Genomic DNA, 575,458 nt, shown 5'->3' with positions numbered 1-575,458 from the left:
TGATGATGGCAAGCTACATTGTAGCCACAGCCACCCTGGGGCGCACTGACAGAGACGAGGCTGCCGGACACTGGCACCACCAGGCCCTCTGACCACCACCAGTAGGCAACGGGTGAAGTGTCTTGCCCAAGGACACAACGACCGAAGTTGTCGGAGTCGGGGCTCGAACCAGCAACCTTCCGATTACAAGACGAACTGCCAGCTCTTGAGCCACGATCGTGAGCTCTTTCCAAGAAAACAGGGGACTGTGGTAACTGCTATCTTCTGCAGACAATCTCTCCCGCATGTAGACTACAAAGTTCCACCTTGTCTCAGCTGCTTGAATTAGTTTTTTTGTTTTTCTTCTGCTGCCTGAATTTCATCAAGCTAATCTGCAGGTTTAGTGATATGTATGAAAAAAGGCAGCAATATGTTTTTCTGCTGAATACCAAGCAAGTCACGGTGATCCGTGTTAAAAACATTGTGTGTAAAACATGGGTAGTATGCCCAATCTGCTTTGCACACATAAGGTTAGCACCATCATCAGTTAAAAAAGCCAGGACCTTGTTCGTTACGCCCTATTGTTCCATTATTCTGGTTAATTATGAACAAATATTGTCTGAAGAGTCAGCCCGACATTGTCCACGGCAATGCTTTAACGGGATAATGAAAATTATGAAAATTAATATTAACTAATGTTGTAGATGACTAAAATATTACATTAATTATTATCTACTTGGATATTCTCTGCCATACATCTGGCATGTTAAAGTAAATGCTGGACCTTCTCTCAGTGTCTCTACTCTTATCTACAATTCCTGAACAGAGATACACAAGTTTCTCCATAAATGCAGCTGCTAATCAAAGTTGTCATCACGACATTGCGCCCAGCTTTACAGCATCAAGCCAGTAATTAAAATAAAACTTTTGGAAAAATTTGCTAACACAGATAATGTGGGTTTTATTACCTTTACTGCAGCCAGACACCAGAGGGCGATAGAGGTGTTTTAGCTTCACTTTTAATTGTCTGCAGTCAATGATATGAAATAATAATTGTTAAAAAAAATTCTCACTGAATGCCTTATGACAGATGAACAGGAGGAGGTTAATCACATAACCTTCTACCGCACTCAGACATCCCACAGTCTTTACTAATCTCGAACACTGTTGCATGGCAAGGCAGAGATAAATGAGAAATGAGGTCAAGTAAAGAAGTGAAACAAATAAATACATAAAAAATAAAACAAACAAATAAAATAACCACGACAAATTTCTAAAGGTCTAAAGGAAATATGTGAACAATCACAGAAAAATGTATCTAAATGACCCCTGTTAGCATAAAATAATCTAATATTTGAGGGAAGTGAAGAATTTTAAGTATGTGCTTTTTCTTTTACCTGCTGGTTCAGCGGTTTATCTATGAAGGATAGAAATTTCCTCTGCAGTATTTCCAACATCACACAGGTCAGACACAGAGATTTGTGCTCAATCTGGGAAAATCGAATGACAAAAAACATTATCCATCCTAAACATGTTTTGCCACCCGAGTTCCGAAAGTTGCCTTCGGGTTGCTGTTTCCTTTACCCAAGACTAGAAAATGTTGAAAGACTTTCAATACATTAGCAATACAAATTACATCAAATTTTCTTATTAACATGAAAAGATTTTAGCCTCCTTAAAATTTATATTCTCTGCTAACAACATTTTGCAATGGGCTCTATAGTTGATGGAAGGGCTCTAGAGTGCGACCAATTTGGTCGTAAATGCGAACAGAACTTTTCAATGATGCGACTAAAAAAATCCTAGGTCGCACCAACTTTTCGAGTAAAAAAATAGAATTCTCTGCAATTCTCTGCATGTTAGGATGCCTGGGTCGTTGACCCAGGGCTTTTGAGTTTATTATATTGTTTATCATTTCTAGTCTTTGTTGAAGTTCTGTCTGATGGTTTATGTCTCTGTGTTATCCTTAGTTGCTATATCCCCTGTCGGCTATATCCTCGTGTCCAGTCAGTGTCTGTGTCTGCCCTGTTCCTACCGTCTCTGTTCCCTCTGTTGCAGTGCCTGCCTGTGAGTCTGTGTCTTTAAGTTCAGTCTGTGTTATGTTTCCTGTTTTACTTTGGAGGTGCGTGTCTTATGTTAATGTGTCTGGCTTTGCTTCCTTGTCTCGTTAGTTCTGATTTCTCCCAGCTGTGCCCTCCTTCTGTGTCTCATTCCCCTCGTTACTTCCCAGTGTACTTAAACCCTGTGTTTCTTTGAGTCAGTGTCGTGTCGTCCCTCATGCTGTGTGGCTCTCCCTGTGTTTCCCAGTTTAGTTTAGTTTGGTTTAGTTTGCTTTAGTTTGCTTTGCTTTGCTTTGCTTTGCTTTGCTTTGCTTTGCTTTGCTTTGCTTTGCTTTGCTTTGCTTTGCTTTGTATGGTCGTTTTCCGTGTCAGCTAATAAAGCTGAGTATTTTGAGTTCATCCCTTGAGTCTGAGTCTGCACTTTGGGTCCACCACTCCTGCTTGCCTGCCTGCCACACAGCCAACCTTAACACTGCAAGTGCAGGCAGATAGAAAGAGGTGAGTAGCTTAAATAAAGCGATATCGATTCATTAAATCCTGAATCGACTTATAAATCTAAATGTATTTTGCCAGAAACGCCAGAATCTCAAGTTAAGGCTCACAAAACTATTTCAACAACCACCAAACAGCAAATGAGAGCAGGTACACGGACTCCACACAAAGACGTAAACACAGAGCGCGAACCCAACGCATCAGAATCAGCTTTCTCTTTCTCGGCTTTCTCACCCGACGGCCCGCACACGGACACGCCGTTGGGACTGAAAGCCGACAGTTGCAGGTTTTATCTCTCTCCAACCAAAAATCATTGAACCAGCAGCAAAAGAAAATCCAAACTACGCTTCACATTTCATAAATGTCGTCATGAATTCCCTCTTACTTTTGCTGTTTTGCTTCCACCCCGATGCAATCTCAATTCATGCACAGCTCTCTCTCTCTCTGTACTTCAAGAACAGTTTCCCATCTCAAATCTCTGTTTTCTGCATTATTCATTCGCTTATTACCCGCCAGTCTGCCGTTGTTCACAGCGCTGTCGGCTGCTGTCTTTTTTTTTTTTTTTTTTAAATGACTTCGGAGAAGAGAGCCTAATTTCTGCTGTTCAATACTGAAGAAATTTAAACTTTTTTAAAATTATGCAAAATTGCAGAATATTGCAGAATAATTTTAAGTTTATCCGCTATAAAAAGCCAGGCCAGGAAAATCTCCTTCATGTTTTTCTGTGTTTTATCCTCAGTTACTTTGACACAAAGGCACAAAGGCATCTGCTGTGATGCTTACACAAGTCTCACAAGTGTCAGTACTGATAAATGATCGGAATTATAATATTTCTGACTGTCTGAGGCAAAACTGAATCGAATTGAATAGGGACCTCGTGAATCGGAATCGAATGGATTATAGAAATCAGTGATGATACCCAGGCCTAGTGAGTAGCCATAGGAGTGGATGTAGCTGTGGGTAATAAGAAAAGATGAAAAGAACTGTTGATAACTTTTTTGTTAAGGCCTGATCTGTCTGAAATTCATAGCCAGTGCTCTGACATGGAGCCATCAATCTTTGAACGCTGAAAAAGCACAGTGTATCCAGAAAACACATTAAATGTCGTGATAAATGCTCTGCCTAAGTGTCCCCTCTTCCCACTGCCTTTCAGCGGCAGCCAGCAGCAAACAGGTCGTCAGAGGAGGCCGATGTGATGATTAAGTTTAGCATTGTCTACAATATTGCCAAAGAGTGCCAAAGCACTGCACAAGCAGTTTTTCAGTAACTTATCTTTCTTGTAGAAATGTGCTCCAAATAAAGAACTTTGTGTTGACAAGATTGTTAGTTAATCATTTACAAATTAATAGTGTTTGTATGGACAGCAGCTTAAAAAAAAAAGTGAACATGTAAAACAGTGGGGTTAAGCGATGCAGTTGAAAAATTTGGGTGTGCCTAACTTTTGTGCTGGTGCACTTAAGAAAAAAAGTTAGGCGCACCAGTGCAACCGTGGCAAAAAGTTAGTCTAGAGCCCTGGATGGTCACAAATTGTGCCAAGATATTTGTAAGACTGCACCATATACTCTGTGTTACTTATTGAATTTAAGTTTTATTTTGTTATTGACACATTTAGGTCGAGAGTAGTAAGAAAATAAGGAACAAAATCTGTTGTTGTTGTTTTTTTTCAACATTAATAGCAATGTAATACAACCTTTATTTGCAGAAATAGTGTACTGGAGTTTCAGCCTCCTGTTTAAAGATGAAAACATCAATCAGTCATTTGATCTCTACAGTAGCATTATTACTACATGAATACAAATGTTTCTAGCATGTTCAGTGGTGTAAGATGTGCTACAGAGATCATAGTCAGAAAAGTAGGCAGGACTGTGTAGAGCTACTTCTGGTAACAAACGTCCAGTTTTGCCGTTGCAGTGGATTTTGTGTTACTTCCTCATTTAATATCGTTTTTCGAGTATAAAAAACCCCTCACATCTGAGGAACTGGCTTTCTTTTTTGACCTTGTGAGAAGTTAAGATAAGTTATCATGTCTTCAATAAGGTACAAATGTCAAAGTTTTATGCAAGGACTACATGATTGTCTATCATTCTTTGATTAATTGCTATTTATAGTCATCATACTTTCATAAGTTTGAAAGAAAAAAACGGAAGAAAAAGTCAAAAATTTCCCCTGGAATAAAAGGTGAGTGGTTATTTTTGTTTTAGGTATTCTGACCTTTAAGCTATTGCTCAACTGTATTCAGAAGATTTTTCCTGAGTGTATCAGAAGCATAAATTACGTTTATTTCAAAAAGAACGCTTTAAGAAATTACATACTTGTTCGGTAACTGCAAATGTTTCTTCAACTTTCGCTTTCTTTTCTTCTATCATTTGATGTTAAAAATTGTGTAAAATTGAAGCTGTATGTTCTTATATTAACAGATTAGTAGTGCCGATGCATGGCAACACTGGGCTTTTGCAAAATCACCTTTACTATCATAGTTACTTATTTCAAAGATAATAATGAGCCCCTCTTTCTTCCAATGACTGAAAAATATGTGTTGTTACGGTTTTGTCAAGCTAACCCACTAAAGATTCTGTAATTTAATTTGAGACTTTTAACAGAATACTTTAAAAGATCCTTTCCATCACTTTCCATCTTAATAGCTTTGGTTAACAAATTATGATGTAAATTGTTTCATGTGTAAACTTCAGACTCCTTTTAACTTCACTTTTATGCAACAAAGATGGCTGGAACTCTGACTTTTCTTCTCATTAGTTCTCTGCTGCAGGGTGAGTGAAAGAAAACATCTGCTTTGTATAAAGATTATTTAGTTTGTTAATAATAATGACATTCAAAATAATGTCAATGCTACACCTGTGCTAATTTAAAACATTTACACATTAATATATTAGTGTCTCTGATATCATTAACATGAAACATCTAGTAAAACTACCAAGACTGTCCACGTTAATTAGGCATTTAACATCAAAATGTTTCTGTTAATATCTAAATGAAACAATAAAGTCATTGTAACAGTGATAACTCTGGAGTAGGGACAAAAAATATATTGTTGCTGTAAATTACAGATTTCATTTCTTCTTTAAAAATCGCTGTGTTGTGTTTCAGGTGCACTGTGTGGAATATGGGAGGTCAAAATGCCACCGAAAATAAATGTTTTAAGAGGATCCTGTGTGACCATCCCCTGCTCCTTTGATGTACACAGCAAATTTGAAAAATACTTAGATGATACATGTAAAGCATATTGGATCGGTAAAAATCTCAAACTAACTGCAACTAAAAATATGACAGGAGATTTAACAAAGAAAGACTGCACCACAACTTTCAAAAATGCAAGTCTTCTTCAAACTGGGAAATACTACTTCAGACTGGAGTGTAATAATGCACTGAAATACATTTTTCCTGGTGGTGTACATATTTCTCTCATAGGTAAGTTTTTAGACCCATTTACAGATGATTCACGAACAAATGACAGTTGTGGAGTTGTTTGAACTTCATTCTGAATTCACTAGATTTTACACGGCACATAAAAACCTGAGTAATTGCTGCTCATTTGTTTATTGACTGATCAAAATATTTCCTCCCAACAGATGATCCTCCCTCACCAACTCTGACTCCATCCACACTGGAGGTGGAGGAGGGAACCTCAGTGAGTCTGATGTGCTCTGCTCCAGCTCCATGTTGGTCTCATCCTCCAGCTCTGACATGGAGCCCTAACCGGGGTCAGAGTCAGGAGACACTGCAGGAGCATCAGGACAAAACTAAAGTCAAGTCCTCGGTTATGAATTTCACTGCTTCTCACCTCCATCATGGAAAAAAAGTCTCCTGCACTGCTGTCTACAAGATACAAGATGGTAGCCCTGATGTCACTGCTGAAACAAGTTTAATTCCTGATATTACATGTGAGTTGATTTATTTTCTTCTAAAATTAAATATATTGTCTTCTGGCTTACTTGTCTTAGCTTGAATTATTAGACATAAAACAATTGGTCAGTTATGTAATTATTTTATTTATTCTGCTATCGTAATATCGCTGGTCTTTGTAAAATATAACGGGGACTTTAAAATTATACATTTGAAACTTCTCTTTTCAAGCTGTCACTTTATTGCATTAATGTAGGATGGCCTTAATTGTGTAAATGAAAAGATCTTTCCTTTGTTGTAGTTCATGATCTAAAATGTCTACTAATACAGATAATTAGCTAGCTCTATTGTTTGCTTCATCACGAATTCTCTAATACTGACTTGGAATAAAACAAAACTAAACTTAGTGGGTCACATTAGACAGCTGCTTTTATTTTAAAATTGTTTTTCATTCTTATCATTTTATGGTCTGCAATACGTTGTTCCATTAAGAGAAAAAAAAAAAAGCTGTGATGTCTCTTCCATAATAGTATTTTGAAAAAATGATCTTTCAGTTTGTTTCAGACAACAGGCTTTTAAATAAGCCAGAATGATGAAAAGAAAAAGGACAAAATAAAATGATTTTAATGGAAACCCACAGAGTATTTGAAAGTTAGAGGCCAAGAAAAACAACTGGTCATTTTTAGGTTTCAGTTTGTATTTAAAAAAAAATATTTACACTGCTTAAAAATCAAAGCCTTCAGAGACGGATGGACATTTGTTTGCAAGGCTGAGAATAAGATTGGAGTTGGATGTTCTAACCTGACTCAAGTTGAGGTTCATATATTTATCAGTTATATAGTTAAAAGATTTTATTTATCAGCAGTTTTCACATTAAACAGCTTTTGCGTATAATCCGGAAAGAGTAGGTTATAATGTAAACACCATTGTCACTTGCTACTCGCCTTTTACACTTAGTTTGGTATTTCTGGCCATCTACCATACTGTAAACATGAACAGATGATATTAATACCTCAACCACACTGTCCAACTATTATACAACAACTTAAATCAGAGACACCAAACACACTTGGCAAACTTTAACTTCACCATGGCTTTACTGACTTCTCTCTCTCTTTGTTTCAATGACAGTTCCTCCACAGATCCTGCTCTCATCGGGTTGTATCAAAACTGCAAGTCAGGTCAATTGTTCCTGTGAGACTGTAGGAAACCCTTCTCCCACTGTAAAGTGGTACTCGAGTGAGCTACCTGTCAAATTGGAAATATTCAGTGAGACTCTAAACAGCACTGCTCTCAGGAGCTTTTTCACTCTGAATCAACTGCATAAGAAGGATCTTTCCACTCTGTTCTGCCGCACCTTCAACTCTCTGGGCTCTACGAGTCAACAATTTTGTGTCAGCAGCCAACAAATTTCTGCAGAACAACGCGGTCTGTATTTTGTGCAATATAATTGGTTAACTCATATGTATACTGCTGTGGAGACCAAGAAAAATTACTGTACTCTACAGTGCCCACTAAGAGACACTGTGGCAAGTTCTTCTACACTTGTCTAGCACCCTCACCCCCTTTTCTTTAATAATGATCTATACTCTGTACACAACCACAGGGGATTAAAATTAAATAATCACTCAAGTATTGAATGCAAAGTATTTTCATCAATGTTTTTAAAACAATCCCTTTTCTTTTTAAACTTGTTAGTTTGTCAGTCCAATTTGTTCTGAGTCTCTAAAATTTGTCGTAATTCTGACAGTTAATATTACAATTTGTTTAAAGCCTGAAGTCCTTACTTCAATAACATATTAATTATTTGATTTAAGATCTACAGTGGTGGTCTTCAGGAGCAGAAATTAAAAAAAAAAAAAAAAAGTTTAAATGTCCAACTTTTTCTGTATATCATACATACAAGGAATAACTAACCAAGCTGAATTGTTTACACAGAATATTATTTTTATTTTTGTCTTTTAGATGCAGTTTTGTATCCAGTGATCATTTCCACTCTTACAGTGTTACTGCTAGTACTGATATGTGTTCTGCTGTTTTTTATCAGGTAGGTAGACAACTTGAGAAACAAGTTAGAAACAAAGTAAAAAGTTTTATTTACCTATCAGACTGCATTTTGATGCTGTGCATGTACCACTGGGTTTGTTTGGGCCTTTTACCAATCAGAAATCAATACACGTTTCATGACTGTGTACTCATAGTCTACATCTATCACATATCAGCTTTGCAGAGGTGACTGAACTGATGACATGTTGTTTCTTGTTAATTCATCCTGTGAACTAAAATGTGACCAGACGCAAAACTACAATGCTTGTTTGTTTAACCATATATGTCCGATGTTCCATTTCACTTTTTAGGCCTCAAAAGAATAACTGTAAACCTAAAGGTCAAATAACAGATGACAACAACACAGTTGCTACGAGTCAGCCTCAAATCAGAGAAGGAAATGAGGTACTTTAACTTTCTTTTCAAGGTTTTTTTCAATGTTTAATACTTTTGTAAATATACAGAAAAGTGTACACTCTCTACATAATTACAGATAATTATACAGACGCTTTACTATATAATATATATAAAGAGAGACATATTATTATATAGATTAATTAATTATATATTAAATTATCTATACAATTTCAGGCACCAAACAGAACAGAAGAGTGATTTTATGCAAACAGCTCCAATGCTCTAGGCCAAACAATGCAGAAGGGGGAAGTCAGAACTCAGAGAAAAAGGTGGACTCAAATGTGAGCTCGACGGCCAAGAGAAAGAAAAACAAGGACGACTCTCTGGACATGAATCCATCTATTAGCTCTTATCTGGACAAGGAGTACATGGTGGGAGACATTACCTGAAATTAAATTAAGTTTTGTACCACAACAAAAATAAGTATTATTATGACTTCTTCTTCTGGGAAATGATGCGACCGGTCCTGCCGTTTCGAGACGGGATCTTCTGCTGCACTTCATCCATGTCAGATCTCGTCTGATCTCATCTTGCATCTGCTCCTTTTCCTGGAAAAAGACAGAGAAAGAAAAACACCTCGCTCACTAACCTTGCTGTATTAATATTAGCTAGCAATTCTCAGCCTGTTGTTTTCTACTTATCATCTATGTGTGGGACATTCTATTCAGACTCCCTTGGCCCAGAAAAATATTCCCCTGACGTTAACTAGTTGTGATGTGTATGTGTGTTTGCAAAGTCCCTCTGCAACTCAACATGTCAGTCTCAACAATTCAGTTCAATCATAGCGCTGAACTGATGCTCTTGACCTTTATTACAAGTAGTGCCAACTCTTAATGAGCACAATTGCAATGTGTATATAAAAATCACAAAAACAGCTTCATTTAAGAATTTTATTCCTAACAACGTGCTTTATACAACATGCCTAAATGACCTAAGTACTTTTTTTTTTCTATTAAGTTCTTTAAATTAAGTGTTTACTATCTAACAATGACACGCTCATGGATGCCCTGGACAGCAATTTGGGATTAGTTGCCCAAGAGTATTTGCATGCAGACTGGAGCAGCCAAGTTTCAATACAACCAACCTTGTGCTTAGTAGAGGACCTCCTCTACCCCCTGAATTACTCTACACCCACCCAAGTGAATACAGATGTTTATAGCACATTCAGAGGTGCAAATGTGCTCCAGAGGTCATGATCAGAAAAGGTGGTACTGTTTACAGTAACTTCTGGTAACAAGCATATCTAATTTTCACACTTAGTGGCTTTTGTGTGAGTTCCTCATTTTATATAAATTTCTGAGCACTTCTTAAAAATGTTCACATCTGAGAAACCGGCTGCTTGAAGGACCTCATGAGAATGTGAGTTATTATATCATGAATATGGCACAAACATTGTAACGATGAAACATGGTGATTTTCTATAGTTGTTTGGTTAACTAGATTAATCCTCATGATTTCAAACTGTGGGGAAAACTGAAGAAAGAATCAAAAAGTTCCTCTAAAAAAAAAGGTGAGGGGTTATCTTTTTTTCTCAGATGTAAGACTTCCAAGACTTTAATTAACTATGTTCAGAAGATTTCTGCTCCTGAGAATATATGAAACATAAATATTGTTGACATCAAAATTAACACTTTAATAAAATGCAAAAAATGTATTTGAAGCTGCCTTTGGGGTTATAACTTTCTCTTTCTTTTCTTCCATCATTTAATGTTTTAAACTTTGTTAACTGAAAACTGGATGTTGTTACACTATCAGATCTTTTTAAACTGAACATTTATCTTAGTGCTGACATTATATGGCAACACTGCACCGTTGTCTTGATCTCACCTGCTAGCACATGCTCCAAGTAATGTGAGAGTTTTAACACAATACTTCAAAAGATCTGAACAGGTTTTCACTGGTAAACTTTAACAAATAATCATGTTAATGATAATAATGTTAATATCACTCATTGTTTCATTGTAAACTTCAGACTCTTTTAAACTTCACTCTCTTGCAACAAAGATGGCTGCAACTCTGACTTTTCTTCTCATTAGTTCTCTGCTGCAGGGTGAGTGAAAGAAAATCAGCATCTGCTTTGTGCAAGATTATTTACATTCTTAATATTAGTACGCATTTGGTAATTAAAACATTTGCACTTCAGTATATCATTGTCTGTGATATCATAGGTTAACATGAAACAACAAGGTTGTTGATTTATTAGAAATTTAACAATAAAAATGTTTATTAGTGTCTGGATTTAACACTGAAGCATTGCAAAAGTGATGATTTTGCAAAAAAAAAAAAAAGTGGAGATAAAAACTTTTGCTTTAAACTACAGTTTTTGTTTCTTCTTTAAATAACATTGTGTTGTGTTTCAGGTGCACTGTGTGAAACGTTCAACATCAAAATGCCACCAAATATAAATGTTTTGAGAGGATCCTGTGTGACCATCCCCTGCTCCTTTGACGTAGAGAGCAGATTTGAAAAATACTTAGATCATACATGTAAAGCATATTGGAGTGATTCACCTTCATTTACCAGTGGAAATGCAAAAGTCAAACCAACTAAAGACATGACAGGAGACTTAACAAAGAAAGACTGCACCACAACTTTCAATAATACACGTCTCCTTCCAGGCAAAAAATACTACCTCAGACTGGAGTGTAAAAATGACCTGAAATACACTTTTAAACAAGCTAGTGTAAATATTTCAGTGATAGGTACGTTTTTATACCCATTTACAAACAATTAATGTGAATAAATCACACTTGTGGAGCTGCTTTGTCCTTTTTCTGAATTCACTGGATTTTACACAGCACATAAAAACCTGAGTAATTGCTGTTCATTTGTTTATTGACTGGTCAAAATATGTCTTCCCACCAGCTGTTGCTCCCTCACCGACTCTGACTCCATCCACACTGGAGGTGAAGGAGGGAACCTCAGTGAGTCTGACGTGCTCTGCTCCAGCTCCATGTTGGTCTCATCCTCCAGCTCTGACATGGATCCCTAACCGGGGTCAGAGTCAGGAGACACTGCAGGAGAATCAGGACAAAACTAAAGTCAAGACTTCTGTTATGAATTTCACTGCTTCTCACCTCCATCATGGAAATAAAATCTCCTGCACTGCTGTCTACCAGAAAAATCGTGGTAGCCCTGATGTCACTGCTGAAACAAGTTTAACGCCTGATATTTCATGTGAGTTTATTTGTTCTCTTCTAAAATTAAAAGTTACTGCTACTCAGTGTTTGACCTGGTTTAAATAAGACATAAATTAATCAGGCAACCATGTAATTATTTTAATTATTTGGTTTGACTTTTGTAACGTCACGTTTGAAAGTTTGGAATTGATGATACGAACACTTTTGGTTTCACAACTTTTACTGAAGTATGATTGTCTTGATGATTTCTGCGAACCATTGGTCTTCCCTTTGTTAATGTATATGATATAAAATGTCTAGTAATACATACAATTACTTACCTAACTTTTTTACTTTCTCAGGAACTCTCTAATACTGACTTAGGGTTACAAAAAATACATTTACAGTGGCACATGTGAGAGTATTCATTTTAAATATAGGTTTTTTCCCTTATGTTACACCATGTAGATTTAACACATTTTGTTTTTCAGGAAAACACGAGCTTCTATAAGCATTTAGGTTCACTCTTAATTCTCATAGAGGAAAACAGAATTGCAGAAACCACCAGCTTTGACTTTTTAATGTCACTGTACAAAGAATTGTTATATTAAGAGTGCAAACACAGCTGTAGTTTCTCCGTGTATAATGTTGCGTTAAACAAATTCCCTTTTAGATTGCTTCATTTGTTCTCAGACAAAAGACTTTTAACAAAAGTAAAAACAGAGACAATCACAAAGACAAAGTAACAGTTTTTACTGAAAACCAGAAGGGTGTTCAAACGTTTTAGATGAAGAAAAACAACTTGTCACTTTCACTCATTTTCACAGTTTTTACACAATTTAAGATGAAACTTGAAATTGTTTGCTTTTTACCAGTTCTTAGAGGAAGAAAATGGCATTACAAGTTGGAGAGTGATATTCTTAACAAGATATGTCAGATCCAACTGATCACATCCCAGATATTCACACTTTTTCTGTATATAAAATTGTCTTAACATTTCAGTGCAAGTTTTCATTATCATATTTCAGATTCACCTAAAAACGTCACAGTTTCAGTCAGTCCCTCTGGTCCAGTACCAGAGAACAGCAACGTGAGTCTGACCTGCAGCAGTAATGCCAACCCAGCAGTGAGGAACTACACCTGGTACAGAGCTGATGGAGACCAGGAGGCTCTCATTGGGACTGGACAGTCTTTTATTGTTACTGTTTCAAAAGTAAAAAGTACATTTTTCTGCAAGGCTACAAATGCACTTGGATGTGAACGATCAAGAAACCTACAAATAGATTTTCAATGTATGTATTAATTTTCCATATTTACTCTTTACATATCCCAACTAGAATTCCATTAATAGGATTGAAGGATGTGCAATACGTGAATTATTGTAGTGAAACTAAAATCTGTAACTGATCTTTGGCGTAGAGTCAAATTCTGAGACTGACAATAATCACATTACAAGTAGGTAATTTAAGTATTGGTTAATAAATGTAGGGATTTCTGACAGGCACAATATTAGGCACATAGTAAGAAGAACTAAAAAAAAAATCAAACTTCATCAAATGGCTCTAAAGCTTCCATCAATAAATCAGTTGATAAAGATAAAGATAGAAGATTTTTTTTTTTTTTTTTTTTACTGGAAATGGGCAGGGTCTTTAGAAAGAGAAAAGCCGAGAAAAACAACTTGTCATAAATGTCCATAAATCTCAAGAAATGGGTAATCTTAAAAACTGGCAAAAGCACACCTGGGATGGACACAACAAACGTGAACAGACTGCAGCAAAGGACAAAACACTATATGCACAAAATGTAAACAGGTAATGAAACACAGGAGGGTCAGAGGCTCCCACAAAGATTCAAGACAATTAATGAAGAAGAGTCAAGTAAACCAAAAAGCACTACACAATTACTAAGAATAAGTTAGTAACAATAACAAACAAGGTAAAATCAGACACAACACTATAGGAACGAAATGCAGAGAAGGAAAACATGGAGAAATACTGAGCAGAATAAAAACATCACAGTTTCAGTCAGTCCCACTGGTCCAGTACCAGAGAACAGCAATGTGAGTCTGACCTGCAGCAGTAATGCCAAACCACCAGTAGAAAACTACACCTGGTACTTTAATTGGAACAGGAACCAGTTTGAACATTAAAGTCTTCATAAGCAGACAGACATTTTTCTGTAATGCTGAAAATGAGATTTTTTTTAAGAAATAGAAAAAGATTATTATTTCTATATGTAATTATGTGTTTTATGATAGTTCGGTATTGAAAAATAAAAATGGACACGAAAATGAGATTTTTGAATATAATATAGTAGCTAATAATATAAACACCATTGTCACTTAGTACTCACGTTTTATCCTTTGTTTGACATTTACTGGGAGCTACCATATGTACAGATGATCATAATATCTCAACCACACTGTCCTCAAATATAACAAAACAACTTGCCAGAGACACAAAAATAACAGATTTACAGCTTTAAAGTGTGATTGTCAGAACACACATAAGAATGTTAATTTCTTTGAGTCATGAACATCTTTATTCACATCTTTTTAAAAAAATTGTTAGTACATCTTATCAGTAATTTTTGCAAATTTTGACTTTGACTGACTCCTCTCTCCCTTTCTTTCAACACTTTCAATGCTTCAAATAACCCATAATACACCACTCCACAGAAGACTGCAGTCACACTCCAATGTATGATAAAACCTAATTTTGTAGTTATTATGTACACGAGACAAGTAAACTGATCCTAATTTTTAACTATTAAAAAACGAGCATTATGTTTTAATAAGAAGACATAATTTGAAAGAATTAAACATGATTTATTAAGATACAGAAGTTAAGACTCCAGTGACCCTGCATAGCAGAACGTAACCCTAGCAGCGACAGGAAGTAGGACCAGAGTCTGGGCGCTGATGCTGGTGAAGATGAAGACGGAGTCTTGACTTGGGCTCTGAGCGACCAGGGTGAGGTGGAGATGGGCTGGAGGTGGATAAGAATGAGAGTCTGAAAGGCAGAATGACAGAAGACTAAAAGTATGCAGAATGGCCAATCAGTCTTGATTCTCTCAGAGAAGGCTGGCAAGAAGATGATTAGAGAAGAGCAATGATGTCAGCTTTGTATTTAACAGTTTGGGTGGAAGAGATGAAAAGAACAGACTAGCAGCCAGAAAAGACTCAGAAAAGCAGGAAGATGAGTGATTACAGATATTCCACATTAAATTTAAACATACGCTTCATAATACAATAAATAAATCAGTATAGTAAAGCATTGCTGTTTAACAACAAGATGACAAATAAAAGCAATAAATAAAATATATATTGTGGCTATACTGATATACTTATTTATCTTAGCCATTTTTCCTCCTTTTTCTTTAAAATTGTCAAACTATATATCAAATTGTATGTCATACATACAAGAAACAACTAACCAATCTGAGTTCTCTATACAGGATATTTTTATCTTTATTTTTGTCTTTTAGATTCTGTTCTGTATCCAGTCATCCTCTCCATTCTTGCAGTGTTACTGCCTGTAATACTGTGTGTTCTGCTGTTTTTTCTCAGGTAGGTCGACAACTGGAGAAACAGAAGTACCAAGTTTTACTTCGCATGCTTGTCAGTTCTGTTATACTTCATTCTAAAGTTATGCAAGTACTACTGTATCCTCCGATGCCAGATATTTATGTTCTTGAATCGATTCTCTTATTAAAATATTGATAATTTTATAATTTGGGGTCAATTTGTAGTTTATTATTAAAAGAAACATGGTGGAAAGTAACTATATTATTGGGATCAATCATTTAGATGACTTCATCTTCCAATAATAATACAACCTCAAAATATTTCATACAGATAGATATTAACGTGTCTTTAAAATGTCTCTCAGTTTTATTATTGTTTTCAATCAGTCACATTTGTTTTTGATTGTTAATTGAATACTTTAAAATGTAGGAATTGACTTTTCAGGTTTTTTTTATTACTAGTATGATAATTCGTCTTAATTAAGCAATAAGAACAATAGTCTGATGCCTGATGGTATAATTTGAAATAAACTACTTCTTATTTTTATTTTCCAAACACATGAAGTTTTTATACAAAGTATTGGTATCTGATCTGTATCGTCGACAAGTAGTAACAAGTAGTACTTTAGAAAAGTGGTCTGTGTAATATGGGTAATATAATACCTTTTTTGAGTAATGACCCCAAAGCTGATCATATCAAAGATGGGTAATACCTCCAACATGCACAAACATTTGACCACAGAGCGTGCAGTTAATTTCAAGAATGTAACATTATTGCTTCTTCGCGTTGGTGTTGACTCTCAAGGCGGAGCCCCTGAGAAGCCAATGACAATCGATAAGAGATATCAGATAAGGAACAAGGAATGGGGACTGCTAATTTCTTAGCAATTCCCATCCTTAACACATGTTCTGTTTTACTTTTCAGAGCTCAGAATAATCCCTGTAAACCTAAAGGTCAGTTAACAGAAGAAAATACCCCAGCTGCTACAAGTCAGGCTCTAACTGAAGAAGGAAATGAGGTACTATGACTTTCTTTTTAAAGCTTTTTTCAAGGTTGAATACTTCTGTAATTGAACAGGGTGGTGTACATTATTGCTAATACTGATATTTTGTATGCAACTGTAGAAACCAAACACAAATGAAGAGGGCATTTATGCAAATACTGATGAGCTGGGAGACGCAGACGCTGTCCATTCTCCAATCATCACTGAGCCAAGCAGCACCTACGAGCAAAACTCTGGACCAAACAATATAGAAGGTGGAAGTGAAAACTCAGAGAAGAAGGTGGACAGCCCTGATGGAGTCTACTCTAATGTGAACTGGAAGCCGAAGAGCAAAAAAATAAATAAAAATAAGACTGTGGACATGAATCCTCGAGGCAGTTCTTATTTGGAAGAGGAGAAGTGTATGGTGGACGGGTTTAACAGAAACTTTGTGAGCAATGCACTAGAGATGGGAGGCCTGTATGATGAAGTGGAGTCTAGAACTGTGAGGAAGGAAGTAGAGTGTGAATACGCCCAAGTAAATTTTCATAAAAAGAGTGCTATGCAATAGATATAAAAACTTTTTAGAGGTAACTGCTACAAATATAGCTGTCATGTTTGCTGTGTCTTTTTTTTGTGCTTTAAGTTAAATGATAACAAAAACATTTAAGATATGTGTTTAAAATCATTATGTGATTTAAAAAGATCTGCTGAAAAGGCGCTTGTTAAGGCTGTTAAGCAAAATCCATAATTACTCAGAATGCATGCTTCATGCTGCAGGGAAGTAGCAACATTGTTCACACAAATAAAGTTTTATATTTAGGTCAATCACAGAGGTTCTTGCTCTAATTTTTGTTATGTCTTGCTTTTTATTTATTTCCAGCTCATCACCTTGTGAGTTGGAACAAGACTGACCACAGTGCAGTGCAGTGCAGTGTCCTGTAAAGGAGATCAACAGAGTGGAATAAATGCTCTTCTGAGCTGTATCATCCTCTCATCATCTCATTCATAGTTTCAGTCATTTCAAGCCGCTAAACTTATGAGCGGACAGTGGGAGAAGACACCCGATCTAGCACCAAATGTACATTTAGAGCTGTTGTACAAATAAAGCTTTAAATAGCACGTCCGCTACCTGGTTAACATATGATGAATTCCAAGCAGCAAAATTAATAACTGACAGTGTAAGAAGAGCAAATCTCCGGCGAGAGCAGCTGACGAATTTCCGTTTAATCTACGGATCATTTCAGCACGAGTCGTTAATTAACACAATTGAACAGCATGAAGGGCATTTGGTTAATAAAACACAATGACCAACAGACTTTATAAATATTTTGAAGTTATAAAATGAATATCTGACTGTTTAAGGACTCCAAATCCTCCGCAGGTTTGTTAGCTAAAGATCATGAAACAATAAATTCACAAAGTCACAGAAAAAACCCCACAACAGCTGCAAAGTGATTCGAGTGAGAGTCTGAAATAATATTTTTTAAGCATTTTTACTGTTATTAAAATTTTAAAAAAGCAAATGAAAATGAATGCGTCAGTACTCAGAGATGAAAACACTGCCTCCTAGTGTCAACTTGTGTTATTACCACCAAATCCATGAAGGACAGTGTGAAAAGTGATGAACTGAGTACAGTTTTTTTCAACATTATTGGTATCAGTGTTAATATAACAGAACATTTATTTGCTGAAATAATTTGTTTTAATTCTTCTCTTTTATTCTCTTATTTAAAGACGAAAACACCACTCTGGTCACTTCAGTCATTTAATCTCTGTAATAAAACCAAATACTAGTTATTAATGTGGAGTGAATAGAAATGTTTACAACACGTTCTCTGTTGCAGAGATGGTGGTAAGAAAAAAGGTGGTGGTGTTTACAGTGACTTCTGGTCATTTTCACACTCATTGTGGCTTTTGTGTTAGCTCCTGATTTTACATTTTTGTTGAACACTTCTTTAAAACCCTCACATCCAAAGAACTGACTGCTCAACAAACATCATAAAAATGTAAGTTATCATATTTTCACTATGGTACAAATATTAAGGCTTTAGGAAAATATGATGTGATTTTCTGTAGTTCTTTGATTCACAGACATTTAGATAAATTGTCACAGGGCAAGGCAGAGATGTTTAAAGGGGTGGGGGCTCAAAGTTAAAAAGGAGCACATAGAACCAGGCCGAAGAACAACAACCCTCATCATCAAGAATCTAATATAGAATCGCATCATAGTATATCACTGTCATCAGGTGGGGACAATGCAAAGCAAATGTAGCCTATGTTTTACCTGATTGGGTACAATGTTGCTGTTGAGGAGTTGCTGCTGCTTCTGCTGCTGATAGTGCTGGAGGGCAGGGCTGTGTTGATCTGAGACTGTAGACTGTAAAAACTGCATAGGAGAGATGGTAGCTGATTAAACAAGTGTTATGAGATAATAATAAAACGCAAAGATTGACGACAGCGTAACCATAAGGCAACAAAACTGTGAGAAACAGACTAGGTTCTGCCTATGAATCACTCTTTGCCTCTCTTCCATCTCCTCATCTCATCTATCATTCTCCACTTGTTGTCCATCTAATAACAAGGCACACTTTGCTATTGCATTAATCTATTATTTAATGATCCACACTTAAAAACTCTTGCACCTAATCTATAATAAAGTAATAACAGAAAAAATGTTATTGAACTGAAACATTACAGGTGGTGTGTTTATTATTGTTTTTATACTGGAATACCTCTGGAATGCAACAACTGGTACCAGTAGCGGTTTTTGATACAGGCGGCACGGGCGGTTGCCCGGGGCGGCATAGTGGTGGGGGGCGGCATCACGGGCATCGGCAAAAAAAATAAAATAAATTTGCTCGTACTCATGCTGCCCCGACATCATGCGCATTTTGGGAATGTCGTAGGCGCCGATCGGTTTTCTATCGCCCATTTGCTGGGCGTAAGGGCGCCCTCCGTTTGCGAGGTGCGCCTGCTGCTTGCAGCACAGGTAGGAGAGGGCGGGGCGGCGGGGGATTCTCTGGCTGGCTGGAGCAGCATCTAATAACCAACTCGCAAAATAAAACAAAATAAAAACAAACCAACAAACACGAAAACACCAGACATTATGATACAGACTTATAATTTGCACCGATGTTTTTTCGAAATTCTATACGCGAAAAGTGAGCGCGAGAGCCCTCGGTGCGCCTGCGCGCTGCTAAAGTCAAAGTAAACTTTATTGTCATCTCCGCCACATACAGTCCAGTATATAGAGAGACGAGACGACGAGGCTCCAGTTACAGCAGTGCAAGTAAACAAACAATAAATATAAGAAGAGTAAGAAAATAAATATACACTTTAGGATTAGGGGTAAAGGGATCAATAACAATTTAAAATTTATAATTTACAGTTTGATGATTTAAAGTCTCGAACACAACCCGGGAGACATGCTGCTTCCAAATAGAGCACATTTCATTGATAATGTTGTAAATCCAAGCCCATTATGTATTCATGACTTGAATCCTGGGTTGTGCGAAATCCCAGAAATACACCTTAGACAAAGCGAATTTGTGAACTAAGGTGTAGGTCTATTAGGTTATGTTGTGGTGATCCTCAAGTTGGGGGATGGGTGTTCATACTGGAGTGCAAAATTAAAACCAAGATGGACAAGAAAAGTTCAAAGTCATCAGGTCCTCAGTTTAGAAAAAAGAGAAAAGAGGAGGAGGAGAAACGAGCAAAAAATACAGGTAAGCAGATGTGTCATTGGATAATGACAGGTCATGTATCCTGAAACAATCAGAATCAGAATACTTTATTAACCCCTAAGGAAATTATGTGGATTACAGTTGCTCCAAGAAGAAATGGTAAAAATAGTAACAGTAACAGACTAAACTCCAAACAATACATTATGTTACAGATTTTAATATTAATTAGTCATTGTCAGTTGTTGATTTGTCCTGTTCTCATTGTATGACGAATTATGATGGCTGTCCGGTAGCCGTTTGCATACTATGCATACTCTCTCTTCATATGTGTGTGTGTGTTTCTCTGGCGAAATTCAGTATGGTTCCGACAACAGTTTTATGTTAATGTACAATCCTTAATATGTTTTGTGTGTGTGTGTGTGTGTATGTGTGTGTGTGCGTTGTCGGGGGGGGGCGCCAGAGGAGTGTTCGCCCAGGGCACCAAACAGGCTAGGACCGCCACTGACTGGTACATGTGTTATTGTTAACTGTGCTCTTTTTAATCTAGCTGCTGACGGAGCTACTGCCTCACACAGTTCCTTTTTAGTCACTGTTTCCTCCTCGTGTCTTTACAGGGCATGTCTGGACACTATTATATCATGAGTAATAATTTTAAAAGAAATCTATACACATAAAACAAACACACACACACACACACTCATACACATGCACATATAGTGACATTTTTCCAGAACACTGTAAATACTGTGGACGCAAGTTCGCATCATGGTGCTGATCCAGAATACTTCCCTTATTATTTATTTGAAGTAATTAAAATTAAAAAAATGAAGTAATCAATATAAAATAGTGTATTTATGAGGATTCATTTTGTTTGACTATTCACTCTGCGGAGGCAGAAAGCTTATTTAATGTTTAAACTGTAGAGATACAATAATTATGCTGCTGTAAAATCAACATTTTGTCATGTTTGAAATATAAATCTAATATATTCTGTTTCTTAGTGTATTTTTTTAAATACAATGTTTTTTTCATAATATCATTATAATAATAATCCATAATTATGTGGATATGCATTTTAGTTTTTAGTGAAATATAAGCCCTCCAGAAAGGCAGAGAAAGCCCTGTTGCACACACACTCATATAAATAAATTCAAGAGATAAATTCAATTTCTTTTGTCTTTTGTAGAAATCAGAAACATGAATTATGTTTAAGTGTTGAAGAATATTTTTATAAATTGCATAACTGCTTTAGGCTCACACCTTCCTCTTTCTTCTCTTTCCTCATTAAATGTTTAAACTTTGTGAAATCAGCCCTGTACATTGTTATATACAGATATTTTGTAAGCTGAACATTTATGTATCTGTATTTTTCAAAATTACTATAAGTACCAGTAGTTATGGTAATTTGACTTTACGTGACCTTGCATCTTAACAGCGTTTCCTTGATAATAGTTTACAAATAATCATGTAAATTGTTTCTTTTGTGAACTTCAGACTCCCTGCAACAAAGATGGCTGGGACTCTGACTATTCTTCTTGTTAGTTCTCTGCTGAAGGGTGAGTGAGAGGAACTCAACATGTGCTTATCTGACATCACTATTCAAGATGAAATGTGCAGTAAAGCACATTCATCACCAAGGCTTTTTTTTATTTATGAGATATTTAACAGTAAAAGTGTTTTGTATTAGTATCTCAATTTAATACTGAGTCACTGTAACGTGATAAATCTATAGGAAGAAGGAAGATATAAAACTGTTTGGGTTTTTGTTGTTGTTGTTGTTTTTTTATCATTGTGTTGTGTTTCAGGTGCTCTGTGTGGAACGTTCAACATCAAAATGCCAAAGAATATAAATGTCTTGAGAGGATCCTGTGTGACCATCCCCTGCTCCTTTGATGTAGAGAGCAGATTTGAAAATAACTTAGATGATTCATGCAAAGCATATTGGAATGATTCACCTTCATTTAACAGTCATAATGCAAAACTAAAGCCAACTAAAGACATGACAGGAGACTTAAAAAAGAAAGACTGCACCACAACTTTCATTAATACAAATCTGCTTCAAAGAAGTAAATATTACATCAGACTGGAGTGTAATAATGCACTGAAATACAGATTTTCACAAACTGGTGTAGATGTTTCATTCATAGGTAAGTTTTTATATTCATATACAGACAATTTATGAACAAATGACACCTGTGGAGCTGCTTTAGCTTCATTCTGACTTCACTTGATTTTACAAAGCATATCAAACCTGAAAGGAACTGCTGATCAGAATATGACCAGATGATCCTCCCTCACCGACTCTGACTCCATCCACACTGGAGGTGAAGGAGGGAACCTCAGTGAGTCTGACGTGCTCTGCTCCAGCTCCATGTTGGTCTCATCCTCCAGCTCTGACATGGACCCCTAACCTGGGTCAGAGTCAGGAGACACTGCAGGAGAATCAGGACAAAACTAAAGTCAAGACCTCTGTTATCAGTTTCACTGCTTCTCACCTCCATCATGGAAATAAAATCTGCTGCACTGCTGCCTACAGGAAACAAGATGGTAGCCCTGATGTCACTGCTGAAACAAGTTTAACTCCTGATATTTCATGTGAGTTTATTTTTTTTCTTCTAAACTGAAATCGTAATGATTTACTGTTCTTGACTTGGTTTAAATTAGACATAAAATGATTAGTCATTTACAATTATTTTATTAGTATGCCATAAAAACGTCTTTGGGTTTCATAAAATATAATGAAAGCTTTTAAAGTTTGAAATTAATGGTGATTTAACGATTTATGTCTTTCTTTTATTTGCTCTGTTTTTTACTTCAGGATGTCTCAAATACTGACAATAAAACAAAACTACATTTAGTGAATCATGTTGCACAGTCGTTTTTATTTTAAACAGCAGTTTTTCATTTACATCCTATTATAACATTTTCTCACATTATCATGTTTCTAATTTAACACATGAGCTTGTCGGAGCTTTCAGATTCACTCTAAAGCTCGAACAAGAAAGTAGAATTGCAGAAAAGTTTTACTTTTGACATTTGGCTTTGTGGTCTGTAATATGATGATCTATTAATAGTTCCGTTAAAGTGCAAAAGGAGATGTGATGTGTGATTTACATAATATTACATTTAACAAATTATCATAATACTCATTTTTAGATTCACCCAAAGATGTATGAATTTCCGTCAGCCCCTCTGGTCCAATATTAGAAAACCAAAAAGTGACTCTGACCTGCAGCAGTAATGCCCAGCCAGCAGTAGAAAACTACACCTGGTGCAGAGCTGATGGGGGGGCTCTCATTGGGACTGGACACACTTTATCAAAATAATGTGAAGCCACAACAATCTATCTATCTATCTATCTATCTATCTATCTATCTATCTATCTATCTATCTATCTATCTATCTATCTATCTATCTATCTATCTATCTATCTATCTATCTATCTATCTAATGTTTTTTAAATTTTGAGTTTCTAGATAAATAATTATCAGTCACACTTTTCTTTATTGAAATGCATTTAATAGCCACTGAGCGCTTATATATCAGTTTTTTAAAGGGTGCTGGACCTGCTCAATTTAGTGGTTTGGATTGAGCAAAACCTGTAAAAAATTCTTCTTAAAGCTTTGATACTGACTATAATCCTGTTTTCTGATAATGCAAATTTATATTAACTTAACAGGTCATAGAGTTTTTCTTTGTTTTATTTTTTGATAGTATGTTCATTTTGAATTTGATGTGAAAAGGCTGGGGCAGGGACATGTTTATCAGTAGGTTACATAATCTTTTGACAAGAGTGTTTAAGAAATAGAGACATTAATAATCTACCCAGCTGCTCTTTTCTGTGTTTAAGAGAAAGACCTTGAATAGTTAAGATGCCTTGTGAGACCTGCCACATATTAGTGCCCCCCCCGCACAAACACATCCCCAACTACACCACACACACCCATATTTTGTTTTTCAAACTCCATTGAAGTTTATTTCACACCTAAAACTTTTGTAAACAATTAAACAAATAAACAAACTGCATTACATTACAAGTTACAATAAAATAAACCACTAAACAAATCATCTTTATGGTTTAATTATTTTACATATAGTTGTTTTTTGTTTGTTTGTTTGTTTTTTTTACTGTGTAAGAATATTCAACACTGTTATCAATACATTTTTTAAAAATGTCTCTCTGTGCAAAATGAGTTTAAAAATATAAACAACTGTAGGATACTGTTTGTCTGTGATTTGAGCCGGGGGATACAAATTGTGGCAGGATCAGCCTGATATTATTTGTATCCCACTGTAACTTTACTGCATAGAGTTAACATCACCGGAATTTCATTATAAGAAGTGTTTGTAAACTAAAAATCAAGAATGTGGGAAACTGTTTATCTGTGACAGCCCAGGCTGTGCTCCCAACGCAGGGAAAAACATTCTGTTGGGGATACCTTGTCGGGGATACCTACCTTGGTACCGCCGTTGTGCAGGTGAAGCCAAAGGCAAAATATGCTTCATCATGTTTTCTAGTCTTTGGCTTGGAAGAAAGTTGTTTTGGAAGTATTGCGATGCTTCATCTTCTGCTTTGCGTTTGTGTGGGAGCCCTGTCAAAAACCTGTCCATTATGCTTGCAGTGTCCAAGCATTCTTTTGTTGTTTTTATTCATCCCCCCCTGCAATGGCTCTGTTTCACCCTCAGGGGGCGCCCCCCCCACGCACACTTTGGGAGCCACTGGTTTAGAGTAGTCCTGTCACCTGAATGCCATTCATGCACAGCTGAACCTTGTACCACCAATATTACCACAATAAATGAATAAATTGAACTGGTCAACAGTTTTTATTTTATACCATGTTAAATGTTTTCCATGAGTAAACATGCATAGTAGTATGTTTAGTATATGTATTGTTAATTATATATATCCACAGAATAAGAGAAGAAACCAAACTTTTAGCTGGTGTGTGTTTGTGTGTGAATCCTACTGAAAAAGTTCTTATTTCCCCTTCTAGATATCATAATGCCTGAAATTGTCAGAGTGCATTAAACAGTTCTTAATATGGACACTAGCTGCTGTCAAACTGTCTCTTTTGCAACTAAGGTTTCAACTTCCTGCTCTGATATCTGCCCCTCCTCCACCTCCTCCCCTGACAGTTGTAAGACTGACTCCCCTTATACAGTGTGGAGTAAAATCCTTTCTGCCAAAACCTACCCTCTGCTTCCTGAAGTATGGACACTGGTTGAAAATATGAGGTCTCATATTTTCAAATACGAAGTCTCTCAAATTAAAGACGCTATTAGTTTAAGCGACAGAATGATAATATCTGAGGGGGGGTCAGTTAACGTCTGATGTGGCCATAAAATGTTGACGCTGCAGTTTCATAATTTTGAAAAGAAAGTCCACCTCCTCTGTTAGCCCAGCCCCTGCAAATGTGATATCAACACAAAGCCCATGATGTCCCTTTCACAGTACAGCAGCAGTCACATAGATTGCATGAATGGTGCTCGTCATGGATCAACCAACACTGTATATGATCAAATACAAGCAGTAAAATTAATAACTGACGGTGTAAGAAGAGCAAATCTCCGGCGAGAGCAGCTGACGTGTTTCCGAATAATCTACGGATCATTTCAGGACGAGTCGTTTATTAACACAATTAAACAGCATAAGGGGCATTTGGTTAATGAAACACAATGACCAACAGATTTCATAAATATTTTGAAGATATAATATCTGACTGTGTAAGGACTCCAAATCCTCTGCAGGTTTGTTAACTAAAGATCGTGAAACAATAAATTCACAAAGTCACAGAATAAAAACACAGCAGCTGCAAAGTGATTCGAGTGAGAGTCTGAAGTAATATTTTTTAAGCATTTTTGCTGTTATTAAATTTTTTTTTTTTAAAAAAGCAAAGGAAAATGAATGAGTCAGTACTCAGATGTGAAAACACTGCCTCCTAGCGTCGATTTGTGTTATTACCACAAAATCCATGAAGGACAGTTTCAAATGTCGCTGGAGTGATAAATGAGTTCAGTTTTTGTCAACATTAATATATACATAACAGAATTTTTATTTGCTGAAATAGTTTGTTTTAATTATTTCTATGTGGTTGTATTTTTAACATGTTCAAAATAAAGATTCAATACAATAAAATACAATTTTTCTCTTATTTAAAGAAGAAATCATCACTCTGGTCACTTCAGGCATTTAGTCACCCCCCCCAAAAAAGCCCAAAACCAAATACAAGTTAATAATGTGAGTGAATACAAATGTTTACAGCATGTTCTCTGTTGCAGAGATGGTGGTAAGAAAAAAGGTGGCAGTATTTACAGTTACTTCTGGTCAGTTTCACACTCACTGTATCTTTTGTGTTAGTTCCTCATTTTACATTTTTGTTGAACACTTCTTTAAAAACCTCACATCCAAAGAACTGACTGCTCGACAAACATCATGAAATAATGTAAGTTATCATATTTTCACTATGGCACAAATTTCAAGGTTTTAGGAAAATATGATGTGATTTTCTGTAGTTCTTTGATTCACAGATATTTAGATGAATTGTCATATTTTTGATGTTTGGAGAAAAAGTAATAAAAAAGAATAAAAAAGTTTGTCTGGACAAACGTGAGAGGATTCATTTTTCACAAATTTTGAGGCTTTCAAGACATGAATTCACTGTCTTTAGTAGAATTTTTCAGAAATCAGAAACAATAATGAAGAATATTTTAATAAATGCAATAACTGCTTTAGGCTCACACCTTCCTCTTTCTTCTCTTTCATCATTTAATGTTTAAGCTTTGTGAAATCAACACTGTATGCTGTTATATAGTCTCTTTTTTTCTGGCTGAACATTTATGTATCTATATTTTTCAAAATGACCATGACTAGATGTTTACATGTGTAAACTTCAGACTCCCTTATTCAGTAAAAGGACTAGATGTTACAGTCCCTGATAATGCATTGCTTTAAATGGAGAGAATCTTGAGGGATGGGTGTTTTGAGGAAAGGCAGCCCAGAAACTTTGTCAGCAGCGCACATCGTTGTGTGCCTCAACTTTAGGTCTTTTACCCAGGCTAATCTGCCATTTTTTATTCCTTGGTTAGGTTTAGGGATTAGAAACTTCACTCTCTTGCAACAAAGATGGCTGGGACTCTGACTTTTCTTCTCGTTTGTTCTCTGCTGCAGGGTGAGTGAGAGGAACTCAGCATGTGCTTTGCGTAAAGATGATTAAAGTTGATAATAATAAAACACTGTTGTTAATTTAAATCATTTACTTATCAAATTATCTGACATCACTATTCAACATGAATGTGCAGTAAACTACCAAGGCTTTTTATTTATAGGATATTTAACAGTAAAAGTGTTTTGTATTAGTATCTGAATTTAATACTGAGTCGTTGAACATACATGCAAAGCATATTGGAATGATTCATCTTCATTTCACACTGAAAATGCAAAACTATAATGAAATATAATGAAGACTTTTAAAGTTTGAATTTAATTTCATACATGCAGACTTTTCTCCTCAAACTATTTTCACTGATTTGTGATCTTTCGTTTGTTAGCTCTGTTTTTTACTTTAGGATGTCTTCAGAACTGACAAAACAAAACTACATTTAGTGAGTCATGTTGCACAGTCGTTTTTATTTTAAACAGCAGTTTTTCATTTACATCCTATTATAACATTTTCTCACATTATCATGTTTCTAATTTAAAAGTTTGTCGGAGCTTTCAGATTCCCTCTAAAGCTCGAACAAGAAAGTAGAATTGCAGAAAAGTTTTACTTTTGACATTTGGCTTTGTGGTCTGTAATATGATGATATGATGAGTTCAGTTAAAGTGCAAAAGCAGCCGTGATGTGTGATTTACAGAATATTACATTTAACAAATTATCATAATACTCATTTTTAGATTCCTCCAAAGATGTACAAATTTCTGTCAGTCCTTCTGCTCCAATATCGGAAAACCAAAAAGTGACTCTGACCTGCAGCAGTAATGCCCAACCAGCAGTAGAAAACTACACCTGGTGCAGAGCTGATGGGGGGGCTCTCATTGGGACTGGACACACTTTAAATATTACAGTTTCAACAATCAACAGTAATTTCTTCTGCAACGCTACAAATACAGTTGGATTTAAAGCATCCATCAACTTCCAAATAGTCGTCCGGTGTAAGTATTAATATTACAAATTTATTGTTTATGTACCCTGACTAGTACCCAACTAGAAATCCGTTAACAGAATTGAATGGTAGGAAAATATATGTGTTTTTGTCTTCAAAATATTAGAGACCAAGAAAAACACCTTGTCATTTTACTTCTCAGTTTTTACTTAAACTAAAACTACATTTGTTGTTTTCTCTTGACCCAAGCTTAGAAATAGGATTTTATGTTATTTGTTCAAGAGCAAGTAATTACACAAAATAAACGAAATAATCATTATAATAATAGCAATTTTCAGGTGTAAGATGTCCAGATCATACTATCTCAGATATTCACACTTTTTCAATAATAAAACTATCTTACATTTCATTGTGCATGTTTTGGGACTCATTTTACAGATTCACCTAAAAACATCACAGTTTCAGTCAGTCCCTCTGGTCCAGTACCAGAGAACAGCAATGTGACTCTGACCTGCAGCAGTAATGCCAACCCAGCAGTGAGGAACTACACCTGGTACAGAGCTGATGGAGACCAGGAGACTTTTATTGGGACTGGAAGCTCTTTTAATGTTACTGTTTCAAAAGTCAAAAGTACATTTTTCTGCAAGGCTACAAATGCACTTGGATGTGAACGATCAAGAAACCTACAAATAGATGTTCAATGTATGTATTAATTTTCCATATTTACTCTTTACATATCCCAACTAGAATTCCATTAATAGGATTGAAAGATGTGCAATACATGAATTATTGTAATGAAACTAAAGCAGTAACTGATCTTTGAGGTAGAGTTAAATTCTGAGACTGACAATAATCACATTACAAGTATTTAATTTAAGTGTTGGTTATTTAAATTAGGGATTTCTGACAGGCACAATATTAGGCACAGTAAGAAGAACTAAAAAAAATTCAAACTTTCATCAAATGGCTCTAAAGCTTCCATCAATAAATCAGTTAAAGATTAAAGAGAGTTAAAGTTAAATACAGAAGAAAAAATATTTTTATTTGACATGAACAGAGTGTTCAGAAAGATCCAAGCCAAGAAAAACAACTTGTCATTTTTACTCTTCAGTTTCTGCTCGAACCTTTTTATTGGTGTGATTTGTTCTCTGCTAATACTTAGAGGTATAATACTGTCTTATGCATTCAAGAGTATTTAATATTATCTTTTAAAATATATATTTTGGGGCACTAGTGTATTACAGATATTCACACTTATTCTGTAAATAAAACTGTCCTAACATTTCATTGTGCATGTTTCTGTGCTCATTTTTTCAGATTCACCTAAAAACGTCACAGTTTCAGTCAGTCCCTCTGGTCCAGTACCAGAGAACAGCAATGTGACTCTGACCTGCAGCAGTAATGCCAACCCAGCAGTAGAAAACTACACCTGGTACAGAGCTGATGGAGACCAGGAGGCTCCCATTGGGACTGGAAGCTCTTTTAATGTTGCTGTTTCAAAAGTCAAAAGTTCATTTTTCTGCAAGGCTACAAATGCACTTGGATGTGAACGATCAAGAAACCTACAAATAGATGTTCAATGTATGTATTAATTTTCCATATTTACTCTTTACATATCCCAACTAGAATTCCATTAATAGGATTGAAGGATGTACAACACATGAATTATTGTAATGAAACTAAAAGCAGTAACTGATCTTTGGGGTAGAGTTAAATTCTGAGACTGACAATAATCACATTACAAGTATTTAATTTAAGTATTGGTTAATAAATGTAGGGATTTCTGACAGGCACAGTAAGAAGAACTAAAAAATTCAAACTTTCATCAAATGGCTCTAAAACTTCCATCAATTAAAGATTAAAGAGAGTTAAAGTTAAACACAGAAGAAAAAATATTTTTATTTGACATTTACAGAGTGTTCAGAAAGATACAAGCCAAGAAAAACAGCTTGTCATATTTACTCTTCAGTTTCTGCTCAAACTATTTTCACTGATTTGTGATCTTTCTTTTGTTAGCTCTGTTTTTTACTTTAGGATGTCTTCAGAACTGACAAAACAAAACTACATTTAGTGAGTCATGTTGCACAGTCGTTTTTATTTTAAACAGCAGTTTTTCATTTACATCCTATTATAACATTTTCTCACATTATCATGTTTCTAATTTAAAACATGAGTTTGTCGGAGCTTTCAGATTCCCTCTAAAGCTCGAACAAGAAAGTAGAATTGCAGAAAAGTTTTACTTTTGACATTTGGCTTTGTGGTCTGTAATATGATGATATGATGAGTTCAGTTAAAGTGCAAAAGCAGCTGTGATGTGTGATTTACAGAATATTACATTTAACAAATTATCATAATACTCATTTTTAGATTCCTCCAAAGATGTACAAATTTCTGTCAGTCCTTCTGCTCCAATATCGGAAAACCAAAAAGTGACTCTGACCTGCAGCAGTAATGCCCAACCAGCAGTAGAAAACTACACCTGGTGCAGAGCTGATGGGGGGGCTCTCATTGGGACTGGACACACTTTAAATATTACAGTTTCAACAATCAACAGTAATTTCTTCTGCAACGCTACAAATACAGTTGGATTTAAAGCATCCATCAACTTCCAAATAGTCGTCCGGTGTAAGTATTAATATTACAAATTTATTGTTTATGTACCCTGACTAGTACCCAACTAGAAATCCGTTAACAGAATTGAATGGTAGGAAAATATATGTGTTTTTGTCTTCAAAATATCAGAGACAAAGAAAAACACCTTGTCATTTTACTTCTCAGTTTTTACTTAAACTAAAACTACATTTGTTGTTTTCTCTTGACCCAAGCTTAGAAATAGGATTTTATTTTATTTGTTCAAGAGCAAGTAATTACACAAAATAAACGAAATAATCATTATAATAATAGCAACTTTCAGGTGTAAGATGTCCAAATCATACTATCTCAGATATTGACACTTTTTCAATAATAAAACTATCTTACATTTCATTGTGCATGTTTTGGGGCTCATTTTGCAGATTCACCTAAAAACATCACAGTTTCAGTCAGTCCCTCTGGTCCAGTACCAGAGAACAGCAATGTGACTCTGACCTGCAGCAGTAATGCCAACCCAGCAGTGAGGAACTACACCTGGTACAGAGCTGATGGAGACCAGGAGGCTCTCATTGGGACTGGACACACTTTAAATATTACAGTTTCAACAATCAATAATAATTTCTTCTGCAAGGCTACAAATACAGTTGGATTTAAAGCATCCATCAACCTCCAAATAGACATCCAGTGTAAGTATTAATATTACAAATTTATTGTTTATGTACCTTGACTAGTACCCAACTAGAAATCCATTAATCGAGTTGCATGGCAGGAAAATATATGTGTTTTTGTCTTCAAAATATTAGAGACCAAGAAAAACACCTTGTCATTTTACTTCTCAGTTTTTACTTAAACTAAAACTACATTTGTTGTTTTCTCTTGACCCAAGCTTAGAAATAGGATTTTATTTTATTTGTTCAAGAACAAGTAATTACACAAAATAAAGTAAATAATCATTATAATAATAGCAATTTTGAGGTGTAAGATGTCCAGATCATACTATCTCAGATATTCACACTTTTTCAATAATAAAACTGTCTTACATTTCATTGTGCATGTTTTGGGGCTCATTTTACAGATTCACCTAAAAACGTCACAGTTTCAGTCAGTCCCTCTGGTCCAGTACCAGAGAACAGCAATGTGACTCTGACCTGCAGCAGTAATGCCAACCCAGCAGTGAGGAACTACACCTGGTACAGAGCTGATGGAGACCAGGAGACCTTTATTGGGACTGGAAGCTCTTTTAATGTTACTGTTTCAAAAGTCAAAAGTTCATTTTTCTGCAAGGCTACAAATGCACTTGGATGTGAACGATCAAGCAACCTACAAATAGATGTTCAATGTATGTATTAATTTTCCATATTTACTCTTTACATATCCCAACTAGAATTCCATTAATAGGATTGAAAGATGTGCAATACGTGAATTACTGTAATGAAACTAAAGCAGTAACTGATCAGAGTTAAATTCTGAGTCCGACAATAATCACATTACAAGTAATTAATTTAAGTATTGGTTAATAAATGTAGGGATTTCTGACAGGCACAATATTAGGCACAATGTAAGAAGAACTAAAAATTCAAACTTTCATCAAATGTCTCTAGAACTTGCATCAATAAATAAGTTCATAAAGATAAAGACAGAAAAAAAAATGTTTAATTTGACATGAGCAGAGTGTTCTTGTCATTTTACTCTTAAGTTTCTGCTTAAAAAGAAATCTTTATATTGGTGTGGTTTGCTCTCTGCTAATACTTAGAGGTACAATATTGTGTTATGCATTGAAGAGTATTTAAAAAAAAATTTTTTTTAAATATATTTTGGGGCACTACTGTATTACAGATATTCACACTTATTCTCTAAATAAAAGTGTCTTAACATTTCAGTGTGCATGTTTCTGTGCTCATTTTTTCAGATTCACCTAAAAACATCACAGTTTCAGTCAGTCCCTCTGGTCCAGTACCAGAGAACAGCAACATGACTCTGACCTGCAGCAGTAATGCCAACCCAGCAGTGAGGAACTACACCTGGTACAGAGCTGATGGAGACCAGGAGACCTTTATTGGGACTGGAAGCTCTTTTAATGTTACTGTTTCAAAAGTCAAAAGTTCATTTTTCTGCAAGGCTACAAATGCACTTGGATGTGAACGATCAAGAAACCTACAAATAGATGTTCAATGTATGCATTAATTTTCCATATTTACTCTTTACATATCCCAACTAGAATTCCATTAATAGGATTGAAAGATGTGCAATACATGAATTATTGTAATGAAACTAAAAGCAGTAACTGATCTTTGGGGTCGAGTTAAATTCTGAGACCGACAATAATCACATTACAAGTATTTAATTTAAGTATTGGTTGTAAATGTAGGGATTTCTGACAGGCACAATATTAGGCACACAGTAAGAAGAACTAAAAAAAATTCAAACTTTCATCAAATGGCTCTAAAGCTTCCATCAATACAACAGTTAAAGATTAAAGAGAGTTAAAGTTAAAGTTAAATACAGAAGAAAAAATATTTTTATTTGACTTGAACAGAGTGTTCAGAAAGATCCAAGCCAAGAAAGACAGCTTGTCATATTTACTCTTCAGTTTCTGCTTGAACCTTTTATTGGTATGATTTGTTCTCTGCTAATACTTAGAGGTATAATATTGTCTTATGCATTCAAGAGTATTTAATATTATTTTTTAAAATATATATTTTGGGGCACTACTGTATTACAGATATTCACACTTATTCTGTAAATGAAAGTGTCTCAACATTTCATTGTGCATGTTTCTGTGCTCATTTTTTCAGATTCACCTAAAAATGTCACAGTTTCAGTCAGTCCCTCTGGTCCAGTACCAGAGAACAGCAATGTGACTCTGACCTGCAGCAGTAATGCCAACCCAGCAGTGAGGAACTACACCTGGTACAGAGCTGATGGAGACCAGGAGGCTCCCATTGGGACTAGAAGCTCTTTTAATGTTACTGTTTCAAAAGTCAAAAGTTCATTTTTCTGCAAGGCTACAAATGCACTTGGATGTGAACGATCAAGCAACCTACAAATAGATGTTCAATGTATGTATTAATTTTCCATATTTACTCTTTACATATCCCAACTAGAATTCCATTAATAGGATTGAAAGATCAAAGTCAAAGTCAATTTTATTTGTCAATTTCTTCAAATGTACTTGCCATACAAAGGAATTGAAATTACGTTTCACACTGTCCCATGCGTAAACATTGACAACAATAAAGTGCAGATGCACAACAAAAACAGTCCTAACAATAAGGTAATATAAAATAAAAAAGTGCAGGTAGACTTAAGGCATTATATTTAGGTAACATACAGGATATAACAAGACAAGACCGAACATATGATAAAGTGTTCCAACAGTGTGCCCTGGAAAGTAGTATACTAGTCTACTTGAGGTAGTCCCAGGTTGTGGTTGGTAAGGGTTTTTGTTTTAGTGCAGCATAAGACTGTAGCAGCAGTAGTAGTAATATAAATAATATAAATAGTGCTAAAAAAATACTAAAAATATATAGCAGCAGGTGTGTGCAATTGCAATGCAGAGGTAGTTGTTTCCAGTCAGGAGTGTTTTCCAGTTCTTGGTTCAGAGTGTTTCCTTGTTGGGGAGTGTGCGTGGGTGGGGGGGTGGGGGAGGGTAGAGTCCAGTCTGTCTTCCTATACTCCTGCCAGTCTGGTGGTTCTGCTGGCTGGGAGCCGGGAGAGGAGAGAGTTCAGCAGTCTCACAGCCTGGTGGATGAAGCTGTTGGTGAGCCTGGTAGTGCAGGAGCGGAGACTTCTGTATCTCTTTCCAGAGGGCAGGAGGCTAAGCAGACAGTGCGCGGGGTGGGTTGCATCGTTGACAATTGTGATGGCTTTGCGGGTGAGGCGGGTGGTGTAGATGTCTTGCAGGGAGGGGAGTGGTACACCAACTATCCTCTCAGCTGTTCTCACAATGCGTTGTAGAGCTTTCCTGTTATAGTCAGTGCAGCTACCGCCCCCACACAGTCATGCAGCTGGAAAGGATGCTTTCAATGGTTCCTCTGTAGAATGTGGTCAGAATGGGTGGTGGAGCACTTGCCCGCTTGAGTTTGCGCAGGAAATAGAGGCGCTGTTGTGCTTTCTTGGCCAGTGATGCTGTGTTGGTGGTCCAGGAGAGGTCCTCACTGATGTGCACCCCCAGGAACTTGGTGCTGCTCACCCTCTCCACCGCTGCGCCGTCGATGGTCAATGGGGGGTGACAGGTGTGGCCTCTCTGGAAGTTGACAATAACCTCCTTGGTCTTGCTAACATTTAGCAGGAGGTTGTTGTCTCTGCACCACGTGGTCAGGAGCTCAACCTCTTTCCTGTAGTGGGTCTCATCGCCCTTGGTGATGAGCCCCACCAGCGTTGTATCGTCCGCAAACTTCACAAGGTGGTTGGAGCTGTAGGTTGGTGTGCAGTCATGTGTCAGCAGGGTGAAGAGCAGAGGACTGAGCACACAGCCTTGTGGAGCCCCCGTGCTCAGGGTGATGCTGTTTGAGACCTTGTTGCCCACACGCACCGCTTGAGGCCTCTGGCTGAGGAAATCCAGCAGCCAGTTGCAGAGGGAGGTGCTGAGGCCCAGTCTGTCCAGTTTACAGATGAGTTGTTGTGGTATTATGGTGTTGAATGCTGAGCTGAAGTCTATGAACAGCATTCTCACATATGAGTCTTTCTTGTCCAGATGAGTTAGGGCTGGGTGGAGGGCAGAGCAGATTGCATCCTCTGTGGATCGTTTCGCTCTGTATGCGAACTGGTATGGGTCCAGGGTGGGAGGCAGGGTGGATTTGATGTGTGACATGACTAGTCGTTCAAAGCACTTCATAATGATGGGTGTCAGTGCCACAGGGCGGTAGTCGCTGAAACAGGCTGGGGATGGTTTCTTTGGCACAGGTATGATGGTGGCAGTCTTGAAGCATGATGGGACAGTGGCTTGCCTCAGGGAGGTGTTAAAGATGTCTGTGAAGACATCCTTCAGCTCCTCTGCGCAGTCTTTCAGCACACTACCAGGGATGTTATCTGGACCCGCTGCTTTCGGGCGTTGATGGTGATGAGTGTCCTCTTCACGATGGCAGCAGACAGGCACAGAGGCTGGTCGTGTGGAGGTGGTGGTGTTTTCTGTGGGCGTGTGTTGTTCTGTGCTTCAAATCGTGCAAAGAAGCTATTCAGGTTGTTGAGCAGAGTGGTGTCGCTCTCACAGCTACGCGCTGCAGGCTTGTAGTCTGTAATAGCCTGGATGCCTTGCCATAGGCTTCGTGCGTCCTTGCTATCATTGAAGTGGGAGGTTATCTTGTGTGTGTAGTCCTGTTTCGCTTTCCTGATGCCACGGGACAGGTTGGCTCTCGCTGTTCTCAGGCCTATTTCATCCCCAGCTCTGAAGGCCTTGTCTCTGGCCTTCAGCAGCCTGTGGACATCTCCTGTTAGCCATGGCTTCCGGTTGGCTCGAGTTGTGATGCTTTTCATTTGTGTAACATCATCAATGCATTTGGGGATGTATGAGCTCACCGTGTCTGTGTACTCCTCGATGTCTATGATGTTATTGTAGGTGGCTGCTTCCTTGAGAAAGATGTGCAATACGTGAATTACTGTAATGAAACTAAAGTAGTAACTGATCAGAGTTAAATTCTGAGACCGACAATAATCACATTACAAGTAATTAATTTAAGTATTGGTTAATAAATGTAGGGATTTCTGACAGGCACAATATTAGGCACAATGTAAGAAGAACTAAAAAATTCAAACTTTCATCAAATGTCTCTAGAACTTGCATCAATAAATAAGTTCAGAAAGATAAAGACAGAAAAAAAAATGTTTAATTTGACATGAACAGAGTGTTCAGAAAGATACAAGCCAAGAAAAACAACTTGTCATTTTTACTCTTAAGTTTCTGCTTAAGAAGAAATCTTTATTTTGGTGTGGTTTGCTCTCTGCTAATACTTAGAGGTACAATATTTTGTTATGCATTGAAGAGTACTTTACATTATTTTTTAAAAAATATCTTTCGGGGCACTACTGTATTACAGATATTCACACTTATTCTGTAAATAAAAGTGTCTTAACATTTCAGTGTGCATGTTTCTGTGCTCATTTTTTCAGATTCACCTAAAAACATCACAGTTTCAGTCAGTCCTTCTGGTCCAGTACCAGAGAACAGCAACGTGACTCTGACCTGCAGCAGTGATGCCAACCCAGCAGTGAGGAACTACACCTGGTACAGAGCTGATGGAAACCAGGAGACCTTTATTGGGACAGGAATGAGTTCATCTATTAAAGTCTGCAGAGACACACGGGCTTTGTTTTGCAAAGCTGAAAATGAAATTGGAGTTGGACGCTCCAGAAACATGCAAATTGAAGTTCAGTGTAAATATCACATTTTATATCTCTTTAGCATATTCTCTATCCACATCTAATTTGCATGTGCATTTGTATAATATTAAGATTCAACAAAAAAAGATAAAGAGAGAGTCAGACTAATTCAATGACAAAAATGACCTTTGTTTAGCCGGAGCAGGAGACAATATAAACAGAATCCATAAATGTCAAGAATCCAGCAAATGAGTCAAAACGGGTAATCTTAAAAACTGGCACAAGCACACCTAGGATGCACATAACAAACAAGCAAAGGAGAAAGCACTATAAGCACAAAGGGTTATCAGTTAATGAAACACAGGAGGGTCACAAGAGGATCCCACAAAGATTCAAGACAATTAATGAAAAACAGACAAGTAAACCTAGAAGCACTACACAATTACTAAGAATACGTTTCCAACCATAAATAACAAAAAGGGAAAATCAGACACAAAACTAAAGGAAGAAAATGCAGAGAAGGAAAACATGGACAAATACTGAGCGAAGTAAAAAAAAAAATCTCTATTACAAATAGAAACTGTAACTAAGAATTAAATACATGAAGATGAAAATGTGATAAACAAACTAAGAGCCAAACAGAAAATATTAGTAATATATAGAAATTTAAAGTCCATAAACTCAAAACTGTGTATGTAAAACCCAACACCACAGCAGATCTGATACCAACAAACAGCAATGTCACTCTGACATGCTGCAGTAATGCCAGCTGAGCAGTAAGAAAGTATTTGTGATGCAGCGCTAACAATAATCATGAAAACTGATGGGGAACAAACACATTTTATAAATTAAAGATTTAAAGTTAACAGTCTGTTTAGCTCAAGTCTGAAAAGGATGTCAAACTCAGTAAAATTTAAATTTAAAATGTTCAAAAAGGATTTTGCTTCATAGTAATAACCATCATCAGTGCTTCTTTTTGGTAATTTCTGTAAAATGTATTCAACATGATTGTGACTAACTCCTCTCTCTCTCTTCAATGACAGATCCTCCACAGATCCTGCTCTCATCACACTGCAGCTCAACACAAAGTCAGCTCAACTGTTCCTGTGAGACTCTGGGAAACCCATCCCCCACTATACAGTGGTATTTGAATGAACTACCTGTCAATCACTCTAAATGTGAAATATTCAATCAGACTCTGAACAGGACAATTCTGAGGAGCTTCTTCACTCTGAATCAGCCTCATAAGAAGGATCGTCTCACCCTGCTTTGCCGCAGCTTCAACTCTCTGGGCTCAGCCAGCCAACAATTTTGTGTCAGCAGCCAACAGATTTCCACAGAACATCAACGTATGTCTTTTTTTACACTTGTAAATATTATTGCTTAAGTTGTATACGTACTAAAATGGAGACCAAGGAAATTTGAAACCTTAGCCAGTGATATAGTGTACTCTACAGAGCCCACTAAGAGATAATGTTAGGATTACATCTATGCTCCTCTAGGATTCACTTGCAATCAATTTCTTTGCAAGAAATTTTAGATACCCTCTAATCCATATAAAGAATGAATCTGTTACTTCAGTCCAGTTATAATAGACACACTAGGAGTTTCATAAAATGTATGTTGTGAGTTCAAACAAAAATCGTTTTTTAAAGACTACACGATTAATATACAGGGTATTTTTCTTTTTCTTTTTTTAAATTCAGTTCTGTATCCAGCGATAATATCCACTCTTGCAGTGCTGCTGTTAGCACTGCTACTATATGTGTTTTTTATCAGGTAAGTAAACAACTTGAGACTTTTTCAGAAAATCTTCACACTGTAGTGTTACAGTAAACTTTATTTGTCCTGATTCTATTTGACTAAATGCTGATAATTACTTTGTTTATTTGGGCCTTCATTTGTTAAAAAACAGCTGACTTTATACTCAACATTGGTAACACTATTGATTAAATGTAATATCAATCAAATGTGTTCATCAACAGTCCATATAACATGTTACTGGTGGTTAATATTTGGATGTATTCATTTTCAAGACGTTTGTCTGTTAACATTCAGTAATGCATGTACAACTGTATTATTGCTTGCTAGCAGACAATTAATCTAACATAAGCCTTAACTCACTTTTGTAGAGGTGGTTGAGCTAGTGACTTTTTGCTTTAGCCTGTCTTGTAAATTCATGCTGTGAACTAAAATGTAAATATTGGCAAAACTACAATGTATGTATTGTATGCATATAAGCTTGATGTTCTACTTTATTTTTCAGGGTTCAGAAGAATCCCTGTAAAAATAAAGGTCACTTAACAGATGAAAACAACACAACTGCAACGAGTCAGCCTCTGACTGAAGAAGGAAATGAGGTGCTTTATCTTCCTTTTAACAGTGTTGACAAATGCTGATGCTTCTGTAACTATATAACAAGAAGTAGATTATCTTTACCACTGATATTTTCTATGTAATTGTAGGAACCAAACACAACAGAAGAGTGCATTTATGCAAATGCTGATGGACTGAGAAGGGCAGAAAATCTTCACCCTGCAAACATCGCTGGACCAAGCAGCACTGACTTGCCAAGCTCTGGGCCAAAAAATGCAGAAGGAGGATGCAAAAAATCAGACAAGAAAGGGGACGAGAACGAACTGATTTACTCTAATGTGAACTGGAAGACGAAGAGCAAGAAAAAAAAGGGTGGAAAATCTTTGGACATGAATCCACCTGGCAGATCTTATTTGAAAGAGAAGTGCATGGTGAGGGGAGTTAACAGAAAGTTTGTGAGCAATGCAGTAGAAATGGGAGGCCTGTATGCTCAGGTGGAGCCTAGAAATATGAGGAAGGAAGTGGGGTGTGAATATGTACAAGTCAAATTTAAAGAACAAAGCGCTATGCAAAAATAGATATATAGTGCTGTGAAAAAATATTTACCCCAGATTTCCTGATGTCTTGCTTTTTGCATATTGGTCACACTTACGAGTTTCAAAACATTAAACTAATCTTGATATTGGAAAAAAATAACCCAAGTAAATCCATAAGGCACTTTAAAAAAAACAAAAAGTCCAAATCTATTAAAAATGTTCGATTATCTGAAACATTTTAATGTGACAAATATGGAAGGAAATAAGACATCAGAAAGCAGACAAATACTTTTCATGGCATAATGCAACCGTTTGCATTCTTGAGCTTACTACAAAATAAATAAGTAGCTGGTCTGTTGTCTGGGTGTGTCCTTGACACATTTAGTCACACTGTGGCAAAGACATTGAGCAATGCAATTATATTCCCTTTGTTCAGGTCATGGGCTTGTTTAGCACAGTATCTCAGACACTCCCTGAAATAGTCAAAGACTGGGTCGCTACCAAGTGGCTACAACTGGTCCAAGGAAACCTGTTAGAGAAGCTGGGAGAAGCTCTGGACATGCAGTTTGCATGCTTGAAATTTGCTGGTAATTCATTTTAGTCTGATTAGCCTGCAACAAACACATGGCTCTGAGCATGGAGCCTCCTGCATGGAGATGATGTGTGCCTATAAGAAACAGAAAACTGCCTAGCCCTGCAAACCCAAACACAAGCATGGAAAGACCGGCTCTCCGAAAATGGCGTGCGCCTGAACATCAAGAAGACTGAGTACCTTGAATGCGGCCCCCAGACCAACAGTACCATCACTATCGACAGCGAGCCGCTGACTAAAGTTGCCCAATTCAAGTACCTTGGGTCCCTTGTCACCTCGGACTGCGAAACTCTACCAGACACCAGACTCCGTGTCAACACAGCATAGATGAAGTGGCATCAGGTGAGTGGAGTCTTATGTGACAAGAGAATGCCAATCTATCTTAAGGCGAAAGTCTATAAGTCGATTGTGCGCCCAGTGGCACTCTACGGGTCAGAGTGCTGGCCACTGACGACCAAACATGAACAAGCTCTTCACACCATGAAGATGAAGATGCTGAGGTGGCATCTGGGTCTCACACGACTTGACCGAGCGAGGAACGAAGATGTCAGGAAACAATGGGGAGTGACACTGATCACAGACAAGATGCGAGAGGCGAGGCTCCAATGGTACAGCCATGTTGTCCGTAGCGATAAAAATTCCATCGCAAAGACAGCCCAGCAATTAGATCTGGATGGAAACAGGCCGCAAGGAAGACCAAAAAAGCGCTGGATGGACCGAATCAAGGATGATATGAAGGCTGTGAATGTTACACCAGAAGACGCCCTTGATAGGAAGAAGTGGAGGAAGGCATGCAAGATAGCGGACCCTGTGTCGCGGGATATAAACCGCTAGGAGGAACAAGAAGAAGAGCCTGCAACAAACACATGGCTCTGAGCATGACCCAGTTATAGTCTAGCTTCATCTGGAATGTGATATAGCCTTCCTATGATTGAATGCTCCAAATTCCAAGTAATTAAATGCTAAATTATTTTTGCTATAAATAGTCTATGCTCGAACCATTTCCAGCCTTCATCAAAGAATTGGTGGTAAATTTGTAGAACATGATAAAATCATTTTTTGGAACAATCTTCGAAAATAATTAAATAAAAAAGATTAAATATAAATAATTTATAGAATATTATTGCTTGGTAACTGAACATCATCACAACACACATCTGGATCTTATTGTTTAGCTGTTTTGTTTGTTTGTTTTATTAACATGCAATTGCAGGAAAAGTGTTGTTAACTGTTCTGATAATTACTTGTTGTATTGTGTACCCAATCACACACTATCTATATATAGAGGTGATATTAATATATTTATAGTACCATGATAAGCAGACATGATAATTATGAAAAATACAAGGACCATTCACAGTGAGTTGTGCTTGATTTAATTTTCTGTCTTGTTGTAGGCGATAAATATAATGAATGATACTTAAACATAAATACAAGTGATTCAGTTTTTTTCAATAAATTATTTTGTCAAACATTTTTTTAAAATTCAGTACATCTGGGAGTTTTTGTCTTATGTTAATGTGCTTTGGTGCTTTCGAGTTCACTCATGGATTCACTCATGCTATTCCGTATTCGTAGAATGTATTCACTTGGTACAACACACTAGATTTGGGGGTGACTGATATCTTGTAGGTTTTCTTTCCTGTACCTTTGTCCTCTAAGGTGTATGACGTCATTTCACTGAGTAAATGTTATGGGTTGCATTGGCTGATAATAATATTTGTTCATCACCTGATCTAACCTGATTTTGAGTTCCTACGTTCCTCCTTATTGCATTACTAAAAGTGATGTATAAATATGTATGTAATCATTTTTCAAAGAACTTACGTTAACACAGGAATCTGTCCCAATCCATCTAACCTTTGTCACACTGCTTTAGAATTTAATGAACAACATGTGATGAAGTGTTTAGCAAACTGGAAATTCAGTGAAACAAACAGAGCCCTTCTTTAAGGGGTTTCAGGGTTTCTCATGTTCAGACTGACTGCCTTAGTCAGCCTCAAACAGGAAACAGTTTCCTGTTTGAGGCTGAATAGCGAAGAAAGTGGCAGAGCGATTAAGCTTGTGGTCAAAAAGTGACGTGGGAAAGGAAACAGACTGGGCCATCACAAACACAGTGAAGCAGCATCTATCTGGCCAGGTACGTTTCTCGTAAGTTATAAAGATTGAACTTCCTTTCTGAAGATCTAAAGATGTATTACTAATGTAAAGCTAAGTTTTTGTGCTTTGTTCAACCTGGAAGTACTTGAGGATTGGTAATTTGGTAATTTTTTATTTCAACATGTGAACAATATACAGGTACATTTAGAAAAGAAAATAAGAGAGAGAGAAAAAAAATATATATATATACACTATACAAAATACATACAAAAACACCCCCAAAGAACATTCTGATTAATTTACATGTTGAAAGGGAGTGGGAAGAAGTAAACACTTATTTAATCCCACCCCGTTGCCATAAATTATCAGTTAATATTTAGTCAGCTTCCTTACTGATATAATTTGTAATAGAAATAGTGAACAGATTTCTGATCTACTTTATGCTATAATGTTACGTCATGATTTTTTTTTTTTTTTTTAATTGTTATTTATTTTTATATTTTTTTTTTTTTTTTTTAAATAGAGACATTCACTTAATTTCAATATTTTCCTTTTCTTTATAGTTCGAGAAGATCATATTTTTATAACTCTTTTGAACTGTTTTATGTTTGGACATTGCTTTAATTCCATATTCAGACTGTTCCATAGTTTCACCCCATGAACAGAAACACAAAAGCTTTTCTTGTAGTACGTACCTTCCCTGTTTTGAAGTTACAAAACCCTTAAATTATAGCTTCCTTCTTTCAAAAAAACATACTCTGAATATTACCTGGCAGTTCTTTATTTTTGCTTTGAATAGAATTTGTGCTGTTTGGAATTTCACTAGATCATCCATTTTCAATATTTCAGACTGCAAAAATAGTGAGTTTGTATGTTCCCTATAACCTGCATTGTGGATGATTCGAATTGCTTTTTGAAGAGTAAAAAGTGAATGTAATGTGGTTTTGTAGTTATTGCCCCAGACCTCTGCACAATAGCTTAAGTATGGTGAAACCAGTGAACAGTATAGAATATGAAGGGATGTTCTGTCGAATACCTGCTTTGCCTTGTTTAGTATTGCAATGCTACGTGATACTTTGGAATGAATATATCTTACGTGAGCTCTCCAGTTAAGTTTTTCATCTATTATTACCCCCAGAAATTTATTTTCACTGACTCTTTCAATATCAACACCATTTATTTGAATCTTTGCATTTGTATTTAAACTACTATTTCCAAATAACATAAGTTTAGATTTATTCAAATTTAATGATAATTTGTTTTATCAAGCCAGAACTTCACTTTACTTATTTCATTAGTCATATCCTCCAATAAATTCTGCAGATCATCACCAGAGCAAAAATGTTTGTATCGTCAGCAAAGAGTACCATTTTAATACTTTGGACACTTTACAGATGTCATTAATGTACAAGTTGAAGAATTTTGGACCCAAAACTGACCCTTGGGGTACACCACAAGCAATGTCCATACATAAGGAGCAACCACCATTTAATTTCACAAACTGCTTCCTGTCACCTAAATAACTCTGGACCCAATCTAAAGCTACCCTCTGACACCATAACGTTCCAGTTTTCTTATTAATATATTATGATCTATAGTGTCAAATGCCTTTGACAAGTCTATGAATAACCCAGCCACATATTGCTTTTTGTCTATGGAATTTGTGATGTATTCTATTGAATCTAATAGTGCCAATGATGTTGATCTGCTTGATCTAAATCCGTACTGACTCTCAGTGAGTAGTTTATGTTTATCTATAAATTTTTCCAGTCGGTTTTTAAACAATTTTTCAAGAATTTTTCAGAATTGAGGTAATAAAGAGACAGGCCTGTAGTTTGTGAAATGGTGTTTGTGCCAGATTTGTATAGAGGTATAACTTTTGCTATTTTCATTCTGTCTGGAAATCGACCAGTTTGAAATGATAAATTACAGATGTATGTAAACGGTTTTATAATAGCCTCAATGACTCTTTTAACCACTATCATGTCAATATCATTACAATCCAAAGATTTCTGATTTTTACACTTTTGACAATTTCAAAACTTCATTTTAAATCAACGGCTGTAAGAAACATAGAATATGGATTTCTGTCAATCAGTGTATCCGGTTTTTCCTGTGCTTTCCCAGGATCAGTGATTGTTCTTGCTAAATTTGGTCCAGCAGTTACAAAGAATTCATTGAGACTATTTGCCACAACATCCATATTGTATTCTTCATGGTCATTACAAATGAAATACTTGGGATAGTTATTTTGTCCAGTCCCACGTTTTATAACATTGTTTAGTATTTCCCATAATCTTTTATTATTATTTCTATTTATATGTAATTGCTTCATATAGTATTCCTTTTTACTATATCTAAGTATATTAGTTAACCTGTTTTTATATCTTTTGTATCTGATTTCAGCAGATTCTAGTGTAGAAAAATCAACTGTAGTACTATACACTTCCTCACTAACTGATTTTGTGTCAGTGTATCATGACCTGTATTATAAAAACAATGTTACAGCTGCTGTGTTTCAGAGGTTGAAAGGCCAAAGGTGACTTATCGGATGCTGTAAAGTGACTGCTGTCTTCATGGCCTCTGTTCATCTGCTTAGACTGCTGAGCTTGATGACTGGTAATAACGACCCACTTCTGTCTTTAGTTCTGTTGCTGATAATGCTTTTAAACACTAATGCAATTGTAAAACCATTAACAACAAATGTCAACTTGGAATGACTGAGACAGAAAAAAATGGGGGGAAAAACAACATAAAAGCTCCACAGGTTTCAGAAAAATACAACAACATATAAAAATTTCAGACAATGTTCATTTCATACTATTGGTGTTACTGTATTATTTTCGTGTAGCAATACGTTTGGTTCGTTTGATAATGTGACAAAGCCATAATCGTGTAAACTTATCAAATTAATCTTTAGTAATTTTGTAGTAAAGGTAAGTTATATTCCTTAGAATTTGAAGACAGAACATCCACTCATTTCATTTTTAATGAGTTGACAGCAATATTAGGTTGATTTCTGAGAAGTCACTGGTGGTTTTTTATTATTTTTATATTGTTGATGTCTCTTAGTGGTTAGCCAGCTTTCATAATAGCATCTCTTCCAGTTGTGGGTCATCACCAAAGATATTATTGCAACATTTTGTGGTTTAGTGAAGTTTTTGACCTTCCCTTCTGCTCTCCTCTTCCTCTCACCCTTCTGCGGTATCTCAGTTCTCCAGCAGGTGAAAGGCCTCAGCATTAGAGTTCCCAAAGTTGTCACTGTTGAAGGAACCTGTGTTGCGGTGCCAACAAACAGCAATGTCACTCTGACATGCTGCAGTAATGCCAGCTGAGCAGTAAGAAAGTATTTGTGATGCAGTGCTAACAATAACTTTGAAAACTGATGCGCAACAAACACATTTTATAAATTAAAGATTCAAAGTTAACAGTCTGTTTAGCTCAAGTCTGAAAATGAAATCACAGTCAGTAAAATTTAAAGCATCCCATTTTCAAAATGGATTTTGCTTCATAGTAATAACCATCATCAGTGCTTCTTTTTGGTAATTTCTGTAAAATGTATTCAACATGATTGTGACTAACTCCTCTCTCTGTCTTCAATGACAGATCCTCCACAGATCCTGCTCTCATCACACTGCAGCTCAACACAAAGTCAGCTCAACTGTTCCTGTGAGACCCTGGGAAACCCATCCCCCACTATACAGTTGTTAGGGGAAAAATCCCAAACAGAAATCTGCCAATTGTAAACAGAAACACAGTGAGACAAAATACTTAAACACATGTACATGGGTGAAGTCTCAAGTGAGAATCACACAGTGTACTTCTTTATTCGTGCATTTATAGTCACTGGTGACAACAGTGAATACGTCTATTCATAGGCAGAGGAATGTTAGTGCGTAGGGAGTGAAGATAAGAGTGGTTGAGGTGTATGTGTGTGTGTTGTGAGATTCAGAAGGACGCAGCCCTTCTTCTTGTTAGAGAGCGCAGATAAAAGTATCCAGCTGTCCTCTTCCTGCTTGTTCAGCTATTATCGCTGTGAGAAAGAATTTATAAAACAGTCTTGTAGTGGACAACAGTCTAAGTCATCAAAAGGTCAACATACAGTATTCTATCATATGCAAACTTATATCATTAAAAGCTTATACTGACTACTAAGTACAATTTTCCATTGACATTCCCTCCTGTTGTCAGTATAACTTTCAAGTGAGATATCAGTATGTAACATCTTGTTGTACAGTTTCTATCACACCATCATTAATCACACAAAGTCTTCATGTTCCAACAGGTCGGGGTCATCATCATCATCATTTGTCACGGCTATGTATGCAGCAACAGTGGAAACAATTATACAGTTAATCATGAGTTTTAGACATGGCAGGATACATGTTACAAAAACACAAAATAAAAGTTAAAATACAAAAAGGGATAAATAGAATAAATAAGAATAAGAATACAAAGGAAGTGCAAGTATTTCAAGTATTTCAAGTATTGAAGTCTATTGCACCGTTGGTTTTAACAAAAGTATTACACAGTGAAAAGGAGTAGTAGTCTTTTAGCAGTCACTTGTATTATTTACATAATCCTGATTTTGGGCCTGCTGGATCTGTCTCAAGGCGTTCAGGGCATCAGTCATGTTTGATGAGTGTACATTGTCTGATGTGTGTGTGTGTCATTTCTCACTCAATCAACAAGTGCACATCTGTTCAGGTGTGTGTTTCTCTTCATTTTGAGTCAGTGTGTGTAGATGTGTATGTTTGCGTGTTTATCACTTTCCTGTTCTGGTGTTTTGGGTAAACCATGGCCTGAAGCGTGCCCTGGGGTCCTGCCCTCCTCCTTTTCAGTCCGGTTGCGACCATTGCTGCTGCTGCTCAAAGTTCAGTGTGTCCTGGTCCTGGCCCCAATTGGGGCAGTCCTTTCTCCAGTGTCCATGCTCACCGCAGGTGAAACCTGCATCTTCTTCTGTGTTTTGTCCATTCTGAGGTGCCTTTTGACCTCAGTTGCTCCTCCTGTCTCTGGCACGCCCTTTCTTCTGCTGCCCGATCATCCGTGTTGGTCCGTCACTGTCCTGCACAGTATTAATGCAGAGTTATCAAGGTCAGCATTCTTTTGCTCGGCCTTACTTTTCATTCAGGCTTAATGGGCGTCTCGTCACAGCTCTGTCAGCTGAAGCTGTCTGGAAATTTCCCCCATGTAATGAAACGGGCCTTGGATTTAACGCTCTCCGTCTCTGCTGCATGAGATCGCTTTCCTGTAGCACTGTTGACATTTTTAGGTTGTTGTTATGGGTCCAGCTGCTGCAGCATTTGGTCAGGATCAAGGTCAGAGATGGTAGAGGGGAGAGCAGGAGTCCAGGTCAGCTTCGGCTTTCAGGACCGGCAAAGCAGCCTGTAATTAAACATAAAGAGAAAAAACAAAAACAGACGAACAGGAAAATGATGTTGTATTGGCTGTGTTATTCAGAGAGGGGAGAAACACCGGGCCAGGCCCTGTGTCAGCCTTCTCTCCCCCCTTTTTTTGTTTTTCCTCACAATATAATCAACTCATAACCCACCAAGTTGACAGGACAACACAGGTAGATATTAAAATTCGTAAGATCACGTTTAAAAGCACAAAAAAGGAATTTTCCTTCCTTCAGTAATCACTTGTATGATTCAATCAGCAGAAAACATCTCACAATTTGACTCTTAACCACTAAATTTGTTGTTTCATCACTGGTTGGTCATACCAGTCTCGTTCATTTTGAAGTTGTTGTCCTGCAACCCAGAAAGTTTATTTGTTAGTAGTGGATAAACTTCAGCATTTGATAACAAAACTATTAAGTTTTCCCTGTTTTAACACTAATGAGAGATATAGGCGCATGTATAGTGTGTGCTATAGTGTAAGCTGTTCTTCATTGCATGTATGTGTGTTAGTACGCTTGCATGCAGGGCCTCTGGGCCTCTCTCACCCAAAAGGGCATTTTCTTAACAGCTGCCTTTCACTCGCGTGTATTAAGAAAGGCAAATGTGCTTGTAGCAGTTGTGAGATTATATTACATTATACCTGTAATCAAAATGAGTGAATCATGATACTGCAATATTGTATTCAGAGAGTAGTGGCCTCTCTCTCTCTTTTTCTTTTTGTAATAGTAAAGAGAACAGAGCACATGCCACGGGAGCGCCCCCACCCTTGGTGGAAGCAGAAAAACAGGGAGCCAAGGTCATAACTCAGGCTCACAAAGAGTCAAAAAGAATGTGAATACTTAGTTTTGTGGCTGTGGCGCATTTTGTATGGCTTCTTTTCTTTGTTTAGTAGCTTTCTGCCTTCACCTGAGGGTGTGCCCTAAGCATGTGACTTCAGGTCTCCATAATTGGAGTTTATTTAAAGATAAATAAGATGATTTCATATATTGCTCGCAGATCATGCACTAGACGGTATGTTGCAGTATTAGCCTGCTTCAACACTTAAACAAAACATCACTCTTTGTTTTATTATTATTATTATTATTATTATCCTGTCTCAAAACAGAAAATGAAATTGTAGTTGTTCTTGGCTGAGAAACACAAAACCTCTCTTTTTTTTTTTTTCAAAACAAGAAACTAAGTTTTAATTTTTCAGCCTTGTCACATAAAACAAAACAGACAACCCAGCTCTCAGCTGGCTCTGAACTTATCATCATCAAGGACACATGGTGAGAGCTACTTCAGAAGTTACAGTACTCATCACTCAAGCAACATTTCAAAAAACAAAAGAAACAAAAAACAAAACTCAGCACACTACACAGAGAACAACAACAAGACATAACTGAAGATGTTGTTCTTGTTTGTTCTCCTTGAATTTTAGAATAAAGTTATTACATCTGCATTAGTAAATCATATGCCTAATCATTATGTGCCACTGTGATCCACAAGTATGATCACAAATTTATTTTCCAAACTTATTAAGCAAACAAACAAAAATAAAACAAGTTGCCTATGGCATCATCAAGGCTTTGCGTTCATATTAATTGAGTGTAAGCTGCTTTCTTCATTGCAAGTATTTATTACAATACGGTTTAATTCATGCATCTTATCACAGAGTTCTAAATTCAAGCTATCTCACTGACCCTTTCCAAAAATAATTTCACATATAACAACTTGAGTATGTGTTGTCTATTCATTAATATAGTTGTCAATTATTTCTGTCATTATTTTGCCTTCTTTTGTTTATGACATGGCGGACATCTCTAAACAATCATGAGTTCAGCCTTCAATTTCAACCCAATTATACCCTGCATTCTTGCAGGGTTCTTTATAGTCTAAAAACCCTCTTTAATTCTACTAAAACAATCTAAATCTCTTGATCTAAAAAACGATACACCTTTATTTCACACACACTTTTAAATTGAGCTCTTTCAGACATCAGGAATCATCACACACACTGCCTTTTCTCTCAAACTTCTACTCGTTCACTCACTCCGCTATGAACCTTTGTGGTGTTATTATGACTTATGTTTTATCATTTTTGTACAAATCACACCCAATCACTCAAAACCTACTACTCACAGCATTCACACAGTCAAAATCACTCAAAATATGCTTCCATACGAGTATTTCAGACATGCTTTTCAAGATATATAGAGGTCACTCACTGTACATCCACAGTAATGAATTCAAACTCTATTTATACAATTGTAGTGAGCAAAACCAGCATCTCCATGCGCGTCACCGCTCCTCATTAGCTTGGTAGTGTCCACATATTTAATTCAGCTTCTCAATCTTGTAGCTTTAGCTGTTGTATACAGGGTTTGGCTCATTAGTTGTTAGTATAGGTTTGCTCTTCATCTTAACAAAGTCTCATCTAAGATGACAGGTTTACAAGCAGGTCAAGTGTCTCTATCAATCAATCAATCAATCTTTATTTATAAAGCACTTTTCATACAAACTGTAGCACAAAGTGCTTTACATGGTTAAAAGCAGCCCACCCCACCCTCCCACTCATTCCCCGCACTGTCATTAACAGAAGCGGTCATGATACACACATCCTATGTGCACCTGATTAGTGTAGTTATTTCCTTATTTTCTTCATCTCATATATCATTGTACTGAGTTTGAGCAAACCTTAAGCTTGAATCAGACTACTTTTAACAATCTTCCACCTCACATCATAACTGACTGAGGTGCCTCTTCCTATTAATAGTATGTCATTATTAATGTTATCGTTGTATTGTTTTTCCTTTTTTATAACAGCAACAGTATATTACAAGACACTACTTTACTACTAATATACAATAGTATATTAGTTTATATTTTATTATGTATCCATCACGGGTCTGTGTGAATCTGCAGCTTCACACCTTCCCAAGCTGGAGACATTTTCCTTGGCTGAACAATGACACAGCCTTAATATGCCTTATGCATCTCTCTTTTTTATTTGATATATTTTGTGTGGATTATCTGGTTTCACGCATTCTATTCATTCAGCTTGGTTGTCTTCCCAATTTTGTTTCATTGCTTTAATTTAAATTAACCTTAATTTAACCTTTTGTTTATTCCACTTCATTCCTCTTTCCATGCTTTAAAATATTACAACTCTTGTGTATGTTTTGATTTCTTTTTAGCTTCCTTTTCAGTATTTATTTCTGCTTGGAGGGTTTCTTATAATTTAGTTAATGCATTTTCCCTCCCATGTGGGACATTTAGTTTTCTTTGGATTTCTCCATCTATATGCACTAATTTGTCCGGCACCTGGACATTTCTTTTCTAGCCACTGCTCGTCAGCAGTGAGTTTTGTTGTTTTATTACCCATTATTAGTTTATGCTTCTTTTACCGCTTAGTAATACACACACACCTGCGGCGCTTTATCTGGCACGAGAACAGAGAGAGGTAGCTGACACGCCCTTCTACTTTCAAGCTATTCTTGAAAGCGGTGTCACCTTTACGTGATGAAACACGACCTTCCTCTCAGTTCACCAGTACTTCAGCGACCAACAGTAAACAAATTAGTGGAATAGTTCAGCCTCCTTATTGTGCCGTGAAAATCAACTTATTCCACCAACAAAATGAACAATAAAGACAGACAATTACGCGCGTTCCTTAACCCTTTCGGGGAGCTCTCAATCCCTCTGGACAAGCTCAATATTTATTTACTTTAACCCTTTCGGGGAGCTCTCAATCCGGACAAGCTACTTTAATAACCCTTTCGGGGAGCTCTTAATCCGGACAAGCTACTTTTTCGTTTAGGTTTCGTTTTCGATTTCACGCAAACCTCTTTGTCTCAAAGTTATCTGTCTTACCTTAAGTGGTGGTTTCTTCAGATGCACCCAATCAGCCCCCGACGGTGCGGACCGCTTGTAAAACGCTGGCCAAGACCCGAATTCACGTCCTTGGACTTTATCACGCACCTAGTGCGTGAGCTGTCGACAGACTTCAACGTGGGCTTCTCGCACCGACGGGATCTGGTGGGGCGCCTCTTGTGGGAGCTACTTTAAATAGGCCGTCCCATCCGGACGAAGGACCAAGAAATGTTAGGGGAAAAATCCCAAACAGAAATCTGCCAATTGTAAACAGAAACACAGTGAGACAAAATACTTAAACACATGTACATGGGTGAAGTCTCAAGTGAGAATCACACAGTGTACTTCTTTATTCGTGCATTTATAGTCACTGGTGACAACAGTGAATACGTCTATTCATAGGCAGAGGAATGTTAGTACGTAGGGAGTGAAGATAAGAGTGGTTGAGGTGTATGTGTGTGTGTTGTGAGATTCAGAAGGACGCAGCCCTTCTTCTTGTTAGGGAGCGCAGATAAAAGTATCCAGCTGTCCTCTTCCTGCTTGTTCAGCTATTATCGCTGTGAGAAAGAATTTATAAAACAGTCTTGTAGTGGACAACAGTCTAAGTCATCAAAAGGTCAACATACAGTATTCTATCATATGCAAACTTATATCATTAAAAGCTTATACTGACTACTAAGTACAATTTTCCATTGACAACAGTGGTATTTGAATGAACTACCTGTCAATCACTCTAAATGTGAAATATTCAATCAGACTCTGAACAGGACAATTCTGAGGAGCTTCTTCACTCTGAATCAGCCTCATAAGAAGGATCATCTCACCCTGCTTTGCCACAGCTTCAACTCTCTGGGCTCAGCCAGTCAACAATTTTGTGTCAGCAGCCAACAGATTTCCACAGAAAATCAACGTATGTCTTTTTTACACTTGTAAATATTATTGCTTAAGTTGTATACATACTAAAATGGAGACCAAGGATGTTTGAAACCTTAGCCAGTGATACAGTGTACTCTACAGAGCCCACTAAGAGATAATGTTAGGATTACATCTATGCTCCTCTAGGATTCACTTGCAATCAATTTCTTTGCAAAAAGTTTTAGATACCCTCTAATCCATATGAAGAATGAATCTGTTACTTCAGTCCAGTTATAATAGACACACTAGGAGTTTCATAAAATGTATGTTGTGAGTTCAAACAAAAATCGTTTTTTAAAGACTACACGATTAATATACAGGGTATTTTTCTTTTTCTTTTTTTAAATTCAGTTCTGTATCCAGCTGTAATATCCACTCTTGCAGTGCTGCTGTTAGCACTGCTACTATATGTGTTTTTTAAGTAAATAACTTGAGACTTTTTCAGAAAACCTTCACACTGTAGCAGTGGCGGTCCTAGCCTATTTGGCGCCCTGGGCTGAACACTCCTCTGGCGCACCCCCCCCCCCCCCCCCCACACACACACACACACACACACACACACACATACATATGAAGACAGAGAAAATATAGTATGCAAACGGCTACTAAACAGACATCATAATTCGTCATACAATGAGAACAGGACAAATCAACAATTGACACTGACTAATTACTATTATATTAATATTATATTATTGTATATATTGTTTGGAGTTTAGTCTGTTACTGTAATTATTTTTACCATTTCTTCTTGGAGGAGCTGTAACCCACATAATTAAGAAAGTATTCTGAAAGTTTTAGGATACATGACCTGCCTTTATCCACTGACACATCTGCTTACCTGTATCTTTTGCTCGTTTCTCCTTCTAGGAGCCATAATTAAATATTGAATTTTAATGATCACTGGGTTTTCATTTGTTTGGTTGCTATGGTGATGTGTAACAGGAGTCACGTGGGTGCTAGCGGTGACATTAAGAGGGCGTTGTCAGTCTGTCACTCACCGGTTTGATTTTGACAGAGAGGGGGGCTGGGTAGCTGTAGTTTTTGTTGACCGCAGCACGAGTTTCCCCTTGTTGCATTAGAGCCTGTGATGTTTTAAGAGTTTGAATCGCGAGCCGATCACATTGCTCTGTAAACTTTTCAAGCACTTTAATAAACAAGCAAGCAATTCCACCTCTTGCATTATTGCGTAAAGTTGACAGCGCACCAGGCAAATAGGCAGGCTCAGTCCCCGGCCTCTAGCGACTGTGGAAGTCGCTACACTCCTCCTCTTCTTTTCTCTATATAGAAAAACATCGGTGCAAATTATAAGTCTGTATCATAATGTCTGGTGTTTTCGTGTTGTTGGTTTGTTTTTATTTTGTTTTATTTTGCGAGTTGGTTATTAGATGCTGCTCCAGCCAGCCAGAGAATCCCCGCCACCCCCGCCCTCTCCTCCCTGTGCAGCAAGCAGCAGGCGCACCGCAAACGGAGGGCGCCCTTACTCCCAGCAAATGGGCGATAGAAAACCGATCGGTGCCTATGCCATCCCCAATATGCGCTGGCATGATGTCGGGGCAGCATGAGTACGAGCAATTTTTAATTTTTTTTTCCGATGCCCGTGATGCCGCCCCCCACCACGATGCCGCCCCGGGCAACCGCCCGTGTCGCCCGTATCTAAAACCGCTACTGCACTGTAGTGTTACAGTAAACTTTATTTGTCCTGATTCTATTTGACTAAATGCTGATAATTACTTTGTTTATTTGGGCCTTCATTTGTTAAAAAACACTTTTGCAGCTGACTTTATACTCAACATTGGTAACACTATTGATTAAATGTAATATCAATCAAATGTGTTCATCAACAGTCCATATAACATGTTACTGGTGGTTAATATTTGCATATATTCATTTTCAAGACGTCTGTTAACATTCAGTAATGCATGTACAACTGTATTATTGCTTGCTCGCTGACAGTTAATCTAACATAAGCCTTAACTCACTTTTGTAGAGGTGGTTGAGCTCATGACTTTTTGCTTTAGCCTGTCTTGTAAATTCATGCTGTGAACTAAAATGTAAATATTGGCAAAACTACAATGTATGTATTGTATGCATATAAGCTGGATGTTATACTTTATTTTTTAGGGCTCAAAAGAATCCCTGTAAAAATAAAGGTCACTTAACAGATGAAAACAACACAATTGCAACGAGTCAGCCTCTGACTGAAGAAGGAAATGAGGTGCTTTATGTTCCTTTTAACAGTGTTGACAAAGGCTGATGCTTCTGTAACTATATAACAAGAAGTAGATTATCTTTACCACTGATATTTTCTATGTAATTGTAGGAACCAAACACAACAGAAGAGTGCATTTATGCAAATGCTGATGGACTGAGAAGGGCAGAAAATCTTCACCCTGCAAACATCGCTGGACCAAGCAGCACTGACTTGCCAAGCTCTGGGCCAAAAAATGCAGAAGGAGGATGCAAAAAATCAGACAAGAAAGGGAACGAGAACGAACTGATTTACTCTAATGTGAACTGGAAGACGAAGAGCAAGAAAAAAAAGGGTGGAAAATCTTTGGACAGGAATCCACCTGGCAGATCTTATTTGAAAGAGAAGTGCATGGTGAGGGGAGTTAACAGAAAGTTTGTGAGCAATGCAGTAGAAATGGGAGGCCTGTATGCTCAGGTGGAGCCTAGAAATATGAGGAAGGAAGTGGGGTGTGAATATGTACAAGTCAAATTTAAAGAACAAAGCGCTATGCAAAAATAGATATATAGTGCTGTGAAAAAATATTTACCCCAGATTTCCTGATGTTTTGCTTTTTGCATATTGGTCACACTTACGAGTTTCAAAACATTAGACTAATCTTGATATTGGAAAAAAATAACCCAAGTAAATTCAAAACACTTTTTATAAAAAAGTCCAAATCTTTTAAAAATTTTTGATTATCTGAAACATTTTAATGTGACAAATATGGAAGGAAATAAGACATCAGAAAGCAGACAAATACTTTTCATGGCATAATGCAACCATTTGCATCCTCGAGCTTACTACAAAATAAATAAATAGCTGGTCTGTTGTCTGGGTGTGTCCTTGACACATTTAGTCACACTGTGGCAAAGACATTGAGCAATACAAATATATTCCCTTTGTTCAGGTCATGGGCTTGTTTAGCACAGTATCTCAGACACTGCCTGAAAAGGTCAAAGACTGGGTCGCTACCAAGTGGCTACAACTGGTCCAAGGAGACCTGTTAGAGAAGCTGGGAGAAGCTCTGGACATGCAGTTTGCATGCTTGAAATTTGCTGGTAATTCATTTTAGTCTGATTAGCCTGCAACAAACACATGGCTCTGAGCATGACCCAGTTATAGTCTAGCTTCATCTGGGATGTGATAAGGCCTTCCTATGATTGAATGCTCCAAATTCCAAGTAATTAAATGCAAAATTATTTTTGCTATAAATAGTCTATGCTCGAACCATTTCCGGCCTTCATCAAAGAATTGGTGGTAAATTTGTAGAACATGATAAAATCATTTTTTGGAACAATCTTCAAAAATAATTAAATAAAAAAGATTAAATATAAATAATTTATAGAATATTATTGCTTGGTAACTGAACATCATCACAACACACATCTGAATCTTATTTTTTAGCTGTTTTGTTTGTTTGTTTTATTAACATGCAATTGCAGGAAAAGTGTTGTTAACTGTTCTGATAATTAGTTGTTGTATTCTGTACCCAATCACACACTATCTATATATAGAGGTGATATTAATATATTTATAGTACCATGATAAACAGACATGATAATTAGAAAATTAAATCAAGCACAACTCACTGTGAATGGTCCTTGTATATTTCATGTCTTGTTGTAGGCTATAAATATAATGAATGATACTTAAACATAAATACAAGTGATTCAGTTTTTTTCAATAAATTATTTTGTCAAACATTTTTTTTAAATTCTGTACATCTGGAAGTTTTTGTCTTTTGTTAATGTGCTTTGGTGCTTTCGAGTTCACTCATGGATTCACTCATGCTATTCCGTATTCGTAGAATGTATTCACTTGGTACAACACACTAGATTTGGGGGTGACTGATATCTTGTAGGTTTTCTTTCCTGTACGTTTGTCCTCTAAGGTGTATGACGTCATTTCACTGAGTAAATGTTCTGGGTTGCATTGGCTGATAATAATATTTGTTCATCACCTGATCTAACCTGATTTTGAGTTCCTACGTTCCTCCTTATTGCATTACTAAAAGTGATGTATAAATATGTATGTAATCATTTTTCAAAGAACTTACGCTAACACAGGAATCTGTCCCAATCCATCTAACCTTTGTCACACTGCTTTAGAATTTAATGAACAACATGTGATGAAGTGTTTAGCAAACTGGAAATTCAGTGAAACAAACAGAGCCCTTCTTTAAGGGGTTTCAGGGTTTCTCATGTTCAGACTGACTGCCTTAGTCAGCCTCAAACAGGAAACAGTTTCCTGTTTGAGGCTGAATAGCGAAGAAAGTGGCAGAGCGATTAAGCTTGTGGTCAAAAAGTGACGTGGGAAAGGAAACAGACTGGGCCATCACAAACACAGTGAAGCAGCATCTATCTGGCCAGGTATGTTTCTCATAAGCTATAAAGATTGAACTTCCTTTCTGAAGATCTAAGGCTGTATTACTAATGAAAAGCTAAGTTTTTGTGCTTTGTTCAACCTGGAAGTACTTTCTATGTACTTTCTACTTTCTAGGATTCTAGTGTAGAAAAATTAACTTTAGTAGGGGAGACCGGGGATAGTTGCAACATTTTTTACATTTCTGTCTGTAAATTGGAGTTCTTTTAAGGTAGTGGATTCAAAATGTAATGCAAAGTATTTACATGTCTCTGCTATTAAATAGTGCAGCTATTTTCTCTGCAGCACAATTACCCATTGGATGGTATGGTCTCAAACACAAAGAGTGAAATTTTACAATTAACCCCATAGTCTGGGTTAGTTTAACATATCCTGGGGTGAAATGTAACACAATGAAATACGGGTACTGACAAAACATTAACATGTAATCTTTTTTATTCAACACATGAATGCAACTTAGAGCCATTTATGTAGCTATGTGTGTGTGTGACAGAATGCAGAAATCTAGCTTTTGAACATATTCCAACCCCCCAAAAAAGACAAATGATGGAATTTTCTGCAACTGAATATTTCATTAATTTTGGTTGGTCTTCCTTGAGTTTGGCCTCATTGGCTCAGTGGGCATTATAACCTACAACTCTTGCACCAACTTTTGAACATAACAATGAAGCTGAAAAAATGTAGTTGTACACCAGCATCGCAATTCCATTACTTTTTTATCATGGCTTACCTTGGTGTGGTTTGCAAAGTGCTTCAGAAAGATGAGTAAATCTGTTTCTTGCACCCATCCTGATTTATTTCCACTACCAATACTTCCTACTGGTCCATCTCTGACACAGTGGTCTGCATAATGTATGTGTGGGAACACAAACAGTGGAGGAATTGTGTTGCCAATGGCATTAACCGCATATACAAATGCGACCAGTGAACCTCTCTCTGCTGATGTCGTTGCCCCAACTTGTTTAATATAAGTTAAAGTAATACTGTGGTAAGTTGTAACATCTGCATTATTGTTACAACTAACCCAGACTGTTGCTGTTACAACTGACCCAGACTCCTATAGCCATGAACTAGCTAAGATTACAGCCAACGGCTAAAACATTAGCATTAAAGACCTACACAGAATATATCCCCATAGACATACAAATAACATAATTTAAGTTTGATGAGTTTAACTGCAAAGCAGATAATGCTATTAGAAATTGAAATAACGTAGAAAAACTTACTTTTTGGCATACAAATTACTTGTTTTCGTGTTAAATTGTCTGTGTTTGACAAAATGTGCTGATTTTTCACATGTGATAGTAGAACTGAATTGGGCATGCACTGACACGGTTTTGTAAACGGACTCAGGCGCAGACCAGGAGACCTTTGCAGAAACTGATAGTGCGTTTATTTACAGTGGTGTCACCGGGTGATTATATATATACAAGGTGCTCGGGGAAGGGGTCCGGGGCTCCAGGGGGGGAAGGGTCCAAAACCACACTCCGCTCTTTCAACCAACAATCCCACTCTTTTCCACTCCAGTCGCTCCTCTCGCTCACTCGGGGGTACAAGGACGGGTCCGGGGGGGAATCTACGCACACACACAAAAAATCCAATTAGCACTAGATCACAAGGAAACTCACAGACTAGGCAGATTGCTGAAGCACTAACGCAGGTGACTCAACGTTCCAGCGAGGAGTAGTGTAGATCTGCCATCTTAAAAAGCCCTTCTGATTGTAGTAACCAGCGCCAGGTGTGATGATGAGCACAGGTGTGTGGGCCAGGGGCGGAGCCCACAGTGAGCACCACTGTGGCCGGGGAAAGAGGGAGAGAGAGAGAGCACAAGAACAAAACACATGTTGCCTAACACGGAATCAGCCGGTAAGGCACGGGGACCGTGACATGTACAGGATGAATCACATCATTTGAAACTTAGCCCTGATTGGAGAAATTGGAAGTGTTATAACTGACCCACGTTACAACTATCCCCGGTCTCCCCTACATCTGGGATTTTTGTCTTTTGTTAATGTGCTTTGGTGCTTTCGAGTTCACTCATGGATTCACTCATGCTATTTCGTATTCATAGAATGTATTCACTTGGTACAACACACTAGATTTGGGGGTGACTGACTGATCTCTTGTAGGTTTTCTTTCCTGTACCTTTGTCCTCTAAGGTGTATGACGTCATTTCACTGAGTAAATGTTCTGGGTTGCATTGGCTGATAATAATATTTGTTCATCACCTGATCTAACCTGATTTTGAGTTCCTACGTTCCTCCTTATTGCATTATGAAAAGTGATGTATAAATATGTATGTAATCATTTTTCACAGGAATCTGTCCCAATCCATCTAACCTTTGTCACACTGCTTTAGAATTTAATGAACAACACGTTTAGCAAACTGGAAATTCAGTGAAACAAACAGAGCCCTTCTGTCGGAGTTTCTCACCTTCAGACTGACTGCCTTAAATGAGCACAGCAAGTTTCCTGTTTGAGGCTGAATAGCAGAGAGTGGCAGAGCAATTTAGGTTGCGGTCAAAAGATGGACTTGAGAACAGAGACAGACTGGGCCATCACAAACACAGTGAAGCAGCATCCATCTGGCCAGGTACGTTTCTCGTAAGATATAAAGACTGAACTTCCTTTCTGAAGATCTAAAGATGTATTACTAATGTAAAGCTAAGTTTTTGTGCTTTGTTCAACCTGGAAGTACTTGAGGATTCTACTGTAGAAAAATCAACTGCAGCGCTATACATTCCTCAGTAACTTTTTCTGGGGTTTTTTGTGTCACAGTGTATCATGACCTGTATTATAAAAACAATGTTACAGCTGCTGCGTTTCAGAGGTTGAAAGGCCAAAGGTGACTTATCGGATGCTGTAAAGTGACTGCTGTCTTCATGGCGGTCGCTCATCTGCTTAGACTGCTGAGCTTGATGACTGGTAATAACGACCTGTTTGTGTCTCTTGTTCTGTTGCTGATAATGCTTTTAAACAGTTAATGCAATGTAAAAACAAGTGTCAACTTAGAATGACTACACCATATGAGTGAGAGAAAAGCAATGGGGAAAAAAACAACATAAAACCTGCACAGGTTTTTACAAAAAATCTTCTTTTCATACTATTGGTATTACTCCATTATTTTCCTGTAGCAATATTTTTGACTACTTTGATAGTGTGAAAAAGTCATAATCGTGTAACCTTATCAAATTAATCTAAATACAAGAAGACAGAACAAACAGTAATTTCATTTTTAATGAGTTGACAGCAATATTAGGTTGATTTCTGAGAAGTCACTGATGGTTTTTTGTCATTTTTATGTTGCTGATGTCTCTTAGTGGTTAGCCAGCTTTCATAATAGCATCTCTCTGTGCATCAGAGTTTCCATTTGTGGGTCATCACCAAAGATATTATTGCAACATTTTGTGGTTTAGTGATGTTTTTGACCATCCCTTCTGCTCTCCTCTTCCTCTCACCCTTTTGAGGTACCTCAGTTCTCCAGCAGGTGAACGGGTTCAGCATTAGAGTACCCAAAACAGTTGTTGCTGTTGAAGGGACCTGTGTTATGGTGCCATGTCAGACAGACCCTTACGAACGAGTCAACTGGTACCAGTACCATAATCTAAAGTATCCTATTGTTTATGATGGATTTTATACTCATAACGTGGAACAGAAGTTCAGAGGACGCACCAAAGTATTGGGCAAAGCTGCAGAGGGAAACTGCACCCTGACGATTGACAATGTGAGCACAGCTGACCATAACCTACGTGTTTATGTGTGGATCAATCCAGACTCTCAGACAACTCAGAAATTCCATGATCAAACTGTAACTATCAGTGTTGGTAAGTGAATATTGGCAAACTTCCATTTAAGTCAAAATGACCAAGATAAGTTGCCACATGTGTTTAGAGAGCAGCCACCCGGGTTTGGGTATGAGGCCCTTTGCTGTGTTTCTTCCCCTCTCACTCTCCCCCCTGCTTCCCTGTTCATCTCTCTGCAATATCACTATAAAGCCAAAAAAGTAATATTTGAAAAAAATGACCAAGGTAGCAGGAGCTTAATAAAAAATATATATATATATAGCACTAGGTGCGGTGACTCCCAAGCTAGGCGAGTGGCTCCAGCAGATCCCGGGAACAACATCGGAGATCTCTGTCCAGAAGAGCGCAGTCCTGGGAACAGCTAAGATACTGCGCAGGACCCTCAAGCTCCCAGGCCTCTGGTAGAGGACCCGAGCTTGAAGGATAAACCGCCCGCAGGGCGTGCTGGGTGTTTTTTTATATATATAAATGTAAATAAAAACAACTAACAACTAGTTCTGACATAATTTGGAAAACGTAAAATGTATTACAGCATCCAACAAACCCAGCATATAACACGGCTACTTGGTTTAAGTGTTCAACAGTAATTTGCCACATGGTACATGTCATTTAGAAAATTGTAACTCTAGAGATACACAACACAATTTTTTCCCTTTATCACTTTTTCTTTTTGTAACTTCTAGAAAGAAAAGCTCCCGTAATCTATATTCAGAAGCAAATAGTGGAAGGGGAGATTTTCCAGGCCAACTGTAGCATAATCTACTCTTGCCCTTCCTTACCTCCATCCCTTCAATGGAACTTAAACACATTTCTGGAAAACTACACTTTCATGGATTTCCACATGGAAGTGCATGGCCAATGGTTCTACAAAAAGACACTGCGTGGAGTAGCAACCTATCTGATGAATAACAGCAGGATTAGCTGTTCTGCTAAGTTTAAAACCTTTACCATGGGAAGTCAACAAATGACACTCAACATTTCATGTGAGGAAAACTATATTTGCTCCAAATACAGTAAATCACAGATGTACATGTATTTACCTTAACAAACTGTCTTGTTGTTATGATTTCCTATATCCACAGACAAGCCTGTCACTGTTAGAGTGAAAAAGGAAAAGAAAGTTGTGGCGGAAGGTGACAGCATCATGATTGAGTGTGTTGCTAATAGTAACCCCCCACCACACAAATACCTTTGGTTTATAAGACAATTAGACCAGCACAAGATAGAAAATTCAACTCAGAGTAAAAAGCATTTCAGCAACATTGTACGAGATACATCTCTGTCCTGCATGGCTCAAAATGCCCTTGGAGTGCAGCAGTCCATCTGGGTGGATCTGGATGTTCAGTGTAAGAAAAAAGAAACACACACACGCACACACACACACACACACACACACACACACACACACACTTAGTAAAATAGTAAATTTTAGTGATCTAATTTTGATTTATATCACAAACTTTGTATGCACACATTCATCAGCATGGTTAAAACTGATTAGGATTTTAAAAAGTTAACTATCAATTTCACAGGCACTTTTCAACAGAAACAAAGGCTAAAGATACATTTTATTTATTTATTTGCTACTTCTGATTCTGTCACATTTTATTCTTAAAATATACCATGGTTCACAGATGACGTGTCTATTCTCTGTACAGGAAGTATGCAAGTTTATAATGCCACAAACTTGCTCAGTGATATTAAATGCTATGCTAAATAGAGGTTACTTCCTCTATTTAGCAGTGGATAAGGTTTTCTTATCCACTGTCGCCAAGTCCTTGCTCAAAGGGGGTCATTTGATTGTCGGGGTTTTCCCTGTATTATTGTAGGGTCTTTACCTTACAATATGAAGTGCCTTGAGGCAACTGTTATTGTGATTTGGTGCTATATAAATAAAATTGAACTGAAGTGAATTCACTTTTAACTTGGAAAAACTGGCCTAATAAAAGCACGCTATTCATCCTAGAAAATATATCAATACTTGTTGACAGGGGATTTCTTTAAATCACCCTGCCGTTCTTTGTTCAGCTGAGACACCTGAGTTAGAAAACACATAAACACTGCAGTTGCCTTTTTACTCGCGAGGACGGTCACAGAGCGCCTGCATAGGAGACACTCACGGACATGCGCTCTATCATCGTCCGCAAGATTTATTTATACAGTTGTGTCTGTGTATGTGTGTATGTGTTGCTGTCACAGAGTTATTCTCAGAGCTGAGGTTCCCCTTTTCTAAATCTGTATGTTCTAGAACAGGGGTGCCCAATCCTAGTCCTCGAGAGCTACTGTCCTGCAGCTTTTAGATTCATCCTTGTTCCAACACACCTGAATCAAATGAATGTCTTGTTATCAGGCCTTTGCCAAACTTGATGGCATGCTGAAGAGGTCATCAAACCATTTGATTCAGCTGTGTTGGAGTAGGGATGCATCTAAAAGCTGCAGGACAGTAGCTCTCGAGGACTAGGATTGGGCACCCCTGTTCTAGAACAAAAAGGGGAAGCTGCAAGTTGTTTATCACAGACAAGGTATATGTCAAAAGTCACGTAAACATGTGCTTCACTGATATAAAGAATACATTTCATGTAACTGATCAAAACATAATTTTCTTCTGACACTTGTCATCTTAGTAGGGGTGGGGGAAAGGAATATTATTTTTTGAATTGTATCAATACAAGGAGACCAAATATCAATAGTTTTTTTTAAATCAATTAAAATAATCTGGGAATAATTACAACAAGAGGATTCAGCTCATGCACCACCATCCAGAGATAACTTTAGACAAGCAAGCTTACATTAAATGAGCTCAACCGAAATATCTACTGAACACTGGACACATATAATTTGACGAAGCTACTTCATATTTAAGAGCAAGTCAGTTGCTCAGTCATATGAGTAAAAATAGAATAGCAACCTCCTACATTAATCAAAAATATCAGTCACTGTCTGGTAAAATTAACTTTTTCTGTGACTGACTGCAACTAGGTTGCCTACAAATAGGTTAGGTGACCTAACCTATTTGTAGGCATTTTGTGGTCATGAGTGTGTATGACATGATAGATTGACAGCATGTAGCCATTAGTCTCAATGAGTCTTTGAGACTCAACTCAACTGCCTCCTGCTGATTGTGGTCTGGTTATATTCCTATAGAAGGTGGCTGAACACAAATGTAATAGTTAAACATGAATTTCTGTTAAATGGGAATTTCAGTCTAGACAGTAACGTGTGTGGTCTTCAGTGACTTATCACTGTTAACTGCTGTATCATCAGAAATAGCTTGCATGTATTTGCCAATTTGACCCCATTCAGTCAGATACTGATAGCAAACTGACTCCATTTATGGCATGTTTTAGTGACAGCATTGGTATGCCTGGCAATATCATTTTGCACTACAAAAATATATTCAGATATTCACACTTATTCTGTAAATAAAACTGTCCTAACATTTCAGTGTGCATGTTTCTGTGCTTTTTTTTTTTTTTTTCAGATTCACCTAAAAACATCACAGTTTCAGTCAGTCCTTCTGGTCCAGTACCAGAGAACAGCAACGTGACTCTGACCTGCAGCAGTAATGCCAACCCAGCAGTAGAAAACTACATGTGGTACAGAGCTGATGGAGACCAGGAGAATTTTATTGGGACAGGAACCAGTTTAAATATTAAAGTCTCCAGAGACAGAAGAAGATTTTTCTGCAAGGCTGAAAATCAGATCGGAGTTGGACGTTCTAACCCGACTCACCTTGATGTTCAGTGTATGTATCACAAAATGAAAATATTTAAAAGTGTAAGCATAACTTGAGCAGGTATAATATGTGCATGGTATCATTTTTCATTGCAGATTGTGAAACACATTGTGGATTTTACAGTGGAGTCCTTCCTTGGGTCCTTGCTGGTGTGTTTTTCAGTGTCAGTGTGATCTGTGCAGCTTTCCTTTGGTATGTTTTAAAACTGGTTGTTGATTAAAACTAGAAGTTCTGCAGATGTTTCCATAAAATATTTTTCAATAATTGTTTTGCATTCTTGTAGGAAAGTACAAAAGAATGTGAAGCCACAAGAAGAGGACAGAACTTACATGTCGCTGAATCGTAGAAATGTCGGCTCTTCAGAGTATGATGTCATTAACACAGCTCCAAAGTGACCTTCACTGATTCTTCAGGATCTATCCATCTATCTATCTATCTATCTATCTATCTATCTATCTATCTATCTATCTATCTATCTATCTATCTATCTATCTATCTATCTATCTATCTATCTATCTATCTATCTATCTATCTATCTATCTATCTATCTATCTAATTTTGTTTTATTTTGTGTTTCTAGATAAATAATTCTCAGTCACACTTCTCTTTATTGAAGTGCATTTAATAGCCACTGAGCGCTTATATATCAGTTTTCATCAAAGGGTGCTGGACCTGCTCAATTTAGTGTGATTGAGCAAATCCAGTAGAAAATGCTTCCTAAAGCTTTGATACTGACTATAATCCTGTTTGTTGATAATGTAAATTTATATTAAACTTCACAGGTTATAGTTTTTTTCTTTGTTTTGTTTTTTGATAATATGTTCATTTTGAATTCGATGTGAAAAAGCTGGGGCAGGGACATGTTTATCAGTAGGTTACATAAGCTTTTAATAGCACGGTTCAAGAAATAGAGACATTGATGATCTACACAGCTGCTCTTTTCTATGTTTAACCTCCTAGGACCTGGCATCCACATATGTGGACATCACATTTTGGGTTATTTAGACCAAAATACTCAATTCTGCTCTACAAGGGCCTGATATCCACTTACGAGGACATTATTGCTGCTACTGTTCTATCAAAATTTTAAACAAATATCCTCATATGTGGCTCTTATTTTTCTTAAAAACAAAAATAAGGTAAAAAAAAAAATCTGGTAATTCTTTGTTCATCGGGCCCCAATATGCCCAAATATCAAAGAGAAATTAAAAATGCATGCAATTCGGGTCTTAGGAGGTTAAGAGAAAGACCTTGAATAGTTAAGATGCCTTGTGAGATCTGCCACATATTAGTGTCCTGTAAATTTGCCCTGTTAACAGTATTTATGTTTCTCACATATGATTGCCTGATTATTTCCTAATCAACCAAGTTTATTGCACTAAATGTTTAGAGTAAGATGTCCTGTCACCTGAATGTCATTCATGCACAGCTGAACCTTGTACCACCAATATTACCACAACAAATGAATAAATTGAACTGGTCAACAGTTTTCATTTTATACCATGTTAAATGTTTTCCATGGGTAACCATGCATAGTAGTATGTTTAGTAAATGTATTATTAATTATATATATTGACCGAATAAAAGAGGAAATAAAACTTTTAGCTGGTTTGTGTTTGTGTGTGAATTCTGCTGAAAAAGTTCTTATTGCCCCGTCTAGATATCATAATGCCTGAAATCGTCAGAGTGAATTAAACAGTTCTTAATATGGACACTAGCCGCTGTCAAACTGTCTCTTTTGCAACTAAGGTTTCAACTTCCTGCTCTGATATCTGCCCCTCCTCCACCTCCTCCCCTGACAGCTGTAAGACTGACTCCCCTTATACAGTGTGGAGTAAAATCCTTTCTGCCAAAACCTACTCTCTGCTTCGCGAAGTATGGACACTGGTTGAAAAAATGAGGTGTCATATTTTCAAATATGAAGTCTCAACAGAGTGAGCAACAGCGTGATAATATCTGAAAAAAAAAGGATCAGTTACGTCTCATGTGGCCATAACATGTAGAAGCTGCAATTTCATAATTGTTAAAGAAAGTCCACATCCTCTGTTAGCCCAGCCCCTGCAAATGTGGTCTTAGCAGAAAGCCCATGATGTCCCTTTGACAGTACAGCAGCAGTCACATAGATTGCATAAACGGTGCTCGGCGTGGAGGCCTCAGGCTCATGTCCCGACAAAGAACAAAAATTAATTGCTGGGTCTTCCAGTTTGAATCTCCATTATGAGACTAAATGCACAGATAAAGACAAAACCTTGACTGATGAAGCGCAGCGAGGGAAATATGTACCTAACCAAAGTCTACTTGCACATGAATTGACAACCTGATGAACGCTTTCATGAGAAAGTAGCTGTTTGTTTTAGCTACATTCTTATTCAGATGCTAAAAGCGAAGATCTTGGTTAGGATCAATCTTCATTTGTAAATAAACGTTTTCAGTGATGAAGTTTAACACATTCAGACTCAGATCCTCTCTCAGTGACGATCACCTGTCCATCATCCTTTTCATTTCCACCTCAGATACTGAACCTGACTTTAAAGCACTTGTTAAAGCCAAAAAAAGATGACAGATCTGAAAGTCTGCAGATGAAGTAATCAAAATACAAGCAAACCACTAGGCTGCAAACATAAAAAGTTAAGAATGGAGATGAAGATGAAGAAATTCTATTGCAGCTGTTTCAGACTGAATAAGCTGGCAGTCCTGCCATGGCCATCCTGCATCACAGCATCAGTCAGTAGTTACCGCTGTAGGTGATGATCTTACAGCTTCCTCCTGTCGAAAGCTTAGACTTAAAAAGAATAAAAAATAATATTATATTTTGATAGCTAAATCACATTATTATAGCTCGACACTCTCCAGCGTGAATCAAAAGGTGTAACTTCTCCATATGTGGCTGTAGTTCAGGAGGTAGCATAGGTCATCTACTAATCGGAAGGTTTGTGATTGCAGACTGGCTGCTCCAGGCTCCATGCAGACTTGGGCAAGATACTAACCCCGAGTTGCTCTGCGATGCATTCATCGGGATGTGAATGATAGATAGAAAGCATTTGCACAAAAAGGTATATAAAAAAACTCCTTGTATGAATGGATGAATGAGACCAGTTGTATAAAGCTCATGGAGTGCTCAGATAGAGTAGAAAAGTGCTGGATAAAAACCAGTCATTTTACCATCTTGTTTGTCTAATCATCTTGAGTATTGTGGTCTGTGTGTGTTGCTGCAGGTGTCCTGAATTGATTGGTGGGTTTTCTCTTCTGCTGAGAGCCTTCTGCTGATAACAGGTGAGAGAAGAGCAGGTGTGATCAAACAGAATCCATAAATCATGACAATAGTTTGATTTTTGTTGTGAAAATGACATTTAGATGATTACATTGTCTGTCATTAACAGTGGGTGTAGCAGGCAGTGTTGGGTAAGTTACTTTAAAAAAGTAATTAATTACTAATTACTTAGTCAATATTGTTGTCAGTGGTAAGACATTATGAAAACACATTGAAAGAATACAAAGACAGTCAGAGTTCGTTCGCAGCGCTACGTGCACGGGTGAGTGATCGGATGATACTCACACCGAGGCGTTGTAGTCAGCTTTATTTATACTCCAGCATGTTTGCGTCACAGACACATGTAGGAAGAGATAACATACCACTCCTTACAAAACATAAAACATATACGTTCAACTGTCAGTAAGGAACTGGTCAAGCCTATCTTAAGGGAAACAGAAGCCAGTTGGTTCCTGTTCCCAACGGCAGACTCAGCAAACTCAGCAAAGGTGAGGTTTCCTGTGGCAACCTCCTTATGCCAGTCATTTTCTTAGAAGTCAGCAAGGCTCACGTGCATGTGTAGTGACAAGATACATGTAGTATAAAATATATGAACATCATTGTACATTCGCAAACCTATTTGGGGAAAGCATGTTATTTAATAAAACATTAAACAAAATCTCTTAACAATTGTATTTAAAATACTTATCTAATTACTGTGTCAGAAAAGTAACTTGATTACTAAGTAAGTAATTTAACTAAATACTTCTTAAAATCCCTATAAACCTTGAGTGGACAAACAATAGAAATTAAACTCTTTTAATAATAAATAAAAAAATTTTAAAGACGGAGACTCTACAGTACGCAGCGGTAGAGTTGGATGTCTCGAGACCGGTCTTGGTCTCGAGACCACTTTTACGTGGTCTTGGTCTCGTCTTGGTCTCGACGGACTTTTGTCTTGGTCTCGGTCTTGGTCTCGACGGACTTTTGTCTTGTCTCGGTCTTGGTCTCGCTGTTTCGATCTTCCGTTCTCAAATCGACATAGTGTTCCGGAGATTTGGAGTCAACCATTAGCGGAGCGGGGGGTGGCTTACTGGGCTTAAGCCCGGGTCATTTTTTCAGAAGCATGGGGCACCGTCGTAAATTCCCCCTAATTTTGGTATGATCCGAGCTCAGGTACTAGGCGACTGAGCACAGCACGCATGTGAGCGAGGGGGGAGAAGCTGCTGCCTGCGAGTTTGCTGCAGACAGAGGAGAGCTTAAGTTTGACCAGGTACCAAAGCAAATCATTCGTACTGAACTAATAATGTAAATATGACGGTGTATCACAAAAGATTGATATCAAACTGATCAGTTGGTTGCGTTACTTGCTCTTGAGTGAATCAACAAATGGATAAATAAAAAGCCGAACAACAATGCTGATTTTTAGAGAGTCTTAGCCTACATTTCATATTTTCAGTTGTTACCCTCCACGGCTAAACAAACTCTCTAAATCGGTTTCAATTGTGTACTGATGAACACAACAATGGACATAAGAAGCTTCTTTCAAAGAAAAACTCAGGTAGATGTTATTTTATATATTATGCTTTGTATGTTGTTCAGTATATCTATGCAAAACAAGAGAAATTTCAATACACAGCAGTATATTCACAGATGAAACCAGATATTTACATACACTTTAGGTAGAAAACATAAAAACAATTTTTACTGTTAAACATTAATTTAGAGTAAACTTTTGTTTTAGATAAATAAATGTTGAAATATCTTTTGAATTAGTTTAATGACAGAATAAAGAGAGACAGAGCTGTCTATTTTTATCCCTTTCATCAAATTTAGGAGTACATATACACTAAGTTTATTGTTAATTAATAAGAAAACTCCAGACGATTCCATTCTGAGCTTAAGAAGCTTCTGATAGGTTAGTAGAGTCCATGTGAGTAAATTGGTGGCACAGCTGTGGATGCATATAAGGCAAAACACAGAGCCTGTTTCTGTGACATGTGAAAATCAAAAGATGTCAACCAAAACACCAGGAACAGAATTGTGGAGCTCCATAAGTGTGGCTCAATTTTGAATACAATTTGGTGCCATTTGCAATTAAGAAATACATATAGTTTTCTCTTTACTCTTAAAGTTAACAAATATGTTTTTATATTTATCAATCTAAAAAATAAACATTTAGTCTGATTTGATGTTACAATTAAAAAGTGTTTGTGTTTTTATCTGAAGAGTATGTAAATATCTGGTTTCAACTGTATATTTGATGATGTTGGTGTTTGGCTTGATTGTCAGCACAAAGAGGGAGAGAGAGGAGCAGAGAGGGAGATGGAGAATGAGGACAGAACAGAGATCGAACAAGAGCAGGTGAGACACACATGTTAGTCAAATGGTTGTTTGCCAAAACTCATCAGAACATGTATCTAGTACCTGTTTCTTTTTAGATACCATTTGTTACTTTTCAAATTCTATATTTATTAAGTTATGCAGGCTTGTTTGCACAACAAGGCTAAATAATTATATAAACTTTTCAGAATCTAAATAGCGTACTTTGGTAGAATTAAAAAAAATAAGTGTAGTGCAGGTCTATGATGATTTTCAGTGCTACTATCATCTAGTTCTGATTCTGGTTCCGTCTTGGTTAAGTCCTAAGTAGTCCTGATTTTGAACTGTTGTAGTCCTGTTTTAATTCGGATCAGTTCTGGGTCTGGTTGAATTGGGATTTAGTCCCTGTGTCTTGATACAGGCCCGACTTTGTTCTGCCTTGCTGCTTAATTAAAAACTAGTTTAAGGTGTCCTGCATATGTGATATTTATTTTTTTCCTATATGAAGTCATTCTTTTTTTGAACAAAACTCAAAACAGAGCCTAATAATCTTTCAGTCATTTCTACCCTCACTTAATTTCCTTTCGCTGCTCAGCTCTCACACAGTGGCTCAGTTATGCTCCAATCCCTCCATATTGTTGCCAATCACATGCGAGGATATAGGATAATATCATTATGTGAAAAACAGAGAGGGTGAGAGACGCGACAGTCAAGTGGAGCGTGCGTCTGTCCTCTCAGTAAGTGAGTGAGACAGTAGACAGCGGTGAGGAGGGCTGTGAAAGCAAAAACACATAATATGCCTGACGCCTGTAAACGAAGCAGCATCTGGCTGCAGTTTAAAGACTTTTTGTCTCGGTCTTGGTTTTGGTCTTGGTCTCGTCTCGACTCGGTCTCGGTCTTGGTCTCGTCTCAACTTGGTCTTGGTCTTGGTCTTGTCTTGGTCTCGATACCCTCTGGTCTTGGTCTTTGTCTTGGTCTCGATACCCTCTGGTCTTGGTCTTGTCTTGGTCTCGGATTAGGCGGTCTTGACTACAAGTCTACGCAGCGGTAGCACGTCTTCCACAATGTAGCCTGCAATCATTTTTTAAGCTCACCTTCAGACGCTTTCTGTGCTGCTGAAGTAAAATGAAGTTTTCCCTGCTTAGCAGGAGTTGCCGCAGTGTTATCCATGGATGATGAACAAGGATCACTCAGAAGTGTTCATCTATGCTGTCGTGTCAGGCGCGTCAGTAGATTACTCATGCTATTAACAGCGGCCGATAGTTTTTCCTCCCCAGCACATAGCTTACATATTACTGTAATATTCTGTCTGCTTGTTTCAGAAAAGTGAAGAGTATGTCCATTTCATAAAACAGCCACTGGCTTCAGCCGAGTCCGACATCTTCCACTTTAGAATACGACTATGCAGCAAACTGGTGCGAAATGACGTGCACCTGCACTACAGCGATGTTAAAGCGGCAGAGTTTACTTCTACGTTTAGAAGATAAATTATTGAAATTAAATAATGATATTTAGCGAGTTTAATTATTTTACAATGTAACAGCAAGTACATTGTAAGTAACTGTCTGTGAAGGTTCTCAGTCATCCAGGTCATCGTAGTCAAAGGAATTTGCAAAGAAAAGCGTCTGGACTTCTTTAAGTTGCTTGAAGACGTTTCACCTCTCATCCGAGAAGCTTCTTCAGTTGTAAGTAACTGTAATTAAAATACCTAAAAATGAACAATAATTAGTTACTCTACTTTTTCAGTGGAAAAGTAATTTAATGACAGTAACGCGTTACTTAGTAACGCATTACACCCAACACTGGTAGCAGGAAGCCTGGATGTCAGATGTCTCGATGGAGACAGTCACACCTGACTGAGTCACTTGAAGCTGTAATGCACAGAGACTGTTCTGCTCAGCTCTTTCATCCATTTATTAATATAATCGTTAATCGTTGTTAATATCACCAAATCCATGAAGGACAGTGTAAAATGTTGCCAGAGTTGCCAGAGTGATAAATGAGTTCAGTTTTTGTCAAGATTAATAGATATATTGCAGAATATTTATTTGCTGAAATAGTTTGTTTGAATTTTTCTCTTATTTAAAGATCAAGTCATCACTCTGGTCACTTCAGGCAGTTATTCATTGTTTGCAAAATCCAAACCAAACAAAACCAAATACAAGTTATTAATGTGGAGTGAAGACAAATGTTTACAGCATGTTCTGTGTTGCAGAGATGGTGATTAGAAAAAAGGTGGCAGTGTTTACAGTCACTTCTGGTCATTTTCACACTCATTGTGGCTTTTATGTTAGTTCCTGATTTTACACCTTTTTTTGAACACTTCTTTAAAAACCTCACAGCCAAAGAACTGACTGCTCGACAAACATCATGAAAATGTAAGTATCTTATTTGCACTATGGCACAAATATCAAGGTTTTAGGAAAATATGATGTGATTTTCTGTAGTTCTTTGATTCACAGATATTTAGATGAATTGTCATATTTTTGACGTTTGTAGAAAAATAAATAAAAATAAAACCAAAAGGTTTGTCTGGACAAATGTGAGAGGTTTCATTTTTCAAAAATATTGAGACTTTCAAGACATGAATTCACTGTCTTTAATAGAATTTTTCAGAAATCAGAAACATAAATTATGTTTAATTGAATATTTTTTATAAATTGCATAACTGCTTCAGGCTCACACCTTCCTCTTTCTTCCATTTCATCATTTAATGGTTAAACTTTGTGAAATCAACACTGTTGTTATATACTCTCTTTTTTTAGACTGAACATTTATGTATCTATATTTTTCAAAATGACCATAACTAGCAGTAGTAATTTGACTTTACATGACTTTACATCTTAAAAGCTTTTCCTTGGTAATGGTTAACAAATAATCATGTAAACTGTTTCCTGTGTAAACTTCAGACTCCCTTAAACTTCACTCTGTTGCAACAAAGATGGCTGGGACTCTGACTTTTCTTCTCGTTTGTTCTCTGCTGCAGGGTGAGTGAGAGGAACTCAGCATGTGCTTTGTGTAAAGATGATTAAATTTGATAATAATAATACACTGTTGTTAATTTAAATCATTTCCTTATCAAATTATCTGACATCACTATTCAAGATCAATGTGCAGTAAACTACCAAAGCTTTTTATTTATGAGATATTTAACAGTAAAAGTGTTTGTATTAGTTTCTGAATTTAATACTGAGTCGTTGTAACATGATACGTGTGCAGAAGGAAGAGATAAAACTGTTTGTGTTTTTGTTGTTGTTGTTGTTTTTATTATTGTGTTGTGTTTCAGGTGCTCTGTGTGAAGCATTCAACGTCAGTATGCCACAGAATATAAATGTCTTGAGAGGATCCTGTGTGACCATCCCCTGCTCCTTTGATGTAGAGAACAAGCATGAAAATGACTTAGGTCATACATGTAAAGCATATTGGAGTGATTCACCTTCATTTAGCAGTAAAGATGCAAAACTAAAGCCAACGAAAGACATGACAGGAGATCTAACAAAGAAAGACTGCACCACAACTTTCAATGATGCAAGTCTTCTTCAAAGTACTAAATATTACTTCAGACTGCAGTGTGATAATGACCTGAAAATCACTTTTTCACAAGCTGGTGTGGATATTTCAGTAAAAGGTAAGTTTTTATATCCTTATAAAGACAATTCATATGAATAAACGACACTAGTCAAGCTGCTTTGACTTTGACATTGTGAATTTACTGAATTTTGCACAGCACATAAAAAACTGAAGTGAATTACTGCTCATTTGTTTAGTGACTGGTTAAAATATTTCTTCCCACCAGATGATCCTCCTTCACCGACTCTGACTCCATCCACACTGGAGGTGAAGGAGGGAACCTCAGTGAGTCTGACGTGCTCTGCTCCAGCTCCATGTTGGTCTCATCCTCCAGCTCTGACATGGAGCCCTAACCTGGGTCAGAGTCAGGAGACACGTCAAGTCAAGACTTCTGTTATGAATTTCACTGCTTCTCACCTCCATCATGGAAATAAAATCTCCTGCACTGCTGTCTACAAGAACAATCGTGGTAGCACTGATGTCACTGCTGAAACAAGTTTAACGCCTGATATTTCATGTGAGTTTATTTTTTCTATTCTAAACTGAAATCGTAATGATTTACTTTTCTTGATTTGGTTTAAATTAGACATAAAATGATTAGTCATTTACACTTATTTTATTACTATGCCATAACAATGTCTTTGGGTTTTATAAAATATAATGAAAGCTTTTAAAGTTTGAATTTAATTTCATACATGCAGACTTTTCTCTTCAAACTAATTTCACCAATTTGTGATCATCTTAATGATTTACATCTTTCTTTTGTTAGCTCTGTTTTTTACTTTAGGATGTCTTCAAAACTGACAATAAACAAAACTACATTTAGTGAGTCATGTTGCACGGTCGTTTTTATTTTAAACAGCAGTTTTTCATTTACATCCTATTATAACATTTTCTCACATTATCATGTTTCTAATTTAACACATGAGCTTGTCGGAGCTTTCAGATTCCCTCTGAAGCTCGAACAAGAAAGTAGAATTGCAGAAAAGTTTTACTTTTGACATTTGGCTTTGTGGTCTGTAATATGATGATATGAGTTCAGTTAAAGTGCAAAAGCAGCTGTGATGTGTGATTTACAGAATATTACATTTAACAAATTATCATAATACTCATTTTTAGATTCCTCCAAAGATGTACAAATTTCTGTCAGTCCTTCTGCTCCAATATCGGAAAAAAAAAAAGTGACTCTGACCTGCAGCAGTAATGCCCAACCAGCAGTAGAAAACTACACCTGGTGCAGAGCTGATGGGGGGGCTCTCATTGGGACTGGACACACTTTAAATATTACAGTTTCAACAATCAACAGTAATTTCTTCTGCAACGCTACAAATACAGTTGGATTTAAAGCATCCATCAACTTCCAAATAGTCGTCCGGTGTAAGTATTAATATTACAAATTTATTGTTTATGTACCCTGACTAGTACCCAACTAGAAATCCGTTAACAGAATTGAATGGTAGGAAAATATATGTGTTTTTGTCTTCAAAATATCAGAGACAAAGAAAAACACCTTGTAATTTTACTTCTCAGTTTTACTTAAACTAAAACTACATTTGTTGTTTCTCTTGACCCAAGCTTAGAAATAGGATTTTATTTTATTTGTTCAAGAGCAAGTAATTACACAAAATAAACGAAATAATCATTATAATAATAGCAATTTTCAGGTGTAAGATGTCCAAATCATACTATCTCAGATATTCACACTTTTCAATAATAAAACTATCTTACATTTCATTGTGCATGTTTTGGGGCTCATTTTGCAGATTCACCTAAAAACATCACAGTTTCAGTCAGTCCCTCTGGTCCAGTACCAGAGAACAGCAATGTGACTCTGACCTGCAGCAGTAATGCCAACCCAGCAGTGAGGAACTACACCTGGTACAGAGCTGATGGAGACCAGGAGGCTCTCATTGGGACTGGACACACTTTAAATATTACAGTTTCAACAATCAATAATAATTTCTTCTGCAAGGCTACAAATACAGTTGGATTTAAAGCATCCATCAACCTCCAAATAGACATCCAGTGTAAGTATTAATATTACAAATTTATTGTTTATGTACCTTGACTAGTACCCAACTAGAAATCCATTAATCGAGTTGCATGGCAGGAAAATATATGTGTTTTTGTCTTCAAAATATTAGAGACCAAGAAAAACACCTTGTCATTTTAGTTCTCAGTTTTTACTTAAACTAAAACTACATTTGTTGTTTTCTCTTGACCCAAGCTTAGAAATAGGATTTTATTTTATTTGTTCAAGAACAAGTAATTACACAAAATAAAGTAAATAATCATTATAATAATAGCAATTTTGAGGTGTAAGATGTCCAGATCATACTATCTCAGATATTCACACTTTTTCAATAATAAAACTGTCTTACATTTCATTGTGCATGTTTTGGGGCTCATTTTACAGATTCACCTAAAAACGTCACAGTTTCAGTCAGTCCCTCTGGTCCAGTACCAGAGAACAGCAATGTGACTCTGACCTGCAGCAGTAATGCCAACCCAGCAGTGAGGAACTACACCTGGTACAGAGCTGATGGAGACCAGGAGACCTTTATTGGGACTGGAAGCTCTTTTAATGTTACTGTTTCAAAAGTCAAAAGTTCATTTTTCTGCAAGGCTACAAATGCACTTGGATGTGAACGATCAAGAAACCTACAAATAGATGTTCAATGTATGTATTAATTTTCCATATTTACTCTTTACATATCCCAACTAGAATTCCATTAATAGGATTGAAAGATGTGCAATACGTGAATTACTGTAATGAAACTAAAGCAGTAACTGATCAGAGTTAAATTCTGAGACTGACAATAATCACATTACAAGTAATTAATTTAAGTATTGGTTAATAAATGTAGGGATTTCTGACAGGCACAATATTAGGCACAATGTAAGAAGAACTAAAAAATTCAAACTTTCATCAAATGTCTCTAGAACTTGCATCAATAAATAAGTTCATAAAGATAAAGACAGAAAAAAAATGTTTAATTTGACATGAGCAGAGTGTTCTTGTCATTTTTACTCTTAAGTTTCTGCTTAAAAAGAAATCTTTATATTGGTGTGGTTTGCTCTCTGCTAATACTTAGAGGTACAATATTGTGTTATGCATTGAAGAGTATTTAAAAAAAAAATTTTTTTAAATATATTTTGGGGCACTACTGTATTACAGATATTCACACTTATTCTCTAAATAAAAGTGTCTTAACATTTCAGTGTGCATGTTTCTGTGCTCATTTTTTCAGATTCACCTAAAAACGTCACAGTTTCAGTCAGTCCCTCTGGTCCAGTACCAGAGAACAGCAATGTGAGTCTGACCTGCAGCAGTAATGCCAACCCAGCAGTGAGGAACTACACCTGGTACAGAGCTGATGGAGACCAGGAGACCTTTATTGGGACTGGAAGCTCTTTTAATGTTACTGTTTCAAAAGTCAAAAGTTCATTTTTCTGCAAGGCTACAAATGCACTTGGATGTGAACGATCAAGAAACCTACAAATAGATGTTCAATGTATGCATTAATTTTCCATATTTACTCTTTACATATCCCAACTAGAATTCCATTAATAGGATTGAAAGATGTGCAATACATGAATTATTGTAATGAAACTAAAAGCAGTAACTGATCTTTGGGGTCGAGTTAAATTCTGAGACCGACAATAATCACATTACAAGTATTTAATTTAAGTATTGGTTGTAAATGTAGGGATTTCTGACAGGCACAATATTAGGCACACAGTAAGAAGAACTAAAAAAATTCAAACTTTCATCAAATGGCTCTAAAGCTTCCATCAATACAACAGTTAAAGATTAAAGAGAGTTAAAGTTAAAGTTAAATACAGAAGAAAAAATATTTTTATTTGACTTGAACAGAGTGTTCAGAAAGATCCAAGCCAAGAAAGACAGCTTGTCATATTTACTCTTCAGTTTCTGCTTGAACCTTTTTATTGGTATGATTTGTTCTCTGCTAATACTTAGAGGTATAATATTGTCTTATGCATTCAAGAGTATTTAATATTATTTTTTAAAATATATATTTTGGGGCACTACTCTATTACAGATATTCACACTTATTCTGTAAATGAAAGTGTCTCAACATTTCAGTGTGCATGTTTCTGTGCTCATTTTTTCAGATTCACCTAAAAATGTCACAGTTTCAGTCAGTCCCTCTGGTCCAGTACCAGAGAACAGCAATGTGAGTCTGACCTGCAGCAGTAATGCCAACCCAGCAGTGAGGAACTACACCTGGTACAGAGCTGATGGAGACCAGGAGGCTCCCATTGGGACTAGAAGCTCTTTTAATGTTACTGTTTCAAAAGTCAAAAGTTCATTTTTCTGCAAGGCTACAAATGCACTTGGATGTGAACGATCAAGCAACCTACAAATAGATGTTCAATGTATGTATTAATTTTCCATATTTACTCTTTACATATCCCAACTAGAATTCCATTAATAGGATTGAAAGATCAAAGTCAAAGTCAATTTTATTTGTCAATTTCTTCAAATGTACTTGCCATACAAAGGAATTGAAATTACGTTTCACACTGTCCCATGCGTAAACATTGACAACAATAAAGTGCAGATGCACAACAAAAACAGTCCTAACAATAAGGTAATATAAAATAAAAAAGTGCAGGTAGACTTAAGGCATTATATTTAGGTAACATACAGGATATAACAAGACAAGACCGAACATATGATAAAGTGTTCCAACAGTGTGCCCTGGAAAGTAGTATACTAGTCTACTTGAGGTAGTCCCAGGTTGTGGTTAGTAAGGGTTTTTGTTTTAGTGCAGCATAAGACTGTAGCAGCAGTAGTAGTAATGTAAATAATATAAATAGTGCTAAAAAATACTAAAAATATATAGCAGCAGGTGTGTGCAATTGCAATGCAGAGGTAGTTGTTTCCAGTCAGGAGTGTTTTCCAGTTCTTGGTTCAGAGAGTGTTTCCTTGTTGGGGAGTGTGCGTGGGTGGGGGGGGTGGGGGGTAGAGTCCAGTCTGTCTTCCTATACTCCTGCCAGTCTGGTGGTTCTGCTGGCTGGGAGCCGGGAGGGGAGAGAGTTCAGCAGTCTCACAGCCTGGTGGATGAAGCTGTTGGTGAGCCTGGTAGTGCGGAGGCGGAGACTTCTGTATCTCTTTCCAGAGGGCAGGAGGCTAAGCAGACAGTGCTTGGGTGGGTTGCATCGTTGACAATTGTGATGGCTTTGCGGGTGAGGCGGGTGGTGTAGATGTCTTGCAGGGAGGGGAGTGGTACACCAACTACCCTCTCAGCTGTTCTCACAATGCGTTGTAGAGCTTTCCTGTTATAGTCAGTGCAGCTACCGCCCCACACAGTCATGCAGCTGGAAAGGATGCTTTCAATGGTTCCTCTGTAGAATGTGGTCAGAATGGGTGGTGGAGCACTTGCCCGCTTGAGTTTGCGCAGGAAATAGAGGCGCTGTTGTGCTTTCTTGGCCAGTGATGCTGTGTTGGTGGTCCAGGAGAGGTCCTCACTGATGTGCACCCCCAGGAACTTGGTGCTGCTCACCCTCTCCACCGCTGCGCCGTCGATGGTCAATGGGGTGACAGGTATGGCCTCTCTGGAAGTTGACAATAACCTCCTTGGTCTTGCTAACATTTAGCAGGAGGTTGTTGTCTCTGCACCACGTGGTCAGGAGCTCAACCTCTTTCCTGTAGTGGGTCTCATCGCCCTTGGTGATGAGCCCCACCAGCGTTGTATCGTCCGCAAACTTCACAAGGTGGTTGGAGCTGTAGGTTGGTGTGCAGTCATGTGTCAGCAGGGTGAAGAGCAGAGGACTGAGCACACAGCCTTGTGGAGCCCCGTGCTCAGGGTGATGCTGTTTGAGACCTTGTTGCCCACACGCACCGCTTGAGGCCTCTGGCTGAGGAAATCCAGCAGCCAGTTGCAGAGGGAGGTGCTGAGGCCCAGTCTGTCCAGTTTACAGATGAGTTGTTGTGGTATTATGGTGTTGAATGCTGAGCTGAAGTCTATGAACAGCATTCTCACATATGAGTCTTTCTTGTCCAGATGAGTTAGGGCTGGGTGGAGGGCAGAGCAGATTGCATCCTCTGTGGATCGTTTCGCTCTGTATGCGAACTGGTATGGGTCCAGGGTGGGAGGCAGGGTGGATTTGATGTGTGACATGACTAGTCGTTCAAAGCACTTCATAATGATGGGTGTCAGTGCCACAGGGCGGTAGTCGCTGAAACAGGCTGGGGATGGTTTCTTTGGCACAGGTATGATGGTGGCAGTCTTGAAGCATGATGGGACAGTGGCTTGCCTCAGGGAGGTGTTAAAGATGTCTGTGAAGACATCCTTCAGCTCCTCTGCGCAGTCTTTCAGCACACTACCAGGGATGTTATCTGGACCCGCTGCTTTCCGGGCGTCGATGGTGATGAGTGTCCTCTTCACGATGGCAGCAGACAGGCACAGAGGCTGGTCGTGTGGAGGTGGTGGTGTTTTCTGTGGGCGTGTGTTGTTCTGTGCTTCAAATCGTGCAAAGAAGCTATTCAGGTTGTTGAGCAGAGTGGTGTCGCTCTCACAGCTACGCGCTGCAGGCTTGTAGTCTGTAATAGCCTGGATGCCTTGCCATAGGCTTCGTGCGTCCTTGCTATCATTGAAGTGGGAGGTTATCTTGTGTGTGTAGTCCTGTTTCGCTTTCCTGATGCCACGGGACAGGTTGCCTGTGGACATCTCCTGTTAGCCATGGCTTCTGGTTGGCTCAAGTTGTGATGCTTTTCATTTGTGTAACATCATCAATGCATTTGGGGATGTATGAGCTCACCGTGTCTGTGTACTCCTCGATGTCTATGATGTTATTGTAGGTGGCTGCTTCCTTGAGAAAGATGTGCAATACGTGAATTACTGTAATGAAACTAAAGCAGTAACTGATCAGAGTTAAATTCTGAGACCGACAATAATCACATTACAAGTAATTAATTTAAGTATTGGTTAATAAATGTAGGGATTTCTGACAGGCACAATATTAGGCACAATGTAAGAAGAACTAAAAAATTCAAACTTTCATCAAATGTCTCTAGAACTTGCATCAATAAATAAGTTCATAAAGATAAAGACAGAAAAAAAATGTTTAATTTGACATGAACAGAGTGTTCAGAAAGATACAAGCCAAGAAAAACAACTTGTCATTTTTACTCTTAAGTTTCTGCTTAAGAAGAAATCTTTATATTGGTGTGGTTTGCTCTCTGCTAATACTTAGAGGTACAATATTTTGTTATGCATTGAAGAGTACTTTACATTATTTTTTAAAAAATATCTTTCGGGGCACTACTGTGTTACAGATATTCACACTTATTCTGTAAATAAAAGTGTCTTAACATTTCATTGTGCATGTTTCTGTGCTCATTTTTTCAGATTCACCTAAAAACATCACAGTTTCAGTCAGTCCCTCTGGTCCAGTACCAGAGAACAGCAACATGACTCTGACCTGCAGCAGTGATGCCAACCCAGCAGTGAGGAACTACACCTGGTACAGAGCTGATGGAAACCAGGAGACCTTTATTGGGACTGGAATGAGTTCATCTATTAAAGTCTCCAGAGACACACGGGCTTTGTTTTGCAAAGCTGAAAATGAAATTGGAGTTGGACGCTCCAGAAACATGCAAATTGAAGTTCAGTGTAAATATCACATTTTATATCTCTTTAGCATATTCTCTATCCACATCTAATTTGCATGTGCATTTGTATAATATTAAGATTCAACAAAAAAAGATAAAGAGAGAGGCAGACTAATTCAATGACAAAAATGACCTTTGTTTAGCCTAGTCCATAAATGTAAAGAATCCAGCAAATGAGTCAAAACGGGTAATCTTAAAAACTGGTACAAGCACACCTAGGATGCACATAACAAACAAGCAAAGGAGAAAGCACTATAAGCACAAAGGGTTATCAGTTAATGAAACACAGGAGGGTCACAAGAGGATCCCACAAAGATTCAAGACAATTAATGAAAAACAGACAAGTAAACCTAGAAGCACTACACAATTACTAAGAATACGTTTCCAACCATAAATAACAAAAAGGGAAAATCAGACACAAAACTAAAGGAAGAAAATACAGAGAAGGAAAACACAGACAAATACTGAGCGAAGTAAAAAAAAAAAATCTCTATTACAAATAGAAACTGTAACTAAGAATTAAATACATGAAGATGAAAATGTGATAAACAAACTAAGAGCTAAACAGAAAATATTAGTAATATATAGAAATTTAAAGTCCATAAACTCAAAACTGTGTATGTAAAACCCAACACCACAGCAGATCTGATACCAACAAACAGCAATGTCACTCTGACATGCTGCAGTAATGCCAGCTGAGCAGTAAGAAAGTATTTGTGATGCAGCGCTAACAATAATCATGAAAACTGATGGGGAACAAACACATTTTATAAATTAAAGATTTAAAGTTAACAGTCTGTTTAGCTCAAGTCTGAAAAGGATGTCAAACTCAGTAAAATTTAAATTTAAATGTTCAAAAGGATTTTGCTTCATAGTAATAACCATCATCAGTGCTTCTTTTGGTAATTTCTGTAAAATGTATTCAACATGATTGTGACTAACTCTCTCTCTCTCTTCAATGACAGATCCTCCACAGATCCTGCTCTCATCACACTGCAGCTCAACACAAAGTCAGCTCAACTGTTCCTGTGAGACTCTGGGAAACCCATCCCCCACTATACAGTGGTATTTGAATGAACTACCTGTCAATCACTCTAAATGTGAAATATTCAATCAGACTCTGAACAGGACAATTCTGAGGAGCTTCTTCACTCTGAATCAGCCTCATAAGAAGGATCGTCTCACCCTGCTTTGCCGCAGCTTCAACTCTCTGGGCTCAGCCAGTCAACAATTTTGTGTCAGCAGCCAACAGATTTCCACAGAACATCGACGTATGTCTTTTTTTACACTTGTAAATATTATTGCTTAAGTTGTATACGTACTAAAATGGAGACCAAGGAAATTTGAAACCTTAGCCAGTGATATAGTGTACTCTACAGAGCCCACTAAGAGATAATGTTAGGATTACATCTATGCTCCTCTAGGATTCACTTGCAATCAATTTCTTTGCAAGAAATTTTAGATACCCTCTAATCCATATGAAGAATGAATCTGTTACTTCAGTCCAGTTATAATAGACACACTAGGAGTTTCATAAAATGTATGTTGTGAGTTCAAACAAAAATCGTTTTTTAAAGACTACACGATTAATATACAGGGTATTTTTCTTTTTCTTTTTTTAAATTCAGTTCTGTATCCAGCGATAATATCCACTCTTGCAGTGCTGCTGTTAGCACTGCTACTATATGTGTTTTTTATCAGGTAAGTAAACAACTTGAGACTTTTTCAGAAAATCTTCACACTGTAGTGTTACAGTAAACTTTATTTGTCCTGATTCTATTTGACTAAATGCTGATAATTACTTTGTTTATTTGGGCCTTCATTTGTTAAAAAACACTTTTGCAGCTGACTTTATACTCAACATTGGTGACACTATTGATTAAATGTAATATCAATCAAATGTGTTCATCAACAGTCCATATAACATGTTACTGGTGGTTAATATTTGCATGTATTCATTTTCAAGACGTCTGTTAACATTCAGTAATGCATGTACAACTGTATTATTGCTTGCTAGCAGACAATCTAACATAAGCCTTAACTCACTTTTGTAGAGGTGGTTGAGCTCATGACTTTTTGCTTCAGTGTGTCTTGTAAATTCATGCTGTGAACTAAAATGTAAATATTGGCAAAACTACAATGTATGTATTGTATGCATATAAGCTTGATGTTCTACTTTTTTTTTTAGGGCTCAAAAGAATCCTTGTAAAAATAAAGGTCACTTAACAGATGAAAACAACACAGTTGCAATGAGTCAGCCTCTAACTGAAGAAGGAAATGAGGTGCTTTATCTTCCTTTTAACAGTGTTGACAAATGCTGATGCTTCTGTAACTATACAGCAAGAAGTAGATTATCTTTACCACTGATATTTTCTATGTAATTGTAGGAACCAAACACAACAGAAGAGTGCATTTATGCAAACGCTGATGGACTGAGAGGGGCAGAAAATCTTCACCCTGCAAACATCGCTGGACCAAGCAGCACTGACTTGCCAAGCTCTGGGCCAAAAAATGCAGAAGGAGGATACGAAAAATCAGACAAGAAAGGGGACGAGAACGAACTGATTTACTCTAATGTGAACTGGAAGAAGAAGAGCAAGAAAAAGAAGGGTGAAAAATCTTTGGACATGAATCCACCTGGCAGATCTTATTTGAAAGAGAAGTGCATGGTGAGGGGAGTTAACAGAAAGTTTGTGAGCAATGCAGTAGAAATGGGAGGCCTGTATGCTCAAGTGGAGCCTAGAAATATGAGGAAGGAAGTGGGGTGTGAATATGTACAAGTCAAATTTAAAGAACAAAGCGCTATGCAAAAATAGATATATAGTGCTGTGAAAAAATATTTATCCCTGATTTCCTGATGTTTTGCTTTTTGCATATTGGTCACACTTAGGAGTTTCAGAACATTAAACTAATCTTGATATTAGAAAAAATAACCCAAGTAAATTCAAAACACTTTTTATAAAAAGTCCAAATCTTTAAAAATTTTTGATTATCTGAAACATGTGACAAATATGGTAGGAAATAAGAAATCAGAAAGCAGACAAATACTTTTCATGGCATAATGCAACCTTTTGCATCCTCGAGCTTACTACAAAATAAATAAGTAGCTGGTCTCTTGTCTGGGTGTGTCCTTGACACATTTAGTCACACTGTGGCAAAGACATTGAGCAATGCAATTATATTCCCTTTGTTCAGGTCATGGGCTTGTTTAGCACAGTATCTCAGATACTCCCTGAAATAGTCAAAGACTGGGTCGCTACCAAGTGGCTACAACTGGTCCAAGGAAACCTGTTAGAGAAGCTGGGAGAAGCTCTGGACATGCAGTTTGCATGCTTGAAATTTGCTGGTAATTCATTTTAGTCTGATTAGCCTGCAACAAACACATGGCTCTGAGCATGACCCAGTTATAGTCTGGCTTCATCTGGGATGTGATATAGCCTTCCTATGATTGAATGCTCCAAATTCCAAGTAATTAAATGCCAAATTACTTTTGCTATAAATAGTCTATGCTCGAACCATTTCCAGCCTTCATCAAAGAATAGGTGGTAAATTTGTAGAACATGATAAAAATCATTTTTGAAACAATCTTGGAAAATAATTACATAAAAAAAGATTAAATATAAAATAATTTATAGAATATTATTGCTTGGTAACTGAACATCATCACAACACACATCTGAATCTTATTGTTCAGCTTTTTTGTTTGTTTGTTTTATTAACATACAATTGCAGGAAAAGTGTTGATAACTGTTCTGATAATTAGTTGTTGTATTGTGTACCCAATCACACACTATCTATATATAGAGGTGATATTAATATATTTATAGTACCATGATAAGCAGACATGATAATTATGAAAAATACAAGGACCATTCACAGTCAGTTATACTTGATTTAAGTGTCTATCTTGTTGTAGGCTATAAATATAATGAATGATACTTAAACATAAATACAAGTGATTCAGTTTTTTTCAATAAATTATTTTGTCAAACATTTTTTTTTAAATTCCGTACACCTGGGAGTTTTTGTCTTATGTTAATGTGCTTTGGTGCTTTCGAGTTCGCTCATGGATTCACTCATGCTATTTCGTATTTCCTGTACGTTTGTCCTCTAAGGTGAATGATGTCATTTCACTGAGTAAATGTTCTGGGTTGCATTGCATTGACTGATAATAATATTTGTTCATCACCTGATCTAACCTGATTTTGAGTTCCTACGTTCCTCCTTATTGCATTATGAAAAGTGATGTATAAATATGTATGTAATCATTTTTCGAAGAACTTACGTTAACACAGGAATCTGTCCCAATCCATCTAACCTTTGTCACACTGCTTTGGAGTTTAATGAACAACATATGATGAAGTGTTTAGCAAACTGGGAATTCAGTGAAACAAACAGAGCCCTTCTTTAAGTCTTTCAGGGTTTCTCATGTTCAGACTGACTGCCTTAGTCAGCCTCAAACAGGCTGAATAGCAGAGAAAGTGGCAGGGTGATTAAGCTTGTGGTTAAAAAGTGATGTGGGAAAGGAAACAGACTGGGCCATCACAAACACAGTGAAGCAGCATCTATCTGGCCAGGTATGTTTCTCATAAGCTATAAAGATTGAACTTCCTTTCTGAAGATCTAAGACTGTATTACTAATGTAAAGCGAAGTTTTTGTGCTTTGTTCAACCTGGAAGTACTTTCTATGTACTTTCTACTTTCTAGGATTCTAGTGTAGAAAAATCAACTGTAGTACTATACACTTCCTCAGTAACTGATTTTGTGTCAGTGTATTATGACCTGTATTATAAAAACAATGTTACAGCTACTGTGTTTCAGAGGTTGAAAGGCCAAAGGTGACTTATCGGATGCTGTAAAGTGACTGCTGTCTTCATGGCGGCCGCTCATCTGCTTAGACTACTGAGTTTGATGACTGGTAATAACGACCCACTTTTGTCTTTAGTTCTGTTGCTGATAATGCTCTTAAACAGTTAATGGAATGTAAAACCATTAACAACGAGTGTCAACTTGGAATGACTGAGAGAGAAAAAATGGCAAATGGCCTATATTTGTATAGCGCTTTTACTTAGTCCCTAAGGACCCCAAAGCGCATTACACGTTCAGTCATCCAACCATTCATACACACACTGGTGATGGCAAGCTATTGTAGCCACAGCCGCCCTGGGGCGCACTGACAGAGGCGAGGCTGCCGGACACTGGCGCCCTCTGACCACCACCAGTAGGCAATGGGTGAAGTGTCTTGTGTCTGTGAAGGTTCTCAGTCATCCAGGTCATCGTAGTCAAAGGAGTTTGCAGACTCAGCAGACTCAGCAGTCCACCTGCATCTTAAGGATAAAGGTCACTCTTTCGAGGATGCCAATGTTCACATATTGGACAGAGAGGACAGATGGTTTGAAAGAGGAGTGAAAGAGGCCATCTATGTCCACTGTGAGCGACCATCTTTGAACAGAGGCGGTGGTTTACGACACCAACTGTCTGCCATCTATAATCCAGTTTTGAGTTCCCTCCCCAGACGCCTTAACGCCCACTCACATCCTGGGCCATCTGACCTCAGGAAATCGCATGATAGGGTGGGGCCAGGTTTCACAATGAGCTCACCCGAAACCCTGGCTGATTAGGTCCCACCCGCTTTCACACCTTGGCTCATGTGATTAGAGGATCACCAGGGGTCCTTTGTCCCTCCTTGGGGATACTCCCACTGGGTTTAAATCTGGGACTCTCGGCCATTTGACCTTAGAACTGAAGAAGCTTCTCGGATGAGAGGTGAAACGTCTTCAAGCAACTCAAAGAAGTCCAGACGCTTTTCTTTGCAAACTCCTTTGACGGTGAAGTGTCTTGCTCAAGGACACAACGACCGAGACTGTCCGAGCTGGGGCTCGAACCCGCAACCTTCCGTTTACAAGACGAACTGCCAACTCTTGAGCCACGATCGCCCCATTTGGGGAACAAAACAACATAAAAGCTCCACAGGTTTCACAAAAATAAAATAATATATAAAAGCAATGTTCATTTCATACTTTTGGTATTACTGTATTATTTTCCTGTAGCAATACTTCTGGTTAAGTCATAATCGTGTCACCTTATCAAATTAATCTTTAGTAATTTTGTAGTAAAGGTAGGATATATTCCTTAGAATTTGAAGACAGAAACCAGGATACAGGAACATCCACTCATTTCATTTTTAATGAGTTGACAGCAATATTAGGTTCATTTCTGAGAAGTCACTGGTGATTTTTGTTATTTTTATATTGTTGATGTCTCTTAGTGGTTAGCCAGCTTTCATAATAGCATCTCTTCCATTTGTGGGTCATCACCAAAGATATTATTACAACATTTTGTGGTTTAGTGATGTTTTTGACCTTCCCTTCTGCTCTCCTCTTCCTCTCACCCTTTTGAGGTACCTCAGTTCTCCAGCAGGTGAAAGGCTTCGGCATTAGAGTACCCAAAACAGTTGTTGCCTGTTTTGGGGACTTATAACTGGCTTATGAAGTTGACTCCTGACTCTTGATGGCGCTGTCACTTGGTGCTCGCTCCCTGCGGGAGAGTATCACTTCCTGTTCCTACTCAAACACAGTGGTGTTTTTGAGTAGCTTCTGCTTAGCAGTTTAATTAAAAACTGTCAGATACATACTTTTTCCATAGTATAATCTTCACGTGCTTCATCTGAAGTACACTTTCTGTGTACTCACTACCTAATTTATGGCCAAAGTATTCACTCACTGTGTCTTTACTGTTTCGCTAGCTTAGCTTAGCTCGTAGCCAACTCGCTAGCACCATGGCTACTTCACCTGTCCCTCCTGCACTTTCCTGCTCATTGTGTCAGATGTTTAGTTACTCCTCGGCCTCCTTTAGCAGTAATGATTCTTGTAACAAATGTAGCATATTTGCAACTCTTGAGGCCAGGATTACTGACTTGGAGTCTCGGCTTCGCACCCTTCATTCACCCGTAGCTAGCCAGGCCCCTGTAGCTGGTGCAGCCGAAGATAGTGTAGGCCCCGCTAGCTGTTCCCCGGCAGACCCCAAGCAGCTGGGGAAAGAGGGCGGCTGGGTGACGGTGAGGAGGAAGCATAGTCTTAAACAGAAGCCCCAGGTACACCACCAACATGTTCATGTGTCTAACCGTTTTTCCCCACTCGGCAACACACCCGCCGGGGGTCAAACTCTGGTAGTTGGTGATTCTGTTCTCAGAAGGGTGAAGTTACAGACACCGGCAACTAGTGGTGCAACGGATCACGGTTGATCCGTAATCCGAACCGATCCCACTCCACGGTTCGGCACGCCGCGTGATCCGAAGATTCCAAAAGAAGGAAAAAAGTATGTGTATGGTGTGCGTGGTTAGTCTGTCAAGCGATAATTATGGCCAGTGCTAGCGGTCCAAGTGGAGGAGCAGAGGAGTTTGCGGCATTTAAGCAACCCTTTGCTGCCAAATCCGACCGGGCTAAAGCTATTACAAATGCTACTGGGGTGTTTAGCTGCAGACGGGAGGGCGTATTCCCTTGTGCAAAACAAGGGGTTTAAACTATGATGATGCTTGAGCCACGCTACGATATCCCGTTGCGCGTCCACTTCAGTGACAAGATCGTACCCAGGCATGTATGAGCAGAAAAAGTTTAAAGTTATGGCTGAACTGTCCCAGGCATCTTCTGTTGCCCAACTGAAAATGGGTGGACCTCCAGGTCAACAGAAAGCTACGTGACCGTGACCGCTCATTATATCACAGCGGAGTGGTAGATACAAAGCCCTGTACTGCCCTATATTGCACCTTAATTGCAACTTGAGTTAATTGGCAAACCTTCTGGAGGAAACCTGGTCCCTTCTTTCCCTCCCCATCTCCAGCTGCCTCCCTCTTCCCGCTCCACCACAATCACCCATCATCAGCCTGTGCCTCAATTTTATCCCACAACTTAGACATTCACATTACTCACACTCTCATAACACATACATATAGGACCTTGGGGGTGGGCATGCTACACGGCATCCAGAAGACTGTCAGGGTGTACAACCTCAACTCTGGCGCCGTTGCCCACCTCTCAATTTTAAATACACGTATACATTGAGGGCTATCGGGAGGGACTATGCGCTTGCCTGCTACTCCCTGGCAGGTAGCTCCATGCCCTCCTGGGTTTTAAATGCACCTTCGAACACACATGCATCAACACTACATATGAACGGGTGGAGGGAGGTTTGGAGTCTTCAGGGGCGATCATGGCTCAAGAGTTGGGAGTTTGTCTTGTAATCGGAAGGTTGCCGGTTCGAGCCCCGGCTTGGACAGTCTCGGTTGTTGTGTCCTTGGGCAAGACACTTCACCCGTTGCCTACTGGTGGTGGTCAGAGGGCCCGGTGGCGCCAGTGTCCGGCAGCCTCGCCTCTGTCAGTGCGCCCCAGGGTGGCTGTGGCTACAATGTAGCTTGCCATCACCACTGTGTGAATGGGTGGATGACTGGATGTGTAAAGCGCTTTGGGGTCCTTAGGGACTAGTAAAGTGCTATACAAATACAGGCCATTTACCATTTCACACACCCCCGTTCTCTGTTGCTTGTTGGGGCGGGGGGGCTGGGAGGAGGAGTTGGCCGTTCGATTGGGTTCTGGAATGTGGGGCCTCCCTGCTGCTGCGGCGTCTGCAGTCTGCTTCTCTCCACTCTCCACTCCAGGGAAGAGGGTAACATTGGGTCTGGGTGCAGTTTCCCCTTCCAGGGGCAAAGGTACCTAGACCTGGGGTATAGAGTATGCTTGGGATTGTGTGTACAGCATCTATTTATGTCTGTCTCCACTTTGGGTGACTGCTGAGGATTTGCATATGAGAGCATGAGGGTGGGAATGGATGTTCGTGTCTGTGTCTATATGTCAGGTCAGGTATTAGACGCCACCTCTCTAGGGACATCTCAGGCCCTTCAAGGTGTGGAGGCCTATCTCCCCCCACCACTCCCCCTGCCAGTGGCTGGCGCCGCTGGTGGTTCTTGGTGTCTAGGGCTGGGCGCTCAGGTATCCACCGGCTCACTTCTGGTGGCTGCTTGTCGGGGCCTGGAGCCTGGGGCTCGCTCGGGCTCCTTTGGGGTGGGGTGCCCTCGGCCTCTGGGCCTGGGGCTCGGTCCACTCTGGCACAGCTGGCTGCCGGCAGAGCTCACGGGCACATCACTGCAACCCCCCCCCCTCCTAAACACAGACTCAATAACGTGGTGTATGCTGTACAGTGCAGCGAGGAATGCCCAGACCTCTACATCGGAGAGACCAAACAGCCACTTCACAAGCGCATGGCACAACATAGAAGAGCCACCTCCACGGGACAAGACTCAGCAGTCCATCTGCATCTTAAGGATAAAAGTCACTCTTTCGAGGATGCCAATGTTCACATTTTGGACAGAGAGGACAGATGGTTTGAAAGAGGAGTGAAAGAGGCCATCTATGTCCACTGTGAGCGACCATCTTTGAACAGAGGCGGTGGTTTACGACACCAACTGTCTGCCATCTATAATCCAGTTTTGAGTTCCCTCTCCAGACGCCTTAATGCCCACTCACATCCTGGGCCATCCGACCTCAGGAATTCACATGACAAGGTGGGGCCAGGTTTCACAATGAGCTCACCCGAAACCCTGGCTGATTGGGTCCCACACCGCTTTCACACCTTGGCTCATGTGATTAGAGGATCACCAGGGGTCCTTTGTCCCTCTTTGGGGGATACTCCCACTGGGTTTAAATCTGGGACTCTCGGCCATTTGACCTTAGAACTGAAGAAGCTTCTCGGATGAGAGGTGAAACGTCTTCAAGCAACTTAAAGAAGTCCAGATGCTTTTCTTTGCAAACTCCTTTGACTACGATGACCTGGATGACTGAGAACCTTCACAGACCTTGAAAGAGTAGTTGTCAAACAGTTAACAGATCATCTGCAGAGGAATGGCTTATTTGAAGAGTTTCAGTCAGGTTTCAGAGCTCATCACAGCACAGAAACAGCTTTAGTGAAGGTTACAAATGATCTTCTTATGGCCTCTGAAAGTGGACCCATCTCTGTGCTTGTCCTGCTAGACCTCAGTGCAGCGTTCGATGCTGTTGACCATAATATTCTGTTAGAGCGATTAGAACATGCTGTAGGTATTACAGGTACTTCGCTGCAGTGGTTTGTATCATATCTATCTAATAGACTCCAATTTGTGCATGTAAATGGAGAGTCCTCTTCACACACTAAGGTCAGTTATGGTGTTCCACAGGGTTCAGTGCTAGGACCAATTCTGTTCACATTATACATGATTCCTTTAGGCAGCATCATTAGAAGACACAGCATACATTTTCACTGCTATGTAGATGACACCCAGCTCTATCCATGAAGCCAGGTAACGCACACCATTTAGTTAAACTGCAGGAATGTCTTAAAGACATAAAGACCGGATGGCCGCTGACTTTTTGTTTCTTAATTCAGATAAAACTGAGGTTATTTTACTCGGCCCTGAAAATCTTAGAAATATGGTATCTAACCAGATTCTTACTCTGGATGGCATTACCTTGGCGTCCAGTAACACTGTGAGGAACCTTGGAGTCATTTTTGACCAGGACATGTCCTTCAATGCACATATTAAACAAATATGTAAGACTGCTTTCTTCCATTTGTGCAACATTACTAAAATTAGAAATATCCTGTCTCAGAGTGATGCTGAAAAACTAGTTCATGCATTTATTACTTCCAGGTTGGACTACTGTAATTCATTATTATCAGGCTGTCCTAAAAACTCCCTGAAAAGCCTTCACTTAATCCAAAATGCTGCAGCAAGAGTCCTGACAGGGACTCGAAAGAGAGAGCAGATTTCTCCTGTATTGGCTTCCCTTCATTGGCTTCCTGTTAAATCCAGAATTGAATTCAAAATCCTGCTCCTCACATACAAGATCTTAAATAATCAGGCCCCATCTTATCTTAAGGACCTTGTAGTACCATATCACCCTATTAGAGCACTTCACTCTCGCACTGCAGGCTTACTTGCTGTTCCTAGAGTATTTAAAAGTAGAATGGGAGGGAGAGCCTTCAGTTTTCAGGCCCCTCTTCTGTGGAACCAGCTTCCAGTTTGGATTCGGGAGACAGACAGTATCTCTACTTTTAAGATTAGGCTTAAAACTTTCCTTTTTGCTAAAGCATATAGTTAGGGCTGGACAAGGTGACCCTGAATCCTCCCTTAGTTATGCTGCAATAGCGTGAGGCTGCGGGGGATTCCCATGATGCATTGAGTTTTCCTTTCCAGTCACCTTTCTCACTCACTATGTGTTAATAGACCTCTCTGCATTGAATCCTATCTGTTATTAATCTCTGTCTCTCTTCCACCGCATGTCTTTATCCTGTTTCCTTCTCTCACCCCAACCGGTCGCAGCAGATGGCCGCCCCTCCCTGAGCCTGGTTCTGCCGCAGGTTTCTTCCTGTTAAAAGGGAGTTTTTCCTTCCCACTGTCGCCAAAGTGCTTGCTCATAGGGGGTCATATGATTGTTGGGTTTTTCTCTGTATATATTATTATACGATCTACTGTACAATATAAAAGCCTATGAGGCGACTGTTGTTGTGATTTCGCTATATAAATAAAATTGAATTGAATTGGAAGTTGCTGTTGAAGGAACCTGTGTTATGGTGCCATGTCAGACAGAACCTTACAATCGAGTCATCTGGTACCAGCATCATAATCTAAAGTATCCTGTTGTTTATGATGGATTTTATACTCATAACGTGGAACAGCCGTTCAGAGGGCGCACCAAGGTATTGGGTAAAGCTGCAGAGGGAAACTGCACCCTGATGATTGACAATGTGAGCACAGCTGACCATAACCTACGTGTTTATGTTTGGATCAATCCAGATTCTCAGACAACTCAGAAATTCCATGATCAAACTGTAACTATCAGTGTTGGTAAGTGAATATTGGCAAACTTCCATTTAAGTCAAAATGACCAAGATTAGTTGCCGCATGTGTTTAGAGAGCAGCCACCCGGGTTTGGGTATGAGGCCCTTTGCTGTGTTTCTTCCCCTCTCACTCTCTCCCCCCTGCTTCCCTGTTCATCTCTCTGCAATATCACTATAAAGGCAAAATGCCAAAAAAGTAATATTTAAAAAATGACAATCAGCTTAATAAAAAATATATATAAAATTCTGTGAAAATGTAAATAAAAACAACTAAAAACTAGTTGGTTTGAGTTTACAATAGCAATTTGCCATACAGTACATCATTTAGAAAATTCTAAATCTGAAGATACACAAGATAATTTTTTCCACTTGCAAAGATAAAGACAGAAGAAAATCGTTTAATTGGACATGAACAGAGTCTTCAGGAAGATACAAACCAAGAAAAACAACTTGTCATTTTTACTCTTCAGTTTCTGCTTAAGATTAAACCTTTATATTGGTTTGGTCTGCTCTCTGCTAATACTTAGAGGTACAATATTGTGTTTTGCATTCAAGAGTATTTTATATTTTTTTATCTTTTGGGGCACTACTGTATTACAGATATTCACAATTATTCTGTAAATAAAACTGTCCTAACATTTCAGTGTGCATGTTTCTGTGCTCATTTTTTCAGATTCATCTAAAAACATCACAGTTTCAGTCAGTCCCTCTGGTCCAGTACCAGAGAACAGATGGAGACCAGGAGAATTTTATTGGGACTGGAACCAGTTTAAATATTAACTTCTCCAGAGACAGGCGAAAATAAGGCTCAAAAAGAGATCGGGGTTGGACATTCTAACCTGACTCACCTTGATGTTCAGTGTATGTATCACACAATTAAAATATTTAAAAGTTTAAGCATAACTTGAGCAGGTATAATATGTGCATGGTATCATTATTCATGGCAGGTTGTGAAACACATTGTGGATTTTACAGTGGAGTCCTTCCTTGGGTCCTTGCTGGTGTGTTTTTCAGTGTCAGTGTGATCTGTGCAGCTTTCCTTTGGTATGTTTTAAAACTGGTTGTTGATTAAAACTAAAAGTTCTGCAGATGTTTCCATAAAATATTTTTCAATAATTGTTTTGCATTCTTGTAGGAAAGTACGAAAGAATGTGAAGCCACAAGAAGAGGACAGAACTTACATGTCACTGAATCATAGAAATGTCGGCTCTTCAGAGTATGATGTCATTAACACAGCTCCAAGGTGACCTTCACTGATTCTTCAGGATCTATCTAATTTTGTTTTACTTTGTGTTTCTAAATAAATAATTATCAGTCACACTTCTCTTTATTAAAATGCATTTAATAGCCACTGAGCACTTATATATCAGTTTCTTAAAGGGTGCTGGAGTTGCTCAGTTTAGTGGGATTGCACAAAACCTGTAGAAAATTCTTCCTAGAGTTTTGATACTGACTATAATCCTGTTTTCTGATAATGTAAAAGGTTATAGTGTTTTTCTTTGTTTTGTTTTTTGCATTCGATGTGAAAAAGCGGGGGCAGGGACATGTTTACCACTAGGTCACGTAAGCTTTTAACAGCACTGTTCAAGAAATAGAGACATTAATGATCTACACAGCTGCTCTTTTCTATGTTTAAGAGAAAGACCTTGAATAGTTAAGATGCCTTGTGAGACCTGCCACATATTAGTGTCCTGTACATTTGCTCTTTTTTCAGTATTTATGCTTCTCACATATGATTGCTTCATTATTTTCTCCTCAACCAAGTTTATTGCACTACACCTGAGTGCCATTCATGCACAGCTGAACCTTGTACCACCAATATTACCACAACAAATTGAACAAATTGAACTCAACAGTTCAATTTTTTATTTTATACCATGTTAAGTGTTTCCCATAGGTAACCACGCATAGTAGTATGTTTAGTAAATGCATTAATTAATTATATATATCGACAGAATAAAAGAGGAAATAAAACTTTTAGCTGGTGTGTGTTTGTCTGTGAATTCAACTGAAAAAGTTCTTATTTCCCCTTGTAGATATTGTAATGCCTGAATTCGTCAGAGTGCATTAAACAGTTCTTGATATGGACACTAGTTGCTGTCACATTGTCTCTTTTGCAACTAAGGTTTCAACTTCCTGCTCTGATATCTGCCCCTCCTCCACCTCTTCCCCTGACAGCTGTAAGACTGACTCCCCTTACACAGAGTGGAGTAAAATCCTTTCTGCCAAAACCTACCCTGTGCTTCCTGAAGTATGGACACTGGTTGAAAATATGAGGTCTCATAAGACAGCCAGAGGAGGCAGCTAACAGTGTGTGCAGTCATTTTTGTTGTTGCTGGGTTTTTAAAAACTGGCAACTTTGACACTTGCCAAGGAGCTCATCCATTGACATCACTCCCTTGCTGATCAGTGGCATGTAAGCTATTGATGCCACATTTTCTTGATTCTTTTCACTTGTATCCCCATCTGAATAGGCAATAAAAAAGGACCTGATACCAGATACTATCTAATGGAAAACTTTAATAACTGAATAGACTCTAGTGAAGCCAAGCAGGTGCAAGTGGAAAAGAGGCCAAAGTGTCACAAAAAAATGAAGCAGAGGCAGGTTGGCATTTTGGATGATACTATATTTGCAGCTGTTGGTGTGTGACTGTTTTTGTGAAAGTGTGAATGACAAAGACATTTAATTATTTTGTATGCATATCAGAGAATTTAAAAAAAAGGTTTTATGTGAACCTTCTGTAACAAATTGATCAACCAGAAAAATCATCAGTGTCCTTCTTGGTGATACTATATGAACACTCTGCCTCCTAGTGTCAGCTGGTGTTGTTACCACCAAAGAATGATACATGAAGGACTGCATAAAATGTAGTTGGAGAAATAAATTGAATTCAGCTTTTGTCAGTGTGGGATGGTGTTGAGGAGCAGCAGCCTGGACATCAGGGATGTGAGGTGAGGCAGACAGGAAAACCTCATGCCTCAAACCTGAGTACTACCTGTAGGCTGAATCACCTGATGGGCTGGAGCTAGAACACAGGGAATTCAAAGGCATTCTCCTCATTGCCTATGTCCACCTCTGGGCCCTTGAGGGCCGAGGCCTCATTTGAGGACTCTCCCTCTAAACAGAGGACATGAATCTGAGCGGATACTACTGCAGGAAAACTTCAGAGTCAGAACAGAAAGCTGCTGAAGTTTTGAGGTATTAAATGATGCCACAAGTGAAACACTCTTTTTGTCCTGTAAAGGAGATCAACAGAGTGGAATAAACCCTTTTATGAGCTCTGTCATCCTCACATCATTGTTTCAATCATTTCCAGGCTCTAAACATATAAACTGACAGTGGGAGAAGACGCCGGATTTAGCACCGGATGTACAGTTAGAGCTGTTATACAAATAAAGCTTTAAATAACATGACCGCTACCTGGTTAACATATGATGAAGCAGTAAAATTAATAACTGACAGTGTAAGACGAGCATATCTCCGGCGAGAGCAGCTGGCGTATTTCTGGCTACTCTCTACGAATCACTTCAGCACGAGTGGTTTATTAACACAATTAAAAGCATGAAGGCCATTTGGTTAATAAAACACAAGTTTGAAGTTATAAAATTAATAAAAATTAATAAAAATAATAAAATTAATATCTGACTGTGTAAGGACTCCAAAACGTATGTTTGGTGAAGATCATGAAACAAAAATTCAAAAGTTACAGAATAAAAACACAACAGCTGCAAAGTGTGCGAGTGCGAGTCTGAAATAAATAAATATATATGTGTATATATATATATATATATATTTCAAGCGCTTTTACTGTTATTAAATTTTTTAAGTAAGACAAGGAAAATGAATGAATCAGTACTCATAGATGAAAACACTGCCTCTTTGTGTCAACTTGTGTTATTTTCTGTAAATCTTATATTCACAGCTATTTAGATAAATTGTCAAATTTTGACCTTTGGAGAAAAATACATCAAAAGAAAACCAAAAAGTTTGCTGGGAGAAATGTGAGAGGTTTCATTTTTTAAAAATTTGAGACTTTCAAGACATGAATTCATTGTCTTTAGAAGATTTTATCAGAAATCAGAAACATAAATGATGTGTACTTGTTGAAGAATATTTTAATAAATTGCGTAACTGCTTTACACTTACACCTTCCTTTTCTTCTCTTTCATCATTTAATGGTTAAACTTTGTGAAATCAACGCTGTATGTTTTGATATAGTCTAATTTTTTTAGGCTGAACATTTATTTATCTATATTTTTCAAAATGACCATAACTACCAGTAGTAATGGTAATTTGACTTTAGATCTTAACAGCGTTTCCCTGGTAACGGTTAACAAATAATCATGTAATCTGTTTCCTGTGTAAACTTCAGACTCCCTTAAACTTCACTCTGTTGCAACAAAGATGGCTGGGACTCTGACTTTTCTTCTCGTTTGTTCTCTGCTGCAGGGTGAGTGAAAGAAACTTGACATGTGCATTACATAAAGATGATTAAAGTTGATGATAATAACACACTGTTGTTAATTTAAAACATTTACTTATCAAATTATCTGACATCACTATTCAAGATCAATGTGCAGTAAACTACCAAGGCTTTTTATTTATGAGATATTTAAAAAAGTAGAAAAAGTAGAAAAAGTAGAGAAGAAAAGTCAGAGTCCCAGCCATCTTTGTTGCAACAGAGTGAAGTTTAAGGGAGTCTGAAGTTTACACAGGAAACAGATTACATGATTATTTGTTAACCGTTACCAGGGAAACGCTGTTAAGATCTAAAGTCAAATTACCATTACTACTGGTAGTTATGGTCATTTTGAAAAATATAGATAAATAAATGTTCAGCCTAAAAAAATTAGACTATATCAAAACATACAGCGTTGATTTCACAAAGTTTAACCATTAAATGATGAAAGAGAAGAAAAAGGAAGGTGTAAGTGTAAAGCAGTTACGCAATTTATTAAAATATTCTTCAACAAGTACACATCATTTATGTTTCTGATTTCTGATAAAATCTTCTAAAGACAATGAATTCATGTCTTGAAAGTCTCAAATTTTTAAAAAAATGAAACCTCTCACATTTCTCCCAGCAAACTTTTTGGTTTTCTTTTGATGTATTTTTCTCCAAAGGTCAAAAATTTGACAATTTATCTAAATAGCTGTGAATATAAGATTTACAGAAAATAACACAAGTTGACACAAAGAGGCAGTGTTTTCATCTATGAGTACTGATTCATTCATTTTCCTTGTCTTACTTAAAAAAATTTAATAACAGTAAAAGCGCTTGAAATATATATATATATATATATACACATATATATATTTATTTATTTCAGACTCGCACTCGGCACACTTTGCAGCTGTTGTGTTTTTATTCTGTAACTTTTTGAATTTTTTGTTTCGCGATCTTCACCAAACATACGTTTTGGAGTCCTTACACAGTCAGATATTAATTTTATTATTTTTATTAATTTTTTATTAATTTTATAACTTCAAACTTGTGTTTTATTAACCAAATGGCCTTCATGCTTTTTAATTGTGTTAATAAACGACTCGTGCTGAAGTGATTCGTAGAGTAGCCAGAAATACGTCAGCTGCTCTCGCCGGAGATATGCTCGTCTTACACTGTCAGTTATTAATTTTACTGCTTCATCATATGTTAACCAGGTAGCGGTCATGTTATTTAAAGCTTTATTTGTATAACAGCTCTAACTGTACATCCGTGCTAAATCCGCGCCTTCTCCCACTGTCAGTTTATATGTTTAGAGCCTGGAAATGATTGAAACAATGATGTGAGGATGACAGAGCTCATAAAAGGGTTTATTCCACTCTGTTGATCTCCTTTACAGGACAAAAAGAGTGTTTCACTTGTGGCATCATTTAATACCTCAAAACTTCAGCAGCTTTCTGTTCTGACTCTGAAGTTTTCCTGCAGTAGTATCCGCTCAGATTCATGTCCTCTGTTTAGAGGAGAGTCCTCAATGAGGCCTCGGCCCTCAAGGGCCCAGAGGTGGACATAGGCAATGAGGAGAATGCCTTTGAATTCCCTGTGTTCTAGCTCCAGCCCATCAGGTGATTCAGCCTACAGGTAGTACTCAGGTTTGAGGCATGAGGTTTTCCTGTCTGCCTCACCTCACATCCCTGATGTCCAGGCTGCTGCTCCTCAACACCATCCCACACTGACAAAAGCTGAATTCAATTTATTTCTCCAACTACATTTTATGCAGTCCTTCATGTATCATTCTTTGGTGGTAACAACACCAGCTGACACTAGGAGGCAGAGTGTTCATATAGTATCACCAAGAAGGACACTGATGATTTTCTGGTTGATCAATTTGTTACAGAAGGTTCACATAAAACCTTTTTTAAATTCTCTGATATGCATACAAAATAATTAAATGTCTTTGTCATTCACACTTTCACAAAAACAGTCACACACCAACAGCTGCAAATATAGTATCATCCAAAATGCCAACCTGCCTCTGCTTCATTTTTTTTGTGACACTTTGGCCTCTTTTCCACTTGCACCTGCTTGGCTTCACTAGAGTCTATTCAGTTATTAAAGTTTTCCATTAGATAGTATCTGGTATCAGGTCCTTTTTATTGCCTATTCAGATGGGGATACAAGTGAAAAGAATCAAGAAAATGTGGCATCAATAGCTTACATGCCACTGATCAGCAAGGAGTGATGTCAATGGATGAGCTCCTTGGCAAGTGTCAAAGTTGCCAGTTTTAAAAACCCAGCAACAACAAAATGACTGCACACACTGTTAGCTGCCTCCTCTGGCTGTCTTATGAGACCTCATATTTTCAACCAGTGTCCATACTTCAGGAAGCACAGGGTAGGTTTTGGCAGAAAGGATTTTACTCCACTCTGTGTAAGGGGAGTCAGTCTTACAGCTGTCAGGGGAAGAGGTGGAGGAGGGCAGATATCAGAGCAGGAAGTTGAAACCTTAGTTGCAAAGAGACAATGTGACAGCAACTAGTGTCCATATCAAGAACTGTTTAATGCACTCTGACGAATTCAGGCATTACAATATCTACAAGGGGAAATAAGAACTTTTTCAGTTGAATTCACAGACAAACACACACCAGCTAAAAGTTTTATTTCCTCTTTTATTCTGTCGATATATATAATTAATTAATGCATTTACTAAACATACTACTATGCGTGGTTACCTATGGGAAACACTTAACATGGTATAAAATAAAAAATTGAACTGTTGAGTTCAATTTGTTCAATTTGTTGTGGTAATATTGGTGGTACAAGGTTCAGCTGTGCATGAATGGCACTCAGGTGTAGTGCAATAAACTTGGTTGAGGAGAAAATAATGAAGCAATCATATGTGAGAAGCATAAATACTGAAAAAAGAGCAAATGTACAGGACACTAATATGTGGCAGGTCTCACAAGGCATCTTAACTATTCAAGGTCTTTCTCTTAAACATAGAAAAGAGCAGCTGTGTAGATCATTAATGTCTCTATTTCTTGAACAGTGCTGTTAAAAGCTTACGTGACCTAGTGGTAAACATGTCCCTGCCCCGCTTTTTTCACATCGAATGCAAAAACAAAACAAAGAAAAACACTATAACCTTTTACATTATCAGAAAACAGGATTATAGTCAGTATCAAAACTCTAGGAAGAATTTTCTACAGGTTTTGTGCAATCCCACTAAACTGAGCAACTCCAGCACCCTTTAAGAAACTGATATATAAGTGCTCAGTGGCTATTAAATGCATTTTAATAAAGAGAAGTGTGACTGATAATTATTTATTTAGAAACACAAAGTAAAACAAAATTAGATAGATCCTGAAGAATCAGTGAAGGTCACCTTGGAGCTGTGTTAATGACATCATACTCTGAAGAGCCGACATTTCTATGATTCAGTGACATGTAAGTTCTGTCTCTTCTTGTGGCTTCACATTCTTTCGTACTTTCCTACAAGAATGCAAAACAATTATTGAAAAATATTTTATGGAAACATCTGCAGAACTTTTAGTTTTAATCAACAACCAGTTTTAAAACATACCAAAGGAAAGCTGCACAGATCACACTGATACTGAAAAACACACCAGCAAGGACCCAAGGAAGGACTCCACTGTAAAATCCACAATGTGTTTCACAACCTGCCATGAATAATGATACCATGCACATATTATACCTGCTCAAGTTATGCTTAAACTTTTAAATATTTTAATTGTGTGATACATACACTGAACATCAAGGTGAGTCAGGTTAGAATGTCCAACCCCGATCTCTTTTGAGCCTTATTTTCGCCTGTCTCTGGAGAAGTTAATATTTAAACTGGTTCCAGTCCCAATAAAATTCTCCTGGTCTCCATCTGTTCTCTGGTACTGGACCAGAGGGACTGACTGAAACTGTGATGTTTTTAGATGAATCTGAAAAATGAGCACAGAAACATGCACACTGAAATGTTAGGACAGTTTTATTTACAGAATAATTGTGAATATCTGTAATACAGTAGTGCCCCAAAAGATAAAAAAAAATATAAAATACTCTTGAATGCAAAACACAATATTGTACCTCTAAGTATTAGCAGAGAGCAGACCAAACCAATATAAAGGTTTAATCTTAAGCAGAAACTGAAGAGTAAAAATGACAAGTTGTTTTTCTTGGTTTGTATCTTCCTGAAGACTCTGTTCATGTCCAATTAAACGATTTTCTTCTGTCTTTATCTTTGCAAGTGGAAAAATTATCTTGTGTATCTTCAGATTTAGAATTTTCTAAATGATGTACTGTATATAAATTGTTATTGTAAACTCAAACCAACTAGTTTTTAGTTGTTTTTATTTACATTTTCACAGAATTTTATATATATTTTTATTAAGCTGATTGTCATTTTTTAAATATTACTTTTTTGGCATTTTGCCTTTATAGTGATATTGCAGAGAGATGAACAGGGAAGCAGGGGAGAGAGTGAGAGGGAAGAAACACAGCAAAGGGCCTCATACCCAAACCCGGTGGCTGCTCTCTAAACACATGCGGCAACTAATCTTGGTCATTTTGACTTAAATGGAAGTTTGCCAATATTCACTTACCAACACTGATAGTTACAGTTTGATCATGGAATTTCTGAGTTGTCTGAGAATCTGGATTGATCCAAACATAAACACGTAGGTTATGGTCAGCTGTGCTCACATTGTCAATCATCAGGGTGCAGTTTCCCTCTGCAGCTTTACCCAATACCTTGGTGCGCCCTCTGAACGGCTGTTCCACGTTATGAGTATAAAATCCATCATAAACAACAGGATACTTTAGATTATGATGCTGGTACCAGATGACTCGATTGTAAGGTTCTGTCTGACATGGCACCATAACACAGGTTCCTTCAACAGCAACTTCCAATTCAATTCAATTTTATTTATATAGCGCGAAATCACAACAACAGTCGCCTCAAGGCGCTTTATATTGTACAGTAGATCGTACAATAATATATACAGAGAAAAACCCAACAATCATATGACCCCCTATGAGCAAGCACTTTGGCGACAGTGGGAAGGAAAAACTCCCTTTTAACAGGAAGAAACCTGCGGCAGAACCAGGCTCAGGGAGGGGCGGCCATCTGCTGCGACCGGTTGGGGTGAGAGAAGGAAACAGGATAAAGACATGCGGTGGAAGAGAGACAGAGATTAATAACAGATAGGATTCAATGCAGAGAGGTCTATTAACACATAGTGAGTGAGAAAGGTGACTGGAAAGGAAAAACTCAATGCATCATGGGAATCCCCCGGCAGCCTACGTCTATTGCAGCATAACTAAGGGAGGATTCAGGGTCACCTTGTCCAGCCCTAACTATATGCTTTAGCAAAAAGGAAAGTTTTAAGCCTAATCTTAAAAGTAGAGATACTGTCTGTCTCCCGAATCCAAACTGGAAGCTGGTTGCACAGAAGAGGGGCCTGAAAACTGAAGGCTCTCCCTCCCATTCTACTTTTAAATACTCTAGGAACAGCAAGTAAGCCTGCAGTGCGAGAGTGAAGTGCTCTAATAGGGTGATATGGTACTACAAGGTCCTTAAGATAAGATGGGGCCTGATTATTTAAGATCTTGTATGTGAGGAGCAGGATTTTGAATTCAATTCTGGATTTAACAGGAAGCCAATGAAGGAAGCCAATACAGGAGAAATTGTTTTCTTTCGAGTCCCTGTCAGGACTCTTGCTGCAGCATTTTGGATTAAGTGAAGGCTTTTCAGGGAGTTTTTAGGACAGCCTGATAATAATGAATTACAGTAGTCCAACCTGGAAGTAATAAATGCATGAACTAGTTTTTCAGCATCACTCTGAGACAGGATATTTCTAATTTTAGAGATGTTGCACAAATGGAAGAAAGCAGTCTTACATATTTGTTTAATATGTGCATTGAAGGACATGTCCTGGTCAAAAATGACTCCAAGGTTCCTCACAGTGTTACTGGACGCCAAGGTAATGCCATCCAGAGTAAGAATCTGGTTAGATACCATATTTCTAAGATTTTCAGGGCCGAGTAAAATAACCTCAGTTTTATCTGAATTAAGAAACAAAAAGTCAGCGGCCATCCGGGTCTTTATGTCTTTAAGACATTCCTGCAGTTTAACTAAATGGTGTGCGTTACCTGGCTTCATGGATAGAGCTGGGTGTCATCTACATAGCAGTGAAAATGTATGCTGTGTCTTCTAATGATGCTGCCTAAAGGAATCATGTATAATGTGAACAGAATTGGTCCTAGCACTGAACCCTGTGGAACACCATAACTGACCTTAGTGTGTGAAGAGGACTCTCCATTTACATGCACAAATTGGAGTCTATTAGATAGATATGATACAAACCACTGCAGCGAAGTACCTGTAATACCTACAGCATGTTCTAATCGCTCTAACAGAATATTATGGTCAACAGCATCGAACGCTGCACTGAGGTCTAGCAGGACAAGCACAGAGATGGGTCCACTTTCAGAGGCCATAAGAAGATCATTTGTAACCTTCACTAAAGCTGTTTCTGTGCTGTGATGAGCTCTGAAACCTGACTGAAACTCTTCAAATAAGCCATTCCTCTGCAGATGATCTGTTAACTGTTTGACAACTACTCTTTCAAGGTCTGTGAAGGTTCTCAGTCATCCAGGTCATCGTAGTCAAAGGAGTTTGCAAAGAAAAGCATCTGGACTTCTTTAAGTTGCTTGAAGACGTTTCACCTCTCATCCGAGAAGCTTCTTCAGTTCTAAGGTCAAATGGCCGAGAGTCCCAGATTTAAACCCAGTGGGAGTATCCCCCCAAAGAGGGACAAAGGACCCCCTGGTGATCCTCTAATCACATGAGCCAAGGTGTGAAAGCGGGTGTGGGACCTAATCAGCCAGGGTTTCGGGTGAGCTCATTGTGAAACCTGGCCCCACCTTGTCATGTGAATTCCTGAGGTCGGATGGCCCAGGATGTGAGTGGGCATTAAGGCGTCTGGAGAGGGAACTCAAAACTGGATTATAGATGGCAGACAGTTGGTGTCGTAAACCACCGCCTCTGTTCAAAGATGGTCGCCACAGTGGACATAGATGGCCCTTTCACTCCCTCTTTCAAACCATCTGTCCTCTCTGTCCAAAATGTGAACATTGGCATCCTCGAAAGAGTGACTTTTATCCTTAAGATGCAGATGGACTGCTGAGTCTTGTCCCGTGGAGGTGGCTCTTCTATGTTGTGCCATGCGCTTGTGAAGTGGCTGTTTGGTCTCTCCGATGTAGAGGTCTGGGCATTCCTCGCTGCACTGTACAGCATACACCACGTTATTGAGTCTGTGTTTAGGAGGGGGGGGGGTTGCAGTGATGTGCCCGTGAGCTCTGCCGGCAGCCAGCTGTGCCAGAGTGGACCGAGCCCCAGGCCCAGAGGCCGAGGGCACCCCTACCCCCAAAGGAGCCCGAGCGAGCCCCAGGCTCCAGGCCCCGACAAGCAGCCACCAGAAGTGAGCCGGTGGATACCTGAGCGCCCAGCCCTAGACACCAAGAACCACCAGCGGCGCCAGCCACTGGCAGGGGAGTGGTGGGGGAGATAGGCCTCACACCTTGAAGGGCCTGAGATGTCCCTAGAGAGGTGGCGTCTAATACCTGACCTGACATATAGACACAGACACGAACATCCATTCCCACCCTCATGCTCTCATATGCAAATCCTCAGCAGTCACCCAAAGTGGAGACAGACATAAATAGATGCTGTACACACAATCCCAAGCATACTCTATACCCCAGGTCTAGGTACCTTTGCCCCTGGAAGGGGAAACTGCACCCAGACCCAATGTTACCCTCTTCCCTGGAGTGGAGAGTGAGAGAAGCAGACTGCAGACGCCGCAGCAGCAGGGAGGCCCCACATTCCAGAACCCAATCGAACGGCCAACTCCTCCTCCCAGCCCCCGCCCCAACAAGCAACAGAGAACGGGGGTGTGTGAAATGGTAAATGGCCTGTATTTGTATAGCACTTTACTAGTCCCTAAGGACCCCAAAGCGCTTTACACATCCAGTCATCCACCCATTCACACAGTGGTGATGGCAAGCTACATTGTAGCCACAGCCACCCTGGGGCGCACTGACAGAGGCGAGGCTGCCGGACACTGGCGCCACCGGGCCCTCTGACCACCACCAGTAGGCAACGGGTGAAGTGTCTTGCCCAAGGACACAACAACCGAGACTGTCCAAGCCGGGCTCGAACCGCAACCTTCCGATTACAAGACAAACTCCCAACTCTTGAGCCATGATCGCCCTGAAGACTCCAAACCTCCCTCCACCCGTTCATATGTAGTGTTGATGCATGTGTGTTCGAAGGTGCATTTAAAACCCAGGAGGGCATGGAGCTACCTGCCAGGGAGTAGCAGGCAAGCGCATAGTCCCTCCCGATAGCCCTCAATGTATACGTGTATTTAAAATTGAGAGGTGGGCAACGGCGCCAGAGTTGAGGTTGTACACCCTGACAGTCTTCTGGATGCCGTGTAGCATGCCCACCCCCAAGGTCCTATATGTATGTGTTATGAGAGTGTGAGTAATGTGAATGTCTAAGTTGTGGGATAAAATTGAGGCACAGGCTGATGATGGGTGATTGTGGTGGAGCGGGAAGAGGGAGGCAGCTGGAGATGGGGAGGGAAAGAAGGGACCAGGTTTCCTCCAGAAGGTTTGCCAATTAACTCAAGTTGCAATTAAGGTGCAATATAGGGCAGTACAGGGCTTTGTATCTACCACTCCGCTGTGATATAATGAGCGGTCACGGTCACGTAGCTTTCTGTTGACCTGGAGGTCCACCCATTTTCAGTTGGGCAACAGAAGATGCCTGGGACAGTTCAGCCATAACTTTAAACTTTTTCTGCTCATACATGCCTGGGTACGATCTTGTCACTGAAGTGGACGCGCAACGGGATATCGTAGCGTGGCTCAAGCATCATCATAGTTTAAACCCCTTGTTTTGCACAAGGGAATACGCCTCCGCCTGCAGCTAAACACCCCAGTAGCATTTGTAATAGCTTTAGCCCGGTCGGATTTGGCAGCAAAGGGTTGCTTAAATGCCGCAAACTCCTCTGCTCCTCCACTTGGACCGCTAGCACTGGCCATAATTATCGCTTGACAGACTAACCACGCACACCATACACATACTTTTTTTCCTTCTTTTTGGAATCTTCGGATCACGTGCGTGCCGAACCGTGGAGTGGGATCGGTTCGGATTACGGATCAACCGTGATCCGTTGCACCACTAGTTGCCGGTGTCTGTAACTTCACCCTTCTGAGAACAGAATCACCAACTACCAGAGTTTGACCCCCGGCGGGTGTGTTGCCGAGTGGGGAAAAACGGTTAGACACATGAACATGTTGGTGGTGTACCTGGGGCTTCTGTTTAAGACTATGCTTCCTCCTCACCGTCACCCAGCCGCCTCTTTCCCCAGCTGCTTGGGGTCTGCCGGGAACAGCTAGCGGGCCTACACTATCTTCGGCTGCACCAGCTACAGGGGCCTGGCTAGCTACGGGTGAATGAAGGGTGCGAAGCCGAGACTCCAAGTCAGTAATCCTGGCCTCAAGAGTTGCAAATATGCTACATTTGTTACAAGAATCATTACTGCTAAAGGAGGCCGAGGAGTAACTAAACATCTGACACAATGAGCAGGAAAGTGCAGGAGGGACAGGTGAAGTAGCCATGGTGCTAGCGAGTTGGCTACGAGCTAAGCTAAGCTAGCTAAACAGTAAAGACACAGTGAGTGAATACTTTGGCCATAAATTAGGTAGTGAGTACACAGAAAGTGTACTTCAGATGAAGCACGTGAAGATTATACTATGGAAAAAGTATGTATCTGACAGTTTTAATTAAACTGTTACAGAAGCTACTCAAAACACCACTGTGTTTGAGTAGGAACAGGAAGTGATACTCTCCGCAGGGAGCGAGCACCAAGTGACAGCGCCATCAAGAGTCAGGAGTCAACTTCATAAGTTAGTTATAAGTCCCCAAAACAGGCAACAACTGTTTTGGGTACTCTAATGTCAAGCCTTTCACCTGCTGGAGAACTGAGGTACCTCAAAAGGGTGAGAGGAAGAGGAGAGCAGAAGGAAGGTCAAAACATCACTAAACCACAAAATGTTGTAATAATATCTTTGGTGATGACCCACAAATGGAAGAGATGCTATTATGAAAGCTGGCTAACCACTAAGAGACATCAACAATATAAAAATAACAAAAATCACCAGTGACTTCTCAGAAATGAACCTAATATTGCTGTCAACTCATTAAAAATGAAATGAGTGGATGTTCCTGTATCCTGGTTTCTGTCTTCAAATTCTAAGGAATATATCCTACCTTTACTACAAAATTACTAAAGATTAATTTGATAAGGTGACACGATTATGACTTAACCAGAAGTATTGCTACAGGAAAATAATACAGTAATACCAAAAGTATGAAATGAACATTGCTTTTTATATATTATTTTATTTTTTGTGAAACCTGTGGAGCTTTTATGTTGTTTTGTTCCCCAAATGGGGCGATCGTGGCTCAAGAGTTGGCAGTTCGTCTTGTAAACGGAAGGTTGCGGGTTCGAGCCCCAGCTCGGACAGTCTCGGTCGTTGTGTCCTTGAGCAAGACACTTCACCGTCAAAGGAGTTTGCAAAGAAAAGCGTCTGGACTTCTTTGAGTTGCTTGAAGACGTTTCACCTCTCATCCGAGAAGCTTCTTCAGTTCTAAGGTCAAATGGCCGAGAGTCCCAGATTTAAACCCAGTGGGAGTATCCCCCCAAGGAGGGACAAAGGACCCCCTGGTGATCCTCTAATCACATGAGCCAAGGTGTGAAAGCGGGTGTGGGACCTAATCAGCCAGGGTTTCGGGTGAGCTCATTGTGAAACCTGGCCCCACCCTATCATGCGATTTCCTGAGGTCAGATGGCCCAGGATGTGAGTGGGCGTTAAGGCGTCTGGGGAGGGAACTCAAAACTGGATTATAGATGGCAGACAGTTGGTGTCGTAAACCACCGCCTCTGTTCAAAGATGGTCGCTCACAGTGGACATAGATGGCCTCTTTCACTCCTCTTTCAAACCATCTGTCCTCTCTGTCCAATATGTGAACATTGGCATCCTCGAAAGAGTGACCTTTATCCTTAAGATGCAGGTGGACTGCTGAGTCTGCTGAGTCTGCAAACTCCTTTGACTACGATGACCTGGATGACTGAGAACCTTCACAGACACAAGACACTTCACCCATTGCCTACTGGTGGTGGTCAGAGGGCGCCAGTGTCCGCAGCCTCGCCTCTGTCAGTGCGCCCAGGGCGGCTGTGGCTACAATAGCTTGCCATCACCAGTGTGTGTATGAATGGTTGGATGACTGAACGTGTAATGCGCTTTGGGGTCCTTAGGGACTAAGTAAAAGCGCTATACAAATATAGGCCATTTGCCATTTTTTCTCTCTCAGTCATTCCAAGTTGACACTCGTTGTTAATGGTTTTACATTCCATTAACTGTTTAAGAGCATTATCAGCAACAGAACTAAAGACAAAAGTGGGTCGTTATTACCAGTCATCAAACTCAGTAGTCTAAGCAGATGAGCGGCCGCCATGAAGACAGCAGTCACTTTACAGCATCCGATAAGTCACCTTTGGCCTTTCAACCTCTGAAACACAGTAGCTGTAACATTGTTTTTATAATACAGGTCATAATACACTGACACAAAATCAGTTACTGAGGAAGTGTATAGTACTACAGTTGATTTTCTACACTAGAATCCTAGAAAGTAGAAAGTACATAGAAAGTACTTCCAGGTTGAACAAAGCACAAAACTTCGCTTTACATTAGTAATACAGTCTTAGATCTTCAGAAAGGAAGTTCAATCTTTATAGCTTATGAGAAACATACCTGGCCAGATAGATGCTGCTTCACTGTGTTTGTGATGGCCCAGTCTGTTTCCTTTCCCACATCACTTTTTAACCACAAGCTTAATCACCCTGCCACTTTCTCTGCTATTCAGCCTGTTTGAGGCTGACTAAGGCAGTCAGTCTGAACATGAGAAACCCTGAAAGACTTAAAGAAGGGCTCTGTTTGTTTCACTGAATTCCCAGTTTGCTAAACACTTCATCATATGTTGTTCATTAAACTCCAAAGCAGTGTGACAAAGGTTAGATGGATTGGGACAGATTCCTGTGTTAACGTAAGTTCTTCGAAAAATGATTACATACATATTTATACATCACTTTTCATAATGCAATAAGGAGGAACGTAGGAACTCAAAATCAGGTTAGATCAGGTGATGAACAAATATTATTATCAGTCAATGCAATGCAACCCAGAACATTTACTCAGTGAAATGACATCATTCACCTTAGAGGACAAACGTACAGGAAATACGAAATAGCATGAGTGAATCCATGAGCGAACTCGAAAGCACCAAAGCACATTAACATAAGACAAAAACTCCCAGGTGTACGGAATTTAAAAAAATGTTTGACAAAATAATTTATTGAAAAAACTGAATCACTTGTATTTATGTTTAAGTATCATTCATTATATTTATAGCCTACAACAAGATAGACACTTAAATCAAGTATAACTGACTGTGAATGGTCCTTGTATTTTCATAATTATCATGTCTGCTTATCATGGTACTATAAATATATTAATATCACCTCTATATATAGATAGTGTGTGATTGGGTACACAATACAACAACTAATTATCAGAACAGTTATCAACACTTTTCCTGCAATTGTATGTTAATAAAACAAACAAACAAAAAAAGCTGAACAATAAGATTCAGATGTGTGTTGTGATGATGTTCAGTTACCAAGCAATAATATTCTATAAATTATTTTATATTTAATCTTTTTTTATGTAATTATTTTCCAAGATTGTTTCAAAAAATGATTTTTATCATGTTCTACAAATTTACCACCTATTCTTTGATGAAGGCTGGAAATGGTTCGAGCATAGACTATTTATAGCAAAAGTAATTTGGCATTTAATTACTTGGAATTTGGAGCATTCAATCATAGGAAGGCTATATCACATCCCAGATGAAGCTAGACTATAACTGGGTCATGCTCAGAGCCATGTGTTTGTTGCAGGCTAATCAGACTAAAATGAATTACCAGCAAATTTCAAGCATGCAAACTGCATGTCCAGAGCTTCTCCCAGCTTCTCTAACAGGTCTCCTTGGACCAGTTGTAGCCACTTGGTAGCGACCCAGTCTTTGACTATTTCAGGGAGTATCTGAGATACTGTGCTAAACAAGCCCATGACCTGAACAAAGGGAATATAATTGCATTGCTCAATGTCTTTGCCACAGTGTGACTAAATGTGTCAAGGACACACCCAGACAAGAGACCAGCTACTTATTTATTTTGTAGTAAGCTCGAGGATGCAAAAGGTTGCATTATGACATGAAAAGTATTTGTCTGCTTTCTGATTTCTTATTTCCTACCATATTTGTCACATGTTTCAGATAATCAAAATTTTTTTAAAGATTTGGACTTTTTTATAAAAAGTGTTTTGAATTTACTTGGGTTATTTTTTTCTAATATCAAGATTAGTTTAATGTTCTGAAACTCGTAAGTGTGACCAATATGCAAAAAGCAAAACATCAGGAAATCAGGGATAAATATTTTTTCACAGCACTATATATCTATTTTTGCATAGCGCTTTGTTCTTTAAATTTGACTTGTACATATTCACACCCCACTTCCTTCCTCATATTTCTAGGCTCCACCTGAGCATACAGGCCTCCCATTTCTACTGCATTGCTCACAAACTTTCTGTTAAATCCCCTCACCATGCACTTCTCTTTCAAATAAGATCTGCCAGGTGGATTCATGTCCAAAGATTTTCCACCCTTTTTTTCTTGCTCTTCATCTTCCAGTTGACATTAGAGTAAATCAGTTCGTTCTCGTCCCCTTTCTTGTCTGATTTTTTGCATCCTCCTTCTGCATTTTTTGGCCCAGAGCTTGGCAAGTCAGTGCTGCTTGGTCCAGCGATGTTTGCAGGGTGAAGATTTTCTGCCCCTCTCAGTCCATCAGCGTTTGCATAAATGCACTCTTCTGTTGTGTTTGGTTCCTACAATTACATAGAAAATATCAGTGGTAAAGATAATCTACTTCTTGCTGTATAGTTACAGAAGCATAAGCCTTTGTCAACACTGTTAAAAGGAAGATAAAGCACCTCATTTCCTTCTTCAGTTAGAGGCTGACTCATTGCAACTGTGTTGTTTTCATCTGTTAAGTGACCTTTATTTTTACAAGGATTCTTTTGAGCCCTAAAAAAAAAAGTAGAACATCAAGCTTATATGCATACAATACATACATTGTAGTTTTGCCAATATTTACATTTTAGTTCACAGCATGAATTTACAAGACACACTGAAGCAAAAAGTCATGAGCTCAACCACCTCTACAAAAGTGAGTTAAGGCTTATGTTAGATTGTCTGCTAGCAAGCAATAATACAGTTGTACATGCATTACTGAATGTTAACAGACAAACGTTTTGAAAATGAATACATGCAAACATTAACCACCAGTAACATGTTATATGGACTGTTGATGAACACATTTGATTGATATTACATTTAATCAATAGTGTCACCAATGTTATGTATAAAGTCAGCTGTTTTTTAACAAATGAAGGCCTAAATAAACAAAGTAATTATCAGCATTTAGTCAAATAGAATCAGGACAAATAAAGTTTACTGTAACACTACAGTGTGAAGGTTTTCTGAAAAAGTCTCAAGTTGTTTACTTACCTGATAAAAAACACATATAGTAGCAGTGCTAACAGCAGCACTGCAAGAGTGGATATTATCGCTGGATACAGAACTGAATTTAAAAAAAGAAAAAGAAAAATACCCTGTATATTAATCGTGTAGTCTTTAAAAAATAATGTTTGTTTGAACTCACAACATACATTTTATGAAACTCCTAGTGTGTCTATTATAACTGGACTGAAGTAACTGATTCATTCTTCATATGGATTAGAGGGTATCTAAAACTTCTTGCAAAGAAATTGATTGCAAGTGAATCCTAGAGGAGCATAGATGTAATCCTAACATTATCTCTTAGTGGGCTCTGTAGAGTACACTGTATCACTGGCTAAGGTTTCAAACATCCTTGATCTCCACTTTAGTACGTATACAACTTAAGCAATAATATTTACAAGTGTAAAAAAGACATACGTTGATGTTCTGTGGAAATCTGTTGGCTGCTGACACAAAATTGTTGACTGGCTGAGCCCAGAGAGTTGAAGCTGCGGCAAAGCAGGGTGAGATGATCTTTCTTATGAGGCTGATTCAGAGTGAAGAAGCTCCTCAGAATTGTCCTGTTCAGAGTCTGATTGAATATTTCACATTTAGAGTGATTGACAGGTAGTTCATTCAAATACCACTGTATAGCGGGGGATGGGTTTCCCAGAGTCTCACAGGAACAGTTGAGCTGACTTTGTGTTGAGCTGCAGTGTGATGAGAGCAGGATCTGTGGAGGATCTGTCATTGAAGACAGAGAGAGGAGTTAGTCACAATCATGTTGAATACATTTTACTGCCTCCCTCTTCCCGCTCCACCACAATCACCCATCATCAGCCTGTGCCTCAATTTTATCCCACAACTCAGACATTCACATTACTCACACTCTCATAACACATACATATAGGACCTTGGGGGTGGGCATGCTACACGGCATCCAGAAGACTGTCAGGGTGTACAACCTCAACTCTGGTGCCGTTGCCCACCTCTCAATTTTAAATACACGTATACATTGAGGGCTATCGGGAGGGACTATGCGCTTGCCTGCTACTCCCTGGCAGGTAGCTCCATGCCCTCCTGGGTTTTAAATGCACCTTCGAACACACATGCATCAACACTACATATGAACGGGTGGAGGGAGGTTTGGAGTCTTCAGGGGCGATCATGGCTCAAGAGTTGGGAGTTTGTCTTGTAATCGGAAGGTTGCCGGTTCGAGCCCCGGCTTGGACAGTCTCGGTTGTTGTGTCCTTGGGCAAGACACTTCACCCGTTGCCTACTGGTGGTGGTCAGAGGGCCCGGTGGCGCCAGTGTCCGGCAGCCTCGCCTCTGTCAGTGCGCCCCAGGGTGGCTGTGGCTACAATGTAGCTTGCCATCACCACTGTGTGAATGGGTGGATGACTGGATGTGTAAAGCGCTTTGGGGTCCTTAGGGACTAGTAAAGTGCTATACAAATACAGGCCATTTACCATTTCACACACCCCCGTTCTCTGTTGCTTGTTGGGGCGGGGGGGCTGGACATGTGCATTACATAAAGATGATTAAAGTTGATGATAATAATAATAACACACTGTTGTTAATTTAAAACATTTACTTATCAAATTATCTGACATCACTATTCAAGATCAATGTGCAGTAAACTACCAAGGCTTTTTATTTATGAGATATTTAACAGTAAAAGTGTTTTGTATTAGTATCTGAATTTAATACTGAGTCGTTGTAACATGATAAATGTGCAGAAGGAAGAGATAAAACTGTTTGGGTTTTTGTTGTTATTGTTGTTTTTCATTATCGTGTTGTGTTTCAGGTGCTCTGTGTGAAAAGTGGGCCATCAATATGCCACAGAATATAAATGTCTTGAGAGGAGCCTGTGTGACCATCCCCTGCTCCTTTGATGTAAACAGCGACCATGAAAAAAACTTAGATCATACATGTAAAGCATATTGGAGTGATTCACTTCCAATTAGTGGTGAAAATGCAAAACTAAAGCCAACTAAAGACATGACAGGAGATCTAACAAAGAAAGACTGCACCACAACTTTCAATGATGCAAGTCTTCTTCAAAGTACTAAATATTACTTCAGACTGGAGTGTGATAATGCACTGAAAATCACTTTTTCACAAGCTGGTGTGGATATTTCAGTAAAAGGTAAGTTTTTATATCCTTATAAAGACAATTCATATGAATAAACGACACTAGTCAAGCTGCTTTGACTTTGACATTGTGAATTTACTGAATTTTGCACAGCACATAAAAAACTGAAGTGAATTACTGCTCATTTGTTTAGTGACTGGTTAAAATATGTCTTCCCACCAGATGATCCTCCTTCACCGACTCTGACTCCATCCACACTGGAGGTGGAGGAGGGAACCTCAGTGAGTCTGACGTGCTCTGCTCCAGCTCCATGTTGGTCTCATCCTCCAGCTCTGACATGGACCCCTAACCTGGGTCAGAGTCAGGAGACACTGCAGGAGAATCAGGACAAAACTAAAGTCAAGACCTCTGTTATGAATTTCACTGCTTCTCACCTCCATCATGGAAATAAAATCTCCTGCACTGCTGTCTACAAGAACAATCGTGGTAGCACTGATGTCACTGCTGAAACAAGTTTAGCCGCTGATATTTCATGTGAGTTTATTTTTTCTCTTCTAAACTGAAATCGTAATGATTTACTTTTTTTTTAATGGATTAAATTACACAAAATGATTAGTCAGTTACAGTTATTTTATTAGTATGCCATAACAATGTCTTTGAGATTTATAAAATATAATGAAGGCTTTTCAAGTTTGAATTTAATGATTATTTAATGATTTAAGTCTTTCTTTTGTTAGCTCTGTTTTTTACTTTAGGATGTCTTCAAAACTGACAATAAAACAAAACTATATTTAGTGAGTCATGTTGCACAGTCGTTTTTATTTTAAACAGCAGTTTTTCATTTACATCCTATGATAACATTTTCTCACATTATCATGTTTCTAATTTAACACGAGCTTGTCGGAACTTTCAGATTCCCTCTGAAGCTCGAACAAGAAAGTAGAATAGCAGAAACGTTTTACTTTTGACATTTGGCTTTGTGGTCTGTAATATGATGATCTATTAATAGTTCCGTTAAAGTGCAAAAGAAGCTGTGATGTGTGATTTACATAATGTTACATTTAACAAATTATCATTATACTCATTTTTAGATTCACCCAAAGATGTACAAATTTCAGTCAGTCCCTCTTGTCCAGTACCAGAGAACAGCAATGTGAGTCTGACCTGCAGCAGTAATGCCAACCCAGCAGTAGAAAACTACACCTGGTACAGAGCTGATGGAGACCAGGAGACTTTTATTGGGACAGGAATGAGTTTAAATATTAAAGTCTCCAGAGACAGACGAAGATTTTTCTGCAAGGCTGAAAATCAGATCGGAGTTGGACATTCTAACCTGACTCACCTTGTTGTTCAGTGTATGTATCACACAATTAAAATATTTAAAAGTTTAAGCATAACTTGAGCAGGTATAATATGTGCATGGTATCATTTTTCATGGCAGATTGTGAAACACATTGTGGATTTTACAGTGGAGTCCTTCCTTGGGTCCTTGCTGGTGTGTTTTTCAGTATCAGTGTGATCTGTGCAGCTTTCCTTTGGTATGTTTTAAAACTGGTTGTTGATTAAAACTAAAAGTCCTGCAGATGTTTCCATAAAATATTTTTCAATAATTGTTTTGTATTCTTGTAGTAAAGTACAAAAGAATGTGAAGCCACAAGAAGAGGACAGAACTTACATGTCACTGAATCGTAGAAATGTCAGCTCTTCAGAGTATGATGTCATTAACACAGCTCCAAAGTGACCTTCACTGATCCTTCAGGATTGCTCTATCGATCTATCGATCTATCTATCTATCTAATTTTGTTTTATTTTGTGTTTCTAGATAAATAATTCTCAGTCACACTTCTCTTTATTGAATGCATTTAATAGCCACTGAGCGCTTATTCATCAGTTTTCATCAAAGGGTGCTGGACCTGCTCAATTTAGTGGGATTGAGCAAATCCAGTAGAAAACGCTTCCTAAAGCTTTGATACTGACTATAATCCTGTTTGTTGATAATGTAAATTTATATTAAACTTCACAGGCTATAGTTTTTTTCTTTGTTTTCTTTTTTGATAATATGTTCATTTTGCATTTAATGTTTATCAGTAGGTTACATAAGCTTTTAACAGCACTGTTTAGAAAATAGAGACATTAATGATCTACACAGCTGCTCTTTTCTATGTTTAAGAGAAAGACCTTGAATAGTTGAGCTGCCTTGTGAGACCTGCCACATATTAGTGTCCTGTACATTTGCCCTGTTATCAGCATTTATGTTTCTCACACATGATTGCCTGATTATTTCCTAATCAACCAAGTTTATTGCACTAAATGTTTAGAGTAAGATATCCTGTCACCTGAATGTCATTCATGCACAGCTGAACCTTGTACCACCAATATTACCACAACAAATGAATAAATTGAACTGCTCAACAGTTTTCATTTTATACCATGTTAAATGTTTTCCATGGATAACCATGTATAGTAGTATGTTTAGTAAATGTATTATTAATTATATATATTGACAGAGTAAAAGAGGAAACACTGGTTGAAAATATGAGGTCTCATATTTTCAAATATGAAGTCTCAACAGAGTGAGCAACAGCGTGATAATATCTGAAAAAAAAAGGATCAGTTACGTCTCATGTGGCCATAACATGTAGAAGCTGCAATTTCATAATTTTTAAAGAAAGTCCAGATCCTCTGTTAGCCCAGCCCCTGCAAATGTGGTCTTAGCAGAAAGCCCATGATGTCCCTTTGACAGTACAGCAGCAGTCACATAGATTGCATAAACGGTGCTCAGCGTGGAGGCCTCAGGCTCATGTCCCGACAAAGAACAAAAATTAATTGCTGGATCTTCCAGTTTGAATCTCCATTATGAGACTAAATGCACAGATAAAGATAAAACCTTGACTGAGGAAGCGCAGCAAGGGAAATATGTACCTAACCAAAGTCTACTTGCACATGAATTGACAACCTGATGAACGCTTTCATGAGAAAGTAGCTGTTTGTTTTAGCTACATTCTTATTCAGATGCTAAAAGCGAAGATCTTGGTTAGGATCAATCTTCATTTGTAAATAAACATTTTCAGTGATGAAGTTTAACACATCCAGACTCAGATCCTCTCTCAGTGACGATCATCTACCTGTCCATCATCCTTTTCATTTCCACCTCAGATACTGAACCTGACTTTAAAGCTATTGTTAAAGCCAAAAAAAGATGACAGATCTGAAAGTCTGCAGATGAAGTAATAAAAATACAAGCAAACTACTAGGCTGCAAACATAAAAAGTTAATGGATGAAGAAGTGCTATTGCAGCTGTTTCAGACTGAATAAGCTGGCAGTCCTGCCATGGTCATCCTGCATCACAGCATCAGTCAGTAGTTACCGCTGCAGGTGATGATCTTACAGCTTCCTTCTGTCGAAAGCTTAGACTTAAAAAGAATAAAAAATAATATTATATTTTGATAGCTAAATCACATTATTATAGCTCAACGTCTCCAGCGTGAATCAACAGGTGTAACTTCTCCATCTGTGGCTGTAGTTCAGGAGGTAGCATAGGTCATCTACTAATCGGAAGGTTTGTGATTGCAGACTGGCTGCTCCAGGCTCCATGCAGACTTGGGCAAGATACTAACCCTGAGTTGCTCTGCAATGCATTCAGGATGTGAATGATAGACAGAAAACATTTGCACAAAAAAGGTATATAAAAAAACTTCTTGTATGAATAGGTGAATGAGACCAGTTGTATAAAGCTCTTGGAGTGCTCAGATAGAGTAGAAAAGTGCTGGATAAAAACCAGTCATTTTACCATTGTTACGGGTTCGAAATTGAGGATGAGAGTAAAACAATGATAGTCCAGAAAAGGCCGTTCAAACAATTGATTTTAATGCACGCAGCGTGGAGAGGTGCAAACTGCAAAACAGTTGTACATCTCTACCCAAAATACACTCTAGATTGCTTTTATAACATCAGGGTATTGTAACGCCCCTTCTTGCGCTTACAAACACATAATTTGCATGTACAGAACATTCATGTATTTTAAGAATTAAATGCAACATAGAGGTTCCTCCTTGTGGCATACTCTTCCGAATATGGTGATGACCTAAGGCTTTTGAGGTCACCATGGACTGGACATCCTTCCGTCACCTGTAACTAAGCAAACTCAAATACCACAAGAAGCTGAATACATTCAGGCCTTTGCTCAGCTACTATTTTACTGTAACAATATACTCAGCATATGAGTTATGATACATATATATTTAACTCAATCATTTTAAAGTAGTTATAACTGCACCTGTAATAAAAATGTTAATATTTGATTATGATAACCCCTATAATATAAATTATAACATAATGCCAGCAGCTTCAATAGCTTCAATAAACACTTTGATGAAATGATAATTAATGCAATGACAAAGATGATGGTTATATAAAATAATCCCTGTAATTCCACACCATCTTGTTTGTCTAATCATCTTGAGTATTGTGGTCTGTGTGTGGATCCTTTTGGAGCAGCCACAGTTGCTGCAGGTGTCCTGAATTGATTGGTGGGTTTTCTTTTCTGCTGAGAGCATTCTGCTGATAACAGGTGAGAGAAGAGCAGGTGTGATCAAACAGAATCCATAAATCATGACAATAGTTTGATTTTTGTTGTGAAAATGACATTTAGATGATTACGTTGTCTGTCATTAGCAGTGGGTGTAGCAGGCAGTGTTGGCTAAGTTACTTTAAAAAAGTAACTAATTACTAATTACTAATTACTTAGTCAATATTGTATTTAAAATACTTATCTAATTACTGTGTCAGATAAGTAACTTAATTATTAAATAAGTAATTTAACTAAATACTTCTTAAAATCCCTATAAACCTTGAGTGGACAAACAATAGAAATTAAACTCTTTTAATAATAATTACATCTTTTTTAAAGACGGAGACTCTACAGTACGCAGCGGTAGCATGTCTTCCACAATGTAGCCTGCAATCATTTTTTAAGCTCACCTTCAGACGCTTTCTGTGCTGCTGAAGTAAAATGAAGTTTTGCCTGCTTAGCAGGAGTTGCCGCGGTGTTATCCATGGATGATGAACAAGGATCACTCAGAAGTGTTCATCTATGCTCTCGTGTCAGGCGCGTCAGTAGATTACTTGTGCTATTAACAGCGGCCGATAGTTTTTTCTGCCCAGCACATAGCTTACATATTACTGTAATATTCTGTCTGCTTGTTTCAGAAAAGTGAAGAGTATGTCCATTTCATAAAACAGCCACTGGCTTCAGCCGAGTCCGACATCTTCCACTTTAGAATACGACTATGCAGCAAACTGGCGCGAAAGGACTTGCACCTGCACTACAGCGATGTTAAAGCGGCAGAGTTTACTTCTACGTTTAGAAGATAAATTATTGAAATTAAATAATGATATTCAGCGAGTTTAATTATTTTACAATGTAACGCTAGTACATTGTAAGTAACTGTAATTAAAATACCTAAAAATGAACAGTAATTACTTTTTCAGTGGAAAAGTAATTTAATTACAGTAACGCGTTACTTAGTAACGCATTACACCCAACACTGGTAGCAGGAAGCCTGGCTGTCAGATGTCTCGATGGAGACAGTCACACCTGACTGAGTCACTGAAAGCTGTAATGCACAGAGACTGTTCTGCTCAGCTCTTTCATCCATTTATTAATATAATCGCTGATGTTGCATTTCATAGACACAAACTCAACAGAAGCAGCTCAGCCTGTCTCCGGCAGTGTTGAAGTGCACCTTTATCACAGACACAACATCATCTCCATCATCATCATCACCATACAGATGATGTAATGACCTCTTACCGGCTCAGTGCATGTTATTTGATTCACATAACTCGAGAGGAATAAACGCTTTTATGAGCTGTATCGTCCTCTCATAATCTTATTCATCATTTCAATCATTTCCAGGCTCTAAAAATATAAACTAATAGTGGGAGAAGTCACCGGATCAAGTACCAGATATACAGTTAGAGTTGTTTACACAAATAAAAAAGCAAAGGAAAATTAATGAGTCAATACTTAAAGATGAAAACACTGCCTCCTAGCGTCAATTTGTGTTAATACCACCAAATCCATGAAGGACAGAGTGATAAATGAGTTCAGTTTTTGTCAAGATTAATAGATATATTGCAGAATATTTATTTGCTGAAATAGTTTGTTTGGATTTTTCTCTTATTTAAAGATCAAGTCATCACTCTGCACTTCAGGCAGTTATTCATTGTTTGCAAAAAACCAAACCAAACAAAACCAAATACAAGTCATTAATGTGGTGTGAATACAAATGTTTACAGCATGTTCTGTGTTGCAGAGATGGTGATTAGAAAAAAGGTGGCAGTGTTTACAGTCACTTCTGGTCATTTTCACACTCATTGTGGCTTTTATGTTAGTTCCTGATTTTACATCTTTTTTTGAACACTTCTTTAAAAACCTCACAGCCAAAGAACTGACTGCTCGACAAACATCATGAAAATGTAAGTATCTTATTTGCACTATGGCACAAATATCAAGGTTTTACGAAAATATGATGTGATTTTCTGTAGCTCTTTGATTCACAGATATTTAGATGAATTGTCATATTTTTGACGTTTGTAGAAAAATAAATAAAAATAAAACCAAAAGGTTTGTCTGGACAAATGTGAGAGGATTCATTTTTCAAAAATATTGAGACTTTCAAGACATGAATTCACTGTCTTTAATAGAATTTTTCAGAAATCAGAAACCTAAATTATGTTTAATTGAATATTTTTAATAAATTGCATAACTGCTTTAGGCTCACACCTTCCTCTTTCTACCATTTCATCATTTAATGTTTAAACTTTGTGAAATCAACACTGTTGTTATATACTCTCTTTTTTTAGGCTGAACATTTATGTATCTATATTTTTCAAAATGACCATAACTAGCAGTAGTAATTTGACTTTACATCTTAACAGCTTTTCCTTGGTAATGGTTAACAAATAATCATGTAAACTGTTTCCTGTGTAAACTTCAGACTCCCTTAAACTTCACTCTGTTGCAACAAAGATGGCTGGGACTCTGACTTTTCTTCTTGTTTGTTCTCTGCTGCAGGGTGAGTGAGAGGAACTCAGCATGTGCTTTGTGTAAAGATGATTAAATTTGATAATAATAACACACTGTTGTTAATTTAAAACATTTACTTATCAAATTATCTGACATCACTATTCAAGATCAATGTGCAGTAAACTACCAAGGCTTTTTATTTATGAGATATTTAACAGTAAAAGTGTTTTGTATTAGTATCTGAATTTAATACTGAGTCGTTGTAACATGATAAATGTGCAGAAGGAAGAGATAAAACTGTTTGGGTTTTTGTTGTTATTGTTGTTTTTCATTATCGTGTTGTGTTTCAGGTGCTCTGTGTGAAAAGTGGGCCATCAATATGCCACAGAATATAAATGTCTTGAGAGGATCCTGTGTGACCATCCCCTGCTCCTTTGATGTAAACAGCGACCATGAAAAAAACTTAGATCATACATGTAAAGCATATTGGAGTGATTCACATCAATTTAACAGTGAAAATGCAAAACTAAAGCCAACTAAAGACATGACAGGAGATCTAACAAAGAAAGACTGCACCACAACTTTCAGTGATGCAAGTCTTCTTCAAAGTACTAAATATTACTTCAGACTGGAGTGTAATAATGACCTGAAATTCACTTATTCACAAGCTGGTGAGGATATTTCAGTAAAAGGTAAGTTTTTATATCCTTATAAAGACAATTCATATGAATAAACGACACTAGTCAAGCTGCTTTGACTTTGACATTGTGAATTTACTGAATTTTGCACAGCACATAAAAAACTGAAGTGAATTACTGCTCATTTGTTTAGTGACTGGTTAAAATATGTCTTCCCACCAGATGTTCCTCCCTCTCTGACTCTGACTCCATCCACACTGGAGGTGGAGGAGGGAACCTCAGTGAGTCTGACGTGCTCTGCTCCAGCTCCATGTTGGTCTCATCCTCCAGCTCTGACATGGACCCCTAACCTGGGTCAGAGTCAGGAGACACTGCAGGAGAATCAGGACAAAACTAAAGTCAAGACCTCTGTTATGAATTTCACTGCTTCTCACCTCCATCATGGAAATAAAATCTCCTGCACTGCTGTCTACAGGAAACAAGATGGTAGCACTGATGTCACTGCTGAAACGAGTTTAACTCCTGATATTTCATGTGAGTTTATTTTTTCTATTCTAAACTGAAATCTTAATGATTTACTTTTCTTGATTTGGTTTAAATTAGACATAAAATGATTAGTCATTTACACTTATTTTATTACTATGCCATAACAACGTCTTTGGGTTTTATAAAATATAATGAAAGCTTTTCAAGTTTGAATTTAAATTCATACATGCACACTTTTCTCTTCAAACTATTTTCACCAATTTGTGATCATCTTAATGATTTACGTCTTTCTTTTGTTAGCTCTGTTTTTTACTTTAGGATGTCTTCAAAACTGACAATAAAACAAAACTACATTTAGTGAGTCATGTTGCACAGTCGTTTTTATTTTAAACAGCAGTTTTTCATTTACATCCTATTATAACATTTTCTCACATTATCATGTTTCTAATTTAACACATGAGCTTGTCGGAGCTTTCAGATTCACTCTAAAGCTCAAACAAGAAAGTAGAATTGCAGAAAAGTTTTACTTTTGACATTTGGCTTTGTGGTCTGTAATATGATGATATGAGTTCAGTTAAAGTGCAAAAGGAGCTGTGATGTGTGATTTACATAATATTACATTTAACAAATTATCATAATACTCATTTTTAGATTCACCGAAAAACATCACAGTTTCAGTCAGTCCCTCTGGTCCAGTACCAGAGAACAGCAACATGACTCTGACCTGCAGCAGTAATGCCAACCCAGCAGTGAGGAACTACACCTGGTACAGAGCTGATGGAGACCAGGAGACTTTTATTGGGACTGGAAGCTCTTTTAATGTTACTGTTTCAAAAGTCAAAAGTTCATTTTTCTGCAAGGCTACAAATGCACTTGGATGTGAACGATCAAGAAACCTACAAATAGATGTTCAATGTATGTATTAATTTTCCATATTTACTCTTTACATATCCCAACTAGAATTCCATTAATAGGCCTGAGGGATGTGCAATACATGAATTATTGTAATGGAACTAAAAGCAGTAACTGATCTTTGGGGTAGAGTTAAATTCTGAGACTGACAATAATCACATTACAAGTAGTTAGTTTAAGTATTGGTTATTAAAATTAGGGATTTCTGACAGGCACAATATTAGGCACACAGTAAGAAGAACTAAAAAATTCAAACTTTCTTCAAATGGCTCTAAAGCTTCCATCAATAAAACAGTTAACAATTAAAGACAGTTAAAGATTAACGACAGAAGAAAAAGTTATTTTATTGGACATTAACAGAGTGTTCATAAAGATACAAGCCAAGAAAAACAACTTGTCATTTTTACTCTTCAGCTTCTGCTTAAGATGAAACTTTATATTGGTGTGGTTTGTTCTCTGCTAATATTGAGAGGTACAATATTATGTTATGCATTCCAGAGTATGTAATATTATTTAAAAATATCTTTTGGGGCACTACTGTATTTCAGATATTCACACTTATTCTGTAAATAAAACTGTCCTAACATTTCAGTGTGCATGTTTCTGTGCTCATTTCTTCAGATTCACCTAAAAACGTCACAGTTTCAGTCAGTCCCTCTGGTCCAGTACCAGAAAACAGCAATGTGACTCTGACCTGCAGCAGTAATGCCAACCCAGCAGTGAGGAACTCCACCTGGTACAGAGCTGATGGAAACCAGGAGACCTTTATTGGGACAGGAATGAGTTTATCTATTAAAGTCTGCAGAGACACACGGGCTTTGTTTTGCAAAGCTGAAAATGAAATTGGAGTTGGACGCTCCAGAAACATGCAAATTGAAGTTCAGTGTAAATATCACATTTTATATCTCTTTAGCATATTCTCTATCCACATCAAATTTGCATGTGCATTTGTATAATATTAAGATTCAACAAAAAAAAACAAAAGATAAAGAGAGAGGCAGACTAATTCAATGACAAAAATGACCTTTGTTTAGTCGGAGCAGGAGACAATATGAACAGAATCCATAAATGTCAAGAATCCAGCAAATGAGGCAAAATGGATAATCTTAAAAACTGGCACAAGCACACCTGGGATGCACATAACAAACAAGCAAAGGAGAAAGCACTATAAGCACAAAGGGTTATCAGTTAATGAAACACAGGAGGGTCACAAGAGGATCCCACAAAGATTCAAGACAATTAATGAAAAACAGACAAGTAAACCTAGAAGCACTACACAATTACTAAGAATACGTTTCCAACCATAAATAACAAAAAGGGAAAATCAGACACAAAAGTAAAGAAAAGAAATGCAGAGAAGGAAAACATGGATAAATACTGAGCAGAATAAAAAATAACCTCTAATACAAATAGAATCTGTAACTAAGAATTAAATACATGAAGATGAAAATGTGATTAAAAAAAAAAAAACCTAAGAGCCAAACAGAAAATGTTAATACCATATAAGAATTTAAAGTCCATAAACTCAAAACTGTGTATGTAAAACCCAACACCACAGCAGATCTGATACCAACAAACAGCAATGTCACTCTGACATGCTGCAGTAATGCCAGCTGAGCAGTAAGAAAGTATTTGTGATGCAAAGCTAACAATAATCGTGAAAACTGATGGGGAACAAACACATTTTATAAATTAAAGATTCAAAGTTAACAGTCTGTTTAGCTCAAGTCTGAAAAGGATGTCAAACTCAGTAAAATTTAAATTTAAAATGTTCAAAATGGATTTTGCTTCATAGTAATAACCATCATCAGTGCTTCTTTTTGGTAATTTCTGTAAAATGTATTCAACATGATTGTGACTAACTCCTCTCTCTGTCTTCAATGACAGATCCTCCACAGATCCTGCTCTCATCACACTGCAGCTCAACACAAAGTCAGCTCAACTGTTCCTGTGAGACTCTGGGAAACCCATCCCCCACTATACAGTGGTATTTGAATGAACTACCTGTCAATCACTCTAAATGTGAAATATTCAATGAGACTCTGAACAGGACAATTCTGAGGAGCTTCTTCACTCTGAATCAGCCTCATAAGAAGGATCGTCTCACCCTGCTTTGCCGCAGCTTCAACTCTCTGGGCTCAGCCAGTCAACAATTTTGTGTCAGCAGCCAACAGATTTCCACAGAACATCGACGTATGTCTTTTTTTACACTTGTAAATATTATTGCTTAAGTTGTATACGTACTAAAATGGAGACCAAGGAAATTTGAAACCTTAGCCAGTGATACAGTGTACTCTACAGAGCCCACTAAGAGATAATGTTAGGATTACATCTATGCTCCTCTAGGATTCACTTGCAATCAATTTCTTTGCAAGAAGTTTTAGATACCCTCTAATCCATATGAAGAATGAATCAGTTACTTCAGTCCAGTTATAATAGACACACTAGGAGTTTCATAAAATGTATGTTGTGAGTTCAAACAAAAATTATTTTTTAAAGACTCCACGATTAATATACAGGGTATTTTTCTTTTTCTTTTTTTAAATTCAGTTCTGTATCCAGCGATAATATCCACTCTTGCAGTGCTGCTGTTAGCACTGCTACTATATGTGTTTTTTATCAGGTAAGTAAACAACTTGAGACTTTTTCAGAAAATCTTCACACTGTAGTGTTACAGTAAACTTTATTTGACTAAATGCTGATAATTACTTTGTTTATTTGGCCCTTCATTTGTTAAAAAACAGCTGACTTTATACTGAACATTGGTAACACTATTGATTAAATGTAATATCAATCAAATGTGTTCATCAACAGTCCATATAACATGTTACTGGTGGTTAATATTTGCATGTATTCATTTTCAAAACGTTTGTCTGTTAACATTCAGTAATGCATGTACAACTGTATTATTGCTTGCTAGCAGACAATCTAACATAAGCCTTAACTCACTTTTGTAGAGGTGGTTGAGCTGGTGAGTTTTTGCTTCAGCCTGTCTTGTAAATTCATGCTGTGAACTAAAATGTAAATATTGGCAAAACTACGATGTATTGTATGCATATAAGCTTGATGTTCTACTTTATTTTTTAGGGTTCAGAAGAATCCCTGTAAAAATAAAGGTCACTTAACAGATGAAAACAACACAGTTGCAATGAGTCAGCCTCTGACTGAAGAAGGAAATGAGGTGCTTTAACTTCCTTTTAACAGTGTTGACAAATGCTGATGCTTCTGTAACTATACAGCAAGAAGTAGATTATCTTTACCACTGATATTTTCTATGTAATTGTAGGAACCAAACACAACAGAAGAGTGCATTTATGCAAACGCTGATGGACTGAGAAGGGCAGAAAATCTACACCCTGCAAACATCGCTGGACCAAGCAGCACTGACTTGCCAAGCTCTGGGCCAAAAAATGCAGAAGGAGGATGCAAAAAATCAGACAAGAAAGGGGACGAGAACGAACTGATTTACTCTAATGTGAACTGGAAGAGGAAGAGCAAGAAAAAGAAGGGTGAAAAATCTTTGGACATGAATCCACCTGGCAGATCTTATTTGGGAGAGGAGAAGTGCATGGTGAGGGGAGTTAACAGAAATTTTGTGAGCAATGCAGTAGAAATGGGAAGCCTGTATGCTCAAGTGGAGCCTAGAAATATGAGGAAGGAAGTGGGGTGTGAATATGCACAAGTCAAATTTAAAGAACCAAGGGCTATGCAAAAATAGATGTGTGTTGTAAAGAAATATGTACCCCTGATTTCCTGATGTCTTCCTTTTTGCATATTGGTCACACTTACGAGTTTCAGGACATTAAACTAATATTAATATTAGGAAAAAATAACCCAAGTGAATTCAAAACACTTTTTATAAAATAGTCCAAATCTATAACAATGTTTGATTATCTGAAACATTTTAATGTGACAAATATGGAAGGAAATAAGAAATCAGGAAGCAGACAAATACTTTTCATGGCATAATGCAACCATTTGCATCCTCGAGCTTACTACAAAATAAATAAATAGCTGGTCTGTTGTCTGGGTGTGTCCTTGACACATTTAGTCACACTGTGGCAAAGACATTGAGCAATGCAATTATAATCCCTTTGTTCAGGTCATGGGCTTGTTTAGCACAGTATCTCAGATACTCCCTGAAAAGGTCAAAGACTGGGTCGCTACCAAGTGGCTACAACTGGTCCAAGGAGACCTGTTAGAGAAGCTGGGAGAAGCTCTGGACATGCAGTTTGCATGCTTGAAATTTGCTGGTAATTCATTTTAGTCTGATTAGCCTGCAACAAACACATGGCCCTGAGCATGACCCAGTTATAGTCTAGCTTCATCTGGGATGTGATAAGGCCTTCCTATTATTGAATGCACCAAATTCCAAGTAATAAAATGCAAAATTATTTTAGTGGCCAGCTATAAATAGTCTATGCTCGAACCATTTCCGGCCTTCATGAAAGTAAATTTGTAGAAGATGATGAAATCTTTTTTTGGAACAATCTTTTAAAATAATTTTAAAATTTAAAAACAATCTTTTAAAATAATTTTAAAAGATTAAATATAAAATAATTCATAGAATATAAAATATAGAATATAACTGCACAAACATCTGAATCTTATTGTTTAGCTGTTTTGTGTGTTTGTTGTATTAACATGCAATTGCAGGAAAAGTGTTGATAACTGTTCTGATAATTAGTTGTTGTATTGTGTACCCAATCACACACTATCTATATATAGACGTGATATTAATATATTTATAATATCATGATAAGCAGACATGATAATTATGAAATATACAAGGACCATTCACAGTGAGTTGTGCTTGATTTAAGTTTCTGTCTTGTTGTAGGCTATAAATAGAATTAATGATAGTTTTTTTCAATAAATTATTTTGTCAAACTTTTTTTTTTTTAATTCAGTACATCTGGGATTTTTGTCTTTTGTTAATGTGCTTTGGTGTTTTCGAGTTCACTCATGGATTCACTCATGCTATTTCGTATTCGTAGAATGTATTCACTTGGTACAACACACTAGATTTGGGGGTGACTGACTGATATCTTGTGGGTTTTCTTTCCTGTACCTTTGTCCTCTAAGGTGTATGACGTCATTTCACTGAGTAAATGTTCTGGGTTGCATTGGCTGATAATAATATTTGTTCATCACCTGATCTAACCCGATTTTGAGTTCCCACGTTCCTCCTTATTGCATTATGAAAAGTGATGTATAAATATGTATGTAATCATTTTTCAAAGAACTTACGTTAACACAGGAATCTGTCCCAATCCATCTAACCTTTGTTGTGGAAGTTTTTCCACTTAAATAAAGCCTGCAGATGAGCGGTGAGCGGTAGCTAACATTCTTTAATCAAAACACACACAGAACAGAAAACCAAGCTTGATGGAGAGCCTGCATGACCACGGGGCAGGGTCAGCAGAGTCTCACTGAGAGTAGTGTGGCTCTCAGTTAAATACCTTCTCCAGGAACAAAAGGCAGTACACAGCTGTTTCACACCTTAAGGTTCACACTCCCATGCTACTTCCCAGAGTCCTTGAAGAGACAAAAGACTCTCCCTCCTGTGGAGTTGTCTGCTTCCCCCAACTTCCTAAATAGGCCCCCACCATTTGTCTTACTGTATGGGTGTCAGACATGTTAAAATCAGTGGCACCAAGGCATTACACAATAAAATAATGTGATTAGTACATAAGTGAAAGAAATTCCATTACACCTTTGTCACACTGCTTTAGAATTTAATGAACAACACGTGATGAAGCGTTTAGCAAACTGGAAATTCAGTGAAACAAACAGAGCCCTTCTTTCGGAGTTTCTCATCTTCAGACTGACTGCCTTAAATGAGCACAGCAAGTTTCCTGTTTGAGGCTAAATAGCACAAAGAGTAGCAGAGCAATTTAGGTTGTGGTCAAAAGATGGACTTGAGAACAGAGACAGACTGGGCCATCACAAACACAGTGAAGCAGCATCCATCTGGCCAGGTACGTTTCTCGTAAGATATAAAGACTGAACTTCCTTTCTGAAGATCTAAAGATGTATTACTAATGTAAAGCTAAGTTTTTGTGCTTTGTTCAACCTGGAAGTACTTGAGGATTCTACTGTAGAAAAATCAACTGCAGCGCTATACATTCCTCAGTAACTTTTTCTTGGGGTTTTTGTGTCAGTGTATCATGACCTGTATTATAAAAACAATGTTACAGCTGCTGCGTTTCAGAGGTTGAAAGGCCAAAGGTGACTTATCGGATGCTGTAAAGTGACTGCTGTCTTCATGGCGGCCGCTCATCTGCTTAGACTGCTGAGCTTGATGACTGGTAATAACGACCTGTTTGTGTCTCTTGTTCTGTTGCTGATAATGCTTTTAAACAGTTAATGCAATGTAAAAACAAGTGTCAACTTAGAATGACTACACCATATGAGTGAGAGAAAAGCAATGGGGAAAAAATCAACATAAAACCTGCACAGGTTTTTACAAAAAATCTTCTTTTCATACTATTGGTATTACTCCATTATTTTCCTGTAGCAATATTTTTGACTACTTTGATAGTGTGAAAAAGTCATAATCGTGTAACCTTATCAAATTAATCTAAATACAAGAAGACAGAACAAACAGTAATTTCATTTTTAATGAGTTGACAGCAATATTAGGTTGATTTCTGAGAAGTCACTGATGGTTTTTGTTGTTTTTATTATGTTGCTGATGTCTCTTAGTGGTTAGCCAGCTTTCATAATAGCATCTCTCTGTGCATCAGAGTTTCCATTTGTGGGTCATCACCAAAGATATTATTGCAACATTTTGTGGTTTAGTGATGTTTTTGACCATCCCTTCTGCTCTCCTCTTCCTCTCACCTTTCTGAGGTACCTCAGTTCTCCAGCAGGTGAACGGGTTCAGCATTAGAGTACCCAAAACAGTTGTTGCTGTTGAAGGGACCTGTGTTATGGTGCCATGTCAGACAGACCCTTACGAACGAGTCAACTGGTACCAGTACCATAATCTAAAGTATCCTATTGTTTATGATGGATTTTATACTCATAACGTGGAACAGAAGTTCAGAGGACGCACCAAAGTATTGGGCAATGCTGCAGAGGGAAACTGCACCCTGACGATTGACAATGTGAGCACAGCTGACCATAACCTACGTGTTTATGTGTGGATCAATCCAGACTCTCAGACAACTCAGAAATTCCATGATCAAACTGTAACTATCAGTGTTGGTAAGTGAATATTGGCAAACTTCCATTTAAGTCAAAATGACCAAGATAAGTTGCCACATGTGTTTAGAGAGCAGCCACCCGGGTTTGGGTATGAGGCCCTTTGCTGTGTTTCTTCCCCTCTCACTCTCTCCCCCCTGCTTCCCTGTTCATCTCTCTGCAATATCACTATAAAGCCAAAAAGCCAAAAAGTAATATTTTTAAAATGACCAAGGTAGCAGGAGCTTAATATATATATATATATATATATATATATATATATATATATATATATATATATATATATATATATATATATATATATATATATATATATATATATATATATATATATATATATATATATATACACACAAAATTCCATGAAAATGTAAATAAAAACAACTAACAACTAGTTCTGACATAATTTGGAAAACATAAAATGTATTACAGCATCCAAGAAACCCAGCATATAACACGGCTACTTGGTTTAAGTGTTCAACAGTAATTTGCCACATGGTACATGTCATTTAGAAAATTGTAACTCTAGAGATACACAAGACAATTTTTTCCCTTTATCACTTTTTCTTTTTGTAACTTCTAGAAAGAAAAGCTCCCATAATCTATATTCAGAAGCAAATAGTGGAAGGGGAGATTTTCCAGGCCAACTGCAGCATAATCTACTCTTGCCCTTCCTTACCTCCATCCCTTCAATGGAACTTAAACACATTTCTGGAAAACTACACTTTTGTGGATTTCCACATGGAAGTGCATGGCCAATGGTTCTACAAAAAGACACTGCGTGGAGTAGCAACCTATCTGATGAATAACAGCAGGATTAGCTGTTCTGCTAAGTTTAAAACCTTTACCATGGGAAGTCAACAAATGACACTCAACATTTCATGTGAGGAAAACTATATTTGCTCCAAATACAGTAAATCACAGATGTACATGTATTTACCTTAACAAACTGTCTTGTTGTTATGATGTCCTATATCCACAGACAAGCCTGTCACTGTTAGAGTGAAAAAGGAAAAGAAAGTTGTGGCGGAAGGTGACAGCATCATGATTGAGTGTGTTGCTAATAGTAACCCCCCACCACACAAATACCTTTGGTTTATAAGACAATTAGACCAGCACAAGATAGAAAATTCAACTCAGAGTAAAAAGCATTTCAGCAACATTGTACGAGATACATCTCTGTCCTGCATGGCTCAAAATGCCCTTGGAGTGCAGCAGTCCATCTGGGTGGATCTGGATGTTCAGTGTAAGAAAAAAGAAACACACACACACACACACACACACACACACACACACACGCACACACACACACACACACACACACACTTAGTAAAATAGTAAATTTTAGTGATCTAATTTTGATTCATATCACGAACTTTGTATGCACACATTCATCAGCATGGTTAAAACTGATTAGGATTTTAAAAAGTTAACTACCAATTTCACAGGCACTTTTCAACAGAAACAAAGGCTAAAGATACATTTTATTTATTTATTTGCTACTTCTGATTCTGTCACATTTTATTCTTAAAATATACCATGGTTCACAGATGACGTGTCTATTCTCTGTACAGGAAGTATGCAAGTTTATAATGCCACAAATTTGCTCAGTGATATTAAATGCTATGCTAAATAGAGGTTACTTCCTGTTAAAAAAAAAAAAGGTTTTCTTTTCCACTGTCGCCAAGTCCTTGCTCAAAGGGGGTCATTTGATTGTCGGGGTTTTCCCTGTATTATTGTAGGGTCTTTACCTTACAATATGAAGTGCCTTGAGGCAACTGTTATTGTGATTTGGTGCTATATAAATAAATTGAACTGAAGTGAATTCACTTTTAACTTGGAAAAACTGGCCTAATAAAAGCACGCTATTCATCCTAGAAAATATATCAATATTTGTCATCTTAGTAGGGGTGGGGGAAAGGAATATTATATTTTGAAGTGTATCAATACAAGGAGACCAAATATCAATATTTTATTAAATCAATTAAAATAATCTGGGAATAATTACAACAGGAGGATTCAGCTCATGCACCACCATCCAGAGATAACTTTAGACAAGCAAGCTTACGTTAAATCCGCTCAACCGAAATAACTACTGAACACTGACGAAGCTACTTCATATTTAAGAGCAAGTCAGTTGCTCAGTCATATGAGTAAAAATAGAATAGCAACCTCCTACATTAATCAAAAATATCAGTCACTGTCTGGTAAAATTAACTTTTTCTGTGACTGACTGCAACTTGTGGTGACCTAACCTATTTGTAGGCATTTTGTGGTCATGAGTGTGTATGACATGATAGATTGACAGCATGTAGCCATCAGTCTCAATGAGTCTTTGAGACTCAACTCAACTGCCTCCTGCTGATTGTGGTCTGGTTATATTCCTATAGAAGGTGGCTGAACACAAATGTAATAGTTAAACATGAATTTCTGTTAATGGGAATTTCAGTCTAGACAGTAACGTGTGTGATCTTCAGTGACTTATCACTGTTAACTGCTGTATCATCAGAAATAGCTTGCATATATTTGCCAATTTGACCCCATTCAGTCAGATACTGATAGCAAACTGACTCCATTTATGGCATGTTTTAGTGACAGCATTGGTATGCTTGGCAATATCATTTTGCACTACAAAAATAGGTGAAAAAACTATCTTATTGGATAGAATAGATAGTGACAAACTTAAAAAGGTGATAAATGTATATGAAAGATAAGTCACAGATATAGAAATATATGTTATTGCGATAGTCAGCATATTGCAAAATGGCAAAAATCCTTATCCCTAAGAATACAGCCTGTACTCTACTCAACATTTTTTTTTTCAAAATTGTTTGCTAAACAAGCCCTAATACCAAAGACCTACTCAATGCATCAACCTAGAATGAATTTAAAGGTAATTTAAAGAAAAATACTGTTTATTTCTCCCATGACTAATAATAATAATAGTAATATGACTCAGCTTGAATGAGACTCTCTGATAAATTGTGCCTATGTCGCAAATCTGTAAAGGTGCTGTAGCTGTTTTCGTGCTCACTCTGCTGATAAATAGTTTTAACAAAGGTCATCAGTGATGCACTGCTGCTTTTTCCAGTTATCAAATATCTCTGTGCGGTAGTCACAGTCCTTTATGGGAATTTTAGAGCTCTGTGGGAGATGTTAGCGTATTTCGAGTGAAAGTGTCTGCATGCATGTAGACAAGCATGAACAATTTAAACTATATTTTACTCACTTACTGTTGTTAAGTACTTATTTATATTTATCATATCTCTTTGTGTTTCCACTTGTCTTCTCTTTGCTATAAATAATTTTAAGCTTCAAAAACTTAAAACCTACAGTGGCTAAAATGCATCTAAATAATCTGCCAGAAACTAATTTTTAGCGGAAAGACATCACAGTTTCCTTAGACTTCCACCACTCTTCATTCTAGGGTGTTTTGTCAAGAAGGGCCTTATAAAATGTGAGTTTAGGCCAAGATGTTAAATCATTTTCATGTTAACTGAAAGTCATAGACCAAAGATATCTAAGAGGTTCGCATAAATGTAAAGTAGTGATATTTATATTTGGTCTTTTTAGATCCCCCTGTAATCCTACCTGAGTCCTCGTGCCACCTTACAGGAGACGTTCTGAGGTGTGTCTGTTTGGTTGATGCATCCCCTAATGCTTCTATATACTGGACTATAAATGGAAATTACACCCATTTGTCCTCATTCGCCTCCGCTTTGACAAATAAGAAACATGTAATCTTTGAGGAAATAAAGATTACAGTTAAAACCCAGACCAATGTATCGTGCACAGGCAGAAACCCACATGGAAGTGACACCAAACAGATACCTGCAGTCAGTTTGTCAGAATCATGTAAGTAGCACGCATGACTAACAGTGTGTATATGTTTGTGTATCCAGGCATGAATGGTGTGAATGCGTGCCTGTAAAAAACTTTCTTTTTTTTCAGCCCTTATGTGGCTCATGCTGCCAGGAATGATTTTCCTCTTTGGATGTGCTGTCCTCATTTACAGAAAATATCCCGTAAAGAGGTTGGTAAACTGTGGTTTTTGTTATTGAGTTTGGTGCTTAAGATGTAAAAGTATTTATACAGATTTCTTTTTAAATACTTGACAAACATATATTTCAACTTTACAGAATTCAAACATTTTTTAGGTTATTTTTTGGAGGAGGTCATGTCCAACAACAACAGATAAACAACAATTTTCGGCGGTGAGGAAAATTATTCCAAATGAAGTAGCTACTTCAGTTTTGATGTGTTGTAAAGATATGATAATTAGTATGCAATAAGGAAAGTAGCTTTATTTATCTGAGTAATCTTTTCTGTAAGAGCTCAAATATACATACAAAAGGCAACAAAAACCTTTTTACAATGACAGGGGGTCAATTGTTGCAGTGAAGAAGAAATAACATGGTATGTCTCTAAATGAGCAAAAGTATTTAAAGTTTCTGGGTGGCTTTGTAATATTTTTCTTCTAACTTTTGGTAGCTCACAAAATGAGGACACACAATTAGACCTACAGAGACCTGACAGAGACCTGGAGATGGAAAGACTTTCCTGTGTTTATGACAATGATTTCCTGGAAGAAATGCAAAGATCAGCAAGATCTCAACACCACCAAAACAGTGAAACGCTTCTCCAAAGCAAAAATGAAACAGAGCCACTTGACGAGGTTTCACCACAGAACATACTCATTTCAAGTGTGACGCACATGAAATCACACTAGATGTATCAGATTGGAAGTTAATGTAGATCTTGACACATAGAATCAAATTACTCAAATCAGACTGTATAGTTATGTTATGCTATTGTTTTTTTAACTGTTATAATTCCTCAATATTTTACTTCCCACAGAATTTGTATTGCAACACGAGGGTTTGTCTGAAGTGCTGACCAGAGGAAATTTGCTGCTGTCTCACACAGTAGGTTCCATTGATTGCTGGAGTAATATAGTCTACTTGCTAATGCATATTAGACTGCAATGCTTTTGTACTCTACTGTTTTCTCTTATGCAGTTCTGTTACACTTGTTACTGTTAGACTAGATGGTTTTGCAAAAGCATCAATTATATTTTTGAACATATACATGTCTATCTTTATTTCCTGTTGCAATCTTAACATGTTAGTGTTCCTAATGCTAACAAACAAGGAAATCAATATATAAACAACAGAAAACAGAATTGCAAGCAGAAGATTACTTGTTCTCTACTCCACTGCAAAACTGACAAACATCTATAATCATGCCAAGGTGGGAATATATTCCAATAAGGATAATTAACATATTGTGAAAAACAATTTCTTACACAATGCCCTCTTCTATGAGAGGTCTAAGTTTGAATATAAACAAGTTTATGATTATAGAACTTCAGACAAAGAAGAGCCGACATCAATTGCAGTTTTGCATTTGAGTTAATATTAACTCACTGGTGGCTGCTATAGCTTTTTATAGTCCCCTGTCTGTTTGACGGAGCTTGACTATGACTCAGTGTCTCCAGTTTCTCACATTTTATATCAGCTTATCTTTGAACCCACGGGTTAACCTGTAAGTCTTTAATGAAATACAGCCGGAGTCAGACTAGTTGTAGTTTTAGTCACAACATTTTGGAAATCTTCTGCTGCTGCGTAAGTAAATTTATTTACCTAATTAAATGAAACATAGCAGAGCCTGCTTGCAATTAAGAAATTAAGCAATCAAAATCATATCCAAAAGTTATTTTATAAAACAGAAACAGGATCACAATTACAACTGAGGTTTTAACTGCATCTACTGCTCAAACATCATCATGCTGATCTAAATTCTTTAAAATCAAACGTCTGTGACAGAGAACACAAATTATATGCTGATGATATTCTAGTAATAAGCAAAGATGCTATTCATTCTCTAGCAGTGTTATTAGAGGTTGTTTAAACATTTCAAAGTTATCCAGTTACAAAATCATCTGGTATAAATCAGAAGACATACCAGTATCTTCAGCTTGCAACCCAAGCAACATCTTTTTTGACATCTAACGTCTAGTGTTGACATTGGTAGGACCGCCGTGTACGGGCTATTTATAGTCCACAACGACCACATTTGGACTGTCCAAATGTGGTCGTTGTGGACGTCTTTTCAGTGTCAGGGTTAACTTTATTATTATTTGACATTTTAAGATGAATTTCACTGTTTTTAATATTTCAACACATTTTAATAAATGACAAATTCAACCTGGTTACAAACAAATAAGTTCATTAATTGAAATAAGTACACCAATTAAAAATAAAGAGGAAAATGTAAAAGGCAAATCAGACATTATTATTAAAAGAAGACCAGAATCATCACAGCACTAACCCCATACTATATTTATTTAGTTATTTGCATCCCTCTTCTATGAAATGTGCCTCTAACCAAATAGAAACAACAGAAGATCTTAGCTGACAAAAAGGCTGTGACGTGTGATGTGTCATTATTTTTAAAAATAGAAAATTTGTCTGGGAAGCCAGAGGAAAATTTAAATGATTGTTCGGTATTACCACACTCTTTCTAGACAATGTAAGTTTATTCAAGGATTCTTTGGGAGGGATTTTTAGGAAACAGGTATAAAGAAATGGTATAAAGAAAAAAGCTAAGCTACTTCTTTTTTTGGACAACAACATGCTTACACACAAAGTTGTTTCAAGTGTAAAACTAGAAAGTAATTTTAAAATGTCATTTGTCTTTCTAACCACAAACATTTCAATTGATATGTGTTTTTTCTTCTAAATGTTGATTTAGGTCCATAATGGAGTCAACAGTGAGCAGTGAGATCATTCTCTCAGTTTACATCATTTCATTCCTGATCGGCTTCCCCTGTAATCTCTTGGCTCTCTATGCGTTTAGTACCAAGATCCGTTCCAAGCCACTTCCAACAGACATACTGCTGCTTAATTTGACCATCTCCGACCTGCTCTTTTTGGTCATCCTTCCTTTCAAGATGCACGAGGCAGCATCTGGTATGAAGTGGGATCTGCCCAACTTCATGTGCTCCATCACCTCCTTCACATTTTTCTCCACAATCTACACCAGCTCCTTGTTGCTGATGGCAGTCAGTGTGATCCGCTACATAGGAGTAGCATTTCCTATCACCTATCATCTACTGCAGAAACCTGTGTATGCAGTTGTTATCAGTGTTGCTGTTTGGCTCATCTCAGCAGCACACTGCAGTATCACTTTCATCATCCAGCATCACCCATCTCTAGCCAGTAATAACTCCAATGCATGTTATGAACATTTTTCAGAGAAGCAGAAGGAGATCCTCCTCCCACTACGTCTGGAGTTTTTCTTTGTACTCTGCCTCATACCTCTTCTTATTTGTGTTTACTGCTACTTGCGCTGCATCTTGATTCTGTACAGCCGCCCCAGGATATCCCCGATGCAGAAACAGAAGGCCATTGGCATGGCCTCGGGGACTCTCGCTGTGTTCCTTATTTGTGTTCTGCCATACAATTTATCTCATTTAGTGGGTTACTTCCAGGGACAGAGCCCAGAGTGGAGGTACTACACGTTGCTTCTGAGCTGTTTCAACACCTGTATTGATCCCATCATCTTCTACTTTTCCTCCTCCACCTTTCGTGTCTCAAGTGAAACATTCATTTTTAGGAAGTGGTTCACTTTTTCGGGACTGAAAAGGAAAAAAAGCACCACTAACTAAGAGATGGAAAAATACATTTTCAAGATTCAATGTACCATTAACACATTTAAGTTCACTGCTGATGATGACCTAATATTTTCGAGAGGACTGTATTTTCCTTTTGAAACCATTTTTCCTGTTTTCTACAAAATTCAAAGAGATGTTTGTTGCATATGAAAATTTCAAAACTTTATTTTATTTTTTCATTCAAGTGCAAATATCAAAATATAAAATGAGCTCTGCAGCCCTGACACAAAACTTCCTCTTTTCTTTATCTTGAACTGGCCACTTTTCTGCACTCATGCAGTGTGCGAGTTATTTAAAAAGAGGTATGTTGTTAATTACAAACCACACACATTAAGTAAGAGGTGATGGCACTTTTAAAAGGCACCTCTATCAGGTTTTACATTTATTTTAGCAAAAGATAAGACACATTTTTTGTCAGTCAAATATGTGGGGTTTTAAATGATTGGAGTTTTTTTGTTTGTTGTGTTTTTTGCTCTATTTCTGAAAGCTTTTTCATATAACAACTTATTTTCTTTATTATTATCAATATATAGTAATTTATTTAACCTTATATAACATGCAAAGCTCATATGTAATATATATCACTGGGATATTAGATGCTGTAACTACAGTTCTCTACTGGTCCTGAACTTTGGACTTATCCGTGGCTCACTCGAAAATGAAGAACATCATATTAGCAGCAAAACAACATTTAAATCAATGTAAACATAGACGAGTGGGTAAAGGAGAGGATTCCAGAGACAAAGAAAACAAAGCATTCCAGTTATGAAATGTATAAGAGCCAAATCTGGTGTTCTACAAGATTCAAGGTGTTTACCAAAAAAATCAGTGAATTTAAAAGCATTTGAAATGAGTGGAACTGTGTTGTTGTAAGTCTTAATGAAATAGATGCTAACTATGGAACCTTGTTAATATTGATGAGATTATCCAAGCTGTTATGGTCCTGGGTCATTTTGACCCAGCGTTCTTGGTTGTCTTGTGTTTTTGTAATTTATTAGTTCATTATTTATTCTATGATCTCTAGGTTGTTCAGTTTAGTTTATTGGATCCCCCCTTGTATCTCTGCCCTCTGTGTCTCCCTATGTGTCCCTGTTTTACATTGTGGTGTGAGTTCTTGTGCTGTGTTTCCCTTCCTGTTTTATTCTGTTATGTTCAGTCCAGCCTCCCCTGTCTCGTTATGGTTATCCGTGTCAGCTGTGTTCCTCGTGTGTTGTCACTTCCTTGTTATCCCTCTGTGTATTTAGGTCAGCATCTCCCTCAGTCCTCTGTCGCATCCTCCCTCATGCTGTGTCTTCCCATGTGTGCATCTCTGTGAAGTTTAGCTTATATTTTCCCAGTCTAGTTTAGTTTTGTATCATTTCCTCGAGTCAGCAAATAAAGCTGCATTTGTTGCGAGTCTTGCATTTTGGGTCCAATCTCGTGCGTGCCACACAGCCGTATCATGACACAAGCTCCTTTTAGTCAGGTGCAGTCTTTAATTTGAAGTTATGGTGGTTCCCAAAAGGTTGATTCTGTTCATCTGGACATAGCGTTTTCAGTGGGAGAAATGTTTCATCACTCATCCAAGTGACTTCTTCAGTCTCAGCTGACTGCAGGTTTCCCCAAACTTATAAACAGTACATTGCACAATGACTGAAACTAGCACCACTGCATGAACAGTAGGCTGGGAGGTCAGTTACCTGGATGATAGAGCATGCATCAAAACAAGTTATGGTGGTCTACAAGATTCCAAAGTTTTACCACAAATAAAATAAAAATGTTAACATTTTTGTATTTTTTCTTCCCTGGAGCTGGATTTTCTCATGTTGAGGAATAGCTTTCCAGATGTTCAGTGTTATGGTCCCATCTTTGCTCAGGACCTACCGTTTTTCTGTGCTCGACCAACTGCTTTATTTTGTGGTTTCTCCAGTGTGTGCGTTTGTGAATTAACTCTGTTTCCCCTGTCCCAGAAGAAACTAGGACATTTTGAAGGTCTGAACTGTCATTCATTTCTGATCAGTCCTTCGACCACACGACTTTTAAAGGAATGGTTTTCTTGTTTAGGTTTGCAGTGTGTCCTTAAAAAGTCTGAGAAAACTGGAGAGTGGAGGCTAAAATTGAAGACCTAAAAAAACTATTTACAGCAGGTGAACAGTATCTGAAAGTCGTTTAATTAAGAAACAGGAAAAAACTGACATAACGACCTGGGAAATGCATCTGGCTCTTCTGTTGATCCATCTGTTGTTTGCCAAAAACAAGAAGAAAAGGATGAGGTATACCAAATTACACAACAACTGGAGTGAAAATCAATGACAATGAGTCTTATGGGGTGACCCATTGCCATCATCTCCAATTTAAAAGATCTGGTTCACATGTTGCAGAGAACTAAAGAAGTCAGGAGACACTTGTCTCCTGACCTCTTTAGGTCAGTGTCTACAGTCATCACGCACCTCACTAATTTAGAATATCTTCATTTAGCCTGGAAAAAGAGTTTGTTGTTCTGAAAAAAAAAAAAAAAAAAAACAGGTCTGTTTTCCGCACTGTAGCTAAGCTGACATACTGTAGAGTCAGAGCTCTGTTAAGCCAAGTATTCCTTTAATCTTAACTAGTAATCCCCAAAGGTTGATTCTGTGACCGGAACACCTCACCCAGGGGGCGCCCAGGAGGCATCCTTGTCAGATGCCCGAACCACCTCACATGGCTCCTTTCAATGTGGAGGAGCAGTGGCTCTACTCTCAGCCCCTCCCAGATGGCTGAACCTCTCACCCCATCTCTAAGGGAGAGGCCAGCCACCCTTTAGAGCAGCGGTCCCCAACCCCCGGGCCTCGGACCGGTACCGGTCCGTGAGTCGTTTGCTACCGGTCCGCGAGAGTTGAGGCTCAGGTGTGAAATGTATGGTTTTCAGGGTTTTTATCGGTTTTCAGCGTTATTTTGTTATCGTTTTTATCGTTAACTCGGTTTTCCTGGGTCTTTTCACGTGTGTTATGAATAAATCTTCTTTTTTTCGGTACCGGTACCAGTTTTATTTTGTTGTATTTATCCGCGACACCTTAAAGGCCGGTCCGTGAAAATGTTGTCGGGCATAAACCGGTCCGTAGCGCAAAAAAGGTTGGGGACCGCTGCTTTAGAGGAAGCTCATTTCTGCTGCTTGTACCCGCAATCTCGTTCTTTTGGTCACTAACCACAGCTCGTGACCATAGGTAAGGGGTAGGGACGTAAATCGACCGGTAAATTGAGAGCTTTTACATTCAGTGCTCTCTTCACCAAGACAGACTGGTACAGTGTCTAATGCCTTTAATCATCACAAATGAAAAATATTCACAGTGGAACACTATCAATCATAGACTGGCATCCACAGAACCAGGACTTCAACATTATTGAAGCAATGTGGGATCATCCTGACAGAGAACAGAACAAAAGGCTGCCAACATTCCAAGAAGAGCTTTGAATGTCCTTCAAGAAAGCTGGAGAACTACTCCATAAGACTACTGTGGAAGCAGATTTCTTTTCTCATGTATTAATCACATATTTTAATCACATCATATTAGTGATAGTAATATCACTTTCTCACTTAGTTGTATGCATGTACACTACAGATGGGCCTTATGCTCTACACACACAGTGAAGCCATTGTAATGGGAGACGTTTAACTGATAGTGAGACTCCTTCTGCTTATCGGGGATGTAAATCTTTAGGTGACGGCCAAGCAGAAAACAAGCTCATAATTCTTTGTGTGAGGGAGGAGGTTTTAAGGATGGGGCTGAAGATATAGCCCCCCTGAGAGATGGGCCAACATCTAAGAGTGGTGGAATGTTCTTTTTTTGAGAAGGTATAAAAGAGTTCAGGGCAGTGTCCATCCACCGGAAAAACGGTTTGGTGTGCGATCTGAACGTTTTTCTCCACTGCTGTGTTTTTCTTTTTCTTTTCCTTTTCTTTAATGAACCTCACTTCAAAAGATGCCCTCACCTTGTAGTTGCAGTTTTATTTAAGATTTTCCACAACACTACCTAAAGAAATTACAAGAAAGATTTCCTGAGAGTTTAAGGTATGTTGAAGAATAAAGATGGTCATACCAAATCTTGACTTTCAATCTCATTAGAATTGTATAAAAATTGTATAAAAACTGTTTTATATAACTATTTTATAAACCTAACTATTTTTGCCCAGTACTTGGTGCCTAAGTACTTTTTTTTTATTGTTTAAAGTCTACATGTAGACATATTCTACATCATTCCCAAAAATCACAAATATGATGGTGTCATGACCCCTGGATATGAAGAGGCATTTATAAATTTATTGTCTAAAACTGAATCATTATTTAATAGTTATCGAAACTATGGTTTGGGGTACATTTGCATCAAACCTAATCAAAGTTTATGATTTATTCAAAGAGGCAGTGGGAGGAGTTCCCTTATTACCGTACCCAGGTTTATAGATTTGCATTTTGTTAATATTAAGCTCTGGTGTCAGCTCAGCATGGGATTAACAACACAGTATGTCAAATGCACTTTGATTATAATATGATGTTTCCTGATTTTACCATTTTATATCAGCTCATTTTTTTAATTACTTGTTTTTAATACTTTGGAAATCTTCTACTACTTGGTAAGCAATTATTTTTACTTTTTCAAACCAAACACAGCAGGTTATATTTCGATTGATACTTTTAATCTTGTGTTTGGCACTGGTTTGTGATCAGAAGTATCTTCTGCCATTGTTATACATACTTTTACTCCATACCATATAAATGGAATTGAGCAGCAAACACAACTGATATCTTTATTGATCAAAACTTCAAGCTTAATTAACTTCTTTAAAATTAGTTGCCTAGATTCATCAGCATTTAATATACTGATTTGCAAATAATATCTGTCAGTTTACATTGGATTTATTGTAAGTTGATTTGACAACATGGAATATAAGATAATACAAGTGAAAAGAAAATAAATCAGAGGAGATGTTTTGGAAGTAGTTTCAAAACCGTGGTGGGGCGATATATTCTGAAGCCTGTTTATATATGTATTACTTAGCTATGAATGGAATTTCAACTAATCAAGTTCAGAACCTAAAAATATAACCAATAATATTCCAGTGTATTAATTGATGTATTAACCTCCTAAGACCCGAACTCATGGCATGCATTTTTAATTTCTCTTTGCTATTTGGGCTGATTGGGACCTGAAAAATGTAAAAACAAAGAATTATGCGATTTTTAATTTACCTGAGTTTTGTTTCTGAGAAAAATGAGAACCACATATGAGGACATTTACTTTAAATTTTGACAGAACAGTGGCAGTATAACGTCCCCGTAAGTAATCAGGCCCTTGTAGAGCAAAGTTTAGTATTTTGGTCTAGACAACCCAAAATGTGACGTCCACATATGTGGACGCCAGGTCCTAGGAGGTTAATATAAAACCAAATGGGGAAAAATGCTTTCAGCTTCTCCTGTAAATTGAATCCAGCATGCACTCTCAAAATTATCAGTGATACAAAAAAAAAAGCAAGTAGTCTTCTAATTTTAACAACTAATTGCTTTTGCTCTCCTTACGAAAGGCATTTTGATTGATTAAGTGCTGTTTAATCTGATATAGGTCTAAAATGGAGTCGACAGTGAAGACTGAGGTCATTCTCTCAGTTCACATTATTTCATTCGTGATCGGCTTCCCCTGCAATCTCTTGGCTCTCTATTCATTTAGTGTCAAGATCCGCTCCAAGCCACTTCTACCAGATATCCTACTACTCTGTCTCACTGTCTCTGACCTCCTCTTCCTGATGATCCTTCCTTTCAAGATGCACGAGGCAGCATCTGGTATGAAATGGAATCTGCCCCACTTCATATGCTCCATCACTTCCTTCACCTTTTTCACCACAATCTACACCAGTTCCTTGCTGCTGGTGACAATCAGCGTGGTCCGCTACATAGGAGCAGCATTTCCTGTCACCTACCATAAACTGCAGAAACCTGCGTATGCAGTTGTTATCAGTGCTGTTATTTGGCTGATCTCAGCAGTACACTGCAGCATTGTTTTCATCATTGAGCACCACCCATCTCTGGTCAGCAATAGCTCCGGTATGTGCTATGAAAACTTTACAAAGACGCAGTTGGAGGTTCTCCTCCCACTACGTCTGGAGATTTTCATTGTACTCTGCCTCATACCTTTTTTAATTTGTGTTTACTGCTACTTGCGCTGCATCTTGATTCTGTACAGCCGCCCCAGGATATCCCAGATGCAGAAACAGAAGGCCATTGGCATGGCCTCGGGGACTCTTGCTATGTTCCTTATATGTGTTCTGCCATTCAGTTTATCACATTTAGTGGGTTATTTCCAGGGACAGAGCCCAAAGTGGAGATACTACACATTACTGCTTAGTTGTTTCAACACCTGTATTGACCCCATCATCTTTTACTTTTCATCCTCCATCTTTCGCGTCTCATGTGAAAAGTTCATTTTCAGGAAGTGGTGGATCACCGTTTCAGGACTGAAAGGGGATGTCACCACCTCCAGCTAAGAGGGGGAAAAAAGCTATTTTTTAATACTAGTTGAACCAACCAACTATCTCTATAATTGTATTTCTATAATTTTATTGTAAATATACATGAAATATGTAACCTCATATTTTTAGAGCACTGTGCACTTGCTCTCATGTTCAACAGGACTGTGTGTTATTGTACAAATTATTTTCGTTGCCATTTTGTAACAAATCCAGAGATGCCTTTGGTGTATAGAAGCAAATTTAGAAGCTTATTTTCTTTACTAACAACACGATACAGTAATATAGCACACACTGACTGCATTTATTTATATAACCTGCGACATGCAACTGTAACTGCTTACAGTCACAGTGCTCTACTGGTTCTGAACTTTGTCTGAACTTTGCATCATATGCAAATGTACAAACAAATATCATCCATAGTGAACTGATAGGCATAGGCATGTCTATAGATCACCAAAATGAGATCAATAATTTTAAAAGGTGGCATTTTCCAAAAGTTTCTGGATGAAATGTTTGAACTTCCTAAGCTTTAATGTATAACAAAGGAGTATATTACAAAAAAACAAAAAAAAAAAAAAAAAAAAAAAAAAAAAAAAACAGCCAAATTAGCAATGGAGGCCAAAACCATTTTATTTACCAGACTGAAAAAAAAAAATTGTTTGTTTGTTTTCAAATATTTTCCAAAGTGGTTGTATAAGAAACTGGGTGTGGGTTTTTTCTACTTTGCCTTCATTTTGTAAACACAGTGTAGCTGTTTGTTTGAACACTCTGCTGAAGGATAGTTTCAGCAGGCACCATCACTGGTGCACTGTTGCAATTTTGCAGTTTCCAAATACCTTGTGTTGTAATCATTGTCATTTCTGATGTTATAATGTCCTGTGGAAGACCTTGGTGCATAAAAATAAGAAGAATCTCCTTAATCATGATGCTTCCAAAATTTGATCTTTAGTGTGTTATTAACCTTGTGGAAGATTTCTCCTTTACCTTACCTTTTTATAATAAATATTTTGGTGCCTGTAGTGGTTTTCTGTAGTTTTCTTTTGTTGTTCCTATCTTTTCTTTAATGTGTTGCTTGTTTTGCTGTTGTTTTTAGACTTTGTTGAGGTTACGATATGGCTTCTGCAGTTAGAATCAAATGGCATAGAACTTAATTTGCATAATTATTTATGCTTATATGTAAGCTACATTTTAGAAATACTCATTCAATAAACAATGTACTGAAAAGGCAAATGATAGTGTTGTCATTTTTGGAAAGAATTAAGTAAATGCATTGGTTATAGAGGTTTCTTTATCTCTTGCTGTCTCTCTAAGCAAACAGTTACACTTTCCACTCTTTACAGCGTCTTCCGTACTAATGTGCACTTCCTGATTCACTAACTGTCCTCCATCCTCCTCTCTCTCATTTTGTAGGCTGATCAGCTCCTCAAAGTACTTCAGTTTTCTCAACACACTCTCCTCACTTGTTTGCACATTTCCATTACCAAGTCTCCTTGTGTTCCTTCTTCTATCCAGAGGATAAACAAAACAGTTTCCTCAATTCACTACAATCAGTCCTTCTGCATTTCTCTCCTTAACACCATATCTACCCCAAACCTCTGTTCCCTCCACCTTATCCAATCACCACTCTCTCCCCTGTAATACTCTCTACCACTTTATCTAACTTATGGGAGAATTCATCTTTCTTCTGATGACAACATTCAACAATTACCCCTTTGAGTTCCAGCTTCAAACTATTCATGCTGTATGACACTCTCTTCACCTCCATAACACTATTAACATATTTCTTTTCCTATCTACACAATGGCAGAAAACCTTGAATACTCCTCCAGTGCTTCCAACTGGTCTCCTGCACACATAATATATCTGCGTTCCTTTTCTCCATCATATTGATCAGTTCATTCTCCTTACCAGTCATATTTCTTGCTACATAGTCTCTATTCTCGCCTACCTACTCCTGCATTCTCTCACTTCTCTTCCTTTGTCTTAAGCTATAGAACTACAAATTGACCTCATACAGGGTGTGCATTCCAGCACACTACTGACCTTAGGACATTTATTTTACATTGCAGATTTCAAACAGTTGCCCTCATTTAGGATCTCTATATTGCTGAAAATTATATAGGCTACTTAAGCATGAGCATCTATATTTTTTTCAACTTCAGCATAGTTTTGATATCAAATACTTTTGATATTTTTGAACTTTATGGTGACTATACTAATTTCCTGTTGCAAGTTGTGCTAATGTCAAACAGAGGAAATCATTGTTCTTGAAATTGGGTTAGGGTTAGCTATAGAAGTTAAAGGCTACATGGAAAGCACTTCTCCCTGCAGCTGCTGAAATTCCCAAAATTTTAAAAACCTATAATATGACTGTCTACTTGGGATTTTTTTCTCTGACTTTTGGTGTAACTTTGACTACAAGCAGGCTCATAGCATAACTAAATCCATATCTGATTATCAAGTTCAAAAGTTATTTCAGCAGACACAGTGGCAACAAGTCCTTTGCTGACATACCAAAGACAAAAGTAAACGTGCTGCAAACTTGCCTTTTCAGTCATAATTAACCTACTGATGGCTACTATAGGATGAGAGAGGTTTGTGGCATGTGATTTGTGTGTGTGACTTTTTTTCTTTCTTTTTTTTTTAAATCAGATCATCTTTGAACTCACAAGTTACAATATGAAAGTCTTTGGTGAAAGACACAGATAGAAATTTGGGGGGGGGGGGGTTGGACATTTTCTTCTGCAGGGTAAGTAGCAGGGTAAGTACACATATTTACCTTGTAAAACTAAACATAGCAGATCCTATTTACTATTGAAATTCTTAGCTGGTGCTAAGAGCTGACTGCCTCATTTGTTTGGCACTGATCAGCAGTCAAAGTTATAAAAGAACATTTTCCTAAAGAACTTTATTCACACCAATATGAAATGGAAATAGTAACACCAAATGAAGTATATTGAATATACTTCAATATACAGCTATACTCAATATATATATTGAGTATAGCTGGGGTATGTTCCATTGTGCTTATTTGACCTTTTGTTCAATCAAATATATTTAATTAGTTACATAGACAGCCTGAAGATAAAACAGGAGCAAACCAACACTAACTGCCAATTAAATTTGTAAGGTAATTATAAAATCCATTGTAAGTTGCAACTGTGTTTCACTGATAGTTTGGTGTCTTGGACTTTAACACAGTATATTGTGATTGGCCAACAAAGGTTGTGGTCTGTTACTGTATATATTGTAATAACATGCATTCTTTCTACTGGTTTAGGTTAATAATGGTGTCCATAGTGAGCAGTGAGTTCATTCTCTCATTTTACTTCTTTTTTTTTTGCTGCTGTTACAACCAAATTTCCCCTTGTGGGACAATTAAAGGATTATTCTACATAATTTCAATTGCAATTATAATTACAATCGCTTGGCCTTCTATGCATTTAGTGTCAAGATCCACGCCAAGCCACTGCCAACAGACATCCTGCTCCTCAATTTGACCATCTCTGAGCTGTTCATCCTGTCCATCCTTTCTCATTCATTTGTTTTATTCCATTTATTTTATCTCATTCAGTGGATTATTTCCAGGGACAGAGCCCAGAGTGGAGGTGCTACTACTAACTGTTGTTTGACTGTAAAATCACAGACATAATATCACATATGGTCAAATAAGCACAATGGAACATACTGTACATCAGCTATACTTTAGTCAATATACCTCATTTACTGTTACAATTTCCATTTTATATTGGTGTGAATAAAGTTCTTTAGGAAAATGTTCTTTTATGACTTTGACTGCTGATCAGTCCCAAACAAATGAGGCAGACGGCTCTCAGCACCAGCTACAGAATTTCATTAGTAAATAGGATCTGCTATATTTAGTTTTACAAGGTAAATATCTGTACTTACCAACCAAAAAAAAAAAAAAAAAAAAAAAAAAAAAAAAAAGATTCTACCTGTATCTTTTGTCAAAGACTTTCATATTATAACTTGTGAGTTCAAAGGTGAACTGATATAAAATGTCACACACAAGTCACATTTGACAAACCTCTCTACTCATCCTATAGTAGCCATCAGTAGGTAAATTATGACTTCCTTTGTCTTAAGCTATAGAACTACACATTGACCTCATACAGGGTGTGCATTCCAGCACACTACTGACCTTAGGACATTTATTTTACATTGCAGATTTCAAACAGTTGCCCTCATTTAGGATCTCTATATTGCTGAATTTATATAGGCTACTTAAGCATGAGCATCTATATATTTTTTCAACTTCAGCATAGTTTTGATATCAAATACTTTTGATATTTTTAAACTTTCTGGTGACTATACTAATTTCCTGTTGCAAGTTGTGCTAATGTCAAACAGAGGAAATCATTGTTCTTGAAATTGTTCCTAAGCAACAGAAACACAGCTATAGAAGTTAAAGGCTACATGGAAAGCACTTCTCCCTGCAGCTGCTGAAATTCCAAAAATTTTAAAAATCTATAACATGACTGTCTACTTAGGAAAATTAAATTAAAAATACTTGAGATGCTGATTTTTTTTCTCTGACTTTTGGTGTAACTTTGACTACAAGCAGGCTCATAGCATGACTAAATCCATATCTGATTATCAAGTTCAAAAGTTATTTCAGCAGACACAGTGGGAACAAGTCCTTTGCTGACATACCAAAGACAAAAGTAAACGTGCTGCAAACTTTGCATTTTAGTCATAATTAACCTACTGATGGCTACTATAGGATGAGAGAGGTTTGTGGCATGTGACTTGTGTGTGTGTGACATTTTATATCAGTTCATCTTTGAACTCACAAGTTACAATATGAAAGTCTTTGATGAAAGTTACAGATAGAAATTTGGGGGGATTTGGACATTTTCTTCTGCAGGGTAAGTACACACATTGTAAAACTAAACATAGCAGATCCTATTTACTATTGAAATTCTGTAGCTGGTGCTGAAAGCTGACTGCCTCATTTGTTTGGCACTGATCAGCAGTCAAAGTTATAAAAGAACATTTTCCTAAAGAACTTTATTCACACCTATATAAAATGGAAATAGTAACACCAAATCAAGTATTGTGAGGTAGTCAGACTCGAAGGTCAAGGAAGGTGGTAGGAAAGCAGACTACGCAGCCATTTCAGGTTTCCAGAGATGAGCAATTTATTTACAGTGAACTTAATTTAATGTGTAACTTAACAAAACTTCCCCCAAAATCAACTCAATCAACAAAACTTAACAGACCATGGGTCTGGTAACACAGCTCACCTCTCCTCTCTCGTCTGAATCAGCTCTTCTTCTTTGTGTTTAACGGCGGTTGGCAACCAACGTAAAGGAGCATTACCCCCCTCCTACTATTCCGGAGTATGGGTAAGACAGTGAGCTTACAATCTGTATCCAAAACACAATACAAAAACAAAACAAAACAAAAAAAACCCTACACTCTGTCCTTCAGAAACCCCACCAGTTCCCTCACCTGTGCCCTACTACCCTCCAACACACTCTTCAGATTAAATTCCCCAATTCCCCGCTCCTTCAATATATTCTGCAGAACTTTCCTCTCCACATCATAACCCTTGCACCGCAGTATTACATGCTCTACCGTCTCCTCCTCCTCCTGGCACACTTCACAAAGCCCCATCTCATGTTCTCCTATCATCTGTAGTGTTTTATTTAATGCACAATGTCCCAGTCTAAGCCTGGTAATGACCACCTCTTCTCTCCTATTACCCCTATACAACCTACACCCTGCCACCTCCTTCTTAAGATGATACAATTGCCTGCCCTTACTCCCTGAGTCCCACCGCTTCTGCCACTCCTTAATAACCTGCCTCCAAACAATACCTTTTGCTTCAGATCCGTTGCTTTTAATTTCCATCTCAGTCCTATTTTTAGTCAACGCTCCTTTTGCCAACCTATCCACCTTTTCATTTCCACTGATTCCTACATGAGCTGGCACCCAAAGAAAATGAATATTGCCACCACAACACGTTATTCTGCTTATAGTCTCCAGAATAGTAAACAGCATACCCTGCCTTGTCTTCGAACAAAACGATTGTAGACTTGAAAGAACAGCTGCCGAGTCAGAACATACTACCACCTGCCTGATTTTTGAACACTCTACCCATTTCAATGCTACCAAAATTGCTACCATTTCAACCGTGTACACTGCCAGTCCATCCGAAGTGCGTCTGTTTATTTCAATATTTTTTGACGGAACTGCTATTCCAAACCCTGTAATCCCAGTATCTGGACTTTTAGCACCATCCATGAACACATGAATACACTCAGGGTACTCATTCAAGCTGTGAAAATGAAATGCTGAAACAAGATCGACTCTTCTTTTCAATTTTCTCTTCAGATCCAGCAAGTACCAGTCCACAGGAGGGGTCTCCAATAACCATGGAGGAACCACAGGAAACACTACTGCAGGACATATTTTAAGTTCATACACATGACACTCCTTAGCCCACCGATTCCCCACCTTTCCAAAATGAACCTTCTGACTTCTTCCATACTCCCAGTATTCCAAAAGTACCTCCTTTGTGGGATGTGCGTCACCATGACCACCAAGATGAACCCAGTAATTCACCGATACTTGCTTCCTCCTAAGATCTAGGGGCATTTCTCCCATCTCCACCTGTAGGGCACTGACTGGAGACGTTTTAAAAGCTCCACAGCACACTCTAAGGGCTTGCGATTGCAGAACATCCAAACGTCTCAACACAGAAGGAGCTGCTGAACCATATGCCACACACCCATAATCGAAGACCGATCTAATTAATGCCTGGTAAAGTCTTTTCAAAGCAGAAGAGCTCGCTCCCCAACCCCTCCCAGCTACATACCTCATAACATTAATAACTTTTTTGCATTTGGTTTCAATCCAGTCAATATGCTCCCTCCACGTCAGTCTTGAATCAAACACAACACCTAAGTACTTAAAAGAGCTCACTTTCCCAATTACCTTGTCATACAGTTTCAATGTCAAAGTCTCACTCACTGTTCTTTAGGTAAAGAACATTTTTGTTTTTTCCACCGAAAACCTGAATCCCCAGTCAAATCCCCTCAACCACCATATTTACAGTCTCCTGAACCTTGCCCACTAGGTGCTCAATATTTCTTCCTTTTTTCCATAACACACCATCATCACCGAACAAAGACCTCCCAATTCCCTCAGGAACATCAGAAAAAACATCATTTATCATTATAACAAAAAGCAGGGGACTAATCGCACTGCCCTGTGGCGTTCCATTCTCAACCGTGCACTGACTAGAAATTGTAGACCCAATTTGCACTTGGACCTTCCTACCAGATAAAAAGTCTTGGATCCAACTGAATGTCCTGCCATCAATACCCAACTTATGCAACTTGATTAAAAGCCCATCCCTCCACAACATATCATATACCTTTTCTATGTCAAAAAACACTGCCAAAACAGACTCTTTATTGGCCTGCGCTTTCCTAACAACATTCTCAAGTCTAATAATAGCATCAGTTGTGTTCCGAGCTGTCCTGAAACCACTTTGATAATTGGCTAAAGCCCCTTTTCTTTCCAGCTCAAAGGACAGTCTTGTCATTATCATACGTTCCATTAACTTGCACACATTTGATGTAAGAGCGACTGGTCTGTAGCCATCTGGTTTAGATGGATCCTTCCCGGGTTTTCTTATTGGCACAATAACAGCCTCCTTCCAAGTACTTGGGAGCTCACCCTTAATCCAAACTGTGTTAACCAAACACAGCAGTTTATTAAGCGCTTTCGTACCAAGGTTCTTCAACATTAAATAACAAATTTGATCCTTTCCCGGGACTGTGGGCTTGGTTTTTTGAAGTGCTCTCACCATTTCCTCCAGAGAAAACACCGCATCCAAACTACTGTCTATGTGAGCCTTTCTTACTAGAGCCTCCGACTACCGTGTTTTAGTTTGGCACATTCTGTCTTTTCCCAACACTGATATGTTATCAGAGCTATAAACCTTAGCAAAAGTTTTCACCATAACCTCCACTTTTTCCTGAGCTGTTACAAAGTTCTGTTGGCCTGAAGATAGAACTGGGTAATCCCATTCCCGCTGGTCACCTCCCATTCTTCTGCCCATGCCCCAGACCTCCCCCACTGGAGTGGTTCTTCCTATTTTAGAACAGAACAACCTCCAACTGCTCCGCTTTGCTTGTCTCACTGTTCTCCTGACCACTGCCACTGTATGCAATCAGAGCTTGCATCTTAAGGGTTCTTTGGAGAAATTTAAATGCCTTGTTTCTTTCCTTTACAGCAATTCGACATTCCTCTGTCCACCATGGCACCAAAGTCCTACTTTCCTTGCCTTTACTGGTCGGGATTGAGGCCTTGGCGGCTACCATAAGTACTTCAATAAACCGATTATTCATTTGATCAACGCTACCAGACTCATCAACCTTGTCAGTCGTTTCCTCATATAATTTTTGGAATTTTGTCCAGTCAGCCCTATGAAAACTCCACTTCTTATGCACCTCTCTTAGAGATACCTGTATCTTCCCTCCAACATCACAGAAAACAGGATAATGATCACTGCCTATGGTTGTGTCTGTTCTGATGGTCCACTGACTTATTCCTGCAAGGACAGTTGAGACCAGAGTTAAATCCAAAACCGACTCTGTTCCATTAACAACATTACATGTGGTCCCCTTACCATCATTCAGGCACACCAAATTGCATGTATTCATCAATTCCTCAATCACCTTACCATTTTTTTCTGTGTGTGTGCCTCCCCACACTCTGCTATGGGCATTAAAATCCCCACACCAAATAACTCTACGACAGTCACTTCCTTCAACTGAAAGAAGACGCGGCAGCTCCAATCTGGCTCAAGGATTGTAGAAATTCACAATAACATTTGGTTCATTCCTGTCCCAAACCTCAATAGCAATATACTCCAAATCATTGCCTTTACCCAGGAGTCTATATGGAATGTCTTGTTTGACAAACGTTGCACACCCTCCCCCTCCACCACGGTTCCTGTCATTTCTTATTATCTTATACCCATACAACACAAAATCCAAAGAAGATTTAAGCCAAGATTCCTGTACACAAATGACATCCGGTTTAACATCAAGTAGTTTGATGATATGCTTCAACTCTTGGCCATTGACCAACAGACTCCTTGCATTCCATTGAAGAATAAGTACCATGATTACATAAAAGAACATCATGTTTCCTGACTTGACTGATATTTGAGGTTGTCCCTCACTTCTTTCCATGTCAGTCCTACTAACCCCAAGTGGTTAATCGCCGCCTTAACAATGAGCTGAATTTTCTCCTGCTTAGATATCACATCAGCTGTGGTGTTTATCACTCCTGCAATGAATGTAACCAATGCCATCTTATCAATAGCCATACTATTCGTGTTGATCCGGGTAACTCCTTGATCCCGAGATGCACCCTGTCCTGGGTTGACGTTGACCTGTTCACTCACTCTGATCACCCTCACTGCTTCAGCATAGGAGATCTTCTCCACCCTCACTTTTTGAATATGATTTTCTTGTTTCATTCTCTCACATCCAGCATACCCAACACTGTGACTCCCACCACAACTACAACACTTTGGTTGAACTCCATCTCCACATTTTCCATATTCATGATCTCCACCACACCAAGCACATCTCCTCTTTTCCTTACAGTTTTTCGCTAGGTGTCCAAACCTTTGACAGTTAAAGCACCTCAGAGGTTTTGGAACATAGCCTCGTACTGGATAACTAATGAAATCCTTCTTCAAAGTGTATCAGGATACTTTCACTATCTACTTTAAGTCCTTCTTTTGTTGCTTTCATTCTGACCACAGAAATCACGTTTCTTCCTTTGAATTTGCTTTTCAGATCATCCATTTTCACACTAATGGGCACCCCAGAAATTACCCTCTTGCATCCACCTCCCATCTGTGCACCCACTTGCCCAGCATTTTCTACTTTAAACTTCCCCAATTGTTTTAAGTTCAAAGCCTTGTTGAGCTGCTCTTCATTCACACATTGCACAAGAAGATTTCCATCTGAGAGTACCTTAGCAGAAACTATATCTCCCACTTTACTGTTAAGTTCAGCTGTCAACACAAACAGACTCAGTTTTTTAATATGGACTTGTGTTCTTTCATTGAATCTCAGAACAACAAACATTCTTGTTCTCTCTCTAGCTTCTAAAGAATCATCCCTACCACTACTGCTCCCACCTCTTTTACGCTTTTCCCTCCTCTGCTCACCTTGCACTTGCTCCAGAGGCATTTCCTCCTCTTCGTCAAAATCAACATGGTCTTCCCAGCTGCCCACAGCTGACCCACTCACGGAACAGTCATGCTCAACCGCCACCACGGGTGGACTGCTAACCAGGTTTGAATTTTTGGCATTGCTCCAACCAATTTTGCCGCCGCTGCCATCCATCCTCTCGCCTCCATCCACCTCCGCTGTCATACGGGCCCAGAGCTCTTGTCTGAATCTGGTAGAGACTGGCTTTAAATAGGGCCATCAATTTCCCTCCAATTAGCCCAGCCAGTACCACTCACTCGAACTGAGGGATCTAAAACTCTACACAGATGATTAAAAAGACACAAAACCTCTTCACACTTCTAATATGCACATTTACACAACTAAATGGCGGTATTAACGAAAGGAAAAAGATTCAACAAATCCCTTTAAACCTTAACACAAACAAAAGGAAGCATCTCTATGGAAAAAGAAACCCCTCCACTTGGTTTGATGTCATGTGTGACATCAGCAGGACTTTAAAATGAGGAAATGCTAGCCGAGTGTTTCCCCACACCTGACCCTCATGAAGACTGAAAAGACAGAACAAAGTAAGTATGAACAAATGACTTAATCTGTAACATAATAAAATATAAAGAAACATGTAACTCAGTATTTGCCTCAATTTGCAGAATGTTTGATTTGCCGTCAACAGAAAGCTTACACAAACAAACCCGGGATAGTGAGTGCAGCAATGTTACTTGACAAATAGCAAATCATAGCAAATAAATAGAAACAGAATAGTGTGTATAATGTGCAAAAAAAAGGGTCAACACATATGGGACAAATGGAGAGCATTGCAACTGCTCATCCACTTTGTCACAAGTATATTGACTAAAGTATAGCTGAGGTATGTTCCATTGTGCTTATTTGACCTTTTGTTCCATCAAATGTATTTAATTAGTTACATAGACAGCCTGAAGATAAAACAGGAGCAAACCAACACTAACTGCCAATTAAATTTGTAAGGTAATTATAAAATCCATTGTAAGTTGCAACTGTGTTTCAGTGATAGTTTGGTGTCTTGGACTTTAACACAGTATACAGTATATTGTGATTGGCCAACAAAGGTTGTGGTCTGTTACTGTATATATTGTAATAACATGCATTCTTTCAACTGGTTTAGGTTAATAATGGTGTCCATAGTGTGCAGTGAGTTCATTCTCTCATTTTACTTTTTTTTTTTGCTGCTGTTACAACCAAATTTCCCCTTGTGGGACAATTAAAGGATTATTCTACATAATTTCAATTGCAATTATAATTACAATCTCTTGGCCTTCTATGCATTTAGTGTCAAGATCCACTCCAAGCCACTGCCAACAGACATCCTGCTCCTCAGTTTCACCATCTGAGCTGTTCATCCTGTCCATCCTTTCTCATTCATTTGTTTTATTCCATTTATTTTATCTCATTCAGTGGATTATTTCCAGGAACAGAGCCCAGAGTGGAGGTGCTACTACTAACTGTTGTTTGACTGTAAAATCACAGACATAATATCACATATGGTCAAATAAGCACAATGGAACATACCTCAGCTATACTTTAGTCAATATAGTTCATTTGGTGTTACTATTTCCATTTTATATTGGTGTGAATAAAGTTCTTTAGGAAAATGTTCTTTTATGACTTTGACTGTTGATCAGTCCCAAACAAATGAGGCAGGCAGCTCTCAGCACCAGCTACAGAATTTCAATAGTAAATAGGATCTGCTATATTTAGTTTTACAAGGTAAATGTGTGTACTTACCAACCAAAAAAAAAAAAATTCTATCTCTATCTTTCATCAAAGACTTTCATATTTTAACTTGTGAGTTCGAATGTCAACTGAAATAAAATGTCACACACAAGTCACATTTGACAAACCTCTCTACTCATCCTATAGTAGCCATCAGTAGGTTAATTATGACTAAAATGCAAATTTTTCATCATGCTGTATTTGGTATGCCAGTAAAGCACTTCTTCCCACTGTGTCTGCTGGAATAACTTTTGAACTTGATAATCAGGTATGGATTTAATCATGCCATGTGCCTGCCTGTAGTCCAAGTTACACTGTACACTGTGTTAAAGTCCAAGACACCAAACCGTCACTGAAACACAGTTGCAACTTACAATGGATTTAATAATTATCTGACAGATTTAATTGGCAGTTAATGTTGGTTCGCTCCTGTTTTATCTTCAGACTGTCTGTGTAACTAATTAAATACATTTGATGGAACAAAAGGCATCACATAACCGTTTATTTTTAACACACGAATACTTTACCATATCCTTGCTCTTCTGTTTTGATTTGCAAAAGTAAAACGTAAAACAACCCCTGCAGCCTTCTTAAACTTCTTTAACTCTAAACTCATCGATCCTTCTAGTTAACTATAAAAACCACCAAAAACCACCCTTTTTTGTACACACATTAAATTTGAGGCAATGGCACTGCAACCTAGTTATCAGGTTTAGATTTTATTTGAGCAATATAATAAGCTTCGTTTTTAGTGAATGGCATTTGTGGGTTTTAAGAATTAGTAGAGTTCTTTCTTTCTTTGTTTTTTGATGAAATCTTAAAACTGTCACTGAAGCTTCACCTTCCATTGAATTAAAGCTAAAAGTTTGGACTTTGTGGTTGTTTAATATGTTAATGTGTTAAATATATTTTTTAACAACATAAAAGAATGTTTTCCTATGTGTCTGTAAGAAACTGTGGGGCTTGTTTTCTGCTTTGCCTTCACTCTTTTCAGTCTAAGAAGCTGCTGATTGCATTAGACTGTAAACACAGTTTATATTCTTTGTTCTCTCTGCTGATGGATAATTGCGACAGACAAGCACTATCATCACTGCACTGTTGAAATTTTGCAGTTTCCAGATACTTTGGTGTTGTAATTTCTGATGTTATAGTGTTCTGTGGAAGAGCTTCTATACTGAGGTTGTCCTTAATCATGATGCTTGCATAATCTGATATGTGGTGTTTTACTGTTGCTTAAGAAGAAAAGAAAGAAAGGAGGTGAAAGCACAGAGCAGAGCAGCTTTTGAGGCACCTGGCTTAAATTTGAATAATTTTTTGACTTCAGAGATGAGTGCGACAAATGACCTCTAGATCATCATCTGATATTGAAGTGTTATTACTTTGGAGAACTCTTACTCAGCTTTATCATTTTCATGATCAGCATCATTAAAATCAACATCTGCATCAAAATGAGGCTGAACATTACTCACAACAACATCTGCCTCATCCACACTAGCACTGCTCACAACAATAACTCTTTCATCAAGGTCGTCATCAGGATCATTTGCACCAGCATCATGATCATTATTTACAACATAATCTGTATCTATATTAGGTCCAACATCAGCATTAATCAGACTTCTTTCTATATACTGCCACTCCTCTTGTAAAGGGGGTATAATTTATTGTTTATATTAGTATTGTATTTTGTATTGTCTTGTTTAATCTTGTCTTTTTCTAACACACTATGACTGAGAGAGCTCTGCACAAGAATTCCAACTGCTGGTTTGTGTACATAAGGGAAACAACGAACCTTGAACCTTACTTGAAGCTTTCAACACCATCCTCTTTGGTGTCATCTCGTGGCCAAAAGTATGAAGAGCAGCTTGAATCTACAACTTGAAATGAACTTCGTCATTATGATAGCCAATTCTACAGAGCTGATTTGACAGCTTCTGTTTAATATCCTGTGACAATTCTGTGTGATATCAGGATACCTCACTGTGGTGCTTTCAACATGTTTTTTGGGGGGAGGGGGGGTGAAAAAATAATGTTATATCTATTTGATTAATAAATATTTTTGGTGAATGAACGCGTGCTGGTTAATGAATGGTCAGCTGATGGCTGGTTGATGAATTTTCGATGAATTCTAGGGATTCGTGATCCATACTGTAGCTGAGTGTTACAGTATGGATCTAAGTGACAGTCTGGTTGCCAGTGCATCTATTTGTCTATCATGTCTAATATTTTTGCGCATATTGTTAAATCTTTTAAGTCTTTTACAACCTTTTCAATACAAATAATAATATCAAATCAAATATAATAAATATATTTTTTGGCAGAAGATAACTTTTTCCTGCAGCTTTTTTTTTAACTTTTAACTAAAAGTAGAAACGTCTCTCCCAGAGGTTCAGCTCAGTGACATCTACGTGTAGGAAATCCCTCACCTTACACTACTGCCAGGTACAGACAAAGTACATGTATTTTCAGCCTGGATGGGTGAATAGAAGAACCAAAAAATAGTTCATCATTAACGGAAATGTAAGTGCTATATAGCTGGCTTAAACAAACTATCACCTGTAAATCTTATATTTTGTTGTTTGAGTGCAGATAGAAAAGTTCCCTTAGTATTAATTTGACACATTAATGTTGTGTCATAACAAACAGAGGGAGCTGTTGCAACTGTTGAGAAACTCGAAGGAGACAACTTCACAAAAAAACCTCAAAATACTCAACAGTCTTGGCTTCAGATTTTGACTTCTTCCCCACCTTGTCAGCGCTTATGACGCAATACTGTCTGAGGTGCCGATATACCCTCTGCATCGCTTCGCTCACCGCCACAACATCATCACACAGATGCAGCTATTTATACCTCCCTTAAAGGGACAGGAAGTTGCTGCAGTATTCTCCTAAACAATATGTACGCTATTCAGACAATACGGTGCTTTTTTAATTAATACATAAATAAATCTCAATTTAATAAAAATAAATTGGAAGTTGTGGCCTCTTATTCCTGGATTAAAAAGACACCTCACTGACTTTAGCTAAGAGTAAACATGACTTTCAATCTTTCATGCCTTACATAATTAGCTTTTGTTTCTGTATATTTGATAGTAAGACGTGACATCACATATGTAATAGTTAGACCAGTGTTGGTCAAGTTACTTGAAAAAAGGAATTCGTTACTAATTACTGATTACTTATCCAAAAAGTAATCATGTTACCTTACTTGTTTTCAAAAGTAATTAGTTACTTATTTACTTTTCAGAAACTTGATACACAACTTGAATACGTAATAAAGCAATAGACCTTTCAGCCCAGTTCTATTTTTTATGCATAATCCATCATATAAAATTGAAACTAATAGGAATTCTCTTTTTAAAAATTGTTTTATTGGTTTTAATCTTTTAATTTTATGCACATTGCATTAAGCAAAAATTAAATTGTATGCAACTGTATTTGACTTGAATAAATTGTTTAACATTTAAACGTATTTTCTGCATATTCCAGCATATAAAATAGATGCAAGTAAAACACAGCAAAAATTAAATAAAATCAAAGATTCAGCAGCACTAAGTCCTGTCGCTCTTAAATCTATTTTCACCTGTTTAGCAGTAATGAGGCGGGTGGAGGTCGCCCGGTTCCAAATAGCTGGACCGGCCGTCGGACATACCAGGCATTTGCCCAGTGGGCCGATGGTGAATTTTCGTTTTTATGGGCTGATTTTTTTTTTGTTGTTTGTTTGTTTGATTTTTGTAACGGAATTCACAATGATGGTGGTGGATTGGCCAGTTGGTCATGATCGACTCTGAACTGGACCAATTACAGCCGAGGAGGTCGGATGCACCCTCCCCTTGCTTGGGCTCTGAAAGCAATCTGACAAACAGAAGAAAATGGTATGAAGGGGAAAAGGAACCGTACTTCAGCTAGGATGAAAAAAACAAAGCTGGAGTTATTCTGTGTGTTTACGCTGCAGCTGCGTCATCTCCTCTCATTCTCTCCCCCTCCCTCTCCTGTTGCTGCTTTAATCATGAAACTGATCAGTGATCAGGCCCACTTTGAAAAAGGAAAAGGAAACCAGCAGATGTCGCTTTAAACAACAGCAGCACGTTTAAGCTTGATCAGTTGTTGTTAGAATGTATTTAATATTACTTTCTAGTATCAGCCGATGTTTGCTGGAGCCACTGCCGTAAAAGCTGTAGGTCATGATATTGGTTTGGATATCCTGGTGAGAGGGAAACATGAAGATGAAACCAGGAGATGTCCGTACTGAATCATCAGAGTTGAACAGGTGATGGAGAAACAGGTTTACCTTTTAGGTGACATGAATGAGTTGAAGGGAAGTTATGAACTGTTCCTGAGAGACAAACAGGGAAAAGGGGGCACAAAGAAATACTTTTCTTTATTATTCTCATTTAAAATGTCTAGTTTTTAATAAATAATTATTTGAATCTTACAACCAAAGTGGGCATCAGATCTAAAATGTGTAGAAATCATACATAAATACTAACAAGAGAGTGCACATCACTGTAACAACAGTGTTTGTTTTCATTCAAAGGCTTTATGACTTTTCCTATAATACCTGGTGGGCCGGTCTCTAGTCAAAATGCCCGGGCCAATTTTTTGTCCCAGTCCAGCCCTGCTGGAAACACAGTCACACTGCAGCATGTTGACTTTTGTCTTGGGTATAATAATAGACCTCTGTCTCTCTGCTGAAATAACTTCTGAACCCGATTATTAGGTTTAAATTTGGTCTGCATTTATCCAAAGTTATGCCTATGACATAGGTCAAGAAAAAAAACCCTTATTTTTCTTTTCCCCAAGCAGACAAGATTTGTGACAATGAGTATAGTTCAAATAAAGCTCAAATAAATCAAAAGATAAAGACCAAAAACAAAAACAGTAAATATTGTAAGGGCAAGAAAGACATTATTGACAAAACAAGACACCCCCATAATCTTTTTTTTTACAATATTATATTTGGTTAAAATGTTCTCATTGTTTAAATGTTATGTTATTTTCTTTGGTTGTTGTAAAATAATGTGTGCCCCAGTCTCTAATGAGACATAGTGCTGGATGGGCAGTCATTCCTGCGTTACACCACAAGAGGGAGTATCTCCTAAAATGAGTAACGCTAGCGGGAGTAAACAAGGCCGGCCACTCACCATAATGCAGTGGGCCTCACAAGAGCTGTGTGAGACTGTACAAATGTGTAATGATGTACTATGTCCTATATATTTGCAGACACACTAAAGGCAAACTCACAAAGCCACACTGATTTCAATACCTTTTAACCCAAGTGTGCAACAATATTCCTAAATTTTCTTAAAATATTAATAGATCCCAAATTAATTTCTAATACGAAAACTTTCATTCATTTGGAGTAGTTATGTCATAGTGTCCGTTTATATAAACACACCTACAAAGTCATGAAAGTCATTAGCCTGATACATTGGGCCGAAAGAAAGAACAGTCCCCAAAATGATTGTCTGGGAAGTTCAGAGTGTCCATGCTATAACTGGTATAAAAATAAATCTGCAAGGGTGGGCAGAAAGTTCCACAGAGTAGAAGTCATATGGGTGAAAAATAGACATCCTTCTAGTTCAGTGTTTTTCTTATATTTCCTGTTTATTTTTAGAGCACTGCTTGGCACCTCTAAAATATCTTTTTTCTCCTGTTTAATTGGATTGTGTGCTCCTACACAAACCACTATTTGCCACTTTTATAACAAACCAAAAATGTGTTTGGTATATATGTAAATGTTTGTTTGTTCACTGATGTGCACATACCAAAATGTAAAACGAGGCCTGCAGTCCTGTTTCATCTCATGATTTCTTAAACATCTTTAACTCTGCCCTCATCCATTCTTTCAGTTATCTGTAAAGACCTACGTGGTTAATTATCACAAACAACCACTTCTTTGTACACACATTAAATTTGAGGTAATGGTTTTTGGCAGATGACAAGAATTAATTGGCAAATTAAATATATGGGTTTAAAAAATTATTTGAGTTGTTTGTAGGTTTGTTTTTTTCTTGTTTGTTTGTTGCATTTGTTTGATTGAAACTTTTAAGACTTTCCTTGCAAATGCAGCTACTTAAAGAGTTCGGCCTGCAAAAAATAGGTCTGCAAGTGTCGTAGTGCTGGATCGTTTGACCCAGGGTTTTGAGTTTTCATGTATGTTGATGTCATTTTTGTATTATGGTTTATGTCTAAAGTCATTTTGTTAGTCTTGAGTTTATTCTTTATTGCCTAGGTTGTCCTGTTTAGCTCCTTGGTTATTAGGTCCCTCTGTGTCTTTGTCCTCTGTGTCCCTCTCTGTGTGTCTGGGTTTCTCCCTGGGCCTTCCCCAGAGGCCAAGCTTGTGGCATCAGCTGACTGTGGACACCTGGAGGAGGTTCAACCAGCACAGCCCGTTTCTCCTGGGAGCTAGGGCGACCTGATCCAGTCTCTTCCGTCATTGGCTGAGAGCTTGAGCGAGCTGCCCCAGTCCTCTCCCGCATCCACTGGGGACTCAGGAGAGGGACTCACCTTGATTTGCCTGTTTCCGCTGGAGGCTCTGGTGAGCCGGTCCAGCAATCCCTCGTGTCCGCTCAAGGCTCTGGTGAGCCGGTTTAGGACCCCCTTGTGTTCACCGGAGGCTCAGGACTGCTCTGCCGGCACCTCCTCATCTCCACTGGAAGCTCAAGTGAGCCGGTACCGCCGCCGCTTTACACATGTTTGGCCTCCTGACCTGCCCTGCCGGCGCTGTTGGCTCCGCGGCCTACCTCCAGATCTGCTCCGGTCGGCCCCCTGAACTCTGTTTTGGTCTCCTGAACCATCAGCCTCCGGGTCGGCCCACTGAACTTTTTTTTTGCATCAGATGTGTAATGTCATATTTAACCATTCATTTACTGTCTGACACCTTTAACTTTAGCTTAATGCATCCAAGTCCTCTGCTCAGAGCAAGTTTATTGCAAGCTGTTATTAAATGAAAAGAAAATCTTACACACATCTATGTGTAACATTAGTGGTATAGACTGATTTCCTTTGCAGCCTCATTACTTTCTGAGCTATGTTACACTTCTATATTTATTCTGTAAGCCACCAACACAAGGGTTTAGAAATAGAAAATGTGTTTTTTTTTATCGCCAAACATGATTTTTGAAGTATCAAATGTTTGAAGAGGTGTTTTTCCTGTGTGCAGATATTAAGACTGGACTTATTACTGCAGAATTGTTAACAATGACTCTACATAATACATTCATGTTACATAACTTGAAAGCACTCGTTTATATAAACCTGCACAGAAGGCCATGAGCCACCACCTCATTGTTACTGCAAGTAATGATCAATTCACTCAAAAGTTACAAGGTGTAACTACAGTTCTCTAGAACTTGTGAACTTTGCATCATTTGCAAATTAACTAAATAAATTATTAACTTGATTTGTTTATCCATGACTTACTTGAAAACAAAGAACATGGACACAGCAACAAATGACTGCTAGAACCAAAAGCAAAAAAGTGAGTAAAGGACAGTATCTGCAATGATACTAGCAAAGAATCACACAACAGACTGGATTTTAAAGGCATGCTTGCCTCTGTTCACTATACTGATAAGGGAGACATGTTGTTCATGAACTAGCAACACATGAGATGAATAACAGCAAGATTTCAAGTTCCGAAAAGTTTAAAGCTTTTCCATCAAAAATTCAACAAATAAGATAAAACACTGTAAGTTGAACCATTTTCCTTTTGTACAATAAATGATAGAAGTACATCATATTAAGTGCAACAGACTCTCCTTTTCCTGGGTCTGTTACAGTACCCAGAGTTCTGTGTTTTTTGAGTTTTCGAGATGTGTGTCATTGTACATGTACAGCAAAATTATGGGTGCTCCACACCAACTGCTGTAGAATAAAATATAAATAGAAAGACAACAGAAATAAATAAACAAAAAATATATAATATAATAATAAAATATAATATATATAATCAAAATCAAATCAAAATGTATTTCTAGAGTACATTTTAAAAACAACAGTGACCAAAGTGTTTCACAATCAGCCAAAAAGAGAATGAAAAGTTAAAAACAAAGATTTAACAAACAAAACAGAGCAACAAACAACGCAGGTGACAAAAAGCAAGCTGGATGATAGTCAAACTAGTTTGATTCAAAAGCCAAAGTAAAAAAGTGAGTTTCAAGACGTGATTTTAAAGACTGAATAGACTCGAAAGTACGAATATCAACAGGAAAGTTATTCCAGAGCCTAGGTGCTGCAGTTGCAAAGGCACAATCACCTTTGGACTTCAGCCGAGACCTTGGTTGAACTAAGAGCATCTGACTAGAAGATCTTAGTGTTCTTTTGGGGTTGTACAAGTAGGAGGAGTTCAGTTAGATAGCTAGGCGCCAAGTTGTTTAAAATTTTAAAAGTAAGCAAGAGAATTTTAAAATCAATGCGATATTTGACAGGGAGCCAATGCAAGTTAGCTAAAACTGGAGTGATGTGATCATACATTCTAGTACCAGTTAAAAGGCGTGCAGCAGCATTTTGAACTAACTGCAAACAATGGAGAGAAGAGTGTTGGAGGCCCAAGTAGAGAGAGTTGCACTAGTCCAGTCTAGTGGTGATAAATGCATGAATAAGTCTTTTAAGGTCTATCAGAGGAACATCGCTTTGAATATCTGACGTAACCGATAAAGACTGGTTTTAACCACTGTGGACACTTGCTTCTCTAATTTGAATTTGAGAGGAATATATACACAACTAGAGGACTTTATACAAAACAGGAGCAAAGTAAAAATAGGTCATGTTGCAAAGTTCTTAAAAGTAGTGCGATAGACTTGGTCTGAGTATAGAGGCTATGTGTGAGTAGCCTGAGTGATGTGAGGGTTACTCAGACAATGGCTCAGATTGGTGGGTGGGCTTGCGTGGGATCTGGCAAAATAGTGTTTGGTAACAGCCGAGGTGAAGAAGTGTGAGTCTGGAGGTGTGGGACCTGATGGACCAGAGAGCAGTAGGTCAAACAGGTGGTACAACGGGACCTGTGTTGGCCCTGGGGGATCACCACATTAAGAAGATCAGGAGGATCTGATGATGGCCTCCAGGGGTGGCAGAGGGCAGCCAATTATTTTTTGAGCAGTGTTAATTGCTCTTTTACTGTTCTCAGTTGTGGCCCCTACGTACCAAACACCCAAGCAGTAGCAGAGCAGGCTCTCCACTAAGGAGTGCCAGAAGGCCAGCACCAGCTTCTAGTCCAGGTTATTTTTCTACAGGACATGGAGGAATTGCAGCCGCTGCTGGGCTTTCTTTACCAGGGCATGTTGTGGGTTCAGGTGATATTAACAGAGATGTGGGTGCCCAGAAACCTGAAGGTGGAGACAGACTCCACCTGTTCTTTATAATGAGAGAGGAGTGGATCTGTCTATTCCCCCCTGAAGTCTATGGTACGTTCTTTTGTTTTAAGGACATTCAGTTTCAGGTTGTTTTCTGAGCACCAGAGGGTCAAATTCTATACCTCCACCCTGTACGCTGTCTCATTTCCATCAGAGATAAGCTCAACCACGCTGGTATCATCAGCATACTTGATGATGACATTGGTTGGTTGGATTGGTATACAGGGTGTACAGTAGGGGGCTGAGAACGCAGCCCTGCGGGTACCCAGTGCTGAGTGACAGTGGATGGGAGAGGTGGGGGCCGAGTCTGACTGAATAAAGTTGGTTGGTGAGGAAATCTATGATCCAGGAGCAGGTGGCAAGGGCATGTGGATTGTGGTGTTGAATGCTGAGCTGTAGTCCATGAAGAACATCCTCACATAGCTCTTCCTGTTCTCCATTTGGTTCAACACTTTGTGAAGGGTGACAGTATCCTCTGTCGACAGGTTTGCTCTGTAAGCAAAATGATAGGGGTCGAGAGAGGGATGTAAGCAGTCTCTGATGTGTTGTGATACCATCTGTTTAAAACACTTCAGGATTACAGACGTGAGGCCTATGGGTCTGTAGTCACTGAGGCTGTCTATACCAGTCTTTTGGGGGATGGGAATGATGGTGGAGACCTTCAGACAGGTGGGAACGATGGCATTAGTCAGGCAGAGGTTGAACAGCCTGGTGAGGATCCCTGACGATTGATGCACGCAGGTTTGACCACAGACTCTTGGACCCAAACCAAGCAAAGAAGGTGTTGAGCTCTTCTCCTAGTTTGTAATTTGTAATCAATAGCTCATCAGACGCAGGTGGGTGACAATCCTCAGGTGTGTGGCGCATAGACTCGGAATTAGTGCCACCCATGACATCAACACAGGATGAGCAAGTGAGAGAAACCCTGGGAGCACTTGGGGAAGGCTGGGGGACCATGACAGTTTCTCTCTCTCTCTCTCTCTCTCTCTCTCTCTCTCTCTCTCTCTCAATGTTCATGCTTCCTGTTTTATTTTGGTGGTATTTTGTCTTGTGTCCATTATGTTCAGTTTTGCTTCCCTTGCCTCATTAGATTGATTCAGCTCTGCTGTGCATTTTTTCCCATCTGTCTCCACTTCTCCTCTGGCATCTTAATTGTCTCAGTCTCCCTTTGTCAATTGACAGAACGTTAGTCACATTTCCCTTCAGTAGTCCTGTTTCCAAGAGTTCTTTCTCCAGTATAGGTTTCAGTTATGATTTTTCCATCTGTTCTCTCCTGTATTTTCAGCGAGTTGGGAATAAGGCAACCACCCATCAGAGCCGTGCCAGGGACCAGGTGGCTCCTCCAGAGTTAGAAAGGCTTATGTCCAGGGCACTTCAATTGGTCCTGAAGAAACAGAGGGTCACAGACCAATTCCACTTCAAGCTAGGAAAACATCAGATTCCATCTGTTTTAGAAAAAAAAAATAAAGTGCTTTGGTAAGGTCTTCAAATGCAGCTTAAAGGACATAGGTTGCCATTTATCACGGCAACCAGCATCAAACTCAAGGGGTGGATGAAGATGGTAGACAGGTCTGGTCTCCCTGGGCAGTTCAAGCTATGGGTTTAGCAGCAGATTCCCAGGAATTATCTGGCCCTCGCTTATATACTGTATACTGTATCTTTTTTTTTTCTTTTGCTGATGCAGTGGATTTTTACCCTCTACAGGGTGTGCATTGCAACATTGTTTAAACTACTGACATGAGGACATTTGTTTTGAGTGGTAAATGGACTGGTTCTTTTATATCGCTTTTCTACTCTACCTGAGAACTTAAAGCGCTTTATACAACATTCCCCCATCCACACTCACATTCAGACTCCAGTGGATGCCAAAAAGAGCAACTTGGAGTTTGAGTCTAGCCCGAGGATATTTGTCATGCAGACTAGAGATACCGGGGACAAAACCACCAACTTTGCAATTAATAGATGACATGCTTTACCTTCTGCGCTATGGCCACCCTTTTACATTGTAGATTCCACACAGTTGTCCCCATTTCAGTTACATATATTGCTGAAGTTATTCTACTTGAGCATGAGCACCGATACATTTTAAAAAAATTTAGCATGGATTGCAAAAGGACCAGTGATATTTTTAAAATACTTGATACCATATTTAATTCCTGTTGCAAGAGATGTCAATTTCGAAGAAAGGAAATCATTGACAAACTGTTCCTAAGCAACAGAAAACAGAACTATAGAGGTTAAAGCCTACATGTTATTTTCCCCTGTGCTGCTGGAATATATATTCCAATATTTCAAATATCTTAAAAGACTATGAATTCATTGTCTACTTGGGAAAATAAAAAAAATATATATAAGGATTATTTATATATAGGTGTAACTATATCATTTTTTATTCTAATTATAACTTCATAAATAAATACAGCAGAGTAAAACATAGGAAGAGGTCCTTTATTAACCCATCTAAGATAAACGTTAAAATAATGCAATTTTGCATCGTAGTTAATATTAACCACTGGTGTTAGTTGTTGCTTATTATGGGATGAACAAAGAGGTGTGTCACATGTGACTTCAGTGTGAAGGTTTCTGGCTTCTAACATTTTATATCAGTTCATCTTTGAACTCACAAGTTACAATCACAAGTCTTTGATGAACGTTGCAGAATGGAATTTTAGTTGTTGTTAAGTCTGGAAACTTTCTTCTGCTTGGTGAGTAAATACATTTACCTTATCACACCAAATACAGAAGATTCTACAGTTGGTGAAATTCTACAGCTGATGCAGAAAGTCGACTGCCTCATTTGTTTGGCACTGATCAGTGATCAAAGTGAATAAAAGACATTTTATCACAATATAAAATGTAAATATCCAAAGTATCAACGGAGCAATGTTTAAGGTGGTTATTTTACTTTTTTTTATTTTTGCATTTAATTATTTACATACACAGGTTGGAAATAAAACTGTTCAATATAATGTGATTGGTCAGTGAACGTTTGAACAGGCAGCTGTCTTTTACTCTGTTTTTAAATTGTCAGAAAAAAAAGCTAAATATTTTAGTATTATGGAGTATATTTTTTATAAACTGTGATTGGTATCTGTTCTTTTTTCTTTTTCTTTTTTCTTTTTTTCTTTTGGTTTAGGTCCATAATGGAATCTACCGTGAACAGTGGAGTGATTCTTTCAGTTTACATCATTTCATTCCTGATCAGCTTCCCCTGTAATCTCTTGGCTCTCTATGCATTTAGTACCAAGATTCGCTCCAAGCCACTTCCAACAGACTTCCTGCTGCTCAACCTGACTGTCTCTGACCTGCTGTTTTTGATCATCCTGCCTCTCAAGATGCACGAAGCAGCATCTGGTATGAAATGGGATCTGCCCAACTTCATGTGCTCCATCACCTCCTTCACATTTTTCTCCACAATCTACACCAGCTCCTTGTTGCTGATGGCAGTCAGTGTGATCCGCTACATAGGAGTAGCATTTCCTATCACCTATCATCTACTGCAGAAACCTGTGCATGCAATTGTTATCAGTGCTATTATTTGGCTGATCTTGATAGCACACTGCAGTATCACTTTCATCATCCAGCATCACCCATCTCTGGCCAGTAATAACTCCAATGCATGTTATGAACATTTTTCAGAGAAGCAGTTGGAGATCCTCCTCCCACTACGTCTGGAGTTTTTCTTTGTACTCTGCCTCATACACTGTGTATAGTGCAGGTGGCGTGCTGCTGACTTCGACTGAGAAAATCGTCGGGCGGTGGAAGGAATACTTCGAGGACCTCCTTAATCCCACTGTCACATCTTCCATGGAGGAAGCAGAGTCTGGGGACGAAGGGGATGACCCGCCATCTCTGTGGGCGAGGTCGCGGAGGCAGTCAAACAACTCCTTGATGGCAGAGCCCCCTGGGATGGACAAGGGCCACCCCAAGTTCCTGAAGGCTCTGGATGTTGTAGGGCTGTCTTGGTTGACACGCCTCTACAATGTTGCATGGAGATCAGGGGCAGACCAGGGTGGTGGTTCCCATCTTTAAGAAAGGTGACCGGAGGGTGTGTTCCAACTACAGGGTAATCACACTCCTCAGCCTCCCTGGGAAAGTCTATGCCAAGGTGCTGGAGAGGAGAGTCCGTCCGTTAGTCCAACCTCGTATACAGGAGGAACTAAGCTGTTTTCGTCCTGGCTGTGGAACACTGGATCAGCTCTTCATCCTCTCAAAGATACTCCAGAGTGCATGGGAGTTTGCCCAACCAGTCTACATGTGTTTTGTGGACTTGGAAAAGGCATTCTGTTCATAATTTTTATAGACATAATTTCTGTCTTTTTATAGACAGAATTTCTGCCACTGGCGGAAGGCTTTCACTTCGGTTGTCTCAGGATCTCATCTCTGCTTTTTGCAGATGATGTGGTTCTGTTGGCTTCATTGGGTGATGGCCTCCAGCTTGCCTTGGAACGGTTCGCAGCCGAGTGTGAAGCGGTGGGAATGAGAATCAGCACCTCCAAATCTGAGGCCATGGTCCTCAGCCAGAAAAGGGTGGAGTGCCCACTCCAGGTCAGGGAAGAGTTCCTGCCCCAAGTGGAGGAGTTTAAGTATCTTGGGGTCTTGTTCATGAGTGATGGGAGAAGGGAGCGGCAGATGGATTGATGCTGCAGCCGCAGTGATGTGGACGCTGTACCGGTCTGTTGTGGTGAAGAGAGAGCTGCGTGAAAAAGCAAAGCTCTCAATTTACTGGTCAATCATCCCTACCCTCACCTATGGTCACGAGCTGTGGGTAGTTACCGAAAGAACGAGATCGCGGATACAAGCGGCAGAAATGGGCTTCCTCCGAAGGGTGGCTGGCCTCTCCCTTAGAGATAGGGTGAGAAGTTTGGCAATTCTGGAGGGGCTCAAAGTAGAGCCGCTGCTCCTCCACATCGAAAGGAGCCAGTTGAGGTGGTTCGGGCATCTGACAAGGATGACTCCTGGGCGCCTCCTAGATGAGGTATTCCAGCCATGTCCCACCGGGAGGAGGCCCCGGGGCAGACCCAGGAAACGCTGGAGAGATTATATCTCTCGCCTGGCCTAGGAATGCCTTGGTGTTCCCCCAAACAAGCTGGTGGAGGTGGCTGGGGAGAGGGAGGTCTGTGCTTCTCTGCTTGGGCTGCTGCCCCCTCGACCAGCCCCGGATAAGTGGAAGAAAATGGATGGGATGGATGGATGAAATGGAAGTTGTGGCCTCTTCTTTCACAATTATAAAGACAGGTCGCTGACTCTAGCTAAGAGTAAAAATGACTTTCCATCTTTCATGCCTAACATAATCAGCTTTTGTTTCTGTGTTTTTGATAGTAAATCAAAGACATGATGTCTGATATGTAATAGTTGAGACCAGTAATTAGTTACTAATTACTGATTACTTCTCCAAAAAAGTAATCCTGTTACTTTACTTATTACTTATTTTCAAAAGTAATTAGTTACCTATTTACTTAGTTGCTTTTCAAAAACATGATACACAACCTAAATACATAATAAAGCAATAGACCTTTCAGCCCAATTCTATTTTTTATGCATTATCCATCATATATAACTGAATCAGATGAAAAAGTCTCTTTTTAAAAAAACCTTTTATTAGTTTTAATCTTTTAATTTTACGCACATTGCATGAAGCAAAAATTAAATTATATGCAACTGTCTTTGACTTGAAGAAGTTGTTTAACATTTAAACCTATTTTCTGCATATTCCAGCATATAAAATAAAAAAATGTTTTGTGTTTACACTCGCTCTTCAGGGGGTTTCTCTGTGAATTTCACATTCCCGTGGTGGCTTGCAAGGTGCTTGCTCAGATTTGAAGTTTAATTTTTCGCTGTAGAAAGAAATTTTCATCCCACGCAGAGTACAGAGGACAATAATGTTTTTGTCACTTTTTATAGAATAAAACTTAAAGTAATGTACATCCACGCTGTAAATGCTGCATGGTCGTACTCTCTCCCCCACTCCGTATTATCCATTTTTGATCTACACACGGCTGTTGCTGCCACGGACGTTGCACGTTCTTACATCAATGTCGAGAGGCACTCTCACAAACAAAATCACAATGGTTTAATAACCCAGTAACGCAGTGTGCTTACGGAAAAGTAACCTAATTAAAGTAAGTAATTAATTACTTTTTTGCAATAGTAATCCCTTAAATTACTCGTTACTCGAAAAAAGTAATTGGATTACAGCATCGCGTTACTTGTAACACGTTACTGCCCGTCTCTGATTAAGACTTCAAACATGATCTAACATCTTTAAAATATTAAAGCTAATAAACTCATGACTGGATCAGGCATGACTGGATCGTGAACTACACTGAGAATTTTGAGACTGTATTACCAACACCTCATAACTGCAGCATCATCAAGAACTATTCTTAATAAAATTTAGAGAAGGAAAAACCTGTTAGTTAGAAAATGATTGTGGTTAGTTTGAAATATGCACTTACACAGAATATGAGTCATACATGTGAAAAACTGATGTCAGTTCAGTGTTGGATTCCAGATAAGCCCTATTAGTCCTGCCCGGTTAGTAGGTAATAGGGTTTGCATACTGACATTTCCCTTACACTGCACCTATTCGGGTTTCAACAAACTTTAAAGACAATTAACACTTCAGGAAAATTTTAATTTGTTTTTTTCATTCTAGAGAGCTCCGATACAATCCAGCATAATCTTTTAATTTCAGTGTCTTATTTTATTTTGTTTTTCATCTTTGTTTATATCTATTGATATAGACTCTGACAAATAGAACTAAATTCCCAAAATCATACTTTTTGCTACTGATGCATTTGATTTGTATTATTGTAGGGTCTTTACCTTACTATATAAAGCGCCTTGAGGCAAATGTTATGATACATAAATAAAACTGAATTGAATTTTCTACAGATATTAAAGCTGTACATTTTGACCACCTACAGGGTGTACATTTAAACACAGATCATCATCTAAACTGCTGACCTGAGGAAATTTGTTTTAAATAGTAGGTCCCATGAGCATGAGCATCTATACATCCACCATAGTTCACCAAAACACAAGTGATGTTTTTGAACTATACTTATTGTCACAAATCTAAACATGATTGTCTCCTTGGAAAAAGAAAATTATGATTTTTTTCTTGACCTATGTCATAGGCATAACTTTGGATAAATGCAGACCAAATTTAAACCTAATAATCAGGTTCAGAAGTTATTTCAGCAGAGAGACAGAGGTCTATTATTATACCCAAGACAAAAGTCAACATGCTGCAATTTGGCATTTGCTGTTATTATTAACCTGCTGGTGTCTAGAGAGCTGTGTCACGTGTCTTGAGTGTCAGTGTGACTGTGTTTCCGGCTTCTAACATTTTATATCAGTTCATCTTTTGATTCAAAAGTTATAATCTGAAAGTCTCTGATGAAAGATACTAATTGGAATTTTAGGTGTTGTTCTTCTGCTTGGTAAGTAAATATATTTACCTTATGAAACCAAATATAGCAGATACTCCACAATCTATACCAGCTACTTGCTGCAGATGGCAGAAGGCAGTGTGGTTCGTTACACAGGAGTAGCATTCCCTGTCACCTGTTGTCAGTTGCACAGACCTGTTTATACAATTGCCCTATTGCTGAAATTTGGCTGATCTCATTGACACAGTGCAGTATCACTTTTAGCATTCAGAACCACCGATCTCTGGCCAGCAGTAACTCCAGTGTGTGTTATTAAGACTTTAAGGAGAAACAGTTGGCGGTCCTCCTCCCAGTATGTCTGGAGTTTTGGGGGGGTTTGGGGGGGGTTTTTGCACTCTTCCTCATACCACTTCTATTTGTGCTTACCACTACTTGTGCTGCATCTCGCTTCTGTTCAGCCCCCAGAATATCTCGGGTGCAAAAACAGAAGGCCATTGGCATGAGTAGTCATTTAATTGTGTCATGTCATAGTTGTTTATATAAACAAACCTACAAAGTCATGAAAGTCATTACCCTAATACACTGGGCCAAAAGAAAGAAGAGTCACCAAAATGATTGCCCTGGAAGTTCGCAGTGTCTACGCTGTAACTCATATAAAAATAGATCTGCAAGAGTGGGCAGAAAGTTCCACAGCGTAGAAGTCATATGTGTGAAAAATAGACATCCTTTTAGTTCAGTGTTATTCTTATATTTCCTGTTTATTTTTAGAGCACTGCTTGGCACCTCTAAAATATCTTTTCTCTCCTGTTTAATTGGGTGGTGTGCTCCTACACAAACCACTATTTGCCACTTTTATAACAAACCAAAAATGTGTTTGATATATATGTAAATGTTTGTTTGTTCACTGATGTGCACATACCAAAATGTAAAACGAGGCCTGCAGTCCTGTTTCATCTCATGATTTCTTAAACATCTTTAACTCTGCACTCATCCATTCTTTCAGTTATCTGTAAAGACCCTACGTGGTTAATTACCACAAACAATTGGCAAATTAACTATATGGGTTTAAAAAATTATTTGAATTGTTTGTAGGTTTATTTTTTTTCTTGTTTGTTTGTTTGATTGAAAATCTTAAGACTTTGCTTGCAAATGCAGCTACTTAGAGAGTTCGGCCTGCAAAAAATAGGTCTGCAAGTGTTGTGGTGCTGGATCGTTTGACCCAGGGTTTTGAGTTTTCATGTATGTTGATGTCATTTTTGTATTATGGTTTATGTCTAAAGTCATTTTGTTAGTCTTGAGTTTATTCTTTATTGCCTAGGTTGTCCTGTTTAGCTCCTTGGTTATTAGGTCCCTCTGTGTCTTTGTCCTCTGTGTCCCTCTCTGTGTGTCTGGGTTTCTCCCCGGGCCTTCCCCAGAGGCCAAGCTTGTGGCATCAGCTGACTGTGGACACCTGGAGGACGCTCATCCAGCACAGCCCGTTTCTCCTGGGAGCTTGGGCGACCTGATCCAGCCTCCTTCGTCATTGGTTGAGAGCTTGAGCGAGCTGCCCCAGTCCTCTCCCTCATCCGCTGGGGACTCAGGAGAGGGACTCAGCCTTTGCCTGTTTTTGCTGGAGGCTCTGGTGAGCCGGTACCGCCGCCGCTTTACACATATTTGGCGTCTGGACCTGCTCTGCCACCACTGTTGGCTCCGCGGCCTGGCTCCAGATCTGCTCCGTTTTTGCATCAGATGTGTAATCTCATATTTAACCATTCATTTACCGTCTGAGGATCTGCAATGATACTAGCAAAGAATCACACAACAGAAAGGATTTTCAAGGCATACATGCCTCTGTTCACTATACTGAGATAAGGGAGACATGATGCTATTCATGAACTAGCAACATATGAAATGAATAACAGCAAAATTTTGACTTCTGAAAAGTTGAAAGCCTTTCCATCAAAAATTCAACAAATAAGATAAAATACTGTAAGTTGAACAGTTTTGTTTTTGTACAATAAGCGATAGAAGTACATCATATTAAGTGCAACAGACTGTCCTTTTCCTGGGTCTGTTACAGTACCCAGAGTTCTGTGTTTTTTGAGTTTTCAACATGTGTTTAAATATATTTAGGATGTTTAGTAGAATAGCCCTTTATTGTCATTGTACATGCAAAATTATGGGTGCTCCACACCAACTTTTGTAGAATAAAATATAAATAGAAAAACAGCAGGAATAAATAACAAACAAAACAAACAAAAAAATAACAAACTAGAGCACATTTTAAAAACAACAGTGACCAAAGTGCTTCACAACCAGCCAAAAAGAGAATGAAAAGTTAAAAACAAAGATTTAACAAACAAAACAGAGCAACAAACAACACAGGTGACAAAAAGCAAGCTGGATGATAGTCAAACTAGTTTGATTCAAAAGCCAAAGTAAAAAAGTGAGTTTCAAGACGTGATTTTAAAGACTGAATAGACTCGAAAGTACGAATATCAACAGGAAAGTTATTCCAGAGCCTAGGTGCTGCAGTTGCAAAGGCACAATCACCTTTGGACTTCAGCCGAGACCTTGGTTGAACTAAGAGCATCTGACTAGAAGATCTTAGTGTTCTTTTGGGGTTGTACAAGTAGGAGGAGTTCAGTTAGATAGCTAGGCGCCAAGTTGTTTAAAAATTTAAAAGTAAGCAAGAGAATTTTAAAATCAATGCGATATTTGACAGGGAGCCAATGCAAGTTAGCTAAAACTGGAGTGATGTGATCATACATTCTAGTACCAGTTAAAAGGCGTGCAGCAGCATTTTGAACTAACTGCAAACGATGGAGAGAAGAGTGTTGGAGGCCCAAGTAGAGAGAGTTGCACTAGTCCAGTCTAGTGGTGATAAATGCATGAATAAGTCTTTCAAGGTCTTTCAGAGGAACATCGCTTTGAATATCTGATGTAACTGATAAAGACTGGTTTTAACCACTGTGGACACTTGCTTCTCTAATTTGAATTTGAGAGGAATATATACACAACTAGAGGACTTTATACAAAACAGGAGCAAAGTAAACACAGAGGTCACATTGCAAAGTTCTTAAAAGTAGTGCGATAGACTTGGTCTGAGTATAGAGGCTATGTGTGAGTAGCCTGAGTGATGAGGGTTACTCAGACAATGGCTCAGATTGGTGGGTGGGCAGGGGTGGGATCTGGCAAAATAGTGTTTGGTAACAGCCGAGGTGAAGAAGTGTGAGTCTGGAGGTGTGGGACCTGATGGACCAGAGAGCAGTAGGTCAAACAGGTGGTACAATAGGACTTAGGGATCACCTCTTTTGGCCCTGGGGATCACCAGATCAGGAGGATCTGATGATGGCCTTCAGGGGTGGCAGAGGGCAGCCAATTATTTTTTGAGCAGTGTTAATTGCCCTTTTACTGTTCTCAGTTGTGGCCCCTATGTACCAAACACCCAAGCAGTAGCAGAGCACGCTCTCCACTAAGGAGTGCCAGAAGGGCAGCACCAGCTTCTAGTCCAGGTTATTTTATTAAACCTGAAGGTGGAGACAGACTCCACCTGTTCTTTATAATGAGAGGCGAGTGGATCTGTCTATTCCCCTCTGAAGTCCATGGTACGTTCTTTTGTTTTAAGGACATTCAGTTTCAGGTTGTTTTCTGAGCACCAGAGGGTCAAATTCTATACGTCCACCCTGTACGCTGTCTCATTTCCATCAGAGATAAGCTCAACCACGCTGGTGTCATCGGCATACTTGATGATGACATTGGTTGGAACGCAGCCCTGCGGGTATCCAGTGCTGAGTGACAGTGGATGGGAGAGGTGGGGGCCGAGTCTGACTGATTAAAGCTGGTTGGTGAGGAAATCTATGATCCAGGAGCAGGTGACAAGGGCATGTGGATTGTGGTGTTGAATGCTGAGCTGTAGTCCACGAAGAACATCCTCACATAGCTCTTCCTGTTCTCCATTTGGTTCAACACTTTGTGAAGGGTGACAGTATCCTCTGTCGACAGGTTTGCTCTGTAAGCAAAATGGTAGGGGTCGAGAGAGGGATGTAAGCAGTCTCTGATGTGTTGTGATACCATCTGTTTAAAACACTTCAGGATTACAGACGTGAGGCCTATGGGTCTATAGTCATTGAGGCTGTCTATACCAGTCTTTTGGGGGATGGGAATGATGGTGGAGACCTTCAGACAGGTGGGAACGATGGCATTAGTCAGGCAGAGGTTGAACAGCCTGGTGAGGATCCCTGACGATTGATGCACGCAGGTTTGACCACAGACTCTTGGACCCAAACCAAGCAAAGAAGGTGTTGAGCTCTTCTCCTAGTTTGTAATTTGTAATCAATAGCTCATCAGACACAGGTGGGTGACAATCCTCAGGTGTGTGGCGCATAGACTCGGAATTAGTGCCACCCATGACATGAACACAGAGCGAGCAAGTGAGAGATCCTGGTAGCACTCAGGGAAAGCTAGTGGACCTTGACAGTTTGTGTCTGTCTTTGTGTCTGTCTGTCTGCTTCCTGTCTTATTTTGGTGGCATCTCCTCTTGTGTGCATTATGTTCAGTTTTGCTTCCCGTACCTCATTAGTTTGATTCAGTACTGCTTTGCATCCCCCCCCCCCATGTGTCTCCACTTCTCCTCTGGCATATACATTGTCTCAGTTTCCCTTTGTCAACTGACAGAACATTAGTTACCTTCAGTGTTGGGAAGGTTACTTTTAGCTTTCCCTGTTTCTTCAATACGATAATACGTTGGGTTCCGTGTCGGGCTCGTAGCCGAAAACTAGCTTTACTTTGTTGTCTGGGTCAACTTTGCTAGCAAGAGACAGAGAGAGGCGTTGAAAGGCTGCTCCAACGGAAGTTATTGTTTCGGAGGAAAACACGAACACAGTGTACAGTTGAGTCTTATTTCTTCACGTCATTAGGCCACAAATAGAGGTGACATGGGCCACAAGATTGAGACCCAGGCATTAGAGCCTCTTATTGCGTGTTTTGTTTGGGTTTCCGGCGATGCGTGGAATTACCAAAAATAGGGCATAGCCTGACATATGAAACAGGAAAAGACCGCCGTGTAATCAATTTATTGCAAGAAAGTAACTATATTCTGAATAACACCTTTTTAAACAGTAACTGTAACGAAATACAGTTACTCATATTTTATATTTTAAATACGCAACGCCGTTACATGTATTCCATTACTCCAACATTGGTTACCTTACCCTTCAGTACTCCTGTTTCCAAGAGTTCTTTCTCCAGTACAAGTTTCAGTTATGATTTTTTCATCTGTTATCTTCTGCATTTTCAGCGAGTTGGGAATAAGGAAACCACCCATCAGAGCCATGCCAGGGACCGGGTGGCTACTCCAGAGTTAGAGGCTCGTGTCCTGGGCACTTCAAACCCACCAGTTATTGGTTCTGAAGAAACAGAGGGTCACAGACCGATTCCACTTCAAACTAGGAAAACAGAGTACATCTGTTTAAAAACAACAACAACGAGCTTCAGTAAGGTCTTCAAATGCAGCTTTATGGACAGATTTTAATCACGGCAACCAGCATCAAACTCAAGAGGTGGATGAAGGTGATAGACAGGTCTGGTCTCCCTGGGCGGTTCAAGCCATGGGTTTAGCAGCAGATTCTCTCAATAATTATCTGGCCCTTGCTTGTATGTGAGGTGCCCATGACTATAGTTCCATTTCCTCAGTCTTGCTTGGACAGCAAGACTGGGAGGAATGGAAGGAAGAAGAGGCAGTGCTGGGATTGGGAGCATTCCTTCAGTCCTGGTCAACAAGGAGGAAAGACGTAAACTAGTTCTTGAGGATGTGCACTTATTCTGAGAAAGTGGGAGCAGGCAATGAAGTGAAATGTCACCTGGCAAGATATCTGCTCGTGTAACCCCCAGAGGATTAAATTCCTCATCCAGGAAGTTTGACTTCTTCCCAGAGGTTCTCATGGTACAAGGTTGATAAGCCAGCCTGTCGCCTTTGTTCAGGGACAGGGACCCTCGAGCACATCTTGAACACTCACTGATAACAGGTGCAGCACTGTCGTAACCAGAACCATCAGGTTAGTCACTGCTGGGCAGCAACCAAAGAACCAGCCCAAAAACTGAAAGGGGGGCCTGATTACAACCGCACAAGACTGGCGGTTCAACAGGTTTATTTAATTTTGGTCTCTTTACGTCCCACAGTAACTCTATCCTCCTGCCTTCTGAAGGGAAATATTCTGAACTGTGGCTGCTTGACTGAAACCTATATCTACTTATATGGACTGCGTTATTTCAAAGAATTCTACTGTGCACATTCACCTCTGTCTCAACAAATGAAAGAAATGTGGTCACTGGTAAAATAAGGATACGAGCCAAACTATCTATTTCACAACCTGGAGTCATGGAGACCAACAGAAACCCACATGCTGAGCACTGGAAAGAATTCAAAAGGTTTATTTACAGGTTTGTTTGAGGAAAAAAATAATGCAATCAGTGAGGCATTTTAAGGTCCCTAAGTGGCAGCGAAGGTATTGTGGGTTTCCAAGGCACACACACACACTCTGAAGTATAAAGCTCACAGGCCTCAGGCAAACATGGAAAGGTCTGCACAGAGACACGGGTTATTCAAGCCAATGCGAAACAGAGAATCAAACAGAAAGAGTTATGTACCCACCTGACGCAAAGATCTGGCAACGAATGTCTGCTCCAACCTTAAGTAGCTGGCCTGATTGTTCAACCAGCTGCAGGTGATTCAGATCAGCTGAGCAACCACTGAGGGAAGGTAAACACTATACCTACAAAATACATGCACAGATTGACAGGGGAGAAAGAAAGAGAGAGAAAAAGAGTGAGGAAAGCCAGCATGACACTGGGAACCCACTGCTAAGTAACACAGAACAGCAAGGTGAAGGCAAAGGTTATGTGTGTATGTAAGTAACTGATTACATTTTTGTGTGTATGTCATATTATTATTCAAAAAGGTTTATGCTCAATTGCTTCTTTGCTGATGTGGTTCTTGCTCATGGGAACTGTTTTCCTGATTGAATGTGAAATGTTCTGTTACAAAAATATATTCCAGTATCAGGTTGTTTGTATTGTTGTTTAATCTTTGGAGCTATGGAAGTGTATGTTTTTGTTAAATACTTTTGCACAAATTTGTTTCTAATGCTCTGAATTCAAAAAAGTTATTTAATTGCTATAGGTCAAATATTTAGCAGGTATTATCTAACAAGAATAAAGATAAAACTCTCAAATGTGAAGTAAGCTATAACCAGAAGTGGCTGTTAGCAGGGCTAAATTACGCCAGAACAATCCAGAAAGGCATTTGGCACCTTCACTTATTAAGCAATTAATGCTAATACGGTGATGAATGCATAATACCACTGAGTGAGTTATTTTTAAAAAAATATAAGCTCTCATTGCTTTCAGCTGAGGGCATGGAGATATTTGCTCAATAATAAAAAAAAATAATCGCATCCCACACGCTCCGCTGACAGCCCCAGCATATCCTGTTTTTCACCTCTATCACTATAAAGTGGATGTGGTGTAGATAAGATGAAGTGTCGGTTTCTGTTCTTGCGCACATAGCAAGGGCTGCAGCAGACGAGCACGTAGAACATGTCTTTAGAGTGACAGGTGATTTCAGCTGCAATTTTTTAAAGAGCTCAACAGACATCATCAAATAAAACTAAATGTATAGGAAAAGCTTTAATGACTGGCAAAAAGTGGAAAAAGATTTAAGAAAGAGAGAGTTGGATCCAATATATTATTTAATAATATTTGGATATTGTTATCAGATATGTAAGATATTTAGCAGATGCTATATAGATCACCATCTAATATCTCTGAAATATTTAAGCTTAATACCTAATCTCTTAATGAGTTTTTGTTTCACAGAAAACTGTTGTGTAGAAAATGTGTTTTCTGATGGCAACAAATGATGTTAGTATTTGAAATGTTTGAGATTTGTTTGAAATTGGTACACAATTAATTAGTTCTTAGGGTTGAGCGATATGTAAAAATTTTCCAACCGACAATCGTAAGCCCAATAATCGACAATGTTAGCACATATGCAGCCTTTTAAAGGGCGGAGCAATGTAATCATGCAAAGACTGATTTGCGCGTTTACAAAACAGAAGAAGTCCAAACATGGACGAACTAATTGCCAAAAAATATAAAGTCGCCAATTTGGGATTTCTTTGGCTTTAAACCGGATGAAAGAGGTAAACCTAAAGATGTAACCAAAGCGGTGTGCCACTTGTGCAGACCGCAACTATTATTTTTTCTTTTGACTACTTCTATTAGCTCCATCATTATGAGCAGATTTACACATGGGCAAATAAATAAATCTATCGCCCTTGTAAAAACGATAGTCCATATATTTGTCCAATCGCCCAACCCTAGTTCTACTGTAATTTTGGAATATTTGACTACAGGTTTTCCTTATACAGTCCAGTCACTTGGCAGTGTTCATTCACATAAAGAAACCTAAAACGGCCATACAAATGAATGTAGTACATTTAACAAAAAGAAACAATAGGCAACCAAAACAGCAAGAGAAAATGAAGCAAGCTCCTTAACTTTGGGGTCTAACTTTTTGTTATAAATTTTGACACGTACATACAAATTTCTTACTGTTTCTGTGGAATTGGAAAAGAAAGTTGTGGTGGAGGGTTGCAGCAGTCATTAACAGTAACCTCCTATCTAGACACTGATTCAGAAGGTCATTGAGCAAGAGCAGAATAAATTCAGCTAAGAGTAAAACATTTCCTTCAGCAACACCACATACTTCTCTTAGGTTGAAATACAGCCAGCGATAAGTGTACAGTCATTTTCATAACTGGCCATTACTGTTTCAAGTATAAAACGCATGAAAAGCATGGAAGAGCATGAATCAGACTGAAAGTCAATATAGACTCTTACAAACAGAACTACGTTTCCTGAATTACACTAACTGTATCTTTTTTTTTTTTTTTTTCTTTTGCTGATGCACTGGACTTTTACCCCCTACAAAGTGTGCATTGCAACATTTTTTAAACTACTGACATGAGGACATTTGTTTTAAGTAGTAAATGGACTGGTTCTTTTATATCGCTTTTCTACTCTACCTGAGAACTTCAAGCGCTTTATACAGCATGCCCCATTCCCCCATCCACACTCACATTCATACTCCAGTGGATGCCACAAAGAGCAACTTTTGAGTTTGAGTCTAGCCCGAGGATATTTGTCATCCAGACTAGAGACACTGGGGACAAAACCACCAACTTTGCAATTAATAGATGACCTGCTTTACCTTCTGCGCTATGGCCACCCTTTTACATTGTAGATTCCACACAGTTGTCCCCATTTCAGTTACATATATTGCTGAAGTTATTCTACTTGAGCATGAGCACCGATACATTTTAAAAAATGTAGCATGGATTGCAAAAGGACCGGTGATATTTTTAAAACACTTGATACCATAGTTATTTCCTGTTGCAAGAGATGTCAATTTCGAAGAAAGGAAATCACTGACAAACTGTTCCTAAGCAACAGAACTACAGAGGTTAACACCAACATATTATTTTCCCCTGCACTGCTGGAATCACAAATATCTTAAAACACTATGAATTAACTGTCTACTTGGGGGGTGGAATGTATACATATAAGGATTATTTCTTCCTTGAGTTTTGTTGTAGGTGTAACTATATCATTTTTAATTCTAATTGTAAGTTCATAAATGATTACAGGAGAGTAAAACATAGGAAGAAGTCCTTTATTAACCCATCTAAGACAAACCGTTAACATGCTGCAGTTTTGCATCGTAGTTAATGTAATGTTTGCATGCCTCAAACATTAATGATGACACCTTCAGTATTTCTCAGTTCCATTCTTTAATTCTCAGGCTTGCAGCGGCAATACAGTCTGCAGCGCTAACTTGTTCCTCTAACGTTTTTTTCGTTCTCTTTTTTTACTAACCTCCTTCCGCCTTACACTCGAGCTTTTCAAAATAAAATATCTATAAACATCACAGTTAATATTAACCACTGCTGTTAGTTGTTGCTTGTTATGGGATGAAGAGGTGTGTCACATGTGACTTCAGCGTGACTGTGTTTCCGCCTTCTAACATTTTATATCAGCTCATCTTTGAACTCACAAGTTACAATCACAAGTCTTTGATGAACGTTGCAGAATGGAATTTTAGTTGTTGTTAAGTCTGGAAACTTTCTTCTGCTTGGTGAGTAAATACATTTACCTTATCACACCAAATACAGAAGATTCTACAGTTGGTGAAATTCTACAGGTGATGCAGAAAGTCGACTGCCTCATTTGTTTGGCACTGATCAGTGATCAAAGTGAATAAAAGACATTTTATTCACCACAATATAAAATGTAAATATCAAAAGTATCAACGGAGCAATGTTTAAGGTGGTTATTTTACTTCTTTATTTATGCATTTAATTATTTAAATAGACAGGCTGGAGATAAAACTGTTCAGTATAATGTGAATGGTCAGTGAACGTTTGAACAGGCAGCTGTCTTGTACTGTTTTTAAATTGTCAGAAAAAAAGCTAAATATTTTAGTATTATGGAGTATATTTTTTATAAACTCTGATTGGTATCTGTTCTTTTTTCTTTTTCTTTTTTTCTTTTGGTTTAGGTCCATAATGGAATCTACCGTGAACAGTGGAGTGATTCTTTCAGTTTACATCATTTCATTCCTGATCGGCTTCCCCTGTAATCTCTTGGCTCTCTATGCGTTTAGTACCAAGATTCGCTCCAAGCCACTTCCAACAGACATCCTGCTGCTCAACCTGACTGTCTCTGACCTGTTGTTTTTGATCATCTTGCCTCTCAAGATGCACGAGGCAGCATCTGGTATGAAATGGAATCTGCCCAACTTCATGTGCTCCATCACCTCCTTCACATTTTTCTCCACAATCTACACCAGCTCCTTGTTGCTGATGGCAGTCAGCGTGGTTCGCTACATAGGAGCAGCATTTCCTATCACCTATCATAAGCTGCATAAACCCGTGTATGCAATTGTTATCAGTGCTGTTATTTGGCTGATCTCGACAGCACACTGCAGCATTGTTTTTGTCATCCAGCACCACCCATCTTTGGCCAGCAATAATTCCGGTAATTGGTGCTATGAGCATTTTACAGTAAAGCAGAAGGAGATCCTCCTCCCAGTACGTCTGGAGTTTTTCTTTGTACTCTGCCTCATACCTCTTCTTATTTGTGTTTACTGCTACTTGCGCTGCATCTTGATTCTGTACAGCCGCCCCAGGATATCCCAGATGCAGAAGCAGAAGGCCATTGGCATGGCCTCGGGGACTCTTGCTGTGTTCCTTATTTGTGTTCTGCCATACAATTTATCTCATTTAGTGGGTTACTTTCAGAAAGAGAGCCCAGAGTGGAGATACTACAGCTTGCTGCTTAGTTGTTTCAACACTTGTATTGATCCAGTCATTTTCTACTTTTCCTCCTCCATCTTCCGCTTGTCAAGTGAAAAGTTCATTTTCAGGAATTGTATGTTCAGTCCTTCAGGGTTCCAAGGACAAGTCAACAGCTCTAGCTAAGACTAACATTTCATTTCATTAGTAATTGTTCATATTTAGTTTGATTATATTTATTTGAGTGCATATTACAGAGATAGAATATTATACAGTATGTAATCTCATTACAGTCTATTTAACTATTCTGTTTGGCACATTTTAAATATCTTAATCTAAAATATATCCAAGTTCTCTGCTCCCCACCCACGCAAACTATTTTTGGTGATTAAAAAGAAAAAAAAATGTAGTTGTGTAACATTGGTGGCGCATAGTGGAAAAGTGAGGTCATTTTGATATAAATTGATGCATTATTACCTGATCTAGTCACTTTGCATGTGTTTAGAAAATGTGTTTACTGATAGCGAGACATAAGAATGTTTTTTTAAAAGCTGTACAGGGTTTTTCTGAACTTCCTCATGACTGCTGCATTTTCAATGACTCAAAATAAAATGTTAATGAAAATAGAAGTGTTTATGAAACTGAAATGTATTTTTGATTTTATATTTTTAAAACAAAGATTTTTGGAAATCTGCTGTGAACTTTTTTGGAACTTTTTTGCATCATATGGAAATTCACTAGATTAATTATTAATTTGGTTTGTGTAACCATGACTCACTGAAAACAAAGAACATGGACACAGCAGCAAAGGCTTTAACACCCAAAAGGTAATTAATAATAACAATAATAATAATGATCATGATAATAATAATAATAATAATAAAGGACAGAAGTACATCATATTAAGTCAAACCAACAGTCTTCTGGTTAAACTTATTGAAATATACTATAATTTACTACTTATTTAAGAGACTTGAAAGGTGAAATTAGTAATAAGCAGATGTTCAATAGGTTTGATTAAATTTGGTCTCTTCAGATCCGCCAGTTATCCTTTCCCAGTCTACCTGTCTCCTGAAACAAGATGTTCTGAGAGCTGTCAGCCAAGTAGACACAATACCTTTGACACCCATTCATCCATTCTCTTCCAATTCAGGGCCCCAGCTGTCAGAGGGCAAGAGGTAGGGTACACCCTGGACAGGTCGCAAGTCTGTCACAGGGCTAACACATAGACATAGAAAGACAACCATTCACACTCACATTCACACCTATGAGCAATTTAGAATCACCAGTTAACCTAACCCCACTAACTGCATGTCTTTGGTTTGCAGGAGGAAGCCAGAGTACCCGGAGAGAACCCACGCAAACTCCACACAGAGAGACCCTGGCCTGACGGTGGAATTGAACTCAGGACCTTCGTGCTATGTGTCAACATACCTCTACACAATGCCTCTATATTATTTCAAATGATTCTTTAGTGCTCATTCACCTCTGTCTCGACAAATGAATACAAAACTTTGGTCTCTGGTAAAATAAAGATCCCAGCTAAACTATGAACAGTGCAACCTGGATCCCACTCAGAAATAACACCAGACAGCTGTCTGAAGGCAATGTGTGTATGTTAGTAATATTTCTGATTAATAGTTATTGAGTGTGTGTCATATTGTTACTCAAAAAGCTTTATTCTTGATGGCCTCTTTGCTAATGTGGTCGTGCTTGGTTAAGGTCACATATTATTCTTGTCTAACAAGAATAAAGATACAAGTCTCAAAGGTAAAGAAAGTCAGCAGATGTACTGTGGCTGTTAGCAAAGGGTTAAACTGGGCAAGAAGAACCTGGTAAGGCATTCAGTATTTTCGGTAAATGAGAAATTAAATCTGAGGTGCTGATTAATGCATAATATCGAGTGCATGGTGATATTTGCTCAAAAACTAAGAGATAATCACATCCCACAGTCCTCCTTACATCCTTAACACATCCTGTTGTACTGCTCGTCACTGTGATGTGGACACGGTGCAGATAAGATCAATTTCTCTCAAACTAAATCTACATCTAGCTTGTACTGCAGAAGAGGAGTGAACTGATTTTTTTTTTTTCTGTTTTTGTGGGTTTTTTGGAGGGATTTTGTTTTTTAAGTGAGGAGATTTCTGATGAACTTTTCACGATGATGATTAACTTCACTCACCAAATTTTACCTTTGATACCAACTTTATATTGTCTAGGAGAGTGGTCCCCAAGCCCCGGGCCAGTCATTTGGTACCGAGCCGCGAGAGTTGAGGCAGCGAATCACGAAGCAGCAACAATTAATTACAGCTTGTACATTAAAAAAATCTAGTAGAGCTAGCAGTAGAAATTACAGTAACTTGTTTTTAAATTATTTGTTTTCCACACATTAAACCACTATGTTATGTATCTTTTTCCCATCTGTCAAATCCCACTTTAACCCCTGGTGGTCAGTGTTAGTGTTTTGATATAACAAGGAGTATATGGGCTAAACTCGGGAGAGCAGACCATATACCAATCTTTAGCTCTTTCAGTCTATGTGCTGTAATGTCCATTACAGGCTACATGTATAGGTAATCTCCACAGTGCTCCTAAAATCACAAATGTCTCATGGAGCAATGGAAAATACCTGGAATTCTAATAAATGCAGGCTTCTGACCTTATGAACCACAAATCGCCCCTGATGCATCCAGTGATATTTTAACATACAGGTGTCTGAGTTAATCTCCTGTTACAGTGTTAAGGTTTTTTAATTGTCTACATGATAATGGAAGGAAATCAAAATCTAAACTCTGCTTAAGTCAAAGAAAACAGTTTTTATAATAAAGACTACATGTATAGGTAATCTCCACAGTGCTCCTGAAACCACAAATGTCTCATGGAGCAATGGAAAATAAATTATCTTAAATTCTAATAAATGCAGGCTTCTGACCTAATGAAATCCAAATTACTATGGTAATAATTTATTTTGGTGACAGGAGGTCCTTTATTAACGTATCTAAGAAGAAAGTCAACATGAGCTGCGGTTATTTATTTTAGTTAATATTAACCTACTGCTGTCTGCTGTTAGTCATTATAGTGTGCCCCAGTGTGTCGCATGGAGTTATAAGCTTCTAACACTTTATATCAACTCATCTTTAAACTTGGATTAGAAACTGGAGGTCTTTGATGAAAAGAACAGAATGGAGTGTTAATTGTGAAGTTTTGACATCGGAGAAATATTATACCGCTTGGTAAGTAAAAATATACTAAGCTGACTGCCTCATTTGTTTTAGCACCTCTAAGTGATTGGAGTAATAAAACACATTTTCCTAAATAACTGTATCTATATTAACATAAAATGTTAACTGTTTAGCAAGCAACACTGATGCTTTAATATTATCTACCGATCATAACTGCAAGACACTGATTTTCCTTTATTGTTTGACTAGAGACATTCACTTTCTGAAGTTTGAAAATGCCTACATTACTGGCCAATTAACATCTGTAAATTTATTGTATTCATTACTGTTTGGTTTGATATATTAGATTTAATAATACTGTATATGTATAAGACGTATGAGAAGTATAGAAGAAGAAGTTAATCTGTGTTGTTTATTTTGGTTTAGGTCCATAATGGAGTCCACTGTGAGCAGTGAGATCATTCTCTTCATTTACATCATTTTGTTCCTGATCGGCTTCCCCTGCAATCTCTTAGCTCTCTATGCATTTAGTGTCAAGATCCACTCCAAGCCACTTCCAACAGACATCCTGCTGCTCAACCTGACTGTCTCTGACCTGCTGTTTTTGATCATTCTGCCTCTCAAGATGCACGAAGCAGCATCTGGTATGAAATGGAATTTATCTTCTTTCATGTGCTCAATCACCTCCTTCACATTTTTCTCCACAATCTACACCAGCTCCTTGCTGCTGATGGCAGTCAGCGTGGTTCGCTACATAGGAGCAGCATTTCCTATCACCTATCATAAACTGCACAAACCTGTGTATGCAGTTGCTATTAGTGCTGTAATTTGGCTGATCTCAACAGCACACTGCAGTATCGCTTTCATCATCCAGCATCACCCATCTCTGTCTAGCAATAACTCCAGTGTGTGCTATGAACACTTCACAACAAAGCAGCTGGAGATCCTCCTCCCACTACGTCTGGAGTTTTTCTTTGTACTCTGCCTCATACCTCTTCTTATTTGTGTTTACTGCTACTTGCGCTGCATCTTGATTCTGTACAGCCGGTCCAGGATATCCCAGATGCAGAAACAGAAGGCCATTGGCATGGCCTCGGGGACTCTTGCTGTGTTCCTCATTTGTGTTCTGCCATACAATTTATCTCATTTAGTGGGTTACTTCCAGGGACAGAGCCCAGAGTGGAGGTACTACACCTTTCTGCTTAGCTGTTTCAACACTTGTATTGATCCCATTATCTTCTACTTTTCCTCCTCCAACTTCTACTTCTTCAGAGAAAAGATTATTTTTAGGAAGTGTAGGTGCACTAATTCAAGGCTGCAAGCGCAGACCAACAGCTCTAGCTAAGACTGAAAATGTAAAAATTACTTTATATTTACTATCACATGTATATATTCATTTTATTCTATTAATTTACTATAAATTACAGAAATTATATCAGGATTTGAGTCTTATATTTAACAATTCATACATACAGAGCTGTATCTGAAATCCTTTAAAATATTCAAGCTTAAATTTGCATATCTCACTATTGCTTATGATCCTAAGCTGTTTAATGGGATTGTGTTATCCTTGACCATTTTCTTTAAAAAACAAAACAAAACAAAACAAATACACATTTGGTACATATGCAGTTTTCCAAATTTTATTTTTTTCCACCAAGGTGCCAATCTTTAAATGTAAACTAATGTCTTCCGCAGCCCTGACACGCTTTTTCCTCTTTACATTAACGTGGGCCAGCCACTCTTCTGCACTCATGCATTCTGTAGGCACACATGTAGAATATACCTGCAAAACATCAACAAAAGTCATCTTTGAAGAGACATAGAAACAATTTCTATAATATAACATGCCAAACAGACTTTGATTTTTGATGGTAAGACATATATTTGGTGTATGGAGTAGAAGATTTAGAAAATATATACTGGATATTTTGACCTGTAAAGACTGTACTAACTCAGAAATCCAGCAGCTCTAACATATATAAGTATGGATAAAATTTTCAGAGAATGAAAGTGTTCATAAAACTCAAATGTATTTGTGTTTTTATAATTAAGAAATTAAGAAATGAGAGCTGCTGTAATTTTGGTTTATTCAATGCTTTTCTGCATTTCCAAAAACTGATTAATATCAGAGTACTGATACTAGATTCATCTAGATAAACAAACCTGCAAAGAAGGTCATTAGCAGGGCCACCCAGCCCAGTATGTAGGACCAAGAGAAGCGCCAGTCACCAAAGCGCTTGCCCAGGAAGTTCACAGTCACCCCAGTGTAAATGGCCATTGCAAGCAGAACAAAGAGAGCTGGTATAGTGGACACACAGTTAGACATAATATAATTCTTGTGTGTAAAAATAATGATACTATCAGTTTCCAAATAATCACTTTACATAAATGTTAAAATGTTAATTGTTTTCTGCATCAATGACTTACTTGAAACAAAGAACATGATTCCAGCAGCAAATGATCGGTTAAACCGCTCAAAGGCAGAAAAGTGGGCAAAGGAGAGGATTCCTGCGATGATGCCAGCAAAGCATGTCATGGCAGACAGGATCATAAAAGCACGAGTGGCATTCCAGTATGCTGAGGAGGAGTAAAACAAGAAAATACTATGAAGATGTCTGCTAGAAGAAATACAATATACTAGCACTAAACAGGAAATTACAGTTGTACTTATTATATATTTTAAATGTAAAAAAAAAAAAATAAAGATAAATTTGAATAGTAGTTCAGAATAAGATTCTCTCCAAATATAACTCATAAACTTGTAACTTTCTCTATTGTAATGCATAAATATAAATTTTAAAAAAACAAAAGACAACTTTAATCAACTTGAACTGTTGCATTGGAATATATTAATAATTTTATATATTTACTAAAAATATTTGAGATCTATTTTGGGGTACTGACTCTTTGATTCCTTGTGCGGTGTGTGGTTTTAATTGCAATTAATTCAATTTATTCCTATTTCATTTACGACATCAGCAGCAGCTGTTAGGGTAGCCAAACATTAGTAAGATGTAATGCTGAAACCAAGGGGCATCATGGGTTATTGCCACCAATACAGGGATCCAAAGTTATTATTTTTGTCCTCAGAGTGACATAGATTAGTTGGATGAGGCGGAAAGTTCAAGTAGTGGACATGATGATCATTTTAAATTATTATATATTTGAAAAACTGATTTTTCATTGTCTGCAGTTGTCATGTCCAAAGCTGCCCACTCTCATTGGTTATCAGACTGTCACCAGATAACCAATGAGAATGGGCCTCAGCAGTCCTTTGTATTATAAACACCGATGAGCCAATTTTAGCATGCAAATAAGTTTATTAAGAAAAAAAAAAGGTAAACCATTATATGTGCTAAGCATCGGCAGTTTAACTGTGATCATACTGGCATACTAACATTAGAGCAAATACCACAGAGGTTGGCTATAAACTTGGTCTTGGACTTTCAATCTAATAGTATAAACATAGTGTCTAATGAAAGTCAAGAAATTCCTGTTGATGCACCTTAAAAGTAAGAAAAGTTGGCTTCTGACCAGATAAACAACTGTCGGGGAGGATCACTGTTCCTTACAAAGTTTTAAATGTAATGAATTTGGGTGGAGGACGATTTCCCTACTTACCAATGCTGTCAGTTTGCATGTAGCACTTTCCAGACATGCAGTATCTCCACAAGCCCTGATGGGCAAAGCTCCCAGACAGACGGTACTGCATCCAGTAGTCTGTGGCTGTGGAGACCACCAACAGGATGTTCCCCACAATGGCACAAAAAAGGCCCCCTCCCATGAAGCTGTACATCATGAGTGATCCTATGACTGTGGTTAAGGCTTTATGCACTGTCAAAAGAAAAAATACGATAGGAATCAGAGGTGCAAGAGTAAAGCTGCAGGAAAGAAAATGGTAATTTTCTTTACAGCTTGGTGCTATAATGTTAATGTTTATTAAGTAGGGAATGGTTTTAAGAGACAGTAACACCCTGAAGAAGTAGATGGAAAGAGTAAAAACAAAAACTGCCCACATCTAGTTGCCACCACATGTCTGTCACTATGGCGTTGCATTCATTCAGACTTCGTTTATTTTAAATCAGAAAGGCTAAATGCATTCTTCTAAAACCACTTCACTTCCAGGAATTAGTGAATATATACCACTGCACTCCCTGAATCCTAGCGTGACACATAGTCAGTTTGTGAGTCAATCCAAAACAAAGCGATTGCATTATTAAGAAAGCTTTTTTTTATCATGTTATATCAAGCATAAAGTTTTATGTGGGTCTTATAGTTAATTGATCTAAATTTATGCATATAATTTGTTTTATCGACACAGTTATCTCTCACAACAAAGCAAAGGACAGCTGGAGACCTGGATAAACAAATCGTGCCACCTGCAATGCAATCAGCTCATAGCAACACGTGCTCTCTCGCTCACTCTTTGAATGGGTTTTATGTGCTTACAACTGCAGCAAATAAACTGCCACAAAAAACCAAATAAGGAAATAGACTAGCAATATAATCAACAAACACAAATAACTTGCAATGCTGTGAAAGGCAGTGATAGCTGATACAAATAAAATCTGGATGTAACTAGAGGTCATTTTAGGGTAAGGGTATAGTTGCCTAAGTAATCAGCACCCATGGATCAGACTAAACCCATCTTCATACTCATCCTTTACTTTAGCAAAGTTTTAGCATTTCAGCAAAACATTTGTGGAGTTTCACGGCTATATCTTGTGTTCACAAACTCTGTCCACGTACAGACAGATATAAACACTCAAAACAGCCTTTGTGGAAATTCCAGTAACAGTTTCCATTTTGCTATTATGGCACACACCCATACACATTGAAAACAGTATCAGCTACAATACCAACTATCTGACTGGTATGCACTTGCACTATCAGCCTTGGTAAATATTGAACAACTTTAAAAACATAGCATATCAAGCATCTGTTTCAAGACATGTGGGTTCAGTTTTTCTCTGAGCTGTAAGAGCAAAATTGAGACAGGATACATCTGCAACACTGGTGTATAACATCTGAACGTCATATTCGGGTCAGGATATTTAAAACAAACAGACAAATCTAGAATCTCAAGTTCTTTATGGGATGGAATCTTTAGAATCATTAGAAATGCTTAATGTATTATTTAAAACTATCTATGAATATACTGAAAATAAAGACCCTGAAACATGAAATATACACACATTATTACGAAATAGTCACAGTGCATGAAAACTGATTAGCATCCAGTGTTATCCATTCTAGTTTATAAATTCTACTGCCATTAACAAATCCTCCCCCACCATCATCTCACCTGAATTCCTCAGGATAAATCAACCCTCTTAAGTATCAGGCTTTCCTTAGGGAAAGAGTGAGAGAGAGTGCAAGCCAGGAGTGAGCGAATGTCAAAGAGGATGGCCTAGGCTGAATTCCAAAAGGTTAACCCCCCACTTTTCTGTTGATGGAGGCAAAATCCTTTAAAACAATCAGCACAGTACAAATGGACATGAGTTGGTGTGCAAAAAGCCATGTGACTCGTTCCTGCTGAACTACATGGAAGTATTTGGGGGGGGTCAGGGGATGCTATTGGGGTAAGGGGGAGGGTCTGTGATGCGAGGCCGCTGCAGCACAGTCCTTGTCTGTTGTTCTGTTTGGTGTTCTGGAACTGTGGATGTGCAAAGGCTTGCAGTACTGCTGCGGTCAATGGAACGTGCTGAAGTGCACACTTTCTTTCAGTGTAACTGGGGGGTGGTCATGGGGACACATTAATGCTTAAAACAGATACGTAAACTTACACAGTTCATGTAGAGTGTGCTCTGCATGTTCACAGTGAATATGTGATGATGTTGACGAGGCAGTTGCCTTACAGTTAAAGGTTGACGTTTATTGTATAGTTTAAGAAATATCAGCTTTTCACAACTGGATTTACTCTACTAACACTAGCACACGTGTATCAGTAATCTCAATGGCCTCGTCGTTTACACCGTCACTGTTCTATTGTAATCCATTCCAACAATTATGATAAATTGTCAGGGGCTGATGTAATGTGGTTGGTGTTTGTTGGATAGAAATGGTCTAAATTGAACTGTGTTACACTGAGCAGTGTGTTTGACCCACCACACTACCACCACTACCGCTAACTAAAATCAAATAATAAACGTACAATAATATTGATCTCTTTGACAGCATAATTTCATAATCTTTTCTAGAAAAATTGCAGTGTATAAACAATGTAATATTTGCCAAATATTAGGCAACAGTAACCAGTCACAGATGATATATGATTTAAATCTTACACGTATTCTACTGTAATAGCATCCAGGAAACTCCTGTTTCCTGAAATTTGTTCTTGCCCTGTGACAGTAAGGGGAGACCACCCACTCATTGTTACCCTGAATGAATTTGTCATTAGTAGGAAAAAGATTTCAGCATCTTACTTGCACACTGCACAGCACAGTTCCTCATTTCTGCAGTCATTTTAATGAATGTTACGCCATGGCTGTACTTGGCTAATTGTAGTCTAGTCTGTAAGCTGTCTGTCTGTATCCTCACATATAACTGTAGAGTTGTTTTTTATTTACTAGGCAGAAATTAATAGTATTTCACGATGCCCCTTTTCTCAGTTCGTATTTCTAAGTATGTGCTGGTTTCCAGATAACGCTGCTGGCCACACGTCATATAACCTCATTTACTCCTGAACATGTCAACAGCCATTAGACAGAGATAAATAGATAACAGGATTGATAAATGCAAAAATCCCCTAAAAGGGGAATAACATAATGTGTTGTGACCTTTACTGATCACTTGTCATATTGTGTTTTTATTTTTTTTTATTCATAAACGCAATGGCATAAACACATTAATGCATTAACACATTTTTACTACGAATGCACTGATGGTCAAGAAGCCAAACAACCCACACACTCTCAGTAATTTTCACAGGAAGAACTCTGATGATGCAATTGTAGTTCTTCCTCATTTTGATCATGAATGCTGTTACCCAAACAGATGAGAAACAAGTTTTAAGTCAGACCCACAGCTGCTGTGGTGTCACGTGTGCTTAAAGACAGTGTTGACAGGTTCGTTCATCTAACCACCATATAAATCTTTCAAACCATCAACTGCATATTTGCAAAACATATGATCAATATGATTGAAAGACTTTTGTTCGTTAGGACTGAAGTGATATTACACTGACTAAAATATAACCATTTTGTTCAGTATTTAAGATTGAAACAGGCAATAAGCACTAAATAAACATCTATAGGGAGTAATCACATGATGGACTAATGGTCCTCACTCTGTGAAAAGTAGAAGCTTTTGCCAAGTTTTTCCCCCAAAGTGAATATTGCACCATGTGGCTGAAAACGATGAGAAATCATTCATGAGAAAGAAGAAGAAAGAAGAAGATAAAATGAAACACCAGACCAGAAAAACAAAAAAAGAGGATTCTCAAGTAAAAGCAAAACAGCGGACCAAACACTAATGAAGCAATTTCAACACAAGTGTGACTGTTGTAATTTTTTGCCACTTTGCCATGTTCTCTACTTGTGAAAGCTAAAGCCTCAAGTGCACTTCCTCAAAGTGTATAATAGTGTTGAATACTAGCAGCTTAACGTGAAAGTCAGCATTACAAGATTTTCAAATGACCAGGTTTGTGTGCATCATCCATTATGTTTATGGATGATGCACATAAAGATTTAACTGAGAGAAAGCTGTAACGTTTTTCACTAATGTTATAGGGTTAATTAAATCATTTTACTAAAATATTTAATTTAACAATGAATAAGAGTGACAATGAGTTTATGAGCTAATTGCAGATTGGCTTACTTCGCCTATAGTGAACTACAAAATTTTAGTCCCATAGAGGATGTCAAATATTACAAATACAGACTTGTCAAACCATGTTTAACCATATTCTTTCTTCTACTTTCTTCTTTCGAGTTCATGTTCATGCTACAGCACTAGAGCACCATCTACTGCACAGATGTATAATATCAGCTCACCACAATGAAAAAAAGCATTACTGACAGAAGCTATCACTAACCACGACCCTCACCACTAGCCATGGAAAGTTATTTTTTCTCACAGTGTACCTAATGTGCATGCAATTTACATAGGCATTTAAATTTAATGTTACTTCTTAACATTCACCATAATGTAGGGAACAATGTTACTCCTTGAGATTGTACTTATCTCACCTTGAGGTGTGTTATTGGTACTTTTACTTAAGTAAAACATTTTCTCCTTCTACCACACTTCACCACTTCCTCATTTCTGTGCTTCCCAAAGACAAGATCATCTTATTCCGAAGTAAAATCTGCTACATAATCGTGTACCACAAGAGAAAATGACTGTCATAAGGGATGTTGAAGGGTCTATAAATGAGCCCCACGATTTCAAGTAAACATTAGAAATGAGAATTGATTTTTATACCTTTAAATTTAGTCGCTAATGTTAATCCTTGTCCATTTGTGTTCATCAATTCTTTCCATTATGCTGCAGCATCTTGTGTGGATGATGCTCAAGATCTGACATTAATGTTTATCAAAACATAAACATTAATGGACATTAAACGGCGACCGTGGCTCAGGGGGTTGGGAAGGGCACCTGTAACCGGAAGGTCGCCGGTTCGATCCCCGGCCTCTCTGTCCTGGTCGTTGTGTCCTTGGGCAAGACACTTTACCCTACCGCCTACTGGTGTTGGCCAGAGGGGCCGATGGCGCGATATGGCAGCCTCGCTTCTGTCAGTCTGCCCCAGGGCAGCTGTGGCTACAACCGTAGCTTGCCTCCACCAGTGTGTGAATGTGAGCGTGAATGAATAATGTCATTGTAAAGTGCTTTGGGTGCCTTGAAAAGCGCTATATAAATCCAATGCATCATTATTATTATTATTATAAAACATGGCTGTGGGGCGATCGTGGCTCAAGAGTTGGGAGTTCGCCTTGTAATCGGAAGGTTGCCGGTTCGAGCCCCGGCTTGGACAGTCTCGGTCGTTGTGTCCTTGGGCAAGACACTTCACCCGTTGCCTACTGGTGGTGGTCAGAGGGCCCGGTGGCCCCAGTGTCCAGCAGCCTCGCCTCTGTCAGTGCGCCCCAGGGTGGCTGTAGCTACAATGTAGCTTGCCATCTCCAGTGTGTGAATGGGTGGATGACTGGATATGTAAAGCGCTTTGGGGTCCTTAGGGACTAGTAAAGCGCTATATAAATACAGGCCATTTACCATTAGCACTTCTAGCGTTGGGCTAGAAAAGGATAATCCCCACTAGGTCAATTGACCTTTGGAACAAAAACACTGAGTTGCATCATGAGATTTCTGCATTTAGATTATTTTAGAACAGGGGCTGATCCAAAAGGACCATGTCAAGTCATATTCTTGTCTCAACAGGGGAACTCTCGACTCTCACCACAATGAAAAAATAAAAAGTGAATCAGTCCATAAATATTATGGTGATGATGGGATGTAACGGTGAAACAAATGGCATGAGAATTAGGATATGCAAAACAGCATGTTGCTGAGGGAATCAGCTCTTCCAAGGAAGCGATACTTCCTTCTTCACTCTTTTTCTAACTGTAGTGTAATTAATTTAAACATTTATAGAGGTGGTCACACTTGCTGATGATCAGTTAATAGTGCTCTCTTAATTTCTATGAGAGCAGTAAGGGTATAGTTGGCTTTTCACAGGACTGCTTCTGCATTTTGGCCTAATTTTTCCCAAATAAATAACCATACAGTGTAATATGCCATGTTTGTAGTTCATCTCTAACATCATTTTAAGAACTGCTAAGAATCTTAATAGAAAGTGATTTTTCATGACATTAGATTCCCCAGAAAGTGTAGGAAACAAACAGTCAAGAAAAACATGAACAAAATCAAAATTTTATTAAAAATTTCAAATTCAAATAATGTTATGCCAACAGAAAGACCTGGGCAAAAGCCCATGATGCTGGCCTACGAAAGTGCACTGCTACACAGGATATTAACTTGTCCTGTGTTTCAAAATTTACCGTTTAATTTTTAAAACCGCTACCTAAAAGAGAGGAATTCCCCTGAATTTAAAAGAGTCAGGTGGAAAGGTCAGGAATAGTGGTCAAACTGCTAACCAAACTAATAAAAACATTAAAATATATATATATATATATATATATATATATATATATATATATATATATATATATATATATATATATATATATATATATATATATATATATATATATATATATATATATATACATATATATACATATATACACATATATATATATATATACATATATATATATATACATATATATATATATATATATATATATATATATATATATATATATATATATATATATATATATATATATATATATATATATATATATATATATATATATATATATATATATATATATATATATATATATATATATATATATATATATATATATATATATATATATATATATATATATATATATATATATATATATATATATATATATACATATATATATACACATATATATATATATATATATATATATATATATATATATATATATATATATATATATATATATATATATATATATATATATATATATATATATATATATATATATATATATATATATATATATATATATATATATATATATATATATATATATATATATATATATATATATATATATATATATATATATATACACACACATACATTCATTTACAAGTGGAAATCTCAGTTCTCACTTATAACAGACACACAGAATGACAGAAGAATAGAGATCCTTATTTTAGATATACAATATACAAAATAAATACACAAAACGGGTTACCATCCACATCAATACAAATGTTTTTTTGTTTTTTTAAAGCTTAGACGGTTGTAGCAAGTCTGGTAGGTGGTGGAGGGATAAATGCGGGCAGAGACACTGATTTTTCAGAGAGAGTCTAAAAAAAAAAAGAGAGAAAACCCTTATTTTCTGTGATAAATGGAAGCAGTTACCTCAACCTCTATTTATTTGCTATAGTAAGACTACCTTCTGTAACCTGTTGTAGTCAGGGGGGGACTTCAGCACTCCTTTCAGCATGTTATTCGCAGTGATATTTGGTTGGCTGTTTTTTACCTGTGGAGGGCATGACATGCACAAAATGTAATCATCAAATATAACAATGATTCATTGTGCAATGTGAAAATGTTTTTTTTTTTAAAATAAACCAGGCTTCAACACAAATGCAATATGAGTACAGTGGGGTAAATGTAAGTAGTTAACTGTAACTAGCAGTAAAACTATCCAGATAAATTCCTGCACATTAATTATGCTGGCTAGTGTATTTCAAACCTTATCAACTGGTCTGGGAACCGGATATCTTGGCTGATGACCTACAAAAAGCAAACATATAAGTCCAAAAAAAGCATCACAGTAAGTAAAGTAAATAAGTCAGTGTAAATGGGATTTATATTTAGTATATTCAACTACTTCTGTTCCTGATGCAGTAGACACCAAGGTAGATGAGGCCAATCAGCAAAAGAAGGAACAGAAGGCTGCAGGGGATTCCTGCTGCAATGCCAGCAATAGCAGGACCACTCAGTCCTTCACCTGCCATCAACATGACAGACTGTAACCAAAAATGTTACTACTGTAGGCTCATCACTAACAATGAGATAAGAGCTGTTTCACACAGACAGCTGTGCTATACCTGGACCAATTCTGTGGATCTTAGACGGCTCTCCATTGGTCATACGAGCTTTGGGGATGACTTGAAACCAGTAGGTCAGCTTGGGATCAAGGAAAAAGATATCCGTACTCCTGGCAGAACCAGGTTTCTGCTGGATTGTGCGATATACATTTGAGCTGCTTTTAGTCAGAGGGCCATTGCCATTTTTGCTCAGAAGGTCTGGTCCTTTCATTTGGATGTCGAACCCTTTGCAAAATCACACACAATTCTGTTTTGTAGCATCACAATTCACAGATGAAACCAGTCAATTCTAGCAGATTTCTCACGATTTCAGTGATCAATGTTAGAGCTTACTAATTTTATATACATAAACTAGCCGATACTAGCCATAACCAAAACTGGCATTTGATTTTCCTAGTACCGGTAGTTTCATCTTTAAAATATTTTGCCCAAAACACAGCTCCATGTAGATGGTAGTTTCACAGACAACACATTATTTACACCCCTATCTTCTATTTTGAGTTTCTGTTTTCACACTAGCAGTATTCATTCACATGCGTTATGGAATATCAAAACCAGAAGGGTGAGTCTCTGTGTTTTTTCTTTAGAGATAATCTTGTGAAGATAAGTCAAACTAGCACGTTTAAGACCTTCCCTTAATTTTAGTACCTGTAACAACAGACATAGATGGGACCTCCCAGGTCAACGTGACGATGGTTCCGTTTTGGTTAGGGAACAAACTGGAATCTGAGATGGACGGTCCTGGAAAGAGAGAGGGATTGTGAGAGTAGGGGAGATCAAGGAAGGGCAGAAGAAGGGGGGAGGCGAGGGTACACCAAAACTGAAGAGCTTTGTCTGAAAGGAAATCACAATCTCAGGTATTACTTAGCTCTTTTTCTGAGGGCCCATTGTGTCTTTGTTTCAGGCAATGCGAGCAGCACTCCAAAGCAGCAGAATCCTTACATTTTAATGGCAACACAATCAGTGCACATATTTAACTTTAGAGTCGACACAAAAATGTCAAAATATTCTGTTTAAATATTTTGTTCTTAAGTGGAGCTGCAAATAACAATTACTTTCATACCACTTTTTCCTCAACTTTGATTTGAAAACTATGTATTGCTTTCTAAACATTACTGCCTCAGAACTGAGAACTTAAAAGGGTCGCAGATGCCAACAGACTCAATAAACTGATCCGTAAGGCCAGTAATGTTGTTGGGATGGAGCTGGACTCCCTCAAGGTGGTGTCGGAGAGGCGGATGCTGTCCAAAATAAAGACAATGTTGGATAACACCTCCCACCCACTCCATGACATGCTGGTCAGTCACAGGAGCACGTTCAGTGAGAGACTGAGATTACCAAAAAGCACCACTGAACGTCACAGGAAATCATTCCTGCCTGTGGCCATCTCCCTGTATAATGCATCTGCTTAACATACTGGTTACTGCCACAACTACACGGTTCTTTCCACCTATTTATTATTGTGTGACTTATGTTTCTTTCCCGCTATTTATTATTGTGTGACTTATGTTTCTTTCCTGCTATTTATTATTGTGTGACTTATGTATATATATATATATATAGATATATATATATTGGACTATTCTTAGTTAGCGTGTTGTCTGTTTTGTTAATGTTGGTGTATAATGGAGCACTGTAACAAAGAAATAATTTCCCCCAGGGATCAATAAAGTATTCTGATTCTGATTAAAACTAGAAACTGTTGGTTATTTTTGTTTGTTTTTTTAATTATAAAACCAGCTGTAGATTTTTGTCCTTACATTTTCACTCATCTGACTAATGTTTCCGTTACTGCTTTACACAGATTTTTCTGAATACAATTTTATACTTTTACCTACCTAGCAGATGTGAATGTCGAATATTACTTTTAGTTGTCAGAGTGTTTTTACATAGTCAGACAGGTACATTTAAAGATCTGAGTAATCAACCCTTTTTCTCACAAATTATTTTAACCATTAACTTCCATCATCTGTTAAACACGGTAATGTAAGAAATACATTTCTCTAAAATTAAATTGAACAACAGAGTTATACCTTGTAGCTGAATTTCTCTTTTCTTGCTGCCCAGAGGGTTCCTGCATGTGCAGGTGTAGTTTTGGAGAAGAAAGTTGCTGACGTTGTAATGACGAATCATAAGCTGTGAGGTGTTACTGCTGATCTGGTATATGGACCCGTTGATGACAGTCTCATTGCCACTGAACCATGACACGACAGCTTTAGGTGAGGCCTTACTGAAACAGCAGATTGTCACCACTATTTTGCCCCCAGAGTCAACTGTGTTTCTCATAATTGGAAGGAATGCTACGGGACTACCTGGAGAACACAAGGTGCTTGTTTAGACTCAACTGCCAAAGTCAATAAAGCACATTATCCATACATTATGTGGATTTGTTATGAGTTAAAAATTGAAAACTTGCTTGCAGTGATATTGCACTTATTCTGTTCAACAGGGTGTTCTGCCATGCACTGGATTGTTTTCCCATTTAGACTATCTGATGCGTTGACGGTTAAGCTGAAGTTCCCTGCTCCACTACTGGAGTTGCTTAGCTCTGGAAAAGACAGCTGGGCCTGTGGGGTTCCCCCTACCCATCCACAGTGATACTGCAGGTTGATGGCATTCACTGACTGCACCGAGCACTCAGGGTTGCCCACCGGCCGCTCTGTCCCAAGATACAATGAATCTGTTATTAATGTCTGGGTGCACATTTAAATATTTTATAAATGTAAACAGCATTAGATGAGTACTATGTACTATATACAGCAAACCATGACAAAATAAACTATAATTCTCAATCCAGATTGAGAACAATTTCACATAAAACATGATCTAAAAGATATAATGTCTACTTTTCCACATACCATAAACAGTTAAGTTCATGTTCTTTTGCCGGCTTTCTTTTGTATCTTCATTGACCAGCCTGCATGTGTAAACACCTCCTTGACTGGTTTGTACATTTGCTAGATTCAGGACTCCTTTTTGGGAAATGATCTTCCCACCAAAGACCCACTCAGCGACTGGCTGTGGGAATCCATTAGCCTGACAGGAGAGGTTCAGAGAGTCTCCTGCTAAATAAAAAGACTGAATTGGATGGACCTCAAGTGTAGGCTCATCGGGTCCATCTATAACATACCATGGAAAGGTATAAGAAAACAGTGACATAAATAAAGAGACTTATAAGTATATAAATAAAGAAGACTTTAAGCTGTAGTTTTTAAATTGTTAAACTTACACCGCACAGAGACGTTTTGAGATGCCGTCGCATTTCTGAAGGGGTTTGTCAGTAACACAGCGTACTCTCCTGTGTCATTTTGGTTTGGCCTGAGGATCACAAGACTATTTGCTTGTGTCTTCACTAAATAGTGTGAGCTGTTTTTTATTTCAATACCATTGAAGAACCAGATTTGTTGCTCAAACACTCCTTGGAGCATGCTATGCTGCAGGGTGAAGTTCTCAGTTCCCTCTTTGATAAGACCCGGCTGTGAGCTCAGAGTCAAGCTCTGGATGTATTCTGTAAATAAAAACATGAAAGGAAAGAAGAACTACTAGATGATTATATCTACTCTAGTATACTGCCTTTCCTTTCTAATGCATCAGTCTTATTAAGATGGCAGGTACATATAAAAGATAAACTGCATAACTTCTCAAATGTCAGATTTCATTTTTTTTTTTTTTTTTTTTATTTATGGTTTGTCTCAAATATTCAAACAGTTGTTTAATATTTAAAGAGTTATATTTAACATTTTATCTAAGCCATCAACAACAGCAAGTCTTCCAGCCAGATATGCCCACTCACCAAATATTTTCAGAGTGAAAGTAGTTGAGGCTTTTCTCATTCCAGGTTTAACCATTTCGATGGTGTAGTCACCGGTGTAGTTAAGTGGAACATTAAAAAAGGTGAGGGATGCACTTTGTTTCTCTAACTTGATTACACTACTGAAAATTGCAGCTACAGATGGATCAGCACTGGAGTTTATAGTCCATACAGCAATACTTAAAACCCCCTTAAACCAGCTAACAACTGGGTCAGAGGCACCACTGAAGGACACAGCCAGAGTCACGTTTTCGCCAGCTAAAGCATTCACCAGACTGGGACCAGCAGGAAAAACCAGCAGTTCACAGCGGGCACCTGTGAGGATGTAGCCAAGTAACTGAGTCAGAGAGGAAATTGCAAGGTCACGCAATAAGTCCGCTAACATCAAAATAATGCCAAATAAACAGAATTACTGTCGTTTAATCTTACAATCGGGAACAATGCTGTCGTTACAGAAACGCACAACAAAGCCCTCTTTTTCTAAACCTAAAAATGACGCAAAATTTCTAGTACTAAAAAACAAAATCACACAAATCAGTGTCATAACAAGTAAATACGCTTTATTCTCACCTTGGAAAGTGAAAAATGATAAAATGGCCAGAAAAAACGAGCTTAATCTCTTGAATTCCTTTACACAAGGCATTTTTTGTTAAAAAAAAAAAAAAAAAATAGCAGACGTTTGTATTTCCAGTACAAAAGCACAGACGAAAAACAAAACAGTCTTGGTAAAGTCCTAAAGCGGTAACTTCTGTATCAGCGGAAGCTCCAGCGGTCAGCCAGGCGCGTGAGTATCCCACCTGTACTAACTCGATTGTGCATGTGAGGCCACGCCCCTTACGCCCCTTACACAACAGCCTCTTTATTTGTATTTGCTTGCTGATAAAATAACACGACATATCAACTTTTCGTTAATACACCTGGTATAAATATACCAGGTGTATTAAATAAAGAAGAGGTGGAGAGAACGTTGAAGTAACTACTTTACCTGCGTCACCATAGTGCTGATACCCTCATCTTCGCAGTCAATGATGTATGCTAATGGAGGAAAGTACGTGTTCATACAGTACCCAGTTTTTTGTTTGTTTTTTTACCTATGCCTATGCTAAAAACCACCAGGCTTCTTGTATGGAGACCAAGACCTAAAAAAAGGTGACATTTGTAGTTCGGAATAAATAAATCAAATGAATAAATTTGTAATAAAGCGCTATAACAACTAGGATATAATCTTGAAATTATGCTGTAAAGTGTAAAAAAAAAAAAATCCACATTTTCAAGGTTTATTCACAGGTTTCTTTTATAATTCTCAGTCTGTTCTTATTTTTATAAAGGAGCGGGCAGTTTTTTGCTGTTTTATTCAAAACAAACAATGCTGAAACTCCTGAAAACTGGATTCCATTTTTCTTTTCACAGGTGCTCTAATAATACATTTCAGATGAAACACACATGGCCCAAGACTCACGCTTTTACTAGTATTAAAATAACAAACAAGTATTAAGACCACAATTGAGATTAAACTCAAAATACTACTTTGAGATTAAACCTTTTGCTTTAAGTCAAAAACCTGTCACAGGTACTACACCACTATATCCTGTACAAAACGCCTTATTACTGCTACCATTTTACAGGTTTTAAAAAAAATGCCTTGCAGACTAAATTTAAAGGATAAAATGTAAGGTACTGTAAACTCAAAGGAAACACCAAGAGACCAGACACAGCTGTAGATATGAAAAAGACTGGCTGCTTTATTGTTATTGTGATGTTCTGTACAATCAAAAGAGAACTTAGGCGCTTACGGTAAAATTCCAATTTAGGATCACGTTCCCCTGCTCATACTGAGAGACACTGTCTAGTCAATCCTTGAACTCAGTCACAGTAGTCAAGATACTAATGCTAGCAGACATTTTCAAATCAACATGTTGGGTGGTTCTGTATTTACATACATCATTTACAAAAATTGCACCTCTTAACATGTGTGACTACAGATATACAAGAATTAACAGATGAGGATGAAGCAGCTGAAATGCATCAAACTGGTGAAGTTTGGGTACAGTTCAAACAACAGCATGAGTAATGGGAAGATTCTGGGTTTAAATTACTGCATGAACACCGCTTTTTAAAGCATTGCGATATAATGAAACGAATGAACTACTCTGCGAGTTTAAATGCATAGACAAGACAAGATGATCCTTTTGGGCTTGCCTGACTGCAGGACAGTGTGTCTCAACATTGCTCCACTCCTATCAGTACCTCCCTGCATATCCTCAGGAGCCACAGTTTCAAACAGATGGATTAGACCAACACATAAGCTTGTCCTGTGGTTGGGCTTATGTAGTTCAGTCTCGTTATTCATTAGAGAGTCCTGCAAGGAGAGAAGAGAACATAGATAGGTAATTCAAAACAAGAGTAGCAATTAACATCTTGAATTACTTTTTCTTTAATCGCCACAAGACATACAATATCATTTGCCATAACAAAATAAATGTGACTTTTTTCCCCCCTTCAAAATGAGATTGTTATAAAAAGGATAATAATGCTCTACACAAACAATTCTATCATTCATCACAAGAGTTAATTTTACTGCACTCTTAAAAAGTTGTAATCAAGAGGTAGATATAGGTCTATTGTGGATAATTAATTTGTGGTATGCAATTTTCTTTTACTAATTCATTAATGATGCACTGTTCCTTTTCCCAGAATACCTTAAAATTAAAAAGACTCTATTAATTTCTTTTTTTTCTCTTTTTCTTTTTTTTAAAAAAAAAAAAAAAGCCTGTTATAATTACTTATTACTAATATAAACCTCATACCTTTTTTCAAACAAATATAGTTTAGAGTTTGCACAGAAATATAATTGTGGGATTTTTAAGATATAGATACAGGTGTAAAGTTCATAAATGCATGAAACCTAGCGATACTAATACATGGGATCACAAGCTGAGGAGATCTAGCATACGTTGCTGAGGCACAGTGGCAAGGGGAAAGAATATGAAAATAGCAGGTGAGCTAGAAGGTGCTTAGTCATGCCAGAGAAAATGACCCTGATGTCTTTAAAAATGTAACTTTAAAATTTTGCTTAACTTTCTGATGAAAATTATTAATTCACTGATACTCACCTCTGTTAGGTTCTGCACTCCCAGCTTATGTGCTTAAGCCTCTATACCCTCCCTGCCTCTTTCAGTTTGACCACTAGGTCTTCCACTGTCTCCACCTTCATCCCTGCCTCCCTCTGTGGAGGCTCCTCCACTTTCAACACCTCCAGCCGTGAAGTCAGGTCCACCCCCAAGTCTGCAGGCTTCACAGTAGCAATCTTCTTCTTCTTGGCTTTCTAAAATAAGTTATGCACAAAGGGTGAATAAAATAATTATTCCTCTTTTTAACTACTTCATAGCAGGTTAAGTCTTAAACGTAAACCCAGCAATTATAGTCAGAACCTGTCTCTAATCTTGTCCCAGAAATCAGCAACATGATCTTAATGACTTTTTAGCATCTTGCGTTTCTGACCATCATTTCCAGCTGCTTACCATGATATTGGGTAGTGTGGCATATCTGGGGGTGTTGAGTCGAAGGTCTGCAGTGATCACTGCTGGTGTGTTGATCTTAATATGTTCCAGGCCACCATCGATTTCTCTTACCAGATTAATCTTGTCTCCTTCCAAGGACACCTCTGATGCAAAGGTACCCTGCAATGTGAAGATACCGTATAATTTCATAAAATAAATAAATAAAAAAAAATACACAGTAGGATCTCCCCTGGGAACCGTTCCTCTATTTTCAGTTAATGCCATCTGCTGGTTTGCTAGTGTAACTACAACCACAAATAATCTTGACTACAGGAGTCATGTATGTAACCCAAATTTAGAAATAATTTTTGCCATTTACATTACAATATCTGTCTATCCAAGTGCCCAACCTGGACACTGTAAATAAGATTAAAGTGCTCTGTTTTGGCCAGCCAAAGAAGAACTTCACTCCATCTATCCAGGCAGCCTTTGACTTTGGCTTTGTTGATATGTGCAAGATTACTGTAGATCTTACTGACTCAAACTAGCTTTAACCAACTTTGATAAGGTTAGTGAAGGCTATTGGGAACAGGAACATATCCTCTTATCATTACTGTTATACAACACAGATGAAGAAACAGAAAACATAGAAACTTAATCTACAAAAAAAGAGAACAAAAGAAAGAAAATAAACTAATACCTACATAATTATAGGGTCAAATATCTCAGCGCTACTATTTAAGGTAGTCTTACCTGAGGCCAGTCCAGTAAAGCTGCTGTCATCTGGCCAGTCTGATTGCAATCATCATCGATGGCCTATGAAATAAACACAAGTCCTTAATTACTTAACAGCAGTGCAAGTATTCTTTAGAGTATGGAAACTAAGAATGCAATTTGAGAGAGTGTGAGGAAAATAAACTATCTGAAATCTTTAACCTGTTTGCCAAGGAGAATAAGCTGAGCATCCTCCTGTTTGGCAAGAGCTGCCAGGATCTTAGAGACCTGAAGGGGTCCCAGGTTTTCATAGTCTTTCCCACTCACGTCCACATGAATGCCACGGTCAGCCCCCATGGCAAGGGCAGTACGGATGGTCTCCTGAGTTAGAAAAAACACATGTAAGAGAACTTTTCTTTGGCTTGATGTTTGATGACAACCCTGAAATTATAATTGTTGATAACCTTAAACATATTAAAAATACATTTATGTAAACATCATAATAATCACTTTCTGCTTACAGTGAGTCTGACAGGTTATATGCATGGGATTTCAAAAATTATTTTACATGTAAAATAATACACCTGAAAAAAAGTATATATGTATCAACTTGCAGCAGCTCCAAAGAACTCCAAAAATCAGTTAACTTGCTAAATTACTGTCTCGCCCCAGCTCATTCACCTGCGACTGCTGTGGCCCACAGCTGACAGCCACAACCTCCTTAATAAGCTTCTTCTCCTTCAGCTTGACCGCCTCCTCCACAGCAATCTCACAGAAGGGGTTCATTGAGTGCTTAACGCCATCTGTCACCACGCCAGTGTTGTCTGGCTTCACACGGATCTGTGGAGAAACAAAACAATAACACAGGGTCACTACAGGGGAGCTAAATTAAAGAAACAAACACAATGACAGAAACTTAGAAATGAACTGAGCCAATACGAGGTGTTAAAAGGGTAAATACATCCAGTGATGGATATTTAAACAGATTTAATGTAGCTGGCAGAAAACCTTTAACTAATCTTATCTTTTTTTAAAAATTGGTCTGTAATGATCAATTCTAACACCACTGGAATTGATGTGCTACTACAATCACTTCTACTCTTTTGGAAAGTCACAAAGGTAGCACTGGTGCTGGCACTGGGTAATAAGGCCTTAATGTGGTTAAGGTGTAATGTGCTGTTGCGACTTCCAGCAGCACATTGCACACTTTTGGAGCTGCTGCGACTTCCATGCCAAATTCTGAAAAAGTATATACATCTCAATGGACTAGAGAGGGTGTTGAGGAAAAGGTCTTCCTCAAGTGTGGCCAGGATACTTGCAGTATATTAATGTTTTTTACTGTCATTGTATGACAATAAAAAACATTTAATTAATGTTTTTTGGTTTTTTTTTAATTTAAGAAAAAAAATAAGAAAACCTAGTGGCTTTAACGTTTCTGTGAATGGACCTTGCCATAAAGTCAATATAATGCAACTTCACTTATACAGAACACTTGCCAGTTAAAAATTCAATTCTTGCAGTAATCAGTCAGTCATATAAAACACGAGTGATAAAATATAAAATAACATGAGAACACTTAATCTGAAATTACAAGCACGCGTGGGCATTTCCCCAAACTGCACACAATTTAAAATGGGAAAAAATAAATAAATAAAGCCGATGCTCTGACTAAGTACTGACACCTCTACCTATCAGACCGCTGAGGATATTGTAATCACAGTCGTTTCGGCACTGTGCAGATCCTGCTGAGAGCAGCTGAGGCAGGACTGTTCTTGCTGCAACATACACCAGCTAGTATTGCTTATTGATTATGGTGCTGTCCCTCAACTAAAGGGTAATGTTAAAAAGTAAAAGAATATTCCCATTTGAATACCGGTTCCTGCAACATACACGCCTGTCTTACAAACTACTTTAAAATCTGCGAAAGTCACTGCCCAATTTGCATGGAAGTCATTCCAGAGGTTCAAACAGACATGTTATACAACTTGCAAGAAGTTGTTTGCTGCCCTGCTAAACACAAACTCAGCTTCTCAGTATTGTGCATTAAATAAGTGAATACATTAATTTGGCTAGAGACAAACAACTTATCTGTCAAAATAATATGACCGGTCAGTGGTGTGGTGTTGCTCTGGTTTTCCACAACCGACGATTTTAGGCTAACATTAGCTAGCAGAGCACAGAAAGTCAAATATGTGAGCAAAGAAAAATACCTTTAAAAGCGCGAAAGAAAATAGGTAATTTGACTTAAGATATTACCTTAACTGCATAGTCAATGACACGCTTAACTCCGACGAGAACACGGCCAGACATTGTAGCTGAAACGTTTAAATAAAACAGACAGCTAGCGTTACACAGTCACCGCAATGAACCTTCACTCAAGAAGCAGTCGGAATTATTTCAGGGTGAAACCAGAGGAGGGACTGAAGTGACCGCCCCCCACTCTAGCCAATGAAATGCTGGCATTATCCAGCGTTGTAGGTTACGATTGGCTGTAATGTGTGTAAGTTGGTTGCTAAACTCAACAAAAAGTCGCCGGCCGCCGCAATTTCGTTGACTGAATAACAGTTCGAGCTTACTGCGATTGTTGGTGAATGAGTCTTATATCACTTCCAATACTATCGTAATGATTGTTTTATTGATCAACTTGCTTAAAATAGGTAAATTACCGTAAACCACATACGAATCATACGGTGCTCCTCATATCTATGTCATAAACAAAACCCAGAGAAGAAAAGTTCCGCTTATATGGGGCAAAGGTCATGAATAACAGAGTGACATGATGAGGATCATATTGAGTGTCAAACGATTACTTAAGAGATTTATGATGACTTTATTTTTTATTTTTAGATTAGTGTTTTAATCATGCAATCATATTTCTTTTAATGTTCAAGCTAAGTGTGAAATGTGTTGACAGGTCATGTTATTTACTGTATTTTTATATTACATGTACTGTATATTCTGTTAAACCAGCCGTGGGCTTGGGGGGGGGGCACTGGGGACCACAAGTCAGTGTACTCCTAGTGCCAGTCCCTGGCTAAAATGGGTCGGGTTAGATCAAGAAGGCCATCCAACATAAAATTTTTACCAAATCAAGCATGCGGACCATTAACAATGCTATTTACATGCAGGTTTAAAACAAGATCCTCCGGTGCTGTTGCCATCAAGGTGCCAATAGAAACTGTGCTACTAGTGGCCGGAGACAAAGAAACAGGAGAGGGGAAGGCATGTTCAGAGCCAACAAGAGAGAAAGATAGGGGGAATGAGGTGAGTGTGTGATTGTGAAAGCGAAAGAGCTGGCCGATATAATGAAGAGAAGGAAGGTAGATATATTGCGTTTACAGGAGACCAGGTGGAAGGGAACGATGGCCAGACAGATGACAGATGAGGTCAGGCAAGAGTCTCAGTGGACTATAACATTATAGTCTTAATGATAAAGTTATGAGAGAGTAAGGAGCAGGTGGAAGAGAGCCTGGAGAGGTGAAGATCTGTTCTGGAGAGAAGAGGAACGAAAGTTTATAGAACTGAGATATAATATGTGTGTGAATAGGAGGAAAACAGGCATAACAGTGAAGTTGGTTGACTTTGAATACCTAGGGCAAACCCAGCATTGGCAATATGGATAAGCCTCAGGGGTCCAGGCCTGCCCACTAAAGCCACTATGCCACCTCAGTTGAATTCTACTAATAAACTTTAAGAATTTATACAATTTGGTAATGAAAAACATAAAGACCAGTACCATCAATAAATTATTGCAATGCAAACTCAATTTAATTATTCAGTTCATGGCAGTTTAGTACTTCTACGGCAATCATGTTAACCAGGAGGACACTGAGTCGATGGGCCTATGCAGGTCAGACTTTGGGAGGTACTCCACATGTCTGTCTGACACCAAAAAAGATCATTCATCAGCTTGTGCAATTGGTTTTAAAGCATGACCCTACAAGAAAGTTGCGAAACAAATGGAAATGTGTTGAGGATAATATGTGCTCATGGTCATCTGTCGTAGTGCATCCCCTTTGCATTTAGAGAAAATCTATCTCCTGCTTAAATGGCTACATTTCTTTGTATGTGTATTTTGTGTGTACAGCTGTAAGTATGCATAACATGATGAGCGTCAGGGGTGATTAGTGACAGAAGGATAGCAGCAAGAGTGAAAATTTACAAGATAGTAGTAAAATCTGCTGTGATGTATAGTTTGGAGATGGTAGCACTGGCAAAAGGACAGGAGGCAAAGCTGAAGATGCAAATATTTACATTGGGAGTGAGCAGAATGAACAGGATTAGAAATGTGTACATCAGAGGGACAGCTCAGGTTGAGCAGTTTTGGACACAAAGTTAGAGAGATATGTCTGAGATGGTTTGGACATGTGCAGAGGAGAGATAGTGCATGCATTGCACTGGGATGCTGAAGATAGAGCTGCCAGGCCGGTGGAAAAGAGGAAGACTACGGAGGAGATTCATGGATGTAGTTAAGGAGGACATGCAGAAGGTAGTGTGGAAGAAAAGGAGGCTACAGATAGGGTGAGAAGTAGGCAGATAGTCTGCTGTGGGGACCTCTAAAAGGGAGCAGCTGAAAGAAGAAATATGTGTATAGTCAGTTGTTAGTTTATCGTTTATCAGGTGGAGTTAAAAAGTAAAAACAAAACAAAACAGACCGAGTATTCAACTGTTATTATATGTATAATAAAATATGTCCAGTGTTCACTGAAAATGTGTTATTAGCACACTTGTTTTGTTTTAACTTTCTTTCTTTCGAATTCAGTTTGTTTTGTTTTTCTTCTTTTGGCCCGTAATAATTAGTAAAATCATGGAGGCAAAATAAAAGAATAGTTTGAAATAATCTTCTAAGCTTATTTTGTCTGTTTTTTGTTATTAGAATACACTTAAATGCCACTTTGTAACGCAAGTCTTGGTGTTAACGAAGACTAATGCACTGATAAATAATAACAATGTGGCATTAATACCTTGCTGGTTCAGATCTGAGCCAGAACATCATGCCACACTCTCGCGCATTAATGAAAAAAAAAAAGCTACGTGCATAAGTTAGTTGTGGAGACTGTTCGCTACTCCCAGAGCACCGACAGATAAGCTTTTTGTTTGTATTTCAATTGGTTTGCAACATTCTGTGTCTTCCCCACGCTCTAGCTGATGTTAATTCGCACTTTTGTGGTCACCGGCGGGGGTGAGAAACCGTAGCGAAACGTTATCGACCGTGGTCCCCGGTTCAGAACACCGGCAAGCAGCAAATCCCCCCGGCGCGACAGCTGATCGAGAGGAGTTACCTCGGATCACCCAGCGGCAGCAGCAGCGGCCTCCATTTTAACTTCGACACCGAGCCGTACCTCACGTGTCCTGGGCTGTCTCTCTCACATGACCCGAGTGTTTGTTCCCGTGATCAGCACTTCCATCTCCGTCTGTGACACCGAATATCACTTTTTATTTCAACACTGATGGATATGCTTGAACCGAGTCTGGACACCGCAAGGTAACTCGGTCAAAATGGCTAACTGAAACAAGCTAGCCGCAACATGCTATTTCACACAGCTAGTTTACGACGCTAACCAAGGCCTGACTTAAAAAGTGTTGTCAAAACGAATTTAATGTGAAGACTCCAGCTAAGTTAGCAACACAGGTGGACAACTCTTTAAGCGGTATAACTTAGTAGTCATATCCAAGAATAGTAGTGTTCATAGTCAACAGCTAAGAGAGCTTAAGCTAGCTTTTAAAACAAATAACTATTCTCAGCCACTCTTGGTAAACCAAGGGCAGTTGCTGTGCTGTGTTTTTCATTATAATTGTCCTGCTGGCTGACTGACTTCCCAGACATCACTTGCCACCCCTTACGGTGAAGTGGAGGGTCAGTTATTACTTTAATTTAATACATTGATATATAATTTTCACGAACATTAGCTGGTTGCGTAGCTTGTAACAACTGAGGTATTTCTGTATCCGCTTTGCAGCCAAGAAAAGCAAGAAGAGGAGGTTGTCCAGGGATCTGAAGGTAAGGATTTATTTACTAAGCTGTCATTGACCACACTGTAGTTTTGTGTGCGTACACAATACTTTGAAAAAAAAAAAAAAAAGCCACAAGCTCTTTCCTCAGTACACTTGCTTTTCTTTATGTGCTGCAACATTGAGCTTCGTTATTTGCAGCTACACTCGCGGCTTGTTAGCTGTTTAATTACTTTTTCCATTCTAACAACTGTTTCTTTATCCCCCTTTTTCCTTGAAGACGGAGCAGGAGAAGAGCAGACAGCTGTTACAATAGCCAGTGTACCTCAGGCTGCAACATTTGGTGACCATAACATACAATATCAGTTCCGCACTGAGGGTGGGCAGGTAAGTAGTTAATGGATGGAAGTGTGGACACTACTGATTGTTGCTGTTTAATACCCATTTCAGAAAGAGTCTAAGTGTTCCTAATTGCATAAGGGCCTAGACAGTTAGAGTAAATTGCCTCTGTTTAGCACTTATGAGAGTACACAAACAGCACAGAGTGGATAAATGTCCATGGGGTGTTTGTGCAGCACGATAATTACCAACTGAGAACTCTCAACTGCATATTGATGGAGGTGGTTGAAAAGACGCTTGGACATATGGCAAACAACAGTGAGTGATTATATATGTTGAAGAACCTGACGACAGTCTTTAATGTTAGGCTTACATTTTCTTTTTATCTGATTGTTTTTCTTTTTCTGGATGCTTTGACGCCCTCCTCTATTTCAAAGTCAGGAGGAAAGCACTCAATAAATTTCCTGAAGGTATCAATGTTTATAGTCTTTTTTTTTTTTTTTTATAGCCTCAAAATTGAATGTTGACCTTTGTACAAAAGTGTCTCCTTCCTGTTCACTATGTGGTTTTCACACCACTGTTGGGCAGTGGTAAACAAAGGGTCAGTAATGCCAGCATATACACTGAAAAAAGGTATTGTGACATTCATGTTGGTTTACCCTTACTGGGTGATTTGTGCTGGAGGAAATTGAGTCAGTGATCCATGTGGTTCAGGCATAAACAAGACTAGTATGAGCAATCATGTGATTTCAGTCTGGTCTGGGATTGGCATGAGACTGCTGTCACATGTCAGTCAGGAGGAAAGTCACATGATAGAGGGATACAAATACTGATTCTTCGAACAAACAAGCTCATTTTCCTTGCTATTTAAAATTAAATCAGGCGCATTCTGAAGCGTAGGCATATTGTGTGGGATGGTGAGATCAATGCACAAGTGAGGTTAGAACTGTAGTGTCAGGATACTAGGCTGAGCAGTACGGAAGCAACAGATATGATAAACAAATCAACAAGTCAGGTAAGGTGGTGTTTTATACACGGTATGATCGAGTAATGCAAAAAAATACATAGAGTAAGGATATAAATGGAGAAGCAGCTAGTTGCTCTCTTTGTCTTCTTGTTGTTCTCTCTTTTTACCCACATTTGCTTTTCGTCTGTCCAGGTGACGTATCGTGTTGTCCAGGTGACTGACCAACACCTTGATGGAAGAGATGATGCAGGAGGAGCAGTGAGCGTTGTCTCAACAGCTGCATTTGCTGGGGCTCCTCAAGCTGTGGCACAGGTATCATAATCTTACACTTTTTAATGGACCGAAGGGAAACCACTAGTAGTTTAAACAGTTTTTGAAAGCTTGCTTTCTTTATTCATGTGTTGAAGGATAAGGTGGAAGTTAATTTCTGTATATTGCCATTTGCAGCATTCTCACTGAAAACAACTAAAGCCAGTGTTATTCTACTAATTTCTTTTGTTTCTTTGCACACGCTTGTCACACCTTAAAACATTAAGTTTCCAAATACTGTTAAAGACATGAAATATATCATGGATCAGTATATACATCTATTGGCTGAAAAGCAGGTACATGAAGTTATTACTGTTTCAGTAAGATTATTTTAGCTATAAATGTCTGACAGTGCAGAGTGTGGCTGTAAACAAGGGACACAGCCATGCTCTTGTGTTGAGTCATGTTTTTTTTCCCGCTTTATGTTAAGTTTTATGCAACACTAACAAAGATTGCTGTCTATGAGTGAAACAAGATGATGCAACCAGTTTTTCTTTCAAGCTATTAAAATAGTAGAATATTAACTAGCAGATAGGTGTGGTGTTTTGGTTACTCCTAAAAAATGACGCTTATTAGCAAATTGTGAACTGTTGTTAATGCTTTTGTGTACACATACAAAGCAAAAAGCTTTATCTATATATATATACTTCAAAAACGTAACAGGTTTACAGTTAATACAGATGATTTCTCATTTGTGGTTTTTGAAAAAATGCAGTTTTAAAAACACAGTGTTGTATATCTATCATAGAATGATCAGTTATTCTCACCAGTACTTACATTCCATATCACATCATCTCTACTTCAATGATTCACTGAAATTACAGTAGCGGCTGTAATTTCTCTAAGCTTGCCAAGATGGAAAAATAGTCTAAAGAGTGAATTGTGTGCCCGAATATGATATCTACTCAACACAAAGTGAGTCACATAGGTGTGTAGTTTCAATGTGTGTAGTGCCAATAGTTGTTCCACAAGAACTGCAGTAACAGAGGGAGCACAGTTTGAGCTAAAAATATGCAATTTTTCTAGCAAGAACAGACCAAATTTGTTTTCATTAGTGCTATACTGATGGCTTTACTGACCTTGCTATTATCCCCGCTAACAAGATCACTGCTGCTTCTTTGCCTCTCTTTATCCTAGCTGTCAAATGGAACTGTGTCTTGCTTGGGGGGGTTTAGCGGGGATACCAGTATTGAGTCTGACAGAGGATGAGGTGTGGGTTTACCTGCTGTGACTGCTCCATTGCTGCTTGTTCATGGCTCTCCTCTGTCTCTCTCTTATCTGTCACAGGCTGTGATCCAGAACCCTTTCAGTAATGGAGGAAGCCCAGCAGGAGAGGCAGTGGGAGGGGAGACCCGCTTCGCTTACTTCCCCGCAACTGCGGTGAGCGACGGGACTGTGTCTGTGCAGGCCGCCACGGACCCCACACTCACACAGGCAGGGGGTGAGTCAGTTCTCACACCTAATTTGGGCTGAGGCTTATCACAGTGCTGCAGAGCTAATTAAGCTATTATTTTCAGTGACAAACAGAAGTGTGTTTTGAAGTACCTTAAAGAGAGAGATAGCTGTCCTTTTTTTTTCATTAGTGAAACATGATCCTGACAGTTTGAGCTGATAACAAAGAAAGCGGGGCCATATACAGCAGATACAAAGAATAAGCAATATATCTAATCCCGCCCTGTTGCGATAAATTATCTATACCGAGCCTCTAAATATCAATATTTTCATTCTGTATGTAGCTTATATAAATAGATTTCCTCACCAGCTTGATTTTCTAGGGTGACTACCCCACGAATCCAACTGGTGGTGCTTTATATGACAAAAGTGGGTGAAGTAATACATGTTCATTCATATTTACATATGTTCACCAACATATATTTGGTGAGGAAGAAGCAAAGCAATCCAAAGATGATAACGACAATCGCACTCACTTTTTTATATATTTTTTGTACAGATTATAAACCTAAATATGTGTTGCAGAATCAATTTGCTCTGTGATTCCTTTCCCCCATTTGGATATTTTTGCTCAATAAGTTATTTTAAAATATCATTTATGATGCTGGAGAACGCAGTTTTCTCCAACAGTGAATCAGCATTTTTTTTAAGGGTCATTAGATCTTTATTAAAGTTGTAGTAATTATGAGAAATATTTTAAATTGCACATACCCAGCAGCTCATTTTAATCTGTTTCAGATTCCTAACTTAGTAATGTGACAGAAACATTTTTTGCCATGACTAAAGTTTGCCTCCTCCAAGTCAAATATTATCAGACGCCAAAATTAAATTTGCCATGCTTATCATGTTTACTTGTTTACTTCGTGTCACATGTCCTCCTATTCTGCTTCTTTTCCTCTTTCCTGCAATATGCTGTCATCTGGCTGTACTAACCATCCTTGTGGTTTTATGCTGGTTGTCTAGATCAGGCTATCATTGGCTGAAGCTGTGTTCACTGAGCATTGTAAGTGCTCAGTTGACCTGGAGAACACCATATAGGCTTTAATGCGTTTTTTGTTTTTTTAAACTAAAAAATAAACAAAACAAAAACTGCCATCTACCTATTATGGATTATTCAGCCAGATCTAGAGCTAGCAAGCACACTGTTACTGTTGGCTGGCAGTTGACTGTTGGGTGATCATTATTTGTCTTCAGGATTGTTATGAAGGAGTCGAACATTGCGGGTCTCTAAGGATTTTATGTAGGAGAATGTACAGCCTGGACAGCAGTTATTGTAGGAACTTGTAATTCATCACCCAGTGTTCCTGCTGCTGGCGGTGCTTCTTGCTGTCATTTTGGCCCAGACTTGGGGTCTAAAAATGCTTGAAACTGGGATTCAGCATATCTCCAACATAAATCTATAGACCCAAGGCTGAAAGAGACAGTTCAAGTGCCACATTTAAGATTTTAGCCCGATACCTCATACGATATCATATTGTCCACAATAATTTTGGTATAACTATTTGCGATACATAAAAGTGTCTCGTCGTGATAAATATAGCATTTATGTTCGCTAGGGTACACAACAAGTCCAAGCATGTCTTAGACTGAGAAATAAATGTCAGCCTTTAGTGAGCAATGCTTTGCAAAATACACAAGAAAACAGTTCACCCTAAAAGTAGCAACAGCAAATTTGTTTAACCACTTGAAGCAAAAGACATACAACCAGGCTATAAAGAAGATGCTAGCTGACACAAAAATAAACAATGGAAGTATTACTGGAGAACTCTTTAGCTGCATTTGGTATGACCGGAAAAGCAAGCATTGCATGAAAATTACTGATGTGTTACAAGGTAGAAAAGTAGGGCACTAAGCAGTTGTTTAAAAAGCGCCAAGCAAAATCCAAAATCCTGGATAAAAAAATATTGTTAAATTTCAATTTTATTATGTGCTCCTAACTAAAAATGTAAATCTCTTTTTGTGCATTGGAATAAAAATTCCACAAAAACAATTAGATGTAACTCCCACTCATTGTCTCACTTACCACTAATACGTATAATAAATTACAGCTTTGTAATTTAATAAACTGGAATTAAACAGTTCCACAAAAACAATTAATTGTAACAGTGCAGGCTGCTAAAGTGTGGCTGGTTTAAGTTACTTTTTTGTTAAACTAAAATGTTAGGCAGTTATATTTTTACTTTTACCTAAAAGGAAAAAAAGGATGGAGAATTCCCTTCATTTTGTTTGCACTAATAAAAGCTGCTCCCTGCAAGCTGCAATCACCAATAAAATGCTCAATATTTTTCTTCTGTGTCATCAAAAATGTCATTTCCTTGAACTATCGTGATATAATTTTGAGGCTACATCACCCACCCCTAATATCCAATGTGACCTTACATTATGCATTGTTTGTGTCTTTGTGAGAGAGATGGATACTTTGGACACACATATTGTCTTATTGTAAGGCTGTCTTACAATAAGACAATATTTTTGCTGACTATAACATACATATGGATGTATGTAGTAGTTTGTGGCAGCAAAACTACACAAACAAGTAGCAGGCACACGGCACTGAGACTTTCATAGTAAAAAAACAAAAAACGATTTACTTTTTTCTGTTATTTTGTAATCCAACTCATGTTTATGATTAAAAAAACACAAAATGAAACGGGTTTAAAACCCCACCTGAGCTCAGTCATGCTCCAGTAAAATACCTATGTAGAGGTAGAGCTGGGCGATATAAGATTTTTTCATATCACGATATGCTTTTTTTCATTTCAGGCGATAACGATATATATCACAATATAAGCCAAATAACTATATATGTAAGATTTAAATGTGATGTTGCTCACAAATAAAATGTGAAATAATCAGCAGCTTGTTTTGATTTAAATATTCATTTTCCATAATAAGTTCAACAGGGCAGATGTACTTAAAATGAGGCTTCAGTTTTATGGTAAAAATGGTAAATGGCCTGCATTTGTAAAGCGCTTTACTCAGTCCCTAAGGACCCCAAAGCGCTTTACACTACATTCAGTCATTCACCCATTCAGGCACACGTTATGTTGCTATGGCTCTTACCTTTTTTGTCATATGGTAAGACGCTGGAGAAAGCCGACTCAATTGACTGTTGCTGCTTCACAGGGATTCCCCTGGTTGTTTTCGATGACGAATTAGCGCTTTCAGTCAGAGATTGAGCGTGCTTCAGTGGGTGGCACTGCTTCAGGTGATAAAAAAGGTTTGTTGTATTTCCAGACTTTGTGGGAACATGCTTTCAGCACAATTTACAGTCGCGGCGTTACGCTGTTTTTGTCAGACTTCAAATAGCGAAATACCTCCACACCACGGAACTTCTCTGGCCTTTCCTTTCAACAATCTCTCCGACATTGGAACCGTCATCTGTGTTCCCTTCGGTATTCTGGTCACCAAAAACCCGGCACGGCGGCTGGCTGCTTCTCAAACAAATACACACGTGCGCCTTGGCACTTGAGCTGTACGTAACAAGTTACGTGACGTGACGCTGCGGCTGTGATTGGTTCGGCTCTGCGCTACTTAATTTTTATTGGCTATTGGTTTTTTTTATAAGACAGGAAGAGAGAGATGAGGTCTATCGCAATAGTTTCATTTTTCTATCGAGAAAAAGTTATTTCGCAATACATATCGTTATCGTTTTATCGCCCAGCTCTATGTAGAGGCAAATCTTGGGTCATACAAGGTCATTGCATTGATTCACTGATTGGGCTTTCCTTGAATCATTAGGTTTCTTTGATGTAGCTCATCCATTGCTAATTACAGACATATCTTGTCAAGCTCATGCAGCACATCCACACACACACTGCTTTTCTCTCTCGCTGAGCATTGTGTGTCTACTTCCATCACATGACTTAAACCCACAGAAGTCAGACACCCTTAAGGCCATATCAGTTGATGCACCTCAGCTGTAACTTATATAATAGGCTCGGCTAGGTGCAGCTTTAAGAGTGAGATTGGAGCCAAAGTGTTAATGCAGTTTGATATAAAAAGCAAAGCACTTAATGTGTGTTGAGCATCTTAAAACATTAAGACGTGGCCTCATTCAGAGGGAGCATCTGCAGTCTGCTTTAGCAGCAGATTGGAAAACCAGAGTGCCTGGTTAAAAGACTGAATGTACCTTGCTGTTTTCATCTGAGAAATACTGATTTTCTTGTGTGTTTTCTGTTAGTGACTGATTCTGCGTTTTAGTCCTTGATCACATTCTTTGAAAAAGAAATGACTACAGGCTGAATTTCTGTGTCAAGACCTGTTATTTGGGAAGGTTTTCTGTGAGAGGACCTTCATTGTTTCGTGGATAGTTGTTTTTTTTTTTTTTGTTTTTTTTTTTGTGGCGGAAAATGGTGTTGCTCATTTTGTTTGTCAGGCCAGGTTTGCCATCTGGCCAGATGACAAGATTAGATGGCTTAAGATAAAATAAGTGGATTTATTTCTTGATGATGTTTTGGCTCTTGAATGAATATGTTATGGATAAGTAGTGTTAGTAGAATATTCTTCTGTCTACATCTTGATTGTACATGAGAGTTGAGCCTGTTTCTACACAGTTGGCACAGTTGCATCCTTACAAGAAATTTCGGGGTTCCACTTTGCTAGTTGGCTTAAGGATTTCTGTGTTATTTTATCATTGTGCCAGATGTGGCTTCTCTTTACTTTCCTCCCACAGTTTAATGACATACACGTTAGGTTAATCGGTGATTCTGAATCAGTCGTAGGTGTGGATGTGAGTTTAAATGGTTGCCTGGCTCTTTGTGTTAGCCCTGTGTTGAGCTGGCGACTTGTCCCTGCCTGTTGTCCAATTTCAGCTGGGACAAGCTCCAGCCACCTTCCCCTGGATCCTCGTTGGATAAGCACTTAAGAAAATGAATGAATCAAGTCAGTCTTTTGTGAAATGTTGTGCTGTCTTACTCTTCATTGTTGACTGAACACACCTGTGCCTTCAACAGGTCAGTTTTATGTGATGATGACCCCTCCTGAAGTCATTCAGACAGGCACACCACGAACCATTGCCCCACGAACACAGCCATACCCTGCGTAAGTATCAGCCCTGTCATTTGCTGTTTGTGTGATGGAAACAATATTGCCATTGCAGCTTGAGACACATAAAACTAAGCATATTTTATGACTAATTTCAGTGGAGTTTAAAAGTAGATTTAATGACAAAAGCTGTTAAATAAATCTAATATCATAATAATAAAGTTACTATGATAGGTTTCAGTTAATTCTGATAAGGGCTGTACGCATTTATTGCAGCAATAAATCATTTGTGTTTAGCAGTGTGGCTCTGCTCTCTTAATGTTTCAGAGTGCATCTCCACAAAACACATCCTTTTCAAGAAATGTTATCCATCAGAGTCTGAATTAGTACTGTTATAGCAACGAGGGCATAGATTATCATTAAAAGATAAATATAACAACAAGATAAAATTCTACATTAAAGAAGGAAGTGCACTTTTTCAAAAAGCCTCTAAGATTGTGATGCATTGAAAAGGCAATAAAAATCAAGTGAAAAGCAAAACATTGAAAGGAGTGATGATAATAAGACAGCACTGTGATCAAGGAGAAGAGCTGCAGCTTTGTGAGCTATGGTGTGTGTGCATAGACTGTATAAAAGAAGGATCTGTTTTTCCAGGCATAAAAAGGGACTCCAATGTGGAATTTACTTAAACCTATATTCTTTCTAATGACCAGCAGTGAGCGACCCCTCTGGCTGCAAAAAGAAGCCTATGAGAGACAACCCTAGTGCTCTCCAGCACACATTTTCCTAATGAGCTTTTGGCCTTAATTGCTACTTTTAAGTCTTATTTAACATAGCAAGATGTTCATTTTGTGAATTATCATTCCCATGTTAAAGTATACAGTAAAGCAGTGTATGTTTCAACCGTGTGACTAAAGAAGAGTTGCTACTGTGTTGGTTTTGGAATCAGATCCACCCCTTTCTCATACATCTAGTTTCAAAAAGCCAAGATATTGATCCGCAAAATGCTCAAATCGAGGTGGCAGAACAGAAGCTAAAAAAATGAAAGGGTGGATATTTCGTAGTAAACCGTTTAAAATAGTTTCCTAAATTCAGAATTTAAATGAGATATATTTTCAAAATCAGTATTTAGCACGCTATAACTGTAACTGCTAATGCAAGAGGAGAGTGTAGAAGTAGAGGTGGTTAAACTGCAATGCAGCAGATTGGAATGATGTATTAGTAGTAGTCTGAGTAAAAGAGAATTGTCTCATATGAATGAATGTTCTATTCAAACATGACTGAAAGACTACTGTGACGTCCATTTGAACAACTGCAAGGCTCAAATTTCTCAGCCTTGCTGCCACTGCTGTTTTCTTTTACTCAAGGCTGTTTTTCTGCCCAGGTAATCTCTCTTGTGTTCACCCCGAGTTCATGGTTATGATTGATTTTTAAGGATATCTTTTTTTTCTTTTTTTTGCACATGGTAGCTACACATCATCTTTTTCTTTTTTTTTACCTTTCAAACTCTCATACTGTTTATCGCTAAAATTCACAACATGCATTATTCTAATCATGCATCAAAAGGAATCCATCTCAGACTCTCCAACTGGTAGCCACATGCTGGTGATTGCTGTTATTAAGATCATCAGCAGGCTCACCTGAGCAAAGGGTTTTAATTTTAATTGCATGCGAACCAAGCTGGTTTTGGCCTACTACTGATTTTTATTCAGAAAAGGGAATTTAAACAAGCTTTATTTATTTATTTCATGGTTCATTTGAGTGCCAAAACACACTGGCACAAGAGCCATAGCCCTGTGAGATTCAAGGCTCATGAATGTCGGCTAGTTTCTTTTTGTTTTTTTTGTACCCTGTTTGGTACGAGCCAGTTTTTTGCCTGGTTGGTCACTTAAAAATTAACACATGACCCAATATCAAATTGAGTTAGCTCCGAACCTAAGTGAATATTCCTCTGTTTTCATCCAGGCCTATACTTAACCTTTAACTCGTGAAAGTGATTGGATTGTGGTCAATCAGATAACACTGCTATAAGGAGTAACAACCAGGATACAGCACTTTTATCTTAATGGTTGTAGGCAGCCCTTAAGCTGTTTTTTTTACATTTAATTTCTCAGTTATTTTCTTATTTATTATCTTATTTTTAATATTATTTATTTATTTTTACGAGAACTAGAGATTTTTTTTCTATTTTGTTCTGGGCACATTTAAGGGGAGTTGTGACTTACTGTACATGAATAATTTATGATTTTCAGTGACTTCAAATAGAGTTATATTTACATGTAAAGTGATGAACCATGACGTTTTCGTTGGCATGTGAGCAAAGTGAATGAAAACTACCCAACCTATCTGCCATTCACAGAGATGAAAACGAGCTGCTGCAACATGAAGTTTTAAACTGGTGAGGACAGTTTCCACATTTCTCCCCACTCCTCTTACAGCAAATGAACTAATCAAATTAGATCACAAGAAGCGAAGAAGCACACAAACCTCTGCCCTTCACTTTTCTCCACCCCTCCCTTCCTGATAAGTCCCTGGTGATTCTCCCTGCTCTTGATGTGTGAGACACAGATGTAGCAATTTTTCAGCGCTGACCCTGATCCATTGTTGTTAGTACTGCTTGTGGCAAATGTATTTTTCCATTAGGACCTAGAAATCAGGTCATTGTTCTCCATCTGGAAACAAATGGCTCACTCCACACTTTTATTTTAGTATAATTTTCAAAGTGTCCTTTGTTGTAGCCATTTGAGTTTGGTTCTCTTTTAGCCTAGTTTTAAAGTTGGTCATAAAACTATTTGGACAGCATTTGCTCTTTAAGTGCATTTTGTTGATATGACAGGGATATTGAGATAAATGGAGCCAATGGAAGCCATGTGCTTTCACTTGGAAGATCTACTTTCAAAATAAGTAGTTATTTGTGACTAACTAGCTAATACTCACTAATTTTTGTGCTCATTTTTTGAGACCATGAGAATAATATACACAGGATCTTTCTTTTTCAGAATTATTTTTGTGATCTCATCCATTGAGGCGATATGAATCTCAGCCTGCAGTCTCTTTTTTTTCACTTAGTAATTTAATGAAATATTGTCAAGGCCATGGCTTGGTGACATAAAAGTAAAACTCTGGAAGAGGGTGGAGAGTGGAGGTAGCATTGGTAAATGATTACATTTGTCATTTTACAGATCAATAAAAGATTGTGCAGACCTTTTTTGTTTTATACATGCTTTCTTCAACATATGGATAGTCTTCTACCAGAGGAAACATACTCTTAATTTTTAAGTTTTTAATTTTTTCTCTGGCAGCCTTTACTCTCGGGGGCACTTAAAAGAGGTGTGCAGGGAAAAACATTCCTCTAGGCATGTACATTTAGTTATTCAAACCGCCATCCACATATTTTAACACTTTGCCTAAGAGTACTGTTTGGCTGCTGAATCCATTATACAGCTGAAATCCCATTAAGATGTCTTGAGATACGTGTGAGAGTGCCGTTTGGCTTAGCTGACTATCTCAAACGAAGCTATCAGCAGTCAAGTTGTGTTGATTGGACACAAATTCTCTGCAGTAGAATAGAAAAGATTTGTTTTAAGGCAGACAATGAAGACAAACAACCTCATAGGTCATTTATTATGTCATGCAAATTGCAGGCAAAATTGCAGTGGCAATAAGCAGTAGTTTAATTTATTTTCAGGATTTTGTAGTCCCCAGTGTTCAATTAGTGAAACCGACACTTGGTTGTACAGCTATCAACCACAGCTTTAAACCTTGTTGAAAGGAATAACATTGATTACCTTTTTATAATGTAATGCTCTGTCAGGACATCCCGGGTCCTGCCTTTTATGTGGCAGGTGCCTTCAGTGTAAACTAGACTACGTTTGATTATGTGTGACTGTGTTATTGGTCTGTTCATGCCATGGTGGGTGGTAATGATAAGTCTCCTTGTCACGTCTCTGAGACTTAATTAACTGAATCCTGAGGGAGGTTGCAAAGACAAGAGACAGTTGTGTCATTAGGTGTACGCCACAACTTCAGTAGGAAGCATCTGGTTTTCTACAGTGTTGTAATTTTACAGCATAATAAAGCATTGCACTCCCTCCAGGCCACACCTGGGAAGAGGACAACCAGCTAAAGTAAGAAGGTTGGCTGATTCTCAGTATTCCAGACAAGGCAGCTTGGCTCAAGGCTGCAGGCGTCAGGACTGCATATGTGACCTCATAGGGCTGTGCATCATTTAATATTTCTACCAAAGGCACTAACCATCTTCAGAGGCTCATTTTAAATGGCAATAACAATAGGCTTGAATTTAAAGATAACGGTGAAGAATGGTTTTTAATAGGCAAAGGATTTGGAGGATTGGATTGGATTTGTGTCCGATTGTATGGAGCGCAGAGATGGGAGATATTGTAGTGTATGAAAAGTGTTTTATTTCCTGTCTATCTGCAGGAAAATGGATGGACCCCGAACACCAAGAGATGAAAGGAGAAGAGCACAACATAATGAAGGTGGGTAATTAGTCATGATTGTGGCTTTTGATTTCATCAGACAGTCTTAACACAATGCCGTGTGGTGCCTAAATGGAAATTTTTTTTGATGAAAGAAAATCACTAAGCCCTCTCAAAATATTCTGTTAAGAGTAAAAAAACAGCATATTATTTTGACCAGCCACTAGAGGTTGCTGTTGAGCTGTCAAAGTCAGTCAGGAATGTCGGTACTGACGAGATCTGGCGGATGAAAACCTTGTTTTGTAAATCAGAATGACCTGTGATCTTTTACTGTAGCTTAAATTAGAAATCTGGAAATGTGGCTTGTATGCATATACTCCTTTTAAAAACAGTTCTTCTTTCATCTCTGTTCATCAGTCGAAAGACGGCGAAGAGACAAGATCAACAACTGGATTGTCACACTTTCCAAGATTATCCCAGACTGCAGTATGGATAGCACCAAAACCGGAGCAGTAAGCAGTTTGTTTGTTTTTTAAATTCGCGCTTGATTTATTAATACCCTATAAAAATAGTCATATTTCTTTTAAAATGTGTGACAATGCCTCTGTATTTATAGAGCAAAGGAGGCATCCTGTCTAAAGCTTGTGACTATATTCGTGAGCTGAGGCAAAGCAACCAGAGGCTGCAAGAGAGTCTGAAGGAAGTGGAGAGGATACAAATGGACAATGAGTTGTGCAGACAGCAGGTATGAATATCAGTCTTCGCTCTAGGCTGCAAATGGGGCATCAAGCGAAGTTTCTGTGACTTTGGTAATGTGTAAAGAAGGGCTATGAATGATAATTCAGAGTCCTCCTTTGAGGTGGTTGGGTGTAGCAGATAAATAAACTTGCGCATAATAAGGCAGGCATAGTGGACTGCATATGTGGCTGTGAAGATTGCCACTGCATTGAATAGATTAGTTTGCTTTATAATTCAATGCAACATTCTTTCACTTAAGTCTCAGAAGCATGAAATCCACCTAGCCCCATATGCATCTTCATTTCTCTGAAACAAACCCCCTGAGACTTCAGGCTGCATAGCTGATCATCACAGCCTGACAAAGTGGATCAAAGAATTTGCACTCAGATAATGAGAAGTGTTACCTGAAATCAGTGCTTTGAGAGACTGTGGGAATAATATACACAGGGGTTGTGTGAGAACTAAGTGCATGCTAATGCACTCAAAAGTATTGTGAAATCTTGCAGCTCTGAGTCTCTTGCTTGAATCCTGGGTCTGCAAGCGATTCAGTGATATATTCTTATTCTGATGCTCAAAGCTGAATATCCTTCCTCAGTCCCTCAGTGGGGAGGCAATGAATTCAGGATTCGCCCAGGGGAAATGTAGCAGAGATGACATACCTCAAGATTTGATAATCCAGTCGGTTGTGGGCAGGGGTGTCTTACAGGGTCTACACACACTACTCTGTAATCTCAGGGATTGCATAGTCCTGTGTATACATTAGTCGGCTCTCAGTTTTCAAAGGAAAAAGTTTGGTCAGTAAAGTTAAGGTTGTATTTTGCTGTGGAGAATGTTGTGGATGATGCATTTTTTTCTTCTTTGGTTTAAGATTGAAGAGCTGAAAAATGAAAACGCATTGCTCCGAGCCCAACTCCAGCAGCACGGCATCGAAATGGTTGGAGAAACACCACCACAGTGAATGAAACCAAAAGAGCAGCGCAGGGCACACCCACTCAGACATATAACTGACACAGTGGGAAACAACGCAAGAAAAAAAAAACCAACAACAAAAAAACGAGAGACTTTATGGAGAATCACTTTCTTTTTAGTGAATGCATCCTCCCCTGGGTTCCCAGGTTGTGAACCCTTCACTAGCCGATTTTGGCTGCACTTGACTTTTCCAATCGTATTGAGATAACCACCCGCTGCAGCTGAGTAGAAATGTGCTCCAAGAAAAGATGCCCACTCACCTTTATCAGGGTGCTTTACTGTAGGACTAGCTATGAAACAGACCCTCTGCTGCCCTTCTTTATTTGTATTTATGTAGCTTCATTCATGGACTACGATGTTTGTCATTTATTTTTTTCCTTCCCAAACCCTTTCCCTCGTTATTAATTTTGACTTACTTCATGCTTTTATTCTGTTTGTGTTTTTGAGTTCTGTATTAATATTTTGTTTTTAGCCCCTTTAATTTATTAGTCTGCTTGCTGACAGAAGCCTTGATGGAGACCCGTTACGATGAAATTTATGCGTCCCAGAGAAGCCGACATCAAAGTATGGAAAAACATGATTCTACAGACAGAAATAATGTGACACACATAGCTTACCTAGACCCAAAGACAAACAAGAATCTGTGCTTGCTGATGATTCTGGGCTGATTTATGTAAATATGGCTTCTCGTGTTTTAATACAGATGTTACAGAATGTTAAAGCAGATTATCTCTGGGAGTAAACAATCAATAACTCATTAGTTCCATGCTGGCAATTGTCAAAACAATTACAACGAAGTGTGTGCAATCTATGAAGTTCAGCTTGCTGAGGCTAAAATGTGGTTTACTTGAAGTGTTGGGCATTTGCTGGTGAAGTGCTTTTTAAATACAAAGTGAAATGTTAGAATGTGGAACGTGCAGACACGTCAAACTTCATGGTGTGGAGAGGTGAGCGGGGTAAATCCCAACTTTTGCCACATAATATTTAGGTACTGTGGGTTTTGTTTTCATCCTTTGTCGTGTGACTTACCTGTGTCCCAGTACATGCAAGAATAATCCCAATGTTTCATTTCAAGCTGTTTGCTCTATTTTGGTATTGCAACACTTCAAATGGAGCTCAACGCACAAGGGGGTGGGGGGCACCCTGGAGAGCAGTGCTCAAAGACTTTGCTCACTATAGAAAATGAGTACACGGAAATTCTGTGTTGCAGTTCTTAGTTGAGCATGACTCATTCTCTACGAAAAGACTAAATAGTTTGCATGCGGGTAACTTGGAAATGATCTTACATATTTCTCCACCCACGCAGGCAAACAATAAGTAAACTGTAATTGGTTGTACAAACAGCAAAAGGCAATATTAACGTTGCTGAAGGTTTTGTGAATGAATATAAATGATGTTTTGTTTTGGTTTTTTTCCCACTTGGGGAAATGTGAGTGGAAGAAAGATGTCAAACTTCACTTAATAGAGCACGATTGCTTCTCCTTGTATCAACAGCTCAGGATCCAGCAAAGAAAAACCAACACTCAGACCCCTGGCAACATCGGGCAGGCTATCACATTTTAATATCTCAGACTCGCTTGTGCTTTTAAAAGTGCTGTTCTGCTGTAACAACTGGATTCAAACCTGGGCGATATAGTGCAAGTGTCTGGTCTATCAAATGAGGCTCCTAGCCAAAGTCGAATGATAGATGTTTTGCAGCAGATTTTTTTTTCTTTACACCTCAGTGAGGAGAGACAAGAATGTGAATGTGAAGAAATGAATACTGCTTAAAAGACGGTTGATCACAAATGAAAGGTCATTCATGGCTAACTTTTTTTTCTTGCATTTCTTTTTTGAAATGGCAAAAGGAAGAAAAAAAATCCTCTTTTCCTCTGTGTAGCAGCCTCACTGTTCTCAGGTTAGAGACATGTTTTCTAAGCAAAATGGTGGAAAATAAAACTTTCACTAGCTAAACATCTTCGTCTGTGGATCATCGTTTACCAGATCTTGGGAAAAACTGAATATATTTTTTCTTTCCATCTGCCCAATAGCATTGCATATTATTATATACATTATTATTTGTTTCATTGTAATTTAAGACATTGACTTCCCTTTAACTTTTATTCTTAAATACATTCGCTCTAATTAAACCTAATCATCCCATTGATGCGTTAAAATTCAATGAAAACTAACCTGATCATACCTGTAAAACAAATTCAATCCTTCTGTTAAAAGAAATTAATTATCTAGAATTACTTATCCCTAACATAGACATAGTAGGCTATCATTTTTGGCTATCAAATCAATAAGTCAACACAGTTTACATAAAAGAGGGGGCATGACCGGTAGCAAACAGATGTGTCTACATGCACCCGAGTGAGATATTTAATATTTTAATGAAGCAACATGTTAAACAACTTCAAACTAAAATCAGCACCACTGCTACAGGAAAAGCAGCTGTATGTGTTATAAAATGTGGAACACTATGTTTAGACTAAAAAAAAAATGCTGTGGTTGGTTTGACTTTGACAGCACTATATTAATAAAGTCTATGTTAAGCCAGGAAGAAGAGCCAGCAAAAATACTGACTGTGCAAATGAAGCAGGCTATCACAGGAAAACCACAACCATGTATTTAGTTAAATTATTTTATAACTTTAATAAAAGGTTTGTTTAAGATCCAACCCTGATGGTGTTAAACAGTTGGAGAGCTGCTGATTCATAGTACACACCCCAAGCCTGTTTAGTGTGCTTTCTTCCAAATGAGTAATATACAGGGTGGGCCATTTATATGGATACACCTTAATAAAATGGGAATGTTTGGTGATATTAAAGTCCTGTTTGTGGCACATTAGTATATGTGAGGGGGCAAACTCCTCAAGATGGGTGGTGACCATGGTGGCCATTTAGAAGTCGGCCATCTTGGATACAACTTTTGTTTTTTCAATAGGAAGAGGGCCATGTGACACATCAAACTTACTGGTAATGTCACAAGAAAAACAATGGTGTGCTTGGTTTCCACGTAACTTTATTCTTTCATGAGTTATTTACAAGTTTCTGACCACTTATAAAATCTGTTCAATTTGCTGCCCAATGTGTTGGATTGTCAATGCAACCCTCTTCTCCCACTCTTCACACACTGATAGCAACACCGCAGGAGAAATGCCAGCACAGGCATCCAGTAGCCGTAGTTTCAGGTGCTGCACATCTCGTATCTTCACACCATAGACAATTGCCTTCAGATGAGCCCAAAGATAAAAGTCTAAGGGGGTCAGATCGGGAGACCTTGGGGGCCATTCAACTGGCCCATGACGACCAATCCACTTTCCAGGAAACTGTTCATCTAGGAATGCTCGGACCTGGCACCCATAATGTGGTGGTGCACCATCTTGCTGGAAAAACTCAGGGAACGTGCCAGCTTCAGTGCATGAAGAGGGAAATGCATCATCATGTAGCAATTTCAAATATCCAGTGGCCTTGAAGTTTCCATTGATGAAGAATGGACCCACTATCGTTGTACCCCACATACCACACCAAACCATCACTTTTGTTGTTCCAACAGTCTTGGAGGGATCCATCCAATGTGGGTTAGTGTCAGACCAATAGCCGTGGTTTTGTTTGTTAACTTCACCATTCACATAAAAGTTTGCCTCATCACTGAACAAAATCTTCTGCGTGAACTGAGGGTCCCGTTCCAATTTTTGTTTTGCCCATTCTGCAAATTCTGTGCGCCAATCTGGGTCATCCTCGTTGAGATGCTGCAGTAGCTGGAGTGTGTAAGGGTGCCATTTGTGAGTAGCTAATATCCGCCGAAGGAATGTTCGACTAATGCCACTCTCCAGTGACATGCGGCGAGTGCTACGCTGTGGGCTCTTGCTACGCTGTGGGCTCTTGCTGAATGAAGCTAGGACAGCCACTGATGTTTCTTCATTAGTGACAGTTTTCTTGCGTCCACATTTTGGCAAATCCAACACTGAACCAGTTTCACAAAACTTAGCAAGCAGTTTGCTGACTGTAGCATGGGAGATGGGTGGTCTCGTAGGGTGTCTTGCATTGAAATCTGCTGCAATGACCCGGTTACTGCGTTCACCAGCTATCAACACGATTTCGATCCGCTCCTCACGTGTTAACCTCTTCGACATGTCAATGGCTGTGAACAAAGAGAAACTTGTAAATAACTCATGAAAGAATAAAGTTACGTTGAAACCAAGCGCACCATTGTTTTTCTTGTGACATTACCAGTAAGTTTGATGTGTCACATGGCCCTCTTCCTATTGAAAAAACAAAAGTTGTATCCAAGATGGCCGACTTCTAAATGGCCACCATGGTCACCACCCATCTTGAGGAGTTTGCCCCCTCACATATACTAATGTGCCACAAACAGGACTTTGATATCACCAAACATTCCCATGTTATTACGGTGTATCCATATAAATGGCCCACCCTGTACAACATGCACGTGTCACCATGCATGCAGCCTGTTGCTCCTATTATTTTTCTTTGATCTCTACTCTTTGAACTTTTTAAATTTTGCCCTTTCTCAACAGTTTCCCCCTGAGATTAAAGTATTCTGATCTGATCTGATAACAGCAAACATCCCACCGGTTTTGTAAAGATTTAAATAATGTTAGTCCTGATTTACAGAGAGATCGATAGATATGAAGTCTTTTAAATAAATCTTAATACTCAGACAAGTTGAATTTTTTTTTAAATGTGCAAACTCAACCGGCTAAAATACCTTTTAAAAAAAGAAGCTTACAACATAGCATACAATAGTGTCATTGATTTCTCATCCTCTAAAAGGCACAAACAATAAAGACATGCTCCAGACAACCAGTTCCATCACTTGAAAAGCTGAGGCGACACCTAACAGATAGTTGCTGGTTACAGCTACCTCCTTTAGCTTGACCATGGCTCTTAACTTTAAACCTTAATAAACCTAAAATGGACGAGTTAAATCCATAAAAACCCTTTTTTCCTGACCAGGCTGTAAAAAGACTATGCTATAAAGTTAGTCACTTTAACATGGGAGTCTTTAAAGGTTTAATGCTTTTGGTGCAGTATGGCTGTGCAGTGGTTCGCGGTGTTGCAGACAGTAAGAAGGTTCTAAGGGTTCCTGATGGCTCTAATCTGAGTAATTCTTAAAAGTCAATGTGGTTTTTACTATATGTGGCACAACAGTAGAACACTACATTTCATTTGCCACCAGTTGAGAGTCCTGGATCTGACTACCTTCAAAATTAGCTTTTTTCACAACAGTCTTTTGGACGTAATTGCAGGAAGCATGGGTGTCCATGATAACCACTGCATTTAACTTAGATGTGCCAGTGGCAGGGATCTGGTCCAGGTCCTGGGCATGTTAGTAAGTCATTTGGGACAATACGTCTTTGTTGCTGTGAACAGTTGGCACGTCGAACTAACACAAAAAATGTCTATATTCTCAACAAAACGTGCAGGGTTTAGAGTTAGATTGTCTTGTCAGTGCGTGGATGGATATACCGTTTTAAATATATGTTTGAATTTTCTCTTGCAAGGATATAGTTACTATGGGTTACATGTCCCATGTGTACTCAAATCCACACAATCAACACACTGGTAAGTATTTAGAAGATATAGAGGGCACCTTGGGGGAGAAAGATCAATGATGGATGAAAGCTATATCCAAGCCCTTAGTGAGATTGCGTTGGGCACTGCAGGGCTAAGGCAACATTCTGCTGTTCTTAAAGAGAAGCTGCTGTTTTTTTTATATATATATATATATATATATATATATATATATATATATATATATATATATATATATATATATATATATATATATATATATATATATATATATATATATATATATATATATATATATATATATATATATATGTATATGTATATGTATATATATATATATATATATATATATATATGTATATGTATATGTATATATATATGTATATATATATGTATATATATATATATATATATATATATATATATATATATATATATATATATATATATATATATATATGTATATGTATATGTATATATATATGTATATATGTAGACTGCTGTTTGCACAGACACAGTAACACATGCACTGAGTATTCATTTGACTGAGAGTATGTGCTAAATTTGATTTGGTTTTGTTTTCAGGCTTGTCAGCTGCCATTTAAACATGCATAGCCAGGCAGGCAGGCAGGCAGGCAGGCGTCTGTGTGTCCCTGTTTCTGTTTGAAGTGGATGATCTCTGATCCCACGTACCTCTCTGACTGGGACATGCGTAGTCTCTCTCCGTCTGTCTGTTTTCCTTCTTCACCCCACGAAAGCTTTCTGAATCGAGTCAGGCAAAGCTGAAATAATACTGTTTGGAAAGGAAAATTAAATGACATAAAGAACTGTTTCTTTAATAAATGAAATAGGAAGCATGTACCAGGGAGTTCAACCTTCACCTCTCAGACCAGATAAATCACTTAGAATTAATTGATGTATTAATTGGAAGAGGAAAGTCTCTCCGCTTTGAGCAATGGGTTGTTATTGCTGAAATTGTATTTAATGAATTTGAGTCAGTGGTTTAGGTCTGGTCAGTACTCAGCGAATGTCTGCTACACATTTGCCTGGAGGAAGGGAGGGAAAAGCCACTTCTATAAAATCCTTTATGTGATTTGGATAAGTCCTTTTTTTTTTTTTTTTTTTTTTTTTTTTTTTTTCTGGTGTGTGTGTGTGTGTGTGTGTGCATGGGCACATCTACCAAAGGACACGGTTGAGTGATTTTCATTGAACTCATGCTGGCCAACACATTCTCCTGGAAAGCCACAGTTTCATGGCCTGCAGGCTTGTCTTACCTTTGTGCTTTTTTAGCTACAGGAGCACACTGTCAGGAGCATGTATTGTCCACTGCCCGAGCTTGTTACACATTCCCCCTCTCTCTGAGGTTATTTGTTGAAAAAGCCTGACAGAAAGAGTCTTATTCCACCTGACATACAATGTCCCTCACACCACACTTACCATCTTTCTTGGTTGTACATTAATAATGACATAGCACCTGCCACACACATAAGAGAAGTATCAGCACAAAGGTTTGTATTCTGTTGCTGTCATAAATGGAGTATAGGGTTTTTTGTTTGTTTGTTCAGTTCGCCTTTTTGTGCATCCAGAGTGTCATATTCGACGGTATTTCCAGCACTGATCAAACTGGTGCACATGTTGAAAGACGCGTGTCTCTGTCTTAAAGCTGTGGGTCATGTAGTTTGGATTGCACCAAGCGTATTGTTTGAAGTACCATCACTGGGGATAAACACTGAACATGTCCCTGTCTGGCATTGCCATTTTTTATCATGGATCTGGTGTTTCTGAGAAACCAAAAATCTCAGTTCAGGAAAAATAAATGTATATGTAGAGCTCACTGAGTGGATTATACCCAGTTTAACCAAACAAAGATTTAACATCTTTTTAAGCTATAAAATATCATGTATAGATGCTACATTTAAATGAAATACGGTTGACTGGAAAATTCTAAGTAAAGCCTTTCACTTTGGCAGACAACCCCAGGTGTGCTTTTACACTGACATGACAAAAGATGCTTTCCATTATGAGGAAAATGGGGGAAAGGAGTCATCTTCCCACTCTGAAATATCACCATGGTATAGTTGCTCATGAGATACTAGATGCTGAAAAGCTAATTCATACTTTCTTTTCAAGCAGACTGCAATAATTGTGTTCTTTAGACTTCTATCCAAGACTAAAAGAAATCTCACCTCAGTGTTAAGCTGGTTTCCCCCCCATGTGTTGTATCTGAAGGTACCTCTGAGAGACAAAATCTGTTTGACAAATTAAAACATTTCATAGCTTTAAACTACATTTTTTTCTTTGTAATGTTTAGCTTTTTTAGCCCTCTTTTTTGGGGCACATCATAATAGATTTTGAAAATACATGAAAGGAGACCAGGCAAAAGAATTGCACAATGACATGCAGCAAGGGTGCACTGAGTGTACAGTTTATAATTTAAATTTTTTCATTCATTGTTTAGTTAAAGTTGCTATGGTAGTATGAATAAGTGCTCTCTTGCCCGTTGTTTTTATCTGTTAGGACTGGCCGTACTTACTGAAATTTCGGAAGTTCCAGCAGCATATTGTAACCTGCCTCTCATTCCACACTGACAGGGGAAGTCCCTGCATTGACCAGCAACCCATTAACCTGTACTCCATACTCCTTCCCCCTGCTTGATGTCCCAACACTGGTTCACTCGTGACCCAGTTTTGAGAGAAGACATATTTAGGGAAACAGTTGACTGCGTCGAGGGGCACCGTTTTTGTGTGATGGCTTTGGCAGCTGGCAGATATAATGTATGGATTGTCTTACAGCAGCCTATAAAGCATCTAGGAGCAAGGGGAAGGAGGGGGGAGAAATGGATGGGGACAGCAGTAGGGTATGATGATGAAACAGAGACAGACGGGGGCAATGTCCTCGACTGGGGGCAAAAAAACTGGTAGAGTGGCGCCTGCTGAGGTGAATCTGTCTGCCATGCTGGTGCCGGCGTTTGTTTGGCAAGTAGATTCCTACTGATAGCCACAGGGACTGCTAACCGACATGCATGCTCAGGAAAACAGGACAAAATGTGCACTTGGAAAACCCTGCTATGAGTTCTTAAAAAAAAAATCTTCAATGTCAGACCTTTAATTTTTCTTTTTTTTACACTCTGGGGAAACTGGATATATTATTTTTGTCTTTGTACTGTTAACAAGCGTCAGATCTCACGAGTTATGCTTAGTGAAGCACATCAAATAAAATGACATGTTCATTATTTGAAGACATAATGTGGACTAGATAATGGATTAGAGCCTCTTTTCCTCACACGTAGCACACAAGACAAAAATTAAATGCATAGGAAGTAATAAAATGTGATGATCTTGTTAAAAATTCTAAAACTATGGATGTGTTCCAACAAATGTGGAGCCATTCATGGCTGTATTTGTTGACACTGATGTTGTGGTCACCCAAATCAAGCACGCGGGCCAGCGGGGTTATCAGTAAACGAGACAGACTGACGCAGGGGTCCTGTGACATGTTGTTCCTTAATTGAGTCAGGACGGGCGATTGGAAAGACTTTGAAGGTATAATGAGAATTCAAATGGCCTCTGATTTTTATCAGCCTGCACAGCGTGATCATTTATCAGTTTGTACCTTTATTTAGCTGTTTTCTTATTTCATTTCCACCACTATTGATTTTTGTGTTTATTCACAGCCTGATGTTCCTCTGGAATAGTTTTCTTCCACTGGCTGGTTAATTAATCTGTAGGTGTTTCTCATGGCTTCAGTAGTAAAGGAAGGATTGAGAAATCTGGTTTTCCGACAAAACTGTGAGCAGTCTGCTGTTGTTATTATTATGCCATTAAATAAACATGGTTTTAATTATGCACAGTTTGAAATTTATTCAGAAGCTATGAGATTGCCAGGAAATGAGAAATGTTTTGAGGAAACAAAAGCAGCTGTTATTTTGTATGTTGGTTCTTAATTATCTGCTCTAAGAATGATGCATGAAAGAATAAAAACTATGACATAGAACAGATGCAGATTAAAATACCAGAAACAATGCAATTCTTTGTTGTCAACGCATAATAAACCTCACTACGTTATTTTATATTCATCTTTAACTCTTGCATATTGAAACACCTTGACTCTCAAATGGAGCTTTTTAATCCTGGCTACTACTCTCCAGCTCTCAAAGGGATTTAATTTGGTTCAACTGCAGGTTCCTGTGTATTATGCAAAAACTGAACGTGTTGAAAATGAGGGGCTAATTATTCCATTTGAGAGGTTGTAATTACATCCTTTAGACTGAGCAATGGATATTCCAAAGTGGCTCCTTCTCCTTAGTGAAGGATTTCCTGGGTCGAAACAAGTGCAACTCAGTCAGCCATGCAATAGATTGACCTATGCTGTCTAGGCCTTTTGCTGGAGAAAGTACTGTGCTCTTACCAGGGTTCCTCCAGAACAAAAGTCCAATTTACACAATACATATTGCTCTCAGAGATTGTAAAAAATAATGGTCTCCAGCAGCGTGTTCATGTGTGGAATTATGTTCTCACAGTGGAAAGTTATTCCCTTAAAAAGTCTGTAGATGATTTCATATCTTTCACAGACACTGGGACCCCACAATCAAAAATAGATCAGTGAATTTCCCCTAGTATTGCAGAACTACAGTAAGGAGAAATGAAGAGGTCAAAAACTTCCCCATTGGAATTGGGTAACTGTTGCCAGGAAAGGGCTGAGCCTCCAGCAGCGATGAGGCAATACTGAGCCCAACTGTGTATAAAAACCAACACAGTCAGCATACCATCAAACAGGAGAAGGACACGAGCTGACAAGGGTCAGTGAAATATCCACTTGCCCAGGCAATCACCATCCATCACTGGACCTGAAGAATAAATTGAAGGTATTGTGGTGTTCTTCGCCGCACCGACACCCATGAGAGGGAAGACCTATCAACTCTAATCTTCAAAGGGTACAACAACTTAACCATTTAAACCCCGACCAAAATGAAGGCATTCAGCATTGCAGTTGCAGTGACACTCGTGCTTGCCTTTATTTGCATTCTGGAGAGCTCTGCCATCCCATTTGCTGGGGTAAGAATTCGTCTTAAACTCACTTCATTTGCTTATTAGATATAAATGTTTTGCCAGGACGCTGAGATGCGCCTCCTAAATGTGCATAATTCATTAACAGGTGCAAGAGCCGGAGGAGGCAGGGAGCAATGACACTCCAGTTGTGGCACATCAAGAGATGTCAGCGGAGTCATCAATGGTATGTTCAATCGACTGAATGAATTAAGCCAATTACCAAGAGCAAATTAAAATTTAAGTGGATGCATTTTCCCTGCAGAGTACCTTGGTATATAGAGCGGATGGAGTTGAACACCTTGCTCACGTCTTTTGTCTTTCCCACAGATGTCAAATCACATCAGGCAAAAGCGTCAGAGCCATCTTTCCTTGTGCCGCTGGTGCTGCAATTGCTGCCGAAGCAACAAGGGCTGCGGCTTCTGCTGCAGGTTCTGAGGATTCCCGCAACAGCCACAAAATATTAATTTATTATGCTTATTGTCTGACTCTTTCTTAAAGACTTTCTCCAAAGCATTTACTGTGCTATACACATTTTACATAATTCTGAAGAGATGTGAATTATGGAACAGCACTGTATTGTATTTATTTTAAACATTTCAACCATTTTGTGAATTTCTTTTAAAGAAGAAGTCAGATGTGGACATTTCTTTCATTGAGAATAAGTTAATATTTGGCACTGAATAAAGAAATTACAAGCAGCTGCAAAAAAATTTCTGTCATTTTCATGGAAATGTTCATCTACAACAGTTAGCAAGAGATTAGGTCTCAGATTTGTGTTATTATCAATCAATATCTTAGCCCAATTTTACGTTTTGAGATTCTACTTTGTTACATTAAATCATTATATCACTAGAAACAGCTGGCATGTTGCATATGCAGTGTTTAATACTCACTATGCACATCTTTCATACACAATTAACATCAAAATTTGTTCTGCTCTCCATCGCTGACAAATTGTTTACACACTAGTAACTGAACTGACAGTTTATGGTCACATTTATTGTTAATTACTATACATGATGTTCTATTAGGACTCTCTTAAAATAATGCACAATGAGTTTTTCTTGATGAGACAAATTAAAAAGTAAAAGAAAAACTTTCTTCCATGTTACCTGAGGTTTATCTGGGGAACAATAAGCAGAAGGTGAGAGCAGAAGCAATATAAACATGAATTAGCCTTCTCAGCTGGGGCTATATTACAGATCATTATCGTAATTTCTTATCTGCTGAAATGCATATTGTGATCAGCTCAAATTGATTATCTTTTAAAATGATCTCTAGAGTAAAGGGAAATAATGGAAAGCAAATAAAAGAAATCAGTCCTTATGTGGAAGAAGAGACTCCTTCTCTGTCTTGTGAAGCATGTTAGGTAAGGATGTAAGAGTGTGCCGGGACCTTCAGGTTACCTTCATGCCTAGCTAGTAGTAGTAGAGTTACTACTGGTAAGAAAAAAGTTTGTGAAGTCGACTCAAACTCAAACATGTGGCCTTCACTAGTTGACCTTGATGAGGATGGTGAAAAAATGGTAATAAAATGTATTGTTTACTAATAATAATAATACATCAAGTTATGGGGAGTAATGAGGATGTTTATGGTTTATAATAAAAGTTTAACTGATCAGGTTTCAGGTAGAATGATAAATTATTGTATAACTACTATTATATTGTATATTTTTGTATAAATTATTATATAAACAAAATTCGCACAGAAAAAGCAATTCTGTCATCCTTTTATGCATTTCTTTTGTATCACTTAGTATCATGCATATCATGTATGTTATATTATTATCACACCAGACCTTAGAATAGGTGAGCTAAATATAAAAGCTCGCACTGCTAAATTATTTTGGGGAAATGCAGTGCAACGCCACAGCAGGAATAAACTCACAGCAACAGCATCAAAAATGCTGCCAGAATAAACTAGCTCATAATTTGTGATAAGCTGTGACCAGCTAGGGGAGCATGCTAACATAGCAAAGTCAGTTCAGGCTTCTACGCATATGTTTAATGATTTCCCCAGAGCAGACTACAAACACAGGCAAAGGTGCATGCATAAAAGCAGCACACACAAATAAATTCACCGGAATTAGTCAATTTGAACAAAGAATCCGTGTTATAGCAATAAATGTAAAATGATTGGAAAGCATTGTAAAAGCACTCTCCTGCATATTGTGCATATTTTTGCATCACCACAACTGTCATGCACACTCTAGAGGAAGATTCCAACTGACACCCTTCAACATTTATTTTAATCTAACAGCAGCCACTTTAAGTGTGGCTGTTGCGCCTTTCATTGGTGCATGCATGAGGAATCAAAACATATTCCTTGTGTTTTGGGCAGATTAGCAGATGAACATAGGAGCAGGAATAAATAGGAGCTGAAATGTTCCGGTAGGCAACAAAAATTGAACAAACAAACCGAGATCTTAAATGTAGAAAAAGAAAAAATATATATATTACTAGACCCTTTTCTTTCCGAAAAGCTCTACCTCGAAAGATTCAAAATCTTTTTTGAATCATTTTTACATTTTGTAAGCTTTTGCTTGAGCAGCAGTGTCTTTTCGAAATAAATTGAGTAAACAACATGCTTTTAAACTGCACTTTCATTTAAGTGCCTGGGAAAATGAAAGAAAGAAAAAAAATTGCATACTCAATGGTCAAGAAATCTTATTAATGGCACTATACACTATACATCCAAGCTTTTAAAGCAGAACTTCGCCTTCTTCATAAATCTGAGCCGCTATGTTTATTTCCAGTTAATTTGTGGACTGATCATTACAAACATTCATTATTTAAGTTATTATAGGCCCCAATACAGTAGATGGTGTATCTACCAAAATGTTTTACCTCTTGTGCCTTTAACCACGCAACCTTTAAACTAACTTTCTAATTCCAATTAGAAATGAATTCCTTCAGCCATAAGCTGTATAAAAGTGTGCATACACCCCTGATGAAAGGTGTACCTGAGGGAAATGCACTGAAATACCAAATTAAGAACCTTCTGATGTCAGGAAGTAGCAAAGGTAACGAAGCACAGCTTTCAATAGTTAGCAGAATGATTAATAGCAGCTATGAGACAATTCGGTCTGAATATCAATAAACATTTTATTGGTATTATGGATACTTATCTGGTTCTGATTCCTCAACACTGCTTCATCTTTTAGCATTAGCTGCCTGAACATCCAGCACTATATTGGACTGGATTAATAAAAGACTTCACTGGGAAGTAGTGTGAACAACAAAAAAATGTAACAAAGCATGGTGCAAAACAAAAAGAAAACAAAATGAAAAAGTCCAGTGCTAAGCATCAACTGCTGTCATTTTCTTTTTAGAAAAGGCAATCAAATTGAACTTTCATTCACATTTTTTTTTCCATAAACGCCTAAAATTCATAGATTGCTTAATATTGGGTGGTTCTGTCCTTTTCACATGCAGAGCTCTGTGTTTCTTCAACACCATGGACGCAAGAGTAAGAAAACAAAACAAAGCAAAATATATTGGAAACTGTGCATTTAGAACAGTCTGATGCTTGGGCTTATTGGGCTTAGAGGTTACTTGTGCACATACTGGCCTTGCTATCTGGCTATGTTTAATATGAGCATCTATTACTGTACCAGTATCTGACAGAAAATAAGGAAAATCCAAATAGGTCAGCTCTGAGAATAATTTTGAACCAAAACCAGAATTATTCTAGAAATCAAGTGGCCTGCATTTGCTTACTGCTTACACGTCTTAGGCTACCTCTGAGTAGAAGATTTTCAGAGAACCGAATGAACCTGAATGAAGTGTTGAATCCAAGCACGACTTCATGCAATAAACTCAGACCTACTTAATAAAGCCAGGCTTTGGCCTTTATTATGTCCGGGCCAGTCAAATGCTAAGAGGAGAAAAGAATCATCAAAAGAAAATCAACATCATTGAGGGCAAATAGAACTTCAATAAGCATTTTTAATGACACAACAAGAATGAATGCCAAAGGCATAACAAGCACAATGATCCCTGCGTTGTCTCGTCTTTGATAGTTTAGCATTTCCACCCCAGGCAAGTTTGTTTATTGGATTTTATTCAAATTAAAGTAGCCTCGTTGAGTGTAATAGTGCGTGTGTGGAATTTTATGTGTAGGAGGGAAAGTGACGAAGAGTCCATAAACGTTGAAGGCTTCACAGGCAGTATATTGTCAGTAAGATCAGGCTGACACCTGGCAACAAGCCGCCAGATGGACTATCCAAACAAACAGGTAGACTTTGAAGCTCAAACAACACATAACATAACATAAGTCTAGCAAGTTGAAAAACTCCCTTTGCTGTGCAGTGGGGACTTAAAGAGTAAATGAGAAACAGCTGTTCAGGCAGGTATCAAGTAAAACATACTGAGGGCATCTAGTGGACAGGTATGACATTACAAGAACAAAAAAGAATAAACATATAAATGTAGCAAGTAATGGCCCCACCTTACATTCACTCCTCCACATGGCTGATATTGCAAATTTTTTGTGTGTCATCAAACTTACACAAAGGCTACAGTGCTGAGTTCAATGAAAATTGATGGAGAAGCGCAGCATGGGCTGCAGGTAGAATCCGTTCATCTATTGTGTGCTCGTGCATCACTTTCGTTGAACATGCAAACATGTTCAAAGAACATGTTGAAGCTGTAGCTCCAAAGGGAAGCAGTGGACTGGGATAGAACCAACCCCCCTTATAGAGAAAAAGACTGGAAGCTAAAATCAGGGAAGCATGGAAAAATGTTAGCAGGTTAACTGAGGTGCATAATAGCATCCTGAGAGACAGGTCCTGGAAAAAAAAAGAGAGAGAGAGACGCAACAAGATGTCCATAACTGAGGCTCACAACCACAGATATACCAGAGAATAGGAGAATAAATGGCCTGCTCTCCAAAGATCCATCCAGGGTGTACTCTCAATGACAAGAATAATAGCATAATAGCAAAAAGGGCAGACTCACCCTGAAAGAGGGAGAAAGAGGCATCACCATCACACCACTGTCAACTGGCTAATGGACCTAAGGGCAGACTATCTATCTACCTATCTACCTACCTACCTACCTACCTACGTACCTACCTACAAACAATACACATGCACCCCAACTAATATTTGTTTAAGTGTCCCTTGGGAATCTGCACCCCAACCACATGCTTTGGTAGCCTGTCTAAACTGTTTTAACTTGCAACATATATCAGGGTTTGATACCTGCCAACAGTAGTGAAATCTCATATTGAATAAAATGATCAAAATCTTCTTCAAAGTACCTTTATACTCGAATCGATTTTCTAGAATTAAATTCAAACATATTTTACAGTTGTGATAGTGCCTGCGGTATCAAGAAGGTAACTATTTGTCATAATTACATATAGATCTATGCAGTACACCCTTTGGGTAGAGGAACACTCCACAATGCATTTATGTGTGTGTGTGTGTGTGTGTGTGTGTGTGTGTGTGTGTGTGTGTGTGTGTGTGTGTGTGTGTGTGTGTGTGTGTGCTAGAGGAATGCCAAGATGGCCTAAGGACGCTTGAGACCCAGTGTGATTTAAAAGGACAGGGATGGGAATAGACAGTTGCTCTCTCACTCTCTTCCCCGTCTTTCATTGATCACCAGATACCTCAGAGGCTGAAGAGTGAACATGTTAATCGACTCCTTAGCTGCTGAGAAACAACCTTCCCCATCCCAAAGCTTTTGGAGAACATTAAGAAGAGTGGTATTGCTATTGACCTGCAGCCATCATTGAGATTCCAACTCTTTTGCCTGAAGAAAGGATCTTCCTCCTGCTGCCCATATCACTTCTCTGTACACCTTGTATAATGCATCACACCATACCATTTGCATTTAGATCACCTTTTTTTTCTAGCATTGCACATTGTGTGTTGGGATCCGAGTCGATACTGCGGTGCGCTCCTAAGGAGAATGGATGGAGGTGGTAATGAAGGCGAACCACCAACACAAACAAGCCACCCGGCCGTTCCTCTGCCTAGCACCATGCAGCACCTGGAGTCGTTAGTTTTAATTAGGGGAGGGGAGTGATAGGAGCTCCTCGCCCCCTCCTCTCCCACCTATCCACCCATCTATCCCCTCTGGTAAAGATCAGCTGAATACTGCTGTTCTCTCATACTTATACTCATTCTGCATATTTTCTTTTCTTTTCGTTATTAGTACTTAATTGCTAAAACAGAAGGAAAATGTAACAGTGCTTCTACAATCTTCTAGGTCAATATATTGATGAGCTCAGTCAGGACTAGCTAATTAAAGCCTTTTTTCCTGTTTAGTTGTCCATCCCAGTTTTTCTCTTAACATATGCTGAGCTGGCAAATGTACAGACATTATTGAAGTATAAGTACAGATGCCTCTGAATTAGGGTTAAAAAAGTAAATACTGATTGAATTTCTTTACTCAATTAAAAGTGAAAGAGTACAGTCTCTGAAATATACTCAGAGTTAAAAAAGTATCTCTTTGAAGGATGTTTCTACCAGCTATTTTTGTGCAAAGTTAACTAAACCTCATGCTAAATTAATGTAATAATAAAATAACATCAATAGCTGGAAAGACAAAGTTTTCTTGCTTTGCTTTCCATACCTGAACATAAAAATTAGTACACTGAGGGGTTAAAGTAGAATTTACCCATAGATCGGCTGTAGAAGCACAACTCTCAGTAATTTCTATTGAGAGTTCAAGTAGATTTTCTTTGGGTACAAGCTGTAATCGTCTGACCTCTGCTGCTGCCTCACTTTGTTGATTTACACGACTAAATTCAACAAGACATAAGCAGATGCTCCACAAGAGATCTTGGCTGATTGCCATCCCCTACACTGAAAGTATGCTGTTTATACTGCCTTTATACTAGGTAGTATACAGCTGTTATAACGGTTGAACTCAGTGAACGAATCCAAGCATCATCAGCTTAAATCCAAATTCATCTCTGCTACACTTGATGCAACCTTACACTGACCATGAACATCAAACGCCACTGTGCACCGGTCCGACACAATGCTTTGCTGTAAATTTGCACAGCACATCAAAGCAACCCAGTTTATCCTGGACTAAACTGCTGAGTGTTTTCATGCAACCTTTTGACAATACAAAGTCAGAATGCCTAGGTTTGTTTTGCAGGATGTTTGGCAACATAAAAAATGTAAAAGAACTTAGCATCATATACAGCTTCAAAATCTGATTTAAAAAATGAGGACACTGCAGGTTTAAGATTTCAGTTTATCAAAGGCCACTGAAGTTTAAACTTTAAATACAACCTCTCTTCTTCCTCTCCTGTCCTGTCTGTCTTACATCTTTCTCCATCTCTGAGTGAACTTATCTCGTACTCTTTTCTCTCCCTGGGAAATACAGCAGCTGGACCTTTAGCTAGCAGGTACACTGCAATGAAATGCACACAAACAGTATGTGTGTTTGTAACTATTTGTTGAGTTGATAGAGACTTTACATTTGAAATTACCCGCCACTTAAAAAACATTACCCACTTTATGCTCTTCTTTTGCACTTAGTGCCACTTTAACCATTGAATATAGTGCTGTAGAGTCTAATTATCCATACCTATATATTGCCTCTTTCATCTCATGGTGCTTGTGCATGTACCATCTTTTATATGTTATTGTTCTTTCCATTCAGGCTCAGTAATATCTTACCTCAAAGCATTAAACCTAAAATAATGAGACTAAGGTACGTGTGTAGAAATGTAGGGAGTACAACTAAAAAATTGTCAGAAAAAAAACTATGAAACTGTGAAAATTCTACCTAAGTAGAAATTGTGAACACGTGGCTGCGAGAATCTTTAGAATCTGTGCTGGCAAAAAAGTCAGTTGGGAGCGAGAGTGATATATACTTTGTCAAGTGGACAACACTCAATAGCTTTTTCATGAAATTAACCTCCTGACAAGTGCAGAAACTTGAACAGTAGATTCCAGCATCCTTAAACATCGCTTCCCCTTTGTGACCCTGCTCTCAACACTGATAAGACCATAGTCACCTACACTGCCCTGACATTCCACCCACACACACACTACACAGATGCCTTGTTAGCTCAAGAAGAGGAAAAAGCAAAGGCACCGTCCTCTAAATTCAGGCAAAAGCATGAGATTAGCCAGTAGGCACTGATAATGTCTTCTGATATTTTAGAGAACAGTATTGCAAATCTCCTGTTTGTCTAATATTACGGTCCCTATGATGGCTCCTCCAAGCTTTATCTATTTCATTCTTATTCAAAGCTGCATTTGGAGGATTTGGTTCCTGATAGAATCGCTCTGCTCTAACCCCCTCCTTCCTCTCCACTGAGGCGTATTCCATGATTTACATTACCTATCAAATCTTCCAGTCTCTTGCTGTCAAATACTTTACACAGACTTCCAGCCTATACTGCAAAAGCTTAGGCTCTACCTCATCCTCACAGTGCATATATGCCAAACTGATGGGATTGGAGGGTGCAGCATTTTTTGCAGACTTGTTTCTGAAAAATAAGTCCAGTGTTTTGGAAGCCTGTAACACTCGGGCAATCACATTGGTATGTAAAGTCCTGTTCAGACTTGGTTCAGACATGTGGAACTTTTTTCTCATTTTCCAAAGCTTCTCCAGTCCCAGCCACACAGTAAAAATGTATACAGTGTAAAACTATTGTATGCTCCAAGTTCATGCTTGCACTGGGAAATGAGGCAACTTGTGTGGGAGAGGTAATGCCTCTGAGGTGAAGCAGAACTCCGAATCGTCCTCTCTTACAGTTCGTTTCAGCAAAGCTGAAAATGCACTTATGGAATAGTCTTTCTTGGATTGTGAATATACACACATCCACATGAGAATTTCCACACTGTGCTCATATAGTGACCTTTAAATATTTCACTGTTTGTCAAAACCTGCACACAAAAAAGAAAAAAATGCAACTCTTATATAAAATATTGCACATAGCCATGTGGTGAAATCTGCATAAATCATGTCAGTGTTACTCAGACTTATATTACCCTTGGGAGGGCTATGTGTTTGAGTGCTGCGCAGTACCCCCTGGTCCATGTTGATTATATCAAACAATATGCAGCACGACTGGAATACATAAGGAGACTGGGCGCACTCCCCCCGTGGCTAAAACTCTGCAAGAAGAAGCTTTATCTCAAGGCTCAGTTTAATACTCCAGACTTCGGAGAAGCCACCCTGGGGTGGATAGATAGGCCTTGTCATTGTTTTACTGGCTCACACTCCACAATGCAGCTGTATATGCTCCCCTGTGTGCCTCTAGTCAATGTAACGGTGCTACAAAATCGTAGAGCATGGATTTGTCATTCCAGATTTCACGTGTGTTTCATCTCCTAGCAGCCGAAGTGTAGTGAGTCACAAAAATGGATGTCATTTCATAAATGCCTCTGCATAAATGTAACTGTTTCATATCAGAATGAAAGATTAAAAAAAAAAAAAGATAATGAGTTTCTTTTTTGTGCCCTACTTCAAAGAGACACTTTGTCATTTGGTGCATGTTAATATGTTATTGTAGGAACTTGTATGGATTCATACCTGAGCAAAGGAACAGACTGTGAAAGCGTATCTAGAGATAAGTAGCTAAATTAGTCGCAGATTTATATAACAAACTAATACAAGACATATACATTGCTCTGTGATCATGCATCAGTGCATTTCCATGTAATACTGTAATGCCTTAGAAGACTTATTTAATCTGTTTTCACACTCTAAAGGTCTTTCTCTTTCTCGGTCCCTCCCTCAGCCTTCAATCACATCCATCACCGTGAATGGCCGGTGGCCTGAAACAAGCTTGCCCCCATATAATGGATGGTTCCGATTAGCCGCTTCTGCGTATATGCTCAATGGAGGCATGGTGTGTTGAGCGCTGTGAGGCTGGTGATTTGTTAGGTCACGTGTGGTGGTACAGTGGGGATGGATATTAGCGAGCTGTTTGGAGTCCCAGGAGAGCTGACTCCATCACATCTGCAGGGAAATGTGCATGTATGTTTACTGATGCTCAGCTAGCATTCCCACAGCTCTTGCGCAAATAGCTTCCTCCTATACTTAAAAATGAGCTTTAGTTGCATCATGCATTGATCTGGAATTCCTTTTCCATCTCCCTTCCCCCAGTGTTTGTAAGGTTCTTTGTCAAGGCATCCCACTTCTCATGCTTCAGCTTGCTTCCCTGCTACATAGTTACACAAACTGCTCTTTTCTTTTGGTGAAAATTCAATTCAACTTCATTTCAATTCAGATTATGCCAAGAAAGTCTGGATGAGTATTAAAGAAAGAAAAAAATATGATGGGGACTTTCTGGGGAAAAAAAACAGCTAAAAAAAAGGGGGAAAAGTACATTCTTTTATCTGAAAGTGGGTCAGTAAACAAGAAGATGACACATGAATATATTTTGGTGAATAGCGCATGTTCTGATTTGTGGACAGCTGAGTATCTGTGTAACTCATCTCTAGTGGTGCAGACAATCCAAGGACGCCCCAGACCGAAGCATTATGGGAAAGGAAGAAAATGCATTTGAAGCTAGTGCTGGAGGAAAATCATCCCTAATTAAGAAAACCCTTGTGTGGTTTGTTTGGTGTGCTGCGCTGTGCTCTTACATGCATACGCCCCCCAAATTCCTTGCATCCTCTTATGTAATTCTGAACTGATTCCCTAAGAGAGAGCCTTAAAGGGATTTCCTAAGCACCCCTTGAAAGGAACATGTTAACGATAACAACACAGCATTATTTGTTCTTCATGTCACCTCGAGGGGCTTTCAAGAAGGGTCTCTCTGTTTGTTCCTCGGGAAACTAGCTACAGCTTCCTTCCAAGCTTCGCTGTATACATTCTGTGTGAATAAGAGTGAACGTTTGTGAAAACTCAGCTGTTTCGTTATGATTGAAATGATCAATAAACTTGTTAGAATAGTTGTTATGTCAGCCTATGTCCTAATGGTCCTCATTAAAAAATTATCATATATCCGGTACATGGGGGGCAAAGACTTTCCAAAGGGGCCTCTTTACTCCTTCGGGTAAAGACACTAACTCGAAGAGGAGTTATTTATTAGAGACACATGCAGCATCTTTCCATCCTGCTGATTCAGCTCTCTAGTGGCACTCCAGAGCATAAATCAGCAAACCCGGGCCTCATTCCCCAAACATTCATCTATATATCCCTGCCCCTGGCCCTGTGAAGTGCTGCAGTATGTGTCTATCATCTGTTGAAACCAAATCTCCATCCAAACTAACGTTTTCCAGTGTGATTGCATTCTGGGAGTCAAATGGCTACTGTACAGCATAGCCTGGAGGGGTCCCCTTGGTGCTCAACTGTGACTCTCCTCAAAACACATCCCATCTGTGCTTGCTGCTGCATGACAAGCTAAATGGAGAGGAACAGAGTTTTGGGAAGGGGAGCAAAGATGCACCCAGCTGTTCTCCCCCATCAGAGGAGCTGTGCCCGTCCTGGCTTCAGTTAGGGAATCTTGTTAATCCAGTACAATCCCACCTATCCTCTGAATGCCAATTCGCATTCCGGAAGACTTGTTTTCCAGCAAAAGATCAAGGATGAAAAGGGTTGGCTGGTTGGGTGGGAACTTAGGAAGGGAGCATTGGCCATTAGCATTGTGGATGGATTACTAAACATCATACTAGCACAGGCCAATAACCCCTTGGATCAGATTCAGATAAAAATTCAAACAAAAAGGGTCAACTATATGCACAAATATGTGGAAAATGATCACTGTGCTGTTCTTTTTTTCATTTTGTATCTAATCAGTTTAGCACCAGATCTCAAATTAAATTCTCACATTCAGCAACATGAAATTTTGCAGCCAACTTGGAACACCTCTGGGCAATTACACAAACTGGACACTTCATTAGGTACACCTTACTTACTCCTGGGTTTGACCCTTTTTTTGCTTTCAAAACTGCCTCAGGTCTTCACACCACAGACACAACAAGGTGCTTGAAACACTCCTCAGACAATTTGGTCCACAGTGAAAAAATAACATCACACTGTTTATGCAAGGAAAGATGGATCAATACTTAAATGTAGTTTGTGCAAAAAGGTGACTATAGCACCCAGATGCTGTAGCAGAAATTGGGACTAATCAAACTAGGAAACGGTTCTCCGGTCTTCTAATGTCCACTTCTGTTGAGCATGTGCAAACTGTAGCCCCAGCTTCCTGTTCTCTGTTGACAGAAGTGGAACCTGGTCTGGTCTTACGCTTCTGTGGTGTATCTACATCAAGGTTCAATATGTTGTGTGTCCAGAGAGGCTCTTCTGTATACTTTAGCATTAATTGAGTTATTTGATTTACTGCTGCCATTGCAAAACTGGCCGTTCTCCTCTGACCTCTGGCATCAAAAAGCCATTTTCACCCAGAGAGCTGCCACTCATCGGATAGTTTCTCTTTTTGGACCATTCTCTGTAAACCTGAGAGGGGAATCTGATCTGCCAGCAAAATCCCAGTAGATCAGCAGTTTCTGAAATACAGAGATCAGCCTGTCTGGCACAAACAACCATATCATGTTCAAAGCCCCTTAAATCACCTTTCCTTCTTGTTCTGATGCTGAATTTCAGCAGATCATCTTGACCATGTCTGAATGCTCAAATTCACTGAGTTGCTGTGATGTGGCTGGCTGAATTAATAAGCATTTAAATAGGTGTAACTAACAGAGCGGCAGATGAGTATATTACCTTAATGAAATTTAGTTTCAGATATAAATGGAACATGAAAATAACATGTACACAATAATGAGTCAAATTTACCATACCATAAATTATTTATAAAGCACTTTAAAAACAACAGATGGCCGGCCAAATTGCAGCAGAAATATAAAAAGTACAATAAGAACAATAAATACAATAAATAAATAACAATTTGATTAAACAGGGTTTAAAAAGTCTGCTGATTTTGACCTACAATAAAATTTTAAAGAGCTGTTGCTGTTTTCCTATATATTTCAAATCAGAAATTTCTAAGTCTCGTATCTCCTCATCATACAGTCTTTATACTAATCTTTCACTACCAGCAATGTTGGGAAGGTTACCTTTAAAATGTTTTCCACTACAGATTACAGAATACTTGGCCCAAAATGTACGTATTAAATTCAGTTACTTAATGTGAACAACATATTCTGAATACTTTGGATTACTTGATATATTGTCATGCTTTTTGCAACTACATGAATGTACTATTGCTGTGTGATTTATTCTTATTACTGAAGGCTACTCACCACCGAGCTGACATTGTTAGCTGGCGTTAGTTCATAGACTGCAGACTGTAGAGTTGATGGATAGCATTAACAACGTGCTAGCTAAAAAAATAATCATGTGCAGTTTTGAAAGCAATACCAACTAGATTTTTAAATCTTAATATAACATGAGTAACAGCAGTGATCTCGTACAGAAAACTGTTTTTGTATCAGTAATATGTTTCCTTTCTGTCTGCTTTCAGAACTGCACATGATCATTTGCAGCTAGCAGGTTGTAATGCAGCCTTCAGTAATAGTAATAAATCACACAGCAATAGTACATCGAAGATACTGAAGTGGCACATAACCCAGGTAGCTACCACAACTAAAACAAGGTAGTTGCAGTAGGCTAATGTTAATTGTTTAAAAAGAAATTACTTCCAGATGTTTCTTTAGGTTGGATGGAGTCTTTTGACACCGAGAGCAGCTCGGTTGCTGACAAACAGAGTTTGCATTGCACGGTCAGATTTCCGGTCAGAGCCTCTTATTGTGTGTTTTGTTTGTCAATGCTTGGAATTACCAAAATTAGAGATGAGATAGAGAGGGGATAGTCTAACATATGAAACAGGAAAAGACCGCCGTGTAGTCCATTTATTTCAACAAAGTAACTGTATTCTAAATATCACTTTTTTAAGCAGTAACTGTAACAGTTGATACTTGAAGTCATTACTTAAGTAATACTTAAGGTTATATGTGATTCATTGTTGCATTAAATGTATACATATAAATGTAACTGTTAGACTGAGTAAGCGATGAAGCAAAGAACCAAGTGTTTCAATGTGCGCCTTAACATATTTTTTATTCAGTTTACAAATGCCTCCACTACCAATACAAAAGTACAGAGAATGTACCGAAGCTGTCAAGGCCAAACCTGACTAACTCTACAAGAAAAAAAATGTTATGCTCAGAAAGGCTTTTCATTTTCTCATCTTCTCTAAAAATAGTTTGTGGTAAGATAAGGTCCCTGGGGGAACTTGTATAAAAACCCACTCCTTACTCTTCCTTTTAATGTTCTCCATTATTCTAGCAAAGCTGATAAAGTATTGACTTTTGAGCTTGTAAACCATTATGACCTTTAGTTGTTTTTCTGCAGAACAATCATGGCAAGACAAAACAAAGCCACCAAAAATTTACCAGTGACTGTTTACTCCGGCTGAAGGCTGAAACGGATTATAAAATATGCAAAAGTGACACCAAATGAATACTAAGAATAACAGTTACTGATTAAACTTTAATTTGAGCTTTTTATTCATATAAAAAGTTTTGAAACTTGAGGATTGTCAGCAAGCTTTAGACAGCTATAAACTGATTCCTAACCATTCAAAATTTCTTGAAATATAATTTGTCAATAAATCATAACGAATAGCATTATGAATTTGAGTCTCTTTTTATTCGGTTGCATCCCAAGTGCTTTGGGTATTTTTTTTATAGAGCACTTTACTTCTCAAATGTAATATCTCTTTCTTCTCCGCCTTCTGAGCCTCCCCTAAAACATAAATCCACTCTAGACTAGCGTGCTCCGCAGTCCGCAACGATTCCACCGTCTCGCAGATTAAGGCAGAGTGATCCAAACAACTTGGCAACACTCTTCCTGACACTGCACTGATTTGCAAACTGATTACCATGTAAGAAGAAGAAAAAAAACACATCAGTGGATCTGTAGGGGTGTCATTTTTTTTTTAAAAAGGAAGCAAATGACACAGAAAGTGTAAAAGAGGCAGAAGATGGCAGAGCAGGGAGGAGGGAATAGAGTGAGGGAAGAGGAAAAAGGGGAAAAGGAAAGCTACAATAGTACTGATTGGGATGATCTATCTGACAAGATGGGAAGAAAATGGAGAGTCACAAAAGAAGATGGGTTACCTGCTTTTAGAAAAGAATAAGTGGGGATGGGAGGGGGGAGTGATGATGATAAATTTGCAACTCCGTGCAAAAAGTTAAAAAAAAATTATGATGTATTTCAGTAAGCTTTGAAAGTACCTATAGTGTAGCTACTTTAAAATAAGACAAGGTCAAAAATAAAAACAGCATGCACAACAGACATGCAACACTTTGCCAGAAATAAATGTCATGGAAAAGATGGTGGTGCCATGTGGCTGTGGGGAGTCCTAATGTCTGCTTTTGTGCATTTGTGTGCAAAGCCATAAGCTTGCAGCCAACCTCCCAACATGGAGACGGGCCACAGTCCAGAGAGCTTAGGTAATTTGACAGATCGTGCCACTCAGGCTGGTGATGCTTGCAGCTCTCCCTTGCTATGGATTGTTTCCCCAAGCTTGTTTGGCCAGGCTGGCATGCCGACATAAGATGAATAGCGGCTCCTTCGCCCGGCCTGTCTGTCTCTGATCTGTCCTCGCTGCTCCAAGGTCAGCCAGCCGCAGAGTTGTGGAGAATAGGAATGTGGAACTGGGTGGGCTGTTTGGCTGGCAGGCTGAGTGGAGAGAGAGGGATGGGGGCAGAAGCACAGGCAGAGGTGAGAGGAAGGTAGGTGTGTGTGTGTATTAGAGGGAGAAGATAGATTTCAGGGATTCTACAAGGAAGGTACATGACTTGAGTGCGAGCAGGTCTGCAAGTGCCCTGTCTTTGTCCTGTGTGTGCTCTTCTATTTTTGTGTGTGCAAAGAAAGAAAAGCGGTGAGAAATACATCAAACACCATCAGCATGCTGCTGTGATGGAGCCTGCATTCAGTTTGCTTGGCCACCTGCAGTTAAGTGCATTGGTCTCGCTTTGGTTTCCGCAGCCTCTTGGAATGGAAATCACGACAACTTCTTCTGTTTACCCAACGCTGCTGTTAGATGAGAAATCATCAGCCCTAATAGATAATCTGCAGGAAGAGATACGGGCTGTATTTCAGTCAGAAACACTTACCTACAAAAAAACTGAAATGGTTATGTAATTTTGTTGTTGGAAACCAGCTCAAGGTTTCAAGGATGCTCTTGATGAATATGAGCAAAAAAGATTAATCAAGAAGAGAGCTGATCAGCTAATAAAAACATTCACTAACATATTATCAAACAAACAAAATGCAATTTATGAAATGTTTTTCAGAGGTTGAGTGTTATGTTAGGTGACTAAAACTGATTAAAGGATTAAAGGAAAGCTAACCCAGCACATGCTGGTCTTGGATATTATCTGGATCTTGAAAGTACGTGATGCATGTCTAATCACCAAAGTGACCTCTTTTTTTTATCTGGCCCTCACTGAAGCAAGGAAAAGAAAAAAATGCAGGGTTGTGATGGATTGGATGTAAAGAAAAGCTTGAAATTTGGGAGACATGTAACTTATAGGTGTTTGAACACAGGCCTCTTCTGAGCCATAAAACATGTATCATTTTCAAACCAGAGGCTCAAATAAACCAGAACACAATGCAGTGCTGTGGTATGGAGGTCATTTTTGGATGTGTGATTTGTTTTCCTGTGCTACCTGAGATCAAATTCTTTTTTTTCCCAGATTGTGACAAATTTGCTTTTGGCTATTGTTGTTACTCTTTACACCCACTTGTTAAAGATGTGGGTTTTATGTACAGTGTGTATCTCTGGCTCTAGTACCTTTCTGTTTGCATACCTGAGGGGTGTGTGTATGTGTGTGAGTGCATGTGTGTACATGTGTGTCTGAGTGAGTATGTGAGCCTCATGAGTGTGCTGTATAAATGTCACTAGATCATCTCTTTGTGGATGCGGCTGAGTAAGTATAGCTCAGAAAAATCAATTTTGTGGCCCATAGGGGAAACATAAAACCACATTTTTTCATCATTTCAAGGCATGTTAGATAAGCTTTAGTCTTAAAGTGTGGCCCCTAAATCATGTGGCCATTTTTTTTAGAATAACGCTGTTGATATAAAAATCAAAATCCATGTACACTGCATTTTTTAGATTTTGAGCAGGTGACTGCTAAGTTAATTTAGGAAATTTAACAGATGGTGCCACTCTCGCTCCTCCCAGCTACTTTAATCAACTTTCCTTTTACATGTCATATGATTTGTGTTGGGATGCTGTATTTATAGCAAACAATCTCTTACTTGGGGACATGTGTTTTGAGTGGCCTCTTGAGCTTTCCAACTTCCAGTAATGATGTTTTTCCGATGTGCAGTCCAACATAGAGCCTCCTTATTTCATCAGCCCACACTTCACCCCTGTGCCTTTCACTTTTGCTCTTAACTTATTTCCCTCTCCTCTCTCTTCCACCATGCCCGCACCCCCTTGTTCAATCTCTGCACTGTCAGTTTGTGGCTCTCGCCTCTCCTTCAGTCATTGATCATGGTGGCAATAGTGTAGTGTTTGCTGGTCTGGAAATGTGTGGCTCAGCAGGGAAGGAAAGGAGATCAAACACTTTAATTACAGCAGACTTGTAGGTGGTGCCAGCTACAGGCAGCAGTCATGTAACAAGGACAGGTAGAAGAGAAACGCCTGGGAAAACACGGCAGCATGAGAGCAAATACCTCCTTAATCCAGATGCACTCACTCTCACGCTTGCACACATACATTGACAAACATCATAAATACCTTGCCATTCTTGTGCTCATATATCGTGCTGACATTGATGTGCCCTGAATATGTATCAAATATGAATGCTAGTGAAAGCTCTGCTGAACATATTTATAGGAGAGGGGATCAGTCACTCATGTGTGCAAACACCGCAAGTGCATTAGCATACATCAAGAGTCAAAAACCAGCATGTGCATAGCGTACAATACATAAACATTCATGCAGTTCATCCATAGCTCACCTACTAATCAAACTAACAAGCTTCATTAGCCAGTCTTCCACTAAAGATTCATCATCCTGTAAGACCTAAAAACCTATTGTCATCCAGCTTTTATCGCGCCGCTGATTCATTTGTACGACCTGCGTCGATTCTGCAGAGAACTACATAGAAAGGAGAGAAAGTCTGACACACACTGGCACTGTGATTGATGTCCTGTCTCGCTCATCCCAATGCTGATTCAGAGCTCCAGGCACTGTGGGAACCAACTCTCTACTTGACTGGTTTTTATTCCTACCAGGTAGTGCTTCGCTGTCACTCAGGACCCAGTCATGACTGCACACGGTGTCAACCAGCTGATCGGGCGGGTTGAGACACCAGGACCTGTCAGTAATACAGTGCTTTGAAGACAGGCTCAAATGGTTGAATGAGGTCAAGAGATCGGGCTATGCGACCTAAAGGTTAAGAAATCAATATGGAATTGTAATCAGCTTTGGCAACGTGGTAACAGAGTGGAAGAGAGGAATAAGTGAGAGACTGATGAAATATAACAGATAGGATCAAGGAATAGGTAAATCATGAAAAGTCAATGGAGAAAGAGCGAGATAAAGAATGGGCACTCTAATTAAGATAGCTACACAAAGCCTTTTGCTGTTAGGATTAGGTTATAATTGTTTGGGCTGCTTTGTGGGTGTCTGCCTTAGAAAGCAAATTAACTCAATACTGATTTTAGTTCAGCCTGAGCAAAGTGTTTTCATTTTTCCTCGTGAAAAAAAGAAGTGCAATAAAACAAGTTGGCACAATGTAATCAAGGAGCCCAATCCTGCGTTATTGTTTGCGAACATAATTGATATTTTAATTCAGATTCTCCACATATGTATTGCCCCAGACAAAGACATTGAGGACAAATTTAGAAAGATATGTGAAATAATACATGACAACTGACGGTTGTATTAATTTTGGTGTTTCATCATTTCACATTCTGCAATATTACTTTTTATCTGCTTAAATGTAGTATTTCAACCATTCCCACAGAGACTGCCGAACACATATCAGCTTTATGGTTGTTTGGTCTGGCTTGCACCACAGAAATTGATTTTTTTTTTTCATAAAGAAGCGAGGTCTTTGATATGGAGGATCAATTTTTCAGAAGTGTTTTTCTTTGATAAACAAGGGCCTTTTCCTCACCGGCTGAACACAGGCGCAGGTTTGGACCTAACCCAGCGCAGGCTGGAACGAGAGCAGTCAAAGAAATTATGGAGAAAATAGAGAGAGTGAGACAGAAAGGTGGAGGAAGGGGGGTCTTGGAGGGGAACAGCTGAAGATGGAGGCAGCAGCGATGAAGAGTAGAGAATAAATATTTATTTCCTGTAATGTTTTTGCATGACAGATTCTATATTATATTTCAATGTGGTGCTGCACCTCAACCATGAGAAATGTGCTGGCAATGAATTGCACACGCCAATAAAGCACATTGGGGGATTTGGAAAGAAAGAGGAAGGGTAAACAGATAGTAGAGCTGTGCAAGAGGGAGAAAGCTGTAAAAGATAAGTGAGAGAGGAAGCGAAGGAATAGGAAAGAAAGAAGAAAATAACTGATATGAAAGGAGGAGCCGAGGGAGGAGATACAAACAAAGCGCCGACATCAGAAATTGACATCACGGGCACGGCAAATGGGACAATGTACATCAAGCAGATCACGATAGTGTACACAGGGAAAGATGGCAAAAGAATGAAAGAGAGATTTGTGGCCTGCGGAGTGAAGGGCATGAAATGAATAGATCCAGGGGCCCACTGGAGTGTGCCCTGGAGGATATGTGCGGTTGGGTCATGGAGAGGAGTGGGCTGTGGGAGCAGGGATGGTTTTGGGCTCTATAGAGCCAGCTAAAAGAAAGAAGAAGGAACAGACAAGGCCCATTAACTCAGGAATAGTGAGATCACCCAGGGAGGGGTGGCAATTTACATCTGCACTGACATGGGAGAGGAATGAGGATGTTTTAAATGGGAATCTGTAAAATCTTCTGTTTTCTGTATTTATGCTGTATCGCTTTTGGTGAGCTGCACAGTTTTGCACCATACTTACACCAACTTTAAGACACAATCTAGAGCTTCTTCTTAATATATGTAATTATAACAATATTTACTTTATACTTTGAGCCATGCTTAACAACTAAACTACAGAAATATATATAAAGAAAGAGAGGGCAGAAAGATTCTTAACAGTATCTCATCATGTGAAACTAAGGATTGTTGGAATATTTTGCCATTGTTGGGGATTGTGTTCATTCATTTATGGTTTAATGACATTATTTAGCATCTTAAAGTTTGTCTGCTGGTGAAGAAAACATATGGAGAACCGGAAATAAATGTGTGGAAACTACATGTGCAAATTTCGGGAAGAGCGAAGGGGTGGTCAAGGGCAGCAGTATGCAAATACTCATATAGAACTGTAGTGGCCATGATTTTCACACCAGCAAATTTTAACAGCATAGCCAAACCTGTACAGTTTAACAAACTTATGTGCTTTACCAACAATTAAAAGAAATTATCATATACAATCTTTAAAAGCTGCATTACAGTAAACACATAAAACCAACCATGTGGTAGGTACTTCAAAAACTGAGAGAAACACAGGGTTGCGTAAAAGAGTGGAGGAAAATGTACACTGCTGGATTTATCCTCTGGAAAAATTGCCATCTGAAAGAGTGCAAGGTGGTCTCGGGGGAGAGTATAGCAAGGCAGTATCGAATGGTAGTCTGTAGGATGACTTTGGAAATCAAGAAGGAAGAGGGTGAAGGCAGAGGCAAGGATTCAGTGGTAAAAGTTGAAGAAGAACGTTGTGCTGAATTCAGAGAAGAGTTGAGAAAGACTGTGTGGTAGGGAAGAGTTACCAGACGACTGCGAAGGTACAGCTGTACTGCTGAGGGTCACTGCCAAGAAGGCGTTTGGTGCCTTTGGAAAAAGACAAGTGGTGGTGAAATGAGGAAATACAGGAAAGTATTCAAAGGAAGAGATTAACAAAGAAAAATGAGATAGTCAGGGAAATGACGAAAGTAGACAGGAGTGCTAGAAGGCTAGGTGTACAGCAAAGAAAGAGGTGGCAAAGGAAAAGGCTTGCAGTGAAGGAAGGAGAAAAGCCTGACCTCTTCTGTACATGCTGAATTTAAGCCAAACTGACAAAATTGGTTCATCACTCCATAAGACCTCGTGCCGCTGAACTTCAGTCCAGTTTTTTATAATATGACGTAGCTCGATCTTTTCCATTTTTCCATGCTTAAGAATAGCATCGACTTCACAAACTATAAAGAAGTGAGAGGCGGCTCGATACTTGTACCAGCAGTGTATGTTCCAGCATTGTTTGTTTGTTTTTGTTTGTTTTAATAAATCATCTGAATGGTCTCAGCTTGGCTACTCCTGTAAACCATACAAAGCAACAGTTTAATTTGTTATTTTGCTTTGTTTTTTGTTCAATAGATGGATTGGTGCTGTGGCTGCAGTGATGCGGATGCTATACCCGACCTTTGTGATGAAAAGAGAGCCGAGTGTAATAGCAAAGCTCTCGATTTACCAGTCACAGTCTCAAGTGGCCTCTCCCTTAGAAATAGGATGACGAGCTCAGAGTAGAGCCGCTACTCCTCCACATCGAAAGGAGCCAGTGGAGGTGATTCGGGCATCTGACAAGGATGCCTCTTGGGTGAGTTGTTCTGGGCATGTCCCACCGGGAGGAAGCCCCGGGGCAGACCCAGGACACGCTAGAGAGATTATATCTCTCTGCTGGCCTGGGAACGCCTTGGTGTTCCCACAGACAAATGGAGAAGGCAGTGGGGGAGAGGGAGGTCTGGTTTTCTCTTCTTAGACTGCTGCACCCATGACTCAACACCGGATAAGCAAAGGAAAATGGATGGTTGGGTGGATGGATGCTTTTTTTGTTGATTTCTGTTTAAATATCTGTAAATCAGTTTGTATTAAAATCATAACGAATCTTATATTTTCAATACAAAAAAACAGACATTTAGATACACAGTGTGTGTGTTTTTACATGGACATCTTATATTTTATCTGTCTGTATTTTACGTATAGCTGGGACCTTACACCAGATTGTGTTCACTCATCACCAATCAATAGAACATAACATTTGTGTGCAGTTATCAGTTGGTAACAGGTTCTCTAGTGTGTGAGATAAATTGTGAGTAATAACACATACATTTGTATTTTTACTTAATTATATTAACATCATATTGCCAGACTTTAGCGATTTAAGACTTTGGCTGGTTCCAAGCTTCAGACTTTTAATGCAGACAGAAAATATGTGGATGGTACACCACAAGGAGCACATGTTTCAAACTGAGTTACAAATGTGATAATGAATGAATAATAAGAAATAATGAAATATATAACAAAGACAGACTGGAATAGGGGAAAAATCCAATTCACAAAAGATTAATTTAACTGGGGTGTATCAAGTGGTTTGTAATAATTGCAGTGCTCGATTTTAGTTTAATCCACAGGGAATCTGTCACGTCTACTCTTTCAATATTCCTTGTGCCAGGAAAAGTGGTGGCAAATGGTGGTGAAATCAATGAAGGCATTTGTGTTTTGCTGAATCAGACAGATGTGAACCTGCAGAAACCTGCATTCAGACTTACAGTTAAAGAGAAAGAGTTATAACTGTGGCGTCATTGCCAACATACAATAACTACTGTTTTAGATTCCTTTTAGCCACTTCTACTTACTGTTTAAGTTTGCTGTTCTATATTGTTAAGTCACTTCTGACTCAACAACTCCATGTTTAACTGTGGGCAGCCACATTCATGCACACACAATCTGATTGTAGGCTTCCTGCCCAGTGTGAAATGATGGCAAGCCAAATTATTTGAGTGGCTAGTGAACACATCCGAACACCCAGGAAGCCAGAGGGAGGCAGCTGTTTTACGGAGGAGTTGGCTGACTAACGTGTGGCAAAAGTGCCAGTGAATATTGGACTTCATTCAACAGGTGGTGAGAATGAGACATCCAACTGAATGCTTATGTTGCTCTGTTTCTTCTGTATGTGTAAGCAATGCTTGCTAAATGTTTTCTAACACATTAACACTTTGATAATGAACTCTTTATGAGGAATGTTGCTCTGTGCTTGATTTAGAGTCTGATTTCTGTGTACTACCCATCAAACTAATTCGCACACCATTAATTTTGCCATCCAAGTTGAAGGTATCTAACAAAATGCACTGATTAGAACGTAATAGTAATAGCAAGGACAAACTCAGTCCAAAGCCTTTGCAGTTTGTTCACATTGCAGCCTTGCACTATATATGCACATGAGTTTGCCCATGCACTTTAATGCCGTACAACACTGAGAGGAAGCACTGATGTGTGACAGACTTGCCTGATGGCTGGCAATGTGCTTTGCAGGCCATATCAATGGAAGTGTCTTCCTTGCTTCCCCTAAATGCACTCAGACAGTGACAAAGACAGAGGCTGCAGTCTGAATCACTGAAATGGACAGCCTTAGGACGCTGAGTGAAAGTCAGACAGTTTAGTGGAAAGTAGTTAGAGACTGAAGCCCAGTCTCCCGGATCCTGGTGAAACAGGTGAGTGTTGCAGTGATGCAGAGGCTGACATATGCCAAGGTGGAAGGATAAGACCTCCTGGCTTCAATGTCATCTGTCACCATTGGAAAATATGTGCCCATGTGGTCAAAAGAAAGGAAAATTATAGAGAAAGAAAAGGGAAGAAAACCTAGGGAAGACGGAAATGCAGCTCTGTATTCAGAAAGATAGGCTGGTATATTTCATAATCCAGAACTGACAATCTAAACTATCAGTAGTACTCAACATAAAAGTGAAAACTTACTTAAAAATCCAGCTTGACATTTAAAACTGGCTTTATAGCTGTGGATGTTGGATCTATTTATCAGAAAAACTAAAGAGACTCCATGTTAGTTAATTTCAAAGTGGCTGTAGCTCAGGCGGTAGAGCAGGTCATCTACTGATCGGAAGGTTGGTGGTTCGATTCCTGGCTTCCCCTAGTCTGCATGCCAGATATCCTTGGGCAAGATATTAACCCCAAATTGCTCTCCGATGCATCCATTGGAGTATGAATGTGTGTGAATGTTACTTAGAAAGCACCTAGAACGGTGTGAATGGGTGAATGCACAAGTTGTGTAAAGTGCTTTGAGTGCTCAGAAGAGTAGAAAAGCGCTATATAAGAACCAGTCCATTTACCAAAGTCTTAAAAGGTCTCAACCACTGTGCAGTGTCAAGGTGCATTATTGTGAGGTCAAGCTGGCACTTAATTGATATATATATTTGATAGAAATGCTGCCTATTCCTTCCCTACCAAGATTAAAGAGAAGCCATGCATTAAAGAAGCTTGATTCATTAGACATTTGTACTAACAAAGACACGGATATATTACCAGACTGCAGTTATATTCGATATACCCAATTCTCTATGTCCCTTCGACTTTGCTGTTTTGGTACACTCTCACTGCTGTGATATAAATTTCAGATGGTGCACTCAACTGTAGTTAAAAAGCTCTAAAAACAACTGGCCCTTATCTGCCCACTATCAAATGTCCAGCAAACACGATTAGGAACTGGCAGGTGAATATAGCGGTGCATTCAGCAGCTAAGTGGCTAGGTATTTCCCTCGGCACCTGGTGGCAACCAAAACCGGAACTAAATGAGAACTATTACTTCATGCTCACGAGACCTCTGTATCAAATTATAAATATTGTTGTGTTCAAAGGTTGTTCTCCTGTCCCCAAATGTCCCCAGAATCAGTTCAATAAGGACAGATCATTCGAAAGAATTGAACATGATTTATAGAAGAACAGAGTTTGAGTAAAAAGTTGTTTGGTGATTACACCAAGTTACACAGCAGAGTGGAGTCCAAAGTGGTAGAAGTAGGTCAGGACCCCCCGGAATCTCGACACTGGTTGTAGCGGAAGAAATGAGGCAGGTGGAGACTTGGATGAGGATCTCTAACTGGCCAGAATGAGCTGGAGGTGGGAAGGATGCAGGTTGCACGAATGAGACCTGACAGGGGGAATGACAAAAGAGCACTGCCTCTGAGGTGTGGAAAATGCAATTAGAAAGACAGTAACGATAGCTGGTAACTTGGTGGGAATTGCATTACCAAGCTTAGAAAACATTTATAGGGACCAGGCAAATAACATTGTGAGTGATTTGAGACACCCATTTGCCTCCTCCTTTGAATTTCTACCATCTGCACGTGCTATTGCTCACCCATTGTTCACCAAAAGCAGGTCCAAACGGTCTTTTATTCCTCAAGCCATCAAACTTCTGAACACGAGCAACACATAGGCTGCCAAGCTGGCCAAAATCTTCCTTAAAATACAAGGAGAGTGAAAGCCTCTGTACATCGTGTGCTTTATGTTTTTTGTTGATTCAATTTTTTTTCTTTTCTTTTTTTCCTGTCCGGTCCATGTAGCAATCAGAATTCTTACCTGAAGGCCAAAAATGCCCAACAGATTAACTTTTCCAAGTGGACCATTATAGCATTTGCTATAATGGTCCACTTGAGAGTTATTAGACCTTTATTAGGAGTTTTGTTTTTACAGTTACAATGGACAAGACTGGGAGATGGAAAAGAAAAAGAATAATGAAAGAGAAGTTGGAGAGAAAGTTAACAGAAGGGGAGGGAGAGGGAAAATGGAGAAGAAGATGGATAGAGAGAGAGGTGTCAAGAAAAAAAACACTGAATCTGCATCAATACCTGCTGAAAAACAAAACAAAAAAACAACACAGCTGACAAATCACAGCAACAACCAACATATGCATAAATAACAGTAAATAATAAATATGTTACTGAACAGCATACTTGTTTTACTTGTTTACTGAGTAAATGAGCCTCAATGATTTGGTTTGGAACAGATGAGGTTCCTCTTGCTAACCACCTTGGCCAGCATGTGTAATGTAGAGGAGACAGCAGCTCTGACCATGTCTGGTCTAATAAAACAGGGAAGTTGTGCAGGTGCAGGCTCACCAGCACTTTCAGGTTAGCATCTATAAGAATGTCTGAATCTAGCAGATGTTGACAGTAAACCATGTCACCTACTGCTCAAGCCCTTTTAATTTATTTTCAGTTTTTGCTATTTTTATATTTTAATACACTTAAAAAATCAATTTGTAGATCTGTGTTTCTGAGCTCATGAGCAACATTTTTTTCAGGACAGCCACTATAAACGTATGATTTATAGGATATGATGCTGGACATTAAACAGAATATAAAACACTTAAAATGAGATCAATCTTAAACATATACTGAAGCAGTAATGCTAATCCATTTAACACCGATTTAAGTCTTCAGCCAGGATGGAGTGCAGAAAGGTGAAGACGTCCTGGTGGGGTACTGACAGGCAGCACAACGGGGGTCGTTTCTGCTTGCCTTTGTGTAAAAGTCACTGCACGCCACTGACATGGTGTATACAAATGTGTAATGATTTCTGCTGTAATCAAATTTCTTGAGGGAGACCAATAAATTGATCTATCTACCATTAGAAACACATGAAACGGAGACTGACTGGTTCACAGAACCCGGGCCAGAAAACAATTGGGCCAGAGTGATGACGACAGAATTACGTTGTTATTATTATTGTAGATAAGGGTAAAGAGTTAGACTTCTGCTAATTAGATCAAAATGTATTTCAACATTTGGTAGATTAAAAGTATTCCACAGATTACAGAACAAACTTAGCTTAAACTTTACAGATGCAATAATAACTTTTTTGTGTGTTTTTCCATCCTCTGGTGCCCAGATATTTGCCTATGCAACGTTCTTCAGTGGCTTACAAAAGTAATTTTCACTAAATCTAAAATATTCTGTCATCAGCAAAGACTTCCCTTGCAGAGCCCGAAATAAAGCCGGATGAGAAAAAGAAAAAGTTCATTCAGCAGAGCCAAACTTTAAGAAATCACACACACTCGAGCACATAGGCACTATACTTTATCATTCAAGTAATGCAAGCAATTTCTCATTTTATTTGTACTCCCCCGCCCTTTTTGATGACAAGCTGCAAAGCCAGGCCCTTACATGACACACTTTCTTTTTGAGCCTATAACACCTTATAACCCCTCTTGAGTTCCAATTTATTATCAGGCAGCCGAATGAATAGTAGTTGAGGGACTTACAACCTATGATGTTCCCTTTCTTCCTTTTGTAGTCAAGGTAAAAAGGACACAGCTCAGCAATAAAGCCGTAAAGCTAATCACAGCTCAATGTGTGCCCAGCATGCATTTAATACTTTAATACATTTACTGCGCAATCTACATTGTGCCTCTACCCATCCACGCACTTTTATAGGTGGACTTAATAATTAAAACCAATTTGAGGACGTTGTTCTTTAGTATAACACAATTTAATTTATTTACTAGAATTTCCAATTAACTTCACCCACATCAAAACAAAATGTTTAATCATTTGTGAATTAAATAACATGTTTGGTCTTCTTTTCTTTTATATCACAACATGTATCTGTTTGGAGAGTTTGGTCTGTCAAAAATGCTACTTAATCCGCCTCCCTCTCGATTTAGTAAAGACCTCGCTTCACCTCCATCACTGCACTGTGAAACATTTTGTTCTGAATACAGAGCCTTCTGCTTCTGCCCAATGTCTGCCTATTTTTCTTTTTTCATTTACTTCTTTTCTTCTCCTTTGCCGCAGGGCACAGCATGTCATTGTGCATAGCCAGTATTGCTGACAGAGTGTGACGTTTAGGTGAGAATGCACAATGGCCTTGCAGGTCACTTTTATTCATTATCAAACTTAGATCACAGTGAAATATTCAGCACAGCTCTTAATACGCGTCACCTGCATTGTCACTGTCGAGCTTGAGTCAAATCTCCCGAGTGTAATATCTGCCAATAGCCAGATGAGCTGATCACTTATTCTGAAATTACTTTCCACCTTCCCCAGAGCTCTCCTGTTGTGCTTTGAAATTATCTCTCTGGGTTCTAATATGCTGCTTTCAGAGGTAATCTAACAACATTACAATGTTAAATTGCTTTTGCTTAAGACTTGTGGAAGTGGTCACTATAATAAATCATTTTCTTTATGCAATGAAGTCAAATGGATGCTTTTGTTGTTAGCGCAGTTCCTTTACAATCACTGCTGAGAAGGTGCAGGTGTTTGCTTTGACTTATTTATTCCGTATGAATATATGAAATGTAATCACTCAAAATAAATATTCTGTTTGTTGACAACCAGCACGTCTCCTACATTAATATTCTCGAACGTGACCGAATTTGGATCCAAATCGTCAGCAATTTGATCGGTGCAAAAATTCAGTGGGTGTGGCTTTCGCCGTGCTGGGTTAGGTGGCAGTTTTGGTGGTGTAGCTAAATTCTATTAATTATTTTGCTCATCACATGGATTACATTGTAGCAAGCGAAATATCATTAAATTGATGCAAGAGTGCATCTAAAAAAAAGTACATTTATATTTGAGTGTTTTCATTTACAGAATTTGATCCATTCAGTTCATTAGGACTAGAAGTCTCCTGACTCTCTCCTATTCATGTGTGTGCAGGAGGCTTGGTTACAAATGAAGGATACTAATGCGTATGCTCTACAGGCCTTAAAATGAAGAGTCCAGCATCTGGTATTCATTTCTGCATAATACATTAATAATGAGTCCTTGCAGGCAGCGAGGGTGATGGTGTTAGCTTTTGGTTAGACCAATCTATAATGTAGGTACTCCTTATATTATTCTGATTTGATCTGAATCACTAGTGTGTGAGCGTTGAGAATGACTCGGGAGGTTTTGAAATAACAAAAATGAATAGGCCTAATAATGTTATACATGAGATGATTAAGTTTAGATGTTATTAAATACAAACTGTAATTTAGGCTGATGATAAGCATTTGAGTTTATTTTAAATCCATGTGATTTGAAATTTTATTGTTTTTAAGAATCTATTCTGTACACATGTACTTTTGAATATAAGAATATGAAGGATGGATGTGACCACCGTGACATTTGTGATCTTTAAAACTTTTGACCATATTTAAATGAGAGGGTGGAGTGCTAAGTTATCAGCTATTACTATCAAGTCTGGTTAGCAAGCTGCAGCTATAAAGTGTATTATGGGTACAACGCAGACTATTAAAATTTCATTTTCACACACCAAAACATGACCACAGACTTCTTTGTGAGAGTATACTTCACAGCAAGTTGCATTACTTCCATTAAAAAGCCATCAGCACCACAAACACAGTGGAGAGGTCCAGCTCAATTACTTAAATTAGAGGACTTAGAGCTCAGCAGACAGCTGTTGGCTACATTTACTCGTGTCAGCACACTTGACATTTCAACACACCTAACTATAAACCTTGAAAAATTCCAAATATAGGGATTACAGAAAAAAAATGAACTCACCCACTGTACATTTGTTGTGAAGGGCCAAACCAGCTATAGATGTCTGCCTCAAGTAAACATGTTAAGTTCTTCCCTGGAGTTGGACTTTTTAGGGGCAGCGTCAAATCATCATTTCATGTTGAAATGCTGCTTTTGGCACTTCTGCACTGGCTTCATATTCATTCATCCATCCATCCATTACTGTCTGCGACTGGTCTATCTGTGTTTTGATCCTCTGTGTTGGAAGTGCAGAAGCTCTCCGCCCCTTTAGGGTGGAATTGGAGCCTTTTCCACTCCCTGGCTGCACCACCTGTGCCTCATCAGTCTAATCAGCTGCAGTGCAAAGGGACCAGCTCAGCCACTCAGACCTTGTCAGATTATCACTTAACTCAGTGTGCTAAACAGGCCAGTCTCTTTGCTGATCCTTTTGTAAAAATTTCCTTTGAGAACAAACAATGTGTTCATTATCTCTAGTGTCTGCCTCTGCTGGTGGTTTAGCCATCATACTCACCTTTCTCCACAGAACGTTGGTTATCTCTCTTTTCTTAACCAATCGGACACTCAACTCTTGGCTTCCTTCACTGAACGTCCTCCTCAAACTAACACCTGCCTGCTCACTCTCTGATGGCTCCTTCTTTCTCACCGATGACAATACTCCTCGCTGGCGATGCACTTTGCTCGGCGCAGTGGAAACCGTTATTGCGTGGCACAAGCAATCAACCCTTATCCCCTCTCCACCATAAGACCCGTGTTTGTGTGTTTGTGTTTGTGTGAACCACAAGGACCACACTGCTGTCCTTGTGTGGTTCTTGTGCTTGAGTCCATTAGCCTCCGGTTTAGCCGGTCATGACACCATCCATCCATCTTCTTCCGCTTATCTATGACCTACCCCAGCTGTCATAGAGCGAGAGATAAGGTAGACCCTGGACAGGTCGACAGTCTATTGCAGGGCTAACACAGGGAGATAGACAACCACTCATACTTATAGCCAACTAAATGCCTTCTTACTGTACCAGAGAGAAGCCACACAGACAAAAGGACAACATTGACCCCATATTGCTAATATGAGGAATTTGGAGATATAATAACTACATTTATTTAATTCAGTTTGATTTATTTTACAGTTGCATTAAGACACCTAAAAAGAGCCACATTTTGTGAACAGCCTTTGACCTCTGATAGGTGAGTATGTCTGATGAATGAATAATAAGCACACCATAAATGGTCAGATGTCTTTGTACTCATTTGTACTCATTTGTGTAACAATACCTAGAAGATATGTTCCTGCTTTATGACTTCTGTATTTTAAACCTATAATTACTTGATATCTTTTTTTCTTGTGTAGGAAGATGTTGCCTGTGATTCTATAGTTTATGGTTCAAGTCAGACCCTAACTTGTATCAGATCCCTTGTGACCTCATATTAATTTGAACTCCTTCCTAAAGTTACTTACAGCTAGTTAAAAATACTTATGATGAGAAAAGAAACTAAAATATTTATTCAGCTGACAGTTAGACTGTGTCACTGGACCCCATAGTCAAGCTAATTTTGCCACATGGATGTTAATGAGTTAAACATATTTTTCTCTGGCTGTAATTTATAAGGGTTCAAGACTGTGTGACTCACAAACCATTTGGAGCAAACTGAAGCCACGCTCTTAGTCAGAAATATGAGGGAGCTGAGTTCAGCGGGGAAATGCATCCTACTTGGATGGAAGACCAGCAGTGCATCTTGAAGCTAAGCTTTTGGAAGCAGCCACCCAGAAGTGGTGCCTGAAGCTAGAATTATACTGCTCCACTCTCAGAGTCAATCTTTGCTGTGGGGAAATTGGCACTTTTGGCCTCCTTAAGCAGGCTCAGCATCCAACACCTGCTGCAGTCTTGGGTTACAGGTGCATTTCTGTCCCTTTAGGGCACTACTTAGCAGCTCAGACCATCTTCCCAAGACAGGAATGATGCAAACTGATGTCAAACGTTATCTGAAAGACAACAGAATCCAAATCATGAGATTAGTGATTATCTGAAAATGCATTTGACATATACAAGTATGCAAGCTCTTGGGAGTATAATGAGCTATTTTGCATATAAAATACTTTTTGTCACCCACATTTTTCATTTAGTGTATCCTGGGAGTATATCCCCATTTGAATTTTGTGGTTTTTATCACAACGCAATCAGCAGAGCAATGTGCTTATGCAACTGCCTTTAAAAAAACATGTCTATCTGGAAAACCTTGAGAGAAATGTTTTTTCAAGGCAGTTTTTTCATTGCCTTCACAGTGAGAAACCTTTCACAGCAAGCTTTAAATGCTTGGGCCTGAACATGAGGGCCATCACTCCCTGACGCCTTCTGCCAAAGCCACTTTCTACCGATGAAGCTTGGCACATCTTCTTTTTTTTTAAAAGTCAGATCCTAAGCAGTGTTTTTAGAGTGTCAAGACCTCGTGTCACGTTGGTTCAAAGACAAAGGACCAGAGGAGTCCCGGAGAATCAGATTCTCCACTTTTATTCTGTCACTCACAAGACGGCGTCGCAAGCATTTCTGCTGTGGAAGGATTTTTTGAAGGCACTGGAGGGAAAAAAAGGGGACACAGAACGAGATCAGTGAACACTTCTCCACTTTCCCAGGGAGGACTTCTCCAAAGGTCACAGTGCCCATTCACACACCAATTTACATTGAGTAGCACTCTCCACAGTTCTTCTGCGCCAGGAGTTTTGCCCAGAAAGCCCATCATAAATCAGTCATGGACTGAATCCAGCATCAAGTAAAATCTAAAATCTCTTTTTCCATATAGGCAGTAGCTGCAAAGGAAGCTTTTTTTTCTTGAGATATTTCTTTGTGATGTTAGATATCATTTGGTTTTGCTTCCTCAAGTTTAGTTTGCAATTGATGTAGATCAAAGCACAGAACATTTCACAAAGAATCAGGCTGTGAATCCCAGCGGTCACTTGAAAGCACTGACAAAATCAGTAAATAAAGAGTGATGATAAATTCTCCTGACATTTATTCAGTTAATCTGTGTTTCAACATTGTTGAGCTGTTTGTATGATTAATATATCACTGCACGCTTGTCTTAATTGAGGTAAAGTGAACAATTATTATGATGATCAAGTCAGAGTTAACCCTCTATTTTGCTGTGTCTTCTTTTTGTTGCTCTGCACCTTCAGTTGTTTTCCCAGGACACCAGATATTAGACTTACATGTGCATCTCAGCCAGCTGAATATATGCATACTACAACACATGCAAGCCCATGAATAGGAAAACTGAGCGCAGCAGGTGGTGAGAGCCTAACAGCAACGTATGATTTTTCTTGGCATATATGTAACAAATGTGTAGTCATGTGGAACTCAGCACCAGAGCAACTGCTTCAGCATCACCACATAGAAAAGCAGCATACAGAAAAGCCATTATCGCCTGCCATCACTCTCATAGTTATTGTTTAGACGTTTTTGCTGCCAATCCAGAATGTGTGTTATCTTGCTGTGATAAACAGAAAACAACAAGTATGTAGTACACTTCAACCTTTTCAAGTGAATAAGTCAGTGAAGAGTTTCTGTGAAGTTATTAAATGCTATCCTTGAAAATGTTTGTAGAATGAAGTTGATATTGTGAAAAGTTGATGTTTTTCCAACTCCAATAAAGTCATTATTAGTACTTATTAAGTACCTTAGTACTTATTTAGTACCTTATTAAGTAGTTTTGTTCTCTATTAATGTCTGGTATTACTCAAAATATAACACTGTGGCTGTAGCTCAGGTGGCAGAGCAGGTCAGCCAGTAATCAGAAGGTCGGTGGTTCGATCCCAGGCTGCCTCCTGGCTGCATGCCAAATGTCCTTGGGCAAGATACTAACCCCATGTTTGCCTACTGGTGGTGGTCAGAGGGCCCGGTGGCGCCAGTGTCCGGCAGCCTCGCCTCTGTCAGTGCGCCCCAGGGCAGCTCTGGCTACAATGTAGCCTGCCATTGCCAGTGTGTGAATGTGTGTGTGAATGACTGAATGTAGTGTAAAGCGCTTTGGGGTCCTTAGGGACTGAGTAAAAAGCGCTATATGCAGGCCATTTACAAAACAACTATAGGCCATTACAGTTAGCAATTTATGAGATTATTTAATAGGAAAATAACAAATACATGTTTAATCACAAGTTCAAATACTTTTATGTATGTAGATAGAGAGTAGATACATACTTACCTTATGTCGCTTCTAATGTAAAGATCACTGACAACTCTTTCAAGCTATATATGACCATATAACATGTCTTTCTTGTCCTGCTCTCTCCCTCTTCCCTTTGCCTTTACACCTCATCCTCTTCCTCCTCTTCTCAAGCCTCATTTCCTGAACTAAAGTCATGGCTCTAACACATGAAAATGTGTATAAACATTTTTATTTATTTTTGATATTATCGCAGTTACTTACTGTCAGCAGATTAGACACACGACTCTCCTGCCTCCCGTCAGCAAGCTAGCTACAAAACAACAGTTGATTATAAGCTAACTCATGCCGAGCGATGTAAGGCTTGAGTGTCTTATAAAATCGCATTTTTCCTCTAATAAACAGTTCAATTACATTCTCACATCATATGACTTTATTTGCTAACCATCCAAGTCCAGCAATGTTAGATCTACTCTGAAGAAAGTTTGACTAATGCTGACTAACAGCAGCTAACAGCGGCAAAAACAACAGCACTTACTGACAGACAGCCACCTCCAGAGTTAATGGACATCGACACCAGAAATATTGCTAAGGTAAATGGCGGGCTGGCAGTCTACACTCACTACAGATGAATGGTCTCCATAGCTAGGATAATACTCTTAATTTAGGAAGGGTAAATGAAAAAGACAGAATCCAGTAGATTGAAGTATGCAATCTATTGATATCTAGTTATGACATTTTACACACTGCACCGTAAAAAAAATAATCAGATTCATCCTGATTCAAATAAATACACAAAACAACACTAAGAGAGCAGGATCGCAAAGCAGAGAACCAGGAGAACACAGGAGGTAGACTCAGGAAGGCGAGCAGACAATCTGACAAAGACAGAGTGAAAGACAAAACTAAAGGCTTTTCTCATATCTCTAATTTGTGCCTTATTGTCTCCTCTGTCCTCTGTCCTGTGACCCTGAAATCAATCTCAGTGTGCCATGCTGAAGAGTGTCTCAGTGATATTGCAATTCCTAAAATGCATCTGGAGGACAGAGGAGATTTGAGAGAGCAGGCTTGCTAGCTGTAATTGAGGATGCACAGGTGTGTCCTTTGCAGAAATGTTCTTACCTTTGATGACAGCATGACACACAGCTGCAATAAACACAACACAGTGGGAGGAGGAGTCTTCTGAAAATCAGTCCTTTGTATTTATAGTGCGTTTCAGTTAGTCAGTTGATCAGCTCCATGACTGAAATGACTGAACTGCATTTCACTGTACGTCTGTGTTGGTGATTAAAATTGGCCTCATATCGTGTCATATTATACCGTATTGGGAACTTAATCAGAAGTAGTCCCATATATAAAAAATGTCATATGTGCTCTGAGATCATAAAATACAGCAGTAGTTTATTGATTTGTTGGGCTAGAACAATTTATGATGCAGCTGAGCCTATGGTCATATTTAATTGACATGGCTTTAAAATGACAGCTCAGAAGCAAAGATGTCTCATTCAGTTAAACAACACTGTTGCCACAGCTTCTCTCTCCTCGTGTATATTCCTCAGCTCCCCCTCTTGCATCTTTGGTGAGAGACACTAAGGATGTGCTCTCAAATTTCCCTCAGAAAGTTCTTAACTGAGTGAAGTGACCCAGAAGTTTCTGCGTAGCCGACTATTTGGAAAGGTGCTTCAGTGCTTTCTTATTTTAGCACAGGATACACTGGCGCATCCTTTATGAAAGGAAAAGCGATAAGGCCATCCCATAATTCATAGCAACACATCATCAAACAAATCAACTTGTGGCAGTAATGGCATGTGAGTGTTCATTTTTATTTGATGCCATAAGCTGCTGATATGTTTTTGCCTTGTGGCGTTTTCAGTCGAGGTCAAGGAAAAGCGATTAGGAAATGGAGGCAGGGAGTGATTTTTATTTTTTTTTGAAAGAAACAAGGAGATAAATCTAGGATGTATAACTGAGAAAGAGGTTAAATATCCACAGAGGGTTGATTGAGATAGAGGTGGGAACAAATCACATGTGAAAGCACTTAAGGTGGGGCAGATGGTCAGTAAACGAGGGAAAGGAACAAAGGCACAAAGTAAACACCACAACAAGAAACAGGGAAACCTTGTAGCACAAAAACAAGCAAAAGTATTAAAGGGACATGTCAAAACCATCATATGATAACATTTGAAGCAGGTGAATAAGACCTTAATTTCCCCCACTTATTCTATATTTCATTATAGTCATGAAAATAATGTATATATATATATTGCTGGCCTTTTATGACTACTGCAGTAAACACTCTGTCTCCCTCCTATAGCACAAATGCATACTTTTTAATATGCAATTCAAAATTGGCTGTAGGTGTTAATGCGTGGGTTGATAATTGTCTATTTTCAGTGTTATCCCAGCTCTCACCTTATGACAGCTCCATCTGCTACACAACCCTAAGTTGGATAAATGGTTCAATAGGTGGATGGATCCACGGATGGATGGACTACTTTGATTGTGGCTGCTGTTTGTAAATTGTTCCTTAGAAGTCCCATTCTAACTATTTGTTTAACTTTCCTACAGTGTGCGAGTAGTACGGGCGCTGTGTTGGTGTGGCTTAAAAAAACACTTCAGTATTCTGTAATGAGCCGTGCACCGGCGCTTTACGCTACACATCATATTTGCACCAAAATGTCTCCCTCAGATGCCTCAGGACATTTCAGTAGAACCTGAGGAATTCTACTTGAACTGGCTATTAGTGCGCAAAAAAAGATGACCAAGCAAATGTTTGTGCTCCCGCTGCCTGATGCCTCACCTCGTAGTTATATTCTGCAGCGTCATCCAATGAAAACTGCTGTTTGGTCTCTGGGAAATAGCCTGAAGCCCCCTGGTGATGATCCTTGACAAGAACACTCAGACAGTTTTACACAGAAGTTGATGTTTGCTTTCTCTGCAAGTCTGAGGTCCATTGTGAAATGTCATACATGGAGGTGACCAAAAAAGGCCATCTAGGGGTCTAAAAATAGTAACTGGTCTGGGAAGAGGTCAACGTGACATGACCTGAAGAAGATCAAGAAGAAATCTGTCAGTTATAAATCAGGTATGTTTATGACTTTTCATGACCTGCCCTGAGCTGCAGAACCTATTGTTTGCAATTGTAACATCTTTACAGTATATAGCACACTTATGTTTATGCATTAACACAAAGTGTGGACATGTAATTATTCTGGTATTTGGCCATAAACAAGTGTGGACTATGGAAAAACAAGATAACGTTATAATTTAATGTGAGTTCTTTCAGCAGTTGCTCTTTTCAGTCTGAGTCAACGTGGTTGACAAACCAGCCAATATTCCCATTCTAAGAATCACACAAGTCATTAGCATGGCTGCAGAGCAAAGTGCCCATCTATTTTAGAAAATTGAATTATATATTTGGATGCCTTTTTAAAGATTTATACTTGGAGCTGAGTGGCAGACACAATATTGCTTTTGGACTTAATAAGACAAATGTAATGGTCACACCTCCATTATCCTTTTATTTAATAATTTTGTCTCATAAAAAATGATTTTCAGAGTTGGTGGCCTCCTAACAGGTGGCATGCTGCCATGGTCTCAATGCCAAAATAGATTATCCTAAAGGTGATGCTATTTTGCAAATGCATGATAATGAGATTCTCACTGAGTTGCAAATCTGTTAGCTTCAGAAATTTCAGTGAACAGCATTATAACAACATCTGCCGTCCTGCCATGACAACTCTATCAAACAAGACAAAGCATTCAGTCTCAGTGTTCATTTCCACTCCAAATTGTCCTGTATCATTTCACTAAGAACATTACAGTTCAAAAATAACACCCAAAACTTGGACACGACATCTGGTTAAACTTGATCAATGTGAATCCAGAAAAGAGATTTTGAGGGAGGTCAAAAGCGATGGAAGAAAAAGCTGCAGGGGCTGAGAGATAGATGGATATCAGCTGGGTGATTGAAATGCAGAGCAACACGGACGGACAAGTTGAGAAGCCGGTGATGCATCATTGATTGGCACCGTCTCAGAGCCAGGACAGATACTGCATCACCGCTGAGGTGTTCGATTCAAATTGACAAATGTTCAATCATGTTTTGGAAGGGTAGAATGTGTTTAATTATTGGGTGAAATGAGGGGTATATGTGACCAGTAAGCAGGGCAGAGGGGAAGGGCAAAACTGTAACTCTTTTACACAAATTGCAGAGAAGCTTGGCGCTGTCTACAATCAATAAATTAATTACAGTAGTGTGTGATAATCAAGGAGCGATGCTGATGACAGTCCTACTTTGATTAATGATTTCACTGGGAATCGGTCCAAGCTCAAAGCAAATGTGCCAGAACCGTGACATTAACAGTATAGCATATCCGGTATACGACTGTTTAAATGTCTATTGATAGACCATGGTAAATGGGTTAAGGCACAGCCAAGAAATGAATGGCAGCACCATAAACAATCAAACATTTAATGGCACATTCCATTCCACTTAGCGTATTCAGTTCTGTGCAGTAATTGATTTTAAAAGCCAACTAGTTCGGTATCAAGAGTGCTGAATCTGTGTCTGGATAGAATTGAATGCACTGTAGGCATATCAAAGTCATGTTGAAACCTTTAATACTTCAGCTCACACAGCGCTTTATCTTCCTTCATCTCACAATTTCAGCCCTTGTTTCTTTTCCTCTCTTCCTCTAAATCTTTTTTCTTTGCGAGCATTACAAACACAGCAGAAACCTTCTGAGAAAATACAGTGTGGCACAGATTGATTATAGGTCTCTGTTAATACATTGGAGACCATCACAGTGTGGGGATGCTGCCGAGTTTTGAGGGGAAATGAATAAATCTAGCAGTAAATGCTTGTCTGATTGAACCGCACAAACAGCTGACTTTAGCTTCTTTTAGAATTTCGGTAAGTCTACAAACTGATGGGAAGTTTATAGTGATGATGAGTGTAAATACATTTGTATACATTTCTGTTTGTCAGTTGAAACCTGCTTATCAATTCTCTTTCATTTTCCCCCATCAATCACACGTCCCACACTGCGGTACTTCTCGAGGCAAAAAAAAAAAATGTCTCCAAGCAACTGCTGAACAGCTGAGACACAACTATCAAAGACAAGAATAAAAACACAGCACAGTCGTGTGCAAGGCCATTTAGCTGCTTCTTCAAAATAGTTTGGGGGTTAAGCTGAAAGAATCGATAGCTGCCCTCTCTGGTTCTTGTAAAAACATTTGTTATACTATGAGGCAGCGCTGAAGTTAATACTACAAAACAACTTGCATGTTTAGCATGCTTTTGTAGGTTTAAGGGCTTCATTCATCATTCAGTGGATTATTTTTTTTTTTATCTGACTTCCACGGTTGCATTTATTTTTCAGTGTCAGAAATCATCTCTTTAGTTTGTTTAAACACAGGCAGGAGGCATTTTTTTAAATCCAGGCACTCATTATTTTGAAAGGCAACGAGACATAGCTGTATATTGCTTCTGAGAGGAATGTACTGGATTTTTCATTAAGCCATGAACAGAAGTCAATATGGTACTTACATGTTTGGCAATTTTTCCTTCTGCTTTGAAAACTTGCTCCATGTGTTGCTGCTAAAGGCTTGGCAAATGATGGATTCACTCTGTCGCTGCACTCGAGCATCTCTTATTATCAGTATACTGACTTTGAAACAAACATTCTCACTTGGTAATCTTTCTTGCAAAACTGTACGGCAGCTACATCAGCACTCTGCTGATAATGAACTAATGGCTGCCAACATATTGCATGCGCAGCACCAGTTCTGCAGCACAGAACGCTTAGCAATGCCAGCCACATCCAATCAAGACATTGCTCCAGAACTCTGTGGAGGTTACCAAGTAAGAGGACAGAGCAAAGGAAGCACATATGTAATGAGTTGCAGTGGAAACTGGAGCAGGGTAGATAGAGAATGCGATAGAGGAGTAAAAAAGAGTGAAACATATAAGGCGAATGGACTGGATGAGCTGGCGAGAGCGGATTGCAGAATTGTGTCAATGATAAGAAATGGTGAAATCAATTCTGCACAAATTGAGGCAGATTGATTTGTGAGTGAAAAAAAGGATGAGAGTAGTTACAGGAGAAAGGAGGGAGGGATGGAAGGATGGTAGAGAAATGGATGTCACCTATAGGTGACTAGACGTCAGTGGAGAAGTTTATTTTTAGGTTAGCTTAATGTTCTTACTTTGGACTAATTTGCACTTTGATAAAAGCATCATCAATAACACTATCATCATTTATTAACTCTTTTGTTTATTTATTCCCTTTTATTCATAATTCATTTCCTCTCTTCATTAAAGCCATGGTAATATCAGTCCCTAGTGATCTTTAAGATAAATGAGAATATCTACAGTAGCATTATTCTTTCACCTCCTCTTGGCAGAGTTGCTGGACTGTGTGGGTTGCCTTGTGTGTCTGACAGCGTGTATTATCATTCGATTTTTACTTTTCTTAACCAGGGGAACCTTGGAGAGGCAATTAACAGATAATAATAAATCTGATGATTCCCAGTGGCTTAATTGTTTATTGTACTCAAATTATAGATACTGTGATAATAATCACAGATGATTTATGGATCATTACGACTCTAAAAGAGCTGCACATGCTCACATGGTCCTAAAAAGCAACTATTAATTTAAACATATAGCTCTCATTTTGCACACAGCCCACTGCCAGTCTTGCTTGACTACGGTCACACTGAGAGGCAGGAGTGCATTTGTGCATCTGCTAAATTCATTACTGCAAATGTAAGAACTACCTGTCTGTTTGTCTGTGTCCCTGGCCTTGCTCTCTCTCTTTTTCACTCATCCACTTATTCCCTTTTTACACCTCAGGCAAAAAGCGAGGTTCCTCTCCTCATTAACCTCCCTGCTTCTCTCTAGCTCACCTCAGGCCAGCCCCACCTTAAGCTGCACTCATTACTGCTGAATGGGCTCAAGCTGGGTAGACGGAAACTGAACTGAAGTTGGGAAGCAGAGAGAAGGTAAAACGGGGCGAGACAAATAGTCGGTTGAAGAGGGAAGACAGTCATAATGGGTGAGAGACGGGATAAAAAAAAGAAAGAAAGTGAGACAACAACTGGGGGGAAAAAGAAAAGTGCTTTAGTGTGGTTAAAGGAAAAAAGAATAAAAGAGACCGAGCGACGAAGACTACCAGGGCAGAGAATCCATTAGAGAACTCATGAGTGGCTAAGATGATATGTGAGCAAGTCATAAGCAGACATGCTCAAAGCTTAAAACTGTGGCACTTGGCGTGGTTATCCTTGATAGATACCTACCGTCAGAAACCTGTTATTCATCAATGCCACATTTCTGTTGGAACGAGACCACCAATTCAGGCTCTGAGCAAAGTGTTTCACGGTGTGGCCCTATCTTTTCTAACATTTTCACCAGACTGAACTGCTTTTATGGACCTGTCTGTGGCGCCTTTATTGCTGAGTCAGAGTTCAGTAATCCCAACAGATTTATCATTGATTAATGAGTTGCTGCTTTAAGCACAACAATTATGGATAGAAATGGATACAAAAGTACTCTTGATGATAATGAAGCAAACTGTTTTGTTTTTGCCATTGCTAAATGTTCTGCTTTTTGTTACCCATATCTATAGGATATGTAGGTGATTAATGGCTTAAGGAATGCTCTTTAAGTGCTATCATTAAGATTTTCTTCTTTCTTTTTTTTTAATTAGAAGGGGATCGTTTGCGGAGTGAGAGGCAGAACTTGTTCTCAGAGAGAGGAAAATTAACAGCGCTCAGCATCAAAAGCCTCCTCAAGGCCACAAGGCAAACAGCGGACGCTAACTAAGGCAATGATGTGACATGAAACATGACTGGCCGTTCTGACATCAGTCTTCTCTAATAAAGTAATTATGCTGATGTTTTTTTTGTCATTATACTTCAATAACACCAGTGACTTGGATCTAGAAAGTAAGAATGCTGCGATGATGGAAAAATTTGATAGAGTGGTGAATTAAAACGAATGAAAAATAGCAGTTGCATTTTAAAAGCCATAAAACAGAGTGAGCGCAAAAGAAGGAGAGAGTGTTAAGCAGCAGACATGATTAAATTCCATCATCTATTACGGCTCGGCTCGACGCTTTGATCTGGTTTCAAGGCCGAACTCTCTGACGCGCTCGGGCTCCGTTCTCAAAAGGTGACTCTTCCTGTGCCTTGTTTTGTCATTTATTATTACTATTACTCCATGCCTATGAGGAAACACATCCATGTATATATGCCCATGTATGCCCACACACACTTGCCCAGACACTCATGATTAGCAGGGGTAAGATCATTTCAATTTGACCTTCAAAGGGAGAAACTTTTAGTCTCCACTTCTTATTCACTTCTTATTTTTTCCCTTCCATTAAACATTTTTTGTTCCTCTTTTCTCTTGTCGAGCTTTTCTTTGTCTTCTCTTCAGATTTGAATGCACTTTCTCTATTTCAAGGTACTTTGCAAACATGGAAAGTTGTGGCAGCAGCAATTGTCAATAAAAACAATTGTGTGCTTAAAAAGGATGTAATAACATTAACTAGTGAGGCTCTAGCAGCAAAAGTTGTGTCAGTGGTGGAAATGAACTAAATAAGCAGGTTCTGGTTAAAGAATCCATTTTTTTTTAAATTAAAATCTAAAGCTGTTCTATCCTAACATTTTTTCTCAATTTTAAAAGTTTACACAGGATGAAAACCAATTAAATTACAGGCGAAGTGTTAACGTCAATCGACCTCTCTCATCTTCTTCTGACCTACCACTCCCAGCTTTTTTCCATCTCATCTTTTTCACATCAATCAAATATCCCAACCCCCCCTCCACACACACACACCTCCCGCCACACCTAGTCCCACAGATCCAGCTATCAATCTTCGTCCGTAATCCCCCATATGAATCTCCTACTTCTTCCCCATTCTTGCCTTCTTCCATCTGCAGTCCTCCATTTTCCTGGCAACAGGGAGCTCATATCACAATTTCCTCTTCAGCTTCTTTCTTTCTTATCCCTCCTTGTTCCATATCATCCTTTCTTGCTTTTCCCCTCCCTGTCTGTATGCTTCCTTGCACCTCTTGGGATGACATAATTCAGAGGACAAGCCTTTCAAGACCAAAGACTCTCACTCGCTCTGCCTGTGTCCCGCTTCCCTTCAATCCTTCTCTGTGGGGTTCTCAGAGGGACAGTGATTACAACCAAGTGACTGATGCCTCTGCCATGCCAATTAATGTGGGGGGCTTAAAGATGGAGCAAAGGGAAAGAAGGAAAATGTGCCTGTGCCCGCATCTCCACACATTACCATACTAAACAGGCTGGTGGGGCATCTCAGCCCAACTGGTAGCTCTACAGCAGACACTTCAGGGACAGGTTTCCCCAGCCAGACGTACTCCAAGTCAGACATGTTTGCATAAACTGCCCCACTCTCTCCAGACAAGCTTGGCGACGTGTCCTTCTGTGTTTGTCCTTACAGTCAAGGTGCCAACATTTGACATTATAGTATGGGTCTGCTTTGTACTCTATTAATTGGGTGTGAAATTACTGTCATTCCAGCCTAGGCACTAACATTGTCTGAGCGACTCTGCCTGTGGGTGATAGGTGCATAGAGTCAGGCATATACTGCACATTTGAGCACAGACAAACCTGTGCACACACAGGCCATGCTACAATGCATCATACACCAATGTGTTTTAACGTTATAATCCATCAAACTAACTTCAATGTTCCTCCTCCTGTTGAGTAATGATGCACTCAATCCCACTGTGGCCATTCATACTCAGCCATGCATCATGACCCCCTTCGTACATTAGTTATACTGAGCAATAAAACCAAAAAACAAAACACAGTGACTCTAACAGTTTGCCACAAGAAAGCCAGGAAAGAAGCATGCTAGCTCTGTTTAATTGCACCGCGACAGCACCGTGACGCTTGTTAGCCAAGTACAAGAAGAACTACAAGAAAATGGTCACTCACTGAAGTCACAAAACATGGGAATGGTGATAGTGTAACATTTTTGCAGTGAGAATGGAATTATTAAGACAAAAGTTAGTTGCAGTAATTGGTTACTGCGGCTAAAAGAACCTTCACTTACAGAGAAATTAAAGACTGAAGCTAAAAACAGAAAATCTACTAAAGGTCAGAGCTCTGATATGACTACTCTAATTAGTGTTACTTTGGAACAAGATGAGGTCTTCCTCCTCGGCAGTGTCTCCTGCTCCACTGTCAGTAAGAGGGTCTTTTCATTCTGCTAGTATATTACAAATTTCTTTTTCTAAAAAAGGTGCCCAGTCCCTCTTTAAGCTTTAGCCCCGCGCAGCCACTTCGCCTCAGCCGGTCTTTTGCATTACTTTGCCTTCAGCCATCATTTATAATTACTGCTGAAGTACACGCTCATGCTCATTCCTGACCTTAAACATGTACTTTGCAACTTGTATTATGTACTTATCTTTTCGTGCTATTATATTGATTTTTGTTTCCTATTCCATTTTCTACTTGTTCATCACAAACATGTGCCCTCCATCAACACAGTTTGAGATGAAAGGGGGTCTTATTGAGCTCTTGTTTAGTGCAGCCTCTCCCAGTCTGCAGGAGCCCTCAATCCCAGCTCAATTCTCAATGCTGCACACTGATGCAGGATTAATATGATTGCTCATGTTCTTCTCTGCAGTTTCGCCCTCCGTGAGGCAAAAACCAGACACTGGACCATTAATGCCTTCAGATAAAAAAATAATAATAAATATTAATAAAATAGAAAACATTAAACCAGACTTAACAGCCATAATGACTCTGAAGTGAATAATCAGAACCTATGACGAGATAATAACGCTCTTTATTTCATTCCTGTATATTTCACCCTCAAATGATAAGAGAACCCCTATTCAGTAAATGATTATTTATCTTTGTAGCTCCAACATGAAATATCTGCCGTGTGCTCAAATTGGCACCTCTCAAAAGATGAAGCACAAAATAGGAGAAAATGATGGTCGGGCTGCTTTATCATCACATGCCATAAACACTAGTTGATTGTGTACAGTTTTTCAGTTGTTTATATGTAGCAAGTACATTAAAAAGATAGATTTATATTTCACAGAACATCCATCCTCTACTGTTGTTTTCTTTTCATCGTGATTTTTTTATATGTATGTATTAATTTATGTTTTTGTATTTATATTTTTGGGAGCTTTGATTTTCTTTGAATTCCCATCGATGTCACTTGAGGTCCTGCTGGGTAGAGGTGGGTTTATGCTATATTGCTTGTTCTGTTTCATTGTAAGACTGCAGCCTTGCCAAGTTTTTAAAAAAGCCTACTGATAAATTTATATTTGCAGTGTAATACTTGTTAACCCACTTCCTGTGTGTCCTTCTGACTCATGTTTTTATTTCACTTACAGCCCACAATTTGCACAGCTAACTTGTGTAATTTTGAGGAAAAAAATAAAGAAACCTAAAAACAAAATGGGACAAACGATGTTTCCACCGGTTCACAAGCCTGTAGTGCTCAGCAAAAATATCTAGTACCTTGCCATACTTTGGCCTCACTTTTTCATCGTGGGAGGAAGCAGAAATTTACATATGATGATGCATGTCACTCTTTGTAAAAATTAAGAAATATTCCTCTGGCTCAGCTCCGCTTGCCTGCTTACACTGTGCTCAAGGTGTCACGCAGTTTGATGGGAGCTGACGAGGTCTGAGGGTAATTGGCTGTGTAAAGTCTGCGTCAAAATGCAAATTTATGTCAACATTTTCTCAGGTGTTTCTACTTTTATCGCAAAACTTGGAACAACAGAGTACAAACAAACTGCAATTTGTGACAGGTCTATAAATAATATTTGTGAGTACACAGGAACTCAGTTGAATTACTGATTGCAATCATGAATACCATTAATGAAGCTTCCCAAGTGCAAATACTGTATCTCTTGTTTGGATCAGAGTTTTTAGCGTCACACAGAGCCAATCCTTCTATGCTAATGTGGACGCTGTAAAATGGCTGTCCTGCGGCATTTACTGAACGTCCAGCTGAAGAGCAGGAGGAGGATATGCTGATTAGAGGAACAGTATACCATGCTGTGCTTGGCTGAGTTGTTTTGTGCAAACAATAGCATATGGTAAAAGGTGTATAAGCCCTTTTTTAAATAAAAAATAACACAATTCAGGCCAAAGACCAGACCTAGACTGGCATTTATCAAGCTCTTTCGTAGCATTACTGACCACTCAAAGCACTTCACGCTATGAGCAATCTACACAGTGCTTCGCTCTATACACTTAAGTGCTTTGTTTCACATCTAAACCTATGGGCAATTTAGAAACACCAATTAACCCTGCATGAAGGTCTCTTTAATGTGGAAGGAAACCCAGGCAGGCACAGGCAGAACATTTAACTCACGCAGAAAGGCTTCTGGAAAGACCTGTTGTCTTTATGCTGGTGCTCCTGTGATCTTTATACCTTTGGCAAAATAAAAAGAGGACTTGTATTGATTGTATGTCTCTGTCGGATCGTTTTCTTCATCACAAATAATGAAATCAGACAGTAGGATTTTAAAACAGCAGCCAGTGGTTAATATCATAAACATTATTGGCTCCTGATTCACTCTACTTTATTAGATCTAATTAATATTGAATAATATTTATAAACAAATCACCCTCTACACATAACTAATGCTGAGCTTTGATTAGCTAATTCATTAATCAGAGTTTTCTTAGTGCTTGTCCGTTCACCTTGCTCCATCTTTCATCTGAGGGAGACATGTAGTCCATTTATCCCCAGCTGTATTTATTCTAACTATCTATTATAAATCACCAGCAAAGCTTTATTACTTATGCACTTAGGGGTAATAAAGCATTAATTGGTTATCCTGGGAATAAAGAAACAAATGGAACAGTTAATCAGCTAATATGAAAATAATAGTCTCAAGGATGTGATCAATTCTGCAAAAAAAGAATATACTCCAGGGCACTGAATAAGCTGTGTGTTCCTAACTGAAAAGGCCAGCTGATGTGATGCAATATGACTGTAATGAATTGGCAAATGTTGGGAAAGTATGCAAAAAAAAAAAATGTTATCAAAGTTTTCTGAGATTCACATCTGCCTATCTGTGTCTCCTTTTTAGCTTTAAAGCAAGATGATTAACTCACAGTGTGAATGGCCCTTTAGATCTTTACAATAGGCAACTGCTTTTTTCGCTTTTAGTACCAGATGCAGCACAGACACTAACATGTTTACAAATGGCTCATTAGGACTCCTGCATAAATATAAAGTGTCTCTCTAAATGGGTTTATGTTGCCTACCATTAAGTCAGGAGCGTAATCAGATGGGGAATTTTCTGCAGTGCCACAGACATTAATCAGTCCAGCGCAAAACTTTAAAGTGTGCAGTTTTTTCGTGCTCTTCACAAACTTCACCCCGTTCTGTATCCCCTGACATATAATTACATCAACTGGGCAATATATTCCCACGACAAGATAACCTGTCATTCTCCCTCATTTCGTTTTCATACATCATGTCCAAAGCCTACCAGCAGAGCCGATGTGGCTTCACATGTCCCTTAGCCTTCACCTGTGTGCCCCTGTAGTTACAACGCCTGCGTGCCCGCCCTCTGGACTGTTTTCTCTGAGTACTGCAGCATCACCAAACCGGCTATAAATCACATTGCATTATCACCGCGCCGTGCTTTGCCTCTTGCTGTGCCCGCCCACCGCACTCCTTCGATTGGCCGGTGCAGGCCCCTGGTCTGCCTCTCTGAGCGAGACATCGGCGCAATCGTAAATCCCGCCTCCTGCTTCGGGACCGGCGATTGGAAGAAGGGGTTCTGTGCGAACTGTCAGTCAGACTCTTTTCTTTTCGTGAGTCTCGCATTCAGTGCTGCTGCCTGCGACGCGCTGAGTGCGGAGCGAGGAGACGCGCTGCATACCAACAGAGACATACGGAGAAGGCTAATTTTTGGCCAGGACGCACACAGACCCCATCCCGCTCTGTGCCAAAAACAAATTTAAATCTGGTCATCGGACAGTTTACATCTTAACCTTTCTTCTCATGCGTTTCCTGAAATATTTTTCTGTCCTTCAGTGAACTAAAAAGCCAATCAAGTGTCTGGGATATTTGTTCTTTCTGCTGTAATTTTTTTTCTGGTTGAGAGATTTTGCTCCGAAGAAGATAAACAGCCCTACCCACCCCTCTCTCTCCAACGGGAGTCACCAAAAGGAAAAGTCAAGACTGATGTTTTCATCCACTCACATGTAGAAGCGTTTGGACTATTACTGTTGACACTCGTTCACTGGGTCGTTGTTTTAAAAAAAAAAATATATATATTTAATCAGATTTCCTGCAACTGCACCCTAAGGGAGGAATACCGAGACATTTGGCTGCAAAAAAGGAAAAAAAAAAACAAGCATAAAATCAATCAGAACTCCATCATGGGCTGCCCCCTCTTGCGGAACGTGTTTGCTGCTCTGATTCTGGTTCTGCTGTCTAAAGGTAAGTTCCTTATGAGCTACTTTAGTGATGTGCTGACGGTTCTGTGCTGCTGCGCCTCTACGCATGCATCTTTCATTTTCTGAAAAGCGGTTGTGGAGGTGAATACTAATGATGATGATGAGGAGGGGGGTGTTCTACCTGCTTGTGAATCACGCGTGTCTGCCGTGTACTACGCTCCAGCCTTCTGTTTGCTTACACACGGAGATGTGGAGAAATGCTGTGTGTGTTTTTGTGCGGGCGCACACCAGTATGCGCGTACACGTGAGCGCAGCGCCAGGTTCATCTCTAAGCCAACCTCGTGGTTGAGTGTATAAGCACGAGTGATGCATATTAAGATGTTGACTAAGGAAAGAATAGACTCGCATCCGCGGTCTTCTGTTAACATTCCTTTACGTGGCATGGACGGCTCGGTAACCCTCGCGCACGACGCATCATCAGTGCGGGTGGGGGTTGTGAAGTTAACGTGAGTAAGGGTAGTAGCAATGCAGAGAGACTCGGGAGATAGCCTGTGTTTTGTTCTCTCACTTCAAAACCAAGGTCGAGAGAGACAGAGCGCTACATGTTGAAGGATGGACAGTTGGGAAGGCTTAGGGTTTCCAATATGCGCTCGCTGGGTAGTCAAGCTTTAATTCCCTGTTTTATTACAGCTATAAAACATCCTCCCTACAGCTCTACAAAAGAGACAAACACACTTCATTCATCTCCTCTGAAATTCCTCCACTTAAAACTGTTTAGTGCTCAGATAACTTTCACAGCCCAGAAGATGTGAAGGGTATTTAGGCTTCTTTATTATGAGGAACACAAACTTTTGTTGTCACGGAGTGCTGATTTTCAAAAATCTTCTAATATCTTCCTCTAATAATCTCTCCATGCTATGGGATGTCCCACCATATATTAACCTGTGCAGCAGATTCTCACCATGCACTGTAATTTCCCCCTGCCCATCCATCATGGAAAAACACACACACTCGCACACACGCATGAACACACAAATATACACACCTGGCTCAATTAGTCCTGCCTTCATCCTGTGGGAAATCAGTATATAAATAAATTACTCTGGCCCTTAATAACAATAATTGATGTGTCAGTGCAATAAGATGTGAGGTTAACAACCTGCAGATGCAGACGGGCCCAAGCCCCCTTCGCCTGGGCTCCTTGTGGGCAGGAGAGCCCAGCTGGTCATGGTTGGCTTGACACAGCAAGCCCCTTCTCCACACCAGGCAGCGAGCAGACGGACTGCCCTGCAGGATGTACACAGCACACAAACACAATAGGCTCAGCACCTCACAAAACGAGCCCTGCAATCCCATTGAGTCTCGTTTCAGTTTTAAGCGGTTTGCGTTTGGAGCTATGGGGGTTTGTGACGTGAAGGTGTGACCGATAATTTAAGCCACAGTTGAGGAATGATTGAGTATTGATGGGAATTGTGCACACCAAATTCATCTTGGAGAGAGTTCCTGCCTGCTCCTATGAGTTTCTGTAGGTCCACAGTGTGTCCATCTTTTGAGGTGAAGAGCATGCATTATAAAGGAAGAACAAGACTGTTAAAAGGGCACCGTTCCCTGGTTGATAAATCATGCAGCAGTGGAATAATCTTTTGAATCTGTGCCCCTGACATTCAAGCAAGTGTCGTGTGTGTGATTTAAATGGTTGACCAAAACTGTTTAGTAGATTTGGATTTGTTATTTCCTGTGAGTTGTTATTTCCTGTTTAATGATGTACAAGATGAAAATCTCTAAATGGTTGTACGGCTTCTACGGTATGTTATTCATTTGAAGACTTTTCTTCCTCTGGAGATATTTCATCCCCTTATTATTACTCATTTAGTCATTCATATCATGAATGACAAATATTTTTTAAGAGAGCAGGATTGTACTTTACAGTGCCATACCAACCAGGTCAACAAAGGTCTTTTCTGTGCTGCATAACACCATTAGGCTATTCAAAGGTTTCCTACTGGCTTGGCGTGTGAATGCACAAACCTCTCCATGGGTGTTACAGCCAGACCCTGGCTCGACATCATACCTTTCTCTTCCTCATTAATTTTCTCTTTTTTCTTAAAATGCATGAGTACCATTAGGCTAGAATGGTGGATGGCCGCTCATACGTGCAGTAAAATATCTGCATATTTCTTGCACAAAAGCTGCCTGCAATTACTCCAAAACTGTTTCATCAGTGAACCAGGCCAGTGATGAAAGATTAAGGCTGGAGTCCATCTCCACACACCTCCACACAAAATTAAACAATTTACCCTCTGTTCAGATGATTTCTGTTATGACAGAAACCTGAAATATCTAATAATGAGAATAACAGCCTCGCTGATTTGGGAAAAAGTGAAAATGACAAGAGAAATTGCTCCAGCTTAAAGGTCACAGCAGAGGACATTTAAGGTTATTTCAAAGGATATTATGTTAATGCTGTATTTGGATGTTGAACGATTTCTACCTTACAGACATGGATCGGAACCATTTCAAGAAATTCAACTTTGACAGTGTACTGAATACAAAACATAGTAAGTTACTAACGTTTAAATAGCCCAACAGATGGGTCTTCCCACCAACATGATGGAGGTTGTGGTAAGAGGAAGTGTGCAGGGCAGGAACACAGGTGAAAACAAGTGGGGTCACTTTGTAGCCCGCCATCCTTCTTGTTTCAGCAACATATGGGGGCCAAGTGGGGTCAATGCACATTGCACATGTTAGCACGTAAGCACCTCCTTCTTCCCTGTCCCCTCTCTCTCTCTCTCTCTATCTCACACACACACACACACACACACACACACACACACACACACACACACACACACACACACACACACACACACACACACACACACACACATTCAACTGGATCACCAGTCTTGGCTTGGAGATGAAGAGAAGGGAGATGCCAGCATCAACAGATGCCTAGTGCTCCTATTCTGGAGGGGTCTCTGCTTTTTCTCCCTCCCTTTGAAATCCACGGTCTCTCTGTGCTGTTGTTCTCCATGTTTGGCTTACAAATGCTTTGCCATTTTGGCAGGTTTTATGTATCTGCAAATGTTGGAGTAAGAGGGCCTGGATTTGGACTGAAGAGCCTTGGGGACTAAGGTTGGAGGTATGACCAGCCTTGAGAGGGCCTGTGGTCTGAATATTTTCCCTGAAGGTTTTGCTTTTTTATTTCGCTCGCTGTTGTGTGGTCGACTTTAGTGCAGAGCATTGAGCGTCATACACTGAATCATTTCCTCACATGTGGTGAAGCAGATCAGACCTAAAGAACACTCAGCTGTGACTGGGGCAGCTGTGGCTCAGGAGGTAGAGTGGGGCATCTACCATTAGGAGGGTCAGATGTTTGCTCCCTGGCTCCTCCAGTCTGCACATCAAAGTATCCCTGGGCAAGATACCGAATCAGGAGTTGCCCCTGATGCATCCATCAGGGGGGAAATCTTAGATATAATAAACTGTTTGTGTGAATGGGTTTGATAGATACGTAAGTTTGTTGCTGTACATTATTTTTTAAAACCTCATATTAAAAAAGTGGAATAGAGAGGAGAATAAAGTTGAGATTTTTCCAGTCTTAAAACACAAGAAGAATTTTGCAAATGTACCAAAAGTCATTACTTCTGACTTAAGATGGTGTGAAATCACTTGAATTGTCTAAATTAAATACTACTACCAGAAATGAAATGGCTATTGTAACTTTACTTGAATTGTGAATGCAGCATGATGAATTATGATTCATGGCAACCACTAGCAGTATTTGTATCGAATCAAGGTTTTAAGGATGCACGTCAGGGACTGTAAAATGCAACCAGTTCATTTTAATCTTTATTGTCTGCAGTAGGGAACTTCTGCTTCCGGCATACAAGAACAGAACACTCCAAAGTTGATTGATGGGTGCATAAAACAGATTAAAAGTGCAGTTGCGGTAACAATAGTATTAAATGACCAAAAGACCAAAACAGAAAATGACTTCTGCTGTGTTGGTTCTTGTTGCCTTTCTATGTGAGGTTTTCCAGCCGTTTTCCAGCATATCCAATTAGTTTATCAGGGATGAATAACTCCTCAAGCAATGACTGTTTGATCTGTCATGCTGAAGCTGAAATCTGCATCTCATAGAGTTTGAAGCTATCTGACCTCTCCGTCACCCGAGAGGTCATGGGGGTCAAGTCCTTTGAGGATGGTTACCTAGAGTACTGGTGTGGTTGGTAGGTGGGTTCAGCATCACCTTACTGCCCTTGAGATTGTTCCTGTCAGTCATGATTAACACTTTCATGGGCCTCACGTATTGGTTTGGCATGATTGGCAATTACATGTGATGTCAGTGTCATAAATAATAATTACTGCGAGGCTTGTTTGCACTTATAATTATAGTTAAAATATAGGATATGGAGTTCAGTGTAATGGAAAGTAACCAGACTGCTTTCAACCTGGGACACGTGGTTATACAGAGTAAAATTACCACCGTAATTCATTTTGTTACAACCTCCCCTCATCTTCCTCTTCTCCCACTCCCAGCCTGAATATGAACTTTAGTGGTGGTTTCTCAGTGTTATAAATCCTAAAGGCTTATGTTTTATTTATTCCAAGTGAAGGATCATTCAAAAGGTAGCTGAGTGGGTGTAGAAGCAGTAGTAAGCAGTGGCTTGCGTATTCATGTGGACCTGTGCCCACAGAGGGACATATGGACTATTGAACATATGTGCGCACACACCGTGGAATAGTCCCTTTACTTGGGCCATTGGGAAGATGAATTTCAGCAATTTTCCCACTAAAGGTGTTAGCAGTAAAATCAATGGAAAGTCAGTGAAAACGTGACATCTTTTTATATACATCAGTGTGGCTATTAATAACTCTCAATGTTCTTCTCAATAGCATTCACATAGAGAAATCAAATAAGTCTCTGAACAGTGCAAATTTCTTCCATTTGGGCTGCAAGACTTCAGTCCACAGTGCAGATTTAGCTATCTGCAGGGAAAAGGAGAAACAAGAAACAGATGTTTTCTTGTTTGGTTATGTGGAGATGTTATACATTTAGGAGGAATGAATACTGTTAGAAACAGAGAGAGAGAATGGCTTGTGATTTTCTTGCCTCTATTCCTCTTCCTTCTAGTCTTTTTTTGTGCCACAGAGTTAGTGTCATTGGAAACACAATTCAGATTAGTGCAGGCGGCTTGTCCTCAGGGAGCCGGGAGGGACGAGGGTCCCGCTTTTCTCCCTGTCCTCATTACCAAAAGACAAGGAGCTCGCCGGCAAATCAATGGAAAAGGCTTAGGCACTAATGCAGGCCATGTCTGGCGATGGGACTTAGCTTTGTGTGCGTTTTTGTGCCTCGGTGTGTTCATGTCCCATTTTGTGTGTGTGTGAAAGTTTAATCATTTGTGCTACAACAGAAGGCTGGAGAAAAACATTAGTTTCAAACGACTGCTGAATTGCTCGCTGTTGGAGTAACCTCAAAAGTCCTGGTTAACTGCGCTGATATTTACCATGGGGGCGTATGATAGCACAGAAGCCCTTTAATTATGCGGAGATAACGTAAGATTCATCTGTGAATCCATTTAGTCCAGTATTAACGCCGTTCCCATTGCAATTATAATTGCTCCGGGCATTGTTGCCATGGCTACTACTACTACTTCAATAGCCAGCAGTTGTGTACAACTTCCTTTACACAGACAAAAAAAAGTGAAAAAAAGAGCAGCACCTTGGTCTTTCCCATCAACAGCCCCCTGCAGTGTATGTTGGTATAAAAATATGTCGAACGATCCACATGTCTCACCGCTCAATCTGTTCTTGCTCTGCTTGATGCGGCTGCCTGTCTGTTGTTCTTACATTTGCCTTCATCCCTCGCGTCTCTTATTTTGTTTACACAGGTAAAACTACTGGGTGCAACAAATGCTAAATAATGGTTTTATGTTGTGGATTTTCAGCCGCGCTGCTGCCTCTGACATCTCGTGGTGCTGGAGGTGTTCCCGGGTCTGCGCGAAGGGGAAGGGAGAGCAAGAAGGAAGGGGGAGAAATAAATAAAACTGAGGAAAACAGATCAATAAATATTTCAGCAGCTGCTCCCTTCACAGACTTCTCCTGAAGCCATAAGAGATGGAAAGAGAGACAGGGAATGGGGAGGGATGGATAAAGTGGAAGGAAGACAGGGGGAGAACAGGGGTAATTGTGTTCCAGACACTCATTCGCAGTGAACGAGAAAGATGGAGAGTGAACGAGAGCAACAGAAAATGGGGATAATTGTGTCCCAGACTTTTATAGACAGAGAGAAGAGGCATTAGTGAGGGGTGGAGAAGCGACACAGGGCGTGCTAACGAGCACCACATACCAACACTGTCTTCCATGGGAACAAAAAAAGCCATCTGAGAGCAAGAGAGAGAGAGAGCTCCCAGACTTTGGCACTCTATAATAGTGACTATAATAGTAAGAGTCTCTCTCTTCCTGACTTTCGCGTAATTTTAATTCCTGTCAGGAGTTAGCAGCAGACCGTGTGGGTGTTTGCAGTTTGTGCAGCGAGTATCTCTAAATGATAATGAGCCGGTCAACAGCTGAGACGGCCAACATGTTGCCACGAATCAGGCGTGGCCACTGTCATTGTCACTGTGCACCCACTCATCAGCTGATCTCTTCTCGCATTTCCATGAAATTCTGGTGCCCAGGATGCATTTTACATGCAGCTTTCGGAGCATGCAATGTATGTTTAATGCCGAGAGGAGAAAAAGCAGAGGAAAAAGACAGAGGGAGCTTATGAGGATGGACAGGCCAGAGAGATAGAGGAGTTATGAAAAAATGATTGAAGGAGGGCTGTTGGGAGGGAGCAAGGGAAGAGAGACAGATGGTGTGAGGGAGGAAGGGGAGGAGGAATTCAAAGACCCGCAACAGGCAGTGATCGAGATGGATTGATTCTGCAGCCAGATGATTAGGTGGAATAAAAAACATGGCAGGTTTATCCTGCCAATGAAAACTGTGTTTGGGTGATATTGCTGTGAGTGGGAGTAGTAAAATTGTTTCAGGGTCACTTGTTGTGTGATATTGCAGCATTAAGGAGCTGGTGCTAATGTGATATGCCACTGATTAGGGAGTCATTCCAGTGAGGCAGCACACCTCTAATAAGATGCTCATGCAGTGTGCCCACATAATAACAAGTGGATTGGTGCTTGTCAAGAATCCAGACTACATAAAATATCATATTTAGATAGCCTTTTAAGTTGCCAACATAGCAATCAAATGTCAGCGCTACGTGTTTCGTTGTTGCTGTTTGGAAAGCTACATAATTAGGAAAACAAATCATGTTGATGCCCAGTTGCAGACAGTGCTTGGTGCCATCCACCCGAGCTTGCGCTGCTATTTAGAGATATGCCACAATTCTCTTGTAGTTTGCGGCTGGCATGTGGCTCCGGCTCCAGCTGTGAAGGTGCCGGTGGGATTTCTTGTATTAAAGTGTCTATGTTAGCATGACATACTGACAGTAAAGACTCAGTTAGCCAGAATTTCACTAAGGATTTGTCTGTGACAGGCCATAAATTGACTTGCAGGAAGTGTTCCACAGCGTCTGATTCCTTTCTCTAAGCACAGTGTGTTTGATGCTTAAAAATTGCTGCAAAATCATTTTGAATCAGAAGATCAAAGAAAATATCGTATTCGTGATATCGTGGTCCTATTGTGTTAATTGGGATGTTAGGTGAGATTTCATTAAACATTCGTGTGCTATAGAATCTTAATTGGGTTTGGGAGAAGAGGCTTCCTGTATTATTGTGTTATGATATTTCGCTAATTAAACGCGGAGTTGGATAACACTAAAAGCCCTTGCAGCTTTTCCCAGTTTTTGTAATGCACTGAGCGAAATTCCATTAGTGTTTGGACCAGCATCGGAACAAATAGGGGCACATTTTTCGACTCCGATTATTTAAGTCATTTCAAGGTTATAGCATGCTTTTAAATTGCGCTTCAATCACATTTTTCTTCCTGTATTTACTGAGGGATGCAGATGAATAGGGCTTACCTAATTTGTTGTGTAATATCATTCCTGGGGTGGCACTGTGACTTTCTAATTTCTTCTGAAGAATCAGCTTCTTTTTAACATTTCAAGGCTGTGCTACAACACATATCAATTACTTTATTTCTTGTCTTGAGAATGAATATTAAATATATAAAGGGTTTTGCCCAAATTATGCTCAGTGCAATATATAATATGATTCTGGGGACGCAAATAAAATTCTCCTATCTTCCCGTCCTCATTCGGTTGCTGTTCACTCCTAGTTGCAGCAGTTATTGCAAAAGTAGAGCACACGGAAATGTATCAATAAAAATGATTGCCAGAGCCTGTCATCCAAAGTCTACTGGGTTAATATAATGTTTGATATGCAGATTAAATATAGTGCTTGAAGCCACACATAGCTTTAAAAAGCAAGTTTTTTAGCAACTCTCCCTTTAGAAATGACTTTGTGAAATCGTTTTGTCACAGCACCAAAACATCTCACTCTCTTCCCATCAAGGGGGCACAGGCTGTATCGATGTGACCTTTATCCGGCCAGCAGACCTTCAGTTCCATTAAGAAATAATGAAGGTGTCAGAAAAGGGCAATTAGCTGCTTAATGTTGGGCAACAGTACTCTAATACAACATAGTGTTTTTGCTGACAAGTCAATATCTATCTGACAACAAGCACTGTATTTTAGGACAGAGTAAAATCTTATTGGAATAGCTGGCATTTGAGAAATGACTTGGATGAAATGGGCTTCTCTGCCTCTTTAAAAAGAAAGCTATTTCTGCTGCAGTAGGTTGGAAAAACAACTATTATAGACTTTGTGATAATGTGATGATGAGATGCAAACAAAAGAAAATGTGGGAAGCATCAAGACAAACGCACGCAGAGGTGCGTACACCTTTGCAAAACAACAAAACAAATTTAGTATCAGGGTGATATCAAAGCGAGACCCATAGTGTTGAAGAATGAGATATTCAGATATCTGAACCGCTGGAAATAAAAAGCAACCCTTATTATGCCTCATGCTGGCCTGTTTACTGTAAATATCTGCTTGATCAAACCTTCAGTTAGCTTTGTTTGTTATTTTGGGTTTGACATCTGTAATCAGAATTGATCCGTATGCTACAGGGAGGCAGCTAAATCAGACATGACAAATGCGGGGCAGACAGTGCAGGTGCTTTCTCAATCAGGCCGACGTGATTGATCCTCTCTTGAATCCATCATGATCAAGCTTTATTGACGTCGGGCTTCTATTAAGATTTCTTTTGACAGTAGAGAGAAAAGAAAGATGGCAGCTTATCAAAAATGAAAAAAAAAAGTTTGAGTAAAAGATTGCATTTCACTTCAGCTCTACAGAGCATTTATAAAACCAAAAAAATGTTGAAGGACTTGTTCTAGTGCTATTGATTTTCCTTTAATTAGATTTTTTTTTATGATCAGACCAGTTTTGTCTGCTGAATTAACGTGAGTTATGATGGTGAGACCACACTTGTGTTAAGGCGCTGACTCCATGCATGCAGAATTCTGGACTTAACTGAAACATATTTTGTCACTAAAATTCGGTATAGAGCAGAGAATATGATTCACTTGAGAAAATCAGATTGATATCATGTACTCAATAAGAAGCACTTTAGCCAATGTCCATCATTTAATGCCTCATTTCTGCTCCCTGAATCACAGCAAAGCTTTTATTCTAAAAATGTCTGTTGTCAGCGTTTTGACAATAGAGTTTGATGTAGCGCAATGATTTTTTTTTCTTCCCCCCCCTCCTTAAAGATGGGACTTCTAAATGAGCAAAGATTCCCTTTCATACGAGTGTGCTGCACGGGCTGAAAGCAGAGATGGCACAACAGAAGCTGTCAAGCCATATAGACTAAATGGCTTTGAAATGCTGCCTCTTTGAAACTGCAACATTTCAATTCAGAGGACAGCAATTATGCAGTCAAACGTGGAAGTGGATAGAATTGCATTACAGTAGCGCCACATTTAATATAATGTAAAACTCAGCCAGTTTGTGCTTCACAAGTTATGCTTTAGTGCTTAGCCTAGGGGACCCCGCAGCCCTTCTAACTCTGCCCGCACTGCCGGGGCCCGCTCTCATCTCGTACTTAAAGACACGAGTGCATAACCTAAGGACATCTGCTCGCCTTTTCTCAGGTTCCTTTATTTCTGCAGGGATGCAGACATATGTGATAAAAGTACCATCAGCGTTGTTAAGCCACTGTCTGCTCTTATTACCTGGGGAACACCACATCTTCACAACTGCTAATAAAAGCTGTCCCACCCTTGCTGTGGGGCCCCGGTAACATACTCCCTTTGCAGCAAGCGTAATGAGATATTAATTACTGTATTCATGCCATGTTCGGTCCAACAAAGAGAGATATATCCATTGGTGAATATACTCCCCTGGCGGGCTGTTCAGCTTAAATGGTAATGTGGCTTTTGTCAATATCACAGTAATACAAATAGTTTTACAAAAGCTATATACAGATCAGCGACGAGTCAACGGAAAACCAAGCAGCAATGTCTTACTAGGTCTCGGGCCTCCATGTACCTCTACAGCAGCTTTCAGCTTTTCTTTTAGTGTGTGATTGGGCACAAAGGATCTCTGAATCCTTTGATGAGTATGGAAATTATGTGATTCATATGCTGTGACCTTTGCAGTCACAAGATCTCAACACAATTGAAAACCTGTGGGAGATTTTGGACTGACATATCAGATCGCACTCTTTAACCGTCATCCTAGATGAGAACACTCCCGTCTGGATAGAAATGTTTTATCATGTAATAAAGGTGATCCCTCAGAACAACTTGGTATTGATTTGCAGTGAATCTCCCCTCAAGCTGGACACGAGGGCCTCAGACCTGCCAGAAAGTACCCCCCCACAGAATAATAATGCCACTTTCATGGCAGAAGACAAGAGTTTAGGTTTTTCCTTAACTTTCTTAGCCGTCTTCTTCATTATTGTGGCACATTTATGTAAAATTGGCAGTTGCCAACTATGTACGTGAGACAGAATGCTATTAAAATTAAAATCAGGATGTTTTGTTAGTAGTTTAGTTTCTTTACACAAAAATATTCTGTAAACAATAGCACAACACCAACATACAGGTTTGACCAAATTGTACAAATAGGACATCAGTGCTGTGATTTTTATCTCAGTCTCTAGTTTCTTTATGAAGCACTGATGTACGACAAAATAGAATAAAATAAATAAAAGAAGCAGGAAGAGACACAATAAAAAAGTAGGCCTATAACAGACGAGTACAGTTAGTAGCAATTCAAAACCAAGACATGGAATAAAACAGAATAAAAGGAAATTGATCATTTAAAAAACAGTCTCAACAGAAAGCTTGGTTGAACAAAAAAGTTTTTATCTGTTTCCTAAAGGAGTCCTTAGAGTCAGCTAAATGTAGCTGTATTGGGAGACTATTCTAAAACGCTGGTGCCAGTGTGTGAAAGGCTCTGCCTTTCCCCCAAGTCTTCAATCTGGTATAAAGAACAACTAACAAATTCTGAGCCTGCAACTGAAGAGTACAAGCAGCAGTGTGTTTAAGGAGAAGATGGGCTAGACAGACTGGAGCTTGTCCATTTAGTGCTCTATATGTAAGTTTAAGGATCTTAAAACCATTTGTAAAATCCACCAGGGGACAATTTAGAGAATATAAAATAGGGATAATATGAGGCCACTTACTAGAATGCAATCGTAGTCTGGTTTCAGAATTCTATATTGCTTGTAGGCGTGAAAGAGAACTTTGTATCTATGCATTTAAAAAGTGCTATGCAAATTATTAACATACCATGTACCACGTTTACTTTCTGCCTTTTACACATTATTAGTATTTTTCTCTTGATATTATTATTATATACTAAAAATATGGTGCTTAGCAGTTTGGATAAAGCTAATTTAAAAACGGATCTATGCATACAATAGGTGGAAACATACACATTTATGGAAATTTAAATGCATATATGGTGTTGATGAATGCTCAATCATCCAGATAAGTAAATCCCCAAAAGTTGATTCTGTTCATCTGGACGTAGAGTTTTCAGTAAACTGAAATGCGTAACTGAAAATGCTACGTCCAGGTCAACAGAATCCACTTTTGGGGAAATGCATATATGATTACATTTTAGCTCAAAGAAGTGTGAACCACAGTTAAATTTAAAGAATAAATCCCCTGAATAAACTAACACCAGTATAAAAGGCTAGAAAAACTGCAACCTATTAAACTGTGTTTTTACATTTAAAACAAAAAACCAATGATCGAACCTACCTGACTGCGGAAGGCTTTTCCAAATGATGTCATAAACAAAGGATAAAAGCAGCTGCCCATCATTTCAAAAGCAAAGTTTAGCGTCAGATATTGGGAAGCTTGCAAGACAAAGGGTACTGGTGTGACGTTTGAATTACATGGAAAAAATATTGCTTGGGAACAGTCGATCGTGACAGTGCAACACTAAGGCAGTTACATTTCAGGGATACCAGGCTGTCCAGTTAAGAAGCACAAACTGTTATGAATCTGTTTCACCTGCTTTGATACAAATGAAAGTGACAAGAGGAGCACTGGAGAGGCAAAAGCTGAGTAGTTTTGCAGGTGGTGGTCACAGACCATTGCTCTCTCCTTATCCTTGCAAAACCATTATGTTTTGGGGGGGTTGTCTTGTTGTTGGCTCTCCCGTGCACCTGTTGTCACTTTCATTTGCACCAAAGTAGGTTAAATGGATTCACAATGGTTCATGCCTGATGGTTAACTGAATTTGTGTTGCACTGTGATTGAGCGTTCCCTTATTTATTTATTTATTTTACCAGTGTATGGAAACGGTGTCCCAAAAAGTAATGTTTCCCATACAAAGACGGGGTTGGCAGTGACCTTTACAACAATCACAGAGACAAAAAAAACTTCATAAATGATCATTTTTCATTTGACTGACATTTTTTTGGTAAATAGATTCATGTGCACCACACAGAGGCCCTGGGCCCTTGTAAAATAACTGACTTTAGGGTGACACTGAATCGAGCCCCGGTGTAATCCTTTTTGCATTCAGGTCAGCAGAAAGCACCACCTGAATGGTTCCTGCATGTAACAGAGTGGAAGGTGAGGACAAAACTAGAAGGTTAGTGGTTTCACTGGAAAGGCCACTTCTGAGATGGACTGTGCTTTGTCCAAAGAATAATTGAGGTAGATAGAGTTAGCTGAGATCGAAACACAGCAGATGGAGGCTTGTGTCTGGCTGCGGTTGGTTGTTTTATTTATTAGCTCTGCCAGGTTGGTTGCTGCATTCATTTCATGCCTGTGTTACCCCACCTGCATCTTCAGTTGACTTCAAGTAGCTCAATAACAAGGGAATACAAGGTTTTCCTCAAAAATAATAATTAAGCAGTGCCAAACTGCGCATTTATTGTAATTATAAATGATTAATGTGTTTAATTTGTATGTATTAGCTTTAAGCCTTTGATCGCGTGCACACACTGGCCTTTTGATCTCTTATATTCCCTTTTCAGTTATAGGTTGTATTATTGAATGCTGATTGCCTTTGATATAAATGCAAAGTCCTGATTTGAGCAGCAGCTTAACTGTGGGTGAAAAATCAACTCAGCTGTCGTGCATTGACTAATATTTACTCTTATCATGTTCCCTGGCATGTTAGCTTTACTTTCGTTTAATTTCACAGTTGTTCATCATAAGGTTAATTATGAATGATTTGAGGAGATTTTTTTGCCGGGTTCAAATGAAATGGAATATTTAGAGACTAAACAGTCCTCAATAACCCCCGTTTCCAAAATGAGATGGTAAATGTGTGTTAAATTTGAGTTGCTTAAAAATCAGACTCGCGCATCTGCTGTTCAAGGATTGGGTCTGTGTATTTAAATTTAGCCCTGGCCAGAAAGGCAAGTTGCTTGTGAATTGGTAAATTGGCAGTGGCAGACCAAACTGAAAGGTGGTCGAGTCTGACCTCGTGGTCAATTAATCATGATTAGTTTTCAGAGTAGAGGCTGTCAGTGGCATACTTTTTCTATCACACTAAAAATAATTCCTGGAAAAAAAAAGCAAGCACAGCCTCAAGAAGCCATAAAATACTTTCTGACATTTATAATATTTGTTTATTTCATATCGTCTGTTCATCTCCTCTGCAGGTTTCCCATAACTAGTATAATAGGGAACAAGTGTGTCTGAGAACTGTATCCCCACTTGGCTTCTTTTGTGTCTGTAACAGGATGACCTACCTGTCTGAAAGATTGTCTGAGACCATGATCGAGGAAACCAACCCGAGAGTTGTCTCATGGTTCATCAAAACCTAAAGGGAAACCATTCTCCCTTTCCTTTTTTCTCATATTCCCTCCACATATCAAACAGGCAGCCACTGCTAAAAGATTCATGCATATGGACTTTAGGGTCATTAAAGAATGATCCACAGCAAAGCTGTTTTTTTCACCCTCATAATGAAATCCAATATTCATGAAATAGATTTTCCTCTCTGCTTGCCCACTCACTCCAGTCACAGATGTGCGTTTACTGTGTATTTAGTCCATGTGTGCACAGGCTTGTTAGGCTAGCATGGGTTAATGGTATCCTAAAGGCGCATTTTCAGGCTACCCAGTTAATTACACAGGGTTGACGGATGACCTTGCCACACGTTACTTGTGTAAAGCAATGTAGAGTTGGGTTGTATCTAAGCTCTTCGAAGATTGGGGTCAGAGTAGAAAAATACATGCCCAGTGCTTCCAGTCGGAGGCAGCAAGATAACTTAATCAGATAAGCAAATATTTATCTAAAAAATATGGTATGCAAATTTAAAAATTAATATTATTATTCCATCTCATCCTAACCCAAGAGTCCTGCCACAGAGAAGATTCATGCACGTAATGAGGGAGGAGATGCAGAGTGCTGGTGTGACAGAGGAGGATGCTAGGGTTAGGGTGAGGTGGAGGCAGATGATTCGCTGAGATCATATCCAAAGATCATATCCATCAGTCTATTTTTAATATTGTAAAATTCAACATATGTTGGGCTGTATACCCTTTGCTGTGCATTTATCAATCATGTGGGCGTAGTACTTAAAGATCTTTACCTGTAGCATCATTTCGCTTAAGGAATTTGATTTGCTGCATGTCGTGATTATCAATCATACAGCATGACTCGGATGTTAAGGCATAATTCTTTTATGACGTGATACTCTCAACTGTGACAGCGAAATGTAATAACTCCTGAAACATAAAGGGAACCACGTCACAATCCTTTCTCTAATCAGTGTGTAAAAGAGGATCTGATTTTTCAGGATCTGACCACTAGGTGGCATTTTCATATTGTTTGGTTTAACCATACCTCGATGGAACTCCTTAAAAACATGCAATTTATCAAATTTTGATTCTTTAATTTCTTCCAGACATGTACTGGGCCTGAATGCTGGTTACCTCAGCCGCAGGTTATTTATTGGACAGCTCATCAGTATGGGTGACAGGACTTAGGGTTGGACCTTCACTGTCTGAGGGGAAAGGGGGTGGAAAAGCTTAAAAGCTTAAAGTAATAACTCACTTCTGTATAAAATGGCCATGTAGGCTTAATTTAATTTTAGGGTTAGCAGTTGGATTAGATTTTAAATAAAAGCAAGCCAGTGACACCAGTGTTGATACCCCAGGGCAGTAATTGTGGTTGAATATTCATGAAGTCATATGGAGGATTGTGTTTTACAATGAGGAGGGAAGAAAAAAAAACACAAAGAACATGTAAAATCTGGAATCTCTGTGATTAAAATTGTGCCAGTAAAATACCACTATCATCACTTGCATCAGTAGCAATTTTAATCAAGTCATCTTTTTTGTCATATCATCAAGACATTATGCCACGTTTGATCCTCACCACCTTCATTATGATAACCACCAACACTGTTATCATCAACACTGATAATCAGCTGAATCTTTTCTCGCCATCTTCTTACTGTTATCTCCATCTTTATCACCATCTTTATAATTCCCAGCATCACACTCAGAGCTCTGTGTTTTGTTGTCGCAGCAAGTCACGGTGTTTTTTACTACAATTACATACTCCAGTGAAGCAAAGGAGGTAATCCTTTCTCTCACTTTGATTATATTTTATTACACTCATTCTTCAATCCACCATCACTCTGGTCATCACCCCTCCTCAATTCCATGCACTCTCTCCTGGAATTTCCTGGAGTATGACCCCTTTTTGCAGCTCTGATTTTTGACTCGTTTCGCATTCATTAACACTTTTTCTGTCCGTATGGGTCTTCTTTAAAACTCATTTCCTCGTTTTACTTGAAATGTCTCTTTCTGTGCCTTTGGGTGTTCCTCTCTCAACCCATCTGCTCATCATTTCTGTTTCATTTAACCCACCCTCCTGTTTCCTCACTCTTATGTGATGGACCTCTGTTTCTCTTGCACTCATTCTGCGAGATTGCTGTGTAGCACCAGGCATTCTGCTCTGTGTGGAGATGTTTGGGCTGCAGATGGTATGCAACAGGGGTGCAGGCTCTTCAATTGGAAGGCCAGAGTGTGTTTGTGCACATTTGTATGTGTGCATGGCCAGCATGCACACATGTACATGAGCGCATTTGTTAACCAGGCCTGTTCACAGTGTGAATCTAAGTGAATCCAGAATCCTGGAAGAAGTACTCATATCAGGAGATCTGTGTCTGTGTGCACACACCAGAATGTTCACGTATGTGTGCAGCTTGCATGCATGGCTCCATCTTTGCGTGCATGTGTGTGACATCAGTGACGCCTGAGGCTTTGAACACACAAGGAGTCTCTGTGAAAAGGTCAACACAGGGTAATCCCTCCTCCTCCTATGAATGAGTCATCACAGAAAGTGAAGGACAGCGGAGGGTCCAGTGCAATGCGTACCACACGACCCTCTGAGAGCATGGCCACCCATGGGGACAAATGTCATGTTATCTCAGCGACTGTGTCGTTCACACCTCTATTGCCCCTCACCAATACACACACACAGCGGCGGGAAGAAGAGCATTTGCTCCATTAGCAGGTGTTTTCAAATTGGCTCTGAGCATTGACAGACAGCCATGCAATGAACAAGAGCTTTCTATAAATACAATCTAACAGGCTCGCTTCATCCCATCGTGAGGTGCAGTAAAAGGAACGCTCGCATGCACACTGAATCATGCACACACACCTGGCTTCACACAGGCACACGTGTACACGCGTACGACGCACAAGTTTGACAAACAAGTGAATAAATCAAGGCTTGAATAAATCAGGAGATCTGGATTTTTTTTTTCCGTTCTTTCCTGTTGCCTCATCCATTCCTACCTACTGCTTCATCTTTCAGCCCCAACAGGAAAAGAGAAATTGAATTAAAAAGTGCTTTTGATATCTCTTCCTTGCTGCAGATAAATAAAATGATCAGACCCTGTCAACGGGATGACTTCCGCTCCTGTTTCACCCTCCTCCTAGTCTTTTCAGCACACCCTCATCCTTCCATCTCTTTACCCCCTGCCTCACATCCCACTCCTTTTCTCTGATTGGAATCTGGAAACCCATTTGCTGTCTTGCTCTCAGACCCAACTCAGGCCGTGTCAGGTAGTCTGCACACGTCCCCTTCAGTGCTTGTTCCCTCATTCCCCTCCCTCTCTCCTCCCTTTCCCTTTTTTCTCTCTTTTGCTCTCCGCTTTCGTCTTTATCCCCTCGCCGTCTGCTGCAGACTCTGTGGAGAATTTGCCCAAATTACCTGTCATACTGGCAGCTACGTGTAAATAAGCCCGGAAAGTATGTCGCTTTTTCTGTGTCCCACTCCCTCCCTCCTTCTCGCTCCCCTTCCCTCTCCCCACCTCTACGCTATCTTGTCTCACTTCAAACCAGCCTTCCCCTTCGTTTCAATCCATCACATCTTTCCCCGATTTCTTTTTCTTTCTGTGGCCTCAACCTCAATCTTTCCTTCTTTCTTTTTTTGCATCTCCGCTCTCTCAGTTCTCCAACAGAACTATGGGGAGGCCGGGGTAGTCTTTGTGGTTCTTTCTAGTGGTGAAAATTAGTTTGTTGCTGGCTCTGTGGGAGGAATTGCATGCAGAGAAGCAGGCCATTGACTACCTGTCATTTAGCCTCTGGGCTTAGAGAATGAGAAATTTCAGCTTTTGGTCTGCTGTCCTGCTCCAAGCTGCTTTGGATGGTGGGGAGCTGGGGAGCAGAGTGTCTTGTCTGTACTCACCAAAGAAAAACCAGAGTTTTGTGTTATTTCACTTTCATGTGCTAAATTTATATGTACTTCATCCAATAAATCCTCATGCTCGTTACTTTCCTTTTTAACTATACCCATATACTTCGATATGTAATAGTGCTTTCAGCAAATCCCCATAATAGTCAAGATGGATGGAGGTGGAGGTGTGCCAGTGAGGCCAGGGCCAACCTCTAAGTTCAATTTCTGCGTTGGAAGGTGTAATCATCTTTCACCCAGGGGTTACAGGTGCAAAGACTGTGATTTGGAGTGAGGGAAGTGGAGGATGTTCCAGAGAAGTGGAAAGAGCGATAAGGGAGAGGACATGAAGAGAAGGGGTCCTTAAACCTTGTCCTGGTAACAGTGGCAGGCTATAGCAAGCCATTTTTTTAAAGTTTATGGAGACCCTCCCCCACCACATACATACACACATACAAATGCAGGCACACGTGCACACACTAACTATAAGCATGTATAGATGTTTGCTCTTGATAAATTAACAGAATTCTTGGTTATTTCTGGGCTTTTCAGAGTCTGATGGGAGCAAACACTTTTAAAGCCTGTCCTAATTCTAGGACAGTGGTTTTAAAACCTGGGCTACTTCTTTCATCACAGTGTACTGTGGGTTTAACATCTTTAGATTGATTTAATACTGGCCAGCAGAGCTGGAACTCACTGGGGTTTGCCTACACAAATCCAGGAAACCACCTCTGTTGCAGAAATTGAACACCTTTTTTTAGCTCTTATCCTGAAGTCCAAAAGCCCAATTTCAGTGTTCATTCAGTCTGGGATTTCACGCTGCGCCTCTCTTTGTCATCAGATAATTTATACATTTGTTCATCTTTTACACCTTTTGTGGAGGGCTATGAGTGTGAGGTGCTGGCAAAGGTTTGCAGAGATGATAGCACCTGTTAGCTAAAGGGGGCTCAATCATGAGCAGTCACGCACCACCTCACTATGATCCTGCCATGTGGGAAAGAGGGCAAGATATGCACACTGAGCCCAAGCTGTAATGGGGATGGAGTATAAGTTGTCTAATTGGGGATGGTCTGCAGGAGGAGGTGATAAAACATGGGCATTTTTGTTTTTGTTTTTTTGGGGTTTTTTGTCTGTACGTGAATCTCAAAGGATATAAAACACCTTCTGAAGAAGCATACCAATACAAAATAACATATAACATTCCATAACATCATGCTAATCAATCTACGGTAGTATAATATGTGTATGGCTCACATTTATTAGGAAAGAAAACTAATGCTTCCTTTGAGTAAACTTTATTAACATTCCTGGTGTTATATACACCTCAGGGTGTTTTTTCCACATGTGGAGAAAAAACAGAACATGTAAGAGATAAAGGTGGATGAGCAAGTGTGGGGGGACATTCAAAGAAAACAACAGGTTCTATTTCCCTGGCGCACCACCTTTTATCTTTGCAGCTTTTTCTCAAAACCTTAAAAGATGACAGCGAATCTTAAAGGCAACACAAGGTATCAGGTGTTGTGAATTCCAACCTTCTGCACCTCCAGACTCACACACGCTGATAAAATCAGTGTGTTCCAGGCAGTGTCTTCAGATTTTTCTTTTGAGGCTGGCCTCTACCCATATTAGTCCAGTCCCTCTACTAGTTAGTCAGTCAGGAAGTCAGAGCCAGAGAAGCAACAGAGAAGACGTTAAAAACTGACAGCAAACTGAGAGAGACCCCTTTGATCAGGGCAGCTCTGTGACTCCACACAGCCCTATTTACTCTGGTCTCCCTGACACACAGGACCCTCTTCCTCACTTCCTCTATGGCCCACTGTTAGTCTGACAAGCTGACGCCAGGTTTGATTTCTCCCACGGTTACTATGCCAAAGAATATCCTTAGAACAAAAACCCAAGCAAACATTTGCAAATTAAAAAAGAATACATGAAAATGTGGGAGCCCGTGAGGAAAAAAAAAAAATCTATCGGCATATTGTGCACCATTACGAGCGAAGAAGGAAACATGCTTTTCCTAATGAGCTCAGGATAAAATTCCCCTCCATGCCATGTTGGCTTTTCATGGCTTGATTTCACATCCATTTATCCGCCCCCTCACAGCAAATGGGCTTGAGAATTTATGCTTTTCTATGACAGTGGTGCTGTCAAAGCGAAAGGCTGCCTTTGGATGGAAGAAGAGATAATAAAAGGGGGTATACGACTGGATCAATACCACAGAACTCGTTTGTGTTCAGGCAGCAGCATAAAGGTGTAACAGAGATTGAGCCAGATGGCGAAAAGACATGCTCTAGTAAAGAAGTTTTGTAGGTTTAATTTTGTTTCCATTTCCTGAAAGAGTAATTCATGTCCAAACTGCCAGGACATCCTTGGCTTTTTTGAAAAAGCGCCGCATTATGTTTTACGCTCTGCTGGTGTTTGGTTCAGTGTCTCCTTTTTTTCCCCTCTCTGTTTGATCTTTTTTGTTTGTTTGTTTGTTTGTTTGTTTTCTTTTCATTCTTGTACGCAGGACACAGACAGTAAGGCGGAGCTGGATCACATACAGTTTTGGCTCTCCAAAGATGATTGAATTCCTAAGCCCATTTCCCTTCAGAAAGCGAATGAGGGACGGCAAAAATTATGCATCTCCCAGGCGCTGCAACAGTATCTTCTGCCTTTTCATTCTCTTTCCAATTTAACTGCGTAACAAAATCCCAAGTTCAGATTGAATGATATGACCTGCTTATTCACTCTTCCGTTGTACTTAATACAAGCAGAAGCATTTTTTTTCCCAAGCAGTGACACTAAAAACAAAACTTTTATTGGATTTTCTCCATAAATTAAATTTAAACTTTTTAAAAGGAAAGGGCTAAGAGACACAGGGGTTTTGAGACATTGATTTCTGCACATTTCCTTGATGGGAATGCTTTGCAGCTGTACAAATGAGAACATAATGGTATCCCCATGATGCATTCTTATTGGATTACTCCAGTTTACAGGAACGTGTCTGGTCTATATGTTGGCAGTGCAGTCAGAAGAGAGTACCTGAACGTTCTCGGATTGGGATTGATTCAGCACCTTGCATCACTACAGCGCTTGTTACTTATCAGCATTTCCCCAACTACTAAATTATCTGGAAAACCCAGAGCAAATTAGCCCTAATATCCACTTTACGAGCTAGCCTGAGTGTTCGTTCAACAATGTCCAAGAAACGTGTCTTCCATGGTGACTCAAGGTTGAATTCTCAGAACTGTTGCAGCTGGCTACACCATTTAATGACTGTAAGTCTCCTAAGGAAAGTACATCTGCAAAGACTATTAGTCATACTCTTTTTTGTTTGTTTTTACAAATGACATATTAGAGCAATTTGAGTTGATGTGACTCCTGAAGTTAGTGGATATGTGCTGTAGCTCACTTGGAGACAAACCATAGCTTTCCTTTACTATTAAGAGGGACTGTGAATGTGCCACAGAGAATAGCTGGGGTCCTGTCAGCTTCTGTAAATTTTATTGGAAACAGAACTGAGTGCAAGTAAGAAGGGAGAAAGAGTGAAGGCATAAAGTGGGGCAAGATAGATGGGGAATAATACGAGTATTTGTTGTAATGGAGACAAAAAGTCATGGCAGTGTCGAGAGAAAACACTTTGCTGATGACAGCAACGCTGAAGAGTATCGTTAGCCGTGGTGGGAAGTCGTGCAAATGAAAGTGAAAGGTGAAAAATGATTGGTGAAGGTAGATGGTCAGAGCAGCTGCACATTTTACAGTGATGATGAGAAAAAAGAGACTGGGAGAAGGTGACATACAGACACAGAGACATAAACCCGGCTCATGTATTATTGCTGAACATATTGACTAAGCTCGGAAGACAGGAAAAAAAGAGAATGACTGACTGCTGTGAAACCAGGTACTGATGGATGGGAGCAGTGGATGGCAGAATGACAATAGTGTTATTTAGACGAATGAGGCATTCAATCTTCTTCGTGAACAACATTGTTGAGACTAGTGAGCATTGAGTGCATTGCATATAGTTCATCCTAACTCTGTAAACAACGCCCTTTCAGAAATTTATAAGGGAGGATTTGTTACCCTTCTAGGTTAGAGGCAGATGATCTGTCGACAGAATGATTGCCACCAACACTCCCAGGGAGGGCAAAACGCATGTTTACCATTGCTGATTGTTTTTTGAATGACTAATACAGGCAAATACAAAATGGTTGTTGTCTGTACCACTTTCTCCCCACGGGCCACAACCTCTTACAGAGGCAATTAGAAACTGAGCAAAGACATAGATGTGCGAACGGAGGGAGCGGTACGTCTGGCTCCTTCTCCCCTTGGGGGAAAACCAGTGTCTGTGACCTTGAGCAAGGTATGCAATTTTCAGTGAGTGAGCATGTGACAAGTGCAGCAGTTGCACTGAACAGAGACTTATCAATGTGGGAGTCATCTCATCAAGCTGACATGCAGATAATAATATGACTGAAAGAGGAGAAAGACAAAATGTTTAGGGGGAACCGCTTTCGGCTCAGCACGTCTTTCTGCGAACGAGCTCTCGTCCTTGGCCTCAGCCCGGGTTTACTTGTTCTCTGGGACTGTTTGTGTGTGTGTGTGCATGCAACATACCCAACAATGTGTTTTCATTCTGTTTGCATGCATCCCCATGCGAGTCTGTGCGTGAGTGATCTGTGGTTCGTGCCATCCCTCAGGTGTCTGATATCTGATCGTCTGGATTGATCGGCCCAAGGAGAGCGTGACATTCAGCTCGTACTATCATGCCACACGCTCACCCAACAAGAAGTCTGTGGAACAACAGTGGTGGTACAGCCCTTTGTTAAACGGAGTTAATTAAGTCTTTTAGAATCACATGTGAAAAAGGGGGAAAAGGACAGAGTAACTACTAGGAGTTATGTTAATTTCCCAGAAGAGGAGACCCTGTGGTGGGGCTTTCCACCGCTATGATGCAGTGTTGGGGGGGGGGGTTCCCCTCATACTGCTGTAAGGTGAGTCCCCGGGGATGTCAGCTCCATCTTTAGACGAGACATAGAGGCTTTTAGTGCGGCTCCAGGCAGCGGTAGTACCCCTGCATGCACTGATCTCTCATCTCTTTATAAGGAATTGTCATCCATGACAATGAAATGCACCCAGGCATTTCTATAAGACATGGTGCCCTAAAGCCTAAACGTCAGAATGTCTATATGTCAAATGAAAGTTTCAGCATGTGTGGATTGTTGCTAATGGAATAATGGAATTTAATGGCCATGGTAAAGTGCATAGTACCTTTTAAATTCAGTGACTATATAACAGCTCTGACATCTCTGTATTTGCTTCCAGTGTGTTGAGAGCTTACAAATGCATATGCGTTTCTATAGTTTTGGAGCAAGAACCTTCTTTCCATGTTTAAGTCAAGAATTCAGTCTGTGTTGGATCCTGCTTTCCATCTCTTAGATTATTTTTATTTTTCATTTTATATGCTGTCTCTCTCTTTTGTTTTGTTTTGGGTTTTTTTGTTCGTTTGTTTTTTGTTTTTTTTTTGCTTTCTCATCTATTTAAAAAACTTTAAAGGAAATCTTCTTTTCTTTATTTTATTTATTTAAAAAAAATCCAGTCTCACCCCTGCAGGTGGCCTTTATCTTTCAAGCTTGGGTCCTCTACCAGAGGCCTGGTAGCTTGAGGGACCTGCACGGTAACTTAGTTGTTTCTAGTACAGGAACAAGGATCTGGACAGGGATGCCATTTCTGGGATCTGCTTGTGCCACTCACCCAGTTTGGAGGTCACTGCCCCAAATGTTCCAGTTCCCACTGGAACGACTGTTACCTTCACCCTCCACATCTTCTACCGACCCTCACCTAGCCTTTGGCATTTCTCATGCTTCTTGTGTTCTTTCTTTCTGATGTTGCTGTTATTTGGTATAGCTGCATCATTACAGCCTTCTTCTGCTTGTCCACCACTACTATGTCCAGTTGGTTAACCATCATTAGTTTGTCTGTATCACAGGATCTTAACTTGGTCATTCTCAACTATCCTAGGAGCTGTGTCCTATTTTGACCTTGGGACTTTCAGGCCGTACTTGGCACAGATATTCCTGTATACTATGCCAACCACTTGGCGTTCCATGTATTTCCTGCCTGCTATCATCTTGCACCCTGCTGTTATATGCTGGATTGTCTCAGGGGCATCTTTACTCAGCCTACACCTAAGGTCTTGCCTGGTGTGTTAGATCCCAGCCACTATCAGTCTTGTGCTCAGGGCTTGTTCCTGTGCTGCCATGATTATTGCCTCCGGGCTGTCTTTCAGTCCAGCTTTGTCCGAACTGATGTTTTGTCCACTCCTGGCTTGCTTGATGTCATCCGTGTAGAGGAGGTGGCTTCTGAGTCCTCCTTTCCGTAGTCGGTATCTGTAGCCAGTATTGTTAATGATCTGGCTGAGGGGTTCTGGGCTATTTAGAACAGTAGGGGGGACAGAGCATCTGCTTGGTAAGTCCCACGCTTCATGGTGACTTGTGCAATTGGCTTGAAATTGGCCTCTAATGTTGTCTTGTACATTCCCACTGAATTCATGATGAAGGCTCTTAGGGTCCTGTTGATCTTGTGTAGTTCTAGGCATTCCAGGATGTTTGAGGCACTGAGTCATAGTTTACTTGTAGTCAATCCAGGCAGTTTACAGGTTGGTAAGTTTGGTCTTGGAATCTCAAGTTTGTTTATCTCTGTTTACTAATAGCTCTGGTATTTCTGCCAAATCCTTTCAAAGCCCTTGTATTGAGCAATGTGCCTGTTCATTTTAGCATCTATGATGCCTGACAGGACCTTCCATGCTGTGCTGATGTAGGTTTTTGGTCGGTAGTTGGACGGAACTTGGCCTTCTGAGGTCCTTGGGAATCAGAATTGTGCGGCCTTTGGTTAGCCATTATGGGTGTGTTTCATCCATTAGTAGATGGTTCATTTGTGCTGCCAGATGGTCATGGAGTGCAGTTAGCTTCTTTATCCAGTAGGTGTGAATAAGCTGCTGGGTAAGGAAGGTGATGGTTACTGGATCCTGATCAGGGGTTAGTTTTTCCATTCAATAAAAGGTGTTGTGGGCAATAATTTAAAAAAAATCTAGTGATAAAACTTCAAAACAAAACATATGATTCCATTAGTGATCAAATATGTAGAATATCATTTTAAGACTCACAGTACATTAATGCTGAATGATATATCAAAGTTTGAACGCACAGTGCCAACATCTTTTTTTTTAGCAACACAGTGTCAAACTATATTCTGTACCCTAGAAAAGAATCCACTTGTTATCCAGATGTTTCACACTGGGGAAACTTATTTCAAACTGAAAATTATGACAACTACTGGGGAACTGAAATTCTATATTAAGGGAAACCGTTTTACTTTCAGGACTAGAATAACTAAACTCCTTTCTTCATCAAGGTCTGTTGTCAAAAGAAAAGGTGGCGCAGCACAGTGCCAAATCTGCCCATGTCATGAAATGTGCCACTGGCATCAAATCAACTAGCGTAAATGAATAAATTAAAAAAACACCTGAAATGTGGTCTTCAGTTTTTGGATAGTTGTTCTATACATTATTTGCAAATAATTACATGTATTTTAAATGTACACTTTTATGGAGCATACTCTTTTGAAAATAAGGATGTGCGCTTAATCGTACAAGACATTCTTGGACTTCTCAGGGTGTAGTGGAGGCCAAATAAACATAAATATTGTTTACATGTCTCTCAGATTATAACAAGGCTTTAAATACTACAGGAGCTTGCTTACTGGGAAGGAGCTAATTAGAAAGACGTGACATTTTAATGGAAAACAGTTACTGTCAAATAAAAGATCTGAGGATTTGTTTGTTTGATGGATCTATGCATCAGTTTTGTTGCTGGATTATAGTTTAACCTTGCCTCAAAGTAATTCTGCAGATGATTTCCTTACATTCAGTTGTTTGTCCACAATTAATGTTATATTAACTTTAAATTTCCTAAAATTTGATCAGAATGTTTTGGGAGAAAATTAAAAGAGAGGTGAAAAAGCAGAAAAATTGAGACCAAAAATAAGTAAATAAAAAGAAAAGAAAACCGATTCATGATTTAAAGGACAGGTTAAGTCAGAAAAGAGAAAAGTGATTAAAAATCAGTCTCTGACCTCACTGACAGGTAGAAAAGCAGGCTGGAAATAATGAGAAGGCAGAAAAACTTTTATGGTCTAACCTAATGATTTTTTTAAGACCTAATCTAAATCTAATCAAGTTCAAGACAGCATTGAAACGCCATAAAATACTTAACAAATGTGTTGGCAAAGGGCGCAGCTCTATGTAACAACTGCTATTTATTTATTGCTGAGGTTAGAGGGTATTTACATTAAAAGCTGATTAGTTACAGGAATAAAAGTAGCCAGTCCTAATAGTTTAGTTTATTTCACAAATCGGTTTGTGTATTTTAATTAAAAACACTGAAAATGACTATTGACAGTAAACTGTGTTTGAATTAAGTATGTTATTTTTTTCACCACAGCTCTGATTATGGGCTGAAGTGATATAATGTTCCTTTATGTGTAGTCTTTTCTGACGACAGATCTAACCCAGGCCATCAATTCAGTGAATAGTCTTTTCTTATGTGATCCACAGGGCCACTTTCTCAAAGCAGAGCAGTGGGACAAGCACGACAGCTCTCCCCATTCAGTCTTTTTTTTCTTCTTCTGTAAGTTCCCTCTTACAAAGCTTTCTCAGTAGCTGCCAATGGGGGAAAAGTTCTGCATCTGCATACACACGAAGACCTGTGCTCACATAGCATGACACTATAGATAATCGTCTTATGAAGATTTTTTTTTTTTTAATGAAGAGTCTAATTCTGTAAAAAAAAAAAAGAATTATTAGCTGTTATCAGAGAGCTCCAGTGGTGCTTGAAGTCACAGTGGATCTCTTTGGATCTAGATCAAGAGTCCTTCTAGTCGATGATCCCACAAGACATCATTAACATTAGCTTGGATATCTGGCTGCAGGGACAAATACTGTCTCTAATTCCATTTCCTGAGTAATTCCAAGTCATGAAAACCTCTTTAAAATGTGCAACCTAAGCTTGGTCATTATGGACTAAATTAGGTAATTCAAGGTTAGTAAAAGCAGACAAAGGATTTCATGGACAACTAATGAGACATTATTCAGTTTTTGTGTTCAGTTTTCCGTGTGCTTGTGCTGTTGTTGCTGCAGTGCCAATAGTATTTTTCTAGCTGGCATTGTCTTGATAGAGCTGACATCGTACTCTGCATTGTGCATTTCATCTGGCCAGCAGCCATGGTCATCAGTAGCAGTTATGCCTGTCTTTGATCATCAGCTGGGAGGGCAGTGCATCACACTTTACAGCACCTGGTTGCCTCACGCCCCCAGATATGATGCACCTACCACTCTTCCCTGCAGTCTGTTGTGTCCTTCCAAACTCCTTTAGCTAGTCCTGCACTCCAGATGTCCACCACAGCAAACAGGATGGAAGCGGGGGTGGGGGTATGGAAAAGCAATATTTTATAAACTGGAATTTGCTGAAAGAACCGATCAAAGACTCCCTTGCCTTTCTATTTAAATAATTCCCACTGTTTTTATTACTAAAAGCAGCAATGTCGCAAGGATGCACACTATGTATTTGTTGCAATTCTAATTAGTGACTCGAAGAAGGAGCCGAAGAAGCAGCAGGTTCAGAATGAGGTGAATAATTTTTGTGGCGAGGCAAACAGTTTGTCACACTATTAGACATGTGGCCTTTAGATGTACCCTTGCTGATGTAATTGCATATGTTTAAGTCACTACTTGTTTAGCTCCCAGAGATCAAATGGCTTGACCAACAGTTTCTTAATGCGTGTATTTTCTGAGGTCAGTGCCCCCTTTCTTCACCAGTCGTTATATGCAGGGCATCTTCTAAACCTTTCATAATTTGCTAATGTAGCATTTCAGCTCTGAGGTCTGCTGTAATAACACATTTCTCCGAACGTTTAGCCTTATCCGGGGTTTTGCTCAGAAAGCACTATTAATGTTCCATTCCAATTTGTTATTGGTAAACACTGTGAAATTGCATGAGTCAACAGCTTCACTGAAGACCTGATTTGCATGAGTTTGCCTTTTGAAACAACATCCTCCCTCTTAAAGTATGTTTTAGTCGGTACCATCTGGTCCTTAGTTCAGTGCTGTATCACGCACTGAATAGTCAATCTTGCACCAAGAACGGAAGGTTTCAATTTTCTTCTCAATATATCCATTTGTAGCATTGAGCATCAAAAAAACAGAGTAAATTATATGATGTAGGACTGCATGTCATTTGCCGTGCTGAGTAAACCCTAATGACTATTTTGTGGATGGACTAACATTCGTCTTCCCTGTAGATCTCTGATTCCCGTCTTTAAGTTTTTCCTGTGAAGAGTGTTTATTTTTCTCATCTTGAAATGCCAGACAGTACAGACCATAAAATTCTCTGCTGCATAGCAGTTGCAGTGAATGTACCTAATGTGTATTTTTATCACGCCTTTGAAAATGGGTGACTGCCAAGTGGAAGGATAATAAGATGTGGAACGTGCGGGTGAATTTTAAAACAATTCCAATTTTGCCCTCCGTTTCCATTATCATAATCTTCAAAGATGCTTGTCTTGTTCATTTTGCTCATGACCCCGGCAAGTAAGTCATTGAATTTCCTGAAATAACTGCAAATAAGAGAGCCATCATTAAGATCCCCAGTGTGTAGGAGTGATAGGACAGCAGAGACTTCAGATATGAAAGGACATCCAGTTGATGGCTTTGCAAATGATCTGAACTCCACTCATGACATGAATGCAAATCTGTCAAGTTTTCCACTTCCTTCTGCAGTGCTGACTGACCCCCATAATTAGATGAGTGCTGAGAGATGTGTTCGGCTTGTGGCAGAGCTGATGTGAACGAGAATGTTTTTTACATAGTTTAAAGGTTGTAATACACAGGGCGACTCTGATAGTAACACTGTACCTTGAATAGACTCGCCACAGTGGTTTTAGTCTCATAAGACTGCTTTACTGGGCTCTTTCTTTCCTGTTTGTTGCCAGCGCACTGCTGCCAAAAAATGGCTCCAGTAGGTATAGAGGATTTTTCCATATCAGTGGTAACAATATAACAGAGAGCCCTTTTTGATCATTAGATAAATATATCAGCCTTTTCAAAGCATCTGTGTTTAATGTCATCTTTACGCAGGCAGCCATACAAAAGCTTTACATAAGCTAACACTATCCAAAGATCCAAAGACTGCTTGCATCATACTAATGCAAACACCTGCTAATTAGTGCCACATAACATAATAAGAAAAATAAGCTCCTAGAAATTCACTCTCTAAAAAAGGGAAAATAGGAGCATAAATTTCTTAGAAATCCTGTTAGTGCAGTAAACCACACAGCAAACGATTTTATTTGCCAGGTAATTCGATTAAAAATGCTCCAAAAAGCACCAACACCTCAAACACAGTTTGAGAGGTCCAGTTCAGTGACTTGAATTGATACGGGTGACGCCAGGCAGACAGCTGCCGGCTACAGCTGCATCCTATTCACACTGCCCATAACTTTAAAATCACACCCCATACAGCTGAAGGAGTAAATTAGCTATAAAGCCTAAATCATTTTGGTACCGTGCTGTAAACATATTTATATCTGCTGTAAAGTTGGGCGACATGGAAATCTATTTCAAGATTTACTCACTTTTGGAGCCAACGTCAGGAGGCCACTCGAGGAACTGCGGTTTCTGGAATATCTGCAAAGAGTTGGAAGGCTGGACTGCAGTGAGCACAAAGAAAACCTGGGAGCGGTTAAGGAAATAGAAAAGTGCATCTATACACAGAGTTTACTGTGCGTGAAAGCCAGGGGCAGGGGCATGAGGCATGACTATGGGAAGGTGAACAGATGACACCAAAACAAAGGATGCAAGACAAATAGAAATTGGCACACACAAGGCACAGAATTCACAAAATGATAAAAAGAACCTCAAGCCATTACAATTTTCAAACTTCTGGATATAAATTGGAAAATATATGCAATCACAGCATAATTAGATTAGATTAAAAAAGGATTGTGATTCTGACATTCAACATTCACGCTGTACCGATTCTGAAGCACCTCGAAGCAAACTTGTGATACGTGATGTACGCTTATATAAATAAAACTGATGTGAGCTGACTTCTTACCCACAGCTGTAGTGACCCAAAGCAAGAGCAATTATGAGACAGCCACAGAGGCCAAACAACACCAAAAAAAAAAGGGAAGCATGCAAACAGGAAAATCACAGAAGAGACAGAGATCATGAACAGACAGACAGCACTGAAAAGGACAACTGCTGGCCAGTATTGTAGCATAAAAGGCAGCCAGGCCTGCAGTAAACATGGGCAGAGGAGGGCTCAGCCTATCCAAATCAGACAGAGCTCTGAGGAGCTTTCTCAAAAGCAGCCACGTAACTTTGTAACAAATCACACCTGCTCCAAAACGTGTGTAAAAACGGTTGAGTCTTCCTCATATTTAAAGATAGTTGGATTTTGTTTTGTCTATATAAGTTTTATGGTATAAAAAAGTTTAAGAACTTTTTTTTTTCTTTTCCTATTTAGAGTTTCCAATATTACTCAGGTTTTTTCCCCATCTGACACTTCTGCTACCTGGGGAAAACACAAGCGCCATCCTCTTGCTGTCTTTTTTGCGCAATTGAGCCTTCATTTCCCCTTTGAGATTTTGCTCCCAGTGGTAATAAAGTGTTGCATAATCAAAGCAGTGTATTATTCCCTAAAAGCAAGCCTTATGCCTATTCAGTAGCCAGCACATCCTTCATGTTAATTCCAGCATCACCAGTTTAAATTTTGGAAAACACTTTCTCCATCTAGAGGAGACTGTCTGTGATTGCTTTTGTCTTTCAGAACATTATGAGGAGATCATTAGGAAAGGATCATTTCAGACATCAAGTGGAACTGGCCAATGAACCAAACTGAAGCCATCCCACTTGGAGATGAATTAATGATAATAACCAATTCTAATTTTATATTTTTCGGTCTAGTTTGCTGATTGTGTTGTTGTAATCTATGCACATGGCTTAAAACTCTTTTAGATGAACGAGACTGATTGAAAATCTATTTGATCAATCCCATGTTTTTATATTGACTCATTAGATTTAGTTATTTTCCTTGTGTAATGACACCTTTAGAGAATATAATCAGAAAAGTCAATATTGAGATAAAACAGGATAGTAAAAACCTCTACAGATGCATTCCAGTGGGAGTATGTTAATGATAATTGTATTGTTCAATTGCATTTAAACTATTTTTTTCCACCGCATGTCTTTATTCTCATGCTTAATAGCTGCGTGGTATCTGTCATTATTCATTTACATCATGACTTGTACATGTTACATATGAATTAGGACTACAGAGTTTTGTTTCTGTGGATAGGGAATTTTTGGTTGGCCCGGGGCTTCCATTGCACCGTTTTATGAGCTTCCACTGAAGTACACAAAGCCCCAAGGTGAGCTGGAGCATCCAATACTTGGCCTACTTTACTGAAGCATCCTTATTCTCCATTCCTCTACCAAACATTTCTCTTCTCTTAATGCAATATTATCAAAAATGTATTAAAATATACTCCTTATAGCTTCGTGTTTGAATAATTCTTGTGTTTTACCATTCAGTGAAAATTATCCTTGAGCTAACTTTAAAAAAAAGTGTACCACTTTGATTTGCTGTTTAATGAAAAAAACCCTCTGAAATTTATATTTAAATAAGTTTTTTTTTTTTTCCTAAAATGAGCCGCTGACCATACTAATCATTTTCTGAGAAGTTTTCCATGAATATGGGAGCCGCTGTACAAAAGTTTGCTGCACTATGATGGTTAAAAAAGAGAAGAAACAGCAAGTTGTGATAAGCTGCGCAATAAATTATGCTTCTGGGTCTTTACTCTAATTAGCTACCATACTAGTTTCTGTTTTGAGAGTTGACTTTATTAGTCTTGTGAGTTATGGGTTGCTATTTTTTCACCATTTTAGTCTCAGTTAGAGATCATTCCAAATGATGCGAGTGAGAAATGTGTGCACACACCGTGCCCCTGTGTAATACAGTATGCTCTCAATGTGTACGTTTGATCTTTTTGAGAAACTGTTTAATTGTGAAATGCAGCGATGAATGTCTAATTGTGCACATTACAGAACCGCACGGTGCTCCTCTAGGTCAGATGTGAGGTGCGCAGGGTTGAGGACACACATAATGGGAAATACGACTGTGCTGAGAAGCAGCTGCTGCACTTACACACAAAGTTCTGCTATAAGGCGTGCTGAATGGTAGTTTGGGATCAAGGGACACAGCAGGGGACAAAGAAAACTCTTGATTTGCTGTGTTAGAGAGCTTTACCAAGCACATTTCTACGTGGCACTGGAAAAAAGAAAAAAAAAACAAAGCTGAAAGTGGTGGAAAGAGAAATGCAGTGCAGCACTTTGATCCATTTTCAGGTTTGTCGCGGCCACATGGCGCTACGGTAATACAAATTGCCATAGCGTTACAGTAAATAAATAAAAAAACAAAGTCGCAAGACCACATTTGAGGTTATAGGATTGTAATTTAACTCAATATTCACACAGAGGACAAGGTAACAAGCATAAAATCCCCTACACCTGGCTGTGGCGCGTGTCCAAGTGGCTGTCGGCAGCGTGGAGCCAGCAGCAGGCCTAAGGACTAAAGTGACATGCTACATGCTTTTTTTCCTCTGCTGGTGCTTCTCCCTTTGAGACTTATTGTTTTATTCTGTCACTTATTCGCCTCATGACCGCCTTAATCTAATGCAATTTAAGCCACTTACATTTTTCATACAGTGTGCATTAGCGACTTAGTACTGCCTCAATGGACCAGGTTAAGGACCTTCCTGAAGGGCAATGTCATTGTTACATGCTCCCTCATCTTGGGTTTTATCTGTTGTCTTGTACATTTTTTCTTTACTGTTCTTTCTCCACCCTAGTGTGGCGTGGATGCAAGGGCTCCTTCATGCTGGGGTTCCTCAATGGGTGGCTTAAAACCCATTTGCAGGCTTGAATGGCCTGGTTCTGCTCCAAAACACAACCTTTTGTTTTCGTGACATTTTTTTCCCTCGTTTTGACTGGACAGTATATAACACTGCATGAGAGGAAAGGCCCAGAGTGTGGTGGTATGGGAAAATGAAGAAGAAACATAAATCTCTCAGTGGCTCCCCTAAGCCAGAGCATAGTGAGTAAATGACAGAGTTGTGGCTTAACGTTAACATGACATGCACGGATAGAACAGAGACATTAAATTTTACGCGTGTTAGCCTTTATTTGTGTGTTTTTATGAACGTGTTCAGCCCTGATGTGCATATTCAACCTTGTAAGGAGACCCTCCCTTTGCTCACCTAATACAGCTTGTTAACTTATGCTGTGGCAGTCCAAGGGCAGAGCTTATTTTGCATTCAATATTCTCGATTACATAATAGTTATGTTTTACTTATGAAGCTGTGTACAGCCCAGGTGAGATAAATCCATCAGGGACAAGACATGGAGCAGAAAACAGATGTTATCTGGGGCTTTAAATATTAATAAATAAAAGAGTGCACTTGTTAATGTTGGTTGCAAAGATGTTAATGGCCTTGCACTCCACCACTCTTTTGCCCTCTTGCTTTGGTGCATTTCTGCTTTGCTTCCTTCATCTTCCATCCCATTGGTCTATCACGCCATCGTGGAGGTTGTCAGAGATGGAGGAGAGTAGTCTGGCTATAGAAACTCACATCGATCTGCTTGCCCGCAGTCCACACCCAAACCTGCTGACTCCCAGCAGAAAATAAAGGGAGACAAAAAAAAGTCAACCTTCAGCTCTTTTTATCCTTCTCCACCCTTCCATTATCACAACCATCGACAATACAGGTCACTCTCACACTTTTTTGGTCCTTCTTCCTTCCCTGTGATCATACCATGCCATTTTCTGTCACAACAACACCATCCTTACATCAGATGTGATTTTCCCCTCTGTTTGCTCTCCTGTTAAGCATTTTTTTTTCATTCTAAGATCCAATTTTCCAATTCTCCTAACCGTCTCTCATATTTCTACCTCTCATCCATCTATCTTTCAGCCTCTCTTTGCATCCTCTCTGTTCTGCTTCCCCCTGCACATCTATTGCTCTGAGTACACAAACACAGATGATGAAACACACACATATGCTTGCATGTACACACACACACACACACACACACACACACACACACACACTTCCATTTCTCTCCACTTCTGCCCCCCCCCTCCACACCCCTGCTGTTTGCAGCCCATATTGGAGGCTCAGTCATAGGGGATTAGCCACAGACTTGATCAGAGTCTCAGTGGTTGCCAAGGTTGAATCTGTGTGGCATGAAGATTTACACCAGACACTTAATAACACACATGTTAAGGCCTTGATCTTGATGTCTGTTTCTTAGCTTTACAGGGCAGGCTGGACTGCTCATTGTGTGCTTTGAAATTAGCTTTCTGAAGACATGAAAGGTCCATGCTGTACAAATTATCTCTACACCACCAAATACAGCATTTCAACCTGAATACGTTTTGGCGTGCATCATCTATCTGATCCCATCAGCTTTACCTTCTGCCCTCTAGGTGTCACATTATCCCGAAGAGAAGATGGAAGTTCCAAAAATATTCACTACAAATGAAATTCCTGTAATAAATAAAAGAGGCGCATATCTAACAGATTTATTAATGGATTAAAATGAAACAAATGAAGGTGTTTTTTGAAGATCATAACACTTTGTACCCTTGGATTTTTGGACATATTAAATGACGAGTTTCGAATAATTATTTTTTTCATTCAAAATGGATAACACTTTGGAAAAGAACTCTTCAAATATTAACCGATCGAGGATTTCAAAGAGAAAGCGCAAAATTTCTTTTTCATGAGCCCACTGCTGTGCGGTCGTGTGCACATGTGTCCTAGAAGATCTCTCATTCTTTTTCTCTCTCAGAAAAAAAGGTATGATATGAAATTCTTTGAAAATAACTTTTACTGAAATTTTGTTGATTGGTGAGATGAAATGCTGTTTTTTTTTTTTAATCAATCACCATTTTGAGCTGTTAAAAGACTGTCAAAACACCTCGATGATGGCTGCTGTGTCCAGTGCTTGAGCATTAATTCAGAGCCCTTGTGATTTAACACATTGCATATTCACTATCCAATAAGCATGGCAGGAGTACATTATATATTCAGTTTTCCATCATACAGCTCTAATTTATAGAACATTTTCATCAAAGCCTGAGCCAAGCTGCTGGATCAATGGGCGTCATGTCTCCTGATTTAGATTGATACTGGACGACAGGAGAATCAGTAACAATTCAGCTCGCGTCTGGTTACAGTTTGGTATGCAGCCATGCTATTACGATACAGCGGCTGCCAATGAGTTGACAGTAAGGAGGCTAAGAGCTTCCCCTCTCTCTACTGTGATAAGACAGATCTGATCCGCTCCTTCGCTTGGCTGATGTCAGCAGTATCATTAGAATAAATGAATCACCATATTGCACTGTCTCTGCTTCTTCGCTTCATGCATACAAGAGGAGGAGGCTATTGGCAGAAACCTGTGTACACGCTCTGCTATTTTGCTTTTCATTTATTGACCTCTGTGCAAGAACACATGCGTTTGAGCTGTCCAAATCCAGTCAAAAAAACCCTGTTTATTTACACAAATGAGTGTCCATGTTCCTCGTTAGTTCTCCAAACGAGGACTTAATTAGTTAATTGGCTTGTTACGCCGATTGCTCCCAGGGCAGCCGGTGTGGGTTGGCTGTCATTCATAGGAGTCTTCAACACGCAGTAATAGAGGAGGAGCTCTCCAGACCAATGTGAGACAAGGAGGCAAGCAACAGGGGGAAGCACCGTGAGAAAAATGTGGTAGTTGCTAGCTGATTTAATAAAGTGTGGCAGTTCAGTGGCTCGACATTCCAGAGTGGGATGCTTGCAATCTCTCAGTCTGCTCTCAATTTCACAGCAGAACAGTGGGTGAGGGGTGACTTTCAATTAGCAGAATGAGCTTAATTAATCAGTGAGGAGGTGATCTGTAATGGGGACCAGCGGCACGGCGTGCTCATCACCGTGACAGGGTGAGAGGTTTTGCTGGTTCTGTCGACATGTTGTGGTGACCTTTACTGCTGCAGATGGGGACCCGCAAAGTGCACACATGACAGCCTAGAATCACTCTCATCCTCATTACTGAGCAATATGGTTGAAGTTTCGTTCGCTGTCATACATATTGCAAGTAACCTATGCATGACGCCATTGTCAGCTACAAGGTTTGGCACGTGAACGCAATACTCTGCGTAGATTTTGACTCGTCATCGTCTACTTGCTGTATACCTCATATAATGGAGGAGAGAGCTGTAAACATTTCTGATTAAATGAAGAGTGGTCATTTCAAGGGACCAAAGAACCAGTTTTATTATAAAAGCAGTTATTCAACTTAAATGTGTGAAATTATGTTCAGTCACAATAAAGGAAGCATAATATTAGCATAATGGTGATATTTTACTACAAGAAGTGGGTGCAGGTATTCTTCTCCCAAGTCACACCAAGTTGACTTACATAAACATAATTCACGAATATGGCTGGAACAGAAGAAAATGCTAATGGTTTTTGAAAAGTTTGTAGATTTTTGTGATGCCCTAAATTATTTTGGCTGTGAGTCGGTCAAAAATAAAGACAAGCAACATTGACTGTGTTACGACTGCTGTCGTAATGTTGTCTCATATGCAAATCTCAGTGTGCAGGTGCCTCTCCGTGATTGGCGAATCTAGACGATGGATCATACAGATTGGCTAACTTATATGATGACACCACCATGGACGGGCAGTCATTCGTCCTCGGGTCATCCCAACCAGCAGACCTTTTGCAGCATACCCAACGCTCTTCACCTTAATCAGGAGTTTTTAGGGTTGGGCCGGCTTTTTGTTTGATTATAGTTTTCTCCTGTTTTTCTCAGTTAGGGACGCAAGTTCTGTCATTTGGTTTGATTCTTTTGGTTCGGTAAGTCTGGTAAATCCTTGAACTCCTTTTGTTTGTTGGTTTGGCGTTAGGTCCACCCCGAAGTTATAACCAGCTCCTTCTTTTGTGTCAAATAACCTAACGAAGCAACATATTGTAAATAAATTATTATCAAACTACCAGTTGTGTGATGTGGCTGCTTGGGGTCTGATGAGGATGGATCACCCTTATGTTGTGGACTGGCCACCCCTAGACGGGCCATAACAGCTGATTTTGGTAACAGCCCATGGAAGTCAAAGACTACACCTCATTTTAATTTCTCCAATTTCACCTTCAAAACCATCTTCTCATGTATCTCCAGACCACTGACAGCACAGCTGCTGTTTTATATCACTCTTTAGAAATCTCATCACGGCCACTTTTACTGTGCTCTCGGCAACTTCACTATGAACATCAAAACTGAGGAAACAGAGCAAGCAACAACTTTTCAAAGTGACCTGAAGTAGGCATGATCAGTGGGAACTAGAGCCTGCTCATTAAAGCACTGTGAATTCATCCCCCAGGACTTGCCGATGCAAGTTTTACTGCTGTGTCCTGAGGTGTCTGGAGGAGAACAGTGCCTTTATTTTGTGGCTCACAGCACACCGAAAATGTAGGAGGATACAGCCGCACCAACACAAGCGCCACCTGCTTTACTCGTAAGTCTTGCCTCCTGTGATTTTATCCATTTCCTCATGGTTAAAATCAAGTTGTAGGGTTGCTGTTTTGACTCACTGGTGTTGATCTGGAAGTATAAGTGCAAGGGGAGCAAACAAGACTTCCAGGGAGTAATCTAAAAAGTAACAGGGAAAAAGGGGAAGTCGTCCAAAATCGCATATGGCCTTTGATTTTTATGGGCCAATTAATTCCTGTAATTTTTTTGCCTCTCAAGTTAAGGAGTCTAATGCAGTAAAGGAGGTTTTTTTGGCTTTAGATGATGCAGTGGGCCTCAGCTGTGAAAATTTCAACTCAGATGAGCTTCATAATACCTTCTGTGCTCCTCACTGTGTTGTGACGCAACAGACTAATTGGCCTGATGTGTGAATTTGCAAGGTCACATTAATACAATGTAGAGGTATGCTGGAGCATGAACCTATTTACGCATGAGTAAATATACGTGGAGAGCTCGTTTGCTGCGTGAGTTTGCTTGCTTCATATGTATGAGGTGTGTACATGATTTACGGGGAATGGCGTGGGTGTTGATGGTGCATTCGCATTGGCAGTGGACTCGACAGATCTTCCTCTTAAGGCTAAAATGTTTGCACTTGACTAAAAGCAGAACACCCACATGCAACCAGGCTTTTCATAACTAGCTGGCTGTTATACAAGTTGAATGCTGATGCTACAGCTCCATGGGATCTCTCCGTTTTTTTCTTTTTTCTGCCTTTTCTCTGTCATGATAACTGCATCATAGATCGCTTCAGAAGCAAAGTTTCACAAATGATGTTACAAGGGTGCAAATTATTGTCAAATCCATTTGCTTTCTATTCATCACCGTAGCATTGTGTTTTGTTTAATTGACTGTGAACCTGCTGGTGTGCATCCAGCTCGTGTTCAACAGACGCCAGGCCTTACAAATGAGTCTGGGGGGAAATAAGAGGAGGCAGCAAATTAGCCAATTCGCATGCATGTCAGAGTGTTGAATTTAGGGTGACGGTGGTATGATGGACTTGATAGACAGCAGGAACAATGTGAAAACACCAACAACTGTGAGAAGGTCTACTGCTGCATATTTTCTTCTTCACTGGCACAGAAGAGCATTGTAAAGAGGTTTGTGCTCCTCTTCTCCATGTTCTGCACAGTCGCTCTCATGCTGAATAGACTACTAATTACTGAGGTACATGCACATAAAAACATTATTTTCTCCTCATTCCTGTTGCATTTAAATTTATGCCTTTGTACCAGATCCATTCACTGGAGGTGAACATTCGTGACACTGAAATTAATTTGCAAGACTACTGCATGGTGAATAAATGCTGAGCCAGAAACAATCAAATGAAAACACACCATATGAGCCAGTTCGGATGTATATGATTTCCTTGATTTGCCAGACGAAGTCTCTGTATGACTTTGAAAAGTCAACCAGTGACATGGAGTGGCAAAGAGATCACAGATCACAGGATTTAATTGCCACTGAAGGGTCAATATGAGCTTGTGGTGTGTGTGTGTGTGTGTGTGTGTGTGTGTGTGTGTGTGTGTGTGTGTGTGTGTGTGTGTCTGTATGTGTGTGTCTGTGTGTCTGTGTGTGAAAGAGAAGGACAGTAAGATGGAGACTAACGGAAAGTGAGTGGCATCTTCCTCCTACTTGCTTTCTGTTTTAGCTCTTATCACATCAAATGTCCTATCACTTTAACATCAATTTGTCACTCTCTCCACAGCACAACTCCAGGGGCTCTTTCATTAGCTGCTATTTTCAGTTGCGGCCCTTGTTTTTTTTTCTTTTTTAAATTATACTTATTTATGCATTATGAAGCTGTCAACTTTAAGAATTCTGTCAGGATCTCAGCCACATTTGACCCTTTCTCCAGAAGGTCTTTAGTGGTGTGCAGTCATGCGTCGGCTTGGTCTTACCGGCTGTCGCTCATATTGACTTTTTTTTTAATATCCTCACACTAACCATTGGGCCACCAGGCATTTTTAGGCCTCCATCAAATGAAAGTGAGAGTTGATATTCCTGTCTGAGTGACATTTAAACTTGTGCAACTTGATATGCTAGCATTGGACCTCTTGTTACAGTGAGGGCTGCAGCCTACCACTTCAGGACTCATGTTTTCTGGAAGTCGTATAAGTAGCCTAGGCTGTTCGGATAATTAGCAAATTGAGTGGTTTCTCTATATAAGTCAGTAAGCCCATCATGTTCGCCTCCTAGCAGGCTGACACTGACAGGCATGCATTTAATAACTATAATTAGCGATACCCCCTATTCCCTCATTCTGACAAGAGTTCATCTGTATGCAGAAAGGATTGTTGTGTCAAGATTTATGTCCAAGCTAATGTATTTCTTTGCTGTATAGGAAATCCCCATTATCCATATAACTATGGTGATTCTTATCATAGCAGCACTGCTTCCATTCAGTTTTGTCACAGATTAGCTAATAATTACACAGCAGGGCTAATTATCTACTGTAATTGTTATGAATATTGTAGTATCAATAACTTTTAACTCCCGACTTTTGACTTTCAGAAACACGTGTACACCGCAGCTGTTACTGCAACAAATCAATACAATGAAACATTTTTTTAGACCTGCTGTAAGAAAATGTGAAGTTGACCTTGATTTTTGTCATAAAATTTTAAACCATTCACTAGGCCAGTATGGGAAATCCACCCCATAAAGCTTACGTCAAGTGATATGTTGAGTGGGGATTCCCCTCCTAAGTAGAAAGTTAATGTAGGAAAATGTTAAAATTTAGTCCACAAAAGTCCATTTTCAGCATTTTAGGGGCTCATTTTAATTATACAGCTAAAATGCACTGTATGTTATTAGGTTTCATTTGTTGATACAGCTGGATAGGTTTCTTCTGAGGACAATTACTGGATATTACTGGTATTTTTTTTTCTACAGAGCAATTCACCACCTGGCATCAAAGTCTACTCCAATATCAGCGCCTCCTGCATCAACCCAAGCTGTGCCAAGAACTCATTAGAACTTCCACTGAGTAAAAATGAGCATCTTGGGACAGAGGGAATGGGGAGTAAGCAATACCACTGACTTTCAAGAATTCCAGCAAGTGCATCCTACAAATCCATACAGAATAAGGATTTTCAGCACAGGTGGAACTGGATCAGTCACTCTGGATTGGAAGAACAATTCACAAGGGAATATGTGCTGACCCTGTATGGTGGTATAACCTTAATGCATTGATTAGCAGAAACGAAAAGGGAGCATCAAAGGCAGGGACAGCATCATGCACCAGTCTTGATGTGTGAGCTTTAGACTTCATAGCTTTATAGTAATTAAAAAAAAATTGGACAGAATCAAATTTAAGCTCACCAACCATGTTTTTGTAGCTATCTTGCGAATCAGTGATTCATATCATTTTTTTTAAAGTTGCTTATGCTTTTCCTTATATCCTTCCATATATATTTACTATTTCCAAAGTGTGATGCTCAACATGGCCAGAGTTTTAAATAATGAGATCAGTGGATGTATAAATAATCTCTGTGAGCCAAAGGTTCAGGCTTCACATTGCTGCAAAAGTTCAGTTTCCAGTGCTTGGTTTTGAATCTATATAATGTCAAAAAGAGGGTATCACAATATCAATAACCTGACCTCATTATGACCATATCATGATTATCTCAGGCTGTGAGCTGAGACTGGAGCTCCACCTACCAACTCTGTCTGAGTCAGAAAGTTTTTCCACCACTCTGCAGCGGATTACTCGATAACTCTTGGAGGTTGGCCAAAAATGCTTTTTGATGGTGTAGAAAAGTTCAATTTGATTGCGTCTCTTAAAAATGAATGTTCAGGACAACACTAGATACACTTTCTTTTTTCATTCCACCAACAGCCTTTTTCTTACCCAGCCCAGTGTGAAGCTAGTCCAGGCTAATGATAGAATACAAGGCTCTTCCATCTGTAGCTGAAGGACAATATGGAGAGACAGAACTCAAATGACACTAACATTATTCACTGTGTGTGCCCCTGATTTGATATTTGGTCAAAATGGCTTCTCACCACATCTTCTATGAAGGCAGTGGTTGTATTTGCAATTTAGCTAACATCATTTTTTAAAATGTTGTTGTTTTTATGTTGTTTTTTTGGCACATTGAAATCTACAGCAAAGTTTGAACATGAATATGTAAAAACTATTAAACAAAAGCCTAAAATTTTCACTGGTCTTTCTTGCTATCAAAGTAAATTAGGATGTATGTAATACATATACATGAAAAAACTGATGAGTATTGGCTAGTTAAACTGTAGAAAAAAAGTCCAGCATCCCCTCAAAGTCAAATATTTGAGCACTTACTAATAAAAACAAAACTGCAAAGTGCAAAGGACAATTACTGACTATTTAGATTCACATGCCAATTAGTTTTCATGATATATTTTAAAAATAATAATAATAATAATAATAATAATAATAGGGGGTTAGGGTTAATTAAACAAAAGGTCAATCGACAGGTCAATCTGGACAGTCCAGAATTTTGTTCTGTTGGCGTTAGATTATCTACTGATATTTTTGCTCTTATGGTACAGCTTGTGATATTTGTTCAATCCAACATGGAAGCTAAATGAAAATTGCATTTTCTTCGTTTTTGCGACTACAAATTTACTGCTAAATAGTATTCTGTGTTGTAGTTTAGCAATATTGTGAAATTTAACTATATATTATTCAGAAATGGCCAGTATTTGCTCATCGCAATGTAAAGTTTTTTTTTATTAGTGTGTGATCAAATATGTGACTTTACAGGCCTGCCTGAATGTTTTTTCACATTTTAATTACCTAATGCGCAGACATCTTTCGATGGATCTGTCCCATATTATTAATCCCCGTTCTATATGATGGTAATAATGGACAGAGAAAATGTCGGGCTTTTATCTTTAATAGTCTTTCAATGTGCAAAAAAAAAAAAGGCATGAAAGTAGGTTGATGGACCACTTTTTTCCCCAAAAAATATATGTTCTAAAAAGTAGTTAATATGTGATGCTAAAATTTCACAGTGATCATTATAAATGTTCAGATTTTCTACCATAAATTTCTTATGCAACTCAGACATGGTCAACCAGAAGGCTCGGTTGATTTGAGACAGAATGACTCGTGTGTAAAAGTTATTGTTCATGGACTTAATACGCAGACATTTGACAACAGCAGAATAATGCTTTACTGGCTATGTTATCGTTGGTTTTTCTTGACAGAAGACATCTTCAGTCATCATTTTATTACATTTCCCTCATAGACACCTTTTTAACAATAAAAAGAGCTAGAAACATGTCTTTACAGTTTCAGGTTTGTTTTCAGAAACTCCACAAAAAACAAATGTTGGCTTAAAGGGAGGGTGGACTTCAGGGAAAAGCAGCTAAAACAGCTTGGTTCAGACACTGGATAAAATAAGTGGCTGCATCAAAGACCAAAATAAGTTAAATACAAATTTTGTTTTTTAACTGTGAATCATGCAATGATACTCTGGTAGGCTCTAAATGAGGATATATGGTGCTATGATAGTCCTTCCACTTTAATTAATGCAATAATACCAAAATATGAAAACAAAGGTATGAAATGAAATTCTTAATTGATAATGGAAATTTTGTAAGTAATATGTAGTTAAAGTATAAAAACCCCTTGACTTCTCAGAAGTGCATCATATTCTACAAAATCATGTTTGTAGCATAGCTGTCCTGTGAGAACCACATATCTCTAAAGAGTCAGCTTTTCATGAGCTCAGACAGCTCAGCCCTTTTTTAATCTTTGTGACAATGCATTTTCCAGCTAATCCAAGAGGGTTATTAAATAGTTTATTTAGCTTAAGAAGTAGGGCAATTTTCTCAGCCCATAAAGCAACATTTAATCCTTCAGTTTATCACAAACATTCAGCATCACCACATTTGGAGATACAAGGTTTTCACCTGACAGGAAAGGTATGAAAAGGAAAAGCAGTTGTATACATGTGGGGGTATTCATATTATATAGTCAACATTTATTTCAGAGGAGAATTGGTCAAGAAGACACCTTTATGAGGTTAGAAAAATTATAAAATTAACTTAACAAAGTCGAGTAGGACATATAGCATTTGCCTTTGGAATTTTGTGGCATACAGCCATCAGGTAGCTCAAGTGCCTCGACTTTGGGCTAAAGTTCAGTACTTGAGTGCTTACATTCCACCACAGAGCGCAGTTAATCAGTGTTGCCTGTCCAGTGCATGTGTAATAAGGCAGCTCCGGTCTGCAAAGCAGGAGTATTAACACGCTTGAACGGACTAATTAAAGGGATCACTGTAAATCATTTCTGTGGCTGCTTAGCGGTCAAAGCGTGTCCTACGCTCTGACCTTTAGCCTTTGCCAGCCAACTCTGCTCACTACACCCGCCTGCTGGACCTGTCCGCTGGATTCAGGCTAACAAGCTATTAGACCATCCAGATGGTAACAGTGGCTGGGGAAACAGGCTTAAACAAGGCTGATCCATTGTCTGCTGCAACTCTGTGTGCGGCTGAAGCCATTTTGTCTCCCTGGAAGCCGTCTCAAGCTCATGGTTGCAGGCTGATATGAAGGGGAAAAAAGTAATTCTATGCGTTTTTCATTGAAGTCATTTCACAAGCACTTATAATCTCTTTAGAGGGAAGAAGAAGAAAGCTACTGCTGCGGTTCCTTTTGTTTCCCCTCTTTCCCATCAGAAGCACTCTGGAAAGGAAGCAAACTGGAACAAAGAGACAACAGGGACCAACCACAGAAAAAAAATATAAATCTGCTGATTTAATCAGGTTGCCATGCCTGTCTCTCACCAAGTGGGTTTACTCCCTGCCTCCAGAACAGGAGGGGGCTCCGGCAGCGACAGCAAGCATCTCACTGATCTAGTGTAACCATGAGAAGAGATAGTGTCACTCTTCTGGGGGGCATGCAAGTTCAGGTACTGTTTAATTATCATCTCATTAATGCATGTCTTCTAGACTTAAAAACTAAATGAAACAGCCAGTGTGAATTATTATCCAAATGACCAGTTGAATTTGGTAATTAAGGCTAGGAGTGAAAAGGAAATGAGCAAGCCAGTTGGACTCTCAGGAGGAAATCAGACCACACCTGGTGCTGGCTAACCTTCTCCTGCGTGATGCTCCAGCCCACGGAGCCTCAACATGCTCCCACAGCTGCAGGCCCACTAGGAGATCCCAGCACTGGAAGACCAATTTAGAGCCAAGTTGGACGATGAAATCATGGAAATAAGACTGGCTGTGCATATGAAACACATAATTTCTTGCCAGTCCTACTCACTGAGCTAATCATGAAATCCTGCAGGAGTGAAACTGGGTCTCGATGTGCTATGCAAGCATTCCAGCAGCACCTCGATGTAAATATGTGTTGGGTAATAAGGAGGAGGAATACAACGGAGACAAAGTACGAGTCAGATTTTGCAGCCTCCGGGGAAATCACAGTTCCAAACAGCACCGTCATACGACAGACTGAGGTCCTCATATTAAGAACCAAAGCTAAGGTTCTTAGGTGTCAAAAGAAAGCAGAGGGCTTTGATTTAATGTGCGTCAAAGTCAGGCACCTTGTGACAGCTGATGGGGAGATATACAGTGGACTGTGTACCATTTAACCCACATGACACACTCCCTGATTCACTCTGGCTGCCTGACAGATCCGCAGCCTCAACTGGGTGAGCTGACTGACATAGTAACTCACAGAAACATGAAGTCTCATTACAGGTAGAGGGGGAAACGGAGACCCACGAGGCTGTTCCAAGAGCATCTCACCCTCCCCGTGCTTCTGGAGGTGATGGGCAGGATGCTAAAAGGGCAGAGGTTGTGTTTAAAGATTGCTCTTCTTAGATCACGTGGTGAAAAAATTATAATGAAAGAGTGAGTGGATGTTAACATCATCAATGGAGGCAACAAGCGGCCGTCTAGCCAGATCTGAGGGGGTGTGTTTGTCTTTTTCAGATCAATAACTCCTAAAATGGTGCCCTGAAAGACAATTTATGAGGCATAAAGGACAGACACATTGGGCCATTTCCAAGTACCCAACCTTGGATTCTGAGATTCCTTTGTCTGATTCTCTCATTTATTTTTTACCCCTTCACACACTTTCACATCTGATTATCCATTATTGTCATTTCATTTGTGCTCTCTTTGCCAAACTCTAGATTTGGCAGCCAAATTATCCAACCACTCTTTCATCTTTTAGTGTTTTTTGTCGCCCTTCTTCATCTTTCTCTGGCTCCCCTTTATCTTGCCACAGCTACATCTCTTTCACTATCCTTCCCTCTTTCATTAACTCCTCCTCTCTTTCGTCTCTGCCCCCCATTCCTCCCTCCCACCCCGCTATGCCGCTGTGCCAGCTGTGTGATGAGCCAGGGGCTGATAAGCGGTGGTCAGCCTCTCTCCAGATGGCAGGCTGAGCAGCAGCTGCCTGGGGGGTGGGCCTGTGGGTGGTGATGGTGAGGGGGGTGATTACAGTGTTGTTGCATTTCCAGGTGAAAATGGGCACGCACAAAAGAAAATCAATTGTCGGCAGCATGCTACGTTTTGCCTGTTTGAGCCACAGTTTGACACACACAGGCAGCCTCTCTGCTGTGTGGTTTCTCCTCTGTTGCCGTGGGTGCTGTGTGTGTGTGTGATGGTTCAGATTTGTGGAATCGCCACTCGAGAACACCACCGCCTCTGGTTCCGGAAATGACATCCTTGCCTTCCCATCTGACATACTTCTACCACGGCAGCCTGGAGGAAACAGTCTCAGCGGGGATTGCCGCCATATGTGGAAGAGACAGCAATCTAAGTGTGTGCAGTGTCGGGTTAAGCGGACTTGTTATGCAATCACATGAATTTGTTGAGCGATGTCTGGAAAAAGAAACACAACCTCCCACAATATTTGCTTTTGAAGCAAGTCACTGATGTGCCATCACACTCTGACACATGACATAATCCTAATTTACTTTGTCTGCATAGCTGGATATGAAGCAGGGCCCTTCTATTCACATCCTGGTTTTTCTCTGTGTGCATTCACAGTGTGGCTCTGAGCGAGAGGCCATCGCAAGGAAAGAACTCTGAAAACAGAAACTAGTTTTAGACAAAGTGAAATTTGTCACAAAACCAACTTTTACAACTATCATACAATACTCAAATCTTTAAAATCAAAGTGACATCTGGTACAAAACATACACACAAACAAACGTTTACTGTAGCCCTGGCACATACCACTGAGCACCCACTTATATTTATGTTCACCTGACTTGCTCCGTCGATTTCCCCAGAATGTTTCTACAATTTCCTCCAATTTCTCCCCTCTCTTAAGCCCCCCTTGTCTTAAATTTGGATCCTAACAAGGGCTAAACTCTCTCAGCAGCTCATACATCCACTTCAAACAAGGCCTGTTTTCTTAGAGCTGTCGGTGGGAAAAGCCAGCGCCAGCAATAGAGGGTCTCCAAGGGACTTGTATGAGAGGCATACAAGAGAAAAGGGAGTGGGAGAGTCAGAGTGGAAAGAGAAGGATTGGGAGAGAAAGGGAGTGAGGAGAGATACCCCATGTGCATGACAATGAGGAGACCATTCAATTAGCATCGCTTTATGGCCCCTGATGTTGATTACCTCAGACAGGCCAGCAAGTACCATCCTTTTACTGATTAAAACCAAGAGGAGCACAGCAATGAGACACTTGGAGGGATTGGTCAGACAGTGGAGCCTTTCTAATTTCTGTTTCATAAGTAAGGAGAAACAAGGTCAATATATTCTTGGAAACAGAGCCCACTTGTGTTTGTCACTCCTACCACCAGGTAATTGGATGTAAATGAAACACAAGCTGGGAAAAGCAGTCAGTAGTTGTCTTTTTTGAAATGGCCTTAGTATGTATGCCTTGCATGATTCTCATCCACCAAGGAAAGTGGTGCTCCACATGTGATTAATTACACTCAGAAATGTCATTACCCCTCACTGAGTAATCAGGATGGCTTCCAGAGGTGTTCTGCACTGATTGCCAAAATGTGTCAACAGTGTCAGGCTTTAAAGATTGTCCAGTTCCGCGTGCGTTAAGGTAGATGATTTTCAGTTTCTAGAGTGGACACAGCTTGACGCTCTCCGACTTCTTTTTATTAAAACAGTCATCTAATCACGGAAAGTTTATGCAATCACTAGTGTATACAGTCTTCCAGAGATCCCTCATGTGAATGCACGGTGAGCTGATAATTGACTCTGCCATATTATGTTCAGCAGGAAAAACTCTGTCAGAGGCTGTAAAAGCTTAAGATATTTTGGTGTTTGAAAAGCAAGACCCCCCTTGTCTTGTGTGAGTTTTGCACCATCAGTTAAGAGCCATCCAGTGCCATCAGGCAAAATCAAGAAGACATGCCGTTCACCCAAATGGCTTGCGAGTTCCTAAAAATATTCCGCGTGTGTTTGAGTTCTCACCTGCTTTCATGTCTGTCCTCCTCTGTTTTCATGGCTTCAGTCAAGGTGACACTGTCGTCAAATGTCAAGCGGCGTAATTGTGGGCACTGGAAAATAAACACTGACATCAGAGCCTCAAAGGCCACTTGCAGCAAAAATCTGTGTCTTATCTGCCTTCTAAAAAGGACTGTGACAGACAGCTTTGACATCCAGTATGGGGGCTGATGTAAGAAGAAGAGCAGAAAGAGGAGGGATGGATGGGAGCGGGCAGCCCGAGCGTGTACGGGGTTTTTTTGTGTGTGTGTGTGTGTGTTTTTGTTTTTTTTTTAATTCTCAATTTTTGCCACCGCCACTGCCTGCATGTCACTGATGGTTGTTGCTTATTTAATAATTGATCCCAAAGCCACTGACCCACTCAATTAAATCCTCCGCAATTCCATCTTACATTTTCCCTTTTCGCAGAGAATATAGAGAAGACAAATAAATAAAGCAATTTCAATGTTCAAACAGTTGCGGGGAGGGATAAACAAGCGGAGGGAATTGGTAAATATGATTGCCTCGGTAATTAAAGAAAGAAGGCGAAAAAGGAGTGGAATAAAAGGAAAGGGGAACGGACGGGAGGATGTGTTAGTCATATCTGAGACGCGTTTGTGAGGAGATTACATGAAGAAAAATAGAAGCGGATTACAATGGGGCAAGAGGGGAGGAGACATGAGAGAGGGAGTGCACTGAGGCAAGAATTGGATGAGGTCTCGGAGGCCCCGAGGTGTAGACTTAGACCTACACTGTGAAAGGCCAGTGGATGCGATGTGTGTGTGTGTTTATGTGTAACCATACAAAAAAAAGGATATGGGACAAAGAGCGATAAGGGGAAATAAGGGTCTGATATAAATCAAATATACAGAAAATGTTTATATCCAGTAAAACTACGTAGCGAGTGAGAGCTGCTGTTTGTGCACGTGAGTTTGTCACTCCGCTTTTTTTTCCTTTTCCTTTTTTTCGGGACAAGGATACCCATCAAGCTCCCCATTGAGTTCCTTATGGCCTTTGCTGCCACAGCTTTGATGGGGGGGCACATGCCAGTGCGCGTGTGTGTGTATTTCTGTCTTTCTGCATACAGTGTGTGGTTGTGCGAACATTTTGTGTGGCTTTGTGAGTGCACTATGGTTCACCGCTCCTCTGAACCTCATTCACTCAAAAGTGCAGGCAGCAATGGAAAGTGAACAGCGGGTGGACGTGCAGTGGGGTGGAGAGAGGGGAGAGAGGTATGAATCGCAGCGGTGTTGGCGGGCTGGGAGTGGTGGGTTTTTTACGTGGGGTTGGCGGCTGGCAACCGGAGGTGACGCTGGAAGCAGTGCTATGATGGCAGAACTTGGAGGAGGGGATATGGCCAGTGAGTAAGCGGCAGACTAGATCAATGACACTGCGGGTGCGGCTAGAACAAAGTGCCCCAGCCCTGTGTGTTGATGTGGTGGAAATTGCATCTTCAAGGAAACATGCTTGATGAGATTGTGGGATCAATAGAGGACGAGGGCTGCCAGGCTGCTGAGCGGCTAGAGAGGCAAGGGAGCCGAGTCTGGGGCTGAATGAGAATGGGGAGCGCAGACCAGGGCTCCATAACCTTCCTCTGATGGTCTAATACAATATGTCACCTCACCCACCAGAGGGGTTCAGCCAGAGAAGTGGGAGGAACGGGCCTGCCAACAGTAACGGCTGTTAAGGTCTTCGGAATCCAGGAGTAAATTGAACAGATTAAATTCCACCACAGCAATCTGGGGATTGGCGGAGAGGTTTTAAACAGGCTGTGGTGCTTAATGGGCCCGCTATGCATGCAGCAAATGTTAGCGATGTCAACAATCAAGCATCCCATCTCGTTTACAATAATGATATGGATTAATGAGCACAAAATTTAATCAGTATCTTCACATGTCAGTGGACGGCCATGACCACACGCAGCAGGATGATGGACGGTTTATGTTTGCATTTACTTTCTGGAAGACATTCAAAAATAATTAACAAGTACACAGCTTCTTTTTTGTCTTTGTGTTCTTCTCTCTCTCTTTCAAAATGAACACAAAGACACACAAAAAATTTTTTCCTCAACAAGTACTTGATCACAAACTCATTCATGAGGTCTCTATGAGACAAGCGCACACATGCACACACTCACACACTCACACATACAAAACACTCATCTAAGTCGAGCAATGCGGCAGAGATTTTTCCCCCTCCCCTCCTATACAAGGCTGTTTCTATGGCAACAAGCTCCAGTTTCTGGCACTGAAGAGGGGAAAGTTACAGGAAGTATGAGCGGCCTCCAAGAGGCGGGCATAGGTATTGTTGGATCACTGAGTTGGAGAGTTTGGGGTTCAAGAGGATGGCTGCTGTGTGGGGGCAGACTTCCGCTGAATGCTCAATTCAATGCATGGTCTTAATCAATAGCGGCTAATTATTCAGTCTACTCATTTCTTTCAAGCTTTATATTTAATCTCGTATGATCTGTTTATCTGTCTTCGTGGTCTGTCCTTTAGTTTATTTCGATTCATCAATGGCTCCAGATTGACATCAAGGAATCTGCAGCCAAAATTTATATGCAAATGGAGGGCCTTTGTGGTTCCACCTCAAGGCCTGACATGTAGGTCAAGGGTGCCTGGAGACAGACAGCTTGTTGCTCATTTCTTTCAGTATGTCAGTTTTCCGTCTTTCTCTTCCCCATTAAGATTCCCCCGCCAGTACTTTTCTCACCTCCTTCTGGGCTTATTGAATTATTCTGTTCACTTTTGAGCTGGTTTCGTGGAAGATTTATCAATGCCTCACCTATAATCTCAGCAGCGGAGTGACCAAGGCTTTGTGATTGCTTGAGAATCCTTCAGTCCTGAATTATAACACTAAGCGTGGATAAACATATTACAAATGCAGCACCATGCAAGTGTAGCTTCATTATCTGCCTTGAGAATTTTCTTTTTCTTCCCGTGAATATGAGTATCTGTTTGTGCTGTGGAATATTTGCCTGAAGGGGACAGACTGATAGCTTGGCAGTTGTACTGGTGAACAAACTGGAGGCCATTTTCACACCTAAGTCTTGCTTGACTTCGTGCAATATTAATATCTCTCTTCATCACCAGCCTCACCTCTCCCATCACCTCACTTCTTCTCCAGAGAGATTTGCAATGTGACTGCGACAAACATCTAAGCTTTTCCTTTTCTATCTTTTTGTTGCTCTTGGTTGCTTCGGCTTACATTCACAGCGTCTTTTTCTCTCACCTTCCTTTTTGTTCCTTTTTTTTTTTTCAACTCGTTGTCATTTCATTTCCTTTCTTTTTATTACTGTGGTGTCTTTTTTACTTCAGCTCTTTTTTGGCATATACTTCAAAATGACTGTGATTGACATACCCAAAGAGAATCCCATAGCTTTCATGACTTTTAAAATATTTTTTTATATTAAGGCAAGACATACACACGTATTTTAATACATTTCATTCACAGCATTCCCCTCTACTTGATCCCAGTGGATTTAAAGGTTTGCACACTTAACAGCTGGTTTACAAGGTGAAATGTAGAGTGTAGTTGCAAAATGACAGTATTTATGAAGGTTGAACTCAAACATTGTACTTGCATCAAAGGCAGACATATGGGGTACTTGATCGTACTGTTCACTGACAAGCGCCGCAAAGACTTATGCCCAGGGTTAAGTGGAAGAGTATTTTATAAATCATGGACTTGCACCTCAATCTTCATCACATAGTAAGTTCTATTGCTGCTCTCCAATTCATCTGCCCCTCCAGGGGAAAGCCCAAGAAAAAAGAACTTGACAAGTTTCCTGCCTTCTCTGTTAAACATGTCAAAGTAGTGCTGAACTATTCAGAGTTATAATTTAAACAGGAAAGATTGGGGTGAGCTGGGCTAGGACATATAGTGTTTGCAAGTACATAAACTGCCTCCACTGCCTTTGCCGCCTGAATAGAGATATCGTGCTCTCTTGGTGAACCAGTATTCAGAGCGATTTAGCTGGAATCTATCTGCCCAACTTAAAATTCTGTGATCAACTCCAAAACTTTGAAGATGCCTCTGACTGGCTTCTGTAAATGAGTTTTTCTTATGTTTTTTTCTCCACTGCTTTTGGTTCATAATCCTCCCATGAGTCAGTGTTTCTTTTTCTCTCTATGTTCTCTTGGCTTCTTTCCCTGCTTGTGTTTCATCTCCACACTCCCTCTACCACTTTTTCTGCCTCTCTTGCTCCATGTCTCCCTTGTTTACCTTTGTTCTCCCTTGAACGGACTTAGAAAAGCCCAATTCTTCTGACCCTTGGTACCCTGTCCTGCCTCCAGCCTTTCCACGGGAATGAACAAATCTGATGATCAATTCTGTCTCCCTTATTGTGCACACAATCTGACAAACACACACACACCCAACTGTCTAGCTGCCTGCCAGCCAATTACCACACCACATCTCCAACACCGCTACCTGTCCCTACTCCCCACCTGTGTGCCTCCATGCTTTAATCTGTTCTCAGCCACTTCCTTCTTCCATTACAATCCACACTTAGATGAGTCTACTTTTATCACATTTAATTACTCACTGTGCCAAAGTTCGGCCTCCTACAGGGCATGGACCTCAGATTGTCTTGCACCTTCACCTCCTCCATGAATCCTCTGACAGCTCTTGCCCTCCTTCAACTTGTTCACAATTATCACCTTAGTTTCTTTCTGGGTTTTTTTTTCAGCTGATTGTTTGTTGCTGTCTTTTCTCTCTCCCAAGATGGCCAACCCAGATCCCTGCTGAGCAAGCACCCCGGTCTTCTAGATGTTTTTTTTTTCTGCTGAGCTCTAATTGAAGGCTCTTTGACACGAGCACCCATTTTGTACAACTCCTCCTTGAGTGTGTAACAGACATGTAGTGTGATCTCATTAAATACGCATCTGTTACATAATGAATGCCTAACACTTGCTAATGGGTATCTCTGTCATTTAGCCTCATGTCATCTTGTGTTGTAGGAGAGTGAAGGCAGTGAATGTTGCCTAGATCAGCTCAAAGACTTGAATTGTAGTTTTGCCATCAACTGTTTGCACATGATGTCAAATGTATTTATTTTTTTGTATGTTTGGGTTAAAGCTTGGCAGTTTAGTGAACTGTGGGTTGTTTGATTTGCAGGCTCATGAGCTTATTGTTCTGCAAGCTTGACTAGACAGACCCAGTGAGTCTTAGATTTTCTAAAAATGGTCTTCCATCACACTTCAGCACTTCATTATACTAGATATATTTTAGTATGAGGCCTCAGCTGCTTCTCTAGCATCTCCACTGCAGTGTGGGTGTGATGGCAATGAAAAATTGAATGTCCGACAAAAGCTATTGTGGCTTCGGCTTGCAGCCCTCTGAGTTCTTTGCCCTTTTATTGCCTAATTTGTTTGGCCAAGTGTAGTTGGATTAGACATGTCATCCTACTAACAGGCACTGGTAGCCACAAGGTCAGTGGTTAACAGCTCACTTGAACTATCCTGCAACCTCCTGAAAAGCACATTTTTTCGGTTGAAAGGTACTTTAAAAGTGAGAGCAAGGAGACCCAAGGGCTGGGAGGTTAGAGGCCGTGTCATCCAGTTAAAGCTGTTTACATTTAAGCAAGCCTTAAGGAGGGAAGGTAGGTCTACTGCTGCTGTAAAACAAGATTGTCAAGATTGCTGTTATATTTCCAAGAAGAGAGATGCTTGTTTTGCCTTACTGTATTCATTATAAGTCAAAACTGCTAGTCTAGAGCCCTCAAACCTCTTTGATAGCCCTTTTCCAGCAAATAGAAACAACCACATTGAACAAGGATTAGCCTTTCTGTACAGGTGTCAGGTTGTGTTAACAGCAGAGCACTTATTTGTCCCATTCATCTGTAGTGTTTTTGACCTCTTATCCTCCATCTGAGCAGCCGGCATCCTCCTTCTGACTCTTCACCTCAATTTGCTGCTTCACATCCACAAGGCCCAGGCTTCAAAGTTCTTGTGACTGATGTGCCTGTCTCTCCTCGTGTTTCAGAAGTTCCTTTTGAAGTAAAAGTTCAGTCTGGAACATTTCACGACCAACTTATTTTCTAGCTGTTTCCTTGATTTTCTATTGATTCCCATCTGCCTTGGTCGGGTGGAAAAGGAGATGAAAAAGAGAGAAAAAGTAGAAGAAAAAAAAAGGCAACACCCCCGAGGATGGTGGTGGATCGATGTTAGCTTGACCTCCCATGGGGGGTAAGGTTGGGTGTATTTCTGGTGAAAGTAATTAACAATTTCTGGCTTGACAGTCTGACGTAAAGCGACATACTAACCATAATAATTAGGATTTTATTCAAATTTCCAAAGCTACCTCAACATTCAAGATTTCCATGCAGCACCCTCTGCCATCTGCCTTCATATTGAACTCACAAATTGTGTGACCGCGAGACGTTGGTTGTTATTGAAAATCATTAAAGAACATCAAGTTGTGAGCTCAAGGCCAACTTTGAGAATGATTAAGGCAAATATCTTTATCCAAAGTAAGCACAGACAATGTAATGCACTGCATTACTAAATCTTGCCTTGCAGCAGTTTCTCTACTTTTATTGCATCTCTGAATCTGCTGTCACCAGCCTGACACACTGATCGGGAACTCGGAGCACTTTGTGCTACAGCCGTGAACTACAGCACAGGGGGGAGAGTTGCGTGGAGAAACAGAATGATACTAATCACAATCCCAGATGCTTTCCCTTAAAAATACAAATTAAATTGACATGTTTTTGGCAAGCCACTTATTAATTATGGTAATGTAGTAGACCTCAAAACCTCAATTCACAAACTGCACAGCTGCATGCAGGAGTCTCCTCTGTGTACTCTGTATCCCAGCGCTGTATTCCTAGAGACTCCTTACAGCGCTCCCTCACCAGTCGTCCTCCATGGCTTTGGCCAAGCGTGCAAATGGCAAATGGACAGTGGGCGCCCCAGTGGCCCTTTCAGTCCATGTCTTATTCATGAGCATGGGTCGGCGCGATGCCCCTCGTCACACACCATGTCAGCAACACACTCTGTCCTGTGCACTGAAGCCTCTTACCACACTCCCCCTCAAAACCTCTTTCTACCCACTAAAACTCCCGTGACATTTTCACTTTATATGCTGCTCTGCCACTATCCTGCCTAGCAAAGAAGGTGATAATAGTAATAGCGAGCCGTAACGGCATGAAACACTCAGATGAAAAGTAATCCAATGCAGCATCCAACTCGCAGCTAGTCACTACTCCACTCTAAGTCACACAGATGCTGCATAAATATGATAATGTGATTACTGGTGGGGTTTTCTTATATCGCAGCACATCAGTGAGGAAAATGTAATGTTGTGGTCAGGCTTCAGGCAAGAATGCAGCCTGCCCATCCCATCAAGCATCTCATAAAGAGCAGAGAGGGGTTAGATGATTACATGGCTCTGTGGTTTCATGAAGATGGGTCCAGTTTCCCGGGAACCATGACATCAGTAGTCTGACATTCAGGATAAAATGTCTACTGTGCGGCACTGGCACTGCTAAGCCAGTGAAGTCAATAAAGTAATAAAGTTGTATTGAGTACCGGGCTTTGTTTAAAGGTCGGGTCTCTTTTGGTGGCCAAGTGAAGGTGCTGGCTGTAGAGGAGGCAGTCGCATTGTCAACAATAATATGTGAGCTTCGGAGAACTGCAGCATTAATTGTGTTCAATCTAAGAGCAAAAAAATTGAAAAAAAGTCCTTTGTCATTTTGACCCGATGTTGAAACAGTGTTTCTCAAAGTTATTCTGCCGTGCTCCGTTTCCAAGGCAAAAACAGTCACAGCCTACACCCCACAATTTCTGTCAGTCACTAACAATAAAGCATCTATGTTGAATCTTTGTGAAATAAACATCAGAATGATAGCATCGATTAGGCTTTTTTTGTTCTTATTGTTTTCATTTGGTGCTTCGTGTTCTGAATACGTGTATGATTTTTTTTTAAAAACACATTAAGTGGTGGTGCCATGCCCCACCAGTGGGGCACACCCTGCATTTTGAGAAACACTTTGTAAAAGCAACAATACTCACAAGAAGTTTCCCCTTAGAGACTTTCTTTTAGAGGGTGTGCATAGGTGAGTAGAACGAAGCCAAATTAAGGAACTTCACCTTTATAGTAGCTTCATCTTTTTTTCGTCTTTCCCCTAAGTTCTGGCAGCTTCATTGAGAATCAATTGATCGATTAAATTTTAATAAGACACCATCTCTGCAGGGTTTAAACATCCAATCTATCATGGCCATGGCACTCCTTCTTTCGCCTTGTACTCGGCTCTATCCGTCTCTTTCTTCTAAATGGTTTGGGGAAGGGAAAATTATCTCTTGATTAAAATTTAATTAAAAGCCATTTAAAATGTTCCCTCCTCCTTCAATGCCCTTAACAGAAACAACTTTCCCCTCTAGGTGGGGAGCATCCCACTTTGGTGACCACTCAACTATCCCTGGGACAATGATTATTTCGCAGCGTCTTTTATTGCACCTATAGATCAGTGCAATTAAGGTCCAAAAAGAAGGTTAATGAAAATGCCTTTTTCCTCTTGCTATAGTAAATAAGCACTCTCTAGGGGGTCTGCATGGAGATCACACTAACTATTCACGACTATCAATCCTGTTTCTTCCCCAAGTCTAGTTTAAATTTTAGTTGAAGAAAGCAGAAATCAACTCTAATCCACTCTCATTTCATTGATTATAGTGGCTCTGACCTCTCTCGCTCTATCTCTGCTTTGGCTGGAGATCATATCTTGGGCTCTGTCCCCATGCTGTCCTGCTTGGGTCGAGTGAGATGCAGTGGCAAGGGTCAGGATGCACAGCCATGCAGAGGTTGCAACGAGGATCCCATCTTCTCAATTAGCCTCCTCCTGAGTCTTCTGGGCCTTTGGGGGCTCAGGATTTAATTAAGCAATTGAATCGATGATTCCCATTTGGCTGGCTCAGGCTACACTGGCTCCCCCTGTGGAAAGTAGCAGAAAGTAATGTGCATTTATGTGGACAGCGTGCCATATCTCTCTCTCAGTCCCCTTTAACCACCCTGGTGGCAACGGAGCAGTACTGCTTCTTTCTAGTAAGTCACATTTGAGTGTCTGTGAGCTTATGGATCAGTGTGCCTTTGTCTGTTCATGTGTGTGTGGTCATCCTCCGGCTGTGCTGCTGCGCCTTAATGACCCGTGCAGTGCCTGGGAACTGGGGGTGTCACGGCATCGTGACTAACAGCCTGGGCAGATTGGCTGTTGCCAAAGCCACAGCCAAGCCCCCATGCACATCGCACTCCTGGCACACACACACACACACAGGCACACCCACGCAAACACACATTTCTACAGTGTGTCTCCTGCTGCTTAGATTCCTCTAAATGTGTTTATGTTGCTGTGGATGGCTGCCTTAAGACCTTATTATGAATTTATGTGTCTCCAGGCTAAAGATGTGTGTGCGAGGGCAGAAACGTGTATGCATTGAGTACATCAGTATGGAAGGATGAGATTGATTGTGCAGTTGTGACAGACTGCAACAGGAGGGAACATGTATGTGTATAGCTTAACAAAACATCAAACCAGAGCTGAATTAACCTGCTAGGGGTTCCTGGGGCAAAATATGGTCCCCTTTATAACTTCCTGTTTTTTCTTTCACCAGGTAAAATGCGCATGTTGAAGCAGAGATTTGTGAATCATTCTTGCTGATTTATATTTATGTAAATGTAGACAACAACCATCGTATTCAGTGATACTGCCCTAACTTTAAGGCATCAGTCACTGAGTCATTTTAATAATCAGAAATTTTTATTTTGGAATGGACACTATGAGCTTGAATGATTAGGATTTGTTATTAAGATTCACTGTGCATTCCGGCACTACACTTGTGAGAGTACAGACGGCTCCCAAGGCATTATTTGTTTTTCTACTTTGGTTGTTTATTTAAAAAACAGCCTCAGCACATCTCTAAAGCATAAACATTTTCAAAAAACAAAAAGAATTTTACCCTAAAACGAGGTCTTGAACTAACAGATGTTATTGTTATTAGAAAAAGTTTGATCAGATATTGCACTGCTGAACTATTATTCTTCAGTCTTTGTCATTAAGTTTTCCAGATGACACTAAGAGAATATTAAAGTCAAATAATCCACCGTTAAGTTGTTTTTGGACATGCTTAGGAGCCCTGAACTTTCTAGATGTGATAATAATAATAATGATAATCTGTCCATCCATTTTCTTATCCGGTTATCCTGCTTACGGTCACACATTAGTTGCAGCTGACATTGGGTGAAAGGCAGGGTACTCACTAGACAAGCTGCCATTCCTTCTGGGTCTTACACAGACAACCACACACATCACATCTTTACCAATTTAGAGTCATCAGTTAAGCTAACCGGTTTGTCTTTGGCCTGTGAGAAGAAAATGGGAGTAGCTGAAGGAAATCTATGCGAGGACAGACAGAACAAAGTAACTCCATTGTGCTGCCCCAAATGATATGTTGTTATAATAATAATAACTTTAAAAACATTAGTAGACCTCTCTCAACAAACTTTGTTTTGACAGTTAAAAGTCATGATCATCTACACATGGAGAGGTCACATGGTGGTGATATAAGTGTGACCAAGGATAAGTAGACTAAGAGTTGGCAAGGTACATAAGGTTTTTAATGCACCACCTTGAAATAATCTAGCACAGAGTACTCCAAGGCTCACTTTTCCCCCACAGATGCTCAGATGGACGAACCATCGCCCTGAGGCACTTTTTAAAAAATCCCTAACAGTGCTTAAAACTATCTTTTTGCGACAAAGCTTGACTCCACGGATCAGTGGCATGCACTTTTGCACATTTAGAAGGCATAAGCACCTCCTCTGGCACTTTGGAGCATCAGGTAATTTCTTCATAGATGATCACGGGCGTCTCACTTATCGACAAGGTGGAAGTCTATGGCTTGGTGTTGAGTTTGGCTCCCTAACTCTTCTTTGTTGTCAGTGTGTTCAGTTTTCCTGAACACACAGAAGTGAATGAGTTTAAAATACAGATTTCAAAACAGTTTAGCATACCAGTGAGCTTGACGGTTAAGCTAGATGGAAAGCTTTTAAATGCAGTTGCCGATCGAAAACCCTTACCAGCAGTAGTCCTTGAGTAGCGGATGATGATGTTTTAGTACATGAAGCTAATGTTTGCTAGCATACTACTGTTGACAGATATTTAGGTCTCCCAACCATTTTCTTTTCCAGAATCATGTAGCCTGTAGCGTTTGGTTTTCTCCCTGTAAAATATTGCTAACTTTTCTGCAAGTTGCTGCACCGGAGCTTGGTTTTCTTTACATCTGCTTTCACTTTAAATCAGTTGAGGTCCCTTTGGCACATTAATTTTAATAATATCCTGCAGTGTGCGTTGAGCTATTATCTCCAAATCTTGTAGCATGTACATGATTTAGATCTGAGAGAAAGAAATTCTCTGAAGTTTCCCCTTTTGTGTGCATGATGCAACCTGATTTCAAAACTGAATGGGATTTTAAAACTCCTGTCGTTTGAGCCCAGCATTAGTTCTACTCTAGGTAACATTTAAGAGACCAGAGAAAGAGGATCTTGGGGATCTGAAAGGAGCATACTTAACAATCAGATAATTAATCACGAGTTAGTCCATTTAAGTACTAAAAGGAAATCTTAACATAAATTCTAAAATACTGAAGAGCCTTTGAAATGTGTTTAGTTTTGGTGCATCATGAATCACATGTTTGCATGAGGAACTCTTAGGGAGGACTATCCGTGGCATTGTAATGATGAAATACAAGTTCTGGGGGCTTCACAGACAAGAAAGGTTGAGGCAATGATTCAAATTTTATTTTCAATTACAAGTTTGACTTCCACATATGTGCTGCATTCTGTTTCACAGTGATTCTCAATGCAACCTTTGCGTTTCCCTGAAAGTATGCAAGAACTCACTTCCTGCCAGGCTGTTGTGGGTTTTTCATATTGTGAGGCAAGATAAATATACCTTTGGTCAACAACAATAGAAAACTCCTTTCTATTTCAACAATAGAAAAATCAATTAAGCTATTTGGAAATTGCTTTCAAGGAGTTATTAACGTTCAACAAATATAAGATGACAAAAATAATCCTGTTTCAGATTTTTGCCATAATCAAGCAAACTTCTAAGGCAACTCTTGTGACTTATGCTGCCACCACCTCATAATAGAGATTGTTGAGGTTGCTTTGTCTACAAAAAATAAAAAAGCTGACAGTCATTCATACGCTAATAGAGAAGAAAGTATGTGACATAATTGTCTCTTGATATCACAGTCCCTCAAGACTAAGTAAAAAGTAAAGGAGGCCACTGGTCCATTTGTTGATGTTACGCTTGTGCACATTTTATGTGTATTGTTTAGTTATTTAATTTAAGAATAAATAACCTTGATGATCACCTCTGTTCAAGAAAGAGGTAAGCCACGGAACCACAAATCAGTATGTGTGTTTGCCTGGAGTTATTCCTTTACCTTTTAAATCTAAAATAAATCTGTTAGAACAGGAGCATTATAAAAGCATCTTGGTTATTCTAAGGCTTAAAGTTGGGCATCAGTCACACAGGGCTACAAACCAGTCACTGATCCCATGGTAACCACCAATTGCTAAGTAAAAAAAGAAAAATTAATACTCAGACACTAATCGATTATATTACATACTCATTTGCAACCGTATTGATCCCAGCAGTGCCATCTTCACCTCCTGACTCAGTCCATAAACAGAGATCGTTCACCTTCAGCCCAAAGATTGTGCCTTACAGCTAAAACCAGCATGATTCAGAAGGCGCAACTTCTACTTTAAAGACGAACACGCTTCAGTTACAGGTCGCACTCTTCACGGTCTCACAACTGCTAAGCGAGTAGTTGGTTAGTGTTTGCAGGCAAGCTGGTATGTACTATATAATCTGTGGGTGACTGTGGCAATGGCAAGGAGGTTTTCAGTGTAGCATTGTATATATGTTGCTAACAACTTCAAGCAAACCCTCGGCAACCAGTCAGGCAATAAACATTTTTCCCTAGTGACTGGTGGTTACCATAGGGTCAGTGACCAATCTTTAGGCCTGCATGACCGGAACTTAGCAATCAATTTCACAGTGACCACCAGCAACCACTCACAACCTGTTGGGGAATGCTCATTTTTCCCTAGCGACTGGTGGTTGCCAGGCAGTCGCCTGTGTGAGTGAGGCCTTTGTCGAAAAATACTTGAGCTTAGGAATATAATACAATGTCACTAAAATAAAGTAGAGGGCGTATTATTAGATCTTTTGGTTAGTCTTTGTTTGTGCTATTAAAATATTCATAAAAAATGGTAACTTTGTTTTGTTTTTTTAATGTTTTTGTCAAATAAAGTGCGAGAAGGTGGTGGAATCCTTTATTTACTATATCATGCATGCACTTGTAACATTCACTTATGTTCAGTGTCATTTAGTCTACATAGCAGTTCACATTAACAATCTTTTTATAGTAAGGTGGAGCCCCTGAAAAAGAGAGATTGAATGATAATCCAGCAATCCTACAACAGTAGGCAGGAAAAACTCTTTAACATGAAGAGAGGCATAACCAGGCTCAGGGAGTGTCAGGAGTGAGGGGAGAAAATACAGATAACAAACATTTCAAACGTGACATCAATCTTTTACTTGGTATCTTCAATATACGATGCATAGAAACACCCTGGTGTGCATGCTTTCATTGGCTTGTGCTGGCCTGCACGTGTGTTCACATGTACACTATGCTGAGCAGCTGAGTGATGACCACTGCAGTGTTTTGGTCAAAGAGCTTTTGGTTAGAAATCACAGGGGACTGAAGGGACTTGATTCACCCTGTGCTCCGTATAGATGCAACCCCTTCTCACAACACACACATGCTCGCTCGCACACACAAACACGCGCACACGCACAACTCTTGGAGATATGAAGAGAGCGAGGAAGAGAGACCGAGAGGTGAGGGGAAGACGGAACCCACATCCTTTTAACTGGGTCTCATAAATCACAGAAAGCAGCATGGCAGGATTACGTTGTCAAGTAAAAAATTGTGAGTGTGTGTGTGTTTGTGCTATATAGGTGCTTTTTGCGGTTCTACCTATGGTAGGACAGGTGGCATTGGTGCAGCATTGTTCTGTTGTTGTTTGTTGGGGAAAGAGTACATAAAGCCGCCTCACAAGGTAGAGACAGCTGAACAACTTGAAAAGACTCAAATGAAAAGCTGAACAGGTGGAGAAGAAGCTGAGAAGGAGTTGTAAAGGTTTCACGGTGAGGCAGAGGGGGGCACCCAGTGTGTTTGTATATGTATGAGAGAAACTGAGAGTGTGAGAAAAGAATTAGGATGGTTCAGTTGATTCATCACGAGAGAGAGAATGAGGAAAAACGCTTGAAAATGCATTTTGATAGCATGGGGGAAGTGAAGTGGGAGTATATTTAGAGGCGGAGGAGAAAAGATGGAACGAATGAGAGTGAGAGAGATGGCGGGGGAGAGAGTCCATCATAGATCTGTGGTTGCAGCCTTCAATCAATTATTAACGCCATGCAGATTAGCAGCCGAGCCGACAAACGATGCAATGATGGCTGTCAGTTTCCCCCGCACCGCCGCCTACCTCAGGGAATGATGGAGAATGAGAAAACGACAGAGGGAAAAAGACAGAGGGGGTGAGCAATGATGAGAGATGAGATGGAAAAAAAAAGTTGGAGCAGACTTGTTCTGTGGTGTGCTTATTCCTCTCAGAGAAAGACTGAAGGAGTTACAACGTATCTGCATGTGAGGAGCGTGATATGTTAATAAGGGAAGCTGAGCAATGAAGTACAGTCATCTGCTCTCAGCGCTGGATACGGTACAGTTTAGTTCAGTAGATAGAGATCCCGAGGCCATAGTCTAGGAAGTCGTTTGGGAACATGCTGTAAAAGCTTTCTAAGGTACTTATTGTGTTAAAAACTCTGCTCTTCATTTTGGGGCAATATTGTAAATCAGTAAGTTTCATAGCTTTTTGTGCTTTGGCAGATTTGATAATCAGTGAATAATTTAAGCCATCTTTCCAAAAAAAAGTGCAAAAAAATAATCTTTTGGCTTTTTAAAAATGTAAAAATATGCATGTTTTATGTCAAGGCAGAGTGACTATTGATGGCTTAATAGAGCATGGACTTCAAATGTGCTGTTCAATCATTTTTTTAAACAGAATAAATCACTGTCAACTGATAAAAAAAGGACATTGGTTGTTAATAAAGTAATCGCTAGTTTTATCCCTAGACTGCTCGATGTTGTAGAGATTATACATTTACAGCATGTAGATCTAATGCATTGATTTAAATTATTTAATGCACTCAAATAAGCCAAAAAGAGTCATTGCCACTGTGCTGTTTTTGCTACTTAGTCTCACAAGCCAAATCAGTTCACATCTTTACGAAACCTCTTAAAGCTCATTTTAGTTTCTGTTAGTTTATTTTGTGGCTGATAGTCTCCCTGTATTATGTTCTTCTTTTATCTTTTCTAAACAATGTTACTGCCATTTGCTTTAAAATGATGTAAAGCACTTTACAGACTTTTTCAAAATTGTCTTTTTCTCCTGTTTTTAGAGTCGCACTAATAAATTTCCTTTGCTTATTTGTTTTAAGAAGTTTCTAAATTGTATTTCTAGACTTAGAGATTTGTGAATTATATTGTGTGATAGAAGATTACATCTGTGCCTGCCTATTATTGTAGTTTAAGAAATAGTCATTGCAAGGGGGGGGTTGTAAAAATAAATAAATAAATAAAATAAATAATTGTAATAAATAAATAGAAAACATAGTGCCAAATTCTACAGGAAATTTGGTTATGTTACATAATATGATCTGCTAATAACTGAGGATGTAACACAGTATAGGTGTGAAATTTTAAATAGAGTGCAGAAGCCACAAAGAAAATCATGTAACACCGAGGAGAACAAATATAACTTCAAGTCTGCATCAGTAGACTCTGTTGTTTCCCTGCTGAAAACCCCAGTGCCTGGGATTTTCTTCCCATTTTTTTTCCCCCATGGGTACTTTGTCTATAAATGTCAGTAGTAGTATAAAAACACAGCAAGGTGATGTTGCCCACTTTTCCAGAAAGTTGGGAAATATATAAAAGGACTTGAACTTCAGACCTCTGCTTGGGAGAACGATTTTCAGGTGCTGCATTGCAAGCAACCAATATTGTCAAGGGAAATGATGATGATGACGATGCAATCTGCAAAGGTAAGAGAGAGAGACAGGAGAAAACGGGGGATAAGAGAATGAAAGTGGGTGAAAAGGGGAGAGCAAAGCTTTTGGCTGTAGGTTTGTTTGGCCCTAAAATATATAACATAAGGTCTATCAAGGTCACCACAGCTTGGATGCCCTTCATTTGGCACAATTAACCTGTGTGCCCATTAGTGCTATATATAGCTATGTATAGAGCTTAACGTAGAATAGTGTTGAGCGATGCCCTTTCAGCATGTTAAATATCTCAAAATTTAAAAGTCACTTTGTACTACCCCAGGATGTTCTGACCATATAGTACATAATGTTCCCTCCTGTATTTACATTATTAGCTTTATTCACACAATTATGTTAGACTTGGCTAAAGGAAATAAAACACACTTACCTGGTGATTACACAAAGGCTCAGTATAACTGGTAGACATTTCACATGGCACCAAATCTGAGCTCTATCTGGAAATGAAAAGCTCACACGAAATGTACATTTTGTCCTGCTCATTTTCTGTTTTTAATGTTAATGTTTAAAGTTTTACATCAGTGGTTCCTAACTTTTGCACATTATAATCTCTCAATATGAAGTAACGTTCACTGGTAATTACTGCTTTCAGTGTTGTAAATGGCATCAAGCTGTAAGCAGATCTTACACTGAGGCATTTTCAGCCTTCTTTTTTCTTTTTTTTCTTCTAATGTTGTTTCAGTTGAGTCGTTTTTGGAGGCCTGAGGCAAGAGGAACAAGTAAAAGTTTCCGGTTTTTGGAGCAAAATGCAAAAGTCAAGAAAAACACAAAACAATTTTAAGTGGCTAAATAATTTTTTGTAGTCTACTCTGTAATATGATGTTATGAGGTTTGTCACATCTGGAAGAACTAAACGCTGATTTTCTGCCACACCTAATTTAGTTATAACCAGGGATTAAGGTGAGATCTGGCAGGTGAGGGTACCCCAGGATCTGATTTAGTGGTACAAATGTCTTGCATTGTAGTTGGTTAGCGCTGTTACCTGACAGTAAGGTTCCCAGATCAAACCTTCTTGCTGGCTGCTGGCTCTGTGCTAGCTGGATTTTTCTGGGGGTTTTCTGGTTTATTCCATGACCCTATTTTTTTTTTTTTCCTTTTTCCTCAAAAATCTGTTGTACAAAAGCAGGCACTTAGATGCTGCTGTAAGATATAGACTGCTCAAAAACACCAGAAATGATATAAATTAAAACTCAGATTTGCAAATGAATGTTTCATTTCAGTTTTTTTCCCAGTTTCTAAAACATTTAGAATTTTATTTCAGTTATTTCATCGTACAGGGCTAGGTTTGAATAAGGCACTACATGCACCTGCACTCTACAATGTATAACCAGCTACCACTATTTCGCTTCCCTTCCTACGGCTTGCCATAGTGAAAAACTTGAGTTTGGAAAGTTTTACTAATGAGAGCTATCAGCTTGAATTCAAACTGATGATGCCACCCTTGACCTAACCCAGCAGTGAGCATAGAAACATCAGTCTGACCTGCACCAGGCAAATTTCACCAGGCAATAGTCCAATACTGTAAACTTTAGAGTATTGCTAACCACCCAGTTCATGGCCTGCACCTACTGCCCTGCACATCTCACACAGACTTTGAATAACTTGAATAATTATCATTTAATTTATTGTCAAATTCATTTCAGGTTGTGAAACCAAAAAATCCAGCAACACATCATCTGCAGAGCCCCCGGGTGGTTCAATGCGTTCTGAATGAATGATTTTTACACACTTTTAATTTCATCTGGTTTATCAAAATGTCAGTTGCTGGCCACTCTTTATTTCTGAATATTTTTTTCCATCTTACCCTTTTGTCCTCTCATTCTTACATCTCCAATGCTGCCATCTGATAAGTACCAAGGCAGTGAGCCAAGTTTCACATTAAACAGATTGCATGTTTGGTGCCATTTGTATTTTTTTTTAAAACAGCCAAAATTATCAGTTTTAGCCTGTTTCCCTTCTGTGGCTCTAGTTAGATGTATATGATATGATCTACAGCATGTGTCTGCATCGGCTATAATCTGCAATAAACAGGAAATGGGCTTTTGAAGGTATTGTACTAAGGCTTCGAAGCATTTTGTAGATCAAATATTTGTTACAAATCTGTCTTCATCCAACACTTCACGCATGCTTTCATTACTTGTGCCTTTACACATTTCTTAATGCATTTGTAGGCTCTCAGAGACCAAGGGCAAAATAAATTAAGTATGGAGACCTGCAAGGTGTGTAAGCTGAATTCTAAAAAAAATATAGATAAGGGTGTGGTGCTGGTTGAAAAGTTAGAGTGTGAAACACAAGTTAAGGGTTGCTTTCCTTGCCCGAAGGCTCCCTTGCAGGAAAAGAGGTTTCCCGGCTTCCCAGAAAGGAACAGGGCTTTGCAATTAACCAGAGTGCCACTGATGGAAAAAAAAAGATGACGAGAGAGTGCTGGTGAAAAAGAGCGAAATGAGAAACTCCTCAGGAAGAGAGTCTGGGGGTATTTGTGGTCACACTGACCATCTGACTGAAGTGTGTATATCAGTATCTCCACGGACTGGATGAAGTGAGGTTTAAATAAGGTCACATTCTCCAATGTGTTGGTTTCTATCAACTTTTGAAAGGAGGTGATGGCAGACTGTCTAGTGCTGCACCGCTCTGTCTGTCTTTCTTTCTCTCTGCCTTTCCCTCTTGTCAAGCTAGGGCCCTGCTGCCAGTGGCTGGCTGCTGCACCATCTGTAGCTGCAAAGTGCCCAAAATTCATTAGTGGAGAGAGGCAAGGGAGACGAAAAGCAAAAATCCACCAGGAGAGTGACACAGAGGGAGAGAAAAAAGCAAGCAGGGAAAAGAGGGGACTGAGAGGGCAGGGGCAGGCAGGGTAACAGAAACTGAGTTTTGAGGCTTTTTAATGAAACATCTCTTTCAAAGGAATGCAGAAGAGTTATAACAAGGAAAAGGAAGAGCAGAAGGGAAGGGACAAACTTAGAGAAAATAGAGTCAAGTAGGCGCTCTGAGAAAATGAGAGGAGAGAGAGATGAGGCAGAGTAAAAAAGAAAAATGAGAGGAATAGAGTGAAGCAAATGGAGAAATGAGGCGGAGACGAAGTGACAACAGAGAGAAAAGCTTGAGGATAGGGGAGCCAAAGAGGGGAGAAGATGAGGAGGACTAACGGTGGTGGTGGTGGTGGTGGTGGTGGGGGGGGCCTCTGCGTGGCAGCAAGATGTTCCTTGAGCCTGTCAGAGTCTGACTAAAGATCAGGATTTGTGTGACACATCTGTACTAAATCTCTAACAACGACATTCTGCCTGCCTCTGTCTTTTATCTGGGGAGCTGCGTCTCTCACTCATTTTTATCTCATTTTCTCTGTTTTTTTGGGGCATTTAGTTGTTTTGATCTATTATCCCTGCTCTGTTTCTGTCCTGCTTCCGTTTAAAATTACGTCATGGTATTTCTGCTTTGTTTGACATAATCTGCAGCGGTAGGTGACACAGAGCATAAGAGAGCAGATTAAATGCCGTAAAGATTCTGAACCTGAAGACTCACGGGTAGCTGGATTTATTCTGCCCATCCAAAAGCAAGTCTCTTTCATTTCCCTTGTACATTATTTATTTTTTGACTCCTCAGATTTCTATTATCTTTGCCCTCTTTTCTGCACTTCATTGCATTTCATTTTTTTCCTTCTCCCCATTCTCTGACTACCTCAGCATTCCCAGGCAGTGCTTCCTCCCCCTCCACCTCGCTTTCTGTCACCTCCTCAACCTCCCGCCCCCCCGCCTCCCCAACCCTTCCCCTCCCCCAGGCAGCTCTTACGCCGTCATCTATCTGCAGCACTGACTCATGATTCCCACGAGGGCTGCGAGGTGACAGGGATCATAGAGCTTTGTGGAACTTGTATGCTCAGATAAGCAGCTGAATTAGACGTAGGAGAAGATCAGCTGTGGCATTGCAGGGGAGAAGAGATGAGCAAGGGGTTGAGAAGATAAGAAAGTAGTGAGGGAGAAAAAGGAGGTTGAAGAGACATGGCAAAAGGAGGAAAAGGGGACATTATGGCTGGATATAGCAAAGCATTTGCTAAGATGTTTTACAAAGATTTTACATCATTGCAAATGCAAACACAGACAGATGCAGACATCACAAATGTGGAGCTGTTCTAGCCAAGCAGAATTGCTGCACAGACAAGTATGCAGCAAACGCACAGAGCCTTTGGCACAACTGTGATAAATGAACAGTTGGGGTTAGTTGGGAGTTTGTAAATAGAAAAAGTAACTGGTGAGGAGAGTTTCAGCGGTTAAACCTGCTGAGGTCTACACTACTTTTGGCAGAGTCATTCCGACTCTATTTGAAGTTGCTGGTTATCCTTGTTTCAACATTTTCCAGTGGCCACATGAGGCGCATTGTTATTCATTGTTACTGGTGATGTATAGAGTACCGTTTTTTTTCTTCATTTTTTTAGGTCAGTACCAGGACAGCTCTGTCTATATTAGCGTAAATTCTGTTCATATCCAGGACCAGCTCCTCACACAGGAGAGCCACCATGTCATGACGGTTTTTGTTTGGTAGGTTAATTTATTAATTTTGCTTCTTCTGAAATCAGAAGTGACCACATTTGGATCAGCCAGTGGAGTTACTGTAATACTGGTAATCCTTACTACACAAACTGAGATAACCTACTAATTACTGCAAAGTAGAAATATTTGAATTCCTCCCATCAAAACTAGAGCACAGACTTCTTGGACTTTGGACATTTTGGAGGGAGACAGGTTGGGAATTTTCCACATTTAACCTGTGATGTGTCATAAAGCAAGAAATTGTCTGCTTTAGACACGTTTACACTGCTGGAAATGCTTTTGGTTCTTTTGGGAGTGACCTGGTTAGTGTGAGCAGAATGCAGCACACAAGATGACCACTTGTTAGCAGCAAAAGCACTGATCTGTCTGCTACACCGTTCACATGTCAGCACAATCCTACATTACCCAGAGTTTGCTCTAGGAAGCTGGCAGGTTAAAGAAATGTCTGTTCGAGTTGCATTCTTACATGCAGCTCTGCCAGGTGATGCCCAGAAAAGTTGAAGAATGCAGCCTATGTGTGAAAACTGCTTTTTCAACATCACAAGCTATATTATTTGCAAGGAAATTGTATTAAAAATTCTCCAAAAAGACCCAGAAATGCTGAGGTAATGACCAGTAGATGCAGACTGTCGGCATCCAGCTGTCAATTCAAGTGGCTACGCAATAATGCAAATAATAGTGCAAGCTTTCAGCCATGATATCATTTAAGCTAGTGAGTTGTAAAAAAAGAAAATGTCAGGTTTCAAGGACATAAGTAATGTTTCCTGGATCTGACTTTCTGCTCTCTTGCTCTAAAAATGCAATTTTAGGGAACTACATGAAATGACTAGCTTTGAAATAAAGTCCAACAGCCATATCACTACAAGGTAGGTATACTAAGGAAGTAAATAACCTTGCCGTAAAAAAAAAAAAAAAACCCTACAAGACCTGAAAACTACAGACTTGTTGATGAAATTGCACAACAGCATAAAAGAATTATTGAGTTTTCTTGAAAAATGTTCACCTGATCTTGTTTCTCGTTATTGTTTTTGTTGAAAAATGTCTTTATTCAGGCCTAAATGTACTGATTCAAGCACAATCACGTCGTGCAGGTGGTTAAGTTATCTCAGGGGTTCGATTTTAATCCTTTGCTCTACACTCATGTGCAAATTTGGGAAGAAAAACATCTGGCTAATGTGTTGTCGGGTTCATTTTCGAATCAAGTCCGTGCCGATTCAATTATGAGTGAGTAAATAAATGAGACACCTTGGAAAAAGGTTTGAACCGCAATAACACTATAGCCTCTTAGTCACTACCTTAATAGCTGTAATAAATGCAATTTAGAGTTAGTCTCGAGTCTTGATTTTATGTTAACCTAAACCTATAAAAGCATTTTGATTAGCAGCATTCGACTTTAAAACTTTTAATCTATTTTTCGTAAACATTCCTTAAAGTAAAGAATATTCTTTCAGCAGTCATTGCCATACACACGAATTTTAACACAGTTTTTTGACATTTGCAATACACCATGGTGGCTGTGCGTGTTTTATTATTAATATTTCAATTTATGTCTCAGGAAGATGGCTACGTCTTGATGTCCCATTGTTCCCTGGTGCATTTTACGCAGGAAATTGTAACGCACTTGAAAAAAACTAATTATTCTTCAGTTCCTTTTGCTGTGGTTGTCAACAACTGTCAAGGTGATAGAACAAATAAATGGTATGCGTGTATCTAAATTTAATACCTGCTATTATATTGTCATATCGGTATATGCATTTGAATAAGGGATGTCTGCAGCCTTCACATGCTTGTGCGTGCTTTTGGGCACGCAGTAGTAAAATTGTTTTGCAGCTCATTCACACATGAGGGAGAAGGGAGCCAGAGATCATTTTCAGTGCTCCACATGAAGGAGCATTAATCCAATTCAAACAGCTCCAAGGAGACGGCCCTCTAATAACTTATGGTGACTTAGGAATTTGTTTATATTTGTAACAGTGCACTGAAAGATTAATAACATCCACAATAGGAGTTATACGGCAATATCTGCAAGAAAACACAAAAACAAAATGCAGAAACCCATGTGTAGAGATAAATGAAAGGCAAATTAGCCAGTGGCGTTGTATTTAATTACACATTACTTCTGTCACAGCTGTAGTTATGCTACTGATTTCCTCCTATTCCTCGGTAGCCTCGGGCTTTGGTAAAACAGCTTCATCGGGAGTATGAGCCAGCAGATTCATAAGTGGCTCAGTCCACCAGGGTTGACATAAACGCACAGCTTAGTTTCGCCCCAAGTAACTGGCTGCATGCTTGTTTCCCCCTCAAACAGACTATGACACATTAATTCACCTTTACCTCTCTTTTCATCTCTTAGTTTTTCAGTATTTTCTGGATGCCAAACACAAACCCCTCTCAGTTTTGCTCAGCTGCAAAGATTAAATGGACTCTCTATTGATTGCTCTTTTCAAATGCACTGGCCTTTCTAAAGGAATATCAAAAGCATACCATCACCTAGTGAAAGGAGGGGCTGGAGGGTGAAATGGGTGGAGGTGTGGGGGGCCAGACTTTTCTTCAAAGTCTGAAATGTTTTTTTTTAACTCAGTGGGCCTCTTTGCTCAGCAAAATGAAGAGGGCAACCAGTTATCATGTGAGCGAGACTATCATGCTGTCGAGAGAATGGATAAGGGCTTTTCTGCAATTGAGCAGTGGCAGTACGCTGGCGATGCCAAAAGTTAGCCGGGGTGTCATCCGGCTCCCATCTGGTGTACAACAAGGATGCTGAGAGTAAGACAAGGGAGCCCCCGTGATTTGGTTAAGGAGAATACATTCCAGCCAAGAAAGCCAGGTAGCTCATAGAAGAAAATGAAGTCAACCAAGCTCCCTCCAACTTACAGGCCTGAGCTTGTGCTGGTGGCTTGAATGTCTGCCACGTGCTCTCCAACACAGCTGTAGCCAGACAAAACTGGCACAGCAGCTATGTGTGCAGGATCTAGTGGTGACAACTCACAGCACTGGAGCAACAATGGTGAAAGCTGCTGCGATTCCGAATGCAAATGAACCCCATCCACAGCTGTAAGGATAGCTGTGGGCACAGCCAGGCAGGATCTAACTGCACACAAACAGGGAGAAGTGTGCAAACACTTGCACAAAAACACACACTTAGAATACACACACACAAATATTCACAAACATGCGCGTAGCAAACAGATTTATACAATCTTGCAAATGCACAAATTCACATTCATTATCTCTTTGCCCCTCTCCCACTCTCAGACACACACACACACACACACACTGATGCTTACTTCATCTATACTTGCCAGCATCTTAGTGCACTGCAGCATGCCTACCTTCCTTTTCTCTACCTCTCCCATTCGGTCCCTCTGGAGCTCCCTGCTAAGCAGGTGTTAGCTGATTTCTGTTCCCTCAGGTAATTCTGTTTTGTTCTTCGCAGCAAGTACTACTGCTGTGAATTATTCTGACAGCACCTTACTCTTGGGCTCTGGCCCTCACCTTCTCCGCCCTCCTGCCCCAGACTATTTTCCTTTTCTTTCCCCGAACTCTGCGCCTCCATCCGTTCTTCCCTGCTTGGATCTCCTCCCTTTCCATCCCCTGTGGTGTGGATAGCAAAACCCACGGACAAGCAGCCCAGCGGTCCAGAACACATTAGCCTGCACACACAAACACCCGTGGCTGCCACAGCGAGTATACAAACCCTCACAAATGTTAACTTAAACACACGTGTCGAGAAATATACACACATACATCAATTCACGAACACACACGTCCTTAAATGTAATTCAGGGGCACTTGAAACCATCACATTCCAGCAGTACACGCAGTTATTTTTGCATTCATTGAGCTTCAAGTGTGTTGATGGAAAAATGTTGCCGGTTTGCGGTAGCCAAAATTTGGTTCCCTCTTGTTTTGCTGTTTGCAAAAGGCAGAGACAAAGAATGACTTATTTTAGATTGCTCATTACCACGGCAGTTTCAGACACTAGCTAATTGCCCTCCATTCAGTCATTACAATTAACTGGTCTTATTGCTCTGTTTGAGTATATTACATATTTTGCATATTTCAACAAAAATATGTCATTATCAGAATGAAATGAATGGTAGTGGGAAAATTAATAAGCTAAGTCAGTAGTTGTGCTGTAAAGGCTTATGCATGCAAAAAAAATCTAAACAAAAGCTAAATTAAATCTTTTATTCTGCTCCACAATGACTCCAGACTTTGTTCGAAATTCACTGAATGTATTTGCAGCATATCTTTTGTCTTTCATGGAAATTGCATGATTTCACTGTAAGTTAATGTCCAGATTAACAGAAGTGGCAGTAATTTTCAGGCTTTTGTCAGACTCTGTTTTTCTCATTATTCCTACTTTTCAAGTCTATCGTAAATGACCATTGGCAGCTTATATTGCCGTGGTCATCCATTTCACACGCATACGGCCCAAACACTCAACAGACTTTTTGATGCCTCATTCCTTTTGACTCCACTTTACAGCCAGTGCTCCTATCAAAAACAACTGTGTCCATGCTATTACACTTCTTTGTTTCCTGTCACTATCGGCCAGTAATTGCTGTTTTTATTGTAGCCTCTTAAAGGCTGGAGTGTAAACTATAGGGCAAGCCTCGCCACTGTGCTGGAAGTTTAATCGCGTGGCTGGAAATATTTGCTCGGTCTCTCAGCATTGCATGACTAGATGTGCCATAAAGATGAAAAATATGGAAAATATAGTGAGAGTTAAACATAGTGAGAGTTTTATTGCATATTTTATTGTGAAATGTGGGCAACTTTTATCTTTATTTACCTTATAAAAAGGACTCACTGTTTTGTTTTACATGTAAGCTCTGTGTTCGGTAATTTGTAACAGTAGAGGAAAGTTAACAGAGTTAAAAATGAACATTGTGTGTGACATTGAAATGTCCTAGCAAGAAAAATGACAGGATCAGCCATTTCAGCAACTGACGAAAACAAATGACAAAGCCCCCGAGCAGATGTAGAAATTATGACTCTTGCCCATCGGGAAATCGACTCCTGTTCATTTCCAAGTTCCCTGCCAAGACTCAATGCTACTTGAAGGATAACTTTGGTGTTTTATACGTTTTTCTTATTGTCGACAGGCATCAAAAAAAAGATAAGAACTAGTATTGTTTATGTACTCCAAAAGCCTGATTTAGCTATTTTCTCGGTGCTATAGAATCTCGCTATTATCCCAAAATTAATCAAAACACATAACTGACTCACACTACTATACAGCATGCTGTATTTGTGCAGCATAAAAAATGTCAGTACTATTTGGAAAACGCTTCACAGCCTAATAACAGTAATCATTTTCGCAGTTGGAGAGTCTGTAAAGTGCATAGTCAGATGCATGTCTCTTTTCTTAGCTTATTGTGTCCATATGTTTACTTTGGCCTACATTTCCCTTAAAAATGTACATGTCTTCAACCCATCAAGCATGAATATATTGTACTTTATGCACTCGTCAGCCACTAATTTAGTTATAGCTTGCTAGCACTTGATTGGACCATCTTTTGCGTTCAGAACCATTTCAGTTCTTCGTGACACAAATTCAATAAGGAAACCTTACTCAGAGATTTTGGTCCATATTGACATGATAGCGTCAAACAGTTGCTGCAGATTTGTCAGCTGCTGACTAACCCATGATGTGAATCTCCTGTTCCACCACATCCCAAAGGTGCCCTATTAGATTCAGGTCTGGTAACTGTGAAGGTCATTTGAGGCCTAGAGTGAACTTACTCCCTTGTTCAAGAAGCCAGTTTGAGATGATTTGAGCTTTTTCACATGGGGCATTAACCTGCTGGAAGCAGCCATTGGAAGATGGGTACACTATGGTCATAGAGGAATGGAGTTGGTCAGCAGGCTGTGGTATTTAAAGGATGCTCAGCTTGTACTAAGTGGTCCGGAGTCTTCTAAGAAATGTCTCCTACACCTTTAGACCACCATCACTAGTCTGAACCAGTGACAGAAGGCAGGATGGATCTAGGTTTTCATATAGATTGTGCTAAATTCTGACTCTACCAGGCAACATTTTTCCAGTCGTCTATTTTGGAAATTCAAATTGTAGCCTCAGTTTCCTGTACTTAGATGACAGGAGTACGGACTTCTGCTTCAGGGTTTAACATGTTTTGTGTTCTACTGCATACCTTGGTTGTAACAAGTGGTTATTTAAGTCATTGTTACCTTCCTGTCACCTCGAAGCAGTCTGGCCATTCTTCCCTGACTTCTGGCATTAACAAGGCATTTTTGCTCAAAGAACTGCCACTTACTGGATGCTTTTTCAGTTTTTTTCTTTTTCTGTAAATCCTAGTGATGGTGAGCAGTTTCAAAAATCGCACACCTACTGAAACCAGTTGCTTCAGTCCTCTTTCTGCCCTACCCTGATGGTTTGAACTTCAGCAGGTTGTCTTGACCACATCTAAATGTCTAAATGGGACGGAGAGATTTCGCAGGTCTTTCCTCCCCACTGCTGTCAGACTCTACAATAAAGACTTTTGCAGCTGATCAAACACACAAACCCACACATGTGCAATAAGACTGCTATATGTGCAATTCTTCTTCGAAGTTTTGTTTTTGTATTTTCCTACTCAGTTGTATATAGTATTTGTATTTCTATTTTATTCTATTGTATATATTATTCTATTCTATTTTATTCTATTGTACATAGTATTTTATTTTATTTTATTTTATTGCATTCCAGTGTTTTCTAATTTCTGCTACATAACTTTGCACTTTTGCTGTAACAAAACAAATTTCCCACCTGTGGGACTAATAAAGGCCATCTTATCTTAAATACAATGAGTTGCAGCAATCCAAGTCAGGCTGCTTAGATATTTGTATTTACAAGCAGGTGAATGAGTGCACCAAAAAAGTGGTGATGTGGTGAGGTAATACAGTCATGCTGATAGAGAGAGCATTCAGGAAACTGTTTAAACTTGCATTATTCTGTCTTTTTTGATAAGACGGCTCTTACCAGTCCAAATGGAGCTTTGAGCGACTGTTGGTGCAACTTCACTCAGTGCCTCAATAATTCCCTAAACACAGCCCCAAGTTGGACATTATTATTTTCATTTGAACTGTTTGGTCACTTTGTTAACCACATGTTAAAAGGCAAGCATGAGTCACATGCAAAAAGCTTTCCCTCCAGTTTTTGTTTACTAGGGTGATGATTCCCACACCCTGTGGCGTGATGGAAGCACCAAATTCTACTTTACTATGACTTTGATGACTTACAAGAGCCTCACAAGAACTACACTTTGGACACTGTGTTTGTAGTAGATTCAGATGTAGTAGAGCTCAATGGAAACCATCATTAAGCTAAGAAATGTCAAGAAGGAAAATTTATAACGATCGGTGCTAAGAGGATCAGAGTTCACTTTGTGAAGTGTCAGGGATTTGTAATATCCAGCAGTCCATTTTCTTATTCATATTAGGAGGTTATCCAAGCTGTCATATGGTCACCAGTTAATCACAGCGTAAACACAGAGAGACAGACATTCACACCTAATAATGGCCGCTGTAGCTTATGTAAACTGCAGCAAGCGCCAAAAGAAACATCACAACCGCTGGCACGCGCTGTGCTTTGATGTCGTTTTGGCTTGTTGTGCATCTCTCGATTTTTGTTACTTTGGTACGCTCAGCCAGGTTGGAGACATGAGTGTACGAGTGGGTTGGTCTTTGGTTTCATTTCAGTGATCAATGTTGAAGCGCAAAAATCCCCAGATTGAAGAGAGAGAGATGCAGCAACAACTTGAAAAGTGAAATATTCTGGAGAAACCTTTGAAACGCTTAAGTTAATGATATCAAGTGTATCTACAGAGTATCTCTCTTAGAAGAGCCACTGTAAAAGAGAAAACATACGCACAAAATAAACTGAATATAACACCAAGGCGCAGATCCGCAGCTTTGATTTACTTGGCGCCATAGAAGGCATCATGCTGCTGTTAGGTTGTCTTGCTGTAGGTATGATATTCCTTTTGTTGCCAATAAAGTATGTTATTGTCAGAGGAAGTTGGATGGAGAGCTAGTTGCAGTGAATCAGTATTTTAAGCTTCTCTTTTAAAGCTGTGACAGCACTTAACCACAAATCTGTCAAATTACCAGTGCACAGGGTGTATTTAGGGGGGTCTACAGGGCCTTGTGTACGGCAGGCAGGCAGGAAGGCAGGCCGGCGCGCGCCTGTGTGCGCTCGCTAAAAAAGGAAGTAACAGTTTAACTGCTATATTGATCTCAAGAGTGCTAAGGGGTTTAGGCGCCAGTCCAAGGAAAATAGGGGGTAAAAGAAAGCGGTGTGGGGCTCGTCCCTGGTTTTAGCACGCTCGGCTTTTCTCCCCAGCCACGCTTCATTCAATGGTAAAGATCTGTGGCTGCCCATTGAAGTTGTACAACTGGTGCATTGAGTACTGTATGGCTCTGTGCACTCTGCAGTGCTCTATTGATTGATGTGTGAAGAGGGATTAGTAGGTGGGAGGGAGCTGAGGGAAGGGAGATGCTGGGTGGGAATGAGCGATCAGAGGCAGAATTGTGGATGCAGCATGTGTACAATAAAAAGGGGCAGATGTCACATCTTTGGTGAGGCCAAGCTAGACACCCGGGGGTGATGACCTGCTTTTCTGTACATGTTGATGGTTTGCATGCTTGCGAGTTCAAGCACTGTTAGCAATTGCATATGTGTCGGAATATATGTGGTCCCTGCAAGAGCAGAAAAATACATGACCTTGAATGACGAGCAGCTAAAAGTCCATCCAGTCCTCTCGATGCCTGAGAATGTGCTTACTAGAGCACTTAATGTCAAAATAAGCTTCAGTCACGTAAACACTCATTTTAGTCATTCCACTGCGTTGCTTCAGCAGGAAAAAACATATTTGGTCTGAAAGGGGAAAAAATGACATTACCAGACAGATTCAAAACAATTCATTCACCGTGACTTCCCTGACATTTCTTAGATTTCCTGTCAAGTGGAATCCCGCCGACATCCATTTTGCTTCACCAGCAATTGTGAAAAGCAAGCGACCTGCATATCCATCTTGTTGTGCTGTTTGAGTGAGGGATCCAGGTGGTTTCTCACTGCTTGCCCATCACTCTCTCTCTGCTCTCCTGTTGCTCGGTCCCTGACAGGTGGTGCTGAGGGTGGAAACAGCCAGGAGGGGAGTCAGGGATTTCATTGATAGGGTGTAGACGGTTTGAATGAGCAGTGAAGTGAAGGAGAAGAGGACAAGGAGGAAGTGGGTAGGAAAGGGGTTAGTGGTTGGGGAGCTCCAAAGAGGTGGACATGAGGTTGGATTCGGGCCGTCCAGAGTTAATGGGATCAGACGAGGTAGAGAAAGGGATATCGGTGCTGGTTAATGTTTAATCCCCCCCATCCCCAACCCCTTGTCTCTTCCCTGCATCTGATAATCCTTGGGCTGCCTCTCTTCATCATCAAGGTGTCGAAGGGAAGTGCCTCTGTAAATATTTAATTGGCTGCAGCATGCCGGTGTTAATTATGCGGGTGTGTTTTTCCTTTGCTTTGCTCTCTGCCCCAGCATTTCTGACTGTGTCCTTGCACTTTTCTCCCCTTTCATATTAATATTTCCCTATTGCTCCCGCTTTTATGGTTACTACTAAGGCCAATACTGGTATTATCACGCAAAACTACTGTTACAAAACTGCTATATCTGCTTCTCTTGATGTAGTTACTGTCAGTACATGCTGTAATTCTGTATTCCACTACAGCTTTTCCTCTTTCTCAGTAACTTTCTTTCACCTCGCCCCGGTTATCAGTCTTCAGCTTTCCCCTTCCACCTTGTGCTATACCTCTCTCCTTCTCTTTTCAATTTCAAAACCACAGCAGCCCCCTTTAAAATGGATTATTGTTATGGGTTTCATTATAGCCTCTGCTGTTATCCGTCTTGACGCCAATCATGCTTTCAGAAGTAGCTTTCCCTCCTCTCTGTGTTTATTTGATCGTCAAGGGCAATGCGAAATAGATGAACAGCACAAAGACAGCCTTTCAAGGACTTTGCAGGCTAAAGTTGTACAGCTCAATAGGGCTATACTCATAAGTGTCTGCCAGTAGCAAGTGCAATTACAAACAGGCGCATGTAAAAGTCAAGAGAATACAAATCACATAATAGATGTCTCGTGGGTACTGAGCAAGCAGCCTTGCAATGCTTTTACAGACAAAAAGGCACAATGTAGGGGAGCACAGAGACAAAAACACCGGACCACAAGTGGAGGGAATTATGACCATGTCTACATATGGGCAGCAACAGATAAAGTGTTATCCACAGATGAGCAAAAGAGGTTTCTGCTTCTGCAGGGTGTATAAAAACAGAATTGAGTAGCAATGCAGTAGTATTGTGTAATCCCCTAGGCATCCCCGTACAATTTTATTCTCTTAAAATGTCAAATCCAGACTTGAGGCTCAATGCTATGTGCAGACAAAGGCTTAAGGGGGTCATCTGGACAGGATTCAAGGATGCATTTGTGTCTATGCATGTGCATGGATGATTCTGGAGGAAGGAGGTTCCATTTGTGTGCTAAGCAGGTCGTAGCAAGGACGAGAGATACCAGTAGGCATGACAAGACTGTATCTGGCGTTGACAGCAGGGAGCAGGGAAATTCAATATGCCGGTGGCCACACCAACACCAGGGCTGGCTCTGTTCTTTATTATTCATTCTCATCAATGTTTTTCCCCATCCTTGTTTCAGTGTAGTAAAACAAAGTGAAGATAAAATATTTGTGTGTGTGTATGTTAGGTAAGCTAGGTGGCTGATCGTTCAAGATTCCCCGTTGGCAAGCACACTTCTTAGCTGGGTGTCAAGATTTCTGAATCATCCAGGTGGGTGCAGTTTATCATCCTATATGCTGAGAGCCCCAGGAGGGAGAAGAGAAAATGGAGGATTTGAGTTAGGGATCAATAAAGCTGAATGCAACAGAGAAATCGAAAGTGACGTCTGAAGATTCTGTTTTGGCCATGAAACAGCACAATAGTGGTTCCACACAGGCCTCATTATTGTTTTGTTTGGCCGCGTCTGTTGTGTTTGACCAGCGACATTTGAATTAATAGCCTGAAAGGGGTAAACACCATGGTGGGAGACACAGGCTGTCATTCAGTAAGTTGATGTTTACATTTTGTTTTACACACAACACTCCCAGTTCACACTGCGGAGCCACTCTTTTTGTTCCTTCGTCAGTAGAAGCAGGTACTGACTAATTTCCATCAGAAAACATTGTTTTATCGGGTAGTTTCGACACCTGTACTGCTGCGTGTAGGTCACAAATTCAGATCAGGTAATGCATGTTTGTGTTCATGACTGGATGACTTGGATGGTCATTTCAAAAAAGGAGTACAGTGAACCCAAAGCACATATATTTCTATTAACAAATTAGGGCTGCAACAAACGTTTATTTTGATAGTCGACAGTGTCACCGATTATTTTTCTGATTAGTCAACCAATCAGATCATGCATCCATGTGCATGTGTGAAAACTATAACTTTAATCTCAGCCAAACTGATTTACTCAGGAACAAATAAAATACTGAAAAAAGCCAAACAATAACATTTTTAAGTTATCTAAGTGACTTATATATCATGTTTAACCTGAGTAGCGAAAGACCACGGGTGGTCTGAAAACGATTTGCCACGAGTCCAGTGTTTTCACAGGCTCTAGTGAGCCTTGACCTCCCGGTCAGCTCGTCTCCGAAAACGTCGGAACACTTTTGCAAATATGTGATGTCTTGATAAACCGAGCAGATATTTGAAGTTTACACAGCTACATTCTCGCCTGAAAATATCTTAAAAGTTTATTTTGTGACCCAGAAAGAGTAGTAAGAGTAATATTAAAACTAAGTAGCTGCCACCATTGTTGGAAATTGTAATTGGCTGGGCCGCGCTATGAATTCTGGGATAGGCTGGGCCACGAAGGATACACCCATCCTTCAAATCTGGGGAAAAGAAGGACACATTTGTCGGAGTCTTCGCTGTCGCTGTCAGTCGCTGTCATGTAATCAGCCTATAAATGCAGCCTCCGAACGATGCGGACCCTGAATTTGGACACAGCTACGATACCGAAGACTGCTCCTTCTTCTTCTTCTTTGGTGTTTAACGGCAGCTGGCACCCTTGTAGAATCATTGCTGCCATCTTCTGTTTCAGTCCGTTATTACACTCTTAAATCCTACTGCTTTTTCCTGCGTCCTTCAGGACCTTATAAATCTTCAAACGATGTGTCAGCTATTAAATTAGTCATCAACGATGACGTAATAGTGACTAGTCGACTAATCAGCCGCCCTATTACACACACACACACACACATATATATATATATATAAATGCATGTTGACGTCATTGTTTCCACCTGTTTTCTTCACCTTTCCTTACAAAACACCTATGTAATTTTGGGCATATGGCCCATCCCTGTGGACTTGGTTTGTATGCTTTGTCGTTTGTATTTTTATCAACACAGAGTCGTCCACCTGTCAGGCTCATAATATTATGACTGCTTTTTACACAATGCTTTTCAGGAAAGTGTATGGTCCCCGCACTGCTCCGAGGGCACCTTTGTCTCAGGACAGAAGTGTTTTCTCAAATACAAATGCTGGTCCCGTTGCATTGATGCATTCGAAGTGACAGGGGTCAAAAAGGGTTATACAGTGGTGAGCGTGTGCTTGAGTCAGGTAGATATTATGCTAAATGTTTGTGTAAGTGTGTTCCTCTGTGTCATTTTTTTGACTCCCGTGTGCCTACATGAAGTCACATTTGTATTTTCCTCAGGGAATGCGAAGGGAATCTTTTCTATTTTTGTTGTCACGGTGGCCTCCTTTATCTCGATGGGTTTGGTTCATAGAAGAGCGTGTGGGTGTACTCCCAGACTTGCTCGTCTGTGATTTGTCCTGTGATTCACTGTGGGAGAGGAAGCGTGTGGTGAATGTGTTGACCTGGTTATCATGTTTTGCGGCGCTTAGGAGCGCAGGCAGGGTGATACAGGTTTTAGAATGCAAGGTGCCAATCGAGCTGTGAAAATGGGAATTGAGTAGGGAAATGGGAATAGCTCCCTGCTGGTTTGTAACCTTCGCAATGTTGTGTGGAGCATTCAGCGTATGCACACATCTTTTATTCAATCAATGTGAGTGCATGTGTGTGCTGCATGCGTGTCTCTGTGCTTACATTATTTGATAGAGTACGCCTTTTCTCTGCGTGTGCGTCTGTAATTGTGTCTGTGGGGTAGCGTATTCATGACATCATGTCACACAACAGAATTGAATTAACCTAAATATAGTCTAGTGGGTAGAGAGTATAGAGCACTTGAAAGGGAACAGCTGAAGGCTTGAGCTGAGGACCATCTAAGTCTTAGATGGAAAGCATAAGCACTGCAACGGTATGCAATATTACTCCAGAGTAAAAACCACAGACAGCTTTTAAACACTGGACATGATGGCTAATGCGCTACGCCCCTCCTTTAAGCTGTTCTGAGAGGAAGGGAGAGATGAAGCCAGTTCTGGGATCCTTGGCCAGCCTAGATAGCGTAGCAGCAGCACCCATTAATGCGATTACAGCTTTTAGTGGGAGATTTTCAGGGCCAGTTTTATTCTGAGACGTCATTAGTTTATCCTCCTTTCTTGTTCCCTGTCGGTGTGTCAGCAAACAAATATACACATTCACATCGAGGAGCAACCTAAACCTAGACACTCTGATTGCTTATACGCAAAATGAGCCGCATATGCACTGGTTCACATGCATGTAACCAACGCATGACTTAATGAACACACATGCGTGATTATAGCCTATATTTGCCATTGTGCAGCCACACAAGTCATTCCACACTTATATTTACAAAAAGTCCATAGAGAACAGGCACAATTAGTCTTTATTTAAGAGATGATAAATTAGTCTGTAGTGTAGTTAGCACAACTTTCTGCTATGCAGTTTGAAAACCTTTTGATTAGCGGTCCAACATGTGCATTATAATTCAGAAACCTTTGTCATTATTCTTTGTAATCAAAACATGATTTCACAAAGACCCTCCTTTAATTTAAAACTCCCATTTCCCATTTATTTAGTGGTGCACTGCCATTCATTTTGGGTCTCATCTTTTCAAAAATTCTTATGCGGCATGCTTAACATGTCTTGGAATTTGTGTGGCTGCTTAACAAACCGTGAGGTTCTTCTTAGCAACTCAGTGCAGCAGGTTCATTTCATAAAGTCACCATTTATTAAACCTCAAGGCTAGACAGCAGCAAAAGCCTATATTGAGGTCATCTTTCAGGCAGTGGGAAGAAAAGATTGTCAGAGATGGAGGGAGGACACAAGCCGCGATATCTAGTGTCATGCTGTGTTTTGGCAGAGTTTAGATGGACAGAGCCAGGCGTCTTACTGGGGAGCGGCTTGCCTCAGTAGGCAATATCACTGCCAGCATATAAGGTCTTTGAGTGCGGTCCAAAAAAGTTTGCGAAATGACTTCAAACTGTTTACTTTTTTTTCTTCGTACCTGCGTGTGTCGGACACTCAGGTAAGCACTCAGGTGCTCTCAGGATTTGTGTCTGTTCTTGTGTCAGTTTGTAATATATGTTTGTGCTTTTGCAAGCATGTGCCTCTTTTCTGTGTGGGTGTGTGTGTGTGTATTGGTAGGCAGGATGAGCATCCCTTCTGTTACCGTTGCTGTCCCTTCATTTCACGCTCTGGCAGCTCCGCGTGAATCCTCTTCCCTTTGCTCATTATCAGTGCTGTTCAATGAACGAGCAGCCCACCAGAATGCGGGGTAAAACCAAATCATTATTCAAGTATGGGGGTCAGTGCAGACATTGTGACTCTTTTGTTTAGTATATTTATTACTTTCCCTTCAGAGCAAGCAGGATGCAGGACACATCTCTGGCCTGAATGATTTTGTGAGGTGGTCGATCTTTAAGTATCTTACCTGAGATAGATGAACACTAGTGGAGTGTCTGGTGTTTTTATTGGATGCTGATTGCACTCTTCTCTCATTTTTCTTGGCAGGGTCCAGCGTGCACGGAGCAGAATTCGGGCACCTGCCGGACAACATTACAGTGCTGGAAGGCGAAAGCGTTACTTTGAGGTAACTCTTGATCCTACACCTGCACCGACTGATTACATGAAAAACATGTTTGCCTTTCCACCACCTGTCACACTGGTATAACTGCCAATGCTCTGTCACATAACTTCAATTAGGCATCCTATCCTGTGCCATATCTTCCATCTCTGTTTATTGTAGCTAACTGACTAATATCTGTCAAATGTCACTGGAGTCATCCAGTCTTTCTGCAGTCATATTTTCTTTTAACTTAGATGTAACAATAATGAAGTCCAGTCCTGCTCGGTTGGTGGACCGTCTCAGCATCCAACCACAACTACCTAGCTGTGAGTGATAAATCAGAAATCACAGCTTTTCCCTGCTCCCAACCAAGCAAAAAAAAAAAAAAACAGCCAACTTGCTTTTTTTTTCTCCTTGCATAGATGTGACCTAGCTTGGCAGTACACTCAGCAGTGCTAGAAAAATAGTGCCCAAAAGAAGTCAACATTACTTCCATCACCTTTAAACCTACATATCTCCAACAGCTCTGAGCAAATTCTCAAGTTCCCTTTTCCTTTAAAAGAAGACTGGCCTTCCACTAAGATCAAAGCTATTATTCTGAAGCCAAGTACATTCTGTCAATTTTCATTAACATGAAAATGTCTCTCTAAAAAATTTAAATTAAAAACGCTGGAAACTCCATTCTTTTCAGGAAATTTAACTTTAATGGTTCTATTAATAAATGAAGTAATGTGTATGGGATTGTTTTGACCCCCCCTCCTTTTATTTCCTTCATATTTTTCTTTTACGTTAGCCTTTCTTGTATTTCTTTTAAAAGATAAGATAAGATAAGATAACCTTTATTAGTCCCACACGTGGGAAATTTGTTTTGTCACAACAGGAAGTGGACAGTGCAAAAGTTATGAAGCAAAAATTAGAATAAAATAGAATAAGAATAAATACAGTACACAACTGTACAGAATAGAATAAAATAAAATACTATATACAGTAGAATAAAATAGAATAAAATATACAATGAGATAAAAATAGAGTACAAATGCTATATACAATTGAGTAAAAATACAACGATGCCAGAAAAGATTATTGCACATTAGTGTTATTGCACATTTGTGGATGTGTGTGTTTGATCAGTTAAAGTCTTTATTGTGGAGACTTTATTGCTAAATGGTCTTTAGCAAAAAGGTCTTTTATAGTATTTCTTTAGATATTGGCTGCTTTTTTACAGTTCTTGTACTTTAACATTTTCAAAGAAATATTTTATTGTTTGTTTGTTTTTAATGTATTTATATATTTATTGTATATTTATTTGTTAAGTCAGTTAATGACCTATGAATCAGTTATCTGTAGAAGAAGAACCTACCTCAAGGGATAAACCAGTATTGTGTCTTTACAGGACAACAAAGAACCAATTTTGAGTCACTTTGTTACTAGCAGCCTGTTGCAAAAACACATAATTTGTTCTCATTTCTTAGTTGAAACTATGAAAAATGCCACAGAAAGCAGAGTTTGACAGGCGTAAAATAGTTTTTTTGCACCAACAAAGTGATTCTCACAGAGCTATTAGCCAAACAATATGACATATCTCAGCCTAGTGTGCAGTGTGTCTTTAAAAAATTAAGGAAACTGAACGAGTAGAGGACAGAAGAAGAAGTGGCAGGCCTAAAATACTATCTGCAGCAGATAACCAGTATCTGAAAGTCATGTCCTTAAGAAATTAGAACAAATTCTGCAAAAACCTGACACAGGACCTGAGAGATGCATTTGGCAACTGGTTGATCCATCTACTGTTCACTGAAGCCTCATCAAAAATGGTCTCAGTGGAAAGGTGGCTGCCAAAAAGCTATTCTTAAGGAATGGAAACAAGGGGAAAAGAGAAACATCTGAGGTGTGCCAAATTACTCAAGAACTGGACTGAAAATAAGTGGCAACAGGTTTGACGGAGTGATAAATCCAGATTTGAAATTTTTTGGTTCAAGTTACTGTTAATATGTACAGAGGAGGTGAGGAGAGAGATACAGCGATGAATGTTGAAAGCCATCTGTAAAACACAGTGGATGCTCAGTCATAGTTTGGGGCTACATTTCAGTCAGTGGTGTTGGGTATCATGTCAAAATTGATGGAATTATAAACTCCCAAGAGCCCAGACCTTAACATTATATTTCATTTCACTGCAGTATGGGATCATCTTGACACAGTGCGGAACAAAAGACAGCCAACAGCCAAAGAAGAGTTTTGGAAAGTCCTTCAAGAAGCCTGGTGAACTATTCCTGAAGACTAGTTAAAGAAATTACTTGAAAGCTTGCCTAAGAGACTTCAGGATGTGTTAAAGAATAAAGGTGGTCATACCAAATATTGACTTTCAAGCTCATTAGAAGTTCCTTATACAGTATACTGTATTTCCATTTATATTTTCACGTTTCCCATTGTCTTAGAAAACTATAAACAAATGAGGGGTGGCTCAAGACCTTTGGCTTATTCTAACAGATAACATGCAAACTCTAAAATCTCTGCTCTCAGTCACACTGTGCAGTAGTGTGGCTTTACGAGAATCATCTTATTTCTATCTCGCAACTCCGTTACATATTCCATATGTACGATGAATGACTCCACCCTTTGTCATGGTGCGTGGATACTTCTTTAAGACACTCCAGCTAGGCTAGCCAGAGTGTCTTACATATAAAACACAGCTTACGTATAAAATAGCTGTGTTCAGCGCCCTCCTTTCGAACCCCTGGACAACACTGACCTAAAATGGCTGTCCCTGAAAATGGTCTTCTTGCTGGCCCAACCCAGCATTCCTGCCGAAGGCCCTGTCCAAATTCCACCTGTCCCAGTCAGTTGAGCTATGAAGGCAGCTTAGTGCCAGGCTGCCATGTACTCTGTCCGTGCTTTGGCTGTGTGCGTCAGGCATACCCGGCTTCCACTCCAGGATCCTGTGCAGACCCCTGTCTAATTCCTGGTTGTCCCACTGCATCATGGAGGCTATTCGGCTATTCGGCAGGCGTATGCCTCTCCAGGGGTGGCGAAGTGCCAGGCTCTCAGCGATTTGTGCAGTGGCAATGTGGTCATCTGGATTGACCTTTGCTAGGTTTTACCGCCTGAATGTGACAGCCAGCCCGTGTTTCGAGGAGTGTGACTGGATATCCCTCTGTGACAACCTTTGTCTACACGATCATCCGGTAGAGCGGCTTGCTCCATTGCGATCCTTGCATCTCGCAGGACTCGCTGATGCAGACTGATGCCTTCCCCACACCAGCTCAGGCTTTGCGTCTAGAGGGGGCTTGACTGGTTTGGCGTATAAATATGTATATTTGTAAATAGTTTGTTTGCAACACCTCGGTGATTGGGTGTGGGTTGCACTGTCACTTCACAGGGTATCTTAGAGAGTTACCCCATACATGGGGAATAATGGAGCTGAGAGATAGTCTTGACATGATAAAGAACGTTTGGTTATTTTGTAATGTTGGTTCTCTGAATGAGAGACTGTCCAACCTCAGGCTGCTTGGAGACACGTTCTGATTATACCGTCACTGGTTTCATGTCTGCACAGCTGTTTTATATGTAAGCTGTGGGCCGTGGCTGGCCTAGCCGGAGTGTCTTAAAGAAGTATCAACGTGCCAAGGCTAGGGGCCGAGGTAATTCCCTGTACATATGGAATATGTAAGGAAGTGGAGAAATAGCCTCTCAATCAGAGAACCAAGGTTTCAAAGTAACCAAATGGTCCCACTGTTAATTAGAGTGTGATTTTAGAGCGGTTTAAAAGCTTCGACAGTGGGGCTGTGAAGGCATGTTTCTTACTGAAATGTGTGTGCAAGTTTAGTCTGTGCCGGTCAGCAAATACCTGTCATACAAAAGACTAAAGAGCTTTATAAATAAACTACATTTTAATGTAAAATCACTTGTGCCCAAGTGGCACAAATACTTGTGTTATGCTTGAGACAATGCTGTTTTGTTGGCTTTGATGCGGGCCATTAAGATGAGGCGCATTTGATGCTATTATGGTGCTCATTTCCTCTGGGCTTGCAGTCCTCTAGCAACATCATCAGTGCAGAAGTGATTAATTTTAAAAATAGATTAATAGAGCATTTGTACACAGATAATGAATTTTTATGATGTATTCTTTCTCAATTCAAGCACACAATGCACAAACAGAAAACTAAGCATAATTTAATCTTAATTATTAAAGAGTATTCTCTTCCTTTATTCCTCTACCTGCTAAGAACACGAACATTCGCACATGCCTTCTAGGGCATTTGTTAATAGCTTTCAGGTTTACCTGTTTTATGTTTTTTTTTCTATTATGGTGCTACTATTGCTGGCCTGGCAAGTGATCTAAGATTTACATTAGTTAAAATTTATCCAGATCAAGTCAGTTAAACATAAAGACAACAGTTGAAGTTGGGTAAGGACATCTAGTGGCCAAGCCAGGAATTAAAGTCTCACCTTTGGCACCTTACACTTCTTCTGCACCATGCCTCAGACTTTGGAAACAGCAGATTTCAGCCACTTTTACTCAAACATGCCAACAGGCTTACATCAAGACTTAAAGTGTGCGTATCTTGACTATTCAAAGTTTTCTTCCAGAGAAAAACAATGTAACTAAACTGTAGCTAATAATTTACAACCGCTTTTTGTAGTAATGTGTTGCTAACAAGCTGCTTTATTTATAACCCCAATAAATGTTAAAGAGTTTACAGACAAATCCAATAAAAGTACAAGTAAAAGAAGCCTGTGGTATTGAATGGAGAGACATAACAAATACAGTTACATGGCCTAGGGTTACTGAATGGATTGATGAGTATGATAATGAGGTGACTCATAGGCTATAGCCTTGGCAGTCACAGTCTTTCCACCTAATTGAACAATCAACGCTCACTATCATTATGAAAACACCAGAAGAGGTACTATTTTAGGAGACTGCTGTTTCTATTACTAAAACTCAAAGAATGAAGCACACATTCAGCTGTAATGTGCAGGCTGCTCTGGTGGCTCGTCGATGCTTAACACTGTACTAAAAGAAAGGATATGCCTAATATGGTCATCAGGGGCATAACTCTTTGAGCACATAAGTCCCACCCATCTCCTATTTGAACCGTTTGCAAGGGGCAGCCAGTCAGAAGAAATGGGTTTAAAGGGAGGAGAACATGAGCTAAAACAACTCTGTTTACAAGGATGAAGTGAAGGGCAGCAGCCAGAGCAGATAAGTAAGGATCTGTTATAGTCCAGGATTAAACATGTGGAGCTTGAAATGAGCATGTGTTTTATTTAGATAGATATATGTGTGTGTGTGTGTGTGTGTGTGTGTGTGTGTGTGTGTGTGTGTGTGTGTGTGTGTGTGTGTTATTTATATATTTACCAGCTTTCACCTACACCAGTGAAATATTTCAGCAGGTTTAAATACCCGGGATCAGCCATCCAAGGCAAGTGACAGTGGACAAGAGAGGTGAAGAAGAGAGTGCAGGCAAGGTGGAGTGGGTGGAGACAAATGTCTTGGTGATTTGTGACAGAAGCATAGCAGCAAAAGCGAAAGGGACGGTTTACAAGCTGGTAGTCAGACTTGCTATGATGTATGGTTTGGAGACGGTGCCACTTACAAAAAGACAGGAGGCCAAGCTGGAGGTGGCAGAGCTGAAGATGTTAAAAATTTTCGTTAAGCGTGACCAGGATGGACAGGGTTAGAAATGGGTACATCAAAAGGACAGCTTGGGTTGAGCAGTTTGGAAACAAAGCATCCCAGAAGCAAGGCTGAGATGGTTTGGACATGTGCAGGGGAGAGATAGTGGATGAGACAAACAATCCTGAATATGGAGCTGCCAGGCAGGAAAAAAGAGCACGACCACAGAGAACGTTCATGGATGTTTTGAAGGAGGACGTGCGGACGGCTGGTGTGATGGAAGAGGATGTTAGGGGTAGGGTGAGATGGAGCTGATTCGCTGTGGTGACCCCTAAAGAGAGCAGCCGAGAGAAGAAGAAGATATACTGTTTATATTACACTTGTTAATTACTTCCTGTTTTCCCCGCAGATGCCGTATTGACGAGGAGGTGACCCACAAGGCCTGGCTGAACCGCTCTAATATCCTTTTCACGGGGACAGATAAGTGGTCGCTGGATAGGCGTGTGACGCTGGTCAATAGCAACAACAGCGACTTCTCCATTCATATTGACAAGGTGCAAGTAACCGACGAGGGGCCCTACACCTGCACCTTCCAGGCCAATAACAAGCCGCGCATCGTCCACGTCTACCTCATTGTTCAAGGTCAGCAGCTGGGTTCAGTCAGAACAGGAATCTATTATAAGTGGCTGTTTATTGCATCTGGTACTCTTGGATAATTTCCCTAATATATCCAGTGTGCAGATTTGATTGCCAATGATGCCGCAAAAAAGTATATATTACACCCATGGTACTGTAAACTGCCCTGGATCTGATTAAAAAGTTTAATTAGGCTTTTTGCTATTCATCCAAACGTAGTGCTGTCAAGAGGGTGTGATTGAAGTCTGACTTCCATGGAAGCAATTAAGATGGTTTCTATGGCAGTGTGTGTCAGCATTAGTCTTCTGTAAAATCATGATTGAATGTATACCTAAATTCTATGATAGACAACTTAGTCGTTAATGTTTATGATGTCTTGGTGTTTAAGGTATTTATATTTATATGAATGTGAAATTACTCGTGTCTTCAAAGCTCAGCTGGCCTGCGTATGTGTGTGTGTGGCTACAGTGAAGGAAAACTGGTGCAGTGACAGATGAGCCCATTTGTTATTTTCATGTGGGCTGTTAAGATTACTTGTCTTTATAAACAGAAAGTTAGGCAGATCAGATGGATGAGCCTGTATGTTGAGTAGATGAGGTACGCAGTAGGCTGTCCAAGTGCCTGACTAAATAACTGACAGTACTGGACCTCGACTGGAGCTCAGTCATCAAGTCAGCAGCTAAGTGAGTGAGTGTGTGACTGATCCTTAGTGACATGATGTATCGATGCAGGACTGCCTGGAGGATGGATCTAAGACCTTTTCCCCCTGCATGTGTCAGTTTTTATGCATATTTTGGGGCTACGGAGTGCAAAATGTAGCCATACATCACCAGCAGATTGAGACCAAAAACTTTTAATAGGATATATTAGGTAAAAATTACAGGGATAAAAACATGAGGTCTGGCTCAAAGCTCACAGGTGGCAGAGACAATGTCATCTGCTTTGCTGGAGATTTCTCATCACACTGCAGCCAAGCTAACACTCTTGTCTGCAGGGTCCAAAGCTTGGCACAGATGACCATATATACCCAATTAAATGCTCAATTCCAAGTCGCCCACATTTCCCACCCTTGCTTGATAACACACAAAATAATTACACCCTCAAGTCAGTGTATCAAGCAGGAGCAGCTTTACCACCACTCCAATCTGTACTTTATTGCTGCAAGTATTCAGCTCCACCAAGATAGAGAAAAGTATCTTCGGTAGATGTCTCACAAAAAAGCAATCTCAGGGCCAGGCTCATTAAAAACAATGATAATGGGCTATTTAAATTCAAGGGCCACCTCGTTATCAAACTAACTACATGCACAGCATCCCCAACACTTTGAGTTAGGGCCAAAATGGTTTTCAGGGGTGGTCATACTCACTGAAACAGTAGAAGTAAAAATTCCTCCAATACCACTTCTGCAAGTCCCCTTTCTTTTTCAAGACAAAACTAGAGTCAGTGTCAAGAGATGGAAATGGTAATATCCATTTGCAGGAATTTAGGATTGCTGCAAATGGAATGAAGGAAGAATATTGTTGCACAGTTCAGTAAACACTCAAGCATAGATCATTAATCAGCGGATTGCGTGTCTGTCTAAGCTGCAGAGATTTGCATCATATGTTAAACACCTTAATAGGATGTAAAGCTGTACCTTATCAATAATGTATGCAATATCATTTTGATTTCGAGGTCATATTTTAATGGTGCGATCCTGTTTTTCAGTGCCAGCCAGAATCGTCAACATCTCAAAAAATGTGTCAGTGAACGAGGGAGAGAACGTAAACCTCTATTGTCTGGCAGTCGGCCGGCCTGAGCCCACTGTCACCTGGAAAGAACAGAAATGTAAGCTACCCCTTCGTGCTTGCTTGCCTTAACATACAGAGATCTCGTGTTCACAGCTTCACCTTTATCTCCCTGTCTTTACATTCATCCCTGACACCCATTCGCCTGTTAAAGCCTTTTTTTTCCTCCCAGCCTATAAGCTTATCAGCATTCAGCTCATGTTCACGTCTTTATCCCTGGCTTCTGTGTCATCATTCTTAAACCCAGCTGTTTAGTTTGTCCCCATCTTAAATTCATACTCCCGCATTTCCCCATGTCCCAATGTTTTGTCCCAAATAACCACACATTATACGTAATTATCCCCACCGCGCCGCCCGTAATCATCAGCATCTGTCTTCATCCACCCTGTCAACCAGCATCGTGATGCCAACAGCCACTTTTGGCACCAAATCAGCTATTTTAAACCTCTTCTGGTGTGAGGAATTGGAGCTTGTTCAGGGTGGTCAGGAAGCGCATCTTGATAGATGAAGTGAGTCAGTCCATTTGATCTAATCAGCGCAGCATTATTCCATGTTAGCTCCCGTCTTCGTCATCGCTGATGTCCAAAGTCAAGCAAATAACCTTTACGTGGTCTCTAGAGATTGAAGAGTTCATTTTTTGGTCTTTTACTTTTCTGCCAAATTGTAATTTGTAGTTTCTGTCTCATCTGTTTGACACATAAAGAAAATTGCTATGTACTGAGTATACCACTGTGGTATGACTCAGAGTTTCAGCTGTTTGTTTTCAGAGAAAAGGTTGGGATGTTAATTTATTTTCTTGCTGTTTCTGTTTTGTGGGATAAACTGGAAGCTTAAGAGCTCTCTGACAATGGGTGAATTATCAGAATTGAACTTTCTTGTTTATAATATCACCATGTGTGCTAGAAAGTTTCATAATATCCTTTGCAACTGACAGATGAATATAATAGGAAGCTACAAAGCAATAAGGATCATTATTTTACAGTTTTTCTTTTTTTATTGTTGGTTTCAGCACTTTTTTGCAGACTTTTTTTTTCACACAACAGAATTGGCTAACTTGTAGCCTGACTACAGCAGTAGCAACACAGATCAAATGCAGTAGCAAGCAGCAGTAATAAATAGGTCAGTGTGAACAACTACTCAACACGATGTAATTATACTGCCGATAAATGCACAACCTACTGTAGTGCTGCACTTACAGACAGCTTTGGGCTTACTCAGAGGCCTGTTCCTTCTCTCTTTCTGTTTGTGCCTGGGTTATCATGCTGTGAACAGTATGTCCTTCGCTGTACAGTTAGTGCCTATGAACCTACACAGTACACTACAGTACCTCAGGGAGGGACAAACCCAGGAGTGATCACACACACCCACAGACACACAAAAATATAGAGGAGAAAAGGAAAGCATGCATGAATGCACACCTGCAGCAAACACGCACACAACCTCACATCACAAACTCTGTGCAGTCGTCCTCTCTTGAAAGTCTACAGCATTTCTCCTCTCTCAGCAATAATCCTCCCTCTCTAACCACCCCACCAAGTCAAACTGCTTCCCCACCCCCCTATAACCCCTCTGCTTGCAGAGAAAGAGATAGGGCCCACATTGCTATTCCGTAGGAGTCTCTGCAACCAAGCCATCAGTTGCAGAGGACCAGGGGTGGTAGAGAAAGGGGGGGTCGAGCCCAAAGAAACAGCAAGAAGCTGCCGGCCATCTGTCCCCATTACTCAGAGACTGCATAGAGAAACTGCAGGGAGGGGCGGTGAGAAGAGGAGTTGAAAGTTGAGCAGAAAATGCGTATGCAGTACACCAAGACGTGGTAGAATAGGAGGAGGAGAACCACCCGAAAGGTGAGGGGGATATGCTAAAAGTCTTTGACCCCTTTGCGTCCTGTCTGCAGCTACCAGACTCCTTATTCACATACAGATAGTAATACCGCTCGGCACTGTTATTTGCAGGCGCCGCCTCCTTCATCTTCACCAGAAGCACAGATACAATCTGTTGCACCCATTCACTCTCTCTGGCATCCATCAGTTGACCCACACAGAGGCATACAGGCATTTTGTCTTATCCAGTTAAATACACCAGCACAGCCCAGGCTTATCATTTGACGTACCATCCATTAAACCCTGCAGTAACACAGTCTTAGAATAGATGCTTATGGCTGTGGAAGGAAGGTGATATTCTTTTGGTGCAAACTAAAACTCTCTGACAGGATGATAAGTATAATGGTTGCGTATGCTTATAGAATATATAAATAGGTTAGTTACAGTTGATGGCAGTAGATTGGGCTTTGATATTTCTGGTAGGTGTTCTATGGGCTGTGATGCTAAACTCAACAGCAGTGCCATTATAATTAAAATATGGTTTGTTTGGCTCTAATTCAGTTCAAAGGCTGGCAACAGGAAGGCAGTAAGCAGAGGGAAACAAATCCAAATGGGCGACAGGCTTAAACACGACATGGGCACAATAAAGGATAGATGACTAGATGATAGATGACTGTCAGATGACCTGTGTATGTTGGCAAGAGCACTGAATACTGAGTACAATTTATCATGCACAGGTAATTTGGGAATAAGGAGCATGTGTGCAGGTGGGTGGGGAAATTAGGTAACTGGAAAGGAGGAAAGAAGTATGATGGCTTCCAGTCAACAGGTGGTCAAACAGTGTTCCCAGAAACACCTTTATTTTTTCAACTGTGAAGTGTTTCCACTAAGCACATATGTCGATCACTGTGCTTTCATAAACAAATGTCAGAGATGTTTATGGACTGGCGTTAACGTGCAAGACTTGGACTGTGTTATATCTTGATTTAACAATCTGTTAATGTATTTCCTCAAATTATAATGCTATGAGCACATTTGTTCATTCTAAACACAGTAAAACTTTAAAAACTGCTCCCAAATATTTAATGATTCCCCCAAAAGACCTGGGAACTGTGAAATGTAGCAAATGTTAATAGGTTGTCCTTTGTTTTTACATCCCACGATCAAAAAGGAGCTTGAAATTTAAGTCCAGCAACATTTGACAGATCCGAAGTGCAGGAAAAAACACGGGAAAAACAATTTGAAGTGTTCTTGAGGAATTTTAGTCATACACGTGTAAAGCACTGGGGTGCACTGGCCTTGAAATTCTACTGTATCATTTAGATAATGACACATATTACAGCTGCTGTATGCTACCAGAATGACTGGTTTTATCATTTGTTAGACTGCCCACCCATCTCTGTTTTAACCTCACATCAGACCACTCTGCCTTGACTGTAGTTTTTGTAATGGAAATGGATAAGAGGAGCCGAGAAATCAAGTGCCCTGATAGTCTAGTCAAGCTCAAAGTGCTGCCGGGGAAATAGAGCACGGTTTCACTGTTGCGGGCCAGAACTCTTGATCCTTTTCCCCCCTCTTATTCACAAACCCCGTCTCTTCCAAGGTGCAATCCAACTATCTCTGGTGGTCAGGAGTCAGGCTCCTTCAAAAGCCATAAGTGGTTCATGGAGCTGTATTTTACAGACCATTGTGGGAGTGCCAAGGGCCGGCTCCGCTCAGATATGATCTCCCACCAAAGTGGAGAGAGGTGTGCAATACAGGTCCAGAGATCTCAGGGGATGGAGAGGGAGGGGGATAAAGGGAGAGTGCAAGGACTGCTTTGCGATATTACATCATACATAGATGCTATGGATGAAAAGTCCATGAAAAAAACCTAATATCAAATAACCAACCTGACATCTGTCACTGTTTCTCTCGTTATGTTGCCATTTCTCTCCTTTTTTCTTTATCTGTACATCTGTGTATCTCTTTCAGTCTCTTACACGGTATCGCTGTCAAATTACCACACTCTGTGCCTGTAATTCTCACTTTATAACTCGATTGCTCTCGGGTTTTTCTATTCTTTGCTTTGTCCTTTTGATTTCTTTCGTCACCTGTAACAGCCTCGTGTGTAATTTCTCCAGTGTTAGTTGTCTGATTCTATCTCTTCTCCTTCTTCCCTCTACGCTGCCACGGCTCCCTCCTCCTTGCAAAGCTGGGTGCTCTGCCTGCTTGACAGAGATGTCACAAGAGAGCAATATTTATTAGACTAATCGAATGAGTGAATAACATCGCACCCACCCCACCCCATCAACCACGGCTCACCCGGGTGGCACAAGCAGCCATCACGGCGGTTGTCGCTCGCTGCTCAGCCTCTGCTGCAGCAGCTGCAAATAATCGTCTCCAGCTCAGTAGCCGCACTAATAATCCTCCAGTATAATCTTCAATTAGAACCGCCACGCTAATCTCTGACAGGAATAATCGTGGCGTTTAGCGTCTTTTTTATGTGTGCGTGTTTGCGTTGGTGTTCCTCTCAAACGTACTCAGGAGCTGTTTGTGTGTTTGTTAAGGGAAGTAAAGGTCTGCTGATTGACAGTGGCTTGGTTTGTGTGTTTTGGGAACTGGGTGGGGGCTTTGAAAGGGGAAAGTGTGCAGCAATTTAAGAGCTGGATTTCCTTGTTAGTGGTGAGATTATATATTATGTCGTGTTCCACAGTCTGACTTCTTTAATGGGGTAAAGGCACAAAAAAAAATAGGCCTAATGGTTTCGGAGGCTGCGAGACAGCTGGCTGCTGTGCTTACAGGAGGAGGGGGTGCACACTCGCTATCATTCTTCTTCTCCTTGCACTCTTTTTCTCTTGCTCTCTTTTCCACTGTCGAACCAATAACACCTACAGCATCCATTCCCTCACATGAAGGAGCAATAACTTGTAGCCTGTCCCCTCGACTCTCCCCTCTGAAGAGATTCTGTGGCTGTTTTGTCGCCCAAGGAAAAAGACAGAAAGTGTGAGACTGACTAATTTGTTTTTTTGTTCACCTGGGAGTTTGTCAACATCAAATAACCGCCAAATATTCTGCTCGCCGCCTAATGTGGTGAATGAGCAGTCACCCCCCCAGTGTGTCCAACGCTTAGAAAGCAAAGCTTACAATTTCCCCCGACACTATAAAAGTAGTAAAAGAGTCACTGCTGTCACATTGTGTTTACTTACTTTGCATGTGCGAAAACATCAACTGAAGAAACGAGCATTTGGGCCATGAGATAAAAATTGAATTATAATATTTTTTTCTTAATTATACACACCTTAATACTCATAAGTATCATCATGCACTGTATTGTGGCATTGTTAACTATTTAAGGTTTTTCTATAATCCAAATTAATATTTCTAAATTGCGATAAACAATAAATACATGAGGAAGTTGCCATTTGAGTATTGATAATAAAAGAATGTACATTCAGCTGTTCCTTTATTTGCCATGGGGTCAGATTTCACACCAGGTGCCCTTCCTGATACAGACCTCCCATTTATCCAAGCTTGGGCCCAGCACTTGGTTTTGACCCCCTGAGGCTGTGTTTGTGTCTCATCTTGGTCTCAAACTGTGAGTCTTTCACATGTAGGGCAAATGTGTTAACCACAACTTAAGTAGTAACCAAGGTCAGCCCAACTTCAGTTCTTGAAAATGTTCTTGAATAATGCATTATATGTTGTCATCTAATATGTGCATCTTGGCCTCTTAAATGACATTAGCCACAATAAGCCGTACCTCAGCTAAAAAAGCTTAAATCTGTTGCGTGCATCACCTTGCATATGATTTTTAGCGACCTTTGACTTCTACCTTATGCCAATAGATGGGACGTTGCGTGAGGGGGAGTTCCTGGAGATCACAGAGATCACAAGGCAGCAGGCGCAGGACTACGAATGTATCACCAACAATGGTGTGGCCCCTCCGGACCAGCGTAAGGTCATAGTCACAGTCAACTGTAAGTATCCCACCTGTGCGCTGCACGAAATGAACTCCATGTCCACAGTGATGTATTAATAATATATGTTAATGATTCCTTTAGATGCTTTATTATGTATACATTTTAAATTTGTTCTCTGCAGGTGCTTTTTAACCTTGTGGGCAGACCTGCCTTTTTGGTTGAAGTGAAGCTAAATGTATACACATTACTCATTCCAGTCTCTCTCTTTGTGTTTTCTCCTATCCTTCTCTACCAGACCCTCCCATGATCACAGACATGAAAAACATGCCAGCCCATTTGGGGAAGACAGCCATCTTGCGCTGTGAAGCCATGGCAGTCCCACCAGCCTCCTTTGAGTGGTACAGGGATGATCATAGGTGAGAACACTGTCAATTTGGGTGCCAATTTGTCTGCTATGAAGCCTTCTGAATCTTTGAGTTATAACATTTGGTACTGTTCTGCTTACACGGAATAGGCAGACTGGGCGAAGATCACGTATACGCTGGTTGAGGCAGGTGTACCTGTTTGAAGCCTGATATTTGCTCGCCAAATCAGCATTCCATTTAATATCACAGTGAATTACAGGTGCGCCCTGCTTATCAAGCTAGAAAGACATCGCTAGCGTTGGCTGCAAATGCCCGAGGGGAACTCCAGCTCTCATGCAGATTTAGTCATGTCCTGTTTCAAAACCTAAGCCCACACACGAGTGGGTAAACTCATGATTGCTCATCTCCATCTTTTACATACAATCTATGGTCCACACTTAAAATATCCTTTTTTTATATATATACATGAGTTGAAGCTTTATAGAAAATGCTTTTCCCCAAGTTAAGAAAACAACTTGCAGGTGTCATTAACTCATGTTTTTGTTTTGTGGCATTGATTTGATTGGTTGACATCTCAGTGCAGCGCCACAAAAGTAACAGTTTGTCTGGTTAGAGGGAGTAATTATAAGCCACAGCCAAACCACTGTTTTTTTTAACCATCTGTCGATAAACAGTAACAAAAAAATGCAATAATTAAAATGTGACTTGAGGATTATTAAAATCCATCCAGTGCGCAGCAGGTTAGAGAAGAGGGGGGAGAAAGAAAACAGATTTAGCCATTTAAAACTCAATAACGTATTCATCTTCTTTTGCATTTTTGTTTTAAAACCTCCAGAACAAGGAAACATTATTCATAAAATTTGGGTAATTTTGTGTCTTTATTCTCATAAGAGAATGGTCCAAATTGAACATTTTCAAACAGAGAATTCATTTTTCAGTCATTTACTGTAGATGTGGTTTTGGCTGCTGCTGATGTACCTAACCTCTGACATTAGTATATATCTGAGATAATCATGTATATATTGCCATCTCCGGAGAAATATTAGCTTGTTGGCAACATATTTCCTCTATATTACAGACACATAAACTGCCCCTCCAAGTTTGTAAAAGGTCCCAGAGAGCGTAGAGGAGTCAGGGTGATTTGGCATCAGGCGAAGCACGACACAGAAGTACTTAGACAAGGCTTTGCTAGCCAGAGAGAGTTGTTAATAGAGTATAATAGGCCCCAATTGGAGGTATCAGTTATTTATGGACTGAGACTACAAGGTGAGACAGAACATAGAGATGAGGGCTATTTTGCACGTTCTTCTCTCTGAGTTAAAAGTTTCTTGTTCACACTGACTCAAGTGTGATGTTATTTTCTGTCACCAATTTTCTTGTCTTTCCTTTCTACTTTCTCCCTTTGCTTTTGTTACTGCACGACGGCTACCCAGGCCGGTAGAGAGTGACAACACCCTAAGGATCAAAAACGAGAAGACACGCTCGCTGTTGCTATTCACCAATGTGACAGAGAAACATTTTGGCAACTACACCTGCTTTGCCTCAAACCGTCTGGGGGCTTCCAACGCCAGTATGCTGCTGTTTAGTAAGTTATCACACACGACTAACTAAATGCAGGGGCTTCAGCACACAGCAGGGTATATGTATGCAAAGCCGAGATTTCAAAAATACACTTACGTTTGACATCAATCATCGTGCAAGACTTGAAACAGACATGGCCCACTACCACAAAATTATATGCAATGACATACTGTTTTTCCCTCTTCGCCCGCTCTGTTTACGCTCTGCACCCAGCACAGCATTTTCACAGCCTTTTCCTGCCTCCCTCTTCCCATTTTCGTTATTCTCCGCCCCATTAAAGCTTTGCTTGCGTATATTACCATCTCTCTCTTCCCCCAGTTCCTTCAAACTCTCCGTCTCTCGTCCGTACACATTCCCGTCTGCACGCACACACACAGACTGTCGCTCGACTCTGTCCCGTTACCCAAGAAGTTGTCATTTCTCTCGGAGCCCAGTTCACATTAACCGTCCCCAATGAGCGATTTCCTACCCTTCCATTTCCCGACACCCCCCCCACCCCACCCCCCCCCCTTTGGTGCATTCAGCATTACCATCTTAAGTGAGTCCTTCATCTATCCCCTTTCTTCTTTCATTCCTGTGCCCATTATCTCGGCCAGTCTCCCTTCAATGACTCACTCCTCCGTCAGACCCATATATCTTCCTGCTCTCTTTTTCCACCACCGCTGCCACTTCTGTCAGCCTATCTCTCCATCATCTGTCCTTCTGCCTCCTTTTTCCTTCCTAATCTCCTCCTGCCATCATTAGAACACAACAAACTCCTTTCTGTTCTGGACCGGGCACAGAAAATCGCAGCATAATCGGATACCTTTGTGGCATTTCTATTCATACCCTGTCCCTCACTGTCATTGCCTTCCCTGACTTTCTTTCCCTGCTTTCATACTGATTGTTTCAGCATTTAAAGGTGCCACATGCAGCATTTTAACATCAACAACCACTGTAACATCAAAATTGGCATATTATCATAATTACCCCCTACCAATGAGTCCATTACTGAGACCATTGGCAGTCTGTACTAGGTTTCACTTCACACTGATACTTTATAAGCCACCAGGTTAGATTTTTGAAACCTAGTAGACTACATAAAAGCACAAAATAGAAGAAGAGAGGAGGTTAATTAAGGGTTCTTACAGTTGCCCATTCAAGCATTATGCAATGCCTTACTGCAAGTACCATATTCTTGATGGTATGCTGAGTTACATTGAATAAGCTGCTGTATTAACTTTTATTTTACTTTCTTCATGACTGTTCCTAAACTCTTTTAATAAGGTTATGCTGTATCTATAGTGGTTCAGGGTGTAAGCTCCATAGATCCATCTCTAAAATAGGACTACACATCCCATCTCAGGCCCACCTTATCATAAACAACACATGTGCCTAGCAGCACAGAGATGATACCTGTGGATGGAATCTGACTCTACTAAATTATAAATCAAAACACACCCTGGAGGACCAACAACAGAACTCCTGCTTTCCCTGTACTATTAATCCAGTTTTGGGTTATCACTCTAGCATTTAATGGCTTTGCAACTTCAGATGAACCACTTTAACTTTCTTAAGTTTCACAATAGCTTTTTTTTCCCCTTGCTTTTAACACACAGGTGTAAAAAAGAATAATTTATCTGGGTCACACGCTGTGTGGGTTTCCAGCGCCAGCAGTGTTGCACTGTTTCGCTGTTTGACAGGCTAAATGGAGTGAAGCGTGATGAATGTTATTTACATTTAATATGTCAACCCTGAACATGTTTGATGCAAGCTTTTCATGGGTTGTAACTTGACACTGAGTATATTTGTGTTGCTAAATTAAGAAATTTAATAATTTAGACCTCATGGTGATTATTTGGATATGTCAAACTGGTAATATTAATAATTGCTAAATTTAATTTCAAATGCCCCTTTCATTATGAACTTTATGACATGTCAGAAACAGGCGAAACGTGCATCCATTTCTGGCTTTTCAGTGTCATTTGAATATATTAAATGCTGGTTTAACAGCGTTACTTTCTTTTAAAATTAACCCACCCCTAATATTTTTAGAATTTACTAGAAAAAATGCAGAAAAGGTGCAGTGATTTACTGAAACATGCAAATATAAATGTGAATACAGTATATAGGGCACAAACTAGATTGTTAGAGTAAAAGTAACCTTGAAAGTCAGTATTTGATAAAACCACCTTTACTTTTCAACACAGCCGGAATTCTCTTAAGCAAGCTTTTTTTGTCATTTCTTTAAGTAGTCTGAAAGAACAGTTCTCCAGGCTTCTTGAAGGACATTCAAAGCTCTTCTTTGGATGTTGGCTGCTTTTTATTCCATTCTCTGTGAAAATGACCCTTCAGGAACGTCAAGGGTCCACAACTGATAGTACTCGATTGTGTGTTTTCTATCCAGGTATTCTTTTACTGTTTTGCCAGTGTGTTTGGTATCATTGCCACGCTGAAAATCAGACACTTTCAAGATGGATTGCATGTTTGATCAAAATCTGATGGTACTTTTCACTGTTTGTAATTCCATCAGTTTTCACAAGCTCTCCAACACCACTGGCTAACAGTGTGTTTTGCTGTCCATCTCTCCTTACTTTCTGTGTAGATATTACCAACAATTTCAACCAAACATTCTCTCAGTTTCTATGTCGGGTCTTTGTTGGATTTTTCCTGTTTCTTGAGGACATGGCTCTCAGTTACTGTTCAGTCACTTGCCCTTTTGTCCTCTACTTTTCCAGTTTCCTCAGATTTTTTAAGAACACACTGCACACTATATCAAGATTTTACTTAATAGCTCTTTGTTAATCACCTTAGTTAGTGCAAAAATACTATTTTATGTCTTTCGATCTGTGTTATCTGTAACTTTTTTTAATTGAACTACATAAAGTTGTGCTTGAATGGTTCAGAGGTCAGAGCTCACAGGTGGCTTAACAAAAAAACAACAACAACAAAAAAAGCATTCTCCTGAAAATGGCCAGGTAGGGGTCAGAGGGGTGGATCAAAACCTATGCACAGTACTACATGCTGACTACCATTTCCCTACCAAGTACACAGTGATATCGAATGAGACCAAAAGCTCGGCTGTTTCATCACAAAAACAAATACACCACCCCCCCGCCTTTTTCCAGCACTTAGAAAATAGGAAATGTAGTTCATATTTCAAGAAACACCATTTCCCTAATGTAAAACACATTGTTTACAATAATTATGCCAGAGTATCAGAATTAATTCTGTTAATTAACTGTAATATGTTTAAAAATTTATACAGGCTGTCACAGAAATAGACGCCTCATTTCTACCGGTGGTTGTAGCGTTCTTTGTGTTTTTAACAATGCATTTCCCCGCTGTCCCCCCCCCTCCCCTCCCCTCTCCTCTTCTTTCCATTCTCTCTATCCAGGACCGGGGGCCCTACAGGGGCGAGGGACCGGTTTACACGCAGGGATGAGTGTCATCGTGTGCGTTTGGGTTTCCCTCTCTGCTGCTCTTCTGCTGAAGGTGTAATGATCAAACTCCACCTGGAATCGTCCTTAAACGTCCCTGAGCACCCCACCTCTCCCTCCCCGCCCTCTCTCCCACTCAACGGAAGGAAAACGGAAATGAAATTCTTTAATTGCGAACCCATCACTGTGAACAAAAAGAATATGCATTATTCCAGGAGCCATTGAATCATTGCATCAAACACAAAACTCCCCCCATCACCTCACCCCACCCGCCCAATCCCCCCCACCCCTACCCAGCACCCTCAATTGAATTTTGAGGTCAGCTCACACTCATTATCTCTTTCTCTCACTCTTTCTCCCTCACACACGTACAGTCTTTCCTTTTGTTTCCCAGAATGCCTTGCAGATTTCTCTGACTTGGTACTTAGCCTCTTTGTTTTTCCCATTACTACCACTGGGCTGATGTTAATAGAGAGTGTATATTAAAGATAATTGTGTTAGTGATCAACAACAAAATAGATTATCTAACAAGCGGAAGATCATTTATGTAATATAATACATAGACTATTGACTGACCTACAATGTTTGCCTTATGGAAATTATACGTGAAATCACAATGTTACGGTGGATATTTAATGAAATGATATGACGATAATGATGCATTATGATATGGCACTGGCGGTCATGTGACCTTTTTAAAAATTGTCCAGTTGGTGGCCGTGTGAATTGTCACCCTTTGATCTCACACCTTACACACACACATACGCGTATGGTTTTTTGATTTTAACTGTGTAGCAGATAAACTGCTATGAATGATGTCAAATTGTATTTTAAAAAATGGCTGGGTGGTGATGGCGTCAGTCTTAACTACCCCTCTATGTAATTTGGGGAGTTTATATTAAGGTTTCGCATGTAGACTCCCTCACTACCCAAACCTTTTTAGCTCCCCGACTACCCCTCTGTTCAGCGTGCTCTGTCTAGTCCCCCCTCGCATCGCTATAGTGTTCTCTGCTCTATGTCTCCTCCTCCCTCCCTCCCTCCCTCCCTACGCTTCCCACCCAGTGTAAATATATGCAGTACAGAGGCCATGCTGGTGACTTCAAGTTGCCTCGGGAAGAACAACATCTCCCATAAGCCTCGACTACGCTCCAGTGTTCTGAAGCAGCAAGAGACTGTCCACTGACAACAATATCTTCTGTTTCAAAAGCTGAGGCTCCATCCTCTTTGTCGCTTGTTGATAGCATGTACCGGTTAGAGATGTTCCTGTTGTGAGTCCATACTCCCTCTACACTCCCTTCCTTCCCTCCCTCCTCCCACTTCCTCTCCCTCCTTCCCTGCACTGTGTCTGTTTTTCTCTGCAAGGTTACCTGCTTTTACTTTTTTGGTGTTAATAATACTACAGATGATGACGATGATGATGTTAATAAGTATTTGAATAACTATGAATAGTAATTCCATGTGAGAAAAAAAAATGAACAAAATCCAATGGTAAAGAGTCGTGCGTGGGGAAAAAGAGTTCTTTTGTACTTTACTCACACACATTGAACAAGTACAACGAAAAAACAAAACTACAAAAAAAAGGTGTAAAGTTTTCAAAGTGACGTGCTCTATTTTACCATGACAAGCTTTTTAAAAACACATTTGAAGCGCTCTGAGGGATCATTTCGACCAGCTCCAGAAGCTGTGAATGATAATGTAATTTATAATTTGTAACAGTTTATGTATTTGACTCTTTTTGTCATGCTGTTAGCTGCATCACACACACATTCGTCCACTTATCATAGTGTGTCTTTCTCTGTTTTGACCAGCTAGATAAATGTCATTCTCTGGTCATGGCTGTAAGTCATTCCTAGTTCTGCCAGACCGCACTGAGATAAAGATGTAATTAGCCATTACCTGTGGCTGGCTAAGTGAAGGAGTCCGGGCTCCACCTGTCCTTCCTGCCACCTAGTTATGGCCCCTATAAATCAAGCTCAGCCCTGCAACTGACAGGAATCCTCTTCAAGGACAACCTCACCTTGGTGCACCAGTACTCCATCCACTGTGTACCTGTGACATGCAGGCACGGGCACTACCAAACCCCCATGGCACAATTATCCAGCCACTTCCCCCACACGGCACAAACAGTGGGAGGAAGGCATATATTTCAATATGGCAGAGCCCTTTTCTCTCCTAAAGCACTGTTCCACTCACATGCAGAGACTATATGCAAATTTGCCATAACGAGCCTGAACATCTCCCCGGCTGAGCCCTGACTACACCGACATGAAAGAGGAATTACTCAATATTGAATCAAATGTCTGAATGTGTGTGTTTTTTTTCTTTTATTTATTTGTTATTTTACTCAAATTTTTGGTTCAAGCCAGCAATAACCCCTAATTCTACTGTGCAAGAGATGTCAGTCATGGTTAAAGCTGTGGTGTAATATCTGAAAATCTGCCATTAACAAGGTAAATCAAATAAGTCTGTTGTTGTACTTTTATTGTGTACAGTACTCTGAAATGATTGTGAAGCTCTGTTTAAATGGCCCTTAATCTAAAACATTACAGTACATGTTGTTCTCAAAAAGTCTTGCCCGCTGCAATGTATTTGGGTCGTCTGCGTGACAAAACGCCCGTTGTGCATGCATCCTGTTGCTTCATAAACAATGACGGGTTCCATTTCAAGCACAAGAGCAGGTCATTTGGTCAGTGTTTCTTATTTTTTCCTGTCTCCTGTCACTATCTACATGTCTCTTATGCTTTTGTTTTTAGTTTTATCACTTACCGTTTTTGTTCCATGTAAGCGTCCCGCTGGATTTTTCAGTGGCGTATAACATCTCTATGTACATAATCTGTCCTTGATGAAGAAAAAAGAAAAACATAAAAAAAAAAACAAAGAAACAGAAGGAAAAAAAGTGGACAAAAAATAACATACTGTCATGTTTCTCAGTGTGGGTTTGAAAAAGCACGTCAATATTTGTGTGTGGATGGATTTTGAAAAAAAAAAAGAAAAAGAAAAACAAGCAAATACTCTGTTTTGTTGAGGTCTGTGGGTAAAGGGTAAACGGAGGGGAAATCGGGGAATATCACCTGCCGTGGAGTGGGTTAAACTGAATGTGAGAATGTGTATAAAAACAATCTGCAAAAGCACACAATTTCATGCCTCATGATGTATGTGCGGTGCTGTGCAAAAGTTTTAAGTGTTTTATTGATCATACAAATTTTAGTTATTAGAAATAACTAAAAAAACAGTGAATATTTAACGAGACTGCTGTGTGCTTTTAAGACCCACCAGTTCCTATACCAGTTCACACTTTTTGCAGTGTTCTTAACATCAAATGAACTGTGGCCTGTGTGTCTGCTGTCATTTTGTGTAACCTCATTGAAATGTGCAATCGGCGGGAGTCACAGCTTTTCTTACGGGATTTTCTCTGACTCTGGCTGCATCTGAAGCCATCCTGATGGTATGTGATGGATAACAATCAGAACATCTAAAGTACATCTGTTAAAACCTTTGCACAGTACTGTAAACAAGTCACACTTGTAGTGTGACAGAAGGAGAGGGTGTTAGTAAGAACACAGCAGATCCCCTGGGTGCAACAATCTGAGGGTGGATGAGGAGGCTGTTGGGAGAGCACCCGGTCTCATGGACCAGTGGGAGGATAGCCTGACAATGTAAATCCAAAAACTGAGAGCCAGAGGGAGATGGGATGACACTAACCAGACAGTGAGCTCTCCATTTAGGGAAAGAAGACAGACAGGCGCTCATATTGCATTTCCAAATATGAGAGCTGTGGTCTTTCCCAGGGGAAGGTGTACCACACTATTTATGGTTGCACTATGTAATATGAATAGAATTAACATAGCCTTCATCACAAACACAGCCTGGCCTACTTCAAGTGGATAAATAACACCCAACTGGGGTTCAATGAGTTTACAGTGATATAAACAAGACGTTTCCTGAGCCCCTAATTACATTCGCCGCACCCTGATGAGAAAGTGTTGATTGGCTCCTGTAGCTGAAGGTTGTGATGATCTGTTTACAGAATCTTTTTTTTTATTTAATGCGGCGCCATCAAACTGTTCTCACAAACCTGATCTCACAGAGCTAGCATCTAGTGCCATTTTACAGTATATTATATAGTAGTATCTTATCTGATCGATTATATTTGTAGTTGTGTTATTTTTTTCATCATTTTTTCAGCTTATTTTTTACAGAGTTATAAATTTGTTTTAAGAGCAGGGGATTTTAAAATGACTTTGAAGTACATTTCAAAGCACTGTGCTGTTTGCTAAAAGGAATCAGGTAATTAAGCACCAAGCTGGGGTGTAAGGACAGATACTGCACATCACTCCTGAAACGTTGCAGTGAAATATTAAAATCATAATTGTACTTCAAGACTGAATAGTGAAATAAATGTGAGCCTAAATAAGGTGTGCAGGTACCTCTTTCTTTGTTTCAGCTGCAGCCTTTCTGCAAACACCCTCGCTACATAGCACAGATCCCGGACAGACTTTCAATTCAGAACGCAATGGTTAATCAATACATTTGACTGAATGGCTTTGGAATAGAGCAATTTCTCCCTGGCTTGCCTTACCAGGTCCCCCGAAAGCTGGATTGATCAAGTGTCTATAGACCAGCCTTAGAACAGAGAGCATAATTTATCATGCCTGATACAAGACACCCCTAATTGCACATTGATTTTAAGCCCTTCTCTGAAACTATTTGCGCAAGTTGTAATGTCAGCTCAGTAAACTATGTGTTCAGGGCTGCGGTTCAGATCTGGGGAATGAAGAATTAATCATTTGTTTTTCTTTTCATGTCTATCCAAGATGGTATTTGTTGTTTCTTTTTCCACCTAAAATACTGTAAACTGTAAAAAATGAGCCTTCCCACGCTGTACGTGTAATTTATTGGGTGCAGTAGTGCTGCTGTATTTTATTAGTAATGATGAGATATAACGTGGAGATTTTGCAGTTGCCAGTGTCAGCAGCCATTGGTACCGTGTATCTACAGGCATATGTAATAATAATACACACTTATAAGGTGTCGTTGTGTGCAATACAATAATAAGACATTACGTGTGCTGTAATTTGATAATGTGACTAACTGACGGCATGACAGCACCAGAGTCAGTGCACCAAAGGAATATGTTATACAGACTAACAATTATATATGAATGATTTTCATTGTGCTAAATCCCCTGCTCATGTCCTTTACTGCAAAGCACGCCTAATTCCAGTATATTATCCTAATTATCCATTGTTTACCAAATATCTACAGGCTCATTCAGTTCTCATGGGCAAAGTCAATGTTGCAAGTCTATTAGGGCCTAGTACTTTTCCATTAGCACAGCCAATAAATGCATTGGTATATAGCTTGGTACACAGGATTGGTAAGTGAAAGCATGAGATAGATAGATAGATAGATAGATAGATAGATAGATAGATAGATAGATAGATAGATAGATAGATAGATAGATAGATAGATAGATAGATAGATAGATAGATAGATAGATAGATAGATGAGGTGTTTTGTTTATATTTTAAACCTCAGCTTGTGGCAAAGATGTTGGGCCACAGAGTGATCAGTTTGCCCTCTTCCTCTCTGTGGCCAGATGGAGCCTTGTCAATCACTCACCTCTAAGAACTGGAGCGTCTGGCTAATTAACAGCATGCTGCACTCCGCCAGCTGAGCAAAAGCAACATTCGCATGGACTGTGCAACACAATTGAGGCATCTCGCCCACCATGTCTCCCCTAGTCATTAAGTCGCCCACCTCCCATCTCCAGCATAGAAAGAGTCCCATTACTTGGCCTCTCTGAATTACCATCCCACGCCTGGCATTTTCCTTGTCAGTCAACCGAGGGGTAAATATTGGTTGTGGTGCTGAGAACTGACAGGGGAAACTTGGATTTCTTTCACAAGTGACAGCACCAACTGGTGTTTTTGTACTGATTTATACTGCAGTTATGAAACAGAGGGGATGCCAGACTGTGGTGAAGTTACAGATGCACCATACACGAGCGTTTTGTGTAAGGTGAGCTAGAGGCTGGCATACGCGGCATGATATCTTGTTGGCACTGGTCAAGTGCTATGTGCATCAAGAGGGAAATAACAGCGTTCAGACTGCAGGAACCTTCCCTGCAATGTAATGGAAAAGTGTCTCATTTAGAAAGTAATAACAACTTTTACCTGGAGAGTCCACCGTGTATAATTGCAAGAATGACCACACTTGGGTTAGTGTCAAATGTGGAACCCATCTCGCCTTCTTTTTCTCTCTGCAGACTCTCAGTTTCTTTTAATCTTGCTTTCCTCGTTTCTTTTTGTGTGGCGATAACCTCTAGAAATGCTCTCCCACCCCTCAGTGCTCCAGGTTTGCCCACTCTGCTGTTGTTGAAATAAATGGTGTGTGTGTGTGTGTGTGTATGTAAGTGTGCATACCCAAATGTCAGTGTTCAAGTGTGCATTGTGCTCCACGGTGAGCATGAGTAATTTAAGAGCCCTCGCGAGTAGTATGCAGCATGTCTGCATCTGTGTGTGTGTATACGTGCACTCTCTTAGCTCCACAGGGCAGGTTGTTTGGTTCGTTCAGATTACACACCTGAATTACAAGTGTGTCTTACATTTTTCATGATCTTATCAATGTAAGCACACGAGACAGAAAGAAAAGAACAAAACATTCGTCTTCCACCCTGACAGATGTTCAGTGCTGTGAAGCGATGATTATACTTCTTTTTGATTCGTTTACTTGCTGAAGTTGTCTTTTTTCTTTTCCTTTTTTCTGCTTTTATTTATTTTTGTATTTCTTTCCTTCTATTTTTTTTTCAAAATCCATGAAGTGGAGTTAAAAATGATATCAAGTGGAGGGAGATTAAAAAAAATAAAAATCATTTTTGTTTTTAACAGAACTTTTTGTGTGTGGTTTGTCGCCGGAAGCGGGGCTCTCTGTCGGCCCCTGTGGTTAGAAATGAGGTGAGGTCAGACAAGTTTTGCTTCAGTTTGCTTTTTTTCTTCCTGCTGAGTACAAAGCATCTGTTTTTGTTGTGTTTGCAGGTTTGTCTCAGAGGCTTTTTTTGTTTGTTTGTTTGTTTGTTTCAGTAAGCTATCTGAATATCTGGTTAGATGGGACACATTTTCCCACAAATTATACAAATGTTATTTGTGAGTAATAACTTAATGGTCTGTAGCAATTACCAGCCATTAATATGGAAATTATGGCTGTCGCAGTGTGGTTGGAGTGAATTTCTATTTTGCAGCTACAAATTAGAGACTTGTGCACAGGTGGAAACTCTTCACTTGTCCTCCCTTTGTCAATGACAATCATCTGAGGCTCTTATCTTCAATGTGAACGCAGCTTAACATATTCAGTAATGAATTATCAAAAAAAAATGATAATAGCGTTGGGGCTCTAATCTGTTCTAATTACTTTTCAAAAAGCAATATAAGCACCATTCCCTTTGATCTGTTCAGGGAGGAAAACCATCAAGTTGTATTCAACATGTATCCAGTATGTTTTCATGTAACTCTATGCTTAAAAATGCATATATAGTTTCTGCTTAGCTTTTGTCAGTTTTTTAAAAAAAAGAAAGAGCTGGTGAAGCCAGTATTAGAATTTAGAATTTCCAATCTAATACATTAAATAAGTCACTAACTAAGTATAAAGCGAATACATTACAGAAGTGAGCTCATTCATCAACTGTAGGAGCTCAAAGGTGACACTTTGACTAATATGTTCAAGTTTTTACAATGTGCAGCGCAGCGTGGAACATCACTGAGTAATAAGCAGTTTCTCACCAACTTTCTGCCTTTCGAAGTCGCCGTCTGAGCTGGGCTGTCTAATTTGAAATTCAAATAATATCCGTCGCAATTTCTGATGTTCCTTTACTTACAAAAAGCAAAGCAATGCTCCTTTAAGTTACTGTAATGATAGTGTTTTTAGAGTTGACCCTCTAAAATTTCGATTAGGTTAATTAAGTTTTAAGCAGGCCTTTTCCCCTCTGCTTGAACTTATATTTTTGAACTCTCCCTTTTCCAGCTTTAATGATGATTATTTCACCTAGCATTACATGTTTCCTTCCCTCAGAGGACACAGATATGAATTCATTACACTGCTGCTCATTAGAGCACTGAGGAAATTCATTTTTATCAGCTACCGCATGAAGAAAAAGTCAAAAAACAAAATCAAAACAAGAGTAATAACACACATATTACTGCGCTTCAAGCCCTCGACGAGAGGGGAAAATTTGTTGCATGACTGAAGTCTCATACTTGTTACCTTCACATGCAGGTTACAATGTGCCGTTGGATTTCTTTTTTTTTCTTCAATACTGACACACATATTTTAAAGAGCCGTAGAAACACTGTGTGAGAAACAAAAACCTGTAGAATAACGATAGATCGCTTACCGTTGCACTTTCCTGTCAACGTGCAGACAAAGTGCCTGTTTGTTTGCCAAGACACTGACATATGTAGTTTTTCACCCCAACAGTGTCTGAGATCAGGTTTGTGTTGAAGCATGACCTATTAATGAACTATCACCTCTAACCATAGAGTGCAAAACAAAAAAAAAAAGGAAAGCTGACACCATCAAATTTTAATGCTCACAAAGCCTTCAGACTTTAAGAGTGCCTGAGAAATAATTTCACCACTCAAGCTTAACAGGGAACAACAGCAGCATGGCAAAACGGCCTCAGCTGTGCCTTTTTCTTTTGCTGGCACACCAAGTACCAGGTCAGTCTGAACATGTGTCTGTTGTGTTAGAAAATGTGTTATTGTTATATCATTTTTCTTTAGTTCCTTTACGTTGTTACGTCTGCAGTTTCAGTTTTATTTAACCAGGAATATATTAGAATTATTTACTCTTTAGACATTTTAACCCTTTAAAGCCAGGAAATAATTGCCAGAAAATTCTGACAATTAAAAAAAATCAATATGAATTTGCATATTTTACTTTCTACATCTGACATTTTTTGCAATCTATTGCTTCAAATTTTATTGTGCAATTTATTTTGTTTTTTCAAGGGGATAAAACTCACAACAACTGTATGTATCAAATATGATCCACTCCACATTAAGGGGTTAACACCTGTGACAGTGTTCATTAGTAATCTTCAATATTTTTGATGAGACATTATAATAATTGATTATAAACACTGCTACAAGTGTGAGAAATCCTTCCATCTTATGCATAAACTGAGGCCCTGGATCTAGAAGAGCATTTAGAACTGAATTAGTTTGCAATATTTTGTCAAGGACATCAAGTGGATGTCTCACAATTTCTAATATTTCAAGCTGATATGAGTTTATGAAGGTGTAGCTCAAAATGCCCAACCTTGCCCTGTCTTGCTTAGCTACTAGACTCCACTTCTAGCTCTGCAGCCACATGCAGCCAAAACCTTCTTGGCAAAAGTAATTAATGTAAATAATGTGATAAAATTTTGTAGAGTATGATTTTTGTGGTTGCTGATCCTTTTTTTTTTTTTTTTACAACACTACAGTTGAGTGCTTTACCGCTTATCTTATCGCTTGTATTTCATCATTAAACTTAATGATCGCTGCTCACACTTGGCTATATAAGCAGTCACTACAAATAAATCTCTTCAAAGCCGGCGAGACCCTTTGTGTTTGAGTGTTTCTGCAGAAGTGTTTTTTTCTATTATCTTTTGTTTTTCACAGTGGAAGCCATTTAAGAAGTTGTGTGTTATAAAAACTTTACTAAACTAAGTAAAGTCACTCCTCTGTTTGTTTGAGTTTTATGTCTGATCTTCTCTGTCTGGCATATCTCACTCCCAGCTGTCACCCAGGCATACTAAACACACATTTTAAAGTATTTGTAGTTGACCCTGAGGTCTGATCTGCACTTTTAAAAAAGTTGCTTGTATGACACATTGTATTAATGGCTCTGTCTTTAGCGCTGACAGCGACCCCGGAGGGACTGAGGGTTAGGCAGCATCCTCCATCCCTCAGTGTGATACGGGGTGAGACGGCAACTCTGTCCTGTCATTTCAAAGTTGAATCCCTAAAGTATGGAGTTCAGTGGTTCAAGTCAGAACAGCAGCTCATCTCAAACTCATCCAGGCAAATCGTTGTGGCAAAGAATCAAACTTCCTCCCTGGTGATCACTAACACTACAATTCAGGATTCTGGGTGGTATTACTGCGAGGTGAACGTCCTGAAGAAGGACCCAGAGTGGGGCAACGGCACCAAGCTGGTCGTCTTGGGTAAGAAACAAATCGGTGGTTTCAGAAATGAACATGCCCACAATTTATTAGGACCGCTCCGCCTGGGTGATGTTGCCATGCTGGTAATTATGTCTCATTTGTATCTTTTGTACACCGGAGCCACGATGTTCAGTACGAGGCAGCTCGATACAAGCACCGGCAAAAAACATGTATCACCATAAAACGAACGTCCGGGCTCAATCTATAAAAATTCAAGTCATGTGAAATTCCCTCAGAGTTCATCTTTTTGCCTGAGCAGTTTCATGACAGATCTAGAAATAATCACCCCGGCACCATACGCAGTGCCTTGTATCGATCTTGCCCAGGGAATTGAAACTCCCCAGAAAACAAGGCAGGGAGGGATGGCCAAATTATTATGTGGAAATCCTTCATGCGGAAGAAAGCTTCCTTTTGATATTCCCTGATTGCAATGCTGGCTCCACCAAATAAAAATGGATATTGCATGTTTTTTCATTCTCATTTAATTTCTTATTCAAGATTTATTCTGCCGATTTGAATAATTTTTTTTAATCAGAATGTTATTGATATAAGTCTACTTGTTGTTAGTAATCTACACAACACTGATTTTAGATTATATACAGTTCAAACTGCAATACTGGACATCAGTAGTAGTAAAATTTGAAATAGCAGTACGAGCGGTGGTTACAGTGTGATTCAGTGTAGCAGTATAGAAGACCCTATGCAGCATTTATTAATACACGATTTCTTTTACTACTAGCACCACCTTCTGCCCCAAAAATATACCTCCAGATTCCCCCAGAACCGCACACCGATCAGTGGGCTCTCCTGTGCCTCACCGGAGGTTTCTACCCCAGTAGACTCACTCTCACCTGGACCTACCAAAGCGCAGCAGCCGTTATTGATCACCTCTCAGTCACCAATTGCACCCTTCCTGCTGAGAAGCCTCACAGCAACCTGTCTGAACATCCACCCAATGAAGCCCTGCTGTCTTCGGATTTGTTGGTGAACTCTGAGCCTCGGCGCCAGTCAAAGTGTCTCCAGGTGATGGACAACCACAGCCGGGAAATGTATCTCCTCAGTGTTTTTTCTCTCCCAAATAAGCAGTCCTTAAAAACAGGGATAACCTTCACGTGTTGGGTCCAGGACCACCCTGCCCTGACAACTCCTCTGATTGCCTCCTTCACTTGGGGTAAATAAGGCAGGAAAATTAATTAATTTCCTAAATATGTTAATCTTATACAGCAGAAAAGTATCTGAAAGGCAGCTATTGAGATAATGAATGTAGGATTTTCTTTTTTTCTTCTTTTTTTTTTTTATAATTTAAATTCCCTTTTGGTATTTTTTTTAATCAAATTGTTATCCTCCCAATGAAAAATGGGACTTTATGCCACAGGTTTTAATTATTTATCTTTGTTTCTGAAAAAATGTGTTTTTTCTTCTGTCGGTTCAGCATGACAGATGGTTCTAAATATTACGATACCTACTGTTTGTGAAGGAGAAGGCTGTCAGGGGCATGAATCACTGCTGTAGCAGATGTAGAGCTCATGTCACAGCACAAACACAGCTCCTAGCTGCTGAATTCATCTAACTTTGACCCAGAATAGGAAAGTGAACTAATTTAAACCACTGAATGAATTAAAGCAAATGTTTTAGCTTCGGCCTGTTGTTAGCACTTCACACAACCTTAATTTGATTTATTTTTGAGACTGCAGTCGACTTTTTATGTAAACTATTGATTAGCTGGCAGTTGCCCATTATTTATTAATTTCACATAATGCTCTTATCTTGATATTTTTCTGACATCTGATAAATGTGGGCTCGGTAATGTCTGTACTTTCAGTTCTGACAAAACCAGCCTGCTTTTTAGCCAATAAACCAAAGACTGTGTTCACTCACTGTCTGTTAGCTTTGTGCTGTTAAGTGTTTGAGGTAGAAGAATTGGGATTTTGAAAGCTTATGCCTGAAGCGTCTAGAAAAGAGCAGAAAGTAAAATGGATTAGCAGATTTATGGGTAAAAGAACAACAACATATAAAAACACACAGTCAACAAAACAATGAGCTAAAAGCACAGTTTTTGTTAGATGGACATTAGCATTGCAATGTCACCCTCTGGTTTGTGAAGCCCTTGTTTGAAGCCTTTATATTAGCATTTTAGTTTTTTTGTTATTGCATATTGTTCTTCTCAAGCCAGAAGTGACCATATTTGGACAACAGAGTGGAGTGCTCAGCTATCAACTAACGCAGGCTTGATTAGAAAGGTGTATCCATAGGCTGTATGCAGGCAGACAAAGAAACCTGGTAATCAGTACAACGCCACAAACACAGTTGAGAGGTCCGGCTCAGTAATTGAAATTAGCACAGGCGACAGCATCCACCTCTCTACCCTTTCCACTCCTAATTCAATCGTAACAGTGATTTTATTTGTTGATTGCTTGTTTTAAAGTTTTTTAACATGAGATTTTTTTGAGACACTATAAAAGGTGGACATAGCTACAATGACATCAGACACTGGCGTCTGAAGATCAGTATTGAAGATCCGTACGAGATTAGAGCTTCCACCATCAGCATCTTGTGAAACTTCATGCTTATTGGTTAATGACTCGTGATGGACAACTCATTAGCCAATGTCGCAGTCTTTTAGGCAATTCTACATTGTCTTTGTTTTTATGGTCAGAAGTGTACGTGCACTCATCATAGGCATTAATGTCATGGTAAGTTTGGGCCTTTAATGATTTCTTTGAATTGTTCTTTTTCCAGGGTGGAATGGTTGTACAGCATGCATCTTTAATGACTTTAAAAAAACGTGAATTGGGTGAACAAGTTTAAAATTAATTGTACCTATATACAGTACATATATACACACCCACTAATATTCCCTTTGCAAGTTGCACTTTGAACAGAAACCTTTGGTAGACACAACCAAGCTCCTGGCATAATTGCTGTATGGATATTTGACCGGCCTTCTTGGGAGAATTAGTAGACTTCATTTAACTTGGTTGGTTTCCAGGCACGGACCTGACATTTAAGCATTTGGAAAGTCCATTCCAGAAGAAATTTCAAAACAACTTCCAAGAGGTTCTGTTCAAAGAGCTGTACATAGCATAAATAAGAATCAAGTTATTCTGATCTTTCACACTTCAACAAGGCATGGAAGAAGATGAGAGGAAATTGGGCAGGATGTTCAGGAACAATCCAAAAACCACCAACACTCAAGCCTGCTATGACCTGGAATCTGCTGGAACACCAGGTTACTGTCCAGAGTGAAGCCAGTTTCATATCATGTTTGACTCAAAGGCTGTCGCAGAAAATATTAATGGGGGTGTATGTATATATTTTATATTTTATGTACAATATAAAATCAAAATAAACTCAAACCATGACATTCATGCCTGTGATGAGTCAAAGTAAGCTTTTGAGTTTCACTTTTGTTGCCAGCCTCAAGTGGCCAGTTGAGGAACTGCAGCTCTTGCGCAGTGGATTTCATTTTTTAGCCCAGTAGACAGTTGCTTCATTTATAGATGCTATAACATAACCTCACAGCAAAGGTAACTACAGGTTCATGTCATTACTTTAAAAAAATTTTTGAGGAGCTTTAGTTGTTTTTATGTATACAGGCCTGTGTCTTATATTTCATCAGTCAGATATTTGTAATGCAGTAGATCTGCTTATAAAACAAAGATTCATCATTTTATATTCATCACAGGCTCAGAGGGGCTTTAGCCACAGGTCCCATTACCTTGTCAAAGCAGACTTTTTTTACTGGAATACCCCAAATCTCTTTTTAATCTCCTTTACTGATCTATAGGAAAATCCCTTTAATAAAATAATGTCTTCACGAACCACAGGGCCTGATATACTACCCATCACTTGCTCAGTATTCACTACCACTTCACTCTTAATCTGGGTCACACATTGATCATTCCAAAGCAACAGATTGCCTGCAATACTGCATACTTGAACAAATTAATGATTTTCTCCAATCAATCCTTACACACCTCTCCTCCCAGGGAGGAGGAGAATGTCCGTCAGACACAGCCAGCTCGACCTCCGTGATTTAATTCTGTCATGCTCAATAACATGATAAGTCGGTGCTAATCAGTGTTTATTTTCTTCTCTTTTTACCTTTTTTTTCCTTGTCTTTTTTACAGCTGTCCCACCTAATGAGCTGATTTTATACTTGAACATTGCAAAGATGTGTTTCCTCTCTACAACGATCGCTGTTTTTTTAATGGGAGGTAAGAGTAAATCTGTTTAGCTAGAATTCCATGTAGTTGCTAAAAAAATGTTTTTAATTTTTGTGATCATCAATTTTCTCAACCTTGTGCCACACAGCACTCAGAAATATCTGGGCGAAGGGAAAATGATATCTGCCACGTGAGTACTGTATTCTTCAACCTTTGACAAACACATATGAGCACAGACACACACACACACAGGGCTGATTTTCTTATTGTTTTATCCCTGTAACCTATCACACATCATTAAGAAAAAGTCAACAGTGATGCAATAACCAAATATTGTGTTCCAGGAAAGACAAAATGAAATAGGAGAGAAAACGAGAAAGGATCGCCGGCTGTTCAGCTGAGCTCTTCTCATCAGACCAACCTTTTACAAACAGCATTATACAAATTCAACTCATCAGGAAAAGAAAAAACAATTATCAGTGAATGATGTACATAGGTCTGTCTCACTTTTTCATGTGAAAAATTCACCAGATTTTAAACCACATCTAGATGTATGCATATTCGGCTCTTTCATAGTGTATAATCTGTAATCGCTGATGTATACAAGTGATTCATCCCTGTAACTTTTTATCCTATGGCATGCTGACTCGCAGATTTTTGGATTTGTTCGTCGTGTCAGTGGTTGTTAACCCACACGTCTTAGTCATTCACTGGGGTCTGTTTGTCAAAATGAATGATTCATGCACGATCCACCTGTCAAACAGATACAGTGATCGGCTCAACCTCTGTGCAGGCCTAATCCTCGCTAAACAGGATTACAGCCGATGCCAGCGCTTGCTTGTGTGATAGCATTGTTTATGTTTGCAGCGTGTGGGGTGAGATCTTGATTCACTTTTTGGAGGAAGTTCATTTTAAATTTAGGCCTGCCCACACTGCCAAGAATAAAAAAAACAAATACTGGCAGAAATGATGAACATTGAACAGCAGAGTGAGCTGATGGATCTTCAGTATAATCACATTAGTGACGTCAAAAAAGAGGCAGCTCAATAAGCTTTCTATTACTCATCCTGCTTTTATGTGTACATACATACATAAAATGTGCATAAAAACATTTACATATGACATGACTGATTTGCTGATGACAACTGTTGATCATTTGATGCAGGCGGTCTTTACGAGCACTTTTCATATTTGTCATCCCCCTTCTTTCAAAAACAAATTAGTCCTTATCTCTTTTCTTCCACTCACTCATACGCACACAAACACAATCACCTTGTACCTGTCTGCTGCCCATGTTGAGGTTATTAATTAACTCAATTTATTATTGTACAGTTTGTTTATGAAAATAATGTTTGTGCGGTTTGCTTTTGCTTCCATCGGTCCTTTCTTCCTTTTCCCGTCATTTACACTCACGTGTGTGTCCACACAAACACTGTTTACACCTGCTGGCGTGGTTTCTTTACAAAATAATGCATGAGTCAGACATTATGCAAAATGTATATTCTTTCTTTGAATATGAAAATAAGCTTTATTTATTTGTTATTATATTATTACAACCCTCGTTATGCATATATATGTGTACATTCATACGTCTCTCTTTCTTTATATATCACATAGAAATATAAGAACAGCCATCATCATGCAAAAAACATTACAAATGCAAACATATGTACAATTACAAAGTGAACTGCTCTCTTATTTTCAGCATGCTTGTATCTGCATGAAGATGCCACGCATTTTCTCTTTCTTCTGCTACTTCTTCTTCAGCCACCGCTGCTTGACACATAATGACCGTATTGTTGCAAACAATATCCTGTTCACGACTAAGGATGTTGGTTGGAACATTTAATCTCTAATTGCGGAGAGATGACGTGCAACGCTGTTGCTTAGATATTCATTTTGTTACAGTCTCTGCTGCGATGCTCCACAACACCTGCCTGCATTTAAGGAGCTCTGTACTTCTGTTACACTGTGCAAGAAATGTTTTTATATCCTGGTGACAGTTCAAAGTAGGCTGTCTCTGAGGTTTTACCCGATGCGCTGCATAAAAAATTGGCATGGCATGCTTAGGAAGACTGAAGGTTACCTGTCTTGTCTCATTTCCAAAAAGGAATCTCATCAAACAAAAATACACTGCACTGTATAAAGCCAAGTCATTTTCTCACATGTGTAAACATTAACATGGCATTAATTTTCTGCTCCTAGGGATGAAGAAATAAGACAACAGTAAAGGCAGCCGCTTACAGGTCCCTTTCTGTCAGCTCAGATAGCATTGATCTCCTCTTGCGTGTGTTCCTTATCTTGTGCAGTCTTGGTAATTCCCCCGCACAAGGCCTGGAGCAGGCGACAAGACATGCACCTCTGGAGACGGCTTTTAACCCCTTCCATCACACTACCCACAGTCCCTCTCACAGCAGAGGAAGAAAAGTAGAAAATAAGAGGGTCTAGGCAGGCATTGAAGGTGCTGCACAGCAGGGCCTTGTCTCTCCACGCCGGACTTTTCCACTTTATAAAACCAATGATGTGTGAGACGTTGTAGGGTCCAAAACATAGAGCAAACACCACCAGGGTTCCCAAAGCCATGCCCATGGCTCGGATGCGCCGGCGCCGGTCAATGTGTTGCAGCTTTGAGAGAATTCTGATGAAGTTGATGTAGCAAAAACTAGAAATCAGGAAAGGGATGCAGAAAAGCACCACACAAAGCTCCAGGCGCACAGGCAGGAGGACGTTCAGCTGAGACTCGGTGAAGTTCTCATAGCATTGTCTTCTGCTATCTGTGCTAGGGTGAGCTGAGGCGTTGAGGCTTTCAGGGGGGACTGTAGAGTTCTTGTGGTCAATAAAGGGCACGATAAACACAATACTAAGTTGGGCGGTGGAGAAAATCCAGAAGAAAATGCTGGCAGCTACAGCATACACAGGTCGCCGCTTCAGAGTGTGCCGAATGGGGAAAGCCACACCCAAGTAGCGCTCTACACTGACAGCAGTGAGGAAAAAGGTGCTGTTGTAGATGGTCATGTAGAAGATAAAGCCAGACAGCGGACAGAGGACGTAGGGCATGTCCCAGATCATGTTGTTCATTGCTTCCTGCATCTTGAAGGGCAGGAAGAGGAGGAAGAGGAGGTCGGAAATGGTCAGGTTGAGGAGCAGGATGTCAATCGGGGTGGGTTTCTGCCTTACTTTCTTACAAAAAGTGTAGAAAGCTAATACATTGGCCGGGAAGCCCAGCACAAAGGTAATGATGTAGACAGAGAGACAAAGTCCTGTGTGGCACCGCTGCGTGTTGGGCTCCATCTGAATCTTTTAACTCGGTCAAGAATTGAGATGTGTCACATTATATCCTTGACCCCGGGGATGAATAGACTGCAGAAGAAGGAGGTTTGATCTGTCGGGCAGCACCAACCACGCAAGACGAAGGCTTCTTATTGGCTCAGTGTCCTGGAACAAACCCAACGAGACAAAGCGGTTTTTCTGTCCCCACCAATAAACCACAGCTCATCGTTTCCTCCAGGGCTTTGAGCTCTGCTGATAAGAGAGAATGAAAAGAGATTACCACACAGCACAGCAAACTATTTTAAACTATGAGTATAAAATTGACACTTCATTTAAAAACGTGCTGTTCATACAATAAATTTTTTTCCTACAAGATGTAAAACCTTAGGAGGCATCCCAAAGTACGCTGTAATTCTTTTTTTTCTATATTCTTTCTTAATTTTCTTCCACATCACTTCTTCAGAGTTTATTGTGGTTGTGTATTATCTCTTAATGAGAAGACAGTGTTTTAGCCCGGCACACGAGTTTGTATACAAACCATAATACTGTGTTATTGCTTGTTCCTTGTTGTAAATACAGTGCAGCAGTGCTTTTATCATTAAGTCCCAGCTCTTGTTCTTACTGTATACACAAATACTGGACATGTTGTGAAAATGATAACCCTCATAAACTTAATGAGTTAACTACACGAGGGAAATTAGCGTCTCAAAGCTTTACTTTGCCACGACTTTTACAACACCGTTCTATTGGTATCTGTTACCTACATCATTGTATAAAGGAAATAGAAAGTCAAGACAGTGGTAAGGAAAGTTTTATAATCCATAAATCAACCAATTGGAGAAATATTAAAATGAAACTAGGTTCTTACCCTTTATGGGACAACCTCTATCAAGTGAATATCTGTGTCAGACGCTCAGCTCTTATAGTCCCGTGTCTGAAAAGAGGAAGTATTTTTTTCTAACTATTCTCTATAGTGCTGTGATGAAACTAAAGATTGTACACCAATTTAAGCAACTCGGACAAGTCCACAGTGACGATTTTTGTCAGCTCACAAATCCTCACTCCTGCAACAGACTTCCCATTTTTGGCATTTGTCATGAGCAGCGTGGCTTACCTCCCAGTGCGTCTTCCTTGCTGTTTTGTTTGATCACCTCTGCGCACCTCACCTCCAAGCTGCTGTCTCTTGGCACATCCCACTATTTACCTGTTAATCTAAACATCCAGTGCAGATAATAGAAATGACTATTAGTGAGATATTGCTGCAATTTATCTCCCACTCTCGCCAAACACAGTTTCCCTGGTAACAACTGGCCTTTTTTTCAGCATGAGTGGTACAGACGGACTCTGTAAGGTTGTTTGATCGTAGGTTTTTTTTAACTGTATTCAGTCATCAATGCCCAATGCTTCTTTACATTTCCCTCTTTAATATGAGTCAGTGGAGATAAGCATTGGTCAAGGGAGATGGCCCAGTGACAGAGCTGTCCCTCCTTTTACAGCATGTGCTGGGGACAGCAATGTGGATGATGTTGTTTGAATAGTCATATACTGCACACAGTAATAAAAAATCTAATAACCCGTGGCTGACTTGAAGACTGAGAGGGCTTTACTTTTAGAGATAATTCTGTATCCCGCTGCAGCTCAAAAACACTCTGAGATATCAGAGGTCAGAGGCCTTTTTTTTGTATTTACCACCTAGTATCCTAAGAGCAGGGTCAAGTTTATATTGAACAGGTTTAAATGGAGAAGACTGGTTTATTTCACAGAAGCAGAGACGTGAGCTTTGGAAGTTAAAATGACTCAAAGGTGAACAAAGAGTCCTTTTGATGTTGCTTAATGTATGTAAATCACTCTGAGGCGGTTTCACTTGTGCTTAAACGCCTGACTCCCATGTTTGACTTTTGGGTATTTTGTCTGACCTAACTTCATGTTAGATATTTACCCCTTTACCAGGTCAGTCACGTCTTGCTGATGCTATTGATCCTATTTAAAAGCCTCCTTTTAACTTCCGTACACCCCAGGCAACGACCAAACAAACAATGTGTGCGGTTCACCCAATGCAGTTATTTCAACAGTCAATCTGTGTTGCGCAAGCTGTTCTGTCCCGCTGTGTGAGCTGATTTTACAGAGTGACATCACGTAGTTTCTAAGATGCTGTCTGTCCAAAAAGTTTACTGTAACACTTTGTGATGTTTCGTCATTCGAGGACAAGCTGCTTTGGTGATTACCAGGAACAAATCAAAGAAGAAACTTTTTTCATTCCATTTCTGTTTTATTTTTCATTTCTTCATTTTACATTTATTTTCTTCTGTCCTATAAAATGAAGTCATATTCAGGTTATTATTTATTATATTACAGTTGTTGTCACTACCAATGGAAAAAGTGTTGTAACAGAAACCTTGCCAGGGTGTCATTGAACTTTTTTCTTATTTTGTTCATAGCTTTGAGTACAATAATGAGTTTCATCATTCTTAGCAGAAAGAGGAAGATGGGGGACTTCAAAAATATTCCCAACCACCAAACCCAGATAAAAGTTGAGGTTTTCATTTTTTTTTCATTTATAAATATAACAGCTGTACTACACTGGCACCCTTATAATTAAATTTCTCAATATTAAGATCTTAATGCGTTTTCAAATCCACACAGATGGTGACAAAATTCTGGTGGTCAAATACTGATCATTTTACTTCCTTAATTGGCCTAAAATTACTTAATTGGAGATTAAGTATAGGAATTTCAGGAGTGGGACCACGCCTCCAAACATGCTCCTTCTGATTCTCATCTATATAGGTTCCCCCTGTTCTACAAGCTGTTTTATTCTTGTTTACATCCCTCACCCTCCCTCACCTTTTCAATTCTTTAACTTCTTCACTGCTATTTAGTACATGGGGATCTGCCAGGCTCAGAAGCCACTGCCAGTACCCTTCGAGGCACTGGCAGCTCAAGTCATGTCCAAACCATTCACCTTTACCTACTGAAACGCTGTCAAACCTAAAATAAGGACGTGGGCCCAGCTAGTGAAATGAGGCCTGAAATACTTGCATCACCTACCATTTATAGTACCATATATATTTTATGGAAACATTAGATTAGATTAGATGAAACTTTATTAATCCCTTGGGTAGGTTCCTCTGGGAAATGCAGTTTCCAGTAGCACAGCACCGACAGAAGTTGCAGAATGTGAGCAGAAATATACCATATATACACATATACACATGTATAAATACAGAGACATATATAAATACAGAGTATATAATAGGGATAAATAGAATAAATAGGAATAACAATACCAGGGAATTGAACATTTCAACCATTGTGAGTCTATTGCACTGTTGCATATAAAAATTAAAAATTAAAAAATATTGCACAGCGAAAAGGCACTACAGCTTAGTTGTTCCCGCCCTCCTTTGTCCCCGTTTCCCCTCCCTCTCTCCTCCAGCGAGGAGTTAAACAGTTTGATGGCGTGTGGGACAAAGGAGTTTTCAGGTCTGTTGGTCCTTGACTTTGGGAGGAGCAACCTGTCACTGAACAGACTCCTCTGGTTGTTTATGGCCGTGTGCAGAGGATGCCCAGCATTGTCCATAATGTCCAACAGTTTCTTTAATGTCCTCTTCTCTGCCACTGACACCAGAGTGTCCAGCTTCATGCCAACCACAGAGCCAGCCTTCCTGATTAGTTTTTCCAACCTGGACACGTCCTTCTTTGCTGTGCTGCTCCCCCAGCACACCACAGCATAGAACATATACACTATACTACTGTACTGCACAGAAAACTACATACTTTATTAGGTACACTTTGTTGGACCCTATTTTGCCTTCAAACTGCTTTAATTCTTCATGGCAGAGATTCAACAAGGTGCTAGAAACATTTCTCTGAGATTTTGGTCCATATTGACACGATAGCATCAGCACATTTGTCAGCTGCTCATCCATGATGTGAATCTCCTGTTCCACCACATCCCAAAGGTGCTCTATTAGATTGAGATCTGGTGATTGTGGAGACCATTTGAGTGCAGTGAACTCATTTTCATGTCCATGAAACCAGCTTGAGATGAAGACCGAGTGGCATGGGCTGTTATTCCGCTGGAAGAAGCCACAAGTGGAGATGAGCACACTGTGGTCATAAAAGACATGGTCAGCAACAATTCTCAAGCAGATTAAATTATTCTTTTACTGTCCAATTTTGGTGAGCAAACTTTAGCATCAGATCCCTAGTTGATAAGGTTGGCCTTCTGCTGATAAAGCCCATCTGCCTCTAAGTTTGGCATTATGGGCGTTCAAAGTTGCGCTTCTGCCTACCTTCGTTGTAACGAGTAGTTATTTATGGTGTTGTTGCTTTGTTGCTTTCCTATCAGGTCAAAGAAATCTAGCCGTCAACAAGAGATTTTCACCTAGAGAACTACCACTCACTGGATATTTTTCTCTTTTTCTGACCTTTCTCTGTAAACCCTACAGAGAAAGGTCACCTTAAATCACCTTTCTTCCCCATTCCCATGGTCTGCTTGAACCTCAGCAGGTCTTTACCGTGTCTGTGTGCCTGATTGCACTGAGCTGCTGATTGACTGTTTTTGTCAACAAGCAGTTGAAAAGGTGTACCTAATAAAGTGACCGGGAATGCATAATAGTTTTCCAAACAACAACAGCATCAGTGGGCAAATGCTGCAAATCAACATCTGTTTGCAGTCAAAGCCTGCTATTGTCTGTGGTAATTATGACTGGAGAAAAGGAGGAAGATAGGTGACATTATCACAGAGCGACTAGTCTGAATAATGAGGGGGTTGAGGTGGATGGATGGATGGTGTAAAAGACTTTTATTATTACTGGTTATTAGTCTAACCATTATGATGAAGGCACCCTAACATTGAAAAAATAATCATGTTGAGCCAAACCACGTTCAGACCCTAAGGTCAAATCATAAAAGAGAAGTAACTGTGATGATTGTTAGGAGGATCAGATTAGAACATATCAAGGTGCTAAGCTCAAACAAATTATATATTTTAACCTTTAATTTAAAGATCCTGTTGAATAATAATAATGCACGCTTATTTTTATCTGGTAGGATGTGCAGTTAGGCAGTAAGTAGGCACATTAGCTGTGCTATTACTAGTGTACTTCAGGGGCAGTGATGAGCCTCATGGAACAAAAAAAAGGGCTGATTCATTCTTTCAGGTGTGGTATGTGTGCTTCCACAGCCACAAAATAAACAAGCATTGAGGTTCCAGGCAGGTGGTGCAGGTATGTGTGTAAAAGGGAAACAAGGGATTTTCCCAGCGGTACTGGACAGGTTGAGTGGTGTGAAAACAGGCTGTGAATGGCAGCAACAGACTCACAACCCTTAGGTGTTTTTCAGAGCTCTGAACACTGGGAATGTAGTCAGACAAAGCTGATGCAATAGGATGATATTTGTGACAGCACACACAAAATAGAACAAGGACATGATTCGGATGCACAATGTCGAAGTACAGAGAAAAGCGTTCAGAGTGGCGGTCTGTGTGGTTACTGAAGCAGCAGGAATAAAATCAGGCATTATATTAGCGAGGGTTGGTGATGAAAAAAAATATCAGAGTCCTCTGTCTACCTCAAAATAATAGTTTTTATTTGTGCATTTATTTTGTATTATTTTACCACAATAAAATAGCTAATTACCCACACAAGACTATTTTTTTCCTCTGAGGCAGTATCCCAGAGGTACACTAGACAGAGTGGCAATAGAGTTTTAATGCTGCTGCTAACTATAAATTGGGATTTATTTTTTTCTGATGAAGTTTGAATATTTATACTAAATTCAGGAAAAACTAATATGGATGTTAATATATATTAATAAGTGAAGATTTTAATTAAAAAAAAAACTGCTTGAATTTCACACCATCATGTGATATTATTAAGATAATAAACTAGCCGTTCCAGCATCCATCTGCTCTGTGCTCGGTGGGAAAGGCCACTTTGAAGTTCAATTGTCATGGCTGTTACAAAGTGTCAAGTGTTTGTATTGCTGGAGAGCACAAACATGAGCAACAGAGACAAGAGCTGCTTTGTTGTCTTATCAACAGCCTTTTCAAGAGAAATTGCAAGCGGTTAGCGATGCTCACGCAGTGGAATAAAGTGGACACAACTACGTGCTTCACCTTCACGTTTCTCACTAACTCGTAAAAATACAAATTAGGTCAGGTTTCCGGAGTCTTTATGAGAAAGAGGAAGGAGATAAAAAACTTTCTGTTTAGGTAACCACCGCTGTTTGCGACACCTCTTTTTGTCTGTTTTATTTTTCTAAGATACAATAACTGTGAGTGTTTTCCACCAGCTTCTTATCATTTCTGTGCGGGAACTAAATACATTTTCCATTTAATGTCCTTTGGAAAGAACAACATTTTACAGTCATGCGGTAGGCTGAGTGTTGGGCTATGGTGGAACTCAGTAATCATAAACTAGCAGTTAGGGTTTGAGGGATCATCAGATGATTAATGGAACAGGCAATTTTTGTTTTGTTGCTAATTTTAGGAAACATGGTTGTTTTATTGTCTTTTGACCTGTTTTTGTTTGTTTGAAGTTCTTTTTGGTGAAATATGTCATGGTCCTGGGTTGGTGACCCAGTGTTTTGTGTTTTGATCTATTAATAGTCTTTGCTTTCATTATTATTTAAAATTTCTAGTCTCTTGGTTTCTGTGCCTTCCCCGTGTTCCACATTTAGTTACTCTTGTTTCCGTGTTTCTTGTTCCCTGTTCCCCTAGTCATCATGTCTCCAGGTCTCAGTGTCTACTCTTGTCTCTGTTTTCATTTCCCCAGTCACAGTGCTAAACTCCCTTGTCTTGTCTGCATCTATTAGTTGTCATGCTTCCTGTTTTATTTTGATAGTCCTGCGTTCAGTATACTGAGTTCTGCTTCTCCTTTGTCTCCTTATGTGTGATTATTCCCAGCTGTGCTCTCCTCCTGTGTCTCATTCCCTCCTTATCCCCTTCTGTATTTAAGCCCTGTGTTTTCCTCTGCCCGTTGTCGTGTTGTCCCATGTGCTAAAAGTTTCTCTGTGGTTTTTCAAGGTCCTGGTAATGTCTAGCTTCCTGGTCTCTACTCTTTTAGTCCTTAGCCTTCCTGTTTCCAGTTTAGATTTTGTTTTCGTGACTTTCAGGTTTTGTTTGGTTTTCTGCTTCGGTGCAATAAAAGCTGCCTCTTTAAGTTCCCCCTTCTGTGTCTGCGAGTCCTGAGTTTGGGTCCTCATCCTGCCTGCCACACAGCACTAACCCTGACAAAATGGAAACCTGAAGTTGGACAGGCGGCCCATAGACACTTTCTTTTTTTGTAACAAGTCCAGAAAGTTGTCCGTCCGTCCATCCATCCAGCAGTCAGAATAAATTCAAGGTGGAGGGCTGGAGCCTTGCCCAGTTGTCATGGGGTGAGAGGTGGGGTATCAGTCTGTTGCATAGCTGGCACAGAGAGACAGAAAACCATCCGCCTTCGAATTCACACCTACAACTAATTTAGAATCACTAGTTAACGCAGCATGCATATCTTTAGACTGTGAGAGGAAGCCAAGTACTCAGACAGAGCAAACACGGTTATAGTTTTGTGTGTCTTTAACAAATTATACTATATTTGGAATTCTGAATACTGAGCTTCTTTATAATGGAGAACCAGCTGTACATATGTCACATTATACTCTTAATTTCACAGTTTATCTGATCACAGGCGCAGCTGCCTCTTAAGAGTACATTTGTTTTGGTCCACATTTGAAGAGACTAAAGATATCCTAAAGCAAGACTACATGGAAAAAAGAAATGTTGACTACTGCTAAATTCTGGTTCCATGTTAAAAGCTATAAGACCTTGGATCATTTGAAATAAATTAATTAATTATGTTACATCAAGTAGATATTTCAACAATGAGGAGACTGCTGCTCTGCGCTTCACGGACTTGAGCATCCCAGAAGCTTCCTCACTAATCCCCCTGTTAATACCCAGAGCATGAACCTATAAGCTTCCTTATGTTTGTAGCAGGCAGAGGGAAAAAAATAACAACATAATTCTCCCATCTCTGCAGAAGAGTTCAGTGGCTGTTAGCTAACATATTGCTATTTGAAGAGTGACTTTGGGTCCATCATAGCTGGACTTATTTAATTCCCAGCGATACAGTAATGAAATAAAGCGTGCTATGTTGAAAAGATAATCCATTTGGCTGGCAACCTTATCAAAGATGAACTGAGTCTAAAGAATAGCTGTGCAAAAATAGACACCACTAGAAGTATCAAGGCAAAATAACTAGATCTCCAGTCCCTGGCTACTCATCCATATCAACTAATCGCTTTTATAATCATCACTTATTTTCTTTTTACATAGAAATACCAAGAGAAAACTCTTCTGTAGTCTCATTACAATCTGCTGTGCAGTTTACACTCATTGCCAAGCATGTGCAATTAATGTTTCAGCCAATATGTCCTTTGTGTAAGTCTCTTTAACACAGAAGCCATTATTAACTCTCAGTATAACTTATGCTCAGCATGACCTTCTCTCTATTGGGAAAAAGGCCAAGTCCCACACCTGTACAATGAAGCCAGTCATGGACATTTATTGGATTATCTGCTGTTGCTGGTAGCTCACAGAGTGGCAGTAAAAGTACAGCTGATATCGAGACTGCTGAAAGAACGGTTGTTGTTTAGTGTTCTGAGACCTCAGACACGCCGTGTTTATGGTTTCGAAACAGTGACGGTCTCACGTCATCGGCCACTCATCACGAGCCAGAAAGGTATGAATACGCAAAACAGGAAATGGCTTGTTGATTATTTATGGAGCTTGAAGAACTGAGCTCTTCGTGTCACCTGCCAGCCAGCATAATTTATCTGCTTTTTATTTACAGTACAATTAGATCTTTGATTACGCTTGTGTTGCAGTTACTCAGCTTTGATCCAGGTATTGAATACAGTCCTTTCGTTTCCATTAAAGAGGGGTTAGCTGCTAAACTGCTAAATGAGTAAAACATATTGAACTGGATGGCTAGATGTTGAAAAGACGCCGATCCTCAGACCAGAAGCTTGGATCTCAGAGATTAGAAGAGAAAAAAAATGGGTCTAAAGATCAAAAAGCATAGCAGTTAAAAAGCATCTCATTATAGGGGCAGAAGAAAGTTAAATCAATGGTTTTGTCAAACAGCGGGTGATTGGCAAGATGAAAGGAGCCTTCGATTGGACCAAAGCCACAAGACCGACACATTACACTTATCCTTGAAGGTACACGAAACTTGAAAGTCACTAGTCTTGTGGATCTGAGTGTGAAAATTACTCGGTAACAACAGAGAATACGCTCTTCAGAGTATTTGCAGTGTAATACAAAAGAAAGCAGGAAAGCAGCTGTGCTTCCATGTTAAGATGAGATGAAATTTTAATGATCGCCATGGGGAACATTAGCTACATTTGGGAGCATTAAGATGAGAAGTCAGCTGGCGATGACCTCACACCAGCACTTTTCTGTTAAAGGAGTACCTCTAATACCAATAATTGCTCTGCCTGATTTTGCTTCTTAAAGGAGATTACAAAAAGGTGACTGGATAAAAAAAATGTTTAAAAAACTCATTATTGAAAATGATTTTGATTTATAATTGAGGAAGACCTTCCTCAGTGGCAGAAACCAGCACTAATAATTAAAACTGGAGAGCACAAACATGAACAACAGAGACAAGAGCTGATTTGTTGTCTTATCAACAGCCTTTTTAAGACAAATTGCAAGCGGTTAGAGATGCTCACACAATGGAATAAAGTGGACACAACTATGTGCTTTAACTTCACGTTTCTCACTAAGTGGTGAAAATATAAATTAAGTCAGGTTTCCAGAGAAAGAGGAAGGAAATTAAAAAAAACTTACTGATTCGGTAACCACTGCCATTTGTGACACCTCTTGTTATCTTTTTTATTTTACTTACTTTAATTTACTTTACTTTTACTTATTAGAGGCTCAGCTGCCTCTTAAGAGTACATTTGATATGGTCCACATTAGAAGAGACTAAAGATATCCTAAAGCAAGACTACGCGGAAAAAATTAATGATGGCTGCGTCTAGAGTCTGGTTCCATCTTAAAACCTATAAGACCTTGGATCATTTAAAATAAATTGTGTTACATCAAGTAGATATTTCAACAATGAGGAAACTATTGCTCTGCACTTTGGACTTGAGCATCCCAGGAGCTTCCTCGTTAATTATTTTCCAACTATTCCAATTATTTTCCAACTGGGAATTATTTTTAACCATAACTACTCTAGCAGAGCCCAGGAAAGAAAAATATAGTCCTGGAAATTAGCATAACAGGTCTCAAAAACTGCTTTAAAATCAGTGAATAATCCAAGACAAATTTAATATTCAGGACAAAATCAGCAACAATGAGCGATTTAGTTTTTGATCATTTCTTTCATCAGGACTCTGTGGGAATGTTTGATCAGAATTTATTGATAGTAGCTCCGTAATATATTACAAAAACATATCCTGGCAACTGACATCAAATGTTCTGAGCTCTGACTGGTGCACAGACTGTGTGACATCACTTTTGCGTAATCTGAGGAAAGCAAAGCACAAAGAAAAGAAAAAACCTTTCATATAAAATAACAAAGGATGGTCATCATTTTTGAATATTTGAGTTTTCATACATTTTCATCCTCCCTGCGTCTGTGTGTGTTCTCTCCAGGTACTCCAGTTTTCTCCAGCAGTCCAAAGACATCCACAGGGTTAGCTTAATTGGTGATTCTAAATTCACTGTAGGTGTGAATGAGAGTATGAACGGTTGACTGCATCAGTGTGTCAGCCCTGCAACAGATTTTTTGTCTTTTGTCCAGGGTATACCCCGCCAGCCACTCTATGACAGCTAGGGATATGATCCCCAAATATTTGTGTGCTTTCTGTCATAAAACATATATTTTCTCTGTTTCTTTGTTTTTGGGGGGTTTTAAATATGCAAACTGAAGAAACACGTAGCCAAAGATCCCTATGGTATCAAAAAGTCTTGAGTGGAATTCTTTCAAAACCTACAAAAATGAGGCCAACATAAACTCTACGAGGTCAAAATTCTGCCACAGCTATTTGCAGTCATTTGAGATCCATTTGGGGTAAATCTCCTAAAAATAGTCCAAACGTTTCTAGTGAAAATGGAAACCCATTTTAGCTGGAGATGTCCATTCCTAGAAAGAAGAACATCTATTTTCACTTACACAGAAAACATAACATTCACTAGAAAATGTGTTTTCAGGGCATCTAACATTGAAATATTGATTATAGCAGCTTAACATAAATGGACTAATGACTCCTAATTGAAGCATCCACATGGAAAATGCACTGCCGTGCTAAATAAACAATTTCATCTCTTATGCATATTACATATTGAGCACTAAAAGAAACTAAGCTTTGAGGCCTCTAAGCATGCCACTGCAGAATTTAAGATAAATAAAAGATATTGTATATAACAGTGTTCTGGCTTTTAAGCGCTCCTTATTCAGCTTCATCGTTGAAGGCTGATAGAACAACAGAACTTTTTGTAGGTCAGAAAAATGTCACTTCCTTGAGACCTTCAACATACATTACAATGTCCTTATCAAAAGCTGTTCAAATATATATGATAGAGAGCAATTCTATAAACGTGAAGCCTGCCAAAAAATTGTAAATGTCACTGTTAACTCCCCCAGAGGCCTGCTTAATGTGAGGTCACATGGCACCGCAGTGGCATTTTAAAGGGGCAGAGATATTACAACATTCCCTGGGACTTCACTTTTTTGCAACACACAGTCGAGGCAGAATAAACTGAAACAAACTGCTACTCACAACATGTGCAGCCAGTGTTGATTTTCAGTGTGGGTTATTTTTCTGATTAAACGTTAAGTTTTAAATGCCAGAACTAATAACAAAAGCCAGTCGTGGGTTTGCAGAAGTCATGTCTGTGATTAACTTAGTCTGGAAAAACTAATTATTGAAAATGAAAACCAAGATCATTTTGACGCAAGACCAAAGCAATCAATAGAGTCCAAAATTAAGCTTTTAAATTTCAACTAATTATTTCAACACAATTTTCCACCACACCACCTGCACTGCTCTCATATATTGATTGGTGTGTGCGTGCACTTATCTTAGGGTCTGCTAGTTTTTATAAGAGGTTTTTATCCATTTCTAACTCTATTGCTTTTTTTTCTGTGACCTGTTTTGTTGTTTTCTTGTAGGTCAAGAATAAAATGAGCAGTTGGAACCATTAAACTGTAGGTCCCCTTCAAAACATTTAGGTTTTGACAATTTTCACCTGGATGTTGACTTAGCAACTGTTCTTTGTCTTTGGGAGGTCCTTGAGGATGACAGTAATGGCCTTGGTGATCAAAATGCCATCACTGAATGATGGAGTAATTGACTATACAGTGCCCAAAAAATTCAAAGAACTCAAAAAACACATCAGATCTCAGTGGGGAAAAATCATCCTGGATATCTGTACTGATATGGATTAACTAATGTGTCAGGAATGAATGGATGCTACATCATTTGATGAAAAGGGAAATTATCAACCTACAGAGGGCTGATTTCAAAGACATCCCGAAAATCAAAGTGAAAAATGATAGCAGCAGGCTATCCCTGATAATGTCGGGACCTGCTCATAATGAGAGAACAGATGGTGTTCTGGCGGATCTCCTCCCAGATCTGAACCAGGGCATCACTGAGCTTCTGGACACTCTGAGCTCCAACCTGGCAGCCTTGGATGGACTGAACCATAATGTTCCAGAGGTGTTAGATTTAGGTCAGGTGAATTTGGAGGGGCCTTCATCATCCAGGAATTTCCTGCATACTCTCACCACTATTGTCGTGCATCAGGAGTAACACAAAACCCACTGGGGTAGGGTCCTGACAGGGAGTCCAAGGATTTCCTCCCTACACCGAATTACAGGGTAATGATACCGAGCCTGTAGAGATCATTCCTTCAATGACCTGCCTCCCAAGACCATCACTGACCCACCATCAAACCAGTCTGTTGAACACTGTTACAGGCAACATAATGTTCTTCACTGCTTCTCCAGACCTTTTCACATCTCTCACATGTACTCGGGGTGAACCTGCTGTCCATCTGTAAAAAGTACAGGGTGGCAGTGGCTGACCTGACAATTCTGGTATTCTATGGCAAATACTAATCATGCTTCAAAGTGCTGGGCAGTGAACACAGGGCACAATAGAGGACTTTTGTCCTTGAGGCCACCATCATGAAGTCTGTTTTTGATTGTTTGGTCATTTTGTAGCACTCTGGCCATGTTCATCCTGTTCCTCCTTGCACAAAGGAGCAGATACTCTCTCCCCCACCGATGTAGGAGCGGTGCTGAGCAGGATCAATGTCCACAAGGCTGCAGGTCCTGATGGTATCCCCGGGCGTGTTCTCAGAGCGTGTTCTGGGGAGCTTGCAGGAGTCCTGACAGACATATTCAATCTGTCCTTGGCCCACGCTGTGGTACCGGCCTGCTTCAAATCCACCTCCATCGTCCCGATACCCAAAAACTCCAACCCATCTAGCCTCAATGACTACCGCCCAGTAGCCCTCACCCCCATCATCACTAAGTGCTTAGAGCAGCTGGTCTTAGCACACTTCAAATCCTGTCTCCCCCCCACCCTGGACCCCCACCAATTTGCATACCGCCAGAACAGGAGCACAGAGGATGCAGTCTCCATCGCACTGCACTCTGTCCTCTCACACCTGGACAACAACAACACCTACGCCAGAATGCTGTTTATAGACTTCAGTTCAGCATTCAACACGATCCACCCCTCACAACTCATCAGGAAACTGACAGACCTGGGCATCAGTTCCCTCATCTGCAAATGGTTACTGGACTTCCTGACCAACCGCCCCCAACATGTCCGACTGGATAACCGCTGCTCATCAACAATCACAATGAACACCGTGTACCACAAGGCTGTGTGATGAGCCCTTTCCTCTACTCCCTCTTCACCCACGACTGCAGACCTGCTGATGGTTCCAACACCATCATTAAGTTTGCAGATGACACCACGGTGATTGGCCTCATCAGTGACAACGGCGAGGCCGCCTACAGGGAGGAGGTGGATCGTCTGGCTGAGTGGTGCGACACAAACAACCTGCTGCTTAACACCGAGAAGACTAAGGAGCTCATCGTGGACTACAGGAGGAATGCTGACCCACATCCACCCATCCACATTAAGGGGACGGCTGTGGAGCGTGTGAGCAGCTTCAAGTTCCTGGGAGTCCACATCTCCGAGGATCTCACCTGGACGACCAACTGCTCCAAGCTGGTCAAGAAGGCTCACCAGCGCCTCTTCTTCTTGAGGACTCTGAGGAAGAACCACCTGTCCTCAGACATCCTGGTGAACTTCTACCGCTGCACCATCGAGAGCATCCTGACCAACTGTATAACAGTCTGGTACGGGAACTGCTCTGCCTCGGACCGGAAGGCGTTGCAGAGGGTCGTGAAAACTGCCCAGCGCATCGCCGAGCACCACTTCCTGCCATAAAGGACATCTACAGGAAGCGGTGTCTGAAAAGGGCTGGGAAAATCATCAGAGACCCCAGTCACCCATCACATAGACTCTTCACCCTCCTGCCCTCTGGGAGGCGCTACAGGAGCCTCCGGACTAAGACCACCAGGTACCGGAACAGCTTCTTCCCCACAGCTGTCAGACTCCTGAACTCTGCCTCCTGACATCTGACCCACGTTAAACTCATGGACTGAACATACACACACCCACAACCACTAGCACTTTACCACTACTGTATAGTTCTGTGTAGATAATCATTCTGTACATACGATAATTTTTAATCCCACAACTGTTTATAACTTACATAGTTCACATTCTGTATAACTGTATATCTCAGATTTCTGTATAGTTTTTATTTCATATTTATATCCTGTTCATAGCCTGTACATAGCTTGTACTCACTACAGCCTGTACATACTTATAGTTATAGAATATTCATAACATACTTCACACTGTGTACATTATAACATACCATAATAGACCCATTTCTGTAATATACTTACACATCTCTATTATTGCTAATTTATATTGTAATATATCTATATCACGACTAAAGCACTTTCTGGATGGATGCAAACTGCATTTCGTTGCCCTGTACCTGTGACATGTGCAATGACAATAAAGTTGAATTCTATTCTATTCTATTCTATACTGATCCTTTTTGTAGCGTTAAAGACCATTTGTGGCATAGCCCATATCTCCTACAGTAACTGCCTGTCTCCTGGAATCTCCACCATGCTCTCGAGACTGTGCTGGGAGAAAAAGCAAACGTAATGGCAGTGGTACATATAGATGCGCCATCCTGGAGTAGTCTTGGTGAACTTGGTGCTATACTCTGATTAAAAACTATTCCTTTGAGCAGTGTGTCTACAGCTGTTAGCCCCAGAATTTACATCTGTGTAGATGATGATGTTGCACTGTGTTCATCAAGTTCTGTGCTAGCCAACAAATTCTAAGTCATGTTTTGCTAAGCATTCAAATTTTACTCAATGCATGTAAATCAGTTTTGCAAATTTAGTAGGTTAGCACATAATTATTTCCCCCAGTGTAGATTTGGATTAACACTCTTTGCTATAAGGTAGAAAATGGTTCTGTGTGAAGGATGAGGAAAGACGGAGGGTGAGAGAGCAAGTTGTAACCTAATGAGAGTTCCTCTGGGATGCAGTTTGAAGGTGAGCCCTGGAGCTGTGTTAGCTAGTAGGGTCGTGCTGATGTTGCCACATTAGGTAGATTTCTCCTTTTAGAGCTTGCCTGGCTAAGTAAGTATGTGAGTGTTGAGATGCCCAGGAATGCTGACAAAAAATGGTTGAGTCCTAGTCAGTTTTGGGCTCATCGTGGTTCTCCATTGGCAGTGCATTAGCAGACCGCAGGGAGCTACGGACAGCCGGTCTACCTGCAGAGAGTGTCTGTTGCCAGATGGAGGCAGTGTCCAAAGTATGTGATAAACCAGTCTGTGGGCCACTCTTGCTGCTGCTGTTGTTAGTTCATCAGCCACCCACAGCAAAAAGCAAACTTATTCAAAGAACTGAAGTGAAACCAAATGTTAAAAACCAAGTGTCTACTGCATCGACTATCTGTGCTTTCATACCATATTTTTCACACTTCTCCGATTCCAGGTGAACTCCAGAACCGAAGAAGCCTGGCTTACTTCTCCGTTCCAGCCCACTAGTTACCCAATCAGCCGACGCACAGTTGGGACACCTTCTGCTGAGGTTCTGGAGAATTGCACAGGAGCACATTTGTGTAGGTTGAAAACCCCTCTCCAGATGCTCTTTATAGTCAAATACCCACGTAAACAGATACAAGCGTGGTACCATAAACAAAGCATTAGAATCTCGGCATGTGAAGGCATTCGTTGCCCTTTGTTCTCTACATTCAATGTGTCACATGTAATATAGGTGGTTAGTAATTTGATTTGCTGTAGTTTCTACTAGGCAGCCATTGAATTCTTGAGAACCCCGGTTACCCTGGCTAGCCTAACAATTTGATTTGGCACTACAAGCTTATGCTTTGTCTTTGTCTTTAAGTAGTAACATGCTGTTTACACTGACTCCTACGTCTGTGTGGCCTAACCTATTTTCTTATTTTCTTGGGTAAGATTAGTAGTGTTCAGGGGTTGAGTTGTATTGAACTAAGAGTAATTGCTACTGGTATCACCCTAGTGTTATGTCCTTTCTTCCGTTGCCAAGCCAACTGTTAAAACACTATTATACTCCTTTCCAGTGCAGTGTGTTTCATCACTGACGTATGCTGTGGTGCATATCAAACAACTGGTAAGATGTAGGCTAATTTAAAAGCACTATTGATTTTTCTCCATTGTAACCTGTAGCCATGTTTTATTACTTTATCTAAATCAACATGTCCCTCTAGAAAAACTGTATCCCTACTTCACTGTCTCATGCTTTTACTATTTTAAAGAAAGGACATATATATATATATACATATATATATAGATAGATAGATATAGATATATATAGATAGATATATATATGACAAAATAAATTTTCTATCTTACAAAAGTTCTAACATTAATAGTAATTATCTTTATTTATTTGTTGTTCAAATCAATAACGAACATTTTAAGAAAATGCTTGAATAATGTTATCATTAATATTTTGTATTTTTCCTTTATTAACTAAAATCCCTTTAAGATTAAAATTGTGACTAAGGTCTTTGCCAACAAATCGCCCTCGACTTTCTGCATATTGCAGTCAGAAATATATTATTAATTACTGGAACACAGATAAATTTATTGCAGCTGACTAATCTGTCACTCAAGACCAGTCTCGGTTGCTGCTGTGGGTGTAAAAGATATATTTAGAGTTTAAAAGTAGTCATTGCTTCTGCCGAGCCCAAATAAGTAGGTCAGTACATCTATATCAAATAACACGCATGCTGTTTTTAAAAAGAAAATATATACATGTACATAAGAGTCTGATTGTTAGCAGAAACCAAAACATGCTGTAAAACTATACAGGATACAAACACTATGACCTTGAGAAAGGTGGCATCATTAAGCTTGTGTGTTCAGCAGGTTCTTTATTTTATTGTTCGCTGCCAACACGTGAACTGATAAAGCAGCATATCACACAGTGCAGCTGTGAAGTACCTTTCCTTGAGTACATACTGTACATTATAACTGCCGTGAAGACTCTTTGATAAGACGATATGAACAATCCCCATTGCTTTTATACTGGTCAGACATAAATAACCACCTAAAGAAACAAAGTCCAAGACTTCCTGGCATCTGGTTTACAGGGACGGCCTGTTTTTGATTGTGTTTGCAACTCATGCTTTGTAGTCGCAAGAAAAGTAGGGCAGTGGCATAAACCAGTCCAGGAGAATGCAGTCCATCCAGCTGGTGGCATGCAAACACAGTAACCAAGTGAAGGCTCTGCTCTGTGGGGTATTTAAAGCTCCACTGACAGCCTTCTGATTAAAGGTATGTGGGACTTTACTATCCGTGCTTGATGAACACATTCTTACTCCCAAATTGTCACACACAAAGTCATAGTCAGGACCTTTTTTGTGTGTCATTTTAAAGCACTGGGTACTACCTTAACATAGTTTCTGAAAATTACTATAAAGACTCTAAAGTCTCTGGACTTCCACCTAGAAGACAAGAGTTTTCCTACCAAGTGTTGAACCACTATTCTTAGCCTGCGTTAGCTGTGTGACAAGTTGGAAATGAGACCACTCTGCTGTATTTAATTACGCTGCTATTGCAATACAGGCTTACTGCACCCTACCTCACACTGGTTTTCAAAGGAGTTGGCTAGAGTGATCTGCTAGAAAAACGCAAAGTCTCTGAGTTCTATTTTTACAGCTCATCCCATGATAAACTGTGCAACGTGGAGAACGGCAGAAAGAAAAACAAAACTTCTGTGAACGCTGTGGCTGCAGGTTTACCTCCACATTCATCATCTGGTCCCCATCACCGCCACCTGGTATGCTTGGATGCCTGAATTTGAACTATTTTAAGATCTGTGTTATTTTACTGCATATATTTCCTCATACTTTGAATGACACTTCTTCAGAAAGAAAAAATATCACAACCTTTCTTTTAAAGTTGAACTTGCTCAAAGTTCATGTATTCGAAATCACATGCAAACTTCTGTTCTGACTCTGCTCACTAACTTTATGACTACTTCTGCTTGTGCACACTACATTTTGGCATTTACTTTTTCCTCTGCAAATGTCACTTGTGGCCATTATATATATACAGTCAGCCTTGCTTTACAGTTTTTCTCACTTGCTTTGGCTCAGTTCTCAGATGATCCCCGATGCTGACCACAGTGTGATAGTTTTACTCTGCAGAATTAAGGCAATCACATGCAGAAAACAACATCTAACGGTCAAAATATACTTGATCTAGACACTTTTGTTCCATGCAGTGGTTTGTGCATTTTCTTTTTTTTCTGGCATTATCCTGTGTTGTATGAACATTCTCATTAGCCTCCTCATTAGGCAAGTGTGCAGTGTTTACAAAGCAGGAAGTAACACTTTGTCTCCTAAAATCGGCCTCTGAAGAGCATTCGTGTAAATCACACTAACATTCTCAAAAAAAAAAAAAAAAATTCTCAGAAAAATAATAGTCGCAGCTATTCACTGCCAGAGAGAAGTCAGTCTGAAAAAAATATCTGAGAATTATGAACACCATGGTGCACACAGTCTCAAAAAGACTCTTTTTTAGTTTGGTTACTTATTCAGTAACATAAGACTCGATTTTGACACATGAATTAAAGGTTGCAGCTTATCTTATCTAGTATTTTGCTGCACGTAGCCGATGACTTCAAAAATCTTTCAACAAAGTGCCAAAACAATTGAGAAATACTCTAATTTCTAACATTTCAAGCTACTCTTTGCTGCAATGAAGACTTAATTCCACCTAGAAGTATGTTTTCAGGGAGCGTTTGTGCCTAGAAAATGATTGGAAAGGTTTTTAAATACAAATTATATGGATCAAAAAGCATTGTGTTAAAGAGCTCTCTCTCTCTAGCAAGTATCTGCAGTGCTGCATGTTTCACTGTTCTTGGCTCACAAGTACTTTTACTGAGTTGCGCATCTGCTCAGTTTTGCACAATCATCTTTCTTTTTTTCTGCTGATGTTGGATTTTCATAACTTAATTATGAGAACTATCTGCACAACAACTCGAAGAATCTGCTTTTTCTGAACACCAAAGATGAATGTGCACTTACTTCTGGGTACCTCCCACTCCTGGTTGCAGCTTGCATACAAGGAACCTCCGTTTCATTCAAACGTTGTACACGTTAAGTTTGGTGTCATTCTAGCAGACGGTAACATTTATGTTCAGTTTCATAACCCATGCATTATTCTCAGCATCTCTAATGTACATTTAAGGTAAAGCTCTAAACTATAGATCATTTCTACCCCCAAACTTCTGCTTCAAAAAAGGGAAGTGTCCATGAATGTGTCTGTCTTCTTATAGAAGGGTATTTACGACAAATAGATTTTTTTCATTGCTGTCTGTTTATGCCACAGAAGATTTGTTGAATAGGTTTTAAGACACAGGATTTCTACAATGATTCAGTCTTGTTTTGGATTTACTTTACTGTGAAAATATCAATAAAACAGTCTGTCTTTATTTGATAGCAGAAGCATGGCGAAAATATTAAACACAGCATGATATGCTCAATTGATTAAACTGAAGATTACGCTGATACACAAAAGTCTTTGAAGTTATTGTATTTGACATGTATCCCAGAAGGCAGCAGGCACCCTTATACTTCTGTAAACAAGTCTGTGACAATTAAGGATATTCCTAATGCTGCACATTTTAAAATTGTGTTTTAATTTTCTTAGCTGGACCACAGACAAAAATTACTTTGCCTTTGGCTTGCATTTAATTTCAGCACACATTGTCACAGTTGCACAGATGGCGAAGGCCTTGAGGAGGAAGAAAAGTGGTAGAAAGCGATCAATAGAAGTGAAAAAAAAAAAAACTTCTCACATGGCTCCCCCTTGTGGGTTAGGAGGAGGCATGGAGTCTGTAGTTGACACAGTGCAGTTTCGACTTATGATTTACATTTTAGACGCGCCCGTCTAGAGCAATTTACAGCAAGTGAACTGCTGGGGATTCACTGTCCTGGTCAAGGACATTTTCCAAGGATAGATGACTGTGGGACAGTCTAGAGTCATAAATTTAGAGTCATAGCCTTTTTCAGTTATCCTGTGTGCAAAGTTTAATCATAAATTTGTTTCATTTCGTATTCCTCTGACACTCATATTCACATGCTGTTTCACCGAAGGGGTCAGCGCACAGCAGCAGGGGTTCAGTGTTTTGCCCAAGGACACTTTGAGAGGGATGAACAGCATTGATCTCAACGGGCTTTGCAGCTCATCTCAATGATCATACGGTCTTATGAGGACTGCCGTGCCTGGCCTCTTTCTTTCGCCTTGTGCTGGAATAAATCACCATCAATGCTGTGAACAAAAGAAAGGAGGTATCATCAATTTTTATTCACTCTGAGAGGTTACTTAATTGAACTAAATTTGGTCTGGGCTTTATGGCCATTCCCCTGTTATTTCCAAACTATAAAATGTCATCAAATATACAAAAAATATGCATGCCTGCTGAGCTGCGCTGAATTTAGATTAAGATTGGATTAGGATTATATTGGCCATTTTGTGGCATTAAGGTTTTCTGGGCAAATCTACTGCAGTCTCCTGAGTAAAATCAACACTGGCTCTCTACACACTTGAGTCAGGAAAGCTCGCTGCTGCAATTTGACACACTCCACAACAAGCATTCGTCAATACAGAAAAATGCCCTCTTTGCACACACAGCACTTGAGCTATGTTTTCCTTTAATTTATGCCACCAAAGGGATGCGTAAACAATTACAATTACTTGCGGCAGTCACAGTAAATCACTTTAAATCAGTATACTAAAACAACACGAGCAGATTTACATGCAAATTGGCCCAGGGAAGGTGGCGACATAAGCTTTTGAGGTTTACTGTGCCGCGTGTTCGAAGACTCCACAATGTCTTGCAATTTCCGTTGAGTTGTTTAGGCCATAAACAACACACATCCCTCCAAAGATAGCAGGGGTAGCATAGTATACAAAGTACTTCATTTGTAAAACTGCTCCAAACTTTTCATAAATCACAGCTTTCATCTGGAACCGGTAGGCAATGGTGTAACCTATTCTGGTACCAGGTACTCAAATGCACTCCATCTCCACTCATTACAGTGCTAGACTACCGTGAAGTGTCTCCAATAGTGAGCAGCAGGCCTGTTCATCAGAGGTGACGTACAAGTGGGAGCAGGGGATTGGGAGACTGATGGAGCTGTGATCCAAACACACACTCCGCACCTCCACAGCAAGCCGAAGGAACAGATTTATCTGAGCAGAATCAACAACAGCACTCGGTATACACAGGCGCCATGAATAATTAGCACTATAGACACAGTGAGCAGAAATATGGCTAGACTGCAAACAGCTCTGTGATACAGAGGAACACCAGAATAAATAGGCGCTTATATGGATTGACTTAGTGTCAACATGCATGCATACAAGAGGTATTTTTGCACTGGAAATCCAAAATCCTCATGTGTTTGTGAGGGTGCATTTGGCTGTGAACAGTCCTTGAAAAGTGTTGTCTAGCGCGATGGCAGTGAGATGACAAACGCAGTAGCAAAATATCTTTATTTTTATTGATAAAATAAAAATACAAATCTGTTCATTAATCCCAAATATATACAAATTCTTCTCATGATAAATACTGTACTTTTATCATCTCACTTGGAACATCTGTATGAACTGTTTACAAGCATTCATTTTCCAAAACAAGAACCAAAGGAATTATGGTGCTCCAGATGTCTGGTTGGAGCTTCCATATGCGCTGGGTAGTTTTTCATGTTGGTTTTCAAACGCTGAGCTTATTCATTTCAATATTAAAGAGTTGGGGATATTCTGTGATTTGTATTCTTAATGCGAAAAAAAGTTCCAGGGGAAGAAAAAAGACTTTTCAATTTCTTAACCTGAGGCTTTGATTCCCATGTCCGCTTTTTGTCTGCTAATAATAATAAAAGGTCACAAACACATGCCCTGTTTTTTAAAAAAAATCTCGCAACAGATGGATACAAGTGGTAAATGGTTTTGCTGGAGGCTCGGGATGTGACATTTTAAACCCTTTGAACTTTTAGCCAGCACAAAATTTATGTGACACAATTAATTTCAGACTTTGGGTGCAATACAGTGGCCAAGCTGTCAGTTTTGTTAGGAGAAACAGAGAACATTATCAGTATTAAATAAAACATACGAAACAACACCACTGATATCAATTAGTGCAACTTAAACCATCAATATAAAATTATACCCCCTGAGTTTAAAGAAGGAAAAAAAGCGCATAAATACATTATAAAGCTAATAATGACATTCTTTCATTTTTAATGAGCCGTCTATGAACCCGTAAATTGTTACACTGCTTTTTCAGCAGAAAGTGCGGCAGCTCCGTTTTTTTTTTTTTTGTTGTTGGGCTTTTTTAGTGCTGACCTCATTCGTGCACGGGTATGATTATTTTCCAAGTCATTTAAGTCACATAAAAGCATTTAATTAATAGGCGCTCATCCATTTGGGGGGGATCCCCCTCATAGTAAGCAGAGCATTATTTCCCAGCACCACTGGAGCGAATCCCTTTAATTGAGAAGTGTCATAAGAGGCATCTGTAAACAGAAGGCACAAAATAAATAGCTCCAAGTAAATCAAGACCACCCCTGCTGCTAATTTCATCGTTCATAACTGCTCCCAGGGGCCGAGTCCATCTCGTGCAGGGTCCTTTCTCATTTATTGTTTGTCATTATCGGCTCAGGTATTCACGGATATTCACGCAGCTGCCTCGTGTGCATTTTATTTGGGCAGTTTAGTTGTTTAGTGCTGCTGATGAATAGATGAGAGGACATGAACTTCTTCAGGTCCCATGGATCACTGCACTTTAAAAAAAAAACAGGCCCTTGGCAAATTGTGATACATGACCTGTGCTTCAGAAGTACAAAGCAGTCCAATAACTGAGTCTGGGACACAGTTATTGTATTTCAAATAGTTTGTTGATTATGGAGCTTTGGAGTTTGTGTAATCTTTTTCCCCTTAAAAAGGACAGCTCGAACCTCCTTTAAGATAATTTCTAATATCTTTTCAGAAAACATTTCTCATCCCGGTCTTCATCTTCTTTTTTTTTTCTATAAAAAAATAACTGACTTCAGGAGTCAGTTATGACAGCGTTTGACAGCTTTTTAAAGTGCTAAACCCCGTGCAGTCAGTCTTGCTTGGTGGTATATTGGATCTCGTCTGTCGGCTGTTTGTTCACAGGACAGTTGCAGAGTGTAGTTTGCTGACATCTGTCATCATCTTGGTCTCCCTCTGTGAGCCTGTTGCTGGAGACACACAACAAGCCCTTCATTGCCAATGTGACACACACATACACACACACCAAAAAAAAGCAGAACACCTGACACACAATGCTACTTTTAAAAACTGCCACAATGTCACAAACACTCAAGACTAAATACAATTTTACGGCACTGACAAACACTGTCAACCCAAAAAATGCAACACTTTTTAAGATACTGTCAAGCATCTTTCAAAAACGACAGAGGCAGCAACTGTTGAGCAGACAGTGAAAGAAGGAGCAGGCCTCGCATAAATGCAAGTACACAGGAAGCAGGAAAACACAGGCACAAAAGTGCACGTCAGAGACAGAGCTGCATGCTGGAAATCTGCAGTATCAAACATATGGCATCTGTTGGCTGCTATCGTGCTGTCTCACACTCACCTGCCTTTGGTGAGCTAAGTGGGCAGGCTGCCCATGCCCACGAGCATGGGCGTGGCCATGGGCAGGCTGCCCATGCCCACGACCATGGGCGTGGCCGTGCCTGTGTGCGGCGACATGCGTGTGGCCATTCCGAGGTTGGTGATGATGGTTGGTAGGCATCACGGTGTGATGGCGATGCGCATCGGGTCGCTGAGCCACTGGCATATTAACTGGAGGTCTGGGGGGCTCCGGGCCTCTACCAGGGGATTTATGGTGTTTGCGCTCTTTGGGGAGCGTTTGAAACTCTCTGAGGGGGATAACAGGAGGAGGAGTCGGTGGGTGCTGATCCCCAGCAGCTGGAGCTTGAGTCTGTGGTCCGGGGTGAAGCAGGGCAGCCTGGGTCTGCTGTCTCCGATTTTGAAATGTCTGAGCCCTTGCAGTGTGGACTTTAAGTGCAGCCTGGGTTAGATTACTGGGTTTTGGCTGGGCGGAGGGATATGGGGGTGGAGCAGTGCCCCTTTGGGGAGCTTGACCAGCACCATGTGCGACAGGCTGTGTCTGTGTACCCACGCCTTGTGGTGCTGTTTGAATTGGTGCTGTTCTGTTTTGCTGAACCATGTGTGCCTGTTGAAGATGATTAGGATCAGCCAAAGCTCTTGTGTCCGCACCCTGCGGTGCAGTCAGTCCCTGTTGTATGGTGGGTCCTTGTGAGACAGCAGAGTGGCCTACAGAGGCAGTGGGAGGCAGTGCCTGGGGGTTATTGCTGTGAGTGGCTTCCTGCCTGGGGGCAGACTGGCTACGAGGCGAACCTCTGATGTCTCGCTGAGCACTTTCCCTTTGTGTGTGGGGACTTCTCTGTGTGCGTTGTGAGGACTCATGCTGGGTTAAAATGCCAGAGAGTACCTGCTGAAAATCAGCGGAGTTGTGCCGCGAGCGTCTGTCAGCTAATGATGCATCTTGTCTGGGTGGAGTCCTGCTACGGGAAGCAGTTTGTCTCTGAGTTCGAGGCTGAGATCTGTTTGTTGTTCTTCCTTCGCGTAGGGGAGCATGGCTGGTATAGTCTGTAGTATCACTGGTGTACTCAGATGATGTCTGTCCTCTGTCTTGCGTTCCGTTGGGATACGCTGGTGTCCCTCTGAGGAAATCCCAAGACATCCGTCGACGGGAGGAACTAGGAGTGGCCTCTTGTCTTCCCGAGTTCCTGTCAGACCTCCTGTGAGGCTCTGGTTCCTGGTATGTCTGTGTGTTGGCATTCCTCTGTGAAGTGTTATTACTGTTATGATGTGTGTATCCAGTCGGAATAAGTCCTGGTTGATCTTGCTGATATGCGTTTACCTGAGCATTCTGGGCGTCACTAGGATAGGGTCCGCCACTTTGCATTCTGGGATTAGACTGCCCTGCAGGCATCAGGCTGTGTTGGATTTGTGAAGCATTATTATTGGCTACATTGGTAAAGGGAAAAGAAATGTCTTGCTGTGTCTGTTGGCCACCAGTTGGATACGAGTTAAGATTGACATGAATGGCGGGCAACTGTGCATTGTTGTTCGGCTGGGTAGTTTGCGGCAGCGCGTTCAGGCTGACATGAACCGCCTGCGGCTGGCCGCCGCCCTGGGCAGGGCCAGTCTGTATGAGAATGTTAGGATTTTGCTGCTGTGTGTTTGGGAGCGTGTTTGTATTCTGAGCATCGGTCTGCACGAAAGCCGGGTTGTCAATGCCATTATGTGGATATGAATTGGTGTTCTGAATAGCATTGTGTAGGAGTCCATTTGTGTGCGTATGGCCATTGTGTTGGCGTGTGTCAGAGTTACGCAGCCCATTTGGCGGCAGTGTCTGCAGGTTGTCAAGGCTTTGGCGTGCGGCTCTGTATAGGCGGTCAGAGTTGTGCTGATAGAGGGGAGGGTTGGGACCTTGATCTAAATCCCTTCTACCATTAGGCTGTGGATCTGGGGGCTTAATGGAAAGACACAGAAAAAGGAAAATAGAATGAGAACAAAAAAAGAATTATTAGTAAATCAGATCTGTAGTTAAAATTTTACAGGGGCTTACCACAGGCCTTTCATTTGGGTTGGTCTTTGGAACCAGCACAGTTTCCCTTTGTCTTAATGCTTTAATAAAACAAATAACAAATTGGTTAAATCATCACTTCATTGCAAGGAAACATTAATGGATTACTTTTAAAGTAAAGATGCTAATAAAGACTGTGACAGGAAGTGTTTTCCTTCACAAAATATACAATCAAATTTTTTAAAAGTGGACAAACACAAGGTTTGTGGTCATACACACACACGGACTCACCCCTCTTTCTTCGCAAAAGAAAGACAATGAGCACAATGAGGAGCACGATGATTAAGGCGCCCAGGAAAGAGCCAATCACAATCCCCGCCACTTCCCCTCCGCTGAAGCATACGTCTGAAATAGAAGGAATGGTGTCACAGGGGGGAGAATTAATAAAGATAATGAGTCTGGAGGCTCAGACAAACAAGAGGAGGCAAAGAAAAAAAATGAGACAAGAGGAGGTGAAGATTCTAAAAAAGGATGATAAAGTAATTGCAAAGAAAGAGGGGGGTGAGGAAACAAGTGAAAATAAAGGGACGAGTCGGGCTGGTTCACTGAATGACTTTGACCGCATTCTCAGCAGATCAATCTCCCAGGATACTTTCTGTCCCTCTCCTGTCGTGAAGACAGATATGAGGACGCAGTCCAAAACCAACTGTCATCATAATCAGTCAGAGAGAGGTCAGCGTTCACCATAACTCACCCACGACGGCAAAGACTGTGCTCTGCGTTGACGTGTTTCCAGTGATGGCGTTTCTGGCCGTGCAGGCGTATCGGCCGCTCTGATTTTTCGAATAGGTCTGAATGGTGAGCACCCCGCTGTCCGGCGAGCTATTTGTGATGGCCTGTCCGTCGAGTTGCCAAGAGAGGAGCGCAGGAGGCAGCGAGTTAGATGTACAGGTGAGACGCGCCGTCTGTCCCACCACCACGTCCCCTCCCCCGACACACTGCTTCGGGGTGTCCTTGGTCAGCACAGGGGTGTCAGGGCCATCTGGTTTGTTGATTATTAGAGGGCAAAGTTATCAGCACCAGAAAGATTTACTTCACAAGTACAATGAGGACAATTTTATATCTCAAAAAGCAAAGGCACAGATTATATGTTCAGCTAAAGGGGTTATCATTTTGTCAATTTTATTTTAAAGTCATCAAGATAAATCGCTCTGGTGAACTGTCTTTAATCTTGACTGCAAGTTATTCAACTAATGGAACTTTGCCATACGGAAAAAATAAGAAAATGTTCTCATATATTGCATGACTTGCCTGCCTCACACTATAATTCACTCACTGAAGTGGCCGCTTTTGTATTTTTCTTCTTAAACGTTGATTATAAGCTAGTACGAATCAAGTACGACTCGAATAAACATTGTGTATGTTGTTTATTGGAAATATGGATGGAATTTCTCCCACATGATGCTTGAAAACCAGGTTGTTTCAAACTGCCATGTATTCCCAAGGACACTTTGGCAGGTTCAGTGTCAAAAGGACTGAACCACCAAGGATGCAGTTAGTGGGCAAACATTAACTACTACCCGAAACTCAGCTGATCTGATGTCAGCACAGCCTAACTGAAGAAATGCATTAATTAAAAAAAGATGGAAACCATTGTAAATATTTGCTTGTTATAGTTTCCCACATGCAGATTTATGGTTGATTTCTGTTTTTTGATTACTGCCCAGTTCACCAAACTGGGAAATTGTGGGTGAAATTAAAAACTGGCCTGACTAATTATTGGAGAAAAAAATTAATCAAGAGATAGGGTCACATTGAAAGTAATCATTAGCTGCACTTTTAGTTTTACCAGCTGTTATCAGTCTACAGTACAGCAGCCCCTGTTGATGAATACGTCTGTGGCTACAGAGGATGGGATTTATTTCGGACACACAAAAAAAATACATGTTAGATATTTGAGGACACCAATCAGAAGCGTAGTAGTTGTAACATGAGAATTACTGAATTACTGATGTGATCGAGACAAAGCCAGAAGCACAACAATAAGCTTTTGGACAATGTTCTGTGCACTCTGAGTGCACTTCAGCATACTGTATGCAGTGCAATGGGGGTAAGCAGATAAGCTGCTGCTATTTGCAGTGGCTACAGCAGATTAGCTTCCTCTTGTCTTAATCACTACAAACTCACAGTAGATAGTGAGGCTCTTTGTGGCAGTTTGGGCACTGACAGGGTTGCTGGCTGTACATGTGTACTCCCCCGCATCAGTCCGTCTGGCTGGGTTAATGATGAGAGAGCCACCGGAGATGGTGATCCTGGAGTCAGGAGTGACTGTTGAGCCTCCTTTGCCCCACTGGACTGTAATCTCCGTCCCAGCAGTCCATGTACAACTCAGAGTCACATTTCCCCCCTCCAATGCTACTGAAGGCACAGAAACACTCACTCCGGCTACGCCATCTATGGGGAGAAAAATAAACTTTACCAAAGAGCCACAAAAGCAGAAATGTCGGGAAAAGGTTTTAAAATTAACGACTACTATAGGTGTGAGCCTGAGTGTTTGAGAGAGAAAGAGAAAGAGAGGGAGCTCACTTCAAAAGTAGGAGTGACAGAACAATAGAGGGCAGCTTTATGTATCTGTTGAGGATAATTTGTTGTAATCAAAGCAAGTGAGAGCTGAGAAGGGACACCGTTCAGATAGAGGCACAGATGGCGAATAAGGGGGCAGACGGTGTGAGTGGTACCCGAAATGCCTCTTGGCGAGCAGCCTAAGTTAAATAATTGGAAAAGGAGAAGAGGGGGCATACGGATGGAGGAGGAGGAGGAAGCGGTGACTAAGAGAGAACCGCAGCAGCTACAGCAAACAAACAAAAACATTCGAGCAACTACTAAATAACTCTAATCACTCCTGTTTTTGCAGATCACCTGTGAATCAGCAGCAGGATTTATATTTTAGCATTTTGGCTGCCTTTCATATCAAGAGGAAGCTATGAACGAGTAAGTAGGAGGCTGAGAGTCGTGCTCAAGGACTCGGCTGTTCCATGACATGAACTTGCTGTGGTGAGTTTGGAGAATGTGACCTTTCAGCAATAATAGACTAGTGCCTCTAACAATTCGGTCTCTCTGGCACCCTATTAGCGCTGGTGGTAAGAAGGTTGAGAAAATCTGTACATCATCCCTGCAGCGTGGGCTGCTGACTGAAAATAAAGAGAGACACTCAGCTGTTCGGGCTCCATTACAGTATTGAATATAAATGAATGCAAATACAGTATGTACTGTATGCAAATGCAACGCTACATTTAGACCGCTATAATATCAAACATCTAAGAGCATGAATGCTGCATATTGAATGAGTTTTAATTAGCATAAAGCCCTGAGCCACTGGCTTCATCCCCTCCTCTTTTTTCATTAATTTTACCTCGCCTACTATGGGTCACTAATTTCATTATACCTCCCAGACTAATTCTCTTACTTCCCGAATCCTCCCTCTTCTCTTTTTACTCCCTTGTATTCCTCCCTAACATTATCGCTTCCCTCAAAAGCTCTCTCCCCCCACACACTCTACGAGCCCTCCACTTTCCCTTCCCACCCCACCCCTCTCTCAAATCAACTCACAGGGGCACTTCTTTATCTCTTACCAAACACTCTCAGCTGTACTGATCCGGTGTTCTCAGACAGGTTTGTGCTAGAAGAGGGAAGCACATCTGCCTGGTAGTTCCCTGCATCCCGGAGCTGGGCACTTCCAATTCGGAGCGTGTTGGCAGTGATGGAGACCCTGCCTTGGAACTGCGGTGGTGGTGCAACCGTTGAGGTCCCTCCAGCCCACACGCCCAAAGGGGTTCCCTGATACTTCCATGTGACGGTCAGGACACTTGGTAGGTTCAGCAATGTGAACACTGCATCAGTACCAGTTATAGACAAGACTGGGTTTGTCTGGAAATTGATCACCACCGGTTTCTGACCCAGTACACCGACGGGGAGGAGAACTAAACAAACAAACAAAAAAAGAGAGATATTAAAGATACAGTGCTTACAATGTTTATCATTTTAATTTAGGGTGGAGGAAATATTTTATATTTCAAACAACGTGCAGCAGAACCTGATAAGAATGTAATCTTTTTTTACGAAAATAAATATACTAGATAGTGAAATTAGCCGTCATCATAATAGCACCTGAGGACACATGACTGTTTATATCAAATTTCAGGGTAATCCAGGCAAAGATAAGCATAAACACCGTGTATTTTTTAAAATTAAATCAGTTCCTCTCAGCGTTTTTGTTTTGTGACCTTCTGCAGAAATTTGAAGAGTCTAGACAAAAGAGTCTTAGAAAAGTCTAAGGAATAAAATCAATGTATGGCCTTTTTATTTCTTCTTTCCTCAATAATAAGTCATCAGTTCATTCAACAAACAACTAGTTAAAACCAACATCAACAGCAAAACGGTTCTCATACTTTGATGGTGACGCATTATGTGTCATTTGAGAAGCTGTGGCTTCGACCAAAACCAGAGACAGATGGAGAAAGTTCAAACAACCGCCTAGCTGAAAATGGAGCGCCAGTTTAACTATTGGGAAGAAAAGTCACCCTCCAAAAAGCCAAGCGAAAGCAAGGCCATCCACTGCAACAACCCACATTACTTAGATACTCCCACAAGGGAGCGGGTCATGTTCAGGTCATTTTTCACTATGAAAAACTTATGTCCGAGCTGGATTTGGTTTCTGGTCTGTTTACAGCAACAACAAAAAAAGAAAGAAACAAAGAAAGGAAAATAAGCATCTAGTGTTGGTTACAGTAGCACGTACTGAAAAGAGAGGATTCTCTTGAAAGTTAAAAACAGCCAGTGGACAAATCCACTCTCCATTTAGTAGGTACACCTGTTTAACTGTTCATTAATACAAATGTCTAATCAGCCAATCACATGGAAGTAACACAATGCATTTGGGCATGTAAGCACTGTCAAGACGACCTGCTGAAGCTCAAACTGAACGTCACGGGAGAAAATGTGATTTAAGTGACTTTTAATGTGGCATGGTTGTCGATGTTTGACTCACTGGTCTGAATATTTCAGAAACTGTTGATCTGCTGGGATTTTCCCCAACAACCATTTCTAAAGTTTACAGAAAATTATCCAAAAGGAGAAAATATCTGGTGAGCAGCAGTTTTCTAGGCAAAAATATCTTGTTGATGTCAAGAGGTCAGAGGAAAATGGTCAGGCTGCTTCGAGCTGACAGGAAGGCAACAGCGACTCAAATAATCACTCCTTATAACCAAGGTATGCAGAAGAGCATCTCTGAATGCACAACATGTCAAACCTTGAAGACCACAGAGGATGCAACTCCTGTCCGCTGAGAACAGGAAAATGAGGCTGTAATTCACACAGGCTCATCAAACTGGACAACAGAAGATTGGAAACACTGAAGGATGTAATGAGCTACAGTTTCTGAAGCAACACAAAACCAAGGATCCATTCTTCTTTGTAATCGGGTGGTGATGTTTGTGTAGTAATGTGGGGGCTCCTTAGCACCAACTGAGTCAAAGTCTACCTAAGTATTGCTGCTAGTGTACCCATTTTCTGATGAGGTTAACATGCGATGTCGAAAAGCTCAAATCATCTCAAATCGATTTCTGGAATATGAAACTGTATTCACTGTATTCAAATAACCAGATCTCAATTTAACAGAGCACCTTTGCAGCAGATCAGGAAATATGCATCACAGGTGTGCAACCAGCAAATCTGCTGCAACTTTGTGATCATATCAATAGGGACCAAAATCTTTGAGGAATGTTTCCAGCAGCTTGCTGAATCTGAAGAATTGAGGCAAGTACTAGCGTAGTGTCTGGTGTGTGTCTGCGTGTTTGTGTTACCGCGATATCATGATGCAGATTGGTGACTAAGAAGGGGAAAGGTGGAGCACACATCACTGAGCGTTTGTGGTTTTTGTTTTTGGAGCAAAATGGAATAAAACGGTACGTAACATTTCTAAATTAAAATAATAATAATGAAAACTGAAAAAAATGTCATTTACAAAAATGTTTAGGTTACAGAGATGCACCTACATTTTTTTGAGAATGAAAAGAAGTCATCTGCACTTTCACTTATATGGGGTTTTGGAATACTTCTAATAGCATAGTATTCTTAAATTTGTAGTTTTACTCCAAGGATCAGAGTACATCTTTCACCACTGCAGAGAAGAAAATCTATAGATACACACAGTGGGCTCAGGGGGTAAAAACCCATTAGTAAGGTACACACTCTTTCCTTCCTCATCGATTTCACACCATGTTTTTTGGATTGTAAGTGATCCCAAACTAAACATCTATTTTGTGTTTTTGTTAGCCTGACTTATCGTAAGCCATGTCATAATCATATTTGCTGTCTCTCTTCACAAAATCAGTGGTGCATAAGCGATTTTTTAAGCAACTAAGTTCCAAAGACAAACTGAATTTAAGTTCTTTTGTTGTTTGCATGTTTGTCAATTCGAAATCTGCATGGGAATAAAGAAGGAAATATGTGCTTTTGTCTTTAGCTACCATTCCTCTCTCTGTTTTGTGTTAGTATTGCAGATTGAAGCTGGAAAAGCCCTGCTGAATTTTCAATGAATTTTTTTACTGGCATATAAAGCTTCTATGCGACAACACACCAACCAATGAATTATAGTGAATAAATCAATATGGTCCTGATCAGTCTCGCTGGACTGCCTTTACACAATTTTCACAGGAAAGCAGAGAATAAAATGACACCAGTGAAATGGTCTGTATTCAGGTTTCCCCGCTGATTTGTTAAAGACAACAAAAGTGTTTTAGGCTTTTAGGTTTGTTGTCTTTTGAAAAAATAAAAAATCAGAATAAAGGGTAATGAGTCAGAAATGCGAAATGCCCACGAGTGAAGCAGCCCAGAGCTGATGCTTTCATGTGCTGTTGGAATTTTTTTTACAAGGCCGTTTTTACAAGGGCACCTAAAATAAGATGCATTCATGACATCATTAAGAGTTAGACTTTAATGAGTAAAACCTGGCTAATATATCACTATTAAAGTGATTTAGTTGGATACATGGATCTGAAATGAAGGGCAGCAAAGAGTCCAGAGGCCATGCCAAGTGCAGTAAAAGTGGAGTGATGACAAAACTTTCACCTGCAAACTTGTACCAAAAGAGGCTGGGCTTTAAATCTGTGGGTTGCCCCAGTGGGTGTGGCGGTTTCTTTTGACAGTCCTTCTCGTTATTTCAGTTTCAGCTGAACAACATTTCTGGAGATGTAAACTAAACAGCTACTTGTTTACCAAAGAATTTATCAGAAACGCATCCACCAAACCGCAGGCATTAGAACTAGAAAAGTGCTTTCATGAGCAGTGTAGGTTGAATGAGAACTGTGTAGAAGCAGCTGCCGATAGCAGCAAAATGAATATTTAATCATATGAAAATGTTGATGATTATTACTTTAATAATTATCTCTCATGCATGAAGAACAACCCTTAGTTAATGAACAAATTAAAATATAATTTACATTCCTGGCGCTAATTCGCTTTCAGAAGCTTGTTGCCTGATCTTTTTTGTTTTTGAGCAAAAGGTTTTCACAAACAGAAAACACAGGGCGCTAAATACGGCTGGCATTATTTTATATTTTTTGCTACTATCAACAAACCCCGTGAAGAAAAATCGTGTTATTCTGCCTCTGAACCTTTTCTGGGCTCACTTGTTCCTGCTGAACTCATAAATCTTTAAAAACATTTCACAAATACATAGCATCACTCATTTCATCTCTTTTTTCTTAAAGTACAGTAGATCTAAAACAAAACAAAAAAACAACTATAAAAAAGCAAGGAAATGTAGTTTGTTTTGTTTTTTTAAACAAGAGCAAACTTCGCCTTTCTTGGTGACTTATGCAGGCATTTTCTTTTTATGTCATGTTTTTAAAACAATAGCCAGGTATCGATGCTACTAGTAGCCCTGTGGTTTATATTATTACTGTATTCAAAACCTGTAGACGCGCCCTTCCTATTAAAAGAAAAAACAAAAGCCATACAGCTATTTTAAATACAATGCCGCCCTCCTTGTTCTGAATCACGAGATGAAGGCTCAGATGTTTGAGCCTGTGAGGAGGCCCTGAAGGCATCACGTCACTCAGTCGGAGCAGCGACGGGAATGCAGCCGCGCAGGTTTAAGAGCGGTTAAAGACGAGCTTTCTGCTTGAATTGCAGTTGTTTTAAGACGTGCCTGGAATACCACAGCGTCCTTTCCCCAGCCTTGTTTTTCCCCGCTCTCAGCACAGACTCAGTCGAAACTCTTTAGACTTTACAGACTTTTGTGAGCTGTTTGAACCTTACACCCGGGACATGAGGAGAGGAGACTGTCAGTGGAAATTGTTTTACCTGCCAGCGACAAGCTGATAAGGAACAAAGGTTGTCTCATGTCGTCAGTCAGGCCAGTCTGTTGGGAGATTAAAGCATTAAAAGCTTTAGTATACAAGTTTTATATATACACACACACAATAAATGTATGTATATATGTGTGTGTGTGTGTGTGTGTGTATTTTTAAAAAATCCCGAAAGATATTTTCTCTGGTAGCTAAGATAGGTGCAGATATTTTTTCCAACAAATGCTGTGTGGACATTTTGTTTATTATTGTTACTGTGCTGGCTAGCTATACATTTAGTTACATCTGGTTAATAATAATAATAATAAACAAACATAAACATCTTAAATATAATATGTAGTATAGGTTTTATTATAATAGGCTTACCTCTGTATAGCCCCTCTGTCCACATATTAATTTTGTGCTGAAACAACGAAAACACTTGTCGGCTACTTCCTACATTTCTGTTCATACCTGAGACGAACACGCCTGTTTTCTTAAAGAGGCCGCAGTCAAATTTTTGCAGCAGAACGGTCAGTGGGTGGGAAATAACTTTGAAGTAACAGCTGTTGCATAGAAGCGACAGCATTTGGAGAAAGTCGATTCTTTTCACATTCATCATTCATCGGCATTTTCCTTCTGGTAGGTGATCTCAGGGCAGCACAGTGGTTAAGATGCAAGACTGAGATGATTTAGACATGTGCAGAGGATGGATACCGGGCAAAGGATGCTGAATATGGAGCTGCCAGGCAGGAGGAAAAGAAGAAGCCCACAGGGGAGCTTCGTGAATGTAGTGCAACCGGTTGACAGAGGAGAATGTAAGGGAGAGAGGGTGAGATAGAGGGAGATGATCCGCTGTGGCGACCCCTATAGGGAGCAGTCGAAAGAAGAAGACATGATCCCCTAGAGCAGCAGATAAAATCATATAATTGCACCATCTTTACACATTTGAGTCTTTGATTCAGTTGCTGCTTGTGCAGTAACACATTAGCAAACTGAAACAACCCCAGCAAGTAATTAATTAGCATATGGAGCCAGAAGCTTATAGATGATGTCTGCTGAGGAAGAAGAAGGAAAAAAGAAAAGAAAAAAAAGCTGATATGAGGGCTAACAGTGTTGATATTTTTCAGCTGTTGTATTAGTGCCACCCACTGGTTAATTCCAACTAACAGCACTTTTCTGTAGACTCAGTGGGGGCCACAGCTGTGATTCCCATGATTATTCGTAAATCCTTTGCAAATACAAATGCTTTTATAATCATTTTTAAATCGCTCATTATATCCGTGCCCCAGGATGTGCTCCCCAAAGTGAGAAACTGTGGAGCTAACCTCTGAATAAGTGATGTCATTATGCTTCAGTGCTCTAGTGGTGTAAGAGACACGTGTGGCAAAACAATCTCATCTCAGAGCTGGTTCGGAGGCTGTTGTGGCGCTTTCGATCATATCAAATCGTCTTGTTTGATGGATTCATTTGTATCCGCTTGCAGTTTTTTGACAACAGCTGGCGATCAGATTTTAACACAAAGCTAAACTTTCCCAGGGAATGAAATCGTTGGCATTCCCCTTAACGTGCATGAAGAGGTTTCTCACTTGCAAGCAAGGGACAATTATTGGAAGAAATAAAAATAGAGTAAATCGTGTATTACTTCCACTTTACAATTCAACACCAAAACAATGCATTGTGTCTGCAGGGCAACTAGTGTTCGTGCCGGATAAGAAGCCTGCAGTACAAAACCTATTTTGTAAGAATGCGTTTCAACATTGTCAGTGATTTCCTTCCAAAGAAAGCCATTTCTTTTTATCACTGTTAACAAACAGCTCAGAAGCAGCTGTGTGAAAATCTAGAATCAAATATGCTGTATTGTCCAGGGAGGGTATGCTAGAACATAGGTCCAGGAAAGGAGCAGGGTGGTGCTTATAATAAAAAGGGGTGGTTTTACAATAGACAGTTCAACTTATTTAAAGCACAAAGCAGAAAAGAGCATTGACTGTACAGGAAGTGGTGGTGGGGTGGGAGGTAGACTGTTGGAAAAGAAAGTGACGCCTACGTGACACACAAGGGTTGGACATGACGAGAAGGGGGAAAGGCCAGAGAGAAGAGAAGAAGCTCCAGAAGACATCTGGCTTTACTGCTGTTTCAAACTGGAATATTTCTTACAATGGCAAGCGCTTTAAAGGTATCGCTGTGTTTTGGGCCATAATTCTTCTCACTGAGGTGAACTGCGCTGCACTTTAACCTCTGAGAAAGTCAACACAGAGCAGAAGACCTCTGACTCAACTGTGTTGTCTGTCTCGGGTTTAGAAAGGTAGGTGAGTCCCGCTGCAGAGGGTTTTGATGTGGATAACTTCAAGGTAAACAAAAAGGGGAATTCTAGGTTATATTTAATGCATGCAGGTTGGGTTGTGTTCTTGCACCGTTATCTCTGTTCTCTCTCTCTGTGTTTTGCTGTAGCAGCTGTGCTTGAGGGGCTTCATTTTAGTTTTGGCAGCAGACGTGTCCCGGTTTTGTTCCAACTTCTGATTTTACTGCAGTCTGCAATGCCAATACTGTTGTTCTTTGGATACTTCACAAATAAATTAAGAGGGGAGAAAAAAAAAGAATACCCTAAACATTTGGATTACATTTTTTTAATAGAAGGACATGCTGGCTGTAATTGTTTTTGCTCTCATTTTAATTTCACATTTTCTCTGGAGGTGGTGTTATTATTCTTGATGCAGTGGCACCCCTGCTGCCCGAGTACAGAGGAAATTGTGTGCCGCTGCTGAGGTCATGGACAAATTCCTCTTTCTCTACTCTCTGTCTACATCAGCAGGTGTTATGGATCTACAGTATTTCCTGTGCTGGAGAGTTGCCCCACTGTTTCTCTTGAGTAAGCCTTTTTTGTTGTACCCGCCATACTAATGATTTTGTCATTAGGCAAAAAAAAGCAAAGAAGAGAAAAAGTATTGCTATGTCGCTTTGCCCTTTTTTCTTTGTTCAAGCTGAGACAATGGCACAGTTTCTGTTTCTCAGCCACACAAAGAATGATCAAAACAACCCTAAGACGTTGCACTGTTACGCAAAAGTGCCTCTTGCGTTAATGACCGCGCTTGCATTATTTACGTTTCCCCCATCCTTTGCCTTTCAAGTTAAGACACATGATTAATAGCTCTCATGGTAAATGCACACAGGCTTACCAGGCTTTGACACAGATTTTAGGATATTGATGTGGTTTGATGGATATCACATTAGGCATGGCTGTCATGCATTATAAATCATAACTTGACATTATTTGACAGCAACTAGCTATAGTATATTCATAAAGTGCATACTGAGAAGGATGGCGATGACATATTATGTTATTGTTTGTTTCATTAGCTTTCCATTTTGTTCATACAATGCAAACACTCCAGAAGCAAAAATCTGATTGAATACTGCAGGTCTTTATGGCCAGCGCAGTAGAAATATGCACTGTATGAGTCATATAAGCGAAAGAGGCACAGAAGACGATGTAATAAAGAACGGTGCGATCTTTGTTCTCAGTGCCATGTGGGCTCCATTGTATGTCAGTGCACATCCTCAATGAAGAGCCGGTGTATGTAATCCCCGGATCCAGCCTGGTTCTGAAAGCCCAGATCAAGCGTGGACACCTGGAAAACATCTCCACAATAACCTGGGAACACGAGCCTGAGACGGGGTTTAATATTGAGAGAGTGACACTGGCCACGTGCCCTGGCAGGAGTCTCAAGTGTGCTGGTACGAGGCCAAATGTCCATGTGAGCGCCGAGCAGCAGGAGATGACGCTCCAGATTAATGGATACACCACAGCGGACAGCGGCGTGTACACTCTGACTGTGACAGATCGCCAAGGAGCCAACACCTCCAGACAATGCATCGTCAGGGAATACGGTACAGTATGATGACCGTCACGTGAGAGGATTTATTGGGACAGCCTTAGATAAATCCCCGTTTGTTAGTAAATTATGTGCACAGTCACTTTAGTATGCTGTCCATTTATCCAGGTCCCCACTCCACAAAGGCTTGTTGTAACAGACGTTATGGAGAAATTTAAAGGCACTGCTGGTACACTGCAGGGATACACAACTGCTTGAGTGTTAAGATGCTCTATATTTACTATAGTTGATCATTTAATTAAAATTATGAGCATTTAAAGGTTGTAGTGTAACCCCTCACTGACTCTGGTTCTGCCCGAAGTTTCTTCCTGTTAGAAGGGAGTTTTTCCTTCCCACTGTCGCCAAGTGCTTGCTGAAAGGGGGTCGTTTAGTTGTTGGGGTTTCCTCTCTATTATTGTTGAGTCTTGACCTTACAATATAAAGCACTTTAAAGTGTCTGATGTTGTGATTTGGAAGCTTATAAATAAAACTTCCGGTTCAAGTTGACTTCCTACCAATTCCTATCGATTCCACTATGATTAGGCAAGTTAAGTAAGTAGTCAAGTCAAAGTTTATTTCTATAGCATATTTTACACAACAGTCACTAAAACAACAATAAATATACACTAAAAATCAAATAAAGAAAAGTAAGTAAGAGTGTGTTTGCATAATAAAAGCCGAGATATCCTGTTCAATTAGACCTAAAGCAAGTTAGAAAAAGTAGGTTTTTAACAGCATTTTAAAATGACTGAGAGGCTGGTCAGCTCTTATGTGGAAAGGTAACTTGATCAAAAGATTAGGAGCCTCCACTGAAAAGGCTCTATCACCTCTGCTATTAAGCTTGAATCTGGAAATATCTTAAAGCAGTTGGTTCGTAGACATCAGTGCTCTGGCAGGATTGTAGGGTTGCAAAAGTTCAGTTAAGTTTGGTGGTGCTAAATGACTGAGACTCTTACAAACATGTAATAAAACTTTTATTTGGATCTCGAAGTCTGTGTAAGGAGCAAGTGTAACGAGAATAGAGGTGATCACGTCATTTCTGTTCTGTCAAAAGGCACACTTCCGCATTTTGCACATCCCACAGGCGATGATGAAACGACTGGTCAAAGTCAACATATAAAGAATTACAATAGTTTAAACAAGAGAGGTAATAAAAGTGTGAATTACTCTCTCAAAGTCATGCAGCGGGAGAGGCCTTCACCTTACTGAGATGCCTTAGTTTAACAACAGAGCTCACCTGTTTATCAAATTTTGAAGCACTGTCAAAACGGTAAGAAGCTATAAGACCAATTAGCAGAGAGATACCCATCTAACATGTTGGGTTGCCCAAATAAAATATCTTGCTTTGGTTTTGTTCAGCTTGAGGACAACAATGGTGGGCACAATGAAACATTATAAATAACAGGCAATAAGTTAACTGCAAAAAGAAGTGTATGGATTATCTCATAATAAATATTCATTAACAGCAGTCCTAATTCTAGATGAGATACACAACGAAGGTTTTTGCACAGTAATGAATGCAGATAAGTAAACACTGATATCTTTGAGGAAAGAATATTACCTGCAAGCTAGTGTACATTTTTTACTGTGTAATCCATTATTTTGCCTTTAACAAGAGAAAAGAGACTCATGAGAGGGTATGAATTTTTAAGTATAAATCATTAAGTTAGAAGCGTTTTGATGGTTATATCCACTGATTGTAAAATTATGGTGTAATTACATCCATGCGTCATACCTCCACCTGGTACTCGTTTAAAGGTTCAATACGGCAGCAGTAAATGCTAAAGCGGCAGTAAATTAACAGTGTAAAGACATGGGAACAAAAGGTCCTACTATATAGTGGGGCTGCTGGAGAATATACCAACAGTTAGTCGAAATATGAATATAAATGTTGTTTGCTTTAAATTATTTGAATATGTTGCTGCGGCAGTTTATGTAAAACTCGGCCTCTTTACATGAATCTCTCTGAGTAATTATATGAAAGAAAGAATACATCAAATACTCTCCAGCTGACTCTGTTGTGGCCTTTCAAGTGTTAACTCCAATAATTACCAACAGTATAACGAATGTGCTTTAATTTCACAGTAGAAGGCATTGTTTTCTTCTGTTGGTAGATGTCTCATTTAATAATGTAACACTTGGAATTAAATTTGCCTACAGGCTCCACTTTGCCGGTCTTTCTTTTTGTGTTTGTCCCTCTAGACGAATCCAGTCTCGTCGTAGCTTCTGTGCTTTTACTCTCATTTGTCTGCTCTAACAGTATCAATTCATCAGCTCCACTCTTCTCTACATCTGCTCTCTCGGCTTCCAGGGTTTTCCATCATCCCATTCTCCAACATTATGCCTCTCTCTCTGATCTCATTATTGTCTCTGAAACTGAGCCAGTTTCTCCTGACAGCATTAAATGTCTCTCATGATTCTTTGTCTGAGACCCTCTTGGACAGCCGTGTGCCATTATTCTTATTCTATAACAGATAGATGCCCACGGCTGAGCACTTCATATATCCTCTTGTTTCCATCCAGCGCTGCGTTCTTTACCTACATACTTGTCACATATTTCCATATTTCACCTCTGTTTGTCTGTCTTTCCAGAGGCAGTCCACCATGTCTCCGTCGGCATTAACATGTCCCACTCCTTGCTTGTTTGTACCGAGGCCTGGGGTACTGACCCCAGATTCAGCTGGCGCCACGAGAGTGCCGACATCACCCAGGCGGTGGGCAAAGTCTCCAACAATGGAACAATATTAATTATTACCATGTCCCCACTCTGTGGCCACTTCACCTGCATTGTTAGCAACAAGCTCGGCCATAGTTCTGCCACCTACACTGCAGGTACTGCTTTACCTTTTTTAATCAACACTTATGACTTTAACAGTGGAAGTGTAAAGTGAAATATCCCCCCCGCAGGGATGAAGCCACTGATAATTATCACGTCTTGGGTCTGTGGGTTATTTTTTAGCTTGGCTTTTGTGGTTCACTGTCACTGTTCTTGACTTAATTTCCAGCTGTTGTTGTCATGAAAAACACTGAACTCTTCCTGTCTGACATCAAAAGACAGACACACAAAGCCAGAGTGAAGCTGATAAATATGAGCCAGCATTTAGCTGCTAAAGAGATAAAGGAGACCATAAGAGGTCTAAAAAGGACTGAATTTTTGAAAATATTCTTATTGCAAACATTTTTTTGTTTTGTTTTTGGAGTTGGCTTTACAATTTTGAGATGGATCTATTTACTTGAACATTTCTCTTAAAAATCCTCTACATTAATTTGATCACTGTCTCGTTATCTTGCAAATTGAGACATGCATAAATTTATCATAAAGCATTTGAAAATCATCTATGGCTAGTACCAAGCTGTGCATACGTGTGAATAAAACATTTTTTAAGACATTACAAATGCTGCATGATCTATAATACATCATGCAATAGACTCACGTTGCAGTAAACCACTTGTGTTTTTTTATGTGTCAACAAAATGCTTGTAATACTCAGATTTTATCAATAATTTCTATACACTTTGCACAAAAAATAAGGAGGTTTGGTTGATTTTTTTTTTTTGTAACAATGCTTCTTGGCAATAAATCTTTCCTTTAAATGGCGTCACGTTTGTAAGGAAAATGCGTTTGTGGGTTGAGCAGTAGAGTTGAGCAGCAGAGTTGAGCAGCAGAGTTGAGTATGTGGGTTGTGGCCATGAAAAACTTGTCAGAGCTGTTTGGGATTGGCAGAGAAGAATTGGAAAATTTTTAATGGACACAGCCCACATATTCAACTCTGCTGCTCAACCCACAAACGCATTTTCCTTACAAATATGCCGTCGTTTAAATAAGCAGGCTTTTCAAAGTGTACGATTTATTGGCAAGAAATAATCTACCAAACACAAATTTCCTTACTTTTTGTGTTTATATATAAAAATATACTCTCATGGACTCAAGTCAGAGTTTTCTTTGACTTGCAATGCAGCATTTTTTCATGGTCATACTGCATTTACTTGGGATCTAAATCCACATTTTTCCACATGAGATTAAAAAACTCAATGCTTGATCCCCATTCGGCTGGAGCAGGCAGTTCGATGTAAAGGTGGCTACGCCTGTTGGCATTTTATTTAAAGCCCATCGTGCTGTGTCATGGATATTCAGGAATCAGACTCCTGTACATAATGCCTTGTGTCTATTGAAGCTGTGTCCTGATTGCGCTTCTGTTCTGTTCTGTGTATTGTATCACCGGTGGTGTTTCAGTGATAAAGGATTTTCCAGAGTCCAATCAATAAATCACTACCAACACTACTGCCACTGCCGCTACCACTGCTGCTAAACAGGCAAGACAAATGCAATTCCTCGTATCTGCCAAGAGGCATGATGATCCAGCGACAGTCAGGGTATTTTAGGATGCCTCCTGTTATCCCTTGGTGTTCCAGTCAGTTTAGTGACTGTGTGGAGTTGTTGCAGGGGACCTCTTTGCCCTCTAAGAACAGCCATGTCAGATGACCTCTATTTTTTTTGTCTCTTTGGGTTTGTTTTTCTTTGTTCCTCCTCTCATCGGCTGTCTTTTCCTGGTTGACAGCACCTTGTGAGACCAAGAACAGAAGTGCGACGGCAGCTGTAGTCTGTCTCCTGCTCCTGCTGAGTTTAGGAGGAGTGCTCGCATTTCTGCTGTGGAGGTACAGTAAAGCACACAGTCACTGGCAGACACAAGTACAAATCTCATTTCAGGCTATGTTCAGTTGATAAAGCCATATGCAGCCAGAAAATAAGACACTGGTAGTGGATGCTTTAGAAAACGACAAGGTAAAAAAAAAAAAAAAAAAAGGTGATGGTACAAAATGAAACAGCAAAATGTGACACGGCATCCTCCCACACAATACTCTGCAAACATGAGGCATGACAGGCCAGCCTGCGTCTGCTGACAAAACAATTGTCATTTTTACTCGGGCCAGTGTACAGTTTGTCACTGTTGCTGCACTAAATTGAACACTTGGTTTCTTTTCAGGAGGTACAGGCACAATAACAGAGGAGAAAGGCTGCACGAGCATTTAGATGACACCATCTAAAAAAAAAGGGCCTGAGCTACATTATGCTGCTCAGGCGTCTCAGAGAGGAGAACAGGAAGAGCACTGGCCTTCCTGTCCTGTGAGCACTATGACCTTTCACTGCACTGAAACAATGTGAAGAGTGAACCGCTTGTGGACAGATAAAAAAATATAAAAAAGTGGATATGTGGATTGAAGGGCCAGCCTTATACTGCCTCCCACTGGGCTTTACCTGAAACTGTTTAATAAGTATTCATTTTGTAACCTTGTATCAACTAAGCACTGGGTTGAAATGTACTGTAAAATATTGCGTTTATGCTGAAATCCCTCTACGTAATGTGATGGAAATCAACAGATCACAAATATTCTTTAAATGAATGGTGCTTTTTGTTATTTTATTTCCTTCAAGCATGTATTTTCACAGATATGTGACAAGCTTATCAGCCTTCCAATAAAGTTTGAAAGCAGAATTTGGTGTCTTTATGAAAAAACAAACAACTCTGTGAATGAAAACTGTAATCACTGGTCATGTGATTATTAATGTGGGGAAAAATAGTATTTTGTTTGTTCGAAATACTTGGATAAGCAAACATTTGATCCTCTTTGATACTTAGTAAAAACTCTACTTGAATAATACCGAAAGACAAAAATATCTTTTTCAATCCATGTGATGTTCTACGGTGGAATAAGAAAGTAAGCCCTTGGCACCAGAAGCTAGTATTACCCCCTTTAGCTAAAATACATTCTGGCAGGTTTCTTTGCATAATTATCCAGGCTCTGACATCAGCTTACTGAAAATTTTACCAGCCTTCCATGCAAAATTCCTTTAGAGGCAAGATCTTTAAGAGTTTTCATGCAGTTTTTGTGGTTTTCACATCCCTCCATTTCTTCTTTTTGAGTCATTCCCTGGTGGACTTGCTAGTGTGCTTTGGATCATTATCCTTCCAAAATACCTACTTGCTGCTTAATTTTTCAGGCAAATGGGCTAACATTTTATCCAAGTGCAATTTAATATGATGTAGAATTTAGAGCTGAATCAATGACCATGAGCTGCCCAGTCCCCGAGGCAGCAAAGCAACTCCGGACCATACTTCATAGATGCCTCGTGGTTCTTATCCTGAGAGGCTGTCTTTGGTCTGCACCAAACAACTCTTATCTTTGATTTGTCTGTCCAGAGCACATTATTCCAGAAGGCCTGGTCTTTGCTCACTGTCAAACTGCAGTTTATCTCTTGCTTGGCACACCTCCCATACAGGTCAGATTTGTACAATCATTTTCTGATTTTAAACACCTACAGTCATGCCAGCAGTTTCAAGAGTTACCTGCAGATCCTGAGATGAAAATCACATGTTTCTCTTTTTGTTACAACTGATATGGGGGGCTGAAATTGCTCAGGTAGCCGTGACTGGACAAACTGGCTGTGGTTTGAAATCTATGCCAGCTGTAGATGATTTTCCTAAATTAATTTTTTCAAAAATCACTGCCAAGCTTATAGCCATCTGCAATCTTTTTTAAGAGCCTAAGAGAAGAGCTTTCCATATCATGACATGATGACGCTCTACACATTTTAATAACAAAAAGAACACCATATCAGTGTGTCAGGTTTAAATTAAACAGGTCCCACCTGTCACTACTTAAGGATATTCTAATCAGTAGGACATAATCTGGGCCACTGATTATACCTTTATGTGTTTGAAGGTGCGATAAAGGTAGAGGTGTACTTCTTCCATGTGACTCATCCATTTTTGTCAGGTACTCTCACTTTCCACCACAGTTCAAAGCCATGATTGGTTAACCAGTAACATAGTCCCCCTGCAAGCCTACGGGTTAACAGGATAAGTGTTTAAGAGGATGGATGGATGGCCTTTATTAAACCAAACACATATTTATGCAGAAATGTATTATTAAAGTAACCAAGAAGCAAAATTCCCTCAAATTCAGTTTTAATTATATAGCACAATTCTCATCAACAATAACCTCAAAGCGCTTTATAGTGCAAGGTGAAGAACCTGCAACATTAGAGGGAAAAACTCAACAATCAGACAGCCAGCTATAAGCTAGCACTTGGTGACAGTGGAAAGGAAAAACTCCACTTTAACAGGAAGATACCTCCCAGCAGAACCAGCCTCAGGGAGGGGCAACCATCTGCCATGACTGTTTGGGGGTCAGGGGAACGGAAAAGAAGTCATGAAGAAGACGTCATGTAAAGAAACAAATGATAAAAGTGTAAAATAGTAATAACATAAGAGCCTGATGAGTACATATGAGATTCTCTAACAAGAGACAACGTGAAACCTCTGGATTGTTTGTTTTAGGTAGTGAACACAGGTCGAATCAGTGCATTCAGTCCAATGGAGGTCCCAGCCCACTAAGAGTTCAACTTGTGTGATTAGGAGAGTAAATTTATCCTCTGGGATCCCTGTTAGGTTCAGTTTTGTTTTTGTTTTTCTTCCTCTGGCTGAATGAAGTGTTCTTGGTGTTCATCCAGAAAGCTGATTGTGTGTGCAAAATAACACTGTGGACACATAATCACTTTCACGGTACACCCATCACACTAAAATCCTCTAACCTCCAGCAATGTTTTTGCTGTGCAGTACTGTGATTCACATTGGAGGAAAAGGAACCAGAGAGCCAGAGGTGAAGAGGAGGACAAGTTTTATCGGGTGTGGGAGGAAAAAAAACCGCAATAGAACATCAACATGAAAGTTTAGGTGTGCCTCTGGGACTGTTAGCCAAGTTTCTGCTTTCTATGCCCTGAATATTTCAAAAATATCAAAGAAAAGTCGTTCAGTTTTCTACAAAAGTCCTCTGTATTGCTAAATCCTAAATTTAAACAGGGATATTAGCTATTAGAGCTTCCAGCTCCCTAAAGCCACATCCAGAGGTAGAAAAGATAATGATGACATATTATGAAAATGGAAAGAAAACTGGAGTTACAAGTGTAGAATACAAATCACACTGCTGAAGTCAGACAGTGTGCACCTGCTTTCTTAATATGCTATGCTGCATGAAACAGAAATGCAGGCTTCACAAGAGTCTGCGAAATGCAAATGTACCCAATGTATGAAGTCTACATAAATAGACTGGACTGGCCTGTGTGCACAGAATGCATCTGAGGAGCACTGAGTGTATATAAGTGCAAAAAACGGAGGAATAACATTTCTCAAATAGCTCTCTCACTCAGATTTGTGCTAAAATCCCATCTGTTGCTAACCCATTAGCACTACTTCCATTGTACTGTTAGCCTACCCTGTGCTACCTTGCATTTGTGTCCCTCCTACTAGATTACAGAGAAGACGGAGGTGCAGGAGAGGCACATTCATCATGAAGTAGAGAACCTGAATGTTACAAAGCTGAAGCTGGATGTACAAAAAGTGAATGTGTTACAAGACATCCTCAAGGTTGCATAGATCCAAAGGTAATGGAAAGGTTTAAAAGGGAAGGAAAAAGAAAAGTTACCCTGGGAGATGAATCTTTGGGTATTATACAGTTTAATGTTGTCTAAAACGTGAATTGCAAACTTATCAATTTACTGCTTATAGAGCCATAATCCTCCAAACAACTGGACCCACTTCTTCAGTGACAAAATCTGCTACTGTATTTGTCCATCACACAAGGTCATCTGATAAATGTGGCTGAAAATGGGTCAATGGGTGTTTCTTTTTTATAGGTATAAATTAGTAATCCATTTTCAGATCTCCTCTTAGTGATGATGAAACTTTTCAGTAAGAGGGAAGAGGCTTGTGGTTGAGAGACAAAAATAGGCACATCTAAAAGGACGCTACAGAAACAGACTCACGGCTTTATGGAATTTATTGAGGAAACAAAAAATATCACCAATGGAAAACTGTAAAATAACTATAATAAAATTGCTTCTGTTCTAACATTTTGGCTGCCGTCATGTCGGCTTTTGTTGTAGCAAGAACTGACAAAGTTTTCTTCTTATCGAGGCTGCGATACTGCATCAAACAGGCACGCATATCTGCACATTAGTGATGAATAATGTAAATATATAAAATAAAATACTAGAATTACACTCACCAAAACCTAAGTGCAGTTCTTTCGATAGTCCGTTAGCTAACTTGTCACATAATCCCTCCAAACTGCACATATTATAGTGAGGGCATAGGAATGGAGGAGTTGAAAGAGGAGAGAAGGAAGGGACATATAAAGAAAAAAGCAAAACCATCCAGCGTGTCCTTTCTTATCCCGTTGAGCTGGCTCTACAGCGTTGGGTGCTGTGCATCTGTGGTGTGGTCCACCTGTCTTCACAGAGCATTCAAACCTCAGTCGCTGTGATGGTTATCACCCACACACCTGGGCTCATGTGACCCTTAATCACTCGTATGATCACATGATCAGTAGTGGGTCAACGAGCCTGGAGGCCACCTCCAACGGGTCAGTAGGGGTGAAGTAGCTGGCACTCTCCGGTTGTTTTAAAGCTGAAGAAGCCTCTTGGGTTAGAGATGAAACAATCCAGCTGCCTTCTTTTTAAGCCATAATGTGGATGACTGACAACCTATACAGACCAATGACACATTGCAAATAATCAACTTAGGGTTGCAAAGAAAGTTTAGAGTGGTCATTATTCACAGAATTGATTAAATCGAAACAACTAATCCTTGACGGCTGTGCTGAGTGCACAGATTCATGACACATGCAAACACCAGTTTCCTCTGTTGATCCCAGTTAATAAACGTCTGTAATTCCAGCTGATTTACTCTTACTTTTTCACATAATTCTGCACATTCATGTTTATAGATGGGACCAGCCAGTGAAGGACCAATGCCTAGATTTATAATCTGGGCATCCTATGAGCTTCTTAACCTTTTAAACATTAGTTTGACATTTTAGGGAAAGAGGCTTATTTGATGTCTTGCTGAGTATTAGATAAGAAGACTGATACCACTGTCATATCTGCAAAGTAAATATGAAATCAGAGAACAAGGGAAGCTGCGCAGAACTCATTGAAAAGCTTGCACTTCTTAAATATTTTTATAAAGTGATTAAGAAAGATATGAGTTCTTTAGTCAGCTTAATAGGTCCTGGTAGGTGGGTCGGCAGATTTCATTAGGCTTTGCATGTGTCTTTCTGTCAATTTGCCCTTGAAAATGAAGTTAAATTCTACCATAACCTGATTACAGGACAGCGCATTAGATAAAAATGCATTTAAGGTTTTCAGCAGATTATTTTTCCACTGAAGAGAAAATGACATTGGGCCTTGACCGTCACTGCAAGTTAGTGTCAACCAGTCTAATCAGGGAAGGTGAAATGCAGATTTGCAGAGATAGCCTTACTTTTTGTAGGCAGAAATAATTAAAATTTACAAAAAGTAGCAGAAAAAATAACAACTCACACAGCTAAGTACAAAAATAAAAATTGCCTCATTTGAACTGAAAACCACCAGCTGTTGGTTGTAAACAAATAGAAGGGTGGTATAGATCTGTCTTCCAGCTCAGAGCGAATAAATGCATTTTCCCAATTATCATTTTGGCTCCAATTTAAAAAGAGATGTCCACTGAATCAAAGTGCATAAAAATTTATCTGGATTACTTATTCCCTTTCCAAAATCTATTAAGAAAGGTTTCTGGGCAGACAGTCAATTTGCATACTCAAAGATAGTAAAGCAGTATTATTAAATCAATATTTGCTGCTGACAGCGCAGATGCCAAATCTCATGCGGGGATGGCCTTCTGCAGTTTGTTGATTCTCTTTCGCAGGTTGACTTCTGATAATTCCCTGCGCTACCAGGTCGTTTGTCATCTGTGAGGCAGGAGATATTGGTGTGTGGCCTGGGAGTCAAGTGGTTTTTCCCTGCACATCGCACACACTCCGAACAGTAGCACTGGGGGAGGTTAGAGGTAAAATGAACACTCAAAATCCAGCGCTGAAAAATAGATGTCAACATGATGTGATATTTTAAGAAAAAAATAAAGAAGAACTTTACAAATCATGGTAAATATGGGTCTTAGCCCCATGTCTGCACATCCTTGCGTCCTTCTTTTTTGTTTCTAGTTCAGCCCTCAGCCCGGTTTCCTTCAAGTGTCTGACCTCGAACAAATACAGACACCACCTTCACATCCTTTTGTACACTCTGCATGAGCCCTGGCAGTGAACACATCTCTCCATCTGTTTCTCAGCCAACCAGAATTTTCCTTGGTGAACTGTTCCCACTTCTGGTGAGAAGTGGAACTGCAGGATAGATTCTATTCAAGCTGGTGATGAATGCAAAACAAGAAGATGGACAGACGTGATTAGTAAAGTGCATCTGCAATTGAGACTGGATCCTCAAGGTATTGGATCATATTTCCTCATACAATCGCTGCCCTGAAGAAGACCAACAATGTGTGTTTTAAATAAAAGAAAAGAAATATTAGTGACACTCATTCCTCAGACAAAAACATTTAAAACATTTGTGTTACATTTAAGTGTTACATTTTAGTTAGGCCACGATTCATTTCACTGTTTTTAGACAAAACATCACACTGGAGATGTTTTGTATACTGTGCCCATTTTTTCTTTTCCATGCCCTTTGTGGTACACCATGTTCTACATCATTTTTTACCAAGCAAGCACATCAGCAGGCTTGCTTTTTTTTAAAAAAGAAAGCAATACACTTCTAACAAAACCTTGTTTTTCTTTCTTTTTTAGCTGCTGGGTCAAGGTGTTACGAACAGCATCTAATCACTGATAGGTGATTAAGGAAACCTGGTGTGAAGACAGAAAGACGCAAACTAGAAAAACAAGAATATCAGACGAGCGAAATGCCAGCAAAGGGCAACAAGAAAAAAAAAAGATTTATTCCAAAATTTTTGTCAAAACAATCGTTAATGATAAGAAAGATGAAAGCGATATATTGTAAAAGAAGAGTGTAAATCTTATTCAGTTATTCAGTGAGCATCAGTGCAGCTCCAGGGTGGTTCAGTCAGACTGTTTCTGCATTTAATTTCCCAGTAAACTAATTTATATCAAGGGCTTTATCAAAACTGACACCTGATTTCAGTTGGTATTTCTTTTCATTAGAATCTGTTATGGAGCTTACTTGATAGTTCTCACTTTCTAATCAAGTGCTAAATTGCTGGCGCATCAGGATTTGGCTCTGGACAGTCAAAAATGTAAGAATTATAACCCGTAAGAGTCTAAAATACTGTTTTTGGTCATCCAAAACATCTTTTTGGGTGACAATGCCTGAGTTATCCTATTTTTAGGTTAAAATGGGCAAACTCTATCAAAGAACCTGCAAAAGTAAGCTTTTAAGGAGCTGTTTCTGGTACAAAATTAATCAGTATTTCACTTGATAAAGAGCACGACTGCCGTTTAGTGAAATCTAGATTGCTAAATCTGCAGTTTCTGGATTGTTGGAAGAAAAAGTGACTGCACTACAAGATGTCTAACCCATGTACAAAATTCATACACCGCTATCAGGTTTACAGTATGTTGTTTTCAGAGATAGCTGTAAAATCCCACTACCTGCCCATCATTTATGAGAAATTACAAAGTCAGCAAGAGGCTGGTGAAAAATCGTGGAGCATAAGGAGTTCAGTGCTACACTAACTCAGAGGACAAATTCCATCCCCTCCGCAAACCTCCACAAATCAGTTTATCCCACGCTTTAACTTATTCAACATCCTCCGAGATGTTTCTATTATCTCATGGATGTCAGGTGTGTCATTCTGATCCTCTCTTTTTCTCCTCCTTTTTATTTTTTTACCTTATTTTTTGCTGGACTTGCAAAAGTTCAGGTCTGCAAAGCATTCTGTGGATCGAAGTTACAATCCACTGTTACATAAGGGTAAATAAGGAAGGTAGCCAGAACCATAACTCAAATGATGATCCATTGTAACTATTGGCAAACATGTTCACAATATCCTTTATCTGACTTTTTTTTGTCAATGTTTGGCTTGTTCTGCTGCTTCCATGTGGCCAGAAAACAAACTGTTGTGACCATTTTTTAACACTCAGGTTAAGTTTAACCCTAAATCTAATTTGTCAGATGCCTGACATGGAACACAGGGATCACCGATTGCCTAAAAACAAATACAGCAGGATTTTCTGGCCGACTTTTAGTGTCAATTAAGCCTTTAACAGTTGGTTTTGTCACAGTCCTGCTGTAACATCATGAGAGATGAATGTGTTTTCTCTCAGGCAGAGAGAAAGTGTGACAGCTGCATTTAGGCCCGCAGAGGGGTGTCTGTTTGACTAAACGGCGGCTCTGCCTTATTTAAATGATATACGGAAATTAACACCATCATTTTGTCGATTTGATATAGTTGGGCGCACAGGGACTGACAGTTAGGATGTGAGCATAATAAGTGTTTAGTCCCACCCTGCAGAGCGCCTGATTTCTTGCAGAGAATCCATCTCGCCATGTTTTTAATGATGTTGCGGCTCAGAGATGATAATTTTCTGTTTTATTGTTCTTCTGTCATCAGGCTGCTGTAGCTTAATGCATCTCCAGTTTCTTCCAACAATTTTTTTTCATTGTTTTAAATGTGAAGAAACAAAAAATATGATAATACATTTGTTATGTAGTTTAGGATGGGTATAAATGACAACTTCTCAAATACCAATCAAATAAATAAACCAATAAATGAAATTCCTGGTGTCATAAAGGAAAATGCGCAGTAAAAAAAATCATAGTTAATGTTACAAGAGTTCAGTGTTGCTCTAAATTAATGCTGACTGTGCATTTTTGGCACAAGAACAAAGTAAAATGAAACAGTAAAACCTTGATTGGGATTTTTTTTTCCATCAAAACTATTAAACCAACAAGCTCATCGTTTACAGCTAACAGGGAAAATCGCAGGAAATGCAAAGGACATGCATGTGCAGATTACTGAAGTTCCAAGGCTGGTGCCATAAATGCATGCATAAATAAATCAAATAAAACAAAATAAACCGTCTGCATGAAGGAATGCATTTCAGTGAGTTTGGGGGTGCTGCTTTAATTCCCACACAGGTGTTTTCAGTCACTGTGGTAATTATACCTCTGCTCAGGCAGGACTGCCCTGTTGGGAATTACGTGAGATCAAACGTCATGTACCAACATTAACTTTAAAGACATAATTTGTGTCAGGGGAAGCACACAATCAGATTTTTAGCTTGTTCCCGTCAACGGATATCAGAGAGAGTAAGTGGTAGCAGCTACGTTACCATGGCTGCGCAGAAGCATCAGGAAGGCTTGTCAATAATCCTTCCTGTTTACAGTGTTTTTCAGGCACTCATTTTTATCCTCATGAAATTCTCAGCCTGTTAGTGGGAACAGCATTTCAGAGCAAAGTTTATAAGTTTTGCTGTGCAGTGAGTGTGCAGTGAAAGTGAAATTAACTTTAAAGTGATATTATATACCCAGTAGGAACACTGGTGCTTTTCCAGAAATGTAGCGATTTTACTTATTTTCATTTTGTGTTGAAATTCCTGTCGTTGTTTACCAGTGTGTAGTTTTTCATTCCAGGGCAGATTGTTCATTTAGTATTAAATAAAAAACCCTGACTGCCGGCCTTCTGCTAAAATACAGAAAATTTATAAGAAAGGGGAAAGAATTTGGCTTTTGTCGACACACTTAAAAAGTTAACATATTTGGGAAAAAGGTTTTTAAAAAATTCAATAAAAACAAGTTATTTTGGTGTGGAGACTGTGGCACTGACAGAGAAGAAATAACGAACTGGAGTGGCAGAGTTGGGGGTGCTATGAATTTCAATCATAGTGACCAGAATAGAAAAGATGAATGAATATGAATATGAATGAAATGAATAAAACAGCTCAGTTGGAAGACAAAGTTGGAGAGGCAAGGTTGAGATGGTCTGAACATGTGCAGAGGAGGGATAGCGACTATATCAAAGGATTTTGAAGATGGTGCTGCAGAGCAGGAGGACACGAGGAAGACTACAGAGGAGATTCATGGATGTAGTGAAGGACTGGTGTGACAGGAGGAGGCTGTAAGGGGCACGGGGAGATGGAGGCAGATGATCTGCTGTAGCGACCCCTAAAGGGAGCAATGGGAAAGAAGGTGGTGGTGTGTTCGTATTGTTACGTATATTCTACTTTGGTCAAACTAGAAGCAAAGATCTATGAATTTTTCAGTCACTCCATCTAATTTCCTCAGATGGTCATGAAAATTTTGTAACCCATATGCTGAGAGGAGGAAAAATGCTGATCCCTCCTCCGAGTTTGACATTTTTGAATGCACTCTCATATGAGCTGGTCCCAAGCAAATTTGGCTGCAGCAGAGGGAGATATGATTCATCCTCGACCTGTGGCTTTCTTCTCTATAAAATATAAAACAATATATAATGTGTAGGCTGTGAGGGACCTACACATTTCGACAGCATCCCGGTGTTTTCTTAAGTACATGGTGGCAATATGTGATTTTTATTACCCACAGCATTTTCTGCAATTCCGCTTATTACACATTTAAAAAAAAAAGTATCCCAGTGAGACGACCAAGATAAAGCAAAGCATTTTTATTGCAAGTATTAGTCAAAGATACACTTCAAACTGAAGCAAAGCAACACTAAAAAGGCCAACAACCTATAAGAGAGAGAGTAACAAAAGAAAGACCATTAAAACTGAAAGGAATAGAGCTGTTGGTACAACACAGCCTTTTGCAAAAATACAGAGACTGAGACATGGATGATCCGGTGGTGAAGGTTCAACGTACACGTCAGTTTGCTGGTGCCTCACTCAGAGGTATCAGAGCTCAAGATCTTTAGTTTGAAATAAGACTGACACAAGAGTGACGATGCATCGGAACACAAGTGTTTTGAACAATCAGAGTACCCAAAATGTTTGATATCCTTGGCCACTCTCAAATAATCTGTCTTCAAAACCATTAAGTGTATACAAGGTAAACGGCGTCAGGAGCCTAATCTCTTCTGCAGTTTTTGGTTTGAAGTCATTTTGGAATGCTAATGTAATGAAAACAGGTTCAACATCAGATAGCCATGGGAGTAAACATTACGGTAAACATTGAATAAACCAAAAGCCATTTGGTTGAAAAGGACAGAGGGCGTTTCTTGCTTTGGAAGATTGACAACACTCAAAAGGTCAATGTCTCTGATCCTCCGATGAGGTGAGGGACAACCAACAGATAACAAAAAGAAAAAAAAAAAAATCATCACAACACAATTCATCCTTGGTTCATTGTACAGGCACAGGTCTCTGTAATCCGGCACAGTGGGGAACCGCCTGGTTCTCGTGTAAGGCCTGCGTCAAACTGTTCTTTGGATCCTTCTTTGGATTTGCAATCAGCGACAATGACTGTGTCAACCGACCAACAAGCTTACAAAATACAGGCAAGTGCATAAAGTCTAATGAGCATACGTACATATCCAAACTGCCCTTGGGCTGTAGGCACTGCTCAACAGGTAACACCAAATACCGAAAAGGGTTTCCAAAGGTAGTTTGACCCAGACCTGGCTCCCGTTCTGACATCAGTACATATTAAACAGAGCAATGTTCATTCATCAGAGCGCTCTTCGTTGTGTAGCAATGTTAGTGGTTTACATGCGAGGTGAGAACAGATGAGTATGCCGGTTGGAGATATCAGGGCAGATCAAGTACATAGGCTAGTTTTCTTGGTAGGCCACCCAACAGCACAGGCATTGCAAAAGTCACACAGATTTCTATTACATAAGGACGCACTTAAGGCTGAGGCATGTGTTTTCCTGTGGAATGAGACCTGTTCCTGCTGTAAAATATTCTGGCACAAGGAAAAACAAAACAAAACAAAAAACAGGAGACATTTAAAGAGGAAAGAAGCAACGCCTTTGCTGAAACATTTCACTGTAATTCAATTAATTTTGCCTTTCCAACATCCTTTCTTCTTTCCCCCCGCATTTTTTTTTAACTTATTTTACACTCTACTACTTGCTCTGTACTGGCTCAGGGAATTTACATGGCTAACGTACCAATTTAGCAGCTTGGGATGAAAAGTCAGCTATTCGACACAAGTCAGTGTGGTTCAGAAATGGTTCCCTTCGTCAGAGATGAGCTGCAACACGTAGGGGGCTGGCGTCTGGCCTTCACGGGTGGTAAAAGAAGATGGGAGGGTTAAGAATATTTGGAAAAGGAAGGAGGAGGAAGTCGACCTGGAACAAGTCAAAATCCGCCGCCGCCGCCCTTCCCTCCACCTCGCACCCCCCTCCATATTGTTGTGCTTGCGTGTCTAGAAGAATAAGGCGTCAACATGGAAGGGGAGGGGCTCAAGGCTTCTCCCTCCTGGCTCCACCCCCGCCACGCTGCAAGATTGACGCGGACACTCCAGCCGCTCGAACGGACTCAATAAATACACCATAAAATATTCCGCATATATATATTTCATATATATATTTAAAGAACAACACATTTAAATAGGACAACAAAATAAAAGTCGGCTCAAGAACAATATTTCAAAATTGGATAAGTGTTAAGACAAAACAGAATATCTTTTACAGTTATACTTATTTCGAATCTAAAATAGTTACCGTATAAGAATATCGCAATCAGGCATTACTCAAGCATTATATGTCATAAAAGCAATTTGCAGTTTTCTTTCATGTAGTATAACATATGCAGCATACCAAGGTAAGTGAGGTGCAGTGTTTTTTGAGATTTCTTGTAATAGAAAGATTTCACCCCCTGGACTGAAAAGGTACCCACAGAACTACAGACCATACTCGGTTTTTCAGTCGAATCCCTACCGGCTCAAGACGAGGATACTGCTGGGCACTCATTCCCTCCGACAGGGACAAGACACATGGCAGGGCATTGCTCTAAGATGAAAGAACGCCATGGGGCTGCTACTAGGGCTGGGCATCTTGAGACAAGTCTCAATACTGACACTGGCTCTGTTCATTTCATTTCTGAACCAAATGTTTTTTTTTAAAAAGACACCTTTCTGCCTCCTCACGCATGTTGCTTTCCCTCAGTGCAAAAAAAGAAAAAGAAAAAAAGAAAAAGAAAAAGAAGAAGAAGAAGAAAGTAATTTAAAAAGTTCCAGCCTGCTTCGAAACTCCGATTCCAAAAACCAGGAGGTACTGATGAGTGACGTTTGTGACACCCAGCCCTAGCTGTAACAAAGTGTCAAAAGTGGCAGTCCTGACGAGAACACGCCACCTGAGAGCAGGCAGACTCTACCGAGCCAATAAAGTCACAAGAGCATGAGGCACACTTTTAATGACCGACTGCCTCGTTTGGTAACGCGCATCCCTTCGTCGTCTCCTCGTTTACGCTGAGGTCTGGATCCTCTCCTCCTCCTGGGCGGGAGGAAGAAGGGGACTGGAGGGACAGAGACTGTGGCAGTCTCTAAAGTGCTGTGCTATGTTTGCCATTCGTGGGCTGGGCTGTGTCACACCACGCTAGTGTCAGCTGTGACCCCCAACCACCCCTCTCCGCCAACCCACCCAAACACACATTCCACTGTACCAACAACACCATTGGTCCAAGACACTAAAAATGCACTAGAAAGCAAGAGCTCAACCACAACCATTTACTTGGCATAATGTCTTTTACTATGTAGGCTTAATCTTTAAATACATGAAAAACAAGTCTGCACTGCCATCTGAAAAAATAAAAAACAAAAACCATTTACTGTGAGTGTGAGTGTGTATGTGTGAGAGAGAAATGCAGCAACTCCTGCATTGCAATGTGTGTTTCAAAAGGAGATTCTACGTCTTTGATTTTTACATTTTATCTTTCAATTTACAGCACCATCAAGAGGAAAGGCACTTTCTGTGGACTTTTTCTCGCTACCTTCAACTGCAAATATAGAGCAACCAAAATGAGGAATACTGATTGAAGCCTCGAGACAGAATACGCCTTTACTTCGGTTAAAAATTGATTGAAGTTAATTTGTTACGTTTTCTTCACCAGGCAGCTAAAGACGCCTATTCACGGCTCTCATAAACAGTCGTCGTAGCGACCCTAAGTGAGAGCTAAAAGGACACAGCCGTGAGATTAGTGTACCTTTAGTTTAAAGTCAAATATAACGAGTCATTTCTAGCAGAACTGGAAGGACAAACGAAACCTTCCCACTTTTGTGTAGCACGGCTGTGTGTTGAAGAAAAATCGGCTGCATGAATAACATCTTTGTATCCCATTAAGCATTCGCTTCCACAGGCCCCAAAAAGGTCTCGCTCATGTTAGGTCATTTCTCTGCTAGCTAATATTTGCAAAGCCGAGCTGATGACATTTCAAATGTAAGCGAGGCAAACACATTTGCTATGTAAACATGTGTTCAACTGCCCTCGAGGGTGTAGTTTATACACCACCTGAACATCTATTACAGACAGCAGAGATATAGTGAGTCAATCAGCCCACCAAACATACACACACGTCCAACTTCCATATAACCTGCCACACAAAGTTCTTACTGATGAGCTTTGATTCCTTCCAAAAAACACACAGACACCCAGACACACACCCAGACACACACACGACCCACTATATCCCTCAGTATTGTCCTTCAGCTTTAACCTTCCTTACACCTTGCTGGGGGATTGGATGAGATTGTACGGCCGTGGAATGTAGACCGAGGGGAGTAAATGTTTGGAACAAAAAAGAAAGAGCGCTAAAAATAAGATAACAGGCTTTGCAATGTCGCAGACTTACGTCTTTGTATCTGTGTGCACGTGAAGTAGCTCGAATAAGGAAACCAGTCTGAGGAAAGCAACTGTGGTTGCAATCCAACGTAAATCCCTCCCCCCCAGGGTTCTAACACAAAGGAATGGAGAAGTACTAAACCTTGTTTCTCTATTCTTTGATCACATGTGTCTTTGAAATGGATCACCAAGACTTTAAAGAAAAAAAAAAACCCAAAAAAACAAAAAAAACATGCCCATTCCTTTTCACTCTCCTCTCGATAAGGAGCAGGCATCAGCACCAGTTAAAAGAAACCCGAGAAAATTCAAGAGCAGGAGCTCAACATATCGCCTTTTTTTTCTTCCCCCTCCTAGTCTGTCTGTTGTTACAATAGGGTTGTAATTTCTCACAGTTTTTCTGAATTGCTAAGACATTAAATCCCATTCTCTGAACCAAACAGTGTTTTGAACCCGTTTAGTCACTCGAACGCTCTTAAACCTTAAAACACGTTTCACCGTGTTAGACATCAATTTGGAGATTTCAGCTTTAAATAAGCAGGATCTGGGGCACCACCACAGCTCACCTGGTTAAGCAGGTGACCCATTTTTTCTGCGTTAAATATCAGCGCACTAAGATTTCTCCTCACAATGTTGTGTGTCTTGAAAAACATGAACTCCCAGAAATACACATGCAACAGGCTGAGTTGCAAAAATCTCTTTTAAACACAATCTTGTCACTGAGCTCTCTGTAAATACCAACAGTACCGGAACTCTGGCGTGACACAGCTGAACAGATCACATGTTCACTTTCAGTTACACTTACACTGTACTGTTATGTGCTTGTTTCTTAGCCTTTTGACCTACTTAATCCACAGACCCACAGACACTGTGTAATCCTGTACTGCTTGTACTTAGTAGTATTTAAACTCTATTAGAGTTATGCTTTTTATATGCATTTATTGGATTTTTTTCCTGGAGCTACACAGCCAGAACGCTGAATTTTTGGATGTAGTGTAATGAATGCTCAGCATTGTTTGACTGAGTCTATGACCTACAAACATTGTTTGGTTTACAGTTGGAGGATATTGTTTGATACTTCCAGAAGAGTCAGAGGTTTTGTGAATGTTGTTCAGTCACAGTATGAGAAAACAGGGGATCCTTTTAAGAAAAGAGTCTTAGCAATTGTGAAAAACTGCGATAACAAAGGCATTCAGGATATAGCATGTTAACACTTTGTCCTCTCTATGAAAAACTTTTGTTTGATCATCTACAAAAGAAGAAGAAGAAAAAAAAGAAGCATTCAACATCTTGCAAGTTTTTTTTTTTCCAAACATCAAAGCAAGAGGCGGTTAGAGTCCACATCCCTATCAATAACAGTATGACAGTCCGAACACACATAACTAGTTTCAACAACCCCAGCACTGTTCACACATACACTATACGTTATACAGTGACACAAGAACAAGTCAACAGTCTATTGCGATAATAAAACTTTGTTATACTTTTTTTTTTAAACCATTACTTGTCATGATACATTTATTACTAAGATTAATAATTAGACTACATTTTTTTCTGTTAGCAAAAATAAGTGGTGTGCATTACATAATTTAAAATCTACAAATATACTTTCGATCTGGCTTTTTAAAAAGGCTTTCAGATACTAGTGAAATCATGAAGGCTCACACCCACTGGCTTCCACGCTGAAAGGCTAGCCTGTGAAAGGCAGTCGAATGCAACAGCAGAGGCAGGAACATACGTCTGCCGTTGTACCGCTTACAAGTTCTCCGAGTAGATCTAACCCGAATAAAATCATAAATCTATAACTCCCCTCAACAACCGCAGCAGTGGAACCTTCTCGTCCTTCAGTGAGTGAGGTTTACAGTTTTTTTTTTTCCCCCCTCGCCTACATATCCCGCCTGCTCGTTTAAAGTCTCGAAATGAGGTTCAGCTTCAAATTCTAATTCAGAGTAGCACCGCGCCTGTGTTCACTCCTGAAACACATGCTTCTTTTAGTGCAGATAACTTTTAAAAACACGTCCCGAGCAAACTTCAGGTCATCAGCAGAAGAGGAGCTACGTGGTGACCCGTTACCCAGATACACGCTTCACACTAACGGTCGTCCACTTGACTCCTCGGCTTTGTTCTGAAGCCAGTCCCAACTTTGGGCCGGTCACGTGGGCAGGAATTAAACCCAAACTCGGATTTAGGATTCTAATCAATCTAAAACAAAAGAAAAACAGTTTTGCGAGAAGGCCAACTCTGTGCCCACGAAGCCGGCCCAATCACCTACAAACACACTGTAGCAGCTGGATCCATGTCTGGTGAATATTAGGCAAAAAGACAACTTGGCCTACTTTGCTTGAATGCTGCTCCAAAGCAAAGCCAACAGCTAACACTGCTGTACAGGCAAATACAATAAATATATTGATCTTAGGTTAATTTGAATGAGATGTATAGAAAAGTCAGTAGACGGTTATTGAGAAGAATAAGAGGCATCGGGTGAAACTTTCTTGCTTCACGCTGTCTGGTTGGTGTAAGCTCTTTGATCATTGTACCCCACTGAAACAAGTCATACAGCTTCTGATGATTACACACTTAACTTCCAACAGGCACTTGAATACTACCTCTTTATGGCCTTTATACTCCACTTTGCTGCTGTCAAGTGAAAAGCTTTGTAATTCTTAGGAATTAAGAAAAATCAATCTCATTAGCAAGCTGACAGGAATTCTAAAATCATGCCCACTGATCCGAAAGTATTCTCAAACCACGGAGACGCACAAAGTCCTTCAGTTCAAGTAAAAACACGAAAAATCACCAAAACTGCAGTTGCACCATTTTTTTTTTTTCCTTTCTTTTTGCCCAACAGCGAGACCAAACTCATACAACATGCAGGTCATTCAGCTCACAGAGGAGCGACACATGAAAGTGCCTTGCAAGTGGCAAACTTCTCTCCTTTCAAGGACACTCGCTTTCATATGAAATGTGAAAACTGTACTTTTGAGTCGCTTAAGTCCCCTAAAAATCCTCTTCCCTTCGTTCGACTGATTATTGCACAAGAGGAAACCATCGACATCATCTGTATTTAGCCACCGTCTTAGATACAAGGGGGGGAAAGGCAAGATAAAGCACTGAGAGAAATGAATGCAGGGCAATTTAAAAACAAAAGCTAACACGATTAAATCTTCTTTTTTCTTTAAGAATTAGATTCTTAAAATGTTTCACATAATGTAGAAGAAATATAGCAACCAGACTCAAATAACAGTGTTATTAATACTTTAAATACAATCCATGGATGGCTGCAACTCAGCAAATTGATATATAATATAAACTGCCCCCCGTTTAAATGTGACAGCAAACCGTCAGAAATAAATCCGAAACTGATCTGAGACCACCGAAACGACTCCTCTTTGTGACTTTTAAGGGGCAATATCCCTCTTTGCCAATAGGTGGCAGTGTGCTCAAAAGAACATGTAGCTCTGTACAAGCAACTGGTGGTATCGCGAGCACACACTAGTGAAAAGTGACAGAACAAGAAAGGAAACAAGAGGAAAAATAAAAGATCAAACTGGGAGGACCTCTGGTCAATGAATTGATGCTTCAAACTACATCAGACACCTCTTAATAACTCCAGAGTCTGAGTCCTTTTTTTTTTCCTTTCTGTCCCCAAATTTAAGAAAAAGAAATAGGAGAAAAATCAAAAACAAATTACACGAAAACTGACAGAATGTAAAAGTGCTGCTGCTCAAACTGACTTGAGGTACTGAAGAAGGCAAACAAGCAGATTTATCAAAGACTATGCCAAAGAAAAGGAAAAGGAAAGAAAGAAAAAACAGCCACAAACTAGGCCACAAGTAAAGGAGACAAAACAGGGGACGAACACATAGGAGGGGTAGTGAAAACAGGAGGGGAGAGGGGGCCTAATAAGGGTGAAAATAAACTAGTTGGCTGGTTTAATATTGCATAATAGTGCTGAGATTCTCTCTTGTTTGTTTTTTAAAGCAGCGTTTGCATCCTCAGTCCAGTGTGGGGGTGCCTCTTCCCCTCCCTCCTCCCTGCTTTCCTCTGCACAGTGTCAGGTCCGTTTTTGATTAGGCATGTGGGGGGGGGGGGGCTGGGACTTGCACCTATGAGGATCCTTTGACTGGCATGCCAGGTGTGCATGGTTGTGTGTGTGTGTGTTAAGAGTGGCAATGGTTGGAGAGAGTTGGTGTAGCTCAGGCGAAGTACATGGTCCTCAGGGTGTCGTGGTGGATCTGAACAGCTTTGGCCAGCGCCTGGGGGTCCCGACCGTTACTCTGACCAGACACATGGCTGCCCTCAGCGCTTCAGAAAGAACAAGAAAGGACCCGTTAAGATGAGTGACAAAAATAGGACAATTCATCCAGCACCTTCACAGAGCAAGTTTAAATGGGAAGAATGCATTCACTCTCCTTACCTGTCATGTTCTTTGTCAACCAAATGATAGCGGGCACGAAAGGCCACCAGGTGGGCATAGTAGGCTGGCGCAGGGATGGAGACTGAGCGGGTACAGCGCACATAGGTGTGGCACAACTGGTAGGTGAGCAGCTGGAACTCGTCAGCGGTAAAACAGTTGTCGTCCCACAGTACATGGTAGTGGGAGGGCCGACTGGTGCCCTGAGAGGGAGGTAAGCATTAAGTAAGATTCAATACAAAACTGGGACACAGCTGACAGGAAATACAGCCCAGAAAACTCAGGAACATCACCTAACTGTGCTTAGGTATATGAGATATGTGTTTAAAAAAATAGATAAATAAAACATGAATGCTGCAAATACAAATCAGCTAACTACAGAACTTCAGTCTAATCTTTGTGTTTTGAAATAAGGGACATATGGGATGGCTCCATGCCATCCTAAATATACAGACAGCAAATTTTAGGTACCAAAGCTGTTAATAACACATTTTCCTGGACAAAGCTTCAGCTGCTGCTCTTTTACATGATAGTTTAAGTTAAAGGATTGCACAATTTGCCATGTATGGGGGGCTGATAAGCTAATGAGGTACTGGATTAGCGAACCCCTAAACTAAACAGCTCAACTATAGTCAAAACATTCGAGAAGGAACATTTTATTTGCTTTAACTGTGTACTCTTTGTCCACTCTTTGCTCTGCTATGCTGAGGTGTTTCCAGTGCACAAACCGCACAGCTATAAACTTCATGTTTGCTTAAATTGCATCATGATCTAGAAAAACGTATCTGCTTTAAAAAGAAAAAGAAAACACGTCAACTTTAAAACTGCTTGTGTTTGGTTTATTCCTGAATCCTATTCATTACTTATCTACAAAAGTGCAGACGTTTATGTTTTTTTGAAGGAGAAGGAGATGAAATACTGTAGACAAATGGCAACATATGAGATGGAGAAGAGGTTGGACCGACCTGTATTCCAGCGTGACTGCAGAGGTAAAAATCGAACTCGTAGGGATGCGTGATGTCCGTATCCACAGTAGTACCAGCGGGAATGTTTCCACTACGTCCAACCTTGAAAAGCAAAATTAATTTCAGTTACCCTCAATACTAATGCTTTTTGACTTTCAACTTGTTTTCCCCCTTTTTCGCCATTAAAAAAAAAAAAAAAAGGCAGAGATAGCAGGGCTTTTAAAGCACTAAATTATGTCGGGAACTAAAATTTCTGATGATTAAAAAGAACTAGCTGATGGAGAGACCCAGGCAAAGGTTCGCCAAGTGCTTTCCAAACAACCAATTAAAAGCCTAATGCCCCAGGGAGCCTAATGCTCTGTAAGAAGAGTGCGAGCGCTGAAAATAAGGTTGTTACTGGCTGGGTCTCACTCTCGGGGCCTTGAGTGCCACTCCAGAGCTCTTGGTTTGCACTGGGCCCTAATGCTTTAATCGAATGTAATTACAGCAGTCAGGAGGGTGAACAGCCGAAATGACAACAAAAGGTAATTAAAGAGGCCCATTTTCGGCAGTTAATGTTCCAACATAGAACATTAAAAAAAAAAAAAAAATACAGATGAACACATGAACACACCATGTTGACTTTAAGAGGAAACATCATACTAAAAGAGCAACAGCATGAGCTGGTGTGCGGTGAGGACTCACTCTCTCGTTGCGGTCGGCACAGAAGAGGCGTGTATGGTGGCGTTTTTGCACAACAATGTAGGTGATGCCTGGCTGGTACTCCTTCTCCAGGCTGATACAGGCCTCACGAATGGCCAGCAGCTCATAATACAGCACCTGAAGAAGAGGACAATTAAAATAATATGAAATATCATTTTTGGTTGTGCGTGCTGCCATATGACCCAACTTCAAAAAAGTTATACAACTAAGAAATTTGGGAATACTGTTATTGACTTCACTAATTTGTGATTAAAAGTATTCATGGAATGCATAAACATGTTCTTTACCAGTATGCCTCAGCTACAAAGATTAAAACGTACCCAAACTCAGTAAAATACCAAATAACGTCTTGAACAAAAAAATGACATACTGCAGAATTCTAGCTGGTTTAGTCTTTTTCACATCTTTAGTAAAACCCTGAGTTTAAGATAAAAAAAAAAGAAAAAAAAAAGTGGGACTATACCTGTCTGAACTGGCCTTCTGAAACTCCATCCCTGTAGAAAATGATCCGTGTGGGCTTGTAGCGGGTTGACTTGTAGAACTGGATCAGCAGTTCCCGCACCATAGAGGCCAGGTCCTGGATGACCTCCTGCCTGGGCCTCTGGACTCGTACGGTGGCACAGTACCTGCTGGGGTGGGCGTCCATACTACCTACCACCTGACAAAGAGAGTTTGGAGCAGAGAAGCCATTGTTAAAGGGGAATGGATTTTATGTGGAAGGGAAAGTGAGACATTATTCATAGAAGTGTCAGCATTTCCTCCTCTCTTTGCATTACTAACACACTGAATGCTTTTCTGCATGCAAATGGGTACGTTTCAGCCCTGATCCAGGGTCAGTGCTCCCACTAAACCTTTCTGCCACCTCCCCAGTCCTGTCCCCTCACTGTACCTGTGCTTGACTTGTCACTTTCCAGTTGCACAAACTAAATTTTTCTTGTGTCTCTATGAGTTTCTGCAGAAGCGTGACCATTAATTTGCTCAATCTATAACTCGATTCATGTCTTTACTAGTTTTCTGTTTGCACTCAGCAGTGTTTACTATTGTATGTTTAGTTTTCTCTCTCAATAGGATTTCACCCCCAACATCACTCGCACTTAGAGAATGTGTCTGCTTATTAACATTTGGGTTGAGGGCTACAGCAAGTCTTCTGTTAAATATTTATTCTTCACAGAGTGGGATCGAAGCCCAAAATAGTGTTTGGATTTATTGTCTGTGAAGACTTTATTTGACTTTCTGAAAGATTATAACTCTTGCCTTCATCCATTACATCTTTTTACTACTTTCGCGTCGCCCCCTAGAGAGAGCTGGGGTTGTAACACCCATCAGGGAAGAGGAATATTATCAAAACAAAAACTACAAGTTTATATATTTAACTACTGGAGGAGGGGGACATAAAGAAACTAACTGCTGCAATAGAAGGCTTCTTCCCATCTCCGGCTGGTGGATGTGTAACATCTGCTCCCAAGAAGATAACTGGCTGCTGAAACACTGATGGTCTGTGGATCGAGACACATTAGAAAAAAAAGATCAAAAACACTGAAGTAGTTACATAACAATACACAAAGTGTCATGTCACCGTAACCCTTAATGTGAGACTTTATTTAATAAGACAGCTTAATCTAGTATAATAATACTGCCATATAATGAGAGGGAGACCGCGGCTCACCGTTGGTGAGGTACCAGGATGTTGTTGATCCCTCCCAGCTTCACATTGATCTTGAGGCAGAGGTTGGACAGAGTCTGCGGTGACGTCTTCACCACGTTCTTAACCTGAACACACTGAGTCGCCATGCCCAACAGAGTGTCTCCCACACGCTTTACCTCCGCTATGAGTGATGCAAAAAACAGGAAGTCAGAGGCAGACACACGCACACACCCCACGCAAAGATTTCAAATCTGTATTACAACTGAAAAAAAAATTTTGATAGACAAAGAAGAGGGCTCATAACTCCCACATTCAATCACAATATTACTAATATTAAGACCAACAAGTGTGGGTTCAGATCATAGTTTACTGTTAAAATTTTATGTTGTTTCTTTTGTTGTCATAAAAAAAAAAAAAAAAAAATCCAGAAGCAACACACCGACATATTTATGCCTATTAGTATAAAATCCTACAGTGCATCAGTGTGCGCATGTACCACAGCAAATAAGATTAGAGAGAACACCCTTCACTTCCCAGAATAATTTGCATTACTTTGAATTTTTAGGTGAAAAGGAAAAAACATCACAGTGAGATGCAAACTCTATAAACTTCGGTTGATAATAGGTGCCTGTCAGCTATGAAGGCCTCCCTTTCAGACGTAAGGAAGCATCTACAAGCCAAGCACAGCACACAAACGATGGAGACACAGCTCTCTGATAGCAAGAGTGATGCTGGAGATAAAGAAGCGGCAATGGCCACCCTCTACTTCGGTTAAGCTGTCAATTTCAGGAAGTGAATGATCTTGTTACCGGAGAAGCAGCGGAAGAGATGAGACTAACGCTACCTCACTATGAAATGAGATCAAAGCAACACAATCAAAAGGTAGCCGGGCAGTAGGCAACACGTGCCCTGATCTATAAAGCCAACATCTACAAGGAATTTAATTGCAGTGTTTATTTCTGGTAATGCAAAAGTAATCTTTTTTTTAAGTAGGCAACACTTGTAACAAATAATTGTTTTCTGGTACCCAACACTGCTCTCGACTCAAATATAATGTCTCATTTTAAGCAGTTTTCTAACCGTAGACAGGAGTTTTTCCCGGCAGGATGACGATTATGAGCTGCAGTCCGGCATAGGTGTTCTTCAGGTGTCTGAACATGGGCTCCACGCTGTCTGCTCCCTGGGCGTATTTACAGAAACACGGCTGGCCTTGGATGGGCATCCCAGCATCCTTTGAGATTTTACGCAGCTGGTCTGTGAAACCCCTGACATGAAGAATGGAAGCAAGCAAAGAGTAAACAATGAAGACAATTGTTTTTGAAGAGCTCCAAGAATGTAGCATCTGAAGATGAGCTCAGGGGGGAAAAGAAAAAAAAAAAAAAAAACAGTGCCAAGTTTTCTCTGCAAAACATGAATATTGTATTGAAGGCAGTTAGCTTAGCTTAGTCATTATGTCTTAATGCCCAAAATCAAACTAATGTGTATTTATGTTGATGTTCATCCTAAATTCGTGTCTCAAAACTGCATTTTGAAAGCCTGAACAAATCTGAGTACTTGAAACTCCAGCTGGAATGTTTCCACAGGCATTGTAATTTCTCAAGTAGGTGTTAAAATCCTTTTAGATAATTACAGGAATGGGATTTTAGTGTTTAGAGTTAAACACTGCTTCTGTCTAACAGAACGTGTACTGTTCCACTAGTAAAAACAAAGACATCAAAAGGAAACATAAGGCTCCTTCTACAAACAACACAGCCATCCGTGTTCTGCTCAGATGATCTGATTCTTTTAGTTGGGTTTTGTTTGAACCAGAAACTATGAATTGATTGTGCTCTGCAGTTTGGGAAGGCACCCGTAAACAAATGAGCTCATTTCTAACATCAAAGCAGCTCAACATCACCCTCTTAAAATTTTAACAGATTTTCTTTTCACCACCAGGGGGCACTGTTTTGTCAGTTTGTGTGTTAAAATGTTAACTGCTGTTCTTTTAACTTTTGCCATATATAATTTTTTTTTACCCCATTTCTGATTCTGTGGATGGTTTTAGTTAATTTTGGAAAATTTAAACCATTTTTCAAAAACAAACTTACTTAAAAAAGACATGATTTAGAAATGTTTATGATGACATATTATAAATATACTGCACAATGATGTGATTGAGCGTCACCGCCATATTCACAGTGAGACAAAAGAACCTACAAAGGAGACCACTGGGATGAGAAAAAAATATATATTAGCACAGGATCTCACTTCAGGATTTCTTCTCGACACTGCCTCTGTGTGGCGAAGCAGGCAATGGCCCACATCTTGATCTCTACCCCGGTGTGGAACTGCTTTCCCCTCATGTCCCACACGCCATGGCTGGGCGTGGCTACAGTGCGGTTCTGAAACAACACTACAATCTCAGGCGATGTACTCGCGATTATGCAGAAAAACACTCACATTCACACTCCTCATACAGACTCAACCATATACAGGTAAACGCAGTTTCTGAAAATCCACACAATCCAAACGCACCCATGACCCACACCAAATTTGTACATAAATTCACATTTTGACAAACACAGACTCCATAAAAACAAGCTTTTTTTTATAAAATGTAACTTTTAAAATCTTGACTTGAAATCTTACTGCAAAGCCATTTGGTTGCACTGTGTGCTGCAGACTGTAGCATTTGAGATGTAATTTGCTGTGTGCATAACATTTAGTACAGTGTGTATTTCTGTGTCAAAGGTTTCATTATTACATTATTACATTACAGAAAGATGTTAATCAACATTGTAGTTCAAGCTCAATAAGCTGCTTCTACACTTTTCAATGGAAAAACTAGCATTAGCAATGTTTTTTGCGCCGTATCCAATGTACTTGAGGAGCGATCCAATCATGATTTGGGTGATCTTTTGGATTCAAAATAATCTTTGTTACAAATGTTAAAATGTCCAAATGACCGCCTCAACATCGTGAATTTATTAAACGTTTCTAAAAATTGAAATAAAAGGCTGCACTACTGAGACTGAACCACAAAGACCAAAAACAGTGACATCATGGAGCACACACAGAAGCCAGTGGGTTAATTCCCCCACAGAGAAAGTGGAGTAAAGGCTGCAGAAGGGGAGAGCGTGTCAGACAAACAGAGAGAATGGGCGTGATTTAAAGGAAGGGTACCATAAAGTGCTCTGTGCTCACCCTGCCGCCGTACTGCAGCATGGGGGCGGGTAGCACTCGCCCCGTCACATGGGCCATCTCGTCACGCACTTTGAACTGGAACTCCTGCACAAAAGGGTCTGCCTCATAGTTGGCACTGCGCACCTGGAAGCAAGGAGTAGTAAAATTAGGCAGGGTCAGGCTAAGGTAACTTTTGACAGCATGACTAAAAGCCACCGCAGTGGGTGAGGGTGTGCTATAGAGGCAAGCATTCTCCCAAAGTTTCTGCTGCTGTTCGCACACTTATGGGGGGGGTTTGGGGGCTAAAAGTAACTTTTGAAAAATCTGCAATTAAAATGACATATTTTTCTCCCGCCTTTAAATGATTAACACATCACCGCCACTCTGCTTAAAGATGACTGAAAACAAAGGTGATACACGGATCTGTGTGAAGTAACAAAATCTGATTGCCTTTAAGGCTCAGTATCTAAACCTTATAGTCAATTTGTTAATATAAAAACAAGTGTTAAACACACTAGGCTATCCACAACCAACCTCGAAGAGCTGGTTGTGAGTTAGAGCTGTAACAAAGTAATTGTTAAAGTGTTCATATGACGTTGATGCAAAAGAAAAAAAAGACTAAATGAAAATTACTGACATGCCACAAAATGTCAAATGTCAGCACTTCTGTCCAGAACAGGAGCCATGACCACAATAACCAAAAGTATTACAGGATCCATTATGTAGTTCTGACAAATACAGCTTATCTGCTTGTTTTGTCCTCCTGCAACATTCAATCTGTTATTCCAACCACTGTGTTCCTTCAGTTGTGAGAAATGTTGCGTATAATGAAAATGCCAGCGCAGTGACATCTACAATAATTTCCTGTGGGCAAATCTGGCCATTCTGCTCTACAGTCAACAGATAGCAAGACAGGGTTTAATAAGGTAAGGGCAGGTATTACATGTGTGCTGCTGATCTGACGGTGGCCAGAGGGAGTCACTACATAGTTTGTCATCCTCTCTCTAAACAGTATGCTGCAGACATTATAAGTAGCTTCACATTAACGCTATTAAGATTGCAACATTTTGTTGACCCTGCAGTGACCAAATGTGATATAGAACCGTGTAGACCTGCCTCTGTTCATAATATAAAATGAGAATGTAGTCAAGGAGATTATAAGACCCGTAATTTAACACAAAAGGCGAACAGTACAGCAACCAAGTATCAACAAGCCTAACAATGCACCCAGTCACCCCTGACCCCAAAAAGAGGCTCTTACTTTTGACCTCTAAACTCAACCACTGGGAATGCATTCTTGAAGCACTACAGAGGGATGAAATGCTCTGCTGGTTTATTTTTAACAGCAGTAAAGATAAATACATCAGCAATACATGCAGCAGTATTACTAATAATACACTACTGAATGAGATTTCAAGCTACCGTTGCCTAATAAACCGATACAAAATGTGTTAAATTATATCACTAAAATATATTAATATTATTATTATTTAATAATAATGTACTAAAAACTAAAAGTTCAAAATCTAGGGCCTCCTTCACATTTTTCCAAGGTTGTCCAGTGGGCCAGATTAGAGCATTTGCCGGGCCAATTCTGGCCCCCGGGCCTTATTTTTGACACCCCTGCTCTATACTGAACAGACGATTCTTAAAACACAGCCTATAAACAAATCCCTTTTATTGTAATTTCCTATATTCAAACCGTGTGCATGTAGAAGACAGGAGAGCCGTATTCAGAGGGCATTTCCAGAACTCACCAGCCTGCTGATCTCCTCCTGTCTGTCAGGTGCAGAGCGAGCTGTGGCTTTGATCATAGTGGAGGTCTGATTATCTGTCAGCTTCTTGATGCACCGTTGACCAGCTACAATATTACACACCTGCAAGGAAACAAAAGCAAATAAGAGGCTTTCCTTTTTTTCTTTTTTCTCCCCCTGGGCAAACCGGAGCTTTTTCTTCAGCTGCTCTCTGGGACCTGCCCACCAGACCATCATGCTTGATTTAATAGTTACTGTCAGACTCCCCCATAACTGAGTGGAAATGCAGCTTCTTTTCTCTCACCTCTAGGGGCAGGTAGGTGTGCTTTTGCTCCTGGCCCACCTGTAGACAGGGTAAATGTGGATATTTGAGCTGCAGGTTGTACTTCTCCCTGAAGTACTGGGCTACAGTACGCTCTACAGTCTGGCCATTCTCCAGCTGCAGAGGGAACCTGCAGAGAGGAGAGTTTTTGTCAAGAGCAATGCAAATGTTAATTGATGTGAGCAATGTCAAGTCCCCCATGCATTATTTTGCTGTTAATTTGGTTAATGTGCAAGTGACAGACAGAAAGTCATTCCTCTGCAAATGCAGAGCTATTCAACTGCTAAAAGTCTTAACATATTTTTTATTTGTTTTTAAATACTTATTTGGTTTATTGTCAGTTTCAGGATGAAAGAAATGGTTTAGGGAAGTGAGCAATGACTACCAAGGTTAGATCCACATGTGTTTTTGTCAGGCTTAAACTGACAAATCACTCTTTCTGTGATAATTTCCCTTTTAAAAAAATAATCAAACTGTAGTCATGGCACACAGAGCAGTTCTGTCCTGACACTGCAGTCACACAGCTGCCTCACGAATGGATGACTAACATCGAGCGCATGGTTGTCGGATGAGTCAGCCATTATCTGGTTTGTTTGGTGGTGATTCGGTGAACACATCCTCTGGTTTCCCCTGCCTTCATCTCACTCGCACACTGTTCGCAGTGGCTCCTATTCCCTTGCCCGCCCCAGAGGCTGACTCACGTTTGATGGCTGGCAGGTCGACGGGTCACGTTGCAGACGCGGTACTTCCTCCGCATGGTTCCACAGTGCGTCACCTCCACCTTTAAACCTGGTGAATAATACAAAGTGTTACCATTAAGTATTTGTTTTTGTATGAAGAGCTGTGATTTGTGGCGTCCCAGTTTAATCCAATTTAAACTCAACTCGTCACCTTTGATTTCTTTGGTGAATTTGACCCTGTGCGAGTCTGTGAGAGGGCGAGGCTGCTCGTCGATGTTGTGAATATCCAGCACTTCACACATGAACTGGATCACTGGCTGGGCTTTGTAGAAGGCTGTGGCAGACACTGCAAAGGCAAAAAAAAAACACAACAAGTGTCATTTAGGAACAACAATAAAAAAACAAAACCGAAAAATGAATAATCACGAGGCACTGCAAACAATATCTAACTGAAAGAGAGAGAAAGAGAAAAAAGCAAAAATGTAAAAGTTATATGCAGTCAAAAATCGTGATTTTTGACTGCTTTGACTGATTTTTGACTTGTTTATTACTGGACAGGAATCAACATCAGAAAAAAAATAAAAGGCTGTCCAATCAACAGAAAGAACATTTAGCATTACTTTTTTTTTCTTAGCCAATTTCCCTTTCAAGTTCGTCTTCTGGTGCACCCATGGAAAACATCCAGTACAGCCACCATTTTTACAGCGATTTCCAAAGTTTCATGACGTCAAGAAAAGCTCGTCATCTGCACCGAATTTCCTCTAAGGTGTCAAAATGACACCAGCCTTCAATTTCACTTTCAATTTGATGAAGAGAAAGAAGTCACAGGAAACCAAATTTCGCGAGAGAACAGGTGGTGACACTTATGCCTTTTCAGTGCACGGTTAGCAGGCAGTGGAGGTATGTGCCAATGGGACACTCGCGGCACTTCCCAAAGAAATTATTTTCAAGTGGAGATAAGCTTTTATTTTTATTTTATTCTTAAGTCAGAACCTGGAGTGGCACTCCAATTTCGTTGTACCCTGTACAATGACAATAAAGGCTATTCTATTCTATTCTATCCTGACAGTAAAGGACCAAAGTCACCGTATAAAGACCAGCTGAGCTATAACAGCAGAGAAGAAGACTCTGAAAGGAACAAAGTGTATTCCTGATGTTCATTCAAAATGTGCATGGTAATCACAGCGCTGCAGTTAATGTGGCAGAAATACTAGTTGAAAACAGGAAGCATGATTCATGCAGAAGGGGATGTGGAGGCTACCTTGCATTAGCACCTTGTGTATAAGCACATAAAGGTAGCTGTGAGATGAGAGAGGGGGAAACAAAAAAAGAACAGGTATGACAAAACTAAAAGCCAGATCAAAGGAAACCCAAAAATGGACACGGGGAGATGGAGAAGTGCAGCGGTGAGGATGAGAATCTTGAGAAGTAATCTAGTGATGCGTTGTGATGTAAAACACCTTCTCTAAAAACCCACATCTATGACGCTTAGCTGTCCTTCCCACGCATTCTGTTTTCAATTTCTATGCGCAGAAGTGTCTGAGTCACCGAAGTAAAAGAAACCTTTAAAAACATCTCACTGCTCTGCAATTAAAATAATTTCATTTACACTCCCTGGCTACTTCATTAAATACACTTTGCTAGTATCAGGTTGGACCCTCTTTTTGCCTCAGAACTGACTTAATTCTTCACAGCACTGATTCAACAAGGTGCTGGAATCATTCATCACTCAGTGATTCTGGTCCATTTTTACATGATAGCATCAAACAGTTCCTGGCGATTTGTTGGTTCCACATCCATGACGTCAATCTCCTACTGCTCTATTGGATTGAGATCTACGTGAACTCATCGTCATGTTCAAGAGACCAATTTGAGATGATCTGAGATTTGTGAGATGGCATGCTATTCTGCTGGAAGCAGCCATCAGAAGTATACTGTGGTGATGGACATGGTCGGCATCAATACTCCTGTAGTCCAAGAAAATATCCCCAACACGATTACACCACCTGCAGCAGCCTGAACCAAGGATTTGTGGCAGGACAGATCGATTCCTTCATGTTGTTTTCAACAATTTCTGACCCTACCTCCATTCAGGGGGTAGGGTCAGAATTCTGCTGCTGTAGCTCATCTACTTTAAGATTCTATGTGTTGTGTCTTCACAGGTGCTCTTCTGCATACCGAGTAAATATTTGAGTCATTTGATTTGAAGCCGTTTGTAAATGCTCCACTGATGTCAGACTCTAAACACTAAAGAAGGCTGAACCATGCTACATTCAAAGTTACTTAAATAACATTTGTTTCTTACTCTAATGCTCAGTTTGAACCGCAGCAGGTCGTTTTGACCACGACTACATGCCTAAAGTGCCTATTGCTGCTGACATGTATTTGGCCAATTAGATTTTTAACGTCAATGACCAGTTGAACAGGTGTACCTAATGAAGTAGCTGTTGAGAGTACTTACACGCACATAATGCAGACTGTGGGAGGTAGTGTTTGTTTCCTTCATGCTTGGCTATTTAAGGCAGGCTTATTAGTTTGCTTTACAAATATACAATGCAACATGTGAATGGTTTGCAAACAGTCGGAGTTCTAGTTTGCTGATGAAGAGCAGACAAGACACTTCAGGTGGCCAAGTGTTCTGTACAAGAGGCCAAAGAAGACAAAGGAAGGCTCCAAAAGAGACGGCGGCTTCAAGCACTTGGAACTAAACAAAAGCTGTCTCAAGGAAACGCTGCACACAGCTACCCTCCTGACCCCAGAAACACCCACTAGTCTCATATATGTAGGCACAACAGCACAAGCACACACATACATGCTGCTCTCTGTCTCCACAGCAACAAACTAGTCAGTTCCCATCCAGCCAAGAACCCACTTTCCTCCATGCTCCTTAGGCGCTCTCTCGCTCACACTCACACACTCTTTCTTATCAGCAGCCCTGCCAGACACAATCTCCGAAAGCCTCCTGCGGTGTGCATATGGCAGGACACATTCTCTGCCATCCTCTCTGCCACATATTTTTCCACAAATAACAACAGACTGAAATTGTAGTGCATTGTCTCATGTTATGTTTCTCTACAGATAGGAAGCTCAAGCTAGAGCCAATTATTGATTTAGATTTTCAACAGTTCTACTCATTTCCAAACAACCTACATTCAGCCAACAGAATTAACTCAACGCTAACAAATCGAATCGGTTTTCCGGTGACTGAACATAAAACAGCAGGAGTTTCAGTTGATTGCGTGACAACACAGGAGCAAAAAGCTAATCTTTAAGTTTCTCTTTAGACTACAGAAGGTGTTCATGAAAACATGTGGCCCCCAGTACAGCATGAAGTGAGCCTGCCAGACCCCATCATTGCTACTGAAACAAATAAAGGTTGACATGTATCTATTAAGAAGCATGTCAAACTTTTGTCCACTAAAGTCATTACATTTCTTCAAATAAAAAGTGGAAAGATCATGTGCAAAAACTCTAAAACTGTAACATGGAGACTTGATATTAAAATCCAGTTTTCCCCAGCTGCAAAAGTGAAACGGCAAAATTGATTTTGTGACTGTAAACAACCAAAAACTGAATCACAAAGAAAAGACTGTGGGTGTTGGGCATTTTTCAATATTTAGTAATTTGAGGAATATGGACTTTAAATTCTTGACTCAAAAACAAAAGAGTAAAAAAAAAATGATGGCAAGGAAAACACTGGGTTTTTGTTCTTACCATCAATGTTTAGCATCATCTTCCACATGGCTGGGCGCACAGATTGGTGGAAACCAAACCAAACTTCCCTCCCACCTCCCAGAGGATGGTCATAGCCTTCTGGAGCAGAGAAGAAGGATCGGCCCACTGGAGTGTACCTAGATGCAGAAAACGGGGAATTATAAGTTTGAATATTAAAGGGAACCCAATCATACTCATTTCCACCTCCACAATTTCATTTCTGGGCTCTAGTAGAGTAGCTCTATATATGACTAACAGTATATAAATCTGTGACTTGATGCAGTCTAACCCTGTCTGTAAGGAGGTGTTTTAGCACTTCTCCCTTTAAGCCACCTGTTAATCAAGCCAACTTTCTTCTGATTGGCTGATAGTTGCAAACAAAAGATTAGAGCAGTAAGTGACTGAGGCCATTTCACTCACAGCCAATGCTGTGTACCTGAGATAGCAATATTAAGATATCCCCTCTCAATGACATCATCATCAAGAGTCCTAAAGCAGAGCATTTAGAGCAGTCTGAATTTTTGGCTCATATGGCTCATATTTTGGCCTACCATGATCTCACGGCTATGCCTGAAAAACAAAAAGGTCAAATAGGAGCAAAAGAAATCGGTGTAGAAGATGACAAAAAAAAAAAAAAAAAAAGATGGATTGAATTGAGAATGTAGGTTAATATGAATTTATGCGGAGTCACATTCAGCTGCTGTTCAATATGGCCTGAAAGTACATCAGCGAGATGAGAGGGTGGTGACATTGCCCGGACCCATTAACCTCCTATTACTTGTCCAAAAAGACTCATTATGTATTGTATATAGGTCTCATTCTTCTTTGCAAATCCTACATTTGCAATGTGTCAAAATGCCAATGTAATACCGGGCTGCCAGAACCTGTGAGCACAGCTAAATGAAAGGTGTCGATATTACCACTTTTTAATAATCCTTTGAAAAAGGTTTTCATTACAGCTCTGGAAATTTTGTGTTCAACTGTGCTTTTGCTGAGCCTTAGGGAAGCGATACTGAATGAAAGGTGGTAAGGTGCTTGTGAGCGACCGTGTAAGCCGTGTTTGATTTCCGCTGGGATCGGAGTGCTGATATTAGTGCTACTAGGACAAAATAAATACATTGTATTTGCTATGAGTATGTCAGGGACTGGGTTTTACAATGTCTTATGTGTTTGGTGACTGAAGATGAAGCTAAAGACAGTACAGAAAAAAATAAAAGTAAATTAAGGACAAGAAAGTTCCTAATTTAAGTTAATTCCATAACTTTATCTGCCAGTTATCTTACATGGTATTATAAGGAAATCATTCAAGAAAAAAAACATGAGAGCAATAAGCAGCTCACTTCATGGAGGGCAAGTTTCGCAGTACTACGTCCACTGCGTGTACGGGGTTGGTGCTGATAGGCTTGTCCAGCTCAAGGGGTTCAGGCATGCTGCGGCCAGTCAGCACCTCATGGAGCATGTGCCAGCTGACGAGAGACACGAACTTAATGGAAACTTTGAAGGGCCGATCTTTCCCTCCCTCTCCTGGGAGAGTGACATCCAGGTCCACCTGTGGGCCAAAACAAAAGGGGTGCAGACAGATTGATGCTCTGAACATCGTCTACGTTCTTTAACAACTGCAGGGACGCATCGTTTCTCACTTAAGGTGATAATGAGCAGCTGAGATTGTGTGCCTGAGTGCAAGTACGCGGTTTACATCCAGTTTGCACTGAAGAAAAAGGAGTGTGCGTTTCCTTTGTGTCTGTGTCTTTTCTGCAGCTCACCCCCGTGGGTGCCACAGGCAGTGGGTTGGCTGTGTACAAACTCTTCTTTCCATCGTAGACTGGCCTGCGATCCCCAAAGATTGTCACCTTGAAGTGCTGCACCATAGAGTCAACCACCTCCCTGCACAAGATGAACACAAAGGATTTTCAGTTGTTCTGTCTCTTGTAAAATTATCAAAGTGCATGCCGACAGAAGTAACAGGCACAACTTTACACTGTGTGCTGTGAGCTCTGGACAGAAGTGGCAGTTGGCAGCTATAAGCCAGGCTAAAAGAGCTAGCATTAGGTTTTGCTTTTATCCAGTGCCCCTCCTGTACAACACAAACAATATCTTACAAGTACAACAACTACAGGTACACTTTGGCAAGTGCTTGTTCACTTCAGGCTGCTCAATATTTCATGATGGATTAAAACGAGAAATGTAGCTGAAGTAAATATTGCATGTGAGAGGTTTTCCAGAAAGCAGCCAGTGGATCAATCTTACCTGTTGACTCGCCGTGGGCACTTGTCAGGCTTGATGTCCACCTCGTAGAGGTAGACATCCATCTTGGGGATCTCCACCTGGAAGCAGTTGGCCAGCAGCTTGATTGGCTTCCCCATGGTGCCATAGCCAGGCCGCCGAGGCATGGAGAACAGGGACTGGGCCCCAACGGCTCCTGAGGGGGGATTAAATTAAAAGATGACGTGAGGTTGATACATATCCTGGAACCTTTAGCATTTTCTGACTTTTAGTTTATCTTCAGTAAAGTCTAAAAGGTGATTAGATTTACCAATATACTCCTTAGAAGATATTACATTATTCGCTTGGAGTTTAATTTTTGACACAAGCAATTATTTATTCATTAAAAAAAGAAAAAAAGATTCACGATGAATTAAAAGGTACTTTTTTCTGTCTTTTAATAAAGGTAGTTTATGGGGAAACAAACATGCAACACTCAGTGAAATCACATCTAACACTTAGAACTTAATCCTGCATACAGAGGAAAGCCTAGAGATGATGCAGATAACGCAGGGAAACAAATCTAGTAAAGAAATGAATAGTAATGACTGAATACTGTCATGACTTAAAAAAGAAAAAACCCACAGAAATGTAAGTTCTTTGACATGTGCTTCATGACACATCGACTCACAATGAAACATGTGTTCGCCTCATTTTAACTATATACAGAATCTGAATGAGGAGGTGCGTGAGTCACCAGATTAAATACTCTTAATGATGACCAACCCATTCAATGATGCAAGACAACAGCTTCGATCATAAGAAATCTCCCATCCAAATAACAGCATAAAGCATCAACAGAAACACCGCGAAGAAAAAGAAAATAAACAAACTCAATATTGTGACTTCACACCGGATTTCCACAGAAATGTTTGCTTATTCACATCCCTCCGACATGACTGTCGTCACATTTCAGATGACTTTTAACGGGATCTGCCAACTCAAGGAGGAGCAGGAAAAACAATGATTAAACTTTCTCCTGGAACTGTACTACAACAGCACCGTGCAGTATTAATGAAGGCTAGTTGTGTAGCACTAACAGAATGAAAAACACGCGTTGGGCAGTTAACCTGTGTGCGACACAGTTCACACATTTGGTCTTAAGAGAACATGCGCGCACCAACACCAAGACCATGAGATGTCTTTGACATGAGTCACTTTGATCCAGAAACAGAGCGTTCTGTTCAACTTAATGCACCACACTCATGTCAGGGCTATTTCTGGCTCTGCTGAGGCTTGCCTTCACACGGCCCAAACGATTATGCTGATGTGCCAATACACTGTTTGGATTCAACTTATAATGCCACAGTTCATTAGGTTATTGTTATACAAGAGACACTTTTACACAAAAACCCCAGAGAGACTCATCTGTTGACTGTCCGGTGCCGCTTTATGCATGCCTCTTCACAACCACTTTTTTTCCAGTTTTCAATGCCTGGGGCTCTGCCCCCATGTGTCACTGAAACATGAGTCATATTACGTGTGTGATTCATTGCACATTTCTGACATCTGTGGGTGATACTGGGGTTGAGGGCCCAGCTGAAGGGAAGTTCATAAAAACCTCTCCACAACAGAAACAGAAACCTTCTGTGACGAATCAGCAGACAACGTGAGCTTGTTTATTTACAGTCGGGCTTTGGAAGCTGGTGCTCTCTGCCCTGCTCGATTTTTCAGTTACTCCCCTGGTGGGCTCTGGGGTGAAGGCTAAAAGGGTTGATGGAGGGTAAAGGCCACTTGTTTGAAATAGCTGCTGGGATAAAATGCTGAAAAAGAGAAGTCTGGAATTCCTGTCGTGGCCGTCTCTCCCACACAAAACTATGTGCACACGTACTTTGTAATGGTAATTCCCTTGGGCCCCTTAGTGAAACTTGTAAGGTAAGCCTGATTTGACACACACAGGCGAAACAGAAAAGAGGAGGAAGACATCCTGGTTAGTCTGAACGAAAGCGAGAAAAGGTGTGTGCTAATTCCACAAATTCCAGTCCTTGAAACAAACTTCCAGAAGCTCTTCATTAATAAGAACACTTCTTTTTTGTTACGGCCCCAGTGAGGTTGGGAAGTATTAGAGGGGTGGCAGGGAGTGGCAGGATTATAGTAGGCAGAGTTGGCTTTTTCCAGCTTTCATCTACCTCTGACTTCCATTCAGCGTGAGTCACAGAGCCACCACAGGCACAGAAACACATATTTCAGCATCCTGTTCCTGGATTATGCAGTGAGTGAGTTACAGTAGCAATGATGGGGTCTTGCAGTGAAAAAAAGAAAAGAAAAAAGCAAACGAAGAAACAAAAACAAAAAAAAGGCATACCACAGAGCAACAAGCTGTGGCATTGCACACACATACACACACCCCCACCACTTACTTTTGTTTCGGTATGAAAACCACACACGGATGTACAGTAATTTGTAGCTGTGGTTTTGCACCGGCACGCTGAAAGACGGGCTTTATATTTCCCACGTTACACATTTAGTTACTATTTCTGGCATTTCGCACAAATGTCACGTATTCCTGAAACAACCGTTTAGTTCTCTGAAGCTAAACCTCCAGATGAGCGCCCCATCAAACAAACTAACCTGCCTCCTGCAGTCATGCTGTCGTGGCATCGAAACAAGTTGTGCCGCTGTAATCAAAACACCGGTCCCATCACTGTGGTATTTGGCTAGACGGCCTCTGCATTCTTTAGCTTCCTGTGAATCGCGATTATGGGCGAGTCTGTCACTTTTGGAAATGTTTTGAGATCTTGTAATGTTGCATGCAAAGTGAAAATACTTCAAGCTCCACCTCAGTTTTTGGTAAGGAAATATCCACAGAAACTATCAACAATTCAAAAGACTTAAGTTTCCTCAGATGAATTAAGCCCCAAACTTCTTGTGCACAAAAAAACAGAAACCAAAAGATTTTTTCCTTTTATATAATCTACTTTGATTTCCTTTTGATTTTGCATGATCTACTTTGATTTCTGCAGATAAATAAAACCTGCCAAAGGATTCATTTGCAGTGATTACTGCTTGCTGTGAACATAGATGGGACCTCACAACATTACGCGCATGGCAGGCACCGTGCTGTGATGCTGAAAATTTACCAAGCATGGCACACAGATGTGTTTTTACAGCATTTTCCAAATAGCCACCCTGACCCCGATCATTCAGCAGCAGGCCAAATATCTCTCCCTGCATCTTTCTCTTCTGAAAGCTGCATCTCAGTTCCCTCCACAGACAGACATAACAAACGTAGCTATCAACAAAAGCAGGAACGAGAAGGCCTGAGAGGGAAGTTTAACTGGGGACGGAGGTAGGGTGACCGTGAGAGCAGTACAAATCTCACGCTTTGTTATAAAAAAACACTACCAATATAAAAGATTTAGAGGCAACTCTCAGCAAGAAGTTCATGACAACTAAGTACTGATATTTTTATACGATGACTCAGACCTTGACAGTCAAACCTTGGGGACACTTGGGGCTTGCTAGGTTTGTGAGAAGCTGTACAACCCACAACACGCAAGCATGCTGACACTAATTTACAGGAATATCTATGGAGGAAAAACATGAAATGATAATCAAAACATGCAGAGGGCATTAAGGTCTTCGACTGCTAGCGGAGCGCCTGTTACAGTTTGCCTTTACAAACAGTGAAAACTGAACCACAGACGTGTACATCAAAACGATTACCAAGTCTTTGTAGACTCAGCATCTGTAAGCGTTCGAGGAAACCTCGGCAAGTTGAAAAATACCACGCTGCATGTGTATTTGTGCACTGTGCACTTTTAGGTAATTACAGGAAGGACGTCTTAAACAGAAGAGAGTAGATCTTATCTATAAGTATGTTTTCCCCCAGGCTGTAATGTGCAAAGTAAAAGATGGCAAAAAGTCAGAAAAAAAAAAAATCTTTGTTCATTCATGTATTTAATTTTTTTGGTTAAAAAAAAAAAAAAAAAGAAAAGAAAGTTTTTAAGCCCTGGGATCAATTGTTTTAATTTTAGGGCAGTAATTTAAGACAATGCGTGTGCTAAAAAATGGATTTATTTTTATTTTTTCTCTCTCATAGCTTCGTCTGGGTAACAAACCTGGATTTAAATCAACTGGCCAGCTGGAGCCTTTGTGTGCAGAGTTTCTCCCTGCTTCTGCGAGGGTTCTCTGTGGGTACTATGGCTTCCTCCCACAGTCATGCATGTCAGGTTATTCTTAGCATCACTAAATTGGCCCTAGGTGTGAATGTGAGTGTGACAGATTGGTGACCTGTCCAGGTTATAATCTACCTCTTGCCCTATGACAGGCATAGGCTCCAGCCCAACTGCAACCCTGAATTAGACAAACAGAAGAAAATGGATGGACTGCCGTTTAAGAGGTTTTAAAATGTTGCTAAATCTTACAAAGCTCCATAATTCAATTTTATTTATGTAGCAGCAAATCACAATAGTCGCCTCAAGGCACTTGTATCGTAAGGTAAAGACGTTACAATAATAAAGCGAAAACCCCAAGAATGAGATGACCTCCTATGAGCAAGCACTTGGCGACAGTGGGAAGAAAAAAAAAAAAACTCCCTTTTAGCAGGAAGAAACCTCTGGCTGAACCAGGCTCACGGAGTAGCAGCCATTCGCTGCGACCTGTTTGGGACGAGGGGCCAGAGACAGGGCTGAGATGTTATGCATCTCCATATTTTAGAGAAATACTGGTGGCCACCAGTGCTACCCCTCAGCGCCCTAATAGATATACCCATGGTATCAATTTAAAACTGCCACATCACCTTGTTCAAGTTATCACATTCACAAGTTTTTTTTAGAAAACGTGACCTCTCACCGTGACCCTGAGGTTAAGTTCACTGAGATTCTAACTCGTCCAAGATTTTTAGTAGACATAACTATGGTATCAATTTGAAACTCCTACGTCGCTTTGTTCTCGAGTTATCGTATTCACAAACTTCGGCATCCACGTCACTTGCCCACCCACACGCCCGGCACAGTGACAACAATACCCCATCAGCCTGCAACGGCTGGGAGGGTAAAAAGTAATACAAGGCTTTTCAAAGTGAAAACCAAACACCTAACAAATGACAGTCAGTCCCACATCGAAATAGCATTTTCTGTTAGCAACAGGCTCAATGACGAATGAATGACCGTTTCCATTTTTTCTGTGCTTGAAAACTTCAGAACCTGAATTAATCTACCGTAGTTTCACTGATAGCAGATTTCTTTAATGACATAAATGAGTTTTTAAACATTGTTTTGAAAGACTAACATTAACAAATGTGTCATCCACAAATGTTTAAATATAATAAGTTCCAAAGACAGCTGTGAGTCTTGACAGTTTATGCTTTCAGAGAACAGGTTGTAGTTTGCTTTAATTTTTTGCTCACCAGACGTTCTGCAACACAATTCATCTCTTGCATATCAAGCACGCGGCATTCATACGTCTTTATCGTTTATCATCATGTTTTTAAATAGTTTTAATAGTTTCTCATTCATATATCTTTAACATCTTCACTTTAGCACTATGTGGCACTTGTAATGTGTAGTCATGTTGGTCACAGTGACAATTTCCATGTTTGTGTTACATGAGAGTGAAGAAAACAGGACGAAACCGATTCTGCCAACATTATGCGGGGTTCATGTGTGAAAATGGCTTATGTGAAACGTTGCTACAACTTAAGCTAATCTTGCGCTTCCAATTAACACAGATCGACTAACCGAGATTAAACCTGTTTTTTTGGTCCCATTTCCTCTGAATTTGGACCTATTTAAGAGCTTATTAAAGATTACAGTCAGCATTTCTCTGAATGTGTTTAACTTGTTCCCAACTCAGCTCACGCAAAAGTACTTCAGCCTCCTTTTACATCGTCACATCATAATGAACTAAATACAAATCCACACGCAGTCATTGATATTAAATTAGATGCCTCAGTGGGTTCTTTGTATCACTAGAAAACCTTTGGCAAAGACAAGTGAAGATATTTAGTTTTATTAATTGTAAACAAAGCTACTGAGCCATCAGTGCCACACTGCTCTGCAGTGGTGCACATGGAATAAGACACAAGTAAACATTATATCACAAACCAATAATTGAGATGCCTTTCTTAGAGTATGAATATTTTCAAGAAACATCTCAGCAATGTGAACTCATTTCACTCCGCTGCTTTGCAACACAACACAGTCACACTGTACACAGTGGGCTCAGAGCCAGAATAACTAGCTGGTGAGAAGCTCGGCTGACATCCAGTCCTTGCTAACTCCCTCAGCCACATCCCCCAGTACACAAACGTCCACGCTACTAACGAGTGCACATGTCCACACAAGCCCACACACCAACACACACACACACACACACACACACACACACACACACACACACAATACAGCTGTTGTGTTTCTAATCCGGAGAGGCCAGAGCTGTGGGAACAGGGAGAGTGCTCAGTGGCCAGGCACAATGGCGTCAGTCCCAACACCCAGATCCTAGAAACACACATACACACACACACGCTCTCAGACATACGCAGAAAGACTGACAGTAAGCAAGGATTGATGCACATCATACACAGCCAGACTCCTCCCTTCTTTTTCCACCCTCATCAATCTCAAGAGTGTTGCATTTGGCACCCAAGGGAGTCGCTGCCACTCTCTACCACGGATAGACACCGACAAGATGCCACATACTGACAGGTTGACGAGTCCCTGATCAGACACGACAACATTCAAAAATGCTGAAATTCCCACTTGGGATAAAACTGAAGCAGAAGGTGAGCTAAAGAGTGGATGTTAAAGTAATTTATTAATTAAAGTAATTAATACAAGAATGCAATGGATTTCAATCATTAGTACCAACTTAAAAAAAAATTTACTGTGGAAATTACTGAATGGGTTAGGAATATTTATGAAAGTCATTGCCAACAAATACAGTTTATCACTCGCAGATCCATCCATCTTCTTCCGCTTATCCAATTCAGGGTCATTGGAGAGCTGGAGCCTATTCAAGCTGTCACAGGTGAAAGGCAAGGTACACCCTCGCATTCACAAATGCAGATTCAAATTCAAACTTGCAAAGAACAAACCATACACAAATATACTCCAGATACATCGCTTCCTCTGCAAGCAGTCAGTAATAAAATCTGAGGGGTTTTTTCTGAAAATCACGGACGTAAAATCTTCCAGGTAAAAGAGGAACGAGACCATCCAGTTCATTATCAGTGCACAGTTTACGAGCCTGACTGTGTGGAGGAATAAAATGAAGGGACTGGTATTTATCCAGAGCTTTTCTAATCTTACCACTCAAAGCAGGTTACACTACAAGCCACATTTTGCCTTTTCACAGAGATTCATACTGCACTTAAGTGCTCAATCCACCTTGCATTCAAGCTGACAACCAATTTAGAATAAGCTACCATGCATGTTTTGGAAGTCAGAGTAAAAAGCTAAATAGACCAGCACTTATATAGCACTTTTCTACTCCAAGCATTCAAGCCATTACATGTTATGTTCAGGTTATGTTCATCAATTTACGCATACATACTGTGCTCTTAAAAAATAAAAAAAAATATAAAAATAAAAAATGTAACCATCAAGAACGTGCTCACACTTCAGTGAATGCACTGGGCATTACGTATCTTGCCCAAGGACACTTTGAATTGCAAAGTAGAAGGGCAAGTAAGCCAGGGATTGAACCACCAACCGCCTGATCAGTGAATGACCTGCTCTACCAGATCTCCAGGCATTTCTTTGTGGAGCCTGAATTTTCTCCCTGTGCCTGCAAGCTCAACAAAGAAAGACAAGGAGATCAGGAGGTTCACGTGGGTAACTGTGAATTCACTATTAATGCTGAACAATGTACACCAACCAACCGCGTTTCAGCCACTTCCCTAACATAGAAACAGTTCCTCTTGCATCTTCAAAACAGCTTTGACCTCAAGAGATATTCTGTGGTGTATGGGACATTGTTGGTGGATGTGGCTCAAGTTTGTTCAAGCTAAACTCGGGGAAACTCAATCAAATTGGGATCTCGAGAATTTGAAGGGAGAGCGGGTGCCATTGCCTTGTTGGTAAGAGCGTGTAACAGTGTTTAGTTGGGTGTTATGTGCCAAAGTAACGTCCACGTGAATGCCAAGACTGAAGTTTTTCCCCTCCAGAATATCAAGATGTACAGGCTTTAGGGTAACATATGCTGCCATCTACGCGACTCATTTTTTCCAAGAAAAATCAGCAAGAAAATACCAAACCACATAATTTGCATACTAAGTATGTACAGAGAAAGAGTTTCCGTGCCAAACTGGCCTGGCTGGTGTTCAGAAAGGTCAAAGACTGATAACATTCACCAAATTATGAAACTGAAAGAGAGGGGAAAAAAACCTGAAAAAAAATGAATACATAAACACGAAGGCCCAAAATTATTAAGCAACAATTAAAAATTTACCTTCAAAACTGTAACAACTGGTTTTGTACCAAGAAGAGGTCAGGGTAAAGTACTCCCTGCCCCAACTTGTTATAAAACATCTTCTTGTCATCAGTTTTATAGCTTTTAAATTTATGTTCATTAAGTTCCATATTGCATTTAGTTATCTTTGCACCATTTGTGATTAAATACTGGACAAAACTTTGAGAAAGATGCAGGTGAGGGGATTTTTAGGGGGGGTTAGGAATCATTTATTATGAGAAATCTCTTCTGACTCACTGGCATTGGGCCGTCTTACTGACTCAGGTTACGCATATTTTATACATACATTTATTCATATGTAGACAGATGTGTGTACTTACACACAAAAAGTACAAGCTGTGTTAAAATGACCGGGAGAATTTATTCGGGCAGGTTAAATGGGGCTTTCCGTTTTACTAGTCCAGGCTGAGTGGAGGAGTGGATGGAGCCCAAGAGTTGTTGACTTTTCATGTGTTCCTGGGCAGTATGACTGCTCTACCACTCTGAGGGTTTACAAGCAATCTAATAGCTTAACTAGAACCAAAACAGAGCAACGCTTCATGTTGTGTTAAAGTGTTAATAAGAACCGGCTTACATTAAAAGGATCAGTTTGTTCTAAAACTGGACTTTAGCTGTAATTATATTAACTATTATTTATTAAAGGTTTTGAATTATTTACACAGTTAACACCTTTATGCAACCGAGGCAAATGAAATAAGCATCAACATATTGTTTAGCCTCCGGCCATGTACGCTTTTCATTTAATCTAATTTCCCACATTTATACAAAGAGAGTTCAAAATGCCTGTTTAAATTCTTCAGCTTAAAGTTTTTATATCTACTAAATACATGTCTGAGGCCAAAGGCCAACAATCAGAAAGGACTGACTTCTGATCGTACTGAAAAATTGATGTAGTCCTCTGTAGTCCTCTAACATATCAGCAGAAGGTAGAAATGAAGGGAATCACTGGCCTCTTAAATGACTCCCTCTGGTTTTGCTGAATTATTCTGTCATTACATCACCTGAGAAGCATTTAAATCAACCTCCATTTTTCCAAACAAATGCACCTCTACCTTATGCGACTGCCTATTGACAGCTCTCTTGTCAATGCCGAATGGAATAATAATGAAGGTAGCCTGCTGGAACTGATTAACCAAGATATTTCTGTTTTTTTCTCCAGTGAGCTCAAAAACAAAACACACACACACACACATTTCCCTATCTCAGTCACCACCCGCCCCCTTCTTCCTCTCCATATCATCCCCCCCAAAAAATGAGCCCCTTACAGCTTCCCCCCAAAAACAGATCTCAGAAAGGGGGAAAAAAGGGGGAAGGTGGAGGTGGAAAAGAGGGCAAGGTGACACATCACAGACCTCTAGCTTTTCACAAAATGCACACCCACTAGCTGCAAGCCCAAAACATGTGTCATCCTGAGTTGCCTCCCAGTGTACTACTGCAACACATGACTAACACTTTTTCAATGAAAATAAGAGGACCACAGGATTTAAGGGATGATGTTAAAATGGTTCTGATAGATTATTTATCAGATTTTATTTTGGGATACGCAACAATAGAAGTCAAGAGTACAGCAACCTTTATTCTCCTCAGTTGAGGAATGAACAGTTTAAAAACACCCAAGACAGTAAAAAACAGACACAGCTTCCGGGTCACAAAAAGGAAGCAGAAGTGCGTTAAACCCATGTTTTATCTGAATGTCACCAGATGGAAATAGCTATGGCTACAAAAAGACCTTCTGTCCTGTAGTATATGGGAAAACAGTCATTTGCATTGACCTCTAAACATTTTCCTCCTGAGTTTATGGTCTCAGTCAAATTAAGCCCATTTTATTAATCCTTTAACAGTCAGATCTAACCCTCCTCATCGCATCTATTTTTTTGCAACCAAGACAGCAGCGGTGGCGACGCTCAACCCTGTTAAAATATTCCAACAACAGCCAACACTTACCATTTCCATATTACACTAAGAGGTTATATTCTGCTAAAAGTAAAGAAAGATGTTTTTAGGAAGCTTTTGTCAGTAAAACAACAACAGAAATAAAACTCCCTCCAAAACAACTAAAAAGCAATGCTAAATTGCATTCTCCATAGAAACCAGCAACAATATGCCAATGGTTAACATTATGGGTGGCTGGGGTTTTAGATGGGGACTGCCTATTGTCAACAGGCTGCTTGAATGAACTGAGCATTATGAGGAGAGACTGCAAATCAAGTACTAAGCCCTCCCTCAAAGCCGACCCCACTGTCTGCTGAAAATCCACAGAGAATCAACGTACAAGGGGAATGACAGGGAAGGCAGAGTTTCCCACTGGGGCACAGAGAAGGATACAGAAGCAGTAACCCGGGAGGGAATGGGGGTGGTAACTGTGTGAACTTAAAGAAAAAAGAAAAGAAAAAGAGCGGGAAACGAACGCACAAGTGTGAGAAAAACAAGTGGGGAACGAAACGAAGAGAACAAAAGCAAGACGGTGGCGCGACAAACAAACACTAATTTCCCAGAGTCGTTCTTCATTAAACTAGTTCATGTCCTATTAATGTGTTAATGGACAGTAAAACCCACTTCCAAGGCTGCCTTTCATGTGAAGCTGACTCATCTCCAGCCAGCTCAAATCCCACCTGGTTACTCGGTGTAGTGTGACAGCTGGAAGGTGGGGGAGCCCCCCCTGCTGTACTGTACGTGCTGTCTCATTGTCTTCCAGTAAATCTTTCAATATGGCCAGTATGTTTATGTGTACAGTTGTTTCCACTAAAGCTGTTCGAGGAATCAATCTTTAATTTCAAACACTACTTTTGCAGTTATTAAAGTAAGAAAACCGAGTTAAAACCATTACCATGCTCTATTTTGCAGGGCAGTAACTCTCTTGATTTGCTATTCAGCACATCTTTCCCCCCCTGTAGTTTTGACCTTTTCACAAAGTCTAACTGCTATTTTTGTGGCAGGATTGCTTCAGTTCTAAGATCTATTTCTTTAGTTTTTCACTTGACTTAAAGGCAATTCATTTATTGAACACAAGTTTCTTCTTGAGATAATTTTTCCCCCATAAGCGAGCAGCCCTATGAGCAACAAGTCTTTAGGATTTTCAGAATGACAGACTTAATCATTTTGCTCTCCTCGAGCTGTAACACCTTCATGAGGGGTTTTCCTGAATGGGCGTCGTTAATGCACTCCGCTGAGCCTGATCAGCCCCTACACAATAAAGGCCATTACTTTTATAATAATACAAAGGTTAGAAAGATTCTGAGTTTTCTGTATTTCCTCATATAAAATGTTTTACGGTCAGTAGCAGGTTATATTTATTTGCAAACAAATGTTTTAATCTCACAGAGAAACTAACGTAGGCTTTGGAGATCTATTTGAGAGCATCAACATTTCCAAGTTTATAGCCAGAGAGATGCTTTGTAAATTTCTGATGCAGCTGGCACCGAATTCCACAAAGGATGAGTTTACTGTGCAAATTCTGGCATGTAGCTCAGGAGGTAGAGAAGTCATCCACTAATTGGAAGGTTGGTGGTTCAATCCCTGGCTGCTCCAGTCTGCATGCCTAAGTATCCTTGGACAAGATACTGACCTGATCCCGAGTGTGAATGGGTGAATGAGGTATGTTGTTTTGAGTGCTCCAGTAGAAAAAAAGAAAAAAGGGCTATATAACAATCAGTTTACTTTATAAGATTAATTAATATTTCTTTCTCTAGAGAGGGGTCAGAATAAATCTGGGGAACCATCAAGTTGGATCACACTGCCTAATGCAGGTAAACAGAGCAAACAGCTGGACAGCCTGACTGTGATACTTTTTTCTCAGCTGTTCACTTTAGGGGTCACCAGAGCGGATCATCTGCCTACATCTCCCCCTCACCCTATTTCACTACATGAACTGTCGCTGTGGTCTTCCTCTTTTCATCTTGACTTTTACCTCAGTCTTCCACACCCTTTTTCCTTCTTTCAGCATCTATCCCTCCTGACTAGGATACTACTACACACTACATAATGTTGTTAAAAATCAGCAACACAGTGGAAATTACTGAGATCAGGTTAATGCTACCTTCATATAAGTTGATTTAGCATTACGCATGAGAAGAAAGATGACGGCTGAAAGTGACAGATGTCATATTTGAGGGTTTTGGGGTTTTTTTTAAAAAAAAATATATTAATCCCATTTGAAGCGGATTGAGCTGCTATTTTCAATTTGTTGCTGGCAAAATTTGGGTGCAAAGCAATGTGTTTGATGTGATTATTTCCTCCTGTGCCAACAGTTACGTGAGAGATTAATGACTGGAGAACAAACAAGAGGGTGCACAACAAATCACAGCACTAAAGCAACGTATTTCCCAAAATACCCACCGCTTATTTAAAGGCTCTCTTGTATAGCGCCACACAAGAAAAACCTCCATCATACTGATGCATTTTAGTACAAATAATCTGTGAAACATCAGAGCTAGGTATCAACAGCTCCACATGGGTATCATAGTACGGGAAGATGTTGGTGTTGCGGTTTGGTGTCTCGGTTTCAGATGGGTCACACCCCCAGTGCTACTGAAACCTTCAAATCACTGCGTTCTACGTGTCAAAAGAATGCAGATTACTTTAAATACGAGTCCTATATAACTGCGCCCGTGATTTGAACATTATCACTAGTTCTGGCTTAAAAACTCAGCCATAATGTAATATTACTTCAATATCAAGTGAGAAAGTGTTTGGGGACACGCTGTGCGGTTAACGCATCAAAATGGATTTGATTTATTTAAAACTCAAAAGCCTTCTACTCATTACACCCTTGGTGCTAAGCTCTCCAGAGCCATGATTTCCATACCACATGAGCTGCTGCTCAGACCAGTTCTGGAGAGAAGAGTCGCTGTCAGTTTCTAATTCAGCAGGCAATCCATTTGCATTTTCGCACCACTCTCCAAGCCACTGACTGACTGACTGACGGAAGGCCCTCTTTCAATTATTCACCCAGACATAGGGCTGACTGCAGCCATCAGTGATATGGGATTGTGAACCAGTATGAAGACCAATAAAATTAATACCCTGTAGCTCCAAACCTACACATTAAAACTACCTCTGTTTGTTTGTTTGTATTAATGCATTAATGCCTTCCAAAGTGAAAGCATGAAGCACACTCTTTAATACACTTAATGTGAGGCTGGCTAGCAGTATGCTCTGCATGAAATTGCACTTGCTGTGTTCTCAGAGGGCTCTGAGCAGACACCAATACACTCATGGCAAGAGTCCAGGTCTGCTGATTGAGCAGCTTGATTGATATGGTTGTAGCACAGAGTGATATGGCGGGACTCATGCTCCAAAAGCTCCTCAAAAGAGGTAAACACTGAATTATACCAATATTCAAAGCATTTCCTGAAACCCAATTACCAAATCGGCTAACTTTTTTTCTTTTTTTCGGGGGGCGGGAGGCAGATTAAACATCCTGTATAACTGGGAGATAACAAGCTAGTCATTTGGCCTGTGAGAACACGCCGTTTATTCTAGTTCAAAGGGCACACTGTGCATACACGTTTTACTCTACTGTAGGTGCTTGGTTACTGGGAAAACACCTTGTGGTCCCTTCTACTCGCAATGCTGGGAAGTGTCCCACCTGAGAGGAGCTGAGATGATAATGAGACATTAGGCAGCAGAGAGGGATCTCCTCTGAAGAAGAGAAGGAGGAGGAGGAGGTGGGCAGTGAACCAACTGCTGTATCATGTGTCAGTGGCTGATCAAGAGTACCTAGCATTCAGTTTATGGTCACATAAGTGGAAAGCTTCCGTTACAGATGAGACAAAGGCCAGGTGGTTCAGACAGTTTAACTGCCACTAAGACCAAGAGAAAGAGCCTGGATGCAGCCAGGTGATGGCATGCATCTCCAGTGACATTCAAAAGTGTGCAATGTTACATAAGGTCACAGATAAAAATGTGTTACAAGACAGTTCTTTAGTCTTTAAGGCCAATTTAAACCAATTTTCTCTGGTTTAATTCCCACAACTAAAGTTTGACAACTCCCTCATTAGGAAAGGTTAAAAATGTTTCAGTATACACAAATCTGGGGCATGACAAAGCACATCTTAGATCGTAGATGCAGGAAGAGGATGCGGTTCCTAAAATATACCGAGGTCAATTTAGGGTCAGTTGTTGACCAAGACCTGAGGGGGGGCTTGGAAGGCCAGAGTTCACCCTCTGCCACAAGCCACACTGGGTTTGAAGCCTTCTCCTAATGCAGAGGCTCATCTTCAGCAGCTGTCCCCACATCTGGCTGATGAGTTTGCGCTGAGATCTCTCCTCAGCACCCGGCAGAGATGTGTTATAGACAGGTCAATATTTAACCTGTGAATGCAGCCTGGTATGACTGGCGATTTTCAATGAAACATTTCAACTGTGACGCATGTTTAGGCAAAATAACTGCAGGGCGGACAAAAAGAAAAACTCCCTGGTTACGGTTAAACGCCTTCTGCTGAAGAAAGCCCCACATCCCGATGTTTCATTTCACCGACGCTAGCTAATAATATTACGTTTCTCAGAAAACGCGACTCCTACGACTACCGTGAAGCACCAAACGAATCAGTAAAGACAGAATAAATTACCTGTAGTTCCGATTTCCATTCATGAGGTCAATGCCCGGTTCACTTCCCGGATCACAGTTGTCAAACGTTTGGGACTCTTCCTCCGTTCAATCCGGTGTCTCCTTCGGCTGTGCACCGCCTCTGCAGCGCTGAGTGGCCGAGGGTCCTGGTCGCTCTGTGTCCTGTCAAAGGAGGAGGAGGGGGGGCCTCCGGCACGGTCACTTGGCCGGCCGAGGGTCTTGAGAGTCTCCGCAAACCGCCGTTTGCACTCGGTCAACGTATCCAATCGGATTTCACTGCCACGGCGAAAGCTGCTGGCTGCTCAACGCGGCGCTGTGGCAGTGAAAACCTGCTAGTTAGCCAAGTTAACTCACTAGCCAGGCTGGAGGGGGGGAAAGTGGTTTGAGGAGCTGTCAGGATATCATCACAGCGGGGTCACGGAGTCCAAATGAATCCCTACCGATATCTGATCATTAAAAGAGACGTCATAAATTCGTATCTACAGCAAAGCTAACGTCGGGAAAGCAACCCTAATTAGCTAGCCTACTAGCTAGGCTGTCGGAGAGTTGGAATTCTGTCAGACGACGGCTACTTTTCCTGCGTTAAAAACAGCTGCTGATACCGTCCCTTCTCCCGAGGGCCGTACACCCACGACGTCGTCCTCCGTAGTATGCGTTCAGCTGCCAAAACTAAAGCTGTCAACACCGCGATGTATGTGCCGATAAGTGTCACGATCTCCAGTCCGGTTGACAGATCAACTCTGCAAGGCTTCGGCAAGCCAGCTAAATATGGTGAAGTTGCCTTTCTGACACCGACAGGAAGAGGTGGGCCCGTGTCACCAGACGTCAGACCGCCAGCTCCGCCCCCACCCAAAGGTAACCCCACCTTTTGAATAAATTACAGTTTGAGACTTCGGAGGTGCATTTTTTCTTCATCCACCCATGCATTAATATCTAAGGATTATTAGTTAAGGTGGATTTCAGGGTGTTATGAGAGTGAGCCTTGATAAATCCCATTACTTACTTTCAGACAAAGCTGTATTAAACGCACAGTAAAATCAAACAAAAAAGCAACAAGAGTAATAAAAAACAATTTTATTTTCTTTAAAAAATAACCCTCCCCAACAGAGTTCCCATACTATCACATACAGAGCCAAAATAATATGCTTCCACGTCCTTTCATTCAAATCTATTGGGAAGTGCTATGACAAGGACTGTTCTTGATCAGTGGCTTCAATATTGCTTAGTCAGACCGTGAGGCTGTGTGGAGGGGGAGCGGACTCTCCCGTGTCCACATGATACATTTCCAGGGTGACTGCCATTTCGTCTCCCCCCTTTGCAAGGTGCTTTGTGGCTTCAGTGAGTGAAGAACTGCATCTGGTTTCAGTGGTGTTGGGGAAATGCCCCCCAGGTTGATATTTTTCCTTTCTTTCTTTCTTTTTTTTTAAACGCAGAATGAGGGGTAGAAGACTGGCCCCGACTGTGAAAAGCCCCTCAACTGCTGGGCCAAAATACATAACAGGTTAATATTATATATTCGTATATACAAATCACCGTGGACACAATGAAGGATCAGTAAAACGGTGTACAAAGGCATTTTGATTATGCAAGTTCATAAACATGATTTAAAAATCAAACTCATCTGATCTCTTATCTTTTGATCCCTTTCGACTCAAAAGGGGGTCTGACCATCAGACAAGATTTGAGGCGCTTAAAGGGCAACTGAGGTGGAATTTTGGGACCGTCTCCACAGTGCCCTCTTGAGGATACACTCTGACACTAGTCACAATATTCATAATAATAATGACAAAGGAAAAAAGCAGTCTTTATAACCATTACACAATCGAGGCAAAACGACTGACAGGCAGTGGTGAGCGCGAGGCTCCTACCTCTAAGAAAACCAAAGTAAGGTGGCTCAGAATATCCAGTCATAAAAAATAATTACATGCATTTTTCTTCCATAAATCCAGAAAGTGACTAGATGTAAAGGCAGGGCATGTTAAATAGTCGTAATAGAGGCCCACCCTGTCAAATGTAGCAATCCCCTATCTGTGCCGCCCACGCACACAGAGCACCAATAGGGATTGGCTAACACAACATAGGGGATTGGGGCAGGGGATGCTGCAGGTGTGTTATGTGACGAGTGAGAACAGACGGCAAGGATAAAAGGTGATGGCGGAAAGGTTGATGAGTTTGGCTTAACGTGGGAATGGGGGGAACAAGTGCATTTATTTGATCAGCTATGTCTCTGCATGCTGAGAAGGAGACTGAGAGCGCAGGCATGTGTGTGCTTCTGTTGTAAATGCCTGCAGAGGGGAAGAGCTCTGTGTAAAAGCGGGACAGGCGCAGGATAGGTCGGTACAGTTAGGCAAAGAAAAGCACGGGTGGATGCGTGGAGCGCGCCGCTTGGCGTCATTTCCACTGATACACGTTGGAATGTGCAGACTGATCGGAGCAAGGTCAGTTGCTGAAGGCGACTTCAGCTTTGCAGCACTTAAGTGATCATAGACTATATTTGCCTGCTTTCAAATCTACAGAATAGTGTTGACCTTGCCTATTGCCTTTGTTCTGAAAGCTACGCAAGTGTGGGTGTGAAACGTTCAAATGTAGAGTGTAAAGTCTCGCCAACGGCTAGTTTCACCATTTTGAAGTAAAATAAAATAAAAGTAAAATTTAAAAAGTGCCTCGTAAATTCTAAAAGAGCAATGTATAGAGAAATAAAAGATTATCTTCCTGTTTGAGTGCCCCCTTTCCATAGGGTGGCATCACTTTTGGCTGGTTAACAATGCTGGTTTAGGTGCATGGGGTGCAAGTATATTAGATACACACTATGCAAATGGTCCCTCTACTGTTACACTAAGCTTGCCTCTAAAGGCAAAATCTCTAAGGGACTGGCCAACCAGGACAGAGTGTGTGGCAGGACTCCTGTCCTGGATCTACAATATGCTACACCTGCTCTTTCTTTGTCTGCTATAATATAAAGACCAGAGGGCTAGCCTCGCATGTACTAACAAACTCTTTATGTGCAGGACTGGTGGCACCTACATGCTAACACTAAGTGCTAATGTACCATACCCCGGACTCCTCAAGGCTGTTTAAAAAAAAAAAAAACAGTTTTCAAAAACATTAAAAAACATGAATGTAGTTCATGATAACATTAAAATGATACATGTAAGTGTGCGTGCCCAGTACCACCTCTAATGAGGATCCCCTCTAACAAGGGGCTTGCAATACTGGCATCCGGCATTTGGATGGGTAGAGGCAGCATCGTGGTGGCAGTTAAAAAAGTTTTTAGGATTTTTTTTCTCCTTTTTATCGCCTAGTTTTCTATTTTTCTCCCATCCGTATTGCATACTTACATACATAGGAGTGTGAAGGTAGCATACAATACAATTACATAATACCCATGATTTAAAAATTCAACTTAAAAAGATCAATAGTCCCGGTAAAGTAAAAACAACAGTAATATTCATAACCTTTTGAGTGCATGAGGCTGCAGAGTCTACCTGTGTTTTACAGGAGAGGGGATTTGTGTTTCTTGGATTTGAGTGACTGATTGCTGTGAAGTATGTGTAGTGGGCAATTGTAGGGAGTAAGGGATGGGGATGAGGTGGTGCCGGTGGGCCGTTTGCCCACTCAGGTAGAAATGAGGTGGGAGGGAACGATGGCGGCGATGGTTGGAGACGCTCAGGCGAAGTACATGGTCCTCAGAGTGTCGTGATGAATCTGAACAGCCTTAGCCAACGCCTGGGGATCCCGACCGTTACTCTGACCGGACACATGGCTGCCCTCTCCACTGCAGAGAGACGAGAGGGTGATGAGAGAGCGAGCAAAGATGAGTTACACATTTCATGTCTTCATAAGAATAATGATTGACATTATTCTTGGCTAATGACTTGTGATTGACAAGTCATTAGCCAATGCACACACCCTAAATAATCCTTATTTCTGCCTCTAAGAATGTCCATAATTTACAAAATTAACTTCAGTTTGACCTGAAACTACCAACTGAGAAAGTCAAGAAAGTGCTTACTGAGGCCACGGAGGAAGCAAGCTTACCAACCCCCCAACAAACTTCAACCAATCAAGAATGCAGATTTAAGGCACTTCGACAACAGCTTGGCTTTTCAGACACAGAAACAGTGTCCAGGTTTTATACTATGTTAGGCTACGTTCACACTGCAGGCGAAAGTGCATCAAATCCGATTTTTTGACCCTATGCGACCCATATCCGATCATGGTATGACAGTGTGAACGGCACAAATCCGATATTTTCAAATCCAATCTGGGTCACTTTCGTATGTGGTACTGAATCCGATATCCGATGTTTTAGAAAGCGACTGCTGTTTGAACGGTCATGTTGCATTAAATCCGTCTTTTACATCACTGACACAAGACAGACGCCAATTATCAGCACAGGAGAAGCGCCTGAGAAGACATCGCGAACGCTTCCTGGCCATCCAGTGTGGATGTCAGTGAAACTGTTGGGAAGACAGCGTTTTTTTATTTATTTATTTATATTTTATTTATTTTATTTGTACTGTATAATCTGCAGATTCTGACAGAAATCTGCAACTATCCTTTGAAGCACCGCTCCTCTCTAAAACAGCAATAAGGATAATTATTAGGTTATTTACATTATTATGTAAATAACAAAATAACTTAAAGCAAAAATTGGGAAACGTAAAGTCCGAAGTCTTTACATTAAGGGCCATCAGTCAAACAATATTGTTTGGTCTGGGTCTAAACAGAGCGCATTGTGTGTGACGTCTTCTTTTGCGCATGCGGGCCGCTTTGAGCGTTCACACTAGAGCGCGTTTGCTGTCGCATTTTATTTGTAGTGTGAACAAGCAGACAAAAAAATCGGATTTGATCAAAAAATCGGAATTGAGCATTAACACCTGCAGTGTGAACGTAGCCTTAGAGACTCATGTGTAGTCTATCTTCCGTAGCCACACTGACCTGTCATGTTCTTTGTCTACCAGATGGTAGCGGGCACGGAAGGCCACGAGACGAGCATAGTAGGCTGGGGCAGGGATGGAGACTGAGCGGGTACAGCGCACGTAAGTGTGGCACAACTGGTAAGTTAGAATCTGCAACTCATCAGCTGTGAAGCGATTGTCGTCCCATAAGACGTAATAATGAGACGGCCGGCTGGTACCCTGAGGACAGAGGAGAAAAGGGCAATTAAAATAACAATACATTTTTGTGTAAAATAGCTGCAAGGTTAAAAGAAGTCAAAGAGATTTGTTCTTACTATATTATAGCAGAGATTTCTATGGAACAATAAAGTATCTCTTATAAATACCTGTATTCCTGCATGACTACACAGGTAGAAGTCAAACTCGAAGGGATGAGTGATGCTGGTGTCCACTGTAGTCCCTGCAGGAATATTCCCACTCTTCCCAATCTGTCCAAAGATAACACAAGGAAAAAAACACAGGTAAGCAAGTATGAAAACTTAGTAGGAAACAGAAAAACTGAAGGGGAAACAAAGAAAGTTTACCCTTTCAGACTTATCAGCACAGAAGAGGCGTGTGTGGTGACGTTTCTGCACCACGATGTAGGTGATACCAGGCTGATAGTCCTTCTCCAACTTTATGCACGCATCTCTGATGGCCAACAGCTCGTAGTGGAGAATCTGCGTGTAACAGCGTCAATTGTTAGCACTCAGATGAAAACATATTAAAATGGATTTTGGTGACATTGTGTCATTAAGATCGCAACGTCCCACCTACCTGAGGCAACTGTCCCTCAGGAACACCGTCTCTGTAGAAAATGATCCTGGTGGGCTTGAAGCGGGTCGACTTGTAGAACTGAATCAGCAGTTCCCGCACCATGTAAGATAAATCTTCGATGATCTCCTGCCTGGGCCTCTGGACGCGCACTGTGGCACAGTATCTGCTGGGATGGGCATCCATACTGCCTACCACCTATTAGAGGGAGCAGAAAACATTGAAAAAGGAATTTAACATGATAATATAACTTGCAATAAGCCAGCATTAGGTTATCTCTCAAATAAATACACCTTTTGTTACTGAATGTTCTTCATGACTTTTTACTTTATGAAAATCTGTGCAGTAGTTGTAGTTGTAGTATTGATTCACAGACATGAGTCATTTTTCGTCGTGTGTATATTTGAGCATTAGCATCCCCTAAAGGCTGCAGCTGGGAAGTGTGCAAGGCTGAACGTCAACCTTTTATTTTCCTTCCCTCAAATCCTTACACGATACTACAATCACCATTTTTCACCAGTTTTCACCTCAGCTCGTACTGTTAACACAGACCTGCTTTCCTCTCCTATCCTCGTGACTCAATTATTCGTCATAATTGCTAGGCAACAACACAGCCAACCATAGGCGAGCTGAGGTCAAGGGCGGACGAGAGCTGACGTCATTTCCTTTTGAATGTGAGTCAGTGATGAGCCATTTGTTTCCCTGTATACCTCACTAATTCCTCTCATACTCCTTTTTTCTCTTCGCTCGGCCTCATGTGCTGTGCGTCAAAGTCCAAACAAAGCGTCATATCGACGCTATGTGCTTTTCATGAAATGGGCTGTACATGCAGGTGGAGTTTGAAGCAAACGGTACTCTGAGAGAACCATGGAATGAAACCCTAAATCGCCATAGCCCTATCAAATAGCCAAAACATAACAGAATAAACCTATTTGTGTCACAGCCATCTCAAACTGTTCATCTGTTAAAGAGCAAAAACAGCAGTAGGCTGAAATCCAGAAAATAAAAAATGAAATATGAGAACAGAGCACGTGCACGCTTATTTCATTACACCACTTTATAGCACTCACGCTCATTATAGAAAAATAGGGTTACTTTAAACACTTTGTTTTGTTACCTAAGCATTGCACCTATGGCAGCTGATGCACCATCTGGACTGCCTTTTTTAACATCGCAAATCCCCGCTGACTGAGTTACACTTCTGACACATCAACCAAACATGAGAAAAAGTACCTCGAAGCCCACTGCTCACTGTTGCACATTGTTTCAATAAAAACTTTTTTTAAACCCACAAACCGTGAGAAAATGTGCCTTAAAAGACTTCACTTTACTAAAGCCACAATACAAACCTCAGAAGGGTGCTAGTTCCTCCTCAAATTAAATTACAATATAGTGAAAGGTTATTACAGATTGTTTTTGTCCAATGATATAAAAACTAGTTAGCTTTAAGCTCTTCTGTTCTGAACCCACTACCTAATGTTGAGGTATTCTTCTCTTACCAGCATTAATGAGCACAGTGGCCATCGAGTCCCACTGTCACCAAGCAACCACAGACGTGCGTTTTTTCCCTGTGGCATCTCGGGGTCATTTGCATTATTTACATGCCCTTGCTATTTTTGATTTGCCTAAAAAAAGAGTTTCGTGGCCAACCAAGCAGCTGGACTGCCATCACATCCCACAGAAACATTTTTATGACTTTTAGCTACTAGAGTACTTAACAACTACTGTACATTCAATATTCTGGTACAAGGTAACCAGTGGCTTTAAGAACAATGAAGACCAAGGTATAAATCCATTTGTTATCTAAAGGTCATTGTCCTTAAATGCAGGTATATAGTGTTAATTAATGCCGATTAATTCTGTTTATGACTTTGACTTGTTGCTATATCTACACCAAATGACAACCAATGCTATAGTTTAAACCTAGAACATTTCTTATCTGCTAAATTAGAAAGTCTATTTTTTCCCCAAACAAAAACTAGTGCTTCATTATACTTATTCACATTTTTAAATAACTCACATGTCTTTTCATCAAGTAAGCAACTTTAGCCAGTAACAATGAAAAAGGCTGTTCACAAGTTACCGGAGCCAAAAGCGCACCAGTATTGCCCACCCATGGGTTTAACCTGCACGCCCAGATTTGAAAAGTGGCCAGGCTTTGTGACACACCGTGGTTGCACATTCCCTTCCTTTTCCTGAGATTGTGTTTAAAGTGAGCTAGTGTTGTTTAATGAAGGCGAGACTTACAGCAGTAATGGAGGGCTTCTTGCCATCTCCAGCCGGAGGATGTGTGACATCTGCTCCCAGGAAGATAACCGGCTGCTGAAACACTGCTGACCTGAGAGAGCAAATGGAGGAGGTGATGCAAATTACACACGCTCATAAAGGCAGTGAAGGGCTGCTGTTGGTGAGTCATATTACCGAAACGTATTCAAACGATCACCATGTCATCCAGCAGGATTTTGATAGAAAACTCAAGTCTACTACCACTGTCAGCGTTTTACACCTATGTGTCAGGATCACCCATCACCTAAATCAAGATACCATAAATATGTGCAACTAATTAAAAACGGGTCAAACAGAAGCTCACCGTTGGTGAGGCACCAGGATGTTGTTGATCCCTCCCAGTTTCACATTGATTTTGAGGCAAAGGTTAGACAGAGTCTGTGGCGACGTCTTCACCACGTTCTTAACCTGGACACATTGCGTGGCCATGCCGAGGAGTGTGTCACCCACACGCTTTACCTCCGCTAAAGGAAAAAGTTTGGAAATGACTCACATGAAAAAAGAAAACATGATTCTAGTTTATTGGGAGCTTTTTCATACTCCCATTTGACCGAATGCTTTAGGAGTTTTTTGACTACTTTGAACAACAGTATTTAATTTGTTTTGAGAAAATTATGGCAAACCACATGTATCAAATACAAGTTACCATAGACTGGAGTTTTTCCTGGCAGGATGACGATGATGAGCTGAAGTCCGGAGTATGTGTTTTTCAGGTGTCTGAACATGGGCTCCACGCTGTCCGCTCCCTGGGCATATTTACAGAAGCATGGCTGGCCCTGAATTGGCATCCCAGCATCCTTTGAGATTTTACGAAGCTGGTCTGTGAAGTTCCTGAGATGAACCCAGAGATGAGCGTATAAAGCATCGCCGAGATAAGGTTTTTAACTTATTATTTTATGTCTTTGGGATATTACATATAGGAGGAATAAACAACATAAGAGAAGGATTGTTTTTCTTCTGTGCAAAAGCTCATTTAAAAATAACTAACCTTATGAAAGCAACAGCCATGAGCAGAAATTATTTAATCCCCCTCCCCTTCAACAAAATCATCTGCTTGTGCTCATTAGTACTTACTTGAGCACCTCTTCTCTGCACTGTTTCTGGGGGGCAAAGCAGGCAATAGCCCACACTTTGATCTCAATGCCATTATAAAACTGCTTCCCTCTCATGTCCCACACTCCCTGGTTGGGAGTAGCTATGGCACGGTTCTGTAAAAAAGAAAGGACCAGAATAAAGACAGTTTAAGCCAAATCAGGTCACATTTATAGCAAAAGTACAGAGACGACAAATTAAAGCAAAAACAGAGTTTCCAAGGTCAAGAGCTTAGTGTGTCTACTAACAAACTAACAGTCAGTTACAGAATTTCACTCATTTTCCTCAGTCTCTGGTCGACATGTCAAAACGAGTCTCTTCCTGTGTGAACGCCACTTGAAGCATGACTGGAGATAAAGGATACTATTCTTCCAAAAGTGGAAAGCCCTGTCTCAGAAATTCTCAAAATCCTGCATCGGTATTCAGTTGGGAAATGGGATATAATCCACATAGACTAATAAACATCAAATAATTCAATGACTCCTTGTGCTCTGCCCATCTACCCTATAATCATCAAAGAGATGACTCTAATCTGCGCTTCTTTATAGGATAAAAGCGATCACTCTTTGTATTGATTTGCAGTAAACCCTTCATCTAAACCATATAAGCAAATCACCCACAGATCACAAAAGAGCCACCACATGCCCTCACCAAAGGAGTCAAGCTTTCAAACTTGTCCTTTAATTTGTCAACACTCTGCTCTGTGTGAAGCACACACAACTAAATGGCTGCATTCTTGACAACATAAAAGTCGATATGTTCAGGTTGACGAATGAACCGTGCCTTACCCGTCCTCCGTACTGCAGAATAGGGGCTGGCAATACTCTGCCCATCACCTCGGCCATGTCATCTTTCACCTTGATCCCAAACTCCTGAATGTACGGGTCCAGGTTGAAGTTGGCATTTTTCATCTGTAGAGAGTAAAGGACTTGTATTATATCTCGCCGTCTCCACCTTGCACTATAAATCACTCATTTCAAAATGACGCACGGCCTCCATCAAACGCTTCCCTCTGCAACTCACCAGTCTGCTGATCTCCTCTTGTCTGTCGGGTGCGGAGCGAGCTGTGGCTTTAATCATAGTTGAGGTCTGATTATCTGTCAGTTTCTTGATGCATCGTTGACCGGCTACAATATTACACACCTGGAATGAATACATTCAGTCATTACTGCGTAAACATTGGTTGTCCATCTGAAAGAAAGTTTTTAGTCTGTGTGCATGGTTGTGTTATCATTTAACACCCTCTATGTCAATATATATCGTTACCTCTCAGACGGCCAAGCTATTTGAGGGCCTGAAATGATAGACCATTTAACGTAATGTGAAAGCTTTACATTTTATACAGTAATACTTTTTTATGTCTCCAGTTGCGTTTATGATCCCTCTACTGTTTTCTTTATCCAAGACAGATACCATTGTTATACAAAAAGGAGCTCATGTCCATTAATGACCCATGAGCTGTTTGCCTCGTTACTCTGGGCATTAAGTAAATGACTCAAGGCCTCTGCAGCAGTAAATCTTACTACTCCAGCATAACCAGCCAAGGTCTATTGCCAAATGTGACATTTTATTGATTAGAAGTGCAAAATTACAATAAAATCAAGCTTACATTAACAGTAAAAAACACACATCTATTTCAAGAGTCAAAAATGATCCCACTCGGTCACTTGAAGGTTAAATGAAGGTATGTCGGCAGATTTTTGAGGACGTAAACATAACATGTATTCTGATACTGATGTATTTGCCAATATTCTTTACATATGTACACGTGAACAGTTTGTTGGGGTTCTATTAAACCCCAATAAAAAAGTTTTGGAGGAATAACAGTCATTCGTACACATAAATACAGACATAGTCATGATGAGCTAGTGTTGATCAACCAATATACTACAAATGGTAAACTTTTTGCATCATAGTTGAAACATCACTGAACACTTCCTCACCTCCAGAGGCAGGTAGGTGTGCTTCTGCTCCTGCCCCACCTGTAGACAGGGTAGGTGGGGGTATTTGAGCTGCAAGTTGTACTTCTGCTTGAAGTACTGAGCCACTGTACATTCTACTGTCTGCCCACTTTCAAGCTGAAGGGGAAACCTGGTACAGAAAAAACGAGAACATGAGCATCATGTCAGTGTAATCACCCGATCACTCTTCATTTGCAGGTTTTGTCTGTTTCTGTCTGTTATTTCTGACCAAATCTGAAAACGTGTACTCACTGTCAAAAACAGTAAGAGATTTCCCATTTAAGCTACTTCCTTGGTTAGGTTCATAATAAACAGAGGAAAGAATAGCAGGTTTTTCTCATTCTAAAGAAAACCACTCGTCTTTGAAACATGATCAAAATAATTATTTCAGCATTAAAAAAATGTTTCAACAAAATACTAGATATACATGTTTATGCATTAGGAGAGCATCATAGAGCATTTCTACAACAGAAACTTTACAGATGAACTAGAACCTTCTGTAAACCTGGAAGGAACATTTACCTACATTTAAGCTAAAGAACTAAATATTAATTTAGCTCCTCTGAAACAGTTTTAATTGCTTTCCAAACAAGCAAGGACATATTTTGGTGATTGGTCCAACATGTGGTTGCTGCATTTGTACAACTTCAGTCAAATTAGACAAAAGTACTGTCTTCCAGTGACATCAATATAAGGATGAATACCTAACATATTCTAATGTATTACTCTAATAGGATAAAATAAGATAGGAAGACGCTGTAAAGTTAGGAAGTAAATTTGTGTATTTTCTATGCCAAAAACAAAAAGCAAAGTCTTACGTTTGGTGGCTGGCAGGACGTCTGGTAACATTGCATACACGATACTTCCTTTTCATTTGGCCACAATGGGTCACCTCCACCTTCAGGCCTGCCGACAGTAAGCGGGATAACACAAGAATTAAGTTCAAGTCTCGGAAAGGAAGAGCTTAACGTGTGACCTGCTGTGATGTATGGCTTGGAGATGGTGGCACTGAAAAAAGACAGGAGGCCGAGCCGAAGGTGGCAGAGCTAAAGATGTTAAGATTTTAGCTGGGAGTGACCAGGAATGACAGAATTACAAATGAGTATATGAGAAGGACAGCTCATGTTAAGTAGTTTGATGTAAAAAGGCGGAGAGGCAAGACTGAGATGGCTTGGACATGTGCAGAGGAGGGATAGAGGATTTACTGAGACAAGAGTGTTGAAGATGGAGCTGCAGGGAAGGAGGACATTCAGAGGGTTGGTGAGATGGAGGTAGAAAGAAGAAGAGGAAGACAACCAAGGTACACAGAAGAGCATCTTTGAATGTCAAACCATGAAGCAGATGGCCCGTAATGGGCTGATATAGCAGATGGGCCTGGTTTCCTGTTCTTAGCTACTCCTGTCAGTTAAGAACAGGAAATTGAGGCGACTGTTCATACAAGGTCACCAACATTGGACAGACAATAGAAGACTGCAAAAACATTGCCTCGTCTAATGTTTCTGCTGCATTTGGATAGATGTCAAATTCTGATTCGACATAAACACCATGTAAACATGGATCTGACCTGCCTTTATCAACAGTTCAGGTGTAATGGTGTGGGGAATATTTTAGCACAATTTGGTCCTTTAGTCCCAAATTGTGCTAAATTTGGTCTCCTTGAGCATTTTACTGACCATGTCCATCTCTGTATGACCACAGTGTACCCATCTTCTTGTGTGTATTCAGCAAGTCTATACTTCAAAGGCATAGAAGTATCAAAGTAATTTCATTATTTTTTCAGAAGGTACTTCCACACTTTTCAGTAGCCCACCTTTAATTTCCTTGGTGAAGCGGACCCTTTGTGAGTCAGTGAGGGTTTTGGGTTGCTCATCAATGTTGCGAATGTCCAAAACCTCACACATGAACTCAATTACAGGCTGGGCTTTGTAGAAAGCCGTGGCAGACACTAGAGGGAGACAGAGAGCAGAAATAAATCAGAAGAAAGTACCAAAAAACAAAGGTTCTTATTAAAATCTGTAACTTTCAGAAGACTTTGCCACTTTTTCTTCACAGCTAAATGAGAGTTACAAACAGCCCATAGAAACAAAAGCAGCAGTGTAGATTTATAACATAACTTTTGTAAGATACTCATGGCTCAGCTTTTCTCACAGAGCAAGTTTTTCTTTTCAAAATAACCCCCGTGTTTCTGCCTAGTCACACAATGTCGGTAAAACCCACTGAGATCACTGGCTGACTACACACTCTCTGGTGAGCCTGTGTTCAGTGACTCACCATCAATGTTAAGCATCATCTTCCACATGGCGGGACGCACCGATTGGTGGAAGCCAAACCAAACTTCCCTTCCCCCACCAAGTGGGTGGTAGTATCCTTCAGGTGGGGAGAAAAATGAACGGCCTACTGGGGTGTACCTAATCAGAAGGGGTGAAGAGGTGGAAATCAATGTTCTGATTCAGGGCATGACCGCAGCATGAGTTCATGTCTAGTGATGTGGATGTTTCAGAATAGGTCACCTCAAGAAAAGCAGAAAACTTGCAACACTCAAATGAGAGGCTATTTTTCTTGGGATACTATATCACTGATCTAATATCTGTGGCTTCATGACTTCCTTTTGAGCACTTTCAGGTTAAGTCTTCAAGCCAGTTATCACTATTACTTTGCTTAGCATTGTTCAGTGGACACCTTCACACAGGTGTCAACTAACACGTGTCTTTTATTTAGTAATTCTGATGCCTGGAGCGATGATGATCTGATGCTTGTGGAGGGAAGGACTCAGTAAGCACCGCTAAGCCGTAAAGTTAGAATATCACAAAAAAAACACGTAACTTTAATAAATGTTTTCAGGATGCACAAAACTCTTAGAAATCGCTGATTATCTGTGTGAACAGACTGTTTGACAGACTGTAAATACTGGTGTGTGTTGTTATGAACCTATAAGAGAAACTTTGATATACTTTACCTCATAGAGGCCAGGTGACGCATGGCCACATCCAGGGCTTGAACTGAGTCAAGGGGGACCTGCAGTCGGCCACTGACTAGAGTCTCCTGCAGCAGGCGCCATGACACCTTGGCCAGCCAACGGATGGACACCTTGAAGATTCGATCCTTTCCCTCACCAGGAATCGTCACCTCAAAATCTACCTGAGGGAGAGAGAGCAAAAGGTAAAGAACAAATGAAATAGAGACACACCTGTAGCAACAAAATTAAATCCTCAGGCTGTGCAGTAAACTGCAACCCTTTTTAGGTACTGCAGAATATATTATTGGAAGCTGACATTTCCCTAACCCTGCGCTTGTATGGTTTACATTTTTTTGCATAGTTTTTGCATTTCTCCATAAATGTAGGTGTGACTATATGCCGTGATAAGCATGTGAATGCTTATAGAATTTACTTTCTAGGCAATAGCTGGAGGCACAATTCCTCACACCTGTATGGAAAGTATAAAACTATACAAAGCAGTTTGGTAGCTGGGCTGTCTCTATCCAGAAGTGCAAAATCCTAAATTTCTCTAAATAACGCATTACAGTGCTAAAAAGTAAGTGCAAAAAATGCTGGACTATGTTTTGGGCAGGAGCAGTGACTTCCTGTCTTATTACCACAGACGAGATCCAAAGATGCTTTTGGAAAGATGTTTTTCTAATTTCCTGAGTCCGTCAGGGGCAGTCAGGTGATCTGACCCTATCGTTTACACAACAGATATCTTCTAATTCGTTTACTTAAGGCAACCAAGCACATTTCCTAATCAAATAGATCATTTAAGTATAGAAAAAAACATAACTAATTACAACAAATACATACATATTAAATGCTTTGCTGTTTTATAGAAACTTTTAACCTCTCAGGTAATCAAGCCAGGGTCATGCTCACGGACAGATGAGGAGGAATCGAACCACTAACCCTGCTATTAGTGGACAACCTATCCTGCTTTACCACGGCATCTTTTTAACGTCATTCAAATATTTGCTTTACTGTTAAGAAACTCAAGATATCACAGCTGAACAGGGCTTAGGAGAGACTTCACTGAGTGATTGTGTAACACAAAACCACTGCAAACATTTACCTTCTCACTCCCAATAGGAAGTGCTAGCACCGTGTAGATGTTCTTCTTGCCATCGTACACCGGCTTCCTGTCACCAAAGAGCTGGGGCTTGAAGTGCTGCACCATGTACTCCACCACCTCTCTGTAAGCAGCAACACATGCAAACATGACATGAGATTAATGTGCAATAAAGCCAGAGCAAATCCCCCTCTGCCAGTTAAACCTCTTCCCTCATCAGGATGCTGCTTTTGTCATGAGGAGGTGCAGTTATTGAGATATTGATATAGAGTAGGCAGGATACAGCTGGTGAGTTCAATATCTGGTGGTCACAGGGGGAGAAGCAAGGACAAAGAGCATGGGTGCAGGTGGTGGTGGGGGGCTACCTTTGAATGCATGGTGCCTTGACCTTCACTCAAGTGTGGGGGATGAGGAGGTCTTTCTAAAAAGGAAAGGTCGAAGGGCTTGACCCTTGCATGCCTTCTTGGACCCTTTGTGTTTGAGCTCCATTTCCTTCTGATTCTAAAAGATCCTCTCTTAATATCAGAGGAGATGGTACTAGAACACTCAGTGTTCGGGGATCCTAATTCAGTTTCAGATTTTCTGAGGATCTACCACAAATAAAAAAAAAAAAACAATTTGCTTCATTTATTTCTGTTTATGGCCATGACCTTGTTAAAATGAAGGACAACAAAGCTCAAGGGCTCTCTTTCTATGTTCCGCAGACAGCCTCTGCTGAGGATTTTAACAAAATTTCATTTGTGTAATCAAACATTTTATGAGGGTACTATTATGTTTTAGCAGACAGAAGTAAAAACTATCAATGTATTTTAGGTCTGAGGTCACCAAAGTTCCTATTAGGAGACATACAAAATTAATTCATATGTATGAGACTGTACTTAGGTGAACCTATGATGCTTTTTCTTATTTTTTGTCAAATGTATTGTTAGTGTAGTGGCTGAGCATAATAATCATGGCTAAAGTTTCAAATAATATATTTGGTGTATGTAATTCCTATGAGTCAAATCAAAGATTTAAGGCTGCTCTAAATGTTCAATTCAGTGGGGGTTTTTCTACTCTGGGCACCGTGTGACGTCAGTGAGAGGGGATATCTTAATATGGTCATGTCCGGCACACAGCTGTGGCTATGATCAAAGAAGCCCCACCCACCTGCTTTAAGGGGCCTGCCAATCAAAAGTAAGGCAGCTTAAAGGGATGGAGGCCTTAAAAGGAGAGTTGCAAAAAAATCTTTTTCTCAGTCAGATAGATGGAGGCTTATTATGAGGGAAACATGGTGACTCAGTGGTCAGTGTAAACCTGCAGAGGCATTTAGGTTCACCAGGAAAGACTCCTGTATGTGGAGTGTTTCAAGTCTGACAACATAAGTCACCGCTAAATAGTGAACTTCATAAACTGAGTTAGTACCAAATAACTCATAAACCTTTACCAAAATCATTTTTCATGTTTTTTGTAGTTGCTGCGATCTGTGCAGTGGCTCGCTGAGACTCATGGGTAACACCTGGGTTGATTGCTCACCTGTGTATGTTTATCACCCTGAGAAGTCAAGCACTCTTCCTTATCCCAGTCATTTTTTTTTTTGGTCAACTTAAAAGGCTGCATATTTAAATATTTGTTCTTTTATATATTTATTTTTCTGTAGGTCGTATCTCCTCTCTTTGAGAACAAGGTAAAGATCTAGCAGAAGACAGCTGCAGAGTTTATAGTGAAGCACAATTCTCTTAGGAGCCAAAAACTGGATTGGACAGGGGTTTTTTTCCATCATATGCCTGCTGACTCGTAATGCTAGAGGTGCGAGATTTCATATAAATGTTGATGATTCATCTGACTATAAAAAGTGGAAGAACAGCCCTATCTGATTGGAGATGGGAACAATTGGTTTATCCCTGTAGCTTCTGCTCATCTGCCAGTCCTCCCATGATTTCTTGAAACTACTACAAAGCTTTATTGTTGCTGTGAAAGGTGCTAGTTACATGTACAAATGGGCATTTTCAAGCTCTCTGTGCCTTGCATTTCTCTAATGCAGACTTGCATGCACAACCCAGGAAGTCTAGTAATCCATATATTCATCATTGGTAGGAGAAAGTGAAAGTCCTTTTTATGAAGCTTCTAGCTCTGAACTTTACTCCCTTTTCCTGTCTTTATGTTGCTGAAATGCTTCACTCAAACTTCTCCTAATTCTGTCATTCATTTTAAATGCTTACAGTGATCATAAAGCACTATACTAACTAGACAAGATGAAAGGCGCAAGTGGGAGATGACTTGGTGAAGTCTGCCACGCAGCCATTCTGGTTCAAAGTCCAACACACCTCTGAAAACGACAACAACAATGCTGTCACAGTTGAACCCAACAAACCTTTTATAGAGAGGGGGTGTGTGATGGCTGCATGTGAAGCCACATGACTTCACGCACCAGTAATTGGACAACATATTTTACATGTGATATGCACTGAAATACAAACAGATAAATGATGACACAATCTTTGATTTTGCATAACTTCTGTTTATTTAGACTTTGTTGAAGCTATATTGATTTCCCCTTTGAGGTTATGGTAGGAAGGGCACCTGGTGTAAATTCTGTTAAATCAAACATACCTGTGACTTCAGCACTCCTAAATACAGGAAGTGCAACCTGGAACGTGCAATGTATGGTTCCCCTGTTCTCTAAGTTGGTATAATCAATCAGCATACAAGTTTCCCTTTGTCAAGTCAGTGCAGTTGGGCTTTGCTTTTGTTTAGTTGGTTTGGTGTTATGTTTGTTACTTTCTGATCACAAGTAGCTTAGTACTCCACAGGTGACCTCTTTAGAGGCTCAGATGTATGTTTGGATTTATTTGTGAGATTTCCTTTTTTTAAGTATTTTTATTTTTGAGTTAAAATGACACCCAGTTAAAAACTTACCGGTGTTCTTCAAGTCTAACCAACTTGGTCCTTCACAGTGATAAAACTTTATTTTCAGTTATTTGGTACCAACTCAGGCAAAGACGTTTGAACTGTCTTAGTCTGACTTACTAATGGGAGCAGGCTGTTGGTTGACTGCTTATAATCATTTGTGCTGCAAAAACTTTGGATGTAAAAATGGAGTGAATTTGTTTTTCAGTCTAGAAAATGACTCCACATATAAGACATATAAGACAACTGTGGAAAGTGAAGGTCAGTCCCATCTTGTTGACAGCCAGCACAAAGTCAGACGGATGATACCATCTAAGGATGGTATAAAAAGCAGAGATCGCTATGCAACAGGCCTTTGTGAAAAGAATGAATTCACCTGGATCAAACATAATGAAACATATGTATACTGTGACATTTTTCTTCGCAGAGACAAGACAGACTGTTCACAGGAAGCAGCTCTTTGCTGAGCCATGGAAAGTTTGCAAGGTAGAAAGAGCACACTTCTCTCCTGAACTTTGAAATATATATATTTTTTTAATGTACACTTTATTTCTTGGATTAAAGTAATGAATGTGACAAATCACATTAGTTTTGTTATAACTAAAAACATGGCCAGTAAAAACATGGACAGGGACTACAGGTTTCATGAAAAATACTAAAGCATACAAGTATGTAAACTAAGTTACTCCAATTTAAATAGGTGTAATATGATACAGGTGATATGATACATTTCTTCCAATGTTTGCATCAACCATTAGGCTTTAAGCTGCATCAGGAGGCACAACATTCAGCTCAAGCAAGTTGGTTTCAGTTTTGATTCAACCATCTGTCCAGTCACCAGCAGGTAAAGAAGGTAAAGCTACTGCAGGGAGGAAAATTGTCTTCTGCCTAATATAAAACTGAAACCCATCCAGAGAAGATGGTAAATTATTTATTTTACTCAGTTCTACACGGATGCATTACTTTTTGCGCTCTTCATGTTCCTCAGAGTTGTAGTTAAAATGACTTTCATAGCAGCACAACCTCCTGTTAATGTATGTGCTGTCAGTTATATAAATATCTGACACATGCAAACAGGTACAATTTTTTTTTTAAACTCGATATCTATTTATATGCACCACAACTCCATATTTATTTTTCTCACATAAGGTGATGTTAAAATTAAGAGCGTTGCTTTGGCAACACTTTATTATTTTTTCAATACAAGAACCCAAAATTAATCATCATAAATAGATAGCTGTTGCAAAGAAATACATTTTTCATGCTTCAAGTAGCTGTTATCTCTGCCTCTTCAAAGACAACACACAGATTACTGGTTGGTGGCTGTTGGGCTTTCATTATCCAATTACCACACAGGAGGCAATTCAGCTGCTTGATGACTTCTTCAATGCATACCCAACGGTTACAAATTAATAACTTTGTCATTTGCTTATAACAAATGACAACTGACAAGTGCTGATCTTTTCCATTAATGTGGGACATCAAAGAAAAGAAATGCAGAGAAATATTGTGACTGAAATCTGTTACCTGTTGACTCGTCGTGGGCACTTGTCAGGCTTAATGTCCACCTCGTAGTGATAGACATCCATCTTTGGGATCTCCACTTCAAAGTAGTTGGCCAGCAGCCTGATGGGCTTGCCCACGGTACCCATGCCTGGCCGGCGAGGGGCATGGAACACCTGCTGCAGGGGTGGGGGGAAGACCCCCATGGGCACTGGACAGATACAACATAGGCAGCCACAGACAAAGACAGGTAACAGGGGAAAATGTGGTTCAGAGTAAAAAGGGTTTGAAGTTGGAAAAGTGCACAAATACGAAGCAACAGACAGGAAAAACCAAAGGTAGAGCAAAGAATCAACGGTTAAGTGAGGGGGTGGCAAAGGAAGCAGTGGTGAACAGCAGAGGACAGGGCAAGGAGGACAAGAAATGTGGGCATAAGCCAGGAAGGAAGCGTAGGCAGGGGAAAGGAGAACACCACAAGAGTCACTCGCAGGGACAGGAAGGCCAGTAGAGGCAAGATAGTTAAAAAAAAAAAAAAAAAAAAAAAAAAAAAAGCAAGGAAGATATTAAAAGGCAGATTGTGCATTTGGGGGCAGAAAAGAAAGAGACACAGAAGTATATAGAGTAAAATAAGGGGTGATCGGCACATTAAGAACAGACGGAGCAGCCACATGAGGTCATATATTGGGGGGGGAGAAAAACATGAAGAAATTAGTAAAATATTTCTTTAAGTAAAAAAATATGACTTTAATTTTGCTGTTCATCACACAATCATGATGTCTGATCACATGGTTACTGTGCAAATTATGAACTATGATAATCAATTAAATGGATCAGAATCATCCAGCTTCTTTAACTAAATTCTATTGTAAACATCCGTATTTTGGGGGTTTGGGTTCATCTAAATTTTTCAGAAGCATCACTGTGAACACACATTTGATGTTATATGCATATCATTTAATTAAAGTACTAAATTGGGGGGGAAAAAAAGATTAATTATGTGACTAAAATGATTAGTGTAGCAAGGGGGAAATAAACAGCAGCTATTTTGAGAATCAATGATTTTAGACATTCTGCAAGAAAAAAAATAGTGAAAAATGTCAAGTATTCTTAGCTTCCAGTTTTCCAATTGCATATTTTATCTGTTTCTCCTTCTATAATAAGAGAATAAAAGAAATCTCTATAAGCATGCCTGTGTGTTCTTCACTCCCTACATCTATTACACACATAGATCACATTTTGTGGGACAACTGAGTAAGTAGTGTCACCACTACTCACAAGTGAGGCATTTAACGAACATGTGAAAATTGTAGCTACAAATATTAACATGAGTTACACACTACCCAGGAGGGCACTGCACTTATAGTAAGATTTGAACAAATACACCCAGCATCTTAATGGTTGTGGGTTTTACTTTCAAGATAAAACTACTGCCTGTGTGCAAGAGACACTTCACATAACCAACTCTAAAGAAAAATGGACAAGTTTAGCTCCAGCTTGTATATTCTAGGTCTGAAGCAGTCTTTTTAACAGTATACATTATGCCCATACTAGTTTCAGGTCCTAAAAGTTAAAGCTTCATCAAGTCAGGAGGTCTAACATAGAGGGGGTCCTAAACTAGGTGCTTGCTGTGACTCCTGCCTAAGAGGGGCCCACTGCCTTAACCTCTGGGTCCCCAGAGAACAGCCCTCCTTCACCAAAACAAAGACCCCAGCTGCCCTGCGCCTCCATCTCGCAGACACAAATTCACGGGTGTACGACAGAGGGAGCGCCCTTGCTACGATGAACACACTCATACACACAAACACAGGGGGCCCCCCCTGTACATTCCCAGCCTCACCATGGAGACACCAAGGCAACACAGTATTGTCATGGATATCAGGGGACCCGTGTATGTGTACGGCTGTTGGAGGAGATGAGAAGAGGCAGGGTGCTGCTGTGGTCATGCTGAAGAGACCTTGGCCTTTGTGGTCCTGAACTGAGCATGTTCCCACATCATGGCAAGGCGTCGGCATCCTCAACTGGAAAAGCTCTGCTTTAAATAGCCACTCCATCACATGTTCACTATTCAGAACATGCTAAACGAATCGGAAGAGTAATGGCCATAAAACACACCGTTTTCTCTTCTTAGCGTGAATATAACAGATTAAAGGAAAAATCAAAGTATCTTAGACCATCAGAACAACTTTTATACATCACTGGATTTTTTTAACAAGTTTAGTGAAGGGATTAGACATCTTTCATTCAAAATATATTCCCTTTAATGATTGTGGTGGAGTAATGTCTAACACTTCAGACACAGGTCTGACGTAGGTGTTCAATTTGGTTGAGATCTGGTGACTGCAAGTAAAAATCTCAGGATATGATTCACATCAGTTTTACACTAAACCATCCATTGAGCCCTTGTGCTCTACGGAAGGCAGGTACTGTCATCCTGGAAGAGATCATTGTCGTCAGGACAGTGATCAACAGATTATGATATCTTAGAAGAAATCAATATTGATTTTCAATGTCTCTAACTTTTTTGGGCACAAACCATGCCAGCAGCACAACTGTACCACATAATATCCTCAGTGTAGGGGGTCAAGTATTCAGGTTTTTCCTTTAATCTGTCACCCGTCCGTGTGTGTGTGTGTTCATATGAATATCAAAGTGTAGAATCACAAGTCCCTAAAACACATCTGAGAAGCACTGTAAACACAGACACCAGACATGTGGTGCCCGTACGTACTTTATGTGCAAGAAAGCATGTACGTGTGTGAATGCGTGAGTGTCTATACCGTGTTTTGATTGTTGCGCACGCACACACAATGACACACACTTCGCCCTCGTGCCAGTGAAGGCAGATGGTGAGAAGCGGAGCCAGCCCTCTCACATATCCCAACACAATAGCAGTCTTTCCCGGGCGGTGAGACTTAAAGCGGAGCTTTGGCGCTGCATCACAACATGAAGACACTCGCTACTTAAATCCTTTACAATGACGTAATAAGCAATAAGATCAAGTCACATGGGAACGACTATTTTAAAGTCGTACCTGGGATAACACGTCTGTTGTTGTTGTGTGTTTTGTTTTGGCTTCCTTTGCAGGACAACAAATAAAACAAATAAAAGATCTCAATGTGCACTTTTTAAACAACTCCACATTAAATTTGCAGGTAATGGAAAAGATGTGTAGTTGGTGATGCTATACAAATACACACAAAAAAAGTTAAAAACTAGAGAACGATTAGCCTCCAAAAATATAAGCTACTGGCCTATAAGCTAAATTATAAGCCAAGTACACAAATTGCAAGGAAGATCCATTTAGGCATCACTTGTGTTGGCCAAATCAGTTGTGTGTCTCCAAGTATTTGGCTGTTGACCGTGAGCCAAATGTGGCAACCAGAAAAATCTTTCAAAATAGAAAACTGAATCATCACACTTGAAACACAAAAGGAGACGTTGAAATAAGGGGCCTCTGAAGCCCCCCCCCCATCCTAAGAAATTAAAACAGGCCTATTCAACTAATTTCAAGGTTCAGGATCTGGAATGATGACGTGATTTTACCATCAGGCCTGCTTTGCATAAACACAAGCCTGAAGATATCCAAAGAGGATTCAAGGATTGTTAACGGAGTTCATGTCAAAACATTTTGCATCAATTAAAAATACAAGTCTTTATAAAAGCCATGCATTAGACATATTTAAGACATTCGTGGTTGCATTATTAATGCTGGGCACTCAAGAAGTTCCACCGTAAACAGACTTTAGACCTGGGCATAAAGTCAAGTCCAGTGAGTGCTTTAATTGCAGGTCTCCACACCTCGGTGTCAAACAAGAAAACTGCCAAATGAAGCCCATCTCTGATCTGACTGGCACTGATAAGTCTGCAGATACAGAATCAAACCGCAACACATAAATATAATGCTCTACATGCTTCCCTCAGTTCTAAATGCAGATTATGTCATTTCGAACAGGAAGACGAGATAAGCCTTTTTTCCTCCTTCTTATTTCACATAGATAAATAATTCAGTTATTGGTGCAGATGGTAGGCCCGAGGTTGTCTTTAATGTGTGCATTTAAGGACACTGTGCTAAACTCTCTCTTGACAACCTTAAGCAAACGTAACCTGTCAGTGAACGGGAGGCTGGTCTGTTCTGTGGGGCGTGCGGGTGCAGCCAGCTGCTGCTGCTGCTGCTTGAAGGCGGGCTTCACCTCGTCCCTCCTCACCAAGATTCCCACGACCTCCCTGCCCCCGCGCATGGCTGAGGATATTGTCAGACTCCAAAAAGGCTCATCTGCAGCTATAAATCTGGACAAATAATGACGCTTTCTATGGAGTGCAGTGCATGCAGACAGCAAGATAGCTCCTCTCCATCTCACACCCTCTCTTCTCCAAACGTTCGATGCAACAGAGAGGCTTGACACCAAGCATCCTCGTACATCCCCCCCGATGTTAAGGCCAGGCTACGGTGTCTAGTTTTATCAGCTGCAGTTTGGCCCGCAGTATACACCCGGATTGGTTGCATTTAAAACCACTTAAGTAAAAATAAACCTACCAGCGCCAGACGGTCCCGGCTCCATCCCATTCACTTAGCCGCGCGGGTACAAGCTAGCTAGTCCGGGGGGTGCTGTGGCCAAACCGCCGGCCCCCTTCAGGCTGGAAGCGTCTCAGACTTCCAGCCCCCTCCTCTCGGTGTGCAGTCTTCTCCTTTCTCGGTGTACCCCCGCCCCCTGCCCCTACCAGAACCCCCCCAGACCCGCAGAGGAGTTAAGGCTAACGGCGATAGCTGCCAGTTGCTCGTCTGCCCGTTGACCCTAGAGCCAGTAACGGCGCAGCTGCAGGGCGATGCCGTCCTATTTCGAACCACTCTTCCTCGGCGGCGCAGCGGGATCCTTCCCGGTGCTCTGATTTAGCCGATGGTCCGCGGCGCTGTAATTTCTTGCCGTTCTGTTGTGCTCCTGCTCACCGTTCAAGCAGGACTCTCCAGCGGAACAAAAAAGGCCAGCCCCTCGCCCCCCTCAAAAAATCTGAAACTTCTTCTTTGCCATTGGAAAGTGTGAAGGAAGTGTTGACGAACTTGCTGTCACACCCCAGAGGTCGAAGGCGGAACTACACTGCAGATATGCAAATACAGCCAAATTATGTCTCACGTGTCTGATACTGTGTGTTCAAAGCTGAGGTTTAAAACTAATGATCACACGTCTTACTTCTCTCTAAAAATACAACCAACATATTCTGAGTACATTTTAAAGGTGCTACATCAGGGGTTTGATCAGTTTAATCTCAAAGGGGGAAGATCAGTACAATTATCTATAATAACAACCTAGAGCATAATAACCTATGTATCTGCTGGTGTAAAGAAGTTAAAGAACATTATGAAACACATTTATTCTAACATTCTTTTATGAAACAGATGATCGACAGTCAAAGAGTTCTCAATTTAAAAACCTTTCCATCACATGCATCAACCAAAGCAGAAAGCGGACCATTTGGCTTTGTCATGTTCACATTAAAAGTTATTGCAGTTGTGCAGTTTGCAATCTTGAAATATTACATTTAACCTTAATTGATAAACTTGTGAACCTACATCCTTGATATGTGAACACCAAGCCTTTCACATGTCTTTTTTCTTCCTCTTTTAGAAATTGCCGCATATCAGTATTGCCAACTATACATTTGTCTTGGTTTATGTTTTCTTTAGTAAAGGGCTTAATGATTAATTTATCGATCTGTAATTACTCATGTTATTGCTGTTACATATTTGCTTTTTGAGTCATTAATAACCATATTTTAATCTAAGTCTTTAATCCAATATTTATATCTAAGTCTTTAATGCTTTCATGGCTTGACTTTGTAAAAAAAGAAAAAAAAGAAGTAAAAGCACAAGAAAGAATACTTTATTTTTTAATAAATTACCATGCAGTGTTTATTCTTTCAGTCGTACATTGATTATTTTGTACAGGAAACTGAAAAAAGAACCAATGTGCACATATCCAATAAACTTTAGGTGCTAGAAATAAAGGAATGAATGAATGAGCTCCAATTGAACTATTGAATTCTTACAATATTTTTGCAATTGGAAGTTTCTTTAGGGTTGATATATTTATGAGAATATTTAAAGAATTAAATGGGACAATGGATATTTATTTAATTTATTGCCATTATGTTTTTTCTCATGTCCCACACATAGTTGGTTACGTATGAAAATCACTTAGGGTAGTTGAAATTCAACAGGCTGACATTTGAAATATATATTTTTTCCACTAATGAGTTAAAACATTATTTTTAACTTGATCAATATAATAATGTAGCTGTATTATTATATCTGTAGTATTGTATGAAAGTCTTGAATCACCGCTCAATTTGTATGTTTTTCTATGAAAATGTGAAATAGGTGCAACAATTTATTGAAATGTGCAAACATGCATGGAAATCCAGCCCTTGAGGCAATGGAAGAGTTTGTACAGGTTTATGTGCTTGATAGTTATAATTTGGTAGGACCACCTTTATTTTCCAACACAGCCTGAACTCTGTTAGGCAAATATTCTTGTAATTTCTTTAGTAGACTTCAGGAATAGTTCTCCAAGCTTCTTAAAGGACATTTTGAAGCTCTTCTTAAGATGTTGGCTGTGTTTTGTTCTGTTCTCTGTCAAAATATTCCCACACTGCATGGTGGCTCAAAAGCAGAGAGTACTTTTCTGCATTCATAATTCCATCAATTTTGACAAGATCCCCAACACCACTGGTTGTAATGCAGCCTAAAACTATAGCCTGCACCAGCAGATAGCTGCAGACTGTTGTACTGCTCTCCTGACCTACTGGCAGTGATTTGAACCAAACATTTTACATTTGGATTCATCGCTCCATAAGATCTGTTTCCATCGATTTCCAGTCCAGTTCTTATATAATATGGCACACCTACCGCCTTTTCTCCCTGTTTCCATTCCTTAAGAATGGCTTCTTGACAGCCACCCTTCCACTGACACGATTTCTGATGAGGTCTCAGTGAACAGTAGGTGGATCAGCTGAAGGGCAAGGTGCATCTCTCAGGTCCAGTGTCAGGTGTTTGTTGGATTTTTTCCTATTTATTATTGGATTTTTCCCCCTATATCTTCTGTTGTCCTCCACTTGTCCAGTTTCCTCAGATTTTTAAAGGACCCAATGCACACCATGCCAAGATATGCCAAGTTTTCAATGATTCAAGTAAATAAATGGCAACAACACATTGCTAGTATGAAAGTGTCCATATACACTATTTAAAATAGGTTCATTGTTTGAGTGAATGTTGAATGATTCATAGGTCAGTGTTAGGTGTCTTAATACAAAAAAATTAGCCAATGCTAAAAATGTTAAAAAATTATAGAAAAAAAAAAGTTGTAAAGAATGATGACTCTTGCATAGCAGCGGACATGTCATATTCACCGGAGCACGTGGAAACACAGTAAACAAACATGTGTTAATGATTGTTTTGTGAACATGATATGAATAAAACAGCTGAAAGGATTAGTAGTGACATTTTTCATCATTATTTATTTACTTAAAACACGTACTGTTTTGTTTACTTTTTTCTCAAGTTATTTTATTTATATTACAAAAAAACCCCGTCAAACCCCTGCTGTGTCATTGATGTGTCTTTGGCTTTTTATGTTCGATTTAATATTTTTTAAAAAGACATAAATAATAGATTTGAATTTACTTGTCATCCCTTAGTTCATGTTGTGGTGTTTTACTTCGGTAAACGTTGAGAAGATCACTTCCCTTTAGTTAAGGAAATCACAGTCGGTCCTTTCATCGAAGCGTAGCGTGCGTCCATCCTCATGATTCAAAAATCTACTAACTGCTGACAGGAAGTCGTCAGCACGCTCATACGTCACTTCACTCCAATACGGAAGAGGTCGTCATCGTTAAGGCTGTGAGTTGGAAGGTATGTGAAATGTGATAAAACGATCGCAGTTTGTGAGTAGAACAGCTCGTGCTTCAGTAGTTTGAATGAATGAAGCACTGTAAGTGTTTCCTGGGCAACGAGGGCGCCCGTCAGTCCTTTTCCAGTCTCGCGGCGGTTTAGTTCCCTGCAGGTCTCGTGAGCCGGGCTTGCAGTTAATGGTGAAATCCATAAGTGGCTGCAAATGTAATGCAATATCCTCTAAAAATGGGACGTTAATGTGGGAACGAGATGCCTTCCCTTTCGTGAAAGCTAAAACTTGGTGAAGTTTTTTTTTTCTATTTCTGGAAGAGGGAGTGTGTGCGGTAGGAGTGCTCTTTGAACCCCCCCCGCCCGCCCTCACCACCAGCTTTTTATAAATAAATCTTTCTGTCTTTCGGCAGCACGGATATGTCGTGGATAAAAGAAGGCGAGTTGTCCCTGCTTGAAAAGATTTCTGCCAATATCCTAAAGGTAAGCTGTACGTTATAAGTTGGCTGTCTTTTTCAGCCTCGCTTTTGTCGGTCTTCTGCCTTTCTGTGACTCAAATCAAATCACTTTTATTGTCACATCACATGTGCTGGTACACTGGTACAGCGCATACCAGTGAAATTCTTCTGTGCAAGCATCACAAGCAACAGAGGTGTGCAAAATATAAGAATGGGAATCTGAGAATAATAAGAATAAATATATGTACAAATATAAGAATGTATGCACATTAATGAATATGTATACCAAATATGTATATATACGTGTGTGTGTGTGTGTGTGTGTGTGTGTGTGCGTGTGCGCGTGCGCATACATATATGTAAATAAAATAAAATAAAACATACAGAGGTTAGCAGTTGGATATTGTGCAAAAGAAATGGCATTTATGTACAGTATGGAGTGCATAATGTTGAAGGTCCGGTAAGTGAAAGTGAGGTGTCTATGAAGTGTTTAGCAGTCTGATGGCCTGATGGAAAAAGCTAAGTATCTTTGTGGGAAAAATAAAACCCTGTTAAAATATGACATTTCTGGGGATGCCCCAATTATGTGCATTAAAAGAAATCTGGAAATTATGCAGGCTGGTAGATTTTGATTAAATATAATTTTCACTCTATATAATTTCAGAAAAGAGAAAATTGTTTTTGAATGTTATATTTTGTATAGTTGAATGAAATGTGTTTAGATTTCTCTTGTGCCTTGACAAAAATCAAAGTATGTCATTTCAGAGTATCTGGATGGAAAATGGAGTGACAAACAGAGCCATTTAGAAAACATCAAACTATTTATATATTTATTTGACAAGGTTAAGATTCAGAAAATACCACAAAGAATAGCTTACAAATAATAATAATAATAGTTCTTAATTAAATATCTAGGGCCATGAGCTGTAACCCCTGAGGGGGCCACAGGGAATCACTTTTTAGTTATCGTTCAAAATGCAAGTCCTGGGTTCAAAATGCAAACATATTAGTTGATGGTGATGAGTTTTATTTTATTTAAATTTGAAATGTTTAGAAAAAAGTTGTACATGACATTTTTGTGATAAGATATCAGCAGATATTTACATAGAATTAGACAGTGTTGGTCTTTTATAGATTAGATCGCATTAATGCTTCTTCTGCATTTCTTTTGACTCTTTTGACTGCTGTCTTCCAGGCAGGACCCATGCCTAAACATGTGGCCTTCATCATGGATGGTAATCGACGTTTTGCACGTAAGAAAAACATGGAACGGCAGGAAGGACACATGCAGGGCTTCAACAAGCTGGCAGAGGTGAGTTTGGGGGTTTCGGCTACAGGAAATGCATGTCACATGGGCAGAAACAAATTGATGATGTGTGCCAAAATGCCTCGTCTTCTCCACACCAGACACTACGTTGGTGCAAGCATCTGAACATCCCAGAGGTGACGGTGTATGCCTTCAGCATTGAGAACTTCAAGCGCACTAAAGATGAGGTGGATGGTTTGATGGAGCTCGCCAAGCAGAAGTTTGAAAGGCTGCTGGAGGAACAGTGAGTTTTGAGCTGAGTTTTCCACTTTGCTTGTGGTCACAGTTTGTACATCATATGATTCATTGCTTCCTTAAAGTAAAGTTTAGAAAGAGTGACATGCAGCGCTCAAGCATAAATCTGAAGTTAAAGTAAATACGGGTCTGTACATGAGAAATCAATTTTAAACAAGTTTTGACGACCTGTTTCCAACAGAGGCACGAGATCCTTTGAGTTCACCTTTAGGGTGGGCTTGGATGGAAATCTGTTGTTTTTTGTTTGTTTGTTTCTTTTGGTTCACACAACAACGGTGTTGACACAGAAACATTTACTAATGCATCAGACACTGAGTCAGAGACAGTGTGCTGATGGTGGGATGGCCAAGAGGAAGCAAGGGTAAATAGGGAGTCTGTTATTTCCACTGGTCTCTTAAATAGTGCTTACTTTTTCACTGTAGTGCAATATGTCAAGCTCAGACTAGTCAACTAACGTGGATTTTCTTTTCATTTTACTCTGTGGTCATTGTGGCGCATGTACTATTCATTTATTTATTTATTTAAGCAGCTGATAACTGCCGCAGATACATTTTCAAGCTAAAGTGGAGGTCTGTTAATCTGCTAACCGTTTCTCCATGTTTCCACACAAGTATGAAATATTTTACAGCTGACTTATTTCTTCACTTTGGAGAAAAAAAACAAAGAGCTTGTTGACTAATCCATTGCTTAATGTTGCCCTTTAGTCTGTATTTGTTGTACACAAGACTGTGGTATAAGTAGCTCACTTGTTCAAATGCCATATTTTGCTCCTTTTTTTTATCTGAGTAACCTGTCTAAAGAATTTAACAGTGTAAAAAAAATAAAAATCCCCTTCTATTGGATGTTGTATTATGTTTATCAAAATTTGGACAAACTTGATTATGAGGCTGCTGGCTGTTTATGATACAAGGTTATTATTTTTCTTACGACTGACATCCTTATGACAAACCACTTTTGCACAGTGCTGGACAGCAGACTATTTCAAGTCCACTGCACACACTGAGTACTCAAAATTCTCTAGAGTCTCCTTTGTGTTTTTTCTGGGTAGAAAATCCAGACAGACAAGTTTCAGGATTCTGACTAGTCTTTCTGTATTTCCTGTTCATCTTCATGCTTTTCCTATAAATATCTTCCTGTTTTGTTTTGCAGTGAAAATCTGGAGAAGCATGGTGTTTGTGTCCGAGTGCTGGGCGACTTGAATATGCTGCCACTTGACCTTCAACAGCTTATTGCCAAAGCCGTGTTCACAACCAGGAATCACAATAAGTATGCTTAGTAGCTTATTTTTTTTCATTCATCGCTGTGCTGTCATATCCTGTACATTAGAAGTGACCACAGCACTACAAATTCTTGTTTTGTAGGTGTTTTGTCAATGTGTGTTTTGCCTACACATCAAGATATGAAATCACCAATGCAGTCAGGGAAATGGCATGGGGAGTAGAGCAAGGCCTGATCAAAGGAAGGTAAACGAGACCGCAATGAGTTCATCTTGTCATCCTTTGTTAAATACTCTATAGAAAGGTGTCCTGGAGAGCCATTGTGTTAACAAGCTGTTTGTGTTTCTGTGATGTGCAGTGATGTTTCGGAGGCATTGCTAAGTGAGTGTCTGTACAGCAATAACTCGCCAAATCCTGATTTGCTCATCCGCACCTCTGGAGAGGTGCGCCTCAGTGACTTCCTTCTTTGGCAGGTGAGAGTGAGATAGGTGTCATCAACAGCTAATGAAGTTCATCATATACAGTCCCAATGAAAAGTTTAAGACCATTTGAAAAATGGCAAAAAATCATATTTTGCATGGTCGGATCTTAACAAGTCTCCAAAAGTTGATTCTGTTCATCTGGACATAGCGTTTTGTGGGAGAAATGTTTCGTCACTCATCCAAGTGACTTCTTCAGTCTCAGCTGACTGCAGGTTTCCCCAATCTTATAAACAATACATTTGCATAATGACTGAAACCAGCCCACTGATGGAACAAAGGGCTGTGAGGTCAGTTCCTTAATCATAATTATGCAAATTCTCATGACCATTGATCAACAACCACTGACCAAAACCCACTGATCAAAGACCGCTGATCAATGGCCATGAGTACCATTCACAGAGAGGCTGCAATCACAGCATTGTAAGATGGTGACAGATGTACCCTTAAGCCCCCTCCTCGATTCAGAGATGGTCTTTCCCTTTTCACGTAAATGGCCTCCTTGACTCAGCGCTCAAACCAGCGTTCCTCCCTGTCCAGGATGTGTACATCCTCATCATTGAAAGAGTGTCCACTGGCCTGTAGGTGTAAATAGACTGCAGAGTCCTGGCCTGACAAGGTAGCTCTTCTGTGTTGTCCCATCCGCTTCGCCAGAGGTTAAGGAACTGACCTCACAGCCCTTTGTTCCATCAGTGGGCTGGTTTCAGTCATTATGCAAATGTACTGTTTATAAGATTGGGGAAACCTGCAGTCAGCTGAGACTGAAGAAGTCACTTGGATGAGTGACGAAACGTTTCTCCCACAAAACGCTACGTCCAGATGAACAGAATCAACTTTTGGAGATTTACTTTCCTGGATGATTGAGAATGCATCAAGACGGATCTTAACAAGGTTCCAGGTAGAGCTTCAATATGCAACAAGAAGAAATGGGAGTGAGACGAAACATTTTTTTGAGCATGCAATTGATTAAAAACAACGCTTAAACTGAAACAGGCTGTTTTACAGCTGATCAAAAGTTTAGGACCACATGCCTTTTAAAAGGCCAAATATGTGCAAAAATGTGGATTCATTGTCATTTTCTGTCAGGTAGTCACACTGTCGTGACGTTCTGATGGCAAAGGCAAAAACAAAACGAAAACCTTTTTGAACGTAGTCGGGTTGTTGAACTGCATAAGCAGGTTCTCTCACATTGCGCAACTGCTGCTGGGGTGGGACACAGTAAGATGGTAATTTGGAATTTCTTAAATGATCCTGAGGGTTATGGAACACAAAAGTCAAGCTGAAGACCCAAAAGAAATTTCACCAGCACTGAGCCTGAGGATCCAATTGGCTGTCCGTCAAGACACTGGACGATCCAAGACCCAAATTAAGGCCGTTATTGGTGCCGACTGCAGCCCAGTAACCATCAGACGGCATCTGAGACTGAAGAGCTTCAAAAACGAAAAACGTCTTCAAAGGCCTCATCTCCTTGAATGCCACAGAACTGACTGTTTGGACTTTGCAAGAGAGCACCAAACACAGACATTGAAAGGTGGAAGAAAGTTTTATTCTCTGATGAGAAAAAATGTAACTTTGATGGTGCTGATTCTTAAATTTGAGGCCATGGTCCTCAGCTGGAAAAGGGTGGAATGCCCACTCCGGGTCAGGGACAAGTTCCTGCCCCAAGTGGAGGAGTTCAAGTATCTCGGGGTCTTGTTCACGAGTGACGGGAGAAGGGATCGGGAGATCGACATACGGAGTGGTATGGCGGCCCCAATGATGCAGACGCTGTACCGGTCTGTTGTGGTGAAGAGAGAGCTGAGTGTAAAAGTGAAGCTCTCAATTTACCGGTCAATCTACGCCCCTACCCTCACCTATGGTCACGAGCTGTGGGTAGTGACCGAAAGAAAGAGATCATGGATACAAGCGGCGGAAATGGGCTTCCTCCGAAGGGTGGCTGGCCTCTCCCTTAGAGATAGGGTGAGAAGTTTGGCCATTCTGGAGGGGCTCAGAGTAGAGCCGCTGCTCCTCCACATCGAAAGGAGCCAGTTGAGGTGGTTCGGGCAGCTGACAAGGATGCCTCATGGGCGCCTCCTGGGTGAGGTGTTCCGGGCATGTCCTACCGGGAGGAGGCCCCGGGGCAGACCCAGGACACGCTGGAGAGATTATATCTCTCGGCTGGCCTGGGAACGCCTGGGTGTTCCCCCGGACAAGATGGAGGAGGTGGCTTAGGAGAGAGGTCTGGGCTTCTCTGCTTGGGCTGCTGCCCCTGCGACCGGCCCGGATAAGCAGAAGAAAATGGATGGATGGAATAATGGAGCTTCAGGAGGTGCAGGGGTGTCAAACCCTGGCTTTATCCAGATGTTGCAGAGAGCATCCCTCATGACTGGGGCCCTCATCTGTGCGGTAACGACTGAGTTTTTCAACAGGACAACGCTACAGTACACAACAAGGGACTTCTTCCAGGAGAATAACATCACTCTTTTGGAGCATCCTGCGATTCTCTCCTATTGATCTCTCTAAGCAACTCTAACACATACACATAAACTATCCAATCTACCCTCAGCTCTTCAGTGAGGTGTTGTTGTTGTTATAATTAATAAGAATAGTAATCACTTGATCCAAATGTTTTAGCCAACTTGGCCTTTATTTTAAATGCTCAGGTGTTCTTGGAAGTCAGTCATTTGCAATAATTTGCATAGGAATTGTTTGTTTGAACAATTCCAGTCAGGATGTCCCTAATTTGAGAATGTTGCAGTATAAAGCCCATTGAAATGACTGTTGTTGCCAGCTCGTGCTGCATATATAAACTTGAATTGATTTACCCTTGAAGATGACTGTTTTTCTATGAAACTATGAAAACAGCAAAGTAGGATTTAGATTTATGCTTGGTTGAGTGTTTAGGGATCATGATGATTTAGGAGCAGGGTTTTTCCTGGCTCCAAACTACAATCTGAATACTGCTCAAGTATTGAGATGTACTACTTTATTTAAATCTGGTCTTTTAATAAACAAGTGTGTTTTATTCCAACCCCTTTTATCGCAGGAAAGAGATGATGAGTAATATTTTTTTTTGTGTGTGTGAATTAAGAAGAGAGTAACGCTGGTGGTTGGACTTGTTTTGCAGCATGTATTGGTCACTCATGACGTTAACCTTCAAACATGAACAAAGCTGTCTGTTTGTGAAAATAATCCAGCAAAACTGTGTGATGCCTAAATAAACAAATCTGTGATGAGTGTTTCATTGTATGGGTACAGTTTATATTTAATTCACTATCAGTGTTTTTATCTAGTGATCATCAGGGATGGTAAGTACTTGGGTTTTACAAGAAAAAAATGGTCTTGAACAGCTGAAACTGAGTTGGAGAGAATTCTTTGTATCTCCTCTGACTTATCTCTCTCTATATATATCTTTAGTGATTTATTTGCATGTAAGATTTTCTTTCTAAATTCCTTAAAGCCTGTGACAAGTCTCCCTTCCAGTTTGGGGGTGCAATCGCTGAAAGCCAGTATTAACCTAATGACTGGGTAACAGCACAAATTGTAAAAGCTTTATTTTTTTCTTCCAGTTTTTCCTCAGATACCCTGTAAACTTGTATTGGTTTTCGTATGTGCTCTTTCTGCAGACCTCTCACTCCTGCCTCGTATTTCAGTCCGTTCTGTGGCCAGAGTACTCATTCTGGAACCTGTGTGAAGCCATTCTGCAGTATCAATTAAATCACAAATCCATCCAGGTAAGGATAATACTGAGACAGAATTAGGGTTTACTCACAGTGTGTGAGCCATGCGGTGTGTCCGAGCGCATTTGACAAGCGTCATCATTCATGTTAGGTTAAGTAACTAGTTCAGGTTCACTCAGTAACTGTGTGCATGTAGCATACATGCATACAACCATGGAATTTCAGTCTTTTCTCAATTAAAGATATCTCCATGAAAATGTGTATTTAGTGATTATTAATAAATCTATAATGTGAGAGAAACCTGAGTCACAGCTTCCAAGAACTGCTCCAGTTAAACAAAAAAATGTGCTCTCCCAGAGGGATTTTCAAAAGCATGTGTGCACGTAAGAAAGAGAGAACGAACATGAGAAAGGAGTTTATTTGTTTAGACCAGGGATGTCAAACTCATTTTACATTGTGGGCCACACACAGCCCACTTTGATCCGAAGTAGGCTAGATCAGTGAAACTCACTATAAGAAAAAAGAAGTGCAGTCTCAACAGTATGTGTCAGTTTTTCGTGTTTAGTTTGAATACTCCATAGCTTTTTGTCCCCAGAGTTGGAAGGGCTGTGTAGAGTGAGTCAGTCGAAGAATACAGTGTGTTTTTTGGGGTCATAATGTTTGTTATTTTTGGCCTCCTTTATTTCCTTGCTGGGGAGTATCTAAATGTGACTAAAGGTCCTGTGTAACTAGAATAATATTATTTAGAAGCAGCACAAAAATGTACTTTCAGATATCTAATATAACTGAACCATACCGCTCTTTTGGTTTTGAACCTAATTGGACTTAGCTGTTCGGGTACTACTGTAGTTATGACCCCTGTCACCCACTGTCAGCCATGCTCTGCTTTTCATTAATGTGATGGCAGCTAACTATGTCAGCTCCATGTTGCACCCTGGTCGCTGTTATGACTGACTCAAAGGCCACAGCAAAGAAGAATAAAGAGAGAACAAATATTTATTTAACTTAATAGGAATAAATCTGTAAGCCAGTATCAGTGGCTTAAAGAAGTGTATGGACTTGTTGGCAAATATGTTCAAGTATAAGTGCAAACACAGGGAAGCAGGTGAGAAACGGGGCATGGATATGGTGCATGATTATGACTGCATGTCTTTCCTGCATTTTTGTGAGTTCTTTGGAACAGCACTTCCAGCTGCTCCCCCCACCCCAAAGGGATCACTACAATGGAAAGATCCCCATGTTTGATTTGGCACAGATTTTGCAATTTTTCTGATGAAACCCTCCCATTTATCAGAGCTTTTGGACAAGCACTATGAGTATACTACACTTTGACACGCTGGCACTTGGTTAGTTGTTTTGGAGAGTCCTAAGCAGGAATAAGCAGCAGTGTTATGCATCCCATATCTGAAAAGGGCTTATGTTTTGGCTGTGTCAGTTCCAGGTTCATCACTTGAAAATGTTAACCTTAACAATTAATGTAGATCAGTGTCACTTTGTAAAACAGACTGTTGTTAAACAAGCAGAGAAAGATTAAAGTAACTCCTGTATCTATGTATATATTTAAATGTATATCTAATTTGGTGTGTTTGTTATTACAGAAAGCTAGAGACCTCCATCGAGAGCATCAAGCTCTGCAGCAGCTAGAAGCAGATCGTGCTTGTGTAGTAGAGCTCTTGCAGCATCACGGCAATGGAAAGCCCGTCGAAAGCCAGAGAAGACAAGAGGCGCTACTACACTACACTGCCTGCCGGGAAGAACGAGTTCGAGACTTCCTAGAAGCACTGAAGCACAAAAGAGACTCTTTCTTTTCTGACTTATGCAGTGAATCCTTGTTGGCCTAAGAAGACGTAGAAGAACAAATCCTCTGAAGCGGGGACGAAGCCTCTCCTATATCATCTTCCCAAAAGGGCTTCTGTGGAAAAGGGAAGAGCAAGCAGTAACTGGGAGCGGTTTTATTTTGTTGCTGATTCATATAAGAGGGCAGTTTTACCCCTATGGGGCTGTAGAATAATCCTGCTATTTATGATTGTAGATTTAAAAACTCTAATAGGTGGAAATGTCTGGTCAAGATGTAGTTAAATAATCGTATAAACTGTCAGTTAAATGCATGCCGTTGAACGGAAGGTCATTTTATGTGAGTGAAAGCCACGGATCCTGTGTTTCGGTTCCAAAACATTCGTCCACAGAACTTTTAAATTGTTGTTGAAGCATAAAGTGTTGTTTGTTGACTGTGATTTTGACTACATAACTATATTTTGACCAGCTTTCTGGAACAAAATAAAATGATTACTGTATGTCAGATTAAATGATGTGAAATTCTCTGTTTTGTACTTACATACTACAAGTCTAAGCTTTTGTCTCCATCTGGCTTCCAAAATATGGTTATCTATTGTCTTAACTTGTGCAGCAAAAAATATGTGTATGGTCCATGCTGCTGATATATGTGGACTCTCAGGGGGAAAACTAGTGATGGTGTTTTATTGGATTAATGGGTCATTTTTGCAAGTAGATGACTTCCAGCGCATAAAACTGTACCAATATAATTTCTGCTGCTACCTGTTGGAAGTATTGAGCCTTAAAGCTTATCAACTACTAATATGCTATGTATTGCAAAAATTTTAATAATTTCTTGTAATTGCTATTCTGCGTCTCGGTGGTATAACACAAGCAAAGAACCACTTTTACTTTTTTTCAGCAGGATGTTTGTTGGGTTTTGCTTATTTGGGGGAAAAAATCAAAGAAAAAATGTCCCAATTTTATCCAAGAAGTCCTCAGTCTTTAAATCACAAACTCAAATGCAAGACATCTCTTCATCAAATAATCATATTTGGATCTAGTCCTTCCAGAGGAAACACTACTAGGAACCAATTTTATTTAACTTGCATCATCTATACACTGACAGAAGAATTGATAAACTTTGAGAGAACTAGAAACACCATACTATAAACATACAAAAACATACTGCCCCACAAAAATATGCTTATATACACATACATAGGTATAAGTATGAATATATACTATGAATATATACTACTCATCAGGCATACAGTACTGGAATATTACTACTAATGCACTGACATGTGAGCAGTATTTTAGTGTTGAATAGGTATTCTACTTTTAGCTATTTATTATATAGTTTATATAGTTTAGATAGCTTAAAATCCACTAAACATCTACCAGTTACAAATTGTATATGTCTGTATTAGTATTTCTTCACACAAAGCTTGTGAAGCAATCTCTCCAGTAGTAATAATAATAATGACTAAATGTTGATTTTTGGTTTTACACAGGGCTAAAATTACAGTCTTATAGGCCCAAGCCAAACAGATATATTCATCCACCACAAGCTGACAGAAAGCACCATAGTCTAATCTTCACCCGCGACCGTCTTTTGCCTCAAAGCTATGACATCAAACAACGTGATTGGTCAGTTGCAACGCGGGGATATTAGATACACCATAAAATTTGGTTCTTTGTGAACAAAAATTGTTCAGTTTATCCGATAGACGGTGAGCAAAGGTGCAACGACTTTGACGCGCCATTATCTGCGTATTTATTTTTTCGATTACAGCAGAACGAATCAGTCGAAAACGTTCGTACAGCGCCACCCCGCGACTATAATCCGTATTCCTTCAAGTTGCCGTCTGCCTTTTTAACAAATGGGAGGCGCCTCCAACCCACGTGACGCCTTTCTATCCAATGGCGAGATTCGAAACACAAAACTGGTTCAAACCGGTTTCGTTCTTATATTTCAGTGTATAAACTACAAGAACATTCGTTTGCATTATACATTCGCCATTTTCCGCTGTGAGCGCTTGGTTGGCGTCTGTTATCGCTTCGAAAAAAAGCCATTTTCGCAGCTGTATTTTCCTGACATTTTTCTTCGTTTCCCGCTGAGAACATGGGCAAAGCAAAGGTAAAAAAAAATTGAATTTAAATTGAATTTTAGTCTGTGCACTGGAATCGTTTTCGTATCATTAAGTTAACACAAGACTGCGCCTGATATTTCTGCTTAAGAAGAACGTCATCATCCCTAACAAGCGTTTTAGCAATGGCGGTCTGACAGTGGAGAGGAGCGCAAGCATCCTCCCACTCGTCGAAAACAAAAGTTGAAATTTTTGCTCATGGTTTAAAATTATTCTTATGAGTTAAACGCGTACAGTTGCGTGTATTTTTGTTTATTTTTTGCCTTCCAGCGCCCAACTCTGGTTAGTCCAGCCGTTGACATTGCGTTGTGCAAAATTTCTGACACCATCTTTTTCCCCCCCTCTCTTTGGCAGTAGGCAGGGCACAAATCTTGCTGTTGTAAACGCAGTAACAAACTTTCGATATGGACAGTGACTGTTTTTCTTTATTCTTTTTCTCAACCTGCGCGTCGATGCTTGAATGCATAACTTGGGATCCGAATTAATGAAGATAAATATGAACTGCGCCGTTATCAAGCAATCAAAATAAGCTCGAACGCAGGCTGCAAATTTGAGGAAGGAGTTGGGGGAGGGGAGGTGGCGATTATTATTTTTTTTCCGCTCAGGTTTTGAATAATAAGAGCCAGCCTGGTTCTTGTATCGTCGTTTGAAATGGGTTTGTTAACAGTAGTAAATATTTATTAAAAACGTCAAACGCGATTAGATTGCAAGTGCGCAGTAGGAAAAAAAATGTATAAATACAAAAATAAGAATTTTTTTTGCACATTTGTGTGTATTTTGTCGTATTTTTAATGCATTAATTCATGGTGCAGTGTGTGGCCATACTATTAAAAAAATGCATAATTAACGATTTAAAATTAGATTATCACAAATAGGATTGTTTTGGGTGTTTTTCGATGAAAATCTCAGTCTCATCCGTGATTTTTTTTTTTGTCTGCCTTGAAACCCCTCCAAGCATTAGTTTAGCTGCATTTGTCGTGTAGGTACAGATTAGTAAAGTAGTAATCTTATCAGTTTCCCAACAGCTGTCTGTAGGCGCGCACTGATACAAAACAAAGGAAGCTGTCAGGGCGCCAAGGCGGTGTCATGGTGACAGGACTGCCCAAATTTGAATTCAAATATGCGCGGGAAAGCTCTTTGTGAACTTGAAAAATCAAGAGCAGTGTTAAAAAAAATTAATATGTATTAGATCTTCTGTGAACATTTTTATATTAAAACAATGTAAAATAGTGCACACAGAAAATAAAAAATACGTTTTGTGCTATTTAAATCTGTGTTTTTTATTATTATGTAGTTTTACTTTTCAGTTTGTAATGTTTTCCCCTTCTTTGTCTTACAGGCACCTGCTTCCTCTGAGGTTTGTCTAAAATGAATATATTTTTATATTGTGTTATATTGTGCAGCACTTGCATTTAGAATTTGTGGGTAAATGCTTGTTTTTGATGTATCGTTTGCATATTTTTTGCCACTGATATAATATATTTTGTGCCCTTATTTAGGATGATGAGTGTTGTACTTAGTTAATATATTTATTCAAACTACTCCCAATTTCATCTCTTTTTTTTTGCTTTTGTTTTAACTTACTTTTTTCAATTGCATACTCTTTAAAGGTCCTGTATAAACAAAGCTATTAATATTGATGCAAAATAAGACAGTGTTTGTTTTAACTTTCACTTCCTTGTGGCTCTACAGCCTAAGAGAACCTCTGCACGGCTGGCATCAGTAAGTTCTTTTTAAACACAATTAAGCATTTTTAGATGTACTCAGTATATTTAATGTGCAGTATCCTGCAGTTTTTGTTAAATGTTCACTATTTTTTGTAAGAAGCAACCACTTGAAATCTAAATTGAAGTAGTCTATCATGTGTGTATTAAATTTTCATTTTACATTTTTTAAGAATATATTAAAGGTCTCTTACACTCTTACCTAATGTGGCATGAGGAAGTAGCCCATGATCAAGAAGTTTATAAACTTGTAATAAGCTTTTATTACCTAGGATTTCAAGGATCTATATTCTGTTATCTCAAACTGATTTAAATATCGTTTGTCTTGTAGAAACCGAAACCTGCAGCAGTGGAGGCTAAGAAAAAGGCTGTTGCAAAGGTATAAAACCAAAATCTTGCACGCTTACTATGGGGGAACAGCTCTGTAAGACGTTTGCCGCATGTTTGCTTGATTCATTTCTGTGATTAATTTGTTATTATCATTTTATTTTCTAGAGGGCACCCAAAACAAAGAAAGCCAAACCCGCTGAGAATGGGAGCACCAAGGCTGAGGTTTGTTTCTGTTACACTGCAAATTAATAAATGTTAGATCAAACAGATGTTCTTATATTTTCCAGGTCGTTTCTGCTTTCTTATGTTAACTTATTTGCAAGCTTTTAATTGTTCGTGAGTTGAGTGCAAAGGTAAATAAAAAAAGAAGAAGATTAAATGAGTAAAAAAAGAACTAGATATAAAAAAAAATTGATGTGTATGAGTTCTGGAAACATGTGAGGCAGTTATGGTTTTATGTGTCCTCATAATGGATAAGTGTTGCAAGGAGTCTTTTTAATGTAATCAATAAAATTAAATCTGAGTACAAGAATAAGTTGTCATGTGACTAAAACAATGCAGTTGACATTGCTGTTGGCGTGTTTTTTGTTTTTCTGTCTGCAGGAGCCCAAGGCTGAAGCCACTGAAGCCAAATGAATAGTGGTTGATGTGCTCACTCTGTGTACTTGGTGATTGTACAGTTTTAAATAAGTATTTTTTACCAAGTTTTATATTACAAATGTCATTTATAGTTTTGTTTTTGGCTTGCACTTGATGTAACAAAATTTTGTTTTCACATTCATATCCATTTTATATCAATCTTAAAAGCGGATACCGTCCATATCCTGTAGTTGTGGCATTTTTTAGTTTGTCTAATCCAGATTTGTTTTAAACTTCTAAACAACAGATGTAACAGCTTTTCCAACAAGTTGGATTTTGAATCTAATTGTAAACATAAGGCAGCTAAAGCATAAAATTTTGCAGGAGAATATGAATTTGCCGTTTATCTCCTTGTAGTTTAATGTTGAACTAATAAAATTATTGCTTTCCAAATGTTTTAAAAACATTGTATGTTGATGTAAAATGCCACAGACAAAAAAAAGAATACTGTTATTAGGTCAAAAAAAATGTTTAAGTTTGATGCGTCCCAAAAACATGGCTGATGTGAACCCAGTCATCTGATAAAAACTTCTGTTAAGTTATGTTTCTGTTTTCTGCTTTTCTGACTCCAATGGTTGATCTTAATGTTCTTGAATAAAAATTTTCAAAATGTCCTTTTTGGGGGTCACTGTTGAGATGGAAATCCTCGATGAAGGAACAGAAAAATGGAAATGCTGCGACACGACGTTTGAAAAGGTGATGCGGCGACCTTGAAAAGGTTTCATCATAAACAAACTGCAGGCTCCACCATTTTGGCAGGACATCCATTTTAGATAGTTTACATCCACGGGGTCTCGTCCCTACTTGTGACTGCTCGGGTATTGCTGTTAGGCTCGGCTTTCTATTTTCAACAGGCTAGTTAATTTTCACACTTCTCTATGTGGAAATGTTACTGGTATAATTTGTAATTTAATATAACTTGTTACTAAATTATCACCCAAGGATTGGCACTTAAACGTTTTAAACATTTAAGGTTGTCATGTACATGAAATTTTAAGCTGCTACTAGTGTTTTTTGTACCTGTCTTGGGTATGTTTAAACTTGTTAGCACTGTAATCTAATGAGAGAAAATAAACCTTAAGTCAAGGTGATCTCATTGCATTAACCATTAAAATACAAAAAGTGTGACATGCAAAATGTTTATCGGTAATTTGAGCAATCATTAATGTAGAGCGCTAGAAAAATATTTTATTCAAGTGGAAGTTATCTCACCAAAGCCTACAACACATGGGCCTTAAAGCTATACACTAAATAAACAAATGCCACATTTGATCACCAACTTAAACACAACAGTGTATATTACTGTCACCTAAAAACTATAAATTTAAAGAATTCAAAATTCGCCACTTAAGTCCAATAAAAATAATCAGTGTATAGTCACAGATTCGTTTAAGACTTTATTGCATTCACCTTTAAACTTAAAGGTGCCTTTTAATTTTGTATGTTTTTAGCTCGTTCTTTGCTCTTCCACATTTTGTATTGGAGTCCAGGTCTAAAGCATAAAAATGCTCTAAAATGTAGTCTAAAATAGTGTTATTTTTCATGTGTGTATTATCTCAGCTAACAGGCTGTTAAAAACCATCAGATCAATGTAATTTTAACTTAATAAATCTTAGTGAGTTTTCACTTCAATTGGAATATTTTACATAACAGTATCCTACTGGATGTTGACGCTCCAGGGGCTTAAACCTCTGGAAATCCTCATCGCTGTCTTTGCTCCACAGCACCAGCAGGAGTCAGTGCCACATCACCACAGAGAGATGAGGTGCATATCGTTGTTCCTGCGGGGGTCTCCCTCTCCTTTGGCCTATACAGCTCGTGAAACTCGGTCAAACATGACGCATTATTGAGGGTGCTGACGTATCTCTGAGGATGTCATCCTTTTTTTTAGGCTAGTGTATTAGTGCTTCTATACAGACAAAGCAGCCAGTGCTAATAATATTCAAATATGGTGCAGGTTTAATCTTTCTTTCTTTTTCTTTCTTTCATTCTTAACAGGCAATACAGAGCAAGGCAAAAGTACAATTGATTTTATTAGTTTAAATTATTCCAAAAATATGTATAACAGGTTTACCACACTTTTCAGAGTAATGCTCAGAATTCATTGTTGAATAATCTGTATAAAATATTGGTTTTTGATCTGAGAGACAGACGCTTTCATGGAAATGGAAGGTTGCTCATCTACGTCCTATGGGGTGTATTAATGTTTATGCCATGCATCAATTTATTATTATTATTTTTGTCATCTTCTCTAAAGAGATATGCTGTGTAACTGGATCGTTTAGGTTAGATATCACAAAAAGACAGCGTGCACTGTAAACCACATGGATCTGCAGGAAGCAGGGCCAACAATAAGAAGTCCATTAGCGACCACAGAAACAGCAGCTCATAAAACAACTCTGCCATGGGATCCATAACTGGCTGCTTGGTTATATCAACTGATCTACTTGCCAATTAACAGGGAGGTGAAATGTTCTAATGTTTTATTTTCTGAGCTTTTTAGGCCCCTAAGAAGAGATGATAAAAAAAGGAGTTTCATCCTCAAAAAGTTATCTCTTAATTACGTCTCCTTTAGTAGTTTGCTTGTTTATCACCAAATATACAAAATTGTTTTCAGCAGATAGAATACAATGAATGTGTTAATGCAGGAAAACACTCTCCATCCTGCTAGTTGGGATCATATGTGGTCATAAATATAATGTCCTCCCTACACTGTTAGGTAACCACATATATCACATCACTTAACTGTTATGTCACTCCTGTGTTAATGCCTGGACGATGCCTTGAAAACTATGTCAGTGGGCAGCACAGACAGCAACAAATCACCTAAGATAAGGGGTTAGACAAGAGGGCGACACTTATTAAATTAAACTGCAACTGAAGATAATTAATAACACAATGGAAACCACAGGTATATTTAACCATGCCGCAGCATTTTAAAGTTATAAATCAAATTTAATGAGATAAGCCCACAATTGTTTCTGCTCCAGAGCACATATGACACAAAAAGATGGAGAATGAAGTTTTCCTGCAGCTGAAGTAAATTAATAGCTTACTGATTTAAATTACATGTTAACTCTATGTGTGCTTTCTCTCCCAGGTAAGGAATGCTCGTGACCCCAGCCACCTCGCACAGGAAGTCATCTATTCAAATCACTGGTTCAAATCTAAATGCAACTGAATCCTTCTTAACTTTATCACCTTCTACACTGCAAACACTAATATAACAGAAACAAAGTTACAGTTTAATTATGTCCTATAATGTGAAATAATGACATTATTGTAAAATAATGTAACATAAAAAATATCCGACTGTGTTAACCAAAATGACTCAATGATTAACTACAGTCAGTAAAAGACGCGCTTAGATTTAAGCATGCTTCACCTCATGAATTGTCAAACAACTGAATATGTTTTCATGTTAAAGCTGATTCAGTTCTGAACTAATTATCTCATCAGACATATTTCCCTTCTCTAACTCAGTGGTTTTCAAAGGTTTTCCTGTATGTCCCATTTCAAACATGGAAAAGCATTCAGTCCCCAAAGCCCCAAATTTCTATCCATCATTAACTCAAAAAAAAAAAAAAAAAAAAAGAATAAATAGGTTGTAGAATCTCTCTGCACAGCAACATTAGCACCCCTCCACCTTTTTTGGTAAAAGTTTCTTCAAAAGTCATATTCATTTGACTTCATATCACTCCATATTAAACCTACAGCGGCTCTGTAGGGCCTGCTCTATAGTTTGAGAAACACTGAGTACCAGACGAAGACAAATCAAGAGAACTTATCTCTAAAATGTTTCCAACATTCTTCTAAGGGTTATGCATATTTCATGTGACAAGATATAAGGTCATCAAAATTAGATATGATGACTCTCCTGAATGCCCTCATTTGTAGTGTTTTAGGTCATTTTTCATCCATAATCTCAACAAAGCACCTACATTTTCAGTCCACCTACATGGCAAAAAAGTTGCCAGTTTAGAGATCTATTTTTAAGTATTTGACCTGATATCAATGTGATTGTTCAAAGTCAAAAAGAAACTTTTAATCCAGACTTGTTCAGATTCTGACTGCCAAAAAAAAAAGCAAATTTCACACTAATCACAAAAGCTGCGGTTGAAGTAGATGTTTTAATCCGACACAAACACGCAATGAAACCAGCATGTAGTGAAGATGATTGTCATTAAACAATCAAAACAACTTTATGTCAGTGTGATTTATAAACATTTTGCAAATGTCATATACAGTATGGACAGCAAACATAAAAAATACATAATACAAAATTAGATTTTTTCTATTAAAAATAATTTAAATGTGAGGGATGTTAAACATATAGGCAATGTGTGTGCTTTACTTCACAATTTTAATACCAGACAGATATTACTACAACCTCTCTATTTATTTAGTGGCCAAACCTAAAAATACCCCGAAGCGTATACTACACATGGCATGTCCGGGTACCTACAGTCTGTTTTGCTGTTACATAAAACAAATCCATAAAGCGCAAAGACAAAATGTTCCAGCGCTAAATACGAGCACACATATAGCGGACGAGCCCATTCCTCCTAAACGTGGGGTCTGTGCATTTCACGTGCACATTGGCATGTCTGTCTCGCAGTGCCCCACCCCCTTTCATACCGACCACGTCCCGGCTTCCTATAGACTTTATAAAGTGCCCACAGTGTGCAATTTATCCAAACACACTCGGGCTGACTCCCCCCCGTACTGCGCAAACCCCCCGCACAGCTGCAGGTGAGCACTATGGGAGCACGCCGATCTTCAGTCCGTACTTTTAAAAAAGGACAAAGGTAAAGACATGAGCGCTGATGATGAATAAGCGTCCACGACGATCACTTTGTGACATAACGCCGGGTTTAAACTGGAATCGCTGCGCTGTGTCGGTTGTTTGGCACTTTTAATTCGCGCATTTCAAACTTAATTCCGATGCGTGTTTGACTTTTGACCACGTGTTCACAAACACGGGGCGATGATCTTTAAAATGAAAAAAAGTTTTTTCTTTTTTTTTTTTTTTTTTTGCTATAAAATGCATTTAAAAAGATAGTTTTAGTCTCGCAGAGATCACTACAAGCCCAGTGAGCATATGCAACACTGGAAACATCTCCAAAGCAAACAGCTGATTATTACCTGAGATATTGGGCTAATTAACATTGTCTAAAGTTAGAAAGTTGACTGAGTTTGCTGTGGCACCTTATTGCAGCTGATTGTAAGAAGGCAGCACCTTTTTTTTTTCCAAAAAAGAAAAACAAAAAAAGTTGTCAGCGTCTTATGAAAACAAAAACTTGCTCATTAAGCAGCGCCTGATGAGCAGTGTGACCTTTAAAACGCCTAGAAGGACAGTTTTGTATCTAACAAACTCATGAGCATGAATAAGGGTGAAGATTTTGGATAAAACTGTTACAAAAGAAACCGTAAACTAAACTGAGGGGGGGGGGGGACATTTAAGCTCAATTCACTGTACAGTGTGGGTTTTTTTTTTTTTTTATGCTGTCAGTTTGTGTGCAGGGCCAGCAGAGACTGACATTTTTGTCGAGACCTGGTCTTGCTGGAGTCTTGGCATGTGTACATTTTGTACCTGGACAGTATAGAAGCTGGAAAATCCACTCACCCTTCCCTTTTACAGTATTTTCCATGGTGTTTCTTTAAAAGGGACATTCACTTTGAGATTTAAACAAAGGATTTTTGATTTTTTTTGTGTGTGTGTGAATTAACACACAAAGTATTCAAAACCAAAAATCCTTTTTTTTTTTTTTTTGCAATTAAACATTTGTGAAAGCTTTAAGTTTCTTTTAGATGTTTCCAGTTGTGCCATCACACAGGATCTCGTTCAGCAAATCCACACAGGCATGTCAACAATACACTCATGCCATAGTGATGAATGTAGTGGATGACCAGACAATAGAGTGGTTCAACTGCTTGATCAGTCCGGTTGAGGATTCAGTCCTGAGCTGCTGTTGCATGTCAGGAGATTTTGACTTGGTCGACAGTCCTGCCACACATCTACCTCCGTCCCTTTCATATCTTTCGCTCACTCACAGTAGATCCCCTGCTGCTGGGGGGGGATTGAGCTCCAGTGGGCAGTAAATTGTGACATGAGGCGGGACCAAGACGGGAAGAAAGGAGAGTCTACGGGATTTCATTGGCTGTTTAGAATAAAGTACACCGTGTACCCAGCAAATGTTTGCTGGTCCTGGTGAATGTGTGACACTAATCCAGACTGACATCGTTCAGGTTTTAGTACCGATATTTGTGGGAAGCATGAAACGATGGAGTCAACCTCTTCACGTTTTTACCCCCAGCTTTTACTGTTCGAAAGGGGAGATTTTTTTTTTTTTTTTTTTTTTGTGCATTGTATTGCATTTTTTGGTCTACTAATTAGACTGAGGCCAATAGGGAACACATCAAGACAGGATGTCCATGAATGGACTAAATACTCTCGTGTCAACATGCCTCAAAGTCACTATCTGATTCTGTTTGCAGCTGGCATTTTTGAAAAGTGGTCAGAAGTGACATGAAACCGGGAAACGCCCTATTTCCCATTAAGACTTCAAACAAACATGAATACTTCACAGATGATTCAGCTGGACTCAAGCCAGCACATGTAGCGAACCACTCCTAAACTCTGACTCAGTGATTGAATCAGTTGCTTATCTACGCTCGGAAGCTCCTTCTGTCTTAAAATTCTTTCCCACGTACACACAACACATGTATCTGAGGGTGTGCGCGTCTGTGAGTGACAAGATGCAAACATTTCAGTTCCTGGGAATTAGTGGAAATTCAGCAGAATATCCTCATTGGATCAGTTTGGAAATCTCAATTGAAATTGCAGCAATGATTGAAATTAGTCATTAAAAAAAGGTGTTAAACTACAGGTTAATTAATACTGGAAATTCAAACCCTTAAAATGAATGTCATGTACTCTCATATCAGAGACTACATGATTGAAAACAACAGTTTGCAACTGTGTGCTTGGTGAAATGAGAAAATGATGTAGTGCAAACAGCCACAGCAGGAAATTAAAACACACTTAAATTAACAAACGTTAATAAGAGGAAATTATGTCCCAAGTTTCCAACCTGCACTGCTAGGAGCTTCTTGATAGGCCTTCCGGAGGTCTATGACATTTAATATTTGCCCTAATTGGAGATTAAATATCCACAGCAGGCTGGTTATGTAACAAACTAAACTCTGATATGTGAGCTCTGAGATGGAACTGTTTTGCTGTCTTTCGATTTACTACTATTCTCTTTACATTTTGTTGACTAAGTGAGCTCTTGTTCTTGTTTAGGAAAGACTGCGGAAGGGGTGTGTGAGGGTTTTTTTGGGAAAGCAACCCACCGAGAGTAATGCGGTGTGACAGCGGTGAGTCTGTGTTGGAAAGGGGGCGTGTGCTCGTAGGCGAGCCTGAAGATCTGGTTGGGCAGGGGCTGTATAAAAAGGCGGAGCGCAGTGCAGAAGCTCTCTGTAGTTCAAGTTCATCACGGTTTGGCATCTGTTATGGTTTTTAAAGCTGAGAAGTAGAAGGTCCCGCTGGCCAGTTGGAGTGAGATTCTCGACGTTGTTTTTTGGAAAGGTGAGAACCCCTCCCCCCCCCAAAGCGGTTTTTATGACTAAGACACAAGGACCAACTCTTAAAGCTTGGATTATATTTTCCTTTTTTCCTTTCCTAAGGGGTGTAACTCCAACCAGGTTGGCGCATTAATCCCTCACATACTGAATGTCTTGCCTTCTCCACAATCCCTTTTCTTAAAATTCCCACAGCCTGCAGCGCAGATGCATCTCAGAGAAAAGTCACTTTGCTGTTTCTTTATGAAGCAAACACTTGTTGGTTTGCTTCTTGTAAGTCAAACCTTTTTCTGCATCATTATGCTGAGGTGGGATTTTTTTTTATTTTTTATTTTTTTAAGATGACCTAATGTCTTGCCATCTCATTAGCTTACACCGATAAAAGGCAATCCACTTTGTAGAGTCTTTTCCCTTTCTGGTGTATTTTATTTTTATGTCTCAAGCTGTTTTTTTTCTATGATGTCTTTGTTCGACTATTAGTATCCAGTTTGTTTTAAACCAGCCCTTGTATTTGTCACATATGGAATTGTCCATATGTGAGTGAACAAGACTGTCTTTCTCTTTGTTGTGTCTCTTTCTGATGCAGCTTGAATAGAGGCTCTGTCGCTCTGGTCCAAACATCATAATTTAATAAAGAGGTGGTGCTGAGGGGCATTCCTGGTAGAATGCAAAATATGAAAAAATCTGTGCCAAGAAGGGCAAATCAAAAAGGATTCCAGATGTGAATCGATGGATTTAAGCACAAAGAAAGTGCTTCTCTGTACACATGAAAGTTTTTAGTACTGTGGCTTCAGGCAGGGGATGTACCTTCCTCATGCATGGATCAGATGGTTTAGCTTTTTTTGCAAGCCAGCCTTCTACTCTCCATCTTTTGGCAGCTACACCTCGTTTTGAAATTCAGATCTTTGGTTATCTCATGCTTTTCTAAAAGTCGATTAATCCCAGACTCTCAAAACACAAATGGAAATCCTGTTCTTGTTGTTTTTTATGTATTAATATTTCAAATGTATTTCCCCGTAGGTCTTGAACCAGGCCAGCTCTTGCATCAGCTTTAACCCACCTCACACCCAGTTAGCAGACATGATCATCAGACTGGGCAGACTGACACCTGGATACTTCCGTCTCCTCCAGGTATGAATAGCTTTGTCACTTTATTAATGAACACTAAACTCATCAAATACCAAATCCAGCCTTTGATAGATACTTTCACACTGACGTCCATCCACTGAGCCATCTGCAGGAGTAATGTGGCTTTTTAAATCCTTTCAAAAAACCTCTTCTGCAAGCTTGATGGGACTTCACCTTTATCCCCCCTTTGGTCTCCCAGTATTCATATCGTCTTTATTTCGTGCTTACATAAGCATTTACATTCGCTTTAGACGAGGGGCTCAGTGACCCACAATCTGCTTTCAACACAAACGTAATTAGGGGTGACACTAATCATTGTGAGATCATATACTCTCGGCTTCTTTTGTTCCACCCGCTGTCGGCATAATCCACGTGTCACTTGTGTCAGTCCGTACGTCTTGTTAGCTGTGGACATTTTGTGTTTGCTTACGTGCGCTAATTTGGAAACAAAGCCTTGTTTCTATACCAGAAATGATAAATGTGTCAGCGTTTTGTTTTAGATTTGACTGATCTGACAGAAAACTTGCTTTATTAAAGGAGCTGTACTAGCGAAGGGCAGCTAAAGGGTTTATGAAAGCACAGACGGCATTTTTTTTGATGCTGGTTCTTCATTTGTGTACATCTGCTTTATATTGCACCATTACTTAAAGTAATTCTAAATCACGTCAAACTATTATGGGCTATCTAGCAGTTGGATGTTAGATTTTATTTTTAAAGGTAACTGGTTCTTTCACAAAGACATGAAACAGCCACCTAAGCTTGTTATTAGGTATTTGTGTTTTACACTGTGGTTCATAACAGCATTTTTGAGAAATCAACTTAAACCACATATTGACTACTGTTGAAGATGAACACTGAAGTGAAAAATCAAGTGTGGAAACTCTGAAAGTATTTGCTGGTTATGCTTCCTTGTTGGCTGCAATATCTAAGAATGAAAAAAAAACTTATGAACTGCTAAAAAGTTATAGCTAGCTCTGAAAACAAATGCTGTTTGTGGGCTTCGTCCTCTTACTGGAGGCCACATGTTGCCACATACATTCTTTTTAACGAGTGAAGGATTTTTAAATTTCCGAAGCCCTATAGGAATTCAAATGATCCTGGAGGTGGCTGTACATTCAGAAGCTATTTACAGTACACACCATCCAATGTAGGCATCACTTCCTAGTATTTTCATTCCTGGTATAGAGTTTCTTTTTACTTCTTGTTCCTCTTTGACTAAAATCTCTTAGTCTTGTAAATTTTTAATCACTGTTTCTGAACGTTGGGTCACATGGCACAGAGCTGTGGAACTGAAGTTGCAGATGTTGAGCTTTCTTTTTTTTTCTTTTTCTTAAAAGTATGAAGTTTTTTGTCCACTGCTCTCACCTCTGACCCTTTTTCCCTTCTCTGCAGAGGCAAGTAGCAGGTCAGGTGCAGGCGCAGCCACAAGACCGTGCTGTCAACCAGATAGCCATGATGCTGGCCATCATGGGCCTGAGTTTGTCTTACTACAGTGCCAAACAGATGACGGAGAAGGTGAATGCCCAGCCTGCACCCTGAAGAGGCTCGACTGCCGGTGCCATTCGTCGAAATAATGGATGAACCAATGACAAGTGATGGCGGTGGAGCGAGGAAGTAGAAGTCGAGACACAGCAGTGTTTCTGGGGACCGAACTTTTCTCACCTCACAGTCATAGTCACACTTTGAATTTCTGGGATCCCTCACTTAGCAAAACTTTCTGACCGGGCACTGAGTGTTTTCTACTCTTTCTGTTGCCAGGACCTTCAGGGATTTATTGGGATGGCTCACTCTGGGTCATGTTTGGGCTCTTTTCTGTAGACTGGTTTGGGTGGGTGATCAAAACCTGACAGCTAATTGGGTCTGATGTTAGTTATTACCAGGCTAGATGCTTGCAGGATGCTGTCAGTGCTGTTCTGAGCTATAAAAAGCAGAGAAACCTAAACTGTGAAACAAGCTTGTTCAAAAGGGATTCAATGATATGAGCAGTAATGCCTTTTTAAGGGAATGCTAACTGCAAGTGAAGTTTACCTGGTAATGAAGTGAAGACAGGCTCAGAATGTGGATAAATGGGTTAAAAATGTAGCTTTAAAAATTTTTTTTTTTCCTTTGACCCAAAGAACCTTGCATAGCCCTGTGAACAGGGCTATGTCTATACAGAGATGTCTATACACCAATTGGCCACAACATTTTAAAGTTTTGTAGGTTCTCCTCATGTTGCTGAAACCACAGTGGCTGGAAGTGGATTCTGTGGTTGATGCTCGTTCCACCTTGTGTTCGTTAAGTTGTCCCCAAGAGTTTTTGCGGCACGTCGGAGCACATCACTCTGCTGGAGGGAGCCTGCTGCTGTTGGCGAGTGCCATTAATATGGGGTAGCTCGCTTGGCCTTCAACAATGTTAATAAAACTAGGAGCCAAGTCAGAACGTAACACTGTAAACATATGATCGAAATGATGTTAATCCTTTCACCTGCCAGTGGTTTGAATGTTGTGGCTGATGTGTTTATAAAATTGTATCTGCCAGGTGTCTGAGATTAAGTGAATATTTGCACAGAACTACAGAAACACATGTACATGTTACAGTGGATATGCAAAGGGACTAAACTCTACTTTTTTTTTTTCTGGTTGTGATTTCACTGTTTTAACAATACTTTGTGAAGTCCTGTGTGTGCGACTACCTTGATTAGCACCCTGGCTAAGAACCCTCCTTCTGGGATCTACTAATTTTAGTGCAGACTTTACTGAAATGCATGGTTGTGTAGAACTTTAATCCAAACAAATCTCACGAGTCCCTCTTTTTTTTTTTTAATGAATGTAACACTTTATTTTCGTATTGACTTAATAAAGCTGTGAATATTTTAACATGTACACTTTGAGTTATTGAAAGAAAAATAAATCCTTCTTGGCACAGTTTCTTCTGAAATTAAAATGGTGGCGGCAGCTTACAAACCGCTGTGAGGTTGGCACGGGGAGCTGCACAGCTACAGCATTTCCTGCAACGCAGACTCGTGTCATCTGCACACAACAGGATGTGGCCACTCATATGTAATGTCTCCCTTTTTAAATGAGGCAGCTATATTTTTTTCTTTGCCTGCTAGCGCAATGTAATGTTATGTGTACTTGTGGTTTTGTAGATTAGCACGCTAGTCAGTTGGAAACCTATGCAATACATGCATTTGCATGTTAAAAACTGCAGAACGTAGGCTGGAAACGGCAAAGTCTTTGCGCTCCAGTTTTCTGTTGTCCTTTATACTGAATCTTGGATCATGGTCTGTGTGATATGCAGACAACAAAACACTTTAATTCAATATGCTTCTTATAAACCACAATCTTCATTATAACATGGTGGAAATGTTCATCTGAGAATATATTTAGAACAAATTCCTCATCAGAGGTGTGCTGGCCATCGGTCAAGTGCAGCAAAACGTGACAGGTTAGTCACACAAAACCGACCCCTCAGTGTCTTGGTGCTCGATTCTTGCCCTGCTACATACAACAACAAATGTGAGTGCGGTACATTTGCTTTTCTGCACGTTCTCCCTTTCTCTTGCAGGGTGTGCAGGGTATAAAGTGCGCATGCTTGCTCACAGGCTGATGTGATGCCCTGTGACAGGCTGAGAACTCGTTGGGCGCCACGTGTACCCTCTGCCCCCGCCATTAGCTCCTCCTCCTCACGTTACTGGGGAAAAATTTCACTGATGCTAGCATCAGGACGCAGCCCTTAATGAAGAGCGCCTATTGGTTGACCAGTGATGCGTCATTGAAATCGGTGAACCACAGAGACAAAAGAATGGGGATAGGGTCATCGGTAGCAAAAGTGGATTGTAGGGTGATTATTTGGGATGGAGGTTGGGGGTGGGGGGGTGTCCTCTGTTTTAACAACTAACAAATCTTAATTAAAGGCGCTTTGGATTACGCTCGGATAAATGACCCCGATATTCAAAACCAACTGAAGTAGAGGAAATAGCTTTGCAGACATTTGTTTTAGGGCAGAAATATATTCAGGAGTAGGTGAAATTCAAAGCAGTAGTGCAAGAAAGTCAAATGGACTGTGAGGCTTATCCTTCAGATAGAAATAAACTTTTATTATGAGTTCAAAATCTCTCAGAAAGATGAACTCCACTCATAGGTGCATGATATTTCAGTGCTCAGCTGATCAAGTATAAATTGAATACCTCATATTGCTGGTGTTTTTTAAAACAACTAAACCTCTTGTTCGAGGCTTCCTTTAAGACGAGATCTTGCTATGAGTATAAAGCTATAGTGTAATTTTGTTGTATCTTAGGCTAAGGGACTTTGAGACCCCCTGTTCGGTTATTTTTAAATAAACAGATAACACACATGAGTTTATGGTAACTAAGCTACTAATGCTAGAAGGAAATAGTCCACTAAATCTTTTATGAGAAATACCTTCTGACACGAGTAGGTGTGTCTTGTGAATTTCTAGTCAGACACTCTCAGGTTAGGAAACAGCAAAAAAGAATCTGAAGCTGCAATTCCAACTGACAGTTTCAACCCAAAAAGCAGTATTATAACTATATTTCCAAGCCTCATTATCTTATTTAGCTTATACACTGTATATACAAATAAATATAGCCAATGTAGTTTTACACTGATGTCTCAACAAATGTATTTTGACTTTTTTTGGTGCCATTTTAGGAGAGCAAATGGTGAAATGCTAAGTTATCAGCTAATGCTAGCAAGCACGGTTAGAAAACTGCACCCATAGACTGTATGGGTGGATAGCACAGACAGAGATACCTGCTAATTTGTGCTAAATGACAAATAACATACTAGAATTTCAGTCATGAAAACCAAGTCTTGCTGTAAAAGGCGCCAACACCAAAACCCAGCTCACAGGTCCAGTTTCATCGTGACGAAGCCTAGCAAACATCTGCTGGCTACAGCTGCTTGTGCCAGCATTCACCTGTCAGTCAAAGCAGCCACTCCTCGAAGTTTAAGTCTGAATAAAGTTCAAATGGGTGAGGTATACCCTGGTGACATTTATCAAGAAGTGGTAAATAAGCTGTAGAGACCCAAACTGGTCTGGATGGCTGTAAACATGTTTCTCTGCTGTAAATGAACATTTTAACATGGGAGTCAGCAGGGTCTTTTTTTTCTGGTTGCCCCGTGATTGGAAGCTGTTTTCAAGACTTGAAACATCACAGCAGAAATGAAATGCTGAATGCAGAAGTGTTGCATCATTAAATAAATCTTAAATTAAAAAATGAAGCATTATTATTAAAAACTTACAATTTAAAGGTTGCAACAAGTTGGATGTCTGGGTGTAGCTGGTGCAGAAATGTAAAGAAATGCTTGTAATTAAACTATATTATAGTCATTATAGGCTGTGTTGCACCATAAACCTCTTTTATCAGATATGCCTTGCAGATTTATTAGACGTGTGAAAACGGTGCAGGGAATGTGCGCAGATCACGTCAGGTCACATCTATGCATCCCTGGCAAAGTCAGGCTGGGGAGACGGCAGCATGCACGTGCCTGGCTGGAGCATGTGCTGGATGGGGGTTCACTGTGGGGTGGCCTGCGGCCGGGGAGCCACTGTTTTGACTCCAACATGCAGACTGCAGAGAACACTGTGTCTCTCACATGCCACACACTCCCATCCTGCAGCACATCATCAGCATCCATTTTTATCTGGTGCCCCACTGAAGCCTTCAGTCTAACTATTTATTTTTGGGTCACCATAAAATTTAGTATTTTTTTTCATAAAAAAATATGAATTATGTTTATAATTCATTATTCAAATAAAAAGACCTGCTTAAAAATGTAAAGTGATTAATAGAAAACTCACCTATTTTGATAGGTTAACAATAGAAGTTAATGTCTCTCTATCTCAGCCCTTTAACCTTCCTGGTCAGTGATGTAGGACGTCATGTTCTGTCTCTTAATCGCTCTCTGCTTTTTTTTTTTTCCCTGTGGATCACATTTGGTTGGGATTTACTGCAAAGCTGCTTAACGCTCAATTTGAGGGCTGTTTGTTTCTCTGTTTCTGGGCTCAGATGCTTTGTGTTTTTTACCCACAGGGTTTATCATCTTTGTGCTTTTATCACCTTTATGTGATGCCACTCCTTACAGAGAAGTATATAAAGAAACCCGGGTCTCGACATCTGCCGAACCTGTTTTTAATGAATCAGTTTCCCACCAGTGGGTTTTTACATGCAACCCACTGTAACAAAGCACATATTGCATAAGAAGAAAGGAATTGAAAGCAACTAATATCACATCTCCATCAATATTAACAAATTTATTTATGAATGACAGGTCAGAAATCACTTTACTACTGCTGGTGAAACTCAGAAAAGACTATGGTGAGCTGCAAAACTGTCCTCTGAGTAGCAACAGGAAGGGTCTACCTTTGGCAGAGGTGATAGGTTAAGTCAAGGATTCAGGACAGTTACCCACCATGTGTTATAGCCTGCATATACATGCTTATACATGCTTATCAGGACAGTCTGAGATCTGTAACAGTCAAAAGTGTTGACTTGTCAGAGCAGGAATCGCAGGGATCAAAGCATTTTTTAAATATCAGATCTGACTGGTGATACTGTAAATGCGGTGTTTATGCTTCAATGAGCACTAAAACTGAAGTTAATCTTACTATGATGATCATAGTGTGAGTTTGTATGTAGCCTATCTCCTTGGTGGGTCAGTGTGAATGAAACATAAATCCAATTGTTTGGATTTTCATCTATATTATGTTCATTTCATCATTCAAAATTTGTATCCAAGATGGAATTTTGTTTAAGTCACGACAAAATGAAAAATATAAAATGAAGAATATAAGAAACTACCACAGGCTTGTTTAGATAACTTCAAGATAACGGCCCAAATAAGTGTCAGAGGCGGTTACACTTGCTTCTAGGAAAGCTTTGATTACAAGTTAGATTTTACTGGCAGAGGAGAGACGCCAAGCGTGTTGCGAAAAAGCAACACTGATCAGTCAGATCTGTTTAGTTGGATCTGAAAAATCATTTTGGTTTGGAAAAAATAATACAGTAAAGAGTAAATTATGCTGTTGGTGTGAACAGTTGCATTAACAGTAGGTGAGTCTGAAAAATATTTGTGATGCACGAAATAGTCGTATGGATTTGACCGTTCGTAAAGGCCTGGACATGGGATGAACAAACGTGCTAATGAGCATTAGTGTGTTGAAAATATGCTTTGGACTCGCCTTATTTTAGTGCAGCTGTTATCACTCACGGGTAAATTCACAGGAAGAATTTATTTTTTGATCAACTAGATTTTTCTTTTTCTTCGCAAGTGAATAATCAGATTGGACCAATCAGCACCAGTACTGAATAAAAAAATCATGTATAAATAATAAAATCGGCTCTTTTGACATCTTGACATACGTATGAAAGTAGCCGTGATACAGCTTCCTTAAAAATTCTTGCCAGCTGCTGTGTGCTCCTGAGATTTGATGAACCCAAGTTTGCATCAGAAAAATTCAGAATTTTGTGTCTTTTTTTGCAAGACGTTTCACGTCTTAAGGCCTCGATAGTGGCGCATTTACGCATGTACACAGGAAGTGTTGTTCATGTCTTGTTTCTTGGGGACACTCATATGGAATCACAGTTCTTTTTGAAATCATAGCGGATTAAGCTGTGAACACAGAGGTATGATTTTTATTGATGACAAAAGTTGCATAGGTTTGATTCTAATTTTATTAAAACAATGTTTAATTTTTTAATCTAGAAAAAAACTCTTTTTTTTTTTTTTACACAGGCTAAATCTCACCATTCGCAATCCTTTCCTGATATAAGAATATGATTGAGTTTAGTTTCAAAATCCGCAACTTTTCAGATGTTTCACAACAGAGCACATGGGGGATGTGACGTGCCACGGAGTGTGCCATGCAGAGCCTGCTGCGAACCTCAGAAGGAAATCACTGAATGTGGAACCAGAAACTTGTTACACCACAACTTTTTCACACTGTCACACAAGTTCGTGCCTGCACTGTCACAGAAAGATAAGATAAGGTCTCTGTATAATTTTGCTGCAGGGCCGTAAACAGCTTCATCATGAAGTTATTATAGATGTGTGGTAAAATGGTACAAATCTGAGTCTTGAAATCAAATCCACAGCCAGAGTTTGTTGTTTTAACCCCAACATGGTTTGATGAGCACAGTTTGTGTATGAGGGCAGCAGAGCCACTGAGCTGCTGATTTCCTGACTGTATTGCTGGGGAATGTTTGTGAGAATACCAGAGGCTGTGGGAGCCAGAGCTGGAAATAGGCAGCGGTTTGGGAATTATAGACTCTCACTCGCTCTCTTTTAAATGCTGCGTACTCTCATTATTGTCTCCCTCTGAGAGTTTTTCCTGTCATGTGAGGTTTCATAGATTATTACTGTGGAGATAAAAGGCACTTTTATAGATTTTCTGTTATGAAAATTGCCTATTTGTGAGCTTTATGTGTTGGTTTTTGATCGATTTATAAGTACAAATGTTTCTGTAAGTCGATTTTCTTGTAGATTATTATTTTACTTCGCCTGCTTTATCTTATTTTTCTTATATTTATTTATTTTTCTCTGTTTTTGAGTTATAGCTAAGGTGAGCCGAATGTTTTACAGTCTCAGAGGTAAGCTCATGTTTCCCAGCTACATGTTAGGCATTGATATATACGATCCTGAGGGCATGCCTTTGGGCCTTGTTACCTTCTTTTCAAAGTTATGACATGACACATGACTATGCCTCTCTTGTTTTACCATTTCTAACTTCTCTTGAAAATAAACAGTTGATTTAAAGCTGGAATTTATCTGCAACTGATTTGAAGAATACACAAATGTATATATGAAGTAGAGCTTTTTGGCAGAAAAGCTAGTTAATGGTAATGTGATGATTATCTTGGTATATATTTACACATGTAATTACCAGACTGTGTGGCTTTAGACATTTAGATTAGTTATAAACAAACACAGCAAGAACTGGAAGTGTGGCACTGCCGGTTATTTATGCAGTGAGTTTGGGTTAGATGTCTTTGCTCGGTCATATTTGGGCATTTATTATTATTTATTCTCAGTCTGTGTCCAGACTTTCATGATAGGCTGAGGATTTTTGGTCCACTAACATACTTTACACAAAGACATACTGTGATCTTATTTATATTAGAGGACAAGATGCTTTAGCTTAAAGTTAGACATGTTTTCCAGTTCAGACTTTCCCAGTGCCATACAGTGGGAGATATAATTATTTGATCCCCTGCTGAATTTTGCTCACTTAAGTTTGCTCGCTTACCAAGAAATGAAAAGTCTCTAATTTTATAGTATTTCCATTTTAATCAAAGGGACAGAATATTAACCAGATGTCTGGAAGTTACAAATTTTCACACAATTTTTTTTAAAAAATTGATCTACATGTCAATGAGTGAGAAAAGATTTGTTCCCCATGCAAAAAGCTGAGTTAATACTTGGTGGAGAAACCCTTGTTGGCAAGCACAGCGGTAAGATGCTTGTTGTAGTTGGTCTCCAGGTTTCCACTCAGCTTAGAAGGGATTTTGGTCCACTCATCTTTACCAAGTTTCTTGTTTGCTGCTTCGTAACTTAAAGATTTTCTATAGGATTGAGGTCTGGACACTCCATGACCTTAATGTGGTTCCTTCTTTAGCCACAACTGCCACCCTGCCTAGACCTCTTGCCTCTCCATTTCAACCCCATATAAAATTTTCTAGATCTGCCACTTGTTTTTGGTCATTGTCTCACTGGAGGACTGATCCTCACTGTTCTGACTAATAAAGGAGAGTCTCGTCCAAAATGTTATGGCAGTTGGCACCATCCATTGCCAGCTGCCTCAAGGCAGTGGTCATCCTGTATGCTTAGCAGAAAAAGAGTCCCAAAGCCTAACGTTTCGATCTCCATGCTTGACAGTAGCGATGGCATTTTTGGGTCATACCCGGCTTCTCTTTTTCTCAAAAAACAGTGGATCGAGTTGATGCCAAAGAGTTCAATTTTGATGTAATCTAACCACAGCAATTTCTCCCGAAACTTCTCTGAATCATAGAGATACTTGTGCCTTGTGCCTACCTATCAGGGGGACCTTGCGGGCACAGCAAGATTTCAGTCCATTACGGTGTTACCGATTGTGTTTTCAGTGACTGTGGTTCCAGCTGCCTTTAGATTATTAAGAAGCTCTCCTGTGTAGTTTTGGGCTGACCCACCAGCAGACTTTGTATGGAGCTCCAGGCCAAGGCAATTGATAGTCATTTTATATTTCTTCCATTTCATTACACCAACAATTGTCAACTTCTCACCAACCTTGGTCTAGTAGCCCACTGAAGCCTTGTGAAATTCTGCTGTCTTGTCCTTGACGTCCTTTGACAACTCTTTGGTTTTGCCCATGGTGGTGGCTGGAATGGGGGTGTACTTTATACACTTAGTGAGTTGAGATCAGGGGTATCTGTAACTGATTGATTGTAATTCTGGCTGGGTTGTAGGGGATCAAATACTTATTTCCCTCAATGACGTGCAAATAAGTGTATAACTGTTATGTTATGTGTTTTTTCTGGATTTTTGGTTGATATTCGGCCTCGCTCCATTAATTAAAACTACCATTAAAACAGAGACTGCTCAAATAATTATTTCCCCCACTATACGTTGTTGGGTTTCTACCTGCTGAATCAGGGTACAATTTATGTCCTACATTGACTTCTGTGAATTAATAACAATGTCCAATCTATTTTCACTGTGTCAGCTGCTTATACATGCATCTTTATGGACTTTAATCTATGCGCTTGCATGCTGGAGTGTGTATTTACTGTACATAACAAAGCTGTAGTCAAGAACAGCTTTGTAACTTGGCTTACATTAAATGTCTTGTTTTCCCTGCCACACAAGTCGATCATGTCCAAACGAAAGACACGCTCCTCTGTTATCTCCCCAGCCCCTTCCCCATTTCCTTTTCTGTCACTGCTATATCACACAGCACCTGATTTAGTTCCAGATACACCAGTAGCTGTTCCAGAGCTCCACACCCAACACTGCTATAAAGAGAATTCAGTGTTGAATGATAGCTGTTATGTCCTAATCCCCTCATCTCATTCCTCTGATCCCCTGATCTTTCCATCTAATCTTCCAATGGGAGCAGCCCCCTCTACCTCTTCACTGATACTATTAACAGGCTATCGCAAGTTAATTTTGGAGGCAACATTTAAAGACAGGTGTGCATGGATATTTGAGAGACGGGTGTTGCAAGAGGCGCTGCAGAGGCATGTGGTGCTCCGCATGAATGTTGATTGTAAGCTGCGAGGTTACATCTACTTGAAACCGTGAGGACACCCAGCACCAGAAAATTTACTGCCAGTGCTCGTTTGTGAACCTTTTTCTGGATCCGAGTGGCGCCTCGACACCCAAAAGAGCTGTCAGATAATTGATATATTAAGGTCAAAGCTCCAGGATTGGCAAGGGTGAGAGAAAGAAGTTGTTTGAGCTCCATCATATGAGGTCATTTGGCTTGATTGCATAACATGATTCACAGCTCTGTCATGTACACTGGTCATTTATTCATGCTTGCAAACACGCTGCCATATAACCCCTCGCAACAAGCATATTTATATATGATCACATCTGCTCACACACACGTATGTGTTATTGGTTTTGGTTATTTTACTATATGTAAAAGAAGCCAGACCTTTTCCTATATTACTTTTTAGTGCGGCAACAACCAATTTCATGATTGTGTGCATCTATATTTCCATCAGAGGTGCACATCTGCTTTAAATCTTTGAAATAATCTTTTGACTCTTTATGTACAACTGTGAATGTTTTTCTTCTTGGCCAATAACTTCAAATTCTTGTTAAGCGAAACAGCAAGCGGGGAAACTACCTTCATCGATGCATTCAAAATCTGGATGTAACCGCTTCACAGCCGGTTTGAACAGGTTATATCTAGTAAAAAAAGTATAAGCAGGCATGCGTCCACATATACAGTTAGACAAAAGGGTTGGACTTTCTCACTGATGTCCTCAGGGGATTTTGTGAGTGTGCAAATAACAAACTGTTGCACGTACTGTACAATCATACATAAATATACGAGCATAGATGTGACTACAAAAATATTACTGAAGTAACTATCAAGCAGGTTTCATAGAGATTCAGCAGATCTGAAATACATTAGGTTAAAAGTCTTGATTGTGATTTTGAGATCCTGGTGTGAGGAGAAACCTGTGTGGATTTAATTACAAGAAAACCACTTTTCTAGGAAACACCACTGTCTTTCAACATTGAGTCATATTTCAGAGGTGTTTCCCAACTGTCATTTCACAATGAACCAAACCTTTTAAAAAGTTAATGAACTGAAGTTTCGAATCTGAACTCTTTATGTGGAGCCATGGTATTTTAATAGGTGTGGTTTCTGCTTTGCCTTGCTTAAATAACTGAGGTTTTCTTTGAAAAAGATGTCATCTGGACGGTAGTACATAGTGCATCATATATTGTTTAACACCTTTGCAGATGTGGAAGTTGGCTATGTGCATTAAGAGCCACACCAAAACAGTTTGCAGCTTTTGAACTGTGATGTTATTTACTCTTTTTGATAGAACAGGTTACTTGGGATTAGAGCTGGGTTCATTTCCACTGGTACTCGTACACACTGGACTGGTCACCAGTCAATCACAGGGCCAAAACAACACACATCCACTTACTCTCACATCCACCCCTAAAACTAGTTTACAATCTCAAATGAACCTAAAGGGCATGTCTCTGGACTGTGGGCGTAATTTCCTGTGCAATTCACAGGGAACACATTCAAGCTGCTAACAGAAAGGCCCAATCTGAGCAGGATGTTGTAGTAGATGACAGTGCTAAATGCTGCACTACTGTGCTGCACCTCTTCATCGTCTCCACACTTCCTCATTTGTGGAATATGATTAGACTGCAAACTGTGTGCTTTTTCAAATGCTATGGCCTTTGCAAACACTGCATGTAGTGCTAACTGTGAAATCTACCTGCAGCATTGCACAAGTAATGAGAAAGTTAGAGGTGTAGTTTCTTCAGAAGTGTCCTTTTGTATGCATTTTTGCTAAGTTGTTAAAAAAAAAAACGTGCTACTAATAACCATGAGAGTTCTTATGTAAACCAGGAGCTTGATGCCAAAATGACGATGATGGAAACATAATGACAACACGAGCCTGTTTTGGAAGGTAAGAGGAGCTGTGAAAGGGCATTTTTATTGTGTGTTACACAACTGCTGGCACGACAGGAAGCAACTGCACTGAAACTCACACGCCTGCAGGTCCTTGTAAAAGAAACACGCAATGTAGAACATAGGAAAACACGCGGACGCACAATTTTATACAACGTGCACTCCACTGATCGATATCAGTGCTGATTAAAAATGACAAAAAAAAATCGTGCATGCTGACACGAGCATTTTGCCTGATGTTACGGTGCAAAGTCAGTGTGTTTCTTCTTACAGATAGCTGTAAATGATCAAAACATGCCTGTTTGATTACTTGTAAGGATTCTCACTGATTGTTTTGCTTGCTTTTTGGTGCTACACTTTATTGTTTAAGCTTATGCGACACACCACGCCTTGCTAAGAACCCATGTGATATATTACATTTAGCCATGTTTTCATTTGCATAAACAAAGCGTGCACGATTTTAATTCTACCTGAATCAATAGAACGTTTTATAAGACAATTATAAATTATTAGGGTTTCTTTCTTATAAACATTCACTAATTTACCTAAACAATGTTTAATTTTTCATGCATTTCCCCAATTTGGGAAGATAAGTTGTTCTGATTTTGTAGTAACTTTTCCTCAATCTTTGATTTTCTTTTGTAAAAAATAATATTCTGTAAAAAACCAAAATAATTTACATATTCAAGCATTTAAGATTTAATCAGATGACAAAAAGAGACTTTGAGGGAAGTTAGTTGGTGGCTGAATTATGTATGGCTACCTCTGGCAGAGACAGTTAGCTTAGCTGTAATGAGTGGAAATGGAGCTAGCTTAAAAAAAATCCATTAGTAAGTTCATTAATTGACGGGGAATTATGTATTTAATGTATTTCCTGCAAAAAAAAAAAAAAAAGAGGACAGTTTTACACATGTGTCTTATGTTTTGGCCAAGTAGCAACTTCATCTCTAAAAAAATGAAGCTAATGGGATTAAAGTTGAATGTTTACTTGAGGCTCCAGAAGTGAGTCAACCCCCACAGAATGAACATATTTACTGTTATCCTCCGGGCTTTTTGACCTGGGCTTTTAGTTTCCAGAAATTGAAGTCTTGTTTATTTTTGGGTACCTTTTCTTTACTTCTTAGTTTTTTGTTTTTTATTTATTTTTTTAACATTTAGCTTTTGATTCTTGGTAATTTCTTAGTATCGCAAGCCTTTACTTCTTGTTATTGTTTATATTTTTACCTTGTGTCTTCCCCTCTGTCCAGTCACGGCCTGGGTGTCCTTGTTTCACTGTGGTTGTTATTCACTTCCTATTTTGCTTAGATGATCATTTGTCTCCAGCATCTTGCATTTATTTTCACTTCCCCTCCTGTTTCTTTATCACAATCCCTTTAACTCACAGGTGTCGAACTCCAGGCCTCCAGGGCCGGTGTCCTGCAGGTTTTAGATGTGTCCTTGATCCAACACAGCTGATTCAAATGGCTAAATTACCTCCTCAACGTGTCTTGCAGTTATCCAGAAGCCTGGTAATGAACTAATCATTTGATTCAGGTGTGTTGACCCAGGGTGTTATCTAAAACCTGCAGGACACCGGCCCTCGAGGCCTGGAGTTCGACACCCCTGCTCTACAGTGTCTTGTAGCAAGTTGCACCTCAACCAGATGCTTTTGGTAGCCATCAGTAAGCTTAATTCTGGCTGGATATTTGACAGCTCTTACATTGGGCTTGACTATTTTCCTAAGTCTTGGTAAGTCCAGTGAGTGCTGTCAAACAAACCCCTTTGAAGAAACTACCATTTGTAGTCAATAATGATCAATAATGAGAGGCTAATAGGCTTTGGCCTTTTCAAGTATCCCGGATTTAAGAGAGTGTGTGCATATGTTTGAGTCTCTATGTATACTTTTGACCCTGTGTGGATTAGAGAACATCTTGAATAAATTCAAACGTGTGCACCCAACTCACAGATGTATGCTGTGAATCATTCCATGCTGGAAAAACAACAGCTGAAAGAAATCATTACAATCCCAGAATTACCATGACATTCACACCTGTGGATGTAAACTGTGGACCAGAACTGTCGATTTTCGTGTGGTCATTTCCAGGCCATCATTGTAATTTACCTTTTTTCAATACGACTGATTTCTGCTGCAGCTTCTTGTTCACCTCGTATTAAAAAAGCCATTAGATGTATTTTTCAAAATGTCAGACCTTTCAGTTAATGTGCTGAACTGCATGAGCAAGAGGGCATAGAGCGCTCGTGCAGTCTGACCTACTGACCTGCATACAGAGATTTTGCTGCAGCAGTGAACATCAGCAAATCACTCTTAGAGCTTAAAACTGAAGGTCAGATCCTTTTAGTCTAAAATTCTCAGCTGTGTTTGCCTTGATCTTCAACACTGCAGTGTATGACTCAGGTTTTTCAGACACTGGACAGAATAAATATAGCAAAGAGCCTTTGGGTTCATGCTCCCCGAGAGTAACCAGACATCTTTGTTTTCCCAGGATGTTCTTGATGCTTATCACCAGCTGAAGCTGTTCAATCACATGTCACCATTTCTAAACAGCTGTAAAATGAAATGAACATTTTATTTAGAAAGAAACAACCACTAGTGCATTAATCTGTCTTTACACTTAGATCTCCTTTGGTGTAGAAACATTTTGTCCAGTGTGCATTTACACATGCATCAGCACTATAGCTCGCAGACCTGCGCCCACAGAAGTGGAATTTGACTTTTCCCTTCCAAGTCGCTGCAGGAGGCTGAACAACAAACTCTTAAATAGACTCATGCCAGCGAATATGAGTATCTTGTCTTGTGACAAGATACTGTAGCTGGGGAGGTGAGAAGAAGGGAGAGCGCAGATGTGAGTCAATGCGTGCAGCGAAGGGCATTAACTCCAAAGTAGTTATGAATGTTTTTTTTTAAAGCAGGTCAACCGGTTCACCTGCACTGACTTGTGGGTGTTTTTCCTGAACAGCGCATGTTCAATAAACATGATGGTTTAAGGGTATTTTTTTACACCAGTACTGAGAGCAACAATACGCTGTAGTGCAACGTGAGGACTTAGATTTATGATACTAATTTAATGCATCTTTTTCTTTGAAAATATTTTTATATAAAATCAGTAAGCCTATGAGATAACAAAATATGATGCATTTTTATGGATTGATGTAACAGGCCAGTGTCAATAAGTACAAATGCAGTGAAATGTTCTTTGCACAGGCTCTACAATGAAGTTACTCCGGGACTTTTTGCATGAATATACACAAATATTTTGTCATTTAACTTTGTTTAAGGACAATTAATAAAATACACAATAAATAATATACTACATACCTACAGTATGAATGCTGGGTTTAATTAAATGTGTTGGGTTATAAAGTAACAACATCTCAGCATTAAGATGCAAACTTCTTTAACATCACTACAGTTAAATTCCTGTATGATAAAATGAAAAGGGGATTATGATATCAGCTTTACAACAATGAGAAGCTTGACAGAGGAAACCAGCTTTAAGCTTAGTCACTGAAATGAATGGCATTCCTGTGTGGTGGGATGTCTGCTCAGACAATAGAGCTTCAGCATATCCAGGGCCTTTTGTTTAGCTTACATATATCAAAATCTTCCTAATTTCAGTTGGCTGTGATTTCAGGCATTGCAAAGGAAAATGTAGCATTATGCACAGAAAACTGAATGTGGTGAAGCAGCTCCTGTGCAGTTCCATTTAGATTATTAACGATGCTGCAAATCATCTTCACTTGTTAATATCTTTGATTTTTGAGAGGCTTGCATATTAGCACTGTAGCATGCATGCAGAGGCAGTATATGGATGACATTCAGTACACTGTGTTCTGTACTTTGTGTTCCGAATCTCTCAAATAACCACTGAAGCAGGAAATTATTTCATATGTCGCCCCCCAGTGGTCAAAAGAGATGTGACACGCATATGGATGAACTCAGGGACCTCCTGCAGACCACACAGTGTTCGCAAGAACCAAAAGGAGGCAGTATTTACTGTATCTAGCTCCACATAGGTAAACCTTGTTTGGTATCATGAAATCAAGAATAGTAGATTTATTTTCTTGTTTTTGTCTTGCTAGCTATTCATGAGAGTCGCATAGTTAAGCTATTGTGAGCACTCAAAGTATCAAAACAGGCTTTAGTCCATTTTTAACGGTTTTATGCTTTGATGACAGAAAAGACCAGTTCCTGTCTTTGGGTAGCCACCCTCTGTTAAGGAGGACAAGCTGAAATGCAAATATACTTCTCTCTGAAATTCAAATACAAAATAAACTGCTCTGAGACAAAGACCTGTGGCCTAAATTTAGATAGAAACATTTGTGTGAAATACAAAAAGTTGGTCCTCTGTCAGTAGACCATACAAATACAATGGGCCTAACAGAAATTGGAATGAACTTAAACGAACAGTGTCGAGAAGGTGAAATCAACCACCAGAACCCTGACTTCAGCCTTTGTCTGTACTCAGTTTATTTGCAATGCAAATAGGGTGATTAGTAAAGCAACCAAATCCTATTGTTCCCTCTTTCAATAACAAAAATCTATTTGATGCAATCACACTCGCTACTAGTAGACATCCTCTTTATATTGCATTGTATTCTTATTTATTCAGTTTTTTGTGTGCTTGTGTGGGATAAAATCATGGCCTTAATCATTTAGCATTTGAAAAAAAGGAAATGAGTGCGACTTCAGGATTCTCTGAAACTGATGTCAGCATTGTTAAGGATTCTTGAGCCACCTAGTGGTGATCTGAGGTTATCTGTGTTTAATGTGGAGAACTGATAGAGGAGGTAATAAACTTATTAAAATATATAATCAAAATGAACTTGTAGTTCTATTTTTCTTCTTTCGGCTGCTCTCACTGCAGATCACCTGCCTCCATCTCATCCTATCCTTTCCCCGTAAGCCTCCTCTGTGATCTTTCTCTTTTCCTCTTATCTGACAGTTCCATATTCAACATCCTTTTTCCCATTACATCCACTATCCCTGCTCTACACATCTCGACCTTGCCTCTCTAACTTTAAAATTCTTGCTACTCAGTGGAAAGGCCTCCATGCATCTATTTTATAAACCACTTATCCAGTTGAAGATGGGGGCTGGAGCTGACTCAGGGTCACATGCAGAGTATAATCTGTGCAAGTCACCAGTCCTTCACAGGGCTGGAAAGCCCCAGTTAGTGCTGTGTTTTTAAATAGTCTAAAACAAGGTTAGGCAATTAATTTTCCTATGAGACCACATGGAAAACTGGGACTGTTGTGGAAGGCCACACACCAGTAAGCTGAACTCAGTTCTGATAAGTTTTAATTTATTTATAAAGATTTATCTTTTTATAAGGTTATAAAGAGATAAAAATGATAACTGAGCCAAGCACCTGTGGTCTAAAAGCTTAGGGCAATTATCAGTGCAATGATCTGCAGGTACAAGTGTCTATTTTCTTTTACAAACTTAACAAACTGAAATGTAAGGGGCTAAGAATGTAAAGTATCACAAAAACGTTCTAATATTTCAAGCTTTTATTGAAGTACAGTACTCAGGTAGATGGATTTGTGGAAGTATTTCTCCTCTGACAAGTTTATTTCAGAAAAATATGTCTGATGTAAACATCTCAAAACTGTAGTTTGAGGAGTGATATGCACTTTAAATCCAGATAGAGTGAGACTATGTTGAATCAGCCTCATTTCACCAGTTTATCAACGACACCTAGATTAATTTGATCTATTTTAATATCCCGACACATACTGGTTACATTACTCTCCAGCTTCCTTTGTAATACTTCAAAAGATATGTAGGTCATAACATGTCAGTCATACATAATAATCTACTGCCTGTGTGTGCTGTGGTAACTGATAAATCGCTGGGTGTGACCTTTCCCGTCTGAAACCTGAGCTCCTCAGGTTGCCCAAACTGGCTGCTGTTCAAATAACCAAAGTCTTTATGTGTAGATGTGTCGTCCATAGACTTGCATTCATAATTCACGCTGATCATATGGATGTACCCGACCTTACAGCTTCATTACTGTAGAAGTCTGTATGGTAATCAAGGTCAAAATTAGGTCAAATTTCTCTGCTGATAATCAAGATCATGATCAATCCTTCCCTGCAGCGATCATTTACAGCGATCAGTTATGCTACTGATGTTTGAGTTTATCACCACGGTTAAAATTCTGTCAATCTACCCTTAATGTTTGAGCCAGGTGAGCAAAACATGGCGTATTTCTGTAGTCGGCTGTTTGTGTTGTGGCTGGTGAAATCCAATCTGTCATCAGAGCTTTATACTTCTCTCTTTATCTACATGAAACTAGCCAGCCCGCTTGGGTTGCCAGGCAACCAGTCACAAAAAACACACAAAAAACTTGCATGGTGCCTGAATTTGATTGGTGTTCGTCTCATCTGTTACAGCAGCCAATAGCAGCGGCAGAGAGGAGGACAGCGAGGAAGTGGCCAGGTGACAGTGAAAGAGGAGTTACTTGTTAATACGGATAGTATAAAGATGAGTTGCCATAAATAAAGCAGACATGAGCACGTGTGTAGCATTAATTCAAATACAGTTCAGATTACAAGCGACTGTTGCACGTTTTTACACAATCACCCTCCAGCTTGAATAAGACGGGACTTGGAAGGAAGGGGAGGATGTTGTCAGAACATGAATTTCTCAAAGCTTTGTGCTCATGTACACAAAATAGATCAAGGTGGAAATGCACTACCCTTTACATTTGTATAGCACTGACCACCTGCACACCCCGTGTTCAGGCAAACATGCGCAATTATATTAATGCCTACAGTAAACAGCAAAGATAATAAAGATGAAATGTAAGCTGTGAAATTGTAAATTTCTTTTTCACTTTTGAACATTTATTAAGCAGTCTTTGGACTAATTTAATTATATACTTGGGGAATTTATATTATTTTATTTACCTTTTAGACAGTAGTTCCAACTTTCTTAGAAACTGGTTTGTATTGGTGTGTTTGTGTGGCAAGGTTATAGGAGCCATCCTACCAGCACAGGATGACAATGGACCTCTGGCTCTGCAAAAGAAACCCTCTGAAATATGAATGAGGAAATCCACACCTGTTTCCAGGTAACCAAGGCAGTACCGTGACGCTGACAATTAGTGTGTGTGTGTGTGTACCTGCGTAGGCGGATGCACAAGCAGCGCAACTTCCTAGCTTTTACCTGTTCAGACACACTGTGGGGATGAAAGCAGCTGTCAGCCCCGCTGGCTTAATGAGACAGACATAATCTGACCAGGAGAAGCAGCATGACAAAGTTTGGGCCTCAGCTCTGAACAAGTTCCCTGCATTTATAATCTGCTGAGAACGTTACGCATGGAAACAGGCCAAAGTCTGCCCAACTGAGCTGAAGCTGGACGTGGAGACTCGGTGGAGGGTGGAGCGCAGAGGCATCTTCACAGGTCTTGCTCTCAAGTGTTGAGCATCTATTTCTGCAAGTATGAATCCAATGTGGAAGGTTTATAAAAGCAAAGTGCTGAAGACTATTAATCCCGAATATGAGGAGGACACTGCCGAGGAGGTACAGAATATATATACATGTTTCTCCACATTTGCTCATGTTACTCATTAATTTGTTTGTCAGAAACACTTTAAAGTACAAGAAAGCTGACATAATTGTTGGCACGGAAGTCAGAAAGTCAGCTGGTTTTGTTTTGCTGATCATTTCTTATTCATCACAGCGTTAGATGAGCTTGCAGGGCTGATTTGTTTTCCATGCAATGGGAACTTTAAGACAGATGTTCGGCCTGGGAACAGCAATGCTGGCCTTAATGCACGCTGGCAAAGTCGACTCTGATGATACTGTGTTTACTGACACGTGCATACAAATCTACATGCATCAAATCTACTTTTTTATTAGTTTCTGTTAGACAAATGTGGACTGTAAATGAAATCCAGATACAAAAAAGCATTTACAGCAATAATAAAACGTCTTTTAACCGAAATACAGGAAACACTGCAAGCAATATGGGATGTTTTCAGCAGTCACAGAATGCCCTTTTTGGTTGGTTTCTTCTTACATAAAAACATTATCAAGTCTTGGTCTGTAGTCATATTTCAGATGCCTGTGGTGACTTAAGTAAACATAAAAACATTTTATCGCAAAAAGAAAGAAGACAGAGAAAGGACTAATAGACACTCTTACACTCTTGTGCAGAACTTTCTTTTTTCCTTTTCTACCTTTTTAAAGCTCTCAGCACGTCTTGGAGTTACGCTGTGACCTTTTCCAAGGGTCAGACATCCGTGCTGTAAATGAAACGGTTAAAACAAGCTTCACTTTGAACACATGCAGCAGTAAAATAAGGATTGTACCTTGCATCAGTAACTGTAATTTTACTTTCTTTTTAGTGGTTTTTGTTGGATTGGACTTTTCCCACCGCTCATATTCACTGCAACACCTGCACTCAATGCAGGACTTGGTTCTCGTGAAACAGTGTTGCGTTGACCCAGATCTCCAGAGAGCTGAGAAATTCGATCCTGCACAGGAGCTGAACAAACGGATTAGTTGGCATTCCAGTGAGTGACGGGCTGACAGGCGGGCGAGACAGATAGCCAGGTTCCTCACTGGCGTATTCAGATCTGCCAGCTGACTGCTTCAGATTGTGGCCTCTTGAGCTGCCCGGGCATTTGCAAGGACGACAGGGAATCCGGAGAGATAGTTTCCATCTAGATAGATATGCAGAGATGTCATCACTGCTATTTGAGTCGCCATTGCTTCACACGTTCTAGTGAAATTAGAGACCACTAAAGCGTTTGACTATCACTCTTATGTCAAAACATCCACTGATGTGGAAATACTACTGCTAAGTAATTAGTAAGTTGGTCAAGAGATAAAACAAGCAATTAAAACACAATGTGGAAAATGTTAAAGTTAGTTTTAATAAAGAAATATTAAACGTTTTTTCTATGGTGGCAATTTATTTTTAGTCTCCAGCAGTCCATATAATAGTGTCATGTGTGACTTAAGCTAGGTCTGCTTCAGCTTGCAGTACCCACAATACGCACCAGATGGCGACTGCTGTGCACAGATTCTGTGTTGTGCATTAAACTCAGACAGTTTGTTGTGACCAGACTGGGAAACTGCTGTGTGTGGACAGGTTAATAAAATATTGTTCTGTTTACTGGTGTTGCAGGTCACAGAGGTGGAGAACGATATGAGTCCAGTACAGGAGGATGAGGGGCCCAACGCTGTCTCCCAGCTGGCCAGGAAAGTATGTGAACCCTGGCGGCGCTTGTAAATCTTGTAGGGTATTTTCTGTCCGTTTACTAATCACACAGACTTCACAAATACTTAATAAAATGGTCACAGATGCAGTGAGTAAAGTGAGAATATCCATGCAAAGGTTCATGCTAAGCATATGTCTAAAGATATGACAGAGGAGCATTAGTCAAGTCATATTTGACAGCACTAAATCCCTACTTTGACCTTTGACTTTGTCCAGATGCAGGGGGCAGGAGCTAAAAGCTGGAATCGGCTATCAGCGCTCTTCAACAAAGATGATGAACACCAGCTCCTAGAGGAGACTGAGAGCCCCCCTGTCGCTGACCAGTGCGTTTTTTATCATCTATCTTCTCACATGCATCCATGAATATTGATGTTACCTGTGCTGGTGAAATAGAGCTTTACACTTTCCAACTGAGATCACACCTTTATCAGATTTTGTAACTCATAAGGTTGAAGTTTTACTTTCGTTGCATTGACCCAAAGAAATGTTTTGGCAGAAATTGGTGTACAGACTGAACTGAAAGGGAAAAAAGGAGGTTTAATAAAAAACAAATAAAAGTGAAGATAATTACTGGAAGACATAAATTCTTATTTTATGAAAATCTAGGATACTTACTGGCCAAAATCTGGCTGTTTTGTCATATTCATAAAGGAATGATTGTTAGATTAATCACTATTGAAGCTCTTCTTATAAAGTCTCTGTGTTTACATGTAATTTTAAAACTTAAGTTACTTAAAATCTAAAATCTTCATCAGTTGTTTCAAAATTTAAAGCACCTACTGCTTTGTCTAAATTCTCAGTCCGCTTGCAGCAAAGCCCGAGGAGCCTCCGCGACCCACCAGGCGCACGGGATTCTGGGATAGCTTTGCGTCCAACTGGGCAGCCAAGAAGCAGGCCGAAGCTGCTGCGGCCGCCGCCGCTGCTGCTGAGAACGAGGCAGCAACAGGGGAAGGTGAGGAAGGGGTGAGAGAGGCTGGAGGGGCGGAAAGCCAGCAGGATGGGCAGGTCACTGAGGGAGAGCAGAGTGAAGGGGGAGGAAGGAGCAACAATAGCTTCTCCAAGTACGTCTCGCTGGGAGGAGGCAACGAGGATGCGTCTTTCAAATGGAACTTTGTTACCAGCAAGCTGGCAGAGCTGAAGACCAAGACCAATTAGAAACATGGTGGAGGAGAAAGTAAAAGAAAATAAACAACATGAGGAGGGTGGTAGATGTAGGAGGAGGGTAAATTTTGCAAAGGATATCCTGTAACTAAACTGGCGCCTCTTGAAGTCCCTCTGTATTGTCAGCTATTATACGCTCCAGAAAACATGTGTTCACAGCCACATTAGTACCAATGGCCTGACTGCTGGTTGAGACATGAAAAGAAAATCAGTGTTCTTGTTTATTTATGTTTTTGTAATCTTTGGTTCCCCATTACTTAAAGGTCAGTCTATTTATGAAAGAGGAAGTATAGGTCATAGGCGACGCTTAACAAAGAGAGCTTCCATTTCTCTGCCTGCACAGAGCCAGAGGTAATGTCCAGGTCCTGGACCAGTGATTGAACTCCAACCACTACTTCTTATGAAAAAAACGTTTAAAGTTGCTTGTATTAAAAGTCACTATGCTAATTTATGAAATTCTGAATTATTTCTGGGAGATGAGGTGGGCACCTAGACCTGAGTTGTCTCTTTACCATCTAACCCCGCAGCACAGAGAATGCAGTAAAGCAGAATTTTGGTGACGACCACACTGGTTTAGGCAGCACACGGCAGTGTTTTGCTTTTGCAGTTGTATGGCTACACTTACTTCCCTAAAGAGCTTCTTTCACCACGAACATGTGCCTCCACACCTGTCAGCAAACTTGATCTAATCTGTAGTTTAACAAAAACCGGATTAAGAGATTAAAGGCAGTGATAGCTGGATTAGACGGGGATTATCTCACTTAACCTGTTCAGAGGCCAGCGGATTATAGAAAGGTAATTTGGCAGTGTGATGTAGATACTACATAATCTTCCGAGTTTCCCTTAAACGTCAGGAATGCAAAATGTGGAGCACATTTATCTGACACGTATGCACGCCTGGTGAGATAAAGCCGGGAAAATTGATGACTTGGATTTTGTGATTGTGACTGAGACTGAAATGTGTGAGTTTTTTGACTTTCAAAATGTTGTGATTTAAAACAAATTTGGCTTATTATTGTATTATTTCTGTTTTTTTGTGGTTTATGCCTTATTCCATGTTTTATTCTGCTGTTTTCGGTATATAATAATAAAGACTACTGCACTGAAAGTCTTGTAAGGTATGAACATGTGACTGAAAAATTGTAACTTTTGAGCCACATAGGAAAAAAATTCTGATGTGTATCAGCTTCATTTGCTGATCTCTGTGAAGATTCTTTTTAGAAACTTTGACTCGAACCTTTTAAAAAAATCTAGAGCCCGAAATTCTGCCTCTGGCCAGCAGGGGGTTCTCTTCACCTCTTAAATTTTGTATGGCATATATTCAACTGTCCT

At 39.7% G+C, this 575,458-nt stretch overlaps 26 protein-coding genes and 3 long non-coding RNA genes across 50 annotated transcripts; 20 read left to right on the top strand and 9 right to left on the bottom strand.

The window, feature by feature from the left end:
* Positions 1 to 9,397: 9,397 nt before the first annotated feature.
* On the top strand, positions 9,398 to 18,169 carry LOC120442688 (sialic acid-binding Ig-like lectin 5). Of its 3 annotated transcripts, XM_039619717.1 has the most exons (9): positions 9,398 to 10,214; positions 10,296 to 10,365; positions 10,828 to 10,905; positions 11,216 to 11,557; positions 11,721 to 12,032; positions 13,003 to 13,266; positions 15,461 to 15,542; positions 16,425 to 16,518; positions 16,625 to 18,169. In XM_039619717.1, exons 3-9 carry the CDS (start codon positions 10,860 to 10,862, stop codon positions 17,051 to 17,053), a joined length of 1,569 nt encoding a protein of 522 aa, XP_039475651.1. In that variant the 5' UTR covers positions 9,398 to 10,214; positions 10,296 to 10,365; positions 10,828 to 10,859; the 3' UTR covers positions 17,054 to 18,169. The 3 variants fall into 3 exon arrangements, with proteins under 3 accessions (XP_039475651.1, XP_039475649.1, XP_039475650.1); XM_039619715.1 differs by having other exon boundaries at positions 9,398 to 10,365; XM_039619716.1 differs by having other exon boundaries at positions 9,398 to 10,905.
* Positions 18,170 to 26,575: 8,406 nt separating this feature from the next.
* Positions 26,576 to 85,404, top strand: LOC120432758 (sialoadhesin-like). The gene is made up of 19 exons (XM_039619713.1): positions 26,576 to 26,611; positions 27,255 to 27,337; positions 28,063 to 28,320; positions 28,710 to 28,973; positions 29,589 to 29,852; positions 30,639 to 30,896; positions 31,286 to 31,549; positions 31,939 to 32,202; positions 32,773 to 33,036; positions 33,659 to 33,922; positions 75,954 to 76,217; positions 76,607 to 76,870; positions 77,442 to 77,705; positions 78,328 to 78,591; positions 81,570 to 81,833; positions 82,798 to 83,103; positions 83,461 to 83,533; positions 84,021 to 84,114; positions 84,220 to 85,404. The coding sequence occupies exons 2-19, from the start codon at positions 27,292 to 27,294 to the stop codon at positions 84,646 to 84,648; spliced, it is 4,368 nt and encodes a 1,455-aa protein (XP_039475647.1). The 5' UTR covers positions 26,576 to 26,611; positions 27,255 to 27,291; the 3' UTR covers positions 84,649 to 85,404.
* Positions 42,419 to 66,111, top strand: LOC120442689 (B-cell receptor CD22-like). Of its 3 annotated transcripts, none has more exons than XM_039619718.1 (9): positions 42,419 to 42,765; positions 59,827 to 60,102; positions 60,324 to 60,434; positions 60,977 to 61,333; positions 61,996 to 62,295; positions 62,395 to 62,658; positions 64,794 to 65,057; positions 65,144 to 65,240; positions 65,332 to 66,111. In XM_039619718.1, exons 3-9 carry the CDS (start codon positions 60,392 to 60,394, stop codon positions 65,441 to 65,443), a joined length of 1,437 nt encoding a protein of 478 aa, XP_039475652.1. In that variant the 5' UTR covers positions 42,419 to 42,765; positions 59,827 to 60,102; positions 60,324 to 60,391; the 3' UTR covers positions 65,444 to 66,111. The 3 variants fall into 3 exon arrangements, with proteins under 3 accessions (XP_039475652.1, XP_039475653.1, XP_039475654.1); XM_039619719.1 differs by lacking the exon at positions 42,419 to 42,765 and adding an exon at positions 57,370 to 57,496; XM_039619720.1 differs by lacking the exon at positions 42,419 to 42,765 and having other exon boundaries at positions 58,811 to 60,102; positions 60,986 to 61,333.
* A 7-nt stretch (positions 85,405 to 85,411) lies between the features above and the next one.
* LOC120442691 lies at positions 85,412 to 95,831 on the top strand. Its single transcript, XR_005614866.1, has 4 exons — positions 85,412 to 86,409; positions 94,374 to 94,561; positions 94,648 to 94,744; positions 94,836 to 95,831. It is a non-coding gene; the product is annotated as an uncharacterized LOC120442691 (long non-coding RNA).
* Positions 95,832 to 97,949: 2,118 nt separating this feature from the next.
* On the top strand, positions 97,950 to 117,424 carry LOC116321462 (B-cell receptor CD22-like). Of its 2 annotated transcripts, XM_039619721.1 has the most exons (7): positions 97,950 to 97,989; positions 98,074 to 98,151; positions 114,711 to 115,052; positions 115,221 to 115,532; positions 116,090 to 116,353; positions 116,440 to 116,536; positions 116,628 to 117,424. In XM_039619721.1, the coding sequence occupies exons 1-7, from the start codon at positions 97,965 to 97,967 to the stop codon at positions 116,737 to 116,739; spliced, it is 1,230 nt and encodes a 409-aa protein (XP_039475655.1). In that variant the 5' UTR covers positions 97,950 to 97,964; the 3' UTR covers positions 116,740 to 117,424. The 2 variants fall into 2 exon arrangements, with proteins under 2 accessions (XP_039475655.1, XP_039475656.1); XM_039619722.1 differs by lacking the exons at positions 97,950 to 97,989; positions 98,074 to 98,151 and adding an exon at positions 112,443 to 112,571.
* LOC120442690 (myelin-associated glycoprotein-like) lies at positions 101,970 to 114,038 on the bottom strand. The gene is made up of 5 exons (XM_039619723.1): positions 113,342 to 114,038; positions 112,913 to 112,985; positions 112,336 to 112,429; positions 111,950 to 112,230; positions 101,970 to 102,095 (listed from the first exon to the last, which is right to left on the bottom strand). Exons 1-4 carry the CDS (start codon positions 113,652 to 113,654, stop codon positions 111,988 to 111,990), a joined length of 723 nt encoding a protein of 240 aa, XP_039475657.1. The 5' UTR covers positions 113,655 to 114,038; the 3' UTR covers positions 101,970 to 102,095; positions 111,950 to 111,987.
* A 3,907-nt stretch (positions 117,425 to 121,331) lies between the features above and the next one.
* Positions 121,332 to 129,392, top strand: LOC116321463 (myelin-associated glycoprotein-like). 2 transcript variants are annotated; one of them, XM_039620233.1, is made up of 10 exons: positions 121,334 to 121,479; positions 122,001 to 122,078; positions 122,380 to 122,721; positions 122,890 to 123,201; positions 123,805 to 124,068; positions 124,687 to 124,950; positions 125,953 to 126,258; positions 126,616 to 126,688; positions 127,153 to 127,246; positions 127,352 to 129,392. In XM_039620233.1, the coding sequence occupies exons 2-10, from the start codon at positions 122,033 to 122,035 to the stop codon at positions 127,781 to 127,783; spliced, it is 2,133 nt and encodes a 710-aa protein (XP_039476167.1). In that variant the 5' UTR covers positions 121,334 to 121,479; positions 122,001 to 122,032; the 3' UTR covers positions 127,784 to 129,392. The 2 variants fall into 2 exon arrangements, with proteins under 2 accessions (XP_039476168.1, XP_039476167.1); XM_039620234.1 differs by lacking the exon at positions 123,805 to 124,068 and having other exon boundaries at positions 121,332 to 121,479.
* A 366-nt stretch (positions 129,393 to 129,758) lies between these two features.
* Positions 129,759 to 138,163, top strand: LOC120442578 (myelin-associated glycoprotein-like). Of its 2 annotated transcripts, none has more exons than XM_039619265.1 (10): positions 129,759 to 130,376; positions 130,930 to 131,277; positions 131,858 to 132,157; positions 132,257 to 132,520; positions 134,848 to 135,129; positions 135,226 to 135,307; positions 135,414 to 135,488; positions 135,766 to 135,949; positions 136,132 to 136,199; positions 138,028 to 138,163. In XM_039619265.1, exons 1-9 carry the CDS (start codon positions 130,334 to 130,336, stop codon positions 136,168 to 136,170), a joined length of 1,617 nt encoding a protein of 538 aa, XP_039475199.1. In that variant the 5' UTR covers positions 129,759 to 130,333; the 3' UTR covers positions 136,171 to 136,199; positions 138,028 to 138,163. The 2 variants fall into 2 exon arrangements, with proteins under 2 accessions (XP_039475199.1, XP_039475200.1); XM_039619266.1 differs by having other exon boundaries at positions 130,921 to 131,277; positions 135,432 to 135,488.
* Positions 138,035 to 138,943, top strand: LOC116320912 (free fatty acid receptor 2-like). Its single transcript, XM_031740647.2, has one exon. It carries the CDS (start codon positions 138,035 to 138,037, stop codon positions 138,941 to 138,943), a length of 909 nt encoding a protein of 302 aa, XP_031596507.2.
* A 5,583-nt stretch (positions 138,944 to 144,526) lies between these two features.
* On the top strand, positions 144,527 to 145,438 carry LOC116320913 (free fatty acid receptor 2-like). Its single transcript, XM_031740648.1, has one exon. It carries the CDS (start codon positions 144,527 to 144,529, stop codon positions 145,436 to 145,438), a length of 912 nt encoding a protein of 303 aa, XP_031596508.1.
* Positions 145,439 to 161,661: 16,223 nt separating this feature from the next.
* Positions 161,662 to 170,491, top strand: LOC120442725 (free fatty acid receptor 2-like). Its single transcript, XM_039619868.1, has 2 exons — positions 161,662 to 161,683; positions 169,947 to 170,491. Exons 1-2 carry the CDS (start codon positions 161,662 to 161,664, stop codon positions 170,489 to 170,491), a joined length of 567 nt encoding a protein of 188 aa, XP_039475802.1.
* A 10,308-nt stretch (positions 170,492 to 180,799) lies between these two features.
* On the top strand, positions 180,800 to 186,137 carry LOC116320958 (free fatty acid receptor 2-like). 2 transcript variants are annotated; one of them, XM_031740701.2, is made up of 2 exons: positions 180,800 to 181,062; positions 184,773 to 186,137. In XM_031740701.2, coding segments are annotated over exons 1-2 (924 nt in total). In that variant the 5' UTR covers positions 180,800 to 181,060; the 3' UTR covers positions 185,695 to 186,137. The 2 variants fall into 2 exon arrangements, with proteins under 2 accessions (XP_031596561.2, XP_039475092.1); XM_039619158.1 differs by lacking the exon at positions 180,800 to 181,062 and adding an exon at positions 184,197 to 184,349.
* A 2,468-nt stretch (positions 186,138 to 188,605) lies between these two features.
* Positions 188,606 to 190,035, top strand: LOC116320914 (free fatty acid receptor 2-like). The gene is made up of 2 exons (XM_031740649.2): positions 188,606 to 188,741; positions 189,117 to 190,035. The coding sequence occupies exons 1-2, from the start codon at positions 188,677 to 188,679 to the stop codon at positions 190,033 to 190,035; spliced, it is 984 nt and encodes a 327-aa protein (XP_031596509.2). The 5' UTR covers positions 188,606 to 188,676.
* Positions 190,036 to 190,330: 295 nt separating this feature from the next.
* Positions 190,331 to 194,095, bottom strand: lim2.5 (lens intrinsic membrane protein 2.5). The gene is made up of 5 exons (XM_031740622.2): positions 193,999 to 194,095; positions 192,315 to 192,527; positions 191,121 to 191,270; positions 190,857 to 190,991; positions 190,331 to 190,476 (listed from the first exon to the last, which is right to left on the bottom strand). Exons 2-5 carry the CDS (start codon positions 192,490 to 192,492, stop codon positions 190,415 to 190,417), a joined length of 525 nt encoding a protein of 174 aa, XP_031596482.2. The 5' UTR covers positions 192,493 to 192,527; positions 193,999 to 194,095; the 3' UTR covers positions 190,331 to 190,414.
* Positions 194,096 to 199,392: 5,297 nt separating this feature from the next.
* Positions 199,393 to 204,955, bottom strand: vsig10l (V-set and immunoglobulin domain containing 10 like). The gene is made up of 12 exons (XM_039619241.1): positions 204,763 to 204,955; positions 204,175 to 204,507; positions 203,611 to 203,889; positions 203,240 to 203,500; positions 202,798 to 203,040; positions 202,415 to 202,693; positions 201,030 to 201,122; positions 200,382 to 200,606; positions 200,162 to 200,281; positions 200,024 to 200,064; positions 199,721 to 199,807; positions 199,393 to 199,631 (listed from the first exon to the last, which is right to left on the bottom strand). The coding sequence occupies exons 1-12, from the start codon at positions 204,833 to 204,835 to the stop codon at positions 199,557 to 199,559; spliced, it is 2,109 nt and encodes a 702-aa protein (XP_039475175.1). The 5' UTR covers positions 204,836 to 204,955; the 3' UTR covers positions 199,393 to 199,556.
* A 953-nt stretch (positions 204,956 to 205,908) lies between these two features.
* On the bottom strand, positions 205,909 to 210,819 carry etfb (electron transfer flavoprotein subunit beta). The gene is made up of 7 exons (XM_031740699.2): positions 210,663 to 210,819; positions 209,088 to 209,246; positions 208,629 to 208,787; positions 208,446 to 208,508; positions 207,714 to 207,872; positions 207,306 to 207,517; positions 205,909 to 206,551 (listed from the first exon to the last, which is right to left on the bottom strand). The coding sequence occupies exons 1-6, from the start codon at positions 210,714 to 210,716 to the stop codon at positions 207,347 to 207,349; spliced, it is 765 nt and encodes a 254-aa protein (XP_031596559.1). The 5' UTR covers positions 210,717 to 210,819; the 3' UTR covers positions 205,909 to 206,551; positions 207,306 to 207,346.
* Positions 210,820 to 213,421: 2,602 nt separating this feature from the next.
* On the top strand, positions 213,422 to 230,510 carry LOC116320937 (upstream stimulatory factor 2). 3 transcript variants are annotated; one of them, XM_031740670.2, is made up of 11 exons: positions 213,422 to 213,891; positions 214,367 to 214,407; positions 214,639 to 214,745; positions 215,857 to 215,976; positions 217,261 to 217,414; positions 222,381 to 222,468; positions 224,771 to 224,809; positions 226,852 to 226,910; positions 227,268 to 227,362; positions 227,467 to 227,595; positions 228,457 to 230,510. In XM_031740670.2, the coding sequence occupies exons 1-11, from the start codon at positions 213,857 to 213,859 to the stop codon at positions 228,544 to 228,546; spliced, it is 957 nt and encodes a 318-aa protein (XP_031596530.1). In that variant the 5' UTR covers positions 213,422 to 213,856; the 3' UTR covers positions 228,547 to 230,510. The 3 variants fall into 3 exon arrangements, with proteins under 3 accessions (XP_031596530.1, XP_031596532.1, XP_031596533.1); XM_031740672.2 differs by lacking the exon at positions 224,771 to 224,809 and having other exon boundaries at positions 213,423 to 213,891; XM_031740673.2 differs by lacking the exons at positions 213,422 to 213,891; positions 214,367 to 214,407; positions 214,639 to 214,745 and adding an exon at positions 215,272 to 215,712.
* An 8,341-nt stretch (positions 230,511 to 238,851) lies between these two features.
* Positions 238,852 to 240,008, top strand: LOC116320944 (hepcidin antimicrobial peptide). Its single transcript, XM_031740679.2, has 3 exons — positions 238,852 to 239,154; positions 239,255 to 239,332; positions 239,476 to 240,008. The coding sequence occupies exons 1-3, from the start codon at positions 239,068 to 239,070 to the stop codon at positions 239,581 to 239,583; spliced, it is 273 nt and encodes a 90-aa protein (XP_031596539.1). The 5' UTR covers positions 238,852 to 239,067; the 3' UTR covers positions 239,584 to 240,008.
* Positions 240,009 to 263,866: 23,858 nt separating this feature from the next.
* LOC120442854 lies at positions 263,867 to 268,674 on the bottom strand. The gene is made up of 3 exons (XR_005614986.1): positions 268,443 to 268,674; positions 264,293 to 264,394; positions 263,867 to 264,082 (listed from the first exon to the last, which is right to left on the bottom strand). It is a non-coding gene; the product is annotated as an uncharacterized LOC120442854 (long non-coding RNA).
* Positions 268,675 to 286,454: 17,780 nt separating this feature from the next.
* iglon5 (IgLON family member 5) lies at positions 286,455 to 396,907 on the top strand. Its single transcript, XM_031740717.2, has 8 exons — positions 286,455 to 287,044; positions 370,966 to 371,044; positions 377,044 to 377,276; positions 378,978 to 379,097; positions 384,705 to 384,836; positions 385,075 to 385,195; positions 386,578 to 386,729; positions 390,102 to 396,907. Exons 1-8 carry the CDS (start codon positions 286,984 to 286,986, stop codon positions 390,203 to 390,205), a joined length of 1,002 nt encoding a protein of 333 aa, XP_031596577.1. The 5' UTR covers positions 286,455 to 286,983; the 3' UTR covers positions 390,206 to 396,907.
* A 1,896-nt stretch (positions 396,908 to 398,803) lies between these two features.
* Positions 398,804 to 405,445, top strand: LOC120442724 (tyrosine-protein phosphatase non-receptor type substrate 1-like). Its single transcript, XM_039619867.1, has 6 exons — positions 398,804 to 398,858; positions 400,040 to 400,348; positions 401,088 to 401,519; positions 404,479 to 404,565; positions 404,663 to 404,704; positions 404,859 to 405,445. Exons 1-5 carry the CDS (start codon positions 398,804 to 398,806, stop codon positions 404,692 to 404,694), a joined length of 915 nt encoding a protein of 304 aa, XP_039475801.1. The 3' UTR covers positions 404,695 to 404,704; positions 404,859 to 405,445.
* A 185-nt stretch (positions 405,446 to 405,630) lies between these two features.
* Positions 405,631 to 408,699, bottom strand: LOC116320971 (free fatty acid receptor 2-like). Its single transcript, XM_031740719.2, has 2 exons — positions 408,653 to 408,699; positions 405,631 to 408,036 (listed from the first exon to the last, which is right to left on the bottom strand). Exon 2 carries the CDS (start codon positions 407,803 to 407,805, stop codon positions 406,777 to 406,779), a length of 1,029 nt encoding a protein of 342 aa, XP_031596579.1. The 5' UTR covers positions 407,806 to 408,036; positions 408,653 to 408,699; the 3' UTR covers positions 405,631 to 406,776.
* A 21,247-nt stretch (positions 408,700 to 429,946) lies between these two features.
* si:dkeyp-97a10.3 (filaggrin-2) lies at positions 429,947 to 442,950 on the bottom strand. The gene is made up of 9 exons (XM_031740651.2): positions 442,796 to 442,950; positions 442,425 to 442,482; positions 437,693 to 438,040; positions 436,248 to 436,514; positions 434,815 to 435,102; positions 434,352 to 434,465; positions 434,103 to 434,161; positions 432,078 to 434,006; positions 429,947 to 431,679 (listed from the first exon to the last, which is right to left on the bottom strand). The coding sequence occupies exons 2-9, from the start codon at positions 442,462 to 442,464 to the stop codon at positions 431,650 to 431,652; spliced, it is 3,075 nt and encodes a 1,024-aa protein (XP_031596511.1). The 5' UTR covers positions 442,465 to 442,482; positions 442,796 to 442,950; the 3' UTR covers positions 429,947 to 431,649.
* Positions 442,951 to 444,408: 1,458 nt separating this feature from the next.
* si:dkeyp-97a10.2 lies at positions 444,409 to 451,775 on the top strand. Of its 5 annotated transcripts, none has more exons than XM_039619694.1 (6): positions 444,409 to 444,584; positions 445,221 to 445,277; positions 445,931 to 446,296; positions 448,873 to 449,112; positions 450,840 to 450,936; positions 451,266 to 451,775. In XM_039619694.1, the coding sequence occupies exons 1-6, from the start codon at positions 444,476 to 444,478 to the stop codon at positions 451,324 to 451,326; spliced, it is 930 nt and encodes a 309-aa protein (XP_039475628.1). In that variant the 5' UTR covers positions 444,409 to 444,475; the 3' UTR covers positions 451,327 to 451,775. The 5 variants fall into 5 exon arrangements, with proteins under 5 accessions (XP_039475628.1, XP_039475627.1, XP_039475629.1 ...); XM_039619693.1 differs by having other exon boundaries at positions 445,218 to 445,277; XM_039619695.1 differs by having other exon boundaries at positions 444,448 to 444,713; positions 445,102 to 445,277.
* Positions 451,776 to 461,752: 9,977 nt separating this feature from the next.
* LOC116320942 (protein argonaute-3) lies at positions 461,753 to 501,260 on the bottom strand. Of its 4 annotated transcripts, XR_005614808.1 has the most exons (20): positions 500,486 to 501,260; positions 485,487 to 485,658; positions 485,003 to 485,123; positions 484,580 to 484,788; positions 483,240 to 483,376; positions 479,737 to 479,871; positions 479,547 to 479,634; positions 478,828 to 478,975; positions 478,527 to 478,646; positions 476,770 to 476,913; positions 475,855 to 475,988; positions 474,688 to 474,872; positions 473,629 to 473,788; positions 473,368 to 473,458; positions 472,426 to 472,620; positions 471,945 to 472,079; positions 471,261 to 471,362; positions 470,299 to 470,498; positions 463,215 to 470,186; positions 461,753 to 463,006 (listed from the first exon to the last, which is right to left on the bottom strand). XR_005614808.1 is itself a non-coding variant. In XM_039619350.1 (19 exons), exons 1-19 carry the CDS (start codon positions 500,502 to 500,504, stop codon positions 470,078 to 470,080), a joined length of 2,604 nt encoding a protein of 867 aa, XP_039475284.1. In that variant the 5' UTR covers positions 500,505 to 501,260; the 3' UTR covers positions 461,753 to 470,077. The 4 variants fall into 4 exon arrangements, 3 of the variants coding, with proteins under 3 accessions (XP_039475284.1, XP_031596538.1, XP_039475285.1); XM_039619350.1 differs by having other exon boundaries at positions 461,753 to 470,186; XM_031740678.2 differs by having other exon boundaries at positions 461,753 to 470,186; positions 476,791 to 476,913.
* Positions 501,261 to 501,552: 292 nt separating this feature from the next.
* ago1 (argonaute RISC component 1) lies at positions 501,553 to 525,024 on the bottom strand. The gene is made up of 19 exons (XM_031740661.2): positions 524,519 to 525,024; positions 520,009 to 520,195; positions 515,596 to 515,716; positions 514,494 to 514,675; positions 513,809 to 513,945; positions 513,348 to 513,482; positions 512,356 to 512,443; positions 511,520 to 511,667; positions 510,600 to 510,719; positions 510,365 to 510,487; positions 509,559 to 509,692; positions 509,131 to 509,315; positions 508,789 to 508,948; positions 508,446 to 508,536; positions 506,202 to 506,396; positions 505,970 to 506,104; positions 505,772 to 505,873; positions 505,426 to 505,625; positions 501,553 to 504,259 (listed from the first exon to the last, which is right to left on the bottom strand). The coding sequence occupies exons 1-19, from the start codon at positions 524,541 to 524,543 to the stop codon at positions 504,151 to 504,153; spliced, it is 2,577 nt and encodes an 858-aa protein (XP_031596521.1). The 5' UTR covers positions 524,544 to 525,024; the 3' UTR covers positions 501,553 to 504,150.
* A 2,778-nt stretch (positions 525,025 to 527,802) lies between these two features.
* dhdds (dehydrodolichyl diphosphate synthase) lies at positions 527,803 to 537,978 on the top strand. 2 transcript variants are annotated; one of them, XM_031740700.2, is made up of 9 exons: positions 527,803 to 527,887; positions 528,289 to 528,358; positions 529,529 to 529,645; positions 529,741 to 529,883; positions 531,044 to 531,160; positions 531,256 to 531,357; positions 531,470 to 531,584; positions 535,196 to 535,303; positions 536,848 to 537,977. In XM_031740700.2, exons 2-9 carry the CDS (start codon positions 528,296 to 528,298, stop codon positions 537,088 to 537,090), a joined length of 1,008 nt encoding a protein of 335 aa, XP_031596560.1. In that variant the 5' UTR covers positions 527,803 to 527,887; positions 528,289 to 528,295; the 3' UTR covers positions 537,091 to 537,977. The 2 variants fall into 2 exon arrangements, with proteins under 2 accessions (XP_031596560.1, XP_039476159.1); XM_039620225.1 differs by lacking the exon at positions 527,803 to 527,887 and adding an exon at positions 527,911 to 528,091 and having other exon boundaries at positions 536,848 to 537,978.
* A 10,861-nt stretch (positions 537,979 to 548,839) lies between these two features.
* Positions 548,840 to 553,442, top strand: LOC116320950. The gene is made up of 3 exons (XR_005614734.1): positions 548,840 to 549,459; positions 550,473 to 550,583; positions 551,973 to 553,442. It is a non-coding gene; the product is annotated as an uncharacterized LOC116320950 (long non-coding RNA).
* Positions 553,443 to 563,623: 10,181 nt separating this feature from the next.
* LOC116320917 (uncharacterized protein C1orf232) lies at positions 563,624 to 575,129 on the top strand. 4 transcript variants are annotated; one of them, XM_039619964.1, is made up of 6 exons: positions 563,624 to 563,730; positions 570,129 to 570,174; positions 570,708 to 570,808; positions 572,873 to 572,950; positions 573,182 to 573,288; positions 573,766 to 575,129. In XM_039619964.1, exons 3-6 carry the CDS (start codon positions 570,779 to 570,781, stop codon positions 574,118 to 574,120), a joined length of 570 nt encoding a protein of 189 aa, XP_039475898.1. In that variant the 5' UTR covers positions 563,624 to 563,730; positions 570,129 to 570,174; positions 570,708 to 570,778; the 3' UTR covers positions 574,121 to 575,129. The 4 variants fall into 4 exon arrangements, with proteins under 4 accessions (XP_039475898.1, XP_039475899.1, XP_031596512.1 ...); XM_039619965.1 differs by lacking the exons at positions 570,129 to 570,174; positions 570,708 to 570,808 and having other exon boundaries at positions 563,666 to 563,730; XM_031740652.2 differs by lacking the exons at positions 563,624 to 563,730; positions 570,129 to 570,174; positions 570,708 to 570,808 and adding an exon at positions 570,929 to 571,260.
* Positions 575,130 to 575,458: the final 329 nt, after the last annotated feature.

The sequence above is a fragment of the Oreochromis aureus genome, linkage group 11 (assembly GCF_013358895.1).
Source record: "Oreochromis aureus strain Israel breed Guangdong linkage group 11, ZZ_aureus, whole genome shotgun sequence".
NCBI lineage: Eukaryota > Metazoa > Chordata > Actinopteri > Cichliformes > Cichlidae > Oreochromis > Oreochromis aureus.
The sequence above is the reverse complement of the archived record's forward strand: the minus strand, read 5'-3'. Positions and strand labels throughout refer to the sequence as shown.

Bases quoted from the DNA above. Each gene is read 5' to 3' on its own strand.
- LOC120442688 (XM_039619717.1), top strand. From the start codon at position 10,860: ATGGCTGCAACTCTGACTTTTCTTCTCATTAGTTCTCTGCTGCAGG. The intron at 10,906-11,215 runs GTGAGTGAAAGA...GTTGTGTTTCAG, and splicing joins CATTAGTTCTCTGCTGCAGG to GTGCACTGTGTGAAACGTTC. The intron at 13,267-15,460 runs GTATGTATTAAT...TTTGTCTTTTAG, and splicing joins CCTACAAATAGATTTTCAAT to ATTCTGTTCTGTATCCAGTC.
- LOC120432758 (XM_039619713.1), top strand. From the start codon at position 27,292: ATGGCTGGGACTCTGACTTTTCTTCTCGTTTGTTCTCTGCTGCAGG. The intron at 33,037-33,658 runs GTATGCATTAAT...TCATTTTTTCAG, and splicing joins CCTACAAATAGATGTTCAAT to ATTCACCTAAAAATGTCACA. The intron at 33,923-75,953 runs GTATGTATTAAT...CTCATTTTGCAG, and splicing joins CCTACAAATAGATGTTCAAT to ATTCACCTAAAAACATCACA.
- LOC120442689 (XM_039619718.1), top strand. From the start codon at position 60,392: ATGGCGGTCGCTCATCTGCTTAGACTGCTGAGCTTGATGACTG. The intron at 62,296-62,394 runs GTGAGGAAAACT...CTATATCCACAG, and splicing joins AATGACACTCAACATTTCAT to ACAAGCCTGTCACTGTTAGA. The intron at 62,659-64,793 runs GTAAGAAAAAAG...TTTTTTTTTCAG, and splicing joins GGTGGATCTGGATGTTCAGT to ATTCACCTAAAAACATCACA.
- LOC116321462 (XM_039619721.1), top strand. From the start codon at position 97,965: ATGACCATAACTACCAGTAGTAATG. The intron at 97,990-98,073 runs GTAATTTGACTT...TGTAAACTTCAG, and splicing joins CATAACTACCAGTAGTAATG to ACTCCCTTAAACTTCACTCT. The intron at 116,354-116,439 runs GTATGTATCACA...TTTTCATGGCAG, and splicing joins GACTCACCTTGTTGTTCAGT to ATTGTGAAACACATTGTGGA.
- LOC120442690 (XM_039619723.1), bottom strand. From the start codon at position 113,654: ATGACAGATCCTCCACAGATCCTGCTCTCATCACACTGCAGCTCAACA. The intron at 112,986-113,341 runs GTATGTCTTTTT...TTTTAAATTCAG, and splicing joins GATTTCCACAGAACATCAAC to TTCTGTATCCAGCGATAATA. The intron at 112,231-112,335 runs GTGCTTTATCTT...ATGTAATTGTAG, and splicing joins TAACTGAAGAAGGAAATGAG to GAACCAAACACAACAGAAGA.
- LOC116321463 (XM_039620233.1), top strand. From the start codon at position 122,033: ATGGCTGGGACTCTGACTTTTCTTCTTGTTTGTTCTCTGCTGCAGG. The intron at 124,069-124,686 runs GTATGTATTAAT...TCATTTCTTCAG, and splicing joins CCTACAAATAGATGTTCAAT to ATTCACCTAAAAACGTCACA. The intron at 126,689-127,152 runs GTAAGTAAACAA...TTTATTTTTTAG, and splicing joins CTATATGTGTTTTTTATCAG to GGTTCAGAAGAATCCCTGTA.
- LOC120442578 (XM_039619265.1), top strand. From the start codon at position 130,334: ATGGCGGCCGCTCATCTGCTTAGACTGCTGAGCTTGATGACTG. The intron at 135,130-135,225 runs GTAAGTAGCACG...CTTTTTTTTCAG, and splicing joins AGTCAGTTTGTCAGAATCAT to CCCTTATGTGGCTCATGCTG. The intron at 135,950-136,131 runs GTTTCACCACAG...TACTTCCCACAG, and splicing joins AAACAGAGCCACTTGACGAG to AATTTGTATTGCAACACGAG.
- LOC116320912 (XM_031740647.2), top strand. From the start codon at position 138,035: ATGGAGTCAACAGTGAGCAGTGAGATCATTCTCTCAGTTTACATCATT.
- LOC116320913 (XM_031740648.1), top strand. From the start codon at position 144,527: ATGGAGTCGACAGTGAAGACTGAGGTCATTCTCTCAGTTCACATTATT.
- LOC120442725 (XM_039619868.1), top strand. From the start codon at position 161,662: ATGTCCGTACTGAATCATCAGA. The intron at 161,684-169,946 runs GTTGAACAGGTG...TGAACAGTGGAG, and splicing joins GTCCGTACTGAATCATCAGA to TGATTCTTTCAGTTTACATC.
- LOC116320914 (XM_031740649.2), top strand. From the start codon at position 188,677: ATGAAAAGAACAGAATGGAGTGTTAATTGTGAAGTTTTGACATCGGAG. The intron at 188,742-189,116 runs GTAAGTAAAAAT...ATTTTGGTTTAG, and splicing joins GAGAAATATTATACCGCTTG to GTCCATAATGGAGTCCACTG.
- lim2.5 (XM_031740622.2), bottom strand. From the start codon at position 192,492: ATGATGTACAGCTTCATGGGAGGGGGCCTTTTTTGTGCCATTGTGGGG. The intron at 191,271-192,314 runs GTAAGTAGGGAA...ACTCCTCCTCAG, and splicing joins CATGCAAACTGACAGCATTG to CATACTGGAATGCCACTCGT. The intron at 190,477-190,856 runs GTTTGTTTATCT...GATGTTTTGCAG, and splicing joins GCTAATGACCTTCTTTGCAG to GTATATTCTACATGTGTGCC.
- vsig10l (XM_039619241.1), bottom strand. From the start codon at position 204,835: ATGCCTTGTGTAAAGGAATTCAAGAGATTAAGCTCGTTTTTTCTGGCC. The intron at 202,694-202,797 runs GCAAGTTTTCAA...TGTGTTCTCCAG, and splicing joins TAAGTGCAATATCACTGCAA to GTAGTCCCGTAGCATTCCTT. The intron at 200,282-200,381 runs GTATAGCACAGC...TGTTGATGGCAG, and splicing joins GATCCACAGAATTGGTCCAG to GTGAAGGACTGAGTGGTCCT.
- etfb (XM_031740699.2), bottom strand. From the start codon at position 210,716: ATGTCTGGCCGTGTTCTCGTCGGAGTTAAGCGTGTCATTGACTATGCA. The intron at 208,788-209,087 runs GTGAATGAGCTG...TTTCTAACTCAG, and splicing joins GTGGGCCACAGCAGTCGCAG to GAGACCATCCGTACTGCCCT. The intron at 207,518-207,713 runs GTAAGCAGCTGG...AACTTATTTTAG, and splicing joins CCACACTACCCAATATCATG to AAAGCCAAGAAGAAGAAGAT.
- LOC116320937 (XM_031740670.2), top strand. From the start codon at position 213,857: ATGGATATGCTTGAACCGAGTCTGGACACCGCAAG. The intron at 214,746-215,856 runs GTAAGTAGTTAA...TCGTCTGTCCAG, and splicing joins TCCGCACTGAGGGTGGGCAG to GTGACGTATCGTGTTGTCCA. The intron at 215,977-217,260 runs GTATCATAATCT...TATCTGTCACAG, and splicing joins CTCCTCAAGCTGTGGCACAG to GCTGTGATCCAGAACCCTTT.
- LOC116320944 (XM_031740679.2), top strand. From the start codon at position 239,068: ATGAAGGCATTCAGCATTGCAGTTGCAGTGACACTCGTGCTTGCCTTT. The intron at 239,155-239,254 runs GTAAGAATTCGT...ATTCATTAACAG, and splicing joins CTGCCATCCCATTTGCTGGG to GTGCAAGAGCCGGAGGAGGC. The intron at 239,333-239,475 runs GTATGTTCAATC...TCTTTCCCACAG, and splicing joins TGTCAGCGGAGTCATCAATG to ATGTCAAATCACATCAGGCA.
- iglon5 (XM_031740717.2), top strand. From the start codon at position 286,984: ATGGGCTGCCCCCTCTTGCGGAACGTGTTTGCTGCTCTGATTCTGGTT. The intron at 384,837-385,074 runs GTAAGTATCCCA...CTTCTCTACCAG, and splicing joins GGTCATAGTCACAGTCAACT to ACCCTCCCATGATCACAGAC. The intron at 386,730-390,101 runs GTAAGTTATCAC...CTCTCTATCCAG, and splicing joins CGCCAGTATGCTGCTGTTTA to GACCGGGGGCCCTACAGGGG.
- LOC120442724 (XM_039619867.1), top strand. From the start codon at position 398,804: ATGGCAAAACGGCCTCAGCTGTGCCTTTTTCTTTTGCTGGCACACCAA. The intron at 398,859-400,039 runs GTCAGTCTGAAC...CTCTGTCTTTAG, and splicing joins GCTGGCACACCAAGTACCAG to CGCTGACAGCGACCCCGGAG. The intron at 404,566-404,662 runs GTAAGAGTAAAT...TGTGCCACACAG, and splicing joins CGCTGTTTTTTTAATGGGAG to CACTCAGAAATATCTGGGCG.
- LOC116320971 (XM_031740719.2), bottom strand. From the start codon at position 407,805: ATGGAGCCCAACACGCAGCGGTGCCACACAGGACTTTGTCTCTCTGTC.
- si:dkeyp-97a10.3 (XM_031740651.2), bottom strand. From the start codon at position 442,464: ATGAGACAACCTTTGTTCCTTATCAGCTTGTCGCTGGCAG. The intron at 434,466-434,814 runs GTGAGTTATGGT...CTTCTATTTCAG, and splicing joins CACAGTCTTTGCCGTCGTGG to ACGTATGCTTCAGCGGAGGG. The intron at 434,162-434,351 runs GTGAGTCCGTGT...GTTTTATTAAAG, and splicing joins TCTTTTGCGAAGAAAGAGGG to CATTAAGACAAAGGGAAACT.
- si:dkeyp-97a10.2 (XM_039619693.1), top strand. From the start codon at position 444,476: ATGACGAGAAGGGGGAAAGGCCAGAGAGAAGAGAAGAAGCTCCAGAAG. The intron at 445,278-445,930 runs GTAAGCCTTTTT...CTTTGTTCTCAG, and splicing joins TGCCCCACTGTTTCTCTTGA to TGCCATGTGGGCTCCATTGT. The intron at 446,297-448,872 runs GTACAGTATGAT...CTGTCTTTCCAG, and splicing joins ATGCATCGTCAGGGAATACG to AGGCAGTCCACCATGTCTCC.
- LOC116320942 (XM_039619350.1), bottom strand. The intron at 479,635-479,736 runs GTGACGAGTTGA...ATTATTCACCAG, and splicing joins ATTCACCAAAGAAATCAAAG to GTTTAAAGGTGGAGGTGACG. The intron at 478,976-479,546 runs GTGAGTCAGCCT...TCCTCTCTGCAG, and splicing joins CGACCTGCCAGCCATCAAAC to GTTCCCTCTGCAGCTGGAGA.
- ago1 (XM_031740661.2), bottom strand. From the start codon at position 524,543: ATGGAGCCGGGACCGTCTGGCGCTG. The intron at 514,676-515,595 runs GTAAATGTTTGC...TCTCTCCCTCAG, and splicing joins TTCCTATTGGGAGTGAGAAG to GTAGATTTTGAGGTGACGAT. The intron at 513,483-513,808 runs GTGAGTCACTGA...GTCTCCCTCTAG, and splicing joins GATGATGCTTAACATTGATG to TGTCTGCCACGGCTTTCTAC.
- dhdds (XM_039620225.1), top strand. From the start codon at position 528,296: ATGTCGTGGATAAAAGAAGGCGAGTTGTCCCTGCTTGAAAAGATTTCT. The intron at 529,646-529,740 runs GTGAGTTTGGGG...TCTCCACACCAG, and splicing joins GCTTCAACAAGCTGGCAGAG to ACACTACGTTGGTGCAAGCA. The intron at 531,585-535,195 runs GTGAGAGTGAGA...CTCTTTCTGCAG, and splicing joins GTGACTTCCTTCTTTGGCAG to ACCTCTCACTCCTGCCTCGT.
- LOC116320917 (XM_031740652.2), top strand. From the start codon at position 571,180: ATGAATCCAATGTGGAAGGTTTATAAAAGCAAAGTGCTGAAGACTATT. The intron at 572,951-573,181 runs GTATGTGAACCC...GACTTTGTCCAG, and splicing joins TCTCCCAGCTGGCCAGGAAA to ATGCAGGGGGCAGGAGCTAA. The intron at 573,289-573,765 runs GTGCGTTTTTTA...CTAAATTCTCAG, and splicing joins AGCCCCCCTGTCGCTGACCA to TCCGCTTGCAGCAAAGCCCG.